General features: G+C 37.7%; 3 protein-coding genes, 2 long non-coding RNA genes and 1 other non-coding gene across 10 annotated transcripts; 4 read left to right on the plus strand and 2 right to left on the minus strand.

The window, feature by feature from the left end:
- The first annotated feature begins 18,427 nt into the window (after window positions 1-18,427).
- On the plus strand, window positions 18,428-32,833 carry COMMD8 (COMM domain containing 8). 4 transcript variants are annotated; one of them, XM_019412857.2, is made up of 7 exons: window positions 20,789-20,828; window positions 20,952-21,029; window positions 21,535-21,600; window positions 23,290-23,445; window positions 27,566-27,718; window positions 30,516-30,671; window positions 31,744-32,833. In XM_019412857.2, exons 3-7 carry the CDS (start codon window positions 21,571-21,573, stop codon window positions 31,762-31,764), a joined length of 516 nt encoding a protein of 171 aa, XP_019268402.1. In that variant the 5' UTR covers window positions 20,789-20,828; window positions 20,952-21,029; window positions 21,535-21,570; the 3' UTR covers window positions 31,765-32,833. The 4 variants fall into 4 exon arrangements, with proteins under 4 accessions (XP_019268378.1, XP_019268408.1, XP_019268401.1 ...); XM_019412863.2 differs by lacking the exons at window positions 20,789-20,828; window positions 20,952-21,029 and adding an exon at window positions 18,545-18,560; XM_019412856.2 differs by having other exon boundaries at window positions 20,727-21,029.
- Window positions 32,834-47,722: 14,889 nt separating this feature from the next.
- GABRB1 (gamma-aminobutyric acid type A receptor subunit beta1) lies at window positions 47,723-426,748 on the minus strand. Its single transcript, XM_019412864.2, has 9 exons — window positions 426,342-426,748; window positions 426,084-426,175; window positions 425,598-425,665; window positions 290,274-290,494; window positions 152,098-152,180; window positions 72,939-73,076; window positions 72,678-72,830; window positions 68,978-69,222; window positions 47,723-51,718 (listed from the first exon to the last, which is right to left on the minus strand). Exons 1-9 carry the CDS (start codon window positions 426,419-426,421, stop codon window positions 51,368-51,370), a joined length of 1,431 nt encoding a protein of 476 aa, XP_019268409.1. The 5' UTR covers window positions 426,422-426,748; the 3' UTR covers window positions 47,723-51,367.
- On the plus strand, window positions 177,259-218,725 carry LOC109245494 (uncharacterized). Its single transcript, XR_002070915.2, has 3 exons — window positions 177,259-177,360; window positions 211,173-211,370; window positions 217,992-218,725. It is a non-coding gene; the product is annotated as an uncharacterized LOC109245494 (long non-coding RNA).
- LOC128776860 (U2 spliceosomal RNA) lies at window positions 291,140-291,323 on the plus strand. Its single transcript, XR_008422000.1, has one exon. It is a non-coding gene; the product is annotated as a U2 spliceosomal RNA (small nuclear RNA).
- Window positions 426,749-458,664: 31,916 nt separating the features above from the next.
- On the plus strand, window positions 458,665-525,302 carry GABRA4 (gamma-aminobutyric acid type A receptor subunit alpha4). The gene is made up of 9 exons (XM_019412874.2): window positions 458,665-459,124; window positions 459,537-459,655; window positions 475,593-475,660; window positions 476,669-476,889; window positions 477,064-477,146; window positions 479,693-479,836; window positions 480,627-480,779; window positions 487,067-487,326; window positions 523,296-525,302. The coding sequence occupies exons 1-9, from the start codon at window positions 459,039-459,041 to the stop codon at window positions 523,827-523,829; spliced, it is 1,668 nt and encodes a 555-aa protein (XP_019268419.1). The 5' UTR covers window positions 458,665-459,038; the 3' UTR covers window positions 523,830-525,302.
- On the minus strand, window positions 491,861-506,581 carry LOC109245516 (uncharacterized). Of its 2 annotated transcripts, XR_002070927.2 has the most exons (4): window positions 506,442-506,581; window positions 504,722-504,804; window positions 502,729-502,866; window positions 491,861-492,178 (listed from the first exon to the last, which is right to left on the minus strand). It is a non-coding gene; the product is annotated as an uncharacterized LOC109245516 (long non-coding RNA). The 2 variants fall into 2 exon arrangements; XR_002070928.2 differs by lacking the exon at window positions 491,861-492,178 and having other exon boundaries at window positions 502,610-502,866; window positions 506,442-506,578.
- Window positions 525,303-576,716: the final 51,414 nt, after the last annotated feature.

Here is a 576,716-nt window from a genome sequence, read left to right on the forward strand (position 1 = left end):
GTATTCTTTACATATTTGTATATTTTTATATAAATACAGAAAATATGTGGTGAGATACACATCAAAATTGTTTACTCAGAAGGGAAGGATTGAAGAGTGAGGGGAAATTATTAGCTTTCCATTCATGTCTGTGTCATTTGACAAGGAAAGGTACATATACCCTGTTTATGATTTAAATAGATCCAGTCAAGTTTAAAAAATTAATATTTATGAATGTCATTGCAAATGGCCACTATTAAAATGGACTTCAGTTTGTTTTTGCAAATGTTCCTCTAATATATAACTTTTCTAAGGGTTCTTTCCATTTTGTAAAAGGAAAGAAAGAAAAAATCCATAGTTTCTTTAACACATTAGCTAATTGCCAAACAATATATTTACTTCTTTATAATTCATATAATGTACCTATCATCTGATGATTTTTTTAAACTAATATTCAAAGTATACAATATAAATGTAAGGAAATTTCACCTTCTCCAAATTATTTGTAATTAGTATCTCAAAACTAATGGTTTTGGGGCACCTGTATGGCTCAGTCGATTAAGCATCCAACTCTTGATTTCAGCTTAGGTCATGATCTCATGGTTCATGAGTTTGAGTCCTGCTTTGGGCTCTGTGCTGGCAGCATGGAGCCTGTTAGGGATTCTCTGTCTTTCTCTCTCTGCTCCACTCCTGCTCACACTCTCTCCCTAAAAAATAAATAAATAAACATTACAAAAAAACTAATGGCTTCATAATTAATTCCCAATAGGAAACATGGCATAGTAACCAAGTGCCTAGGTTTGACCTGGCTTTAAATCTTAGCTTTGCATATTTTTAGATAAATGATCTAAGGTACCATCTCTAAACCCCACAGGTATAATGAATCCAATAATATCTACAACAGTGTTATTAAGACTACACCACATCATGTAATAGGTGCTTAATAAGTGATAGCTATTAATCCACTGACTTCTATTGTCCTATTTTTTCTTAAACATTCAAAGATTAGCATGGCAGCAGTAGACTAAGAATTTATCAGGAAACATTTTTATAAAATAGTATGATTTTTTCTATGACCATTGATACTTCTTATCCAGTTATATAGGCGAAAGAGAAACATTCATTCTTTCAGGTCACTGCTTTAGCATAGAACATATATAAGGGTGTTTTTTGTTTGTTTGCCTCAAAACGTTCTACATATAACAATGTTTCCTGAAGTGATACACAAGCGGATTTTAGGATTCATAAACCACCATTTCTTTTTCTCTATACTTATTAACAGAGAGTGACTTAAGCACAGATCATGATGTTTCCCAGGATTGGTTTCCTGACTAACTGCTGGACAAAAAAAAGGAGACGTCAATGCCTCAAGCAATAAGGGCTTATCTCCTGTAGGTAATATCATCCTGCGTTTTAGTAATATCATCCTGCATTTTTTTGTCTCTTTTTTTTTTCTTTCCTGGACGTTTACTGAGCATCAGTAAAACATTTCTATGTTAGGCACTATTCTAAGTAGTTTACATCTATCACCTCACTTGATCCTCTTGTCAGCCAAAGTTAGAGCAAGCCAAAGTGTGAAGGATGAAGAGAAGTCAGGCAAATGAAAGGATGAATAAGGGTAAGACCATTGCAGATAGAGGAAACATGCTAGAGGTGGAACAGCTTTCACATTGGGGATTTATAGGTCATATTCATATTACTAGCATGGAGATTTTCACAGGATATTGGTGGTTTTGATCTGTGTAGGTTGCCCAGCTCTATGATGTTTTTATATTTCTGGTTCCATATTTCAAGGGTGTTCTACCTGATCATGGTCAACCCTCACTTCCATCCCTTTTTCTACTACTAGTCTACCCCGTCAATTCCCAACCATGCAGAGACTCTACCGGCTGTTTCTCCCCTCTTACGTTTCCAGGTTGTGTTAGCAGAATGTTATGAAAGTAAGCTAATTGAAAAGTTAATGGAGTCCACACTCTTGATAAACTTTCTGTTTATTCCTAAGTGATTCCTTATCATTATCAGCCAAGCTCCCCTCTTCTGACACTTAACTGAGCACCCACCAAATGACAGCCTGAACTCACCACCTCCACTCACTAGAAGGGAGTCCACAGCATGCTGACGTGGATCCAAGCACCACAATGTATAAATCTCATTATTTCCCTTCCCTCTCACTCTTTCTCCATTCCTGCATTTCTGTGTAAGTGGTTCTCCCTTCTTTAAAAAAGCTCATTTCTCTCTGAAGTTGGTATCTCTGGCCACCGGCTCTTGCCCCTTCCACAACTTTATGGTACCCATTATTGCCTCTTTATATCATTAACTTGTTTCTTTTCACTGGACCTTCAACCTACGTATATTTAATTTAGAGATGAATATATATGTTCTCCACACCAAAGAAGAGGAGGAGGAGAAAGAAGGTAGGAAGGGAGAGAAAGGGAGAAGGAAGGAGAAGGAAGAAGAGAAAATGATAGAGAAGGCTCTCTTTTGATCTTGCTATTCTTTCAGATCAAACTGTTTTTTTTTTTTCTCTCTCCACATTACCAAGATTCACTGGAACATATCTTAATCGCTTCCTGACTCCTTGAGCCCCTGCAATCTGATTTCACTCTTTTCTCCCCTGAACTTATCAATGGTCACAATTCCAATTGTCAAACTCAGTTGTATCTCTCCCATTCTCCATTGTCACAACTGGCTTTGATAGCCACTCCCTGCTACTAGGAACTCTTCTTTGGGGGAGTTCTGTGGTTCTTCCTGGTTCTCTTCTTCTTTTTTTTTAAATCATTTTTTAAATAAAACATTAAAACATTTTAATGTTCATTTATTTTTGAGAGAGGGAGAGTGACAGAGTGTGAGTAGGGGAGGGGAAGAGAGAGAGGGAGACACAGAATCTGAAGCAGGCTCCAGGCTCCGAGCTGTCAGCACAGAGCCCGACATGGGGCTCAAACTCAACAAACCCTGAGATCATGACCTGTGGTGAAGTTGGATGTTCAACCAACTGAGCCACCCAGGCGCCCCTAGATAAAAAAGATTTTTATAAAGACTCTTGTCTGGTTCATCTGCTTTCTTCTCTACCTCAGGTGTATGAATTCTCCCAAGATCTGCCCTGGTAGCTCATTCATTGTGATAATGTAGTTATGGTTTCCAGCCTGAGGACTTCCAAGCTTTCTGCCCTTTGCTGAGCTGCAGGTGTGCATTTCCAGTTGTCTGCCCACCACCTCTTCCTGATAGCAATGTCACCTTGATACCTCCAATGCAGTATGCCCTTCTCTCTACACTTGCTCCTCCCTTTTCTCCTTTCTATTTCCCCACCAGACTCTGCTGTGGCCACAGCTGGGGTTCGGTCATGCCTAGGCAGGTCTGGCAAACTAGTGGGGCAGCACAGCAGACATTTATTGCCATGGGAGGCCTAGGAAGAACTTGGGATTTAGTTATTCTAAGACGAAATTCCAGGCCAATTTGACTGGCCTAGCAAAAATCTTAATCCTTGTAGGGGTTGGATGACTCTCAAGGAGAGTGCTTTTCATTAGAATTATCTTCCCCATCTCCCTTTAAATATCACCACAGAACCTTAATACCAGTTTGTGAAATACTAATACATTTACTGTATGTAATGTATACAAATATCTTTACTATAGAGGTATGTAACAGGTGTTATAGGAGTGTAAAAGACAGGGAATTCTCATGGGACAGCAGAACTAGCAAAAGTTTCATATGGGGTTGTGATTTGAGTGGGGCTTCTTGATATGTGTAGGAATGCACTGATGGAAAAATAAGGGTCAAGCCTCTGGGTAAATACAAAACAAGAGACAAATAAGAAGAAAAATGCAAATGCACTGGAGTATATGGCATGTTTGAGAATTGTTTACCTTTTTGTCAGACCAGTGCAGAGTAGAGAAGGAGACAAAGAGTATTAGGACTCCAGTGTGAAGGTTTTTGAGCAAAAGAGTTGTGGTTGGTTCTGTGCCATAACAAATTAAACACACTGGACAGGATAGACATTGCAGTGTGAGAGAGATGAAATAAAGGCCTGAAACAAGGGTCTGGCAGTGGTGTGGAAAGGAAGGGATGCATTCGAGAGTCTTTGCAAGGTCAAATCTTCCTTGAGAAAAAAAATGAGCTCCATCCAACAATGTAGGTTGCATGGCCAGTAGGAATGTTATTGCTCTGCAGTAGTGGGGTTGGTCAGAGGATCCTGTGCTCTGCAGAAGAGCCCTGACCTGGATAGGCTGATAAGCAGAATTCTAGTTGGTTGCTTTTTTTTTGTTTTTTGTTTTTTTGGTCTGATACATGGTACATGACTTAAATGGTGATAGGAAGTACCATTAAGTTAGGTACTTCATTAAGCCCAGTGCAAGTTTTCATGCTGAATGTAGTGACATTCCTGCCATCTATTGGGTGAAGTACCAAATCTCTTCTTTTTTTTAATTTAACTTAATACTTAATTTAATTAATTGATTTATTTTTTAATTTACATCCAAGTTAGTTAGCATATAGTGCAATAATGATTTCAGGAGTAGAATCCAGTGATTCATCCCCTACGTATAACACCCGGTGCTCATCCCAACAAGTGTCTTCCTTAATGTCTCTTACCCCACCCACAACCCTTCCAGTGACCCTCAGTTTGTTTTCTGTACCAAATCTCTTCTTTGAATAATAGCCTCCCCTTATCTGCGGGGGGATATGTTCTGGGCTCCCCAGGAAATGCCTGGAAGGGCAGATAGTATTGAACCCTATATATACTATGTTTTTTCCAATATATACAGACCTACAATAAAGCTTAATTTATAACATAGGAACAGTAAGAGGTTAACAACCATAACTAATAATAAAAATAGAATTATACTGTAAAACAAGTTATGTGAACGTGGTCTCTCTCTCTCATAATATCATTGCACTGTACTCACCCTTCTTCTTCCTGTGTTGATGTAAGATGACAAAATGTCTATGTGATGAGATGAAGTGAGGTGAATGACAGAGGCACTATGACATAGCGTTAGGCTACTAGTGACCTTCTGACCATACATCAGAAGGAGGAGCTTCTGCTACCGGACCATGGTTGACTGCAGGTAACTGACACCATGGAAAGCAAATCTCAGTTAAGGGGTAATTATTGTGCCAGGAAACAAATCACAATAGAAAGTCAGCATGACCAGAGAGGAGCACACAGTGGACTTCAAAGGTGCTGGGGATGTTTATTATCAAGCTCTATGGTGGTATAATATAGTCAGGATTCTACAGAGAACAGAACCAATATGATGGTATAAATATATATTGGGAGAGAGAAATTTTAAGGAAACAGCTCACACAATTGGGGGGGGGGGGGTGGTGGTGGAGATCCAAAACCTGCAGCAGCAGGCTGGAGAACAATGGAAGAATTGATTTTGCAGTGTGAGTGCAAAGGTTATCTGCTGCCAGAATTCTCCCTCAGTCTTTTTCTGTTAAGGCTTTCAGCTGATTGAATGAGATCCACCTTCATTTCTTTGAATCAAGATCTGCTGATTTAAAGTTAACCTTATTTTAAAAATACTTTTGCAGAAACATGTAGAATAATGCTTGACCAAATATCTGGGTGCTGTGGCCTAGTCAAATTGGCACATAAAATTAGCCATCACAACTTCCTTTTATCATTGTTTTTAAACTGTTAAGATACATTAAAAATTTAAAAAAAAAGATCAATGTCTTCATCTTGGAAGCTGAGAGTACAATTTGGAATATAAGATCCCAAGGTCAGCTAAAACAGTTGTGAAAGCTCTGGTAAGCAAATAATAATAAAATAGACTTAAAAAAAAACAAAAAAAAAAACAAACAAACAAACAAAAAAAAAACCCAGCCAAACCAGGGCCCTTTGGAATCCAAGGGAATCATCTTTGTTAACAAGGACTACTAAAACAGAAGGGCAAGGTATAGGCAGGCCTTTCCTGTTCTCACTTACTTGGTCCCAGGCCACATTAAAAATCTCCCACTGATTTGGAAGCTTCCAATTGGAAATTCAGGGCATTTGCTGAATCATTAGTTGAGACCTGAAGGGAAGAATCTAGAAAATATCTTGCCCTTGTCAATCAGATAGAATTGAGAGGTGGGAAAGAGGGCTGGTTAGACCTCCAACGAGCTGAGTCCCTTGCTGTGCCCAAAACTGTTTCTGCTACCACATGCTGGCATTGACTATTCCTCTGAAAACTGTTATTGCTTAAATCTACCCAGGGTATAATGTTTAATGTTCAGATTAATTGGGACCATCTGTCATCTAGGAGACACATTTACTCAACCCACAGTGAGTATGGAGCAAGATAAATATTTATTTCTCTGTTTACCAAAGTGATGTTTCTCTTTTTTAATTATTTTTTAATAAATGTTTATTTATTTTTGAGAGAGAGAGACACACACACACAACATGAGCAGGGGAGGGGTAGAGAGAGAGGGAGACACAGAATCTGAAGCAGGCTCCAGGCTCTGGCTGTCAGCACAGAACCCAACGCAGGGCTCCAACTCATAAACTGCAAGATCATGACTGAGCTGAAGTCAGAGGCTTTACCGACTGAACCACCCAGGTGCCCTCAAAGTGATGTTTCTTAAACATTATGTCTTTGTCAAAGTTCCATAAATCAAATTTTATTTCAAATGCCCTAGAGAAATTCTTTATTAAAGGAGTCTGGTAGAGCATCCTTTTATAATTTCAAATTTTGTTATGTTTGTTTTTCTTGAAAGAGGGCACTAATGATGTTTAATGTTCTATGCAGTCCTGCTAGTTTCTGAGCGGTCCTTCACGAGGCCCCTCAATATTAATGGTTGCATAAAACTGACTTGCTATCATTGCAAGGGATTTTATAAGAATTCTTAACAATATTTTTTGTGTGTGTACATTCCGTTAAGCCAGCTTTTACAGATGCTAAGACAGAGGTCTTATGCTATTCTTTTATATGCTCTCAATTTACATAGTTTAATCCATGCTAAAATTTCTTTGGTTTTTTAAAATAATCTTTATTTGCATAAAAGTAGATTAAAATAAAACAGATTTAACAAAAGTGAATTTAGGAAAGTATCAGCTTTACCTGTAAATTTTAAAAACACTGTCTAGAGCAGACACTATAATTTGTATGTATCATTCTTCTTACATTTCAGCATGTGAAGTAGATAAATGTTTTACTACAGTAGAAAAACAAGACATGACTAGTATTATTGAATTGTGTTCTGATGACATTGGCATTATAGTCAGAGTCTGGATTGGATTTGACCAATGGTGACTTTAACTTCTGGGCCTCCATTTCCTCTTTTGTAAGAGGAAGTTAGATTAGATGCTTTCTAAGTTTGGCTTCTACCATGGTAACTATCTGACCGAGTTCTTGTTTCCTCTTGCTCTGTTACATAACTTAACAATACCAACAGAAGAGCTATCTTAGAGAAATATACTCACTTCACTATGATCTGAATATTGCTCACAATGCTATATATAGAAATTTCTTCATTCTTGGCCTCAAATTTTGATTTAAAAATGTACTTATTTTGGATATATTCTGACAATGAATTTTATTATCTGCCTTTTTGGTTTGTGTGATTCCTTCCAATTAAATTGCTATGCTCATTCATTTCTGCCTATGAATATTCAACCCAACTCCCAAATCCTTCTTATTCCCTTAATAGAATGACTCTGATCACCCTGATAGTTCTCTTTCTTCTTAACTCCTGGCTTGTACCTGTCATGGACCTTATTATTGCTTTGTTTTTGTAATTTTAAATGATCTAGACAAGTAAAAAGAACATAAAACAAACTTACAATATTCTATTTTTCAGAATTATAGTTATCATTTTGGATTATGGGCCTCTAATTTCTTATTTCTTTAATGGAATATTAAAGATATCACTAAAGTCCCCTTCAATACTACTCCAAGTCCTGCTTCTAGAAGCTATATGTTTATGTTGTATAACCTTCCAAGATCCTTTCATAAAAAATACACATTTATATGATGCTCTGCTACTTTTTGTATTTTAACTAATGTACACGACTATTATATGGTGTGCCAATATTTAGTTCCACATCTTGTTTTTTAACTGAACATTATGTGTATATTTTTATTTTAATTCCAGTATAATTAACATACAGTATTATATTAATTTCAGGGGTACCATATAGTGATTCAACAGTTCCATATATTATTCAATGCTCATCAAGATAAGTATGCTTTTTTTTTTTTAATGTTTATTTATTTATTTGGAGAAAGAGAGAGGGAGAGCCTGAGATGGGGAGGGGCAGAGAAAGAGCAAGATAAAGAATTCCAAGCAGGCTCTGCACTGTCAGCATAAAGCCCAACACAGGGCTTGATCTCTGTTCCTGAGATCATGACCTGAGCCTAAATCAAGAGTTGGACGCTTAACTGACTGGGCCACCCAGATGCCCCAAGATAAGTGTACTCTTAATCCCCTTCCCCTATTTCATCCACCTCCCCTCTGGTAAGCATCTATTCCTTCTCTATAGTTAAGAGTATGTTTCTTGGTTTGTCTCTCTCTTTTTTTCCCTTTGTTCATTTGTTTTGTTTCTTAAAGTTCACTTATAAGTGAAATAATCTGGTACTTGTCTTTCTCTGGCTTATTTCACTTACCATCATACTCTCTAGATCCATCCATGTTGTTGCAAATGGAAATATTTTGTTCTTCCAAATATTTTGGAAATATTTGTTCTTTTATTTCTTTGTGCACATATGCCATATCTTCTTTATCCATTCATCAGTTGATGGAGACTTGGGCTGCTTCCACAGTTTAGCTATTGTAAATAATGTTGGAATAAACATCAGGGTGCATAAATCCCTTTGAATTATTGTTTTTGTATTCTTCGGATAAGCACCCAGTAGTGCAGCTACGGATCACAGGATAGTTCTACTTTAACTTTTTGAGGAAGCTCCATACTGTCTGCCTCACCAGTTTGCATTCCCACCAACAGTGCACAAGGGGTCCCCTTTCTCTGGCCAACACTGTTGTTTCTTTGAACATTATATTTTTAAGACCTAGTTCTATTCTCACTGATATAGTAAGTTCATTTAAAAGCAGCGTTTTATAGTGTTCCATTACATGACCGTACCTTATTTCATTTATAATTCTTTTATTGATGGAATGCTATCATATGGATGCCCTTCATATTGTGGTAACTGGTTCACAAAATATATCTCCCCTATGACATTATAATTCCTTGAGTTTCAAAGATATTTTTAAAATGACTTTTGCCCAGGAAGAACCACAAAAATAGAATAAATACAATGAGAAAATATCTTTAAATGCCAATGAAAAGAATGGTAAATTGGCAGAAACCGGAAAATATATACCTGAAGACACAGATCTGAGGTTAAGACTTGCTGAGTCAAGCTGATTAAAGGTAAAAACTCAAGTGCTGAAGCAGAAAGAGTGGAAACCATGAGGGAGGGGAAGCTGCCAGATAGAAGGTGGAAAAGAACCATAATATGCAGAAAAGAAAAAAGTACTCCTGTGATTCCAGGGCAAAACCAAAAGAAACCTCCCCCAATTCCAGCAAGTTGTAACTCACACTCCTTGTTGGAACCAGCGCAGGGTAAATGTCTCTGTGCCTTCCTCTACTGTTGTAACAGGCTTGGGATGATAATACATTTACAGGGTAGAGAGCCAGAAGTTGCATTCAAATGGACCTCCCCCAATAGACGGATCAGGGGGTTAAAAGGACCTTTTCAGGCCAGTTGGGGATTGCAGCTGCGGGCATTTTCCTCAGTCGCTGAAGGGTAGGGTGGTATAAGGACCTGAGCGTTCCTTCAGGAAGAAGAGTGTGCTGAAGGATGCACTTCCATCTCATTTGCTGGATACCAACCAGGCTATGCAGGGAAAGCTGCAAAATATTCTACTCATCTCCAGAAATTCCTCAAGCCCTTTGCTAGCTTTCCTCTTTGGTTCTTCTGCATATCCAATCCCCTTATGCTAAACTTCGCTGCTGAATGAAAACTCTTTGCTGAGGCATTTCTTTGGCAGCTCTTCTGGACCTGACTTTATTTACCAGTCTCAGGGGTTCAAAGTTATCTATTTATTTTGACTTTGACCATGACTATTTTAATATTTTCCAGCTTGACTAAACGTTATAGAGAGGCTTCTTCCTGACTGAACTCCTGACTTCCACTTTTCTAGAACATTCTCTTTGGGAAAACTTGTAATTATAATTACTTTTCCCCTTTGAGATGGAAATCTTTTGAAAAGTCTCTTGCCAGTTTTACACTTTAGGAATATCTTTCTCAAGAATTTGTGATTTATGTTTCTGAAATGTAATCACCAAAGGATAGCCCTATCTCTGTTTCCATGAAAGGGTAGATGCAGGGCCCGGACTCACAAACTGTGAGATCCTGACCTGAACTGAAGTCGGACCCTTAGCAGATTGAGCCACCCAGGTGCCCCCTCATTCTTGAGACTCTTAAGGGCTTTGTAATATTTTAAACAGATATTTGTTAAGCCACATGTATTTCTGAGCTCTTTTCAGTCAATGTAACAGCAAATAATTTATATATTTTAGACAATGGGGCAGAGATATTTTTGGTCAAAGAGGTAATTTTGGACCATCCTCTAAGGCTTTAAGCTCATGGTTCTCAAGTTCAGCTACACATTGGAAAAAAAAATATTGCTGGGTTCTATCCCTGGAAATTCTGACTTCATTGTTCTAGGTGTGATTTGATCGGTTGTAGGGATTCTGCAAAACTCCTCAGTTGACTCTAATTTGTAGTCAAGGTTGTGAACCATTACCTATGCTCCCTACAGTGTTTTTTTTTTTTAATTACTTTCTTCTTTTCTGAACTCAATAAACAGTTATGGGGAGCCTCCTTCCTGCCAGATGCTGTCCAGAATACTAAAATGAATGTGTCATGGCCTCTGCTTTTCAAGGAGGTCTCAGAAAAATGGGACAGGCAGAATATAAACCAATAGCTGCCATGCAATGCAATAAGGACTGTGATAGTTTGTTCAGAGTTATGGAAACACAAGTGAGGCAGTAATGAAAATTCTCTGAGGGATGCGTTTGAATTCATTAGGCCAACTAAGTGTACATGGAGCGAGCTGCAGGAGAAAGGAGAGCAGATTCTACTCAAAGTTAGAAAAATCTATTCTAAACAATAGGAATAGCAGAGTGATCAAAAACCCACCATTCTCTAAATGTGCTAAAGGTCTTTCTTATCGTGCTGTTGTTGTGACAACATTGGTCTAGACTGACCAGATCTCTTGGTTACTAAGGGTTTACATCTTCGCTTTCCAAATCTTCACCTTTTCTACAAAATTTTTTTCCAAATCAGTGGATCTCAATACTGGTTTACATTAAATCACACGGGATGTTTTGTCAAACAAAATAATACTGTGCTTTACCTGCAGTAACATTCTTTTATTATTGGCAGAAGGGGTGAGGTCTGGATATTATTTTTTTTAAAGCTCCCACATGATTGTCTACAGACAGACACAATGGACATTTTGCAGGACCATGGTAGTTTCTCAAGCTAAATTGTGGGAATGGTTGTACAGCTGTATAAATTCAGTAAACCTCCCTGAACTGTTCTTCAAATGGTGGGGCTTTTTGGTATGTAAGTTACAAGCTATTTCAAAAACAAAACAAAATAAAATTGGACACATTATAAGTGAAAAATCAATCACTCAAAAATTCCCTGGAGTGACCCTAATGTGCTATCTTGATTAAGAAGCACTGGCTAAAATTCTAAGAGCTCACAGACGTGGAGAATTTTCGTACAGTGATTAAAGGAGGTGCCAACTGAGAAATGAGAGGTCTTATAGGCATAGAATCTTCATCAGAAAGACTAATTGAGCACTTGACATGCCATTCTAAAAGACTGCCACTCCTAAGGATGTAGTGTGGATTACAATGCATTCCATCTGACGTCCAAAATTGCAGTTCAACCAGGTATTTCACTTTCACAGAGCAATTTCAGAGCTTTTAATATATCGTATCTTTTAGTGCTATACTGAAATAACTTATGTATGATCTCTATTGCCCTTTTTAAATCAAAATGTCTATTTGTTTCAAAGATCATTTTAATGGAGAACTCAGATACCTTAAGCTACAAGAATATTTTTTGATAAAGAATAATGGAATAAGGAGATATTAAAAGCATTTCTTAACTATGTACAAAGCTCAAAAAACTAAAGACCTTCAGTTCATTATGTTTATTCACCAGGATGGGGCATTTATCCAGTGACCTCTAAGACACTGTTTCTCTAGGCAGCCAAATCTGAGTTGATACAGACAAGACTGAACCCAGACCCCCCCAAATCTTTACAAATTAGCTATTCATAACTTTTTCGAATGCAATAGAATCAATGCCAATATAACATTTAAATATTTCCTGTACAGTTATAATAATTAAAGTCATTTAAACTTGGAAGGCCCTTTCCTCTCAACAATTTATGGACAGGAATAATTTTAAATAGATTGCAATGCAAATCACTAAGCACATCTGCATTGCAACACATCTAATTATGATGAACAAATTAGTCAACTTCAAGTCAGAGGATAACTGGAAAAGCAGGTTTGAACTGGGAAAATAGATATGGAAAGCTACAGACAATTTTTTTTTATTATTAAAGGGTGCCATAAATTCTGAATAATGAGTTAATAGCTTTTGATTCCTAGAACATTTGTCAGAAATTGTACTTACTGAAGCTAATGTTGTCAGTTCATGGGTAGTAAAAGTAGGGAGCCCCAGAATTTAGGGACAAGGAAAAAGTAATCATTTGAAATTAACTAGGAAGACAACCCACAATGATGGGGAATAGGAATTCCCAGGGTAACCCTCTGGAACAGAAGTATTTCTTAAATCTTGGTCAAGAGTCTGTATAAAGCAACTACAAGGGTACGGTATCTAGTCAAAGAAACAAGTTTTTTCTTTAGTCAAGAGGAAAGGATGCTTTGTTTTCACCCTACCCATTCCTGGAATGAAAAAATACTAGAGTTCATTACAATTTTAAGGAAGTATTTTAGATGTATTCCATTTTCATTCATTTAGTCTTACATTCACTAAGCATCTTTCTAATCCACGATTTGGTTAAAGAACTTGTGGGTCAAGAAAGAGTGCCCTAAGGAGAAACAATTCTTATCCCGGGACATTCTGGTTTATCAGTCTCTTGAGATGGGGGGCTTAAACAAGAGATTTATTCTCACAGATCTAAAGACTAGAAATTAAGGGGTGCCTGGGTGGCTCAGTCAGTTAAGTGTCCGACTTCAGCTCAGGTCATGATCTCGCGGTCCATGAGTGCGAGCCCCGTGTCAGGCTCTGTTCTGACAGCTCAGAGCCTGGAGCCTGTTTCAGATTCTGGGTCTCTCTCTCTCTCTCTGACCCTCCCCCCATTCATGCTCTGTCTCTCTGTCTCAAAAATAAATAAACATTAAAAAATTTAAAGACTAGAAATTAAAAATTCAAGTGTTCGCAGGGTTGGTTCATTCTAACAGCTGTTAGAGAAGGATCTGTCCAGCCCTCTCTCCTCAGCTTGGAGAACCAAGCTATCTCCCTGTGTCTCTTCACATAGCCTTCCCTCGATTTGTATCTGTGTCCAAATTTCCCCTTTTCATAAGGCATTAGTCATATTGGATTGTGATGCACCATAACAACCTCAGTTTAACTTGATTATCTCTATAGAGACCTATCTCCAAATAGTCACATTCTGAGATGGGTCTTATGACTTCAACAGATGAATTTTAAGGGGGACAATTTAACTCATAAAAGAGAAGACACATACTGGGGGGAAAGCAGCAGTCTCTGCCATAATGCCTACCTTGTGTCTGAATGATCGGCACAATCTATGTCCACCCTTGCCAGAGTCAGTTACTTATGGGAATTCACAGGATGAATCAACTCCAGTTTTCTCTGGAACTTTCCTTATCTGGGCCCCTCACCAGACCCATTAGCACAGGGCATGTGTGTACATGTGTGAATGTATCTCACTTTGTTCCCAGGACTGCATACTACTTGCACTCCAAGTAACACTAGTATTGGCAAAAGATAATAGGTAATCTTTACTATGGGTGAACTACATTCTACATGCTATGCTAAACACATTGTATGCATTATTTCATTAAAAATTTTTTAAACGTGTATTTATTTTTGAAAGGGGGGGAGAGAAGAGACAGAGTGCAAGCAGAGGAGGGGCAGAGAGATGGAGACACAGAATCTGAAGCAGGCTCCAGGCTCTGAGCTGTCAGCACAGAAGCGACGCGGGGCTCGAATTCACGGACCGCGAGATCGGGGCCTGAGCCGAAGTTGGACGCTTAAGCGACTGAGCCACACAGGCACCCCTGCATTATTTCATTGTAAATTCACAGACACTTTATTATGTGGGTAGTAGTTTTATTCCTATCTTCAGTCAAGGAAACTGAGGTACAGAGAATTTAAGCACTTTACGCAAAGTCATGCAGCTGTTAAGTGACAGGGATATAAATGGACTCTGACTCTAGAGCCACTGTTCCACACCGATCCTCAAAAAGTTTCACTAACACAGTAGCTATAGCTTATGACTCTATCTCTTGGTCAGAGCCCCCAGCCTCCAGCTGGCTGAGAGGACAGATGCTTTACCCTGTCATATAGTTTGCATTTTACTTCTACATCCTCTTTCTCTTTCCAAAGCATCCAGCCCACCATAAATTCCATAGATCTTAGTTCCAAAAATATCTTTTTTTTTGAGGTTTTAAATATGTTTCTTTTTTTTCTTGTTTTAGTGAAGTGTAATTAACATTCAGTGTTATATTAGTCTGAGGTGTACATACAAGGATTCAACAATTCTATGCATTACCCAAAATATCTTTTGAGTCTTTCCATTTGTATGTGGTTCCCACCACTCATCATCGAAGCCCCTAGATTTCTATAGTCTGTGCGTGCAAATTAGGTCATATCAACTTAAATGCCTACATTAGTTAGGATTAGTCTGGAGGCACCCAGGTGGCTCAGTTGGTTGAGTGTCTGACTCTTGATTTTGGCTCAGGTCATTCATGATCTCATTGTTTGTTCGTGGGATAGAGCCCCACGTTAGGCTCTGTGCTGACGGTGTGGGATTCCCTCTCTCTGCCCCTACCCATCTCATGCTCTCTCTGTCTCAAAGTACATAAATAAACATCAAAAAAAAAAAAAAAAAGGAATATCCTCCGAACTGATTCTCCTGCTTTCACTCTTGCACCCGAGAGCTGGTTTTCCAAAGTCTAAATGCTTTCCAGAGTATAACCATTTAAAAACGCAGACTAGTTCACGTCAATTTGCTGATTAAAAATCTCTGACATCATCTCCATTACGCTTCCCTTGCTTACTGCGTATGGTCTGGCTATACAGGCTTTGGTTATTATCTTTTTATTTTAATTAATTTATTTATTTTGGGAGAGAGAGAGAGAGAAAAAAAAAAAGTGTGAGCAAGGGAGGGGCAGAGAAAGAGGGAGAGAGAATCCCAAGCAGACCCCTCACTATCAGCGCAAGGCCTGATGTGGGGCTCGAACTCCTGAACCATGAGATCGCGACCTGAGCCAAAGTCAGACACTTAACCAACTGAACCACCCAGGCACCCCTGTTTATTATCTTAAATAAGGCAGGTTTTCTCCTGCTTCAGGGCCTCTACGTTGTAATAGCAACTCTCATTTCCCAGATGTTTGCCTTCATGTCTCCTCCTCTTTTATGCCTGCATGTACATGCCACTTCTTGGCAACGTACTCCTTGACCAATGTAAAGTGTATTTCCACCATCCCTCTCTGTTACATCACTCTGTTTCATTTTCTTTCAGATGCTTCTCCAGGGCACCTGGGTGGCTCAGGTGGTTGACTGACGCTTGGTTTCGGCTCAGGTCATGATCCCAGGGTGGAGGGATCGGGCCCCACATGGGGCTCTACACCGACAGCACAGAGCCTGCTTGGGATTCTCTCTCTTTCTTGAAATAAATAAATACACATTTTAAAAAAGAGAGAGAGAGAGATGCTTCTTCATAGCTCACATGATCTTATTTGCTTACTTGTTCAATATCTGAGGTCCCGCCATACACAACTAGAAGGTAAGTTATTGTTCACACTGCCTGCAATACCAGAGCCATTAGAGTATCTAATGCATGGTACGTGTTTAACCAATAATTGTTAGAGTGAGTGAATGAATAAATATCCCAGGGCATGGTGCACAAAATTCTTTCTTGCTCCTTCCACTTCAAAATGGAAAGATCCCAATTACAAATAACCTCCAGCAACAAATTAACTCTTCGATAAACAGCTTGAATTCCAATTTCAGGTCAGTAAGCACACCCAGTGAGGTTTATCTGAGATCTTTAGATCTTTTTTTTATATGTGTCCGAGCTGTGACCACTGACCTGCACTGCCTATACTGCACTATATAACAGCCTAGGTGGGTTTTAGACGCAGATCACATTCCCAAGGCAGAGACTCTCCAACACTATATCTAGGAGGGTAAAGAAGAGGGAGATACACTCTGCTTTCTGGAACCCACTAAACTTTGGCTAGATAACAGGGGAGAAAAGAAGGCCACTTATAAGGGAATCTAATAATGTTTTTTATGTTCCAGGCTAGACCTCATTTCAAGAACTTTACATATATGAACTTATGACTCTATAAATTCTGTGCTAACATAACCAATTACAGATGAAGAACCATAAACACAGGTAAGTGAACGCTACTTGCCTAATATTCCACAGACTGTAATTTGCCAAATTGGGGTTTAAATTTAAGAAGTTTAACTCCAGAGTCCCATGTGTCTAACTATCACTACAAGTAAGATTTGTAAATTTAGAACTAGAGCACAGGTAGTAAAAATGGGACTGTAAGAAACAGACATGTTTTGAAAACCTCCTGGATTATACATATAAGAACATCCTCTTATCAAAAGGCAAATATTAAGTACTCTGACTGAATTTTGGGCCCTGTTCTCTGTGCCTCTTTCCCTTATTTATTAATCTGTTATATGGCCTTGGGAAGTCATATCACCTCAGAATGTCTTTCTTTCCTCTTTAGGGCCAGTGAAACACACAGACAGCCCAGTGACTTTGCAACTAACCATGACCTTGGACAAAGTTGATACTTCACCAAATTTGTTTTTCCTCACCTTGGAAAGTTGGGGTAACTCCCACAACACAATGTTATAGGGAAGATTAATAAGATAAAATATAGAAACTGGCATATAGTAGATGCTTAATAAATATTGTTACCCCAACTTTTACCATATACAAAATCTAGCCTTTTCTTAGAAAACAGTCTCTACCCTCAGTAGACTTACTAAACACGCACAGATTAGGTAGGAGATTTCCAGACTCCTTGTTCATTAACTATTAGTTGAGGGGCTCTTCTGCACAAAGTCGAAGTGTCTTAAGATAATTATGTTTCAGTTGGGGCAATGATTGTTGTACATAACTATGTATATTAAGAACTGGAAAGCGCTAAATATTTTAAGTGAGGGAGAGTCATGAAAATTTAGAGGAGGAGGAAATTGCTTTCACCTCCAAGAGATGGGGCACAGAGTAGAGAAAGGGCATCCCAGCTAAACATCGAAGGGTGTCACTAATATGTAGTTTTTCTTTGCATAGCCCAGAATAAAATAATTACTTTCTCCTCTGTGGTATGCTTCATCACTTTTCACTACTTTTATTATTAAATTTATATTAGACTGTCATTTCTGTTTCTGTCTCCCATTTACTGTGTACTTCTAGTTACCAGGAACTGTCTTATCCCTCGAAATTCTCCAGCATCTGATTAAAGTAACAGCTATAGTGAGAGAAATCACAGAAAATGTTTTTTGGTTAGTTCGACGTTAACCGTGTGGCTGTAGGGTCTGACGTTGCTTAACTTTAGGCTGTGCCTCCTAGCTCTGGTGACTTTTACAGTTGCTGTAAAACACGGAATGCCCAGTTGACTTTGACTTACAGATAAACGGGGAATAATTTTTGGTATAAGTACGCCCCCATGCAATATTTAGAGCAGACTTAAAAGAACACATTGTTCATTGCTTATCTGAAATTCCAGATTTAACCAGGCACTCTATTTTTATTTGCTAAATCTGACTATCCTAGTGACTGATCTTATTTGTTATTTGGAAATGGGGATGAAAATAGTACCGGATAATCTATATAAAGTATCTTGCACACAGGTAAACCCTCACTTAACCTTCCAATTAGAATACTTTAGTAAAAAGAGACACATGCCAAGCCTCCGGGACAATGGCCCTGAGCTCAAAACAGGGTTACTCTTATTAGACGGCTTTCTAAGGAGAGCAAAGAAAGTTCGACAGAACTCTGAACAAAGTTGCAACGTGCTTGCGAGATTTGCAAATTTGCTTTCAATATAATAAGTGTGTTTAGCAAACTTACTCCAGGCGGAAAAGGGATTTTCCTTAGTTACAGGGAAAGCGCCGGCTGTGTCTCTGCGCACGCGCACGAGAGCCCCTGCGTCTCCACGCTCGGCCCCCGCCCACCCGAGAGAGTCACGTGGCTGAGCCGTCGCTCGTGAGGCGCGACCGGGCCTTGTCATGTGACCTAGGTTTCTACTTGGTACTGGGATGGAGCCGGAAGAGGGGACGCCCTTGTGGCAGCTGCAGAAGCTTCCAGCCGAGCTGGGCCCGCAGGTGAGGAGAGCGCGGGCGGCGTGGCAGGCGGGGCCCCGGGACGCCCCGGCGTGCAGGTCTGGCCCGGTCTGATCGAGACGCGCTGGCTGGGCTCGCCCGGGCTGCCCAGGGCTGGGACGGGGAAGGGGCGTCAAGTCGGGTGCACGGCCCCCTGCTGCCCCTGGAGAGCTGAGAAGGCCGACGCTTTGGGCGCCACCTCCACGCCCCCGCTTGAAGCTGCCCCTCGAGGGGCTTTGCGAGCTGACTCCTCGGCTTTGCTCGCACCTGGGTGGGGGTGGCCCGTCAGCTCCCCGGCGCGGCCCAGGACCCGCTGACTCTGGGCTGGGAAGCGGAGTCCCCACCGTAGTGTTTGAAAAACTTACAACGTGGAGCCGGTGGTGTGCAGCATCTCATTTCATTCATTCGTACACCACGCACGCCGGAATGCTGCCTGTGCACCAGGCACAGTGCTAGGTGCCGGGGATAGGCTGGGGACATGGGGACGTAGAGAAGCACACCCTGCCCCCTGGAGGGCTGCACAAAACAAATTGGTAAGTACTCCCAATAACTGGGCAACTTACTTTCGGTAGGGTGGTCCAAGGTGGCCTTTCTCTCAGGAGGTGACATATACAGTGAAACCTTGGGCCTGAGAAGTAACCTGGCTGTAAGGGATCTGGCAAGAGCCTCGTTGGTTTGTTCGGCCAGCTTTTCACTTAAGTGGGCCTTGTGCTGAGTGCCCAAATGGGATAAGGTAAAACGGTGAGTGAGATACAGCCCGTACTCTGCTGGAGCTTGTATCTAATAAGGAAACCAAACTGAATTATCCAGTAACAAGCTTGTGGGACAGGTAGCAACCCAGATTTGAAGGGGCAAGGAGAGGCGTTCCGGAAAAGGAACGTCTCAATTTCTAGGTTGAGTTCCAGAGGACGAGTCGGACTAGACAGGCTAGAAGGGAGAGAATACTTTAGGCAGAGGAATAGCAGCTACAAGGCTAGAAAAAGGAAACCAGCCTCTGCGGGCTTTGAGGACCTGTTCTAATTCTTGGAGGCTGAAATTCAGAGTGAGAAGCAGGGCAGGGAGACTAAGGCTAGGCAGGCGAGTATAAAGTCAGGTGGCTCGAGTCTATATGCCATGCTTGTTATTTAGCCTTAATACCAAAGGCATTGGCAGTTTTGAGTGTGAAAAATGAAATGTGGAGGCAGTAATTGCATTTATGTAATTACTGTGAGCTGTGAAAGGAAGAGAAAACCCAGTGGTTGCTGTAAGAGGAAAATCTGACTGAGAAGTGAGACTTTCCCCCTTGAACTTTCAAGCAGAAAAACTTAGACCTGAAGGAAATTTGCCCATCCCTGAAAGAAAGCAATATATGCAGAATTGAGCTGCAGCATCTGGGAGCGGAGGTTGTTTGTCCTCAGAAGTCAACCAATTAAGGGGCGCCTGGGTGGCTCAGTCCGTTGAGCGGCCGACTTCGGCTGAGGTCATGATCTCGCAGTCCGTGAGTTCGAGCCCTGTGTTGGGCTCTGTGCTGACAGCTCGGAGCCTGGAGCCTGTTTCAGATTCTGTGTCTCCTTCTCTCTCTGACCCTCCCCCATTCATGTTCTGTCTCTCTCTGTCCCAAAAATAAACTTAAAAAAAAAATTAAAAAAAAAAAAGTCAACCAATTAATACATTGTGTTGTAATCAATATATAAGTATGTTTATTTCCATCTCCTCTGTCGCCCAACAATTCAGGCACTTACACAACTTCTTGACCAGTTGGCTTGACTCTGGTCTCTCTTATTCTGAACTCCTTCAGGGTAGATAACTTTCTTTTACATTCCCAGTTCTTCAGATTTGTATTCTGGCTCAAGGTGGGTTCTTGATCAGTGTCCGCTGAGGGAAGGAGTTAATGCATACTGAACTCTGCTTAATCATGGGGGGCAGTTGTCTGGATTCCAAGCTTTGATGGACTGGCCTTAAGTGTAAATGATTGGCAATTCGAAGTAAGTCCCTATTGTGTTTCATTTATAATGGGTGACGGGTGGGAGTGGGGGCTTACCCTACGTAGTGTGATAGAGGCGTGTGGGTAGGCAGCCTTAAAAGCCCCTCATTTAAGACTTCTTTCTTCCTCTGTTCCATTTGCAATGGGGAAAGTGGGGGAGGGGGGAGGGGGAGGTGGAAGGGAACAAACTTACCTAATTCTTATCAGGACCAGGAAAAACCATCTTAACTCTCCTGTGATTTTACAAGTGAGGAAACCAAAATGTCAGCAGAGAGAGTTGGAGTACCGTGCCCAAGGTTGTCAAACTAGTAAGTGGCAAAGGTGAAACATATGTTCAGATCTGTTGGTTGTGAGTCTTTGTATTAGCTTCCTGCTCCTATCGTCCTTCTACCTGCTTCTTAGTAAGGCCCATAACCTTTCTCATCATGTAGGTTGATGACGCCCAGATCCCTGCATCCAGCAAAGAATCTCTTCCTTGGGTGTCAGGCTCCTGCTTAGACACACCCCAGGTACCTCAAATTCAGTGTGTCCTTGGCTGAACTCCTTGTCTTTCCCCCTGGAACTATTCTTCCTGTGATTATAGCCTCATTTTTGGTTTGGAGCACCACTGTTTACCCAGTCACTCAGCCTAAAATTCTGAGTATCATCCTTGGTCCTTCCTCCTTTTCAGTCTCTTTTACCTAGTACTGCCCCCATTTTGAGTGTCCTCAACTATTTAGCCGCCTGCTCTTCCCTCCCCCCATCTAATTTCTTCCTGGTAAAGAGAAGGCAAGGGGCCTTTGGTCTCACCATCTCTCTTTTCCTTTTCTCTCCTTGCATCTCCCAACTTGTTGGGAAATTTATGGAAACATAATGCAAATATGTGAACAGGTTGCTTCCCTGTTGAGACAGTTAAAGTCTGGACCCTGTATACAAGGCCCTTTATGATTTGGCCTCCACTCACCTCTCCAGCCCTGTATCCTTTTTTCAAATTGAACATGTGATTGTTCACTTTATTCTATTATGCATATGCAGTTGCTGGTGACTAGAAACGCCCTTCTCTCCCCTTAAATGGCCAAGTACTACAACAACATAATGTGGGTAGGTGATATCCTCATTTTATTCTTTTAAAAGCAGCCCTTTCTCTTCTTCTCTGTGCTTCTTTGTACTTTCTATAAATTTATAATATAGTTCCTCTCATTCTAAATTGCATTTATGTATTTATGTTTGTCTTTCTCTAATGGACTAAAGCTCTGATATGGTAGCACCTTAATCTTGTTTATCCTCAGTTTTTTCATTTGTAAAACGGGGATAATAACAAGACTTACCCCCTGTATAGGGTTGTAGTGAGGATGAACGCAATGCTTGGTACTCAGTCAGGGCTCCATATGTGGTATCCATTACAGTTATATTTGCTTTGTATTTCCATTAACTTGTTTAACAAATGGAGTGAAGTGCTCATTACCTGTTTTGTACATGTGAATACAAAACATGAATGAATGAATGACTAAAAACATTTATATTCCAAAAGATAGTACTTTATCAGTTTGAGCTCTGTGTTTTGCTTTAGCGTGGGGGCAGTTTGGGATAACATGGGATATGTGTAGAGAATTTGGAATGAATTTCAAATTGAGACTGTTGGTGGATGTATGGTAAATAAAAGGTCTGTTCATAGAGGGCATTAGCCATCATTTGGAAGTGGAGTTACCAGTTGCTCATTTCTGTTCTGATATGTGTGGTGTTACAAGGGGAAGAGTTACTGCTTAAAATGAAGTGGACTATGGTCCAGGGGAAAAGATTTGGAAGACTTGTTTAAAATAATTTTCCAGATTATTTGGGTTCAGATACTCTTTTAACAAGACACAAATATCCCCTGGGAAAGAAAGCCATGTTAATCATTTATCTCGAATAGTGCTGACATAGTAGGCAATCAGTTAATGTATGTTAAAGACGTGGAACGTAATACCGGTAGTGGTGGGGGTGGTGGTAGTAATAGTGATAATAACAATAATAAGAAGAATGGTAACAATGGCTAGCAGTGTGTAAGTGTTTTATACATGCTAGGAATGTGCCAAGTAATTTGCATGTACTCCTTACAACAGCATAATGTAGCTAGATGATCTCCTCATTTTACACACGGAACAGGCACCAAACATCAAAATAACTTGATAAAACTAGTTAAGTAGTGGAACTAGGATTGAAACTAGACAGTTTTATTCAAAAATTCAGTCTTAGTCACTATGTTCAGTTATATATATGTCAGGATTTCTATTGCTGATACTAAGGTAGGGTACAGGGAGAGGAATGTAAAAAAAGAAGATAAAGGCACTGACGACTTTCTTGGAGTGGACCAAAACAAGTGAGTGTGAATGCTGTGAAAATGGAGGCAAGGGGAAATGAAATTTATAGATCTACAGTAAAAAACTTTGATCTAAAAGTCATACTTTATTATTATTATTATTATTATTATTATTGGTATAAATACAATGTCTAAGGAATCCCAAGGTGAAACTTTTATATTCACCATCATCCTTTCAGGATTATTGGAGAAACAACAATGTGTCTATGAAATTATTTCAGCTTCTGAAGGTGGACAGAATTCTAGAAAGTCTGGGATTTTTATTGGAGCTTTAATTTTTAATAAGAGTAATGTTAAAAATAGTTACATTTCAATCTTTAGCTGCTCTTGCGGGTAACATGAGCTGCTCCCAACAGCATTTGTTTCCTACAAGGAAGATAAGTCTGTTTTGTAAGTTTACTTATAATTCACTTTCTTTATTTTCTCTCTAGCTGCTTCATAAAATAATTGATGGCATTTGTGGCCGAGCTTATCCTCTCTACCAGGATTATCACAGTGTTTGGGATTCGACAGAATGGAAGAATGTTCTAGAAGATATTACCAAATTTTTCAAAGCTGTAGTTGGTAAAAATTTACCTGATGAAGAGGTAACTTCACTCCAAATTTCTATATCTCATAATAAATAATAAGTACTGTTAACGTTTTTCTCAAGTTGGTTTTAGGGCACTATATCATACAGGAGCCATCATCAGTAAGTATATGTTATATTAACAAAAACATCATAATTTTGAGTAGGCAAATCTGATTGTGGAAGTTCTGGTTCTCTTGTTTTGGTTGTGTATGTTTTTAGAATTGTGATACATTTAAATCATGTAGAAGAAAACCAGAAGTTAGGTAACTGACACCTACATTCGCATTATCACAATTAAACAGTTGTTAACATTTTACTTTATGTATTACAGGTTTGTGTGTTTGTTTTAGAAACAAGGTATTATAAATATACCCAAATACCACCTGGCATGCCACCCTTCCCCAAGAGATCACAGCTTGTTGGTATACATGTTTTGTATTCCATGTTGTAGGAATGTTTATGTCTTTAAACAATGTATACAATTATTTGAGCTGTTTGAATGTGTAACTTGTAAATGATAACATATGTATCCATTTGTAATTTTTTTATGGGATATTGTTTTAGACTTGTCAGTATTGGTAAATGTAGATCTGGTTCTTATATTTTAATTTCTTATAGTATTTGATGATAGGATTAGCAGGACTTCTTTTTCTGGCCTCCTGATGAACCATTAGATCCTTGCCTCTTTCATTATTATGTATAGTGCTTCTACTGATATCTTGTGTGTGTCTCCTTATACACATACTGTTTACCCAAGGGATACAGGAGTGCTGATGCATAAGGGCACTTGTACCCCAATGTTTATAGCAGCACTTTCAACAATAGCCAAATTATGGAAAGAGCCTAAATGTCCAGCAACTGACAAATGGATAAAGAAGATGTGGTTTATATATACGATGGAATACTACTTGGCAAAGAGAAAGAATGAAATCTGGCCACTTGTAGCAATGTGGATGGAACTGGAGAGAGTTATGCTCAGTGAAATAAGTCAGGCAGAGAAAGACAGATACCATGTTTTCACTCACATGTGGATTCTGAGAAACTCAATGGAAGATCAGGAGGGAGGGGAAGGGGGAAAAAAAGTTACAGAGAGGGAAAGAGTCAAACCATAAGAAACTCTTAAATACTGAGAAACTGAGGGTTGATGGGGGGTGGGGGAGAGGGGAAAGCGGGTGATGGGCATTGAGGAGGGAACCTGTTGGGATGAGCACTGGGTGTTGTATGGAAACCAATTTGACAATAAATTTCATATTTAAAAAAAAAAACGTAAAAAAAATAGCATATTGGCCACCTTTTCTAGAATAGATATCTTGAAGTGAAATTAATGGGGTGTCCTTCCATTGAATGGCTTTTGTACCTTGGTAAAAAGTTATTTTGGCATGTTTATGTAGGTTGCTTGCTTATAAAAAATGTAGTTTATGTATATTCATTTTGATTTGGATGATATTCTGGGTGGGAGTTCTTTGTTAGAGCTATGTATTTTAAACATCTTCTTCCATTATGTGGCTTGCCTTTTCACTCTTAATGGTGTCTTTTTGTCAACAGAAGTTCTGAATTTTAATCAAGTCCAGTTTTGTCAACATTTCTTTTGATTGTTAGTGCTATTAAAGTCCTGTTTAACAAATACTTGTGCCAAGTCATGAAGATTTTTTTGTTAGTTTTCTTGTAGAAGCTCTCACATTTATGTTACTGGTGCATTTTGAATTAATATTTGTGTGTGGGTTAAGGGTCGAGTTCGCATTTTTTCATATCAATAGCCAGTTGACTCAGTACCATTTATTGAAATGACCATCCTTGCCCCATAGAATTTCTGTGCAGCCTTTGTTGTAAATCAGGTAGCTGTATATGTGTTGGTCTGTATCTGGACTCTTTATTCTACTCCATTAGTCTAGTCTATATTTCCCAATACTACACTGTCTTAATTACTGTAGAATTAAAGCTATGTTACATAGTCTTGATAATAGAAGACTTTCAATTTCATGCTTCTTCAAGATTGCTTTGGCTCTTCTAGGTCCTCTGTATTTTCATGTACATTTTAAAGTCAGTTTGTCAATTTCAACAACAACAAAAAAAACCCTTGGATTTTGATGAATATTAGTCAACTTGGGCTGCCATAACAAAATACCATAGACTGAGTAACTTAAACAACAAGAATTTATTTCTCACAATTCTAGAGTCTGGTAGGTTAGTCCAAAGTAAAGGTGCTGGCTGATTTTGTTGCCTGTCAAGAACCCTTTTCCTGGCTGCAGACTGCCTTCTTGCTGTGTTTCTCATATAGCAAAAGGAGAGGGAAGCATTCTTTCTTATGTTTCTTTTTATAAGGGCACTAATCCCATCATGAAGGCCCTACCCTTATGACCTATTAAACCTAATTACCTCTCAGAAGGCCCCATCTTTGAATATCATCACAGTGAAGGTTTGAATTTCAACATAAGAATTTTGAAGTGACATCATTCGGTTTGCAGCATGGAGATTGCACTGAATCTCTAAAATCATTTGGGAAAGAATTTATGTCTTAATATTAATCTTCCCAATCCACGAACATGGAATAACATTCCATTTATTTGGAGTACTTCAATTTCTCTATTTTGCAGTTTTCAGTATAGAGATCTTGCAAATATTTTTTTAGATTTATTTTTAAGTAATTGATACTTTTGGTGTTAATTTTGTTCTCCACTTGTTTATTGCTGGTATATAGAAGCAATTTTTATATCTTTACCCCATATCCAACAATTTTAAAAAATTTAATGGCTTATAAAACATTTTTCTGGATTTATTTCTTTTGTGTGTACAATCCTTTTCTTTTTAGATTTTAATACCCATTTTTTTTCTTACCTTATTGCAGTGCCTAACACCTTTAAGACAGTGTTGAAACAAAAAGCAGTGTCTTATTCCTGATCTTAGGAATTCACAATTTTATCATTTATTGTGTTAGCTGTGTGGTTTTATAGATGTATACTATAAGATTAAAGAAGTTTCCTACAGTTCCTACTTTGCTGAGAATTGTTGTCATTAATGGGTATTGAATTTTATTTAATTTTTTTTCCTAAATTTGTTATTTTTTTCTTCTTTATTTTGCTGATGTGGTGTCTTTCATTGGATATTTAAATGCTAGATTAACCTTGCATTGCCAAAATAAACACCACTTGGTCATCATGTATTATGTTTTTATGTATTTCTTGATTTGATTTGCCAATATCTTATTTAGGACTTTTGAATCTGTTTTTGAGTGATATTGGCCCATAGTTTTTCTCTTTGTAATGTCCTTGTCAGGGTGTCAAGTTTTATTCTGGTCTAATAAAATGAATTAGGAAGTATTTTTTCTCTTTTCTTATTCTCTGAAAGAGTTTATGCAAGATTGACTTTCTATCTTCCTTAGTACTGTGTTACTATGTTGTATAATTTTCAAGTATTTGGAGATTTTTTGTAATCAGTTATGATTTAATTATACCATGGTAAAAAATATATATATAATTTGATTGCAGTCCTTTGAAATCTGTTGTGATTTGCTACATGTCTTGTCTTATGGTTCCTTTTGGTGAATGTTCCACATATATTTGAAAATAGTATGTTCTGTAGTTGTTGAGTAATGTTCTGCGTGTCAATTAGGTTAAAGAAGATAGTATTTTTTTGATTCTAATCTTTATGATTGTTTTGTGTGTTTTCCTGTCAGTTACTGGGAGATGTGTTAACATTCTAATTATAAATCTAATAAATCTAATTAGACTTACCGATTTCTCTTTTTAGTTCTGCCAAGTTTTGCTACTTTATATATTTTGAAGCTCTTTTATTGGGTGCACACAAATTTATGATTGTTCTTTCTGTTGAATGGTCCTTTTGCCATTCTTTATTTCTTGTAATACTTCTTAAAGGCTACATTGTCTGATATTAATCTAGCTATGCCAGCGTTTGTGGTCTTTGCTTTCATGCTACTTCATCAGTCAGCCCTTTACCTTTTTGTTTTGCAAAAATCTCTTGTTTGTCAGTTACACATTCTCATCTTATTCTAGGTACAGAAGTCTTTTTTTTTTTTTTCTTTTACTATCGTTTTAAAGGGGTTGTGAAAGGGGAGTGGAGTATATGTTTACATTTTAAACAGAAAGGCCCTTTCACTTACTTTCTGTTTATTTTCATAGATATTTCAGCAGTTGAATCAGTTGAATTCATTTCATCAAGAAGCTATCATGAAATGCTTGAAAAGTAGGAAAGAGGAAATCAAGAAGGCTCTGTTAGAAGAAATAGTTGATATTTCTTCTGCACAGCTACAGGATTTTGACTGGCAGTTGAAGGTGAGAATCTGTTTATAGGCATGTATTTTTTTATCTCATTTTTTGAATGGAAAGAAATATTTATTCTTTTTCATAATATATATCTAAAATTTCTGTTATTTTAAGAATACAGTGTCAAAAATTACATTCTTTTACATTATGCATAAGTACAGTACAGACATCAAAAAATATGTAATAAAATTACATTGATAATAAATTTAATTAACTAGAGCTGTGAATCATTAAATATCTTAAATAGTGGAGTAGTATGTATTCAACGTATATTTTTGGCTAGAACTTTCTAGCCTTTATTATAGTCTTCCTGAGATTGGTAAATGTGATTCTGTCTCCAGAGGAAAATCTATGTATTATTAAAAGTTAACTTTAATGAACATTTTGAAAAAGAGACTCATGATCAGTAGGATTCATAAAAATTTCAGACTAACTTTCCATGCTGTATAGGATACGTAGACCTCAATGAGGAGGTTGTGTTGAAACACGTTGTGTTGAAACATACTGCGTTTCCTCATTTCAGCATGATCCTGGATAAAGTGTCTCATACTGTCTTTGTGGATAAAGTGGAGAAAAATGTGGAACAATTACATAGTTACTTGGGTCATAGCTGGATAAACAACCAAAGCCAGATGTATTTGTGTTATCCAGGGAGGAGGTCTCTGTGATTCTGGCTTTGGCCCAGTCTTTTATGAATATTATGCTTATCAAATCTAAGATACATTATATTAATATAATACAAAGTTTAAAATTATTTTGTAGCAAATTACAGCGATGGGCCAAATGAAGCACAATAAATTAAGCAGAGATAACCTAGATAGAGGATTTTTATATAAATAAAACCAACTTAATATAAAAGATATGAGAGGTAGGCCAAAAGTAATATGTATGAGAATATTTAGTTGTTTTGATTTACCAAATGTGGCTTGAGTCAGCAGTATGATGATTCAGTCTTATGTTTTGTTGATAGAAATGCAGTGTTTCAAGCAGTGGGTAGTTCTAATTCTGTTTTTATTCATTTCACTTTTAAGTTAATTTAGTTATTAATGCTTTTAGTTCTGGTTGCCAAATTTAAGAGATACTTAAACAAATTAGTGCCAGACCAGAAAAGAATGAACAGGAACTTAAAATCATGAAGGTTTTTTCAAACATTTGGGGAAAGGAGAAAACTTAGTAGAAAAATGATAGTTCTCTTTAGAGGACTAAAAATCATCTCTATGGATGAGGGACTTAATATACGCTCTGTGGCTACAGCGGCTAGGACAAAGGTTAAGGTTTAAGGTACATAGTTTGAAATAAGATGAGTTCACATTCAACCTAAGGAAAATGTTTTAACACCTATCAGTATCTGAAGATTATTTTAACCTCTTCTTGAGGTAGCACGTTCATCATTGGTGGTAATTCAAGCATAGACTGAGAAACCACTTATTGGACACACTGAAGAAGACAATTATCTATAATGTAGACCATCTTTGATACTTCTAAATTAAAAAAATTTTTTTTTAACGTTTATTTATTACTGAGAGAGAGAGACAGAGTGTGAGCAGGGGAGGGGTAGAGAGAGGGGGAGACACAGAATCTGAAGTAGGATCCAGGCTCTGAGCTGTCAGCACAGAGCCCCACGTGGGGTTGAACTCACGAACTGTGAGATCATGACCTGAGCTGAAGTCGGTCGCCTAACCGACTGAGCCCCCCAGGCGCCTCATCTTTGATACTTCTAAATCTCAGATATGATGAGCCCTGTTTTTTGAAGAGAAAACGGAGGAGGTATGTGAGGATTCAATTCTACAGTGTGTGCATGCCGAGGGTGGACTTAGAGGTTGTTCGTTAGGGAAGTAGTTCCTTACCATTCATTGCATAAGTAAATTTTTGCAAGTAGTAGCACTTCAAAGATTCACTTATTGTGGGGTTTTCTAGTGCAGATTCCAGGAAAATTTGATTTTTCCTTTGCCATCTGCCAATGAAGCCATGGCACTTGTTTCAAAAAGTATTAGTATCATAAATATTTGGTTCTTCTGTTTCTTCTAGGATTCTCTGTAGACAGAAAATAAGAAGTAGGGAAAATGAGTGTTTTTGCTGAGTGACTCTAATTGAAAGTGGTATCTTGATAATGTGTTTAACAATAATTTGGTAGAGAATTGGCTGATTGTGAATTAAACGTCTTAATTTCACAAGCTTTACCAGCGTTTTTGGTTGTATCCTTGTACATGGGCTTTCATCCTCTTGGTTTCTTCACACGTCTTTAAGAATTCTCAGTTTCTTGGGGCGCCTGGGTGGCTTGGTCGGTTAAGCGTCTGACTTTGGCTCAGGTCATAATCTCACGGTCCGTGAGTTCGAGCCCCGTGTCGGGCTCTGTGCTGACCGCTCAGAGCCTGCAGCCTGTTTCAGATTCTGTGTCTCCCTCTCTCTCTGCCCCTCCCCTGTTCATGCTCTGTCTCTCTCTGTCTCAAACATAAATAAACGTTAAAAAAAAAATTAAAAAAAAAAAAAAGAATTCTCAGTTTCTTGATGCATTGGACCCATTCAGTCCTTCCCGGCCATAACTCTGCGCTGGATTGCTGCTTATGCTACGAAATTCGGACTGGTTGTCCTTTTTTCCCAGTCCGCATCCTCTCTATTCATCCTCCTTTCTCTTTCTGTTCTTCATGTATGTGTTGGTTTGGCGGGGGTTTCTTTGTTTCTTTCTCCTTTTCCTGTATTTGATAGCAAACAGGAGTGTTCTTGTATTGTTAATAAGCTCTGATGTATATTTAATATATTATTTTTTTTACTACTTATTAATTACTATTTTCCTCATTTTAAACAGCTTGCACTGTCTAGTGACAAGATTGCTACGTTACAAATGCCACTTTTAAACCTTACTCTAGACGTAAAAGAAAATGGTGAAGTCAAACCATATTCTGTCGAAATGAGTAAAGAAGAGCTGCAGAATCTAATAAATTCCTTGGAAGCAGCTAATAAGGTATTTGTTTTAATTGTGCTGTGTGGTTTAAAATGTTTAAGTGTTGACTGATAGATACCCTTAGAGCAATAGAAGAAAAACTCATAATTGACTTTTAATATTTCTTTGTTTCTGATCTTTTATGTCAAGCACAGAAAATACCTTGTTGATCTGTTCTGCATCTCTAGTTTTAGATATTAAAAAAATTACAACTTGTAATTTTGACTGCTTAGTTTTGAGCCTAACTTATCAAGTAGTCATTTTTGATAGAATAGTAGTGCTATTCTCACAGCTAGATTTTTTTTGCCGTGCTCAGTAATGATGAAAATAAATTTTTACCTTGGGGCTGTGATTCTAAAGAGTTTTTATGATTATAAATAGCTGTGATCCTAAAGAAAAGAGTGTCTTATTTAACTGGACCAGTAAAATTGCTTTTATAATCCTCTAAGAATGAGAGACAAAATATGGCTTGTAGTTATTACGACAAAATCAGGTAGGGATAAGGTGTGACTAATGAATGAGTAAAAATTTTGCATTTACAAAGGGTTGGCTAAATAACAGGAACAATTCCCAGGGTTTATTTAATGAGAAAAATGCTTAAACAGTACAAACTGCTGCTGTCAGAAAATGTCTTTGTATATGTATGTTCCTTTCATTATTGCTCAGCTTTTTCTGTGTGATCTGAAATCCATGATTAATGTCAGATACTCTAACCACCTTTTCTTGCCACTGACTAGCCTTCTTAGCCTTACCTCTTTTAAACTCTGCTATCCTCAGTTTTCCTCTATACTCTGCAGATGCCGATTTTAGTGCCATGATGACTGGTCCACATGCCCAGTAACCACACTGGCAGCCTGGCTTGCTTTCGTATGGGGCTGTCTGAAAGGGTGTGTGGTGCAGCCCAATGTAAATGTTAATTGATTCAGAGCCATGGATCCTGGAAGGCGTGCACCGTCTGCTCCTGTGCATTGTGCTTGCTTGTTATCAGTTCTCCAGGCCCTTCTTCAGAGATTTCAAAGCATTTCATTAAGCAGAGATTGGCATCATTTTGGAATAACCTGATTTCCCCCCCCCCCCGACTTTGTGTTTTAAGGTGGTCCTGCAGTTGAAATAACTGGAAATGATGAATACCAACACTATCAGATTTCACTGCTACACCTGATAACGGCCGAGTGAATACTGTGTGTTCAGAAAACCTGCAATATACGGACTCTTACGCTGTGCTGAGAAAGCAACAGTGTTGAGATTGCAAAGATAAAAATTTATCAGCTTCCCTAAAGAACAGGAAATGACATGGTTGACTGGAAATGCATAAAAATGATAGATGAAAAAGCTATAATAGCAGTTTATATTTTCGTAATGGCTGTTTTGCCCCATTTATTAAATATTTGAGAAATCTTTATAGATATACAGTTTTATTGAAAGTTGAAAATAGGTTCTAAAGTAATGTAAACATACAAAGCACAAATATACTTGAATGTTGCTTAAAGGAATATATGAATAGCAAGGATGTGTATTATGGATATATATGATTAATTTGTAATATTTTAAAAAATAACTTTTAAAGAATGTATAAGCTGCATATATAACTCAGGAGATTCCATATCTTTCTTATATTTCAAAGGAAAGATTATAAAATGTAAATTTCTTAAAGAAGCTCTTCTTCAGACATGAACAAGAAAAAGTAAAATTGTGTGAACAGTTTTGAGTTTATGAATTATTAAAATATTACTAGAATAGGAAAAAATGAAAATAACACTGTTACTTCTGCATTTCTGTGTCTGATTGGGAGGGTGTGCTGTGATAAAGAGAGTAGATGTCATTGTATAGTGTGTATATAACTATTCAAATATTAGCTAATATTAAATATAAGTCCATTTTTGTTATAAACCCTTAATATTGAAGTTAATAGTTTTCACTGGAAAACAAGCCATTTTTAATTTCAGTTAACTTTAAAAACAAGCATTCTGGGGCCCCTGGATAGCTCAGTCAGTTAATCATCCAGCTGTTTATTTCAGCTCAGGTCATGATCTCAGTCTGTGGGATGGAGTCCCCTGCGTTGGGCTCCATGCTGGCAGTGCGGAGCCTGCTTGGGATTCTCTCTTTCCCTTTCTCTCTGCCCCTACCTCACTCTTGCGCGCATGCGCTCTCTCTCTCAAAATAAATATTAAAAAACAATGCAAGTGTTCCGAACAAATAAAATGACATTTCATTTTTACATATGGCTTTATTTCAAAACACTGTCTACATAAAGCAGTGGCCCATAATTGATCAGAACCTGCTATCTGCAAGCTTTGTAGCTCATCAGAGCAGTTATCTCATCATACAGATGAAGATAGGCTTAGAGAGGTTAAAAGAACATCTGTGTGTGACCTAGGCAGCGCTACTCAAAATGTGTCCCTAAACTAATGCCAGTCTATGGACTATTTGTTACAGGTCAGTGATTACATGAGGAGCTTAAGCTAGAGCGTTCATCAGCATATTGCTCTTTGCATTGAGAAACGTTAATTTTGGGAAAAAATCAGCTGAACTAAACAGTGTGCTTGGGAGGTAGGTGACTTACTTCCTGTGCAAGTTCCTTGTGTCGTTAAGGACCAGAGGCAGTTTGCAGGCTAGCACTTTAAATAGTACAGATGGTCCCTGATATACGATCATTTGACTTAAGATTTTTCGACTTGACTGTGGTGCGAAAGCAATATGCATTTGGTAGAAATCATACTTTGATTTTTTTTTTTTTCATTTTGAATTTTGATTTTTTCCTGGCCTAGTAATATCCAGGACACCATTCTTTCCTGACGTTGAGCAGTGGCTGTGCTGCAGCTACCAGGGAACCTTGCAGTCATGAGAATAAACAACCGATACACTGACAGCCATCCTGTACCCATATAATCATTGTTTTTCACTTTGAGTACAGTATTCAGTAAATTGCATGAGGTGTTCAACACTTTATTAAAGAATAGGCTTTGTGTTAAGATGATTTTGCCTAGCTGTAGGCTAGCATAAGTGTTCTGAGCACAGTGAAGGTAGGCTAGGCTAAGTTATGATGTTTGCTAGGTGAGGTGTATTAAATGCATTTTTGACTTACGGTATTTCCAGTTTATGGTGGGTTTTTTGGGATGTAAGCGCATCATCAGTTGAGGAAGATGTGTACTTATCTAAGGGCCTTCTGAATTTCAGCCCTCCATGCAGTATTTCCATTGAGAAGCAGAAAATCTTGCTCTACTTATTCCTCTCACTACCTTATTTATCACTCCATTAGTATGTTTAACTACCTTATTGAGATCTGACTGATATACTATAAACTCATTTATTTAAAGTGTACAGTCAGGTAAATTTTGACATACATACACCATGAAAGAATCACCTCTATCAAGATTGTGAACATGGCAATCCTGAAAGTTTTCTCCTATTCCTTTGTAATCCCTACTCTTCCACTCCCCCACCCCCGCCGCAACCTCTGATCTGCTTCCAGCCACTTGTAGAGTACTTCACACTTTCAAGAGTTTAATATCAGTGGAATCATATAGTATGTACCTTTTCTTTTAATCTGGCTTCCTTCAGTATTGGGTTCATCCATGTTGTTGCATATATCAATAGTTCATTTCTTTGTATTGTTGAGAAGTAGTCAGTTGTAGAGTTTTACCATATGTTTTTATTCACGTGTTAAAGGATATTTTGGTTGTTTAAAACTTTATGTATATTACATAACACAGAATCCTGTGAACATTCTTATGTATACCTTGGTATGGATATATGCTTCCTTTAGAGTGAATACTTAGAGGAATGAGATATTTCCAAAGTCTGGAAGAGTTCATTCACCTCCATTCGCTTCCTAACACATACTTTGGTCAATCTTAATTCCAGCTACTGTAATACATGTGCAGTGGTATCTCATTGTGGTTTTAATAATTTTTATTTCTGTAATGACATGATGTTCATTGTTGCATGTGCTGTTGGCCATCTGTATATCTTCTTTGGTGAAGTGTCTGTTCAGATCTGTTGCCCATTTCTAAATTGGGTTGTTTCCTTAGTGTTGAGTTTTGGGAGTTCTTGGTAGCCTGGATACAAGTCTTTATCACATATATGCCCTGCAGGTATTTTCTCCCAAACTGTGACTCTTTTTTCTTCTCTAAATGGACCTTTTTTTTTTTTTTTAGTTTAGTTTTAGTTCTAGATTCACATAAAAATTGGATAGAAAGATCCCATATACCCCACATCCAGTTTCCCCTGTTATTAACATATTAGTATGTACATTTGTTATAACTAATGAACTGATTCCAATACATTGTTATCAACTAAATTCCATAGTTTATTCAGATTTCCTAAGTTTTCACCTGATGTCCTTTTTCTGTTCTAGGATTTCGTATTTAGTTGTCATGTCTCCTTAGCTTCTCTTGCTGTGATAGTTTCCCATCCTTTCTTTGTTTTTGATGACCTTTACAGTTTGAGAAGTGTGGGTGAAGTATTTTGTAGGGTGGCCCTCTGTTGGAATTTAATGTTTTTCTCATGCTTAAGCTGGGGTTATGGGTTTGGGGGAGGAAAATCACAGAGGTAAAGTGCCATTTGCAACACACCATATTGAGGGTACATACTATTAACAGGATTTGTGACTTGACATTGACTTTACTTACCTAGCTGAGGTAGTTTGTCAGGTTTCTTACTGTAAAGTTACTCTTTATTTCAATTTTTCCATATTGTACTCTTTGGAAGGAAGTCACTATGTGTGGCTCATATTTAAGAAATGGGAAGTTGTGCTCTCCCTTCTTAAGGTCAGAGCACTTACATAAACCTTTTGGAGATCTGCACAGATTTGTCTCTTCTATTAATTTAATCCTTTATTTATATAATATGGACTCATAGGTATTTATACTTATGGTTATAATCCAATACTATTTACTATTCAAATTGTTCCAGGTTTGGCCATTGGGAGCTCTTTCAGTTGGCTCTTTTATATTATTTCCTTAACTTTCTGGCAGTATGTTCCAGGCTCATTTTGCCTATTTCCTGCCCAGTCCTAGAATCAACCATTTCTCCCAGAATCCCTGGTTCATTTTTTTGAGGAATGGTAATAGAAATCAAGCTAGATGTGCTCATTGTTATTGGGGTATTGTTTACCCTCAGTTGACAACAAAGAAATATATGTATGTAAACTAAGCTGTGTATATATACCTATCTGTAAATATTTCTTTACATAATCAACTATGTATTAAGCTACACAAGTTCATCCTGATGTCTTCAACTCTAATCCATTACCACAAGGATCACATTCTCACCTGCTACCCTTCCTTATCTGTAAATTCACAGTACAGCTGTAAGAAACCTGACTCCCAAGTGCCTGGGTGGCTCAGTCAGTTAAGCGTCCGACTCTTGATTTCAGCTCAGGTCATTATCTCACAGTTTGTGAGTTCGAGCCCTGCATTGATGCTTGGAATTCTCTCCCTCTTTCTCTCCACCCCTCTTTATGCCCCCCCCCCCCCCCCCCCGGCCAAATAAATAAACACTAAAACAAAAAAAAAAAGAAACCTTACTCTTACCATTCACTATACATTTGCTTAATTGTTCAATTCTAGTGTGTGTGTGTACATATATATACATATATTTACATATATATCTATCTATATATATATATATATAATTGTTAATATATGGGAAACAACATTATCTTCCTGGAAGGAATCATATGCAGTTCTTTTTGCCTTTAGTCTTACTTCACACATTTCCAGAGTTACTTAGGTCAGTACCAGCTGCTCCCCACCCTGCCTTCAGTGAGGTGGTTTCATACATTTGTAATACAGTTCAATCTTTTTGCCATAGTCTGCATTCCTTGCTGGGATTTCTTGACTACCTAAGTGATTTTTAAATTTGCATACATTAATTTTTACTTAGTTGAATAGCTCTGTTTTGGCAAACACCTACTGTCATGAATCCACTTTACAGAATAGTTCACCCTAAAAATCCTTTGTGCTTTACTAATTCTTTCCTCCACCTTCGTCTGGACCCCACAATCAGTGATTTTTTCATAATGTGTTTATAGTTTTGCCTTTTCCAGAATGTTATATAATTAGGATCATACAATATGAGTCTCTTCAGACTGGGTTCTTGCACTTGGTAATATGCATTTAAGGTTCTTCCATGTCTTTTTGTGGCTTGATAAGTTATTTTTTTTTTTATCCCTGAATAATATTTCATTGAATAGATATATCAGTTTGTCCATTCACCTATTGAAGGAAATTGGTGATGCCTAGGAGTGTGATTGCTGGATCATTTTATATGACAAGTTTAACTTTGTAAGAAACTACCACATTTTTTCAAAGTGGCTATACCACTTGATATCTTTTTTCTTCTTCTATCAATTATGGCAAAAAACACATGACTTGAAATCTCTCCTCTTGACAATTTTTGAAGTGTGTAGCACAGTATTGTTAATTCACTGCACATTATTGGGCAGCAGATCTCTGGAACTTTTTCATCTTCTATCACTGAAACTCTACCCATTGAACAGCAATTCCTCATTTCCTTATCCTCCAGTTCCTGGCAGTTACCATTGTGCTTTCTTCTTCAAGTTTGACTACTTTAGATACTTCATAGAAGTGGAATCATGCAGTATTTGTCCTTCTGTGACTAGCTTGTTTCGCTTTGCCATAATGTCCTCAAGGTTCATTCATGTCTTAACATATGACAGTTTCCTTTTGGGGGGCTGAATAATATTCCATTGCATGTATATGCCACATTTTCTTTGTCCATTAATCCATCAATGGACATTCAGGTTGTTTCCGCCTCTTGGCCATTGTGGTTAATGCTGCAATGAACATCGGAGTGCAAATATCTCTTCAAGATCCTGCTTTCAGTTCTTTTGGTTAAATACCTGGAAGTGGGGTTGCTGGATCATATGGCAATTCTATTTTTAATGTTTTTGAGGAGCTCTATACTGTTTTCCATAGCGACTACACCATTTGAGTCCCACCAACAGTGCACGGGGTTCCAATTTCTCCATGTCCTTGGCTGATACCAGTTACATCACAGATACACAAATACCTATCTTGTGTTGGCTTCATCTATAGTTCTTATAGCAAATCCTAAACATGTTATATATATGGTTGTTATTTTTCTAAAAAAGCTGGTTGTCCATTTATTTTTTCCATTCCATAACATAGTCTTCTGGAAATAGTAACCAGGGTAGGATGTCTCTACAATTCTTGGCAGCTCTGCAGGCCAAAGGTCTGCTGATGAAGAGCTGATCCCAAGTATTTTGCTGGATGGGTGTTAATGTCGTCTCTAGGCTGGAATTTAGACTCTCACTGAAAAGCTATTCTGCTAACCAATTAATGGATATATGAACTTCACACCTTCAGTCTGTTCATTATTTTATTATCAACATATTATTTCTGAAGGGACACAATGAGTTTGGAGGTTGGAGGTCTTCAAATTAGGAAAGACTGACAAATCGGCCAACTCTAATATTCATATTTACAGTGGAGGTTTTAAAAGAAATTTGACATAATGCACCTCACAAATGGATGCTATTAAAGTCCATTTTAGGCATCGCTTTTGAATACAAGAAGATTTAATTTCTTCTTTTTTTCCTAATGTATAAACACTCCATGTGTCCAAATGTTTGTAAGGTATGTCATCTTAAAGAATTTTTTTTCCCCCCAAAATCAAAGTGGTACAGAAATAAGCTTCTGGAAAAGTGCTGGTATTTTTCCCCCAATTGTTGGATAATACTGCAAAGAATTTCTTCCAAATAAAGGGATTTTGCTTTGTATTAAATTTTACAATGAAGACTCTCAAATGGTAGATTCAGAATTCTAAACTTTTTTAAGGATTATAAAAAGATATGCCTGAAATCTTGCATGTTTTTGAACATAGTACAAACTAAGCTTTTTATATGTAGGCATTTTTAATAAAAAAAAGTTTTATTTGTGTTTTAGGAATAAACAAGCTAACATAAATTGTACATATTTACAGCATTCAACCACATTTCAGAAGCTGCACAACGGCTTTTGTGAGTAGAGCTGGTGGTTTTTGACACCAACCTTCAAATGTGTTTTCTTTCACTTGCTGAAACATTTAAAATCCTGTAGTACCAGAACAAAGAAAACAGCAACTTATTTTGTAGCAGAGCCACACTACTAACAAAAAATACTGAGTGAACTACAGTCCTGTGACTGCTAGAGTATCTGTGAGTCCTGATATCGAGAGCACAAGCGTTTCTTGTGTCCGTACCTGATTGTATGTAAGTTGATTTTCTATTTTACAAGAATACATGATTACTCAATGAATGATTAGGGATAGAAAAAAGGCCATGAAAGGTAAAAGGGTCAGGAATCAGAAGACACTGAACAGTTTCTTATTCACTGATTCACTGCTTAGAGGGAACTCTGCTGCTTTCATGTGTATAAATCACAGTCTACAGGCTTCATGGATTTTTGTCCACAGATAGTTTTCGAGATAGCAAAGTCATAACATCACATACTTTAAGCACTTAAAAAGGAATTAATGAGACGGTTAGGATATTTTAATCAAATCCCTAACAGAAAGATTACAGTCAAACACTGTATGAAAGTTTGATTTCAAATGTAAAAAGCAACCACAGAAAATCTCAAGTTTCAATAAACACAACAGTAGTTTCAATCAGAAAATGCAGCATATATTGATACAAAATAGAAACTGGAATTATAAAAGCAAGGAGTCCACCTTTCTTTTCTTGGCATTTTTAAAACCTATCCCATTTCATTAAAATGTATTTGGTTTCCAGAAATACTTATTCTTGCCATATAGCTTTTCTAGTGGTCTGGTAGGTATACAAAAGTATTACCTGCTTATGTAAGAAAGCAAATGCTTATGTCGAAAGAACAAAAGAACATTAATATGTTGTAATTTATGTCTCTTTCCAATTAAAGAAGTTCTGCCTGCTGAAAAATAGGGAGAAAGGGATTATTTTATTTACAAGAACTGTGTACTACCAGTCAGGACATAAATTAGCTAACTCATGTTTGGTAGGAGGGTAAATAGATGATTCAGCAAACTGATTAGTGGGGACTTAAAAACACAAGGAGTAAAACATTTAACATATTGTAACATATTTGGTGAGTTAAGCATAACAGATTTTGAGAGGCAACATAAGGTATGAATTTTTGTGTGTATGTAGCACCTGCTTTTGAAAGCCCCGGCTATTTAGGACAGGGTGCTATGAATTAAAATAGCAGGAGACTGGTTTGGAAAGTGTAGCTAATTTTTGGATTCAGTCAGGTTTTAGGTGAGGTGGTGCCGAAGAGGTGTTCCATTGCTGGCAGGAATGGAAATTTTCCCATTCTTTAACCTAATGAGCCCTGCTTTCCCAAACCTCATGAATCACTGTGAAAAGATCTTTGCCTCAGGTTGAGTGAGTGTCCTTGGGTAAAGTCACAGGAGATGATGGACAGCCAAGAGAATTTTTCAAGCAAGCCACCCTAACCGAGATGTGTTTCTCTCAAAAACAGTTTTATTTGTATTTACACAATGTTAAAGTTTCCCGTTTACATTTTCATTACCCTTTTAAATGACACAACAACATTATTTCACATTAGCCAGTAGGTTCCCATCACAATGGCACAAAATGCTGCCTGGTGGTCAAAAATAAAAAGCTTCTTTAAAGATGTCAAAAAATTTTTAGTCCTTGTAAACATTTAGAATTTCTGAAAACCTCATGCAATCTTCACTTTGGAATAATGCCGCATGGTAGTTTGTATCGAGAGGGTTCATGGCCTCTCTAAAATAAGGAGTTGAAACAACACAGTCAATAAATATATGCATATCTAATCACGAGCATTCCCTACCTAGTAGTGGATGTTCTGAATATGAAATATCACTGTATTTAATAATTCTGCTTTCCATGACACTGCAGTGAGTTAGAATAATCAAGGGGCTTCCCTAAAAATGTCTCAGGAGCATTGTCGCAAAATATAAAATATTTCAAGCTTTATCCAGTGAGTATTTTAAAAAGATGTAGGAAACAGATTAACATGAATTGATTTAGCTTAAAAAAAGAAAAAGCAGGTACACTGCAATTCAATGTATTTGGGGGAATATCAAGTAGAAAAATACGTTATCTCGTAAAACTGGGGTGGCTGGTTGCCACTCTGAGGTAAGGCTTGCAAACGATATATTTCTTTTATGCAAATTTGTAAATAATATATAGAACAGGAGAACAGGAAAGTTAACAATTGAAAGAAGGACTGCAGAAAAGGTATTTCTCTGCACATCTATCTTATGCAGTCTTGAGGGACCGTGAAGAACTGCCCATCTCTCTTAGTTCTAAACCTTCTGTTCATTTCTTGGCAGAAGTGAAATCTGGTGTGCAGTACCCTCTGGAAATGTCCTCTTATAATTCATGCTGCCGTGTTCCAATTAGGCAATACAGTCCCAACTTTGAGAGTAAACACCCCATACAACCTAGATGCAGAAGGCTTTGAATAAGGCAAAGGGGAGTATATGGGGGGGAAAAATGAAACTTCCAGTGAAGAATTTCCTGTTTCCATAAAGTTAAAGCAGTCGGAATCAGCATGGAAAGTTCAGTTATGCCAGCACTGGTAGAATTTAGAATGGTGTTATTAAGATTCAGCCTGTTTAAGTCCTAAGCAATGAGGAAAATCTCAATGGCCACTTTGCACAGACCCAAGCCTGGTTTCAACTGTAAGTTTGACTGTATTTTTTATCTGTTTAGAGATTGTAGACCTAGGCTCAAGTTGGGGGAGGGTGTGGGTGGCTCCTGTTTCACAAGTTATTATCTGTAATCCTGAAGTACTGTCCCTAGGAAATCTTTCTTTTCCCACGTTTACCAGTGTAGGTCATTCAATCAGTACTTACAGACTCTCTACCAGGGACAGAACAGCAAATGCTTTGGGCAATAGAAAAGAATTAGAAAATGGGGCATTTACCCTTAAGGACCTTATTTCGGGAAGCAGAGAGTGTATTTTTCAAAACTACCAGAAGATACACAAATTCAACATCTATTATTATTGATTAAGTGGCCACAAGAACCGAGGGGGTGCTAGCAGGAGAGTAAACAGAATGAGGAAAGGTTGGCTGCTCATGGATGGCTTTTTGGATGATGTTGCCTTGATTTTTAATCCAGCGTTGGGGAGGGGCAAGGGAAGAGGAGAATCTGGGCAGTGGAAAAGAAATGTAAAACTTCAAACAGCAGCGAGCACACTTTGGGATGATATGTGGCTGTTGCTGCAGTAGATATGTGAGGATTAGTTTGCTTGAAGCTGGGTAAGGGGAACAATGAGAAATAAAGTGAGTGTGAGTAATGGAGAGACTGAGGTTGGGCTTAAATGATTCACAGGGAGCCAAGGCATATATTTTCTCCAAGGTGTTAATATTAGCTTATTAATATTTCCCATACCCGCCAGGGATGAGAATTATGAGACTCGTAACTAGTGTGACTATATAATCGTTATCTAAATGGACAGATTTGAGAGTGAATTGTGGTTGTCTTGGGGAAACTGGGGCATGTGGTCCCCTAACAGTAATGTTATTAAAAAAGAACTGGGCACACCTCAGGCTATTCAATTGTTGCTGGAGCTGTTCCTTCTACACTTTCCCTCAAGAGAATAATGAAAGGCTTTTGTACGTCTTGGCTGGGGGTGGGGGGGGTGGGGGGGGGTGCGGTTGCCGGGGAGGGAGTGTGCAAGATGGAGGAGAAGGATAAAAAAAGAACAAGAGTATTTGGAAATTGTTCTCTTTCTTCCTACTCTCCTCTTATCTTTGAACCACCCAAAACCTGGATCATCAAAGTACAAAGCATTGGATCTAGGCAGTGTGGTTAGAATAGACATAGCTTTGCCTTTACAGTCAGGAAAAAGAAAAAAAAAATCTCAGATTGAATAGTAACTCTGTCACTAACTAATTATCATTATCAGATTTGGGGTAAATCATTTAACCTATTTAGCCTCCATTACCAGATATTGGTAGTGTCATCATAATTTTCATAGGGTTGTAGGGTAATGATTTCAAGATCAAATCATGAAATTATGTGTGACAAAGTCTTTTCTGATACCTTAGACCAATGTGTGACAGTCGTGTTTGGATATCTACCCCAAAGCCATTCTTCCTTCTTTTTGTTAACATATTCCATCTTTTATTCCCCCTGGGCAACTCACTGGATCAATGTTGTAAACCCATCATGATAATTTCATTCCTTTTATCAGTGACTGGTTCAGGAATGGTTGTGTAATCCAACCTTGGCCAATGGAACAAGAAAGATGGCTGGGAGAGTTTTGTGGGGAAAGATTTCCTTGCTTTTAAAAAGAGACCCAAGGCAGGACTTTCCCTTGTTTCTGCCACTTGATACGAGTATGTGAGTGTAGCCATTTTGCAACCACAATGCGTGCTGATAACATACAGAGTTAGGAAGAACTGGCCCTGGGAGGGATCTCAGGTCCTGGATGACATCATTGTGCTATTGAAATAACCCAGGAACCACCCTGCTTCTGCACTTACTGTTACATAAGCTATCATTTTGGTTAAAGTTACTTTTAGTTGCATCTTTTGTTACTTATACCTGAATGAATCCTAATGGATATATATATTAATAAGTATTAATCTCAATTTGGTGAGAATTTGAAGACTTATAAATGCTTCCTCTGTTTTTAAAAAGATGACATTAGCTATGAATGCATCTCAAAAGCGTAAAGTATGAAAACCTGAAAAAGAGAACTATTAGTTCTCTACTTTAAGAGCACACCTGCATATAGGAACGTTGGAACTGTGAGAGGTCAAGCAGCAGAATATTAGGCTAACTTTACAAAAAAGAGGCCATCTCATTCGTAGACTGACCCAAAATGGAAGGGAGGAATTTTTAGGCACTCTCCTAACAATTCTGAACGGTCAGGGGGCTCTCAGGAGAATCATGGGAGCTTAGAGTTGGAAGGTATCTTCTGAAAAGGGGGAAAAGTTAAGAATATCCGTGTGCAGGAATCACACTGGGGGTCATGTTCAGAGATTGGAGTGGGGACGGTGCATGCTTTAAAAATATGAATAGCTAGAAATGTTAATCAAAATTTAATAAGTAAACTTTCAGTTTTGTCACGGTTGTGCCTAAAACAATTGGCAGATTGAACTAGTTAAGAGGGGAATAGGAGGGTGGTTGGGAAAGTGGGGCAGGGAGAGCAGATAACAGAGATTCTGAAGACCTGGGATCTTTTCCAACTACATGGGAGGTCTCCCCTTGTCTGAGAGCTCAACCCTATCTGGCTACTCCGCCTACAGAACCCAGACAGTGACGGGGTCTCACACTGGGGAGAACACTGAAGGGGACTGTGGCAGCATTTCTGCTCAGATGCTGCCTCGAGATAGGCTCTTCCACTATGGAGGGGGCATTTCAGGGCTTTTCCTGACCGAGTTGCAGAGAATGGCCTAAGGGATCTACATCTTCCAGAGATCTAAAAACAGGGACCACACTGATTTATGTTATCTGAGACTCTCCAGTGCTCTTGAAGGGAAATATTTGTAGTGTAGACCATTATTAAAATTGTTTAAAAAAAAAAATTTTTTTTTTTTTTTGCCATCTGCCTGTAAATTTAAACTTCTAAACATTTTAGCTTCAATGTAATTTTAAAGGAATATGGGCAGGTGTAGGATTTGATTCACTTGACACCAGATGGCCTACCCTGATGACTTACTCCCAAAGATATACAACAAAGAATATTTATGGGACTGTTTTAGCAGAAACTACCGTGCTCCTATATCTTTCTGGTAACTTCCTGCACAAACCTGTCTAAAATGCCCTTTGAAATTTTTTGGGCAATTTGGTTTCCAACTAGTTGAAGTTTGGAAGGGAATGTGGAAGTCATCGGATGGCCGGTCTTCAGTCATACGACCAGGCAGTGGTAGAGGCAACATAAAGGCCAGGTCATGCAATTCTAAGTCCGGGTGTTTTCCACCCACTGTCATCTTCCTCTCTCCAGCACGCAGCTCATTTACTGTTAACTTTTTAAGTTATTCTGTACGTTGCTTGGTATATGTTTGGAGAACTCTCTGTTCTCCAAGTATAGGAATGCTGTTTGGAGGCAAAAGATGTTCTACATACTTGGGAAGGGCAATTTGGACAAGTTTACATTATGACTTGTCTTACTACATTTCATGTCTGCTAGAAGGCTCAGGGGGAGTCGGTGGGAGATGCATGGACGTGGAATCTGTAACAGGAATAAGCAACTGAAAAGGTAGTGGGTCAGGTTCCCAGAGGATGGTCTGTAACCAGTGGTGTACTCCATGAATGAGAAACCATTCTGGAAGGAATAAAGGTTTATAAAAGGTGTGCAATTAAGGCTAAAGGAGGGCATGAGAAAACAAGTTTGATGGAAAAGAGATGATACAGTGTGAACTCACCATATTGCAACTAGAATGTACAGGGCCGTTCTTATCATCAAACTTTGGTGTAGATAATGTGAATTTTCCTAGGTTTGAGCTAAAGACTTTTATTTCCACTTGATTTTAAATTAGGCCGGGAGAGACAAGGTTTATGTAAACAGGTACTCTTTCCAGAAAGGACAGAAAAGCAGAAAAGAAAAATAACCCAAGGCAGTTTCAGAGGAGGCTACCATGACGACACAAGCTACCTCCGAAGACCTGCTAAAGGCAATAGGAATAAGAATTTGGGGAAATTATTAAAGTTCGTTGTTTTCACGAATTCAATTGAAGATACGCAAGGTAAGTTCAAAGCTGGAGCTTTCAGCTACGCATGGGCAAGATAACTTAGGAGGTCTGAATGAGAAAGAGGAAAAATGAATTGGTTTCATTGGGTTAAGGCATAAGGTTGGATGGCATACAGCACTGGGAAGGAACGAACACAAGAGAGGTAATCTGTTTTACACGGCCACACGCACACAATGCACACACATAACACATTTTAATGATTTTCACCTATAAAAAAGTTATATTGGAAAATGTCCCCCCTTTTCTGTTTCTCTTCGAAAGGAAACCCAGGGAGAGATGAAAGCCAGACAGCAATACTGATTGCTTTTATTCATCCTTTGGCTTCTAACGTGAGCTGTTTTAAGCAAGTGAATCTGTGACCCTGTGTACCTAAGGCAAATGCATCATGTTATTTGGCCTCTCTTTTTATTGATTTATGTTTCTATTGTCTTCAGAACAGGAGATGCAGGTAGAATCATTCATGAGAATGGTTTTATTTCCAGCTGGTTAAAAAATATACTTATTTCCCCCACACTGAATTCCTACTGAAGTCTGTGATGAGTGCTGGTTGCTCCAGGACCTGCAAGGTCTCTAGGGGCCAGTCAGGAATGACCGTGAGACCCTTAATATACCAAAGACTTTTTGATTAGGAAAAACGAAACAAAACAAACAACCGTTAGGCCTCTACAGTTGAAATAAGGAAGTTCTTGCTATCAGAGAGGTAAAAATAAACTCAAAACTCTTTATCCTTACCCTTCTAGGAACTTAGCATTTTCTGGTTTGCAATTCTTCTATTAAAAAGGATTTCCTTGCAAACGTTGCTTGTGAAATTACAACCTTTAACAATTAGGTTTCTGTCAGTTTAGTTGATTTCAGTTATATAGAAAAAGCATGATTCACGTAAAAGCACAATGGGTTCTAGACCTAGAAATTGACTAACCTTGTTAGTTCCATCGCTGGTGGACACTGATTGGGACATTTTGGAGCCAGAATAAGTCTCCAAGCACATAGAATCTTTACACAAAAAACTCTGCCTTGCTAAATTCCTAACTCCAAGAAAGATGCTGTGTACCCTAAAATGTTACTAAGAAACCAATCTATGTCCCAGCTTGCTAGGCTATTCCAAATTTCTGCAGACACTATCACCATCTCTGGGACTGCCAGCTTGCATGGAAACACATGTTATGGCTGAATATCCCACCATTCTGAAGTCTTTTTCAAGAATACTAGGACTTGGGAGACATATATATGAAAATATTTAATCACCAGATTCTAAGTTTAACTAGCACATATCAAACACATCCCGGACTCCCAGTTGAAAAATACTTGCTTTAATTCCCAATATTTCTCTTTACCTTTTAGAAATGTGACATGGTTACTTCTGAATCTTTGCAGGATGAATCGGCCAGTTGGTGTTATCAGTGTCATTCACTGTCTCTTCCTTTTTTCCTTCCCATCATTTGGACATTTCACTGTTTGTTTACCCTGGTCAAACCCATCCATTCACTTCCTGTCTTATTCAAAGTTCTGGGAAACATCGTGGAAGGAAAAAAGGTAGAAACTAAAGCTATTGGTGCAAATGATGCTTTGGATTGCCTGTGGATTTTGAACATCCCTTCCATTCCTGACCCCTCAACAAGCATGGATGATTTGGTATTTCACTATATGAGTAGCCACGAATGACTGATAGAAACACCCCTGATTTTTCATGATACAGTTCCTGTCTCTGCTGGTGTGCCGTCCCTAAGCCCCAAGGGAGTACAGCTTTCTCCTCAGCTACCTTTCTGTGGGGGTGGGGCATGAGGCAGAGTGACGCAACTGCGCACGCACAATGGCAGAGAGAGAGCAAGAGCTAAAAAGATTCTGGTTTGGGCCCACATCACTAGTTGCTTCACTTCGTGAATAAAAGCAAGTGCCTCATAAGCTTACGTTATTTACAATGCTCGGATTGTTCAAACATCCACCCAAAGCCGAGGACCACCACACAACAAGGAACAATTCAATGAACTATGTACAGAATTTACAAGGAAGTTTACATAATATTCTACATTCCGTTAACAAGTTTACCTTTGTTTGCTTTCCTGAAACTGAGATATTTGTTCGTTTTTCTGTCTTTTTCATCCCAGTAATTGCTGATTGAACCAACACGAACAAACGCTTGCACATTCCTTTTTCCTCCCTCCTGGGATATAGGATTACATTTAGTTTAGGAAAAAAAAAAAAAAAAAGTGGCACATCACCCTTTGGTGAGATACTATTCAAAACTGTCCATATGAGAATTCGTGGAGGTCCTTTCCTTCTAGCATGATAAATATATTTTGCTTGTTTGTTTGTTTAACTTGGCGAATTTCAATTGAGCTCTTTCTTAAAGAAGTATTCGTGAAGGAGTCAACTGATTTTGGAAAGATGGCATTTACTCAACATTTCTGTAGATTGTACATAATGTTTGTTGGCTATCCTTGGATCCATAAACCAAACTTTATTCTCTGCACCACATTTTTCTCTTTGCATTTTCAAGATCTTTCATTGATTGTAATGCACAATGAAGATGGTATATATGATATGAAAACACATATCATTTAATCAGCAGAATTACCAACCAGTCTGCTGTTCCTGTTTGGCAATATAGAGGATTGAGGCAATAATCCTGGATAATTTAAGCCAAAAATGTGTCTTTATCTGGGTCTGCCTCACAAAGCTGGTAAGCGTAACACACGTGTCACCTCTATTTTAAGCCAAGGAACATGAGTAGAAAAAAATGTGTAGTCGTCATTGTCAAATGAAAGATGAGGTTCTGCTGGGTCTACACAGGTTAAATCTATGACACAGTTTATGAACTGCGAACATGGGGTCCCCTGAACATGACTGTGGCAAAGGAGAGTGAGTCTGTGCAATTTTCTGTCTCTGCTGCCACTTCAGTAATGCAGGAGATTATGGCTATTTTCATGGCAAAGATAAAACAACCCAGTAATAGCAGGAGAGTAACCCCTCGATAATGTACTGATCTGAATCTTTCAGAAGTGGGGACCGGTTTGAGGGCACTTAGGAATGTCTAACAATTTTTATGTATTATGTACATCATTTAGAGCAAGACAAGGGAGAGAGGCAGAGAAGGAAGCAGTTTTTTTTCCCTGCACTGTTAAGCCTGGAGGGAGTTTGGGTGGGGGCCACAGAGGAGGGGATTTGGCTGAGAGGTGTCCTAAAGAAGGAAGTGGGGACAAAGGTCATTAACCAGAAATACATCAGCTTCTCCATTTTTCAGGCTACCATTACCTCTAAGTCAGAGCTATTAACAGAATTTGCACAATCCTGTGGCTGTGCCCTCTCTAAGCCTACGAAGACATACAATGATACCATTTTGTGCCTGATGGTAGATTCAGGCTTACTAATTTTGCAATTTACAAAGGCTAAGATATAAGATTTAAAAATGTTCTATTTTTTCTCAGAGATGCTTTACATCTGAACTACAAGCATCAAATTCTTTAGACTTTTAAGGCAAGATAAAAAAATTAGTAAAGATATAAATTACCTCAATCTTTTCCAAGGAGAATGATCTAAACAGGTGAATAAAGAAAAATTGTTTTGTTAAGGAACATAGATCATAGATACTTCCTTTCTAATTTAGCATTTCATCCTTAAAAGCTTTTTAAAAAACTTTGACATCAGATGATTCATTCCTGTTGAGCATCAGCCCAAAGTCTACCTTCCTGTGTTTAAAATACACAGTATTTCCTGAGTGGTCATTGGGAATATTAACCTTACAGTCACCGGCATGGGCACCTTCCATTCTATTTGGGCATTTCATGATGGCAAAGCCTCTTTCCATGCCAAGAAGTAGTCAGTTTCAAAATGGATCCCTTCATCCCCAGAGGCTGGAGATTTCCTTGACCATGGAACTGTGATTATGCAATTGAAAATCTAAATGAGAATTTGGCCCCCATACCCTACTAATTGGTTATGAAACCATTGAGATAATTTTTCCAGTAAAAGCACAGTTTTTATATTCTTACTAACGTATATTGTCTTTGGCTATAACCATTCATTTATTTTAGGTTTCTCTTTTCTTTTTGCTTTCTAAAAAGAGTATCTCAAAACTCTGTCCCCTTGGGCTCATCAGCAGGAATTTGGCCTTATCTTTCCAATTAAGACTATAATTTCTAGCAGCTGATGCTACTGTCAACACGGACCCTCACCACAGCCTTAGGGAGAAAGCCAGATCATCAAATGATGCAATCGTCCTTATTATTACCTAAACCCATATTTGACAGCGAGGGGTCAGATCCCCAATTGCCTCCATCACTGGTTGGTTGTTTTAGGGTTTCGCTCAACCTTGTGAATGAACATACAGAATTCTTAAGATACTCAGGGTGAAAAAAAATTAATGAGGCTTTCATGACATAAAATGGGATAAACCTCAACTGTAGCTGGTTAGACGTGTTTAGAATTGTGTGTTGGGCTACTGAGGGATGCCCCTTCTATGACGATCATGACCACAGTAATCCGTGAGCAGAGATAAGGCAGAGCAGTAATGACTGCTGATTAATGATTAATGAGTGCAGATGTGTTCTATGCTTTAGGGGCTGGTATAAATGTTTGAAGGCCCAGTGATTTTGTCACGGTTGTTGTTGATATCTGTGGTTTTCCTATTTTGAGATTTTTCTTTAAAAAGGTAATCTGGCCTCAGATGAGAGTGACAGCAAAATGGGTGTATGTGCATTTCCGGAAGCATTCATTTCCTACTTTGGAATGCAGAGCTCAGAGAGGTGAGCGCTAAGGTTATTAGCCGGGGCCTGTGCAACAAGGCCTGTCACCATTAGGTGCTCTCTGGAAGGCTAAGAAATATATACTATTTGATTTAAGATTTGGCAGTTTAGGTAACTGCCCAGGCACCCTTTTCACAGCACATAAGTCTTGCCTTCCTCGTGGAAAGGGCAATGTGTTTTACACGCAAAAAATGCTCACCAGCCCATTATTAAAGCCCTCCTCCCCCATTCCCTTCCTCTCACTCTCTCTGGAGCAGGAACTAAGGAGATGTGAAGGCATGGCTTCAGGGCACAGAGGCAAGTGATTCCAGGGTAATAAAATGAGTTCAGGGCTGCTCATTTGAGATAGTCCGTTAAATAAATCTCCATTGCCCTGAGACTCCTTATTCTCAACAAGAAGAGAGAAATGTTCTCAATGGCCACCAGGATGGATTTGAGTGTTAAATTTAAATCTGCCTGCAAGTCTGAGAAAGAAGCGGGTTTTTTTTGTTTGTTTGTTTTGTTCTGTTGTTGTTTTTCAGAATATCCAGCTTAATGGTGAGGTGAAGATGGCAGGTTTGGTTTGCACAACCTCCATCAGCCCTTGTCCATCCCTCCCTCCTCGCCCGTGGAGCTGGGACCCCTTCTGCAAGGGCGCTGGGGGGGTTTGAGGCTGGAGGGGAGACTTCCTTCCTCTTCTAGGCTCCTCTTATCCCCCCTTCTTCCTGGAAATCTGTAACTTGTCAATGGCTTTGTTTTTTCTTCTGAGATCCTGGAAATTGTGTTGGTTTTTTTTGTTTTTTGTTTTTTGTTTTTTGTGTGTTTTTTTGGCAGCATGAGATTGTTACAGTTTACCAGGAAGCAGTGCGCGCGGAGAGCTAGGTCCTGTTTTCCTTCTCATTTTAAAAAATAGATCAAAAAAATCCAGGGCCAAAAGATAGGACTGCTAAAGATCTACCTATATAACTTCTCTCTTTGTGTGTGTTTGTTCTTTTTTTGTAAACACGGCAATTAATAGAGCTCTGACAGAGCTGATAACCTGGACCACAGTAGACTGGAAAAAAATATAGAGTTTTCTTTGTGGCGTGTGTGTGTGTGTGTGTGTGTGTGTGTGTGTGTGTGTGTTGTTTTTGGAAGTAAACATGGTGCAGTAATAAAATTGATATGCAAGACCTCAAACCAATCGGATGGCTGAATCTCTTACCTCAAAAAAGCACAGCAGTGGCGCTGCGGGGGGCCTGTGGGGTCAAAAATCAAAAGAGGAAAGTAGTCGTTTACGAACCCTTAGGACAGACCTTAGTGTACATAGTAAAGCCAATAAACGACGTTAAAAAGAGAAAAGGTGATGGGGAAGAACATTCGGGACCACTTGTCTATGGAGTTCACATCAGTCAAGTCGGGGATCTTGACTTTGAGCTGCGAGGCGCGCCTGCGGATGCGCCCCTTGCTGTGCGCGCCGTGCCGCTCGAGCGCGCGCCCGTACGCCTCCCCGCGGCTGCTCAGGGGCTTGCGGTACTGGATGCTGGCGCTGTCGTACGAGTACATGCTGCTGGCCTTGGGCTCGCTCACGCCCGTGAGCACTTCCGAGCCGCTCGTCTCGTTCTTGATCTCCAGGGTGCTGAGGAGGATGTTGCCGTGGACGTCCACCTGACGGGAAAGGACACGCTCAGGCCCAACTGCCGGGGCACGGTCTGTGCTCGTGACCCTGTAACTGATGACACCGCAGCCCACTCTTTAAAGACTGTCGCTGGACGTCCGGCTCTGCGTGCCTCCTGCAACCGGATCTAGCATCTATGTATCTATCCTTGGCTGTTTACCTAAACTACCGCTGTCTAATCCATCATCTGTCTGTGTCTGTTTGTGTATGTATCTAGTCCATCACCCGTCTATATCCGTCTCTGTCTCATCCGTCATCTAGCTGTCTAATCTGTCTGCCTATTTAATCCACCATCTTTTTGTCTGGCTAATTCTACCACCTACCTAATCCTATCTATATCTTTCTATCTAATCCTTCATCTATCCGTCTACCACTTATCTAGTCTCCTTATCCAAACTGCCACCTATTTATCTATCATCTATTTCTTTATTTATCGTCTATCTAATTACCATCTGTCTAATCTACCGTCTATATAATCTACAATCATCTATCAATCCATACATCATTTTTATGTATATGTATATGGCATTTTTTCGTGTTACAAAAGTGGCACATGGAAATATGTAAAACTAGAAACAAACAGGAAACAAACAAATAAGAAATAGAAATTTGTAATTTCACTCTTAGAGTTCATTATTTTTAGTATCCTGCTAGCCGCCTTCTGTTTTTTCTACTTACAAACGTGGACTCATCTGGTATGTTTTGGTCTACAATACACTTTGTCACTTAATAGTGTAGCATGGTCCTATTTCCATGTTCATAATTATTCCTCTGTGATATCACTTATTAACAGCTTATATGGATAGAGCATAACTGGGTTGATCTATTGTGAGATGTGAAGGCTTGTTTTACTTTTGCGGTATTATATAAACAAGGGACATCTTTTATGTAAATCTTTGTCCATCTCCCCAATTATTTCCTCAGGCTAAATTGCCAAAAGTAGGATTCAGGGCTCAAAAGGATATGACTAGCTGTACTTTGACTTTTGCGTCTCCACCATTATTTATTGTTGCTTCGTGCCGTTCCAGTAGTGCCCATCTCAGATTTCCTGGTTTTTGTCTGTGCTATGCCCACACACATTTACGGAACTCCATACGTGAGCACATTTGGCCTATAAAGTGGCTTTGTTTAACTTCAAGCTGATGCACTTTGCAAACTGATTTACCTTGAGAGGACATGCTCATTCATACAAAGGAGTTTGAAATACTTCCAAGGGCAGTACAGGCAGCTGTGTTTAACTCCAGTGTTATTAACACAAGTGCCTGAGTTACAGTAAGTGGTCTATAAATGCTTTCAAACAAAATTAATCTCAGTAAACACTTTTGAGTGTCAAAGGTATAGGTAAGGAGACAAAAAAAATGGGTAACAAAGAAAGACAGAGTAAAGTGTAGGAGGAGGCAAAGACAGACAAGGAAGGAAAATAGAAGGAAAGGTGCAGAGAGTGGTGGGGTGTGAGGCTGGTACATCACAGATGAGAGAACTAAGATTTATTGAGTGTCCACCCAAAGCCTAGCATTATGGTAGCTGCTTTGTATACCTTGTTTATCACTTGCAACAGGAAACTGCCTCAAGTTTACTCCACTGGGAGAGCTGAGATTACAACCTGTGTCTTGTCTGTTTCAAAGCTTATGTGCTTTTTACTGAGAAAGGACCGCTTCATAGTCCTTGGCCTTCACCACATCCCGCAGTGAACTTAATGATGCATTTGATAGCTTTAAGCTCAGAGGTAGTTGGAGAGAGAGAGAGAGAGAGAGAGAGAGAGAGAGAGAGAGACTCAATCTAGCCTCTCCCTCCACTCCCATCAATCATTTCTTTCTGTAAAGTATTTGGCTCTAGCCTAATTGAGCTACCTATTATGCCCTCACTGGCACCTTTACTGGCTTATTTATTCGGGGAGTTATTATTAATTTTGTTGTTAAAAACTACTCTTTATTGAATCCTACTACATAATTTATCTCACTTATTTCTTATAACAACCCTATGGAATATATAATACTATTCTAGTTCAACAGATAGGGAAATAGACCCAGAGAGCTTAATGGCCTGCAATTAAACAAGGAATAAGTGCCTAATATGGGATTAAAATACAGGATATTCTTTGTCTCAAATATAATTTTCCCTCCTGTTTGCGTGTTAATCAATGTATTTTCTTTAAGGCTCAATTTAATCCTAATCCTTGTGTGTACCTGTGTACCTTCCCTGATTATAGTAACTTCAAAAATCAACTTCCTCTCCCTCTCTCAGGAAAGCATTGTTGAGTACTTACTCTGTGCCAGGCACAGTGCAAGGTGTCAGGTGTGTGTGTGTGTGTGCGCGTGTGTGTATGTCTATAGATGAAAAGTCATGCATATGAAAGTTTACATTATGAAAGAGGATGGTGGGGTTGAAGTGACATGGAACAAAGTGTTGAATCCATTAGAAAAGGGACTAGAACCTTAGAAGATAATCATGGTGTCCATAATTCTGTTAGGTACTATGGTGTTTCAGTCAAGAGTATCATAAAACATGGATTTTGTCCTTGAGATAATAATCTCCTTTGAGGGGTGCCCGGGTGGTTCAGTCAGTTAAGCATCTGACTCTTGATTTCGGCTCAGGTCATGATCTCACAGTTTCATGAGTTTGAGCCCTGCGTCCGACCCTGTGCTGACAGGATGGAGCCTGCTTGGGATTCTCCCTCTCTTTCTGTCCCTCCCCCACTTGTACTTTCTCTCTCTCAAAATAAATAAACTTAAAAAAAAGTCTCCTGAGAGATACAAGAGTATCTTGTAATACAAGATAAAATATACAAGAGTAAGTTATACGAGAGTAAGATATAATTTTGGGAGTGATAAATGGTACAGTATAGACCATGATTAGGGGTTCATAAAAGTCTGAAGGTCAAGGAAGGCTTCATGAAGGAGATGCAACTTATACTAGGCCTTAAAGACAGAACAAAGGATTGAGAGGTGAAAACTGTATTCTCATCCTGGGTTTGTTATTAAATCCATTTCTTCATCTATAAATAAAAGGTTTTCACTAGGTAATCTCAAGGGTTTGCTTCTGATTTTTGGCAGTCTTTGATTACAAATAATATTCCAGGCAGAAGACACAGCATACTAAAAACCAAACCAAACAAAGAAAACTTATAAAATTGAATCACTTCTTCTGTACTGTATGCATCATTAAGTTCCATTATTATGAAATCTCCCTAAGTAAACAAGTTGCTAGAATTTAGAATCTGCCAGTGAAACATAGAGATGCTCCTCATTAAACAGAGGTCATGCAAAACTACATTTTATTAAGATATTTTGGTTAACTTTGGTACAGATTCTAATGCACCTATAAATTGCATGATGCTTATTTACTGGTTTGTTCAAATCCCTCAAAATATTTTGTCATTGGGCTAGAAATCAGAGCTGTAAGTGATTTGACATATAAAGTAATGAATCTGGTTCTATAACTACCCATGAAAGCTGACTGCATTACTGTATAGTTGAATCAACATTACTGTGTCCCTTATTAGGAAAATTTAAGAGGTTTCATATAACGCTTATGACCTATCTCTAGTCTTTCTCCTACACAGTCTAGAACTTATCCTAAAAGCCAGTGTTACAGACTGTGTGTGTGTGTGTGTGTGTGTGTGTGTGTGTGTGTGATGGGTGCTTGTGCATTTCTCCTGAAGTGCATTTTCATTCCCTACCTTTTAAGCTTTTTGCTTCTCGGTAAAGTGATTATGTGGTCAGAATACCACTGGTGACACCAGCAGGTTTCTGGTTGGCTCTGGCCTAACCCCTGTCCTTTGGAGAAGAGTGGCTTTCCTTTTACCTCAACAGTATAAAAACACTCAAGGTATCTTTATATCCACAGCTGGCACAGCTTTCCAAAAATAATGTCCAGCGGGAAAGTGGTCTTTTCACATCCTCAGAAACAATAAGGAGCCATGTCATAGATCACCTCAACATTTGCAATGGTTAAATGCTGCCTAGTTAATAAGAGATCAGATCAACATCTGCATTGGGCATGGTCTAAGCATCAAGGATTTTTAAACCTTGAAACAGAAGGAAGTGAGGCAAATGAAAATGTCATTACAGTGGATTTCCAGGGCATATACAGACAGATTTCCTAAAGCATTCATTGCTAATGTTGAAATAGCTGTTCGTTTGGATAATCACTCCTCATGCCTCATGATGCCATAAAGGAAGAGACTTTCCACTCCAGTCCCTGGGAAAGAAACTAAGGGGTCAATACTTCCAGCTTATTTTCCCTTTCTCCTCTCCCACTGCTCCCCACTGGGCATATTTGGGAGAAGGAGGCAGGCATACTTGGCTCCTTGTCTTCTGAATATTGTTCCCCTTCTGATCTGCTTGCAGAGAAGGTACAGTCCAGTTAGGGATGTGCGTGTTGAACTTGCTGCATTGGTGAGTAAGGCCTGTAATTGTCAGGTGGTTCCAGTGATTGGGGAGATAAACCTAATAGTGGGGTGAATTACTTACTGCATTATATTAACTATATATTCCTCAGACCAACATCACTGATTTTTTTTAAGTTTAGATCTATCATTAAGCCTAAACTTAGAGCAAATGAATAAAGTCATAATTAAGACTTCAGGAGGACCGGGGCGCCTGGGTGGCTCAGTCGGTTGAGTGTCTGACTTCAGCTCAGGTCATGATTGTAACTTAGAAATTCTGCCTGAACTTCCAGCCTGCCCTGCAGATTTCACACACAAGTGTATGAGCTAAGTCCTTAAAATAAAGTCTGTTCTGTTCCTATTGGTTCTGTTTCTCTGGAGAACTCTGGCTGATAGGGTATGACAAAAATCATGAGAGTCGTTTTTAAATGACTCAAGTCCGGAACACATTGATGTGATGGCTGTATTTCTTCCCTCAAAAGAACCCTGAGCAAATGTACAAATTCATATTCTAGCTTGGGGCTAGCCTTTCTCCCACCCTTTCCAACTCACTCCCTCTCTCCTCTCATTCCCAACATACGCAAACAGTGCCGTAGGCTGTGAAAAATGTTCCCACTCACTGAATCGAACTGTTCTGGATATTTTCAATATGTAAATAGAGCAGAACTCATTGCAGTGTAATTGGAATAAAATATAATCTTGTTTCCAGTGGCAGTTTTAAAGCCCTGTTGAGAAATACCTTCCGGGCTCAATCTACTTTGCAAACAGGAAGTTATTTCCTTCTTGCTAGCTAATTCAATCGGATTCACATTTACTGAGTGGTTCTGAAGTACAGTGCAGGAAGCCAAGTGAAGTGGTGCTCGCCACATAAGGAGCTGCCTTCCAGAAGCCTACAGTCTATTTAACTGAGTTTGTCCAGTGCGAATGGCTGCCTTCACCTGTAGGGAGCAGAGAGCCACATAGCCACATGTCACGTCTGCCCATCCTGCTCCTAGAATGTACCACATCCGGGCTGTTGCTGTCAGTCATTAGCTCTCACCAGGGCTGTGCTGAACGCCAATTCCCTAGGTCTCAAATTCCTGAAACCTTTTGGTTTAGGGGGTGGGGTGGGGTGTGGGGTGTGTGGGGGTGGAAATAGGAGGCTTTGCTGGAGGTGATTTGCATGTCTCTTTGCAAACTTCCTGACAACTTGTCTCAAGACGCTATAGAAGGTTGAGTACAAACCTACATAAATCTAAACAAATCCACACTCTGTTATTTAAGAAATAGAAATGGAAGAATGACAAATGAAACAACTGGCAATTTTCCAGCGTGTTACTCAGGTAGATAAATTTATCCTGGACCCCTTTCTTTGCCTTCTTTCTCCCATACATTGGTATGAGCAGATCCTTAATGGCTTTACTTTTGAATAAATCTTGATTCTGACCAGCTTTTCCCCACCATCATGTCTTGCTGCATAATTGGTCTTCCTCTTTCCAGGAAGGAACTCTGTGGTCTTTTCTCTACATAGCAGCTGGAGTGACGCTTAAAAAATGTAAAACAGACGAATGTCTCCTCTGTTTAAATCAAATGACTTCCTAAGACATAGAATAAAATCCAGATTTCTCATCCAAATCCACAGAGTACCATGTGATTTAGCTCCTGCAAGGACCTCTGCCCTCACTCTGCCCCTTGAGCTCTCTGCTCCAGCCACACTTGTCATTTGTTGACTGTCTCCCCTGATGCTCCTAAGTCCTCAGGACATTGTCAACTGCTGTTCCTCTCTCTTGGAATGATCTTGCTCAGATGGTTACCTGACTAACTCCTCACCATTTTCTTCAGCATAATTATCATCATCTGCCATTATAGCGTATATTTATTTACACACTTGTTTTATTTTATTATTATTATTTTTAATGTTTATTTTTGAGAGAGAGACAGAGAGAGCACGAATGGCAGAGGAGCAGAGAGAGGGACACAGAATCCAAAGCAGGCTCCAGGTTCTGAGCTGTCAGCACAGAGCCCCACGCGGGGCTGGAACCCAGGAACCATGAGATCATGACCTGAGCTGAAGTCAGACACAATTGGCTGAGCCACCCAGGTGCCCTTATTTACATATTGTTAATTATTCAACTGAAATGTAAGCTCCAGGAGCACAGCTGCTCTGATGTTACTGTGTTTTTCATCACTGTATATCCCCCTTGCTCTTCCAGAAAAGAGACTGATACTCCTAAGGAGGGGCTGAGTAAATGTCTATAGAATGAGGAACTCTGAAACTCTGACTTGGAGTCATCTCTCTAAGCTCTGTTTGAGTTTCAGTGGCTAAGGGACACATAAGTGGCTAGACTCTCTAGAGTGGTGGTTCTCAGACATTATTGTGCATCTGAATCTATTGGGAAGCTTGTTAAAAATACAGGTTTGAGCTCATTTCATACTAGATTCAGGTCTTCCCAGTCTGCATTTTACACAAGCATTCCAAGGGTCCTAGCTGATTTTGGTGTACCTAAAATGCACAAAGTGGTTAGCTTATTTCAGAGAGCTAAGAATTAATTACAAATATGCACTGTTCAAGCCTGAGATACGTGACATGAAGGTTAGGGAGTAATTTCTTAAGTTGATGTTAGTGGGAATTTATTGAGCTTTGAACAGAGAATGATAGAAACAAGAAACCAGAAACTATCTTATGCATAGGAGCATTTTATACATAGACTTAGGGAGACCCAATATGTGAGATGAGTGCTTTTTACAATTAAATATAAAATGCATTATAACCAGCAAATTCACTGAATTCTAAATGATGCAAATAAGGGTCAGTTTTCAGATTCATCTTCAGTGAATCCCCTTAAAAAGTCATCCAAAAACTCTTCAGTAATGTTTTGCTCTTCAGGAAAATAAAAAAGTGATTTTGGTCAAAGTAACCATTACTTTTTGGATGTTTGAAAAGGAGGTATTCAAAGTGTATGATGTCGGGGCACTTGGGTGGCCGAGTCGGTTAAGTGTCTGACTCTTGATTTCTGCTCAGGTCATGGTCTCAGGCTCCATGATGGACATGGAGCCTGCTTAAGGTTCTCTCTCCCTCTGCCCCTCTCCTAAGGTAATCAACAAAGCACTTCTACACTTTCTTCCTCCCCACTGGAGAATATCATGAAGTAACGGCAGAGTAGAGTTATCAATCACTTTAGATTCTAACATAGAGATTTCAGGAGAAGGAATTGCTGAGAAAAGAAAAGTATCAACACCGTTTGAAAGCAGTCTAGGGGCACCTGGGTGGCTCAGTTGGTTAAGCGTCTGACTCTTGATTGTGGCTCAGGTCATGATCTCACAGTTTGTGAGATCGAGCCTGGCATCAGACTCTGCTCTGACAGCACAGAGCCTGCTTGGGATTCTCTCTCTGCCTCTCTCTCTGCCCTTTCCCTGCTCATGCTCTCTCTCTCAAAAAAAAAAAAAAAAAAAAAAACTTAAAAGAAAGCAATCTATTAATAGCACACATCTATTATTACCATCGACTGTCCCTAATCAAAATATATGTCCTTCATTAGGAAAGATTTATTTTATATATATATATATATATATATATATATATATATATATATATATATGTTTTAAATTTGGACAGGTACCAAACAGTTTTCACTGTAGGAGAGGCTTAAAAAAAAAAAAAAAGAGAGAGGCTTAAATATTTTATTTTTGTAACAATAGAAATATAATAGAAAAAAAGTTTCCAATTATACATGAATTTAAAGAGCATTCTGCTTGGTTTTGTAATTAATTCATTAGTTCAATTATTGTTTTAAAAGTCATTTAAGTGCCTGATTTGTGCCGGGCTCTTTGGCAGGCATTGGAAAACCCAAAGTGGAAGATAAAGTGTTTGCATTCAAGTCCTACTCTGTTTTTCTTTACAGTGTATATTATTGCCTGGCATTATATGTGTGTTTGTGGGTGTCATTTTGATTGTGTGTGATGTATTTATATGTATAATGTTCATCTTTCTCTCCCATCCAAATGAAAGGTTTTTTTTTTTTTTTATTTATTGCTGACTATACCTAGTGCATACAGAGTATTTTTATAGTATACCCTCATTAAATATTTGTTAAAGTTAAATATTAAATATTAAACAAAATTTGTTTATGTTTATTCATTTTTGAAAGACAGAGAGAGACAGAGCACAAGCAGGGGTGGGGCGGAGAGAGGGCGGGGGCGGACACAGAATCTGAAGCAGGCTCCAGGCTCTGAGCTGTCAGCACAGAGCCCGACGCGGGGCTCGAACTCACAAACCGCGAGATCATGACCTCAGCCGAAGTCGGATGCTCAACCGACTGAGCCACCCAGGTGCCCCAATATTAAATATTTTTAAGTGACTTTTATTTTTTGAGAGAGAGAAAGAGAGAGTGGCAGAGGAAGAGGAAGAGAGAGAATCTTAAGCAGACTCCATGCTCAGCATGGGGCCTGACACTGGGCTCAATCTTACAACTGTGAGATCATGACCTGAGCCAAAATCAAGAATTGGACACTTAACTGACTGAGCCACGCAGGCACCCCTTAAATATTTTTTAAGTTTAAAAAAAAACGGTAAGCATAGTGTGCAATGGAGAGCTCTAGGAGAAGCACCTGATGAGTGAGGGCAGACATCAGGCAAGAGGTGAATTTTGGGGAACAAGCCAAGCTAAGTTAGCAAAGAGTGAAACCATGGCAAATTTGGGAAAACTGTGAGTTGAACTTCTAGAGCAAAGTGTGTGTCGGTGAAGGGGAGAGGGAGGAGGAATGAGGCAGAAGAGGAAAGCAGCATGAGATCACAGTGGGTGCTGGATGTAGCATTAAAGATTCTTCTAGGCAGAGTCTAGGGTGAGTTTTGGTGGATGCCTATTGGTTTGGCCTGTCTGATTCCATTCCACCTTCTTCTGATAACATTACCTGACTTTCCTTGGTGCACGTGGTAGAAGTGGACCTACTTGCATCTTTAAGGCTCCAGGGACAGGCATGTGATGCAGACCTGTGCATTTATTGTTTCCCAACTTCCTAGTCAGAGAGATTGATTTCTGCGTGAGAATATGACTCAAGCTGATCCAGAAGACTCAATCCTAAGACTTTTTTTGTTGTAACTATTGGTGATAAGAAAGTACTTTTGGGTTAAGGTTGCAGAGCTTGGAACATATAAACTTCGGCGTTTTGGAACACCATGAAGGAAGGGTTTAATGAACGTAAAGCCATTATAAAGGAAAGCAGAGTTAACAGATGAAGAGAGATGCTTTCTGATGACAATGTTTAAATATATGGATATAGCCACATAGGAAATTAGAACCACTCATGGACCATCTAGTTGTGTGTGCCAAAATATATCCCCCACCTTTTTCTTAAGCCTGTTAAGTGAATTTGATTTCTTCCTCATTTACAAAAGAATCCTAGATGTTTGGGTATAGAAGGAAATGAGAGGGAGAGAGGGAAGGAGGGAGGAGGGAGGCAGAGAGAGAGGAAGAGAGAGAGACAGAGGGAAAAAGAGCTGTTGAAGCATCTGGAGATTAGCTACATTAAGCCAAGACTAGAGAACAAAGCATGAACCGAGCCAGATTTGGGCACGGATTTAAGGGCTAAAGAAGTCCATGAATTGCTAACACAGGCTATCCACAGAAATCAAAGGTCCTGCCTGAATTTCTCCAGAATCCAAGATGCTAAGTCATAAAGGTTAAAATTTCATCAAAGGCTGAGAGAAGTGTCTTAGTTGGCCCGATGACAAGGCAGTGATGTGGGGTACGTCCTAGGCTCAAAGGCTAATGTAGGTATCCATCTGTTTCAAGCTAGTTTTAAGGAAAAGCTGTTGACTGTTAGGATGCCTGCTTTCACATGCATTATGGATCCTGGAATTAATCACAGTACAGAGCTGATTTCCATTTAGCAAGTTGTCTGAAAGTGTAGATGTCTAAAAGTGTCTGAAAATGTAGATAACACACCACAGAGAATAGGAATGAGAGGAAAGAGGCCAGATTACAGCATCAATATCTGAATCTGAATGGAAATTCTATGTCTTAATTGTTGGGGTTGCAAGGTGTCCCGCATGACTTCAATGACTTCAAATCAGTACCTGACTATAGACTGCCCATGCGACCAATCCATCCTAGGTGGATCTATTTGCAAATGGGCAGGCATGTGGCCAACAGACACAACCACGTATATTCCAGGTTAGTGTAAAAGGGGCCCAGAAGTATCATACTTACAGCCTACTAGTACTGTGAAATCTATCTTTCAAAACTCTAAATACCATCTCTAGTTTCAAATGATGCCTGAGGGGTACATGAATCTACAGTCTTTATCACCTCAGAGGTTGAAACTCTCCTAATGTCTGGATTCAGGATCTGTACTCTTACAGAAAAGATGCTTCACTGCAGCTGGTGGTAATATAAATCAAGACAAAGCAAGCACTTCTAACTTCGGTACAAATGACCCTTGACATGACTGCCCAGCCAAGGCTATCAAGAGTAATGTGTAATAAATGAATGATGCCATGCTATGCTCTAGGGTACCAAGGCAAATATTAGGGTCCCTCAAATGAAAATTGTCTGGGACCACAGCACATGTATCATTTGAATTCAACTGTTTACAAGGATCTAAAAGGAAAGGGGAGGACCACCCAAACTTTTATATGAAAGGAAAAAATCTGATATTATTTTCTATTTTTTAAATTTCACCAGGGGATAGCATTTTTAAATACCACACAGGTTGCATTATTATCTTAACTGCTGGAGATAATACACTGAAAAGACGAAGTAATACACTTGCTTTGTTATTGAAGATTATATCTATCTGTTGTTATATGACACTGTGATTCGGAGAGAATAGCAGGGGTTGATACAAATCATGCTTTAGAAAATATTAAAAATCAAAGTGATAGAAACAGTAAGAAAGTTTGGAGCAAAAACTGAAGTGGACTACAGTCTCTTTTTCTTACTTATTATGAATGTATATGAGTTTTATAAAACATGATGTAGCATTCAGGACCTTGGGTTATGGTAGCTAAGAACTCAACCTGAATGGAGAAGTCCTCTCTAAATTTATCCATTCAGCAAATACTTATTTATTTTTTCCTCTGTTCTAGCCACTGATTAAAGAACAATAAACATAATAGACAAGGACCTTGATCCCAATCCTTGGGAAACTTATAGTTTAGTAGAGAGATAGACATTAAAAAAAAATTACTTAAGTAAACATATATTCACTATTGTGGTAAATCCTATGGTGGAAAAGCACAGAAAGCCATGAGAACAAATAACAATGGGACAAAATACAATCCACCGTTGGGGGTGTCAGTTAAACCTTCTTTGAGGTAGTAACATTTATGATAAGAACCAGTGTAATGGAAAAATTGAGAGATGGCCAATATTAACTTTAATTTCACTAACCCTTTCTTATGTTTTATAAAATCTGATGCTGATTCATCTAATGCATTTTTCTTTTTTTTAAATATATAAGCAATTTTTATTCAAAAGGATATATGTAATATATAATGGATATTCTTTCATCTATCTGAAAGGGGGGGGCAGGGGATCTGATTTATGCATTGCTTTGCTAAGGATGCAGTAATCTAAATAGAAAAATTGAAGTGTATGTAATCTTTTTAAAAAATTAATTTATTTAAATTGAAGTTAGTCAACATACATCATAGTATTGGCTTCAGGGGTAGAACCCAGTGATGCATCACTTACATATAATACCCAGTCTAATGAATTTTTCAATTCTATGATTTCCATTGGTTCTTTTTCAGTTTCAAGTCTTTTTTTGAAACTCCCCATCTCTACCTATATTAATCTGTTCCTATGGACATTATTTAAAAATTTTTCTTTTGAAATTATTGTAGATTCCTAGAAAGTTGCAAAGATAGCACAGAGAGCTCTCATGTACCCTTCACCCAGTTTCTCCTATTGACATCTTACTTAACTACTGTACAATATCACCCAGGAAAGTGACATTGGTATAAAGTATGTGTAGTTCTATGTAGTTTTATTACATGTGATGATTCACATAACCACCACTGCAAGCTACAGAATTATTCCACCACTAGTGCTACCTTGTGCTACCCCTTTCTAATTAATCACACTCAATCCCTCCACCCATCACTGACAGGATCCTGGTAACCACTGGTCTGTTCTTTAATCTTTATAATTTTATTATTTCAGGTATATTATATAACTGGAATCAGACAATGTATAATCTTTTAAGATGGACTTTTTTCCCATTCATCATAATGCCTTGAGATCCATTCAAGTTGTTGTATGTATCAATAGTTCATTACTTTTTATTGGGCTGGTATTCCATGGTATGAACCTACCATGGTTTGTTTCACCATTTGCCTATTACAGGATATTTCAGCTCCTTTTAGTTTTGGGCTATTTTCTACGAACTTCTAAATATATTAATTACTGTTATTATTTTTAATTATTGTCCTTATCTTTTAAGCCAACATCTGAGACTTTTGCAGTTCTGTTTCTAGTGACTTTTCTCTTTTCTCTTTTTAAGTCTTTTCTCTTAAGTATGGGCATGTTTTCCTGCTTTTTTCTCATGTCTAGTGATTTTTTATTATATAGTAGCTGTTGATGCTGCTCTGTAGAGACTTTGGATTCTGTTATTTTCCCTAACAAATGTTGGGTTTTGTTTTAATAGGCAGTTAAGGGGCACCTGGGAGGCTTAGTTGGTTGAGTGTCCGACTCTTGATTTCGACTTAGGTCGTGATCTCAGAGTGGTTTGATCAAGTCCTGTTTTGGGCTCTGTGCTGACAGTGGAGCCTACTTAAGATTCTCTCTCTCTCTCTCTCTCTCTCTCTCTCTCTCTCTCTCTCTCTCTTCCTCTGTCCCTTTCCCTTGCTCTCTCTCTCTTTCCAAAATAAAAAAAAATTAATAGTAATAAAAGGCAGTTAAATTACTAATAGGTCACCTAGAATGGGTAGTGAGTGGGTTTTATGTGTAGTTACTGTGAATCTATTTTAATTTTTCCCTTAACTCAAGGAGAATCCCTTATTTTTGTTCTTTTTTTTTCAGTCTTTCAGCTGTTTCCCCCTTCCAGATTTCCTAGCATTTTATACTTTTGTAGTTCAGAGGTCAACCAAGGATTTGTGGGAAGTTTGTATTCAGGTTTTTTTTTTAAGCTTTCTTTTTTAAAAAAGAAATGTATATTTTTGAGAGAGGGGAGAGAGACACACAGACAGAGACAGAGTATGAGCAGGATAGGGACAGAGAGAGAGGGTGACACAAAATCTGAAGCAGGCTCCAGGCTCTGAGCTGTCAGTATAGAGCCCGATGAATGGCTCAAACTCACAGATCGGGAGATCATGACCTGAGCTGAAGTCAGATGCTTAACTGACTGAGCCACCCAGGCGCCCCAAATTCAGATTTTGCATTTCTCTTGTGACTCACTTCTTTCTAGGATTTCTTGAAACTCTGGAAGTATCAAACTCCATGTTCTGACTCATCAGACTGATAAAACAGCAGGTTTTTTGGCTGAAGTTCTGCAGACTGGGGAGTGGCCTCGGGACAAAGCTATATAAATACTGATTTAAGAGAATGTCATTCCCTTCATTTGAGGGTTGATTCTCCTTTAGTTTTTGTTTGTTTTCAGTTAGTCTCATGTCTTCAAGCAGATTTAAAATTTTTTTTTGCTCAGGAGGCACCTGAGTGGCTCAGTCGGTTGAGTGTCTGACTCTTGATTTTGGCTCAGGTCATGATCTCACAGAGATCAAGCCCCACCTTGGGCTCCATGCTGAGTGTGGAGGCTGCTTAAGATTCTTTCTCTCTCCCTCTGCCCCTTTCCCCTGCTCAAGCTGTCTCTCTCTCAAAAATATATATATATATTTTTTGCTCGGGGTTTATAATTTTTAATCCATAAGAGAGTTAGTCCAATATAAACTACTCTTTCATGTCTTAACATGATTTTTAAATTAATTTGGGCATGATTTTGTCTGTGTTTTTCTGAAAAGCATTTGTGAAGTTTCTAATCTAACTTTCCATGGATAAAAGCACATTTTTATCTTCTTTAAAAAATCCCTGGATGAGCACTGGGTGTTGTGTGGAAACCAATTTGACAATAAATTTCATAAGAAAAAAAAAAAACCCTGATAATTGAGGGATTTTTCTATCCTATCTACTGGAATTCAAATTTAAAACGTCAGTTCATCTGGCATAAAAAGTTCCTGATTTGAGATCCAGTGAAACCTTACTATGTTTGAGCCCAATGTTACTCAAACACAAAGATCAGTTAGATAGAAACATTTTACTTATTTATTAGTCACTAAGCCCTCTTGAGGGCAATATGTATTATACATCTAGATATGATGTGGCATACAAGGCTTTCATTTGGTCTTTATTTGTCCCTTAGCATCTTAGAAAAATTCTCTGATATCCTGGGGTGGAATCAAGGTAAATGACCAAAGAGTGTGGTTAAAGTTTGTTTTATGATGTTTTTAAATTATCTGAATGCATTGATTTCAGTTTGCTGAAGGTGTGACCTTTCCATTTAATTACCTTTCTAGAGAACACTGCTTTTCTAGCCAATTCAGAGGCCCTATTTTCTCCTTTACCTTTCCAAATTCTACTTATCTTTGACATCCATCCAGTCCATGGCTTCAGATTTTCCTACCAGTGAACCTATGCCACTTTATTTATGTAGGGCTTTCCCTCATGATATATCCGTTAATACACATTCCAAGCTATGCAGAGGCTTAGAAGGCAAGTGAGATGAGAGTGGGAACAGAAAAGAGGTGGCCTTAAAATCTGCTAACGTACTTTTAAAGCTAGTAGGTCAGAATCAGCCTTTTCCTTTCAGAAACACTCCTCAAGGTAGGTGCTGTCCTGTTTCATTTTATAACCTAATCACCTCATCTGAATATAATCTTCTTTCCCACAAAGATCAGAAGATTATTCAGGGCAAGTATCATGCTTCCTCCTAGAATCCAGCATAATATTTCACATAAGAGTGAAAATTTCCTGGGGCACCTGGGTCGGTCAGTTGGTTAAGCATCCGACTTCAGCTCAGGTCATGATCTCACGGTCTGTGAGTTTGAGCCCTGCGTCAGGCTCTGGGCTGATGGCTCAGAGCCTGGAGCCTGCTTCCGATTCTGTGTCTCCCTCTCTCTCTGCCCCTCCCCCGTTCATGCTCTGTCTCTCTGTCCCCAAAATAAATAAACGTTAAAAAAAAAAAAATTAAAAAAAAAAAAAAGAGTGAAAATTTCCTGGGGCACCTGGGTCGGTGAGTTGGTTAAGCTTCCACCCTTGATTTCAGCTCAAGTCATGATCTCACGGTTCGTGAGATCGAGCCCTGCCTCAGGCCAGAGATGACAGCATGGAGCCTGCTCGGGATTCTCTCCCTCTCTTTCTGCTGCTCCCTCACGCGTGCTCATCCTCTCTCTCTTTCTCTCTCTCTCTCTCAAAAAAATTAAACTTAAAAGAAGGAACTTTAAAAAAAGAGTAAAATATTATTTGAATGAGTTACTTTGAATTTTGACCATTTGGCTGAATCTGTTTGGTATTTTGCTTATAATTTTCTAATTACCTGACAGTGTTTGGTTTTGATATCCCACCAAAGAGCATGAAGATACATACATTGAAGATTTATAGTTTGGCTTCTGCCTGATTCTCCAGCCACCTCTAATACTACATATTCTCCCTCACTTGCTATGGTCTTGCCACATCGGTGTCCTCTTAGTACTTTCATACCTCAAGCAATTCCTTCCTCCGAGCCACTGCACTGTCGTGTCCTCTGCCTCGAATGGGCATGGTGTGGTTAGTGCTTCTCATCACTTAGGTCTCAGATCAAATGGTCATGTCTCAGAGAGGTCTTCCTGATCTACCTTCCTTGTTCCCTTGAAGCTGATCCAAATCATTCTCTTACCCATCGCTCTGTTTTACTTTCTTCAGAACTTACTACAACCTGAAATTATCCTCTTAATCCGTGCTTACATGTTTATGGTCTGTCTTCCCACATTAGAGTCTAAACTCTATGAGAGCCAGGAGCTTTGTCTCCTTCAGGGAAGTATCCCTAATGCTCAGAATGGTGGCTAAATGAGCGAATCTTTTGAGCTGTCACCCTGGGTGCCATCTTGAAAACAATTTATAGTGGATGCAGTATTTCAATGTTCACAATTTTAATTTGATTTCAGTGAAACATGGCATAGAAGTAGAGGCTAAAGAGATGTTCTTAAAGAATAAAGAAAGCACTAGTGAAAGCACAAGTCATAAGACCTACCAATGAAAAGCAAAAGAAAAATTGTGACAGTGTCTTACATCCAAGGGTAATAGCTAGCTAGCTATAATGCTAATGAGTACCTATCATGCTCCAGGTATTGTTACAAATATTAGACTTAAAAAAAAACCTCATTTAGTCCTTATAACAACTCTATAAGTATACTATAATAACCTCCATGATGACATTGAGAACAGAGACTAGATGAGAAGTTGTGTAGGTTGATATGTCTGGGGTCATAAAGCCAGTAAGCAGCAGAGCTGGGACTCAAACCCGAGCAGTTTAATTCCAGTCTGTGGTTGTAGCTACTGGGCCATATCTTTTCATTTCCACCGAGTACAGAACTGATTTATTTTAGTTGTCTCATTCATTTATCAAGCAAATCTGGCATTATTCTTCTGCCTATAGTTTTACAACTATTTGGTTTAGAATAAAGAATAATGGATTTAGGGTTGAGTTTTAGGTCCAGGTATATTACTAACCTATGGTAACTTCAACCTAACTTCTTCAATCCCCAATTCTCAAATATGTAAAAGGGAGGTGTGTTTGAGCCATATTAAAGATAAACTAATATACTTTTTTTTTCCCCCTGTTATGGGGGCCCTGAGCACCATGCTGCTGATACATTTTGGAAGAATATTGTAAGGAATATTTAATACGTTACCTGAACTTTATTCATCTCCAGTTTGTTCTTCTCATTGGCACTCTGGTCTTGTTTGCTAGCTCCCTTTTTCTGAGGGCCTTTTCCAAAGAAGATGTAATTTACAAAGGCATATTCCAGGAGAGCCAGGAACACAAACACAAAGCAACCCATCAGGTAAATATCAATCGCTTTGACATAAGGGATCTTCGGCAAAGTCTCCCTGAGGTGAGTGCTGATGGTTGTCATTGTCAGCACGGTGGTGATTCCTATGAAACAGAAAGACACATCTTAGCTGAACGCACTTGTTAAGCTGCCCTTGAAAGACTAAGACAGATGCTATTTCCTTATTGGTGTCCCAGAATGATGGCAGCAATGTGATAAACCACTAGGCAAAAGGAGCAGATATTTGGAAGGACAAAGCTTCAGACTCCCCATACAGGCCATGAACAAATCGTAAAACAGGATGTACCATTAATGGAGGGTTGGAAACCATTTTTTAAAAAATAATACACATAGAAGAAAGAAAAACAAATGGGCCTGCATATCAAAATCCCATTGATATGCTCACTGTTCCTACTAAATCTGTCCTTGTGACACTAACGCCCACAACAGCCACTACCAAAATGAAAGTTGGTAACCATCGTGAGGAGACCTACTTCATTCCATAAGTCTATAATATATACAAGGTCAGTATTACACGTTAAAATAGTAATGCATCATTCATAGTGAAACAACACTAAAAGAAGATATACGTAAGAAAGTTCGCGATTTGCATCAAACATTTGATTTATGTATTTTTTAAATAAAACCTTGTTGCTTTGATTTTTCAAATATTACCTCTGGTTCTTGATTCCAGAGCTTAGAATGAATTAGTTCCCTAGAGTCAAGAGAAGATTTCCTGAAAAATTCAACTTGGATTTGTTAAAGAAGGTTAAGACTGTAAACTCTTAAAAGGAAAATTATGTTTTGTCTATTTTGTTAAGCACAAGCTTTCTTAACCATATAATCTTTGCATGAGTGTAATAAATATTTGGTGTTGATGATGGCAATGATGAAATGTAATTGGGAAAAACAAAACTGAAGAGGAAATTGGAATCTTACATAGATAATTTGTGCTATAATACTAATATTACATATTTATATAGCATATTACAGTTTTATTTTATTTTTTAAGTTTGTTTATTTATTTTTGAGAGAGAGAGAGAGACTGGGTTAGGGACAGAGAGAGAGAGAGAGACAGGGAGAGAGAAAGAATCCCAGGCAGGCTCCAACATGGGGCTTGATCTCACGAATAGTGAAATCATGACCTGAGCCAAAATCAAGAGTCCGATGCTTAACTGACTGAGCCACCCAGGTGCCCCAATATTACAGTTTAAACACAGTTATGAATTATCTTATATGACTGCCATAACAGCTTGCTGAGTATGATAAGGCAGCTTTATGATTTCTGTTTTATAGATGCATAAACAGAAATTCTGAGATTAGTTATTTTCCATAGATCACCCAGCTAGGGGCAAAAAAGCAAGGAAGTGTTAAACAAAAGGCACTTAAAATGAAAACAGAAAGATGAGAAGATAAAACTTGAAACTTGATGACAGTCCTTAAAAATAAAGACAGGAAATGTTAAAATGGGTGTTAAAAACAAAGGACATCCGGCAAAGAGAATAGAAGGTAGAAACTGAAAAGGGGGAACAATAGTTTAGCATTCATTTGCCCATGAGATTATTCTGGATAAATTCCCTGATTTGACTATTCAACTTTAAGAGAACAGATAAAATAGGAAGTCGGAGTTAGCATATAAAAAGTTAAAATGGTTCAGATCAGTGATGAATTCAAAAGTGCTGCACTGATCTGAAATGCCATCATGAACTTATTTCTTTGAATAAAATTTTAAAGTTCACCCAATATAATTCTAGCTAATATCCTCAGCAGAAATAAACAGTTCATTTACAAATCCACTAATTACTTTTTGGTTTCTACTCGTTGATTTAAATTTTTAAGCAAGAAGGGTTAGTAAACAAATGCCTTTTTTACTTAGTTAAGTTTTAAAATGTCACAGATTTTACATTTCAAAGAGAAGATTAAGTCAGCATTTTATGTGCTAACATCTTTAATCAAAATACCGTTAGCTTTGGGGATAGATGGGTAAGGAGAACCACAATTTATGACCTTGATAGTTGTATTCCCTGCTGTTGACATCATCCACTGTTTTTTCCTTAACCATAGTATACACATACTCATGTTCACATTCATATAATATATGCAGATTCATACCTATGATGTGATCAACTATTTGTTGCCTTTCCTTAGTTTTGGAATGTTCAAAGGTTGATAAGGGGCTACCAGCATTTGACTGTGAGCCATTAGAAATTAGTCATTAGAAATAAGTTATAGGGATGACAATTACTTTGAGTGTGAAGGGGATGCTGAACATCTAACCCAGTTGAGCAATCTCAAAAGAAGTGATGTGTATGTCAGCTTAACTGGAAATGATGCTGTTACATATTTGGTGTGTGTGTGTGAGAGTGTGTGTGTGTGCGCGTGTGCACGCACACATGTGCACACATGTATGAGAATAAGCCCCAGAATATGATAACTGAAAGGGGTCTAGGATCAAATAATGAGGCACACCCATACATGCTCAGATTCATCAAAAGGACCTTATATATTCTAACTTTCCAAGGAATCCTTTAAAGTCTCAAATATAGCCTTTCAGCTTGCTGCAATTACTCAACCATGGCAAGATTAATTTTGAATTTTGTTCCTCCAGGAAGGAAACCATTTTTATTCTGTGCTGATCACAGGTCATTAATATAGCTGATGAATGTCTGTGCCCTATTCAAATGCGATGGGCTTCATTTAAGGAAAACTCAGATCGATACAACTTAACTTTAGTTAATGTTCGAAAAATAGTATTTTTTAACAATTGACATATCTTGTTAACAGTCACAAGGTTTAACTTTCTCCAAATCCATTTGAGAATAATGCATTGTATGAGAAAGAATGAAATAATGCCATTCACAGCAACGTAAATGGAACCAGAAGGTATTATGCTGAGTGAAATAAATCAGTCAGAGAAGGACAGGTATCATATGTTTCCACTCATATGTGGATCTTGAGAAACTTAACAGAAGACCATGGGGGAAGGGAAAGGGAAAAATAATTACAAAGGGAGGGAGGCAAACCATAAAAGACTCTTAAGTACAGAGAACAAACTGAGGGTGGATGAGGGGTGGGGGAGAAGGGAAAATGGGTGATGAGCATTGAGGAGGGCACTTGCTGGGATGAGCACTGGGGGTTGTATGTAAGCCAATTTGACAATAAATTATATTACAAAAAAAAAGAATACAACATACAAAAAAAAAGAGAATAATGCATTGTAAATGTTCTTCACTGTAAAAAGCAGAGACCAAAGAGGAAATCATCACAAAGTTAGTAAAAATTAGTGTAATGAAAATTTAAAAATAGACTCTAAGAAGCACTAATATAGCTAGTATTAATTATATTTCAAGATTATTTTGGTAAAATGCTAAGAAGATATTGCATTGTAAAACATTCATCCTGAAAATGCTTACCCTTTGATATTTTACTATAAGGACTCTTATGGTAATCTCATTCTTTGACTTGCTCTGAGAGAAAGCCATTGCTTATAATTTCTAACAATGGTTGGTTGGTTGAAGCTAAATCCTACCAGCTCTTTTCAGTGCTGGGAATGCCTTACCTAGTGCAACTCTGGCTGCAGATGCATCATAGTTGATCCAAAAAGACACCCAGGACAGAATTGTAATCAATGTGGAAGGCATGTAGGTTTGCAAAATGAAGTAGCCAATATTTCTCTTTAGACGAAAACTTAGTGACAGTCGTGGATATGCCCCTGAATTAAAAAAGAAAAATAGAAAAAAAAAATCAGATCTCCATTTGGTAGGAATCATCTTCTTTCTTTCACAGTGCCCCGAGTTCATTTGGAGGGAAATAACCTCACCAGTTGTGAACTCCACTTTCTTGGAGACCATCTTGTAGTCGACAATTGAAAACTGAGGAAGCTCAATTTTATTAACTCCAGTTACCGCTCCCTCTCCTCCATTCCAGTAAAACTCAATGTCATCAGTGGTATAGCCATCTGAAACCAAGAAATACAGCATGGTTAAATAGAGTTAGGTTGGTCTAGAAATTCATTTTGAAGAGTCTTGGAACTGGAGAGAAAATTCCCAGCAAGTGGTGGTAAGACAACAATGCTTTAAATAGGATGGCATATAGGTCTCATGATGAGCACTATTCTTGCATTGAGAAGGCGGATGCATCTGCTTTAGTGGACATAAACTCTGTGCTCATTCAGTGATGTCTGATATCACTGCTCCTTATTTATTTTCTTTGCATCTACTAATGGGAATTCTTCGGTTAGATAAGGCAATAGCGGGATTCTAGTACCTGAACATAGATTTTTACTATGCATCCTTTAACAATAATACATAATAATAATTGAACGCGTATTTGTTAAAAGGGATATGGAAAAGATAAAATGGTGGAGTATAATGAAAAACCAAATTTGTACATACTGATTATATGATCAAGACATTTAAAAAAGAAATACACATTTATTTTAGAAAATAGGTAAACTTCCATTCATATGTACATATATATTTATTATTCATTTATTTTGGGGAAAGCCCAAGTGGAGCAGGGGCAGAGAGAGAGAGACAGAAGATCCGAAGGGGGCTCCATGCTGACAGGCTGACATCAGTGAGCCCTATGTGGGGCTTGAACCCATGAACTGTGAGATCATGACCTGAGCTGAAGTCAGATGCTCAACTGACTGAGCCACCCAGGTCCCCCTCATATATTTTTATTATATCTAATATACAGGTGAAAAATTAAGGACTATATGAATTTTTAAATTAAAATTTTAAATTGAAGTATAATTACATGTAACATTATATTAGTTTCAGGTATACAGCATAGTGATCAATAATTCTATACCTTATGCTTGCTCCCTGTGATAAGTGTAAAGAACTTTATGAATTTTTGTTTAACGTTTATTTATTTTTGAGAGACAGAGAGAGAAAGAGAGACAGACCATGAGTGGGGGAGGGGCAGAGAGAGAGGGAGACATAGAATCAAAAGCAGGCTCCAGGCTCTGAGCTGTCAACACAGAGTCCAATGTGGGGCTTGAACCCACAGACAGCGAGATCATGAGCTGAGCTGAGGTCAGATGCTTAACCAACCGAGCCACCCAGGTGCCCCCTATGAATTCTTGATAATACATTTATAGCTTAATATTCATGAGGGTGAGCTTTTGTTAATTTAAGAGTAATGTATAGAGGATTGTAGATTGCATTATTAGGGTCTACCCTGAAGTCTATTGTCTTCTCTTTTCTACTTCTGATTCCCCTTATCAGTGGTCTAGCTGGGTTATAGTCGCATAAAAAATTAACTTCTATAAAAACAATGTATGGGTATATTTAAAAATCTAAAAATCAGTTCCGGCATATAGAAGGCTATAGTTGTCTCTTTCTACCTGGTAGACATAAAGAAGATATTTCTGAGTTCATTTTGTCTTTATATTCATCTCAGATAAAAAAAAAAACCCATCAAATCCTTTATTTCCATTAGAATTACTAAGGCTTGTGTTTCGAAGATAACCATATAATATAGTAGATATGATGCTGACCTACTTTTGATTAAAGCCAGTAATATTTTCCAAGAGATTAAAAAAAAGAATATATTTAAAATTTAGAAGAGTGCCAAGTCTTCAGTCAGGCTCACTGAAAACATACCAGTGCAAGGATGTAGGAAATTTTAATGTATTCTTTTTTTTTTTTTCTTGAGGGGAAATAAACCTGTCTCAATTTTATTGCTTTACACATTTCTAACTTATCTTCACAAAGAGCTCTTTTTTGAATTCTTATTCTTAAACTCATTGAACCCACAACCTTTTTATGTTTGTTACTTTTGCCCCTCTATAGAGGTTATTATTTACTGTGTGATAGGTTTCAATTTAGCTTATTTTATTTCTCTTTAAACCATTTCCTTCTAGGTCTAAGAACTTGCCTTTTCTTCAAAGGGTAATCTTCCATATTCAGTAACCCGTTTTACAATGACTCAAGTGTAGCCATAGAAACAGAAGATATTTATTTTAGCTATGATCCCTGGTGTCCAAGAAGCTGTGAGACCCTCTTTACCTATTGGATTTAGAGTGATCTACATCTTCTTGGCTTATTGATTTACTGGCCTATTGGGGATTTATGATGTGTCCATGTAGGTTCAGCAGTTGTAACAAACGTACTACTCCTGTGGGGGATGTTGATAACAGAGGAGTCCATGTATGTGGAAGCTTGTGGCATATTGGAAATCTCTGTATCTTCCTCTCAATTTTGCTGTGAACATAAAACTGCTCTAAAAAAGTAAAATTCTTTAAAAAATAACTTCTAGGGGCACCTGGGTGACTCAGTTGGTTGAGCGTCCAACCTGACTTCAGCTCAGGTCATGAACTCGTAGTCAGTGAGTTCCAGCCCTGTATTGAGCTCTGTGCTGACAGCTTGGAACCTGGAGCCTGCTTCGGATTTTGTGTCTCCCTCTCTCTCTGCCCCTCCTCCACTCACACACTGTCTCTTTCTCTCAAAAACAAATAAACATTAAAAAAAGTTAAAAATTAAAAAATAACTTCTAAAAAAACTCCACAGAAACATATTCATGCATATACATATATAGATAAATGAATGAATGAATGAATGAATGAGTGAATAAATAAATACATAAATAAATAAAATTTGATGGTAATTTCAGAGGATCATGGATCCCTGTGGAGCCTATTTATGGTTCTAGAATGAGAAAATGGCTAGTGGCACTATGATAGCTTAAATTCAACCCTGATGCTCTCCCCTCCATTTTCAATTCAGCTATGAACTATTTCAAAGCCCAGCATGAAGTACCATCTGGGGAATGTGAGGTCTCGGCTCTGTCTGGATCTAGGGGACAATTGTGTCGTGGGTTTTTTCCCCCACTCTGGGGAGTAGTGGCATGGAGTTCTTGAATGGGGATTGGGACAGTGAGATTGATGAAGAAAGCTGAATGCAGGGGCTTTTTGGACCCGCTAAATAAAGGGCACGAACACTTGGGTAACTGGAGGAATTGTTTTGAGTGGTGGGAGAGTTGAAAAGGTAGGCTGCCTCAGAGACAGAGACTACCTCCTGGTCTACCAGCAGGAGAATGACATTTTACCAGGAACTCATTGTACTTTTCACCATAAAACATTGTTTCCATTTTCAGTGGTCTGGCAGCTGGGTCCAAACCACAAGGTATATGTAAGAAAAAAACAACAATGCTTATAAGAGAATCCAATAGTCCTAGAGAAGAAAAGCAAGCAGAACATCCAGAGTATATGGCCCCTTGTGAAAATAACTAGTGGAAGAGGAAGACAATAGTTTGAACTCTTCAATTCCCATCCTTATTAAAAATATAGGAAAACCTAAAATATATATATATATACACATATATATATATGTACATATATATAGGAACACTTAAGTATATTTGATTAGAGCACAGAAATCTTCCTTCTACTAAAACCCATAGATTTTAATAAAAGATGTTTTAAATAAATTGAGGAGATGGTCACTGGTGAGGCCAGATTAACATTTTAAGAGACAGCTTGAAAGAAATATCTCAAAAGAAAACAAAATTACAGAGATTTGGAAAGTATGAAGAAAACATAATGGCTTTGAAGGACTCATCTAAAAGATCTAATATATAAATAAATAGTAGGCAGTCTTGAAAGAAGATGAACCATAATAAGTAAAAAGAAAACACAAGTTCTCTTGAGCTTAATAAATATTTTGCAAATTGAAAGGCTCATTATATTAGGTAATTGTGATAGCATTCCTGAACTCCAAGAGTAAAAGGATAATCTTAGGATTTCCTAGACAGAAAGTATAAGGTATTTTCAAAGGAAAACATATTGGACTTCTTGTATGGAAAGGAAAAGCTTATGGAATAATATCCACAGAATATCTAGAGTATAGGCAAAAAGGACAGCAAATCTGAGACCCAAGGGTCCCATTCCCTGCCAAAATATTGCTTCTTTCCAGAGATGATATACAAAGCTACAAAGATTAGAGAACATATCACCCAGGGACCTATTTGAGGAAACTATTCTACAGAGAAGTCTAATCAAATAAATGAATCAGGACGGATAATTAACACATAAAAAGGGAAATCACCTTGGAAACAGGGGGCTTGTAAAGAATCATAAGACTACTTTGTTCAAATCTATGCAAACAAATTAGAAAATCTGAATGAAATGGGTAATTTTTTCATAAGAAAAGCATTTGTCCAAATCAGGAGAGATAGGATATCAAACAGCTTGATTTCATTTCCTATAAACAAACACCCACGGGACTCAAATATTTAAGAACTTATAAGTCTATTACTAGTTAAACAGTTCCAAAGTAAAGGCTAAGATTGAACACTTCCAAATTATTTTCACTAAGTAAGTAAAACATATTAGTGAACAAAATCCAGCAGTACACTAAATAATAAGGAATAACTAGTGGAGTTTATTCAGAGTGTGAATTGTTCAATATTAGAAAAATGTAGTAATATAATCTAATATATTAATAGATTTAAAGAGAAGGAAAGCATATGATTATTTACAGAGGTGCCAAAGGGGCATTTGACAAAATGTAATAGCCATTTAGTCTTTTGACAAAACAATACCCAATAAATATGAATAGATACTTCCTTACATAGCAAGATATAGCTGAGTCTCAAAGCCAGCATCATATTTATTGTGGAAACACTAAAACATTCCTACAGAGTTAACCAGGTAAAGGTGTTCACTACCATTGCTCTTATTTAACAGTGGTCTGGAAATACTAACCAATGAATTAGGCAAGGTAAAGAAAATTGAAGTATAAAGTTGTAAAGCTGCTGGTTAAGCTAATTTACAAATCATACAATTGCATACTCAGTGAACCCCAAACGGTGAACTTAATAACAATTAGAAATAATAGGATTAGACATGATAATGGGGTACAAAATTACTGTATAGAAATGGGTAGTTTCAGATGTAAAGACAACAATTTATAATGTGTAATGGAAGAATATTTAAAAATAGATACAAAAATATATAGCAATAAACTGAAAAATATGCAAGACATATGCAGCATTGAAAACATTCTTGAAGGGCACAAAAGAAGCCTTAAATAAACAAAAAGGCATCTCATGTTTTTGAGTAGAAAGACTCAACATCATAGGTTCATTTGTAATTTAACATGAATACTACACCAATAGGTTTTTATTTTGGAAACTGAACAAAATAATCCCAAAATGAAAATAAACAAATTAGAAGTTCCAAGAAAACTCCAAAAAATAAGAGAGATAAAGGATACCTATTTTTATTAGGTAGTAAAATGTACTAAAAATCTTCAATAACGACAAGTGTTGTTCTAATGCTGGTATAGACAGAGAGCTTAATGGGCCGCACTTGAAAATTCAGAACTAGAGCCAAAAGAACAGAGGAATTTAGTATATAATAGAATTGGCACCTGGAAAAATTGGGAAGAAGACAGTTTCATAAATTATGTAGAAAAAATTGGGGAGCTACTGGAAAAAATTTGTTTGGACCTATATGTCATTCCGTGTATTATTATAAACGTCAAATTAATTGTAGTTTTATCTAGAAAATAAAACTATGTATGTACTAGAAGAAAACAAGGGAGAGTTCTTTTATAATTTTGGCATCAAGGAGACTTTTGTTGTTGTTGTTTATTTATTTATTTTGAGGGAATGAGAAAGTACAATGGGGTGGGGGGCGTGCCTGGGTGGCTCAGTCAGTTAGCCTCTGACTTTTGCTCAGGTCATGATCTCACAGTTTGTGAGTTCAAGCCCCACGTCGGGATCTGTGCTGACAGCTCAGAGCCTGGAGCCTGCTTCAGATTCTGTGTCTCCCTCTCTCTGCTCCTCCCCTGCTCATGCTCTGTCTCTCTCTTTCTCAAAAATAAATAAACATTAAAAAAATTAAAAAAAAAAAAAAAGAAGAAGAAAGTACAAATGGGGAAGGGGCAGAGAGAAGGAGATACAGAACTCCAAGCAGGCTCTGCACTGTGAGCACAGAGCCTGATGCGTGACTCAAACTCATGAACTGTGAGATCATGACCTGAGCTGAGATCAGGGGTTGTACACTTAACTAACTGAGCTACGCCGGCGCCCCCTTGAGGAGCCTTTCTAACTGTAATACAAAAAGCAGAGGTCACTTAAAAAAATGACAGATTTGTGCATATTAAAAAAAAAAAAAAAAGGTGTGGCATAACCCCATAAACAACATCAAAAACAAATAATAAACAAAAAATAATTATAGTGCATATTGCAGGTAAAAACTACATTTCTTAATATATAGACTTTTCTACAAACAACAATAAAAGAAAATAACCAAAAACCTAATAACAAAATGGAAAAACGATATTCAAAAGCGGTTCATTAAAAAGGGAAAAATACCCAATTCAATCATAATAAAAAGAGATACAAATTAAAATTAAGACTATATCAAAATACCTTTTTTTTTTTTTTAAACCTGACAATCTGGTAAGAATCCACAAATTGATAACACAGTATGTTGCTGAGCATGTGGAGAAGCAGACACTGTTATGTGGTGCTGGTGTGAGTGTAGTTTGATGTAACCCGTACAGGATGCAGTTTGGCTTTATCTAGCAAAAATACAAATGTATATATCCTTTGACTCAGAAATTCCTCTTCTAGAAATTCGTCCCATAGATTGAAGAGGGTGTGCATAGGATTATTCATTGCAGCACTTTTTCTAATAACAAAATATTTGAAACAATATAAATGTCTCTCAATAGAGGAGTGGTTGACTAAATTATGGTACATTAATGCACTATTGTAAAGCTGTAAAAAAAGAATGAGGAAATTCTTACATGTAATATGAAAAACTCTCCAAAACTACTTTTTTTTTTTTTAACGTTTATTTATTTTTGAGACAGAGAGAGACAGAGCATGAACAGGGGAGGGGCAGAGAGAGAGGGAGACACAGAATCTGAAGCAGGCTCCAGGCTCCGAGCTGTCAGCACAGAACCAGACGCGGGGCTCGAACTCGCGGACCGTGAGATCATGACCTGAGCCGAAGTCTGACGCTTAACTGACCGAGCCACCCAGGCGCCCCTCTCCAAAACTACTTTTAATGAAAAGAAACCCCCACAAAGTTCAGCTATAACATTGTAATATGTGTGAGAAAAATATGGGAAAAGCAACAACATAATTGTCTATACTTTTATATGTATAAAAGAACCTTGGGGGGGGGTCAGATAACAAATTGGTAATTATTTCCTTTGGTGGGGACTAAGTAGATGGGCGATAGGGATGGGAGGGAAAATTGCACTATATTTATCTTAATATTTTTTGATTTTTGAATCCTGTGTATCTGTTAAAACATGAAAACACTGAATTAAAAAAAAAGATGTCCTAGAATCCTGTATATTTTCTACATGTGAGCAATATGGTTTCAAATACATATGACCAGTGTGACCTGGAAAAGATACAGAATGGGGTTGAGTTTCAAAATCTATCCAGCAGAGATATAGTGGAGTGCAAATTTCCCCAAATTCCTTTGCTCTTAGGCTCATCAGAGGTAGACTGAGGGCCCTGTAGCCAAGATTCCGGTAGAGAGGAGCCCTGCCTTGTAACGCTGTACTTTTTAAAGGACTGGCTGGACATTTGTATATGACTACGTGACTGTGTGACAATGGCGGGTCCCAGTGGTGGAGGTGGATCGGTCATAAAGGCATAGCCTTAGGAACTTGGCAGCTGGGACCAGCCCTTGCTTGTCAAGTTCACTTAGATCTGCTGAGTCTGCTGTCCGTCAGGAAGGAGGAAATGAGCTTCCAGGATCATCCAGACCTGTATCTCTTCAGAGCCATAAAAGTGCCTTCCATCAACACAAAATCAGACCAGTTTAAAAATTCACAATGCCCCTGAGATGAAAACAAACCAATTGGCTTGGAAAAAAACAAAGTGCTGATGCTAGGCCTGGGGAAAATTTCTCCCATGCACCTTTTTTATGTGATGATAAATACCTCAGCCACATCCATTCAGGAAGATGGTGTGAAAGGTAAACTTTTCCAAAATGATAGATGGAATCAAAATAAATACAATTTAGTTTAAAAAATCCTTTAAAGAAGCCAAGACAATATACTTCACATTTAAAGCTGCCTTCTTGTCACACTTGAACGGAGTGTGGGGTTTAGACTAGCATGTCTCATACCCTTTGCTCACCTTTATATGGGGTTGGAGTGGTTTTCATCCAGGCAGGCTCTTGTTTGTCTCGTCACGTTTCACAAAGAGATACTGTCCTATTCTAAGCTAGATTACACATGATTTTGCTTTTAGCTGGCAACATAGAGTATTTAAACTGTAAGTATTTGTTAGGGAGGAAGTTCTAAAACCTAGTATCTAGAGACTCTCTGTGGAGAGACATAGTATTTATAGACCAAAGCCTGAGTACAAACCCTTGACCTTGTCCCAGTTTGGGGATGGTTTCACCTACAGCTTTTGACCTCATTAAGCCTCTATCATTACTTTGTGGACCTGGGTGGCCTGTTTCTAGTAGGCGGTAAAAACAGGGATGATCAAGCACAGCTTCTACGTTAGCTTCTATGTGCTGCTTATCAGGGGCACCTGCTTGCTCACTTCCCCTTCCCGAGTGCTCTAATACAAGGTCTTTGCTGACTCTTCTCCCCTGCCATGGGCAACTCTGGATTCACCCTCTCATCTTCCTGGATACCCATCAGGACCTCTGCTGAAGCACAAATACCAACTACCTCTAAATTGGCAAAGACAGATCAATGGAAATTATATTTAACATTCTAATACACATATTTTGAGTGCCTACTATGTATCGAACACTATGCCGGGAACTAAGGATATACAGTGGGTCACACATGACACTGCTTTTCAGGATCTAATGGTCTAATAACAGGTTGAGCAAATTGGCCAGAGTGGTGGAGCATCTATTATTACTTCCAGAGAGAATAATATGTACAGTGAATAAACATATACAGGGGATAACATAAGATTAGGAAGATGTCGGCGGGAGACTGTGGTTTACTTCATAGAAGTTACCCAATAAGCAACCCAATTTTATCAGGAAAACTGAAATTTAAGGGGCAAAGTTAAATACATACAAACATTATAAAATCTTCAAAGATTCCAGTATGCGAAGGTAAGAGTGGGCTGACAAGGGGACAGTGGTTGGTAGCCATGACTGAGTGTAGGAAGAAGTGTAGGCAGATACCTAAGGCACTTGTCACAGCTCTTCTGCCCCCAAGTGACTTTTATCAACTCAACTATGCGCTTGCCTTGAACAAAGCACAAAACAATGTTGAATTTTACTTGGCTTCTTTGTCTTCCACCGGGCTCTGAGCCCTTGAGGTCAGGAACCAGTTTTCCTTCCTTTTTGTACTTCAGGAGCATATGTATCAAGCTCCTAGCATACAATCAGTATCCAATAAAAGTTTGTAGAATATTGAATTTTTGCTCCTTGTCATTAGGACTCCTGCTTCTGTGTTACCAACCTTAACCTGACAACCAGGCACGAACCTGTGTACGTGTCTCTACTCATTTATTGTGTAGATATTTATTGAGTGCTGACTATATGCCAGGTGGTGGAAAAGTACTGGAGGTATAATGGTAAATAAAGTTGACATGGCTCTTGTCCTCTGGGAGCTTGTAAATGTCATCTAAAATGCTACATCTTTCACCATAGAATTCCTTCTATGTCAGGTATTATGTGTATTGGCTTTCCTTAGCATGTGTTCTAATCTCCTTCAGGAAAGACAACTACATTTCCCAGATTTCCTTGCAACCAAGGGTGTGGATATGATTTAGGCTCCCTGGATTAGATGGAGTTAAGTGATGTCAGAGATGGTATTTGAGGTACTCATTTTTTTTTTTTTTTTTTTTTTTTTTTTTTTTTTTTTTTATACAGCTCATAGAGTATAGATGGCTGTGGAACCAGAAATTCTGGTTTTAGCTCGAACCACCATGGTGGTGGAAGCTACCTGATGACCAGCTTCCTGATCGTGGTGGTGCTATCAGTTCCCTTGAAGGGCAAGGCTGCACTGTCGCTCTGGGAGTCGTGTCCAGTGGCTCAGCCTAGAGCCCACTCTTTCAATCCTTTAATTTTGTAAGCACCACTTTCCTCTATTAAATCTCTTTCTGCTTAAGCTAGCCAAATGGGCCTCTGTTGTCTGCAATAGAAACTGGATTGATACATTCTCTTTCTCTTCTAGGGCAGAATTATTTGCTCCAGGTTTGGGATTACCAGCGCTTTTCATTAGAACCTCCCTTGTGGGGGTGCCTGGGTGGCTTAGTCAGTTGGGCATCTGACTCTTGATCTCAGCTCGGGTGTTGATCTTGGGGTCCATGAGTTCAGGCCCTGTGTTGGGCTCCACTCTGGGCGTGAAGCCTACTTGGAAAAAAAATAATAAAAACAAACCTCTGTTATGGCTCGTGCCAGCCTTTCATTTGGTGTTTCTGTGCCTCATGTCCTGCTTTCTACACACTGTACTGCTGAGGCTGGGTTCCCTGTCTCTTTGGCTTCATGTTAGATGCTGCCCCTCAGAAGAACTGGCTGAAGCTTAGAAGATAGAAGGGGAGGGAAGGTTCTGGATTCTGGCTCTAGCAGTGTAGTTGTGTTGCAGTTGCTGGTGATTGCTCCTGGAGCAGTAGGGTGATGCCAGATCTTTGAAGCTGAGCAAGAGGCAGCATCTCTTTGGGCAACTCTACACTTCGAACACCATCTCTGACAGGATCTCAGCAGATTCAGACTCATGGGCTCCATCCAGCACGGGAGTATTAGCCATTTCTGTCTTTTGCTCCTTCAGCATCCCATCCTCCTTCTCCCTTTCGCTTTTCCAGCCCTTCCAGTTTCTATAACCAATTCTCTCTATTGAATTACCTTTTTGAACAAACTTGAGCAGTTTCTGCTTTCCTGATGGAATCCTGTCAGTTACATAGTACATCGTATCATGTAAATATTTCATCTGTTTATGTAGCTTTGTGTTTATCTCTGCCATTTGTGTCCTTTGTCCCTCTCTATATACCTTATGAAAGCAAGACCTTCTTTGATTCATTTTTTAAAAATTCCTGATGCTTAGAACAGATTCTGTCTACAGTCAGCATCCAATACATATTTTTGAATAAATGGATTAGTGAATATTGTTTGCAGCTTAGAGTTCTAAATTTATTGTCTCAGCCAGGTAACTTGATATAGGTAATTGTATGGTAGTATTCTTGAGCTGGATTTACTCCTTGATTCAGATGATTCTTGTCATCAGGGACTTGCAGGTGGGTCCGGGCATCAAGGACGTGGAAAACCCTGCTTGTTAATTTTAGACATACTGAGTAATGAGGTGATAAGTTACAACCTCAAGCCAGTTTTTGAATAATAGGATCTTATGGGAGAAATGGTAGCAATAATTAGAATTGTGAGACCGGAGACAGTCTGCAGCTTGGGGTTGAGAGAGGAGAAGGCAGTGAATGAGTCAAAACAACACCTCTCATTGTCTCCTACTTCTGAAGTCTCCCACTCCTGAAGTAGAACACTTCAATGCCATACACAGAAAAAGGGCTGGAATATGGCCATCAATCAATACAGATTTTAATAGTATTCAACTGCTCATACGCTCAGTGGTCTGGGTCTTTATTTCCAAGCTCACTTATGCTTTGTTTAACTAAAACCCATTAGACTTAGCGTTCAAGGCACTGAGATAATTACACATGATTTGGGGGAAAAAGAAAATGCTCACTCCATTTCAGGTAGAAGTTTGAGTTCTCCTGAGAGCAATAATGGCAGCTGGATCCAAAGGAAAGAATAGAGGCCTAGAAATACACTATTATTCAAAGGTTACACAAGAACATTTTGCCACAGAGAGCGAACAGCAATTTACTCACACCTCAACAACCTATTTACCAAAGGCTTTCCTTTATGAACCAGTGACTTCACACCGTGCCTCAAAGCCTGAACACTTGGATACCAAGGATATTGTTTCCTAGCAACAATAACTACACAGAAGCTCTCAAAATTTCCTCTCTGTCCCTGGGGACTTCTTGGTGCAGAAAGTACAGATAAAATTAAGTTGATGCCAATGGATAAAGATGCATGGGACTAGTACAAATGTAGAAGTATCTGGATGTTAGTGTTTCTCTTTATTATTTGAAACACTCTGTTTTGGATCCATTTTCTAATCTGAAAATAAAAATCACTCCCCACTGTGCTTAATAGACCCAAGAGGATGGTCTAAAATTGTATTTAAATTGTGTCTTAGATCCTGTATATATTTAAGCTTCTAACCCATGAGTGGGCAGAAGTAAATGTATTTCCCTTTGTGGAGCAGCCATAGCCTCATCTTAAGTTTCACAGTGTGGAGCTTGATTGGCTTAGGTCACTTGCTAAAATATCACCCCCTTTGCTGTAGTGACTGGCTCAGGATTAGGCAATAATCTAGGTTTAAAACAATCAGCTCATTGTAATCCCTCGGTCAGATTATTTCTTGGAAATAAGCAGGTGATCCAAGTTCACTCCTAGAGAAACCTGGGACTTTTGTTCAAAAGTTGGAGGAGAGATTTCCCTTTTTTTTAGCTGTCAGCAAACAAAAAGTGTTTAGTGGAAAGTGGCTGGTCCAGTTACAAGAGCCAATATGTTCCCTTCCTATTTTCATCAGTTCCTACTTGCCTTTGTTTGAAGGGTCCTAAATCACACTCATGATCAGCATTTCAACTGTTGTTAGAAAATGATCTATTGAAATACACTTAGTAGTCCACCACTCCCCGGTTCTTCCTTCTCCTTCCACACGAGGGCAGAAATATTGGGAGTTTATCAGTATCTCTGTTCTTATAACTGTGTAGATACTTCATGTTACAAGATTATCGGGTATTTGTAATCGTGCATCTCAGCAGCAGCTAAGGAAGCCAATGGGGCGTAATCCTTCCAGTGGCTCCAAATGTGTTATAACATTTATTCTAAGAGCTACTTTGGATTCCTTTCTCACTCACATCTGTATCTCTGTGATATCCCAAGAAGCAGTAAACAAACTATGGAAGGCATATTTTTAAAGTATTGTCACAGTATTAAAAAACCTTAAGTACAGATCCATGCGGTGATCCACTTAGTGTTTGACTCCTATCTGATAAGGTACTGTTTGAGTGGTCATCCAGTCCCTAGGGATGGCTGTCATTTTTTTTTCTCAGGCAACTCAATTGTTAATTAGGTTTATAAGTAAACATTAGAAAATACGTCCTTATAATAAGTAAAAATTCATCTTCTTAGAGAGTATTCATTATCTAATCCTTGTCTACCTGTCGTGTTAGTAGGAAGACAAACCCAGTACCTTTTCTACGTGAGAGCACCTCCCATTTTTTGAGTACACCTCTCAGGATCCCTTTCAGTCTTTCATTCTCCCAGCTCTGATCTTTCCCAGGATATCCTGTCTGTGAAACTTTTCTCTGCTCAGTAGTATCCAGTTTGCTGGTATGCCCCTTGAAGCATGGAATCCCAAACTGAGAGGTGGCTATAACACCCTTGTCTCTTCCACCTCTCTGAGTTATCTGGCTCCTTTCCCTGACTCCCAAGGTTAATTCTGTCCTGGTCATTGAGCCACTCCTGACGGATTTAGGAATTAGGCAGTGGCAGATCTGGAATTATATCATGTCCTTCAGGTTTGGAATCTTACAGCCCAGGCATGTTTTCTAGTTTCTACCCACTCCAGTCAAGCCTTGGCATCTCCTATGTTTGCCCAATATGTAAATTCCCAGAATGACTTTTCAAGAGTCTTGCTCCTCCATATCTGATTGCTTAATACTGCCTAGTCTATTAATCCTTGTATGCACTAGATTATCTCCATTTAAAGATTTTTAGACCCCAGGCACTTCTGCTTTTAGAGACAACATCTCACATTATATTAACTACATTAAAATGCATTAACATCCCATGTTAAACATAATTTACATGTCACTATAAAAGCACTGAATTTTAGCTGACTTGTTAACGCTATATTTGTTTTAAGATTATAGTTCTCTTTATGTATCTTCGAGCCAATAATTTAAGACCCTTGAGAAACTCATAGCATATAAGACATTTTGCCTATAGTGCTTGATGGCAAAATGGCTTGGCTGGATCCCAGATACCAATAGGGCTTTAGTGTATTGCCTAACATCTCCCAAGGTTTCTTTATTTGGAATACATCCAGTTCCTCTTAAATCTCTGACTGATGGGAATCCTGCTATGATCATCAGATCTCCTGACCCTAATCGTTGGCCCTTCCTGAATTCTAAATTAGCTAGCCACCCGTAATTTCCCAGGATGAAGTTGCCTGCCAGGTTGGACTGCTTGCAATCGCTCTACCCTTGGGCAGTCCAGGTGCAGTCTCGGAGACTGAAAGTCTGTCTGACTCTGTTCTGCCCTTCTCTATCATTTTTCTGGCCCCATGCTGATGAGATTCTTACATGCTTTATGCCATGCCTGTCTAACTCATGATACTCTCAGTGTGGATGGCTAACAAAGAACACGACTTTTAAATATATACACATATATATGTATATTTTATATATCTATATATTTATTATGTATTTATATATTTAATACTTCTTAACATATATATAATATATGTATATATATTATATGTATATATTATATGTATATATAATATATGTGTATATATTATATGTATATATTATATGTATATATATAAATATATATGCATTTAAGTAGTGTGTAGCTCAATGCAGGGCCTTGAACTCACAACCCTGGGACCAAGACTTGAGCTGAGATCAAGAGTCAGGTGCTTAACTGACGGAGCCACCAGGTGCCTCAGAGCAAGACTTTTAAGTTCTAGTTGCTAGTCTTACTGGTCTTCTATTACAGGAGCACAAGTTCAAATTAGCATTTTGACAGTCACATTTTTCCCCTCTTCAGACTCAAATATAGGATTTATATTGTCCCCTTAAATGTTATCTAATTCAATGTGACTTGCCTTTCTAGCCTGTTGAGGGTTTTTTTTTTTTTTTTAATCCTTATTTGCTCACCTCTTAGTTTCATGTTATCTTCAAATTTGATAAACATGCCTTTTATCATTATTCCCTTGATTGAGACAAATGTGGAATGGCATAGACAAAAATAGAGCCCTGTAACATTCTCTTGGCAATATCCCTCTAGGTTGCTATCAAAAGTCTTTGATCAGCACTTTACGGGGTGGCGCCATCATTTATCCACTTAATATTTGCCTAACTGTTTTAGCTTTGAGCCTTTATCTCTGTATTTATCGTATTTTCCTGATTTGCTGATTTTGCAATCCTATCAAATCAGAAAGTGAGGTCTGTTTTGACTTGTGTTTAGAGAAATCAAGCTGCCTCCATAGTTTACAGATTCCCCTTTTATGGGATCCAGGGCTGGAATCTCACTCGGACTTATCAGTCTTATCAGCTTCAGTGTCTTACTATTTTCCTTTCTTGCCCTCTGGAACAATGGAATGGGGTATTCCATTCTATTCCCACCAATAACCATTTGGTGTACTAATGTAAGTCTATAGGCTCATGATAATAACGTTCCCTTCACAATATCTAGTTTCTTGTAATAAGTGCTAAATAATTTATGTAGGTGCATATGTTTTAGGGGACATTATTGGTCACAGATAAGAACTATTGCCAAAATCAGTGATGGAGTAAAAGATAATCACATCTGGAAATCCTAAAATCTTATTATGAAATGTTTGTCTTACATGTTTGTTACCAATAAAATTTTCTCAAAACAAATAGCCACCAGCTATATTTCATTTGCCTTAATAGTCAAAGGGAGAATATTTTATGCCTCAGGAAAAAATTCTTATCCATCTCCTTCCAATTTACATTAACAATCACAAAATAGATTTTTCTGGGATAATTATGGTCAATGTTTTTATAGTCTTAAAACGCTCTTACACTGTGTATATATTTAATGAACATCCCAACTTTGTGCACACTCTCTTAAAAAATGATTTGGGCAAAAGATGAAAATAAATTGTGATTATTAATTCTTGTTTCTAAGTTCTGCCAAGATCTAGGTGCACCTTGTCTTAAAGATGAATTTCACAGCATTGCAACCAAATAAAACTTGTACTCTTTGTAAAGTTCTGTGAGAACTCTCTGTTCCAAAATTGAGACAGTTTGCTTAATACTGCTGTCACAGAATGGAGAGGGCCTTGCTTGTTCAACTCACCTCATATGAGGTCTTAGAGTTATTGTGATTAGATGTCACCACCTCTGCCAGCAATTTCTGCTCTGGATAAAAAAGAAGATTAAAACCTCTCTGCTTTGAAACAGTTGTTTGGTTGTGGTCCTAATGCTCATGGAATGACCACATTCACTTGAACATGTGAAAAAAGACCCTTAAGCAGAGACTCTAATAGGTTAATATCAGAATGTCATTTAAAATTGTTTTGAAATCCTATTTAAGATTGTTTAAGAATGCCCGATCTAGGGGCACCTGGGTGGCTCAGTGGGTTAAGCATCCAACTCTTGCTTTCAGCTCAGGTCCTGATCTCATAGCTGTGGGATCAAGCCCCACGTTGGGCTCTGTGCACAGTGCAGATCCTGCTTGGGATTCTCTCTGTTCCTCTCTCTTTTCCCCTCCCCCCTGCCCCCCTCTCAAAAGAAAAACAAAGAAAGAAAGAAAAGGAAAGAAAAGAAAAGAAAGAATGCCTGATCTATTTGGCATTCTTAATAGTGTACATTATTGTTTTATTTAAAAGAAAAAAATGGAAATCATGCCTAGAGAAAGAAGTCACCTCTGATTTTGATAAGCACCCAATATGATACATGTAGCTTTATTTCTGAAGTGTAAACTATCTTTGAAGATAAGAGCGGGAACAAGTAAAGTAGAAACCAGGGCAATTACCCAGCTAATCTAACTGCAGTATTACCTTAACCTTACCTCTCTGCCAATGTTACTGCTGGCACTGGCCTAAAGCCCTCGATTAATAGTTGAGATGATAACCGCAGTTACGTAGGTTAATTTTTATGACCACTTTATATCCAAAATGTGGAAAATTATTCAGAATATCTTTATGGCACTTTTATTTTGAAGATTCATATGCATCCTAGTTTTATTGCTTGCGAACCCACCCTTGAATGGTTGCTGAAAAATTCTTTCCTTTTTTTATGGAGTGTCACTTTTCACTGAGAAATTCTGACCATACGAAATGGTGATTTGTCAATAAAACACATTTTGGGAGAATCCATTAAATATTACATTTATACAACTAAAAAACTTGTGGTAAATTTATAAAACCTAAACAACTTATAGTAAAATATTTGCATCATGCTATTAAGAGAAGAAAAACATCATAAAAACGTACACACATGTGTATATATAATCAAGAATAAGTATAGAAATAGTTAATACTGGTTATTTACAGATGTTAGGATTATGGGTGATTTTTTTTAATTCCAAAAATTTTATGTGGTAAACATTTAATACTTTTAAAAATAAAACCCCAATATATTGTTTTTGTGTTCTGAAATTGCCCAAATATATTATTTTGGGACAGTGAACTTCAAATCTGTGACTATTATTTAAGTAACCTGTAGAGGGCACTCAAGACCTTCCAAATTCATAGGCAGAGCGGGGATAGTCTCTGAAAATTTTATTTTTCTAGTTGCAGGAGTTTTAGGTATTTTCCTGATGGTTTCAGCTTTGGATCACTGATTCTTACGAGGTTTTATTTTAAAATTCATTTATGTTAAATAACACTAGAAAAATTGTGATTAATATATCTTGTCACAAATTCAGATTTTCAGCTAGAAATATCTGTTTACATTTAAATACATGCAACTCTAATTGATTGCTATAGTAACTATAATAAATTACCTGTTTTGCTATATTTAATGCTTAAGTTATAATCTTTTTAGTACTGTTTTGAAAAGGATAGTCTATACTATTTTAGCTATGCATATGAGTTAACAAATATCTATGTGCAGCAAATGATATGGACTTATTTTTCATATCTCTCAATTATTATGCTTTTGTAGCTGGTAGCAATAAAGCACAGTAAATTAAAAATTACCATTCCAGCAGGTCAGAGTTTATTTTCAATTTATACTAATTATTTGCCTTGTTCTTGATTTCCTTTAGGTATGTTTTTAGTCTCCTATCTTTTTCTCATTCACACTCTGATGATATTTACTGAGACTCACTCAATTTAATTTCTAAATTAATTTCCAAATTTCTAAATTTCCCCATTTGTGGACGTGAAGTATGTAATCTGTGCCCTGGGTTTTCACAGATGTATTGCACACAGCCTATCATAGTCATATAGTGGCAAGCTCTTGTATCCAAGTCAAGTAAATTGTTTCCAACAAGATAGATTTCTCCTGCAATTCCCAGCCATCTTCAAATACCTCATATTTTTTTGGCTTCCCTCCAGGATCAGGTTGGCAACCAGGAGGCCATGTATTTTTGCGTTTCTTGTGTAATTTCTTGGCTTTGGAAATCCATGTAAACAGAACGTTGTAGAGCTGACAGTTCACAGTTGCTTGTATCTATAGTTTATCTGCACTCATTTCCAAGTGCTGGATTGGTGTCACGGAGGTTATTGTGGTAGGCATGTTGGGCACATTAATATCTGTGTTTTAAAAATTGCATTGTGTCTGGGCATGACAGAAAAAAACCCAATCTGATTATGACTGGTTTTGCTGGAATGGAATTGATTTTTTACTCCGTGTAGTTTGGCAGTTACAGTGATGAAACATGTGGCTTGCTGCCATTTTATTTATGTTGAGGGCTCTATTTCTGATGCCCACGAAATAGAAGGACAGGCAAACGTAAATTTATCTTTGAAGCTGCTTGGTGTGGAGGTTTGGGAACAGTAGTTAGGGAAGGGCGTTGCTCTGTGGTTATTGCCTGATCTCAGGCTGGGAAGAAAAGCGGTGATTACCCTTTTCACTTTTCAGAGGGGGAAAATGAAAGTACAGACTTCCATGACCTGATTGGGAAAGCTGAATGCTTCCAAGTTTCTAACTGTGGAAACGGGGCCAGTAATCTGTGCTACCTGACTCATAGGGAGGATAAAAAAGGTCATTTTGCAAAGTTACAGCTACAGAGTGCTTCTTAGAAGCATTCTATCATCAGAATACTTGGAAACATTACACAGGCATCTCCAAGATCAGTCTATAGCAGCAGTTCTCAAATGAGAGTCATTTACCCTGCCCAGGGGACATTTGGCAACATCTGGAGACATTTTTCGTTGTCACAATTTGGGATGGATGCTACCAGTTTCTAGTGAGTAGAGGCCCTGCTGAATGTCCTGTTATGATCAGGATAGTCTTCCACCAGAATTATCCATCTCAACATGTCAATAGTGCCAATGTTGAAAAACCCTGGCTATAGAAAGCTGTGGTTGGTAAAAGTGTTCATGTTAAAAGTATTTGTATTGGTGATATGATACATGGTTCCTAATGATACCTAGGTCTTATTCTAAGCAGACAGAACTTGTAGGAAAGGAAGATTCAGAATTATTATGTAATCAAATCCCAAACAGAATTTCTTCACTTAAAATCCAAGAACCTCATCCCCACTGCTGGTCTAGACAATAAAATTGTGATCATACACTACTGGAGAGGGATAGAAGGGGAAGGGGTTCTTGGGGAACCTGAGCAATAAACATGGCAAGTTCTTGGTTCTTCAGTTTGAAAGATCCTGAAAGTCAGCTGGATGTCTACACATGCAAACTCTTTGAAGAATTCTCTTCATCCTGAACTCCCCCAGTGCATGCAATAATTTAAGGCTTCAAGGGAAGGGTGAGGGGGAAGAGCAGTAGAGAGGAAAGAGTCAGATGGGAATTGGGGAAGCCCTGTGCTTGCCTCTGCCTCTTCAAGCTGGATTCTGGGGGACTCTAGAGAGCCTCTTCAATGTCCAGGATACGAGCTGAACCTGTGCCTTATGCTGAAGATGATTGTAGAGACTTTTTATTTTACCATTTGGGAGAACGGGAAGTATACACAGCCAGAGACAGCTGTGTCTGAGTTTCTTGTGGATTCACAACAGTGAGGGAGGAGTCCAGAAGGTTTCTGGTTGCAGACACACACTGGGAGAGAACTCATGGTCCTCTAAGAGCTCTCAGGCTTGCTTCATTGAAAGGATGCAGCATGCACAGGGATCAAAAACCCAGTTCCGTCTTGGGCATATTACTAGTGCTAGAGAGTGGCAGCTGAGTGAACACCCACAGAATGTCTAATCACCATGGGAGCAAGATCTGATTTCACCTGTGCTGGGCCCCAGACAGGACAAGTTCTCTCTGAGGTCACTTGAGGCCAGTCAGACTCCCAGGACCCAACAGACTGAGCAGGAAAGGTGAGTATTCCTTCCCTGCCCCAAGGGTGATGTGTCTATAAGCACCTCCAGAGTTTAGAATCAACCCTAGAGGAAGAAGTGTCACAATTGAAGTATGAATTGACTAAAGTATATCCTGTCTGCTGTCCTGATGCTATTTACCCCTGTGTCCTCTGAGCTTACTGTCAATACCAGGCATAAGAGCAGGAAGAAAAGGGCAGTTTTGGTGCTCCTGCATTTACACCTAAAGTGTCTGAGCAATGGCTGTATTTAAAAGAGTATATGGAAGTTACTAGACTGATCCATACATATAAAATTAAATTGTAGAAAATAAAGAATGTATTTTGACATATTTTAGTTTGTAGACTGAAATTCTTACCCATTTTGCTATATCTATGGGAAAAAGTTAAAGAGATTATAGTCTAGTGTCTCATACCCAATTTCCATAGAATATCCAAAGGCCGTATTATAATTTCATCAAGAAGATATACAGTTAGATTCCCATGAAACAACATGGCTGGGACTTTAAGAGTAGATTGAATTACTTTCTCTCCCTGAAGAATCTCTAATTTGATCTTTCAGTTATATAGATGGGTGCTGAATTTCCAGAAGTTCGTGTTACTAAAATATGGATTTTAATTTTTTAAATGTTTTATTTATTTTAAGGAAAAGAGAGGGAGTGGGTGTGTGGAGGGGCAGAGAGAGAGGGAGACAGAAAATCCCAAGCAGGCGCCATGCTATCATCAGAGGTCAATGCGAGGTTCGATCTCATGAATCTCAAGATCATGACTTGAGCCAAAATCAAGAGTTGGATGCTTAACTGACTGAACCACCCAGCCACCCCTAAAATGTGGAATTTCAAATAAAATTCTGCTAAAAGAGTCTTATTGCATAGTCTTTTTGTGGTATATTTTCAGACTTTTTCAGAATAATTTGGTTTAGTCCACATACTGCCGACCAAAAGACCCTGGAAGTGAAGATAATACTGGCCATTTTTCTAGAATGTTTTTGGAACAACCACTTCTCATCATTAATTTTCATTTCAAAACCAAGATTATGACTGGATTACTTTTCTAGAGCTTAGAATAGCCAATGTTTCCGAGAATTCTTTGAGAAACTCCATATAAATATTTATCTTAAAAAACCTACTGTTGGGCTACATCTTCCCTGTTGAAGATTACCTTTTATTAAAAGGTATTACTTTACTGGGATCTCATCGAAATAAAAAGCTTCTGCACAGTGAAGGAAACAATCAGCAAAATTAAAAGGCAATCAACAGAATGGGAGAAGATATTTGCAAATGACATATCAGATAAAGGGTTAGTATCCAAAACCTATGAAGAACTTATAACACTTAACGCCCAAAAAGCAAATAATCTGGTGAAAAAATGGGCCAAAGACATGAATAGACACTTCTCCAAAGAAGACATCCAGATGGCCAACTGACCCATGAAAAAATGCTCAACATCACTCATCATCAGGGAAACAAAACTACAATGAGATACCACCTTACACCTGTCAGATGGTTCACATTAACAACTCAGACAACAACAGATGTTGGCGAGGATGCGGAGAAAGAGGATCTCTTTTGCACTTCTGGAGGGAATGCAAACTGGTATAGCCACTCTGGAAAAAAGTATGGAGGTTCCTCAAAAAACTAAAAATAGAACTATCCTACAACCCAGCAATTGCACTACTAGGCATTTATCCTAGGGATACAGGTGTGCTGTTTTGAAGGGACACATGCACCCCCATGTTTATAGCAGCACTATCAACAATAGCCAAATTATGGAAAGAGCCCAAATATTCATCGATGGATGAATGGATAAAGAAGATGTGGTATATATACACAATGGAGTATTATTCGGCAATCAAAAAGAATGAAATCTTGCCATTTGCAACTATGTGGATGGAACTGGAGGGTATTATACTAAGTGAAATTAGTTAGTCAGAGAAAGACCAAAATCATTTGACTTCACTCATATGAGGATTTTAAGAGACAAAACAGATGAACATAAGGGAAGGGAAGCAAAAATAATATAAAAACATGGAGGGGGACAAAACATAAGAGACTCATAAATATGGAGAATAAACAGAGGGTTACTGGAGGGGTTGTGGGAGGGGGATCGGCTAAATGGGTAAGGGGCACTAAGGAATCTACTCCTGAAATCATTGTTGCACCATATGCTAACTAACTTGGAAGTAAACTAAAAAAAAAAATTAGGGGTGCCTGGGTGGCTCGGTTAAGCGTCTGACTTCAGCTCAGGTCATGATCTCACAGATCATGAGTTTGAGCCGTGCGTCAGGACCCGTGCTGACAGCTCAGAGCCCGGAGCCTCCTTCGGATTCTGTGTCTCCCTCTCTCTCTGCCCTCTCCCACTCGTGCTCTGTGTCTGTCTCTGTCTCTCTCTCTCAAAAATAAATAAACATTTAAAAAAATTAACAAAAATAAAGTTAAAAGGTATTACTTGGCAGACAACTATTTGTGACACCTGGTTAGACTCCATATAGTGGACTTTTCAATACTAAGGCAAGTGATACGCATTATCACAAGAAATTCCAAAGAAGTTATATACACAATATGTCCAACAAGTTAGAAATTGTGTTCCGGAATAAATTCTGGAAATAAATAAACACCCTATAGCAAAAGCATCCACATTCTCTTGTGATCATAATTTTAGCTGCCATTGATTTAACGCCCTTAATGGGTCATGTCTAGAGCTAGACATTTTACATACACGACCATGTCATTCAATCTTTATAACAGTCATGTTGGGAAGAAATGATCTTCATTTGAATGATTGAAAACCAGAGGTTTAGAAAGTTTAAGTAACATGGTTATAAACCTTGTTAGACGGTTTCTAAAATCACACTGCCTACTTTCATACTAATGAATTTATACTGCTACTTCATACTTTTAGTTTCGTACCATAGAAGGAATTACTCTATATCCTATTAGGTTGAACGATATGACAGTGCTGATATTCGACCCTTTTTGAACCTAAAACAGCAATTTCATATGGTTACTCCTACTATATAGTATGGTATGCAGTGACCCAGCTCAGTCATGATTATGGGTTTGGGCACTATGGGAATCCACAGACTGGTTTTGATCTATTGAGCTACCCCCACCTCAGATTGCATTGTTAATCTGTAATCTTGAATACAATGAACTATTTGAAAAGCAATGCAGAAGTCCTTTTGAATCCATCACCCTCAACACCCTCAGAGAAAAGATGTCAAAGCAATTCTGGTGTGATGTAGTAGCAGACATGGAATCAAAAGCTTGGATTCTGGTTTCAGCTCTGCCACTTACTGCTTGTGACTTCTGGTAATTTGTAGCTGCCCCAAGTCTCAGCTAGCTCTTCTGGGGAATGAAGCTAATGATAACCGCCGCCTTCCGTGTGAGGATTAAATAATTTAATTTAAAAAATTTATTCCATGCCCAGACATTGTGATGAGCTTTCGGTATAAACAGATCAATAAAATCTTTACCCTGTCTTTATCCTGAAGGAGCTCATTGTCTTAAGAAATACAATATACTGTTAAAAGTGCTAAAGTAAAGGAATCTACAAAATGTTACAGGAACAGCAAGGGGGAAATACAGTATACAGCCACTAGAGCAGAATATTAAGAGCAGAAAGCTCATGTGTCATGTTTATATTCTAATAAGACTTTACTAAGTATTGGTAAATAAATAAGTGATTCATGGGGTTGAAGAATAAAACTTCACTTTCTTTGTCTCTTCCACTTCCTCATTGCTCTCTCACTATTCAAATCATAACTTGTGCCTTGACTCTTCTCATAAACGTTTTTCTGTAATAGCTTCTTCTCCTTCTCCTCCTCCTCCTCCTTCTTCTTTGCAATTCAACAAAGAAGAAAACATATTTCTGGTGTGATTTTAAACTGGCAAGACTAATAATCAGACACAAAAAAGAAAAGAAAAGAAATAAAATGCTTCCAAATTGGTAAGGAAGAAGTAAACCTTTCACTATTTGCAGACAAGATAATAATACATATAGAAAACCCTAAAGACTCCAACAAAAAATTACTAGAACTGATAAATGAATTCAGTCTGGTCACAGGATACAGAATTGATGTACAGAAATCTGTTGCATTTCTATACACTAATAATGAAGTAGCAGAAAGGGAAATTAAGGAAAGTCTCATTTACAATCGCACCAAAATAATAAAATCCTGAGGAATACGGTTAACCAAGGAGGTGAGAGACCCCTACTCTGAAAACTATAAAACACTGATAAAAGAAATTGAAGATGGTACAAATAGAAAGATATTCCATGCTCATGGATTGATACAACAAATATTGTTTAAATGTCCATACTACCCAAAGTAATCAACAGATTCCATGAAATCCCTATCAAAATACCAATAGCATTTTTCACAGAACTGGAACAAATAATCCATACAATATGGAACCACAAAAGTCCCCGAATAGCCAAAGCAATTGGAAAAAGAACAAAACTGGAGGTATCATAATCCCAGATTTCAAGATATGCTACAAAGCTGTAGCAATAAAAATGGTATGGTACTGGCACAAAAATAGACATAGATCAGCGAAACAGAATAGAGAGCCCAGAAATAAACCCACAATTACATACTCAATTAATCTTTAGCAAAGGAGGAAAGAATATATAACAGGAAAAAAGACAGTCTCTTCAACAAATGGTGTTAGGAAAACTGGACATCTACATGCGAAAGAATTAAAATGGACCACTTTCTTACACTATACACAAAAATAAACTCGAAATAGATTAAAGACCTAAGTGTGAGACCTGAATCCATAAGAAACCTAGCAGAGAGCAGGCAGTAATTTCTCTGACATTGGCTCCAGCAATACCTTTCTAGATCTGTCTCCTAAGGCAAGGGAAACAAAAGCAAAAATAAACTGTTGGGATAACATCAAAATAAAAAGCTACTGCACAGCAAAGTAAACAATCAACAAAACTAAAAGACAGGGTACAGAATGGGAGAAGATATTTGCAAATGACATATCTGATAAAGGGTTAGTATCCAAAATCTGTATAATATATAATCTACATAAATAACTTACACAACCTAACACCAAAAAACCAAATAACCTAATTGCAAAATGGACAGAAGACATGAACAGACATTTCCCCAAAGAAGACATACAGATGGACAACAGACACATGAAAAGATGCTCAGCTTCACTCATTATCAGGGAAACAAAAATCAAAACCATGATGAGATATCACCCCACACCTGTCATATGGCTAAAATAAAAACACACAAGCAATGGTAAGTGTTGGTTAGGATGTGGAGAACAAGAAACCCTTGTCACTGTTGGTAGGAAAGCAAACTGGTGCAGCCACAGTGGAAAAGAGTATGGAGAGTCCTCAAAAAGTTAAAAATAGAACCACCCTATGATCCAGTAATTCCACTACTGGGTATTTACCCAAATAATATGAAGACAGTAATCTGAAAAGATATATACACCCATATGCTTTCTGAAGCATTATTTACAGTAGCCAAATTATGGAAGCAGCCCAAGTGTCTATCAATAGATAAATGGATAAAGAAGATGTGGAATATATATATATATATATATATATATATATATATACATATATATATATTATTTATCCAAAAAAAGAATGAAATCTTGCCATTTGCAACAACATGGATGGATCTGGAGAGTGTAAATCAGTCAGAGAAAGTCAAATGCCATTTGATTTCACTCATACATGGAATTAACGAAACAAAATAAGTGAACAAAGAAAAAAAAGATAAACCAAAAAACAGACACTTAACTCTAGAGAACTAACTGATGGTTACCAGAGGGGAGGTAGATAGAGGGATGGGTGAAATAGATGAAGAGATTAAGAGTACGCTTACCACAGTGACCACTGAATAATGTATAGAATTGTTGAATGACTATATTGTACCTGAAACTAATATAACACTGTATATTAACTATACTGGGATCAAAATTTAAAGAAAAGGGAAGACTAAGAAATATTTCAAGTGTACAAAAAATTGAATGGGAGAAAACATTTGCAAACCATACATCTGAAAATGGGTTAATATCCAAAATATACAAGGAACTCCTAAAACTCAAGAGCAAAAAACCAAATAACCCAATTAAAGAATGTACAAAGGGCCTAATTACACTTTTTCCCAAAGAAGATATAGAAATGACAAACAGGTAAGTGAAAAGGTGCTGAACATCACTGATTATGAATCAGGGAAACATCAAGGAAATGCACATTAAAACCACAATGAGATTATCACTTAATACCTACTAGAATGGCTATCCTCAAAAAGACAAAAGATAAGTTGCTGGTGAGGGTGTGGACAAAAAGGAATCCTTGTGCATCGCTAAATGGGAATGTAAATTGGTACAGCCACTATGGAAAACAGTGTGGAGGTTCCTCCAAAAATTAAAAAGAGAAATACTTTATGATCTAGCAATTGCACTTCTGGGTATATATCCAAAGGAAATGAAATCAAGATTTTAAAGAGATATTAGCAGTCCCACGTTTGTTGCTGCATTATTCACAATCGCCAAGATATGAAAACAGCCTACATGTCTGTTGATCATTGAATGGATAAAGACAATGAATGGATAAAATGTCTTTATCCATTCAATGTCATATATATTATATGACATAAATATGACATATATATTATATGTCATAAATATATAATATATATGACATTGAATGGATAAAGACAATGATTATACACACACACACATACACACACACACATATATATACATATATAATGCACACATACACACACACATGCTGGAATATTATTCAGCTTGAAAGATGAAGGAAATCCTTCCATATGTGACAACATGAATGAGCCTGGAGGACATTATACTAAATGAAATAAGTCAGACACAGAGAGACAAATAGTGCATGATCTCACTTACATGTAAAATCAATGGCTTCTTAACTCCCAAATCAACTGGGCCCTTTTTAGCCTCCCTATCACCTGATCTTTTAGTTCTGTTTGTTGTTGCTGATTACTTTCTCTCATAAACCCTCACCACCTTTCACTTTTTTGAAATGACACTTCTGGGTTTTCTCCTTGTCTGCCTTTGACAGCTTTTTTCTCTTTTTCTTCAGGTTTTCTCTCAAATCAAAAACTCTGATGGTCCTTAGGGAACATCTTACTCTCCTTAGATAGTACTTCCACTCTTGGTTTCAATGACTGATGATGATTCCTAAATCTTATTTCCAGTATTTAACTCTCCTTTGACAGTTAGACTTTAAATTTCTGACAGTCTATCTGTCATCCTCAAAGGAAAATTCCTTCAGCACATAAAATTCAAAATGCTCAGAGTGGGAGTTCTCACCTATTTCATTTCCCTAACATTTCATCTCTCTTGTGGTACCCTCACGCTCCCAGTTCAGGGCATTATCATTTACCTTGTTATCAGTGGGAGGCATCCTTGAATCTTTCTTCCTCACTTACTGTGAATGGTTATTACCTATACCTGGTTTTTATACCATCCCTGGGCACATGGGCCATCACATTTCCCAGGTCCATTGCAATTAGTCTGAGCCCTGTGACTAATCACTTGGCTGTAACCAAAAGTGACAGGTGTTACTTGAGGCCAGAGCCAAAGTCTGAATGTCTATGTTCTTCCCCCTTTTTAGAATGACCCAAGGAGCTCTCTTTTCCAGATGGTGCTGCTATCTGAGTGTGGAATCTTTATCAATTGGATCCCTGAATGATTCTGTGGAGCAGGACCCCCTCCCTGTATCAACTTATGATAGGCATTTAGTGTAAACAGGGTTGAAACCTTTGTTATGGAAAGTCATTGAGATTTTGGCGTGTATTTCTGACTGTAGGATGACCTAACTCTCCCACTGATACATATACTTCATTTAATAATAAAAGCTTCTTTCGAATTTCACTTTTTCTTGTCCCTACTATCTTACTTCTATTCACGATTGCTTTCCTGGATTGCTTCCACGGCCTCCTGGCTGGGATCACTAAATACTCTTTTATCCTTTCAAATTCATCTTCTACACATGTACCAGAATGCTTAATTTAAAATACAAACATGACAATGTCACTCCCAGCTTGAATCTTTTAATGATCCCTTGTTACCTATAACAGTAATTGTTAAACTTTGTTCTTTGGAACTGTTAATTGGTGTTCTGGAAAAAAAAATTCCTAAAAGACTAATGTCCTCAGGTTCAAGAAGATTGTGCAGTAATGCACACTGTCTTGGAGATTTACAAATGTATATTGGTAGAATATTCATGCGGTAGAGAAATTAGTGACTTGTTTTAAATAACCCTTCTTCCAATCATTGGACTTCTAACCATTTTTAGAAGAATTCTTTTAACATCAGCATATCAGAGAATTGTCTAAGCTCCTTGCCTGGCCTCAAGGCTCTTTATGCACCTTCTTTATAGACCTTCTGTCTATTCTTCCAGCTTCTACCATCTTCTACTTCACAGTTTATGCTTCAGTAACATTAAATGTGTACAGATCTTACATAGGTTGTGCAGGGAGAATTTAGCTTTCGGCAGTGGAATTTACTGCAGCTGGAATGTCATGACCCCAACCCATATCAGTCACTCATATAACATATGGTTAATCTTTCAGACCAAGTTCAAATGGTGTTTGCTGCAGGACGCTGTTGTAAGACCTAACACTAAAGCTCAATAGTACGTGCTACCTTGATGTCTGGTGAGATCAGGAGGGCCGTCAATGACCTGCAAGATCCCCTGTCTACTCTGCTCCTGTCCCTTAGATATACAGTCCTCCTTAGCATGAGGACCAGACACAGGTTCTACTTATCCCTGAGTTATGGGTTTCATTTCTCTGTCAGCCTGTGGAGTTATTCAAATAAGCCAATCATACCACCCCCCGACCTTGGGAACCAGGGGAATCTACCTCACATAGCCCCTGATTATTCACTCTATTCCTGAGTACAACCCTCCTCCTCTATGTGACTAATAAACTGCTCTGATGTGTTCTGTCCACTGTCAGGTGTTACATGTTCAGCCATCCCAGAACCCAGGCAGGAATCCCTTTCTTGCCAACAGGATGAAGAGAAGGCAATTAAAACCAAGATCTTCCTAGCCCCCTTGCCTCACGGTTCCCCTGGTTCATTCTGACCCCATAAGCACTCGAGATGTAGCTTTCTTTGAACCCGCCACACTTTATTGTAGTGATGTCTTTATGTGTCAATCTCTGTGTTAGATTGTGAACCCCTTGATGTCACCCTTACTTAGAGAGTTTCTTGCACATTCTTGTCACAATGTTGCTTGTCAATCTGATGGAAATATTAAATAGTGTGTCTTATTGAGCACTTTTATAAATCAGAGCCCAAGGCTCCACAGGGTTGATGTTGTTCCTATTCTAGAGATGAGGAACTTGAGCCCCAATTGAGCAATTTGCCTTAACACAACATTAAGAGGCAGAGCTGGATCTGGAGCCCAGGTATGTCTCTTAAGACTTGCCATTTGCAACTACGTGGATGGAACTGGAAGGTATTATGCTAAGTGAACTCAGTCAGTCAGGGAAAGACAAAAATCATATGACTTCACTCATATGAGGATTTTAAGAGACAAAACAGATGAACATAAGTGAAGGGAAACAAAAATAATACAAAAACAGGGAGGGGGAAGAACAGAAGAGACTCATAAATATGGGGAACAAACTGAGGGTTACTGGAGAGGTTGTGGGGGGGGGATGGGCTAAATGGGTAAGGGGCACTAAGGACTATAGTCCTGAAATCATTGTTTCACCATCTAATTTGGATGTAAATTAAAAAAAAAAAGACTGTCATTTTTATATGGGATGGAGGTACTGCTCTCAGTCATTGAGCCTTGATGTACCAGATGACTCGGTGACAGGAGAGTGAAATTCATGCAGGTGTCACTTTCCCTTTTTCCCCAGATTGGGTGGAATCCACAACAGGGGCGAATGAGGTACAAGGTACCTCACGCTCTGAAGATCACCACAAACGGGTGGGACTAGCTGTCCCTTCCTGGGCGAATTGAGAGGCAGCAGACACTGTCATTTGAATCACCATTCCCACCCTAGTCCAAATAAAAGTAATGGAAAGACGAAGAGAGAAAAGGGGATATGGAGTGAGAGAGAATGAGAAAGAGCGCATTGAGAAAATTGCCAGGGTGCGATTTATCAGCTAGTAGAGCATGTTACGGCTTTCTCTTCAACTCTTCCCAGGGAGAAAGGGACAAACCACTTGAAGATTGGGAATACCCGCAGGAAAGAGACACTTGGTACCTCATTCCTGCAGCGATTGTTTACTTAGGCACAGACTTCTGACATGTCCCTGTCCCCACAGGGACAAGGATGTGAGACACTACTATGCAGGGCAGAAAGAAAGAGAGGCAGCAGGGGGCACGTGCTATGTGGCAAGATTCAGTTTCCGGTGGCTCCAGTTACAGGATCAAGGCATGAGTGTGTGTATGGGGACAGTGGGTGGGATAGGGTGGTACCTAGTGGTGAAGGCTGTTTATTTTCATATGAGGTAAGTGTGTAGCCAGGAGGCCCCACACCTCCCCAGAACTCATTCAGATACTCAAAGAGACAGGCGGTTTTTTGAAGCCTGTTGTACAGAGGTCGTGTTTGGCCAGATGGGGTTAGCTACAGGAGCTTCAACACCTGACAACACTTAGTTATTAAGCGAACACTATTTTCTTCCTTTATGTACATTCCTTCTCCCAATATCTATTCTCAGAGGCAAGATGACAGAACAGACCTTCTCCCTTCCCTTCTTATTGTAGTTTCTGGAACTGCAGGGTAGGGAGGAGTGGTAGATAGGAGGAGATTGGGATACTTACTTTCTTTTAAGTTTTATTTATTTATTTATTAAAAATTTTAATGTTTATTTATTTTGAGAGAGAGAGAGAGAAAGAGAGTGAGAGTGCAGGGGAGGGGCAGAGAGAGAGAGAGGGAGGGAATCCCAAGCAGGCTCCTCGTTGTCAGGGCAGAGCCTGACGCGGGCTTGAACCCATGAAATGTGAGATCGTGACCTGAGCCGAAACCAAGTAACTGACTGAGCCACCCAGGCGCCCCAAGACTAGGATTTTAAACAGGACTGAGATTTTTGTTCTTTGGCTTTCAGGGTTTTTTTGGGTAGATAACTGAAAGTGGTCACAAAGATATGGAACTTGCTTGAGATGTTTGCAAAGATGACAAAGAGATTCATTGGCGCATCAGGAGCCATGACTGGAAAAAAAATCAAACCTCTGCCTGTTTGTATTGAACCAGTTCTGACTGTTCAGTTCACCAGTCATCAAAGCAGATTGTTAAAAGTAATAGCCTCGATTTCTTCACACAAGAGAATTTAATTCAGGCAGTAGAAGGTGAAGAAAGCTTTCTCCTCTTCTTAGGGGAATGCCTGAGTACTCATTCCTGTTCAGTAGTTGTGACCCACTTTCAAGCAGTTTTCTCGTATCCCTGGGATGTCAAACCTCAGGGTTTAGAGGCAACTACTTGCTTCTACCGGAAGGGAGACCCTGGAAAGACAAGCAGCTAGGTACTGTTCTCTGCCTCTAATGTTCCAGATCGTTAGCTGCATTGGAAAACAGGACCCATCTGCCCATCATCTGGGTGCACAGAGCAACTTCCCAGACACCCAGAAGTCACAAATATTGTGACTTTTTCATCATGAACTTTAACTTTAGCCACTCGAAACTTAGCTTGATCAATATCCTAATCCTGTTCCCATGATATATCCTTAAACTAAAGGTGAATTGCCAGGATGCAGAAAGATGTACTTACCAAATTCTAAATAGTCTTTTTTTGCAACGTTTGGGACAAAAATAAAATTGTATGTGTACCTTTTTTTTTAATGATATAGAAAAACAGGTTGGGCAAGTTACTTAGGAAATTGAAGAGAAGCATCTCGATGATATGTCTATATTTAAACTTGATGTTTTGCTCTGTCTTTTAGTTTGGGCTGTAAAATACAGTAAGAAAAAAGAAAACACTGTATGAAGTCATAAAATAACCACCTTTTTTGTATGTTCATGGTCAGTCATGATTCTAAACATTTTTCCTACTGCCACTTTAGGAACGTTGATGTCTTCACTTATAAGTGTTACTGTATTTTCATGATACCAATCATCACACAGGCTTAGGGGGTGTAAGGTTAGGTCAGAGAAGGTTCTGGGTAGGCATAGTGTATCAGAACTGGAAGGGAATTGAGAAATTAACTCTTACTTTGCCAAGTGGAAGCTAAGACCCAGAGAGATTAAGGCTTGGACGAGCTCACACATTCAAGTTGAGGAGTGGTAAGTTTGAAATTAGAAAAAATAATTAGATGGGAATATAGAAAGATTTGCCTGTTGGCTTAATAATAGTTACTGCAAACTACTACTGGTTTAATTCTAGGAAATATAAACTTAACTGAGGAAATCACCTCTTTTACAGAAATGTGTATGTATGTGTGTGCGCGTCGGGGGTGGATGTGTGTGTTTGTGTAAACAAATTAAAAAAAAAGAGATGTGAAGAGGTAATTATTGCAACTGGGGACCAGACACAACAAGAACGATTTAGTGACTAAATGAGTCCCACCGTTCATTTCACTGAAAGGGAAAACTACATCTCACAAGGACTATAATTTGCTCACGATCAAGGTCAAGAACCTGTTCCCCGGGCCTACGCTCTTCCCACTAAGCCAACTGCCTGTGTTCATTCTTTGTTAGAACTGAGAACAAATCTTTAATGCTCCCTAAAAGATAATAAAGTTTTATTTCACTAGAAAAGACTGACTTCAACAATGTTAGTGGTCACAGACTACTGAGACTATTAGTTTTTAAGGAACCTAGATCAAGGGTCTGAAACAATGGATAGTGAGAAAGCAGGCCAAAGCATGGGTAAAAAGCACAGTGCCAATCATAAGAATCTACTGTGCTAAGAGCTCGACCCTGGATCCTTGTTAAGATTTCTGAGAGGAAGCAGAGCTGTCCAAGAGAAAGGTTTCTCAGAATTGCTAATATTCTATTTTGTGCTGGATACTTGCTTGTCATAGAGGACTATCCTGTGTATGGTGGGAGGGTTAGCAGCACCCCTGGCCTCTGCCCACTGGATACTTATAGTACCTCAGGCCCTCTTCAGTTATGGCAACCACAAATGTCTTCAGACATTACCAAATATTCCCAGGGGGGCCAGGAGGAAGTGACCGAGTTGAAGAATCGCTGGCTTAGAGTGTTAGGCCTGAACTCATGGATGCTGGGGAGTAGACAATACTAGTCAGGTGCAGGAATGGGAGACTGGAGAAAGGAAGCATGGCGGTTCTTGATCCCCTTCGATTACAGAGTCTTTATTTATTAACTCACATGTAGGCTGCATATACATTCATACTGGGGATGAGATGCTAATCATGGGACACACTTTTGGGTGTCTACAACCAAAGGCTTCAGGTTTCTGGGTAGTGGTAGTAGTATGACATGGGGCTTGAAGCCTCCACTCCCAGAACATGACTTACCTCCCCAGTGCCAATATATAATTATGGCTGGCAACCTAGGGCTTTAGGGTCTTAGTTAAGACAAGAGCCTTACGTGGTGGGACAGAGACTGCCCAAAGGAAATTGGTTGCCCTCTGCTTCCTTTTGCCCACTTCCTGTGAGCTAGAATGTGGATATGATCAGCCAGCCTTGACCATGTGGACATGGGCAAGTGCTCAGGGGCTGGCATAGCCAAAAGATGAGAGGTCTTTGGACATGCTTTTGGAGCAGAGCTACTTACTCATCCTGGACCACCACCTACCTCTGGACAGATAACCAAGAGAGAAGCAAATGTCTTGATGTCTTGTTTGAGCCAGTAAATTGCAGGGTTTATTTGTTCTTGAAAGCTAGTTTGTGTCCTACCTAATACACAGCAACATGACTGAGGAGATAAAGGATGAAGACAGGATGGAGACTATAATGAGTCACCCAATGGGACAGCAAAGGGATTCGTTGGAAAGAAGAGTCCACGAAAAGAATTCTAGGGAACATATAATGTTTGCCTGATTTAAAAAAAAATTTTTTTTTAACATTTATTCATTTTTGAAAGGCAGAGAGAGACAGAGCGTGGACAGGGGAGGGGCAGAGAGAGAGGGAGACACAGAAACAGAAGCAGGCTCCAGGCTCCGAGCTGTCAGCACAGAGCCCAACACGGGGCTTGAACACGGACCATGAGATCACAACCTGAGCTGAATTCGGCCGCTTAACCGACTGAGCCACCCAGGTGCCCCACGTTTGCCTGATTAAACTTTTCCTGGAATCATTGACTCTGTTCAGGTAGAGGGTCAGTTATCAATACTTTCCTTTTGGGGATAGTTTAAGGTCTATATGAGAACATAAAAGAAGTAAAGTAAAATTTCCCTTTTCTGTCAGGTTGTCTCCCTCCTTAGATCTGCCTTTGGTAGATAAAATAAGCTTTGACTTCAGCTAGACATGTTTTTCTTCTCTTTTCTTTCAATTCCTGGGATGGTGTGCTAATGTGGGTACAAAGATATGGGAGCTTCCTAAAGGTACTTACAGTCTAATCGGGGAGACCTGACCTATATTAAGAGACACATGCTATAAAGAAGCATATGACAAATTCACTGGTAAACAATGAGGTCTCTTCAGAATAGTGCTTGAAATGAATTTTGAGTGGCAGGGTAATAATAATGGTAAGGCCTACTAATTAGTTAGCACAGGACATGTGCCAGCAGTATTTGGATAACCAGAGAGGAAGATAAAAGACATTTCAGGTAAGGGAATAATGAAGCTTGGAAGGAAGTCAGAATGTACATGATGGGTATGTCCAGGTTTTGCTGAAGGAAGGCTTTATGCACCATTGGGAATGGAAGGCACCACATACCCTCGATACCTCAAGTTAGAACCTACTTACAATCTTGCAACCTAATGTCACAAAATCTCAGAACACATTTTAATAGTCTAAAAAGCAACAGAAGTTGAAGCTCAAGAGCACATGAAGTCAGTTAAGTACATTGTGAAGCATAAGTCACGGTACGATTTTTGTATGGCTGGGTAAACTTTGCCACTTTTCATCATGACAGAAACTAAAGTCAAGGAAAAATTATGAGCTGCTCTCTCATGGAGGAGTCCATCCCTGCCTCATGACGTTGTTCTTCTGTTATTGAAGAATACAAGAAGAAAATATTTTTGGAAAATCGGAGTGGTGTTGAGATTATTTCCCCTTTCCACCTTATGCTAGTCCCCTAATGCTAGACTTAGCTGCCACTTGGAGCCAGACTGTGGATCTTAAATGGCTGAATTTATCCCATGGACAGTGAGAAGCAACTGAGGCTTTTAAAAGCTGTGGGTAGCATAATGAGAATGTATTTATAGAGAAATTAATCTGGTTGCAGTACTTCGAATATATGGGTGGAGAACAAAACTGGAGGAAGAGATGCTAGTAAGATTTTTTTCTTTCTGCAATAATTCATGCTGTTGTTATTTGAAGGCCATTAGGAAACATTTTCCGACCTGCATGAGAGACAATTCATTTCCTGGCAGAGATTGGTTATGGGAATTCACTTCCATGCACATTGAAGAGACCTGCATCTTGGGAAAATGGCTCACTATGCAGATAAGTTTAGATGGAAAAGGAAGCCAGACACATTCTAGATAACCATGGCTTTATGAATCCTAGAGGTATGTCAAAATGGGGATCTATAGGCAGCCCATGGGCAGGATGAGGGTACTGCATGTTAGGGTGGAGAATGCCAAAGTTAAATTTGCCTACGACATACTTTTACCTACTGTGTCAATCAAGGTCCTGGCAGGAAACAGATGGCACACTCAATATTGAGGAGTTAATGAAAGGGCTATTTACAACGCTGAAGACAAGGCTAGGAGAAACTAACAAGGGATGGCTAAATGTCCCAGAACTATCTACTTCCAGGGAGCTAGATATCAACCACTCCCAGGATTGAAGGGACAGGAGGAGAAAGCAGACTATCTGTGCTCACAGTCTAGAGGGAATAGCTACAGGAGAAGTCCATCAGACAGGAGCTATGGCCTTGATAAAGAGATGGAGTCAATCTATAGCAGTGAGGGAACCCAGATATAAATACCTTAGTCTCACTCTCCTCTTATTCTCTGATATCCTGCCCATGTTTCCAACTGGTAAAATTAACCAGAAGACTGTGAGTAAGCAGGCCCATGGACACAGTCTATAAATCAACCTCCCAAAACACAGACAGGGTGCACAAGGGTGGAAGGGTATGGTTGGGGGTGGAGCAAAGGGATGACATCTAACGTGAATCTTCCTGGTGTTGCTAATTACTAAAACCCAGGGAGGGAAGAAATGATCTCTATCCAAAATACCTCTCCAATGGACTTCCTTTTAAAAGGAAAGTTACTCTGGAAATGGTAGAATTAGATTAATTCAAACTAAGTGGTAATTAACTAATGAATGAATAAGAGATTAAATGGTAGAAGCATATTGGAAGGACAAGCAAAAGGATTTAAAAAATGAAACAAACTCTGTATCGTTTGCAATTTTACACTTGTACCTAAGGCTCATTGTACCTAAGCTGTGGAAGTCTATTCCTTACTGTAAGCAGTTGTGGAGGTTGGCCTGGGATGAGAGAAAAATAGTATTTTATTTATTTTATTTTTTCCAGATGAGGACTGGAGAGGTGGGAGAATGGACAGACACCAAGGATGCATTTTCAGAGTGTGGCTTACTAGGAGCTCATCTCTTTCTCCTCTTTGGCCTATTGTTTTTGTTTCCTTATTGCATCGAGAACATATGCTGGGGTACAAATCAGCATCTCAGCATTATGTTAGAATTTCTTGTTGCCGTGGTGTATGTTGACTACTTAAATTTTCCCTATTTCTATTTCAGTTTGTTCTGCTTAATTCTTTAGGATTCTTGTTTCTTCCTTGTCTTCACTTTCTATCTCAAATTCCCTCTTTCTATTCTATTTTAAGGAAAGAGTGAATTTTAAACAGTTTTTTAAAATAATTTCATGCTCAACTTCTAAGTATTGCTTTTAGCTTGGATTTTCTTGTTTTAGCTTTTATCTTTTATCCCTCTGACTTTCATGTTTCCAGCTTTTTATCTCACTGGTTATAGCACTTTTATATTTTTTATTTATCCTGGTTTAATCTTTCATCCCTCTTATTTTCATGTTTTAATTTTTTTTAAATTTCACTTGTTTTTCCTTCTCTTTTCTGCTATTCTTTAGGTTTTGCCTTTATAAAACATTATAGTTTTTAGGCTAAAAGTTTATTGTATTTTATTATCTTTTATTTTCATCCTTAGTCTTAGTTTTATGCTTTGATTTTCCCTTAAATTTCTTCTCTGCCTTTATCATTTGACATAAGTTTCTTGCCTCTCTCCTGTCTCTTCTTCCTCTCCTTCCTTCTCTCTCCCTCCTCCTCTGACTTCTCCGTTTCCACCTGCTCTGATTCCTTTTCTTATTTCTCTTCCACTTCCACCTCCACTTCCACTTCTGCATCTACTTCTCCTATTTCTTTATTTTGTAATTTGTTTTTGTCATTACAAGAAGGTAAGGAACTTGGCAACATGAAAAAAAAAAAAACCCATCAAGTCGATTGAACAGTTTGGAAGCCTTCTTCTGCCCACTTATCCCTGCAGCTACTTTTCTACTAGCACCTTAATGACCTCTCAGTTCATGGAAGGGCAATCTTCCCCCAAATCCTTACACCAAAATTCTTAAAATAGTCTATAGCAATACCAGCTTCTTCTAGTCCCTCCTTTCTTGGTTGAGGTCTTGTCTCAGTCTGTCCAGATAGCTGTAAGAGAACACCATAGAATGGGAAGGTTATGAACAACAGAAATTTATTGCTCATCATTTTGGAGGCTGGGAAGTCCAAGGTCAGGGTACTAGCAGATTTGGTATCTGGTAAGAGCATTCTTCCCAGTTCATAGACAGCCATCTTCTTGCTGGTTATTCACATGGAAAAAGAGGCAAGGAAATTCTCTGGGCTCTCTTTTAAAAGGACACTAATCTCATTTGTGAGGTCTCTGCCCTGATGACCTAATCACCTCCCTAAGTCTCCACCTCCAAATACCATCATATTGGGGATTAGATTTCAATATATGAATTTGGGGGGACATAAATACCAGTCTTTGCAGGTTCTAAGGATAAATCTTTCCTTATGTTGCTTTTCTGATGCAGGCAGTTTGTACTGCGTGATTGTAGACCATCTCTATTCTCAGTGGTTAGATAAGAGTATCGTTGGTGAGAATTCAATTAGCCTCTTTCTTCCCTTGATCTCACTACTGTTGCTGGGGTCCCCAGTTCATAAGACAAAATTTTCTTCTGTCCTGATACAGTGTTCTGGAAGCTAGCCATGATTAATCCTAAAGTCCATCTGCCCCTGTCAAGGTTAAACTGTTTCTCCTTTAAGATCTGTTTGTTCTTTATAGCCCAGAGTGGAATCAATCACCAATGGTTTCCTAAGTGCCACGACTGCCAGGTGGTGTGATGGAGCCTAACTTGAGCCATTTTTTTTTTTTCAAATGAACTTATTAACTTAAATAGAAACTTGTCCTCCAGGTCATCCTTACTAAATTTTACTTTAAAATGGACAGAACCTGTTATTCATTCTATTTCTATTCTATATTGGTAACTTGGGGACCAGAATCTAGACAATCTTACAATAAGCTCCTTTCTGCTTACTGATGTCCTAACCTGGGAAAGTGGCTATGCCTCCTCTTTTTACTCCTGGGATAAAACATCCTACAGCCAGACTGAGATTAGAAAACAAAGAAAAATAAGATGGACTAATTTTCAGGCCTGGGATGTGCCCTTCCTGCCCCAATTACCAACATGCACAAAGCTTGCCTAATGTCTAATTGTCTGTCATGGTATATGGTGGTTCCTGGTATATGGTATGTAACATGGCAGTCCAGAAGACTGGCTCTGGGGGGAGACTGGGTTTGGATCCCAACCCTAACACTTGATTATGCTGCCATGGACAAGCTACTTAAACTCCTTCTACCTCTATTTCTTTATTTCTATAATGGGTGTAATAAATTGGTTAAGATATAAATTGCTTACCACTTTATAATTTCTTAATAAACAATTTCTTTTTTTTTTTTTTAATTTTTTTTTTCAACGTTTTTTAATTTATTTTTGGGACAGAGAGAGACAGAGCATGAACGGGGGAGGAGCAGAGAGAGAGGGAGACACAGAATCGGAAACAGGCTCCAGGCTCCGAGCCATCAGCCCAGAGCCTGACGCGGGGCTCGAACTCACGGACCGTGAGATCGTGACCTGGCTGAAGTCGGACGCTTAACCGACTGCGCCACCCAGGCGCCCCTAAACAATTTCTTAATAAATGATTCTTAATAAGAAATAAATAATTTCTTAATAAATAATTTCTTAATTATAATTTCTTAATAAATATAAACTATCAATATTATTTAAGACTCAGTTCAGGGGTTCCTGTCTCCATGAAACATTCCATGATTGAGCCCCATGGTTGTGTGTGTGTTTGTGTGTGTGTGTGTGTGTGTGCGTGTGTAGGTTCATGTGCCTAGACACATACCCTCTTTGTTCAATCTGGCACTTCATATACCCCTTCTATGTAGCATCCTGTGAATATTTTTTTATGGCATTTTACAATGTCCTAGTGGTATCTGTTTACATGTACATTTTCTGTTGTTATTTGATAAACATCTTAAGCTCAGGTATTATGTCTTAGACACCTTTGTATTCTCAACATCTAACATAATAGCTGGTATGCAGTACGTGTTTAATAAATATTTGATAAAAATGATGATGAATAGTGGATGCCTAAGGACTTTTAATGACTACATCTTTGAAGCTTTAAGGGAAAGGGTCTTCCTTTTACATTCTGTGCAACAGATGGACAATCACGTAAACATCTACATGTCCCCTGTTCTGTTCTCTGAGTCTAGATGGATAGGGCTTCTCTGTAGTTAAAATTGTGACAAGGTTAATGGATCACTACAGAAAGAAAAAGAACTCTCTTAGGACTCAATAAAAATTTATGGTCAATTATAAACTACTCATTCTTTTGAAAATGTTCAAATATTACAATCTTCTGTGTGTTTAATAGTCTAGAAATGTGGGCAGATTCTGAGATACTATCATCAGAGATTTGAATTTTATGGCTGAGGTCATTTTCTTCATCTCATTTTGTCTCTCTTGCTGCCACTTTAATCCCTCTCCCCAATTCATAGCCAACTTTCTACTGAATTGTCCACAGTGGTTGTGTTCCTTCACTACCCATTTATGCTGCTCTAGTCTGATTTCACTCCCATCACCTCCAAACAGTTTATGCCAATATGGCCATTTTGCTATATTCAGCTTTTCAGTCCTCATTTTACTTGACCTGTCAGCAGCATTTGACTCTATTATCTTTGCCTTCCTTCTTGAAACTCTACTCCTTTGGCCTCACTGACACCATTTTCTTTTTGTCATGCTCCTACTTACCTGGAAGCTCTGTTTTATAATTTGTTTATGTTCTCCCCAGCTGGGTCTCAGGCCTTCCTCTCTTCTTACTCATTTTCTCCCTAGGTAAGTTGTGCATGCTGTTGGCTTTTACAACTATCTCTACCTTGGTAACTTCTGAATGTATATATATGTCCAGCCTAGACCTGTCTTTTGAGCTTTAGATTCACAGTCACACCGTGAACTTGACAACTTCAGTTGACAGCTAGAGCCACTTCAAGTTCAATATCTTCAACATGACCTCTTGATTTCCTCATCTAAACCTATCATCTCTAGTTGCACTAGTCAGAAATTGAAGAATCATCTTTGACACCTTCTTCCTTATCTCCAATATCTAATTTGTCATCACTTAAAAAATTTCAACACTGGAGTATCTCTTGAATCTGTTCAGTTTTCTCCATCTCCACTGATATAATTGCTTTCATGATTTTTGGGTAATGCTACTGCAATATTTTCTAAACTGGTGTAATGGTTTTCACAATGTACCTCTCAAAATTGTTTTTGGTTTTACAAAGTGGCAGCCAGGTGATAAATTTGTTCATGTATTTTTTCCCCTTCCCCCTGACCCCCTCCCCCACCAATTCTCTTAATGTTTTCCCATTTCTCTTAGGACACAGATCAAGACCTTTAACACAGCTCACGAAGCCCTGAGTGGAATGCTCCGTTTCTTCTCTAACTTCTTCTCCCTCAGTCAGACTCCACTCACTCTGATTCTAGATACTCCGGCTTTAACTTTAGTCTCTCAAACACCCATGTTTCTTTTTGCCACAGGTCCTTTGCATATGCTGTTGTTTTTGCCTGAATCTGGAATAATTTAAAAAAATTTTTTTTAAGTTTATTTATTTTTTAAAGAGAGAGAGAGCATGCACAAGTCGGGGAGGGGCAGAGATGATTAACTGACTGAACAACCCAGGTGCCCTGGAGTACTTTTTACCCCTGTTCCTTTGACTACTTTACTATCAGTCTGTAAGATATTTTCATAAGCATGTTTTCAATTAAGTCCCCAGGAAAAATTTCTTTGGATATTAAGACCAAAAAAAAAATCATTGGAGTTCTCTTGACCTCTTTATTTTATTTCATTTTGTTTTAATCTGACAGACACAATAAGCCATTTAAAATGTACCATTTTTCCTTCTTGTCACTAGCTTCTCAAGTGTCCACACTGTATAATAGTTACTGGCCTGGGCTCTAGAGCCAAATTAATTGGATTTGAATTCTAGCTCCTATATTCATTAGCCGTTTGATCTTTGTCAAGCTACTTAACATTTCTGTGACTTCATTTTCTCATTTATAAAACTGAAATAGTAATAATAATTATTCTCTAAGTGTTGTGAAAAGAAAATGAATTAACATGCACAAAAACATTTAGAACCGTGTCTGGGGCATAACAAGTACTTAATAAAAATTGGCATTATTATTATTTCCTATCTCATCAAAGTCTAAATTGCCAGGGTGCTTCATGTTAAGTTACTTCTGGATCTTAGTTGTGTGGATTCTTGACCCAATGCTCCATTTTACTTTGCATGTAATAACGTAGTATTTGAAGAATAGTTTTGATTATTCAAAATCAGATTATATAGAAATGGAGACTCTCCATTGTAATGATAGACATTTTATATTAAAATAGGAAAGATATTATTTGTAAGACTAACTGTAAGGGCATTGTGATTTGCTCCATAGAACTGTATAATCAAATCAACAGCAGAAAGTATCTTTGAAGCAAGGTTTTATCTAAACTCCCACCTCAACAGAAATATGGCTGCACACCATAATTAGAACCCAGGATTAGAGGCATGTTATATTATCAACACAGGCAATACCTTCCACACTTGTTGTATGAAATTAGCTATTTCCTTACATGGTTTAGGAGGTTGGATTCCATTTTTATTTTCTAACACCAAATAAATGGGGAAAAAATCAACTCTGAATCGCAGTGATCCTGCAATCAATCATTTAAAAAACATATGGGCAAAGAATAAGGTTATTCCTTAGGTTTTAAATCCTAAAAGTGATCTTTCTACTTGCTGTACCCTTTGTATTTCAGAAAAGCGATCTTCCTTATCCCACATCACAGATGTCTCCGTAGCTACAGACTCCACCAGCAGAATAACAAGAGGATTCTCAAGATTATGCTGCGTCTGTTCATTTTTTTTTTTTTTTAAAAGCTTGCCTGCAGAGAGTTGAAACAGCCAATGCCTTTGTTGTACAGCGTGTGATTATACTTGGACAAATTAGGTGATTCTCCCCCTCCCCCCAACAATGTTGGTCAATGTAACAGGCTCCCAGAGTGAAACAAAATAGAAATTCATTTTTAATTCATGTCTGATGCAGAAGGCACACAGGCAGAAACACAGATCACTATTTTGTTTAAAAAAGAAATCACCATCTGCTTTGTGTAGGGAGAAATATTCAGGCCCTATCTAATTACAGCAAGTATTTTCAGTTTAGGATCTTTTGACCACAAATTACCCTCAGTTTTCCTTTAAAGGGAATGTGTAGGTTTGCCTATTAACAGAATAGAAAAATGGTAATAGAGGCGTGTTTTTGTCTAAAATTTTTAATAAGGTAAAATTGGATTTAAGAGCTAGCCCTACAGAAAATGTTGTTAAAAACAAAGTAAATAGTAAAGGACTGAAAATCTTTGCATAATCCCCACAATTCCCTTAAGGGTTTAACTCAGTAGCTTTACTATTTGTGAATTTGTATAATAATGGTGCCTTGATTTTACAGAACGATTTCAGAGAAATTTCCTTACTTTGGGTCATGTTTTTTTGGCTCATAAAGTGCTCTCTAAGATTGTTAGACACATTGGGAAGGCGGATCTAACTTTTAGGCCAATCAAGGACCATTGAGATGAAATGAACTAATGGCGTGTGCAAGCACTTTGAAAAGTATAAAGCACTCCACAAATGCAAAAAGGTTTTGCTGCTATTAAATAACTGATGGAAGAGTTAAGGTAGCTTTTCCAAACACTTACCTTCACTTGCAACCACTGAATAAGAAATCTCTAGACGAAAAACATGACAAATGTTCCTATCATGATGTTCATTGCTAAGAGGTGTACTTCAGACTTCACAAAGCTGTCTGACCCCCTCACGGTTTGAAACCTTTGCAAGAACTATGAAATTACAGCTAAAAGCGATCAGTCCTTGAACAACAGGATATTTTGAGTAGCTGTTTAACTGTGCCATAATGCAGTTTATTTCATTTGATTCTCCCAATGGTTTTAAGTACTAGGAAACTAGTGCAACTCGTTTTTGTACTTCTCGGGGAAAACACAATCTAAAACTCCCATATAGCTGGGTATTATCATCCCTAAGGAACTAAATTAGAACATAGGAGACCTTGGTTACTAATAATATTAAGGTTAACATTTTGCTGATGGCTATGGGCAGGACTGGTCTTTTAAAAACTGAGGGGACCTATAAACAAACTGCAGATGTATCACTCAAACTCAGAAAATCTGTGAGGTTACATTTATATTAAATGCTATCCAAAATGTCGCATTGAAATTTACTACAGTTATAGGATGAATTGTGTCCCCTCCAAAATTCATATGTTGCGGTCCTAACCCCAGTACCTCGGCATGTGACCGTGTTTGGAGATAGGGTCTTAACCGAGATAATCAAGTTAAAATGAAGTCATTAGTGTGGATCCTAATCCAATATGACTGATGTCCTTATAAGAAGAGTGAATTTGACATATATCACTGATGAGGCGGGGGTGGAGAGGAAAATGGGTGATGGGCATTGAGGAGGGCACTTGCTGGGATGAGCACTGGGTGTTGTATGTAAGTGATGAATCGTGGTAATTTACTCCCGAAGCCAAGAGCACACTGTATACACTCTATGTTAGCTAACTTGACAAAAAATTATACTTAAACCATTAAAAAAAAAGGAAGAGGGAATTTGGATATAGACACCTACAGAGGGAATTCTGCCCTCAGACTGCTTCTGGACTTGAGCTGTAACATTAATTCTTCCCTGGGTCTCTGGCCTGCTCTCCTGTCCTGCAGAGTTGAGACTTGCCAGCCGTTGAAATTTTGTAAGCTCACTCTTTAAGATGAATCTCTCTGTATATACATAAACACACACCCTATTCTGCTTCTCTGGAGAAGCTTGACCAATACAATTACCTATAGCCACTTACACCCCCAAAACTATGAATACAAACTACCCCTAAATTATATATTCAAAGTTAGTGGCTGAGTGAATAGTTTTGGAGTCAAAATGATGGTTCAAAATTTGCCTCTGCCACTTTCTGGCAATATGTCTTTCAGCATGCCATTTAACCTCTCAGTTTCCTCATTTGTAAAATGGAAACAATTGGGTTGCAGTGAGAATTTAATGAATAAAATGCTGTTAAAGCATTTATCAGAATATTTTATCAAGTCATAGGCTCTCAAGATATGCTGGTTATAATGATCATTATTGCTATTATTTATATATCGTGACAGTCATGATTCTTAGTTATGGGCCATAGACTTGACTGAAGTTAGTTTAAATAGAAAGGAATTTATTAAAAGGTATTAGGAAGCTCACAGGTTGCTTGAGACTACCAGAGGACCAGGCTGTGAGGTGGCAAAGCCAGGAACCATTGCCAAAATAGATGCCATAGAACTGGTCCCATGACACCCTATTGCTACTGCCCTGGATGTTGCTTCTATCAACACCATTGAAGCTGGAGACCAGAGAAAGCCACTAAAACCATTCTAGAAGCTGCTGTGATGAGGTCATTCCTGTCATGGTGGCTTCTCTGTGCTCCTTTCCTCTTTATGTCAAGAACTTCTGATTTGATATTTGCAACGAGTATGAGTGAATGATAGTACCTAGGTCTGTCTCGTGCCCATATGCAGGGTGGCTGGAACAATTAATATCATGGATTTTCAGGTTTTATAGTTAGAGACAAGTTTTGCCTTACAGGATGTGGGAGGTGGATGGGGGTGGGCATACAAGATAGAAATGTTGAGTATTCAAAAAGTGGCCAGCATTTACCATATATATGAAACTCACAGAAACTCTTCTCTTTACTAGTATTTTATTTTATTTTTTACAATTCTTTTCTTCTTTCCTTCTCTGGCATTGCTTATGATAACTCCCAAACTCCTATACCTAAACTTCTTAACCTTTTTGTAAATGTTGAGTTGGTTTAGGAAATTTAGTGTGACAAGTGTCACATGATGGGTCTAACATTATTTCATTGTCTATGAAGATACCTCATTGTGATTTCTAGGAAAAACATCTCATTACAAGAGAGAAAGGTATTGAGAAACATGAATTTTGGAATCTGAAAGAACACGGTTTGTATCCTGCCTTTCTGCTTAACATTCTAGTGATCATTGACACATTTTTTTATGTGGGGTCTCCATTTCTCCATTTGTAAAATAGGAATAACAATAAATTGATGACCCTGAAGAATATTTGTGAGAACTGGATGTAACGTATGTCCTGTAGTGTGGGACTAGGCAAAAATGGGACCTATTGTAATCATTTCTCAGCCTTCATGGGCATCGAAAAGATCAAAGAAACTATTTTAAATCTCATCTTATCAGATTTTTACCCACAAAGCAACAACAAATAAATGTAAATTGTTTTGAATGGTTCCTTTTTTTCTGGGTGACATTATTAGTGTCCATTACGTAATGGAGATTTTTGGATAAAAAACCTAGAGTTTTAAAAAATGCCTCTTCCAAGGCATTTTTACTAAGGTCTATGACCTATTCTGTTCTGCTAAATCAAACCAGCACCCTCATCATACAAGGAGCACAAAAACCATCTTACCTGTGACAAATGCTTTTCAAATACTAAACACAGAATTTTCCCATTTCTCCTTTAGTCTTTAGTACAAGTGCCGCTAGAGAGGGCACTGCAGACAAGACTGAGTGAGTACCTGATTGGTCACGGTTGGTCAAGAAATCTTTGTCTAAAATTTGCACCTTGGAAGAGTGTTTGGAGCCTCAAATTTGAATAATAGAGGATATTCCTTTAATAACAAATTGACTTTCCTAAATACATGTACCCAATAATTTTCTTAAAAAAATTTTTGTTTCTGCATCCTAAAAATTAATGTAGGTAAAACATATCTATTTGCTCCTTACTTTATTGGAAGATTCATTTATCAGTTTCTGCTGTGAGCCAGGCAGTGGTTTATAGGCTAGCCGAGCAGCTAGCCTTAGATACTTCTCTGGTATATTTGGTCTTTCCAAAGTGACTGGTTCACAGCTCCCAAACCATTGGAATTTCCTGAGAGATAAGAACAATGGGAGTATCTTTTGTCATGATATTTGGTCTTTTGTCCTCAGTTCCTAAAATTCTTCAGAGCCATAAAGGTGAGATGGGTGTCCTGTTATTCATAACAAGCCCCTTTCCAACACTACTAGGTTTCTGTTGAGGTGACTTTGGGAAAGCACCTAAGGATGGGGGCTGGTTGCCAGTGGAGCCAATCATGTGATTAGAGGTTTGGAACTTTCACTCCTACCCCTTAACCTCTAGGGAGAGGAGAATGGCTACAGGTTGATTTGCTCACCAGCGGCCAGTGATTTAATCAACCATGCCTATGTAATGAAGACTCTATAAAATCACAAAATGATGAGGTCCAGAGAGCTTCTGGATTGGTGAACAGGTGGAGATTCAGGGAGGTTGGCACCCTCTGAAGCCATGAAACCTATATGCCCTTTTCCCATACTGTGCTCTATGAATCTCTTCCATCTGGCTGTTTCTGAGTTATATCCTTTTATAATAAACTGGTCATCTCGCAAGCAAAATATTTCTCTGAGTAATGTGAGCCGTTCTAGCAAATTAAAACTCAAGGGGCAGGGGATCATTGGAACCTCTTTTCTATAGCTGGCTAATTAGAAGTGCAGATGATAATCTGAACTCGTGACTGGCATCTGAAGTGGGGTGGGGTGCAGTCTTGTGGGACTGAGCCCTTCACCTGTGGAGTCTGACATTATCTCCACGTAGTGTCAGAACCGAGTTGATTGTAGGACGCCCAGCAGGTGACGGAGAATTGTTGACTGGGGAGAGGAGGAGGAGATTTGCCACCCCACCCCCACCCCCGTGCCCCAGAACACACACACTGGAACTGGTGAGCTGAACCTTTTACACACTTTAATCAGATTCAGTATTTTTGTTAAAAGGAAGTGTTCATTCCTCCATTCAGTTATCCATTCAACAATTATTTCTCAAATGCCTACTAGGTACCAAGTAGTTTGCTATGGGCTAGTCAATAATAGCCACATTCATCGCATGCTGATTATATCCCAGGCCCTGTACTAGTTGCTTTACATGTATTTAATCTTCACACAAACCTATGAGGAGTACGTTATTTTGTAGATAAGGAAAACACAGGTTTAGAGGGGTTAAGTAACTTGCTTAAGGTGACGTAACTAGAAAGTGGGGGAGCTGTGGGATCTGTCTGACTGCAGGGCCCAAACTCAACTGCTGCTCTATAACCTCTCAGGAGAGGTCCATCTTGTGACTTACACAGTTGATGAGCCAAATGACTATATCAATTTAAGTGTACAGCAGGAGAATTACTGCTCCCTCAGGGCCTTTGATATATCTGCAGTAATGGTGCTAACAATTTCTATAAATTAGGAAAACAGTAATTAGACCTACTGAGTTGAAATCCAGGGACAGAAATGGTACTGTAATAGTTACAGCCACAGATAGGGAGGCAAAAGCCATAGAAAGCAATTTACTGGCTTGCCGAATGACCCTAGGAAGTCTTTGGAACATACTGTTTCTTTGTTTTAGTCTCTAAAAAAGTAAACAATTTCCTCCCCTACCTTTGAATTCTCTCTAAGGTTATTTTCATTTGTGAAAACTGAGTCTCTTCCTTCTGAAAGGATGTGATCAAAGTCTGGAAAAGTACAGTGAGTGGAAATATACAAGATAAGAACAAACTTAGTCACATACATCTAGACAATCAAGGATATATTCCTTGAGTTTGAAGATGATTCTGATATGCTATGAAGTGTTGCACTAAAGAAACTCTGGAAGCTAGAAAGCAGATGGTCAAGTGGAAACTGTCTTAGCACATTTAAGCAAACCAGAATCTAAGCTGGCAATGGGGGAAAGCTAAGAAGCACCCAATTTTCATTATGGAGACTCAGAAAATCTCAGCAATTTCTGAGTACCAGGTACCTTTGAAAGTCAGGGTGATAAATGTTCAGCCACAGGGAAGTTCTTAATTTAACTATGGTACATCCCCACAATGGAACATGATGTAGCTATATAAAACAATGGGGAAGATCACTATGCTTGATATGGAGGGATGCCCAAGAAATGTTACGTGGAAAAGCAAAGTGTGGAATGATATATATATATAGGCTTTCACTCTTGTTAATAAGTGGGAAAAATAAAAATATATATTTGTATACATTTGTATTTGCATAAAGAGACAGTAGAAAGAGTAATAAAAAACTAATACAAATGGTGAAGAATGAGTGAATTTGGCAGGGAGTGTGGGTGAGGCTTCCCAATATTTGCCTTTTAATTTTGTTTTTTTTTTAATATTTTAGTTTTGTAAATGCATTGCTATTAAAACAATTTAAAAATAAGGTGGCAAAAAGCATCTATCTGAAAGAGGACTGGTATCCAAAATATATAAGGAACTCTTAAAAACTTAACACTATGATGACAAATAACCCAATTGAAAATTAGGCAAAAGATCTGCACAGACACCTCACCAAAGTAAAAACACAAGTGGCTTTATATCATGCCATTAAGGAATTGTAAAATAAAACAACAATGAATTACACTTATATACCTATTGAAATGGCTAACATCCAAAACACTGACAACACTCCAATTCTAGCAAGGATGTGGAGCAAAGGAACGCTCATTCATTGCTGGTGGGAATCCAAAATGGCACAGCCACTTTGGAAGACAGTTTGGCAGTTTCTTACAAAACTAAACATATTCTTATCATACTGTCCAGCAATTGTGCTCTTTGGTATTTACTGAAATGAGTATAAAACTAATGTCTACACAAAAACTTGCACATGAATGTTTATAGTGGCTTTATTTGTAATTGCCAAAACATGGAAGAAACCAAGATGTCCTTCAATATTTAAATGGCACGAATGGAGTATTGTTCAGTGCCAAAAAGAAATGAACAATCAAGCCATGAAAAGACATAGAAACCTTTAAATGAATATTGGTAAGTGAAAGAAGCCAATTTGAAAAGCCTACTTGCCATACTGCTATAGGCTGAATTTTAGTGTGCCCACCCAATCCATATGTTGAAACCCTAATGCTCAATATGATGGTACCAGAAGGTGGAGCCTTTGTTAAGTGATTAGACCATGAGAGCAGAGCTCTCATAAATGGGATTAGTGCCCTTACAGAAAACCCTAGAAAGATTCCTTACCTTCAGCCATGTGAGAACACAATGAGAGGATGACCATCTATGAACCAGGAAGCAGGTGCTCACTAGAAGCCAAATCAGCTGGTGTTATGATCTTGGACTTTTTTGCTTTGAGGACTGCGAGAAATTTCTGCTGTTTATAAGCTATCCAATCTATGGTATTTTGTTAAAGCAGTCCAAATGGACTAAGACATTTAAGATTCCAACTATATGTCATTATAGGTGTTTCCAGATTAGAAGACCAATCTGATCCTTACCATGATCACATAGCTTCCCAAAGTCCTCATCATTATGAAATTTAGAATATTCAAAAACAAAGGAAATATCCTAAAATGCTGCAGAGGAAAAATCTATCCATATACAAAGATTCCAGAATCAGAATGGCATTGACGTTCTTAATAGAATATTGGAAGGTAGACACTGGAATATTGCCTTAAAAATCTGAGGGAAGGGGCGCCTGGGTGGCGCAGTCGGTTAAGCGTCCGACTTCAGCCAGGTCACGATCTCGCGGTCCGTGAGTTCGAGCCCCGCATCAGGCTCTGGGCTGATGGCTCGGAGCCTGGAGCCTGTTTCCGATTCTGTGTCTCCCTCTCTCTCTGCCCCTCCCCCGTTCATGCTCTGTCTCTCTCTGTCCCAGAAATAAATAAAAAACGTTGAAAAAAAAAAAATTAAAAAAAAATCTGAGGGAAATTGATCTCTTACATAGGAGTCTATATACATAAAAATTCAATCAATTGTCAGGAGAGAATAAAGGCATTGCCAGACACACAAATTCTCAAAAAGTTAATCTTCCCTCAGCTACTCTCAGGAAGCTACAGGGAAAAGATCCACCAGGATGTAAATTAAGGAAGAAGATGACGTGGAAGTTGGGAAACAGACTCCCATACAAAAGACAGACAAAAAATCCCTAGGATGATGGGAAAGAAGATTGTAATATGGTAAAAGTGCAGGGAGGTCTGGAGAGCAATTAGTTCAGATGCAAGCAAGAGAACACAGAGTTCTAGGAGAGATGTCTCTAGGAAGATTAATTTGATAGATCACTTGTGTGTTTGAGAAGAGATGTACACGTAGAGCAAAGAGTTTACAGATGGTTTAATAATGGAAAAGAGGCTAAATAGTACAGGACAGTGAGTTTAGTCATAGTATAGTCATAATCATAGTATACTATGTTCACATTATTACAATTCTGTGAGTATTATTTACTCAGCTGTAAATAATACTCACAGAATTGTAATAATGTGAACATTGAATATCAGTATAACTAAAATTATAATATAGCCAGGGATAATATATTAAAACTATTAAGTATTTACCAACTTGTCTGGTATGAACCACAAACTGAGGTATAATGGACACTGGGTAATGCTGAGGGAAGCTGCTGGGCCAGGCATCACTCCCTTCACTGTTAGATTTTAGGTGGGGAAGATCTAGGAGGGGTCTATGCATAAGGCTGGGTTAATAGAGTGGAGGTGGGTCACTTGATAGTTACAGAGCAGTAGCTATTTTTCAACCTATAAGAAGCATTTCAATATTTTACTATTAGTGGATCATCAGACATTAATATTAGGGAGATAAAGGGAAATGTGTGTATCAGTGCTGGGTGAGGCTATGGGAATGTACAAAAAAGGTATGTATAAAAAAAAGTGAGAAGCCAAGAACTCACAGCACAAGTGATGTTATTTAGAAATCTGAAGGAAAATTAAAAAAAAAAAAATTAAAATGCGGACGTCCACTATTGCTGGTTAATGGAAAGGGGGAAGGTGGTGTGCAGATGGGGACAGAGGACTGCTGCTTTTATAATAGGTCTTGGAAAAGTTATTGAAATCTTAAACCACTTACATGTGTTACTGACAAAAACAAAAATAGAAAACGAATACCTACTGTGTATCAGGCCCAGTGATATTGCAAGACAGATGCGATCATACCCATTTTTATAAGGAACTGGTAGAGTTGGTGTCTTTTCTCCTATACCATTTAATCTATCAAGTTGGGAGAGGGAATTTTTTTTTTATATATTAGAAAACAAATTCAAGGAATTTATGTCAAGAAGACTTCCATACCATTAACTTAAATGAATTAAAAATTGATCTTGATTCGCCTTAAAAATAAGTTAGCAATAATTATGGACCTGTGATGGAAATATCAAAGGAATTACTTAGCATGAATTCCCCCCAAAGATGGCTTGACCTCACTGTCAGAGAAAATACTATAGTGGAAGGACCTTTGATGGAATTCATTATTACATTTTTATGTTTTTAGTATTCTTTGCTTAATTAAAAAACATTGCAAAGCTACTGGATTTAGAAGTATACCAGGAAACATCTCTGAGACTTCTATACTTTCTTCTCATGAAACCTGCATTGCTATGAGGAAATAAAATATCCAAAATAAGCAAATCCAAATGTTTAATTTTTTTTAAATTTTTTTTTAACGTTTATTTATTTTTGAGACAGAGAGAGACAGAGCATGAATGGGGGAGGGACAGAGAGAGGGAGACACAGAATCTGAAACAGGCTCCAGGCTCTGAGCTGCCAGCACAGAGCCCGACGCGGGACTCAAACTCACAGACCGCGAGATCATGACCTGAGCCCAAGTCGGCAGCTCAACCGACTGAGCCACCCAGGCGCCCCCCAAATGTTTAATTTTTAAACTAAAAAGATGTGGCTGTTAAAATATCAATCAGGCAATAGGCCAATTAGAATACACCTCTATGCTCAGGATCAGAAGGAAACAATATCCTAAAGAAGACAAAATTGTAGCATGAAGTTAACAGAAACAATGTCATCGATTTATCTTGGCTTTTGGTTTGGTTAGACTGGATATTGTTTTGTTGGGGGAAACAAGATAGACACACTTGGCCTAACGTGGAAAGATTAGATGAAAATTAGATGAGAGGGCTACTCTATTTGGCTGGCTTTGGAATAATCTTGTGATTACCTGGTCCATGATTTTCCTATCTGACACAAGGGCAGAGACCTACTGATGTGATTCTTTTTTTGACCGTCATGGAACCTAATAGAGTAGCAACATGGTAGAGCACCATATCTGTTGAGTAAATGAATGACTAAAGAACCCAGCACAGCACTCACTAATTTTTCTACAGAGCGCTAAGTCTGCAAAACTAGTGTAATCTCTAATTTCTATACATTTCATAGAATATGCATATAAACTTTTATCTCATTCCCTTTCCCTTTAGTCATTCACTCAGCAAATCATTATTGAAGAAATTCTCTTCAATAAGAGCCCATAAAAGATGGGCACCTTTTAGTGAAAACTAGTACAGGAGAAACCATCACTTTCTTCTCTCACATCATAGGGAAGTTAAGTGTCCATACTGTCCAGGACCATGAAACATTTCAATTCATAGACTATGAGATGACCTTAAACCCAGAGTTGATCTGTTACCATCATGTCATCAGGGTTCATAGCACCTTGAATATATTCACGTGATTATCTTTCTGTAAGACATGAATGCTAGAATACAGTCATAATTTTTTAGGTGTCAATTCTTGCTCTTTCTGGAGGCTGCTGTCCTGATGTAGTATCACTGTGATGTCAAGCAGATGTTTAATGAATGCTTATATGTGGTAGGCATTTCCTTGGAGCAACCCTATGGGGTAAGCATTATTGTACCTATCTCACAGGTGAAGAAAATGAGGCACAATGTGGTGTAATGGACATCTGCACAGGTAGCGAATCTGGCATCAAACCCAGAGATGCTTGAGTTCACACCGTTCCTTCCCTATTACGCTACAGAGGAGTTGGCCAGTAGGGCTTGTTATCTTCATAATGGATTAAGGCCAACTATATTAACATGATATACATAAGTTCAAATTTCTCAAGAAAAATGTATATTGAAAATCCAGTCTTTAATAGATTTAGATATATATTCACTAATGAATACCTTTAAATCTCATTATATATGTATGTATGTATATATATATATATATTTTAAATAATGAGAAAATAAGAACCGATGTAACGTTCTTTTAATCAAGTGAAATCTATTTTTTTCAAGCATTAAGTTAGCTGAGACCAAGAGAGCACATTAAAGTCATCTTGCAAAAGAGCATCTTGAGCTCTGAAAAGTATAGATTATGATATTCCATGCTTAGCATTTTCATGTGCACAAAGTCAGGAAGTATTTTTCTTTCTTACTTTTTTTTTCCCAGAAAGTATTTCTAAAATGGAGAAACAACTAACAGAAGCAAATACCACTACATGTGAGAGCGCTCTAACCTGTGTGTATGTGTAAATATATTTTGACATATTTTCATAATTTTGGTAAGAGAAATATATCACAAAGACTGAACTGCCTACGATCTGAGAATTAGTATTAGAACCAGGATTCAAAATACACGATCTTTCCTCTGTTCCATTTTGAACTTGAACTTTTTTTTTTGTTGTTAGGAATATAGATGTTCACTTTTTTTTTTTAATGTTTACTTATTTTTGAAGGAAAAAGAGACTGAGAGAAAGCAGGGGAAGGTCGGAGAGAGGGAGACACAGAATCTGAAGCAGGCTCCAGGCTCTGAGCTGTCAGCACAGAGCCTGATGCAGGGCTCAAACTCATGAGCTGTAAGATCATGACCTGAACCGAAGTTCGACACTTAACCAAATGATCCACCCAGGCACCCCAGGATGTTCACTTTTATATTAGAAAAAAATTACATGACTCCATATCTCAAAATTTAGCATCTTTCCATTAAACATCACACAGTTCTTAACATCACACAATTCTCATCTTTGTTTTGCTCTACAAACACCCTAAATGGTGTGGAGTTTCTAATGATATTCAACAGCAACAGGGTCCATAAATTTTAACTAAGAAACAGCTGCAGAAATGTGTGGTGGGCAATAATCTGTGTGTGCCACAAGAACCCGGGCTGACACATGGCTGCGATTCTGCCTCCATGGCCTGGACTCTCCCCCACACAGTCAGATGAGTAGGGTTCCTGTAGACCTTAAAATCTCCATTAACAAGCAAATCCTTTCCAGAGGGAGGCTTCCAAGAGGTGAAGAAAGCAGCAGCCACTGAGGATGGAATGCCCCGCTTTTGACTAGAAGGATGTTCAATCTTACACATGAGACAAAGCTATAACTATAAATTAATATAAATATAAATATAAATATAAATATAAATATAAATATAAATCTTCAGTTAAGAGCCCACGATTTCCTTTCCTTTCCTTCCTTGGTTACTCCAACTCCATACTCTGTAATTTTCTTCTATTTCTCTGGCTATTCCTTCCTTGTCTCCTTTCCAGTCTAATTTCTATTCTGTCCTGTCATTAAATACTGCAGTTCCTTGAGCCTCCTGAACACTCTTCATTCCTCATACTGCATCCTCTCCACAGGGAAACTCACCTATGCCTACAGCTATACTTATCAAAACATTCAGATGATTCACAAATTTATATCTTCAGGGTAGATGTCTTTCTGTGCTGCAGACTTGTACCACACCTCAAGAAACCCCAAACTATACCTGTGATCTCTTCCTTGTTCCCTATTCAGAATTTAAAACATCATTCTTCTCATTTTTGTTCATCCACTAATCACTGTTCTTCCACTAATACAAACAACCCCCCAGATATTGTAGGAGTCATTATTTATTCCTCCGTCTCTCTCTCTCTCTCTGTCTCTCTCTCTCTCTCTGTCTCTCTCAAATTAACTTCTTCACCAAGTCCCATCTGTGTTTCCCTTATTTTTAAAAAAAAAATTTAATGTCTATTTATTTTTGAGAGAGAGAGTGAGCGAGCGAGCAGGGGGAGGGGCAGAGAGAAAGGGACACACAGAATCTGAAGCAGACTACAGGCTCCAAGCTGTCAGCACAGAGCTTGACGTGGGGCTCGAACCCATGAACCATGAGATCATGACCTGAGCTGATCTAGGGGGCTTAACCGACTGAGCCACCCAGGCAACCCTGTTTTTCCCTTTTAACTCTCCTTGCATCCATCTACCCCTTCTATTGCCATCCTGGTCCAAGCTAGCATATCTCTGTGGTCCATTCTGATAGTCTCCAAAATGGTTATTTTGCCTTCTTTACCTGCATCAGTCTGTTTTCAATACTATAGCTACAGTGACTTTTCAAATACAAATTTTATCATGTTAGCCTCCTTCCCGCAGCTCAGAAATCCTCCATTGATGTACTGCTCTTAGGATAAAGACAAAATTCCTACAAGATCCTCCAGGGTAGGTTCTCTGCCTACATCTTCAGCTTTAACTCACACAATGGTCTTTTTTCTCTTGTTGTTACAACCACATTAGATTTGCTTCTGCTTCTCATGTTTGTCAAGATCCTTCCTGCCACACACAGACTCTTGAATTTGATATTTTCTCTGCCTGGGCTGTGCTTTATTCTCCTTTTTGCCTAGTTAAATTCCTTACTCAATCTTTAGATCTCCAAACAACAAAGACACATTCTCAAGGAAATTCCGTTGCCTCCATAAGTCCAATCTTCACTGATTTGCTCTTTAATAGCATGAAGTGCCACTATTTCATAGCAGTGTTTGCCTTTATTGGTGCAAGTCTTTGATAAATGCCTGTCTCCCTCCCCTGCCTGGAAGCTCCAATAGGGAAGGTAGGTACCTTCTCTACTTTTTTTTAAATTTTATTTTTTATTTTTTTAAAATTTACATCCAAATTAGTTAGCATATAGTGCAACAATGATTTCAGGAGTAGAGTCCTTAGTGCCCCTTACCCATTTAGCCCATCCCCCCTCCCACAACCCCTCCAGTAACCCTCAGTTTGTTCTCCATATTTGAGTCTCTTCTGTTTTGCCCCCCTCCCTGTTTTTATATTGTTTTCATTTCCCTTCCCTTATGTTCATCTGTTTTGTCTCTTAAAGTCCTCATATGAGTGAAGTCAAATGATTTTTGTCTTTCTCTGACTAATTTCACTTAGCATAATACCCTCCAGTTCCATCCACATAGTTGCAAATGGCAAGAGTTCATTCTTTTTGATTGCCGAGTAATACTCCATTGTATATATATACCACATCTTCTTTATCCATTCATCCATTGATGGACATTTGGGCTCTTTTTTTTTTTTTAATTAATTTTATTATTTATTTATTTGTTTTTTAAGTTTTTCTCCCACAAATCTTCTTTATTATTTTTTTCAATATATGAAATTTATTGTCAAATTGGTTTCCATACGACACCCTGTCCTCATCCCAAAAGGTGCCCTCCTCACTACCTATCACCCACCCTTCCCTCCCTTCCACCCCCTAACAACCCTCAGTTTGTTCTCAGTTTTTAAGAGTCTCTTATGCTTTGGCTCTCTCCCACTCTAACCTCTTTTTTTTTTTTTTTCCTTCCCCTCCCCCATGAGTTTCTGTTAAGTTTCTCAGGATCCACATAAGAGTGAAAACATATGGTATCTGTCTTTCTCTGTATGGCTTATTTCACTTAGCATCACACCCTCCAGTTCCATCCACGTTGCTACAAAGGGCCATATTGCATTCTTTCTCATTGCCACGTAGTACTCCATTGTGTATATAAACCACAATTTCTTTATCCATTCATCAGTTGATGGACATTTAGGCTCTTTCCATAATTTGGCTATTGTTGAGAGTGCTGCTATAAACATTGGGGTACAAGTGCTCCTATGCATCAGGACTCCTGTATCCCTTGGGTAAATTCCTAGCAGTGCTACTGCTGGGTCATAGGGTAGGTCTATTTTTAATTTTTTGAGGAACCTCCACACTGTTTTCCAGAGTGGCTGCACCAATTTGCATTCCCACCAACAGTGCAAGAGGGTTCCCATTTCTCCACATCCTCTCCAGCATCTATAGTCTCCTGATTTGTTCATTTTGGCCACTCTGACCGGAGTGAGGTGATATCTGAGTGTGGTTTTGATTTGTATTTCCCTGATGAGGAGCGACGTTGAGCATCTTTTCATGTGCCTGTTGGCCATCTGGATGTCTTCTTTAGAGAAGTGTCTATTCATGCTTTCTGCCCATTTCTTCCCTGGGTTATTTGTTTTTCGGGTGTGGAGTTTGGTGAGCTCTTTATAGATTTTGGATACTAGTCCTTTGTCCAATATGTCATTTGCAAATATCTTTTCCCATTCTGTTGGTTGCCTTTTAGTTTTGTTGGTTGTTTCCTTTGCTGTGCAGAAGCTTTTTATCTTCTTAAGGTGCCAGTAGTTCATTTTTGCTTTTAATTCCCTTGCCTTTGGGGATGTGTCAAGTAAGAAATTGCTACGACTGAGGTCAGAGAGGTCTTTTCCTGCTTTCTCCTCTAGGGTTTTGATGGTTTCCTGTCTCACATTCAGGTCCTTTATCCATTTTGAGTGTGTTTTTCTGAATGGTGTAAGAAAGTGGTCTAGTTTCAATCTTCTGCATGTTGCTGTCCAGTTCTCCCAGCACCATTTGTTAAAGAAACTGTCTTTTTTCCATTGGATGTTCTTTCCTGCTTTGTCAAAGATGAGTTGGCCATACGTTTGTGGGTCTAGTTCTGGGATTTCTTTCTATTCCATTGGTCTGTGTGTCTGTTTTTGTGCCCATTTGGGCTCTTTCCATTCTTTGGCTATTGTTGATAGTGTGGCTATAAACATGGGAGTGCATGTGTCCCTTGGAAACAGCACACCTGTATCCCATGGATAAATGCCTAGTAGTGCAATTTCTGGGTCATAGGGTAGTTCTATTTTTAGTTTTTTGAGGAACCTCCATACTGTTTTCCACCGTGGCTGCACCAGCTTGCATTCCCACCAGCAGTGCAAAAGAGATCCTCTTTCTCCGCATCCTCGCCAACATCTGTTGTCTGAGTTGTTAATGTTAGCCATTCTGACAGGTGTAAGGTGGTATCTCATTGCGGTTTTGATTTGTATTTCCCTGATGATGAGTGATGTGGAGCTTTTTCTCATGTGTCGGTTGGCCATCTAGATATCTTCTCTGGAGAAGTGTCTATTCATGTGTTTTCCCCATTTCTTTACTGCATTATTTGTTTTTTGGGTGTTGAGTTTGGTGAGTTCTTTATAGATTTTGGATACTAGCCCTCTGTCCAATATGTCATTTGCAAATATCTTTTCCCATTCTGTCGGTTGTCTTTTAGTTTTGCTGATTGTTTCCTTCGCTGTGCAGAAGCTTTTTATTTTGATGAGGTCCCAGTTGTTCGTTTTTGCTTTTGTTTCCCTTGCCTCTGGAGACGTGTTGAGTAAGAAGTTGCCGCAGCCAAGATCAGAGAGGTTTTTGCCTGCTTTCTCCTCGAGGATTTTGATGGCTTCCTGTCTTACATTGAGGTCTTTCATCCATTTTGAGTTTATTTTTGTGTATGGTGTAAGAAAGTGGTCCAGGTTCATTCTTCTGCATGTCACTGTCCAGTTTTCCCAGCACCACTTGCTGAAGAGACTGTCTTTATTCCATTGGATAGTCTTTCCTGCTTTGTCAAGGATTAGTTGGCCATAGGTTTTTGGGTCCATTTCTGGGTTCTCTATTCTGTTCCATTGATCTGAGTGTCTGTTCTTGTCCCTCTCTACTTTTGGTTACCACTGTTACCTAGGAGAGTGTCAGGCACTACCCAGGCTACAATGAATGCTTGCTGGATGGATTACGGAAATAATTAACTAGTCAACCAAACATTTTTGATTCTTTGATGCCGATTCTAGAAACAGTTTATGTTTTCAAGAGAGAATATTCAATTATTCAGCGAAGGGAGGAAATCACATATTTTGGTAAGATCAGATATAAATTTTAATAGTGTAGATAAATGTTTCACTAGGCACTGAAAAGCACCATATAGATGGAGGGTCACACTCGTGATAATGCTGAGTGACAGTAATAGGCTGGAGATACCCTACTGATCCTCAAGAAAATTTCAAGAAATTTTTAATCCAACTGTGAAAATTAGCAGTTGTGCTCATATCCACTGCTAACCTCAAGGAGATGGCAGCCTGAAACAGACCATTAACTTCGATTTTAACCAGAGGTGCGTATGACTCTGTATATTCTTTGATTTTTTTCCTCTCCAAATTATCAACAATCACCTTTTAATATTCTCTGAGTCCTCAGGATATTTTCGTTAAAAAAGAAGACATCCATCTTCTGGTACTCTGACCATGTAATACCATGGTAGCACCTGATTAATTTAGTTTGCCTTTTAAACATCCAGGCTCAGTTCTTTTCTCATTCCACAACTAATTGTTGACCTGTCCCAGAGCAGACATAAGGGCAGCAGGAGTGTCAAAACACACAGTATTGTCAACTGGATGGCCTGATTCGCCTTCAACCAGCTGCAGGGCTCTCAACAGCTCAGTTTGGCATTCCTCTTTCGTATCTCAGACCCAGAAGTAGAGGAGCGGGTTACTGATTCTGCAACCTTTAGTTCACCTTCAAACTCTATGGTTCTTGCAGGAATTCCCTTTTTAAATTGTGTCTCATAATAGAAACCAAAATGCTTTAGTTTCATAATTTAAAGCAACCGCCCCTAAGAGACAGAGAATCTGTATTACATAAAGGTGAAAAACATTAGCTTTTGGGTCCCAAAGATCTGGTTTCAAAGCCTGTGGTATTAACTAACTGTAACTTCGAGAAAGTCACTTAAATTTTCTGAGCCTTGGTCACCCCACCTACAGGCTAGTGATACTTCTTCCTTCACAGAGAAGTTGTGAGGATAATATGAAAAAATGATACATGTAGGGTAAAGCACAACACCTGACACATAGCCTACAATTAAATACTCATGTAATTACAATTTTTATTTATAATAAGAGATAATCCTTACTGTTCCCTCTGACCCTACGTATGCTTTCTAGTGAAGTACAGGCATCATTTTCTGGTATGTACAAGACGGGTCAGGTTGCAAATCTCTCAGCCTCATTGGGAACCGGAGTCCATCAGCCATTCGCAGCCATTCTCTGAATCAGAACAGCTGACGCAATCTTCAGTGAGGTCATTATTTTTAGCTTTGGAACTGTTAGAAAGTCTGCAGGGGATTTTCACAGCATTCAACAAATTAGCAAAGGTCATCAAAACAAATCTACTTACTGAATTCATTGGCTTGAAATCCTATCAAACCAGTGCTGTCATATTAAATTAGAGAACTTTCTACTGGCAATATTTCCATAAAAAGGATCAAGCTGAATTGTGTTTAGACATGCTCCATTGTTACTTCATTTTAAAGTCATAAATTTTGATGGCAAACTGACTTGTCTTCTATTTGCAACGCCCCCACCATTTGGTCATGTGATTTTCTGCTAGTCTAAAATTCCTCATTTCTCCTCCTTGCCTGTCCAAGTTCAGGTCCCATCTCCTTCCAGAAGCCCTTCCTAAATTCCTAAGTGATTTTGACCCTATTCATCCCTGTGCAAAGATGTTAAATACGACTCAGTTAGGCTCCTACATTTTCACAGATTCCCTTAATGACACACATCTCTGCTTGGTCGATTATCCAAGCTTGTAGAACAGCCATCAATCAGCATGACAGACCATCTACACCATAGGTTCTTGCCAGATATTATTATGTTGAGCTCCTTGCTTCACATATTTCCATAAAAGTTTTGGAAGAAACACTTGAGAGTCAAGTAATTATCCATTTCTCTACATACTCTGCATAATGCCTTTGAATCAAGCCATATCACAAGGTTGCTGGATCCTTCAGCAACATCATTTTGGATCTAATATGATTGCTTTAGTGAATTGTACTTTGGTGTTATGCCAAGGGAGCACACTGACGGATTGTGTTAAGAAAGAACTGGATGAAACTCAGGGCCCTCTTTCTAAATACCTACTGAAGAATACCACTGAACAGTAAGTTAGGTTTTGTTTTATGGACAATATGAATATTATAAATTGATTGTGTTTACTTTGCTTGGCCATTAGAAAACGAGTGATAAATCTGGGGTCCATTTATTTCAACTGTATGGTTCACCCCTAATAGCAGATCTGGCTTTACCATTTTTATGCCTATAATTTCCCTTCACCATGGTCACCACAACTGCTTAATTTAATTCTTTTGTATTGAAAGGATTTTTATGAGGTGCCTCACATCTTTTGTAGAATGAGGCAGAAATTAAAAAAAAATTCTTGATCTATTTTTTTCAGCGAATTACAGCAATTATAGCTTATGGACCATTATTTAGGAATTATTTCTTGGCTTGTGTGCTTCTTTCATTGTTGCACGTCTTCACAACTTGATTTTAAGCCTGAGAATATTCTTTACGTTTTATCATACCCCCCACATACTGGCAGTTCCCAAGAATCTTCAAACCAGACTTCTGTTCACAGGTCTGTTTCTAAGTGATTGGCCATGTGATTTTTGACCTCAAGGTCAAAACAATCCAAACTTCGGGGAGCCTGGGTGGCTCAGTCAGTTAAGCATCTGACTTTGACTCAGGTCATGATCTCACACTCTGTGAATTCGAGCCCCACGTCGGGCTCTGTGCTGACAGCTCAGAGCCTGGAGTCTGCTTCGGATTCCTTCTCTCTCTGCCCCTCCACCTCTCATGCTCTGTCTCTCTCTCTCTCTCTCAAAAATAAATAAACATTAAAAAAAAAGAAAAAAGAAAAAAGTACAAGCTCCACAGGATTTCACTCTTTTCTGTGTGAGAGAATTGGTCTAAGTAATCTTCAGTGTCCTCTCTGGTTTTAAAATTCTGTCATAAGTGCTTGTGTTCTCTAAAAGTATTTTTGCCAGATACGGATATTATAGGACAGAACTGACTTAGTAAATTCCTTAAAGATATGAATGTGACCAGGTGACCTATTTATTGCACAGAATGTTCATGAAAGAAAGAGCTCTGTCCAAGAGGCATTCGCTCATTTTTCCATTAAACAAAGAAGAGGACACTTCTAGATACTTCGAGACAATTCAGTTCAGAATTTAAACTGGAGGAACAATTACAAGTGGGCAATAAAAATGATGTAGAAGGGCAAGGCCTTCTTAATTCTATAACATCACATATAACAAGTGCTGATTCAAGTTTATTTAGTACAAAAGAGACAGTGGGATACTGTTGAAGGGCCCTAAGTTGAGAGTTAAGACCTAATTTCAAGTCTTACGTTGATCATTAATTAATAAACAATTTATTGCCCTTATCTATGTTCTTGGTTTTTCATTAGTTAAAAAGAAAATTATCTGCCCATATCTGTTTTGTGAGGGTCAAACAAGTCAATGCTAGAGAATACCTTTCAATAAGTACAAAGTGCTATGCAAATGTTGAGGATTACTTTGATAATTCCCTTAGAGCATGGCCATGAATCAAGAAATGACATCTGATGACTCAGTGGGTATTTTGGACTGCTTTTATGATTAAACTGGATGATTTCTCAAAGTTGGTCATTAAGATGGCTGAAGCAATCTTAGACTCTTGATGCTCTTCAAGTCTGTGAAGACCCAACAACGTAAAAATTCTCCCCCAACTTCAAATTCAATGGATTTGAAGACAAAGCCTTTTCAAGAGGTAGGCACTAGAAGGGATGGAACCATGTCTGTTTTGTACCAAATATTTGTTGAATATACAGAGGGAATTTAATCATGAGGTGTTCTCCCTGGCTATGTGGCTTGCTCCTTTACTATGCCAGTTAGGATATAGGATTCCAGGGTGTGCTTCAGAAAACTTAAAGATAATAACATGGAATTCTGAGATCACTTTGTCATGCCTGTGTTAGATTGCTTGTTGTCAACTTGGAATCACCTCCCCAAATATCATTGAAAAGAAGTTGGATACAGTTTTGCCAGAATCTGCTTCCCCAGATTATGGTTTTCCAAAGAGAGGCATTGGCACCAGATTTGGATGATAGAGGAGGAGAGGCCATTATTTTCTGGGGGCAATTGCTGCCAGATGCATGGGCAGATTTTCCAATCTTTGGATATGCTCTTATTTCTCTATATTAAAACCTTTAATATCTTGAATACACTGAGTGGCTCTTCTGTTTTCTTGACAGAACCTTGATTGGCAATAGAATCACAAATGTTAAATTTGTGAATCTAAGTTTTTTTTTAATGTTTTTTAAAATTCATTTTTGAGACAGAAACAGAGCATGAGCAGGGGAGGGGCAGAGAGAGAAGGGAGATGCAGAATCTGAAGCAGGCTCTAGGCTCTGAGCTGTCAGCACAGAGCCTGACGCGGGGCTTGAACTCAAGGACTGTGAAATCATGACCTGAGCTGAAGTCGGACGCCCAACCGACTGAGCCACCCAGGTGCCCCATGTGAATCTAAGTTTTAACTAAATGCATTTATATACACAGAGTTATAATTAGCACTTTGGGAGAAACCATAGGATTGTTTTAAGCCATTTAGATTTTATTTAGCAAACTATTGCTTTTCAGCATTCAGAAATACCTTTGAGACTTAAGAAAGTCAAATGAAGTTTTCCAAAGTGTCCCATTTTGTTCTCTTAGAAGAACTAGGTTCAACAGGGCAAAGTTTCCTGTAGCCTATTAGTTGGGGTTCTGCCATGTTTTCACACTGTGTATTTGGCAAATTCATTTAACTTCTCTCAGGCTTGGTGACTGTATCAGCATGATGGGAGTCATGACAGCTATTTTACTTTTCCTATAGGTTGTTGTGGGACTCAAATGAAAATGTATGAAAATATTTCATGATATGTATTTGTATATGCACATGTATATGTATGCTATTATTCTCTGGTCTTACACTCATACTTGGTCAAATGCAAATAATAATGGGGATTGATAAGGATTCAATAAAAGTAACTTCCAGAGCACTGCAGCATTTCTACTACCTTTGAGGGTAACCATGTGATTACGTGCACACTTACCTCCATGAAATCTAGCCCAGTGGGCCCTATGGATATAAAGGGCAGTGGCTGAGAAAGACATTATGTCGCAGGGCTGAAACTCCATGGTCAAGAGTGGAAAACTTTGTTGCTCCAGTATGGACAGTTCTCCAACTGCTTGAGGCATACATAGGTCAGACCACACTGCATGGAGTTGTAAACTGCTCTCTACTTCGAAGGTCACTGTTGCAATCACATTTTACTTTGTGGTATTTGGTCAGGGATACATTAAACAAGTTTCTCAAGCCACTGAGATACCTTCTAATTCTACATACTCGTTGGCAGTGATACTATCCTTAAGTTATTGAATAAACATGGTTAGGATTTCACACATGCCATTTATTTAAAGCAAACCCTTTTTATTCATTGCACGGAGGCAAGATAGGGCTATGAACTAGAACAAGGGAAAAAGACATAAACCAGCAGTTCAGAATTGCTGACTGTCTTGGTAGCATTGAATAGATCTTTTAACACTTCAGTGCTCTGTTTCATAACTATGAAATGTAGACGTACACTGGCTTGTCCTTCCTTCAGTAGTGTTAAAATTACTGACTCTTCATAACTTTCTGATCCAAAACAGCGTTACATACACTCTACACCTACTCTCTCTCTTTCTCTCTTTCTCTCTTTTTCACACACACACACACACACACACACACACATACACTTCTCCATCCCTCTACCCAGTTTTTCTCTTCTTCAACACATTTGTCACAGCATATCATACTCCTGCAAGAATTCTATTTTATATCAGTGACTTTGTTTTATTTTCTAATTCCCTGTAACAGATTGTAAGGTATATCTAGTTAGGGGTTTTGCTTTGTATAGAACAGTTCATGATACCTCATAAGGACTATAGACAGAATATGAGTGAATGAATAAAGTTATGTGTGTTTAAATTAATTAACCAAGATTTTAAAATATCCTGCTTGGGGGCGCCTGGATGGCTCAGTCGGTTGAGTGTCCGACTTCAGCTCAGGTCACGATCTCATGGTCTGTGAGTTCGAGCCCCGCGTCGGGCTCTGGGCTGATGGCCCAGAGCCTGGAGCCTGCTTCCGATTCTGTGTCTCCCTCTCTCTCTGCTCCTCCCCCGTTCATGCTCTGTCTCTCTCTGTCTCAAAAATAAATAAACGTTAAAAAAAAATTTTTAAATATCCTGCTTTGTTCTCGAAACTCTTAGGGAGAGACTGGACTGATAAATCCACAAAGTGATATTTTTTGAAAGTGTGCCGATGGATGGGCCACCCATTTTCCTTTCTTAAGGAAATGGAGGCTTTATCTATAATTGTGTAGGGGGCCATAGTTGTTCAAATGCAACAAATGGAGATTTCCTTCCTGAGAATTAGGGAAAGAAACTGTGGGCCAAATTCTTTGTCACATCACTTTCTTGCCTATAAAGTAGGCTGAACAATCATTTGTATGGTGCTTCACAGAACACACAAAAGAATGTTGAAAAGTAGTCCACTTGGCAGTGAGATACACAGGAATATGATGCAACCAGTAGCTGTATTTCAGCAGCCAAAGATAGGAGAAGTGCCTATAGAGTCTTTTCAAGTGATCCCAAGTTAATCTAAAAGGAATTGAGTCACTGGTCTGTGATCCTGACCAAATATACATATATATGTGTGTGTATATATATACACACATATATATTTGTGCAAATATATAAATTTATGCAAATATATAAATTTATGCAAATATATATATATATATATATATATATATATATATGCATTGGTCTTGAATGCCATGTTAAAATATCAATGGAATGTTTCTCTAGTTGTTGATCAATGATCTAATTTCTAATAATCTAAAACTTTTGGGAATGGCATTTGTGCATCCAGACACGTGCTACCTTAAGAATGTAGTCTTTGGGGGACTATGATATAGTCATCTTGTCATCCTAGAAGTACTGACAGTGTTGGGAATGAGATGTGCACAATAATCGCTTGTATATGATAAAAGAATCAGAAACCTCTGGGAACCCAGAAATAGACAAAGAGAGCCAGGAAGAGTGAAACAAGTACTTGCTCCTGGCACTCTGTCATCAGTCAGCTCAAGAGTGGAGAAGAAGAGGGCTTTGATTGGATGGTGATGTCCAGAAAGATCAGCTTTTTAGGAAAAAGCTAAGAGAGATGGGAGAAAATGGTTAGAAATGAAGAGGGGAGAGCAATGATGACATTGCAGCAATAGTGGCAACAATCAGGGTGAGGACAGGTATGACAAAACTGAGGAAAAGGAGCACTCACAACTGATGTGAAAGTTGAAACTTCAGGATTCTGGGGGAGCAAACATCTGATTGCTCTGTACATCGGTGATGGTTGTGATTACCACTTACTTTACCTTAAACACTGTACCGGGCACTTTAGCTTTGTCTTAATGAGGTCTCTTAAGGACTTATATACTCTCTACTCTGCTTCTATCTTCCAACCCTCCACAATTTCCCAAATTCCTCCTCCAGTGCCCAGTGGAACACAGTCCAGCATAAGCAAAATCTCCTCTGTCCTCAATGTCCTTGTCTTTACCACTTGCTCCCACCAAAGCCTTGCAAACACAGCTTACCCAGTAGCCCTCTCAATGTACTGGCTGTTTTTTCTGTGACATCTCTGATATTGGACTTGGGAGTTGCACTAAGTGCCTTTTTGTTCCTCATCGTCTCCTCCAGGCTGTTCTCCATTCCTCCTTTCTAAAAACCTCTAACTTAGAATTTCATGTCATCTTACCGTCATGGGCCAATCCAAGGTTAATTCTTTTCCTTTCTCTGTATGTTTAGCTTTTTTTCACCCACACGATCCTGTTTTAATTCTTTGGGAATCCAATGTACATGTAGACTTTTTTCTATACACCAGACTTTAAGTTTTTGATCTCTTTTGCTACACCAATAATTTCTTCCATTTTGCCACAGACCTTGACTGTCCTAAGAAAGAACTTACCACAGATAAGAGGCTTCCTATGTGACTTCTTTTGGACTGGTGTATAAGGCTCAGAGCTGGTGTCGTGTGTATATGCAGTCTGCATATAAATATGCATATAAATAATTAGTATTATTTTCACTGTGGGTTTAAAAGTACTAATGAATGACATACCATATCTGGGAATCTTTCACATATAAAATGGTAGACCACAAATGTCCCATACGTGGGGTACTTTACAAAATCTAAGCTGTTCCGGTTCCAGTGTTTGGAAGTTATTCAGGTCACTTGAAAATGACTTTTCTGCCTCGGTTAATTTAAAACCCGAAACTCTCTTGAATCAAGTGCTGACCCACCAGTGTGGCAAAGGCTTTTAGCTAATTATGTAAATCTCAGTAGGAAGCAAACAGGCTGGTAATGTAGATCTAGGAACACAGGTGAAACAGGGTTTTTGTTTTTTGTTTTTACTTCAGTTCTTACTACTCAGTGTGGTCCATGCACAAATAGCATAGGTATCACCGGGTAGCATGTTAAAAGTTCAGACTCTCAGACCCCAGCCTAACTCATGAAACCAGAATGCATTCTAACAAGATCCCCATATGCACATTAACGTTTGACAAGCCCCTCAGGGAGCATCAGACAGGTGAAGGGTTTCCACTCTGACAGTTTTTAAGGTAAAAGCAGAAATGCTTGGGCTCTATTCAGTGGAATTTTCTTTGTCAGAATTGCAGGTCTATGTAATCTAAGCACAGGGAATACAATCTATTTGAAGTCAATGCAGTCACCTAGTGGGAGCTCTGTGACAAATCTGCCCTTCTACACAATCAAATGAGTTCAGTTAGTGTCTATAGGACAGGTTGCAGGGAAATGAAGATAAATATAGAAATTATTATTATATTATTTTTTGTGGCTGAAACAAATAAACTATACTTGATTTCGGTTTGATAAACTATTCCCATTAAAGCCTGTTGCTGTGTGTTCAATTCAAATATAAATTTTGACTAGCTTTTTTCTTTTTTTAAAATGAAAGAAAATGTTACTAAAGCAGCCAATGTGCATACCTCTCTTTCCCAAGTAGATAACCCCATTCACCACAGAATTATTATACAAATTAATGTGTCATTGATTGCATTCATATTAATATGTGGTATATATATTGGGGCTTTAAAGATAGAGTAGCATCTTGTAACAACTTGACTTATTATTACATGGATTTGAATGTCTGGTTCAAGCACTTAATTCCAATGAAAGGCAGGGTCCATTGGTCTATCTATTTATTTCAAGGCATCCACTTTTAAAGAAAAAAAAAAAGAGCCTTCTGCCAGAGGGGATAAAGAAAAGAATAGCTTAAATTTTCTCCTTTGATCATTTCAATAATTTCTTTCTTTGAATTTCATGCTCTTTTGTGTTCTTTGCTATACTTTCTTCTCTCAGTTCTGTTTCCATTCTGTTTCCCATTTAGGGAACTGGGTCTATTAGAAAGAGAGGAGCAGAAATTCGAAGCATTATAGCCTTAATGCAGTGCCTGTCAAACTTGGCTGCATATCGAAATCATCGGGGAGCTAAATAAATGTGCAAAGGCCCACCTTCCACAAATTCTGATGTTATTGTCCAGGGTGGGGTCATGGTATCAATATTTTGCAAGCTCCCTTAAAATTTTTTTTTTAGTGTTTATTTTTGAAAGAGAGAGACAGAGTGCGAGAGGGGGAGAGGCAGAGAGAGGGAGACACAAAATCGGAAGCAGGCTCCAGGCTCTGAGCTGTCAGCACAGCACAGAGCCTGAACAGGGGCTCAAACCCACGAACCGAGATTGTGACCAGAGTCAAAGTTGGACACTTAATAGATCCAGGCGTCCCTAGCTCCTTTTTAAAATCTTTGATCTTAAAGATAAGAATAAAGCAATTTAAATGTGGAAACTGACACCTAAATAAAAACTGAATTATACATACTGTCACACAGTTTTTATATGGATGTGGTTCACAGAACAAGTCCAGACCTCTCAAGAGAATATGTGCATTTCCAAGATTACAGGTGCTTGTGCATCAGAATTATGAGTAATGAATAGATTTTGAAACTATAGAACCACCGCAATCTGTCAGACCTAACACTATATGAAAATGATTTGGGAACTAGTATCTGTAGCCATTTAGAAGAGAAAGGATTTCTGACCATTGTGGGATCTGTGCAATTATAGAAGTGACCTGGTAAAATAATGGCTATTCTTTAAATTATATCAATATTTGGTTTAGTTGGCAAGAATGTCAGAAAATAAATGCCCAAATAGGAACTCAACTGAGACAGATTCAGGAAAAAGGAAGACCAATTAAAACCTGCTTTGTTCTCAGGGGTCTACTTTGCATTCAGATATATCAGACCTAAGAACCATGCAATTCACACCCAGTGGGGAAGCTAGAGAGAAGAGTTTTCTTAAGAGGCTACAAAGAAGGGCCAAATCTCTACTTTCAAGTCAGATTTCTTGATTTCAAATCCCATTTGGACCACTATCATTTTGTGACTTGAGTCAAATTACTACCATGATGTTTTGATTCCCTCCTCTACAAAATGGGATAGAACAGTAGGGTTTTGGTGAAGATTCAATGGGAAATCTTTGTTAAGTGTGTGGCCCACAGTATAGAATGAAGAAATATTAGCTATCATTATTATTAAGTTTGGATCCCAAGTGAACCAAAGCCCTCGGTTTAGCAGGGGTATCAAGTTCTAGATCAAAGTTACATTATAAAATATGTCTCTAAGTGTTTGGTTAATACCTAAATCATTTAGGCAAAGTAATAATCTTTATTTTGACTCCCTTTTTGGAAGCTGATAGCAAAATGGTCATCCCTCACAGCAGCAAGGAAAGAGGAAATTTCTAGGAATCTAAATCTGTAAATCAGAGATATCCTCATCAATCTCCATAGCTACTCATCCAAGTATGGAAAATAAACTTAAACTGTCTCTAGGATTGAAATGAACAGTTATAAGGCTAACTTTATAGTCAGGTTGATTGCAAAACTAATTTTCATGAAAAGAACTCCATTCCTCCACTGGCTTTTATTTTATAACTTTAAAGGATCAGAGACTTTTCACAAAGAGTGCTTTTTCACAGTTTCAAAGAAGCAGCCTGGAAAAAGGAATAAATTAATTCAGAAATATTCCCTTCTTCCCTACACCCACCCCTCTGCTCATCAAAAAAGCTACAGGCACTAAAATTCATTAACATTTCTATGAACATAAATGTGAAATATTCATTTTCATTAAGTAGTCTACTGAATATGGCAAAATCAAATTTATCTAAGGAGATATCCAATGCTGCTAATTTCCTTGACAATGGGGACATAAAGCAAGGGAAGCCATGAATCATTCATGAAGTTCAATTTACTTCTGTTATTTTTGGTGTTTAGCATCCATGAATAGAAAGTGTGCGGCATGTTGTAGATGTTATTTTTAAATTATTTCAGATCAGAATTAATGATCTGGCAGGCAGCAATAAAGTAAGAGTGATTCAAAGGCTTTGCTTGTAATTATCCTATATTTCATATTTTTCTTGTGAGTATGTGTTCATGTATTCATAACATTTTTTCTATATTCTAATATCCTTTACATATCAGAATCACTTTAGAACCAATATTTTAGGAAAGCACATAAAGTAATTTACTGGTGATGTGACTAAATTAAATACACTCTCAGAGTCCTAGATTTTAGGGCTTAAAGACATCTTTAAGTTTATATAATTAACTGACCTCTCAAAGAGGAATGTCTTTTACATTAATACTGGTAAGTAGCCATTTCCAATTAATTGAAAACTCTGTGTGGGATGGGAAGTCTTTCTTTAGCAAAGACTTATTTCATGAACGGGCACATTTGCTCATTGGAAGTATTTCTCTCAAATTCTGCATCTCCCTTCTTATAACTTTTGCCTCTCTGTGTGCTTGGTTGCTGCTATATCACCAGCATTTACTTTATACATAGAGCCACATGTGGTCACCACTTAAGAAAGGCTAGTTGAATTGAATTGAATTGAATTGAATTGAATTGAATGGGTTCAAATCTTGCATTCTGGTTGTGATAGTTTTGTGTCAACTTGAGTTGGTCAAACATTATTCTGCATGCTCTTATGAAGCTGTATTTGCATGAGAATAACATTTTAATTGGCAGACTAGGTAAAGTAGATTGCAATCCCTAATGTGGGCAGGCTACACCCAATCCATGGAAGGTCCAAAGAAAACAAAAAGACTGACCTTCCCCAGAATAAGAAAGAGTTCTTTCCGCCTATCCTTGAATGGGGACAATCAGTTTTTTCTTGTTTTCAGACTCAAATTGAAACACTGGCTCTTCCTGGGTCTCAAGCCTACTGGCCCTCAGGCTAGAACTATACCATCAGCTCTCCAGTTTGCTGACTCACCCTACAGATCTTGAGCTTATTAGCTTTCATAATTGCATGAACCAATTCTTTATAATAAATCTCTATCTATCTATTTATCTATCTATCTATTTGTTATGTTTCTCTAGAGAATCCTGACTAATACACTGGACAATACCAAGGATAACGTTGCTGTTCTATATGGTAGCATTTAAAACGTTTGGAAATAGCTGTTATGCCTCCCTAAAATTTTCTTACCTGATATCTTGGTCTCTTCCTCCGAAGGAAATTATCTTAATATGGCATTAAGAACTGGATACATGTGGTTTTACCAGGACAGACTTTTGTAGAACTGCTTCTGCCTCATGTCTGGATACCACACTTACTTTGATTTTATTTATAGGTGTTAAATAAATCTTAGCATTTCACTTCGCAAACATCACATTTTCTCAGGGAATTTTCCATCGCTGATTTGGGCCGCCTTATTGGGTAGACACATTTTTCTTATCACTTGCTATTTTTTGGACAAGGAAACAATTTTATTTTGGAAATAATCCAATATGACTATGGCTTGACATTCTGTGTATATGGTGTTACTACCAAGACTTTTAAATCAACACAATGACAATATTCCTAGACTAAAAGATAGATTGATAGTTCACTAAATTGAATACATTAAAGCAATGCCTAAATTAAAAGTTTCCAAATCATTTTTTAAAAAGAAACAGGTATAAAAATAACCCAGTGTCATTACATGGTACCTTTGCTTGATAAATTGATTGTGGTTTAAGTAGGAGGGACATAGTTAATGACTCAAGTCAAGCCCCACCCCCTCCACCCCACAATTGATAGTAATTGATCACATTTAGCAGCCTATCAAAGTTCCTCAAGTAAAATGTTGTCTTTCCCTAACTGGCTCTTGACTGACACATTTACAATTTAAAATTTTTAAGTTAGTCTTAAAGCATGAACATAAAAATTTTACAAATGAAAGAATATTTTATTGCACATAAAAAATCCCTGCCTTAAATTTTATCTAAGAAAATTAGAGCTAGACTTATCTTTTAAGACTCAAAAGACTTGAAAAGTTTGGACCCAAAATATTTAGCATACATACACTCCACAGATACTGTCAGGTAGGAGACTAGGTTTTAATTATTGTGTTGTGAACAAAACAATGCTCCTTTCCCTTCTGGAGTTTATAGTCCACAGAGGGGAAAAAACAATAAAGATGGAAACAAATACTACAATACTAAGTGCCATTTGGGAAACTAACAGAGTTTTGAAAGAGAGTAAGTAGGGTTTCCTAATTTAGATTGGATTCTCAGGAAAGCCTCTGATTGGAGGTGGCATCTTAGGTGGGAACTATAGGATGAGAAGAGGAAATCACCAAAATGGGGAAAAGCATTTTCAGACCGAAGGAATAAGGTGGTGAAGATAATGAGATAGAAGAAAGCTTAGTCTGCAAAACACAAAGAATCTAGGGTGTTGGAGTTAATGTAGTAAAAGAAGGGAAAGATAACTATAGATAAGAGTGGAGATATCAAGGGAGGGCGTGTCACACAGAGCTTGAAGATTAAATTAAGAAGCAAGGAGAGTCTGGTGCAATGGGAAAGCTTTGAATATTGTTATTCATTTTATTTTTTATTTTTTTAATGTTTATTTTTGAGAAAGAGAGAGAGAGATTGAGAGAGAGAGAGAGAAAGTGCATGCAGGAGAGGGGTAGGGGCAGAGAGAGAGGGAGACGTGGGTTCCAAATCAGGCTCCAGGCTCTGAGCTGTCAGCACAGAACCCAATGCAGGGCTCATACCCACGTACCGTGAGATCGTGACCTGAGCCGAAGTCAAACACTTAACCAACTGAGCCCCTCAGGTGCCCCAGAATATTTTTAAAGCATTGAAGTAATATGACTTGATTTATACCATGCAAAGATCACTTTGGCTGCTGGGTATAGAATGGGCTGGAGTCAAGAGTGAAAGCAAGAAGACCAATGGAAACATGGCTACAATGATTCAGGTAAGAAGTAATGGTGGTGGCAGTAGGGCTGAAAAGAGTGAAAGAACTTGATAAATACCTTGCAAGTAGAATGGACGGTACTTGAAAATAGATTGAATAGGAGGAGTGTGAGGGAGATGTCAACAATTAATCCTAGGATGGTGGTTGGATAGTGAGATGAGGGAGACTAAAAAGGAAACTCATTTGGGAGGGAAAAATTGATAAGTTTTGAGCAAATTAAATTTAAGATGTCTTTGCAACACCAAAATAGATATGTCAAGAACAGTGCTATGTATCGATCTGGGACCTTGAAGAGATCTGAGCTGGAGTTACAAATTTGGGGATCATTGGAATAAAGATGGAATGTAAAGAGATTGTAACCTTTCTGAAAACATTGTCAGTGAAGGTGGGAGTTGGGTGGCCAGATTACAGTAGGTTAAGAAGTTGAGACAATAGACAAGAAATATAAACCAATCTTTCAAGCAGTTTGTAGAAATAGAAAGCAGAGAGATTAGGAAATGTTTAAGGAGAGATGTGGGCATAGAGTAGAGATGTTTATGATAAGAAGAGTTTTCAGCTAGTTTTTAGGCTGTGAAGAGAGATAGCAGACTGGGTGAGATTGAGGATCTAGGGAATCAGGGGTAGAGGTGTGTGTTAACTTGGGAAAATCAATTAGAGGAGAAAGCGATGGAATCCTGAACACTGGGATCAGGTCAGTGTATTCAAGGAATAGAAGCATCTCTTCCTTTGAAATACAGGGGGCTAAGTCAGAATGATGAAGACCTAGTGATCAGACCACTGAGAGATTCCAGGCCTGAAATGGCTTCTACTTTTTGGGGTATAGTGAGAGGTGACACTATCTGCTGATAGTCAGAGGGTAAGATTAGGATGGAGATTTTCCTCAATTGTTGCTTCTGGGAATGGGAAAAGACACCTGAAACCTCCATGACTGTTACCCCGAACCCTTTTCGTATCTTTATGAAGCTTGTGGCTATCAAGCCTTCACATGATAGCTTTATTGATTTCAAATTCCAAGTGCTCTTAATACTAAACTCCTTGATTGAATTTTCTATGTGCCATTAACTCATTTTATAGCATCCCAGGGGCAAGAAGCTATTAATGTGCTCCAAGTTCAAGTAAATTTTCAATTTAATAAGGCTTTATGGCCTTTCCAATTTTACTTGACTAGATGACATTAAAGTGAAGCAAAACACCTTTAATTTGTCTCAAAGGACCTAACCAAGGAAAACATTTCCCCATCCTTGGGACTGTGATGGGAGAGAACATAAGCCAGTAAATTTTGTAAGGTAGGTAAAGTTTCTACTCCACTAGTCACAAAAGTGTGATTGGTGCAATCTTACCTTGGCAGAATCTCTACTTTATCATTCTTATCTCCCAACTAATACTGGAGCTTCTCATTTATAATCACTTTAAAGCTCAGTTACAGTCTTCATAAATTGTCAGTTCAGGGAGAGCTGTTTCAGCAAATAATGCAACACATGTCTCTCCATGTAGAGTTAAAAAATAGATGACTGACAGATTCAGTATTTATTGATACTTAGCAACGCATCAATTATGTACTTAGGCAAGAACAAGCAAAGCTCATTCAAACTCCTTATTATTGCCATATGTTACTTAGTTACTTCAAGTTTTTATTCTTAAGATTTAAAATCTCGAGGGGCGCCTGGGTGGCTCAGTTGGCTGAGCGTCCGACTTCGGCTCAGGTCATGATCTCATGGTTCTGAGTTTGAGCCCCCCATCGGGCTCTGTGCTGACACAGAGCCTGCAGCCTGCTTTGGATTCTGTGTCTCCCTCTCTCTCTGCCCCTCTCCTGCTCATGCTTTGTCTCTCTCTGTCCTCAACAATAAATAAATGTAAAAAAATAAAGATTTAAAATCTCAGGGCGCCTGGTGGCTTAGTCGGTTGAGCATCTGACTTCAGCTCAGGTCATGATCTCGCAGTTCGAGAGTCCGAGCCCTGCGTCGGGCTCTGTGCTAACAGCTCGGAGCCTGGAGCCTGCTCCAGATTCTTTCTGTCTCCCTCTCTCTTCCCCTTTCCAGCTCATGCTCTCTCTCTGTCTCTCAAAAATGAATAAACAAAAAAAAAAATTAACAAAAAAAGATTTAAAATCTCTTTACACTGATTAATCTCTTGTTTAAAAGGGACACATTTTTAAGTAAAATAATGTTGATTTAGTAAGCAATGTTGAGGCTTTTAATTTTTTTTTAGGTTAACGTCAATGGAATCAAGGACTACTCAGTTTCCTGCCTCCACAGACTATCCTCTTTTTCCACAGTTGCAATCATTTGACCTTTGACCTAAATGCAAAATTTTGCTTCAGCTTCTGAGATCTATTCTAACCTTTATCAGGGATAATTTTAGGAACTACAGACGAGTCTTTGGTTGACTTAGCAATCTTAACCCAGCTGAGAGTGATTCCAATTGGTGTTATACTTTTTTTTTTAACTTTTTTTTTTTTTTAATTCTAGAGAGAGAAAGAGAGAGAGTGTGCACATGAGAGGGGGAGGGGGCAGGAGGAGAGAGAGAATCATAAGCGGGCTCCATGTTCATTGTGGAGCCGAAGCAGGGCTCGATCCTGTAACCCTGGGGTCATGACCTGAGCTGAAATCAAGAGTTGGGCCCTCTACCGACTGTGTCACCCAGGCACCCCTTTTTTTTCTTTATTTTTTTTATTAGGTGTTACACCCCTAATGATGGGTGCTCTTTGCTTCTTTGCTCACCTATTGATTGGAGGATTCTGTGAAGGAAAGTACATTACCTGGGTTTGAATCCTCTTTACCACTATCCTTGCCTGTGGTTCTGGGTTAATTATTTTACTTTTCTAAGCCTCAGGTACATACTCTCAAATGTTATTAGAAATACTTATGTTATAGAGGTGTTGTTTGGTGAGTAGAAGACAGTTCCATTCCCGCTCCTGTCCCCTTTCTCCCATGTTCCTACCTTCATAGACTCCTCATTGCACAAATTCTCCCGGCTTGAGTTTTGCTTTGCTTTAGGTAAATACCTTTAGGGACAAGATTTCTGTGAACTGCTATTGGATCACTTTGATGATGGTTACCATCTTCCTGCATTCATACATATTAGCTGATTTTAGGGTCCTAGCTACTAGGCCTTCCACCTGTCCAGATATCTGGTTGTATTTTACTGAATGCCTCAATGATTATGACATACTTGGGTCACCACCTATTGCTTGATATCATATTTTATGATAACTTTGGACTATCAGGATGCTTGGGCTTCCCCCCATACCTGTCCCACAAAAATTGTGTTTAATTTAATACCTCATTTACAGTTTTTGTTTGGGTCATTATATGGTATGATAAATGGACCTAAAAGTCATATATTTTCTAAATATGAACAAAGAGAATCTCTGCTTAAAGAGGAGTATAAACCTATGATCACAGAAAAACTTGATGTGAATTATAAAATATATATTTTGTGAGAAAAATGCTGCTAATTTCAGGACTTGCAATTTATAACACAGAAACAATTCAAATACTTGTCAAAATTCATTGCTTCTTTAAATGAACGGTGTAAACCAGAAGATCTTGTCATTTCAAGAGGTTGTCATACCTTAATGCCAGCATAGAAGCAAAGATAACAAATCAGTAGAATCAATGGAAGAGAGGTCAAGGGTAAAAGCCAACCCATACGAATAAGCTATTCATCCTGCTCTTTCCATATCAGTTCTAAAAGCTAAGGTTTACTTGCTTAGCTAAAGTTCAGCCTTATTTATAAAACCTCATTAGCCATTAATAAACAGTTGGGTTCATATTTCATTTCTATGGTTTAATTTTGGTTGTCATTGGCATTTAAACCAAAGTCACCATCAATACTTTTGTATATTAACATTCTTCAACCAACTTATTTATACATTGTATTTTAAAGTTAGAATATTAATTAAGGAATAACTCATGAATGTTCTTGTTCATTCCAGGTTCTAGTGGTAGTAGATCAATGTGCATGTCTAAATATATAGCTATATCTGCATAAGCATTTTTATTTATTTCCAAGCCTATATACAACAAACTAGAAAACTAATGTAATTGCTTAATAATCAGACACTGGTGAATACATTTGCTCTTTAATAATAATATAGGGTCATCTGGAATGTTCCTTTGGTATTTTGATATCTAGATCTGGGAGTATTTTAGGTTATCTAAATAAATAGCTCTCTATTTCTCACATTACATTAAGCAGTTTTAGAATGCTCTGAATTACCTCCTGCACCCATCTGTGCCTCTAAAAACCAGGAAATCACCTAGGCCTGGTATTCACAATTGATGGGCTCAACTGCCTGCATGTTGATGGCTGAGAAACTACGAAACAGAGTCAATCAGATTAAATATTAGTGACTAAGATATTCTAATTGTCAAGAAAGCAATCAATGAAACACAATCCCAGAAGACAAACAAAAGCAGTTACTAGACTTGAAAAATATCAACTCTTTGGCCCAGAGCACAAGCCTCATGAATACTATCATCCTGTTCTTCCCATGAAGAAAGCCAAATGTGCACAAGACTCTAACATAGTGTTGTTCTAAAAGACAACAATTTACAGTCATTCACATGTCCAGACTACAGAACCAAAAACAATCTCACAAGGTCTTTTCATGTTAAAATGTTTTGCCTCTCTTATTAATGCAGCTTGGGGATTAGAAGGCTTTGGGAGAAACTCTACCCTAAGGAGAAAGCATGAGTTCATACATTGTCCAGCCAAAATAAGTGGACTTTCTCTAATGGTTCAAAAGTATAACTGCATTGAAATGACCCTTGAGCCACCGATATGAGGGAAATGTCACTGGACTGTGAATCTCTTGAAAAATTGGCAGGAAAGTGTAGCTAAAAGTATCCCAGTTCCAATTACTCAGGGCAAGGTTGAATTTAATTGGGTCAAGCAAACGTCCCTCTCTCTCATTCCCCTGTCCAAGTAACTCACAACTTTCAATCTCCAGAGTGCAGTTTTGCTCATCCAGAGGATATCTTCGTAGATCCATCATACATGCAGCTGTGGTTGTGATCCTGTCGGGAGGAGAGAGAGAAAAGACAGCATCATAAAGATGATGACTTTCATTTCTAGGCTTCCCAGCCCCCAATCATGTTTACCAGTTGGCATCAAAATTTTGTGATTACAATTTTTAAAAAAAAAATTTTTTTTTAACGTTTATTTATTTTTGAGATAGAGAGAGAGACAGAGCATGAACGGGGGAGGAGCAGAGAGAGAGGGAGACACAGAATCGGAAGCAGGTTCCAGGCTCCGAGCCGTCAGCCCAGAGCCCGATGCGGGGCTCGAACTCAGGGACCGGGAGATCGCGAGATCGTGACCTGAGCTGAAGTCGGACGCTCAACCGACTGAGCCACCCAGGCGCCCCTGTGATTACAATTTTTGAAGGTGGGCAGATTAAGTTCAAGTCTTTCTTTGCTGCCCACTAGCTGTGTGAGTTTGATCTAGTTTTATTTATCTCCGTAAGACTAGGCCCCCCTCATCAATCAAAATACCTCCTTCAAAGGACGGCCGTGAGGATGAAGAGAGATAATGTGTGGAAAGCTCCTAGCCTGGTGCCTCCTAGTTGGTAAGTGCTCCACAAATGATGGTCATTTTACAGCTGTTACTATCCCATGGTCCTTCCTATACTTTCTAGCATCTAGCAATGTCTGTGACAGTATCTACAGTGGGTCTGGCCTTATGAGTAAGAGGAGATCAACATTATGCATCAAAACCTATCTCCCTCTCCTGCTATAGACTAATAATAAAACAACAACAAAAATGACAAGAACAATAAAACCCGCTTTCTATGACAGTTGGGTCCTCACATTCCTCACTATTAGAAAGAGTTGTTGGATTCATCTGAGATCCTCTTCTACCTATACTCAGCAGGTAGCATATAACCAGTAAAGAAACACTATCCTAGGATTGGTGTTCAGAGAGTATTTACCAGTTTCCGCTCTCCATTGACTTTATTTGTTTATGCAAATCCCAGGACCTTGACTCTAGATATCCTACTGGGATTTCCATTATCTCTCCTTTTTCTCTTGCCTCTAAAGTTTCCTGGAATGTGGAGTGCGAGAGTACCTTAAATTCCTTTGGCTAGTCCATGCCTTCAAACATTTGGTATCACTTTGTAATTGACAAAGTACTTTTCTTTAAAAAAATTACATAATCCTTCTATACAAAGTAATGTATAATCATATTTTAATGAATTTGAAAGATTCAAATTTAGTAATATTTTCTTTCTAGCTTAATCCATAGGAGGTACAACACTGGACATTTTCCATAAATACTCTGAATGCCAAAGAAGTCAGGTATGTCTTCTTAGGGGGAAAATTCTTAGATAGCATCCTACCACATCTCCTGTCTGAATCTTGCTTGTTTTCATTAACAGTACATCTTGGATTTGGTCCCATGTGGTAAATAAGCTGTCTTAAAAAATTTACTACAATAGGTTCAGTTATATGGAAATATCATAATTTATTTTTCCAATCACACTTCAGTGGACATTTACATTGTTTTCTTTTTTTTTACTTTTATAAATGAAGATGCTCTGAATATACTGGTATACTCTACTATGGCTAACTGTATGTTGGTCATTTCTAGAAAGAGAATTATTAGAAAGAATGGTATGTATATTTGAAATTTTGCCACATTGCTCTTCATAGAGGTTGTGCCAACTTATACTCCCATCAACAGTGTGTTTAAATTTGACAAGGTATTTCACAAACCTATGTGTTTTGTGGCTTCTAAGATGAGTTATTGTTTTGGTCATTTGTGTTAACCTAACAGAACCTTCTTCTTAAAAACATTATTAGGAAAAATACTGGCCATTTCCAATTTCTCTTTGGTTTTCCTTATGAAAAATTACAGTTTACTGAGGTGAACATTTGCATATTCCCTTTGAAACCTTCCTTAGGGTGTTGGTCAATTTAATCAGATTTATTTGAGCATTAAGCAGGGGCAAAAAGAATTTTAAAATTCAATTAAAAAAAACTTCTTCAAAGTATTTTACAAAAAAATATGAAGACTAGTTGTATTCCAGAATTTAGCATATAAAAGGATTTTACTACATTCCTTATTACTTCCCACTCCCATTAGCATATGAATTAATTTTTTCACTTAATAATATATCATGAAGATCTTTTGTTGCCTGAAAAGATAATTCCACAACATTATTTTTATGGCCTGTGTAGTGTCTCAAACGCCCCCAATAAGGCAGCACAATGAATATTTTAAAATGCTTTAAAAATCATCTATCTACATTACTGTATTCTTGTTTAACAGCTGTTTATGAATTAAAAATTCAGGAGGATGTGAACATTCCTTAGAAATTACTAGTGTGGCCAGCCCTCTGATCCTATGACTTTATCTGGTAATTCTCAACCTGAGATAACTCTTCCATACAGGAGACATTTGGCAATATCTGGAGATGTTTTTGATCATCAGTCTGGGGGGTAGAAGCTTGATAGCAGCATCTAGTGGGTGGAGGCCAGCGATGCTGTTAAACATCCTACAATGCCCAGGATGCTGGTCACCAAGAGAGAATTATCTGTCCCCAAATGTCAGTAGTGCCAAGGTTGAGTGACCCTGCCACAATGGTGGTTTTCAAACATTTTTCCTCTGAGGATATCTTTAATAAAGTGAAATCTACAGAACTTCAGCATATAAAATGCAAATGAAATGAAAGCTATATATATTTTGTTAATATGAAATTCTCTTATAAATTAACATGTTGACATCTATTTTAATAAGCATAGAAATTTGAAAGCAGGGGTTATGATTAGAATTATGGTCTTAAATCTCTCAGCACCAATTATTTTTGTCTTGTGTTTTATTTGTATAATATCAAAAAGTCCTAGTAAGTAAGGAAACACTTGCTTCTAAAATCATACATGACTGGCCATGGGCTACCTTGAACTGGCAGGGGGATCCCCCAGGTGATCAAGTAACCTCCTCTATAGTCAATCACACCTTTGCAAATGGTTCAGATACACCCCTAGGTGGATGGACTCTAGTTGGTGTTTAATGATGGATTAAAGGGAAGCTTTATTTGGTGCTTCATGCTCTGCATAAGTTAATCTGGCAACAAAAGTTAATACTATGATGGTCTTGAATGCATTAAAATGTGGCATAAGACACATTGCAATGCACATGCTTATTATAGTATAAAATAGTTATAATTTTTAAACTCAAATTAAAATAAAATATTTGTGGAGCTATTGAAAAACTTTAGGGATATTTGAGAGCATCATTTGAGTGTTGGTCAGCATATCTCATTTAATTGACCTCATTTTCAGAAATGTGTCATCTAGTAAGCAAACCACATCATCTCAGAGTAAGGACATGCACTGAAAGCTTATGCTGAACCACTGATTCACATATTGTGAGGCTCTGGAATTTTTACAAAGCAATTTGAAAAACCAGCAAAGCACCGTCTATAAATGATTAACAAATGCTTCGAATGTATGGGTCCTAGAATTGTGAGTGTTAAAAAAAAATCTTTGTAAAGCATAACTACATTTACTGCTACTATTTGTTATGATCAATTCATTCAGCAATCAACAGATATAATTTTTTTTAACGTGTATTTATTTTTGAGACAGAGAGAGACAGAGCATGAACGGGGGAGGGTCAGAGAGAGAGAGGGAGACACAGAATCTGAAACAGGCTCCAGGTTCTGAGCTGTCAGCACAGAGCCCGACGCGGGGCTTGAACTCACGAACCGCGAGATCATGACCTGAGCCGAAGTCAGACGCTTAACCGACTGAGCCACCCAGGCACCCCCCAACAGATATAATTTAATTGATAATCACCTTGGGAAACTATACATCACATCAGAGGCTTACCCATGACCTGATGATTTTTCAACTAGTATCACCTGGACCAGTTTACTTTTGCCTCAAGTACCATTATGAACCCAAGCAGAGTTAAGTAATCACAACTCAGAAAGGGAAAGAATCAGGGCAGCTCCAGGAATCTGAGCTGTGAAAAGTGCCTGACTTTCTCTGAGGAAGACGGACATTAGTGAAATAACTTCCTTCTTGGGATCTCTCTGTTCCAAATTTCAACTTCTCAAGAGGATCTCATTGGCTCCACTTGGGTTAGGTGCCAAATCTTCCAAAATTATTTTGTAAGAGCAAGAAGGAAAGTTGCACTCATACAAATATTGTCACTGCCCCCCCCCCCAAGGGTCTCTTATCTAAGAAGGGAGGAATCATTGAGGCTCAGACAGGGACCTCTATGCAAGCAGTTACTCATAAATTTAGGTTGTGATCTGTAGAAATGTATGCAACCGAGTGTTGGTCTCCGCTAACTTAAGGGTTTGGCATTTCCAGATTTTGTAATACTTATGGCTAAGTGAGCTGAGGCTGAGTGCCCTTAGCCCTTTGTAAGAAAAAAATTGCTGAGCAAGAATTCCCAGGATCATCAATAAAAAGAGAGATGTCCCTGGGCAGATTTCTGCTCAGCCGTTCTGTCTTCTGGGTGCAAAGCAGCAATGAGAGTCTCTAAGAATGACTGCTCCCTATGTTTCCATTTGTTCACTTTGCTGAATGTAATTGCTCAGTAGTGGTTAGTCACCTCCACAAGTGATTAACACGTCCACACGGAAGTGGACTCACACTGTGGCTCAAGCAGCCTGATAGTCTAAATCTTCCATGGAATCAAAGGTGTCAAAGATCACGAAACTGGATGGGTTGAGGGCTTCAACATTGAAGTGGTTTTTTGAATTTTGTTTTTCACTTTTAACACCCAGGTTATTCATTCTGAATATGTGAAAACATTATTATTCCTTGATAGTAAATGAAAGTACAATAGAGTAGAACCAGCTAAACGTAAAAGCATCAACTTTTTCTGAACACAGACTTCCCAGAGGTACAGTCATGACAGCTTAACATTTACCTGTCTTTTTTCAAAGACATTTGGAGTGGCTTACATTATAATCCAATTTATTGACATTTTGAAGGTTAGGTCAGAACACTATAACAGGCTGTTAGTTAGAAACTATGGTCCCATGAGACTTTAGAGTGAATGGAAATCACGTTGCTGTAGTATTCATTTATTAAGGTGTATACTGCATGGTCACTGACCTTAAGAGTCACTGTAATTGCAAATCATGTATATTTGATATCTAAGAGCTGTATGGCTCTCATTGCTGACAAAACACAACCCAGTAAGTCCTGGCCTATAAATACGTTAAAATCCAGTCATACACACACACACACACACACACACACACACACAAGTGCCCACGTATACATATGAAGAGGGCACTTCTGCAAATAACAAATCAATGAACAAATTGTACATATGTACATATGATTGAGATTTTCCTGTAATCTTCAGTTCTATAGGGATGAGCTCCCAAGTTTTGAGTGTGATCTCTGTAGAGCAAAATTCTACTATTTAATAGATTCTACATGAAAAAAAAATATGAGGAAAGAGAGGGAAAAGGCAGCCTGAAAATGCTAAGTCTAAATGGTGGCCCTTAGGGTGTCTGGATGGCTCAGTGGGTTTAGTGTCCAACTCTTGATTTCAGCTCAGGTCATGATTCCAGGGATTGAGTCCTGTATCAGGCTCTGGGCTCTTTCTCTCTCTCTTTCTGCCCCTCCCTTGCTCACACTCTCTTTCTTTCTCCCACAAAGGAAAAAAAAATTCAGCCTTAAGATTGGTGAGATTGGTGGTGAGTAGCAGATATAAGGTTGATATCACTATCACTTAGTGAAGCTGGTTTGAGGAATGGTCTTTGTGATCTCTGGGCTACACCTTAATCCATGTTAGGTATATCACCCGAAGAAACTGATGAGGGAAGATGGGTGGGTTAGTCTGAGTCATGACCAGGTAGTATATAGATTTGTTTCCTTGGCTAACACTGAGTGGTGAAAAGAATATGTATTATCTTCACAGCTGGCACCAAGTTTTATTTTAGATAGACTACCATGTTTAAGAAAATGCTTTGGTATTTGAAAATGAAATTCTGAGGGTGTGAGATATGAATGGTGAGAAAATAAAAAGAGATAAACTGCTATGTGAGATTTAAGAGTAATTTAAGCATGGGGAAGAAAAATGATGGAGTAGCAAAATTTTAAAAAACAGTTATGTTTAATATTCAATTAAAACAGTTTTGCATTACCGTGATAATTTTTCTCTATTTACCTAAACCAATACTAACACACACACACACACACACACACACACACACACACACAAACACAGTAAAGCTTTATGTAAATGTTTTATTTTTATTCTTGGAAAGGGGCTGAATTCATATCTTGACAGCATTCATGGAACAGTACTCTATAAATTGAACCAATTCAGTGAGAGCCAAGATTCCAAGCCCTAGATGTTCAAATCGTGTAAAACCCTTTGAGAAGATTCAGCAATCCTGGGAAGGCACTGGACTCCCACAAATAATAGATTGTAGACTTAAGCTACTCTTACCTAGATCAAGGGGCGGGCTGATCTTAGCTAATATTATGCTGGAATCTTACATAATGGACACTGTGCTAAGCATCACGCATACTGTATTCGTTTCTGATGCATACTCTATTATTTCCTCGTTACCAAACATTTAGTGGCTTAAAACAACAACAGATTTATTATTTTACAATTCTGGAGGTCAGAAGTCTTAAAATCAAGGTTTCAGCAGGGCTTTGTTCCTTCTAGAGGCTTTAGAGGAGGACCATTTTCTTGTCTTTTTCAGCTTCTAGAGGCTGCTTACACTCCTTGCCTGATGACACCTTCCTCCATCTTCAAAGACCATCATTCCAACATCTGCTTCTAGCTTCACATCCCCTCACCCTCTAACTCTCCTGCCTTCCTTTTATAAGAACCCTTCTGTGGATTACACTGTGCCCATCCGGATAATCCAGAATAATGTCATCTCAAACCCTTAAATTAATCACACCAGCAAAGTCTCCTTGACTCGTAAGGTAACATATTCACAGGTTCTGAGAATTAGGACATGGCCATCTTTGGAGAGCCATTATTTTGACTACAACACATGCATTATTTGATTTATTATTTACAATTGTCTTATTATGTTGATGTAATTCTTATGCTATTTTCAGAGATAAAGAAATGGATACCTGATGGAGTTAAGAAGTAATTCCAAGTTTGCATGATCTAAATTGTAACAGTGGGATTCACATTCAGATATGCCAGACTTAAGACCTGAGGTTTATTTTCTCTTTAGTTACTATATTCAGGGCAGATAAGTCTAAGCAGAAAACTATTGGTTCAGTGTAGGAATTATTTATTTCTTTTATAGGCAGTAAGATAAGTGTAAAAAAATATTAAGATCTGATCTTACCGTATATATGTAGTATTCATTAATTATCAGTAATTCAAGACATACTTTACCAATCAATGAGTATAAAAATGAAAGAGGATGCACAGGAATCAGGCAATCCTGTGAGCATTGAGGCTATAGCAGTTAAAAATATCCAGCTACACTTTCATCCTGTCATAATTTTTTTTTATTTTTGCAGGGTTGTTTTTAGTATACTGTCAGGTCTCAGAAGATAGAAGATAGAGCCAGTCAATTGGTTTCACAAAATAGCCATGTATGGTATGCTCACTTCTCATTTGGGTAAGCCATCTTCACCATTTTTCTAGAAATCCGAATAACTTACATCAGAGAAATGTTTATATTATCAAGAAAGCATGAAAATCATTCACAAGGAATAGAGCTCAATCCTATGCTTATTTTGTTGGTGGCCATTTGGACAAAAGATGCTTTAACCTGGATTTTTGACGTTCCAAGAATGGAGGTGTTATGGAAGCGGATGTGGTGTGAAACAAGGAAAGAGAAGGGGGTTATTATACGCGCATACAAGTTCAGTGATTGATACATAGTAGTCACTCAATTAACTCTAGCTATTACTTTTAAACTATATGCTTCTAAATAAATAAATAAATAAATACATGTAAGTTTACTGATACAAAAATATTGTATGAGTAATGTGTGGTCATAATAAAACATCTGGGAAATATAGAAAAATACAGATAAAAGAATGCAAATGACCTATAATCTTATTACCACAATCTTATTAATTTCCTTTCTTCTAAGTATATTGTTTAGCAAAGTGAAATTACACTGTATTTAAAAATTTCATTTGCGGGGCGCCTGGGTGGCTCAGTCGGTTAAGTGTCCGACTTCGGCTCAGGTCACGATCTCGCGGTCCGTGAGTTCGAGCCCCGCGTCGGGCTCTGTGCTGACAGCTCAGAGCCAGGAGCCTGTTTCCGATTCTGTGTCTCCCTCTCTCTCTGACCCTCCCCCGTTCATGCTCTGTCTCCCTCTGTCTCAAAAATAAATAAATGTTAAAAAAAAAAATTTCATTTGCTGTTTTTGGTTAACCTAAAGGTAAGAATTTTCATAATACATTTATAGTCTTCATGAACACATTTTTAATGCATATTCAAGATTTTGAAATGTAGATATCTTGTTATAGTACTTAACCATTCCTCTTGGATGACATCATTAAGTACTCTTTGGTTACATTTTTAAAAATCCACACTAATTAAATAGCATTCTCATTGTTACTTCTACATTTTTACTTTTTATTTTTTGATTCCAGGTTTTTGCTTTCTTTTCTCCCTTTGTTTTTTACTTTTACTGCTGAATGTTAACGACACTTTTCTCAGTGCAATCCCAAGCAGTTGTTTTTTGGTAATTAGCTATATACCAAATGTTGTGTAAATGGGTTCATTTTTATTCATTTCTGTTGGGCCAGGGTGATTCATGAACCATTTTGTGAATATGAAAAGCTGTTCATAAATCAGAGAGTCTTAGGGCAGGGGAGAAAAAAAAAAGGTAAAAATAGGGCAATAGTGATTAATAGACCCTTGCCAAGGATGCTATGCCGACCTCAGTCTTCTTTTACTTTAGGTATCTGGCTGAGTTTAAGTCAGACTGTTTTTCCCAATTATATCACTATATGCATATAACTGTGAAGTGTAAGAGCATCTTTTAAATTTCTATTATATTTAGTATTCCTCAGCAACAATTATCTGACATCTGTGTTAAGGTGTTGAAAAAATATGGCTACCTCCCCCAAATCAGAGCATTTTTATTATCATTTTGATCATCAGGAAGTTCTGTGGTGGACAAACTGTGAAGAATTAAGATGATAACGAGCCCTTAAACAATGAGAAGGAACTTAAAAATTGAAGTCAAAGTCAGATGTTTACCTTGACTGGAATGCCATGACTTGGTAATCAGAAAGTGCACGTTAGTTAAACAAGGAGTCAGACAGAATTAGGAGGTAAAGCAAAGTTATAGATCTTCTTTTACAATTATTAATTTTTTGACTTATTTGCAAATCTGCTCTGTCACTTTGCCTCATGATGATTTCTACCAAAACAAAGGACTCAGACATTTACTGAAAGGTAATCCGAGTAATCTTGAAATGGTATTCCTGAAGGAGTGAAAGAAAGTTCAGGAGTGATAAAGCATTAAAATACTGCAGTGTCCTAGGACAATGGCTTTCTGTTGAAAAAAATACAAAAAAAAGCAAAACCAAAAATGAATATAAATAAGACAGGAGTGTAAATTATGAAAAGTTTACAGCTCCCTATCTCAAAAGAAAAGCAGGGCTTGGGACACCATTCTTTTCCTTTTTAAATACATAATACATTTTCTAAAATATTCCGAAGTTAGTGGGTAACTATTACTTCTACCATGACAACTATAAACATTATGGTTATTTAGTTTTATCCCCCCACCACCCCCGCAATGTCCTTGGGCTTTTTGCATTCTTGTAAAACCATGTTTAGAATTCCCTTTTCTTCCCTTCAATCTTAATATTACAAACATTTTCCTCCTTGGCATCAGGACTGCAAATTTTTCATTAGGAAACAATACACTTTATGTTGGACATTTAGGTGGTTTTTAATCTAGTGAGTTTAAAATAAAGCTAAAATAAACACATGAATATATGGCTTTTCCAGATTTTGAATTATTTCTTTGGGATAGAGATACAGTAAGTAGGATTACTCTATCCAAAGATATGAAAATTTTTATGGCTTCTCATAATATATACGGTCAAAATACTTTCTTAAAGAATTGTCCTAAGTTGTAGTGCAAGAAAGTATCAATTTCCCTATACTACTGCTCAAATGGATATCGTATTCTTTTTGTTAACAGATGAAAAGTGGTACTTTAAATTTTATCTTAATTTTTTGATTACTAGCACAGTAAAATCTTTTTATATTTATTTAAAGATGTATTTGGACACATTCTTTCTTTGAAACTAAAGTCATTAGTGTTATAGAAATTTGTGATTTAAAGAAGACCAATAATGGAATTTTACCAAATATCAAGCAGGAGTGAACAATCTGCTTATAGAGTGACTTCACTGCTGTCTTGTTCAATTAACTAGATGAAAAAATATATGTGGAACTTAATATCTTTGTTGACATGTATTTTTATGGTTTTACTATGCACAGTTTTTGAGGGGCAAATGTAAATTATAGAAATAAAAATCTCAAATAAAGCCATGCTGCTTTTGTTGGTTCATAATGAACACCATGAAAATTAAGCTAATCGATTCTTAAGTTCCACATATGAGGGAAATCATATGGTATTGTCTTTTGCTGACTGGCCTATTTCGCTTAGCATAGTACTTTCTAGCTCTATCCATGTCTGACGAACATGGTAAGAGAAAAAAAAAAGGGAGGAAAACCAAGAAACAGACTCTAAATTATAGAGAACAAACTGATGGTTACCAGAGGGAAGGTGGGTGAGGGGGGTATGGGTTAAATAGGTGATGGAGGTGAAGGAAGTCACTTACTGTGATGAGCACTGGGTATTGCATGGAAGTGTTGAATCACTCAATTCTACACCTGAAACTAATATTACACTGTTTATTAACTAACTGAAATTTAAATAAAAACGTGAAAAACAAAATAAGCTAATTGAGAGGTGATTGTATATTCTAAAAGACAAAAATAGAAAGACGATTTAATGTTTCCAAGTTAATGATGAAGCATTCCAGATAGTGCAATCATAAAATATAATAAATAAAATAATATTATTTGTGTCCCTGTGCTTCTTTATTTTTTTAAATTTCTTTTAATGCTTATTTATTTTTGGGACTGAGAGAGACAGAGCATGAATGGGGGAGGGGCAGAGAGAGAGGGAAACACAGAATCAGAAGCAGGCTCCAGGCTCTGAGCCATCAGCCCAGAGCCCGACGCGGGGCTCGAACTCACGGACCGTGAGATCGTGACCTGAGCTGAAGTCGGACGCTTAACCGACTGAGCCACCCAGGCGCTCCTATGTCCCTGTGCTTCTATAAGCATAAATTCCCAAAATGGAACTATAGAATAAAATAAGGTTTCTTTCTTTTTAATTTTATTGTGAGTACAATGTTAAAGAGTTAAATTCTGGAGAGTTTAGTAAGACCCAGTCATTCTGCTTTTAGATGTCTACTCATTTGCACACAAGAGAACAAAAGTAGGGATGTTTATCAAGGACTCCGTGTAATAGCAAAAACAGGTAAACACCAAAACTGTCCGGCAAAGCAAAATGGATACACAACTCAGGTGTCTATGCTGAGAGCAGTTGATGAATGAACTAGATCTACATGTATAAACATGGGTATATGTCACATAATGTGAAACCAGAACAGGTGCCTACAAAAAGGTACGTATGCAATGGAATATTATTCAGCCAAAGAAAGGAGTGAAATCTTGCCATTTGTAATGACATGGATGGAGAGTGTTATGTTAAGCCAAATAAGTCAGTCAGAAAAAGACAAATACCATATGATTTCACTCATATGTGGAATTTAAGAAACAAAATAAATGAACATAGGGGGAAAAAAAGAGAGGGGGGTGGAAACCAAGAAACGGACTCTGGTGGTTATCCGAAAGGAGGTGGGTGGGGGATGGGCTAAATAGGTGATGGGGACTAAGGGGTGCATGTGTTGTAATTGGCACCAAGTATTGTATGGGAGGGTCGAATCACTATATTGTATACCTGAAACTAATATTATACTGTAGGTCAACCAACTAGAATTTCAATAAAAACTTAAAATATGATTTTTCAAGAACAAATTATATGCCTTAGGAAATCACATGTGTGTACATATGTAGTAAAATTAAAAAATGTATACCTTGGATTAATAAATAGCAATTTTGGCATAGTAGGGTCTCAGCAGGGAGAGGTAGGGGAAGGAGGAGATAGGATGGGATGGAGATGGTCTTGTAGCAATCTCTGAAAGTTTGCCTACCCTTCCTCCATCTTTTCTCCTCTCCCTTCTTCCTTCCTCCCCCCCTCCCCTCCCTTTCCCTCCTTTGTCTATATACCTGAACAGATAAATCTTCAAATAACCCACTTATGCTCTTATTTTAAATGTTATTTTGAACTAGCTATGGCCACCTTCTTCTCCCTATCCTAGAATTACCATTAAAAAAGTAAAGGAACACAAAGTTTACCTTTCCCTCAACATTCTCTATACCTAACTGGCATTTAGTAGTGAATGATGATTATAATCTGAAATGAGTCCTTTCATTTAAGAGATCTATCAACTTGTACAGATTTCCTCGTGTATATATACATGAAATATATATATATATACATGAAATATATATATATATGTATATATACATGTATATACATGAAACATATATATACATGAAATATATATATATACATGAAATATATATATATATATATATTTCTTCAAATTTTCATCACAATTTGCAATTATATGTCTGTTGGTTTGATTACTTGTTTTTTGTGTGTAGCTGCTTGAATAGATAGATGGTAAGTGCCACAAGAGAACTCACCTCTTAATGATTCGTTTACCAGTGTCCAGCCCAGTGTCTGGCACAGAATTGAGGGGTAAATTAATGGAATTAATATGTAACTTCAGGAAACACGCAAATCATTGCTTCTCTAGAGAAGAGGGAAAAAGACCACCATGCTGTCTTTATTAAAAGGCTGCACCAATACAGATTTGGTATACCTTGGAATACAGATTTAAAATGAAGATCCATTTCCCCTCTACCGGTTCAATTTCTTATTGAAAAATCATTTGGGTGCCTTTGCTAAGTAAACATCCAGAGGCTGTTGTCAGTTGGATAATTTCTAGGGCCACGAAGCTGCTTTGATGTATCCTTAAATTGAACCCCGTATCATAGGATGTCTCATTTGTTAGGGTTTTTAGAGGTCATGTGAGCAAAGAGTGGCCATAACATTAGTATTTGCATTAAATAGTCCAAACATAAACATAGGTTCCCATAAGCCCCCTTCCCTTGCTACTAAGAGAACTTATGCACACTAGGGCCTCAACAAAAAGTTGGATTTCTTTCTAGGCACAGCATAGGGACTGTCGTTATTAAATGGCTGAATGGAAGGGGACTTCCGTGGTTAATCTGTGTTAGATTTCTCTCTTGTGATTGGTGAGTGGATTAGGGGCTGGACTTTTCTATGTGAAAAGGAAGAATTTACTTGGCATGAGAAGGTTTTTGCTTTTAATCATTAAAATATTAATTTTTCATCTGTTTCATTAGAATGCCAACTTCCTAGGCAATTAATAATTAGTAAGTTTTGTTGTCTGGCTTATTTTTCAATTTAAAAACTGAAGAAAAATGAAGGAATATTTGGACAATCTAGAAGTGAAGTGTACATGGACATAAAGAAAGAAACTTAAAAATATTTTGTAACAAGAACTAACATGATGTTATTCTTATGTATGTAAATTATGTATAAATAGCATATCTGTAATTCTACTACCATCATTATTCTCCATTGAATACTGGCAATGCACATTTTACTATGTTTCTATCTATTTACACTGGAATCCTTAATTATTAGTTATACCTAGAGAAGGCTGTGATTAATTTCTTAAAGCACAAGTGCAGTCAAATTACATAATTCACAGAAGTACTTTTTCAGAGTTATCCTTTCTTTTATTTTTTTAACACTTATTTATTTTTGAGGTGGGAGACGGGCAGAGAGAGGGAGACATAGGATCCCAAGTAGGCTCCGTGCTGTGAGCACAGAGTCCCATGTGGGGCTTGAACTTATGAACTGTGAGATCATGACCTGAGCCAAAATCTACAGTCAGCTGCTTAATCAACTGAGACATCCAGGTGCCCTGCAGAGTAGTCCTTCCTTTAAAAAAAAAATTTTTTTAATGTTTATTTTTGAGAGAGTGAGAGAGACAGAGCTACAGAGCGTGAGAAGGGGAGGGGCAGAGAGAGAGAGAGAGAGAGACACAGGATCTGAAGCAGGTTCCAGGCTCTGAGCCATCAGCACAGAGCCTGACGCAGGGCTCGAACCCATGAACCATGACATCATGACCTGAGTCAAAGCTGGGCGCTCAACCGACTGAGCCACCCAGGCGCCCCAGTAGTCCTTCTTTTTTAAACAAAGGAAGTATTAGTTGCTGGAAATTCAGAGTAAATAAATGTACATTTCTTCTAGTATACCGTCTCTCACCACCACCCCTCAAACTAAAAAATTAAAAAACCCCAAAACCTCTAAATATACTGGACTCAAAAAGGATACCTGCTTACATATACGGATTTTGAAGTCAAAATATTTTCTCCTAAACAAGGGAAATTATACATATAGCTTTGCTTATGTTACATTAAACATAAAGAGATTTCTCTCACCATTAACCCCAAGAGTAATAAGATTCATTAATATCATTTTTAGGTTTATGGAAACCTGAATGTTCCAGTGAAGCCTGATAACTAATTACTGTGACAAAAGACTGTTTTAGTACCTTTATTGTTTAAATGGTTCAGTCCTATAGTCGAACAACTGCCTAAATTAGAACTACATTTTAGTAGAGATCATTAGCCTGCTAGGTAAATTCAAAACGCTGTACCCAATAAATCTTATTCTTAAACTGTACGCTCAACATAGAACTAGAACTCATGACCCTGAGACCAAGAGTCGCATGCCTTTTGGACTGAGCCAGCCAGGTGCGTCACCAATAAATCGTTCTTAAATTATAATTACTTATTAAGAAAATATTTCACAATAAACATATAGAACCTAATTTTGAATATTCCACATATGTAATAATTTGAGTTTAAATAGCCTGATGCCTCATAGTAAAGGAGTCTTGAGTTTTACATATTTTAAAATATTTGAATGTAGTTTATTAGTTTAGTATTTATGAACCTTGGGCTAATAATTGCCAATAATATTATAATAAATGGTACATTGGAAATATTCATATATAAAACATTTAGGACTTATATAATATTATATATAATAATATAATATTATTAATCCTATAATTAATAATATAGTGATATAATAGCAGAAAGTGTAATTAACATCTCCCCCTTAAGAATCATTTCTCAATATTTCAAATTCAAATCTTATACAAAGAAATTGCTTTATTTAATAGAGAAATTTACATGTTGTATTTAATACTGTGCATAGAAATATGAGAAGGAAAAGCAGTATGCACTTTGCTCATATTATCTCCCCAAATCTTCATAGTATCCCTCTATGTTGGGAATTGTTTTTGGGTCAGAAGAGAAAACTCTCTTGTTAGAGGAGGAAGTCATATGATGACCATAGTTTTGCATTTCTTTGTTGACTCTGGACCTGTGGCAAAAGCATATATCTGAATTTACAAACGTGTAAATTATGTGCATTTGTATATGTAATTCAAAAAGCCCTTTACCTCTTACTGTGTAGGGAAACTTATGAAAGATTTTTAAATGAATCAGAAAGATTATTAGATGTTTTGTCTAATGGTGAGGATTATCTCACTTTTCATTACCTAACAGCTATTTTGCAACTCTGTATGCTGTAGAGAAATAACAATGTGAAGAATTCTTATCCATTGAAGTGCAATGGTAATTAATAATTGCCTGGATAATTGGCTAATTTTGCCAGTTTGCATCTATCTGTAAATTCTTTTCAGTATGATATGTCTTTTCAGTATATTTTCTCCTTGGATTCCCCTTTGAACTACATGTAATATCTTACTAGTTCTCTCATTAATTGAGTTGTCGAAATGTTTGACACTTTTGTTTCATATTCTTATATGATTTTTTATTTTTGAAATTATTTTCCTTTAACAGTTTTGGAGGTAATCTATCAAGATGACCAGTGGATTTACCTAACAGAGCCAGGTAAAATGTGTTACCAGAAAAGTGTTATCTTATAGGTGACTTAAGCTCAGGTATGTATATTTCTTGACTCACAGGGGTGAAATATATATTTATTGATTCATTTTAAGGTGAAAACCAAATATTTAACTTTGCTGACTCTGATTCTCTTTTTATCCTCCATACTGGTTTTTTGTTTGTTTTTGTTTCTGGTTTGCTTACTGCCAGTTATGTTATTCCCTTGGTGATAGCAGCGATTGAGAATTTGGTTTCACAGTCTGACCTTTTAATGATTTCTGTAAATAGGTTAATGGATTATAGAGTTAGAGTTCTATACTCTGTTGGATGAGAGACACCAGAGAGTCTGGTTTATTAGCCTTTTTGTTTGTTTTATCTATTTGCCCATTTTGAGCTCAAGTTAATTAAGAATCTTGTGCCCAGTGCAATGGAAAGGAGTCTGGACCATGAATTTCTGTGTTTCTGTATTCCTTATTGACCTGTGGCAAATGTATAGATCTAAATTTATAATCATCTTTGTGTTTTTGTATGTATAATTCAGAAGGGCCTTTACCTTTTATTATAGGAAAGTATTAATAAATTAGATTATAAAGCTTTTAATATGTCCTGATTGGTTGATTTAAATAAGTGCTAATAAAAATCAAATATTCCTAAATTGCTAAAAAATAAGGAAAATGGTAATTTTAATATTTTAAATTTTAATATTTTAAATTTAATATTTTAAATTTTAATATTTTAAATTTAATATTTTAAATTTTAATATTTTAATATTTTAAATATATTCATTAAATATCTTTAAACGAAATATTTTCTTTAGTAAAAAGGCAAAAGATATATACTATCTGAAGATAAACCTGAGTATAAACAAAATATATTTTTATAGACACAAACACAGGGGTGCCTGAGTGACTCAGTAAGCTGAATGTCTGACTCATGATTTGGGCTCAGGTCAGGATCTCACGGTTGGAGAATTTGAGTCCTGCATCAGGCTCTGCACTGACAGTGTGGAGCCTACTTGAAATTCTCCCTCTCTTACTCTCTCTGCTTCTCCCACATGCTCTCTTTCTCTTTCTCAAAATAAATAAATCAACACTTTAAAAAAAAAAAAAAGAAGCAAGCACAGAAACATTTTAAGGATCTAAGTTCATCTAATTAAGATAAATCTTTGGTAAATGGATTTAGCTTAATAATTTCAGTTTAATATAAAACAGCTATGCCTTTTCTGCTTTATCAATATTAAGTAAAATGAAAGCATACATTTTTTTGTACTTTGGTTTGCTTTCCCTAAACTCATACAGGTTAACTGATCAAATATGCTAACATTCATGTTATATAATATTTAAGATTATGAAAAAAATGTAAATTTGTGTTCAAATAAATTGGATCATAATTCTGGCAAACTTTAACAGCAATTATGTTTTGTAACACGTAAGTATAAAGATAATTTTCATGATATCTGCTGTAAAGTCTTAGATATTAAATTAACTAATGGATAGTCATTACCAATAATTTCTAAGTAAGTAGAATACTTAAACATTGATTACTGAGCATAATTTTAAATTTATATACCTTTGCTTCTTACTTTTTTATGCTATGAACTGGCCATAGCTTTGAGGATGTTAATGATAGTGTTTATTTTCGCGACTTTAGAAAAATATTAAAAGGATGTGTATGTCTGCAAAAATTTGTGTTATGTGTGTTCATGAGCTCTGCTAGTCTGCTGAAATACTTATGTCAGATAGATAGTTTTCAATTTTCCATAGCCTAGTTTTTTTTTTTCAATAAAGTACATTAGTATTTATTTATTTATTTATTTATTCAATTAATAGAGATTTTATTTGGACCAATCTTTAATATAGCTGGATTATATACACTGAGAGCAGTTTTTTTTTTAATTTCTGTCTCTCTTTGTTCTCATTTTTATTTTTTTATTTTTTTTCAATATATGAAGTTTATTGTCAAATTGGTTTCCATGCAACACCCAGTGCTCATCCCAAAAGGTGTCCTCCTCAATACCCATCACCCACCCTCCCCTCCCTCCCACCCCCCATCAACCCTCAGTTTTTTCTCAGTTTTTAAGAGTCTCTTATGCTTTGAGTACATTAGTATTTTTTATTTTTTTATTTTTACTTTTTTAATTTTTTTAATTTTTTATTTTTTTCAATATATGAAATTTATTGTCAAATTGGTTTCCAGTATTTTTTTAAATAAAGTACTAGCTGAGACTATTCTGGGAGTAATAGTGGCAAAGAAATACACCTGTATTTGTGTCTTCACTATCCAAGAAAAAAAAAAAAAAGATAGTTTTAGCCTAAAGCCTTAAGTGATTCTCAAATATTTTGGTCTTCTGATACATTTATACTGTTAAATATCAATGTTTACCACATCTGAAATTAAAACTGAAAAACAATTTACTATATATTTATTGATTTATTTTAATAGAGCAATGATGAATGAATTTTAACATCTTTTTTTTAACGTTTATTTATTTTTGAGACAGAGAGAGACAGAGCATGAACGGGGGAGGGTCAGAGAGAGGGAGACACAGAATCTGAAACAGGCTCCAGGCTCTGAGCTGTCAGCACAGAGCCCGACACGGAGCTCAAACTCACAAACGGAGAGATCAGGACCTGAGCCGAAGTCTGTGGCTTAACCGACTGAGCCACTCAGGCACCCCAGCATCTTAATGTTATTATAAAAATAGTTCTGACTGCATAGACCCCCTGATAAAAAAGCATTGTATGAAAGTGAAGAGAATGTATGTTCCAAAATATGACAGAGAACACACTTGGGAAATGAATTTTATTGCCTTGAGTTATAATACCTGGGTCTGACACTAAGCTATGAAATGCATTAAAATTTTAGCAAAGTTTAACTAACGTACATGGGTTTGCTTATTGATTTACTGTAATGCCTTTTCCTCCAATGTGAAGATTATTCTTTATCTTCTATGTATATGGCTTCTTAGATAGCAAACATAATGTCTCCTCTTTTTCTGTGCTTTATATTTACTTTAATACATCCTTGATTATTTAAGAAAGAAAATAAAAACAAAGCTGGCACCCATGACCCAATCTTAATCAAACGTTCAAATCTCTGACAACTCTTTTGACTTGGTATTATTTTCTTTAAATTTTTAAAAAAACGTTTATTTATATTTGAGAAAGAGAGAGACACAGTGAGAGTGGGGGAGGGGCAGAGAGAGAGAGAGAGAGAGAAGGAGACACAGAGTCCAAAGTAGGCTCCAGGGTCTGAGCTGTCAGCACAGAACCCAACATGGGGCTTGAACCCACAAACTGTGAGACCAGACCTGTGCTGAAGTCAGATGCTTAACTGAGCCACCCAGGCTCCCTTGACCTACTATTCTGAAATCAGATCACATATATTTGCATCCATATCGACACCTACACCAACACCAACACCTTTACATCTATATCTATTGTACCTTTTACATGTAAAACTATCTCTTGGTTTTCCGAGACAGCCCTTGAAAACAATCACAAAGTACTTTGTAAGAATTGCATGTGAGGAGTTATCAAGAAGATATGCTCATTCTGCCCCAAGTAAATTTGTATAGGTAAAATGTTATTAATTTAAATATTTCAAGTAGTGTAGGCTTTATGAAAAGTCTCTGGAAACTTGTAAGTGCTCTTGTTTTCCATCACATATATGAACTTTAGGAAAAACACTGACTCTTACCAAGTAACTTTCTGTAGTTTTCCTATTTTATCAGAGTCCTGATTGTGCTTTACCTGGAGATATTAAGCACTAACAATAATACTATTTTCAGTCATAATTTCATTTATTATTTGAAGTGTTTACTTCCCCACAACCTCACTTCATGAATATTAATCCAGCAGCTTCTAGACAGTAAGGTCCTATTCTGGCCCCATGTGTGCTACTGAGACCTACTTCTCAGATAATACTGCAAAGTAGAGATAACAACGTTTCAGCATTTCCGACTGCTTTTGAAGACCATATACATCATTTGCTAGATTTTGCTAATCTCAGCACAGCTGAGTCCTAGTCTCTGGGCCCCATTCCCTTAAGAAGTAACATTACTTGATCTCATTCCCTAAGCTCCATTCCATGAAAACCATGCCTTGAGCGCCTTTCCCCTAGTCCCATTCTTGATCCCCATTTCCTGTGCCCTGTTCCCTGAGTCTCATTCCCTGATCACCATTCTCTGAGCCCCATTTCCTGAGTCCTGTTCCCTGAGTCCCATTCTCGTGTCCCGTTGCCTGAGTCTCATTCCTTGAGCCCCATTCCCTGAACCCTATTCCCTGAGCCCCATTCCCTGAGCCCAATTCTCTTTACCTCATTCCCTGAGCTCCATTCCCTGAGTGCCAGACCCTGAAGTTCCTTTCCCCGAGTCCCACCTCCTGGAGGCCATCAATATTCATTGTTATCTCATTTCTTCTTCTGGGTAGTACAAAACTATAAAATAACTTAAATGTAGGGCCCTACAAAAGTGCCAAGGCTAGAAATAATTGAGGCAGTGGTAGGGTCAGGTGTTTGGACAGTTTGTGTCTTGTTATGATTAAACTTACCAACCTTTTCTATATAGAGAGGTAATGAGGCTAGCAAACTGTAAGGTAGCACACTTGGACTTCCACTGCTTAGCTAGTATTCATCCAGAATTTTGACAGCTGAATCTATCCATTGATAGACTAAACTCCTAAAAATAAGGCATATACTGTTTTAGGCAGAGGCTAATCTACCTTAGTGAGCATGGATAAAAGAACAATAGATAAAGGAGTTCTGGGCGGTGAAATAATTTTCCCAGAATGCAGGCTGAAGGTTGAAAGCAGAATGTGTAGGTTGTTCACCTCTATTTGGTCTGTTATAATGCATGAGAAATCTCCCCCCACCTATCACAACAATATAGCAGCAGAGTCTTTGATTTGGGATTACCATTTTGGATTTGAATTATAACTATGATGTAATAAGACTGTTGTATGTCAGTTGGATCTTATTTCAGAGAGAGGACTTTTTTTGTCCTGAATGAGCTCATTTAAAATAATAGTTTCAAAACGAAAACAAACACTGGCAGAAATAAAGGCCCTCGACAATGTGGCATTTCTCCAGTTTTCACTCAGACAGAATGGGGAATTGAAAGGGTCTCTGCGGACTGATGGTGTCGGTTTCACATCATCACAGATGATAATGGATCCTCAGGGAAGAGTCAAAGAATTCCTCCATTGCAGATGTGCATGTCCCCTTAGCTCAGAAGATAAAAACTCAGCCAGAAAAAAAAAAAAAAAAATTTCTGGTGTTGATTCCTTCACTCACTCATTTACTCATTCATATTTATCGATCCTTTCTATGCAAGGTACTGTGTTTGTGCATGTGAAACAAAAACATGTAATATGTATATAAGTTGAATATAATATTAGAAATATGAGATATGGATGTAATCTTTGTGTAAGAATGTAAGCTCTAGGTAGTTTGCTCCTGTTCATAGCCAGCCTCCTTTAGTTATTGATGTTGGGCAAGTTACCTGACTTCTCTGTGACTCAGTTTTCTCCTTCCTAGGATTGAATAAAATAATACCTGTAAGCATTTAGAAAATTGCCTGGAGGGTCAAGGGTTCAATAATGCTTGGAATTATTATAATGATTTAATTGATTACTACAAGGAGCTTCCAAATCACTAAACATCTTAGTCATGGAACTACTACATTCCAAGAGCTTCCAGACTCTTGGAAAACATCACTGAGATAGAAGTTCTTTTGTTTTTAATTTTTAAAAGATGTTTATTTATTTGTGAGAGAGACAGAGAAAGACACACACAGAATGCTACCAGGGGAGGGGCAGAGACAAAGGGAGACACAGAATCTGAAACAGGCTCCAGGCTCTGAGCTGTCAGCACAGAGCCTGATGAGGGGGCTCGAACCCACGAACTGTGACATCGTGACCTGAGCCAAAGTTGGGTGCTCAACCTACTGAGCCACCCAGGTGCCCCACTAAGATAGAAGTTCTGTCTCTAAGGTGCAAACAATCTCATGGATCGTATAGACCTATTACATCAGTGCTCTGTGATTAGTACTAATATAGATGTGTGTGCAAGAAATGTACTAGCTATCTATTGCTGCACCCCACATTTAGCAGCTTAAAACAACAAACCTTTGTTATCTCATAGATTTTGTGGACCCCGATGTATTTGGTGCCTGTGCCTCAGGGCCTTTTACAAGGTTGCCGTCAAGGTGTTGGGACTATGGTCTTACCTGAAAGCTCTCGAGCTCACTCACGTGGTTGCTAATAGGATTTGGTTCCATACATGCTGCTGGACTGGTGCCACATTGCTGGCTGTTATTTGGAGCTCTCCCTCTATTCTTTGCCAAATAGGCATTTCCATAGGGCAACTTTCAAATGGCTCCCATTAGAGCAAATGAGAAATAGCCAAAAAAGCCAAAAAGCAAAAGCAAAAAAGAAATAGCCAGATAGATGGAAGCAAGAGTCTTTTTGAAACCTAATCTCAGAAGTGACATCGTATCATGTTTGCTTCCATTCTATACCTTTAAAGTGAGTGTCCGGGTACAGACGCACTCAAGGGAAGAGAATTACACATGATGGGAATACCAGAAGGTAGGAATCATTGGCATCCATTTAAAAGCTACTTAACAAAGGGCACAGATAGAAAGACTTTAAGAGTAGGACAAGGGGCACCTGGGTGGCTCAGTCAGTTAAGTGTTCGACTCCGGCTCAGGTCATGATCTCATGGTTCGTGATTTGAGCTCCCCATCGGGCTCTGTGCTGACAGCTCAGAGCCTGGAGCCTGCTTCTGATTCTGTGTGTGTGTGTGTCTCTCTCCCTGCCTCTCCTAACTGGCACTCTGTCTATCTCTCTCGCAAAAATAAATAAACATCAAACAAAATTAAGAAAAATAAAAGTAGGACTAGTGTGATCTGGGTTTTAAGGCATAAGCAGTTATTCAAAGGAAAGATGTAGAGAAGTGGCATTTTAGGTATGGAGAATAAAATACATGCAAAAAGCTATGATAACTAACTTGAATGTAGATTAAAAAAATAAATTAAAAGAACAGAAATGCAAAAAAATACGTGCAAAAAACATGTGAAAGAACCTGATGTGTTTAAGTGTCATGTGAGAAATCTTGCTTCTTTGGTACATTCTAAACACACAAATAAACAAACTTCCCAGAGGTCATGGAACACAAGGTTTCACAGACCAAATCAAAATACTTAAATACTTGACATATTAAGTCAAGGTACGGTAAGGCAGTAAGGCAAAACAAATGGGGCAACCTACACTTAGAATAGGGTACAATTAAGTATAAGAATCTCATCACCTAAATTCTGGGACACACAGCGTTCATATGCCCTCTTATTTCTTTGCCGACTCAGACTTTCCAGTAACGGTGTGATTATCAGGGCTAGAGTTGAGGTTTAAGCAAGGTAGCCCACAGAAGGTACTCTGAGCCACTGAAATGTAGGGAGAGATATAAAAACAATTAGATCTAACCATAGCTGAGTCTTGATAATTAGCTCCTTGAACAGCCATGTATTTTATTTGTATTTCTTGAATAGAACATGTGTGGGGCCAGAACTGGGGCTCTTGGGCGTCACTAATGTGTGGCCAGAATTGGGGTTGTCATATACGGTTGTCAGTTGATGACCAAGACTTTGATCTTTCCCTATTTCTCTCTGTAAGTAAACATTCTTGTTTGTTCCATCATATTTTTCTATTTATTTTTTCTTTGGTTCATCCATACGTGTTATTAATTTATTGTCCATATTAAGCACATCTTATGAATTCTGCCTTTGTTTCACAAGCTCCTTCCTTTCTCAACACTTCCTCTGGGTTTCATATATATTGTTTGTTTTCTTGTTTTCATAGTACAATTGAATACAGTATATGCAGATTGTATCAGGGAACTTGAAAAGTTCTGCTTCAGCCAGAAGCCAAACAAGGGTAAGAGATAAATGTAAAGAGAACTTTGTGTGGAAACATGGAATTTATTTTGCAGGCAATGGGAAATTGCTGAAGGATATAAGCAGAAATAAAATTTTATTGGAAATGTCACATATGTATGTGAATAAATAAAATGAGTGCAATATATGACAATTTCCCAATGAGTGTATCAAATAAGATGATGCATATACTACAAGGGAGGCAAAATGATGTCCCTCTGCTGTCAACTTTAAGGAAGATGCAGTGTGTTTGTTTAGTCTGTGTAGGAAGGGAATGACTAGTTGAGGATAGAACTGTCTAGGCTGAGAGAAGGATATCAATAAATGGATCTGTTCCCTGAGCCTTCTACTGATATAACCAATAGGTCAAAAAAAATAAGATTACCCTCTGTGCTTCATGATCAAGGTTTTCACGGATTTCATAACTTAATTTGGCTCATTTCCAGTAATGACAAGGGTTCATTTCAGCTGTTCATTTGTAATTGAGCTGAAGCACAAATTTAAATCACCTATGTTGGAAATTAAGTAGTGACGAAGACTAGTTGATTTATTTCTTCCCTTTCTCCTAGCAAATGAATCTCAGTGCAAAGTACTATTTTTTTTAATGTTTATTTATGTTTTTGAGACAGAGAGAGAGAGAGAGAGAGAGAGCGAGAGCATGAGCAAGAGAGGGGCAGAGAGAGAGGGAGACACAGAATCTGAAGCAGGCTCCAGGCTCTGGGCTGTCAGCACAGAGCCTGATGCGGGGCTCGAACTCATGAGCTGTGAGATCATGACCTGAGCCAAAGTCGGATGCCCAACCGACTGAGCCATCCAGGCGCCCCACAAAATACTATTTTAACAGAAGTAAAGGAAAACTGTTTTGGGGGTGGGTGGGTGAAATATGGACCTCCAAAGAAATCACACAATTATTAACTATGTATTAGGCATGTTATAATGTTGTACCTCTCATTTAGTCCTCACAACCAGCCTAAAATGTAGATTTTTTCAGACATCAGGAATTCAGGATGAATGAAAAGAGTGAACCTGCTCAGGTCACACAGTTGGGAAATGCTGGTATAGGAATTTGGACTTAGAGTTAGACTTGGAGTCCAGCCCCTAACCCCTATGCAAGCCAACCTTCCTCTGTTGGTGCTGATGAAGGAAACAAAGAGAAAGTGAGGAGGTCTAAGAAGGTAATATTTTGTACCTAGAGAGTATATACTTTGGGGTTCTTTTTGTTTGTGTTTTGTTTGTATGTTTGTTTGTTTTTTGATAGTATATACTTTGGATAAACTAAAAGAGAAAAGTAGAATTAATCAGATGCTTGTAATAAGTTGTGAAATAATCTATCATATACTACATATGGAAATGTACCCATTGGTTTTAAAACCATTTTAGTGAGTTCCTAGTCAATTAAAAAAAAATTGCTGCCTGAATAAAAAATAAAGCTGTTACACTCATGTTATGCATAGTAAACATGAGACTCTCATGGGAATGTGTTCTGGGGAAAAACAAGCTTCTATCTTTCCAAGAACCGGGGACCATATGTCCCTCATGAAAGTCAAGGGTCTGTGATAGTAGTGAGCATAGCATACAGGTCAGCTACAACCCTTACTCTGTACATGTTCCCAAGTTTTATGGTACATCATTTATTTCCATAACCTCAATTTTTAAAAATTAGGCCTGTTATTTCAGAAACTAGAATGAAACCTTCTCTGTAGCTACTCTCACATTGTGTTGGAAACTATATGAGACATTCCCAGAAAAAGGCAGACCTACATGCTGACGGTAGAGACCTTTTTTTCACAGAATGTGGACTTCCAACCTCTGCCGTCCATTCTAAAATGTTACTATGTGACACATCTTACAAAGTACTGTTGTGTTACATTTTTTTGTTAATGTATTTTTGAAACCAATTATCTCTTTTCTTCACAACAGGATTAAAGTTTTATTTTGCCTCTGCTTGCTCTGAGAATACCTTTATTTAATTATGAAACTGTTTTGTACTTTTACAGTCCAATCTTTAGGACATTGAGATTCAAAGAACTGACAAGAACCAAGAGGAAATACCAAGCATGGGTTGCCCTTTAGCTTTGGTTATAGCATCTTGATGAGAGAACACAGCTAGGAAACCACTTTAGCTCTGGTCTTTAGGATTTCTTAGAAAAAACAATCTTAATGCTGCATGAAAAATTAATATACATAACTCAGGATTATATAACACAAACTCTATTAAGAGAAAAATGAAAATAATTTCCTGATTAGAAGAAGGGAAATAAAAATTACAGATATTATTGCCCACATAGTAAGGTGTTGAGGACTAGTATGAATTTTGTGGACTGAATAGTTAGAAATGACTAGTGTGTAGGACACAACACCACTAAACTGAAGTTCATAAAGATATGCATTGGGTGCAGAGTTCAGCTAATAAGAAAAAAATAAATAAGTAAGAAAAAATATTTGGCCACAATAAAAGATAAAGAGTTTGTATAATACGGTGCCATTCAGAAGCTGTGTCTCCTTTTCTAAACTTTTACTCTTTTTTTTCCCCAAACATTTTTTTAATGTTTATTAATTCTTTAGAGACAGAGAGAGACAGAGCACAAGGTGGGGAGGGGCAGAGAGAGAGGGACACACAGAATCTGAAACAGGATCCAGGCTCTGAGCTGTTAGCACAGAGCCAGACAGGGGGCTCAAACTCATGAGCCATGTGATCATGACCTGAGACAAAGTCAGACACTTAACCGAATGAGCCACCCAGGTGCCCCTCTAATCTTTTACTCTGAATTGATTCCTAGGCTTGACCCCTTATTCATAATCACTAAGATCTGCTGCATAACCATCTTCTTCTCTTAGGATCTGCCATCAAGTTCAATGTTCTCCATGAACAGATATGTATTCTATTGCTGCTGTAACAAATTGCCATAAACTTAGTGGCTTAAAACAATACATATTTGTTATCTTGTAGTTCTGGAGGCCAGAAATCTAAAATCCAATCATTGACAGAGCTGCATTCCTTCTGTGGGCTTCAAGGAACAATCTGTTCTCTTGATTTTTCTAGCTTCTAGAGATATCCTATATGTCTTGGCTCATGACCCATCCTGTGTTACTCTGACCTCTGCTTCCTTAGTCATATCTCCTACTCTTAGTCTCCTGCCTCCCTTACTAGAACACTTATGATTACATTGGGCCCATATGAATAACAGGTTATTAGTCCCATTTTAAGACTTTTAATTTAACCACATATGTAAAGTCACTATTGTCATGTAAGGTAACTTATTCATAGGTTGGAGGGATTAGGGCATGGGTAGCTTTGGGAAGGTTATAATTCAGGCTGCCACAGATGTATGACTGTCTAACTCTTCAGCTTCACAGCTGGGACCTCATAAATAATAATTGCCAACAGTCATGGAGCACTTGCTATAATATAACCCTGACACTATTTTAAGTACTCTATAGAGCTTACTTCATTTAGTTTGCAAACAACCTTTAAGTTAGGTGCTATTGTCACCTTATTTCACAAATGAAGAAATTGATGAACTTGCTCAAGACCACATAGTGAGTTGTCAAGCCGAAATTTGAACCCAAGAGTTATGGCCCTAGAGTCCAGGTTTTTAAACACTATGCTAAAATACACTTCATATAAATGTCCTAGATATCATCCCTCCTCCACTCTCGTCTTACTGGATCAACTGCGAATGTGATCAAAAAACAGAAAGAGTTACAGAGAGATTGGTCATATTACCTTCATTGAGTTGTTCAGTCAGTGTCCATAGCCATCTACCTTTAGACTTCATTGTGTGAGAAATTTATACCTCATTCAGTTTTTCTATTTCTTGCAAGCAGAATGCATCCTAACCGATCAACTGACTCCATCACAGTGAAGAACACTAATCTTGGAGTGACCAACTTGAAAATCCATCTTTATACTAAGATCAAATACTGAGGGACACTGAAGCACAATTGTCCAGGATAGTTTCACTGCAAATTCATGGTCACCAACCTCAGTCAGGCTCTGAATTCAACTTTACATTTCTTTCAATTATCTTTGGTGAATTATCTCTCCCATTAAACTCAAGCACTATTCCAAATCTTTTTTTTTATTCTTTTTTTTTAAAGTTTATTTATTTATTTTGAGAGAGACAGAGACAGCGTGGGGGGTGGGGGGAGACAGAGAGAGAGAATCCCAAGCAGGCTGTGCACTGCCATCAGCACAGAGCCTGATGTGGGCCTCAAACCCATGAAACCGTGAAATCATGACCTGAGCCAAAACCAAGAGTCAGACGCTTAACCAACTGAGCCACCCGGGTGCCCCTCGTTTTTATTCTTCTTAAGTTCCCTAGATAATAGCAACCACGTCTGGGACATCGCTTAGCAGATAACCTCAATAAGACGGGTCACTCCTCTTCCCTTCACCTACAGTGCTTACATGTCCATCCTTAGCCTTCTGGTTGAGGAAAAACCTCAACTATTCCTGCATCTCTATCCCTTTCCACCAAAGCCAGAATCTTAATCAGTCAATTACTTATCCTATGTTTTTTTTTTTTTTTTATGTTTTATTAGTCCTTTTCTGAAGTAGTATAGCTCAGGACATTATAGCTCATAAACATATTCCAAGCTTTGCAAAACAGATACACAAACAAAAAGAACTCCACAAATAACAATAATAGCACTCTTCTCTTGGCCATGCCTCCTGCTCTGGCTGCTACCTTCTCTCTTTCCTTCCCTTCTTGGGAATGTTTACATGCTCCTCCTAGCATACAGCTCAATAACTGCACTTAGACCTTTGCACTCAGAGGTCACCACTGACTGTCATACTGCCAGATCCAATGGCCACCCTTCAGTGCTTACCTTATGAGTATCTCTGAAGCACAGGACAGAGTTCACTTTCTGCTTTATAAAGTTCTCAGGTCTCCATTCTACCACTTTCTGGATTTCTTCCCATTTCCTCCCTTTAATGGACACCCTTTGTTTTGTTTATCCCTTTGATGACATCATTTCATTCAGTATCCTCTTTGGGCCACTTCTTTTTCCTCTATACATCTGTTCTCTAGGTAATGGTGGATTCAGTTCTGTACTTGCTCTCGCTTGCTCTGCGTTTGGTTATTCTTCCTGACTGCTAGCTATATGCCACAATGGCCACAATCCCACCTCTAGATGCTTGGTCGAGGACCTGCAGAACTGATAGCTTGGCAGAGGTAATATATGTTAATAGACTTTTTCACCAGCTCCTGTTCATTGTCTCACACTGGCTGTTGAAAGCATCTACATTTTCAGATCCCCTTGTAATCTCCAATTTATCTCCTCACCATAGTGCTTCATGAGACCTCATTAGAGATTTTCATGCTCCAGCATCCCCTTCTGGACCCTAACTTCCACAGGTTCTCCCCCAAATGAGAAAGTTTGTAGTCTTTAATAAATTCCTTTAATAAATCCTTCATGTTTGTACTCTGACACCACCACTTATCTGGATATTTATGTGTGAGAGAAATAAACTTGGCTTTTATTTAAGGCAGTGTATTTTTGAGTTTATTTGATACATTAATTTAATCTGTATCTTTACTAAGTCAGAGAGGATCATTAAGTGTTCTTGTTTGGACATACTGATTTTGGGATGCCTACTGGCACTGAAGCAGAAGTTTTAAATAAGCAGGTGAGTTGTCAAATCTGGGGCTCAGGAAGAGGTCACAGTTAGAGATAGAAATTTGGGAATGACCAGAAATTGGGGGAAGAGATGATATTTCAAGCCATGGAACTGGTTGTAGGATTGAGAACAATGTTTAGGACTGAAGGGAAATCCAATATTCACATATGTGATAGAGGATGAAGAATTGGTAAAGAAAATTGAGAAAAAGCAATCAGTCAGTTAAGAAGGCATGATTAAAGGTTAGAGGCTGTGACATCCTTCGAGCAAGAGACTGTGTTTCAAGAAAAAGTTTGAGTCAACGTTTTGACTCAAGAGGTCTAGTAAGATGAATATTGATAGCTTTCCACTGAAATTAACAAGATGGAGGTTCATTGATGACCTGTAAGTTGGAATGGCAGGGAGGATATTCTACAGAAGTGGAGACAACATCGCCTTTCAGTGACTTTGACTATAACATATGGGTGCTAGCTGGAGTTTGCAGGGGGTCAAAAAGGATAATACAGCATGTTTGTGTGCTGTAGGCCATAGTCCAATAAAAGAAAAGGATTGTAGGAACAAAGTCCTTGAGTAGTCAGACGGAATGGTAGTGCATTAGGTAGAGTCCTTGGTCTTAGATAACTGAAACTGATACAGTTCATCCATTGTAACTAATGGGTGTCAGTCTGAGTGGGGATATTTTCAGAGACCTGGTAGATTTGCTGGTGGATAGATGTAGCTCTCTTCTGATTGTTCTCATTTCTTTAATTTTTAAAATATTTTTAAGCTTATTATTTTTGAGGGTGAGGGAGAGAGCAGGCACACAAGTGGGGGAGGGGCAGAGAGAGCAAGGGAGACACAGAATTGGAAGCAAGCTCCAGGCTCCAAGCTGTCAGCACAGAGCCCAACACAGGCTCCAACCCACAAACCGTGAGATCTGACCTGAGCCGAAGTTGGATGCTTAACCAACTAAGCCACCCAGGTGCCCTTGATTGTTGTAATTTCTTAACGAAATAGAGGCAAGAATGATTGCTGTAAATGGGATGGGCATTGAAGACTTGAGGAGATAAGAAAAGGTGTAAATAGTAGTCTCGGGGATCGGAAAATCAATTGTTTAAGGAAATGTAATAGGATTGGTGGACAGTGCTGAGAACTCCTTAAAGTTTGGATATAAATTCATAATTTAATTAGTTATCATTGTTAGGTTTTTCCTCTTTATCATGTTCTTCCATTCATACAGGCATAGGGCAATTGTATTTAATTAGGGTTGGAGATTTTCTAGGCAAATATTATATGACAAGAATAAGGGAGTTGAGTACATATGTAAATGAATGATCACAGTGATGGAAAATGGATTCTAAGCTCAATAAGGAAAGAATTGAGCTCATCGTTGGGAGGAAGGTCAATGGATTTGAAGGTCAGTGGGACTGATATATTACCGAAGGGTCTTGAAAAACTGAGAGGAATTACAGAGATATAAGGTAACAGATTCTGAGCTAGCAGAAAGAAACTATTGATGCCTTTCAGAAACCCTCTCAGGTAGTGGCAACTAAAAGAGAAAATCTTATTAGCTGTTTGTTGGTATAGATGCCAGTGTCTTCCAAACTATAGTTGTCTGAATACTGTCTTCACAATTTTCATCATATAATAAAAAGAATAATAATGATAATTAATATGTATTGGGTATTTGCTATATGCAGATACTATTCGAAGCATTAAATAATTGTCACAATAACACTATGAGGTAGATATTATTATTATGTCCATTTTACAGATAAAGTAACTGAGGCATAGAGAGATTAAGAGATTAAGTAATTTATCTTAAGTCACTCGATCCCAGAGAAGCTGGCTCTAAGTGTCTGTTCTAACCAGTATACAAATGGTTTCCTAATATTTGTAACTGTGTTGTGATTTTCTCATTATTTTCCTTTAACAGACTCATCATATTAATATATTTCAAAAAATTCATACGACTACCATGAATAAAATTGACTTATTGGAAATAATGAAACGTAAGTGTGAGGTGATCACAATGAAAGTAAAATGATATTTTAAAATTCCAGCTAGTCATTGCTACATACCAGAGGCTCAGAGAGGGGGGCATGCTCTCTGTTACAAAGATTAGCAATTATTGGAAGGGGATGAAAGATTTGTGCCAGTTGGAAAAAATTAAGAAAGATTTTTAAATGAACCAGAAAAGAACTCTTCTATGTTATCTTAGCTCTTCATTGTTCCTTGAGTTATTTTACAACTTGATAAGTTGTAGAAAATGATGATAATGCAAAGGATTCTTATCCTTAGAAACAGAAATTCATTGCGTCAGGTGAATTGAAACTGATCATTGCCTTGTGGATAGACCCATTTTGCATCTATGTGTAATTTCATTTCAGTATTCTTTATTTGTCTATGTGCATAGGGCCCTTTGAACCTTCCTTTGATCTCATTGCAAAATCTTACTGGTTCTCTTATTGATCAATGAGTTAAATCTTTAGTGTGTCATGTTATATTGGTATGGAAATCATAATTTTATCTGAAAAAAATTTATCCTTTAACACACCCTAAAAATCTTTCTTCCTTTTGGAATCAGTGGGATGGGTACGATTTGTAAGGGAATAATTTCCTCACTGTGTGATTCAATACTATTTAATGTTATTATCATTTAATGTTCCTTAGAACTTAGTCTCCAGGTGAAAGTCGGCCAGTGTACCACTACCATCAAGAAGCATCTCACACTTTGACACTATTGAACTAGATTATTGTTTTTCAGGCTTGGCTGCTCTTCACAGTCACCTGTGGAAATTAAAAGGTGTGGCTACAACAACCAATTATACACAGTCGTGATCTTCAAGAGCATATAGTTGAAAACATGAAAGACAAGTACACATCGGTTAAAAGGTATGTATGTGCTAGGATGCATGAGGGGCTTGTAATCTTCTAGAAGGAGACTCAACCCATACATGCAGTACACCCCCAGGTTGATGGGGTGGGTGGGAGAGTGTTCCTGGAGAAGGCTAGAAGGGGACAAAGAGCCGTGAGGCAGGCACTGGTGGAAGAGTGTGTTGTGTAAAAGGTCTAGAGCCACAGAGCTATGTGCTTTTAGAGACCAGTGCAGCATGACCAGAAAACGAATTTTGATGTGGCATTTAGAGACAGGACTGGGAGATGGGTGAAAGGTCCTTCACTGCCAGTGGCTTTCAAACTTTTTCTTCACTCCACTTTTGAACAGGAAATACATTTTACCTTTCAACTCAATACAACACACATAAAAATATTTAAGTAGTTTCACGAAGCATCATTTACCCTTAGTATTTAGAAATTACTTTGCTCTACTCTGTTCTATTCTATTCATTTATAAAAATTTGTCACTAACCACTAAATTGATTTCACCTGTTAATGAGTGGCTGTGGTTTGAACCTCACTGGATTTTATTTATTTACTAACCTAAGAAACTTGGACTTTATCCTGAAATTGACCTGATAATCAAACACTCGATATTTGTTTGTTGACTAACTGACTAAATGATTGAATCCACCCATCTATCCATCCCATCTAAACATCTCAGAGACAGAGGATGGAATAAAGACTTTTCTGTGCTCAGATCACACTTCAGTGTGGTTCCCCAAGTGATTCAGAAGGGAAGATGGAAATGAGAACAATGAAAATGAGCAGTACAGTACCCAGAGCTCTGGCTCCAGGAATACAAGTACAGCTTGTGCTTGCTGACCCCCAGAGGCCATCTTTAATGAGCAGTGAGACAGTTCATCTAAGTCACGAATTGTCACTATAGCTTCTGTTTCCTTAGAAACAGGGCAACTGGTGAAGCTCTTGGCTCTAAAAACCACAGTAAAATATCCAGTAGGCAGATGGTCTGGCAATTGAAATCGTCATGCCTATGTGAGCATTTATCATGAATTGGCATCATATGAGAAAAGAAATTCTTTCAAGTCGGAATTGAGCAAGGATGGGAAGTGTGATCAGCAGGGGTCTGTTGGTAATTGGCATTGAGGGGCAGGCAAAAGGCAGAAACCTGGGGCTTGAGGCTCCACCCAGTCCACCAATTCCCCGTTCACTTCTGTTGTCATTGTTCCTCCTGCCTCTCAACCACTGAGCACAGCACTGTGAAATAAATATTGTTTCTATCCTCACAGGGTCTAGGAACAAATGGAATTTTGAGCACTTTCAAATCCTTCTTCAAGGAAATGAATTTCTTGTATATCCCCTATAAATGGAAAATGCTAACCAGGACTAGCCAGGAGAGAGACTAATGTAAGCATTTTATATTCCCTGGCATATGTTTCAGAGATTTCTATGCATTGTCAGTGCCACTGCTATTGGCAAAATACTTACTAGACAATTACATCTGAACAGAGGCCATATTATAAAACACTAAAGCAATAAAAATAGTAACTTCCAGTTATGAAGTGCTTAGTACGTGTCAGGTACTGTATTAAATACTTAACCTTATGAGATCCTGTATGAGCCTTGTGCTAATATTATTCTCATTTTAGAGATGAAGAAACTGAGGTTTAGAAAATTATTTAATCCGGTTAAGTAATTTGAGTGCAGGTGGAAAGGAGCCACTATACAACTTTACCACTTGTCTCCCAAAGGATAATGAGGTAAGATGAAGAAGCTTTAGAATAGAGTTTTGTAGACTTCTTGCATCATGGACCCCTTCCACAGTCAAGTTAAACTTACAGACATCTTCTCAGAAACTGTACAGATGCAAAAAAAAAAAAAAAAAAAAAAAGGATTACACAGGAAAGCAATTATTTTTGGAATAGAGTTAATGAAATTTAAGAAATATACTATAGTACTTTTGTATACTTTGGGTAAATATCTAGTAGCACAATTTCTGGATTATATGGTAGTTCTATTTTTAACTTTTTGAGGAACCTCCACACTGTTTTCCAGAGTGACTGTACCAGTTTGCATTTCCACCAATAGTGTAAGAGGGTTCCCATTTCTCCATATCCATTTCCAACATCTGTTGTTTCCTGTGTTGCTCATTTTAGCCATTCTGACAGTGAGGTGGTATCTCATTATAGTTTTGATTTGTATTTCTCTAATGTAGGTGATATTGAGCTTTTTTTCTTCTGTCTGTTAGTATGACTTATTTGGAAAAATGTCTATTCATATCTTCTGTCCATTTATTAACTGGATTATTTGTTTTCTGGGTGTTGGTTTTATAAGTTCTTTATATATATTGGATATTAACCTTTTATCCGATATGTCACTTGCAAATATCTTCTCCCCTTCCAAAGGTTGCCTTCTAGCTATAGAAATACTGATCTGAAGGGATACATGCACCTCGATGCTTATAACAGCATTATCAACAATAGCCAAATTATGGAAAGAGCACAAATGTTCATCAACTGATGAATGGATAAAGAAGATGTGGTATATATACAATGAAATATTACTCAGCCACCAGAAAGAATTAAATCTTGCCATTTTCAATGACTTGGATGGAACTAGAGGGTATGATGCTAAGCAAAATAAGTCATTCAGAGAAAGACAAATATCATATGATTTCACTCATATGTGGAATATAAGAAATAAAACAGATAAACATGCTGAGGGGGAGGGGAAAGAGAGGCAAACCAGAAAACAGACTCTTAACTATAGAGAACAAACTGAGGGTTGCTGGAAGGAAGTTTCACGGGGGGGATGGGTTAAATGGGTGATGGGTATTAAGGAGGGCACATGTTGCTATTAGCATTGGGTATTGTATATAAATGATGAATCACTAAATTCTGTGCCAGAAACTAATATTACACTGTGTGTTAACTAACTGGAATTTAAATAAACACTTGAACCTACAAAAAAACCCCCATAATCATATGTATAGAAGCCTAAAAAATATAATATAGTAATATATACATACCTCTTTGGTAATGTCTTAAAGAAGATTGGACAGTGTGTTAAGTAGCTACCATAATTTTGAAGTAGTAATTAGAGTCATTTGTTCTATTTTTCAATGCTATTTTGAAGTACCTGCAATAACTGAAACTAGAAAATTTGGTACATTGATACTTTCTATTGGTTATCGGTCACAAGTACCGATAATTCTACTAAGGTCTATGGCCTACATTTATCATAGAAAGAAAGGTTCATTTTCTAACAGAGGTTAGTAAAAATAAAGATGTAAATCTTTCCCATCCAAGTTCAAGGATCAGTAGAATTCTATCCAAGGGCCCTTTTGGGGATCCACCAATACCAGATTAAGAGCCCTGATTTTAGAACTCTGGTTCTCCACCCATGGCCATTCTGTCCCCCATCCCACTCCATTGGACCTTTGGTACTGTCTAGAAACAATTTTTATTGTCATTACAGGGGTGGCATCCTACTTGCTTCTAGTAAGTGGAGGCTGAAGATGGTGTTAAACATCCTATGATCTGCAGGATAGCTCCACAGAACAAATGATTATTCATCTGAAAATATCAGTAGTGCCAAATTAAGAAACGCTGCTTTACTTCTGTTGATGAAAAAGAGTGAAATCTTGCCATTTGCAACAATGTGGATAGAACTAAAGGACATTATGCTGAGCAAAATAATTTGGTCAGAGAAAGATAAATATCATGATTTCACTCATATGTGGAATTTAAGAAACATAACAGATGAGCATAGGGGAAGGGAAGGAAAAATAAGACGAAACCAGAGGGAGGCAAATCATAAGAGACTCTTAAATACAGAGAATAAACTGAGGGCTCTTGGAGGGGAGTTGGGTGAGGGGATGGGCTAAATGGGTGATGGGTATTAAGGAGGGCACTTGTTGTGATGAGTACTGGGTGTCATATGTAAGAAATGAATCACTGGGTTCTTCTCCTGAAACCAAGACTACACTGTATGTTGACTAACTTGAGTTTAAAAAAAGAAAAAAAAGACTGTTTTAGAGCAAGAAGATTTGGGTTTCGCTTCAAATACGAGCACTCATAAACTGAGTGATATTGGAAATGTTTTTCCTTCTGAATCTTGGTTTCTTGACCTGTAAAATGAAGGTGTTAAGATCTACATTACAGGACATTTGTGAGAATAAAATAAAATAGTGTGAAAGTGTATAAAAAAGAGTAATGCATCAAAGGAATGGTTTTTAAGCTATGTTCTTTTGAGTTTTTGGATTACACAGGGTCATTAGTGGTTATTTCTGGGGACTGATGAGGAGGACACAAGGTCAGAATTTTAGACATCTAACCCACACTTTAACCAGAGAATCTCTGTTTTTTATTTGTCTTATATATTGAGCTTCTGTGAAAGATATTATTGAAACAGATAAGCTCTTTGCTGTTCAATATAACGCTAGACATAATTATTATTTTAAGTATATCATGATAATCAAATATTAAAAAAGGATTCTGATCCTTTAATTTCTTAGCATTTAATCACCTGGATGCCCATATTGCAGGAGTTATGTTAACCGGCATTACTTTTGGTCAAAATTTGAACACAGCAGCTTGAAAAGAAAAATACACACTCAATTTGCTTCTACGTGTCATGTTTTGGCAATTATTTTCTCTATACGAGCATTGAAAACACATCAAATAAAAGTAGCAAGACATTCATATTTCAAAACCACCTTTCCTCCTCCTGCTGACACAGAACAGAACTTTCTCTTTCTCGGTTTCATGCATATGGTAATCAGTTTGCTTTCCTTTGAACTAGATAATTGTAAGAATCACAGAATACCCCAAGCCTGTCTATGTATATTTATGTTCACTAACACAGTTACACAAGGGATCAGCAGAAATATTACTGGTTCTGTTGGTTTAAATTAAATTCCTTAATCAATCCCCTGAGAAGTGTTATCCAGGAGGTAACCGCTGAATGTGCATGAATCTTTTATGTGCCTCATTCTACAACAGTTTCTGGGAGGCCTGCAAATGTGAATTTTGCACAACAAAAATGAGTTGCTAACATCAGACAAGGCACCTAGTGGTTTCCTGATCTTGGAAACCTAATAACACAGGCTTGGCACAGCAGAAGACAGATATGATAAAGTTTTCTTGACTTATACTGCTCTCCATCCATCTCCCTTAAGAGTAGCAGAAACTAACATCTACTGAGTGCTTTCTTATGCCAAGACTTTATCATTATTTATTTTCCCAAAAGAACCTTGTAAAGTCAAAACTGTCATCATCATCTACTTTACCAACTAAGGAAGTCATGGCTCAGAGAGGTTGAGTAGTTTGCCTAAAGTTACTAAGCTTGTAAGTGGCTGAGGGAGGATAGGAACCTAGGTCTTTTTGATTCCACAGTCTATGGTCTTAGCCATTGCTAGAGTCTGTCTTTCCTAATCTAATCCTTTATTTCTTCCCTGCCCCAACAATAAGGTGATTATTTAAGCATTGCGTTTACAGTTGGACTGGGGGTGGGATAGGTTACAAAGAGCTAGACCACTCTGAAGTGCTCTTTTACCAAGGCAAAGATGCAGCAATGTTGGCTATAGATGTAGAGAGGAAATAAATGTAAGTTGGGGCCTATAAAGTTTTCTTTCTTCTGTGTTTCATTGAATTGTACCCTGAAGTCCTCCCTCACTCCTTTGCCAAGGTATCTGGATGTGTACCACTCAGAGGCTTAAAAGGAAGTTGTCAAAATAGATTCAGTAGAACGGCTGTCAACATTTCAGCTCTTGGACTTTTCAAAGGCTTTGTTTCAAGTATGACATGAAAATGATTTGAAAACAGACTTAACCCAACTGCTGACCAATTTCCCTAAACTGAAAAAGGGATCTCCTTCCGCTGAATGGGCACAGTCATTTGGACAGAAGCTAAGTCTGAAAGGAAGGATCTCCAAGTACTGTTGGCCAACAGCACTGGGGAGGAGATACCATAGATCTTGTCAATAGGCATAAACAAAGCCCATGCTTTCAGTTTTCCTTCTCATGGCCTATTGGTGAAAATTTCACTTGCCTATGTGCCTAAGACATTGCTCAGCTCTCCATTTGGCTTGCTTGTATGGGCAGCAAAATTCTCTTCATGCTGGAATTGAGCATTGGGGTCATGTGACACTTATAGGGGTGGGGAATGTGTGTGGAAAAAGGAATGCTTAACCAGACAACACATGGTAATTGGAATCAGCCTGCTATATCTAACAGTTCATATATAGCCATTGAAAATAATCCCTTCCATGTGTAGATAATTTTATATTCTCTATAAGTGTTCAATAAATGTTCTCTAATAATTATAAGGTACCAGAGGGAAGGGAATAATAATGAGCTCCAAGTCTGTGGATGATTCTTATATTGACTGAGTGCTAATTGTAAAAGCAACCAACATTAATTGAATTCTTAACTATGTACCTGGCACTATGTTGAACATTTTGTATACATTATTGTTTACAATCTGCATAAAATCCCTATGAGATTACATGGTTTTTAATTTTCATTAAGATAACCTGAGGTTTAGTGAGACTAAGTAATTTTGAAGAAGGTAAAAAAAAAGAAAGGAGGGGAATTTGGATTTGAGTCATGTAGCTTTAGTTAAGCAAGGGAAAAAAGTTATGAAGAAGAGGGCTGTAGAGTAGAGGAGAGTGGAGAAAGCATCCCTTCATTTTTCCTAAAGGAAAAATATGTGTAGGTATGTATGTAAATGTGTATATGTATGTGTAGGGAGAGTCTATCTTCAGTGTATGTGTGCACATATATATACATATATGTGTATATGTATATCTATATATGTATCTATATCTGTATTTATCTATGAGAGAGAGAAAATCTACCTTCAGTGTGTGTGTGTGTGTGTGTGTGTGTGTGTGTGTGTGTGTGGTCTACCTTCAAAGATATTTAATCTTTTATGGGAGGTAACATGATCAATCTCATAATAATATAATAATAACTGACAGATATTCTGAGGCTGGGTGGGATGTCCTGATCTGTGTTCTTTTACATAATGATTGTTTTAATTATCTGACTCTCTCTAAACTGTAAATTTCCATGAGTACAGGGACTATAATTTGTTTATTCTTTTATCACAGAACCCAGTTCAGCCACTGACTAGCCCAGGGTCACCCAACCAGCCACTGGAATTCAAACTCAGGCAGTCTGGCACTAGAGCCAAACTCATACCACGGCTTTGCCTTGTCTCTCGCAGAACAATCCTCTCCCAAATATCCTGCATTGTGATTTTAGGGCAGAGCTGCTTCCTCCTGTGTGGGTGTAAATCAAATTCTCCTTATATTCTGCACGCAGTTTGGTAGGAAGTAAACTACCCAGAGAAATGTTGTCTGACTCTAAGCTTAAGAACAAAGCTGAATATCCATAGCCCCTTGCATCATCTTGCCAATTTCTTATTTAGCATGTGCATTGGAACATGAATAAATATAGCAGATTAGGGTGCCCCAGATGACGAGGAGCTGCCTGGGAGGATTTTATTCTGCAAAGCTTCTGCGTAACATGTTAGATGGAAATGTTCAAGAATACTGCACATAAATAATAGATGCATATAAAAAAAGGGGAGATTCTTAAGGCTTTTTAAAGACAATGTGCCATAAGATTTTTTTTTAAATTTTTATTTTTATGAGGATGTTGCAGGTAGGTCATATAAATTATGGATACTCTGGATAATTAACTATTGAATAAGCTACAGTTCACTGCAGTGATGATTCACACCATCTAGTTTGTGGATAATCAATTGCGATGCTCTCGTCCAGTTTTTTTGGCACTGTTTTTTGCCTAAAAGCAGTCCCATAAAATTAGACTGAGACAAAGTCAGAAAGTAGGAATAAAATGTGTACAGAGGTATCATCTAGCCCTGTTTATAATAACAAAACCTGGAAACAAGCTAATCGTCCAATAACAGATTAAGAGTTAAATAGATTTTGGTGTCTCTGGATAAAGGAATATTATTATAGTAGAATAGTTTACAATGAGAAGTTAATATTATTAGATGCTTAAAATATGGTAGACAATGGAATATCTAGAGTAGTTGACATCTGGAATGAATCATTTTAAATACCCTTTCCTCCTGTATAGGACAAAATTATTTTCAGTAATAATCATGAAATGTAACAAACAGTAAGGTACACCTGGGTGGCTCAGTGGATTAAGTGACCAACTTTGGCTCAGGTCATGATCTCACGGTTCGTGGGTTCAAGCCCCGTGATGGGCTCTGCTGACAGCTTGGATCTTGGAGCCTGCTTCAGATTCTGTATTTCCCTCTCTCTCTGCCCCTCCCCTGATCACGCTCTGTCTGTCTCTCTCTCTCTCTCAAAAATAAACATTAAAAAAATAAAAAAAAAAGAAATGTAACAAACAGTAACAATAGTCAGAAAAAAAACCATGGATAGTAAAATTCTAGTCTTGAACTTTTTTATATGATTTTATGCCAAAAAAGAAAATAGACTAAAGTATATTTTAAAAATAAATATTTATGGTATAAAAAAGGAAAAATGAGTAAATTAATATTTTAAAGTACTTTTTTTTTTGTAAAGAAGGAAGAGCACAGGGAGAAATACTTTCAAAAGACTGAATTCCCCATTTCCAAAAATGATTTGTGCATAGAATGATTGAATTGAAGTAACTGAAGTTCTGTTCATTTATCTTTACAACCACTATGCTACCATTGTTTATGTCAAATTTACTGGCTAAGTCCAGAAATGTACAGGACATAGGAGCTGAATAAATGAACTGGGCCCAAAGTGAGCTTGAATAATTCTGAACCCTATGGAACTTGCTTTTGAGAAGAGAGGAACATTAATCCTCTTTGTCATGGGCCACACAGGGAGTCCTTTGAATTAACTCCCACATAGATTACAAGGTTGATTATAGTGTAAGTAATTAAGATGTGCTAATTTGAAGCTTAAATATATATTATTTTAGTAAAACCCATCAGTGTCTTCACTGATTGTTTAGAAATTAGAACAACAAAAAATATTTTGGGGAAGGAGTATTTTATTCCCAATGTTTAGACTTGCTGAAACATTGTGATAATACAAAGCACCCTGAATTTCCATTGTTTTTATTTATTAGTTATTGTTTTTACTTTCTCTAAAATGCTGTCTCTCCTCCCACCACCATCGCTTGCACCTCGGTTCAACCATTTCTACTCTCCCACTTTTGAAATAGATGATGACTCTCAGGGGGAAAGTAAATATAGAATTGTGTATAAGATATACCAATAAGGAGACTTTGAGACTGCCTTCTACTCAAGGAACGCTAAAATGGCCCAGTTAAGTTTCTGGGGTTCTGCCATTCGTGATACATGAAACTAAACTTGCAACCTGGGCGAGGATTAATAGAAAAATAGATGTTCCATGCTGGATGAAGGCCAACAGACCAATCAGAACCTCTCTCTGGGAAAATATGAACGCCAAAGCACAAATGAGGTAGGTTAATTATCTTGAATACTTGTTAAGCTATTGTTTTGGATCCTCATGAAGTTGGTCTTAGAGGCACTGCCACCCCAGTGATTATCTACTATGTATCTTCTTGTTTCTGTCTTTTTTTGCAATAAACCCTCCATTATCCAAGCTTATCTCTGTGGGTGGGTCAAGCTTAAGGAATGATTCAGTTTAAAAAATGAACTAATGAAACAGAGATATGATATAAACACTAGAAGAGGATATATAAAAATTTCAACAATGGTCAGGCTTTCTGGTTTGTGAGATAATGGATCCTTTTTTTTTTTTTTCTTATTTTCTGTGAGTCCTATATTATCTACCATGAGCACGTGTTGCTGGCATTTCAGGGGCAAAATTTCATAAGAGATAACTATATTTTCTATTTTCGACTTGATTGGCTTTAAAAGGAGAGAAGAAACAACCTTTAAATCTGTAATTCCTTGCATAGAAGTAAGTTCTCTTTTCTCCAGAAAAACTAATGAGTGCACAAAGTGAACGGGCTAAAACATGCTGAGATTAAACACAGTTTATACTGGGCTAGTCATCTGAATTTTTATTCCTACACTGTAGAATAAACAGACCATTTGAAGTTTTTCCAGGGTAGTAAGAGACCAACATAATGGTCAGGTAGTTACCTTGGACTGGAGAGGTGAAGTGGGTTAGTGCTTTTAACAATCTCTTGCCTATACGGAAAGGTTATTTTTGAAGACAAGAGTACTGAATGTTCCAAGTTCCCACAGTTGTCATGGAAACCTTTTAGCTAGCTGAATAGGTTAGCAGGATTTTATGTTCTCCATTTTGACAAATACAAGAAGACATGATCCCAGCTTTGCATTACTAATCAGAAAACTTCTGTTTTCAAGTCTTCCAGCACTTGATTAGTCAAATTTTCTTATTTATTTTTTTTCTTCTCCACAACATAAAGCAACAGGCAAGGTCTCTTTCAAAAATTATTCCCACTTCAGAAGCAGAGCCAAAATCGTGACTGGGCTGACCTTGCTGTGCTTGGGAGTAATACTGCTTGCAGCTTCGAAAGGCCCCTGCAGGTTAATTTAGGCCCCTGCGGAAACTCTTCTGATTTGTACCTACTTTCAATGGTTTCCTGGAGGCAAACTCACTTGCTAATGGGCAGGAATTATTCCTCATTTTAGGAGCAACAGTCTGCCCACACCATCTTATAAAGCACAGGTAAGCTTTAGGAAAAAGGCTCCCTAAGGCTAAAACCAAAACAGTTCATGTCACATGGGTAAATTCAGATTCAGAAAATCTGACATTTTCCTTTTATTTGTCTGTAACAACACTCCACATTGCTTTGGAAGATAGATGTGGTCTAAGAATCCAAACGCAAATTGGAAAACGAACAACTGCATTGCAGGCAACAGACTGACTGATTTGGGTGAACTAGTTGAAGCTGGAATTTTGGGGGCTTCTTTAAGAATCACTAGATGCAGAAAGCCTTGTGTATACTTGGGGGAAGGCGTTGACAAGGGCTCCTTAGAGCATCTGGCTTCTTAAGCAGTGTATCAGTAATAATTAAGAATGTAAGATTTTGTAGGTATGTGAATTTGGGGAGTTCATCTTGTGTCTCGGTTTCTTCATCAGTATGATGGCAATATTAATAACACCCATCCCATAGGGTTGTAGGGAGGATTAGAGAGTTATCACGTATACACTGCGTATCAGCTCTGACACATAATACATGATAAAAGGGAATATTTGGAGGATAAAGGCATGGGGGGAAACAGGAGTGTTGGGAAATAAGGAAGAATAAAATGATACAAGGCAAAGAAAGAGGGAGAAAGGACCCTGAAAGAATGACGTGCATCTGGCTGTATTGGGTTAATGGCATTACCAGTTTCTCAACTGTCAAATGTTGCCGCAATTCCCACCCCAGCCCTAGACCTCACGGGGCCCCATCTCACTGGATGCAACTACCTGAGATGATTTTACAGAATTCACTGCGTTAATATATTGGTTTCATCATCTGATTATGTCCCGATGAAATTCTGCTTTCTGTTGTTAAATGTCTCAGTGTGTCTACACTGATGTAGTGATGTTTGCCTGAGAAACCTCAAGTTAATAAAGAAGTGCATAATGAAAACCACTGTTTCAATGGGGAAGGAGGGGGTTTGGGATTAGGAGGTTCCAGCGCCGCCAAGGCAGAGTTATGTCTCTTCTGGGAATTTAAACAGAGAAGAAAATGCATTTGAAATTCGTTTTGCAAGCTAAAAATAATAAATTGACATTCAAATGTATAACAAAGAAACCGGCCTAAATTTCATTGAGTAAATCTTGAACAGTATGTAAGATCAAGCCAAAATCAATGATTTTGGAGACCATCAAAACGAACTGTGGCACAGATCACAACTCCAATATTAAACTAAAAAGTGATGCCAAACGAGAAGCTAGGCACGAAGATAAAGCGTCTTGAGTTCATATTCTGTATAAAACATGAATTTCCCCATGATACATACTCACAGACTGATTTTCCACACATACTATGTAATTTTTTAGTAGTTTGATAATTTTTATGACTTTGGTATAATAATTACTGATAATATGTACAATGAAAATTGCATCCTATATTTAGTTAATCATGTTATGCCAATGTATATTATGAAAATATGCCCAGTCAAAAATGCCTATTTCTACCAGTTGATAATAATATTGATAATGAGTTTTTAAAAAATATTGTAGTACTTATTCTCTGCATTTATCCTCATGTTTTTCATGTAGCTCTTCCCAATCAAAATATGCATTCCAAAAGTATTTTTATTCCCTGCTGGGCACAGAATGTCAGATATTTAATAAAGAGGGGACAAATCAAGGTGCTAATTAATGATCACATAATGGGCATCATAATTTGGAGAGCTTAGTGAATAATAAAATAAAATGATACTTTCACTTCCTAGAAATGAATTCATTCTTACTTAATAAAATTAATTTATGTCAATGTAATACATGAAAATGAGAAAAAAAATCTAAAAGATTTTAAGGAGATAAAGCAGCACCTGCCCACTCATTTCTGCCCTTCAATTCAGCTCTCTAGAGAAAATAACTTTGAACCATTTTACCTTTCTTCTGGTACTAATTTTCATATTTCTGAACATTTTGTTTGACCACTGCGCTTGCAACATCCAATTCTCTGACAGCAACTTAGTGTCTCACAAATCCATTAAAGTTTGAGTTAGTACAGACCCCACAGGTTGAGGGGCTCAGTCACCCATGATTTCCTCCATTTCAGATGCCAGTTGCAAATCCTAGATGTCCCCACTCCACCTACACTTCTTCCTGGTTCACTACAAATTTGGAAGTCCTCACAAGCCCCTTTTAGGTTCAAAAGTTTGGTGGGCTACACAACTCACAGAACTTACTCAGAGCACTATACTTAAGTTACAGTTTTATTATGAAGGATACAGCTCAGGAACAGCCAAGTGGGAGAGATGTATAGGGCAAGTTCTTGAGGGATGGAAGTGTGGGAAGGACCCGGAGCTTCGATGCCCTCTTCCAGTGGAATCTGGGCATGCCATCTCTCAGCACATTGATGTCACCAACCTGGAAACCCCGAGCCTAGTTGTCCAGAGTTTTTATTCAAGGTTTCCATAGACATGATTGATTACTACCATTGGCTATATGATTGAACTCAATCTCTGGAGGTTGGCAGATGGGGCTGAAAGTTCCACTGCTCTAGTCACCTGTTTTTTTCTGCTGACCAACTCCCATCCTGAAGTTATTTAGGGTCCCATCTCATTAGTATAAAATAACACGTGTTGGAAACAAACATGTCTTTATGCATAACAAGACATACTCCTATCACTGAGAAAATTTGAAGGGGTTGAAGGTTCATGCCAGGAACCAAGAGCAAACACCAATTATGTTTATTTTTTACTAAACCAAAACCACTATTTTCTACTGCCTTCCTCTTACCATAGTTGAATATTCAGCTTTCTTATACCCACCTCCTTTATTTTACCACAAAACTTATATGTATAGATAAAATTTATATCTATCAATGCAATAATTGTTACATTAATCATATAATTATGCTATTATCATATATGTTATTTATGTAATTATATTATATATATATACCTGTTTCAATTTGGGGTTAGTGTTTGTATTATTACATTTATATAAATACTGCTCACCGTGAGCCAAGTAGTGCACCATATTTGTTATTTCTTTTCTTGTACAAGTTGTGTTCTTTGATTTTATTAATTTCCTCATTTAAAAAATTTATCCTGTTTTGGGACATCTGGGTGGGTCAGTTGGTTAAGTGTCGAACTTCAGCTCAGGTCTTGATCTCATGTTTTGTGAGTTTGAGCCCCTCATTGGGGTCTCTTCTGTCAGCACAGAGCCTGCTTTGGATCCTCTGTCCCCCTCTCTGTCTGCCCCTCTCCTGCTCATTCTGTCACTCTCTCTTTCTCTCAAAATAAATTAATAAAAACTTTAAAACTGCTTTCACATGTTTTTCAAATGCTATTGCTCTTTGTCACATGGATATTTGGACTGTCTTTAAATTTTTCAAACAGTGCCCCCACTCCATACCCACAGCCACGTTGTCCCCTCTCACAGCTCTTTTTGTCTCTCTCTGGGCTGGCTGCCTTCCATGTTTGGTGCACAGTAGTCATCTGCAGATTTCTCACATGTCACATTTTCTTTCCCATTGGGTTCTCCTATTGTCTTACTTAGATTGCATGTGTCTCTTTATTATTATGATCATTATTGCTATTATTACTTTAGTTTATTATTTCAGTTTCTTATTTCATTTTGCTGTAGCATATTCTACAGCAATTTTCTAAGAAAGCATATAAATGGTGGGGCGCCTGGGTGGCTCAGTCAGTTAAGCATCGACTTTGGCTCAGGTCACTATCTAGTGGTTTGTGGGTTTGAGCCCTGCATCCGGCTCTGTGCTGACAGCCCAGAACTGGAGCCTGCTTCAGACTCTGCGTCTCCCTCTCTCTCTGTCCCTACCCAACTTTCATTCTGTCTCTCTTTCAAAAATAGATGAGCATTATGAAATATATATATAAAAGAAAGCGTACAAATGGAGGTAAATTTTATTTGGTCTTGAATATCAAAAAATATCATTATTCTCCATGATTTATCATATATAGAATTCTAGGGTGAAATAATTTGTCCTCAGAATTTTGAAGGTACTTTCCCACTAGTACCTCTAGATTCTAGTTCTGCTGCTGAGAAATCAGCTGTCATTCTAATTCCTATTCTTCGGATATGACTTACATTTCCTTCCTGGGAGCTTTCATGAATTTCATTTATCTCCTGGAGGTTGTAAATTCTTTGTGATGGTCCTTGGAATGTGTCTCTTTCATTTACTCATCTGGGGAATTTGGGGAACTCTTTCAGCCTGGAAACTTAATTTTTTCAGTCTGTGAAAATTTCCTGAGTTAATTTGAGGATTTCTTCCTTTTAACTTTTTTCATTCTTTTTTTTAAAATTAGTTTTCTTTCTTTCTTTATTCATTTATTTATTTATTACTTTGAGAGAAAAAGACAGCATGAGTGGGGGAGAGAAGAGAGAGAGAGAGAGAGAGAGAGAGAGAGAGAGAATCCCAAGCAGTCTCCATGTTGTTGGCACAGAGCCCAACATGGGGCTCAAACTCACAAACCGGGAGATCATGACCTGAGCCCAAATCAAGAGTCTGATGCTTAACCCACTGAGCCACCCAGGCACCACTAATTTTTTTCCTTCTTTACGAAACTGTTGCTGTGATGCTTGACCTCTTAACACTTGAATTTCCTAGGTTTTTTTTTTTCTCTTTCATTGTCCATCTGTTTGCTTTTCATTCCACTTTCTCTGAAGTTTTCTTGCTTATTTGTTCTACTCTTTCATGGACAGTTTTTCCCCAGAGCTATAAATTTTTACATTTGTGTATCCCATTTGCATCCCATTTGTGTGTTTATGGATATAATCTTTTCTTTCTGTTTATGGATATATTTTTAAATTCTTCCTTGTTTGAAATTATTTTTTGTCCTTTGTGCTGGCTCTGTTTCTTTTAAATTCCATTCCCCCTCCTCTATGTCCCACATAGAAGGATTTCTTCAAATTGCTTTATCTTCAAATTGCTGTTGCCCTTACTATTTGCTGTTTGTTCATTTGGAGAGCTAGGCATTTAAAAGCTGTGCCTGGCTTCTCAGCTGATGGACTGAATTTAAGACTAGCTTTTTGCATTCAGGGACCATCATCTATGTTACTAATTGCAAGTTTCCTCTGAAATTTTTTTAGAGACAAATCTTCAAGCAGTAGATATACCCTGGGTTACCAATGGTCTGTGAGCAGATGTGTGGGAATGGGGCTGGGAGTTCCAGTAAGAAACTACTGAGACTTTCATTTAATTGCCTGCTATCTCTTTAGTAACTCACCATGGCCCCATCACAGGGGGAACGTGAGTCCAAATTCTCTGGTTCATTTTCATAAGAGAATAAAACTCTTCTAGTCTTTGAAAGTTGGGGATGGATAGTTGCCTGGTAGCAAATGTTGCAGGAAGAAATCTGGGTCTAACTTCTTTTTCTTCTTTAAAAAAATTTTTTTTTATGTTTATTTATTTTTGAAAGAGAGAGAGAGAGAGAGAGAGAGAGAGAGAGAGAGACAGAATGTGAGTGGGTTAGTGGCAGAGAGAGAGGGAGACACAGAATCAGAAGCAGGCTCTAGGCCCCACGCTGTCAGCACAGAGCCCAACGCAGGGCTCGAACTCATGAGCTGTGAGATGGTGACCTGAGCCAAAGTCAGTCACTCAACCAACTGAGCCACCCAGGCACCCCTGGGCCTAACTTCTTTTTATGAAGCCTTTCCACTTACTCTGCTATCTTCAGCCCTAAGCTCCGCCCTGACATTTCATGGAACACTGTGCCCCAAACCCGAGTCTTGAGATATCTGAGGGGTGTATTTTTTGCCTCGTCATTATTTACTATGGCACTTATATAAGAGTTTAGCTTTCTCTTCTCCACTAAGTCAGTGATCTCTCCTTCACCAACTTCCTACCTATAAAATTTTTATCTATATTCTTTCCTTCTTTTCTACCATTGTCCCCTTTCCATTTTTTTTTTTTTGTATGTTTGTTTCTTTCTCTGTTTTACCATTGAGGGTTTATACTACTTTTATTTTTCCTCTTTCATTTTGGTAATGTGAAAAGTCTGGGAAGAAATAGACTTCCCAGTCTGCTATCTTCAGCCCTAAGCTCTGCCCTGACATTTCATGGAACACTGTTATTCCCAGTGTTATCCCAGTGTTTATTCCTCCATATTTAACCAGATCCCCACCTCCCAAGTTCACATTTTTGAAATGAGTTAGTGGTTGAATATTTAAGAAGACTTCAAAGTGAAGTGCTGAGTCAAACATGCAAGTGATTGGTCTCTGCCCTTTCTGAGATAGTATTAATCACCTGACCTTCATGGTGACTTCTTTTTTTTTTTAACTTGTCTCTGTACTCATATCAGCTGCCTATGTTCCTGAGAAGGTGACTACCAATGGGTCATTTTAAGAGTTCAAAGAAATCCCCCTTGCCTCCCTTAATTAAGTCTTTCTATATGTGCTTCAAATCAGACTTAATTTTGCCTTAAAAACTCAATTCTTGGGGCGCCTGGGTGGCTCAGTTGGTTAAGCGTCCGTCTTCGGCCCAGGTCATTATCTCACAGCTTGTGGGCTCAAGCCCCACATCAGGCTCTGCACTGATAGCATGGAGCCTGGAGCCTGCTTCAGATTCTGTCTCCTGCTCTCTCTGGCCCTTCCCTGCTCACACTCTTGTCTCTCTCTCTCAAAAATAAATAAATATTTTAAAAAATTTAAAAACTTCAATTCTTGTTAATTTTTTAAGCTTCTTCCCATTTTTAATAATTTGGAATAAATTTCAACCTTTCTGTAAGGTTTAGTAGGAGCTGGGGTTGAGAAAACTAGAAAAATGAGACACAAAGATTGATGTATTTATCACTAGAATGGGAAGTCATTATGACCTTAGCTGTGACTGGAAAAGTTTGTAATACTAAAACCCAATTACCCAATGTTACCTTTCAGATGTGAGTTTGAATCCTAACTTAGCCACTTGTCATGTGACTTTATTTAACTTTCCATAGCCTCATTATAAACTGCTGTTAATAATACTTTGTAGGATGTCAAAAGAACTGAATGAAACAATAGGAATAAAAAACAGAACGTGGGATGTTGAGAGGATTGAATGAAACAGTAGATGGGGAAAAAAAAAAAAAAACTAACCCACAACACTGCCTTGCTCATACAGGGTACAATACACGTTAACTATTTCTAAAACACAAATAAGCCTTACAAATATTACAGAAGAAAAAGTTAATGGTTTTAGTGACCAGGTTTGGTTTACTCATTACTTTCACAGTTTTGGTCCCCCCCCCCCCCATCCTCTCATTTGACACAGTTATAATTATAAACTGGTGGATCATTCACATCATTAACCCTGAAATTTTGGACCAACTGCATCATTCTTTCTAGTCTGGGAAAGCTTGCCCAAGGTGAGGGCCAGACTTGTCTGTGGCTAAAAGTAAATCGACAGCGGCATGCTGGGATTGTTAAATGTAGCTGTCTCAAAGATGGATGTCTGTTGCTGCAATGATCAGTTTGGCTGTGGGGACTGAATTGATTACATCAATGGCAGCAATGAAAGTCTCATTTAAAGGTGCAGTCCACTTAAGTCAGCTGCATATGGGTATGACCTTAAGGCCAAGGAACAAGTAGAAAGTTAATTAAAGCCAAGGGAACAAGTTGGGTAGACATATGGGAACTAAGACATTTTATTAATGGTTTCTGTGTAATTTGTTAGAATAGAACTTTACTAGATTGATAATAATCCTGGGCTTAGAGTCAAGAGATCTAGATTTTACAGTGCATTGGTATATCACTCATTTCTAATTTAATAAGATTATTTCTGGGAAAAGAAATTGAACTGTTTTGACCATATATGTATTGAATGTGATTATCACAGTGGTTTTATAGAAAATTGCATGTTATTTTGTGTACATAAATGAAATACATTTAATATTGTAATTCATTAAGAAATCAAGTCTTGATAAGTGTATTTTTCTTTTAAGTTTAAAAATTTTAAACTTCCTTTGTATTATATATATATATATATATATATATATATATATATATTTGTGCTTTATAACTCCTGGAAAAACTAGGTTTGCTACATCTAATGACTTTTATTTGTTCTAATTTTCTCAAGTCTTTTATTATTTTCTCAGTGGTGGTCACATTACCATGTGACTTTTCACGATCTAACATTTAATTTTATAGCAACATCTCCATAACTTTTGATTTCTGGGCTAAGGAACTTATTTATTTATTTATTTATTTATTTATTTATTTATTTATTTTTAATGCTTATTTTTGCGAGAGCGAGAGAGCGAGCGAGAGAGAGAGTGAGAGAGAGAGAGAGAGAGAGAGAGCATGAGTGAGGGAGGGGCAGAAAGAGAGAGGGAGACACAGAATCTGAAGCAGGCTCCAGGCTCTGGGCTGTCACCACAGAGCCCGATGCGGGGCCTGAACTCACGGACCTGGAGATCTTGGCCTGAGCCAGTCAGACGCTTAACCAACTGACCCACCCAGGTGCCTCAGGAACTAATATATTTAAATGTAAAATGGTAGCTGCATGGTTAAGCTTATCTATGGTTAGGATAGCGATATGGGGCTTGTTAGGATGTTAAGGAAATCATCACAAGCTGATGGAGCTGGTATCTTGGCTATGACTATCTCTTCTCTGAACTCTGATTAACAATTCTAATCAGTTTTGGAAAGTTGAACATCCATCTGTTTTCTGAAGATTTCATGTATATTAACTTTAGTTACATATAACTGTATGTATCACTATATATGACACTCTATAATCAGGAATATGATACCACACACTGCAAGAAAATGAGTTCTTTTAACTAAACAGGATATGAATATGAGAGAATAAAAAGCTAATCTCCAGAATGGTGCTTCTCCTCCGTCACCCATTTAAAAAAAATAGTCACCTACATCATGTACAAGGTTGTTAGTTTAAACAGCCCCTTTAGAAACTTCGCAGAAGCTTTGACTCCATCCTGTCTCATTTTGCTCACCAAACTATTTTAATTCCTTGTCTTGCTGATGGAAGGGGCAGGCACTGGAGTGTGATGTGAGATTGAGAAAACCAACGGTTCCCACTTAGTATCTTCATAATGATGCTACTTAAAACCTTATCTATTTTTAAACATCCTGTTGCTGTCATATAAAGATGTTGAGGGCCATGTAGAAACTCTTCTTTTCTTTCCCAATTAGGGTGAACTGGTCAAAAGGACAAGGAATAGATTTTTCACTAATCTTTTTTCGGACTCTTAGCTTTTCTTGATTTGTAGAAATCTATTTAACCAGATGGTTCTTTGCCTTTGTCTAGACTCAGTTCCAAAATACAGGAGAAGAGACACTACTGACCAATCTTTTCTCCTTCCCTCTCCCCAACTTCAGCAGACTCTAGGAACCTGGTGTCTAAAGTCAGACTGTGGGATTTTGAATCCCTGCCTCCTATACCCTTTCCCTATATTCCTTGACTGTTCAATGTGGGATAATTTAGTGATACTGTCATAAAGGGACTCATTTAAAAGTGTAAGCATTTTGCAAGAAAACTACAACAGCTAGTGTGGTACCTTGGCCATAGGAACAGAAGAGGTGTTACTACTCCTAAACCCGAAAGGAAGAGGAGAAAAATTAGTTTCTGGAACCAGGAAGGAGAAAGCTGTGTAGACAGGGCCACATTCAGAGATCTATGGCATTTTGTTGAGGAACATAGCCAGTGTGAGACAACATGTGAGGAGGGAATAAAACCTGACCTCACTCTGTTCCCTACCTCTGGTCTCCTGCCAGGTTCTCCTATTGGCTAAACCCACATGGAAGCTTGTACACACAGGTCAGCTTCCTATGGCAGAAAGCAGATAGAAAAGAATGGAGAGTGGCTTTGGAGGGGCACATGAAAGCTGTCTGAAACAGGAAATGATCTAACTTATGAGCCATGTTTCCACATCTGTAAGGTGGGGCTAATCATAGTGCCCACTCTAGAGTGTGGTGAGAATTAAGTAAAATACTGAGTGTGCAGGAGAGTTCCTAGTGCAAAGCAAGCACTAAATACACATTAACTATCATTGTGTACACACACACACACACACACACACACACACACACACACAATTTATTATCAAATTGGTTTCCATGCAACACCCAGTGCTCATCCCAACAGGTGCTCTCCTCAATGCCCATCACCCACTTTCCCCTCTCCCCCATGCCCCATCAACCCTCAGTTTGTTCTCAGTATTTAAGAGTCTCTTGTGGTTTGCCTCCTTCCCTCTCTGTAACTCTTTTTATCCTCCTTCCCCTTCCCCCTGGCCTTCTGCTAATTTTCTCAGGATCCACATAGGAGTGAAAACATAAGGTATCTGTCTTTCTCTGCCTGACTTATTTCACTTAGCATAATACTCTCCAGTTCCATCACGTTGCTACAAATGGCCAGATTTCATTCTTTCTCATTGCCAAGTAGTATTCCATTGTGTATATAAACCACAATTTCTTTATGCATTCATCAGTTGATGGACATTTAGGCTCTTTCCATAATTTGGCTATTGTTGAAAGTGCTGCTATAAACATAGGAGTACAAGTGCCCCTATGCATCAGCACTCCTGTATCCCTTGGGTAAATTCCTAGCAGTGCTATTGCTGGGTCATAGGGTAGATCTATTTTTAATTTTTTGAGGAAACTCCACACTACTATCATTGTTATACTTTGGTAATCATTTACTAAATGGATAGAGATTGCTAAAATGGTTGGAACATATTACATTTTTTCAAACCTGTTCTATTTTATTATGGATTTAAATATCTGGAGGAATTAAAAAACAATTTCTGACATATAATTAGAACTGTTATAGTTTACATAGTTTATTATGGATTGAGTCCTTGAAGAGCATCTTCAAACCAGGCTCCTTCCATCCTTTTACCACATACATGATCAAGCTCTGTCTGTTTCATCTTTGTTCCCACGTTGACTTAACTCAAGCCCCAGCATCTCTCCCTTGGATGATTACACCAACTTCTCAACTGACCAACTAGGCCTCAGGCTTCCCACTCCCCAATCTATTCCTATAGCAGTGATCCTTCCAAATTGGGCCTTGGACTAAACTTATATCCCTCAGTAGATGTCCAAGTTGCCTCATGATCTGGGTTCTATCTGTCTCTTCTGGTCCATCTCTGGCTATGTGCTCATTGCACCACTTCATCAGCAACAAAGCACAGTCTCTGCAGTCCCCCAGTACATCATCCTATTCCAATGCTTCTCAGAATGTGGCCCCGGGCCGGTGGAATCAGAGTCAACTAGAAATCATTAGAACAGTGAATTCTTGGGCTTTATCTGAAACTTATTTAACCAGGAACTCTGGGGCTGAGGTCCAAAAATTTATGCTTTAACAAAGTCTCCTGGTCATTCTGGGACACATTCAATTTTGAGATCCATTGCTATGCCTCTTCATCTTGGGTTATGCTGGGAGTCTCTTCCTGGAATGGCAATTCTACTTATTTCATCTTCAAGACTCATTTTAAGCGGCAAAGACTCCAGGATTGACTTGCTGATTAGTTGTAACAAATTAAGTTTAGTTCCCCTGAATCTAAATAACTATTTGTTTATATGACCACCATGTTTGAAAAGAATGAAACTAATTCTCATGGTGACTTTTTGGGAAAAGTTTTTCTACAAATATTTATTCAGAAAGGTTGATGAATTTTTTAGGAGAAAGGAAGGAACTTTTATGTAATCAGATTTTTCCTGAAAATGTGCCAGACAATGATGAATAACTACTTCTCCTACTAATAACAGTTAATGATTTGACTCTGTTTAATGGGCTTCATTTTGTAGATGAAGAAACCAAAACTCAAAAGCGTTATGTAACTTGTTCAGGATTACAAATCTAGCAAATAGCAGAGCCAGGATTGGAACTCAGGTCTGCCTGACCTCCAAGATCAGATACTTAAACATCATATTGTCTTTGAAACACAGAGAAAGAAATTGCCTCTATTTTTCTCTCAAGGATTCCCTTTTTAATTCAAACAAAGAACAGCGAGAAAGGAGAGCATTTTTGTCTTGTAGGCAATGATGTATAATTTCAATTAGTCACTAGGCAAATGGCAGACTTACTATGACAAGGTCCAGTGTCAGTTCTTTCCCACAGTGTCATGACAGACTATTTCTTTCACACTGATTAGGTATGGGTTTGCTACAAATACGGTTTAAAATACCTATAATAGGTTTTATTTATGAATTATCCTTGCATACATTGAGAAGGAATCAAGGTTATCTATATAATAATGTTTCTTTCAGATTTTGGCATTTCATTGTGCTTTGGTAAAGGGAGGAGGGGAAGGTGGGCAATATAGGTTTGGGGCAAGGAATTGTGCAAAAATTACAATCTATTTTGTGCGAATGAGAGCATCTTCCATCACATACATTCCAGCAAGAGAAAAATGTCATGCACACTTTGTGGGACTGGTGAATGTATGATGGGGTGGGCATAAGGGATATCAGGACTCCTGAGAAAGCCTCTCCTAATTTGATCTCTCACTAAAGGTAGGGAGGTTCTGTGATAGTAGATTGTCTGGCGCAGAAATGGCAAGATTCAATCTTCTTGATCATGGACCTTAGTCACAACTCAGAGAGAAAATGATCTACCACATTTACAAAATCACCACTTTAAAGTTTCAATACTTTCCTTCTTTTTAAAATAAGATGCCCCCCCATTGTCAGTGCTATAGCCTAGATTTTAATTTGCAAGCATTGTTAGCTCATTTGCTACTCTAATCTCAATAAAGTAAGAGATACTATTCATTTTATGGATCACATTAATGATAAGTACTGGCATATTCAATAAAGTACACAATTACCAGTCCATTAGCTATTTCACTAAAGAAATTTCATTATGACATTTCTTTGGAAAACATGACTATTATGGCCTTTTCCTTATGTACTGGAAAATTGTGTCCTAAAAAAGTGAAACTCAAAAATCTCCATTAGTTTTCCTGTATGAACTTCACATAGACTACCCTAATGATTCGTTTTATATGTTTTATTTAATCATCTTAATTTCATCCTTATAGGAGTGATGGGGCCAATCAAATGAAATTGTTACTGTAATAAAGGAGGGTGGATAGTGTTCAAGTTAGTATCCCTTAAGGCATTTGAATATACTTGATCGGTGGAGGGGAACAATTTGTAAATAAGAGTAAGGAAATGGAATTAGAGATGGAGAGATATTAGATTACAAAGAAGACAGTGGTAATGGTGAAGATGGAAAGTTTAATTACTGTAATTACCCTACAGAGATATTTTTAATAATAAAGAAACCCATGTTTTCAAAGTCATCTTCCTGTTTTGCCATTCCAGAGTTTCTTCAACTGAAGTCAAGTTCTTTCAAATACTAAATTTCATTTCTTTCTGCTTTAATTAGAGCTTATGTTTTACGAATGGGGTTCTCTGTGGACCTAAACAACTAACAAACTTCCCTACCTTTTTAAATTTCTCATATGCATACAGATAAAAATCACACTATCTTTCAGCCTTCTTCCTTTAACTTAATTACTTTACGGTGTATTTGTTCAATAGCCCAGAACCTGGAGCTGCACTGCCTTGTTTTAAATCATGGTTTCCATTTGACTTGGGTCAAGTTACTTAGCCTCTTTGTACATCACTTTGCTCATCTGTAAAATGGTATGATAAGGTTATTATGAGAATTAAATGGCCAATCTCTCTCTATGTATTTAAAATTCAAAAAAAAAATTTATTATTTATTTTTGAGAGGGAGAGAGACAGAGCATGAGTGGGGGAGGGGCAGAGAGAGAGGGAGACACAGAATTCCAAGCAGGATCCAGGCTCTGAGTGGTCAGTACAGAGCCTAACACAGGGCTCGAACCGTGAGATCATGACCTGAACCGAAGTCAGACGCTTAACCAACTGAGCCACCCAGGCACCCCAAACAGCCAATCTATGTTAAGTTCTTAGAGCAGTGTCTGGTATATATCAAGCACTACAAAGGTGTTTGGTATTATTATTATTATTTTTGTTATCACCTTTTTGAATTTCTCCAAGTGATTTTAAAAAATCTCTCAATTTTGGGGCACCTGGGTGGCTCAGTCAGTTGAGCGTCCGACTTCAGCTCAGGTCATGATCTCACAGTTTGCGAGTTCAAGCCCTGTGTTGGGCTCTGTGCTGACAGCTCAGAGCCTGGAGCCTACTTTGGATTCTGTGTCTCCATCTTTCTCTGCCCCTCACCCACTCATGCTCTCTCTCTGTCAAAAATAAATAAAACATTAAAAAAAATAAAAAAAATCTCTCAATTTTATTTTTAATAAAGATAGTTTTATAGACATGGTAAGGAATCTGAACAGTAAATAAATGTATACAATTAAAAGCAAAGGCAACCACTGGTAATAGTCTCTTAGATATTCCTTCAGAGCATTACTGTGCTGACTCGGTCTCTCTGTCTCTCTCTGTCTCTCTCTTTCAATGGAAAGACCAGAGCATGCACAATGCTCTTCATGGTGCCAAATATAAAAATATGGTGGTGAAAACTCAACATGGTACCCTTGTGGGCCAGCTCAAGTATTTGGGAATTTTGTGCCATCATGTTTTATATCTTATCAACTACTTTCCTTGTTGCACATGTAGCTCTCTGGTCTCACGGAGCCGTGTCATATTGTTGGCTATGTGTGTAGACTGCTGTCTATTGCAGCCAGCCCTCACTGCCCCGATTTTCTGGAGGTATATAAATCTTGCTCCCTCTTCTTTTCCAATCCCTTAGTAACATCCAGATTCCCTAAAAAGTTTTCCAGGGAGCAAGGAAAATTGGCAATTCCTTACGTGACTGTTTTAAATGCGGAATAATTGAACATCAGCATCTCCACATCTCTCCCTGAGTAACTGAGAACTTGGAATTAGAAAGCAAAAATGATAGGCTACCTGTAAAATGTTAATACTGGGCACTTGATCCATTTTTTATTACTTGGTTATATTAGAAAATAGTGCACTTTTACACTTTAGCATACTGGATGCGGAAAAAAAAATTAAGTGAAGATAGCCTATGAAATTTCTTACAGAGAATAGTATATTTAAAACTCTCAAAGAGGCAGGCCCATACTTTCTGTATAATCAGAGGAAATAAGATATGTGTTATACAAACATTAAAAAGTGTCTTCGTAATTCATGTTTCCTAGTCTGCAAGGGGAAGTTGGAGGTAAAAGTTTAGGAACCCTTGGGCATTCCTAGGTGGATGAGGAGGTGACCTTTCTGGGAGTTTGATTCCAGCATCTAAGAGATAAGAAGTTAAGCCAACGATTACCAACATTCCAGTAAGGGTGTTGATGGCGAGCAAAGATTGCTGGTGAAAATTTTCTACAGGGTGATGCAAGCTTGGAGCATACAGAGGGTCAAGGTGAGAGCACACCTACAGTGTGCCAGTCTGCTAACTTCACGGTCAGGTAGGCACGTGTGCGATTTTCTCCCACAGAACTGTGGGCAAGACCACATGACCTCGACATTCCTCTCATCAGTCAGTGCTAATGTATAATAATCCCTTAAGCTGGCTAACATTCTCTAACGTGGCAAAAGGAGGGAGGAATGAACATACCAACCTTATCCTACGATATTTTAGCACCTTTCCTCTGAGCCCAAATCACTTTGGAGGAAAAAGAAGAAAAAGTAATTTTCGGTATGAAAGCTGTATTGTTGCCACCCACCATAAGAAGTCACTGTACACAGATTTTCAGTTTCTTTCACTGGGAGGATGACCTGTAAAGCTACAAATGAGGCTGCACAGCTAAAACACAAGAAGCAATAGCTTTTTGAATTGCAAAAGTCTGAAACTGATCTGCAAGGGAAATGGCGAACGCTGATGTATTACCTACAACAATAACAAAAGAAGGCTAGCATGTAGACATCTGGGTTTTCTGTGGCTCTTTCTCATCACAGAGCCTAGCTTAATGTACAGTTTGTGGTTCTTTTACCTAGGACTTGGAGGCTGGAGGAGGAAGAACAGGAGTAGGATGAGGGAGAAGGAGAAGAAAGCAAGTACAAGAACAGGCACAATAATGATGAAAGTGGATATTAGCAAATGCCACCAAGTGCTGTGCTCCTGCAAGGCCTGATTCCACTTAATCCCCACCAGAGTCCTTTGAGATTGGTATTGCTGTCATGCTCATTTTACAGGTGAGAAGAATAAGGCATTGAATATGTAAATTACTTAGGTCCCCGGGGTGGCTCAGTCAGTTAAGCATCCGACTCTTGGTTTCAGCTCAGGTCACGATCCTTCAGCTTCATGGGTTTGAGCCCCACATATGGCTCTGCACTGGCAGCGTGGAAGCCTGCTTGGGATTCTCTCTCCCTCTCCCTCTCGGCCCCTCCCCGACTTGTGCGATCTCTTTCTTGAAATAAATAAATAAACTTAAAAAAAAAAAAAGCCACTGAACTTGTAAATTACTTGCCTAGCCTCTTCATATATGCAGAAGCCAGAAAGAAAAGGTGTCTTTACATTCAAGCTCTTGGTGATTTCAGATGCAGCTCTTTTCAACTGTGGAGCTGCAAAAATATCTCTGGACATGAAAGGAGCAAGGATGGTTGCACACGATTAGATCTTCCCTCCTGTTTAGCTTCCATTTGGTCTAGATGTCCGGAAAGACTGCCTCTTCTCTCGCTGTAGCTGTAGGCCAGTACAATGCTAATTTCTACCACTCCTGAAAAACTGAATCCTCTGCTTACTAACTATGCATGCACAATGTATAGATACAGTCTACTTGAAAGCACAGCTCTTATCGCATGGAGAAATATCCTGCTAATCACTTTGTCAAAAATAAAGGCTTCGGGAGGAGTTCTGTGCTCAGTCGAAATTTTGACATTTAAGCCCACTATTAAAAACTTCTACCTTTTATTCTCTTGCTCCCTCTTGCTCTTTTAAAACCAGCTCAGAAAAATTTCGAATCAGGAAATGATCTCCTAGTAGCTGCCTGCAAAAGTGGGAAGAATCACCCCAAATAATAAATAATCACAAACATGCTATTCAGACAGAGCTGCAGGGTCGGATGATGGGAACTCCTAACAAGGCCAGGAACTGAATAAATTGCCTCTTGATCTCTCCACTGAGAATAAATTCATGTAAATCCGAGGAAGCTGAGCGGCTGCTAATCCACCATGTGTAGTGACTAATTTTATTAAGTGAAATACAAGAAAAGGAAAGATCCTTGTAGTAAAAATGTGCTCAAAGATGATTGCCTTGGCCCGAGTGCTGGGCCCTGTGGCCGTACGAAGTGAGCACGGCCAATTAGGCAGCTCATAAGGCAGAGCCCGGGCACAGAGCGCGAGGCTGAAGGCTGAGCGAGGAAGGCTGGAGAGCGTGGGACACTGTATACCCTGCGCGCATCGCCGGGAACGTGAAAAACGACTGCTCTTGACTTTGAAGTAACCTTTCTCCTGAGAGGATGGGTTGACTGTACTTTAACGATTCTGCCTTTCTTTGACTGAAACACTTAAAAGCCATTACCACTGGAAATTTGACGTTTATAATTTCAAATGAATCAGTGTGCTAAGTTCTTTTTCTGGCAGAGGTTGCAAATGAAAAGCCCTTCTGGACCAAGCAACACAGATAAATAAGGCTGCAGAGGTGATAGAGCCCGTTGCTAACTGCACAGGCCCATTGCTAATTCATTTTTCTCCCAAATGTGCCAGAATCTACCGAAGCAAAACACACGTCTAGCCCTCATCTCAGCCATTCTGTTCCTATCTATCTATCCAAGAGGTACGACTGTGTATGTTCACCGAAAGTCATTTAGAAGCAAATTTATTTATAACTACCAAAATCTGGGAAGTAGCGCAAAGAAATCCAGTAATAGGAAAATGGATAATTAAAACATGGTATATTCATACAACAGAATATTACACAGCCATAAAAATGAAGTACTGATACATTCAATAACATGAATGACCCTCACAGATGTTATGCTGATTTGAAAGAAAACACATGCCAAGGATTAAAGACTGTGTGATTTGGGGCGCCTGGGTGGTTCAGTCGGTTGGGTGCCCAACTTCGGCTCAGGTCATGATCTCACAGTTTGTGAGTTTGACCCCCACATGGAGCTCTGTACTGACATCCTGGAGCCTGCTTCTGAGTCTGTGTGTCTCTCTCTCTACCCCTCCCCTGCTCATGCTCTGTCTCTCGCTCTCTCAAAAATAAATAAACATTAAACAAAAATTTTAAAAAGACCATGTGATTTGACTTATGTAAAGTTTGAGAACAAGCAAAACCAATAGATGGTGACAGAAGTCAGAATAATGGTTATTTTTTGGGCTGGGGTATTGTTTGGAAAGGGTTACAAAGAATCATCTAGGATGTTGAAAATTATTCAACATCTTGATCTGGGGTAGATACATGGATGTACAGATTTGTAAAACTGCATCGAACTGAACATTTAATATTGCTTTTACTCTATGTCTGCATTTTACTGTTTTAGTCTATGTCATAATTCAATTCAAAGGTTAAAAATTACGTCATGACAGGACAAAACAAAACACTAACAAATAAAACAAAAGCTGTGCCAGAAAAATAAAATACTCTGAGCCACAATTTGGTCAATGACCGTGAACTTATGTCCCCAACTGATGTTTCTCAATCTCTTCCCACCACAGCTGAGGACTCCATGTCTGCTTAGTTTTTAGCTCATGTTTCCCCTTTTGAGAAAAGAATTAGGACAATCAAAACGTTGGTATCTGTTTGATATTTACATTGAGGCTTCTACCTCTTTAATTTTGGATATTGTTTAATTTCCACATTTTTGTGAATTTTCTAGCTTTCTTTCTGTAACTGATTTCTAGTTTCATACCATTATGGTTTAAAAGGAATGCTTGATATACTTTCAATCTTCTTAAATTTGTTAAGACTTGTGTTGTGGTTTCACGTATAATCTATCCTGGAGAATGTTCCATCTGCAGTTGAGAAAAATCTGTATTGTGTTGCTCTTGGATGGAATGTTCTGTATATGTCTGTTCATTCCGTCTGGTCTAATGAGCCTTTTACTCTTTTTTTTTTTTTTTTTTAACATTTATTTATTTTTGAGACAGAGAGACAGAGCATGAACGGGGGAGGGTCAGAGAGAGGGAGACACAGAATCTGAAACAGGCTTCGGGCTCTGAGCTGTGAGCACAGAGCCGGACGCGGGGCTCCGAACTCATGGACTGCGAGATCATGACCTGAGCCGAAGTCGGCCGCTTAACCGACTGAGCCACCCAGGCGCCCCGAGCCTTCTACTCTTAATATAATTTTATGTTAACATTTCCTAGCACTGTCATAGCTCACATATTGATTACTTTATATGATAGCATTTTATTAATAGACTCTTTACTTAACCATTCCATTATTTTTCAGAACTTATGATGTTTTCAATTTTGCATTCAGAATAAACGAATTATTTTAGTTTTCCATTCTCAGTTTATTTCGCTGAAATGGGGCTATTCAGAGAAAGGCCATAAGTGAATTCTCAGAGCCTATTCTAATGCCATATTACTTTTAAAGGGCTGACATTATTCATTTTCAAATGACATTTATAGGACTACCTTTTCTGTTACGTCTTCACCAACACTAGAGCTTGTTAAAAAATCACTTTTTTAAAATCAAAGTACAATGCTTCTAAAATCATTTAATGGAGTTAATTTTTTTTTTGTTAGAATGGAGGTATATTTCTCAAATACTAGCTAACTTCCTGTATTTCTCCATTTGTGTATTATTTTTTGATCATTTCTTAAACAGAATCTGTATACTGACCATATCTATTAATCTCAGTTTTCTATATATTTCAAATAGCAAGTGTTTATCTATTATGTTCATCTGTTATATTTTCCTAATTCTGCTATTTTAAGTTTACTGCATTTTGGCTTACAAAAACTTATCTTTGTATGGTCAGGCATATTTTGTCTCTAATAATCTTCATTCTTTGAATGGCCTGAATTTCTCTTTCTTCATATTTAAATGTGCTATTATGCTTCTTTTTATATTTTACAAAATGTTATATGCTCTTTGATTCAGTAGTTATTGCAGTGTAAAATGTGAAATATAAGTCCAAATTCATGACTCTTCATAAGAATATCTAATTAGGCAAAAAACTATGAAAAATTACCCACCGTTATGTTGTTCTTTGCTCAAATGGTCATAAAGAATAAATATATTTTAAAACCCCAATTTTTATTCCATTGAGTGTTTACTCCTGATTTTTAAAAGTCTAACAACATTTGGAGTTGTTGTGTTAAAACCTTTGTAAAATTAATAGGCAAGTCTATCATCAATCACCTGTGTGTAGCTATGTCTGTCTGTCTGTCTATTTAGCTCTATCTTCTTCATGCTTCTTGCCTGCTGCTTATGCATTAATATATAAATGGTTTTGAAGATGTTTACCTTTAAAGTGTCTTAGAATATCCCATGAAAACTGGAATTGGTATTTTATTCCATTTATCAAATAAAGTAGTGCAGTTTAATTATATTGACTTTTAAGATAAGATGTTTATCTTCCATTATGTTCAGTCAGAATGAATTGTTCCTTTTTCCATGTTTCCAAAGACCTTACCCATAGTTCTCATTTGCACTTTCTCAATGACTGTTTGCTGCTCAAGAACAAATTGAAAATAGGGAATGTAGCAACACCAATATTTATGCCCAAATCTGGCTATGTTGATAGAATGAAAGGAGAATTTCAATTGTGTGTGTGGCAATATCAAAACCTGTTCAGATCAAAGATGTTACTAAAGGGAGAATTTTTTCTTCCTTTTAAAATGCTCTGAATTAGGTCACAAGTTTAAGCCAGCAATCTGAACATCAACAAAGTCTTACAAAACAAGGAAAGCAATAAAAATTTTTATAAAAGTAGTAGACAATAGAATTTTTTCAAATAATGAAGCCAAGGTAATACAATAGAGCATTTGTTTTTGAACTTGGGGAAGCATAACAAACCCCAAAGTGATGGAGTCCCTGCCATATTTCAGAGTGATGAAACACTGCATTATGCTTTAGAACTTTTAAGTTTTATTAAGGTCTTATGAACAACTGCATAGCTTGCATTCAAAGTAATTCATCACTCTCAAGGAAATCTTCTGTTAAAACCAGTGAAAAGAATGTTCTAGGATCATATTTTTCTTATTACTCTGTCACACCATAGGTTTCAAAAAGTGAATATTCTAAGGAAGAACACAAGACAGTGGAGTTTATTCTTCAATAGTACGTTAGTGATGTTATATGCAGTTTCGTGACTGGCAGTTAAATACTTTTCCCCAAAGTTTATAAGCTATCAATGTCTGGCATGCTTAGCATTTGCACGATTTGAAACTACAGCTTTTTAAAAAGAAAACAAAAAAAAAACACCACAATATGTATTTAGCACATAATTGCTAAAATGTACGGCATATTACATTCCATTTTTTGGATTTGTCAAGAATCTTGCACATAAAAATTGATAATATAGTCTAGTGGTGTGAAATGACATAAATTGAAAAAGTATAGTACAGTACATGGTGCTTATATACATAAGATCCAAAGACTCTGAGAACAGGAGCAATTAATCAATCCTCAAAAAATAAGAAATACTTTATTTTTAAAAATATTTATTTATTTTGAGGGAATGAGAGAGACAGCATGGAGGAGAGGCACAGAGAGAGAGAAGGAGAGAGAATCCCAAACAGGCTCCATGCTGTCAGTGCAGAGCTGATGTGGGGCTTGATCTCACGAACTGTGAGATCATGACCTGAGCTGAAATCAAGTGTCAGACGCTTCACAGACTGAGCCACCCAGGTGCCCCAAATAAGAAACTATTTTATTGAGAAGTTACATACATCATGAAAAAAGAATATGTTAAAAGAAGTAGAATCTTGAAAAGATTTGGATATGAGAAGGGAGTAAGGAAGCTCAATGCCAGTAGCACTAAGTGTTTGCAAAGAGAAGCAAAAGATGTTGCCAGAAAGGAGTTGGAACAAGATTGTCAACCCATTCATATCAGGGCAGAAGTGAGAATTTTATTTAAAATTGTCGAAGGTTCTGGAGGCTCAGCGAAGTTTTCAAGTAAGAGAGAAATACGGTTAGTGTCATTTTGGAGGGAAGGGACTCTGGCAGCAGTATAGAGAATGGTCAAAAGGAGGGAGAGAAACAGTAGGAAGAAGAGTAGAGTTATAAAAGCACACAAAAAAGGTGGTGATAATCTGAGTTATGGCAGAGGAAGCAGGCATGGAGACAAGAAAAGGAATTAGAGAAGCATTTTTCAAAGGGGAATCTGAAGAATTTGATAACTTCTACCTCTAGAAGTAGAGTTAGTCTGATGAAGATGTTGGAATGATGTGGGGGGGGGGGGGGGGATAGTGGAAGTGCATCATGTTGAAGATGAAGCAGACTTACAAGGGAAGACTACAAGTTCCATCTTGTAGATGGAACTTAAGATCCATCTTGTAGAACTTAAGATGTGAGGTAAGTGCAGGGAGTCCAGATGGGAATATGTGTAATTGAGTTTGGGGTCAGATGATGGGTCAAAGTTTTCAGCAAAAAAAAAAGAAATGTTTTTTTTTCAAAGTCACAAGAGTAGGGGATCGCTGATGGGCCAAATGAGAAAAGTTGGTATAGGAACCTGGAGAAGATTAAAATTTGAAGGATCGCTAGAGGGTGAAAGACAGTCAATAAAATAAAGAGAAGACGTACGAAAGTTCTATCTCAAAAGCCAAAGAACAGGGAAAATACATAAATATATAAATATCTAAGATGTGCCTAAATAGAATGAGAATTAAAAATAGTTATCTGAATTTGGCCTTTAGGAGTTCCTGTTGATCTCCATGAAAGAAATATCAGAAGTCAATATTATCATCCTTGAGGACCCAGCTCATGACTGCTGTGTGTGAAGCTGTGAAGAAAAGTTTAGAGTTGGACACTTGTTTAAAGCACCAGGAAGGACCTTGACCCTGACACTGTTGGAACAGGTGATACAGAAGTTAACTCTAATACCCTGGACAAAACCCCAATGTACAGTCATGTTTATAATTTGCTTCCTCTATCTGTAGGCTAGAAGGATAATAACCTACTATTTTGTAGGCAACTGTTGGAAAGAATAAGAAGCTCTACAGGAAGGGTTTAAAGATACTTGGAACTTGGATACAGTATTTTAAAAATACAATGTACTGACTGTAATTATGAGCATCATCAGTTGCCTTGGAAAACCTTTATTGAAACTCCAAGAGAGTTGAACATGGATACAATGCCAAAAATTTATAGGTAATTGTGATTTTCCTCATCATGTCTGTGTCTGGAAATAAAGGCATAACAATAGGCTTTCACAGAGGGCATGAGTACCTACCATTATGTTCCAGGCATGGTGTAAACACAGTTCACGTACTCAAAGAGCTCACAATACCTCTCTGGTCAATACAAAAAGCTAACCTCGTCCCTCAAATTCATTAGATTTGTCTGTCTCCAAGGGTCCCCACTTCCTAGGTAATGGCTGCATTGTTACTTTGTGTTTTCCAATAATAAAAAGCACCATATAATAGACTAATTTCCACTGCTATCCAGTAAATTTTGATTTCCTTCTAAGTACATTTACAGCACTAAGGAAGTGATTTATCATCATAGAAGCAGAACATTTCCAGCTTTTAGTGATTGAGTCATAGGTTGCTAGACCATTGGTGATTATGACATGGCTATAATTATTTTTTTCAATCTCCTCCTTTTACAAATGAAAGAACGGAGACCCAAAGAAGTCAGATGACTAACACAGAGCATTACTGTGATTTGAGTTAAGCATATGACATTTCTATTTGCTGACAGCCATGATTCTCTTGAAATAGCTAATTTATTTTAAACTTCTCTTATGGAAAAATCAATTTTACCAAACATCATGCACTGTTGTTTTAATACAAATGCCTTAATTGTTAGTTAATTGCTATGAATTTTCCAGTAGCTTCTAAAGCCTCACCAGTGCCTGTGTGGCTTTAGGAAGGAACAAAGGATTGGGACTCAAGAATTTCTGCTTCTGGTGCAACATTTTGAACCTTATCCCTAGCCCCACAGTTTCTAACTTCAGACTGAATTGGTAGGTATGGAAGACCTTAAAGCCTCTTTACTTTATAATTCCAGCCCTGACAAGAGTCCCAGTCTGACCGAAGCCTCAAATGAGGGTCTATTATACGAAATTGGGCATCTCTTTGGCTGCCTTCCATGGGATATTCAGTATGTGTTCCTAAGACACTGAAGGCCAAATTCCATATAATGGACCCTTCTCCAATGGCATAAATGCCCAAGGTGGGTTTCACTGGAAGTTTATTCTTTCAACAAACAATTGGTGAATACTCACCAAGTTCCAGGCATTGTTTTAGATGCTAGGATTTCTTTTCTTTTCTTTCTTTTCTTTTCTTTTCTTTTCTTTTCTTTTCTTTTCTTTTCTTTTCTTTTCTCTTCTCTCTCTTCTCTTCTCTTTTCTTTTTTTTGCTTCTCTTCTCTTCTCTTCTTCTCTTTCTTTTCTTTTTTTAGGTAGGATCTACACCCAGTGTAGGGCTTGAACTCATGACTCTGAGATCAAGACTGAGCTGAGATCAAGAGTCAGATGCTCAACTGACTCAGCCACCCAGGTGCCCCTAGACACTGGGATTTTTTTTTTTTTTAATTTTTTTTGTAACTTTTTTTTTTAATTTATTTTTGAGACAGAGAGAGACAGAGCATGAACAGGAGAGGGTCAGCAAGAGCAACACAGAATCTGAAACAGGCTCCAGGCTCTGAGCTGTCAGCACAGAGCGCAACGCGGGGCTTGAACTCACGGACCGCGAGATCATGACCTGAGCCGAAGTCGGCCGCTTAACCGACTGAGCCACCCAGGCGCCCCTACACTGGGATTTTTAATCAATGGAATGGACCCCAGTCTTCACATTATTGTGGGAGAACATAGATGCATGAGAGAAAATACACAACAAGTTCGATGTTAGGCATTGGTGTTCATGCCTTCTTTGATTTGACCCATTGAACTGTGATCCTGGTCACTTCCCTCAAAGGATATCTCTCTGGCCTGGAACCAAACCTGTCATAATCACTGAACTCTTTGCTCTTCCAAGGGGTGGGGAGTGCATTAAATATACTCTGTCTCCCCACTACCATATCTGTCAAAAAAAAAAACCTGTCACTGAAATGATTAGAGTTCCTTCTTACTTCTGTGCATGGATTTAAGTGGTCTTTTTTTTTTTTTTTTTTTTCCTTTAAATCATTTTCTGAGGTAATCATGGCATTGTGCTCCAAGTTGTGGTTTATGGGAAGATCCAGTGGGCATCCCCTCCAGCAGCATTTAGCTCCCAGTGACAGTGCCCACTTCCAGACTCAGCTTTCTTCCTTCCTGTCACCTAACCCTCCCCCACACCACACGCTCACACAATTCATTGGCAACACCCTCTCTCTCTTAGCTAGCTTTGAGGCTTTGGGGAAATGAAAAGTAGGTCTTCAACAAAATGTTGGGGTTCCCGTATTTTTATAACAATAATTTTTTTCTGTAGAATTCAGGCTTTATTATAGTGGCAATAATTTATTTTGCCAATTGTTTCCTTTGAAAGCTAGTATAATCCAATAAAGTATCACTTGTAAGCACATTGTATTCATTTTCTATTGCTGTTGCAGCAAATCACCACACATTTGGAGGCTTAAAACAACAGAAATTTATTCCCTACAGTTCTGGAGGCCAAATTCCTAAAACCAAGGTGTTGTGGCAGGGCCACACTCCCTCCAGAAGCCAGTGGAGAATCCCCTCCTTGTCTCTTCCAGTTTCTGGTGACTTCTGAAGATAAGCATTTTTAAACCTATGGCTGCACTGGGGCACCAGGGTGGCTCAGTCACTTGAGCCACCAACTTCAGCTCAGGTCCTGATCTCATGGTTTGCGAGTTCAAGCCCCACATTAGGCTCACTACTCTCAGCACGGTCCCACTTCAGATCCACTGTCTGCCTCTCCCCAACTCTTTCTCTCTCAAAAATAAATAGATATTTAAACTTATGGCTGCATCACTCCAATTACCTGCCCTTGTTTTCACATCACCTTTTTCTCTATGTGTGTCTATCTCAAAGTGTCCTCTGCTTCTCTCTCTTAAGGATACATGTGATTGCATTTGGGCCCACCTCTGTGCCAAGATGAGCAACTCTTATAATTTTAACTTAGTCACATTGTTTGCATTATAAAGTAATATTTACACTTTTGCCACATAAGGTAATGTACACAGGTTCCAAGGATGAGGAAGTGACTTCATCTTTGAGGGGACATTATATTCAGCATACCACAGATATGGTTATTGAAACTCCATTTTTGCTTGGACATTCTCATTTTCTTTCTAGAAATCAATATAGAATTATCTGATACTTGGATGTCACACAAACCATTCAATAACCTTTGCATATCTAATGCATGTGGTTCAGTCAGTGACAAATATTACTTCTCTCTCTGTCTCCTATCCTTAACATACACTGGGCCTTTCTTATAATATAAACTATAAAAATACCTAGTGGGCATTCAGCATGAATTTCATTCATTTATTCAACTTCTTTCAGCAAACATGCATTCAGCCTCATATATCTGTCACGTTTGAGTCAGACACTCCAAATAATTTAGTTTACTTAATTTCCCAAAAGTCATTTGAACTAGAGTTTAGCATAGTGATTAAGATATAGAGTTTTGAAGTTGGACAGACTAGATTCCAATCCTAGCTCCACCACTTATTAGCTGTGGGAATTATTTCACCTCTCTAAGTGTCAGTTTCTTCATCTGTAAAATGGGTATACGAATAGCCACTGCACCCGCACAATGCCTGGCACTCTACAGACAACTGATGTTGTTATACCCATTTGGAGAAGAAATTGGGCTCATTTGAGGGGTAAAATAATTTGTTCCATCTCACATACATGAATCTGACTTCTAGCCTTTGCCTTGTCAATTCCATTATTCTACAAAAATCTCATTGTGACTCGGCCTCACTGATAAAGAGTGTTTCAGTGGGTTGAATCCAAGGACAGAAAGAACCAATGTTCTATAACATTATGTAATAAATATCTCTGGTCAAGGATAATTCCCTTAAAGAAACACAAGTATCAGATACTTGTTCCTGAATTAAATGCATAGTAACTTCAATTGTCTCCTTATGGGTAACATACAGGAGTTTTAAGAGACTCCTTCTACTTTTCCTTAATATGTCCTCCTTCCTCTTTCTCCACCACACTATGAATATATACATCTATACTGACAACAAGAGAGTTCTAGTTGTGTTATCTACTTGGGTCAGGCTTGTGAGATCCATTAAACCAAAACTGATGATACCTAAGGCACAGTACAATAGAGTTAGAAAGTGTGTTTGATATTCCCATTTGCCCTTCCAGACCTACTCTCCACCCTTTATCCATTTTCCTCCATGCCCCAGGATGCTATCCTATGTGGACTATACAGAGGGCTTTGTGGCCTTTTGGCTTCCTTTTGGGTCTGGCTAATGGAAGGCAGAAGCAGAAGATTAGACGTAGGAGGATAGTGAAGTCAGGGTACCTGTTACTCCAGCTCCCTCCTGTGGGCTCCCCTTGGTTGTTGATGTCAGATGATCCTCCTATAAAGCTACTCTCTCCTTTACCTCTTCTTTTAAGGGACTTCACTATTGGTAGTTCTAGGTAACACACCATGTGTCTGTTGGTTTCCCTAGACTCTATCTCACCTTTTCTGAGTCCCTTGATTAGATTTTATCCAAATAGGCTAGTTGGAATGTGCCATCTGTTTCCTATCCTGGGGGACACAGCAAGTTTGAATAGTATTGTCAGCTCCAAGGGTGGAGCAGAATGCCTGGATTTGCAAATCACTTTTACACCTGGAGAAAGATCCTAAGATCCCTGGTGTTACATGGCTTAAAAGGCAGCTTAATAAAGCCATGTCCACCATGAGCAAACATGTTAGCTGAGCCTTAACCCTGAAGCAAGGTTCTTGAGTTTGAGGTGGGAGGAGATTCTTGTGGAAAGATTCATCATGGTAAGAACACCATTTTATTGAGAATATGTGGAAATTATCCTGTTCATTTGTTTCATTAAATATCTGATACTAATCTGATATTGATTCGTTCCTTGAGAATGTGGATTAATTTCTTTTCTTTTCTTTTCTTTTCTTCTTTTCTTTTCTTTTCTTTCTCTCCTTTATAGGTATGATAACATCGTGGTGAGGTCATATGATAGTATGTAATATCAGATCATATGATAGCATGTGCTAATCTCCCTGATTTGATTTCAGCATTGCAACTTATTATTCTTATTGTCTGAGACAAGTTATTCAGCCTTATTTAAAAAAAAGTAGTTATCTCATATTTCGTTAGGAATGAAAGCACCAATCCATATGGTAGTGGATTTTATGGTGGATGGCAAAGAACTTCCTTTAGGACCAAAAGACTCATCTACAGGTCTCTTTCCAGGAATTGCTCCTCACTGAAGTCAACGGTGTGGCCCAAAGCTATGCCCCCTTACCAGAGGCATCAGATAATTGCTCACAGCTGTGGGAGGGTACAAAGTCAACCCTGAAAGCCTATACAACTCTGATCATCCTGCGGAATTCGCCGAGGCCTCTGTTGTCATTACTACGCAATTCAAATTCTCCATCTGTCCAGTCCTATTTATACCATGTTAATCAGCAATTTGGAGACTTTGGTAAGACAGTCTCCAAAGGGTGAATGATAGACTGACAAATATCCAGGTAGCTGCTACATGAAGTTTGAAGGATCTCTTAGCCTAGAATGCAAGGGTGTGCCACTCAAAGTTAAAGGGATTGCTGTATCTCACATTTCTCACCACTGAGAAAGAAGGAAAATACTTGGTAGGCTGTTTTTGCCTTCTGGAGGTAGCATATTCCACACATGTGGGACCCATGACCCTTTCTTCTTTCCAGATTCTCCTTTTTAGAATGGAAGTCTATCCTGTGCCTGTCCCACCACTGTAATTTAGAAGCAGATAACTTGTCTGGCTTCAAAGGTTCACAGCTGGAGAATTTTGCCTTGTGATGAATCATGAGTTTCATCCAAACTTGATTTAGATGATATTTAGAAGGGATTTTAGCTTTAGAGTTGACACTGGGACAGGTTAAATGTTTTAGGTATTAATGTATTTTGCATGAGAGAAGGACATGAATTTCGGGGGTCCACGGGATGGAGTATTATGGACTGAGCTGTGTGACTTCCAAGCTCAAAGTGAATGGAATTAGTTCAATAACAATTCATTTGATAACTACTTATCAAGTATTTATATAATTGGGCAAGGCATCATCACATGTAGGTTGCTGGGGCTGGGGACCAAAATTTGAATACTTGGTTTTATCCTAAATAAGCTCAGAATCTGGTAGAGAAAATAAGGCAGTGGGGAGTGTGATTTGGATCACACAGAGGGGAGATGTTCACAAAGTATTAAGGGAGCCCAGAGATGAGAAATGCATTTGGCTGGCAAAATCAGTGCAGCATTCATAGAAGAGACGTTGAAATATGGATGCTATTGTAACAGATAAAGAGGAGGGAAAATGAAATTTCTTTTGTAAGAAAGGAGCATCATGCATAATAGATATGCTGGAGGGGGGAGTGGGAGAAAGTTTTGGACACTGGGAAGTGTATAATGAACGTCTAGTGAAGTGGTTTCATCAAAGCTGGTAAGAGCTACCATACTCTAATCATTTCACATGCATGACTTCATCTCACCCTCACTACCATTTTATGAAGTAGAGTACTGATATCATTGTTTCGGAGGTGAAGCCTGAGGCTCAGAGAAACTTGCCTAGAGAGTCACAGTACTCTTCCATCTCGGAGTCCCTTCCTATTTCTCTAACAAGGCCAAGCACATTCTCGCCATTCTCGCCAATGACATTCGCACTTGCTGATCTCTCTGCTAGAATGCTCTCTGCTAGGTCTCAACCCAAGTGTCAGCTCTTGAGACAGGTTAGCCTGAACACCCTATCAAACTTTGATACTAATTATAATAATACATATTTGTATGTGTTTGCGTCATCCATTTATTTATTCATTTACTTGTATGTTTTATTCACAGCTGTATCTCCTGGAACCAGATGGTAGTAGACACTCTTGGCACACTTAACAAATACTAATTTTAAAAATGCATTAAGTTCTGAGAGAGCAGGAACCTCGGACTCTTGTTCACTTGTGTATTTCCAGCCCCCCAAATAATTTCTGGAATGTGTTAAGGTACTTAGTAAGTATTTATGGCAACAATGAAATAGTAGAGCCAAGACAGAAACCACGTTTACAGAATTCCAGAGCTGAGCATGTAACTACTATTCTGTAGTAGTTACAGTTGCATAGAGTCAAGAAAAAAAATTGAATCCTGATCATGATGAGTCTTTAATTCCATATTAAATAACTTAAATTGTAATGTCTAGACAACTGATGCTTTCTGAGTGAAAGAAGCAGTCAAATCAGAGCTATGCTTTAGGTCAAAAGTTCTCTTCAGCAGCAGGATTAGATTAACTGGAGAGAGGGAATCACACGAGGGGCAGGGAGAAGAGTTAACATATTATCACAATAGCCAGATAATAGATAAAAGGGACATCAAAATCCAAAAGGAGGGCAATGATTCCACAGATATTGGAGAGATCTAATGCACAGAACTGTGGAACAAGACTAGAATTCAGAAATGAAAGATAAGCATGAGACTCTAAGCTATCTGATTATCAGACTGGTGATGTCATTAACTGAAATTGGAAAGACAGTTTTTGAGAGGAACTCAGGATCTGCTGTGGGCATGTTTATTTTTGTTTCCGGTAGAACCTCTTTGGAGAGGTAACCATTAGGAAGCAGGAAAAACAGAAGAGGCTAAACTGGCAGTATATACATGGGAACCATCTGTAGAGAGGTAGTTAATAAACCTGTGATGATAGATAACATTTCCACATTGAGGTAATTGCAGAAGAAGATGGAGAATATACGTATGAAGAATGCCTTCACTGAACAGAAGGAATCAGGAGAATGCAAAGTGGAGGGATCAGGAGAGACAAGAAGAAGGAGGAAAGTGCCCAGTTGTAATCAACTATCAAGGAAAGGTTGTTTGGATGAGTAGAAGATCCTTGTAAATCATTTTTTAAAAGAAGATTTAAGATACAGAGAACAAACTGAAGGTTGATGGAGGGAGGTGGGTAAGGGGATGGGCTAAATGGGTGATGGGCATTAAGGAGGGCACTTGTTGGGATGATGACTGGGTGTTATATGTAAGTGATGAATCACTAAATTGTATGCCTGAAATCATTATTACACTGTATGTTAACTAGCTTGGATTTAAATACATCTTAAAGATTAAAAAAATAAAAGATTCAAGAAATCTTGCAATGGGAGGTCAGATTGAAAGAAGTTGAGGAATATTTAGTGTCTAAAGAAAAAAATGGGATGGTAGCTCAGTTGAAGAAGTTTATTTAGGAGAGGGACCCTTTGGAGCATGCTTTGAAGATGGATTTTGTGATTTGGGACAGAGGAGTTTTGAATAACATAATGGGTCCAATCACAGTTGGGAAGTGGAGGGCTGGCATGGCAAAAAATTAGAATATAAGAATTCTCTGTTCCTGACAAAAGCAATTCTGAAATGATTGACCATGAGATCTAGGCTTCTGTAAGGAAACAAATAATTCTTGAGTGGATGTGGTCCTCTGAAAGAACTGAAAGAGGTCAAGATCAAAGCACGCTGTAGATAAGAAGTAGTAGATTGAGTAAGATCAAGAAGTGAAGAAATAAAAACTATAGCTTGTGGATTGAGTTAGAGAGGAGGCTTTCATAGGTTTTGGTTTTGGAAGGTAGAGTAATTTTAGGCATATTGATATACCTAAATATAAAATAAGATGGAAATGACAGACACTGGAATGAGGAGTGTGAGGAACAGGGTTGATGGTCTCAATGGACCGTTATCAAAGAACAATGACTAAGAGGGAACTGAGAGGAGGGCCACAAAGCAAATATGAACAACATTGAGTCCAAAAGAATTTATAATGGCCCAGTTATAATGAATGAGTTCAGGCATAGTTGCTTACAAGGTTTCTAAGGCAATTAACAGAAGAATGTTAGAATATAAATAATAACAAAAAATTCTTATAGTGCTCTGTAATACATCTGTGGAGTACCTAGCTAGGCACCAGGTACTAGGCTAGGTTCAGTACTTAGCTTCTGTGGGGAGTGTCAGATCTCACATTTAATGCAATGGAAGTCTGGAAGGCAATAGGACTCTTTCATGTTGGTTTAGTAGCTCTTTACAGAATTATGTTCAGTGAATTGAACTTTAATATTATATCATCAGATTTTGACATGGTCACCACAATTATACAACATGTCATAAGACATTTTAAAGTATATTTTTTATCAACATTTACATATTTGGTTTCATTTAATTCTCATGAGAAACCCACAAATATTAATCTTCTTTTTAAAATGAGGAAATAAGAATCAGAGTAAGAGGTTGTTAAAAGTTTTCCAGAGATCAAATGGCTCATTAATCATACATAGAACCAAGTTTTGAAACCAGTCTATTGACCATAGATTCCACTTTCTTTTAATGTTAATTTTTACAAAAGAAGAGTGCATAGTGATAGAGGTATCTCTATAAGCACACATTTTAGGTCTATTTTTCTGCCTTTGTCCCAGATGTACAAGCTGGAACATCACTTCAGGAACACTTTGCTCTAGCCTAGCAGGATTTGGCATCTGCCTTACATAGCGGGGCATCATTTTATTGTGTATTGTACATAAACTTTAGAATGAAACACACATAAAATACCATTAGCCTTGGAATAAGGAGAAAAGAGAGATTAAAAAATGAATAATACATAACCACTACTTCCTATCAAAGCAAGAGAAGCAGACATGAGAACAAGTAAGCTAGAGAAAGCAACAAGGAAATGAAAAAAGCATGGGAAAAGTTCCTATGACTTGCTTATGGAAACAGTGCTTGAGCTTGAGGGCTCAAACACGGAATTTGTTCACGAGTTGCTTCAAAATCATGTTTCTGGGTAAATTCTAGAGGGTGGCATGAGTTGGTAGAAGATGTCTATGGCTAGTAGACAGCTCTTCCTTTTCCTGTTGGGAGTTTTTATCTCCCAGGTAAGTGTCAGATTATACCCTGAAGAAACTCAGGCCTCAACAGGGTATAAGGGTCTGATATTAATGCTGTTTCTTTCCATGCTAGGGTACCACAAATAATTTTTATTGTTATTATTATATATAAGAAATGAAAAAAATATAGAGAATAATATAACAAGCATATAGATATCTTCACTGTAGATCTGTAACACTAAAAATATAGTTGAAAATCCTTGTGTAGCTGTCCTCTATTACTTTGGTATTCTTTATACATTCCTAGACTCAATGGTTTTCATTTCCAAAAATGTCTTCATTCTATAAGTATACATTCATAAACTATAGTATTGCTGTCCATGTTTTAAAATTTATATGAATTGTTCCATCTTGTACGTATTCTTTATAATGAGTTTAAAAAAATATTTATCTGTATTGATGTATGCAAATCTAACTTGTTTATTTCATCTGCAGTGTGGTGTTTTGTTGTGTGACTGTATCATGTTTCATTTTTTCATTTTCCTGTTAATGAAGAGTTAGGTTTCTTTCAATTTTCTTTTACTATTAAAACAATGCTACAATAAACAGTTCTTTGCAATTCTTTTTAAACACATGTGCAAGAATATAAACTTAAGGCTGGAATTCCTGGGTTGAACCATGCACAAATTCAGTTTATTAGATATGATTTAGTTGCTCATCAAAGTGGTTGTCCCAAATGTACATTCCTTTCAGCAATGCATGAGAATTCTTAATGCCAACATATCATTGTCAAACTTTTTTTAAGCTTTGCCAGTCAAATGGATGTGAAGTGTTCTCTCCTCAATTACTAGCAGAGTTGATAATCTTATTATATGTTCATTTGTCATTGAACTTCTCTAATTCTCATTAAAAATCCATGTGTGACTTTTAGCTATTGGCCTAGATACTACTTTGACAATAGTTTTTATTAAAATGAATTATTTATATGACTGAAAATGGCAGCAAAGAGTGTCACATTACAAAGAGCCCTAATGTTGAATGATGCTCAAGGTGGTTCTCCTGCAGCTCAACAATAATCCCTGAGGTTAATTCTGGGGAGAACTGCTTAAGAATGTCAGTGATTACTTTCCCATCACATGTTTTCTATAATCACCATGATTTTTTCTTAATGGAGTATCAAACAATAGTATGGTACTTTATGGCCAAAGATACCCTTTCCTCTTCTAAAATATCAAATATAGTACAATAATATTATCAATAGCTTGAGGAAGTAGAATGAACTTTGAATGAATCAAGAGTGAAAAATGATCAAATCACTCTGAAAAGGCTGGTTTTGAACTGTAAAAAAGAGAAAAGTTTCTCATAAAATCTGGCATATTTTCTCAGCTCTCTTCTGAAAAGGTGATATTTATTCATGGTTCGTTTTTCTTACTTACTTCCATTTTTTAACTTGGAAAGCCTATTCTTTATGACTAATATATTCCACTCCCATTCGTCAATAATAGACAAGCACACTAGCCATTCATTTAAGGTAAAGGGTTTCATAGACTGTGATATCAGGCACTTGAAATAATTTATGCAACTGCAAAGCTCCTGCGTGAATAATTTGAGCAGAGCTGTGTCATCCAATATGAATAAAGAACTTGACTGAGCTGGCTTTTGAAGAGGGTGTATCCAGTCTTACTCCAAGACCATTCTAGAGTGTTTGAATATCCAGTATGAACAAAACTTCTAAAGTGGGCTTATTCCTTGTAGATAAGTTATTTTATTGACCTAAATGGATTCCAATAATTACATTGATCAGTTTATTGAAATATCCAGAGAATAAAAATCAAAATTAGTGATTCTTCTAAGGATATGATAGAATCTTATTATTCTTATTCTTCTTATCATTTATGAGAATAGAGAAACTCAATATCTTATGGTATATCAAAGTATATTAGCATTTGACTGATCCAGGGTATATCTTATTTATTTATTCGTATATTTCTTAAAGGTTTTATTTAAATTCCAGTTAGTTAGCATACAGTGTAATATTAGTTTCAGGTGTAGAATTTAGTGATTCATCACTTACATACATCAGCCAAGGCTCATCATGACAAGTGCCCTCCTTAACTGCCATTGCTCCTTTAACCAATCCCCCCACCTACCTCCCCTCCAGCAACCCCTCAGTGTGTTCTGTATAGTTAAGAATTTGTTTTCTGGTTTGCCTTTCTCTCTTTCTCTTTTTTCCCCCTTCTCTTGTTTGTTTTATTTCTTAAATTCAAAGTGAATTTGTACGGCATTTGTCTTCCTCTGACTGACTTATTTCACTTAGCGTAACACTCTCTAGCTTCATCCACGTCATTGCAAATGGCAAGATTTCATTCTTTTTTATGGCTGAGTAATATTCCATCGTATATATATCCATCTTCTTATGTTCTCCCTTCTCTACTTAGCAGTCTTTAGGACTGGTCATTGCTCAGTAAATAAATAAATTTACATAAATAAATGATGTTTATTGAATACTTCAAATGCAGAATTAGGTTGTCTGCAGGAAAACTTTTAGAATAAATATGAGAGTTCAATAAGGTATAGAGCAAGCCTATGCAAATCAACAGCAATAATAAATATAACTTATAAAATATACTAGATGAATTCATAGGAATTCATTTTCATTTGTATCATTAACTCTAAGATTATCTAAGATCAATCTTACAAAAGATGCATGAGTTTTTTTTAAAGAAATAAAGCTAGAAGAATTTATGGTAGTCATAAGTTAAAGATAATATATCAAGAGTCTTATGATACAAAATCAATTACATCAACAAGAAGATGAAGGAAATTTATATATAATGCAGACATTTCAATGCAAAGATGAAGCAACATTATTGCTGATGATTCAGAATTGAACTATATTTATAGGAGCCAAAGGTGATTTTAGCCCCATATTTAGCAGCTACAGTTGATGCAGAAGCAGTTATTTATGTCTGTAGTTATCCCCAATTCCCTGCTTGCTTTTAAAATTAGGTCTGGCTGAGAATGACAGAAAATGTAAAATAACAGAAAATGTAAAATAACAGCAGCTTAAAAACCACAGATACTTAGCTTTCTGTTTTTAAAATACAATATGGATGGGAATGTAAGCTGGTGCAGGCACTCTGGAAAACAGTATGGAGGTTCCTCAAAAAACTAAAAGTAAAACTACCCTATGACCCAGCAATTGCACTGTTAAGCATTTATCCAAGGGATACAGGTGTGCTGTTTAGAAGGGACACATGCACCCCCATGTTTATAGCAGCACTATCAACAAGAGCCAAAGTATGGAAAGAGCCCAAATGTCCATCAACTGGTGAATGGATAAAGAAGATGTGGTATATATATAAACAATGGAATATTACTCGGCAATCAAAAAGAATGAAATCTTGCCATTTGCAACTACGTAGATGCAACTGGAGGGTATTATGCTAAGTGAAATTAGTTAGAGAAAGACAAAAATCACATGACTTCACTCATATGAGGACTTTAAGAGACAAAATAGATGAACATAAGGGAAGGGAAACAAAAATAATATAAAAACAGGGAGGGGGACAAAACAGAAAAGACTCATAAATATGGAGAACAAACTGAGGGTTACTGGAGGGGTTGTGGGAGGGGGGATGGGCTAAATGGGTAAGGGACACTAAAGAATCTACTCCTGAAATCACTGTTGCACTATATGCTAACTAATTTGGATGTAAATTTAAAAAATTAAATATAAATAAGTAATGCGCACACACACACACACACACAAAATAAAATACAATATGGAATTCAGCATTCCTGAAATGATATGGTAGCTCCATAGTTATCAGGAACTATTTCTATTTTGTTGCTCTTCCATCTTGAACATGTGGAACTTCCTCCTCCTAGTTTAAGATGACTGAGCTCCAACCATTATGTTGGTATTCCAATCAGCAGAAATGGGAGAAGATAAATAAGGGTATACCCATTTTTTTTTTTTAGAGATCCCTACAGAAGTCACAAAATGATACTTTCGGTTATATATAACTGAACAGTACGTGTTCCATGACCATACTTTTCCGTAAGGGAAGCTAAGAAATGTAATCTTTACTTAGAACAGTTATATGCTTAACTAAAACTTAGGGTTCTGTTCCCAAAGAAGTGAAGAATAGATATTTGGTGACTTCTACTAGTCTTTACACCCAACATTAATCAGCCTTCCTCTATTATAGAGAAATTCTGTTGACTGATGACTTTGGAAATAAAATGAAGGTTAGGGAGAATACTGTTTTCAATGTGGCTGGCAGATCCATTTTGGGAGGAGTTTTATAATTTAATAATAAAAATATGAGTCAATACAATATATGATACTTGAAGACTTCTATAGCCATATTTTGCCTAAGAGAGGCTATCATTTTTTTTCAAAACACCACTGAAATTCTCATTTCCTTCTAAATACATCTTTTTCTATGCATTCTCTAAAAAAAACCAACACAGATTCACAAGGGGAGCAGAGAAAATCGCAGATAACCTATGCCTATAGCATAACTACAAGACGGTGAACACCACAACTACAATTTGTGTGCAGGTAGAGAAATATTTCCAAACTAATGGAGCCGAGCTGCAGAGCTCATGTCGGAGCTGCAAGTCAAGTGGAAACTATGAGGAAGAGGGAAGGGGGCAGTGGGGGCAGGGGTGATAGAACACAGATAATATTCACTCCAGATAAAAAGAGTCCCACCATAAAAGGGGAAACCTTGAGGACAGGACAAGGAATTGATAGCTCAGAGGGCTGAAGGGAAGGAGATTATCTCATGAAGACACTGTTGCTGCAGATGGAGAACAACCTTGAAGTCTTGGCGATAAAGAAGGAAAAAGAAAAAAAAGCAGTGAACATTAAGAGTGTCACCAAAACAGAAAATAATCACAGAATAAGGAGATACACCTTCTGCACAGAACAAGGGAAAATGCTTCCTGAGATGAACAGAAGAAGCTCTCTTCAACTAAGAATTGTGTAAGCCACACAAATCACCCCATGCACCTGTTATTGTTGGCCCAGAAGGACAGAAGACATTTCATACTTAACAGAAGATGGCAATCAACGTTAATATAAGATGAAAATAGAAATGATAATCATAGAATGTCGGATGATAAACAGTCTTCCCAAAACATACCACAAAGGAGAGGAAAACAGTAAGAAAATTCCCCAGTCTTAGTTAAGTATTGTTAAATATTTTCAGATATCAGGGGTACCCGGGTGGCTCAGGTTTTGACTCAGGTCATAATCTCATGGTTCATGAGTTTGAGCCTCAGGTCGGGCTCTGTGCTGACAGTGCAGAGCCTGCTTTGGATTCTCTCTCTCTCTCTCTCTCTCTCTCTCCCTCTCTCAAAATAAATAAACAAATTTAAAGGAAAATTTTCAGATATCAAAATGCAGTTGAATTAGAAATTAAAAAATTAGAACATAAATCAACATGAAGAGAGAAAAAGAGAAAAGGAGAAAAAATGGGAGAGGAGAAAAAAAGGAGAGCTACTAAGCTAGAGAAAGAGAGAGAGTGCACAAATGTGCAAATATGTTAAATATTCATGTAATTCCTTGCCATGAACTTTGAACTTTTTCTGTAGATTTGGAATTTGTTTTTTAATTTTATTTTTTATTTTTTAAAATTTATATCCAAATTATTTAGCATATAGTGCAACAATGATTTCACAAGTAGATTCCTTAGTGCCCCTTACCCATTTAGCCCATCCCCCCTCGCACAACCCTTCCAGTAATCCTCAGTTTGTTCTCCATATTTATGAGTCTCAGGGTACACACATAGACACATAATTCCTTATAGCCAACCACTGTAGTAGGGGCTGAGGATATAGAGGCTATCTGGCCTCCTAGGGCTTAGGTCCAAATCATAAGAATGGGGTATGATATACTCTCAGGATAAACCTGAAAAGGCAGGTTGACTCTGGTGATTTGGGAAAGAAATAATGCCAAAGCCCAGTCAGTGTCAGCTGTTGGTTAACTAATGTCCTAAAGCTCTTAAATGTCCAAGAAACTCATCATTCTGCCCTGCAGGATGGTTTGCTCATGTCTCTGGGCTTTTCACATGCTGTCTTTATCCAGAAAGTCCTCTTTTTTTTTGTGCTTTGTTTCTAATTCCTACTTGTCACCTCCTCCTAGAAGCCATCCATGACCCACAGGCCGAGGTAGGTGTCCACTCTCAATGTTCCCATAACTCCTGTGGTTGTATCCATCTTTGCTAGTCAAATATTGGAAGTCTGTTTGCTTGTTCATCTCCCACCATGAAACTGAGTTCATTTAGGGAAAAACTATGTCTATTATCTTTCTATGTCTTTACCACCTGGCATAATTTATGGTTCATAGAAAAGTCTTAATAAATAATGAATCTATCATGAGTGAACCAGTGAACAATATACTGTATCTAGAGTTAAATCTACATTGTTATTGTATGAAGACAGCGCTGTTCTTAGTATTAAGTGTTATCCATTCCGGAGTTGAAATTAAAAGTTTTTAATATACCCAGCAGCCCTATTCAAGACTTTAGAACAAAAATAATGCAAGGGTAATGCCACAATGTGAAAATAGTTACCTTAAATGGAACAGCCAGATATCAGAATGAAAAAATAATGCTCATATGAAATAAAAAATCCTTAGATTCCTGAGACTTCCCTTCCGCTATCTAAATTTAATGTGGATGGGGCGCCTGGGTGGCTCAGTCGATTGAGTGTCTGACTTTGACTCAGGTCATGATCTCGCAGCTCAGGTCATGATCTTGCAGTTCATGGGTTTGAGCCCTGTGTCGGGCTCTGTGCTGACAGCTCAGAGCCTGGGGCCTGCTTCGGATTCTGTGTTTACCTCTCGCTCCCCCTCCCCCGACTCACCCTCAGTCTCTCTTTCTCTCTCTCAAAAATAAATAAACATTAAAAAAATTTTAAATTTAATGTGGGTAATTTATCACAAGTACATGCCAGCTTTTGTTCATTCATGTGCTTTACAGCCTCTGTCTGCACTTCAGCTGTTGGCTTTAGTGAGTGTACAAGCTATCAGGTTAAATAACTTACATTGATTTTCTTCTGGAATTGAGTCAAAAACCTGGAGTGCATATTTAATACATATGATTTCTTAGAAAAGAATGACAGTATTGCCATTAACAGCCATTCTACTAGACGTTCTGCATTCTGCCCTTCCTGGTGTATATTTAATGGCACATCAGTTAAGGACAAGTTTAAGTGAGTAAACTGCACTTTGGAACTTGAAAAATGTAGTTAGTCAGATTTTGATACATTTAGGTATCAAATTATACTTATTTTGAAATTATGCTTACTCTAACAGAGCTACAACTCTTGGACTGTGTGTATATATATATATATGTATATAGCTAGTTAGGAAAGGGTATTTGTGACTACTGAGGCCATAGCAGGTGGGAAAGCATATCCACATAGGTGACTGATGACTGGCCCACTGAATATTTGACTACTCACAAAATTGGGCACTTTTTTCACTGAGATGTCTTTTTTTTTTTTAAATCAGTAAAGTATTTATTTTATTTACTGGGCTCTTTCAATGCCATTCACTTACTGATTTTTTTCTGTTCATTGATTCATTTAGCAAACATTTTTTCATGCATCTACTACAGGCCAGGCACTCTGGTGAAAGTGAGAAGAAAAATAGCACACGGTGCCTGCCTTTTTGAAGTTCATAGTTTATTGGGGGAGACTGACAAGTATACTAAAAATTGTGCACTGCGCTGAATACTATGAGAATATTATTGTAATTACATGGTATAGAAATATTATGATCAAAGGGAGTAACAGGAGATGTGGTTTGCTTGGCAACAGCCACGGATTACTGAAACACTTGAGGTATAGAATCAAATCTGAGTCTAAACTTGTGAAATGTGAGATTAGATTTAACAGCTCAGGAATTTTTCCTTCTTTAGTGAAAAGACAATTACTGGCTTCTTAGAATATAAAATACCTGGGAGACATGTCAGTTAGGGGGAAATGGAAAGGTCTAAGAATAGTGTAATAATTACTATCGTCAACGTTCTGAGGTGGTGGTCAACCTCATCTGTGATCTAAAGTGCTGTCTGAGTAACAAAGGGGAAAGACAGGCAAATTTTAGCAATATTATCTTTGGCTAAGCACAGTCACATCCTCAGGGACAGGAGAGGCCAACATCAAGTCTGTTCCTCAACTCTCAATAACATGTTAGCTACACAGGTGATGCCAAAAGCCGAACAGAGTAGTTGGTTTAAGGAACTTTGGTTCTGTCTGTTTTCTCAGAGTGGACCCATCTCTAGGGAAGAATGAAGATGCTCGAAGCTAGAAAGCATGACCAGAAGGGAAAAGAGACAAGCCCGAGCAATTTACAGGAGCACAGCTCTCACTTGTTTACCACACTGACCTCCCCCTGTGGCCCCGAGTCCTTCCACCCCCTCACCCTTTTAGCTACTGATATCCATCTGTACCTCAGAACAATTTGTTTTTTGTTTGTTTTTAACAGCTTTAATGAGATACAGTTCATATACCATACCATTTCCACATTTACAGTGAACAATGAGTTTTGGTATATAGTATTAAATATTAATTTCTAAACATTGTGATAAAATGTATTAACACAATTTGCCATTTGGGGCATTTTTCAGCATACAAATCAGTGGCATTAATTGTATTCACAATGTTGTACAACCATCACCACTATATGCTTTCAAAATCCTAAAATTATCCCAAACAGAATCTTTGTACATATGGAGCATTAACTCCCCGTTCTCCTTGCCCAACAGCCCTGGTAACCTCTAATCTACTTTCTATCCCTATGAATTTGCTTAAACTAGATATTTCATATAATTGGAATTATATAATATTTGTCTTTTTGTTACTGGGTTATTTTACTTAATATTATGCTTTGCAGGCTCATCCATGCTGTAGCAAATATCAAAATTTTATTCCTTTTTATGGCTGAGTAATATTTCATTATTTGTGTATACCATATGTTGTTTATCCACTCATTTGTTGATAGACATTGGGTTGTTTCCACATTTTGGCTATTGTGAATAATGCTGCTATGAACACTGGCATACAAATCAGAACAATCCATCTTTACGGTCATTATTCGATTACTCTAAGTAAATCCATAGAGTTAACATTTTAAAAGTTAAGCAATTCTTCCAAAGTCATTGAAGAAGTCATAGCCAGGAGAAGTTTCTAAAGACTGCGTTTCCATCACACTCTATTTTCCAAGATGGATTGACACCTCTAGATTAAATATATAATTACAACTAACCTGGGTACCTTTGGGGCTAAAATGAGTTTGGAGTTCCATGTGCTACAGAGGTGGGACATAGAATGGAACCTGAATAAATGTAATTAAATAGCTGGCCATATAGGTGAAGAGAAAGAACTCTTACATTAGCGTGTATAATAGGCTTCTGTGAGTGCTTTAACAATATTATGTAAAAATAGTGCGCGTTTGAAATCACTGGATGAAAACCTCAGCAATTCTTTAAATACCTACAGTATCCAGATTTTATCACAAAGGTTGACTGCTGTCTAACTTCTAGTCTCTTGTATACAAAGCCTAGAAAGGTATTTAAGAGTATGAGAATTGTGGAAGCCACATCCAATTGTATGATACTTTCCTGAAAACTCATTTCAAAAGAGAAATCAGCTCTGATTCACCTGCTTTTCTCACTGGCATCAGATGCAGAACCTTGTGGCAAGAGTAAATAACAGGGGCCAGCTTTGGGGAATCCTTAGCATAGTTTTCAATTCCTAGAACCTAGCTAGAGTTCATAGACTAATAAGCAAACAAAATCATAAGTGGGAATTCTAAAGACAAGAGAACCAGAGAGAAGCTCAAGTTGAGTGTAACGCCACGTTAACATAAAGCTGATGGCTCAACGAGGTAGATAAATAAGCTAACCTTATATGGGATTCACACAAGTTGTGGCATGATGCTGCCAGTTTCCACATGCCCTGTCAGAGTCATTGGTATACACTTGTGAATTCTAACCATCTATTTATAAAAAATCTTGTTCCTTCCTTGCCTGTCAGGGAGCTAGGTTTGAGTTCATTTCAGAGTAACACTGATTGCCAGGAAGATGGAAAACCCACTCACAGAAGGCATTGCCACAGTGGCTTAATGCCTTTCAGACTCCTGAATAAGTTTATAAATTCAAATAACTTTTTCTGGTGTAATCTGGGAAGTAATAAACATAATTCAGTAAAATGAAATTATTCTCTAAATGTTGAATATTTGTCCCTGTGTTTATGCTCGGTGTGTGTTTGGTTGTGAGTTAGACAGTGTGGGTCATATGTTTGGCTGTTCTTTGTTAGCCCTCTGACTTTGGAGAAATTACCTCCATCCTGCAGTTTCCTCAGTCAAATGAGAAAAATCATAAATCCTAGATTTTTAATGGTGGGAGTGTTAAGTGAAGTGATAAAACTCAATGCTTGATACATAGTATGTAGTAAACCAATGTTAGCGATTACATTTATTTTTCGATTATGATATTCAATATGTTTGAAAATAAGGATTCAATAAATGTATTTTAGATATTTTATCAGTTATTATTTTGAGACCCAGTTGCAAAAGTTGAACAAGACTAGGGATACCTTTGAAAGAGGTGTGAAGTCATTGTGTATTTAAGGAGATCAAATGCCATCCAGCTCCCATGGAGAGAAATCCATTTCTACCCTTGGCATTCTTTACTAGAATTATTTATAGACTGTGACAGGGTTTAGAGCCACGGTTAATTTTAAAACAAACAATGAACAAAAACCCAGCACGAAACATTTTCACCTTCACTCTTTCACCCCCAGCAGGTTAACTAATCCTTTTTTAAGTATGTTTTTACACCAGAGATTCTGGATAAAAAAAGATGAACAAGGCCCATCCTGGCAGAGGGAAAGCCAACAGCCCTAAGGTCAACTCATGATTTGAAGGCATTCATTTTTTTTTAATCTTGTGACCCTAATGCTCAAATGTGAAGTGTTTTATTAAGAAAATCCCCATGGTTCTTGTGCAGTTAAGCCTGTAAGGTTTTACTAACTCTGGGAATATACTCTGTGCTAGTCTTTTTAAGCATTCACAGATAGTTGAGTAAAAAAAACTGGAGAATGATAAAGATATCTCTGAACAAATGAGTATAATCATTTATCTCCCCCAAATATCTTAACGTATGTTTAGCAGATTTCCTTAAAGATCTCCTTTAGAGGGGTTTGATTTAGCACTACATAGAAGATATTTTCTTCTCTTCCATTACTATTCCTTGATTTAATAATTGCAGGAACTCAAAGAGAAAAGAGGAGATGGGGAATTAAGAACAAAGGAAAATGTTCACCTCTGTTTTAGATGGTAACTGGAATTAGAAAAACTTCGAGAGGCTGTAATACCAACATTTAAGAGCATGGCCTCCAGAACCATCCCTATAAGGCATTAAAATGCCTTATTCTATAAATAGAATTTGAGAAGATATTTCAGAATATACATTCACATAAATCTTAAACTGAATTGTTTTTAAATTTTGAGGTGAAATCAAGATACGTTCAAGGATTTGCTTTGGACAAAATTAATTTAAAGAAAATAAAGTCAAGGAAAAAATGAATACAGCATCAAAGTTGTCCCATAATTCTTACAAGTCAACATATTTTATGAAGATGACATAAACCAAGTCTAGACATGTGACTTGATCATAGTTCCCTTGAACTGAATATTTCCTATAACACCGGAAAATAGACAAATTTATCTGCTCTGCCACATTTTCTCTCCATCCAGTTGTAACACCAATGCCTTTTTAAGTAAAAACAATTCTTATATAAGAATCTGGTATCTGTCAGTGTAAATTTGCATTGACTTTTTCAGGAGTATTTGGAGATTAAGCCTTGGAATTAAAAGTAAAGTCTATGACTTCAGAGATTTCATACACCTGCAGCCTCAGACCGAATTTGTAGGCCTGTGTGTATGAACACATGTGTAACTGTGTGTGATGAAATGGTAAGTGGAGGAAAGGCAGGAAAGCTATCTCCGAAACCCCCGACATACTAATTTACTTCGCTTATGTGTAAGGCTGTTGATTTATCAACAGATTAAAGCCCAAGACGAGCCATGAGAGTTGTGTTTGATTAGACAAACAATTTTTTTGATGGGTATGCTTGGGGACTTCTCATGGGAGATGAGTGAGAAGAATTAGCTCTCAAGATCCCCATTAATCAGAAGAAAACTACCGAAACGATAATTTCTGACTATTTGACCTGTGGTCTAAAGTCCAAAAATCACTTGGACCAGGCTCCAAGCTTCAGAACCCCTGAAAACATTATGTCCAAATCAGTGCTGTTTGTCGCCATAGTTTCTGCTTGTTCTTCTGATTTTGATCTTCAAATACAGAGAAATCACGATGTGTAGCCAGTTGTGAGCAGAGACACCAGACCACATGTATGCCAAGGATGTAACCACAAATCCCAGGCCCAATGTGTTAGAACATTAATTATGCAAGCATCCAGTCAGATAATGTAATCATCTCATAAAGAAGACCACAGTGATTTACCACTTACATTCAGATGCATCTGCCTCCTTTAAACCTCAAGGCCAGATTCAATTTTCTCTTTCTCAGCATCTTCCAGAGCCACAGTTTTGGAGGAGGAGAGTGCAAAGTGCAGAAAAATTATTGAGCTGGTTTTAACCCAGCTGTTTTATTTTTTATTCTTCAGACTTGTCTAAGGTCCTCTGAGGTCCTTGCTTTCATTTTCTCAACCCCAGAAGGAGCAAATGGAAAAGGCTCAGAGAAGCATGGGAGTTGTTCCAAGAGCAGTGCTGTGAGCATACATTTGTCCTGCTCAGGAGCGAGGTTTCGCCTCCACCTACACTCTGAGGGGGCAGCTGTGATGTCTCGATGGGATGAGAGAAAAATCAATATGCATGGCAATCTGGTTCTGTGCCCATGGGACCATGGAGAGAAGATATGCTGTGTGCCATCAGTGTGTCACAAATGAAGGCTGCCACCAACAGCCAGGGCACCTCTGTGTTAAAACAATTACTAAAAGGAAGGAGTGATAGTTGTAACAGCAGAAGCAGATTTTCCCACTCCTTTATGTCTCTTTTTTTTCCACTTCAAAAATCCCTACTTACCCTTCTGCTCCTATGAGGGAGCATCGGTTCTATGATATGTCTGGGTATTCAGCCAAGAAGTGGATTTTGGGGTGAGAAGCTCAGTTACTGATCAAAATAATAAGAATGATAGGCACCCCTGACTCAGATTTAGGTAGAGGCAGTTGGTGGCACTTGACCACTGAAAGTGAAGCATCACAAAATGCTATTATACATTGAACAACTCCTTACAAAGTGGAAACACACACACCAATTCCTGAGGAGGGAGGGCAGGTGGTAGATTTTAGAGTCATTGAATGCCCTGGGTGGGGAGGCGGAAGAAATAAGTTCTCATTAGCTGAAAGTGAGCGGGATTGCTTATTTTCTTAACTAACATTGTCAACCAAGGAGTGAATATGGATGACATACCTAGAAAGTCTACAGGACCAGCATTTTTCTTCAGGAAGCCCTGCACAGAGGGTGTCCACATGGGAGGTAGAGGCAGCAGAGGCCTAATTTCTTCCATCTTCCAAGTCTTGAATGCTCACTTCGCAGAGCAATGACACTGTGTCCCTTTTGAGAGTGACTGAGTGCAACAAATCTCTTCTCGGGCCTTGATATTGGATGCTGATGAACACTGTGGGCTTTTCCTGTTCACATGGGCAGACAACGGACCAGGCAGTCAGTGCCTGCTTCTCTTTTTATTTTATAACAGATGGACAATTCAAAGCATTTAAAACTTTAAAAAAAATTATTTTGCGGGGAGGGGCAGAAGGGGAGAGAAAGAATCTTAAGTAGATTCCATGCTAGGCATGGAGCCTGACACTAGGTTTGATCCCACAATCCTGGGATCATGACCTGAGCCAAAAATCAAGACTGTTAGATGCACAACTGACTGAGTCACCCAGATGGCCCAAGAGATGGGCCACTAGTTCAAAAGAAGTAGTGTTTATATAGTGCTGAGAGTTCCTGGGAGATTTCTGAGATAGGATATTTCCATTCCTGGGAAAGAGTTATTCACACTGATTACGGAGGCTGTATCAACCACTCCTTGGGAATTAAGTGTTAGCCCCATACAAAGGAAATGCGTCCTTGAGACAGTCATGTCAATTCTGTGCTTGTTTTCCTTTCACTAGCTCTGGTGCCACAGTACATCCCAATTGTCCCCTTTTTCCATAGGAACCAGTGGACTACCCAAAGAGTTTATATATTGGTAAAATTCAAAGTGCATTATTCACATGGGATAGAAGGGACCTCAAAATTCATGATTCCTTACCCATACACAATATTCAAAGTACTTATTAAGTGAATGAAGGCTGTGCCAAGATCTCTACCATGGAAACCAGGATGGTGAGGGTGGAAAGACGAAAGACAGGATATTTCTTGTGGAGTGAAGGTAGTACATGTTGCATTAGGATGGGAGGACCCATGTTGATTCCTTTAAGGCTATGGGGGTACTCTTCTATGCAAGTTCATCTAAAATAGGATGAAGCAACAGATGATAATATTCTTCCAAAAGACTGGAACACACAGGACAGAAGCGACACTAGAGGCATAACCTGTTGTTATCATGCTTTGCTTCGTTGTACTTCACAGATGCAATTTTGTTTTTGTTTGTTTATTTTGGTGTGGTTTTTTTTTTTTTTTTTACAAGTTAAAGGTTTGTGGCAACCTTGTATTCAGCAAGTCTATTTGGGCCATTTTTCTTTTTAATTTAAAAAAAAAAATTTTTTTTTTCTTAACGTTTATTTATTTTTGAGACAGAGAGACAGAGCATGAATGGGGGAGGGTCAGAGAGAGAGAGGAAGACACAGAATCTGAAACAGGCTCCAGGCTCTGAGCTGTCAGCACAGAGCCTGATGCGGGGCTTGAACTCACGAACCGCGAGGTCATGACCTGAGCCGAAGTCGGACGCTTAACCGACTGAGCCACCCAGGCGCCCTGGGCCATTTTTCTAACAGCATTTTCTCATTTACTGTTTCTGTGTCACATTTTGGCAATTCTCATACTATTTCAAGCTTTTAATAATTATTCTACGTGTTATGGTGTTCTGTGATCAGTGATCTTTGACGTCACTATTGCAATTGTTCTGGGAGGCCACAAAATGTGGCACATATGGTATGGAATTTAATTGATAAATGTTGTGTGTGTTCTTGCTGCCCCACCAATGACTGTTCACCTGTCTCTCCCTCTCCTTGGGCCTCCTTATTCCCTGAGTCACAACAATATTGAAACGATGCCACTTAATAAGCTGACAGCGGCCTGTAAGTGTTCAAGTGAAAGAAAAATTTGCATGTTTCTCACTTTAAATCGAAAGTAGAAATTATTGAGCTTAGTGAGGCAAAAGCCAAGATAGGCCGAAAGCTAGACCTCTTGCAACAGTTAGCCAAGTTATGAATGCAAAGGGAAAGTTCTTGGAAGAAATTAAGAGTGCCACTCTAGTTGGACACATGAATGATAGGAAGCAAAACAGCTTTATTGCTGACATGTAGAAAGTTTGAGTGGTCTGGACAGGAGCTCAAAGCAGACACAGCAAGTCCCCCAAGCCAAGGACTAATCTGGGGCTAGACCTAAACTCTCTTCAATTCTGTGAAGGCCAAGAGAGGCAAGGAGGCTGCAGGAGAAAACTTTGAAGCTAACAGAGGTCGAGTCATGAGGTTTAAGAAAAGTAGCCATCTCTAGAACAGAAAAGGGCAAAATAAAGCAGCAAGTGCTGATTTAGAAGCTGCAACAAGTTATCCAGAAGATCTAGCTAAATTAATTACTGGAGATGGCTACACAAAACAACACATTCTTTTTTTTTTTTTTAAGTTTTTAAATTTATTTTTGGGAGACAGAGAGACAGAGCATGAATGGGGGAGGAGAAGAGAGAGAGGGAGACAGAATCCAAAGCAGGCCCCAGGGTCTGAGCTGTCAGCACAGAGCCTGAAGTGGGGTTTGAACCTATCAACCATGAGATCATGACCTGAGCCGAAGTCGGATGCTTAACTGACTGAGCCACCCAGGCATCTCAACAGGTTTTCAGTGTAGACAAAACAGCCGTGTACTGGAAGATGATAACGTCTAAGATTTTCAGAGCTAGAGAAGAGAAGTCAATACCTGGCTTCAAATCTTCAAAGAACATGCTGATTCTCTTGTTACAGGCAAATGCAGCTGGTGACTTTAAGTTGAGGGCAATATACATTTGCCACTTCAAAAATCCTAGGGTCCTTAAGAATTATGCTGAATTCTGCCTGTGCTCTATAAATGTGACAACTAAGTCTAGATAATAGTACATCTGTTTACAAGATGAATATCTTAAGCCCACTATTAAGACCTACTGCTCAGAAAAAATTTCCTTTCAAAATATTGGCAATACACCTGGTCACCCAAGAGCTCTGATGCAAGATGAAATTAATGCTGTTTTCATGCTTATTAACACAACATCTATTCCCCAGCCCATGGATCAAAGAGTAATTTCAACTTTCAAGTCTTATTATTTAAGAAATACATTTCATAAGGCTATAGTTGCCATAGATAGTGATTCTTCTGATGGCAAAGTAAATTGAAAATTTTCTGAAAAAGATTCAACATTGTAGAGGCCAGTTAAGGACATTCATGGGAAAAGGTCAAAATGTCAATATTAACAGGAGTTAGGAAAAAGTTGGTCCCAACCTTCATGGATGACTTTGAGGGGTTCAAGACTTCAATGGAGGGAGTTACTGCAGATATGACAGAAATAACAAGAGAACTAAACTTACAAGTGGAGCCTGAAGATGTGAGTGAATTGCTGAAATCGCATAATAAAACTTTAATGGATGAGGAGTTGCTTCTTATGATGAGCAAAGAATGTGGTTTCTTGAGATGAACACCACTTCTGGTGAAGATGTTGTGAAGCTTGTTGAAATGAAAACAAAGAATTGAGAATATTACATAAACTTAGTTGACAAACCAGTGCCAGGGTTTGAGAGGATTGACTCCAATTTGGAAAGTTCTAGTGTGGGTAAAACGTTATCAAACAGTGTTGCATGCTACAGACAAATCATTATGAAAGGAAAAGCCAATCCGTGTGGCAAACCTCATTACTGTCTTATTTTAAGAAATTGCCACAGCCACCCCAACCTTCAGGAACGACAACCATGATCAGTCAGCTGCCATCAATAACAAGGCAAGACTCCAAGACCAGCAAAAAGATTATGACTTAATGAAAGCCAGGTGCTGGTTAGCATATTTTTAGCAATATAATATTTTTAAATTAAGGTGTATACTTTTTTTGACATTATGTTATGGCACACTTAATAGACGGCATTGTAGTGTAAATGTAACTTTTAAAGGCACTAGGAAACCAAAAAATTCATTCCACTTTCTTTATTGTGATGTTGACTTTATTGTGGTAATCTGGAACCAAACCCACACTATCTCCAAGGTATGCCTGTATTCCAGTGGGGGGATCATAGCTTTTACATTCTGACATTTTATAATATGACTCAGAAAGTACTATCTATGGTAGAGTTACGAGCTCAGAGGCTATATTATAGCAATAGCACTATTGATTCTGCCTGGGGAAATGGACAATGTAGCACTATTTGCCTTCAGCAGATTCAGTTGTAAATATTAAAGAAAAGCAACAGTAGTAATGAACCACCCCATTAGGTCAACAAAAACGGGCCAGAAGATGGGGCTTATTTATTGTGCCACATTGCCATTAATGAATTGGGGGCAGAGTGGAGCGATCAGCGCCTGGAAAATGCAGTTTTTATTAATCCAGGAAATATAAAGCCCAATGAACAAATCCTCTCAAATCACACAACGAACTGTAAATTAAGCATACACACAGGAAGTTATGGGCTTTGTAGCGAAAGAAAGCTATGTAGACGACAGCACACAATTTTTCCACATGTGGTAATACCAGATGCCCCAAGGAACTCCAGCAGTTCTCAGTGATGTCTGGCCACCTCCAGAGGACACCTAGTTGTTAGGGCGGCTTATTAGAAGAACCCTGCCCTTCAGAAGAACCCAGAGGTCATGGACTTAGCTCTAATTTTGTTTGTGCCAAGTATTTGTTATCCAACGCAAGTTACTTAAACCTCACTTTGTCTCAGTTTCTTGTCAGTAACTCAACAAGCACACACTGAGAGAGTCTATGTATGAAGGACATAAGGGCCACATGACAGAAGGAATCATAAACACTGCCCTCAAGGAGCTCACTTTAGTGGCGGTGAAGACAAGTTAACAAGAAATGTTCCATAGTATGCTTAATGTAAAGTGTACGTACACAATACAGAAAAGAATTCAGAGCATATTTATTCTAGTTACAGCATAATCTGATGGATGAAAAGTACCTACAATTTTACTCTAAAAAAACTGCCTTGCTTATGGCAGTGTCGTTTGTTTGTTTGGTTTTTAATACTAATTCCCAGATTTTAACTCATTTGGGCATATATTTTCTGAGAATCTAACAATATGTCTGAACCTTTTTCTAGTCTCTCTATACACACCTTCCACCCCAAAACACCTCTGTCCTCTGAACCATAACTCCAGGTGTCTTTAGGGGAGTGTCTGGGTCTGTTCTAGGAGAGAGTGAAGATCCTTTTGGCTATTCTTTTTGTGCCCATCTTGTCTCCTTGTTTGCACACACACACAGAGCCCTCAATGTTCCCCTCAGTCTGCCTCTGTGGTACCGTCCAAGATTCTGGACTGGATCTACCTGGTGCTGAATCCCCCTGTTGTTTCCACTATGGGCATGATGACTAGAGAACGAATCCCATGAAGACCCAGCCCAAGTACTTCTGACCATATTTCCCAACTGTGACAATTCAATTATATTCCATGTATGAGTTGTTCGGGCTGACAAACTACTCTCTGCTCAAGAATTTTCTTTCAGGGGAATACGTGAGAGCTGACTGTCTCACTTCTTTAGATCCATATCCCTTGCTTTCCAAGGTTATGATTTAACATGCGTGTGGGGACCTCAGGGGGAGGCATTATTTGGTAAATAAATAGCCATTAGTGTCATCAATTCTGTTCTGAAATCTTAAAATATTTACTCCTATTATGTATGTTCTGAGCTTTCCACACTACTAGGAATGTCTATCAACGTTTGCTTTTACTTTCCTTATTCACTCAATACCACAGAAGCAGTGTTGCATGAGGGGCCAGAGAAAAGATAGCTATAGATTTGACTTCAGATAGACAACGTTTCTTATTGAATCACTGGTAACACTAGGCAATTATAGGTGATTTTAGTCTTAATTTCTCAAAAATAGAAATTTAAAAATCATGTTTCTTTCTGTATTATTGACAGAATTAAGTGAAATTATTCAGTAGACTCTTCAAGACAGTTTCTAGAACCTAGTAAGTGCTTAATGTTAGCATTTTTGGAAAGAACAACAACAACAACAAAATACAGTTACACTGCATTTGGAGGCCTGTGTCCTTATGGGAATAAAATTCAATGAAAATATTAAGGTCCAGAATTGTAATCCTTATCAAGGACAGTTTAGATAGTTTTAATTTTGAGCATGAAGTGATGGGAGCATTTAAAAGCTAAGAATCATAATTTGGGATACTAATTTATGTAGGTAGGGCACAATCACCACCTGCCTCACCTGCCTCTGCCCACCTGATGTCAAGAGGCAGATTCACTGTACAACTAATGAGTCTTCAACTTCAAGGTTTCTTATTTTCATTGGATCCTTTCCAAGACTCTAGAAGGAGTCTTGCAGTTATATATCAAATTGTACAACTTTTGGGCCCCTAAATCCTAGATATGCCTCTGTTCTGGTCCCTAGCCACTTCCTCTTAGTTCGTGGCCATAGTTATTTAAGGAACTTTATATCCTTTGGATACGAAGTGCACCACATCTTGAAGAATCATGATTCAACCTCTCAATGACACCAACCTTCTCTTTAGAATGCATTCATTGAGTCCTAGAGTGACTCTTGGAAATGTCCTCATTGAGAAGGTCTTCAATAAAATATCTTATTAAATGTTTAAGAATATACTTCTATCTGGTAACTTTTGTGCATTGATGCCCTGCTTTGAATAACACCCACCCGATGATTCATCATGGGAAAAATAGTATTTGCTGTAAGAACATAGAACTCTCTGTATTATTAAAGAAAGTAAAAAGAAAATTAGAAGTTTAATACAACATTTTTGGAATGAGAAGAAGAGATAAAATAACCCCCAAATGGTAATTTTATGTATTTTCACTCATTTTAAATAACAGAAATGACAGATGGGGAAGGCAAAACAAGAAGACTGGCAGAAACAACTACTCATTCTAAATAGAGTTCAGCCAATGAAAAAATGTAAGCTTGTTAAAAAGAGTATGTATATTATTGTGTGGTCCTTAGGCTGGCTAAAGAAACACATTCCAGATTTGGAATACACAGTTCAGGCTGTTTTCTGATTCCAGGCAAGGAGACCATCTGACAAAATGACGTCAATTTTATTCCACGCTGTTGAACTTATGTCCTGGTTTAATCAGTTTGACATGAATTTTGCAAGAAATAAAAGCAGTATATTAATGAGCTTGAGATGTGAGTACCAGAGTCAAAGCACAAGCCATTTTATCGTTAGCGAAACTGGTGAAAATTGAAAGAGAAGCAGAGTATAGTTAATGCTGTCATTTTCAAAATAATCATCTGTTGCATCTCATCCTTGAGTATTGTATCTGAAATAATGCATTTTGTATGGAATTTAGATGATAAAAAGGAGCTGCTGACCTTTTCTTGGCCATAAAAATGGCACCCAGATATCAATCACATTTTTCATAATCTTGCCTTATTGTCGAGTGATGAAGATTCTAACTCTTCAATGAAGAATTGTGGAATGGTGCAATAATTAAATTTAAATCACACACACACACACACACACACACACACACACACACTTATATAGTTGGCTCTTGAACAACATGGTGGGGTAGGGGCATCAACCCCTGGACAGTTGAAAATCTGAGTATAACTTTTGACACCCCAAAAACTTAACTACTTTTGATCCAGAGCTTTCCTGTTGACACTAGCAGTTGATTAACACATATTTTGTATACGTACTATATACTGTATTCTAATAGTAAAGTAAGCTAGAGAAAAGAAAATGTTATTAGAAAAACATGAGGAAGAGAAAGTACATTTATAATATTGGGCTGTAGTTACATAAAAACATGTACGTGTGAGTAGACTCATGCAGTTCAAACTTGTCAAGGGTCAACTGCATATATGTATACACTTTATCCTATTTCTGCAGCATCCCTTCTGCACAAAATCATTATATTGATAAAATGAGGTTAGATTCAATGCTTTCAAGGTAGACTGTTATTCCATTATGGAAAAAATTTTGATTGATTGACTTTTAAACAGGCAAGAAAGACCTTATTCCAAAACTTTACAGTAAGGGGAGAGAATGAATGTAACTCCACTGAAACCATAGATGGGAGAGTTTTTAAGCTCTTGGATGAGTTAGTAGAAAAATACTAGTGAATCTTACTGGTGAGGTTGCTCAATGTGATAATGCCACCTGTGTTTTGCTGGTTGGTACTTACACTTACCCTACTGTAGAGACTGGGAGAGAGGGCCCTGATCTTCCCTACTGATTACATTTCAAAGGAATGCCTTCCAGGTCCTTGGGAAAGACATTCCTGGGGAGACAGATTTAGGTAACACCTTCAACAAAAAGCCATTTGTGTAGAATCTATTACTTGCCACTTTACAGACATGTTTTAATTGTCCCCCCAAACTCTAAAACACACTTGATGTTAGCTTATACAAATGAGGGAATTGAGTCTTTGAGAGATTAAGTAAATTGTCAATGCTCACAGATATAAGAATCCTGACTCTAAGTCCCAATTTCTTCATTTGTAACATGGATAACACCACATATTTCACAGAGCTGTGGGAAGAATTAAAAGTTCGTGTTTTTTATACAGTGCTGGCTCCATGTGGATTGAAAACTCCCTCCATATGTGGTTAGGCATGTGGACTCTGAATACTGAGCACCTTGGTTTGAATTTCTAGCTTTTCTGCTTCATGGTTATGTAAACTTGAAGTTATTCAACTGCTTTATATCTCAGTTTTCTCTATTAAAATGGGGATGAAAGTAGTGCTCACAGCATATGATTGTTATGATTAAATGAGTTAATACATGTTCCTTAGAACTTTAGTGTCTTAGAACAGAACTTTAATATAGGACCTGAGACCTTCATTCCATAAACATTAGCTATAATTAATATAACTAATATTATTAATGGTTTCTTTTGACTACTGACTCCATTATTAGTCTTATATTCCTCAATGTTGATTTAAAAAAAAATTTACAATAAAGAAAATATATTGCAGAAGCTACCATGGGTTATATTAGAACCACTGTGGATTAGTGGGAGAGCATAATCTTTTATTCCAAGGTTTCAACCATTTAGTGGAGGGAGAAACATAACACATTCAATTATAAATGTGTAATTCAACTGCCCTATATTTTAAAAAATGATTTGTTATATTAAGATAGAATCTTTTCTGCTTTAGTTTTATAAAATGTTCAAATTTTAGTTTAATCCAGAAACTCCTTTGAATCTTTTTGGAAATAGGTAGTATGAACATCTTAATCAATGATATAATAATGAAAATATATATAATGACTAATAATTAAATTATAGACTGAAATGTATTTTTGAAATATTCTTTTCATCATTTTTACTTTATTCAAATTTGACTGGAACTAAGTCAGGTGATTGAAATGCCTTGAAGAATGGTTGCATTGGCTTTCAAAAGCTCATATAGAGGGATGATCATCAAATCATTTATGCATTTCACAAATATTTGTAAATCTTACCATGCATTTCACTCATCATGGACAGTGATGGAAATTGGTGAATAAGGAGGAAGTGGGTCCCTGCATTTGTGGAGGTAATGGGAAATATTGGGGGAGAAATAAAGGCGGGGGATCTATTTTAGATAAGGTGGTCATTTCTGAGGGGGCGACATTGAGCTGAAAACTGACAGATGAAAACCACCATGTGATTTGGGGAAAGAATATTCCAGAAAAGGGACAGTAAACGAGGCCCTGAGGTACCAAAAAGCAGGCGTTTTAGAGGAACTGCAAGGAAAAAAAAACTTTGGGGGGAATTTGCCTTCCTTATCCTGTTACATCTTAACATGGGTTTAGTGATGGAGCTTTCTGTGGGTCCTCTGACTCTTTGATCATCCCTTCTTTATCTCTAACTTGTCTTTTATGCGGGCATTTTCTTTCCAGGTGAGGGGACAAACATAAAGTGGATCGTAAATACTTTGCTGGGAGTTTAATGTCTCAAAACAACCTGAATTTGTTCTTAAAAATCTGAAAATTCAAGTAATTAGATATACAATGCCAGGTCAAGGAAGAATGCCATGTGCCGGTTAGACCCGAGTCCAGCCCTCGCAGAGCTAAATCAGATATCTATCACAGTCATTGGCATGGACTGAGTTTTCTGTGCTCACAGTCCAGTGCAGTGGTTTACAACCATAGTGGCTGAGTATTTATACTCAAGGTATGGTCCCTGGAATCTCAGTCCCCACCTTTGACACATAACACTACTGAATCAAAATATGGGTTTTCACAAGATCCCAAGGTGATTCAAATGCACAAAAACCAAACTCTTAGAAAGAGAGAACAGATTGGTCGTTGTCAGAGGTGGAGGTGGTGGTGGGTAAGGGAAATAGGTGAAGGTGGTCAAAAAGTAGAAGCTTCCAGTTATAAAATAAAAATGTCCTGGAGATGTAATGTACAGCATGATGACTATAATTAACAATACTGCTTTGTGCAGTCGAAAGTTGCTAAAAGAGTCTATCTTAAATGTTCTCATCACTAGAAAAAAATTATAACTATATGAGGTGATGGATGCTAACCAAAGTAAATATGGTAATCATCTCACAATACATACATGTATCAAATCATTATGTTGGGTGCCTTAAACTAATACAATGTTATATGCCAATTATATCTCAATAAAACTGGGAGGGGGGAGTAAAATTTGAGAACCAAGGGGACTGGAAGTCAGAATTTAAATCCTGGTCTCACTACTTATTACCTATGTTTCCCAGCTTAACCTTTCAGAATTTTAGCTCCATATACTTTCTCTTTTGCTCTCAAAATAATAGCTTCATTATGTTTTGGATTCAAGAGATTTAGAAGCTTTTCAACATGTTTGTGATGGCTTTCAAAGGCACATATGGTGTTAACCATGATCTGTTTTTTGGGGAAGATTAAAAAAATTGTATACAGCTATTAGCACATACTGTATGCTGATTTTCAGTGTGTGTACACAACATGGTAGTTAAACTTCTCTTGTTTGCCAAATCAGTTAAAAAAGAACCATCAATTAAACTAATTTAGATAGAGTTTGAATAGGGTTGGAAGGGAATGGGTGGGCTGTACTTATTATTACCTCAGCTATTGAGCAAGCTGCCAGAAGATGGGCCATATGACACATACAATTATTTTCTTAACTAAATTTTCCCAGTGATGGCTCCAGCCCCCTTTTCGGAGAAATCTTGTTACATTCCTTTACACTACTCACTGAACCTAGTAGAGGTAGAGGATTAAGGGAATCGGATCAAATAGGAAATCCAAGTTGCTTCTAATTGAACTGTCTGTTCTGGCTTTATCCTGCCAAGGAGGGAGAGCAAACTGAGGTGGTATCAAGTGCTTTCTTGAATTTTTCAGTGCGGTTGTCTCGGAGAGTAAATGCAAGCATAGCTGCTTCTTAGCAAAGATGGACCAGCGGACACCTGTAAAGGCTTAATAAGGATGTTTCTATCTTTGTGTTATAGTGTGTTGTACAACAGAGCCTGGAAACTCACGGCATTTAGAAAACAATGTAACAGTCTGAGTCAATTATTTATTGAGTCCCTATGGTCCCAGGAACTCTGCTAGACCCCAGGGAAAGAAAGATGATTAAGACCATGTATTCTACCTTTAGGAACTCATAATCCAGTGTGGCATAGAGTCAGATCTTTGAATATGAGCATAAAATTACCTACCTTCCTGTTACCTTCAAAATTAAGACTAGGATTATCATATGATCCAGTAATTTCACTACCGAGTATTACCCAAAGAAAATAAAAACACTAATTCGAAAAGATATATGTACCTCTATGTTTATTGCAGTGTTATTGACAATAGCTAGGATATAGAAGCAGTCCAAATTGCTACTGATAGATGAATATATAAAGATGAATGGATATATACAATAGAATATTACTCAACCATAAAAAATAATGAAATTTTGCTGTTTGCAACAACATGGATGGACCTGAAGGGTATAATGTTGAGTGAAATCATTCAAAGACAGACAAAGACCATATGATTGCACTGATATGTGGAAATTAAGAAACAAAACAAATGAATAAACAGAGAAAAAAGAGACATGCAAACAAACAAACAAACAAAAGGAACACCACTCTTAAATACAAAGAATAAACTGATAGTTGCCAGAGGGGCAGTGGGTGAGGGGATGGATGAAATAAAGAGGATTAAAGGTACAGCTGTCTTGATGAGCACTGAGAAATGTACAGAATTGGTGAATCATTATCATTATATTATACACCTGAAACTAATATAACAGTGCATGTTAATTATAGTTGAGTAAAAAAATAAAAAATAAAACAAACAAACAAAATACCTAGCTCCTTTTAGAAATTCACGTTGGCTACCAGGAGGCCTGGGTGGCTCAGTCGGTTAAGCATCCAACTCTTGGTTTCAGCTCAGGTCATGATCTCACGGTTCCTGGGTTCAATCACTAACAGTGCAGAGCCTGCTTGGGGTTCTCTCTCTCCCTCTCTCTCTGCCTCTCCCCTGCTCTTGTTCTTTCTTACTTTCTCTCTCAAAATAAATAAATAAACTAAAAAAAAAAAAAGAAATTCAAGTTGGCTACTAAAAATCCAACACAGCCTCACCTTCCCTGTATTTCAACCTACACATTGCTCCTAGAAAGCGACTTGCTAAAAAATAATTCTGAAATAGTCACTATCCTATTTTCTAAATTCAGGATTGATGATCTCTGCTGTAATACTCTGTATAAGGACCCCACATACCCTTCCATGCTTGACTCCTATGCTTACCCACTCAGTGTATTCTCCATCCACTCAAAGCCTTTCCAACAATTTCCACTGCCCTGATAGCTGTTTCCTCCCCTGACCTCTTCTCTTTAACTTTTTTAGCATCCCTCACAACTGAGCTCAATTATCACCTTCTTCATAAGTATCTACTCTTTTCATTTTTCTTTGAAGACTTAGGCTTCTGTTCCTTTGTGATCCTATTCCATTTTGGACATTTCACTCAGGATACTTTGTACATTGTGCAGCTGCTTTTCCTTTCCCAGATTCTCTCTCTCTCTAAACTATATGTACGACTCAACTTTGTATCTCCAGAAACTTTCTCTCCTCCTGGAACATAGTTGGTGCTCCAGAAAAGTTTGTTGAATGGATAACTAGAGATCAATGACATAGGGTATTTGCCTGATACAGATTGACATTTATTGTAACCCCCCAAATCCAAAACACATTGAATTTGTATAAGCAAGGAAGTTACATACCAACTTTAGCACAAAGGAAGATTGAATATTTTATTTGGGTTCTATCAGCGATCTCCAAACATGTTAATTGATGAAATGTTATTATTTAATTAAGTCTACCTTAGTGTGAGAACATACTTTCTTTACACCTTTTAAAGACTGTTTTGGCCCAGTATTCAACGTCACACATCAAAAAGGAGGGAACAGAGGGAATGGTTTCTTGATTTTCCTTCTAAAGCATATTGGATTTCTGACAAACCAGTGAACTCCTAGAGTAACAATATATTTTTTTGATATATAAGAAATTTCAGAGCGGACTATTGATTGCAGTTCAACAAGCACAGCATCATTTAACTTGGCACCCAAAATACAATTTTCCCTTTTAAAGGTCAATTAGATTTGGGGTGAAAAATCAACCATCAACACATCTGGTAAATGAAATGGGTTATTCATCTAAAAATATACCATCTTGCACTTAAAAAAAGTTCTAAAGTAACTCTAGAATAATGAAATTAACCTCATTCTGAAATAACTTTGAAGACAAATAAGGCAAGAATAATGAATATTATTCTAGAATAATGAAATTAACCTCATTCTGAAATAACTTTGAAGACAAATAAGTTAGGGTGTTTGTTGTTTGTTTGTTTGTTTGTTTTAAGTGGTTAATTTGACTGGGAAGACACTCATTTAGATTTGTATTTTGTGTCATATTTACTCATTAAGTCCTTTATCTAGTTCATGCTTTTATCCAACAAATACTGTATGAGTGTGCCAACCATGATCTTGTCACTGGGATTACAGCAGTTAACAAAACAAAGCTTGTGTACTCAGGGAACAGAGAATCTGATGTTTAGAGACAGGAATCAAAGTACAAGGAAGTACATAATTTGAAAATAGTTATAATTGCTAAGGCAGTAAACAAATCAAGGCAAGAGGAGAGAATGTGATAGAGGACCTCTCTGGTCAGGTGGCACTGTGGGATCTGGGTGAAGGAGCGAACTGTGTGGCCTTCTGGAGGGGGAGCTTTCTCGGCAGAGGGAATATAAGAACAAGGGCCAGAGGGAGGAGTCAGTTTGTTGTTTACGAGCAAGAAGGCTTTTGTGACCAGAATAAATGATTGAAGGGATGAGGTAGGAAACAAGGTGCAAGAGGGTACCCTGGGTCAGATTGTGTGGTACCTCAGTTTGGATACTTTTCTGACTGAAATGAGAAGTCTTTGGAGGGTTTTTGGTAAAGAAGTGAACTGATTTCTGTTTTAAGCATCACCAGGGCCGCTGTGCGTCTAATCGACTTGGAGGAGAGGCTAAAAACTCAGAGACGGAATCTCGACTAAGGAGAGTCCATGAAATTTCATGCTCAGTTATGCATATGTCTGTATGTGTGAATATGCATGAACATTTATTTTCATGGAGGGTGATGTTCATTTCTTATACCAACTCCTCAGAAATATTCGTGATCCCATGAGCTGCAGCTGTAAAGGAACGAGAGCAGGCACGTTCAGGTAAGAAATAATGGTGGTTCCAACTAGAGAGACACAATGTTCATGACAAAATGTAGTTGGATCCAAGATTTACTGAGGATATAATTAGTTTATAGTCACCCTTCATGTATATACGCAGTGGGTCCCACTAAAAGAAACATTTATTTGCCAATGTGGATTTAGTTTAATTTCTTAATAATTTTGAGTGACTTGAAGTGAAAGCCAGGCTTGGGCTCCAAGTTGTGTCACAGCAAGCTTTGTGACCTTAACACTTCTTGCCATAAACTTGCTTATCTACAAAGTAGTTTATTATGAAGATCATATGTTACCTGTAGGTTTGCATGCTTTGTAGATTAGAGAATTTGTTTAGACAGAAGCTAAATGTAGTTCTAAAAGCATGGAACCATAGATCCTACTTCTTCATAATAGTGCTTCTAATATTTACTACATGTGCAATCTTTTGAAAGTTATTTGACCATCCTTGGGCCTTTATTTCCTCATCTAAAATAAGGATATTAGTTTACCTCAGAGAGATTTTGTGAGATTGCCATAAAATAATCCATGCAAACTGGTTTTCATAGTGCCTGGCATATAGCAAGGACTCAGTAAAATCTAGCATTTTATTCAACTGTTATCTACCATGACTTCCAAGCATCTCTAAAAGCTAACCAACAACAAAGCCAAAATTGTCTCTCAGACAAGGGGACCTACTATAAATAATATGATGGAATTAATATTGTCCTGTTTAGTGGAAGGTATCATTGCTTAGTAGGATGTTATTTTTTTAATCTTCTTTATTTATTTTGAGTGCACGCATGTGCACGTGCATACGCATGCGTGTGTGTGTGCGTGCACACGCATGTGAGTGGAGGAGGGGCCGAGCGAGAGGAAGAGAGAAAATCTCAAGCAGGCTCTATGTTGTCAGCACAGAGCCTAACATGAGGCTCGATCTCAGGACCCTGAGATCATAACCTGCATGGAAATCAAGAGATCAAGAGTCAGTCGCTTAACCGACTGAGCCACCCAGGGCCCCAATAGGATGTTATTTTTAACTTATTTTTCATGAGAGATAATTTCTGAGTTCCATGGTTATTGTCTGTGCGTGACAGCCAATTTGTGATAGGTGGAGTCCTTTGAAGATTCAGAAAAGTAAATTGGTTAAAAATATGTATAATTTCATGAGACCTCCAAATGCATGGACCATTTTCACCAATGTGTCTTGCATTGAGACACTAGATGCTCTAAACTGTTAGGCATTTTTTAATGTACATTTGAGAACAGCTAAAAGTGTTTGGACAAGTTTCCTCTACAAATTCATGTTTACACCTGCTTTTCTAACTCTAGCCAAATTAAAAATATTACAAATAGGGACCTTTTTTTTTTATTTGGGGCCCATGATCTGATGCTTAGTATGTGAGCCGGTGTGCTTAGCACACAGTTCCTGATTTTCTGACGAACAACTTAAAGACTTTAAACACAATGATTTTAAGAGCGAGCTCAGGACTGACTCCCCGGGTTTGCTTTAGTGGTACTTGGAAATGTTCCTCCCACCAATTAGTTCCTTGGTTTTGTAAAATCAAAGGCGCATCCAGGAAATGTTGATCAAAAATCCTACCATTAGAATGGAATTTAATGTGTTTAAGACATTTTAGACACATGCTTGATGTCAGAGCAATTATTAGGGATTCATGCAGTATGTGAAAAGACATTTGATTAAGCACTTTGGGGACCTTCTGGAAAAAGCTATATATAGGCCAGTCATGACCAGTTTTGAACATTGCTTGATGTTTTCACTTGATTAAGTAGAGCACAGCCATGCATGGTGCTCCGCCATGAGGCATCTGAACAAGAGGAGAGCAGCAATCTGTTGCGGTTAGCTTCAAGGGATTCTGCTCCAGCGCTTGGAGCAGAGATCTGCAGGCCAATTTTTGATCAATGTTTTCATCACAGTGGGTCCATAATTACCATTTATTGAACCCTTATTGTGCCCATTACTTTGCACACAGTGATACCTAATATGAAAATCTTGTGAGATGTTATCAGCATCTTCAGATGAGGAAACTGAAGTGCTGGGAGATTGAATACTCCAAAGTTTCACAGCTAATAGAAAGGACTAGAAACTGAACACAGTTTTGTATGATTCCATCACTCTGCCTGACAATACAGAACACTATCTTTTACAACTAGAAGAGTGAGCAGTGGACGGTTCCATATATTTTCTGTCAGGAAGTTTTAATGTTGACCTTTAGATTTGAGGCTGAAATTTAATTCATTTTTTCATATGACTGATTTCATGTAAGCCATGACCTTTTCCTCCATGGTGGGGAGGTGGTTCGAACAACTCCCCAAAAGCAGTAGTACTGATTTCTTCTAGGAATTTATTATGGAGGAAGGAAGGAAAAGAACTAAGAGCAGGAAGATCACCTGTTTCTGGAATAACTGGAGGAGATTTGCAATGATCCAATTGCCTGTGAATAATCTTGAGGGACAGTGTGTCCAGTGAAAAAATTGAAGGGCTTTGTTAACCTTTATGTTTCAAAGACTGGTCATCTTTAGAAAAGCACAGAGATAAGCACAGAGAAAATGACTCATTGGCAAAGGAAAATGAAAAGAATCTAGAAAACATAAGCAGAACTTTTTTTAAGACATGATGGAAATAAGTTAAAAAGAAATCTAATGCCTATTTTAGAGGAGGAAAGGCAGGTATGTCAAGATTGCTGACCTGTAACCCGAATCATGGCTCAGGAAGAAATAACAACTGAGACACATCATCTTGGTATAGCAATGTAATCATTTTGTGGTAAGAAGGTGGATCTCTAACTCCTGACCTGTTCTTCAACTACTCTGCCTAAGATATTCAATACTCAAAAATCCTGCATTTCTGGCACTCTCTGATCTTAGGATTCCCTCCTGTGGCAAGGACCATTGAAATCACCAAAGTTTAGTAGGTGTATCTTTGTGAATGATGAGGGAGGTGAGACCTGGGAGCCATGGCCACTTAGGCCATCTTGTTGTCCTTAAGTTTTGCTGATTGAAGAACAAACCAAGTTAAATTAACCTCAGCTGAGTGCAATTTACCATTTTACCTGAATTTTGACCTTGGATTGGCTTCTGTTGTCTGACCCAGCTCATGGGAGTACAACCAAAGTTGTTAAAAGGAAATAATTAAATTGGGGGAAAGATTGACATGAGTAGGACTTTCCATTGCTTTAGTGTAGTGCTAAAGCCACTCTACCACTGTTGTGCATAAGTTACAGTGATGTGAAGTAAGGTAAGGTGGAGCAACATAGGCTTTATTGTTTTTTGGGGGAATTCCAATCATTCCCCTATCCATGAGGCCACTCATTCATCCATCTAGTCATTCATTCATTCAAAAATTACATGTTTTCAATAAACCAATGTTTAAGGAAATAGAGAAATGTATAAAAGAGAATCTGTTCCCGGGGCGCCTGGGTGGCTCAGTCGGTTAAGCGTCTGACTTCAGCTCAGGTCACGATCTCACGGTCCGTGAGTTCGAGCCCCACGTCGGGCCGATGGCTCAGAGCCTGGAGCCTGTTTCAGATTCTGTGTCTCCCTCTCTCTCTGCCCCTCCCCCGTTCATGCTCTGTCTCTCTCTGTCTCAAAAATAAAATAAATGTTAAAAAAAAAATTAAAAAAAAAAAGAGAATCTGTTCCCTTAATTTGATAATCTGGTTGGAGACACAATACATACTCACAAGGCAGATGGAAGGTCATGGAGTGTGGTGGTTATAAGATGACTAATGACTTAAAGGGTGGCTGTTTTGGTATAGCGGTGGGGTTATACAAAGAATGGATGAAAAACAGTGGCTTTCTCCCATGTTGTTCTGGTGCCCACAAATGGGAACAAAGAAAGTGGATTATAAGAGTAACCAAGGGTGGCCACTAGCTTCCTAGAGAGGGTGGATGGCTTTAAAGTATAGTGAGGAGCCACATTATACTAGCCAACCATGGTATCCTGACTGAACAGGACTCTAATGTGAGTAAATTGGGAAGGGACCATGAATTGGAGTAACTATCAGGGCAGAACCTTCAGTTGAGGGCTTTTGGAAGACTGGGTGAAGAGATTAAAGTAAAAAAGCATATAGATCAAGTGCAGACTTTCTGCCAATTTTTTTGATAAGAATGAAGCTGGAGGTAAATCAACTGAGAAGTGAAGTGGTCCATAATTTGATCTATTTGGGTATAGCATGCATTGGGTTAAAGATGGAATAGGATGGAAAAGCAAAAAACAAAACTGTGAGTTATATAAGAAAATAGCTATAACCTCATGTGGATGCAAAGCAACACTAGTGGGGGTTGGAAGAGGGGAGTATAGACAAATATGGAAAAAGGGGAGTGATTTAATTGTTTAGAAGCAGCATCTGGGAAGAATGAAGATATCTATGTGGCATTTCATTTCCAGAGTTCGGTAGAATGAGGAAAGGTGGGAGGTTCCATGGAAGAAATGAGTGGACTGGTCATGCTTTAAGAGTAGCAGATCACAGATCCAGCAGAGAGAGAAAGGTGCTGGTTATCCTATGTTATTCATGGAATTACCAGATATGAATTAAGAAAGGAGAACTGAGCCTAAAAAGAAAGGTGCTAAATCAGTTATACACAACAAGGCAGAAGAGCCGATAGTGTGCCAGTTCATGTGTTGGGACCGCTCTTGTAAATGTCAGCAGTTCTCTCACCATCACAGATACTCCTGAAGTGCTTGAGGGTCATAGAGATGTCACAGAAGCATATGATTGACACTGCTTCACCTCTTTAATACCAACGCCATGTGTTTTGGTACCTTCAATGAACCACTCTGCTGAACTACAATCAGAGATGTAACCTGAGCTTTGACAAATAAGCTAATACATCCACTAGCAACAGTGGCGTTGGTCCACGTGAAAGGAAAATCAGTACATAGGAGGCCTGTAATTTTCACAGCAAAAGGAAGCACCTGAATAAATGAATAAATAAATAATTGGCATAAGAGTATCTTCAGACATGATAAAAATCGTAGATTCTTTGGAATTTATTTTTTGGTTTGCTATATAAGTTGAGGTTTTACTCCTAAAAGCAATATGTAAAAATCTCTGAACTGTAATATGAGTTTGCACCTGCTATAGCACTGGCAGAGGAGTCCTTTCATAAATATAAACTTACATGTTATTTTACAGATATTAAGGCAACATATTTACTTTGATTTAATCATCATTATTTAATCACTCCCTATTCCTGACTTAAATCTGGTCAGGGAATGTAGACGAAAAGAATCAACTTAATTCTTTGTGTCAATTTTTATATCGTGTACAAGGTAGAACATTAAAAGTTTAACAAACAAGGACCAGAGAATTATAACAAAATTCCATATTACATCTATTCACTGTGCCATGAAATAAGATTTTATCCTCTTAAAAAATTTTTTTAATGTTTATTTATTTTTGAGAGGAAGAGGGACAGAATGCAAGCAGGGGAGGGGCAGAGACAGAGAGAGACACAGAATCTGAAGCAGGCTCCAGGCTGTGAGCTGTCGGCACAGAGCCCGACACAGGGCTCGAACCCACGAACTGTGAGATCATGACCTGAGCCGAAGGAGGATGCTTAACCGACTGAGCCACCCAGGCGCCCCTAAGATTTTGTCTTCTGAGTCAAATAATGTTCCCATGCACTTAAGAAGCAAAATGTCTTCCTTTCTAAACATCAAGGGAACGATATAAAACATGGTTATTACCCCTCAGTAAACAAGATTCTACAGAATATTTGCACATCAATTAAAAACATTAGGAAATATTTCTGGGGCGTACCTTGGTGGCTCAGTCAGTTGTGTCTGACTCTTGATTTCGGCTCAGGTTATGATCTCAAAGTTTGTGGGATTGAGCCCAGCTCCAGGCTCTGCACTGACAGCATGAAGCCTGCTTGGGATTCTCTCCTTCTCTCTCTCTCTCTGACCCTTCCCTGCTTGCACTCTCTTTCTTTCTATCTCTCTCAAAGTAAATAAATAAATTTAGAAAAACTATTAAAGAAAATATTTCTAATTCTTTATGTGAAAAATCTGAATGTCATGCTTTATTTTCTGTCACGTGAAACCACAACATGCTTTGCTGCATCATATCATCCTGGAGTTGAAAAAGTATTGCATTAATAGTAATCAATAGCATATCTGATTATGATTTCCCCTCCAACACACACACACACACACACACACACACACACACACACACACACAGAAAATAAACAAAAACGTATTCTAGAAATCTCCCTTGCAATTTCTGTGATATCCTATGAAATTTCTCACATGTTGCCATGAACAAGTCCTTTTAGCTACTAACACAAGATCACTCACTTTTGGGGTCAAAATGACCAGTGCCTCTACTCATATGGTCTGAGCAAGTATGGGGGCTCAAACTACTACTGAGAAACAGGGTGGGACACTGGCCATACTATCAGAGTCAGACCTCTGAACTAAGTAGTCTGAGGCAACATATGGGTATAGTCACTTTCCTCTATAAATTTGGGGCTGAAGCTTTCACAAGGCAGCCTTACTGTGAGGTCACTAAAACCCAGGATGCTTGCAGGAGTAATCTCCCTTGGAAGATGAGATAATAAGTAAAATTTACCCGATACGCAGAGGAGATAAATACTCTGAAATCTTACACTTGGGCAAATAGTAATTATAATCATAATAACAGCAACCACAATAGCAGCTATTCATGAACACTAATTAGGTACCAAGCACTATACTAAATGCTTTACATATATATCCCATTATTGGTCTAAAAACACTATGAGATAGATACTGGTATTTTCCACCTCTTGTGGGTGAGGAAAGTGAAAGATGGGGATATTAAGTAACTGCTCAAGAGCGGGAAGGTAAGAAGTTATGGAGCCAGAATTACAACTCCTGCATCCAACTGCAGTGTTCCTATTCCCAGCCACTGGGTTCTACTGCAATGTGAAAGAACTTCAGTTTACGTGTAATTAATATTCCTAAGTAGATAAAAGAGTAAAAAGCATAAATAAAATTATAAAATTATAAAATTATTTAGGTGGTTATAAAAAATCCATTAGAAAACATGGAAATTAAACATATGCCTGTTGAAATAAAAGTCCCAAATGATAAGCCAAGTGGTACCCTGGACACAACTGAAGCCTGGGGTATTGAATTAAAAAGTTAATGATGTAATGCCCTAGAATTCAGTATATAATATTAAAATTATAAAAAATATGGTGTCAGTCAGTTGGGCGTCCGACTTCTGCTCAGGTCACGATCTCGTGGTCCATGAGTTCGAGCCCCGCGTCGGGCTCTGTGCTGACTGCTCAGAGCCTGGAGCCTGTTTCCGATTCTGTGTCTCCCTCTCTCTCTGACCCTCCCCCATTCATGCTCTGTCTCTCTCTGTCTCAAAAATAAATAAACGTTAAAAAAAATAAAAAATAAATAAAATTATAAAAAATATTAAGAAAGATGAATAGAATAGAACCAGAAGCTCCAACATAAGCTTAATAGGAGCTATAAAAGGAAAGAATATGGAGGGGTGGCCGGGTGGCTCCATAGATTAAGCTCCTGTTTTTGGCTCAGGTCATGATCTTACAGTTTGAGATTGAGCCCTGCATTAGGCTCTGTGCGGACAGCGTGGAACCTACTTGGTCTTCTCTCTGTCCCTCTCTCTGCTCCTCTCCTGCTCATGCTCACTCTCTCTCTCAAAATTAATAAGCTAAAATTTTTTTTTAAAAGGAGAGAATATGGAGAATGGTGGTAAATTAATATTTGAAGATATGATAGATGGGAACTTACCAGAATTAATAAAATATATGAGTTTTCAATTTGAATAAAATATCCCAGAATGCTGAATAAACTTTAAAAAGAAAAAAAATCATCAAAAAGCCCCATACCAAAGGACACTATAGTCAAATCAGGTATAGGATCAATGACAGAAATTCTAAAATGAAATAGAAAGACTGAGGGTTTTTAAATTTGTAATGTAATTCAAAAGACAGTGGAGATGAACCTTCAAAGTGCTGAGTAAAAATATCTTTAAAGTAGAATTCTATACCCAAAATCTAACACATGAACCCAGATGAAACAAATACATTTTCTGATGTATGAACCAGACTCTTGCTGCTTAACATTTGGGCAAGAAGAAAAATAAAATAAAAAGGAAGTTGGGGAGTGTAAGAAACAAGAATGAGTAACAACAAAAATTGTTAATTCCTGCTGATAAATGCCAATGGCATTGATTCTTAAAATACCAAAGCAATAACAATAGATTTGTGTGTTCAAAAATAAGCTGTAATTAAAATTCTTGACAATAAAAATTGGAAGAAATGCAGAGGATAGTTAAAGCAGAGGATCTTGTCATATTTGTGAAGGGATTAGAGATATGGGTTTACTTTAGACTTTTCTAGAAGAAGACAAATTTAAGTATTATGTTCAAGCAGCATTTGTATAACTGTAAAATATAAATTTGTGTATATCCAGAAACTAAAAGAATATCATTTCTCAATATTTTTTAATTCTTCATAAAATTAAAAATAAAGCTAAAGTAAAAATAAATAAATAAATAAATACATACATACATACATACATAAATACATAAAATAACACACCAGTAATCTGGATACAATCTTTAGGTGTGAAACCAGGCCAAATTTAGCATTTCAAATACGGATTATATAAAATTTGGAGGTATTCATGTCATATCTGACTTGCTCAGACTCCTATTCAGGCTAAGGACAGTATTAACTTCCTAAAAAAAAAAAAAAAGCAAAATGCTAGTTTAGAGACAATGTCTGTTAATTAATTTATCTTCAGATAAAAGGTAAATTATATTTGACTTTTTTTTCAGTTTCAGGTATAGGATTTAGTGATTCATTACTAACATACAACATCCAGTGCTCACTACAAGTACCCATCACCCATGTAGTTCATTCCCCTGACCACCACCCCTCCAGCAATCCTCAGTTTGTTCTCAGTAGTTAAGAGTCTGCTTTATGGTTTGTTCTTTCTCTCCCCCCATCATGTTAATCTGTTTTGTTTCTTAAATTCCACATATGAGTGAACTCATATGGTGTTTGTCTTTCTCTGACTTCTTTCTCTTAGCATAATCTTTGACTTAAATATCCAGGAAGTATCTATTATCTATTGATGTAGAAATATCCAGGATCCAGGAAAAACTGACTACTTCCCTTAACTGATTGACTAAATGTTTGTTTTGTTTTGTTTTCTTGAATGATTTATTTTTTGTAAGTTTCGTTTTTTATCGTCGTCATTCCTGCTGGGTTTGGAAAAAAATAAGATTCTAAGCATATAGTGAACCTGTGCTATGAACATTGTTGGCAGGTCATTCTGGATGAGCTGATCAAATAAATGAAGTTGGCTTCATTCTAGGAGGCTATTTTGGGGGTCTTAGATGGAGAGATCACACATTTAATTGGAACTTTTCTAACCTAGTAGATCCTTAACATAAACACCTATTTTCTCCCTGGATTACTGAAAACCATCATGTCTATTTTTATCTAAGGTTTGTATACAAATTAAATAGAGTACAATGATACAAAATTACAGTGATATTTTAGATCGTGGTAACTGCCATGCTAATGTCTCATTCACAGACATTTATAAAGTGGACTTTAGAAAATACTATTTTCATGTAGTTTCCTAAAATCAGAAAGACTTTTGATTGTCAGAGGTATTGACAGTTTGACCTATAACATATAAACTGCCTGTTGGGACACTGTTTCTTAGTTTTGGATTACATAAATCAGGATTATGAATTAAAGGGATAAGCTGAAGAAATTGCCCCATACATATATGACCAGACTCATTTTGAGTTATTGACTGCAGACAAATTCTACAAGCTGGCTAATGTCCCTCAATGAAAAGAGCTTTGCCAAAAGGGTGATAAATAATATGTAAAGTCCTAATGACCTCTAATGAAAATTCTAGTCAATAGTTAAATAATCTAATAAACTAGAAACAGAAGAGCTGATATAGACACAATAAAATTATTTGTTTCTGGTCTTTCAGGCAGATACCAGCTGATTGCCAGGGAATGATGCTTCCACAGACAATGGGGAGAACTTCCAATACAAAGCCTAATACTATTCTGGTAAAGTTCATGGACTTAGTAGTAAAGTTCCCATGGGGAACTTATCTAACATCTCTGAACTCTAGTTTCCTCACTTGTTGTAAGAGAAAGTATAATACTCTCTCCTGGAACTGATGGAAGAATTAACTAAAATTACATTTGTGCTTGGCAGTTAATATCACCTGATAAATAGTAGCTGTTATTATTGCAATAATTATTAGCTCCCATCCAAAACTATGCAGGACTTAGTAAGATACTTAGAAAGACATCAGAAAATTCAAGTGAAGAGAAATCCCAAAAGGATAAATACATGTAACTGTCAATTTACAAATGCTAAGTTGATTCAAAGAGAATTTTCAAAAGCAGGCAAATAACTGTCTAGAGGTTTGCCTTCTCTAAATAGGAGTGGTAGGAAAAGCATTTTAAGGCAAATGATTATGTTTTATAGAGTGCTTCATATCATTTTTGCCTTGTGATGTGAGTACCTTATATTTTTATCATTGTTTTAATGTTAATATTATTTTATCAAAAATATTATTCTCCATTCAAACACATAGCATCTTTATGTGTTGCTTCAATTTTAATGTAACTCTTAACTACATCCAAAGAATAAACAATTCTAGCTAAGTAACTCAATGGGAAAATATTATGCACAGTACACATTCACTTTGGAGCAGATTTTGCTGGAATACATTTCCTCCACTAGGTGAGTGGCATCTGTGATCACATGAGTCATGCAGCCTCCTTCTCTGTATAAGGAGCTTTAGACAGAAAAAGAGACTGTGGCTTATGCCTGTGCTACTGGGCTATCACCGTGTGCATCTGTGCAAAGAGCACGCTCTTAAAATGTATATTGACCATGCTGGATCAGCAGCTGAACCCTCAGGAGAATATAAAACACTGCATGGGGAGGAGTGGATTGCTCAGAGCATCAGAGTGGTTAGTGCCAGTATGAGGGTTGCTATTCATTTGCTGCATTGACAAGAGGTGATTTAGTCGCCAGGAACATGTCCCCTATGCTGCCCGGTGATGGATAGAGCTGACACTCGAAACAAGAGGCTTCACTCTTTCCCAGGTAGCAGCAGCTTTCTTTTCTTTTGTTTGGTGATCTTGAAAGGGTTTGAAATCAGGGCGCTTAGAACAGCACCTTGGGTGTAGTGGCTTCTCAACAGGATCTGTAGTGACGTAGCGAATGAATGCATGAGCTAATTGATAAGCTAATGGTTAAACTATAGTTTTAATTTCTACCGAAGAATCTTCGGATGGAGATAATCGGCCAGCTAATAAGAATGGCAATACGTATTTGTTGAATCTCTGCTAATGTGCAAGGCTCTATACTGTTTAACCTTTAATTCTCACCCTAAAATTTAATTTTCACCTTTAATTCTCAGGGAAAAAAAAAACCCATGAAGTAGCTACTATTTTCATTTCAAAGGAAAAACTGAGATTTATAATTTGAGAATGTTGCCCAAGGACATCTAGCTGATCATCTGAACCTTGTGTCTTACTTCTGAGTGAGTGTTATCACCAGGGCCTAATGCCCCTCCCAGGTCTCGAGAGCCGGCGCATGCCAGTAGCAGGGACTTGGTGACCTCAGAGGCCCAGATAATTTCATTAGAATTGCCACAGACATTTGCCTGGCATACTGGTTGACTTGGACTGGTATTCTAGTTCCAGAAGGAGTCATAATGCCACTTTTGTTACCCTCTGATTCCTGTGATTTTGTTCCTAAAGCCCTGCTAAAACAAAGAGGACTTTCCACTCTGTTCCTACAATATTTGGAACGGAGGGAAAATACAAGATCCACAGCAGGGAGGGAATGCCTTTGCTGTGTTCCAGATGCTCATCAGTGACTCTGGCTTAGACCAGACGACTAATATCCCCTTAAATTCCAAACTTTATCTTAAATGCATGATCTTATCTTAATGTACTAATCCCAGAGTCCTAGTGGATGCATTATGATTCAGAGTGTAGGCTTGTTTGATTCCCAATGCCAATTCTTGATTCTCCCAGTAGAAGGAGGAAAAGGGAGGATGTCCAGGGAATAGAGTCAGTGCATAGAGTAGTGAACATTTAGGTGGCCCTTCTCAAATTTGTTCTTCCAGCTGCTGAAGGTCATGGGCAAAAGATTTCTCCAGCACTATTTCATACTCTAGAGTATCCCAGAGATGACCCTGGTAGCACCACACCTGTCTGACTGGACATTAGTTTTGTATTTTCTTTAGAATACACCATATAGGCTAAATATTTTGCTATTATTTCCTTTCCACTCTTTCCCAACATTGGAAACAAGTAAAACATCCATTTTGGAAAACGTAAATGACTTAAGAGTATGGCCCATGATTCTCACAGGCCTGAAATAGTAACATTTTAAATTCCTTGACAATAAAGATGGGGATAAAAACAGAACATGAAAGTCAAACCTGTAACAAAGAAACTCATTATACCATATTTTTTCTCTATGTTAAACCATAAACGCTACACACAACTGTAGCCTTTAATTTTATTAAGCCTCTTAGCAGAAATGAAATCTCTTGGCATCTCATTTGGCATGTGCATTTCCAGCTGAAAGACACAAAGGAGGCTTATCTTCAAAGACTTTTCATCTTTATCTAAAAATGGCATTCCTCATTGCCCCTTTTATATGGGGTGAATAAAAATGACTCCATATTTTCAGCACATATGGTTTCCTTGGTACAGAATTATCCTGCGACCCAAAAGATGAAAGTACATAACACTTGAAAATAATGAGCAATAACAGAATTCCCTGCACAAAGATAATGACTTCATTCTTTTCTGGCCTCACTAATCCAATGACTCAAAAATCTAATGACTGAAAATCTAAGAATGATAGTCCTCTTCTTTGTCCAGTTTGAACAAACCTACTGAGATTCTAAAAGGTTAAGAACAGATACCATCAAAGGTAATCCAAATGATTCTATAAGGGCCATGAAAGAGACTTCCATTCAATCTTGAAAACAGCAGGACGTCCCAAGGAAGCGGAGTCACACTTTAGAGAGACAGGCTCTTAACTCACAGAGCAGCCCCTACGAATAGGAATAGCTACCATTTACTGAGTGCTTACTACCTGACAGGCACTTTGCTATACATTTTAGATGTATTTCTCATTTAATTGTCTCAACAATGAATCCCACTGGCATATCATGATCCCATTAAAGAAACTGTGGCACAGACAGGTTAATTAACATGTGCAAGGTCATAGAGCTGACATACTGGAGAATTATCTGATTATATCCAAGGACTGTCTGCCTCTAACATCCATGCTTTTCATCTCTGTGAATAAGGTTTCTGTTAGGTCTGTAACAATATGGAGTTACCGTGCACCTGTTAACCCACTTAATCAACCTCACACTCGGGGCTGGGAACCCTATTTGTCGCATCTTTGACATAAATTTGTACTTATCGAAGCTCTGTCTAAGCATTGCTGGCAATGGAAAGGTCAGTGTGAGAGAAGGGTAAGAGAAAAACAAGCAAAAAAATGTTTTTCTTTTCACTTCACACACATTAGTTCTTATAAAAACCTGAAAGAAAGATGGATATCACTACAGACATTTTATGAGCAAGGAAACTGAGGTTCAGCAAATTTGAGTCAGTGATTCCTAAGACGTGCAACCAGTACATGGTGTGGCTGGTTTTTCTGATTCTAAAGCTTAACTTCTTTTTTCTACCAGCCTACCCACCTCTGGACAGACACTCGTAACAAGGCATTAATTCCACTTTTGAATGTAGGATCGATGTTTATAGTGTACTTTTTTCACCTTAGGCCCACAAAAGCAGACAAATGGAATGACATATTTTTTGAAAATCTCACATGTTGATCCTCTGTTAAAGAGCAACACAGAGTAAGTCTAAGCTTTCTTTGAAATGGCAGACTTTCAAAAATTTTAGGCGAGTTATCATATGTCTCCAGCAACTAGGCTTATTTTCAGCCTAGGTAAAATGAGTTCCTTCCCTAATTCCCTCTACATTTTCCTCCTGTTTCCTTCAAATATTGTTTAAAACCATAGTTTCTGTTTTTCTTACATTTTTAAAAAAAATAATCAACTATAGTGGCATCTCCTCTTCTTTGAAGATAAAAAGATCTGGGAGTGTTAATCTTCAGAGCTTCTTAAGAAATTTACTTTCCGCATAGGGACAGACTTCCTTGTTCTTTGCCATCCCACCCGTGTTTCTCTGGATTGTCAATGTTGTTCTCAAGTTGTGTCATCCAGGACTGAGAAAAATAGTCTAGCCAGGACCAGACATTGCGCTAAACTCTGTATTTCTAGTAGAATAGTGGTTAAGCATTTAGGCCATGAAGTCAGATTGCTTGATTTCAAATACTGGCTCAGTCACTTTCCAGCGATATGATTTTAAATTAGCTTTTTAACTTGTTGATGCCTCAGTTTTCCTCAGAGAAAATGGGATGATTAAATACCACCACTGCATTGAGCTCTCCATCTGAGTTCATCCCCTAACTCTGCTTTCTCTCCTGTAACAATAAAAGAACTGCTCATGCTTCTATTAAAGGCTAAGCCTCCACTTTGGCAATAGCTCCCATACCTTTTTGACTATTCAAGGACATTGCCCCAGTATCTCTTTACTCTCTTCCGAATCATGAAATTTCCCTTCTTAAATGTATTTTTCTCAACAGCACTCTTATATGCCCGTTGTTTACAATTCCAATCCTCCCTCCCTCTCTTGAATCTACTCGTTAGACTGTTTCCTCTACCACTGCAGTCAATTGGATCATGTCAAAGTCACCAATTACCCTCACGTTATTCTGCTGATCAGCAACACTTGATTATTCTCACCTTCTTGAAGGACTCTGTTTACTTGGCCTCCAGGAATCCACACGCTCTTGGCTTCCCTCTATTTTCACTAGCTGGTTCTTTTTGGTTTCCCTCCTGCTCTTTCTAACTCTGAATATTGGAGTACTTCTGTTTTTTCCTGATGTGGGTCTCATCTCCATTCGGTCTATGTTCATTCCCTTGGTGACATCATTCAGTTACATAGTTCTAAAGGCCATCTATATACTTATGATTCTGAATTCAGATCTCCCTCCTGGATCTCAAGCTTTTGCATCGAACTGCCAACCAATCTCTCCACTGGCGAGTCTGCAGGCACGTCAAATACGATATCCCCCAAAACAGAGCTTAGGTTCTCCCCAAAAGTATTTTGTCTACAGTTTCCTCAACTCTGTTCTTCCAGTTCCTCAGTTCAAAAATCTTAGAGTCATCCTTAACTACTCTATTTCTTTTACGACATGGATCCAAACTATGAGCAAATCTATCAGTGCACTGATTTAACTAAATGTCCTTTGAATAGTTAACCTTCCTCCTGTAATTTGCTAATAATCTTATTTTCAATAATTTCTAAACCGTGTTTGTTTTTAACAATGCCAGCTGGAAAATAGTTCTCCTTACCCGATAGGATGGAGGTCAGATAGTAGTTGGTTGGGTAGTTCTTCTACTGACTCTGGTCTATGAACAATAGGTTATAATAAATATAGATGTGTTCACGTTCTTTAAAGTGATCCCATTGAAGATATATGAAATTATTTGATTTGTATGCTTCCTCAGCTAAAAGCATCTTTCTACTTTAATTTGGACTATGTGTTTATAGTTATTTAGCAAACTATACAGGAAAACTTGTGTGTGTGGGAGTGTCGCAATCAGTTTTTGACCAAAAATATTGTTCAAAAGTTTATTTCCTACTCTTATTTTTTTCTCCCCCCACCAAGTTTTAATTTAAATTCCGTTAACATACAGTGTAATATTAGTTTCAGGTGTAGAATTTAGTGGTTCATCACTTACATACAACAGCCAGCATTCATCACAGCAAGTGCCCTCCTTAATCCCTATCACTTATTTAACCCATTCCCTACCCACCTTCCCTCTGGTAACTATCAGTTGGTTCTCTATAATTAAGGTCTGTCTCTTGGTTTTCCTCTTTTTCTGCCCCATGTTCATTTGACTATGTTTCTTAAATTCCACGTGTGAGTGAAAACATGTTATTTGTCTTTCTCTGACTTATTTCGCTTAGTGTAATAGTCTCTAGCTCCATCCATGTTGTTGCAAATGGCAAGATTTCATTATTCTTGATGGCTGAGTAATATTCATACACACACACACACACACACATACTTACATACATACAACATCTTTATCCATTCATCAGTTGTTAGACACTGGGCTGTTTCCATAGTTTGGCTGTTGTTGGTAATGTTACTATAAACATCAGGGTGCACGTAACCCTGGGAATTAGTATTTTTGTTTCCTCTGGGTAAATACCTCGTAGTAGTAGTAGCTTGGTGAAGATTTGGAGAAAGGGGCACCCTTTACACTGTTGGTGGGAATGCAAACTGGTGCAGCCACTCTTAAAAAACTGTATGGCGTTTCCTCAAAAAGTTAAACATAGAACTACCCTATGATCCAGCAACTTCACTCTTATTTATTTCTAATCATCACCTTCAAGGTAACAATTTCCAACACCTTGAATATTTAAACATGTGACCCAGGGTTTAAATGAAATTTCTAAAGAGAAGTTGTAAAGATACTTTGAAGAATAAGGACATAGTTTTCTGAAGGAGCTACTTTGAAGAGAAAGCACTTATGCACATATTTATGCATTGATAAAAATAGAAGAACTTGATCCATAACACTGTATATATTCCTCATATCTTAAAATGATTTATACTCTTAGGAAAAAAGCTCCCCTGCCCATAAGCTACAGCAGAATGTTATGCATTAGAATTAACAATTTTCATTTAAGGGTTCCATTTTCATATCAGATTTATTTTCATAAAGTGCATTAGCTTTCTCCTTAAAATTTAGTAAATCTGCACAAAAATCATAGTCATGGAGATATAGTTAAAACCAAGATTGAGGGGCGCCTGGGTGGCGCAGTCGGTTAAGCGTCCGACTTCAGCCAGGTCACGATCTCGCGGTCCGTGAGTTCGAGCCCCGCGTCGGGCTCTGGGCTGATGGCTCGGAGCCTGGAGCCTGTTTCCGATTCTGTGTCTCCCTCTCTCTCTGCCCCTCCCCGTTCATGCTCTGTCTCTCTCTGTCCCAAAAATAAATAAAAAAAAACGTTGAAAAAAAAAAAAAAAAAAAAAAAACCAAGATTGAGTTTTAAAAGTAATAAGTAAAGGGGCGCCTGGGTGGCTCAGTTGGTTAAGCGGCCGACTTTGGCTCAGGTCACGATCTCGCGGTCTGTGAGTTCGAGCCCCGCGTCGGGCTCTGTGCTGACAGCTCAGAGCCTGAAGCCTGTTTCAGATTCTGTGTCTCCCTCTCTCTGACCCTCCCCCGTTCATGCTCTGTCTCTCTCTGTCTCAAAAATAAATAAACGTTAAAAAAAATTATAAAAAAAAAGTAATAAGTAAAATGGCAAGCGTACCATTTGCTTAGTATATGCTGAGTGTGGTATGCACTGTGGGAAAAGAAGTATGAAAAATAGACTCTATTCTCAAAAGAGGCTACAGTGTTTGGGGAGATGAGAATAACATAGTAAACAGTAGTTAATCGGAGAAGACATTTCATAATTAAATGCTATACTTGTAAGTGGTTCCAGGTTCTGTACAACGAAGGAGGGGGAGACTTATAAGGTTTAAGGTAGTTAGTTATAGGGGATCTTTAAATTGGGTCTTGGAACCTGAGAAAGGAAAAATAATTTTCATCGATGAGTTAAAAAAAAGGGAACCACTGACAGAAGCTAGGAAATAAGAATCAGTCTAGTAATTAGGAAAAGTAAAAAGAAACCTGCACATGCAGTGTAAGGCTTCATGGTTGGGACAAATCTTAAATGAGGCTGTGTAACAAGGGTAGATCTAATTGTGAAGTGTTATGAATGTCTGGAGAAAAGCTTTGACTTGATGTGGTAGGTAATTGGGAATCAATAGGTTCCTTAGCAAGAGAACGGTGTGATGAAATGGTGCTTTATTAAAACAAATCTGCTGGCAGGCTGCAGGATAGAACAAAAAGAGAAGTAAGAGAACTGGTAGAAAACCCCAAAGTAAAGAGAGCAGGAATTGGGTCTTTTTGAGCATTCTTTTAGCCTAAGGCATTCTTGAGCAAATGCAGCAAAAATAATATGAAAAATAACTTTTATGATCTTGAGTTTTATGATTTTTTTAAATCTGCGAGTGACTTGTAGATACAATGTCATATTTTGAGGCACTTAATCAATAATTCTAATTTTTATCTCACAGTTTTCTAGTTTGAAGCCGTTAAGCCTCGCTTTTCATGTCTCATTCAAAAAACATTGAAATGCTGGCAGGTCTTGGGACCTGAGACTATCAGGCTTGAGAATAAAATATTCTTGAAGAGATGAAGTTCCTTTTTCCTGGTATTGGCCATTCTTTAACTGAAAAGGTAGAAATATTCGAATTGCATAGGTATGGTCATGACACCTTAAGCAGTGCTCACAAATCTTCAGGATTTCACTTTAGTTGTCAAAGCATAATGACCTGGGTTTTCAAAGCAAACAGTTGTTTGGATTCTAGAGCAATATATTCCTCTATCTTCAGTAATCCTTTGATGTGTAGGAAGAGCAAAGAATTCTGCTTTAAGCAACTTTTTTCCAAGTTTCAAAAAACAGGGGTAAGAATGTGAGGATTTAATAAAAAATAAAACCTGTGTTTACATTATTTGTTATTGTTCTTGTTGTCGAAGTGTCTACCCCTGCTTTGCAATTAGAAGGAAATAGATCAGCAGCTCTTTAAGCTTCAGCTCTTTGTGGTTTCATTACAGGCTGGCTTAACCCCACTATCTCTGTATATATTAAAGAGAAGAAAACAAGGTTTAGGAACAATAAGACAAAATTTTTCCTAAAAGACATTGAAAAGTGAATATCAATTCATTGGACAACGAGCTGCTTCTTTGATATAACGTTTATGTCCTGGGAAGAACAAAGCATGCTCGACTTGGACTAACAGTACTTGTGAGCACTGCTTAAGGTGTCATGACCATATCTATGCAATCTGAATATTTCTATCTTTTCAATTAAAGAATGGCCAATACCAGGAAAAAGGAACTTCATCTCTTCAAGAATATTTTATTCCTGTTTCCAAACAGGAGGGAAATTGGGTCATGCAGGAAAACATTTTTCCCCAAAATATGTTTTGTGGTTTGTGACACTCTGAAGGATGAGGCGTTAATTCTAGGAAATACGGTATTCATTGTTCCATTACTTCTTTTAGATGTAATTAAGCAATATTCGGTTTACCACAAATATGTGTCATTAACACCAGTGAGATTGCTTACATTGGTATAAAAAATAAATTAATATTTTTCTAAAAGATCTCTCCTTAAAGAAAATGTTTTCTCTTGTATTTTAATGGAATATAGTCTTCCAGAAATTCTCTAGACATTTCCGTTCTGGTCTAGGGTAGGCTACTTCTTTCATAATGGTACGGAATGCTGCATAATCTATAAGCATCGTGTTGCATTGGTCACTCCACATCTGGAAAGTTATCATAATACTTAAAAATAAGAAATGATTTGGGATGCCTGGGTGGCTCAGTTGTTTGGGTTTCCAACACTCTTGATTTCAACTCAGAGCATGATCCCAGGGTCATGGGATTGAGCCCCACGTCGGGCTCTGTGCCGAACATGCTTAAGATTCTCTGTCTCCCTCCCTCTGCTCCTTTTCCTTGCTCATGCTCTTTCTTTCTCTCTCAAATTAAGAAAAAGAAAAAAAAAAAGAAGTGACATATCAGGTATAGACAAACCAAGGTGGGATTTTAGGTCTGAGAACATCCTCTGGTTTCCCTTTGGTATTCAAAATGAGAAGCTGAATTGCAATATAGCCAGCTGGTGACTTCTGGGTTGGACATTTCATAATCTGAGACACAAACACTGAAAGGGAAGCTAGCTTTAACTTGGTACCTCAAAAGGTTAGTAGAAAAACTTAGGCCTTTATTTTGATAATGATCATTATTATGTCAACAGTATATGTTTATTATCCATGTGTACATGTGCCAAAACTTTTTTTTTTTTTAATTTTTTTTTTTAACGTTTATTTATTTTTGAGACAGAGAGAGACAGAGCATGAACGGGGGAGGGGCAGAGAGAGAGGGAGACACAGAATCGGAAGTAGGCTCCAGGCTCTGAGCCAGCAGCCCAGAGCCCGACGCGGGGCTTGAACACACGGACCGCGAGATCGTGACCTGAGCCGAAGTCGGACACTCAACCGACTGAGCCACCCAGGCGCCCCGTGCCAAAACTTTTAAACAAGACAAATCAGTGCTCATTAGGCCTTTACTGTGTGTCAGAGAATGTTGTAAGGTCTTTACTGTATTAACTTATTTGACCATAATAATATCCCATTAGATAAGTAATATTGTTATCTCAATTCTATAAATGAGGGAAGATCATTGTAGGTGGAATATGGATAAGAATTTTTATATTTTAATAAAATTTCTAGCTTAGATGTACTTTAATGTCTATTTTAAAATAATAGCTTTCTACATACAGATGCCATAAAAGTTTCCTTTAAAATATATATGGGGGTGCCTGGGTGACTCAGTCGGTTGAGTGTCTGACTTTGGCTCAAGTCATGATCTCCCGGCTTGTGAGTTCGAGCCCCGCGTCGGGCTCTGTGCTGACAGCTCAGAACCTGGAGCCTGCTTCAGATTCTGTGTCTCCTTCTCTCTCTCTCTCTCTGCCCCTCTCCCATTCGCTCTGTCTTTCTCTCAAAAGTAAATAAAAACACTAAAAAAATTAAATGTATATGTATTTATGTATATATGATATACATATATACATATGCAAAAAATGAGTCAATAATTTCAGATGATATGGCAGAATTCATGCAAGTGGTACTGAGATACTGAAGATGGAAATGATGGCTTAATGGAATCAACTGAAGGTGCCGGAGAAGATTACTTTTAAAATTTCGCAAATTTTATTAGGTTGTCAAAACCTAATACATCTTCTTGGAAACTGTGTGTGGTGTTTTTAATACCATAACTAGGATCTAAAATTCAGAACACATCTTTAACATACTTGGTTTTCCTTTCCTTTTTTGTTCTCCCCTTCCTTCCTTCTTTCCCTTCTTTTCTTCCTTCCTTCCTGCCTTCCTGCCTTCCATCCCTCTTCTTTCCTTCTTTCTTCTTCTTACATTTTTCTCTCTCATTCTTTTCTTCTTTGCTAAGAGTTCAGATTTTGGATTATACCATAAGAGACTCAATCAAGGTGAAGAATTTCAGAAGATGCTGTTCTTTTTTAAGATATTTATGGTCACCGTTTTTACTTAATCATCTACATTAATTTCATTAAGGAGGTTTAATCATAATGACACATCCACAGATCACATGGCCAAACAATCGTTATAGTAATTGCATAATGATTTAAATTGGTCTTTTAGTACTCGAATTAGTCACATCTCCATATTTATCAAAAAAGAGACTCTGACAAATATTTAATCATAAAGAGTTTCACATGTAGATACATGACTAAAGAACATTAAAAATAAAAATAAAAACTTTGAAAAGAAAAAAATAGCAGCCCTTTCACTGGAGAACATTTCAGATTGCTTTCTCTGTATGCCGCTGATGAAACTCTAAAATATGTCAACTACAGTGTGAGGGGAATAGCAATACTGTGCTCTTTGGTTGGAATTGCAAAGAAAGTCTCCAGGCATTCTTCCTAATAGAGTGAACTACCTATTCTTTATGCATGGCCTCTTTTTTCTCTCTTCCATTTGAAGTAAGAAGTTTCTTTCTCTTAACAGGATGCATTTGTCAATATCAGCCAGCCTTCCTCTGCAAACACTGCGTCAGCCCACATATTTATTCTCTGCAATCAACTCAACAATATCTTTGCCCAGCATATCTCACAGTAAGCCCTGTGTGATCTGCCCAGGACTCCTGAATGTAATCATAACTGCTTCTATACACAGAAAGTCCTTAGGAGAGAGAAATAATTTTTTCAGGGTGTACAATCAATGTGGAGAGCTAATATGAAACAGTTAGGACCCCAAACTGCTTTAAAAATCAATAGTGGTGGGGTTTTTTTTGGATCAGTATTTTCAAAATAATTGCCTCTACGTTTTACTTTACTTTATCATGAAGATGAAATGATCCTCCAAGAAATAGTGGGAAACTGTTTTTCTTTTACATTCAATAAATGTAGCCATTCATTTTATTCTCATGCACAACTCACGGCCAAGCACTATCAAGAACATCAAAAAATCGATTCAGAGTAGAGCTAGGTAAGCAAATACGGCAAGGGAGTTCTCAAAATCCCTGTCAGGCCACAGGTTTCTGGTTAACATTAAATTCATTTCTGAAACCTAAAACTTAGAAGCGTCTCTTGCAATTTTGAGTCATTACTGTGCGTTAGAAAACCTGACAAAGTTGTGTACATTTTATAAAGCTCACACACTTGGCAGAACTATTCCCATATATGCTGGGTACCCTCTCCAAGTATTTTCATTCCGATAATGGTGAGCAATGAAAGCATCAGACAGAGAAGACTGTCTTCTCGGAAATAACCCGCAGGGAAAGACAAGCTTAAACGGGACGGCGAAAAGTTGCTCTGTGTAGGAGCTAAGAATATAGGCTGAAATGAGGAAACTTGGGTTAAAATCTGCTTTCAAAATTATGACGGCTTTGCAAAATCACTTCCCAAGGTAAAGAGTAGCAGGTACACTGTGCTGTATTCAGGCAAAGGTGGTGACAATACGTGTGTGTCTAATAGAAGGAAAATATTAAAGAAAATTAAAGTGTTACCGGGGAAGAAAATGGGAAAGCGTTGAGACCACAATGGAAGTAATACTTCTTTTGTTTCATTGTTTGACTTTAGAACTATGTCAATGTTTTATATAATTATGAAATAGAATTAAATCAAATTTATTTATTTATTTATTTATTTATTTTATTTTTATTTTTTTAACATTTATTTATTTTTGAGACAGAGAGAGACAGAGCATGAACGGGCGAGGGGCAGAGAGAGAGGGAGACACAGAATCGGAAGCAGGCTCCAGGCTCTGAGCCATCAGCCCAGAGCCTGACGCGGGGCTCAAACTCACAGACCGCGAGATCGTGACCTGAGCCGAAGTCGGAGGCTTAACCGACTGAGCCACCCAGGCGCCCCAAGAATTAAATCAAATTTAAAAAATCTAAACCAAAAGCAAAATGCATTTTAAGTGGTGGCTTAACCATATAGTGCAGAACTATTCCTAAACTGAAGCTTAAAATGTAACTCTCAAAATAGTAATTCTACTCTATGTCCCTAATAGGATATGCCCTAAAGGCAAAATCACTGCAAAGAACTCTTAACCTGTTTCTAGTAATCCCATCATTAGTAACAATGATGTTGGTAGTTTTATTAAAAAATATTATTATTGTTGGTTTTAAAATGTTATATATATAAATATAATTTTTATATATAAAACAGGATAAACTAAATAAATAATCATGTTTATACATTAGGAATCAATATTTATAATAAAGATGAAAGAAACAAACATAAAATCAAAGAAGTTGAATAAAAGCCCTATAATTTTAATTTTTTTAACGTTTATTTATTTTTGAGACAGAGAGAGACAGAGCATGGACGGGGGAGGGTCAGAGAGAGGGAGACACAGAATCCAAAACGGGCTCCAGGCTCCGAGCCATCAGCCCAGAGCTCCACACGGGGCTCGAACTCACAGACCGCGAGATCAAGACCTGAGCTGAAGTCGGACGCTTAACCGACTGAGCCACCCAGGCGCCCCTTAAAGTCTTTTTTTTTTAAATTTTTTTAAAAGCCCTATAATTTTAAATTTGAATTAGAAATGTCCAAATGAACTTGTGATGTGTCTCCTTTACTTGTAGGACAGACGACGGACAAGCTGAGGTATCAGAAGACAAGGAAGCTGTCAATGACTACTGAGATCATATGTTGAAAGAACTCAGGAGCCAACTTAAAGGGATTGCCAGGCCAGTGGCCAAAGACGAGATGAAGTGAGAGTCAAAAGTAACAACAGGTGGAATGGACTGCAACAGACATACCTGTCACAACCCATGATCTCATGATAAACACACACAAAAAAAACAACAAAACGTCAAACCTCAGTGGTCACATTTGGGAGATTCTAGGGAAAAAAGCAGTTATTTTTAAAACTGCTAAATAAAGGGAAACAATCAAGCATTTATCCTGTCTTCCCTGCAACAAGTTTATTTCAGGATTACCAAACAGTTGATCAGGGGAAGTTCTTGTTTAGAGAAAAATCTAGATAAGAAATTAAGAAGGAATGATGGAATATCACCAGTTTGCAAAGTCTAAATAGGCGTAGGCAAAGATTAGCAGTAGCTGCTAAACTTGTCATGGGCTGAACTGTGTTTCCTTACATTAATATGTTGAAGTTCTAACATCCAGTACCTCAGAGTGTGACCTTATTTGGAGGTAGGTTCTTAATGGAGGTAATCAATTTAAAGTGAGGTCGTTGGGGTAGGTCCTAATCCAATATGACCAGTGTCCTTTAAAAAAGAGGACACAGAGATACACATGGAAAGAAGGCAATGTGAAGAGACACAGGGAGAAACCGGTCATGCCAACATGCCAAGGAGAGAGGTCTAGAACAGATCCTTTCCTCACAGCCCTCAGTAGGAACCAACCTTGCTGACTCCAGAACTGTCAGACTACAGACTTCTGTTGTCACCCATGTTGTGGTATTTTCTTACAGCAGCCTTAGCAAACTAATATGATTACATACAAAATTAACAGGATTATTATACCATTATTACACCATTATAAGATCAAGTTGTCAATGGCTAAATCTGCTCATCAGTCTTCACCTCACAAACACAGAGACAAGCAGGCATTCTGTGTCTCCTGATAGAGGTGTACGATATGACTTACAAAGCAGTGTTGCCAAAGCACAACAAAATAATCTAAATCTGATCAAGCTTCAAATACAGGGCATAGAGAAACACATTTACAATAAGTGGATGTAATCGTAAAAGATTCATGTTTTTTTTTTTAGAGCAATTTACAGGGAGGGAAATATAGGAACAGGAAGTAAAGGAGATTTTGGTATTTAGATAGTTTATTAGTTAAATGTAATGTGTGTACCTGTTTGACCTGTTTCACCTTGACAAATAATAAATTATGAGGGAAGAAAAGTTACTTTGGATTCTCTTAGTGTTGTCCTACAGTATAATAATAGTAAACAATTCATAGTGTTGTGGTAAAGATTAAATATGGAAATAGAGGTAGAGCACTTAGCATAGTATAGTTTTAACTATTTACATAGTTGGGTATTGGTTAGCACGCTTACATACTTGGGTAGTAGAATAGCACTTGTGCATAGTATAGTTGCAATTATTTATATGCTTGGTTATTAGCTAAATCCCTTGACTTCATCGCTATAGATATTCATTTAAGTGATGTGGTATGTGTGACTTACTCTGTATGTGCTTATATGTGCACACAAGCCCACATAAACACTCAACATACTTACAAGGTCCAATGTGAGCAGTATTGGGCCAGAAAGATTTTCACTATTCAGTCCACTCCCCATTCTCACATAGCTCCTCAAAACCACCTGTCCCCATGCTCACCTTTGCTAGAAAATGCAGGAAAGAAGCATTATGAACTTTTGAAAGAAAAACCAAGGCAAGGGTTAGGAGGGAAAGGCAAAAGGAAGGGCAGTTTTAAGAAGGTTAAACATCCCACTAAATACGTCCCCAGAATTAAGTCATCCATTTCTGCCATTTTCGGGGAAAGATAAACACAGTTTTTCAGCATCCACAGGGTCAGGCCTTGGAGAGAATCAGTGTTTGCAGCCAGCTGGATCATGTTTGGACAAGAGGCAGAACACATCTGGTCATTAATAGTGATAATCGCTCTTTGGTTAAGAGCCATAATTTAGTTATAGGAAATGTTGCAGCTGACATCTATTGTGAGTCAGGTGACCACATCCTACAAATTTTCATTTCAATTTTTCAAACATTTATTTGGTTTGAGAGAGGAGATCAAAGGTTAAAGAAATACAGTTCACATTTTCAGTGGATATACAATCTTGTTTGTATCACAGGAAAATAACTCTAAGACAGAGAAAGATATAACATCAAAAGAGTATTACAAATCCCATGGGCTTACATGAGATTAAAGCAAAGTAAGGTATCAAATCAGAGAGAGTTTTTATCTGGTTAAAAAGATTGTGAAAGTCCTCCTAGAGAAAGTGGAATTTGAGAGAGGCTTGTAAGAAAAAGGGATAAAATGGGAGACAGTGATAGAGTGAGGGAAAGGGGGTTTGGGGATAGAGAAGGGAAGGGCATCTCAGCAGGGCTGTAAGGTTGTCAGATAAAATACAGGATACCTAGTGAAATTTGAATTTCAGGTAAATAGCAAATCATTCTTTAGTATCAATATAATCTATTTGGGTCATATATTTGGGTCATACTTGAGTTTGAAACACCCTGCATGTGTTTAGAGAAAACAAGTAAGTTGTTTTATAAACGTTTAGGTTTCAGAGAGGAAGAAAATGGCTCATTACATGGGAAAGTTGTTTGGTGACATATACACGGTCTTAGATTATAGACAGAAGAATGGAAATGTAATTTTATGGGGACGGTGGAGAGATTTTTTTTTCATGTAGGAGTGATTTGATCTGACATGGGCTGTAGGAATAAGATGGCAGTGATGAGAACAAGAAAAACTGTGACAGGAAATTGGCCAGAAAGTGACAGACAGTGAGGATGTTAAGTGAGATGACGGAAATGGTTTGCAAATGGACATAGCTGAGATACAGCAGAGTGGAAGCAACGGATTGGACCTCGGGACAAAAGGGATGTACAGGCAAAACTGCCTACAAGTATATCCCTATTGACTTGGAGAATGATGGCTTTTGTTAACAGCTGTGTAAGGAGGAGAACCTGGTTTTAGGAAAAACAGATAATAGGGAAATAAGGGCCATGTCAGGAGTATCTGGCCGGGTGGGCATCCAGATACAAATGCTCAGTAAGTAATTACAAATATTTTTCTGAGCTCAATAAATTGGGATTTTAGATATCTAAGCTGTCACATCAGTGAGTTGGTCAAAACTCAAGGAATCTTTCTAGCTCACTAGAAGCAAGAGAGCAACTGGTGAGGGAATAGCAAAAAGACCAAAAGAAGAGCAATAATGAAAAACTTGGGGGCAGGTCTTGGAAGTCCTGAAGTCGAGGTCCGTCACCACTCTTAAATCATGCAGAGAAGTCAGGAGTATAGATTGAGAACCAGCAACAGTGCCGTTAATTTTGGACAGAGCTGTTTTAGGAAAGCACCATGGGCGGCAGCCAGGGTTTTGGAGACCAAGGTGTAAATGGTGAGGGAGTAGAGGAAACCAAAGAGGTGAAGTGTGAGAGGACCGGTTTGAGGACAAAGAGGAACCCATGGAGAGGGAAGACTGAAGATTCGCTAAAAGCAGGGATCAAAGTCTGAAAAGAGTGTGCAGCAATAAAATTAAATGCATACGTGGAGAGACTGGCCTTCAAAAGAGGAGAAAATCTCCCTCAGAGTTAAATGGAAGGTAGGAAGACAGAAGCTTAAGGATTCGATGCATGACACTGAGGAATTTGGTTGTTCGGTCTCCACTTTTGAGTAAGAAAGGAAATGACATCATAATTTGGCTATTGTTGAAAGTGTTGCTATAAACACTGGGGTACAGGTGCCCCTATCCACCAGCACTCCTGTATCCCTTGGGTAAATTTCTAGCAGTGCTATTGCTGGGTCATAGGGTAGATCTATTTTTAACTTTTTGGGTAACCTCCACACTGTTTTCCAAAGCGGCCAAATTATGGAAAGAGCCTAAATGTCCATCAACTGATGAATGGATAAAGAAATTGTGGTTTATATACACAATGGAGTACTACGTAGCAATGAGAAAGAATGAAATATGGCCCTTTGTAGCAACATGGATGGAACTGGAGAGTGTTATGCTAAGTGAAATAAGTCATACAGAGAAAGACAGATACCATATGTTTTCACTCTTATGTGGATCCTGAGAAACTTAACAGAAGACTATGGGGGCGGGGAAGGAAAAAAAAAAGTTTGAGAGGGAGGGAGACAAACCATAAAAGACTCTTAAAAACTGAGAACACAAAATTGCACCAGCATTCTTCTCAAAGCTAGAACAAGCAGTCCTAAAATTTGTATGGAACCACAAAAGGCCCCGAATAGCCAAAGTAATTTTGAAGAAGAAGACCAAAGCAGGAGGCATCACAATCCCAGACTTTAGCCTCAACTACAAAGCTGTAATCATCAAGACAGCATGGTATTGGCACAAAAACAGACACATAGACCAATGGAACAGAATAGAAACTCCAGAATTAGACCCACATAAGTATGGCCAACTAATCTTTGACAAAGCAGGAAAGAACATTCTATGGAAAAAAGACAGTCTCTTTAACAAATGGTGCTGGGAGAACTGGGCAGCAACTTGCAGAAGGTTGAAACTAGACCACTTTCTTACACCATTCAGAAAAACACACTCAAAATGGATAAAGGACCTGAATGTGAGACAGGAAACCATCAAAACTCTAGAGGATAAAGCAGGAAAAAACCTCTCTGACCTCAGCTGCAGCAATTTCTTACTTGACACATCTCCAAAGACAAGGGAATTAAAAGCAAAAATGAACTATTGGGACCTCATGAAGATAAAAAGCTTCTGCACAGCAAAGGAAACAATCAACAAAACTAAAAGGCAACCAACAGAATGGGAAAAGATATTTGCAAATGACATATCGGACAAAGGGCTAGTATCCAAAAATCTATAAAGAGCTCACCAAACTCCACACCCAAAAAACAAATAATCCAGTGAAGAAATGGGCAGAAAACATGAATAGACACTTCTCTAATGAAGACATCCGGATGGCCAACAGGCACATGAAAAGATGCTCAACGTCGCTCCTCATCAGGGAAATACAAATCAAAACCACACTCAGATATCACCTCACGCTGGTCAGAGTGGCCAAAATGAACAAATCAGGAGACTATAGATGCTGGAGAGAATGTGGAGAAACGGGAACCCTCTTGCACTGTTGGTGGGAATGCAAATTGGTGCAGCCGCTCTTGGAAAACAGTGTAGAGGTTCCTCAAAAAATTAAAAATAGACCTACCCTATGACCCAGCAGTAGCACTGCTAGGAATTTACCCAAAGGATACAGGAGTACTGATGCATAGGGGCACTTGTACCCCAATATTTATAGCAGCACTCTCAACAACAGCCAAATTATGGAAAGAGCCTAAATGTCCATCAACTGACAAATGGATAAAAAATTGTGGTTCATATACACAATGGAATACTACATGGCAATGAGAAAGAATGAAATATGGCCTTTTGTAGCAACGTGGATGGAACTGGAGAGTGTGATGCTAAGTGAAATAAGCCATACAGAGAAAGACAGATACCATATGGTTTCACTCTTATGTGGATCCTGAGAAACTTAACAGAAGTCCATGGGTGAGGGGAAGAAAAAAAAAAAGAGGTTAGAGAGGGAGAGAGCCAAAGCATAAGAGACTCTTAAAAAACTGAGAACAAACTGAGGGTTGATGAGGGGTTAGGAGGGAGGGGAGGGTGGGTGATGGGTATTGAGGAGGGCACCTTTTGGGATGAGCACTGAGTGTTGTATGGAAACCAACTTGACAATAAACATATTATAAAAAAGAAAGGAAATGACATAATGTGCTTTGAAAGGAGCAGAGTGGAGTGATCATGGGACATAGTCATAAATTCCGGTCTCCTGCCACATCTCACAGCACATCACAGACCTCTTTTATTTAGATCCCTAGCAAAATGGAAGAGGAAGCAATAGTGACGATGGGGCTGTTGCTTGGTGTAATGCATTTTGTCACTGCAGAGGTAACCTGAGAGCAAAAAATATGAGGAATGGAGTCTCTTCTATTTGCTGAATGCCTGTTGCACTGCAGTCTGGTTCCTCCAAAAGCACTAGACTTACATCAGACACCACCCTGTTATTTTAGAGTGTTAACGCAACTGTGTGTCATTCCCTGTGTATAAAATCTGATTTGACATAGTTCACAAAAATAGAAAACAACCAACTCTATTCTTGCGGCTTCAAATACATTAAGTTTTAACATCTCATACTGAGTTTGAATATAGAAAAAATTTTATTTAGCTTAATGATATAGTCTTATGATTATGGAATACCTGGTTAAAGGGGCTTTCAGGGACATTCAGAAAATCCCATTGATCCCATCATTGCTAAAAACAACCCATTAGTATATGGTCTCATTTCATAATGACTATTAGCTGGACTTATGAAAAGGGATAAGGCAAGAAATTTCATTCTCCTGAATACCCGTATCTAAAATAAGTACAGCTATAAATATGCCAATACATATGTTGTATGATAAGGATTTTCTAGTACATGTGCTAGGGAGTGATATATGGCAGTTATTCTTGAAAAGTCAATTACAAAGAAAAAAAATACAGGTTGTCATTTCTAAGACTAGAAAATGTTATATCAGAGGGATTAAAATAAACATTCCTTAATATATAGGATAAGAGAAGCAATGGAAGTTAGATTTGGAAGGGAATTTAGGTATAATTTTATGCAATCTCTTCCCTTTAAAACTGAGGGATCCAAAGCCCAGAGGAGGAAATAGCTTACTTAAGGGCACAATCTAGTTCAGCCACAAGTCTCTTGACTCATAGTCGCTGGTGATTTCCCCTTTGCCATAATGACAAATTTCTATCAGGCTTCTGGGGAATTATTTCCAGGGCCAGAACAGTGAGTATATGAACATATACAGGTACTCAATGATTTTTTTTAATTGGATAACTGTATCTCTGTTCTGGTCACTGATATTCTTGAGAGTTAGAAAACCACCCTCCAGCACCTAATATAGCTATATAAGGCACAATGACTTTAGAAAAATACAATTTAGAATTCACCATATATTAACATATTCATTATTTAATAAGAATTTCCCAACAATGAATAAGGGGTTATTAGCTCATTATTGTAGATTCAGTAAATTTGTATAACTTGTGCAAGGTTAAACAATCAGAAATGCTGGAATTTGAGCCCGCTTTTGGTCCTCTGACTCCAGAAGTCATGCTTTCTTTGCTAGAGCTTATGGTTTCTCCAGGATGTTTATAACCTCCAGAAAAAGAAAAATAAACCTGTGAGGGAAGAAGTAGGGAAGAAGACAGGGTGGAGAAGGAGATCAGAAGTGGTGTGAGGTTCTTATGGAGAATGCTGGTGCCTAAAAGAAATCAGGGTCTGCATAATAGACAAAGGGTTTGTGTTTTCCTTTGGTAGATCTGTTTGCGGGCTCCAAGTCTGGGTTGGCTCCCAAGAGGAAAGAGCAAGGTTGGACAACTAGGAAGGAGGTGTTTTCTTCTAAGTGTGTTTGAAAGGCAGTGGGGTGGGAAGAGCACAACTATGGGAGTCAGGACACCTACATTTTAGTCCCAATCCCTTAGATAGACAAGGTGCTTAGAAACGGTCCTTGCCATTTTGTGCCTCAGTTTTATTTGTTTAAAATGAGGTATGTTCAATTTCAAGATTCTCAAATGTTTTTCTTCCTTTACATCAATTCCCATTGGTAGAGGCTGCCAATAATTTGAGAAATGCCTGAAGTGAGATTCTGTAAACTGAGATTGCAACCCACTTTCATGCCTGTAAACACCTGATTGCCTTTTTTAAAAATCAAAAACAACTTTTTATGCATTCTTGACTAATCACATAAAGTGATCATACGTGTGATTGATTAGCTTACTAAGTTGGGTTGTGAAATTATTCTCCCAGAATACTTTAGAAGAGTGATTTGTCCTTTTTACACCTTGGCTATATCTGATAGAAGTTTCGTAGGTGGCAAAAAATTACAACTGATTTCTAGGGTATATACCTTTATTAACATCACCACTGATCTTGGATTAGTAGATTTCATCAGGAGTCACTATCAATACACTCAAGGGAATTGTTGGTTTATTTTGCCATTTTTCTCAGAGACTTTTAGGCCAGAGATTAAAAAAATTTTTTTAATGTTTATTTGTTTTTGATACAGAGAGAGAGAGAGAGAAAACATGAGTATGGGAGGGACAGAGAGAGAGGGAGACACAGAATCTGAAGCAGACACCAGGCTCTGAGCTGTCAGCACAGAGCCTGACGTGGGGTTTGAACTCACTAACCGTAAGATCATGACCTGAGCTGAAGTCAGACACTCAACCAACTGAGCCACCCAGGCGCCCCTAGGTCAGAGATTTTAAACTAGAGTCAAAAGATTTTGGGGGTACTGAAAGAGTGAAGAAATTCCAAACATTATTTTTATCTGAATCTATTTTACTATGTAAATAAAGTCCAAATCTATCAACTACATAGTCAACCACTGGGTTAAGTTCAGAAGTTTTATCACACATCTAGTTTTTTTTTTTTTTCACTTGCATAGTGTTCTGGGGTATTTGTGAATGTACAGAAATTAGTTGTATGATTTTATCCTTTACCTAGAGTTTTAGCTTAGTGTTGGCGGTGTGTGAAGAATTTTAGGGGGCTTATAAAGACTCTAAAATAATAGGAAAATTTGGGGCATACATGAGTTTGTGGATATAGCTATCAACAGTTTCCCAAAAGGATAAGGTGACAACAAAGGTTTGTTTTCTTTTTTTTAAAGGTGACAACAAAGGTTAAAGAACCACCACTCTACATATCTTACAATAATGTCATAATTCAGGTATTTCTTTGGTAAAATGGGAAGTTGATTTGAATTTTAGTCTTAAAATTTTTAATAAACCCATAACCAAATGAGGGTTAATAATAAGTATATGATACCTCTTTTATACTTGATTCTTAAAAACAAACAAAACAAAATCCACTATGGTGCAAGTTATTGTTGATATAAATTAAAGGTAACCTAAAGAAGTGAAGATATATCATGTTCATGGATTAGAGTGTTAGATCATTTTAAGATACTGATTCTCCCCAAATTGATCTATAGAGTCAATGCAATCTCAATTATAATTCCAGCAGATGCTTTCAGGTAGAAATCAACAAGTTGATTCTACAAGTTATAGGTAGAAGCAAATGGTCTAGAATATCTATAGCAATCTTAAAGAATAAATACAAAGTTAGAGGACTTACACTACTTCATGATTTATCATATAGCTATTGTAATTAAAATAGTGTGATACTGCTGGTGAATAGACAAATAGAACAATGGAATAGAATAAAGCCTAGAATTAGACCCCCCCCCCCCCCCCCACTTATCCAGTCAAAGGCACCAACACAATCTGGTGTGAGAAGAAAAATCTTTTCAATAAATTATAAAATTGGATATTCATATGGAAAAAAATTAAATCTCAACCTCTACCTTACATGAAACACAAAAATTAATTCCATATGGATCATATGCCTAAATACAAACACTGAAAGAGAGACTTAAGGGAATGAAAACACTATGAATCTTCTCAAAGTCACTACAAAATATTTTCCTCCTTCTTCAAAGTATTGTTTCCCAATTCTCTTTCATAATTAAGTAGCTATACCCAATACTTAGAACACATTTCAGTTCAGTCTGGGTGGCTCTGAGGTAATCAAGCAATTTGCTAAAAAAGGATATAACTTCTACAGTAAGTTAGATATAAAATCTGGCAAACATACATTTTCTTATTCCTATGTTTATTATTTGAAGTTTAGGGCACATAATTCACTTACCTTGATGAACAAAGTTGCCTAGACTTAGTTCAAATGATTCCAAAAGAGTTTTTTCTGGTCTTTAATATAACTTTGTTACATAGATGAAAGTGTCTATATATTCTCCTACTTGCTTCTCTTCCCTCTGCCCATTTCCAAAAGTAAAAAATAAAACATAACCACAATAACAACAGCAGCAGCAACAGTGAATCATACAACACAAAGTCATTTACCGGAGTCCGTAGAGAACTGTTCCATCAGGATGCAGTCGGATCATTCGATTCTTCACTGTAACCCCATGCACAAATGATTTCTTGTCATTCAGAAAGTAGGTGTCTGGCACCCAGAGTTGGTCAGCTACCCTGTTGTCTAGCGTGAGATTTAGTGGGATTCCAGAATAAGAAAGCCTTTTGTCTTTCCAAGATTGCTGGAAATACATGGTGAGTGTATAATCCTGTGAAATAAAGGAAACAAAAAATTGGACTCTCATCGCCGTCATCAAAGGCCTTCTGTATGAAAGTGATAATACGTAGTATTGTGTAATCCCAGAGATCCACTGTCCTGCTGTCCCTGAGGAAGTTACACTTGAATACACTGAAATTTTCACCTCCAACTATGGGACAACCAGTAGGTTACAAGTGTTGGAGTAATAATTGAATGCATGGACAAGAATTCCCTCCAATGTAGGGTAAATCCATTTAAATGAATTTTAAGGTTTGAAGTTAAGGTCATGATCACGAGGAGGGTCACAAAGGAAAGTTGTACTGAAAGATCCATGTTCACAAAAATTAACATCTGGATATTATAGTTATGGTACCGTTTTGGAGGGGAATGTGTGCTCAATAATAACTTAAAAATTTATGCACTTAAAAGGAGAGGGTGTTTTCTAAATTGCCTCTTGAATGAATACTGCTGTTTGTCTTATAAGGGTCATCAATTACCATTATCTGGATCTTTCTAGCAAATTACAACTTGTCTATTGATACTAAAAATCACCTTTGGATGGACATAATCATTTTGGCCTGAGAACTGAAATCAGCTGTGGAACTGCTCAGCCATTTCTCTCTTACCTCACTCTTGCTTTGCTTTAGAAATTGGGATCGCTTCTCAGCCTTTTGGCTAAGATCAAGTGTAGAAATTGGTTTGACGTCAGAGTTGGGTTTGTATTTGAGTTTGTTTCCAAACCTCTTGTACAAGATAACACTAAGGACTTCCCTTTGTGCATTTTTTTTCTGCCCAAGTTTCCCCTGGCAGTGAGAGTCAGGAAGATTTGGGTTCAATAAATAGATCAAGCTACTGGAAAGGGACTGTGATGATTATCTTAGAGTTTTAGTTGTTGTCTGTTTTTAAAGAACTTCATTACTATAAAGTGTAATTGTCCATTAAAAAATGGTAGCAGTAAAATCATGAAGTCTTTAAGATGTGAGTCTCAATATAATAAAAAGAGAGAGTTCCCTTTTTCTTTTAAAGGATATTTATCTGTCAGTAGTGATTGTGAATATTTTAGCGACAGTTAAGAAAACACTACATAACTCCTGAACAATGTCTGTGTCCTGCCATTGTTGCATATACCACTAATTGAGAAACATTGATTCACATCGGGCCTTACATCTGGGCAAACCGCACTTTATATAGATCCCTTTATGGATCTGTATGCCATTTCTGAAATATCCCAAAATATAAGACAATATTCATTCTGGATAATGAGCTCCAATGTCCTTTAACCATTATACTCAAGAACACTCACACTGTTTACTCAAGTGGCATCTTGCAATAATTCAAAGCCATTCTTTCTTGTTCAATGACAAGGACATTAGCTCTTCACTATTAATCACACAATATCCCTTAAAGCTCTAAAATCTCCTTCCACTTTACCTTCATTTAACAGAAAAGAAAATCCACAGGGTTACATACACTTCCTTTCTCAACCGCTACTATTCGCATTTGCATTCTCTTCAATTTTTTACCATAGCACCTTTTTGGAGGAAAAATGAATTGAACAGATTCTGGGCCTTAGATTTCAAAATACCTTGATTCCAAAGCCTATGACATGTGGACCTATGTAACATGAGTAACTAACTTAACCCCTTGTATCTCTGATGCCTCGTTTTTTAAAATTAATTAATTAATTAATCTTAATTTTGTTTAACATCTATTTATTTTTGAGAGACAGAGAGAGACAGAGCACAAGTGGGGGTGGGGCAGATAGAGAATGAGACAGATCCAAAGCAGGCTCCAGGCTCCGAGCTGTCAGCACAGAGCCCGACACCGGGCTCAGAACCACAAACCATGAGATCATGACCTGAGCCGAAGTCTGATGCTTAAATGACTGAGCCACCCAGATGCCCAATCAGATGCCTCATTTTGAAGATGAAAATAGGGGCGCCTGGGTGGCTCAGTCGGTTAAACGTCCGACTTCGGCTCAGGTCACAGTCTTGCGGTTCGTGAGTTCGAGCCCCACGTCGGGCTCTGGGCTGACAGCTCAGAGCCTGGAGCCTGCTTCCGATTCTGTGTCTCCCTCTCTCTCTGCCCCTCCCCTGTTCATGCTCTGTCTCTCTCTGTCTCAAAAATAAATAAAACGTTAAAAAAAAATAAAAAAAAATAAAAATAAAAAAAAAATAAAGATGAAAATAATATCATTTACTAGCACTCACAATGTATTGTGAACATTACTTGGGAAATTATGGTGAAAGCTCTTTAGAAACTGTAATGTGCTAAACAAATATATGATCTTCAAAATTATTGCTATTTAAAGATTGATATCATACTTCCAAATTACTTTGAGTGTGCATATTCATTTTCATAAGCATTTCTATTTTTAAAGAGATGTTTATGAAAAAAAACTTACAGGCAGAAGGACCCCAATGACCACAAAAATAAGCAATTTTATGTGATCAATTGTAAGTCTGGGTGTTCGGTTCTTATTTGTAATTCAGCCAATGTAAGAAAAGTAATAACTATCCAAAGACATGTTATTGTAAACTTTGCCATGATGATCAGCACAGTCAGCAGTGGAAAACATGTTTTAGTACTCATGCTGAATAGCCATTAGCTTCCAGACCTTCACAGGTGATACAAAGGATTTCCTCACAATGAGAACATGGGGCAAAATCCTTACACCAACTTTCCCTCAATAAAATTTTAATATGTGATGGGGGAAAACTTATAAAGGATTATAATGGCAAACAATACTCTGATAATAAATGCTATAATTAAAATATGAGTTTGTGGTAAGTAAACAACGGAGAGTGGAAAGGAGAAAATAATGTAAACATGAGTAATCTCTGCGTAGATTTGAGTGTGCATGTGTGTGTATGTGTGTGTGTGAGTGTGTGTGTGTGTGTGTGTGTGTGTGTGCATTTGCATAGACTTTCCCCTTTCCCTTTCTGGAAACTGTTTTGTTTCCCGTAAAGAGAGAATTCTACACATGCAGTGAGATCTTTGCTCTCCACAACTCGCTCTTTTTTTTTTTACTAAATAAGGACTAAACTTCACATCATGCTTCTAAATTAGAGCAGTAATTTACCCTATTTTCCAGAAGAAGTAATTCAGTGAAAATGTACTTATGCTTGTATGTTACATTTGGAAGTGGGTGATGTGGCACAAGTAGTTTTCTGCACTTGTCTTATGTATGTCTAGCATTATTATCTTAATCCATGACATTCCCATGATAAGTGAAAATATGGACATACGAGATTGATATCCTTAATGAAAACTTTTGGAAGAGAATGGTAGTTTGGTTGTGGTGATAATGATGATTATGGAAAGACCCAAAATACAGCCGTGTCTCTTTTGTACTATCTGTATGATGGTACGAGCATCACAATAATCTCTTTCTCCTGGAGGAGGCTCTGTGGTTTTTGTAGTCTTTCCAACCCCATCACATTTTGTTCTTACAACCTCGCGAGACAGGCCAATTCTCTCTGAGAGAATTTATTATTTACAGGTCAGAGAAACGATGTACTGTATTTTAAAGAAATTATTCTTTCTATCTGCATCTTAATAGTAATATTAACAATGACATCTGAATATAGTAAAAGTCTATGACTTGTTTTTGTATACTACGTTTTTAGACAGAAAAGGAAGGCTTAAAATTGCTGCATTTTGTTGTCTTGTACACCAGATTTTCTATTATTTCTTTATGAATCAAGGTGTAAGCACTCAAGGGAGAATGGAAAATCTTGCAGAAAGAAATTAAAGGTAGCAATATGTTGAACAAGAACACTAAAGCCTTTTTTCTTCTGGGTGTATTTACAAGTGTTCAACCAGATTTCTCAAGTATGCAAGCTACTCTGAGAGAGGAAGAAGAGCAACGGATTTAAAAACTATGGGCCATCAGGGATTCTCTGACACTGAAGCAAATTAATGGGATTAACAGGTTTGAGTTGGCTAATGAAATTGGTCAGGCTAATTCAGGCATGAGAGAATGTGATTCATTGAGGAAAAGCAAGACAGATGATACCAAATCAGTAGTGCTCCATTAGACTCCAAAAGGACATATTTTTCATAAATCTAAAAACGTTAAGGGAATAAGAAATTATTTATCATAAAAAAAAACCATGGGGGAGGGGAAGGAAAAAAAAAGAGATGGAGGGAGCCAAACCATAAGAGACTCTTAAAAACTGAGAACAAACTGAGGGTTGATGGGGGGTGGGAGGGAGGGGTGGGTGGGTGATGGGTATTGAGGAGGGCACCTGTTGGGATGAGCACTGGGTGTTGTATGGAAACCAATTTGACAATAAAGTTCATATTAAATGAATAAATAAATAAATAAATAAATAAATAATTCTTGTGGAGAACAAAGGTTAAATCAGTGGTTTCAAACTCAAGGCAATGTTGCTCCCAGAGGACATATAGCAATGTCTGGAGATGGTTTTGGTTGTCACAACTGGGAGTGATGATATGTGCTACTGGCCTCTGTGGGCGGAGGCCAGGGGTGCTCCCTCTCAACACACACGTAATGCACTACCCAGCACAGACCCCACAACAAAGAATTATCTGGCTCAAAATGTTAATAGTGCCAAAGCTAAGAAACCCTGCCTTAGATGAAAATATCCTTCCTTTTAATATCAATAAAATATTTCAAAATCCTCTGCCATTATTTACCATGAAAATTGTGTATATTCACTGGTCTACTTGGGCTTTTAACATATTCCTCAAAACTTTGTGCTAGGTAATTCTGACATTGGATGGTTTATAATTTGCCACTTTACCATAAGAAATCATTTGGTTAAAATGCATTATCTTGCATTGGATTAGGGAAAAAGAGTTGTGTGTTTTATTGGGGTATGCCTGTGACTAGAATGAGCTCTTAGATATTATGCTGGGCTAAAAAAAGTGGTCTTTTATGAGCTGCCTCCACAACCAGCACATCTCAGGCTGGTTGACTTGTTAGTGAAGAGACAAAATAATTGCTTTAACGTCTAGTAATATTGCATCCACACAGAAGGATCATACGAACAATCCCTTCTTTTCAAACTGTTCTCAGGAAAGGGGATGTGTGTGTGTGTGTGTGTGTGTGTGTGTGTGTGTGTGTGTGTTCGTGTGTATAAAAGAACCAGTGCTCTCGCACACATTTATATTTTATCTTTCACAAGTTCGAACATACATTATAAAGCATCCCAACCACAAATCCGTGTTCCCTGTAAAATATTCATGCCAGTTTAGTTGAACTCTAATATGTGCTCTTTCCAAAGCTAAGGCTGCTTTTCCTAAGAGCTGATTGTGGTAGAGCTGTGCATCATTGCCTGCCAGTTCTGTGGTCCCTTCTAGGATGGAAACTGCCCTGCCTGCTGACCGAACAAGGCCACAGTGAAATCTCATGATCCTGTCCCCCCCACCTTGGGAACAGAGAGTAGATACCTAATTTAAAAGCAGCTGATCCACAGGCAGGAAATAAACCTGTGCCTGGATCAAAAAGATGAGATGAACCAATCGGAGCCCTCTCCCAGAAATTAGCTCTTGCATAAAGAATCTGACGGGAGCTGTAGGACTAAGTGCAAAAGTCATGACATAGAACTAGGGCTGCACTGCTATTATGAGGTTATGAGAGAAGAGAGACTACGAAAAAAAGAGGAAGCCAGCCTACACATAAAGCGACCGGAGAAAGGGAAATACAGCCGTAAGAGGAAGAGTCTGACATTGTGAGAGAATGAACAACTGAGTTCATGAAGGCTTTTTACTTCTTATTTCTAGTTCTCATGAGGTCTGGACATGTGGACATGTTTAATACTTTAACCTCTTAGGAGCCCTCTTTATATCATTGCAATAAACTCTGCTTTCTTTGTGCTGGTTAACTTCATTTTTATTTTCTCCAACCAGAAAAAAGCCATAATAATGATGCTGATCAACATCCATATCAGAATATAATTAAGAAAAAATTACACATATTAAGGAAACCCAACAAAAACCTCAGTCATCTGGCCTATCTTCCTGTTTTCAAAAAAGGGAGGTATTATGAGAAATTTGAGACCCAGAGATGGAAAATGACCGAAAAACAAAAAGAGAGACATATTTGGCTTTGTTTATTAACCGGAAGAGCAAAGAGAGAGGAGGAAAAGATATTTAACTTTAATCAAGACGATTCCCTATCAAACGCAATGACAATTCTGAAGAAAAGTTAACCTGGAAATTTATTCAAAGGATACAGGAGTGCTTATTCATAGAGACACATGTACCCCAATGTCTATAGCAGTGATTTCAACAATAGCCAAATTATGGAAAGAGTCTAAATGTCTATCAACTGATGAATGTATAAAGAGATGTGGCTTATATATACGATGGAATACTACTTGGCAATGAGAAAGAATGAAATCATGCCATTTGCAGCAATGTGGATGGAACTGGAAGGTATTATGCTAAGTGAAATAAGTCACTCAGAGAAAGACAGATATCATATGTTTTCACTCATATGTGGATCTTGAGAAATTTAACAGAAGACCATGGGGGAAGGGAAGGGGAAAAATAGTTACAAACAGAGAGGGAGGGAGGCAAACCATAAAAGAGTCTTAAATACAGAGAACAAACTAAGGGTGGATGGGGGGTGGGGGAAGAGGAGAAAATGGGTGATGAGTATTAAGGAGGGCACTTGTTGGGATGAGCACTGGGTGTTGTATGTAAGCGATGAACCACGGAATCTACCCCCGAAACCAAGAGCATACTGTACATATTGTATATTAGCCAATTTGACAATAAATTAGATTTTAAAAAAGTAACCTGGAGACTAGGTGTGTATGCTGGCAACAAGTAGTATAGCTTATAAAGATAGGGGGAAACAACCCACACAACTTGCATCTCATGCAAACAAAATTTAGTGAAAAATGGTCTGATAAATAAACCAATTTAAGTTGTAATTGAAATGAACCGCACAACATCTGTTTCTAATGCAACCTCCTGCTTAAATGAATGTTTCTGTATCAGTGTCACCGTTAAATACATTCTGCCATGGAAATTCGTTATTGTATCTCCAGGTTTGCCGTTAATTTATAATCTTTTATCTTAACATCGTCTACTATTAAGTTAACTATTTATATATGTTTGTTGTGCTTACTCCTTAGCCATGTTTTGCTACAGTACCTTTAAAATACATGCACTGTCATTGTTTCCAAAGCCCATATTCTCATTTATTATTGATTTTTTGCCCACGCACTGGAGCCTTGCACTATGCCTCAGAGAACATAGTCTTCTTTACCTTTGCCTTATCCTAAATAGCCCCATTTGGTTTATCCATCTGGGCAGTCAGGCTTTTTGTCAGTCTTGAGTTTTGTTCTGAACAATTCTAGAGTCAATCAACCTCGTGGGAAAACGGAAACAGCTAGTTACGGCCTTGTACCAAATCAGAGGCACCTAAGAAAATCACACAGGCCGTTGTGATCATTGTGATACATGAACACACAGATGACATGGGATGTGACAGCTAGAGAATGCACTTGGGTTCTGATGCAATGAACTACGAGACTATTGGAAGTACTATTGGAGACTGAGACTGTACAATATAAGAATTCCAGCATTTGTAATCTAAATTTTTTTAATGTTTATTTATTTTTGAGAGACAGACAGAGACAGAACATGAATGGGGGAGGGGCAGAGAAAGAGGGAAACACAGAATCCGAAGCAGGCTCCAGGCTCTGAGTTGCCAGCACAGAGCCCAACACGGGGCTCGAACCCACAAACCGTGAGATCATGACCTGAGCCAAAGTCAGATGTGTAACCGACTAAGCCACCCAGGCACCCCTCAGCATTTGTAACTTAATATCTACTGTAGAAGGTACAAAGACATATTGCCTTTAAAAATATAAAAACATTTTTCTACACAACAAATCCAATTTCTTCAAATGGATGTGATAAGATTAATGTTTCATCCAGTGTCAGTTTAAATGTCTTTATGTTCTAAAGTTTAAATAATCAGAAGCTCAAATGGTTAGAGTTGTTTCCATGGTAAGATATATTGAAATGTTGGGCCCGCAGCAGGGATGATTTTCTAGAAACTTCTGAGGCAAAAAGATCTTAGGGTATTAGAATGACTGAGTCACTGTGTCAACATTTAATGGTTTTTTTACTATGCTTAATGAGTTGTATTATGCCAAATGCTGAGGAGAAAAAGTTGAGTAACACATTTTTCCTGCCTGCCTCCAGGAACTCATAGGTCAGTGGGCGAGACTCAGCACTATTAGTCCCAAGCTGTCCTGCTGTTCTCTGTAGTCTTCTCAGCTCTTCCTTTACCTGTGTAACCAGATTCCTGCATGAAATTCCCTCCACTTCAAATACTCTGAAGCAAAGTAGTTCCTCCCATCTTCATTGGTAGCTGCCTACTCAAGGAGACAAGACTATTGAGTAGGAGGGTGTCGGTTTAACAAGCTCTGGCATTCACCTAGGGAATAGATAGATAAGTCAGAGTTGACTTAACACAGCACTGAAGGAGAAGAGGGGAAGAGGAAAAACGTGTGCAGCAGTGAAGTTAGAAGAGAGCATCGGCTATGACCACTGGGTTTCTGACGTAAGTGAGTAAAGAGGTAACAATAAGAATTGAAGATTTGGGGCTGAGGATGACTAATGGTTTTCAGGCTGGTGTGTGTTGTGGGTGTCAGTGGCATTTGCACATTGAGATGCCAAGTAAGCAGTTATGGGCCAGAATATAGGAAGATAGGGCTCAGGGGGAAACAGAGCCATGTGAGTCATGAGTGATAGATGAAGTCATGAGAATGAATTGGCTCACCATGGAGACAGTAGAAGGTGAGAAGATAGAACCCCTGGGAAATTTGATTCTGTGATTAGTCACTCACTCCTTTGAGCTCCCACAACACTGTTCTCCCACTTTGATTGTAGCACTTGCAATTCTTTCTCAGTCCCACTGGATTCTGAGCTCCCCAAGGGCAAAAGATTTTTATTTTGTTTTTAATTTTTAGGCCCTGGCATAGTGTGCAGTGGAGAGCACAAACATGCTGGCTGAACGTGAATTAAGTAGTGTTGTGTGTCTGTAGCACTGGATATAAGCACTAAGTGTGTTAGTACAAATTCATCTTGCCACGTTCCAATTTTCTGAAAAAAAACTTGTCATCCTTAGATAACATACATGGGGACTTACAGTTAACTAAAATAATTTCTAATCCGGAGTATTTTTGCTCTAACTGTTCAAGATTAATGGGTCTATAACTCCCACTAACCTACGTAACTGATAAATCTCTGGGAAATGAGAAAAGCACATGGAGTTTAAAACAAACTTACTTTTTAGGGCTGAAGTCACGGTGACTTTCTACAAAATACTAAGAGACATATTTTGAAATATATCAAATGAAATTTCATTGATAGTTTCAGTAGTAACTTCTCATTTTGGAAGCATAAGGCTATTTACACCAAAGCTTTAAAAATGGACCGTATTCAGTGAAACTTTTGAGCTCATTCACAAATTAGTCAATATTGAAAATTATCAGTAAAATACTAGATTGGTGATTCATTCATCAAGAGAATCATAAATGTTACTGATGTGTAAAACCACATAAGTAATTACATATATATGACACGCTAAGTTTTTTCAAACTTCCTTAGTTGCAGAGATCCCTAGGAAACCAGTGTTTCCATTTTCTCTAATATCTCAGTAAGAGCAGAAGTAAAAACATATGCATGGAGTGGAACATTCAGAATGTGGTAGTTTTGGCTGACTATCCTGAGTTGAACTATGATTATATGACCAGGATGGTAACCATTATGTGGTATGCCTGGCAATTCAAGAAAACTAAACTATAAAGTGATGTAAGCTTGGGAAAAAACCATGAGAATCAGAATCAAACTAAAGTTCTGTTAAAACACACACTACTTAGAAGAGATGGAAAAAACTTTGCCATCATTTTCTAGCCCAGGAAGGTAGTCTTCTTTCGTGAATTGTGATCTTTTAATGTGAATAGAGCTTAAAAGGGAACAGTCAGTATAAAGTAAGGAGGGGAATTGAGGAGGGCATTTGTTGGGATGAGCACTGGGTGTTGTATGGAAAACAATTTGACAGTAAATTATATTAAAAAGATACATGTATATATGTATATAAAGTAAGGATTCTATTATGTTTTGTGGGAGGAGAATTAGATATTAGGAACTTTTCCCCCCAAGTCAGATGGTGCATACATATTTATTTATTTATATTTAAATTCAAGTTAGTTAATTTTTTTAATGTTTATTTATTTTTTTTCTGGAGGGGGGGACAGAGAGAAAGGGAGACACAGAATCTGAAGCAGTCTCTAGACTCTGAGCTGTCATTAGAGCGTGACACAGGGCTCAAACTCATGAACCCCAAGATCATGACCTGAGCTGAAGTCGGAGGCTTAACAGATTGAGTCACCCAGGTGCTCCTCAATTCAAGTTAGTTAACATAGAGTGTAGCATTGATTTCAGGAGCAGAATTTAGTGATTCATCACTTACATATCACACCCAGTGCTCATCTCGACAAGTGCCCTCCTTAATGCCCATCACCCATTTAGCCCACCCCCACCCCCCCACACACCAGCAACCTTCAATTTGTTCTCTGTATTTAAGAGTCCCTTATTGTTTGCCTCCCTCTCTGTTTTTATCTCATTTTATTTTTCCTTCCTTTCCCCTATGTTCCTCTGTTTTGTTTCTTAAATTCTGTATATATTGAAATCATATGATATTTGTCTTTCCCTGACTGACTTATTTCACTTAGGATAATACACTCTAATTCCATCCATGTTGTTGCAATTGGCAAGATTTCATTCTTTTTGATAACCGAGTAAGGAACTCTTAACTTTTTTTTTAATGTTTATTTATTTTTGAGAGAGAGACAGTGTGTGAGCAAGGGAGGAGCAGAGACACACACACACACACACACACACACACACACACACACACACAGAATCTGAAGCAGGTTCCAGACTCCCAGCTGTCAGCACAGAACTCAACGCAGGGCTCAAACTCATGAATTGTGAGATCAAGACTTAGGATGCAGTCAGATGCTCAACCGACTGAGCCACCCAGGAGCCCCAGGAACTCTTAACTTAAAACTAATAGGGTGAAAAAGAGAGACTGTTATGGGATATAATGATAGCTCTCTCAAGAGCCAAGTATTTCTGATATCTCTGAGAGCTGTCACTTACCCTTCCAGGAAGGAATCCTATAGAAACTCTCAGGAACTTTATTTTCAGACTTTCTAACAGGAAGATGGATTTCCATCAAATTATCCATCAGATTGTCATCCTAAAGAGACCATGGATAATGGTCTCTTGGGTGTCCCTGCGGGACTCTCAAAATAGAATGGGTAGCCAAATTAAATGCTCAAATGTCAACTTTATCAAAATGTTTGCCTTCTAGCTCCATTCTCTCTTGTCTGTACTGTCTTCCTTTGCTCAGTTTTCTTTTAATTTTCCTTTTAGAGATAATCACTATCAACATTTTGGTGGCTAGTTTTTCTATCTACTTAAAAAAATAAGATCATTTTATATACACTACCTTTTTATCAAGAAAATTATTACTTCTACACAGCTATTTATGTATTCATTTGCTTGTTTGTTTATTGTTTATCAAGAGCTCTTTCTTCCTCTATCCTACTTTCTTTCACTAATTGGTAACTTGGTGAGCAACATTTTATATGTTTGCTCATACTCATACAATTATATAGGAACATATATATGTATAGATGGGAATTTATCATTGTTTTTTCAAAAATAGCATTATATATATTCACTTCTATGAATCTTTCTCTTATTAATGAACAGCACAGAAATTCCTCCAAATCTATGGGTAGAGATATAACATTCCATTTGGTGGTTATACAGTGTACTATAATATAGAAATTAATCATATTCTATTAATGGCCACGAAGAACATTTCAGGGTTTTTTAAACAACTAAAAACAGCATTGAAATAAATATTTTTTGATAGATAGATGATGGATAGATAGGTAGATCACAAGTACTGGTGTTTCAGTGCATCTTTTGCCTTGTGTGATGCTATGCTCTGGAGCTTAATATGGCAACTTGCTAAGACAAATAAAAATAAAACCACAGACTGCTCCTTTAGTACTATAAATTTCTAAATATTAAACTAAATTCAAATTTATAAAAAGCATTAACTAAGTAAGGTATCTTAAAGTCAAGTTTATAGAACTAAAGAGCTACATCAATATCCATACTGGCCATCTTCGGTGGCTCAAACTCGTTGAACATCTGTTCAAACTTCTCTTGGTCTTTGACTGGATCTGACTAAAAAGTGACTTGGCAGACCTTGCTGCAGAGAAGGACCTTGGCAATGTTATATCATTTAATGAGAAAAACAAAACAATAACGAAACTTTAAAGTCTAGGAATTTCCTTGGTAGTATAGAAAAAGTGGTTTGTGGATTGTAAAGTTAATAATTCTGATAAACTTAATAGTCCTCTAATACAATTTCATAGTCATTGATCATATCAAACACGCATATCTAAAGAGATTTGCATTAAGGATATACACTGGACCCAACTAGGAACAAAACCTCCATGCTAACACCATGCTAAAACAAATTGACCCATCAACTAAGTCTTTGGCAAAAATAGAACTAAGATAGTTGGAATCTAGTTAAAGATTTATTGCTCACTAGTCCTGTGATCTTAGAGCAAATTTGTCAATTATTCTGAAATTCAATCTCCTTGTCTGTGTGAATGGCAGAAAAACTATGAAGAGGTCTGTTGTAACAGTAAATCAAAATTATGTATGTAATAGTCCTAAAATATTTAAAAACTATATGTGAATAAATGAAGAAAACAAAGTAGCTTTAAACATGTCACAGGACAATGAAATGCCTAATATATATTTGTACTCTCTTTAGCTGAGTTATCAATGCCCCTCTCTAAATACTTAATAAGAGCTGCCTATTACTGAACGTTTACCTGTAGTAGGTGCTTTCTATATGTTATATTGTTTAAACTTCACAGCACCTTTATGAAGTTGGAATTAGTATTCTCTTTTTATAAATGAGACTCTGAGTTTATGAAATGCCCAAAATGACTCCGCTCAAAAAACATCAGATTTGTGATTTGAACCCACATCTGTCTGACTTTAAATTCCTAGTTCTTTCCAGTATATAACAAGCAATGGCTTAAGTATGTATCACAAGCATGAAAGGTTTTTCTCCTAGGACATGGTTTTTGTCTCCTGCCTAAGGCTGACTTCTGACTTGCTTTATTATGGATTAATCATTAACAATCAGTTCTAATGTAGACTTTTCAGTCCTCTCTGATGTTTTATCCATGAATTCTCCTTCATCGGCTGTTGCTGGTAAGGAACACCACTGCCATGCTCTTATCTGTGTGCAGCTGACATCCCCACAGAATGCTAAATACAATCAATTGTTCATCACTGCCCTGGATGATTCTTCAGATGTTAGCTAAGGGAAAGACAACATTTTCGTTCTACGATATCCTCAAGGAGTATAGGAAGTAGGATAATTTTCTTTTGGTAGGATGGCTTCCCGTTCAAAAGCCTGCCAAAGTATTTTACTACTTCTAAGTGAAGGCCTTCTTAATCATTGCCTATGATAGCAACTGTATTTTCCTTGCTGGCAGTTATTTCTAAGTAACAGTAAGATGAAAGGCAAATATGGCAAGTGCCTAGAGGTTAAGGATCTTTTAATTTAGATTATGTGTGTATGATAACACTCTAGGAGAAGAGAGCACATACATTTGTTGAGGGTGGGAGCTATTAGGCTTTACTTCTATGCCTCCGGCACCGGATGATGGAATACTGAATGAAACAACTATTCATGGCCCCAAACAGAATCACGCCCACCCACACTTAAGTCTGCTTCTCTACCTCCACCCCCATCTCCATTCCCCATGTTGATCAAATCAGAAGCTAAAAATCTTTCTGGACTCTTTTCTCTGTCTCAATTTCCATATTAAATGAGTCAATAAAACCTGACCTTTCTATTTCATGAAAATATCTCTTTATTCTATCCACAGATGCTACGATTTAGTTTGGCATTTATCATTTCTCACCTGATTAACTGTAAGCAGCTTCTAACTAGTCCTCTACTTTTGGTCTTGTTCTTCTTCCCTAATGCATTTTGATATATGGCAGGTAAAGTGGCATTTCCATTTTTAAAAATTGCATGATGAATATGTTGCTCCCAAGGTTAAACTTTGGTGGTCCCTCCAAGTTGTGAAGATAAAAATACAAATTGCCCAAGGGCAAACAATGTGCTTCCTTTGTTCCTATTTCTCTAATTGCACTTCCTTACTCGATTCCTTTTCCACTCTACCATCCAGCCACGCTTGTCTTCTCTCAGTTCCTCAGACACACGGTATTTCCTCTTGCTGTGAAGTCCTCTTGCCCTAGAACCATCATTCTTCTTCTCTTGCCCCTGGCCACGCCCTACTGATCCAGGCCTCAGATCGGAAGCCAAATTGTACCTTTCTATCCCTAATCAGAAAAGAGAAAGTTTGGGTTTGGTCTCTCCTATTGCTCCCCCAGGACCCTCTCTTCATAACCTGTATTTCTCTGCAAGGAAAACTGGCTGTGTGCTCTTCCATTTCCTCCACCAGCCTGTGAGCTCCATGAAGACATATCTATTTTGTTACTCCCTGTGCTGAGGACGAGGCCTGCAGCCCAGAGGGTATCTAACAACTTGTTGAATGAAGCAATAAATTGTTGAGAGGAGGGGTAAATCCAGAGGGAGACAGCCCAGTTAAGATTGTAGCAGAGGTGAAACATACTAGGAATCTGAATGGCGGCAGAGTAGGAGTAGCCTAAGGAGAGGAGTAAGAAACAAAACATTGGAAGGAAAGAGAATGGATTTAAACTGGTTGCTGGGAATATGAGAAATAAAGAAAACAAGGCCATCACTAGAGGAGTACCAGAATTCAGGGAAAAGTTGATGTATTTATGCTGGACATTAACTCAAAGAGCTTGAAGTGGAGATATAAGTATTGTGACTGATCATGAGATAAGTAGATAGATATCAGGGGCACATATTTAATAAGCCCTCATCAACTCTATGGGGACAGACTTAAATGAGATTATCAAAGTGAATGTATCAAAGATAGAGGCAAGACAAGGGTGTAGGACAGAAGCTTGGTGCATATCAGTCTTCACCCACCCACCACCTTGCACTGGCTAAATGCCAAAATGTTCTTTCAGTGTGTGAATGCAGGGCAATTGATCAATTATCACACAAGAGGAGAGATGGGGTATTAGTAACTATGAACAGTCTGAATATCAAAATCTACAGATAGACTCCAAACCCATTTTTACAAAATTCTAATATTTAGCTGAGAAAACTGTTTTCTCATGTAAAGTGAAAGATGTCAAGGACAAATAAGACTCACTTCTTAAACTATATCATTTTGTTTATTTTTAGTGTGTCTTATCCACTCCTAAGGGAGGTGTATGTTTCAAAGTTAGGCATCAGCAACAAAAATGACCCAGAAAAAGAAATTGCCTTGAATAATTTACCACCCAGCCAATCAAGTTTCTAATTAAATTGTGGAGTCACACACCAACATGTTCCTTTTAAGCATATTTCAAATGTATTAATTTAGTCATATGCTAGCCTTTTCCTTGTCATAAAATTTTTCTAGATATATTACTTAAAAAATTCACATGGGGATTTGGTTTGCTAATGAGAATAAACCTAAGGATCTGGAGAAGTGGGTTTTAGATCTATGGATAATCTTTGTCAAATCAAATTCCCAGACAGTGAGCAATTTCATCTAGTAAAATGAGGGGGTTGCCCAGATCAATGATTCTCACACTCAATGTATGTAATTAACGTCAGGACCACTTGGACTACTGAATGTGATTCTAAGGAGCACCATCTTGAAATTTACATTTTTTGGACGAAGGCTTCCAAGAACATTAGTATGCTTATTAAATTCTCGGATCATAATTCAAGAAATGGTGGCCTGGGTATTTTTCTTCAAAATCCTAAATGATCTATGTCAATGCTTTCATTAGTCCTATAAAATCTGTATCTGTTCCTGTCTCTATCTACTTATTTATTTAGTTAGTGATGAGAGAGAGAGAGAGAGAGAGAGAGAGAGAGAGCACATGAGTGGGGGAGAGGGGCAGAGGCAGAAGAAGAGAGAGAATCTTAAGCAGGCTCCATGCTCAGTGTGGAGCCCGACAAGGGGCTGGATCTCACTACCAAGAGATCATGACCAGAGCTGAAATCAAGAGTTGGAAGCTTAACCAATGAGCCACCCAGGTGCCCCCCTGTCTCCACTTATAATGTCATTCCCTATTTTATCAATTTCCTTTTGTGTTGTCTTTTCACTAAAGCAAAACAAATATAAGCCTTGGAAACTTCTCTTAGTGTTGCTCTACAAGAAACACATTTTCTTGAATAACGAAAGAGGAAAAGGGAAGGATAGAGAGAAAAAGTAAAGGAGAGAAGGTCCTTTATCTTTACTTTCATGTACTGTGTATTTTCCTGCCCTTCCAACTCACTACTTTTAGCTTAGCACATTTGTTTTATTTTATTTTATTTTATTTTTTATTTTTTAAAATTTACATCCAAATTAGTTAGCATATAGTGCAACAATGATTTCAGGAGTAGATTCCTTAGCGCCCCTCACCCATTTAGCCCACATTTGTTTTTAAAACATGTAACTCAGAAGCATACTGAAATTTGAATCCCTAGCTCAGATGTGAGTGGAAATAAAGGATGAACAAGTAATATGGCCACTGAAACAATATCTGCAAGAATAATGCAGATTTTATTTTTGAAGAGCAGCTTGAGTTCTTTCCAATTCTCCATACCTCATCTGTGGCCGTTTCTCCATCCTGAATATGGAAGAGACTGAAGGACAAGGACAAGGGAGGTCTCGTATAAAAACATCACAGAGAGCCTTAGGAAGAAAAAAACACACACTATGCTGATGTATTTTTTCATCTGCATGGAGCAATGTGTATTTTGGTTCAGTGTTAAAAATCCTCAAGCTATTTCTCTCATGTCACAAGTTTAAGGAGTTATCTATGAATGAGTCAGCCTGACAGTTGCCATGGTAACAATGCTCATCCCTTTGGAGTCCATCCCCTTGTAACGTTGCCGCAGAAATACCTTAGTTTCAGGAGGATCTGAAGTTCCTCCTAGATTTAAATATTCATTATGTTATATATGCATTCCCTGATTTTTCAAGATTACCTGACTAGAAATCATTTTTAGAGCTCTATAAATAGACCTGCTACGTCATCCTCCTTTCTTCCACAGATGAAAGACAAGTCCATAAAAATCCTTCCTGTGCTCATAGCACAACCAGTCTCTCTCGCTCCCCTCACCCCTTTCCTGGGCATAAATGTGGGCACATATGTGGGCAACCAGTGTCCTTCATATTTGAAATGTTTGAAGAGACCACTCTAGACAGCAATCATAAGCCCCTATTTTCAGGAGAGTGGTTGAAAACACTTGCAGACTGCCACGCTGCAACTGTGCATGAATGTAAATGATGCTGTCATTTAGAGTGTAGTCACTATGGGCAACGTTGGTGTGGTTTCTGATTTATATTCTAGGAACAATCTATTTGACAGAATAAAATTGCTTGTAGTTGCTATACCTTCAAACAGAGAAGTCCAGACTTTTCTTTGACAAGCAAGGTTCTAAATAATCTCTCTCCATGTACTTTTCCAACACCTTTTCCTTCTTGACTACCTGCCTACTCAGGCATGTCCTACTGCAGACACAAAGGGCTACTCATTATTTCTTTAACATTTTGTATTTTCCCATACTTCAGTGTTTGGTTATACTTTTTTCTCTTCTTAAAATCAAAATCCTACTTACCTACAAGGTCAAAGATTTTGCCAATCCTCCCTCCGGGCCAAATTAACCTTCCCCCCACTCTGCTCTTTGTTACTTTGTCAATGTCTCTATGGAGCATTGACACATTCCACCTAGTGTGGTCATGATGTAGCTATTCAGAGGCCTGTCTCCTCACTCTATGCTTTAGAGGTTGTGCCCCATGTCTCATTCATCTTTGTGTGCCCATAATATTTAGCACATAGACACCAGCTGATGTTCACTAGACTTAAATATGTTGATGTGAATGGAATAAAATATTCACGGAAAACAGCCAAGTGAAGAGCTTTGAGATCCTGGTTGGTCACGGTATAATACAACACTCCTAGTACACATAGGCTGGCGTCTTTGCAATATGGTGTTTATGAGTACCCCATTTCTGAAGTAAGCATGATGGGCTGTTGACTATGATGGTTTCTCTGAAATCCACTGCCAAGCTGCACTTTTAGAAACTGTAGTCATGTGGTATCATGATTAGAGCATAGGCCTTAAAGTAAAAAAGATCTGAATTCAACCTCAGCTTTGTTATTTACTAGCTCTGTTACAAAGTCATTTTGCCTTTCTAAGGTCCAGTTTCCTCACCATTAGATTGGAATTAATTGAGATAATATAAGAAAAGTCTTCGTGCAGCGCTTCATATACAAACATGCATTCCATAAATAGTAGTGATTACTACTGCAAGTATAACTCAGAGATACTTCAGGAGGTTAATATATCTCAATTGTTCTCATGGTACCACTGGGAATCCTCTTTGTGATTGTTATACTGCACATGAAATAGTCTGCTGAGGGTGTACCAGGTCCACAGCTATTATTTCTGATACGAATCTGACCGTACTTTGGTCAAATAACTTTCCCAGACTAGTCGCAACTCTCTGATGCAAATAAAGTACTTCTATAGATTAGGCAGTGGGCTACAGATTGGCCTTAAATATTCATGCTGCACGTTATGTATGCTCTATACTCAGTGAGACTCTCTTCCTTCTGAAGGTAAGACACACAGACAAGGACACAGTTAATAGCATGGGGCAGAAACAAAGACACAGCAAGAGGAAGCAATGTTTAGAAAAAAAGGGGAGTTTAGCATGAGTTGCTGGGGAAAACAGGGGACTTGGAAGTGCTTACAGAGAAGCAAAGACAACAGGCAGCAGAGTCTCCTTAATGTTATTGCTGAGACTCTCTAGAGCTAATCCGGGATCTTGAGTCAGGTTCTATTTCCCAGTGAAGCCCCGCTGTGTGGGTGCTAAGACTATTGTCAGTAATTCTAGACCCCTCCTTGTATCATCACTCAAATAACAGGAACCCCTCTATTCTTTACATCCTGAAAATGCCTACCTGATGATGTCAACATTTTTGATTTAGAAATGTCTACCATTTGAAATTTATCCCAAGGCCATCACTTAGTCACTTACCAGCTATTTTTTGAGTAGTTACCATGTGTCAAGGACTCTGCTGGGCATTGGAACCCCAGGGAGAGTTACTTTCTCCCTCCTCTCTGCCAGTCCTACACCTTAGCATTAAACTCAGTGTCCAACATTGCATTTGTCTAGAGCTACATGTATTAATCTTTTCCTAGCCTCTTTCTTCCAGGAAGGCAGTATTTATGTGTTCTTTTTTCCCCGTATCTCGCACAAGGTCCAGAACGTAATAGGCATTCGTTAACAATCTTGGATGTTTACAATCATGAATACATTGATCAAACAGAACTAAGGTTGATTTCATGGTGACACTGATACAAGTTTTTTGAAGAGCAGTATATAATACTGAGACCAATCTTATTTTTAACCATGAGGTTGTGAATGCTCCTCTCAAGCTTATGTTAATTGAGTTGGCATATATATAGGCACTTTTTCTAAGTCCTTCATTTGGAAATTTCTACATCATGCCTCTTTATTGAAGTCTTTTATCTCACTTATACACGTACTTAATTTTGCTCTAAGCAAAGTCTATTTTGTGAGATTCTTTGCGTTGTCAAAGAGCAACTTAAAAAAAAAGGTAACAACTTGAGACAAGCGTTTCTGTTATTTCAGAGAGACTATTTTCTTAACACAATGTCATAGAAGGCACAATGATGTACTTATGATCTGTTTAGTTTTTTCCACTCAGTGGTACAAAGAAACAAGGGCCAAACCCCCTCATTTGTAATTCCCTCCAAATAACCAAGGACAGAAGCCTAGTTTAATTTCTAAAGGTAGTTATATTTAGCTGTAAGACCATATTATTTGATGAATTTAATTATAAAGATTGAAGATTTGTTTGAAAAGTTTGCTGAGAAGATTTCAACAAGAGAAATAGCTACTGAAATACTGTATGAGTTACAACTGGCATTCAGAAGGAAGCCTTGAACTAGGTAAGTACCTTCTCTCAAGGTGCTGACAAAGACAGGAGGAATGGAACTAACATTTCTTGAGCATTGACAGTGGACCAGATACTTTGCTCTTCATTTTGTATACGTGTTCTCGCATGGTGCACTTAGCAATTCATAAGAGCTGGTGTGATATAAAGACTGAGATTGAGAGGGATCGAAAAGGCTGCTTGTAAATGTTATGATCTGGGGTTTGAATCCAGGTATGCCCAAGTCCAAATTTGCACACTTTCTACTATACCTTTCATGCTTGCCATAGTGGGCTGAATGGTAGCCTCCCAAAAGATATGTCCATATTCTAATTCCCAGGACCTGTGAAAGTAACCCTACTTGGAATAAGGGACATTGGAACTGCAATTAAGTTAAGGATCTTGAGATAAGATCATTTGGGGTTATTCAGGTGGGCCCTAAAGCCAATGACATGTGTCTTTATAGACATATACAGAGGAGAGATACAGGGAGAAAAGAAGGTGATGGGAAGATGAAAACCAAGATTGGAGTTACATGGCACAAGTCAAGGAATGCCTGGAGCCACCAGAAGCTGAAAGAAACAAGGACAAAATCTCCCGTACAGCCTTCAGAGAAGCACAGCTCTGCTGACACCTTGATGTCAAACTTCTGGTTTCCAGAACTGAGAGAAAAAAAAAATCTGTTGTTTGAAGCCACCTGGTTGGTGGTAATTTATTACTGCAGGTGTAGGAAACAAACATACCTCCTGAAGTTGTTCTTTCAAATTTGGTATATATTTTTGGATATTCACTAACATAGTCACTCAGCCTTATAAGTAATATTTTAGTACTTTGAATTTTATGTTCTAGAATTTTAAGCCTTACGTGGAATATAAAATGTATCATGTCCCTGCCTTCAGTGTGCTCAGAGAGAAGAGAAAGATGCACATAAAACAATTAATGAGCAATATACTCAGAAATATTTATTCCACTCATTATGCATCAAAGATAGTTTTAGGTGCTGAGGATTCAACAATGAATAAGACAGAAAACTTCTCCATTCTCAATGAGATTCCAGGGAGAAACAGCAGCTACTCTTGGTCCTACGAAGGGGAACGGGCTTGGATGGTTATGGAAAACAAGCTTGTGGAAGTTAAGAAAAATATGTAGTGGGAAATAAAAAAAAAAACAAAAACAAAAAGGAAAGCTAGCATGTATTAAGCATTTCAATAGAGATGGTCTGCTATTATTATTATTGTTATTATTACTGTTATTATTATTCACCCACTAACATCTAAATAGTAATTTAGAATTTGTTGAGCAAAAGATAATAATAGTGTTTTTTAAAAATATATATATACAAAAACCAACACCCAGCTACAGGGTCAATGGGACCCAGTGGTGATGTAGGTGAAGACTTATGGGTTCTGATAGACAAGCACCTCCAAAACGTTTGCTTCATCTATGTACCATGGAGTATCCACACTCTATCTAGAATTCTAGGGGGAACCACACTAAAAAAAAATGAACATGTCAGTATTCTTGTCCCCAGTGGTTTACTCTAAAATATTTGCCTGAAAGTGTTTACATGTATGCGTATGCTCCTCCCACTGAGACAGAGCCATCAGTAGAAACCCTTTATATATTAAAACAAGATACCCTAAAAGGTAAGGAAAATAATAAAGGCAAAGAAAATGAGAACTATCATGGAAGATATGTTTCATACAATTCTTATTTTGCCTTCACTCAACTACCAAGTTAAAAGAAGAGAGAGAAAGTGTGGAATCCTTATTTTGGTGACACCTTCCTAGCTTCCTGTTTTGACCCACCAGCCACTAGGTGGGGGCAGTGTTTTAGCTTGCTGCTCTTTTTTCCATAATAACATAGAAAAATCATAGCAGGGTACTGCTGATGAGAGTATTGGGGCAAACTATCTGAATGCAGTTCACAGCATATTTTTAGTTCATAATGAAAGATATATCTGCAGTTCTGATCCCAGCAGAAAGGTCAAAGAAATCATGCTTTCCAAGAAGGCTAGGTAAATATGAAAGAGAGATGATTTTAATAGAAGAAAATTGAAAAGGAAGATTTGTATCTATCCTATAATGTATGAACAGATGCTAATAAAGGGAGACTGAAAATCACTGAGTCAAGTGGTAGTTATTTACTTTTCCCATCCCAGACACCATCTTGGTTTTCAGTTTATTTAGGTATCATACTTGACTTTGTCTTCTCCTCCTTACCCATGTCCTTCCCCATTCAATCAATTATCCATTTCTTCATTTATAACTTCTAAAGATTTCAAATTTATCCCCCTTTCCTACGTACTGCCATGATCTTAGTTCAGGCCACAGTCGCCTCTCTTCTGAACAACTGTACAATTCTAACTGGTTTCATTGCCTTCAATTCACCTACCCTTCCAAATCCATTTTCATATTATTGTCAGAGTAATTATATTCTAAAATGAGAATCTGATTATATCCTTATTTTTTTCAAATGGCTCCCATTGCTCTCAGAATTAAATTCAAACTTCCTGACATGATTTCTCAGACGATTGGTGATCTCTTTCTATGCTCAGTGTCATCTCTCATTTTTCTCTCCATCTTGAGTTCTACTCTCTAGTCAGAAAATCATATTTGTCATTTATTGAATGGACCATGTTTTTTTTTTGTGTTCTGTCTCATTCTCTCATATCCTTACATTCAGAATATGCCTTTTAGCATTTCTATTTGTCTTTCCTTTATCCCAGCCCTGATTACACTTGCCTATGCTTCCTCTCCATCTCCCAATTTCTAGTACTAATTTTATATATTATCTTAGATATACCTTCATCTGGGATCATTTCTTCACCTCATAAGCCTAGAGACACTCATAACCCCCTGTGCTTATCATCTTATTGAAGTGACCTGTTTCCTTAATGTCTTCCCTCTATAGCATAGGCTCCCCAGGGGTGAAATTATATTTTATTCATCTGTTTTTTTTCTAGCATCTAACTGTGCTTAGTTCATACTTATTGTTCTCATGATTTTCTTTGAATTAATTGGTAAATGAGTCACAAAATGGTCATTTCAAGGGGGGTATGGTTATAGAGTCTGCCTCTGTGTTACTTGAGTAATTGGCCCAGGAATATCTTTAATACATTAGTCATTTATTAACACATGGTCTTGGGATGACGCTTGGTGGGATCAGTATTTATATTACTTGAATTCACCTTGAAGTTAATGAGGGATGTACATCTATAGAAGAAAAAACGCCAAGCATACAACACAATACGCCTTTTAGTCATAGATTAAAAGCCATTAATAAGGATTTCAAGTGTTTCTGAGAAATGATTCACAACTTCAGGAAAGTTATATATATATATATATATATATATATATATATATATATACACACACACATATATATATAATATATATATATTATATACATATAATATACATATAATATATATACATTTATATATATAATATATATAATATATTATATATATATAATAAGATTGTATAGGGATGGAATTTAGCTGAATATACTAGTATAGTAATATCAGTTTGTTTACAACTATAATTCATTCAAATTGATTGGCACCTATAATATATTCATTTTTAAGTGTTTTCTATCTTTCAGTCCTGGTCATCCTAAAGCCATTAGTAGTAAAATCTGATTTTTCAAATATCTGTCTTACAAACACTCTGAGGATACACAATCACTGAAGGCCTATTTAAGCTCTTGGCAAAGAAGGTTGTGATTTGGGAGTTGTTAAATGGTTTGACTATCACATGTGTCTCCATATCCATTAGAGAAAATATTCTCGCTCTCTCACTCTCTCTCTCTCTCTTTGGATAAGCTAGCTTAAGTTGGTTCTATTTTTTAAGAACCAAAGATCTCTTAAAGAGGAACCCTGTTACACTATTGGTGGGCAGGCAAACTGGTGCAGCCAGTCTGAAAAACAGTGTGGAAGTGTCTCAAAAAGTTAAAAATAGAACTACCCAGTGATCCAGTAATTGCACTAGTAGGTATATACCCAAAGGATACACAAATACCAATTCTAAGGGATACGTGCACCCAGAAGTTTATAGCAGCATTATCCACAATAGCCAAATTATGGAAAAAGCCCAAATATCCATTGACTGATGAGTGGCTGAAGAAGATGTGGTATATATAAAATGGAATATTACTCAGCAATTAATAAGCCATGACTTATTAAAGCCATGAAATCTTGCCATTTGTAATGATGTGGATGGAACTAGAGAGTATTATGCTAAGAGAAATAAGTCAGTCAGAGAAAGATAAATGCCAAATGATTTCACTCATATGTGGAATTTAAGTACAAAACAAATGAACATGGGGGGAAAAAAGAGAATCAAGCCAAGAAACAGACTCTTAACTATAGAAAATAAACTGATAGTTACTGGAGAGGAGGTAGGCAGACTGATGGATTAAATATGTGATGGGGATTAAGGAGGGCACTTGTGATGAGCACTGGGTGCTGTATGTAAGTGATGAGTCACTAAACCCTACATCTGAAATTAATATTACACTGTATGTTAACTAATTGGAATTTAAATAAGATTTTGGAAAGAATAAAAAAGAACCAAAGAACTCTTAATTATGAAGGACAGATCAAAGAAATAATGAACAAAAGTATACATGACTCATGGTAGAGAAGGAGAGGGGGGCTCTTTTCTCTTGGGAGAGTTAAGAAAAAAAAGAACTAGGAGGAAGAGAGGAATGTTTCTGTGATCTGATTACCCATTTTGTTTTGCATGTCATGGCCCACGTACTATTTTTACCTCATACCTGACAAATGTGATCATTGCTAAGACAATTCTGTACTTTTCCTCAAGGTAGGAAAAACATTTTAAGAGCCTTTTGAATTTTCTAAATTTCCCTGGCACTTAACTTGCTTGAAAGTCATTCACATTCATTTGTCTAGCAATTGTAAAATTTACATTTGTACCAAGCAAAGCCACCAGAGAATTACATATTTTGATCAGAAATTCTTTGGCTCCAAGAAAACTAGTCTTTCTCAATTACATTTCCTTCCTTATTATGACCTCAGGTCTGATATAAGAGATAAAGTAAGAAATTTAGGGAGGAGCCAAGATGGCAGAACAGCATGGAAGTTTTTTGTGTGTCTCCCATCCATGAAATACAGCCAGACCAACACTAAACCATCCTGCACACTTAGAAAAGTGATTGGAGGATTAACACAACAATCTGCACAACCTGAACCACAGAATTCAGCAGGTACGTGGCATGGAGAGGTGAACGTGGGCAGTGAGAAGCCGTGGGAAGGGAGGTGCTTTTGTGGGTGGAGAGAGGATGGAGACGGGGGCAGGGGAGAATACAGGAAAAGCACCCCTCCCCAAAAACAGTTGGAGAGAAAGTGGAAAATTGGAAACAGCCACAGGGACTAAACTAAAAAGGGAGAAAGGAGAAAGGAGAGGGTTTAAAGTCCATTAAGACTGTAAACAAGGGGAGCGCAAAGGCTGCAACTCTGCAGCTCGATACCTGGCAGTGCTCCAGTGGGAAGGGTGAATCCCCAGGAACAGAGTGGGGTCTGGGAGTTTCTTGGGCCACATGGGGAAAAGTAGTTCCACTGATGGAAGGACATTTGGTAGAGACTGTTGAAGCCACCTGGTCCCAGCAGACCCCAGAAAATGGCCACATTCGCTGGTGCTGGAACAAGGTCATTAAGGGTGAAGCCTGGTGCCAGATGTGTGTTGTGATTTTCCATAATCCCTGAAAAGCTGCTGCTACACTATCTTGTGAACTTTTTCTGGGGCAGACTGGGACCTGGCCGCAGTGTTGGGGCACCGGCAGCAGCAGGCGTTCCTGGGTGCAGCCGGCATTCGGCCATTGCTTGGTGAGACCCTCCTGCACAGGGGATGAACCGGTCAAAGCTGCAGTCCTTCAGAAGTAAGGCGCCGGGAAAACAGCTGCATCTGAGACAAAACTCGGGAGAGAGGTATTGCCTGGGGCTTCGTCATGGACAGTGAAGAAGCGGAGAGTGGAGGAAAGCTGAAGACAAAGGACTGGTGCGCAATTGCTGATCCGGGAGAACAGAGTTCTGATACTAGAGACTGGCTAGCTGCGTGACGCCGTTTTCACTGCTCCAGCGCATAAGCATACACACCTATGAACGCCACAACACTCCACCCCAGAAGGCGAGCAGCGCCATCTAGTGGAGAACGGAGCCGTTACCCTGAGCCCCACCCAACTGGGCCAACCTTGCTAATCAAAAGCACAAGTTTCACTGCCTACTTAGCTTATGGACTATAAAGTGTTTCATAGTCTGACTTCTACAGGAAAACAAAGTAATTTCAGCCCTATTTCAATCTGGTAGCAGGTCCATCTATTCAATTTTTTTTCTTTTTCACTAACTTTCTTTTTCTTGAATACAGAAAGAGAAAAAATTCATTTTTATTTTCAATTTTTGTTAAAAATATTTTCTTTCATTTTTTACTATATTTTTTACTTTTGTGTAATTTTTTTCAAATTCTATTTTATTTCCATCATTTTATTTTAGTCTACTTAAGTGTATTCACTTCTTCAAATTTTCAAATGATTTCCTTTTTATTTTTCTTTTTTCTTTTTGTTTCTTTTCTTTTTCTTGAATGCAGAAACAGAATAACTTCCTTTTTACTTTCAATTTTTATTAAAAATATTTTTCTGTAATTCTTTTTACTATATTTTTTGCTTTTATGTAATTTTTTTCAAATTCTACTTTACTTCCATCATTTTATTTTAGTCTACTACAGTGTATTCACTTCTTCAAATTTTCAAATGATTTCCTTTTTTTCTCTTTTTTTCTCTTTTTCATTTCTTTTATTTTTCTTGAATGAAGAAAGAAAAAACTCATTTTTATTTTTAATTTTTATTAAAAATAGTTTTCTTTATTTTTCTACTATATTCTTTACTTTTGTGTCAATTTTTTCAAATTCTATTGTACTCCCATCGTCTCATTTTAGTCTACTTCAGTGTATTCAGGTTTTCAAATTCTCAAACTATTTCCTTTCCCCGCCCCCCTTTTTTTTCTCTATTCTGTCAAACTACTTTCAACACCCAGGCCAAAACACACCTAGGACCTGCATCATTTATTTGATTTGTGTGTGTGTGTGTGTTTAATTTTTTAATTTTAATATTTTTTAATTTTAATTTTTCTACCTCATTAATTCCTTTTCTCACTTCAAAATGACAAAACGAAGGAATTCACCCCAAAAGAAAGAGCACGAAGAAACGACAGCCAGGGATTTAACCAACACAGATACAAGCAAGATGTCTGAAACAGAATTTAGAATCACAATAATAAGAATACTAGCTGGAGTCGAAAATAGATTAGAATCCCTTTCTGCAGAGATAAAAGAAGTAAAAAAGAGTTAGAATGAAATAAAAAAATGCTATAACTGAGCTGCAATCACAGATGGATGCTGCAGCAGCAAGGATGGATGAGGCAGAACAGACAATCAGAGATATAGAGGACAAACTTATGGAGAATAATGAAGCAGAAAAAAAGAGGGAGATTAGGGCAAAAGAGCACAGTTTACGAATTAGAGAAATCAGTGACTCATTAAAAAGGAACAACATCAGAATCATAGGGGTCTCAGAAGAAGAAGAGAGAGAAATAGGGGTAGAAGGGTTATGTGAGCAAATCATAGTGGAAAACTTTCCTAACCTGGGGAAAGACACAGACATCAAAATCCAGGAAGCACAGAGGACCCCTATTAGATTCAACAAAAACTGACCATCAACAAGGCATATCATAGTCAAATTCACAAAATACTCAGGCAAGGAGAAAATCATGAAAGCAGCAAGGGAAAAAAAAGTCCCTAACCTACAGGGGAAGACAGATCAGGTTTGCAGCAGACCTATCCACAGAAACTTGGCAGGCCAGAAAGGAGTGGCAGGATATATTCAGTGTGCTGAATCAAAAAAATGTGCAGCTAAGAATTCTTTATCCAGCAAGGCTGTCATTCAAAATAGAAGGAGAGAAAAAAAGTTTCCCAGACAAATGAAAATTAAAGGAGTTTGTGACCACTAAACCAGCCCTGCAAGAAATTTTAAGGGGGACTCTCTGAGGGGAGAAAAGATGAAAAAAAAATATATATATATATATTTATATATATATATTTATAAAATATATATATTTATATATAAAGACCCAAAGCAACAAAGATTAGAAAGGACCAGAGAACACCACCAGAAACTCCAACTCTACAAGGATCATTATGGCAACAAATTCATATCTTTCAGTACCCACTCTAAACATCAATGGACTCAATGCTCCAATCAAAAGACACAGGGTAACAGAATGGATAAGAAAACAAGATCCATCTATATGCTGTTTACAAGAGACCCACTTCAGACCTAAAGACACCTTCAGACTGAAGGTAAGGGGCTGGAGAACTATCTATCATGCTAATGGTCAACAAAAGAAAGCCGGGGTAGCCATACTTATATCAGACAATCTAGACTTTGAAATAAAGACTGTATCAAGAGATGCAGAAGGGCATTGTATCATCATCGAGGGGTCTATCCACCAAGAAGACCTGACAATTGTAAACATTTATGTGCCAAATGTGGGACACCCAAATATATAAGTCAATTAATCACAAACATAAAGAAATTCATCGATAGTAACACCATAATAGTAGGAGACTTCAACAACCCACTCACAGCAATGGACAGATCATCTAATCAAAAAATCAACAAGGAAACAATGGCTTTGAATGACACACTGGACCAAATGGACTTAACAGATACATTCAGAACATTTCATCCTAAAGCAGCAGAATATACATTCTTCTCCAGTGCACATGGAATGTTCTCCAGAATAGACCATATACTGGGACACAAATCAGCCCTAAGTAAGTACAAAAAGATCAAGATCATACTGTGCATATTTTCAGACAATATGCTATGAAACTCAAAATCAACCACAAGAAAAAATTTGGAAAGGTAACAAATACTTGGAGACTGAATAACATCCTACTAAGGAATGAATGGGCTAACCAAGAAGTTAAAGAGGAAATTAAAACGTATACGGAAGTCAATGAAAATGATAACACCACAACCCAAAACCTCTGGGATGCAGCAAAGGCGGTCATAAGAGGAAAGTATATAGCAATCTAGGCCTTCTTAAAGAAGAAAGAAAGATCTCAGATACACAACCTATCCTTAGGCCTTAAGGAGCTGGAAAAAGAACAGCAAATAAAACCCAAAACCAGCAGAAGGAAGGAAATAATAAAGATTAGAGCAGAAATTAATGCTATCAAAACCAAAAAACCAGTAGAACAGATCAATGAAACCAGAAGCTGGTTCTTAGAAAGAATTCACAAAATTGATAAACCCCTAGCCAGTTTGATCAAAAAGAAAAAGGAAAGGACCCAAATAAATAAAATCAAGAATGAAAAAAGGAGAGATTACAACCAACACAGCAGAAATAAAAACAATAATAAGAGAATATTATGAGAAATTATATGCCAATAAAATGAGCAATCTGGAAGAAATGGACAAATTCCTAGAAACATATACCCTACCAAAACTGAAACAGGAAGAAATAGAAAATTTGAACAGATCCATAACCAGTAAGGAAATTGAATTAGTAATCAAAAGTCTCCCATAAAACAAGAGTCCAAGGCCAGATGGCTTTCCAGGGGAATTCTACCAAACATTTAAGGAAGAGTTAACACCCATTCTCTTGAAACTCTTCCAAAAAATAGAAATGGAAGGAAAACTTCCAAACTTTTTCTATGAAGCTAGCATTACCCTGATTCCAAAACCAGACAGAGACCCCGCTAAGAAGGAGAATTATAGACCAATTTCCCTGATGAACATGGATGCAAAAATCCTCAACAAGATATTAGCCAACCAGATCCAACAATACATTAAAAAAATTATTCACCACGACCACGTGGGATTAATACCTGGGATGCAGGGCTGGTTCAATATCCACAGAAAAATTAACATCATTCATCACATCACTAAAAGAAAGGACAAGAACCATAGGATCTTCTCAATAGATGCAGAAAAAGCGTTTGACAAAATAGAGCATCCTTTCTTGATAAAAACCCTCAAGAAAGTAGGTATAGAAGGAGCATACCTCAAGATCATAAAAGCCATATATGAATGACCTAATGCCAATATTGTCCTCAATGAGGAAAAACTGAGAGCTTTCCCCCTAAGGTCAGGAACAAGACAGGGATATCCGCTCTTGCCACTGTTATTCAACACAGTATTGGAAGTCTTAGCCTCTGCAATCAGACAACACAAAGAAATAAAAGGCATTCAAATTGGCGAGGAGGAGGCCAAACTTTCACTCTTCGCAGATGACATGATACTCTATATGGAAAACCCAAAGATTCCACCAAAAAACTGCTAGAATTGATTCATGAATTAAGCAAAGTTGCAGGATATAAAATCAATGCACAGAAATCGGTTGCATTCTTATACACCAAAAATGAAACTACAGAAAGAGAAATCAAGGAATCGATCCCATTTACAGTTGCACAAAAAACCATAAAATACCTAGGAATAAATCTAACCAAAGAGGTGAAAAATCTATACACTTAAAGCTATAGAAAGCTTATGAAAGAAATTGAAGAAGACACAAAAAAATGGAAAAAGATTCCATGTTTCTGGATAGAAAGAACAAATATTGTTAAAATGTTGATACTACCCAAAGCAATCTACATATTCAATACAATCCCTATCAAAATAACACTAACATTCTTCACAGAGCTAGAACAAATAATCCTAAAGTTTGTATGGAACCAGAAAAGACCCCTAATAGCCAAAGCAATCTGGAAAGTAAAACCAAAGGAGGCATCACAATCCCAGACCTCAAGCTATACTATAAAGCTGTAATCATCAAGACAGTATGGTACTGGCACAAGAACAGACAGTCAGATCAATGGAACAGAATAGAGAACCCAGATATGGACCCAGAAACGTATGGCCAACTAATCTTTGACCAAGCAGGAAGGAATACCCAATGGAATAAAGACAGTCTGTTCAGCAAGTGGTGCTGGGAAAACTGGACAGCAACAGGTAGAAGAATGAACCTGGACCACTTTCTTACAGCATACAGAAAAATAAACTCAAAATGGATGAAAGACCTAAATGTAAGACAGGAAGCCATCAAAATCCTTGAAGAGAAAGCAGGCAAAAACCTCTTTGACCTTGGCCGCAGCAACTTCTTACTCAACACTTCTCCAGAGGCAAGGGAAACAAAAGCAAAAAAGAACTATTGGGACCTCCTCAAAATAAAATGCTTCTGCACAGCAAAGGAAACAATAAGCAAAACTAAAAGGCAACCGACAGAATAGGAGAAGATATTTGCAAATGACATATTAGATGAAGGGTTAGTATCCAAAATCTATAAAGAACTTATCAAACTCAACACCCAAAAAACAAATAATCCAGTGAAGAAATGGGGAAAACACATGAATAGACACTTCTCCAGAGAAGACATCCAGATGGCCAATCAACACATGAAAAAATGCTCCACATCACTCATCATCAGGGAAATACAAATCAAAACCACAATGAGATACCACCTCACACCTGTCAGAATGGCTCATTAACAACTCAGGCAACAACAGATGTTGGCGAGGATGCGGAGAAAGAGGATCTCTTTTGCATTGTTGGTGGGAATGCAAGCTGGTGCAGCCACTCTGGAAAACAGTATGGAGGGTCCTCAAAAAACTAAAAATAGAACTACCCTACAACCCAGCAATCGCACTACTAGGTATTTACCTAAGGAATACAGGTGTTTCGAAGGGACACATGCACCCCCATGTTTATAGCAGCACTATCAACAATAGCCAAAGTATGGAAAGAGCCCAAATGTCCATCAATAGATGAATGGATAAAGAAGATGTGGTATGTGTGTGTGTGTGTGTGTGTGTGTGTGTGTATGCGCAATGGAGTATTACTCAGCAATCAAAAAGAATGAAATCTTGCCATTTGCAACTATGTGGATGGAACTGGAGGGTATTATGCTAAGTGAAATTAGTCAGAGAAAGACAAATATCATATGACTTCACTCATATGAGTAATTTAAGAGAAAAAACAGATGAACATAAGGGAAGGGAAACAAAAATAATATAAAAACAGGGAGGGGGACAAAATAGAAGAGACTCATAAATATGGAGAACAAACTGAGGGTTACTGGAGGGGTTGTGGGAGGGGGGATGAGCTAAATGGGTAAGGGGCACTAAGGAATCTACTCCTGAAATCATTGTTGCACCATATGCTAATTTGGATGTAAATTTAAAAAAAATAAAAAATAAAATTAACAAAAAATTTAGACACATTTATTGTATGATAAAATTACAACAGCTGTTACATCTCATAGTGTTCACAGAATTTGTGCTTCTTCCTAAGACTTAATTTGCTCTTTTCACGTATCTTGGGAACCCTGTAAGAGGGTGCTTTCCCTTACGTGATTTAGTGCCTGGAAAATAGACATGTAGTCTTCCACAACTCTATAGGGTCATGAAACCTGTGCTTCTCTGTTATATTCTTATCTTTGTTGTTCTACCTTTATTTTTTCATAGCCCAGATTTACTACTTACTTACAACTTAGTTTTGTTGAGTTTTTCATATCTTTTGCGAAATGCACTAGAGGTGCCTTAATCAAAGTACGGTCTGTGAACTTATTACCTGGATGCTGATTGGAAATCCAGAATCTCAGGCCATACCTCAGATCTACTGAATGTGCATTTTAACAAGAGTCAGGTGTTTCATATTCACTATGAAGTGAGATAAAACCGGGGCACCTGGGTGGTTCAGTTGGTTAAGTGACTGACTTCAGCTCAGGTCATGACCCCCCCCCCCCCCCCCGCATGAGTTCCAGCCCCACGTTTGGCTCTGTGCTGACAGCTCGAAGCCTGGAGCCTGCTTCAGATTCTGTGTGTGTGTGTGTGTGTCTCTCTCTGCCCTCCCCTGCTCACGTTCTGTCTCTCTCAAAAAATAAAGAAACATCAAAATAAGTTAGATAAAACTGCCATTAGAGTATTAGGAATAAGCTAACACAGGGGCGCTGTGGTGGCTCAGTTGATTGGGCGTCAGACTTCAGCAGGGGTTGTTATGATCTCCGGGTTTGTGGGTTCTAGCCCTGCACTGGGCTCTGCGCTGACAGCTTGGAGTCTGGATCCTGCTTCAGATTCTGTGTCTCTCTCTGTCCGCCCCTCCCCTGCTCATGCTCGCTCGCTCTCTCTCTCTCTGTGACCCTCCCTCTCAAAACTTAAATATTAAAAAATAAAAATAAAAAAAGAGCAAGCTAAAACAAATTTATTTAAGTTACTGATTAAAATTGTGTACTGGTTTCAATTCTGGCCATTTCAAATTATGGACTTAAGCCAATTGGAGTGTTGACTAAAAATGAAAGACCTCTCACCTTCAAACTTTAATCCTGCAGGGCCAGAGTGAACCCCTGGAGTCTGTCGTTTGTCAGGTTCCTCAGGTGATTAGGAACATCAAATGATAGGCTTATGCCCTGGAAATCTTCACTTTCTCAAGGATATGATTTCAAAATATCGGTACCTAATTCAAGCACAATAAACCTTCTTCAGTTGTTCTAAGATGGATAAATAATGTAAATTTATAAGTTGGTGGTGAGTTAAAAGCAAAATGACTGAGATGATATAGACCCTGCACGTAATAGAGAATATTGTCTGGAGGCTGTCATTACATGTCTGCTTTGCTGAGGTCTAAAGAATATTGTAAATGATGTTTTTATTTACTGTTGGAAACTGTTTTGAAGCATTGCTCTCTCGAAGCCTGTCTTTTCCCGGTGTTATACTTCTAGGCCTGCAAGGATTCAGAGTCTGTGGGGAGAATGATAGATTCACAATCGTGATCAAGTTAAAAAGTTAAACTATCTTTGTAGAGAAATCATGTGCACAAGGGAATGCAGGAATAGAAATATTCTGTCGGAATGTGTAAGAAGTGAAGTGGAAGAAGGTTGACCTTTGCATTCTTATAGTTGTACTTTTACCCCAAATGCTTGGGAGCCATTAATTTAAGTCATTCATGGTGAATTACTCAGGCCTCTAATTTCTAAATTTTTTAAAAAATTTATTCATTTTTGAGAGACAGAGAGAGACAGAGCACAAGCAGGGGAGGGACAGAGAGAGAGGGAGACACAGAATCCGAAGCAGGCTCCAGGCTCCGAGCTGTCAGCACAGAGCCCGACGTGGGGCTCGAACCCACGAGCTGTGAGATCATGACCTGAGTTGAAGTCGGACGCTCAACTGACTGAGCCACCCAGGCGCCCCTATCAGGCCTCTAATTTCAATGTCAGAAATCCAATTCACACTCATTTAAACTAAAATCAGGGAATTCACCCATTCTCATAGCTCAGAGGGCCAAAAAGGTGCATCTTTTCTATTTCGGGCTCAACTACATCCAGGTATTAAATGTCAGACCTCTGCCTTATTCCATCTCTCACCTTTGTTCTACTCTGCTTGTCTTCCTTCTCAAACGACACAGCTTTAGAGGCCTGAAAGATGGCTTCTGGAGTGCAAAGAATATCCAGCTCTTATCACTTGTGATTCCCAAAGAAGGGAATAGTATTTTTCTTGATAACTTTGGTAATAGTCCCCTAGAAGTTTCTCACAGGTCCAGCTTTGGTTGTATGCTTATGTCTTAATCACTCTGATTAGGCTGATGAAGAACTCTGGTTGGGCTTGGAACATGCTCGACCTTATCAGTCCTATCAGAACTACGGGCACTAAAAAGGATTACTGAGGGAAAGGGGCAGGTGATTCGCCTTGAGCAAGGAATTCTGGGCAAAAATATGTATGTTAACTGTAGTAGTCAGGATGAACTGTAGTAGTCAGGCTCAATATCTTATGATACTAATAAATAATGGCCATCCACAAGACACTGATTCCAAATTGATCTCAGGTTAACATACTTCTCTTTTACTTTTGAAACATCCATATTATTCCGGTGGCCCGAATCAGTAAATTTACTACTTCCTTTAAATGCCCAGAAGAGACTGTCTCAAAAACTGAAGACTGTAGAACCTCACCAGTTTTAGTTTGTTTCATGAAGAATCAGTGGTAAGTTGTGATATGCTGTCCGTGCAGCTTTCAATACATTCTGATCAGACACACTTTCAATATTTTTTTTTCTGGACAGCTTACCTCAATACAATGGAAACAATCAATTTAATCATGACTGTTTTGATATATACGGGTATTTCTATCCCTCTAGTTCCCTGGGTCAAATTAGTTTTTGCATTCATTTGTTTATATATACATATATTGAATTGAAACAGATTGAATTAATTTTACTTGAAAAGTTCCCTAAAGGTTAACTTGCTTTACTGTTACATATTACTGCATTTTAGGAGAATTTGCAAGAAACACATGGTCGAATAACCAAATGCCTTAAATTCCTGTCATTAAGTAAGAATTGTTGACAAGCATTTGGCAGATGTCAGTCTATATTAGCCTATGTTTTGGAGTTGGGATATAAATGTTGTGGTTGCTCATTACTAGCAGTGAAAATTTTTTATTTTGCAAACAGAAATAAATATTTCACACTAGAGAGGCAACCGTCTTTATGGCTACTTCCTGCTAATGGTACTCACTTTGTGTTTAATGGTACCCACTAATGGTAATCATCTCAACAGGACACAGGCATCTATATTAGATGAACAGATTGGTGAACAATGATAAACACCGCATTTTATTTCATCTGACAAAAACTGCTACTTCTAAAATTTTTCTTAAAATATCTTACCTCCTATCTGTTTTATTCTCAGTCTTCAAGTGGTCCAGTCAGCCCACATACCATCATACTAGAAACCCAGCAGAGGCCTGACATGAGCAATCATGAGAATCTCTGGTGCTCATCAGTCTACCTCCAAACCCCTCTTTCTTGCTGTTCCTTCTTCTCCCCTGGATCTCTTATCCACCTGAAACCTCTGCTTCCTTCATCATTTTAAAGACCATTTGAGAATGGCTTCTCAAGCTTTGACTTTCCAATTTAACTCCAGGGGAGAAGTTGGTTATAAATCAACCTTCAGGGAAAGTTAATCTCCTACATCCCCTTTCCTCCATTCTTATGTCGGTGAAGTTAGTCCTACTCTACCTGTCCTCTTTGTATAATGATTTTGGGTAACTTTTTTGTAAGTGCTTGATACGTGCAAAATTTTGTTGGAAATTTGTCCTCTACACTGTAGGCTTTGCTGTCATGGTGTCGTTCTTCGTTATATTTTGTTAGTTTCCAATTCTATAATAAAATTAAAGACCAGATATATACAATAACTCTGATATTTCAGTTTGGAGAGATAGAGCAGGTATATCTGGGTCTATAGATATCCATTTGGCTACCATGTGGATACTTAGAAGCTGTCATATTATTAACAGAATAGAAGAATCTATGCATTAAGCAACAAGATTTTGTGATATGGCCCTATCAGAGCGATGGGGCATACTCTTATTTCCCTAGAATATGCAAACCTTTCCATTTCAGTGAAACTATTATGGTCTCCCCTGAGCCTCTAGGTGAATTCAGCAGTCATTTTGACTTGTTCTTTGCTTTTATAAGTTTTCTGTATTTTTTAGGTCTCTGTAGCATAGTTGCTTTTTGTTCATAAGCCTCCCAAGGATTGTCTTCATCCATTCTTTTTTTGTTGTTGTTTTTCTTGCTTCTTTCATTCAACAAAGTCTGCTGAGTACTATTACTTTTCAGGCTGTACAAATCACTCAAAGTGATTGTAATGTGACAGAAGTTATGACAGAAGAAAGCACATAGGAAAGACACCTGTTTCCAGGGAAAGAAAGTCTTCCTAGACATGACATTTGATCTAAGTTTTTAAGAATGGGTAGGAATTATCAGGCGAGGAAGAGAGGAGTCTGTTTCAAGCAAAGTATATAACCTTTTTTAGAAGGACCATCATGTGTAATAACATAGAGGACTTGGGAATTTTGAGTAGTAAATATGTCAGTATCATAATTTAGATTTAAATATAAAGACATGAGGAATCCAGTAAAAAAAAAATGATCAAGAGAATGCTTTGGTTAGTTGAATATTTTATAAAGATCACTCTGATCACACAGCAGTTCAGAAAATAAATTGGGAAAGGGAGGCCAAGGAGCCTAGAAGCAGAGACCACTAGCTGGCTGATTAAAGCTTGCACCCAGAAATAGGCAGTGGAGATGGAGAAAAGAGATTGAAGAGATACTAAAAAGGGAGAATCATTAGGACTTCGGTGACATATTTGTGAATGGTGCTTTTACTTATTTTTCTTCCACCCACTGAAAATCTCCAGTGCGTTTTCTTCTTTTTCTACACTTTGACTAAGCTGTGCCAAAACTGAAATCCCTGGTGCTGTGTCCCATCTCTGATTCTCCTGGGAGGCATCTACCATAGGTTCATCTGTTGAATGATGATAGCGTTAATAGCTCTGATCTCTCTGTCCCTTTAACCAATTGCTGGTAGGCTATCTTCCATGCGTATGCTGCCAATTTTTGAAGCTTACCATATTATTATGGAGCTCAACATCTTCCTCCTAAAACTAACATCTCACCATTATCATTAAAAAGTCTCCAATAGTCATTCTGTAGATTTCCCAGAATGGCAATATTTTATTGTTTTTATTATTCTCTACTTTACTTATTGTATCTATTAAGTAGTCTAGTCTTTTGCTTGTTTGTTTTATTATATAAGTTTCGGGTATGCAATATTATAATTTGACATCTGAATACACTACAAAGTGATCACCCCCAAAGTATAGTTACCATCCATCACCCTACAATTGATTATTTTTAGCTGTTTTGCCCACTCGAAACTCCTTCCCTTCTGGTAACCACCAATCTATTCCCTGCATCTATGAGTTTATTTGTTCATTTGTTCATTTGTTTTTCGATTCCATGTATGAGTGAAATCATATGGAATTTGTCTTTATGCTTCTGACTTATTTCATTTAGCATAATACCCTCCAGATCCATCTATGTTGTTGTAAATGGCAAGATTTCATTCCTTTTTATGGCTGAGTAATGTTCCACTGTGTGTGTGTGTGTGTGTGTGTGTGTGTGTGTGTATGTGTGTGTGTATACCACATCTTCTTTATTCATTCATCCATTGTAGACATTTATGTTATTTCCATATCTTGATATTATAAATAATGCTGAATGAACAGAGGGGTGCATGGATCATTCCAAATTTGTGTTTTCATATTTGGCAGATAAATAACCAGTAGTGGAATAGATGGATCATATGGTATTTCTACTCTTTAGTTTTTCCACTATTTTCCATAGTGGCTGCACCAGTTTGCATTCCCACCAGCAATGTATGAGGGTTCCCTTTTCTTTACGTCCTTTCCAACCCTTGTTATTTCTTGCCTATTTTGACAATAAGCATTCTAGTCTTACTTGTCCTTCATTGCATTTCCAGCCAAAGCTTTTTGCTAATGTCCCTTCCTGCCCTTTTTAACGTAGTGTGACATACATTTAGAAAACAGAAATCTTTCCTTTTTATCACTAACTACTTCAAGACTAAACTCAAATTTTCTGGTAATGTAAAGTCATACTTATTGATAAATTTGGCAGAAAATTTTTTTGTTATTGGTAATACTTTTAAGTTGGTAGTTTATTTACCTATTAAAAGAATCTAATACAATCAAGTATGCAAAATAAATCAATTTTTATATCTAGATAGATAGATAGACAGATAATAGATTTTTTTTGGTTCTTTTCCCAAGGTCATTTATCATTGCATTGTCACTAGTATTTGAAAATTTTATTTGTTTTGTTTTTTTCAACTTTACACATTGGTGACATTAGTTATCTTGTTTTTATTTTCCTCCTTTTTCAACTCAAGCTAATTATGGGTGGTTTTATTGTGTATATTTCCTATGATATAACCCCACATCTAATTGTTAGCAAATAGAGGGTAAAATTATCTAGTACTTGTAGTGATAGGATAAAAAGTACTAATCCTTTCCAATGCACAGACGAAGACTGTAGCATCACCTTTATTTTCAGCTTCATAGTGAATCAGTGGAGTATGATTAGAAACAACTGATTATTAATCTATTGTTAGAAATGACCTAAATTACTAAATGTAAAAGAGGTAGCTTTTTAAAAATCACAAATAGTAAAACACGTATGAATGAAATCAGCACTGCTGGTTCTAAATCTCCCTATAATTATTTTAAAGTGGTGAAATATTGACTGAAAGTTCTTTGAATACTGACATAAAAATGAAAGATTATTATTCTCTAAAACTTTCTCTCACCTTCTTACCATGTAAAATACTATATTTCCACACTAAAGTCAGTGGATAAAAATTTGATGAGAAAGAAGATATTTGTATAGTGTCAAAGAACTCTCTAGTAATTACAGAGGAAAATTCTAATTTATAATGAAAATATCTGAAGGCCTCTACCTCAACCAAATGATCAAAGGTAATGTCAGGAATATTGGAACAAACCAACATGATGTGCTTCTGATGGAATGCAGTGAGAACACAGTCTTATTTCTGTGAGATCCCTGCCAAAAATGCATAACCTGAATTTAATCATGAGGAAACATCAAACAAACTCAAATTGAGAGATGGTCTATAAAACAGCTTGTCTGCCTCTTAAAAAATGTCAAGATCATGAAAGACAAAGAAAGACTGATGAACTGTTTCATGTTAAAGAGACATCATCACTAACTACAATCTGTGCTCCTGGATTGGATAGTGGAACTGGAAAAAAAAAATATAGCTAGCTCTAAAAGACCACTGAACTGAGGAAAAATCTAGATAACTGAAGAAATTTGAATGTGAACTTTGGAACAGATAGCAAAGTGTCAATGATATAGGTCCTGATTTTGATAATTATACTATGATTGTATAAGGGAATGTCCTTGTTCTTAAAAAATATACACTCAAGTATTTAGGGGTAAAATAACATAATGTCTGCGATTTATTCTCAAATAATTCTGTAAAAAAAAAAAGTGTGTGTGTGTGTGTGTGTGTGTGTGTGTGTGTGTGTGTGTGTGTTTGGAAGACAGGAGAAGAAACCATATTCCCCATGTCTTCTGACTCATGATTGGAATTCATTCTTTTTCTTTTTTTTTGAAAAACACTGACTTTTAACTTTATTTTTCTTCTTAAGGTTTTAGTTTTCTTTATTTTTACTTATATTCTACTCTTTTGACCTAATCTTAAATTCTTTCTAACTTTCAACCTTGTTTTCTTTTTTGTGACACACTCCACACCATCTCCCCAGAACACTTCTTTCCTGGAGTCCTCCATCAGCTTGATCCTATGTGGGTTGGCTCCCTTTCAGATTGCTTACAGAAATGTCTTTATAGGATTTTTTTTTTAGAGAGAAAGAGAGAACACACTAAGTGGGGAGAGGGGTACTGGGGGAGGGAGAGAATCCTAAGCAGGCTCCATGCTCAATCTGAAGCCAAAAATCATGGGCCTCATGGGTCATGGAATCATGACCTGAGCCAAAATCAAGAGTCAGTCACTCAAGTGACTGAACCACCCAGGCACCCCCCCAAATACTTATTTCTTTTTAAAATTTACTCCCTAAAGTTTCTGATAAATATCCTCAAGTGATTTTCTAAGTAAGAGTTTACCATACTCTTACTTAATGACTCATACATAAATTTAAGTCATTGCAAATCTTAAAATGCCTGTACTTTGCCCTTTTAATTTACTGATAGTATTTCTGGCCATTGGATTTTAGATTTCAAATTATTTCTCTCAAGACTTGAACTCAAATATCTATGTATATTTGGTATTGCTGAAATTTATGGAAGTATGATTCTCATTCTTTAGTGGTGACCAGTTTTTTTTTAAGTTTTTATTTACATTCCAGTTGGTTAACATGTACTGTTATTGTTCCTTTGTTTTTCCACTTCACTGGGGATTTTAAGGTCTTTTCTTTATCCTCAGTGGCATATGGTTTAACGATGATATTCCTATGTGTGCTACTTTTGTCCTTTATTCTTCTTTATATTTACTAGGCCTTCTGAATTTAAAGATCCATGCTTTTCTTCATTTCTAGGAAATGTTACTTTTTTTATTGAGAATCTCCACTTCTATATTTTTTTTTTCTTTCTGGACTTCCTAATAGTTGAAACTTGAACTTCCTAGACTGAGCCTCTTTATATCTTATTCTCTACATTGCGGGGAATTCCTTCACTTTTATTTTTTCCTTCTTTTGGCTTTCTTTTTAATTTTTACCTGGTATATTTTTAATTACTAAGGGCTCTTCATAGCATCTTGTTCTAGTGTTGAGGATGCAATATCTTCTCAAAACTCTCTAAGAATATGAATTAGATTTTGTTTAAAGTTTTCTGTTTTTAAATCATTTTCTTTGTTTTTCTAGAGTAAGATGTTTCTGTTTGTCCTGCTTGATCTTTGTCATCCCACATGCTTTCTTCAAATGTGTGGCAAATCTTGACCGATCATTATGTTTAAGAATGAAGCAAATATGTTGACTGGAAGTTTGTGGACTTCGATGAATTAATGGGACCCCAGCCAATATACTGCCCAAAGTACCAACATCTATTCTAGCTGCTGTAGTTTGCTTTTGACCCTTCATTCATTTTAGAAAAATCTACTCCTTTTCCTTACCCTTCCAAATTGGGAGAAATGTCTGGCTACTAGATATTGTAAATATTGTATTGAGGAAGTGTGAAGATGGGGTGAAGGTAACATACCCAGGTTCATATTTACATTTCAACCATTCATTCACTTATTAAGTTCACAAAATGTTGGGGCACCTGGTTGGCTCAGTGGGTTAAGCGTCTGACTTCGGCTCAGGTCATGATCTCACAGTTTGTGGGTTCGAGCCCTGCATTGGGCTTTGTGCTGATAGCTCAGAGCGTGGAGCCTGCTTGAGATTCTGTGTCTCCCTCTCTCTCTGCCCCTCCTCTGCTCACACACACACACAAACACACACTCTCTCTCTCTCTCTCAAAAATAAACATCAAAAAAAAATCCACAAATTTTTATTGATAGTCCACAAATTAGTTAACTAAACAGATAAATTTTATGCTCTTTTGAAGGTTACTTTCTTTTGCAAGAGACACATTGAACAAATTAAAGCATAAAGATATAATATGCTAGGTATAATGAAAAAAATGAAAGCAGGGTAGAATAGATATAGAGTGATGGGTTTGAGGGAAAAAGGAGAGACAGTTCTTGCCTAATAAAATGGTTCAGGAGTATCTCTTTGATAGAGTGGTATTTGAATAGGGACTTGAAAGAAATAAGGAAGAAAAACAGAGGTATTAAAAGGAAGAATGCTGGGGGCACCTGGATGGCTCAGTTGGTTAAGTGTCTGCCTTCAGCTCGGGTCATGATCTCGCAATTCGTGAATTTGAGCCCCATATGGGCTCTGCACTGACAGTGCGGAGCCTGCTTAGGATTTTCTCTCACTCTCTTCCCCTACCCGACTTGTTTTCTCTCTCGCTCTCTCTCAAAATAAATGTAAAAAAACTTAAGGAAAAAAAAAAAAAGGAAGCATGCTGTAAGCAGAGGGATCAGGAATGCAAGGCAAGATGCGATTTTTCCTGAAGTAATTATAAATACTTCTCTTTCTTGCCTTCGAGACTGTCTGGGGTTCTGCAGAAATGCTGACTTCCTACCTTGCAGCAAGGTCCTCAGAACATAATCTATATAGTGTCTATTTCCATCCAGCTCCATCACACCACGCTTATTCATGTACTTCCCTTCATCAAGGAAATTCATTGAGATTTCTAGTTCATTAATGACTTCATCCTTTGTTGATTGCCAGGAAAGTTTAGCTTATAACTATGAACTTCAATGAGTAGGTTCAGGTTGTTATCTTGAACAAAAAGATTTTTTAAAACCATCTTTCGAAAATGAACTCGTATGCCTTTTTAAAAGTAATTTCAATACAAACCAAAAACAGACAACTTTTTCACAGAGGTTCTAAACCAGCCTAAGAACATTGGAGTATTTTAACAGTAATGCTAACATGAGGATCTGTGTCATTATGCTATCTCGCACGTCAACAGGAAAATATCAAGACAGAAAGCTGGCACATAACAGATAAACAGTGATTCATATTGCCAAAAAGGAAACAAAATAAAACTGTAAAAAAAGGGAAAAATTAAAACTGATTGGCAGCTTCCCAATACAATCAGCCCAATGCAATGTTTTATAAATTTTTACTCACCTTCAATATCACCATAGTTAAATATTCAAAAAATATTCAATAAACCAAAGCAAATAAAATAAACTTAAGTCCTAAATATATGAAAACTCATGAAACTTCTTCTCTTTTTGAGGCAGTAGGCAAGAGGCTGTTTGTCAAATTAAATTATAAATTTAAAAAAAAAAGGAAAGGAGAAAACATAACTAAATATGGAACTAATTCTATGAGCTATAAAAAATTGTTTTCCTTGCCAGAGAAATCAGTAATGGTTCTCAGGTATTGTACTTGTCATGCAGAAGACATCCAGAGTCCTTAAATCCCTTCTCAGAGTCAACCTTACCTAAGAGTTCAGTCGTTTGCACAAATTAATGGTGAGTTGGCAGCATAATAGAAATATAAACTGGGCCACCAAACTCCAGGTATTAGTCCTTTCATTGTATCATAACACGGCATGGCTCATTTGAAAATAAATAAATATTCCCTCTACTCTGGCAAATTTGACTTCTGCAATGCTAGGGAAGCAGGCAATGATAAAATCTGAAACAATGGCTACATTATATAAAACTGACTTGCACTCAGAAATAACAGGCCTCTCACAAAGGAACACTGGACTTCAGCAATCAGAAAATAGTTACTTCAGTTTTCTTCCGGAGTGAAAGACAATACAGAATGTATGTGTGAATGTGGGCATACAGAAGCTTTGAATCCTGGCGGTGTGTTATAAGTGGAAATAGTTTTGCAAATGCATAGACAGACCTTCAGTTTTGGTTTATGCCACCTGTCAGTCTGATCAGCAGTCAGTCTTCAGGAGGCCTGTTTCCTGCACTTGCATTTCAAGGACATGAAAAACTTGACTTGCAATCAGCTTTCCTGAACATAACACTGACTCTTTCAGTCCAGAAAGACCTGTTAAGCCCTACTATGTCCCAAACACAGTGCTGAGAGCTGGGGATACAGTAATGGAAAAAACACAAAAGAGTCCCTGTCCTCTTGGCCCTAAGAACATATAGGGTACCTGCGCCCATTATGTACATGACCTACGGCAGGAGACAGGCTCTATTTAACAATTATACAATTAAATATAAAAATAAAACAGTAACTACCCGTGTCATAAAAGAGGGTGGAGGTCTCTAGAAAAGCATGGAACAGGAGGATTTGAGCATTCCTGGTTTGGGGTGGGGTATGTGTGTGAAAGAAAAGCCATGGTAGCTGGAGCCAGATGTCATGGGGTAGTGTGCAGTGACAAGGCTGCAGAGATGAGCAGGGCCAGCAACCCCCAGGGCTGGTTAAGGTTTGTGCTCTTTATCCTGAGGGCAGTGGGAAAACATTGAAGAGGTTAAACAGGGAAGAGACATGATCCAATTTGCATTTTGGAAAGATAATCTTTGGTTTGGTGAGGGGGAGACATTGTGGGGGGAGGAAGAGGAGTGGAGATCAGTTGGGAGATTATGCAGGAAACAATCAACCAGGCAAGATAATTGAGGACACGCGATTTCCTGGGACATTTTTAGCAGAATTTTCAATATACGTTTCAAAAAACAGATGTTTAAAAATGAGACAATGATTTATACACTGAAAAAGGAAAGCCAGACTATATCTACCTATCCATCTATCTATTTATACATTTATCTTCCTGCTTTAATTTTTCTTCTTCTATGCTGACCTATTTTCCATTCCTGGATGGTTGGTTATCTCTTCTTGCCTGGTGTCTTTGAACACTTGACATATCCTCTTTCAGGGAATGCTCTTGCCTTCTTATCATGCTTTGGACTTAGTTAAGTATGTCTTTCTCCAGGAAGCCTTAAATTGACTCTTTAAGTCAGGGGTTGCTACATTCATGGTGGCTCCCATTGGACAAGATAGGCCATGGGCCTTAACTGACTATTCATAACTGCTAATCTAATTCTGTTTCTCTCACTCAACTATAAGTGCCTTGAAGGTAGAAACTATGTTTATCATGACATCATTTTATGTCACATACCTACAGCACCTGGAACATCATACGAACTGAGTAAGTATTTGTCAGTTAACTGAATGCAATACAATATAATTTATTTGACAAGATCAAATCCAGGTATTTTGAAATATCTGTATGTGTGTGTGTGTTTTAGGGTGACAGTCCATGTTGGTATTTGGTTTATGTTATTTTCTGAGGAGGGGCATCTAATTTATATCAGTTTTGGATCTGCTTTGCTAGTGGTTATCCATCGTGCCTCTCTTATGATGAATACTCTTGAGAGCAGACTCTGGTATGGACCAACAGTTAATTGAAGAAGATATCTAATTTCTGTAACTTTGGGTGGGAGAGGAGAGAGCAAGGTAGGTGGATAGGTGGGAAGGAATGATATATTTGGAAATAAATGATGTTGGAATTTCACTCCTTACTGGAATCATTTTGACATTGTGTACCTGTGAGCTGCCTTTTGGCAAAGATAGTCTCATGGCAAATTCAATCACTACTAAGAATTCTGCTTAAGACTCAAAGTTTATGCAACATATCAGCTCATCTAGAGAGATTCCACCTTTAATCATCACACTCTAGGGCTGTTGCTATGCCCTGGTCACTTTGCAGCACTTGATTGTGCTAAGAGTTGAAATTTAGTTTCAGAGCCCCCAGGGTCACCCTCTTTTGAAGTGAGACGGATTTCATTCATATGAATATGACTTTCCTCTCAAAAATACAAGAAACCCGTTTCTCTCTCTCTCTCTCTTTTTTTTTTTTTTTTTGGCTATAAAAGCCATCACAACACTGAATAAATATTTATGAGAAATGAGAGAAATAGCCTATGATATTTTAGCTACCCATTGAAGCATATCCTATGCCTGGGGGAATCCATGACCAACGTCAAGAAATCATTAATTCTATGGATAGTCTACATAGGGTTGCTCCAATCTCTTTTCCCCAAAGGAAAACATTCACAGCAGCAAATCTGTGGTGCATTAGTACAATTAGTACGTATATTTTATATTGATGATACTATTTTATTTTTCTTTAACTTCTTTATCTTTTGCCACAAGACATAGGTTGCCAGTAGGTTACTATTATTTACCAATATACAGCTTTGTACTTAAGCAATTTCCCTAAACTTAAACAAGTTTCGGTAATTTATGAAAGCAATGCTGGTATAATACAGACTGAAAGCAATAGAAGAAAAGACCAGTGCCTGGCGAGATCCATGGCTCTCTCCTTTTTCCTGGGTAATAAAGTCCTTTGCCCCATTAGCAGTTATGTCTAAACATTCCAGAAGGGGGAATACTCTCAAATATGGTAGCTCTCTGAAAGACGATAAAATAAGAAACTTATATATGAAATCATCTGCATGATATGCTTTTTTATCTAGGTTGGATTTACTTATTCTAGAATTTCATGTAAGTGGAATTATACAACACAGTTTTTGTATCTACCTTCTTATGTTCAACATGTTTTTGAGATGAAATAACAGTTTTCTTTTATTAAATGATATTATTAAATTGTATCTTATCTTTTTATTTTCTTAGTTTAGGTCTAGGTAGAAGTCTTTCTGTTTTGCTGATTTTCTCTTTTTTTCTTTATTATTTCCTTTCCTATACTTAATTTGATTTAATTTTCCCTCCTCTTCCTAGCTTCTTAAGATGAAGCCTAGATGGTTGATGGGAGATCTTTCTTCTTTTTTTAAATTTATTTTTATTTTTAAAAAATTTTTTTAATGCTTTTATTTATTTTTGAGACAGAGAGACAGAGCATGAGCAGGGGAGGGGCAGAGAGAGGGGGAGACACAGAATCTGAAGCAGGGTCCAGACTCTGAACTGGAAGCACAGAGCCCGACGTGGGGCCTGAACTCACCGACCGCAAGATCATGACCTGAGCTGAAGTCAGACGCTTAACCGACTGAGCCACCTAGGCACCCCGTCTTTATTTTTAATATAAGCATTACAAGCTTTATATTTTCTTGTCAGCACTACTTTAGCTACATTCCATAATTTTGATCTATAGAATCATCATTTTAATTTAGTCCAAAATATAACTACTTTGGTTTTCTTTTTTTTTTTTTAATTTTTTAATGTTTATTTTATTTTTGAGAGAGAGAGAGAGAGGGAGAGAGAGAGAGCAAGTGGGGAGAGGAGAAGAAAGAGAGGGAGACACAGAATCCAAAGCAGGCTCCAGGCTCTGAGCTGTCATCACAGAGCCCGACTCGGGGCTCCAACTCAAGAACCACGAGATCATGACCTGAGTCGAAGTCGGACACTTAACCTACTAAGCCACCTGGGTGCCCCACTACTTTGGTTTTCTTATGACTAATGCTCAAATGTTGCATCTTTTCATATTACTCTACTTTAGCCTATCTGCATCTTTGCATCTGAAATGGATTTCTTATAGACATTATTCTGACTGTGCCTTTTCATTGGAGTGTTTACATATGATTTACATTTAAGATAATGAATGATACAGTTATGTTTATTATCTTATCTATCTTATTGCTATTTGTTTTCTATTTATCTTTTTATTTGTTTTCTTTTTTCTTTTTCTGCCTTCTTTTAGATGAATTAAATTTTTAGTATCCTATTTTCTGCCCACTATTGGGTTACTATCTACTCATCTACATTTAACTTTCTTTAGTGGTTGCTCTATGTTTACAATATGCATCTATAATTGATCACAGTGGGAGGCAATATTTTAAATCTCATTTTACAGATGAAATAACTAGAAGCACAGAAAGCTTTATATACTTGCCCGAGATCATACAGCTTGTAAGAGGCAAAGAAAATTGTTGAAAGGGAAACACAGAGTTTAGCCCAGATGGAGGAGCTCATGTGCAGAATAGCATGTGAGCAATGATATAGTGAGAAAACATTAATGACAGACAGTAAAAGAAAGATACGAAAAAAAAAAAAAAAAAAAAAAGAGAGAGAGAAAGAGACCAGATACTGAAGTACTTTGATAGCTAATGAATTAATTTATGAAGAAAACAATAAGGTCCTAGAAACTGGTAGCAATGGAGAAAAGAAGGAATAATTTCCATAAAAATAATTTCCTAAAAATAATTTTCTTAAAACTTTCTATTTATTTCCCTGGACATTGTTGGCTATGGAAACTAGTTGAGGCTAATTTAATTTGTACTTCCAAATGTTCTAATGATAAATGAGTACATATATATGTGTGTGTGTGTGTGTGTGTGTGTGTGTGTGTGTGTGTGTATGCATATATATCTATATGTGTGTATGTATCTGATTATGTTTGGGTTAGTCTTTCTTTTTATAATCCTAGTGCTTTATAAATTATGAACATATTGATATCATTCCTATATGTCTGATCTAAATAAAGTTCTTCAGCTGATTATTCTCATAATTAATATTGTAAGTATTTGATCCATAAAAGATACTATAATAAAAATATGAGGCTTAAGGCCTGGGTAGCTCAGTTGGTTAAGTGTCCGACTTCAGCCCAGGTCATGATCTCACAGTTTGTGAATTCAACCCCTACGTCGGGCTCTGTCCTGATAGCTCAGAGCCTGGAGCTTGCTTCAGATTCTGTGTCTCCCTCTCTCTGTCCCCCTGCTCACGCTCTGTCTCTCTGTCTCTTTAAAAAATAAATAAACATTTTTTAAAAATATGAGGCTTAATATAAGGAGGCATTCTAATTTTTTTTTTTACTCAAACTGTATCTGATTTTGCCCTATTTTTATAATTCTTAAAAATAACATGGACAGGGACAGCTGTATTACGAACGTGGAAGCAGAGGCTAACCACCTACATAAAAAACATTTTTAGCACCTCATCTAGCTTATGCAGAATGGAGGCTCACTGTAGAAAAAAAAATAGATGGAAATATATATTTTGTTGAAGTCCTTTATTCCTTCTTTTCTACTGGTTCAGCTTCATTACTGATTTCCCTGTATTATTTGTCAGTGTGTTCTTTCTCCTATGACTCAACCTGTACACAGCCATTAGCCTGACTCTGTGAAGCTTTTTACCTATTTGTGTAAAAATTTCCAGTAGCTTATCCACTAAATAAATAACAAATTTCCTAGCATAGCATTAAAAGTCTTCATAGTCTGATTTTTAATTTCATCCTCAGACTTCTCTCTCATTATCCTTACATCAACATCATAGTTAGTGTAAATCCAATGCTTTTTTGCCATTAAAAATTTTTTTTTCTTTTCCTGTAAGCCCAGATTTAACATGCCAGTCTCTTTGTCTGTAAAGACTTTCCTAATGCCAATATCCAATTTTAAAATCCTACCCATTTTCAAAAGCTTGCAGTCTCTCCAAGAAAGTCTTTTATTTTATTTTTTTAACATTTATTTATTTATTTATTTGGCTGAGGGGAGTGCATGCCTAAGGGAGGGGTAGAGAGAATCCCAAGCCAGGCTCAAACTCAGGAACTGCGAGATCATGACCTGGGCTGAAATCAAGAGTTGGACGCTTAACCGACTGAGACACCCAGATACTCCTCCTATAAAGTCTTTTATAAATGATCCCTCAGTCTTTTGATCCCTTTATCAGTTAAAGAATTAATACACATATCTGGAGCTCTATGACCTTAGGATGTATAGTTAGGTTGTACAGCTTTTATTCTCCTATTAATTTAAATATAGAATATATATTGATGTATATATGAATAAATATATCTATATTTACATATAGATATATGTATATATACATAGATAAATGTGTTTTCATTATTGAAGTATAACTGGCATACAATGTTATATTAGCTCCGGGAGATTTGACAATTCTATACATTACTCAGCGCTTACCATGGTAATTGTAGTCAGCATCCATCATCATACACCATTCTTGTAGTATTATTGACTATATTTCCTATGCTGTACTTTGCATCTCTGTGACTGACTTATTTTATAACTGGAAGTCTGTATCTCTTAATCCTCTTTGTCTATTTCGTCCATTCCTCCACCCATCTCTCCCCTCTAGCAACCACCATTTTGTTCTCTGTATTTAAAAGTCTGGTGTTGGTTCATTTGTTTTGTTTTTTTAGATATATGTATTATATATATATATATATATATATATATATATATATATATGTATGTATATGTATATATTCTTACATATATTTATATTTTTATATATTCAGATTATATATTATCTCAGTTTTAGGTTTCACATAATACATATTTTATATATATACAGATTATATATATGTGTATATATATGTGTGTGTGTGTGTGTGTGTGTATATATATATATATATATATATATATAAAATCTCATTTTTAGGTTTTCAATTCTTTGAAGAGAGGAACTGAGTTTATGTCATCTTAGCCCAGAATAGCACTTCTTGTAAAGTGGATATGAATACATTTTATTTAAAATAGTGAATAAAGAAATACTGGATTTATTGAATGAACATTCCCAAGAGACATTTATGATGTCAAAGGTTAGAGCATTTGAAGAGATCAGGAGAGTTCTGGCTTGCCCATCTATCTGCTTTCAGATCATGTAGAATGACAGCCTCCTACTTTGTATGTTGAAACAGACAGCATGACAGCTCTAAGTTACTGTGTCTCAGTTCCAACCCCAACTTACTTTACTGGGACCGTGATTCCACTAAATTCAAGTGTGGCCAGCTCCTGAGTCTTAGTCTCCGCCAGTGGAGACAGCTAGAGGGAGTCTGCAAGTCTAGAGAAAGGACTGTGCTCTTCCCCGTGGGTTTCTTGTGAGCTTCCTGTCCTCATGGTTTCTGTGAGCCTCCCCTCAGGAAGGCTTCTTCACCCTCGTGGTGACAGTTTGCCCTGCAACAGAAGCTGTTGCACTTTTCCCAACACTGGCAGAACATCTCCATCTTGCTGCCCCTCAGAGGCACCAGCTCCTGCTGAGCTTGGCCATTTCTCAGGGACCTGACTTTTCTACTCCATGGGGCCCCTTCCCCAAGTGTCTGTTTTAATAATTCCAACCTCTTTCCTTGTTTCACCAGCCATGGGGGTGGTAGCTGCTTTCAGAATGATTATTTCCATGATGTCTTTGAATTCTCTTTTTACTCTTTCAGTTGCCTACTACATCAAATGCAAAAAGAATAGTTTTCCTGTAAAAAATGAAGAACCAAATGGTCTGAAAGTTATTTCACCCAGAATGAATTCAGCAAATTGAGATTCAACATTATCAACTAAAATTCTAAACCTCTCTGCGGAAAAAGTGTTTCCTTGACCACTGATGATTCCAAGTTTTCAAGCATAAATCCAGTTATATGATTTTGGAAGTACAGCTCTGGGCAATATTACAGTGACAGGATGATCACATTAAATGATGACAGGGTTTCCCCAGAAGCTCTGCTCTAGGCTGTTTGTGGAGTCGGAGAGCCTGAACAGTAAGCGGGAGAGGAATTAAAGATATAGACATCATGGAAGTGGATTACAAAACCAGACAATAGAAATATCTATTTTTTTAATTCACAAGATCAAACCTAACAAATTTATATTAATTATTAAAAATTAAATCATTAAGAAATTAAATATTTTGAGATGTATTCAAATCAAAGGACATGGATTATACATATGTGGTGTTTATTTACCACAATTATTTATAAGTCTCTACTATAAGGAAACCACCTCAAAATTCCCAAACAAGTATTTTCTTTTCTTTTTTTTTTCTTTTTTTAATGTTTATTTATTTTTGAGATAAAGACAGAGCACTACTGGGGAGGGGCAGAGAGCAAGGGAGACACAGAATCTGAAGCAAGCTCCAGGCTCTGAGCTGTCACCACAGAGCCAGATGTGGGGATTGAACCCATGAACCGTGAGATCATGACCTGAGCTGAAGTCGGACGCCCAACTGACTGAGCTACCCAGGTTCTCCTCTTTTTTTTTTTTTTTATTAATTTTTTAATGTTTATTCATTTTTGAGAGAGAGAGGAAGAGCTCCAGCAGGGCAGTGGAAGAGAGAGAGGGAGACAGAGGATCTCAAGCGGGCTCTGTGCTGACAGCAGAGAGCCAGATGTGGGGCTCGAACTCATGAAATGCAAGACCATGACCTGAAGTCCAACACTTAACTGACTGAGCCACCCAGGCGTCCCCTGCCCCAAATAAGTATTTTCTTTCCCTTATATAAAATAATTTAAATATGACGGCACTATATGAAATTGGTTTGTCTATATCCTTTGATATAGAATCCATTTCTATATGCAAAATATATCTTTACAGATATACTTTGTATCTGTGAATATCTAAGTACAGCTCATCTCAGTGTAATGGTATTTATGTGTTTTTATATGTTATATACATTTAGTATATAAATTTTGAAAATAAAACTTTTTATTATTATTGTTTTTATTTATTTATTTTGAGAGAGAGAGAGAGTGCACACAAGCTGGGAAGGCGCAGAGAGAGAGGAAGAGAATTCCAAGCAGGCTCTATGCTGTCAGTGCAGAGCCCAATGCAGGGCTCGATCCCACCAACTGAGAGATCACAGACTGAGCGATATCAAGAGTCAGACGTTTAATCGACTGAGTCACCCAAGCACCCCAAAAAACAAAACTCTTTTTTAAACCATCTAGGAGACATTAATATTTAAGGGGCACACAATAGGCTCTTTTGTAAAGAAGACACATTTTTAATTATGAACTATTTTTAAGGCTACAGAAAATAGGAGTGGATAACGCACTGAGAACTTACTTAATTTTATTAAATCTTAACAGTTTGCTAGATTTGATTTTGAATATTTATAGTAAATAATTACCCATTTAATTGAAGAATTTTGCATGCCCCAAAAATCCTTTCCCAAATTTCATTGCTAAAGTAACTCTAAGCTGATTTTGATGTTTTTCTTTTTTTTTTTTTTTAATTTTTTTTAACGTTTATTTATTTTTGAGACAGAGAGAGACAGAGCATGAACGGGGGAGGGTCAGAGAGAGGGAGACACAGAATCCAAAACAGGCTCCAAGCTCCAAGCTGTCAGCACAGAGCCCAACGCAGGGCTCGAACTCACAGACCGCGAGATCATGACCTGAGCCGAAGTCGGACGCTTAACCGACTGAGCCACCCAGGCGCCCCTTGATGTCTTTCTTTTACATCTGTGTTTTATACTATTAGTTCATGTATATGTATTCTCAAAGTATATATAATTCTCTTGTAACTTCTCAAATGTTATATAAGTTATATATGACATATCGTTCCGCCATATATGTTCTGCTCAAAATTAAATTCCCGAGCTTTATATATGTTGACGTGTGGTAGCACTAGTTCATCCATTCTGGCTTTAAGTATTTCATTATAAGTGTGCTACAATTCACTTATATATGCTTCCATAATGAATAGTAAATTTGTTTCCAGTATTTTCTTAAATAAACAATGCTGCCATGAACATTATAGTGCATATCTCCTCACGTTTATGAGTTCTGGTTCTCTTGGGTACACAGCCAGAAGTGGGGTCCTTTGGTTTGAATGTTAAACACATCTTCAACCATACTATATAGGGTGAATACAAGGCTTGCACCAATGAACACTCCTTCCTACAGAACCAGAATGTACCTGTTTCTCCAGCCCCTCACTACCATCGGTTCACACCTTCATTTGTATCCCCATGATGAATATTTCATGATGTCTGATTGCTTTATTTTGCATGTCCTTGATTACTAGTTACAGTGAACTAGTGTAGGTGCTTATTGGCCTCATGGGGTTTCTTTTCTGCTACCCTTTAAAATCTGTTACCTAATTTTCTACTGGGTAGTTTTATATATTACAGATAGTAATGCTATGTGTTTGTACACACTTTGTAAATCTTCCCTCAGCTTGGAGCATTGTGTTTGAACTTTATTCCTGGTGTCTTAGGTTGAGGTTAATGGCTTAATTTTGATGTGGTCAATTTTACCAAATTTTTATTTTGTGTCTCGTCTTTTTGGTAATTTGTTTAAAAACGATTTTCTCTCCTGAAGTCATATATATCTGCCTCTATTTTCTTGTAAATTTGAATGCTTTCCTTTTGGTTGTATGTATATCTGAAATTTACTTAAGGTTAAGTGTGAATAAAAATAGAATTTGGGGATGTCTGGGTGGCTCCGTTCGTTAGGTGTCCGACTTCAGCTCAGGTCATGATCTCGCAGTGTGTGAGTTCCAGTCCTGAGTTGGGCTCTGTGCTGACAGCTCAGAGCCTGGAGCCTACTTTGGATTCTGTGTCTCCCTCTCTCTCTGCCCCTCCTCCGCTTGTGCTCTGTCTCTTTCTATCTCTAAAAAATAAACATCATAAAAATAATTAAAAATAGAATTCTGTATTATTTCATATTTATAATCAATTTTCCAGCATGTTTTTATTGAATAGTCAATCTTTTCTCCCCTGATTTGTAAAGCTATTCCTATTTTATACCAAATTTTCTTGTATGTATAGATAGATACATTTACATATACATGTATTTTTGTTCCTTTATTCATTTCTTCCCATATCAATATCACACTGTCTTAACTACAGTAACTTTATAAGTTTTAAAATCTGGTAGAGCATATTTTCATATGCATGTACAGATTGCAAGTATTACTACAAAAACAGTCTTATGTACTATAAATAATTTCCTCCCAGTGTAGTTCATAATCAAACCTTATTATGGGATATTATATGGAATTTCATAACCAAAATAGAAGAATTTTTCGATTGATTCTTTAACAGAGATGTTTTCTGGAACCAAACACCAAAAAGTAGCCCTATGGCTACTAAATGTTAGTGCTATTAAGTGGTCAAACCAGAGATATTGCAAAACCATTGCCATTACCTAAGTTCCAAGATGATGTTAACTAGACTATTGGGGAGGAGTTTGAGAGTTGGAATGTGTCGATGATAAACAGCTATTGTTCTCAGAGAGGATTTTACAGGGGAGAATGTATCTGAACTGAATCTTGACAAATGGCCCTTCCCAGTGGAAAGCAGCATCCTCCCCAACAATCAGAAAGGCTGAAGAAGGTATCTAGAGCACAAAGTCTTCCTCATGCAAAGATCTGGAGGTCTGATGGCACATGTCACATGGCTCTATCATGCATGTTAGAGGTGGTTGAACTTCATCTGTATGTGCGTACTTTGAGGTCCGTGGACTTCAAAAACAACTGAAATATTTCTCTAAAAAACTCAGAGGACCTGTTTCTCTCATAATATAAAAATATGGCATAAAATACTATTAAAAAATATAGTGACCCCTCCATTATACACAAACGTGGTAGTTTCTGAGCTTTCTAACAGCTTGTGTTTTGTTCTTCTTGCCCAAAGAAAAGTTCCAGAGCGTGATCATTATGACAGTAAGAAATATGGAACCAATAAACCATAAAATCTTTTTTTTTTTTTTAATTTTTTTTTAACGTTTATTTATTTTTGAGACAGAGAGAGACAGAGCATGAACGGGGGAGGGTCAGAGAGAGGGAGACACAGAATCTGAAACAGGCTCCAGGCTCTGAGCTGTCAGCACAGAGCCCCACGCGGGGCTCGAACTCACGGACCACGAGATCATGACCTGAGCCGAAGTTGGACGCTTAACCCACTGAGCCACCCAGCCACCCCTAAACCATAAAATCTAACCAGAAGCCCCAAAGAAAAATTAGTAAATGTATACCTTTTACTCTCCCACCTAGTTTAACAGCCAAACTAATTTACCATTACATGTTCCAAAATATTTAGCTGTGACAATTCTGCTGACTTAGGAGACCAGATAAGTAGAGATAGTGAATGAAGACAAACCATAGCACTGAACATGATGGTATAGTGATAGTCACCGCGTGTCCGAAGACATAATTTGAAACGGTTTTACACATCTTTGCCGCCAGGTTGAGCACTGGCAGATGTCTGTGGCAACTATTTTGTAAGTGAATAATATTCCATATTAAGGGTTATCTGCAGGGAGCCAATTCAAATAATTGAGATGAATGTCTTTGGCTAGAAATGAACTTGCAAATACTTCACTAGCAGGACAGAAAAATAATTCTTAAGAAAACAAAACAAACCTTTCTCTTTCTGAAGCCCATAAACACTGCATTAAGTAACTAGCTGTAGAGTATACCAACCTTAGCAATTTATTTTGTTACAAAATGTTCAAATAAAAGCAACAGCTAAAAATCAGAGGCTACCTGCAAAAATATTTTTAAACGTTGAAGCTTGCTTTCCCTCAAATTAGCAAGATAGAACACCAATGCTATAAGTGGCTTATATTGGTTAAATGTATAAAATGTTCCAAAGTTATCCTTGGCAAAATGACATGGCCCAACTAACACGGTCATTAACAGTAAGAATAAAATGAAGTTAACAAATGGGAAGCTACAAAGTACAATACAAAGAAAAGCATGGTACCATGTGGTTTGTTTTACATTAATGCAACATGGACTCAAAATTATGAGTTGGGAAATGATATCCTTACGTTTAAAAATCAGAGGGGTGCCTGGGTGGCTCAGTCGGTTGGGCATCCGACTTCGGCTCAGGTCAGGATCTCATGGTTCATGGGTTCGAGCCCCGCGTGGGGCTCTGTGCTGACAGCTCAGAGCCTGGAGCCTGCTTCAGATTCTGTGCCTCCCTCTCTCTCTGCCCCTCCCCCACTTGCACCCTGTCTCTCTCTCTGTCTCAAAAATAAATAAACATTAAAAAAAATTTAAAAATCAGAGAAAATTCTGATTTAAAACTTTGTTTTATGATATTTTGTTCACACAGTATCTTTGATTCAATGATCTTGATATTTCAAAAAAAGTCTTTTCCACTTCAATATTTATACACTATAAAAGTTATGCGTTTTTTCCTTTTACACACATCAAAATATATGAAAACAATTTTTAGTTGATTCTTTAGCAGGGATGCTTCCTACAATTTAACACCAAAGGTGAAAATCAAGGGGGTGCCTGGGTGACTCAGTGGTTGAGAAACCCACCCTTGGTTTTGGCTTGGGTCATGGTCCCAGGGTCATGGGGTTGAGACCCACATTGTGCTCTACCCTGAACATGGAGCCTGCTTAGGATTCTCTCTCTCTGCCCCTCTCCCCGCTCATGCATTCTCTCTCTCAAATTAAAATAATAATAATAATAGTAATAATAATAATTGAAAACCAAGTATATCACCCAAGATTTAAAGATGATATAAGTTGAACATATCTTAAAAAAAAAAGTATTTTTTATGTTTTCATCTATGTGCCCAAACTCATTTTTGTCAAGATCTTATTTATTTTACTAAATCTTAATCTCTGCCCCCACCCAAAAAATAGATTTATTTATTTTATTTATTTATTTTTAACACTTTATTAAAAAATTTTTTTTAATCTTTACTTATTTTTGAGAGAGAGGGAGAGTATGAACAGGAGAGGGGCAGAGTGGGAGAGAAAGAGAGAGAGAGAGAGAATCTGAAGGGGGCTCTGCGCTGACAGCAAGAGCCCAATGTGGGGCTGGAACTCAAAAACCATGAGATCATGACCTGAGCCGAAGTGGGACATTTAATGACTGAGGCACCCAGGCGCCCCCCAAAATAGATTTAAAGTACTGGGGTGTCGGGTGGCTCAGTCAGTTAATGTCTGACTCTTGGTTTGGGCTCAGGTCATGATCTCACAGTTCGTGAGTTCCAACCCTGCATCGGGCTCTGTGCTGACAGTGTGGAGCCTGCTTGTGATTCTCTCTCTCTCTCCCTCTATTTCTGCCCTTCCCCTGCTCACTCTGTATCCTCTCTCAAAATAAATAAACTTTAAAAAATATATTTAAAGTACTTAAAACACTCAGAGAACGTGACAAAATAGAACAAACTGAAACAAAACAAAACAAAAAAAACAGAAAAATACTGAGTTAGTACCCCCAATTAAAAAAAAAGATCAAAGGTTGATTGTTACTTAGATTTGTGAATCCAGGGAGAGACAATATTCAAAGAGTTAGCGTAAAGAAAATTCATGTGAAAGAATGAGGTTAATAAAGGATAAGACGAAGGATTCCACTATAGGTGTTTCAGCTGTCAGTGCACATGTCTCTTTGCAATTAGAAATTTGTACTTCATACTTAGGGGAACCAGTAAAGCTGGAGGTAGTGAGTTTAGAGCCATCCTCAGAGAGGAGTGATTGAGATCATTAAACTAGTTGGCATTTCTGAGAATTACATGGTAGAAAAAGAATGTGAGGAAACTGAAGGTGTAATCTCGGGTCCACTTGTACTTAGGGGTTTTAAGAAGAAGAATGAAGTCAGTTAAGGCATGGAGAAGCTCTAGGAGAAAGAAAGAGAACACCGGGAGACAGCAAAGGCATCAGAGCCGAAGATGGAGACAGTTTTAAGCTGGGCCAGCTTTGCGGGCAGATGCCCAGGATCCAGCACTGAGGTTGCAATGTTTGTTGAGCACTCTGTTTTTGTGGGCCCTTAGGAAGAGTTTTTAAACAAAAGACCCCACATTTTCACTTTGCACCAGGCCACACAAATTATGTAGCTGGTCCTGATTTCAAAAATGGAAGAGAAACTTTCCAGTCAGCATGGGGGTGAACTGATAAATGACTCTCAGGATTCTTATTAAAATACCTGTGACTGTATGAAAACAGACAAAAAACTGGCAATAACGCCACAAACGAATAAATTAGAAAAGCCACATGCCAAAAATCTGGGAAGAAATTCAATGATCTGCCTCCTTGATGAAGATGAATGGAAAAACACATTCTTGGACAACATACCTAATACTGGATGCCCAGAATTACAGGCAGATGGCCACAAAAAATCTAGGCAGGGATGGGGACGAACCCTGTGATTCACTGCCACTTTTCGTACCTAATCTTGGTATGGAGGGACTGCCAAGACCAGAGAGAGAAAGGCCTACTTCCCCCAAATATTTAGGAACTAACTTTGAAAGGAACCAAGGTGAGAGTCCCATACCTGAGCCAACTAGTTCTCAACTGCTGCACGCATTGTGAAAGCACTTGGAGAATGGCCCATGAAGGAAGTAAAGGGTGGCAAGAGAGGTTTCCACCCCTCTCTTCGTACACCCTGGAATGCTTAGCTGCCCAAGAAAACCACTGTACGCAGGGGTGAAGACAGTAAGGGCATGAACAGTGAATGCTGCTGATGAGCTGTGGCAGAGTATTTCAGAGCCAGAGGACTGCAAACTGCGCATGCATCTCTAACTCGGGTGGATAACCCTAACCATCAATGTAGAATGAACTGAGCCTTGTCAGTCATAACAAATTGCCAACAGGCTGTGGACACATACCTTGCCTTCCGGCCTCCGTAGTAGGGGGTGGACCCTACTTGACCATAGACAGTCTAAGGACACTGTATGTATTCTGTTATTTAAAAGCAAAACTGTAAGGATCTTTCTCATTTATAGCTGGATAAATTGAATGATCAAAAACGATACCTGGGAAATTTGGATTTATTGAGGAAGCCAACGAAAATCTTTAGTTTGTTTCCAGGTTGTGCTTTGCTAAATTGACAAGGTGTTTTATCAATCTGAAATCTAGCACAACTAGAGTAATGATACTAATTAAGAACCTGGGCATTAGGAGCTGAGAGGAAAAAAAAAACTTACCCTTTCATGATTGTTCTTCCTTTCTCCATGTCTCTAAAATTTACTAATTCTTTAACGGCTTAAACTCCACTTCTTTTGTGAAGTTTATTTGGCAAATTCCATTGACTTATATTTATCTCTTCTCTGAATGTGCATTGGCTATATTGATATTTATCATTTAATGTGTGATTATGTTTTATAATGTGATTTGAGCTATTATTCCTAATTATATGTTTTCTTTCTTTGCTGTGACATTCAGCTTCTTGAAGTTAGGGATTTACACTTTTGTATACCCTCATCACCCAACCCTCTAACTCATTTCAAGTTTAAGTGTAAAGTTTGAAGGGAAAACAGAAAGGGCTAAAAGAAAGGAAGTAAGAGAAAAAAGAAAGATGGATTTAGAAATAGGAATATTTTAGCTTAAATAATTTTATAATTATATGTTTATAACTTCAGAAGCAAGCATGTGATTAACTTTCTTAATAAGAATGCAGTAAGGGCACCTGGGTGGCTCAGTCGGTTAAGCATGTAACTTTGGCTCAAGTCATGATCTCTGGTCTGTGAGTTTGAGCCCTGCGTCAGGCCCTCGGCTGACAGCTCAGACCCTGGAGCCTGCTTCAGATTCTGTGTCTCCCTCTCGCTCTCTACCACTCCCCCTCTGGTGCTCTGTCTCTCTCAAAAATAAACATTAAAAAAATATTTTAAAAAAAGGATCGTAGTAACATCTCACAAATAAGGATATAAGCTCCTTAAGGGCAAGGCATTTTTATTTCACTGCCGCTTCCCCAGTGCTTAATGCAATGTCTGGCATAGGGTAGATGCTCAATGTTCACGGATTTAATTGAATTAACTGGTTAAATGAATAATTGAAAGGATGAATTATGGACACCGAGTATCCAGCACAAGAAGGGAAAGAAACTGACAGGCACTGTGTACATTCTATGCATTATTTCCATTTTCATCCCCAGACTTAATAAATAAAGGAGGCTCCCAAAGTTTAAATAACTGGACTAAGACGATATAAAGCAGTACAGGGAGGATCAGATAATCAAACCAAGACCTGCTTGGGTCCCTCCAAAAGTCATTTACTTTCTGCTCTACAGTAACAAAATAGTAGTATACTACTTTTTATTCACTGGGGGAAGCAAGAGAAAATAGGACATCTGATATACCAAATAATTTTTCAAATTGGACATAGGTAAAAAACTCCCTAAGGCTTATTGGATTTCTTGTAAGGATCTCTTTGACAGGCAATGGCATCAGCCTAGGCACCAATTTCAAGTTTATAATTCTACTACCCTCCACCTTCTAACACGACATTAAGAAAGATCAATCTTAATTTGAAATTAATTCTGATATATATCCTTAGAAGCATGAGTTTATGTCTCTAAGAAATTTATAGTTCAGTTTTGAACTATAACAGCTTTTTTATTTTTATAGTTTATTTATTTTGAGAGAGAGAGAGAGAGAGTGCACATGAGCACCAACTGGGGAGGTGCAGAGAAAGAGAGGCAGAGAAGATCCCAAGCAGGCTCCACTCGGAGCCTGATGTGGGGCTCAAACCCACGTATCATGAGATCATGACCTGAGCCAAAATCCAAAGCAGATGCTTAAGCGACTGAGCCACCCAGGTGACCCATCACAGTTTATTTCTTAGTTGGATGCAGATCTCACTTAAGACTGTCCTTATCCCCTCATAAGCTTAATAATACCAGATACTTGTGAGAAGTTGTGAAAAATATTCTCTAACTATAGTTGTACCCCCTACATTTTAAGTCATAGAGCAATACAATGACATACCAAACTGAAACTAATTTTTACCTAGAAATTCTTCTGATTTAGTGCTCAGAGATACGGTCTTCTGAAGAGCAACTGAAAACGAATACATCATTTTTCCCCCCAAACCACAGTGAGAGGTATCACTGACTAGATCCAATTCAATTCAGTTCTTATAGGAATAAAAGATTCCAGCTTCATGTTGTAATATCTTTTTATTATTTGCCCTTGTAATCTGAATTCACTTGCCTCATAGTTGAAATTCACCCAGCTTCTTCAGAGAAATATAGGTTAAAAGTCCCTGGCATATGGTAAGAGCTCACTAAATATTTGTTGAATGAATTGAAACTCACATACTTCCACATTTTGGCAACTGGTTTTCTGAATAAGGAATCAATGTTGCTCCATCTTTTAGTTTCCACTGGCAGAACTGATGGTGTTTAATGAACCATCATTCTACCAGTATCAAAGCAGGTATGATTTCCCAAACTTGTCTTTCATTAATATTTTAAAATGTTTTGATTGAGTGAAAATCAGACCCAATCTTCTATACCATCAATAAAAATGTTTCTCACTTATAAAATTGATTCCCTTCAATGCCTTTGGAACAAAATATCTCTATGGTTTATTGGAACTGACTATAATAAACTTATTTAATTAACACCATGATTTTTAAAATTTTTATTAGAAAAAAATTTGACAAAGGTATATTAAACAGCTTTATCCAAGAGATAAATACACTTATGGCTTTCGCATCTCTTTTTGTTATGTTATAATGCAGTTAACAAAAGAAAAGATAGCATTGCATGTATTGAGGAAATGAAGTTACTGCTGCTTATGGAAGAAAGCTTTATTTAATGATAAGAGTAGGTAAGGTTAGCAGTGAATCTTGAGATTTGTACGTAGTTAGAAAGGGAGACATTGATGGAAAACATAGTGAAGATGGAGAATGGGCTGATTATCTTGGTAAGTCTGTCCTACAATCAGACTTGGCCCAATATCTTTAAAAAGAGACTCCCCACAACCTGCTGTGTTCTCAGAAATAGCCCCAAACCATTAACCTCAATCTACTGATTCCTTAGGTTCCCATCTATTCCTGAACTAATTAATTTCATTTTTATGCCTTCACTAATCATGGCTTCTTTTGTGATGTTTAGTATCACTCTTTTGGTCCTTAACCTCTGATTTCTGGCTTCCTTCTTCTACTGCAGTGCTCTCCTCTTATTGCTTCTGGCTGATCCGTTTCAGCTCACAGGGACTTACACAATGACACTAGCTTTGCAGATGAGTGCTTCAGTAATGATAAGGACCTAGAAATGCACACCCAAAGCCCTGGTTTAATCCTTGGTATTGAAAAAAAATAGAATTTTCGAAAGGTCAGAAATGAACTACTCCAAAGTTTTCAGTATTCCCAACATTCATCTTCCGTATGCAGACAACCCCAAAAGTAAGAGTTAACTCTCTAAATTGACCATGCTCACAAGCATCAAGACCCCAAGTGATATGCCTAATACATATTTCCCTTTGTATATCCTTTTAGCCTCTAAAATTAAAAACACCCCGAGCATCTTGTCTGTCATATCTTTCCTATCTTAACCCCCAAGCTTTTTGCATGCCATCACCTGCAAGTTCCTCTTGCTGTTCTTATTTTTATTGAATGCCAACATTCTTCCAAATCAACCTGCAACCAAACATCTGGGTTATGTAGCATTTCCCCCTCTCTCACACTCTATAAGAAGTTTAAGTATTTGTAGGTTTTAGAGAGAATCATATAAAATTGTGTGTAATGTACGGCAAGGCATAGTTGTGTGTGTGTGTGTGTGTGTGTTTATCAGATTCTAATGAAGAATGTCAATATTAAAGGAACTTTAATGATCACTGAAGTTACCCACTTCCATAGTGTTTGTCCTGCCCGTTCTTGTCCCAGTGATTCATTCACAAGCCAATAATCTAACCTGTAATCTCTCCCCACTGTAGGCCATCCTTCAAACTATATTCACATAATTTAATCATCCTGAAATAAATTTGATTATATCTGTACTCTGCTATAAATATTAATGATATACCATAGTGTACCAAAACATATCACACTTGCAGAATGCTTTAATGTTTCAAAGAATTTTCACATGATTTCACTTGAATTCTCATAACAATATTTTTTAATTTTTTTATGTTTTATTTATTTCTGAGACAGAGAGAGACATAGCATGAGCAGGGGAGGGGCAGAGAGAGAGGGAGACACAGAATCCAAAGCAGGCTCCAGGCACTGAGCTGTCAGCAACAGAGCCTGATGTGGGGCTCAAACAAACTGTGAGATCATGACCCAAGCCAAAGTCAGATGCTTAACTGACTGAGTCACCCAGGTGCCCCTAATTCTCATAACAATCTTAATATTCAAAGTAGTTCAGAGTGAAAAGCATTTTCCTCATCCCTGACACTTCGGTAAGCAAACCATTTTTTTTAAGTTATTTATTTATTTTGAGAGAGAGAGAAAGAGAGTGTGCACATGCACATGGTCGGGGGGGGGGGGTTTGCAGAGAGAGAGAGAGAGGAAGAAAGAGAGAATCTCAAGCAGGCTCCGTGTTGTCAGCACAAAGCTTTATACAGGGCTCTCAGGAACTGGGAGATCATGAGCTGTGCTGAAATCAAGAGTCAAGAGACTTAACCAACTGAGCCACCAGGGTGCCCCAGGAAGCAAACGACTTTAAATAAGTTCACCAAGCTTTACTTCAGCAGCTGAGTTAATGTCTCAATAATAAATAAGGTAGATAATTTGAAGTCCATGGAAAATGATGTTTATTTTCTCCATGATCCACCTCGTGTTCTGGCTATTAAGGATTCATTCATTTTGTCAGAAATTTGTCAAAAAAAGAAGACTGTTTAGGTAACACCTGTAGTGAAATTATGCCATTGTTTGACAATTTCCTAGAATAACAACGAATACTCATTGAAGAGGCCCTCATACAAGCCAAAAGCAATAGGCACAATGATTAGAACACATAATTCTAAACTCATTAATATGACAGTATGGCTCAAGTGCAATAGATGATTTATTAAAACATGACTAGTTGGAAAATTCTTTTTGTTTTTGCTTTGTAATTAATAGTTATTACTGTGTATGAACCTCTGAAATTTAGAGCCAGAAATTTATGCATTTTTATTAAAGAAGTAATGAAATATTGAAAATCCATAACATACTATTGATATCAATGTGTTTCTTACTAGATTTGTATGTACCTGATGGCTTTAGGATTATTTCAGAATAAAATCATGAAGCATCTACTCCAGAAGGTTTTTCAAAATTTCCTCTCCATTGATCCTTTCCCATTTCCTTTATGGATATACTTATTATTCAAAAAGTGGAAGATAAGCCTGGATATATTAATTCAGATGACTACTGAGATCTGAGCCGAAAGTGTTCTCTAAAAAATTCAATGGCCTCCTCAACCTTTCGCAGGATTAATTTGCAAGGGTCTGCGAAATTCATCTGAGGGGATTCTGATTGTCAGTGGTGGCAAGGCAAGTTCAGAGAAGATGAATAGCACGTCGCGAATATAAAATTATAAAACCATGCCTCTGAAGTGGATTCAAAGTGGGTTCATTTAAATTGGAAAGGAGAGGAGATTTGGGTTATTGTAAACACAATTGCTGGCTTCCAGAAAATGGAAAATAAGAACAAAAACAAAATATGACTGATAAAAAAAACCCTCAATCTTTAGCAGTTTTTATTAATTTCTTTTGGGTTACTCTGTCATTCTTAAAGATAAAATAATACTATCTAAAAGTTACTCCCTTATGAGATTTTGTCTCTCTTAAGTTTATCTGAAAATTCTGTTTTAAGAAAACCCCCTAGACATTTGGGATAATTAATAAGCAGCTACTTTTGTTTCTTCTCCAGATTGATTTTCCTCCCAACGCACAAATTAGTAGCTGAATCTTATTATGTGCCAAACACGATTCTAATGGTGTTATTCATATTAACTCATTTACTTTTTATAATCCCTAAAAGGTTATTTATAGAAGTTAATATCATTGGCTCCATTTTACAGATGAGCACACAGAGGTGAAGGGAGATTAACTTCCAATATGATGCAACTAGAAAGTAGTATAGTCAAGATATCATTATTATTTTGCTAAAAGCAGTGATACCCAATGAAAATATTATTCCTTATTAATTGTCCCAATTCTAGTAGGTGAAGTCAATATTGTAAAAATCTCAATAGAACACAAAAACTAGAATTTGTCCAGAGGAAAGTAATTAGGTTGCTGAGTAGTTGAGAGAGGCATTAGGTAGAAGCCGGATATCAACCCATGAGAAATAGTGTAGGAAGGGTCCCAGAGGCTCTATCCAATCCTAAGAATTTAGAATTCTAAATACATCACTACACATTGATGATGGAAGTCATAATAAGCCAAAGGACTAGGGAATATGCTATATTTCTGTCGAACCAAATTTTGTAGAGTCCATTCAATGGTTGCCTTGAGAGGTTTACAACCCTTCAGATGCTCTTTAGCTGGTAAATGACAATATTTCAGAGAGGGAGTTAGATCAACTTTATTTCCATGCCCCAAAGAAAATAACATTCCATTGGGAAAGTCTTCTAAAGAGTTTACTAAGAAGGCACCCAATCGCCATGATGTGATAGAGAATACAGAACAGAATAAGAAACAGCTACCCAGAAAACAAAGGTTGCTCAGAATAGAGCCAGGCAGTGAAGAGAAGATCACTCAAAGAAAGTGAACCCACATCTGAGAGATAAACAAAAACAGTTATTCATTTTTGTAGGTTTATTTTAGGACAGTCAGGCCTGCTTAACACCAGTAAGTGAAGACTACACATTAAGAAACTGGAAAGATGCGGCACCAGGGTGGCTTAGTTGGTTAGGCATTGGACTCTTGATTTTGGCTCAATTCATGATCTCATGGTTATGGGATTAAGCCCCACATTAGGCTCCATGCTGGACGTGGAGCCTGCTTAAGATTCTCTCTCAAAAAAAGGAGGGTGTCTGGGTGACTTAGTTGGTTAAACTTTTGACTCTTGATTTTATCTCAGGTCATGATCTAATGGTTTGAGAGATTGAGCCCCACATTGGGCTCTGCGCTGACAGCGTGGAACCTGCTTGGGATTCTCTCCCTCTCTCTGTGCCCCTCCCTGCCTCCCTCAAAATAAATAAACTTAAAAAAAAATTATCTTTCTCTCTCTTGCTCTGCCTTTCCCCTGCTTGCACTCTCATGCATGCTCGATCTCTCTCTCTCTGTCTCTCAAAAAAAAGAAACTAAAAAGAGATGGAAGTCTTCTTATTATACAAAACCTTATTTAAAAAGAAAGAAATAAAGAAAAAGAAAAAAGCAAGAAAGAATATAGTGAAGTAAATATATAGACTGAGGTCATTATAAAGCACAGAAGAGTTAGTAGGGTTTTCAGAACCTGAAAGAAAATCTGACTGAATTCAACATGAAATGGTATCCTGCAGGATCTGCTTAGTCTTTATGGGAACTAGTTACAATTCATTACCAAAAAAAGAAAAAAAAAGAAGAAATCATACATTTCTTTCATTACATTCAGAAGAACAAAGATAAGAATTATAGTTCATTTCCCATTCAAAACCACACAAATTAGAAGAAGATGGAGTGATACCTTTAAAGTGCTGGGGGTGGGGGTACTGTCATCATCTCAGAATTCTATATCCAGTGAAAATACCGTTCAAAAATAGAGGGGAAATAGATCCTTTCATATAAATATAAACTGAGAATTTATTACCAGAATTCTTGCACTAAAGGAAAATTTAAAAGACATTTTTCATACAGAAAGAATATAATATAACCAAACTTAAAATTACATCAGGGAATAGCCAAAGCAATGTTGAAAAAGAAAACCAAAGCTGGAGGCATCACAATCCTAGACTTCAAGCTGTGTTACAAAGCTGTAATCATCAACACAGTATGGTACTGGAACAGTACACATAGATCAATGGAACAGACACATAGATCAATGGAACAGAACAGAGAATCCAGATATGGACCCACAAATGTATGGCCAACAAATTTGCAACACAGAAGGAAAAAATATCCAATGGAAAAAGATAGTCTTTTTAGCAAATGGTGTTGGGAAAACTGGACAGTGACATGCAGAAGAATGAACCTGGACCACTTTCTTACACATACATAAAAATAAACTAAAAATGGATGAAAGAACTAAATGTAAGACAGGAAACCATCAAAATCCTAGAGGAGAAAACAGGCAACAATTCTTTGCCTTGGCCACAGCAACTTCTTACTGGACATGTCTGTGGAGGCAAGGGGAACAAAAGCAAAAATGAACTTTTGGAACCTCATCAAGATAAAAAGCTTCTTCACAGCAAAGGAAACAATCAGCAAAACTAACAAGCAACCGACAGAATGGGAGAATACATTTGCAAATTACCTATCAGATAAAAGGTTAGTATCTAAAATCTATAAAGAACTTATCAAACCCAACCCTCCAAAACCAATAATCCAGTAAAGAAATGGGCAAAAAACATGAACAGACACTTTTCTAAAGAAGACATCCAGATGACTAGAATTAAAGATGCTCAACATAAAAAGATGCTCAACATCACTCATCATCAGGAAAATACAAATCAAAGCCACAATGAGATACCACTTCATACCTGCCAGAATGGCAAATTAACAACTCAGAAAACAACAGATGTTGGGAAGGACGCAGAGAAAGGGGAACACTTTTGCGCCTCTGGTGGGAATGCAAACTGGTGCAACCACTCTGGAGAATAGTATGGAGGGTCTTCAAAAAGTTAAAAATAGAGCTAGCCTGTGACCCAGCAATTGCACTACTAGGTATTTATCCAAAGGATACAAAAATGCTGATTCAAAGGGGCACATGCATCCCAATGTTTATAGCAGCACTATCAACAATAGCCAAATTATGGAAAGAAAAATATCAATTGACTGACATGTGTATATATATACACAATGAGATATTACTTAGTGATCAAAAAGAATGAAATCCTGCCATTTGCAACAACATGGATGGAATTAGAGTGCATTACGCTAAGCAAAGTAAGTCAGAGAAAAATAAACATCATAAAATTTCACTAATATGTGGAATTTAAGAAACAAAACAGATGGACGTAGGGTAAGGAAAGGAAAAATAAGATAAAAAGAGAGAGGGAGATAAATCATAAGAGACTCTAAAAGACAGAGAACAAACTGAAGGTTGCTGGAGGGTAGGTGGGTGGGGGGATGGGCTAAATGTGTGATGGGCATTATGATAGCACTTGTTGGGACGAGCACTGGGTGTTATATGTAAGTGGTGAATCATTAAACTCTACTCCTGAAACCATTATGACACTATATGTTAACTAAGTGAATTTGAAATAAAACAATTTTATTTTATAAATTTTATTTAAATAAAAATATTGCATCGGGAAATAGAGTTCTAGATAAGGCATAAGTGAAAGCAAATGCAAAATTTATTTTTTCTTATTTTTGATTGCTCTTGTTTTTGATTTTCTTATTTTTAACTGACCAAATACATGGACAATTCCAAGAGTGTTGTCAAGAAAGCAAGCCAGTGGAACTCTCATAGATTGGTGATGGTAATACAAAATTGCATAGCCACTTTAGAAACTTATTTTCACACTATTCCATATGTGAATGTTTATTTGTAATCACCAAAAAATAATCCAAATATCTCCTTACGGAATGGTAAATCACAATGCATCTATACAATGGAACAACACTCAACAATAAAAAAGAACAAAGTAACAACATACACAACAATGTGGATGGATCTCAAATACATTATGCTGGTGAAAGAAGCCAGACTTAAAACACTGCATACTATATGCTTCCATTTATATAGAAAAATTATAAAGCCAGAAAACAGACCAGAGGTGGTTAAGGGTTGGGAGAAAACTTGACTGTAAAATGGCACAGGATTGGGCTTTTGAATGATGAGCTTTGTTTTCTGTCTTGATTGTGTAAGTTAAGTAACTGTACATACATTTAAAAACTTACAACTAAACAGTGTAAAGGGGAATTTTATTGTATATAAATTACACCTTTATCAAAAATTCAACTAAATATTTTTGTATCACATAAACTATAGCAAAAAAATTAATAAAGAAGGGCAGGATAAACTTTTCCCATGATCCTCAGCACGTAGTTCATATTTGACAGATGTTACCTCATAGTTTTTTCAAAATGTTGGCTTTCAGAGTAGGATGATCACTAGCCAGAAGTTTGCCTGATTTATTTTCCTATAGGTGTATTACATGTTATGGTTGCAAAGGTAATTTTGTATAATTCTTTCAAACTTTCTGTTATACCCCAAACAAATTATATTTTAAAATATTTTATTGTTTTTCCAACTTAATCAATATGATTAATTCAATCTTGGCTATCTATTGACTAGTTTCTATGTAGAAATATAAAATGCAATTTGAATTTCACCAGAAACAACTTGAACAATCTAAACTTTCTTGTGTTGAACAAAAACAATATTGTGGAAAGGTAATTCTTTTAATGATAAACACAATGATATAGTTAAATAGAATAGTACAATAAGTAATCTAATAATAAAATTATTTCTAAGTATCAAACTTACTACACAGTAATTTTGACACCAAAAACTATGAGTTCAATAAAATAACTTGGGTTGCAATAGGGTTTACTTTATGGCCTTTCAAGATGCATATAGAAAAGTACTATTTTGGAAAAGATTTCCAGCCAGAGACTATAAAATATCTCTTCAATATTTCTGGAGGCCACAGGTATGTTTTTCACATTTGACACTGAAAGATACGTAATAATGGTAACTCAAGGATATAAAGAACAGAAGCTTTTCCCTTATTTTGCTTTTATATATTCAGAGTCTTATATAAATTACTTACTTTAAGTTCAGTGTTTTGAATTTTTTTCATTGGATATCCTGCAAATTCTGCAGCCATTGTTTATCCCTTCCCTCCTCATCTTTCTTCACCCCAGGAGACCAGCCTCCATGCTTATCCTCTGTGTTCTAGATCTCAAAGAATGTGCAACCACTTCCCTAGTTGTCCACATGGGGAAATGGAAATCATCCTTTCCTTCTCCCCATTATCCCTCTGTAATTATTAAGAACTGTTAATTCCACCTCCCTTACATTTTTTTTTTGGATCTCTCTGCCATGGATGTGACAGAGATTTGTCATTCTTTGCTAAACTACTTTTAATTTTTTAAATGTGGCTAACAGAACATTATTTATTTATTTAATTAATTATTTATTTATTGTCAACATCTATATTTATTTCTTTTTTTTAACTTGTTTTATTTTTTATTTTTTTAAATTGACATCCAAATTAGCATACATTGCAATAATGATTTCAGAAATAGATTCCTTAGTGCCCCTTACCCATTTAGCCCATCCCCCCTCCCACAACCCCTCCAGTAACCCTCAGTTTGTTCTCTATATTTATGAGTCTCTTCTGTTTTGTCCCCCTCCCTGTTTTTATATGATTTTTGTTTCCCTTCCCTTATGTTCATCTGTTTTGTCTCTTAAAGTCCTCATATGAGTGAAGTCATATGTTAAACTATTGAAATAACATCATGACTCTCCCTCATTCCAGTCTTAGTCTTTTTCAGCCTATGTAGCTAAAGTACAAATCTGTTTATCCTACCCTGATGGTTTAAGTTCCCTGTTCTTCATACACTCTACCCTGCTTTTTCCTCTATCCTTATCTCTCTGCCCCTTGTGGCCTTTATATTCTGGTCACATTATATAGTTTAAAGCTCTCAAAGCTTCTATTTTCTTGCTCATCTCTGACATTTTGTTTCTCCCTTCCTTCAAATGGATAGCTCCTACCAGTCTTCAGGACTCAGCTTAGACTTCACTTCTCTGGTATCTTACCTTGACTCCTTACTCCCAGATCGGTGAGGGGACTCAACTCTTCATACCTACTCCTACTGTTCTCCATAATCTTCCTTTTTAATATACATTCATGCTATCCAATTTGCCTATGTACTTGTTTGCCTCAACAATCCCTTAAATTTCTTGAGACTAGGTGAAAGATTATATTCATTCTTAGATCCACATCTGTTAGAAGAGTGTCCTTGAGGGTAGGTAGGCACCACGTGGTTATTTGTTGTTAATGGTTTCTGGCTGAATCACACACAACCAAAGCAAAACATCTTACCTTGATTTTAAATTCCAACTTAAATCCAAACTTCCCTCCCTATTTGGTTACTTAAACAGTCAACCCTGTTTGTAAAGGCAGATTACTAAGACCTGTGAAACTGTGGGGTTCCTTCACCCTGTACCTTCATAGTCAAGTCCTTATAACAACTGGCCAAATGTTGGTTGAGTCCTGATCATTTCATTTTTCAATTTCTGCAGTAGAAGTCAGGTTCTCTGCTAATTACGATGGCAGAGTGTTTATTTGCTGTTCCTACAAAGAATAGCCCTCTCCCTCTTCCTATCTAGAGATACACTTCAGAGGTGAAGGAAGTGCTTTTATAAAAATGCCTAAGTTCAGGGGCGCCTGGGTGGCTCAACTGGTTAAGCGTCCGGCTTCGGCTCAGGTCATGATCTCACAGTCCGTGAGTTCGAGCCCCGCGTCGGGCTCTGTGCTGACCGCTAGGAGCCTGGAGCCTGTTTCAGATTCTGTGTCTCCCTCTCTCTCTGACTCTCCCCCGTTTGTGCTCTGTCTCTCTCTGTCTCAAAAATAAATAAACGTTTAAAAAAATAAAAATAAAAAAAATAAAAATGCCTAAGTTCAAAGAAAAAAACAAAAACGAGCACCCATCTGTCACTTCATTGTCTTTCTGAAATAAGCATTTCACATCTCAGGACCAAGTTTTCAAAATCAGATTAGAAAATACTCTATACCTGAACATTTCTCCATCATTTGATCGGTTCTGGCACTCAAAATAGAAATGTGTTTTCAGCTTGCTGCCATGTAATCTGCATGTTTTTTCACATACAAGCACTTAGAACCAAACATAAACAATAGTTGCAAACCATCACGGGAGGCGGGTCGGCAGAGATGATCTCAGGGAGAAGTGATATTTTTTCTTCTCTTCAGTTCTACTGTCAAAAGGAGCTGTAGGTTAGAGTGGCAGTAAGGAATCTGGCTCAAATAAAGGAGGTTAAAATAAAGATACTGTGCATCTTAATTAAATTCAGCTTCAAGAAATTGCATATTGTATATATTCTGGAAAAATGGAACAAAGTAATGAAAATTTCTAAAGTCCCCTTTTTTTTCACACTTAAAAATCATTTACAAGGCAAAGTTGCTTTTAACTCTACATTTCTGTTCCTCTTGTTTTGAGGCTATTAAGTGACATGTTCCTCTCCCACACCAGAGCTTTTAATTTTATGGAAATAATCTGGTTTCACGCATGATTCATGCACTTATGCATTCATTCAACAAATATTTACAATTCTAGTATGTTATGCATTGAGGTATATGCTGGGGCATAGAGTCTAGCTTACTCACATGTTTTATGTGAGTGCAGACAGACCCTGTTCTAAGGCAGTCTACTCTAGTGAGGGTGACTGTCATCTAAAACCCCCAATATATGCAAAGACTAAGTCCAACCTTCTTAGCATGGCATTTGAAATTGTTCACAATTTCACTACGACCTAACTTTCCAGCCTCACTTAAGTCCATACGCCATATATACCCTGTGTAACAGACACAGTACCTGATTTTCAGATAACCCTCATATGTATACCCATTCCACACATTCTTGACTTCACACAAGCTGACCTGTCCTTAGAAATACCTTCAAGTTCCTGCTGTTATTGTCTTAGTTTTTTCTTCTTTAAGCCTAATACTTGGGTAGAGTTGGCCTCTGATGGTTATTTCTATAGCTTTCTACTTTTTACTTTTGCTATAAGTACTTTGTTATACATATATTTGTTATTCTCTTCCTTATCCTTCCCATCCCTATTCTCCACAACGCATGGTGACAAGCTACATGCAGAGCTAACTAAAATGTTATTTAAGCCAAGAAAATTTGGTGGGAGAAGAGGAAGGAATGATTAATTCTAGATGAAGAATCAGGAAAGACTTCCAGAAAGAAGGGGCCCGTTTCACTTAAAATTACACCAAAATTTACCATGGAATACTACTCAGTGATGAAAAAGAATGAAATCTTGCCATTTGCAACAACATGGATGGAACTAGACGGTATTATGCTAAGTGAAATAAGTCAGTCAGAGAAAGATAGATATCACATGATTTCACTCATATGTGGAATTTGAGAAGCTCAACAGATGAACACAGGGAAAGGGAAGGAAAAATAAGGTAAAAACAGAGAGGGAGACAAACCATAAGAGACTCTTAAATACAGAGAATAAACTGAAGGCTGCTGGAGAGTGTGTGGGTTGGGGGGATGGGTTAAGTGGGGAATGGGCATTAAGGAGGGCATTTTAAAAAAAAGATCATGTTTCATTTACTTACTGCTTCATAATAAATTATTCCAAAAAAATTAAAAAATAAACCCAAAATTAGTTGCACATAAAAATAGTCGAAATATTTCAGACTCACTTATAATACTACTCAAAAAGCCGGGAAAATATTATACTGCTCCTTTTCCTCAAGAAAGTCTAATCAGCTTTTCTTTGTTGAATTTTTCTTGCCCAGACCCTGTATCCTAAAAAGTCAAAAAGTCTCCTGAAGGAAAAGCAATTTTGAAATTTGTATCAGCAATTTTAGGCTCTTAGATATAATTTTATAAATGAGTAATATACAATAAACATGATCCTGCATGAGTTATTATCCTTAAAATGTTATTAAATAAACATTTACCTTAACAAAATTTCTCCAGAAATAATTTTCTTGTGATTCGCTTTTTATTGCCCTTTAATTAAAAATAGGTCCCATTCTCTGAAAACATAAAATGAAATAGCTTTCTCTTAAACTGTCTCTTAAGTATTTGAAACTCGGAGCATTTAACTTTAATGTAAAAGACTTAAGTAAGTATATGCAATCTGTTTGCTTTATTATATTCCTCTTTGGATAATGTCTCGATGTAGTTTCCAGAGTAAAATAGAATATAAATATTCTTAAATCAAATCATGTAGGCGAGTTTACAACTAAATGCCTTTTCTGCAATCACTAAATAAGGCATTTAACTGAGAAGCTTGTTTACAGAAAATTGGTGGGCTGTTTCAAAGTTAAGTTCATGCTCATTAAGGCAGAACGCTAACAACACTAGGCACTTCCAATCTTCACGCATTTGCGGAAACATCCACATGAATTCCTTCATGGGGGAGTGACTCCTCCTAACTTTCTTGCTCAACAACCACCCAGCATCCCCAGAGAGACTTCTCTGCAGGTGTGGTGAGTAAAAAAAAAAAAAAAAAAAAAAAAAAAAAAAAAAAAAAAAAAAAAAAAAATTTAAAGTTAAATTCTAGCTCTGAAATATTTTTTGCTTCTATAGCTTTAAAGGACAAGCATAGGGTTCTGCACGCAGCAGACAACAAGCCGCCATGAACTTTATTTGTATTTAGGAGGAGAGTTAGAGTTTTACTGCTCACTGTGAACTTTCATCAGCAGGTGGACATATCTGTCTAGCTTAAAGAAAAAGCAAGGAACCTGGAAGAGCTACTTTGCCACTGAGGGCGCTCATAAGAACTACCTATCGAAGCTCAACAGTGGCGTCATAATACGGTCATTGGAGAGATGGAAATCATTCCCTGTAGCAGCAAATTTCAATCTTTTTTCTGTTTAATATACATGAGGAATATGACCAAACTCCTATATCCCATGAAGTACAGTGGTTCCTGGAAGTCATGATGTTAGTATGTTCCTCCTATTTATTTGAGAAACACTGTTCTGTAACTTATTTGCATGTTTTCTTCCATAATGGAATTGTCACACCCAAGACAGAGTTTCTTTATCAAGGCTATACCTATACCATGTTGTTACCTATACTGTCAAATGTAGACAAGAATAGAAAGTACTTTGTGTTTTCCCAGAAACCAGCACTTTATGTTCCAACCAATGGATAAAAATCACTTAGCTATTTTTCCCCTTGAGTATAAGAGCTGCCTTACATATGATAGACTGAAAATAGAATGGTTTACTTTTAAAGAGTTGCACTTTCTTTCAATGAAAATTTACAAGGACTAGGTGGTGTCTACCTGGGGTTATCATAGAAAATGAACATGGCTCATTGGGAACACTCCAGATCAGCATCTCAATACTGGGCATCACAATATAATACAACACCACAGTGCCTCAGCTCCCTCACCATCACCTCAAATTCCTTAATAATTGCTTAACTTTAGGCTTTATTTAAACCTAAGTAATAGTCAAGTTTTATCCTACATAGGCTTTATACTGTGGTGAGATTCTTGTGAGATAACAGATATCAGTGGTATGAAATATAAAGCACCGTTAGCCTTCTGTGATAAATTAGCCTCAATACCCTGCCCAATCAGGACTCTCATTTGTAAAAAAAAATTGTTTTTAAATAACATTTGGTAGAAACCCGAATTGGGGAAATAAACAGTTCCAAATGGCAGACAGCAGAAGAGTTTAGAGCTATTCCTCTGTGAAAATGACAGCATTCACTGACAAAGTTTCATGATAAAATGCCAACCCAGTAATGAGCTCTTTAACCTATGTACAGTGAATCAATAAACCCTCAAAGTAAATGATACTTGTATTGATTTGGAGTGAGAAAGGGAGACCTAACTCTAAGGAAGGCTTAGCGAATTTTACTGAAGTTGAAATGGAAATAAAGGGAGAAGGAAGAAAGAAATTCGATCAGGAAATAACTTTTGTGTGTGTGGCCAAACTACATTCCAGGTTACCATGCTAACTGTTAGTGATAGAGAAATGAGTTACAGCTGTTGTGCCCAATGAACTCTATTTAAGAAGAGGTGTGGAAAGATAGCACATATGTGGTTAAGTATATGCCAACCTGACAAGACCAAATGAGTGAAACAAACAGGACCCCAAGGCAAAATTCATAATCACAGATACTCATACATTGTACCGATGCTAAGTTTTTGAGAAATAAGTTCAAGAGAAATCTTGAACTAGAGAAAGACTAATTGTGAGTCTAAGTAAACCAACCTAATTCCTGATTTGTTGATTTCTGTAGAGAGGCATATGTTTTTAGAATGCTTATACCTGGGTTGCGTTGAATATAAATGTCATTATAGCATCAAGGACAGAATAAGCAAAAAGAGGTAATTTCCTCTTTTTAATTCCAATATCACCTTCATTCAATGTATTAAAAAATATGTATTCAGCATCCACTATGTCCCAGGAAACATTCTAGATACTGGAGAATCAGCAATGAGTAAAATAGAAAAAAAAATCCATGCCCTAATAGGCCTTACATTCTCATGGAGGAAGAAAGATAATGAACAATATAAGTAAGTGAAATATATGTAAAATGGTGTTGCATATTATATGTAAAAGTGTTGTGACAAAAAACAAAGGAGTATATTATTCTGGGGGTGAAAATAGGAGGTTTAAATTCCAATTTATTTGTGGTCATGAAAGATTTGTTTGATGGGTATCATTGGGACAAAGACCTAAAAAAGATACAGAAGCATGTCAGGCAGGTAACAAGAGAAAGAGGTTTTCAGTCACAGAGACACTAAACACCAAGTCCTAAGGCAGAAGCATGCCAGATGTGGTCTAGAAAGAACAAGGCGATCAGTGGGGCTGGATCAGAGGGAGTCAGGATGAGAGGAGTAGGGGAAAAGTCAGAAGCAGTGAAGAGACAGATGGTGTAGGGCCTTAGAGGCCACCATGAGGATTTTTGTTATTATTCTAACATGGGAAGCCACTAGAGAATTTTGAGGAGCAAAGAGACATAGTCTGTCTTTTGTTTTAATAGGATCACTTCAGATGTTATTTTAAGGGTAAAATGTAGGGAGTCAAGGGCAGAAGAAGGAAGATCTAACCACATTCGTTTTCTACTGCTGCTATAAAATAGGACCAGAAACTTAGAGGCTTAAAACAGTATGACTTTGTTATCTTACAGCTGTGTTGGTTAGAAGTCTGCACATGTCTCACTGGGCTAACCTCAAGGTGTCTGTAAGGCTAGTTCCTTTCCAGAAACTCTAGGGAAGAACTGATTTCCTTGCTTTTTTCCAGTTTTAAGTGACTGCCCACATTCCTAGGCCCGTGGGCCTTTCCTCCACCTTCAAAGCCTGCAGCATTGCTTCTCTGTTGATGTTCTTCCATAAGCATATCTCACTCTGACTCAACATTCTTCCTTCCTATCACATCTGGAAAAGATTCTCCATGTTTAAGGAGTCATGTGATTAGATTGTACCTACCTGGATAATCCAGGATAATCTCCTCATCTCAAGGACCTTAACGTAATTATATCTGCAAAGTCCCTGTTGCTATATAAACTAATACATTCATAGGTCCTAAGGATTGGGGCGCTATAATTGATTGTGGGGAGGGGGGAAGTATTATTCTGTTTACCACACAAACTTAACCACAATCTTTCTTTTACCTATGTTATTCTTATTTGTGCCTGTGTCCTGTTCCCTTTACAAACCACTAATTCTCTGCAGGGATAGACTCACCTCAGTAGCCATGTTTTATTTCCACCATCTCGTCCCTCCTAGTCTGACCTGTTTCCTACCTATTTAGCTTGAAGTATCCATTCTAATCAGTAAGAAGGCAAAACACAAAAATAATGGAATGCCAAAAAGACTTCTAGGATCTAAAAGCAATATAAGAGGCTGTATTTTCTCTCCATGAATAGGGGTTTTAATATTCACACTGGCATGAGCTCAGAAAAAGGGATCCCTGAAGATATATTAAAGTGTGCTAGACCACCATCTGTGTGGCAGGAGAATAGACTATATATGACATGTGGAGGTATGTTTCCAGCTTTATGACTCCATGACAAAAGTCCTTTACATAGAATAAAAACGGGCTCAATAAAAGAAAAGTGAAATATTTGTCATTATCCTACTCTAAGCATTTTATAATTGAAAAGATTTTGCATTGTTCTTCAAACATATGGTTAGTCTGTCAGATGTTTCTTCCTGCCCACCTCGCCTCAAGATAAAGTTTAAGTTAATTAAGTAATCATTCTCATTTAAATTCTAGGTAAAGGTTGACCCATGGCTTATGGAATCTGATGCATGTGACTGATTTTTGGAATAAAAGTCCTCATTAAATGATTGAAGATAATACTTCCATTGAAGAATAAGCACAATTTGCAAAGAATACATTGATATCCACATCTGTGATATTATGAAAGAGACCAACTCAGTACTGACAGCTCATGAAAGCGACAGAAGAATGTGAAGATTAAAAGATCAGTACGAATCAAGAACTGAGTTATGAGTTTCATGAGTCATAAGTGTCCCCAGTCTTTCCCCCAGGCCTCACCAGTCTTTTGGTACAAATGGTAGGCATTCAGAATAGTTACCATGTTCCAGTGGCTCTTGGTCCCCCTTTGCATACGCAAGATGCACAACACCACCTCTTGATAAACTTCTTACCTGTGCACATGAACCAGGCCCTCAAGTATAGCCATTATTTAATTGCCAAACACAGTCCTTTTCTTCATTTCTTGTTCTGGTCCTCTTTTCTGAGAACTTGAGAATCATTCGCATGTTGCCATAGACTGCTATTGCCCTTGCCAGCTACCACTACCTCTGCCAGGTGCCGGTGATGCTTCTGCCATGTTTGTTTGCCCCTCCTAGTACCCCATAGGCATCTAAGTTCCCAGAGTTGTTTGGAGTTCCATCAAAAAATTCATAATTGCATTTCTCTCTCATTCTTATGTAAATTCTGTTTGATACTCTGTTAAAAGGGTGTCAAAGCGTTGTGCCCCATGTCTTACTACATTTTCGTGGAATGACTTTTAAGTTTGCATTTAGCAGCCACATTCTTCGCTAAATCCTCAGACAAACGCTGTGCTGTATTGGAGATTTTTTGCCCTAAGCCAAGCTTTTCTACTGGAATTTTTTCTCTTGAAGCATCTTCTCAAATTCTAGTTCAGGTTGACATACAGTAGAATATTGCTTGGTGATCAGAAAGAATGAAATCTTGCCATTTGCAACAACGTGGATGGAACTAGAGGGTATCATGCTAAGTGAAATAGGTCAGGGAAAGACAAATATCATATGATTTCACTCACATGTGGAATTTAAAAAACAAAACAGATCAACACAGGGGAAGGGAAGGAAAAATAAGATAAAAACAGAGAGGTAAGCAAATGATAAGAGACTCTTAAAGACAGAACAAACTGAGATTGCTGGAGGGGAGGTGGGTGGGGGATGGGCTAAGTGGATAATGGGCATTAAGGAGGGCACTTGTTTCAAAGAGCACTGGGTGTTATGTGGAAGTGATGAATCACTAAATTCTACTTCTGCAACCATTATTACACCATATGTTAACTAACTTGAATTTAAATTAAAAAATAAATGAATAAAACATACGTCCTTACTCCAAAACAAAACACTGTGAATGATGTCAGGAACTGGTTTTGCCAACTGATATCTGTAACATGGCCTCAGATTCACAAATTCCTTCCTTCCTTTATTTATTCATTCATTCAACAAGTGTTTAATGAATTCTAAAGATGAGCTGGGCCCTTTAGAATTGCTAGAGATTAATGGTGAGCAAAAGCAAATGTGATCACACAAATTAAGGCATAATTTCAATGATAAATGCTGTGAAGAAAGGGGCTAGGAGGGTATGGGGAGAGCACAGACCCAGTGTGTGAGCAGAGAAAGTATCTCTGAGGAAGAAAAAATTGAAGAGAGATGAATCAGATTTAACCAGGAAAACAAAGGAAAGGAAACAGAACTCAGAGGTAATAGTGTGTAGGAAGGCCCAGCAATGGGAAATAGCCCAAGAACCTGAAAGGAAGCTTATATCATTGGAAAGCAGAAAACAAGAGGTCAGGGAAGGGCATAATGTGTGATGATGCTAGGGGAGTAGCAGAGGAACAAAGTGAAAAGCCTTGGAAGAATTTAGTCTTTATCCTAACAGTAGCTAAAGGTCAGTGGAAAATTTTAATCTACATCTAGCAGGTGGGATGGAGTAGGTAACATCTGAAGGACTTGGTAATCAACTGGAAATAGGAGATAAGAGACCACAGAGACTCCTGGTCTTGAGGAGCAGAGTGATTGAATGAACAGTTGTGCTATCCATTCAGCCAAGAGCCTGGTCATCTGGGAGAGTCACAAGAATGGTTTCTCCTTGAACAACATCATCACTTTAATATGGGGAGAGAGAGATAGCCATATAAACAAATAAGTTGACCCTGTTAACTTACTATTTTTCTCTTTCTTCTGAACCTAGCACAGGCTCTGATACTTACTGAGAGTTTTAAAATGAGCAGTTACAGGGTTTCCCAACCCCATCACAACTGGTTTTTGAGCAAGACAACTGTTTGTAGTGGGGGGCTGTCCTGTGCATTGCAGGATGTTTAGCAGTATCCCTGGCCTCTATCTAATAGATGTTGGTAGCAAGCCACCTTCTCCATACATGTCATGACCAAGGATATTTCCAGACACAGCCCAGTGTCCCCCAGGGGACAAAATTGCCCAATGGTATAAATGGACTGATCATATTAAAATGTGATTAGTGCCAATACTGAGTTATACACATGGGACCAGAGTATAAGAAACCTTTACTTGTTGAGGAGACATCCTTTGGAAAAGTTTCATAGAAGACATGATACTTGGGGTGGCTCATGAAGAAACAGTAGAAAAGTGGTAGGCCAGGTAAGTATATCTCAAATTGTACAGCTTGTTCAAGATTGACAACTCTTCTTATGCTACAGTGGTCCATACTTTCTGGTCCACCCACACTCGCCTTTCTGAGGTCACTGGGTAAGGTGCTTATATCCACACTTTAATTTTAGTAAGTTCTCTAATCTTCAGCAACTGGTGAGGTAGAATTTCTTTTTATTTCCCTAATGCCATGAGATCAGTAGAAACAGTCAGCATAAGGTCCTGTCCTTAATTCTTGAGAGATAGAAAATATAATCAGGGTAAGACCATGCAAATTTCAAATTATTCCAATATTCTCTTGTTAACACCTCAAGATTTATCCAAGACTGTGTCTGTCTAGGTCAGTTGCCAGAGAAATATCCACCAGTTTGACTGATTTTTCGTGCCATGACAAATTTTGTGCAATTTTATAATCTAAAATAGATGGGATTGTGTAAGTCTATCGTAGGAAAGCCTGGTTACCATTGATTGTACTAGACATTTTCTATTTCATGAAATTAATAGCATGCCATTCAAAACTCTTTGCTAACAGGATATAAAAGTAAACAACTTATTTCCAATTTCCTATCCCTCAGATGGGTCACGTATGGCATTAATATCCTCCCCAATCACAGCAGTAATTGTTTGTATATTTAACTAAAAGTCTGATAACATTAGCAGTTTCTTGATGAGAAAATCTACTGAAGGAAGAAGAGTCACAAATGTGATAAAACTAAGATGACATTAGACAGAAATTATTCTCTAGAATTATCAAAAGAAGAAGTATGGCTTCTGCCCTAAATATGCTACTTGCAAATAATGTGGTAACAACTGGGATATTTTCAACTGTTCTTTTTTATTAAGTTTATTTATTTTGAGAGAAAGAGAGCACAGGAGGGGCAGAGAGAAAGAGGGAGAGAGAGAGAATCCCAAGCTCAGCACTGCCAGCAGAGCCCAATGTGGGACTCTAACCCATGAACCGTGAGATCGTGACCTGAACCAAAAAGAAGAGTCAGACACTTAACCAAGTGAGCCACCCAGCTGCCCCTCAACTATTCTTATTATGGTTAAAAAGATCCTATAATTTATTTTAAAAACATAATTACTAACACAGCCTTATTTCTATAATACCTACTTCCATATATAGTTTCTGTTATCCTCCCAGATTTGAATAGAATAGAATAATGATCATATATTTGATTATTGATTATCTGATTATGTGATTATAAGCATATTGAAATTCTTAAATAATTGATTTTCTTCTCCTTTATTTGTAAAATACAGTATGCTTCATACCTTCTATTTAAAGCCTCTTGATTCTGCGTGTTTTTTTTTTTTTTAACATACAGATATTTTTTCATATGTTCTCCACCCAAATTCTGTGAAGGGGTAGAGATTACTCTTCTCACTTCCTAATGAGAAAACAGTCTCAAATGTTTAGCCACAGCACACTTCAGACTGGCACCTTGAGGTGAAGCTACGTTAGAGCACAGTGCCTTTGGTTCCCAAAGTCAAGGCTTTTCCCATAGGCCCATGTGCTATTGAGAAAAGGCAGATTGTGAAAGAAGGAAAGGGAAAATGATGAGCTCTCCTCTCAGGAATAAAATCTAAGGACACAATCCACTGAATCATCTCTGAACCTCCAAAGTACAAAAGCAGCTAGAGACCAGACATCTCCAAAGAGGACAACATCGCAGTTTTAAAGATCTTTCCTCTACCCCTTCCTTCTCTCCAGTGTTAGTCAATCATTGTGACTGGCAGTGAGTCACATGAAAACTTCTTTGTTTCAAAAAGAGAAGATGGAATGATCAAATCATACCCATCATCTAGGCTTGAGGTGAAAGATTACCCCCCATTTTTTTTTTTAAAGTTTAATTGGCAACTTGAAGATAAGAAAACTAGATGGAGTCCTTGCTTTTCACACAAAGCGAAGAGGTCAACTTCGGTCATGGATAGAATTCTGAACGGTTTGTGTGTTTTGCAGGGACAGCCATATTGCCCTCTCTTTCACAAAATACAATATTTCTTATTTTTGCAAACAAAAGCAGGTCCTGTAACACTGACTATAGCTAGGGGAGATTATAGTTAACTGGTCTTTTGCAAAATCAAGCAGGCAGACAGAATGATGGTCAGTAGCTCATTCTTTGCATAAGGAATAGCAGTTGGTAGTTCAGTGGTTAATAATATATCATTTGTTAAATACTGAATACAATAAGAATTTCAAACATTTGGATCCTTGTGATATTAGCTGGCCTTCTCAATGACACAGCTATAAAAGAAAGAAAGAACCCTTTCTTCAGGGCTTAAGGCTCAGAACCCCATGGTTCTACCTTACCTTGCTTCCTGCTTCTCGAGCCTCATTCCTACCACATTTCTCCCTTTCTGTAAGCCTGGCCATGAAAACATACCAGGCTCTTTCTCCTGGGATTTTGCTTTGGCTCTTCCCCAGACTAGTACCCCCAGTCTCTATATTGCTAGATGCTTCTCCTTCTTCAGGTCTCCATTTGGATGTCTTTTCCTTAGAGAGATGCCCCCACCTCACCACTGAAAATTATTTTCTTTGACTCAAATATTCCTTTCTCATCCTCCTATGTATAATATAGCATTTGTTTATTGTCTGCCTCTCTTTCATGAGGGCAGGGATTACACATGTCTCCTTCTGCACTCTATCCTCAGCATCCTGGACTGTATTCCTCCCTATCTAGTATTCAATAAATGTCTGCTGCATGAATTCTAATGCCTCATATCTTTCTAAAAGTAGAAAAAGTAGTACTTTCTACTTTTTTTCTTGAGAGAGAGATAAAGAGCAGGTGGGGGAGGGGCAGAGAGAGAGGGAGAAAGTATCCCAACAGGCTCTGCACTGGTTAGCGCAGAGCACAATGCAGGGCTAGAACTCACGAACCGTGAGATCATGGCGTGAGCCAAAGTCAAGTCGCATGCCTAACCGACTGAGTCATCCGGGTGCCCCAATATTTCTACTTTTTAAAAAAAAATGTTTATTTTTTCTTTTTTTTTTCTTTTTTTTAAATGTTTATTTATTTTTGAGACAGAGAGAGACAGAGCATGAACGGGGGAGGGGCAGAGAGAGAGGGAGACACAGAATCGGAGGCAGGCTCCAGGCTCTGAGCCGTCAGCCCAGAGCCCCGCGGGGCTTGAACTCACGGACCGCGAGATCGTGACCTGAGCTGAAGTCGGAGGCTTAACCGACTGAGCCACCCAGGTGCCCCAAAAATGTTTATTTTTTAGAGAGACAGAGAGTGGCAGAGGGGCAGAGAGAGAGGGGGGGACAGAGGAGGATCCCAAGCAGGTTCTGTGCTGACAGCAGAGAGTCTGATGTGGGGCTCCAACTAACAAACCCCGAGATCATGACCTGAGCTGAAGCCAGCCTCTTACCCAACTGAACCACCCAGGCACCCCTCTACTTTTAAAGTGCTGTCATAGTAGGGATGTCTTATACTATTTCATATCTCTTCTCTATCATCACTCTTCTCTAATAACAATACTAAGAATTAATATACAAATTATCATTTCCATATAATATTATGATATATAGAAATTACTGTTTTAATATATACATAATCAAGAAGGTAATAATTTCTCTCAGGTTTGAAGTAAGTTGCTGGATTGCAAAAACAATGCTAGCTTCTTTGTATCAAAAGGCTGTTACCTCTTATTAAATAGCGTGCTAGAAGCTTTACACACATGTTCTTCTTTAATCCCTGAAATAATCCTACATTAAGTTTTATTATCCTTATTTTCCATATGAGGAAAACATGCCTTAAAAACATGATGCTAATTTGAGAGAGAGCTAGTTTACAAAGATCTGTCTGACTCCAAACTCTTTTCACCATACTATGCTGTTTTCTCAATGTGTTTTCAAAAAGTTTATTCAAAGGAAAGTCCCATAATACTATGGAAAATTTTAGGGTTACCTGTCACATGATTTGACACTATATATTCTAGAATTTGACTTTCCTGCCTGAGAAACCCTGAAAATTAAGTATTAATGTCATGACTTAACATATTTGTTAAGTTAGATGCCCGAAATCTTAGCTGAGTCTAGACTGAACTTCAGGTATGTCTTCAGATGTCTCATGAACTGATGAAATCGACAGATGGTCATCTTTCCCCAGTGTCTATTTGCTTGTGGAGAACTGTACCTGCCTATTTTCAGTGGGGAAAGTTGCCTAGGGGATGAGGGGGTGAATCTTCCTGTGCTTGTTTAAACGGAGAGAAAAGTGGTCAATGGGAAAAATAGCCTGGGTCATTGCTGTGATGGTTAATTTTTGTGTTAACTTGACAGAAATAATGGATGCCCAAAGGGCTGGTTAAACATTATTTCTGGGTGTGTCTGTAAGGGTATATGTGGGAGAGATTAACATTTGCTTCAGTAGACTGAGTAAAGACACCTATAGTCACAAATGTGGGTTGGCATCATCTACGCCATTGACGGTCCCAAGGAAACTAAAAAGCTAAGGAAGGACGAATTCTCTCTCTTCTTGAGTTGGGGCATCCACCTCCTGCCCTGAGACATTTGAGCTCCTGGTTCTTGGGGCTTTGGACTTGGAGTTACACCATTTCCCACCCCTGGTTTTCATGCCTTTAGACTGGGACTAAATTATACTACTCCTGGCTTTCCTGTTTCTCCAGTTTGCAGAGGGAAGATTGTGGGATTTCTTTGCCTCTACAACCAAGTGAGCTGATTCCTACAATAAATCTTCTCTAATATATATTTGCATATATCCTCTTGGTTCTGTTTTTCTAACCCTGACTACTACAATTACCCTATGCCATCCTCATTGACTAAGTATAAACACTCTGGAGAAAATGCAGGCAGAGGTTGACTGGACTTCTCAAATTCCTGAAGTACTTTGTGAGACATAGGAGTATAAGCAGTAGAGCCTAGGGCCACAGGTAAAAAAAAAATGTGGTACACAATGGGGAAGCCAACATTGCCCTCAGTTCTACACAGGATAGAGTATGATCACAGCACTACGAGAACAAAAAGAAATCTAGTAACATTTTAGCACCGTGAATATGTCAGGATTAGGAGAACCAGAGTGATCACTCCCTTGGAGGTGTCAGAGGCAGTACGGAAGCATCACACAATAGTAGCCCCCCAGACACTGAACACCAGCAAGAGGACTGTCTTGCAAGAACTATGAGCCCTATTGGAGTGATCACATGAGGCACCTCTGTGGACTCCAAGCCATCCTGTGACACAGGTAGGGGTTAATGAGCCAATGAATTGAGAGTGGTATAATCTGACAGGTACAGGAGCATTTGTATTCACTCCACAGACCATGCTAGGGGTTTCTGTTCTAGTTTTCGGCTTGGCTTACCATGCCCATTACTGATACTTCGGTGACTTCTGACTTCTTCATTAATGACGTTCTGAGTTCAGATGAGCCGAATGCTCATAATTTCCTTTTTTATATCAATAATTTGCAATAATACTGTCCTTTCTCCAGCTTTTGCCTTTTTCATATTTATTTAAAAAGCCTCTATACAAAAGAATGTATCAAAGACTTCGTTTGGGTGGGTTGCTTTAGATAAAATATCTTAAGAATTATGTAGCCAATGGCTTTCTTAAAGAAAAATAAAAGGATTTTTTGGCAAGGAAGTTCCATTTCAAATTCAGAAGAACCATTAACCATTTCCCATAGACTAAAAATTTATTATTAAACAGTTGAATGTTTGACTAGGAATCCTCAACATCTGGAAAGCTGTCATCTTTAGAAATTCTCTATGTTATTCTCTGAATACTTTGAGCTAATTGTAAGAATTACAAATCTTTGGGTAACATAGTATTTAAAATCAAGAATAGTAAGACCATGAGGATAAAAGAGCTCTTTCTAAATTGTCTTTATGGAAACAGTATATCGGCATGACAGATTGTTATAATAAATCACTCCTCCCTGTATCCACTCCCTTTTGCGATGTGAGTTGGCTACTCCTATCAAAAGCTGGAGTCTACTTCATCTATCTAGGATGGCCTCGTGACTTGCCATGTGGCAAGAAATGGCACTGTAAACTCTCTCTAGGTCTTAAGAGGCCTTGCAGCTCTGTTCTTGCCTTCCTGGAACCTTGAACTACCATGCTGTGGAAGTGAGATGCCAGCGAAGTGACAGGTAGAGCCAGCCCGGAATGCCAGGTGGTAATAAAGCTGTTTGCAACTGACTTGTCAGATAATTGCAGACACATGAGTGACTCCAGATTAGACTAGCAGAGCACTGCTCAGATAACAACCCAGATAATCATGAGATTTTTTTTTGAAAGAGAGAGCGAGCAAGAGTACAAGCAGGGGAGGGGCAGAGGGAGAGAGAATCTTACAGGCTCTACATTATCAGCGTGAAGCCCCACGAGGGGTTCCATCTCACCGCCATGAGACCATGACCTGAGCTGAAATCAAGAGTCCCATGTTTAACCAACAGACCACCCAGGCACCCCATGAGGATGTAAACACTGTGAAAGAGAGAGAGAGCCTATAAGTCCTGCATCAAAGATGCTCTGGTACTTTACATTTATTTTCATTAGGCTGATATTGAAGTACAGGGATGAGTAATCCTGGTTTGAAGGCATATGTGAAGGTCGAAAATAATTAGGCTTAACCAATTCAGTAGTGATAGGTTATACTGATTACCATTGAAGATCTGAAAGACAAAATACAGCTTCTCCTGTGTTTGCCTTGCAAAGCCAAAACCACATATTGGCAGAAGCATTCCCAGAGAAGGCTGAAATAGAAATGGAGTGACATTTCAGTCCAACACATTCTATTTATTTAAGCTGTTATTGATGTTTGTCCTTGAGACTTTTAATTTAATTTATCCTCCATGAAAGAAACCACAGCTACTTTACATTTATATTGATGACTTACTCTAAGAATTCCTTTGATTAAAAAATAATCAGTTTTAATTTAAAGGAATCAAACTGTATTTTTTTTCTTGTCTTCCCTCTCCCTGCCTGCCCCCCCCCCGCCCCTTTACAGTTGAGAGTTTTCCATGTGAGGCAACACAATGCTATAACCCATACACATGGGCTGGGGGACTGGGGTTAGGTGACAGAGTGAGATCTCTGGGGGCCTAATTGTGGCTGAGTCTAGTGAGGTAGGTCTTTGATCAGAAGATGAAAATAGATGAGTAGAGTTTAGGAGAAATCCAGAACAATTAATGAGTGGTGTGTAATAAAGGTAAGTTTGGGGCATCATCAACAGATCTAAGGTTTTCAGGGTAAGGACTGCAATTCCAAAGGAGAGGTAAGTCAGGTAAGGGTAGACATTGGTGTGGGGCATGAAGAGTCTTGGAGTGGGGATAAGTAGCTAATGATTGATTAGCTACGTTGACAAACAATTGTATACCTGACAGAAGACTTAGGGAAGATCTGAGGGAGGACTGCCCCACTTTAATCACTGATCAGTTCCCTTAAGCAAGCCTCTCATCCCAGTCCTTAAATACGAAGCTCTTGGTATACATTTGTCACTTTACTATGATAATCATATGATATGATAATTGACTTTATGAGAGCATATATTTAATAAAATAAGACATTAAGAAAAGCTGGTTACCAAAAATTTTAAAAAGGCAAATAAGCTTTGCCCTACCTTGTGCTAATACATAATATATGACAGGTGTGTGTGTGTACATGTGTAATGACAGTCTCAAGAAAGCTAAAGTATAAAACATCCAATAGGAAGCATAGGTCAGTGTCACTAACCAATTTAAATGAATTTATTTGCAGAATTGAGGACATTATCAAAGGCCCGAGTTTCAAATCATCATTAAATCATTCAGAACCCATCGACACAAAACTAATGGTCCCCCAAATTCATCTAGTGCTGTATTGATTCAGGTGTGCTTGCAAAGCAGAGTAATCTATCCTTTTTACTTTTCTGTTGTAAAAGCATACTATCAATCAAGACTTTTCTGTAGCACTCTAGCAGGAGAGGTCAAGGGAGCCTATTTCTCATGAATACCTGATAATTTCACATACTTGAAGGTATATAATCCTCCACTGCAGGCTGTATTAAAGTGAATTCCATGATTTCCCCCATAAACTTGGCCATCTCTTGAATGGGTGATGTCAAAAAAAGTTCAGAATTACCTTATTTACAAAGATAGAACATTATGATGAACAAGATCATTCTTCTAAAAGTGAAAATCTAGACGTTCTCGGATAGTTACTAAATGAAGTATTTTTCATGCATAAATAAAATACCCTGCAGAGTATTACAGGGAAGAGAGACCTTAGAGATACTATATCTTAACACCCTTATTTGAAGTTGAGGAACTAAGGCTCATGGATATTAGTGACATGTCAAGGTCTGAGGCAGAACATATACTTCCAGCCTAATACACTTCCTGTGGCACCAATTCCCCTACAAATGGGGATATGACCTACAGAAGGTAGGCAAGATAATTTGAAGTCATTTAAGAAAGAGCCAGAAAAATGATACAGTGAGAATGATACCCCTTTTAAATATTTTTCAGTACTTCTGACTTACATCTAGTGGAAAGCCTTGGTGTAAAACTAGCGTAATGGTTAATGCCTCTCGTAACATCTACTAATTTCTGATTTTAACAAATGGAGCAGGTCAGGGTCACAGAAGACAGCAGCATCTACCTAGAATTCAATGCCATTTATTAATTGCATTCATTTTTAAAGTTATCTACTATTTTTCAAAGTGACACTTGTTTTCCATTTAAAACAGTGATAGGTTTCTTTTTAAAAGCAAATTAATTTTGGTAACAAGATAGTGTTGATACAAAATATTATGTAAGTAAAAGCTCTGGTGATCCCTGGCTGCTACAGAAATTGTAAAAGTGGTATCAGGGGACTAAAGTTGAGTGAAACCCAATATGGCAGAATTATTTATACCACTAATTGTAATATCATCAAGTGTTATATTTTTATAACTTCATATCTCTTCATATCTTATCTAGAGTCATCTGCAGCTATTTAACAATTTTGTGAAATTAGCCAAGCCAGCTTTACTGTCCTTATTTCATAATGGAGGATAATGAAGTTCAGAGAAATGAAACAATTTCTATATGATCACAAAATAAACAAATGGCAGAGTCCCAAGAAAAGTTAAAATCATTTTCTACAGAGGTTAATCTGCCTGTTACATAGCCCACTCTTCTAGCAAGAAACATTCTTGCCCCACCAGTTAATGGGAATGGAAAGTCTGCTGCACAAAATAGCCGGTAAGATATCGGTTAGATATTTTATGGGTTTTAACACCTAATACTATGGAAAAGCTATTGCAGTCTCTCCTATCTAAAACTTTCAATGCATGATAATTGGATAAATTGATATGCATTAGTCATCGTGTATAAGGAAGATGGAAGTGATAGATGTTTTTAAAGTATAATACTATGATTCCTAAACACAAAAATCCAATACCTTATTTGAATATGGTGTATAAAATTCAGAGAATAAAAAGACAGATATAATACTAAATGTGTGGACTGGACTAATCACCTGAATTGGGTCAAGTTTATATGTGCTACTTCAACACGCATCATTTCATTGAACCTTCAAAACAACCAAGTGGTTTAGGTTATCTTAATTCTATATACGAAGAAACTGAGGCTCCAAGAACCTAAATGCCAGGGCTAAGGCTTGTTGAATAGTGCCCTGATATTTGGACAAATATGCCTCCATTGCCATATCCCCATAATGATTTGGGAAAAGAAAAATCTGACTTTGTGGCTGTGGCTGATCCATTAAATACCGTGGGTCTTAGTTTTGGACAGTTTTTCAGAGGTATCAAAGGCTGTATTATATCATCTTAAACTGGGATTATTTTTAATTCACAATCTTCCGTTCCTCAGGATGACTATTCATTGTAAAACATAATCTTACAGGATTTGACTTAAATCCCCTTCCTTTTCATCCCAGCTTCTGCATACTATTCAAACTATAAACATAGATCCACCTGATGCGCTGAGCTTGCATATTGAGAAGGCTTCACAATACTGTTAAGTATAGTTAGAACAATTTGACCCATAAAGACATAAATCTAAACAAATCCCCTTTGTGTTTACCTACAAAACTGTCAATTGGAGTATGACTAGAGAGTTGCCATATGCATCTCCCCCCACCAGATCGGCAGACCGTTCACAAGACCTTCAGGGTCATTGTTTTTGATTAAGAAATTTGTCTCTTGAAGGTCTTATTAGAAAGAACAGGAGTTACCTAGGAGAGACTACACAGCAGTCCATGCTAATGTGTCCATTTATCATAATACACTGCATTTCTGACAAGACTTCACACTCACTTCTCTCTCATTCTTCTAACTCTTAACATCTCAAAACTTACAGAATGCTATTATTAGTTCCGTTTCACCCATGAGGAGCAGGAAGTGCCTGTCATTCGTCATGTGTGTAGAGCTAATTAGTGGTAAAACAGGGCCCTAGTTCTTTGTTGAATGGCCAAGGGTCTTTCTATGCAGAGAGTAAAATTCTGAAGGAACAGGACACAGGATGGAAAGATGAATTGGAGGATAAAAGACAAGGTCTAGGGGCTCCTGGGTAGCTCATTCGGTTAAGTCCAACTCAATTTTGGCTCAGGTCATGATCTCACTGTCCTGAGATAGAGCCCCTGCTAAAGAGTCTCTCTCTCCCTCTGTCCCTGACCCCCTCCCTCTGTTTGTATGGGTTCTCTCTCTCTCTCTCTCAAAAAAAAAACCAAACAAACAAAAAAAAAAAACAAAAGTCTAAGGAGTAGCTCTGTGTCCAGGAGCAGTGGCCAATAATAAGTCATTGCTGTAAGAAAAGCTGGAAATAGGATGACAAGGAAAAGACACCTAGAAATAGATTACAGTCTTCTAGGGTGTTACTGTTGAAAGATATCTTCAGGTTCAGTGTTCTCACACTTTTATTTTACAGATGATCAACATGAGAGCTGTAAGAAAGACTAGGAAACGAACAGGACAACACACACAGAAAGGGGAAAAAAAGCAGAGCTGAAATAAGTCAGGCTTCCTGACTTCATATAAGGTGCTTCTATTCGCCTTGCAATTGGCTGAAGGATGGTTTAGACAGAATTTTAACTAGATTAAGATTATTTCAGTAAATAGTGAAAAGTTGTGGCGTGGAAGTGGCAGTTTTTATGGAAAGGGTAAGAATGTGGGATAAAAAACAATTGTGAAAGAGGGGGGAAAAAGAAAGAATAGCCTATACCTGCAATTAGCCATGCATCCACTAAATTTTTCTAGTGACTGATAATACAGCAATATTTCTAATCATTAATAAAAACATGAGCTAATGAAGCCTTTGGAAAACTTCTCTGCAGGTTGTGGATAAGCTAATTTTTAGCAAAGGGTGAAAGTGGAACCAAGTATCTCATGTGGTTTCCCTAAAACTTTATTTAGAAGGGTGTGATATTCTGTAGGCAAACTCTTCCTTGAGTTATTGTGTATTTCTTAGCATGATTGAGAGAATGTGAAGTATTTTTAGGGAATGTTTTGACAGGATATACTTAGCAATTTGTAAATAATAGAAAACTTGCTGATTGTATATTCTACTCAAAATACACTTGCCTCAAAGGCATTTTTAAGGAACATAATACAGATGACAAGGAATAAGAAAAATAGCTAGTCTATGGATATTTCATGTTTCACTTCAGTTCATTATTTTTGTTCCATGCTCCAGGTGGATGGTAAGGAGGTCATCCTTTCCACGTGGGTTGCTTAATGCATATTGCGTGCAAAACTTAAAATAGTTTGTGGCCTAAAGTCTGTAAAGGACCGCTCTATTCAAAAAGGAAGTCCAGATCCCAACAAACTAAGAAATAAGGGAGTACATAATAACCTTCTATAGAAACTAACATCTTTAAGTCAAGATCCAGTGATACCCTTAGTAAGATACATTGATTTGGGGGACTCAGATACATTTCAGTTTCCGATAGAGTTCCATTGTATTTCCAGGCTTATGCGACAAGCTTTGTGCCCTGCCAAAGTTCCTTTGGGTAGGGGTAAAGAGGAGGTGATATTTAGGGTCTGTGGGGGTTAAGGAGAAAAATAAGGTTGAGTATAGCCTTGGCTGGTTTGGCAGATGGTATGCCACGCTGAGATGATTTTATAGCCTAACTTATGGCATGAGAGACGGTTAATTCATGATTGGGTCTCAAGCCTGGGATCCTAGCAGTGGGCCAAGGAGGAAAGAAAGTTGTCTTCAGTCAGCTTCTTTAAAAGCAGAGCCTAGAAGGGGGCTTCTTGGAAAAGCCAATTATATACGGGGATTCATTCAAAAAGGTAGCAAGAGATATGGGGATCAGATGAGGAAAACAGTTAAGCAAGTGTGGGGAAAAGCTTGGTCTGTCCCTCACCCTGGAACACAAACTGTACCACAGAGTCGGTCCTACCTTGAGACCAGGATGCTTCCCTTTTTATATCATTGACTGCTGGCTGCTGAGAAGAGTGTAGGTAAGTTATCAAGCAAGAATATCATTGAAACAAAGGCATTCTCCAAAAAAGGGAGTCACTGGGATCCTTCACAGGTCTGCTCACAGCTGTTGAGAACAAATTCATCAGACCCTTCTCGGGAGTCTAGGCTGGCCCCCAGCGTTCTAGACTGGGGTTAGTAGACCAATTCGGCTGTAGGGATGACTCACAAAAGAAATGGCCAGAAGCCCATGTTTAAAATAACATATGGAACTCTTATTGGGCCTAAACAGGTGTGTATTCAAGGGGCATGTGGCTGGTCTGGTTATGAGACAAAGCAGAGGTACCTTAGGCTAGTGGACCATTGAATCAAGAGCTTCATGGGAGCAAGACTTCCCCCAGTGACTGAAGGAACAGTAACAGAGACCAGCTTTTGCTGAGGAAAAGATGGACCAGGCCTAGACAGGAGGTCAGGGCCCTAGCCAAGATTGCTGAAGACAGAAAAGAGAGACAGTCCAACCTGGGGAACTGGAACGGAAGCCAAGAAACAAGGCACCTGCTTGGGAAGCTGCATCTGACTGGGAAAATAGAGTGAAGATTAGGGCGTGTTTATGGCTTGGTGAACACTCCAAGACAAGGAGTCCCCCATCCATGCAAAGGTTACACAAGTCAAACTCATTCCAGACTCCACTGGCTGGTAGATTTTCATCTCTGGCTATAACTTAATAATCATTTCTGGATTGATTCAGGCAGGTTCCAAGGGGGCCTAGGTTTCCAGGCCTCAGTGACTCTCACATTTTTGGAAAAGGAAGAGGAGAGTTAAAGTCCTGGAAGCGCTAATCTTAATGATCTTAAATATCCACTACCAGGAGCTGCCCCCATCGATGTGCTGCATCTCTTGTTTTCCCTTTACGTTGTTTCCACCTGCGTTCTATTTCATATGACCCCATATTGGTGTGAAAACCAGCAATTTCCATAAAGAACAAATATCTTTGAAAGGACCAAATCTCTTGTTAAGGAAAGAGACAGAAACACACAATATCAAGAAGAATTCTCCAGATACCACAAACACGCTGGTTGGAAGCTGGGGTACAAATTTCAGTCCTTTTTTCATTATTTTTGGAGAGAAAGTTTAACATTTGATTCACTTGCTTGATTCGCCTGCTGGGAGAGACAGGAAGACCAAGCATAGATGGCCTATTCAACCCCAGCATTCATGAAAACAACTCAACTTGGTCTGCAGGCTTTATTTCTAATTGTGTCAGTACATTAATAACTGATAGCATCATGTATGTGTCTCCAATTTGTGTGTATTTCAGAGTAAGTTTAAATTCTCATAACATTTGCAAAAGCTAATTTCGCTGGTACCAGTGGGATTGTTCGAGCGTCACTCTTGTGGGGCCAGAAGCTGCATGGAAGAAAAAAAAAAAATCACAGGATGCTTCTGATTTGCTGCTGCAGCAGGAACATTCCCAGCAGTAGCCCTGCTCTCCGATTTCGGCTGATTTAATTCTAAGTGTTAGTGGCTCCTGCATGAAACAGAAACGACTTACACAGCCTCATATTGGCAGTGAAAATCCTCATGGAAGCCATTTTTAATTTTGGAAGAAACTTGCTCTAAAAACAGCTCTTCCTCACCAGACCTTGGCAAGAAAGGAAGGAAATTCCTCCATTTCAGTAACATAGATATTTTAAGTGATTTGCCCTTAAATGCTGAGATAATCCTAAGATTTTCCTAGTACCACATCTGCCATTTAGTTACTTTTGGTACTGTGCAGAGAAAAGATAAGTGGTCTGAAATTCAATTAACAGTTGCAACCTCACTGATAATTATAATTCTTTTAGTGGGAGCCCCGTTCGATCTTTACATGACAGCTGTATACTCATATTCTAGATAAGGCTCAGGTGGCACATCTTCTGAACCCTTCCTTCTGTGACTCCTGCCCCTGAACTTTTAGCATGTTGTGTATGCCCTAAAAATATAGTAATAATTCTGTAACAATAGCAAACATTGAATGAGCAATTCTTATGCATCAAGTACCATGATAAGCACTTTATAGCCATGATATCATTAAAACTTGCAAGAATTCTACGAGAGATGTAAAATTAGTATCCCCATTTCACGGGTAAAAATGCCCTGCCTCTCGCATCTCTGCCAGGCAGTCCCCCTGCTTCCTTACTTAGTGCATTTTAGAAAGTATTTTATCAAATTTAACCAAACAGTAGCTTTACATGCTACAAGGAGGATCTATTTCTGAAGAGCTGCAAAATACTTTAAACTCTTGAATTGTGTGCTACTTGTAGACAGAGGCTTCAACGGTGCGATTGAGCCCATTGTACATGTTCTTTAATTTCGTTCCTTTTTATACAGGCATTTTTAAAATATGCAGTCTTTCAGCATATTTGTTTGTAAGGATGTTCTTTATATATATATAATGAGCGTTCACCATCCCATTTTTCCCTAGAAAAACTACTGTTAAAATATCATTACAAACTCTTTGACAAGAGCAATGTTGTTTATGAAATTCTATCAGAAGAAATTTGTATTTATCTTATACATATTCTATGTACTTTAAAAATGATCCAATGACACCTTGAAATTAGTGATATTCCCCAATAAAAAAATGGGAGTGAGAGATACCTAGTAATCTATATTTTAGCCATCAACTCACAATAAACTCTCATCCCATGGTGTTCAATGACATCTCTGTATTCTGGCTGCTTACTGACCTCATATCAGATAAAGAGTTCCCTTAAGTCACTTATTTTTAAGTAACGGAAAGATAACTTTCCTATCTCTGTAGCAAGCGGCCTCCAGTTCACTAACATGACACTCTAGATGGTGCCTAAGTAAGAGAAAATGTTGAATCCTTCCTCTGAGCACCAAACTTTTATATTTATAATTGTTGGTTGTTTAAAAGCAGGAGAGGGACGCCTGGGTGGCTCAGTCGGTTAAGTGTCCAACTTCAGCTCAGGTCATTATCTCACAGTCCGAGAGTTCGAGCCCCGCATCGGGCTCTGTGCTGACAGTGCGGAGCCTGGAGTCTGCTTCGGATTCTGTGTCTCCCTCTCTCTCTCTGCCCCTCCCCTGCTCATGCTCTGTCTCTCTCTGTCTCAAAAATAAATTTAAAAAAATTTTAAAAATTTTAAAAATAAAAAAATAATAATAATAAAATAAAAGCAGGAGAATGTGGCTCAACAGAAAGGCCAAAGTAATTTCAGGAAACAAAGAGTTTCTTCAAAGTATAAATAAAAGGCCAGTGTTTCTAGCTTTTCCAGTTTTGAGTCATCCTAAAATCTGCTTTTTACTCTTTTGGCCTTCTCTTATTGGGTTCACATCCACTTTAGTCACTTTCCCATATAGATCTGAGCTTTGTACCCACTTAGAATACTGTATTACCTGGTGTATGTTTGCAGTTTCAACGTAACATCAAAGATGCTTAACTGAAAGTATTTTCTCAAACACTTTGAGAGTATGGAAGAAACAGGAAAGAATTATATCAAATTAAGGAAAATAACTTGCCTTTATATGCTTGTGATAGAATATATCCATTTTTTATAAAGACTGTTGTAAATACTTTCACACCTCTGAATGGTGGCAGAGGGATGATGTTATTTTCCTTCCAAGCATGTCGTTGATGAGTTTACTCTCCTCATCCTTTCATAATTTCCAAAGCAGATAAGGAGAGAAGCAGCCAGGGCCGTTAAGAGTCTGTATTTAATTCAATTCTGGACACATTTTCAGATTAACTCTATGTAGTGCTTTAATATCCTTTCTGATAAGTGACAGTGTATAGGTCTTTAATAAGAACTATCTACATGAAAAAGACAAAACATTGTAAGGATGCTAAATGGCAGAAATATTCAGCAAATACTCGATAATGGTGACGCTATCAGTGTTTCAAATCACATTAACAATTCCAGATAAATTGTTACATTAATTTAAAGCACTGCCAAATGGGCTGTATAATTTCTGAATGTTAATTAAATTAATGGCAACAAATAAATAACAGTTTTCAAGAAATTTATCACAGGAGAAAATAGAAACCAGCTTATTAAATCCATTTGTAGCCATGATATCATTGTAACAGTATGTACAGTATATAACTAAGTGCCACGGAAATGTCACTCTTAGGAACAAAACATATATGAGTAGATTAAAATTTACATCACGGCCTGATCATTATGCAAACTCATGTTTTCCGTCAGACAGAGAAATATTATCAAACATGGTTCCACGTAGTGAAAATTGTATTTAGCTAAATATAGAAATAAACCAGTAGATTCCTTTATAATGCTGCTTATATAGTATGGACTCCACTGGGAGTCATAGTAGCAAACTAACATTTCCTTTTTCTCTAGGAGCAATGCCCTTTTGTAGCTTGAAGAATTGCTACTAAAATATGTTTAGCTTGAATATGTAACCTGCTGTGAGTTATAAAATATTAAACTCTAACCTTCTTCCTTTGACTGTGATACCAAAAGAAAACCTCAACAATGTATTCTACCAAACTGTAATCCATGTGTAATCTCTATGGTAAATGTCATCACTTGCTTAAAATCGTAAAGCCACAGGAAGCCACTACTCCTAAGCACTGCAATGTAATAATAATCTTCTTGATTGAATAAATATACTTGAGAGTCAAAGTTTACTTGAGAGGGCACAACTTAAAAAAGAAATCTGAAGCTTTTCCAAAGCATGAAAATATCCAGTCAAAATGACTTTTTGCCTTGCATCGTCTCTACTTGTTTTTTTTACTGATGACTAAGAGATTACAATGACTTCATTTCCTCTGTAAAAGAGCTGTTTCAGGTAATTTACAATCACATAATAGTTCTCAAGATATTCTAACCTCAGCTTCATCATCCCCATCACCTTCACCACCCAATTGAAATAGAACAGGAATTCTATGCTTTACTGAAAAATAGGTTATATGTACTATGTTTCCACTAGTTGACTTGAGAATAAGGAATCTAAAAATAGAATAAAGTTTATTCAATATGTATCTATTGAATGTCTTCCATATGCTTGACACTTCTAGTTCTGGGAATACACTGAAGAACTAGATAGAAGCCCCCATCCTCTTGCAGTTAGCATTGTCTGTTGAAAAGAGATGGGAAAAGAAAACACATACATAAGAAAATATGTGCTATTTTGGTTGTTGGTAAGTCCTATTGATAAAGTAAAAATAAGGTAATGAGAATAAAGATTGCAAGGTGGGGGCTGATTAGAGGGTGTGTAGGTAGGGTATTCAGGGAAATCCTCACTGAGGAAATGATATTGGAGCAGAAACCTGAAAGAAAGGAGAGAGAAAAATCATTCAGGGATCTAGATAAACACATTCCTGGCAGAGGAACCTATTGCAAGGACCTCGCGAAGGCAATGCGGGGAATGTTTGAGGAAAGGAATGGAGGCAGGCATGGCTGGGGCTGTAGGAGTACAGGGGAAAGTGGGAAAAAGTCCAATCAGAAAGGTAGCTAGGGCCAGAATGACTTTATAGGCCAACTTAAGGCATGGTATTTTATTTTGAGTGAAAAAGAGAAACCACTGAAATGTGGAAGCAAAGGAGGAACATGGTCTGACTTGGGGTTTAGGAGCATCAGTATTGCTCTGGCTGCTCTGTTTCCTATAGATTGTAGGGGCTTAGCACAGAAGCAGAAAAATTAGATCAAAAGCTTTTGCCACCATCCAGTACTCCCAATGGCAGCAGATATGAGAAGTGATCAGACTCTGAACATAGTAGGAAGTCAGAGCATTTGGGCCTAGCTGAGGGATCTAGTAGAGGATGTGAGAGTCATTAAGGATGACGCTCTTAAATGGATGATCTCAGCAGTTAGAAGGACAGTATTCTGTCTTGTTGAGTTAGAAAAATTATGGGCGAAGCCTAGGTCAGAACGGGGATAAGGGAATCAGGCTTTGTTTTGGGGCATGTTAACTTTGATATGCACATTAGACATCTAAATGGAGATGTCAAATAGGTAGTTGGATAAGGAGTCTGGAATTCATGCTTGAGATAGCTGACTTTGAAAGTCCCTAGAGTAAAGCTGATATTTAAAGCCATTACACTGGATAAAATCACCACTCAGGGACCAGGCTGAAAAGAGCAAATCTAGGAAAAAATGAAGCCTGGGGTTACTACAAAGTTTAGAAGTTGGGAGATAATAAATAGCTAGCAAGGGGAACTGAGAAGGAGTGGTTGACAAGGTAGGGAGAAATGTACACTGAGTTGTATCCTGGAAGCCAAATGGACAAAATATTTCAAGAAAGAGGGCAAATGCAATATCCTCCCTGAGTAAGGTGTCTGAGAATTGGCCATTAGCTATAGTAACAGAGAGGGGTTTGTTGATTCAGATGTGAGTTGTCTTGGTGGAGTAATAAAAATGAAAATCTAATTTCAATAGGTTCAAAAGGAAATATGAAGAGAAAAATTGGAGATACTCGTATAGTCAACACTTCTTCTAATGTTTTTGTTATAGAGAGAAAAATTGGACTATATTAAAAATAAAATATACCATGGAAAATAGGAAAAGGGAAGGTTTTTTTGTTTTGTTTTGTTTTTTTTCCTGGAGGGGGAAATGGAAGGCCCTAAAGGGGTGGCAATCTAAAGGATTTTGATGAACAGGGGTGGGAAGAAGACCGTTCTAGTCAGAAGAGCATATATAAAGCACAGAATTATTTTAGGAATAGCAGTGAGAGATGTGGCTTGAGAATATGGCTCCTGGGAGCATAAACTGGAGTGAAGAAAATGCAACCAGGAAAGTAGGTGAGGGTCAAATTGTGGAAACTACTGCACATTGACTGAGAAGTTTAGAATTTACGTAATGTAACACAGAACAGCAGAGATGTTTCAACAGATGTGTATATTTAATGGTACCTCTGGCAGAATGTTTGAGTTGGAAAGTAAATTGGAGGATTGCGCGGAATGGATGGAGATAATTAGAAAATATCTTTATTTTTTAGAGGAGGGGTGGAGGCCTCAACCGGGAGGTAGAAATAGGACAAATTTGAGAAATGTTTCCAAAGTAGATAATCAGTGACTGAGCAGAAAAGGAGTCTGGTGACAGCACCAAGGTTTCTGGAGGGTTTGGGAAGATTGGTGATGCTTTTCATGTGGGTAAGAGAAGAGGAAAATATTGGTTTGGGGAAGTAGATTTCCTTTCCAGATTTCCTGATCCAATGCTGATCTAAATTAATCCTATGTAGGGCGATTCTGAGTCCTTCAAAACTGGGGATGGGAAGGTAAAATTCAGAGAAGAGATTCGATTGTAATAAAAGCTCAAAGTGATAACAAACAAACATGGAGAAATCATCACTTTCTGGAGGAAGTCCGGTCTTGGCTCTCTTTCTGTTGTTGTTCATTGTCTCCCCTTCCTGAAGCCAGGGCTTTTCTGTTCCAGGCATCTAAGCAACTGCTCTCAGGGCCTTGAAAGCTGATCCACACATCTTACGGCTAATTTATTAAGTTGGTTGACTCAAAATGGAAGACACTTTGATGAGTTACAGGTCTCCCGCTTAACATTTATCCCCTAACTGAGTAAGGACATATAACAAACACTAACACATAATTTGGAACCTATTGTGTCTCCCTCCTCCACCAAAAAAATTTTTCAATAATAATTAAATAAGTGCTGTTTTCCCATCATCAATTTTTATTAAGGTTAACCTAGTTTTTTCCAGGCTTAAGAAATTCTGTGACCCCAAGTTTATCAATGGTTTCATTCTTTTCTGTACTTCAGATGGAGGCCATCTTTTCATCCCACATTTCGTAGCCTATGGGTACGAAAGCAGAACAACCATCATTGTTCAATTTGTGGGACTTGTTCACAGTGCTTGGCTAATCTGAAGACTGGCAAGCTGTGATTTCACCCAATGATTTGGAGTTCTCATATCAAGAGGAATTTAAAACAGAGAAATTTCAAGGCATTGCCATTCACTGCTCATTGGGATTGTATTCTGAAGTATCCAAAGGGTTTATTTTTTCTCTTGTCTTAAAGTTCTTTACATGATACTTTCTTTATCTTCCTTCGTGTTTTTAGGATGTCAGTTTGTGAATGGAGCTATCATTGTGAGTGACGAGCTGCCTAGCTAACCTGGGAGAGCTGAGAAATTGCATGGCTTCAACAACAAGGCAGCTTTCCAACTTACGCTAAAGGGGAGAAAAATATCACATGTCTGCACAAAATAGACAATGCACATTTGGGTTGAAGGGAAGAAACCTTTATTATGCAAGGGATGAGACACTGTTTTTATTAAGAAGGGTTGTAATTGGTTTGAGGCAGCATTACATACTGGTGTGTGGGTTTTAATATGCCATTTGTCTTTCCAACATCTATTGCCATTTAAAATGTCACCAGTTTTTCCCAGTGGTGAGGTAAAACCATGGGAACGGCATTCAAACCACTTCACAGAGTACAAGCCAATTTTAACAAATTCATAATTAAAACCCAGCCAAATCTCTCCTTGCACTGCCAACGTCCTTCCTGTGTATTTCCCAATTAAATATCCTTTCTATGAGGAAGCAGGCTTCTGGAGATGCCAAAACTGAATCACTAATGTCTTTATAACAATGAAACCTTTCTGTTCTCATATCATTTTCAAATGCCTTAATCCCATTGGCTTTCACAAACATTTTGAGGGATAATACACCCATTACCTCATTCAGTAGATATTTATTGAACACGTACTACATATGAAAAACTGTTCTAGACCCTGGGGAGCAAAACAATGTCCTTGCAGTCAGGGTGCTGCCATTCTAGCAGAGGAAGTAAATAATAAGTAAATAAATAAGTAGACAGATTCAATAATGTTAGGCTGATAAATGCTGTGAAGAAAAATAAGGAAGAGGAAGGGAGAAGAAGTGTTTCCATTAGAATAGTTTTAGTTAGAATAGTCAAGAGGACTATTTGAAGAGTTGTCCTGTTTTTGTTAGAATAGTCAAGAAAGGTCTCATTGAAAGGGGGACATTTAAGTAGAGAACCATATGGGACATAGCATTCAGGAAGGTAACTCCAGGCTACAGGTAGACTCATCTTGAAGCTAAAGAGGCTGAAGCTTTCAAAGTCCCTCACTTAAACAGACTTCTGCCAAGGCCCTGGAAAGGGTCCTAGCTATGTGTTCACAGGGTCATATATTTTTTGTAAAGTTTGCACAATAAGGAATTTTAACCACAATTGGTTATATGTTTGCTGACTCTTTCCATTCCAGCTCCTACCTCCAGCCCATTTCTCTCCTTCCTATCAGGTGGTATTGGTGTGGCCAGGGCATTGTTGGGATCACAAGGAGACTCATTTATTTTGGTTTTCATGGGTTTATGTGGTTTGTAGTCACTGTTTACTTAAGCTATTACCACCTTCCCAGTTGTAGGTGTATCCAAGTATATGCCTACATCCACCGTGCCAAGGCAAAAAATATATAATTAATTAATAAAAATATCATTATGCTGTTTGCCAGCTTATTCAAATTTGTAAAGTACTGCCATTTATTCGGTTAAATATTCACTTTTATATCTAATGTTTGTATTTTTATTGCCTGAAAACAATTCTCAAAATTGAATAAGCATTAGGCTCGTAGAACCTTTTAGGCAGCACCTAGGGAGTGTGCTTGGCATGTTCTTTTTTTAAAATATAACTTATTGTCAAATTGGCTTACACACAACACCCAATGCTCATCCCAACAAGTGCCCTCCTCAATGCCCATCACCCATTTTCCCCTCTCCCTCACCTCCCTGTCCACCCTCAGTTTGTTCTCTGTATTTAAGAGTCTCTTATGGTTTGCTTCTCTCCCTCTCTGTTTGTAACTATTTTTTCCCCTTTCCTTCCCCATGGTCTTCTGTTAAGTTTCTCAAGATCCACATATGAATGAAAATATATGATATCTGTCCTTCTCTGACTGACTTATTTCACTCAGCATAATACTTCCCAGTTCCATCCATGTTGCTGCAAATGGCATGTTCAATACCTGCATGGGGGGAGGCCAGTAGAACTTGAGCAAAGTGAGTACCAGGGAGAAAGATGGGAGACGAGCTTGGAAAGTTCCAGGGAGATTGCCTAGGGCCTTAGAAGCTAGAACAAGGTTCACAGGTTTTATTCTAATGAAGAGGAGAAGCCACTAGAGGGTTTTAAAAAGAGAAGTGATATAACCTGAACAGTGTTTTAGAAATATTTCTCTTGCTTCTATATGGAGAATGGATTCATTAGTGGCAAGATTGGAAACTGGGAAATGAGTTAGGAACTACTGAAGTGATTCAGGGAGGAGATGATATGGCTTGGATTTGGGTGGTGCTCATGAACCTGGTAAGAGTGGTCAAATTTGGAATAGATTCCAAGTGTATATTTGAATATATAGGATTTCAAATTTGTTTTGGATTTGTTGATGGGTTGGATGTGAAGTGTGAGAGAATTATAGGTGATTTCAAAATTTTTGGCCTAGGTAACTGAGTCAATGGTGGTGCCATTTTGAAATGGAAAACACTAAGGGAAGAACAGGTTTGGAGTAAATTCTAGACTTTGTATGTATAAAATCTGAGATGTTTTCCACACATCCAATCAGAGATATTGGTCACATAAATTTCAGTTATCAAAGCACTACTGTTGGTGTTTAAGGACAAGGACTGGATAAGACCACCAGTAGGTGAAGAAACCACGACAGAAAGAAGTTTAAAAAACTCATTGCTTGCCGTGAGAACACTAGGTCTCCTGACATTGATAACAGTTCTCTTTCCATTGCAATATTTTTATGAGAATCAGAAGACCAGTAAGACAATCTTCTGAATGTTATGGAAAGTTAGAAAATTCTGTTTGTGAGGAAGAAAAATAAAATATTGTGTCTTTCTAGAATAAACTTAAATGTTCAAATCAAGTTATGTCAATATAACCAATTTAAAACAAACTGCCTTATCTGTCTCGCTGGCATTTAAAACATACACATCCTCAAAGAACATTCTAGCTAGGCCAAATTATCCAGGGAAAGGCATAATATTTTTCTGGTGGAAACAAGTTTCTATTGAGTCAGCAAAAGAAACAAGCAATAAATTAATCTCTGCCTTGTCAAAAAAAAAGACATTGCTTCAAGCTTGACCTGAAGGAGTCACTAGAAATCTAACGAGAATAGCTCAGGACTGGAAAAATCCTTTTGAGAAAATGACCCTGCCTGGTTTTTGCTCTGTTCTTAGTGGAATTTGATAGAAATGGCTTACAAGTGCCCCTTAATGTGATGCAGTTCAAATGCTATCACCGGTGTCACATCAGATGGGAAGCAGGCTCACCAGGACCTCGGGACCCAACAAGGTGCACAGCGGCATAAATGAAAAGACCTCATAATAGTAAATAATGCAAGAAGGTCTCCAAGGAGAAGATAAATATGACTCTGATCTACCTTGGCAGCATCATATCTGTCGCTATTACAGAATGCAGAATTCAATGTGAGGATGAAAAGTAAGAATGGCTATTACCATTTGGAAGTTGAGAGGGGATAAATTGAAATAAGGCTCATGTGACAAATTCACCTGAGGAAAAGCAGGGCGCACCACAAGATGAATCAAAAGAAAGTATTAACAAGGTAGTCACATAGTGATGAGCATTTGGGGAAGAAACCGTGGGTTGATAAATGTGATTCTAAAAAGACCACTCCCCCAGAGGAATTGCTTTGAAGATGAGACATTTTCCTGCATTGACCTAAATGCTTTCCGTGTACCTTCTGCGTGAAGCAAAGGCATCGTGGAATTTGCCTTGCTCACGAACATGACTTATTTCTTTTAGTTCAGTTTATTCTTCAAAACACTAGGTAACTGCAGGTATTCCTGCAGAAAAGCAGGTTATTTTCTTGGGAGGGTTCCCAAGGAAGCCCAACTTCCTTACTTCTAACAACCTGCTTTTTTTTTCTCTCTCACTGAGTCCAGTAAAGGAAAAATAACAATTTTATTCAATTTTATGACTCCTCAAACCTCTAATTGAATTATCTTCATAGAGGAGACCAATAATGCAATAGAAAAAAGTATCATACGTGTAGTTCACCTCTGTTAGCATCTTTAGAATGTATGCAGTGGGGAAAAACAAGCAAAAAGTCATTTTATTTTTCAGAATCAAGTTTTGCCTTGGGAGAGTTGACAGTCCAATTACTGATATACAGATTTCTGACCCAAAGAGAAATTCAAATCACACATCAAAGCCATTTGAAAAGTGGGAGCACAGGAAGCATCATTATATTCTTAGGAAAACATTTTTTAATAGATGGATTTGATAACTATTTTGTAGTAATTGTGTGGCTCACAATGATGGGATAGAAGATTAAATATGTTTATTGTAGATTCACCACGGGACATTAATTCTTCAATTGAAACCATTAAATCTTGGAATTAGACACTTACTTTTAACAGCAGAATGCTTTAAGATGAATAATAGTACGATTTGTCCAACCAACTCTGAATAACATAATGGAGAACGAATAGGGAAATGGGGTGGATCAACACTGCACATTGACCTTCAAGTGCCATCTTTTTTTGGGCAGCTTACATGACTCATCCTAAGGCCATTTCTATACTGGAAATTAACTGAAGCTTCTGAATCCACTAAGATCTGCCTGCCAATCTGCACCTTGTAGAGAGAAGTGTTAAAGTGGGAAACTCTCAGAGGTACCAAACATGCCACTAGCCTGAGGAGACACCATAACAAGTTTTTTAACCACATGTAAAGTCGAAGGAGAAATTTCTTGTATGCTTTCTACTCAACTGCAAACTCTGTAATTCTTTACTTACACTTCTATGACTAAAAATGACATACGAAGGTTAATTCCACAAATAATCCTCACCAATGCAAATGCAGAATTGGTGAAAGGGCTGCCTTCATTCTTCAGTTATAAGGTAAACCTCTGGAAAGCTGAGATATTTCTGTTGGGGTCCCCCCCCCACTCACACACACACTGATAAATGACAAAGCCACTGTTTACTTTCTCTGGGATTCAACAGGTGATGATGACTTTACAGTGGCCTTACAGTTACAGTCTGGCAGGCCTGTATTTATATTCTAGTTCCCTTACTTATATTCTACTTCCCTTATATTCTAGTTCTACTTTCCTTATACAGCATGATGCTGTATATGGGTTACAGCTTATCACCCACGTGGAATATATGTTAGAAAGTTCACCACTGGAGGTCATATTTATTCCTTGAAGCCTGTTCTGACAAATGAAATCCATGAATTATAAAGCATGGGAAGACCTTGTGAACTCTTTCCTAAGGGGCTGCTCTCAGAGAGTGGTCATTCAAGTATACTTATCTGGGTAGAGTATAAGGTAGTAGAAAGAACACAGGTGAGGAGCAAAGATGACTCCCTAGTTTGATGCTTGTGTAGTCCCATTAACAGAAATTGAGAATACTGGAAATGCTAATTTGGGAGAAAAAGGTTACAGTATGTCCATTTTGGGAATATTGTATTTGAGAATTGCTCATTTTTATAACTGGAAATTATATGACTAGCAAGCAATTGAATAAGGGACTAAATATATGGAGGACAGATTGGGACTGGAGCTATGTATTTGGAAGTCAACAGCATACAGATTATATTGAAAGTAATAAAATTGGATGTGATCTCTAAAATGCATATTTTAGAGAGATGACTTGGCCCTCTACAACTCATCTTTGACTATCAGGGACAGAACCCTGGTGTCCATGTATTCTAGATTTTATTCAGCATGGAATTGCTTATATATTTTTTTCCTTTGGTCTTTATGTTGTACTAAGAAAATATCTTGAGAACTACACAGAAATCTATGCTATTAAATAGCCTTTAGGTCTAATACATTCATTATTCCTCAAACACTAGGAAACGACATTAATTAAAGTAACATCCATGAACTGGCCATATGAAACAGAGAAGCCATGGGGCCTAGTCTTACCATAGGATGTCACATACTACAAAGAAAACTTAGGGTTGAACAGTATGCTTCTCAACCCAGTCAGCTACCGGTGAGTAAAACTGGACTGTGAAAGGACTAGGAAGTGACTCCTATTTAGAGTATCCTAAATCTTCCATAGCGTAGAGAACTTTCTCTAAGATTGAATTAGCTCATAGCATTCCTTCTCGATTTTGCCTAGCATGAACATTAAGGTGATATTTGTGCCAACTGAACTGACATTTTTCTCCAAGATAAATTAGACTCAACTGCAAAATTGGGTATTGCAATCTCGCTAAATACACATTAATTAATTAATTAATCAATTAATTAGATGAACCTCAGCATTGATCCTTAGTAGGCACTGCCATTTTATTTTTTTCACTAGAAGATATTCCATTTGTCACTATGCTTCATATCCTGCTTTAAATCCAGTTTTCTGTTTCAAAAAATTATCCAAGTCCCTTAGTAAATAAGGGGTAGAGAAAAATGACTGTTTATATCTATTAAAGTAGGCAAGAATGACAATTACAGGTTCGTCATACAAGTAGAAGGGATTTCAGAGGTACTCTAATACAACTGTTTTCAAGCCCTTTGTATGAAACCCTACAAGGAGTGCAATATGTAAAACAAATCTGGAACTTCCCCAATGATGCAAAGTCCACCATTAGCTTCTCTGGGCATGCATGGCTTTCAGGGCACGTATGTGTAAGTCCAAGAGGCACAGTTGGAACATTCCTGAGCAATCCAGCTCCCCACTGGATGTGAATCATCTTTCCAAACGTGGATGCATGAATATCCAGGGTTTGGAAAGTTCCTCTAGTTACATATCTTATGAGGTATACCTTGCCAAAGGTTCTCTGCATGTCTAATTAAATTACTTCTACTAGTAATTCCTTGTCTACAAGGCATTCGTTTATTTTTTTTAAAAGATCTATTTATGCCTGAGAGAATTCAGGTTGTTCAGTCAGGCATGATTTCCACTTATAGAAACCATATAGACTTTTTCCCAATAGATTCTATTTGCGTATTTGTTCAATGACCTGCTTCTGTATACAGGTCAGTGACTAATGAGAGCTTCTTGAATGATGATGGACCCTTCTGCACAGAAATGAAAGCTTTGTTCTCTAAATAGAAATTCTAGATACTATCAGTGTATCTAAAGAAGTCTTGGCCTTCTTTAACCTTACAGATTATATAAAACTATCTTCCAAATGAATCATTTGCCCGTTACAACTACAGCTCTGGGCATCTTTTGCAGGTGGTCGTTTTTACTATTGCATATTGTCATGGAACATCCATGCTGTACATTGTGTGTTCTCCAGGTTCCATCTCTTGGTCAGAGCTTTTCCCTTCACCATAGCTATAATCACTTCCTTTTAGGAACCTACTTAATCCCACTTCTGTCAATATTCTGTATAAGATCTCTATACTAGGGTAAGAAAGACTTGCCTAGCTTCAATAGTAGTGACTATTCCATGTTGATGATTGTGTCTTTCTGGGACAGGCCAATGCCAAACTGCTGTCTGTATTTGCACAAAGTATACACACTCCTCTCAGGAGTTGTATCAGATCCACAGCTCATCTTATGAGTTGAGGGGGAAAAGTGAATCAATTTTGGAAAGTTTATTATGATGTACGTAGTTAGCCAAGGTGGATGTGCAAGACGGTGACATATTACATAACTAAGCTTATTCGTTGGACGTTAGTTGTAGTGGGTGTGCACTGAATAAACTAGTTTCTCAGAAAACAATTCCAATTGTGTTACTACATAAAGGAAGTCATCTTTATTCTAGGCATTAAATGTGCTAGAATTGTCCTATCTAGGTTCTCTTCTGATGGTTTCTAATTTTATTTAAGATTTTCATAGTTAATCTTTTGTTTTGCATCTAATGTCAACACTATGGAGAAATTACATCTATTTTTTTGATAAAGAGAGAGCTAGCAGGGGAGAATGGAGAGAGAGAGAAAGAGAGAGAGAGAGAGAGAGAGAGAATCTCAAGCAGGCTTCATGCTAGCATGGAGCCCAATGCAGGGCTCGATCCCATGACCCCGGGATCATGACCTGATCCTGGAGAAATTAGTTTTAAATAATGAGAATCATCATCTTAGTAACAATTCGTTGGATCACATGACATTAAAAAAATCACAAATGGCTGCTATTTACTAGAAAATTTTCACCAGGATCATTAAAGAAATCATGTCTTTTCTTACCAGATTGAAGGCTCAATCAGAGACACAACGATAGAGACCTAGCTTCCTTAGTTCATTTGTCTCCTCCTTATTGTTATTGGTGGTGTAAAAGTAGAATGAAGAACTATATGTTGGACCATGAGTTATGGTCTTATAAATCACTTCTCAGTCTCTTTCCCTTTCTCTCTCTTTTCCTCCCACTCATTTCAAACAGTGTGGTAAAGACTGTGTCAGGACACCAGTTCCTAGACACCCCGCCCTACCTCATTCATCCCCTGACGAGTTAGGGCCTTAGGAGTCCTTGCACAAACCCAGGCGTAAAAGGTGGGAAATCAGTATTTATTAGTCCAGGCAAACTCAAGTGAAGCAGAAACACTGATTTTGAAAAAAAAAAAAAAAAAAAAACTTTTTTTTTTTTTTAATGTTTACTTATTTTGGAGAGAGAGAGAGAGACAGAGTGCAAGCGGGGGGGGGGGGGGGGGGCAGAGAGAGAGGAAGACACAGAATCCAGAGCAGGCTCCAGGCTCCCAGCTGTCAGCACAGAGCCAGATGTGGGGCTTGAACCCACGAACCATGAGATCATGACCTGAGCTGAAGTCAGACATTTAACCAACTGAACCACTCGGGCACCCCTGAGAAAATGCTTTCGAAGCTGAATTAGAGAAGTTGGCTTCTCAAAAGGACACAGTGAAAATAATTGATTTTAATTTTTCTTCACCAAAGAAAATGGAGACAAATTTAAAGACCTCTGAGAGAATAGTTCTTCCTATGTTTCTATGGTTTTGTTTTTAATCAATTTAAGCTCTATTTTTCAATAAGGGTAGGAATTAAGTGCTCTAGAAAGGATGCAGACTGGATCATAGATAGAATAAGAGTTGGAATCTAGATGTATCAATAGAACATAACTGATACCATCGCATGGAAGATACTTAATAGGTGTTCATTGATGATTTGAATATCTTGGCCTAGGATTTACCAATCCCAGAACTTTCACTAATAAAAACCCATTCATGAACTTAAGCCTTTGTATTCTGTAAGAGCAAAATGCCCCCAAGCACATTTGTGGCATAAGCCTTTTCAGTGGATTGAATATGATTATAAATAGGTGTCGTACCCAATCGTGAAGATAGGCTTTTTTTCTTTAATAGAGGACTAGGTATAAAACATCTGAAAGCAACAGGTACCCATGGAAACCTGGGAAAGGCGAAACCTAGATATGAAAAAGTAGGAGCGAAAAGACAGCTTTGCTCAAGGTGTCCTGTTCCATGGCTGGTGACTCCCCGAACACTTGTTTGCTTGGCAAACAAGCAGTGTCTGTTTGGGTGCTAACAATAATGCTTAACTCTGTCACCATTTCACCTTTCACCCAGCATCTCTGCCTCTGCTATGGGAGGACCTGTTTAACTTAAGATCAGCAAAAAAAAAGAAAAAAAAAAAAGTCATTCCATTTGAGGAATGTAATTAGAATTCTGAACAATATTTAGACAAAGTGCTTGCCCATGTAAATGGTGTCTGCTTGGTTACCACTTGAGCACCTTCTACACCAAAACAGGTAATTAAAAAGCCCACTACTGAGCTCCTTCAATCTCAACTCAATGGATAACTGCATTAATGGAGAACATTTAATTCCAACCCATAATTAGGTTTGGCAGTCTGAAATTATTTGAGGTTAACTTTTCTTCCCTGGGCATTTTGAAATTCTTCTAAACTCTCTCCCAGATTCTATGCTACATACACATCCACAGTACCATTCTTCCCTCGAACAAGTAACTTTATTAACCACACAAGAAGCATCAATGTCTCATTTCCCCTGGTTGATGGGAATGTTGGTGTGGAAGATGCATGTTTATGAAGTTTAGAAACCATATCTATCTATCTATCTATCTATCTATCTATCTATCTATCTATCTATCAGACCATCTAACTTACCTCACTGTTCACTTCAAAAATGAGGAATCTAGAAGCCCATGTAACAATTCATGTCCTACCATCATGAATGAAGTATATTTCTTCTATTACATTTACCGATTTAAAAAAAAGCCTAAATGATGTTTTTGTTACTCTATACAATATAACAAGTGGGAAAAAAATTTAGAAACTTGGGGTGCCTGAGTGGCTCAGTCAGTTAAGCGTCCAACTTTGGCTCAGGTCCTGATTTCATAGCTCGTGGGTTGGAGCCTTGCTTCAGGCTCTGTGCTGATGGCTCGAGAGTCTGGAGCCTGCTTCAGATTTCATCTCCCCTTCTCTCTACCCCTCCCCCACTCGCACTCTGTCTCTGTCTCTCAAAAACGAATAAAAGTTAAAAAAAATTTAAAAATTTTAGAAACTCCATTCATAAACTAATAATAATAATAAAACTTCTCCTGAACTGCATTTTAGACGTCACACATATTAGACAATCATCTATTGATCCTTATCACAATCCTTCAGCCCAACCCCCACTGCTACTCAAGAAGATAAAGCAGACAAACATGATGCCTGATCACTACAGGAGAAAAGAAGGCAGTCTCAGAGAGTTCAGCTGATTTTCTCAAGATCCTGTGGTAAGAAACAGAACAGCAAGAAACACAAGCTGGTCTTCAGATTCTGGTCAAGTGTTCTTTCCACTGAAGAACACAGACTCTCGCTTTCACACCTACATTCTCCTGGTCTCCCTTACCTTTCCCTTTGAGTTTTCAAGATACAGAGCTGCCTGTAACTGCTACAGAGTTTCATAACCTGTTCAGTCAGGAACCATTTACGTGCATGCATGGTAGGAAAGACAAAACTTGGTAAGTGAGAGATCATTTAAACCTTCTCAAAATATGGAGAAAGAATTTTTAAATATTTCAGCATCATATTACCACAGGCAATGGGCTTGCTTTCCTGTTGATTTTAGATTGGGCCAATTACTCTGTTAAAGGAATTATTGAGACAGAAAATTATATGACATGAGATACTGGTACTCAATGGGTTTAGAGCTTAGGTAAAAAGCAAGACCAATGCACATGAAACAATCGGTGTGGATGATGCTAGACTAAGTTCCGTAGAGCTTCTCAGGGAAATTCACTCTAAGTCGGCTGTGTTCTGTCTCTAGGGGTGTGAGGGAGATGCTGTGAGGCCCAGCCCATACCTCGCAGCCCTTTCAAGATTGAAACACTCATTTCTCCAGCTCTTGGGAGTGGTGGCTGATATCTTTGCTGAGTCCCTCTCCAGGAATGCCCTGGCTGGAGAATGTCCCCATCACAGTCACTCACATCTCCTTTCCAGGAGCTGGTGATGGTGGAGTGGGGGTGCAAAGGTGAGAATGTAAAGACCCAGGCCATATGCCTCAACTCCAGGTAATTTGATGTCATTCTGGCTCCAAATTTCCCCTTGGGGTTAGTTATGCATTTGTGGCAATGGCATCTTAACTCAATTTCACTGCATCATGTACTATTAAAGTCCAAAGTTTCACCTCTCCTTTTGCCTTGTGTTGTGCTCTCACTGTCCCACAGCAGTTGTTCCTGAGAGCATCCTCCAATACGTCCTGATAAACAGAAAAGCCCAACCTGCAACACGTCCCTTCCTACTCCTCTCTTTTTCCTCATATTTGAATTTCCTCTCTGATTTCCATCAGTTAACTGTACCTGCTGAGTTCACCCTAGCCCTAGCTGGTGCTCTCTCTCTCTCTCTCTCTCTCTCTCTCTCTCTCTCCTCTGGACATCTCAGCTTTGTTCACAAATGGAAGTGTTCTGCCTGGATCTCTAATTTACCTCCTTGTATCTGCCTTAACGTTAGGCGTCTTCCTGTCAACATGCCTATCTCCTTTATGGACTCTGCAGTTGTTTTATCCCCAAGTTTGCCCAATAGCGTATGCCCAGCTAGGGGCCTCATCTGTTTCCATAGGGACAGCAGGTTCAAATCACCTGGTATGTAAGTCCACTGAATATTTTGGAAGCTAATCCACAAAAGAATAGGTACATTGACAGGAAGAATCATAATGCTAAGATAAAGCCAGGGAGGAAAATGGAAGAACTGAACAGGAAGTTAGAAAGCATGGGATACAAACAGAAAGATCAGCAGAACCAGCAATAGCCAGGAACAGGGTACATGTCTCTGATGAGTTTAAGGCACTGGTTCAGAATTCTTGGGCTTCACTACCTCTGGTACTTAAAAGGGGGCAGCACAAACTAGGTCTTAAGGCACATTGTGACTATGGCAGCTTCATGCTTTTGAGTCTGTGTGCAAAACAACTTTAAATTGGTGGCCATGTTCTTTTAAGTAATTATGCATGTGTTACAGGGACTGAATTGCCAGAAAGCCCTCTCCCCACACTTTCGGTCTATGTCTGAAAATGCACATCAATATTCACGCATGAGTTTTCAGCCTCCATGGGAGGTCCCACAGGAAATCAGGAAAGAAAACACTGATCATGCCTTACTGCCATGCTCTTGACTTCCTATGTACTCAAGTCTTCCCATAATCCTTTCCTGTAGTGGCACAGTGGCCTCCATATTATTTCTGTGAAATGAGGGGCCCCAAGTTTATTCAGCACCTACTAGGCACCAGGCTCTCTGCTTCCTACATGGTGGCTTTGATCATACTTTATACATAACCAGATGTCAGCTGACATCCTCTGAGACTGAAATCAATTAACCCAAGCCCTTCATCATGTACTACTAAAACTCCAGTGTTTTCCCTGGGATTTTTGTGCATGTCCAGACATGTCACAGTCACCTCTGGCTCTGATTTCCTATTTCTTCTGCATTCTTATTATCATTCTGGTCTTAAGTACATGGCTGTTGTCTTCCCTATATTCCAAGCTGACCCAGATGTGGAACTCACTCCTCAAAACCATTCCAACAAAGCATTTCTAAAATCACAGACTTTTTTGAAAATGTAGAGAAGCAATGGTGGTTTATATGACAGCAATGAAAAATAACATAACATCAAACAGTTAAAACCCCAGTTTTAAAGTCCTTCAGCCACTCTGGCACTGGGAATTATTTCGTGAGAATTTCAACTTCTTGACTAGTTTCCCCAGCTCTTTTTGTCTCCAGTCTTCCTTTTCACCCTGGTCCTCCATTTTCTATTCTGCCCTCAACTCCTCTTGGATTATAGCTCAGAGAATTTTCGCTCTTCTCCCCTTCCTAACTCTAGACATAATTTATATTTCCAAAAGCTCACTAACATTTCCCCTACCCAAACGGCCAGTTATTCTGGGTCTTGCCCTTTAGCTCCACGGAATAACTGGTAGAGCCTTTGAAATCTCAATATTCTTTTCCTTCCTTCCTGCTTTCCTCAGTAAGCAGAAGGGGCAACCTAAATATGTATCTTCTTACTGACATAATCTGTGCCTGCCTGCCTGCCTGAGAAAGAAGAAGCAGACTCAGTGAGTCTGAATGGCATTTTTTCCCTTGCTCCAACATTCAGAGACAAGGAAATTAACAGAGAGAGCATTCACAAAAACAGCGCCAGAACCCAGGGTGGGCTAAATAACAACCCATACGTTTTCTACCATGTTGTTTTTTCAGAACAGATGGTGGTCAGATGAGTCTCCATTAATTACTAAATTAAGGAAACATGGGGGGAAAGAGCAGGAGAGTGAAGGAAAGGTGGAAGAAGACAGAGGAATTGTCAATGACACTGAAATTGAGTTTGTGATTGAAGTTTTTCTTTGCATTCATGTAGAGTAAGGGGCGGGGGGGGGATGTGAGGAGTCAGGAGACAGAACTGAACATTTGCTGTTAATTTGTTTCTCAATGCAAAGGAGGCAATTTGAGGGAAAATAGTCTTTCTCCCAATGCTGAATGTATGCTTATAGCAAGCCATGTGCAAAGCAGCTGTTCAACAAAAATGATAGGCAGGTATCTATAAACTCTAATTTATCAAAGTAATTCTCTGCTTCCCTGAACTGTTTGCCCTGGCCTTTATTTTCCCCTTTGTATCTGAAATCTCTCAAAAAAGCAAAAACAAACGCCTTCTTTGGAATTCCTAGCTGCAAACTCTTAAAAATACATATATTTATTGGCTGACATGGGCTTTTCCCCCCTATTAACTCTCTAATACAATCAGAAGTTAAAGGAATTTAGAAGTTATAAAATAATGTGCTAGTCTGATGATGTGAATTATGAACATTATTCCAAAATTACATATTTTCATACCTCAGTAAAACCCACAATGCATCACGCCGAAAATTATAACTTTTCTTGAAGCCACTTTGTGCTGCACCCACCCTTTAGCCCGGGAACTTGGCAAAATCCTGGAACCAAAGATAATAAAGTTCTGACGTGACCTGATCCAGGTGTGCCTGGACCTGTGTGGGACTTCAGTCTGTGGCAAAAGCACATGCATAGTTAAGCATGTCCTTGCTAAACTCCCCACTGAGACGTAAGAGCACATATTATTCCTCAGCTGCGAGGAATCAACAAATGCAGCAAGATCTATGTTAGCGAGTATCAGTACTATGCCTTATTTAGTACCCCAAGAAAGAAAGCGTGAAAGCCTGTAATGGCTTCAGCAGAATTTAGTGGTCTCTTGAATAGGCTAACTCTGCATTTTTGAAATACAGGAACAACAGTTTATTTCAAGCAAGTTGTTTTTCCCCCAAACTGTGTTCCATGACTGTATTCTACTTTAGAAATAGATATCGAATATATATAGAAGTCAGAAATATATACAGAAATCCTTTCGGTTTATTATTGCGGTGGAGGTAAGCGAAGTAATTGTTATATCTCCATTGCCATCATTCCGATGAAGCCAAAGAAACACAGGTTTTCACATGTTTTAGTATCTGTATTTAATTTTTAAAATAAATATATTTTAAGGGGCTCCTGGGAGGCTCAGTCGGTTAAGCGTCCGACTTCAGCTCAGGTCATGATCTCACGGTTCGTGGGTTCGAGCTCCGCATCGGGCTCTGTGCTGACAGCTCAGAGCCTGAAGCCTGTTTCAGATTCTGTGTCTCCCTCTCTCCCTCTGCCCCTCCCCCACTCGCGCTCTGTCTCCCTCAGTCTCAAAAATAAATAAACATTAAAAAAAAGTAAAACAAATGTATTTTGAATGTATCTTCCTCCATGAGGCGGAAAAGTGAAAAATATCCCCTGTAAGCTTTGTGGTATAATAACTTGCTATTTTAACCTCAAGATGCCATCCGCGTTTCATAATGTAATTTCCCATTTCTAAAAGGACAGTGATGAGATGATCTGACCTTTACATATTCCTGTCTGATTTCTCTCTCAGTGTCAGTGGGAAAAATAAGAAGAGCTAAATATACCTGAGCCTTTTCTGTCTTCTCTACCCAGAAATGGGTTGTCTAATTAGCTTCCCTACTCTCCCCACCAAGAAACAGTTGGCATGCTGCCCCCCTCCTGTTTGTTGCCGCCTGCCCCCATTAGAGAATCCTGGAGTGGAGAGCAATTCTATCTTTCCGCTTGCAGGAAATCTTGTGAATTGAAAAATAACAGATTTTAGATTTTCTGGGTCTTCGTCTTGAACTCAAACAAAGAAATCACCCTTGCAGGCAAACCTGACAGGAAAAATGTTGTGTTGCCTGCTTTATGGACCATGACAAGGATGTCAATGGAGGGAGAAGCAAGAAACTGGGCTCCCACCAAACGACACTCTCCTCTGGTGTGAGTCATTTTTTTTTTTTTTAAGTCTTTGAACATGCAAAGATTAAGAGGTAAGGCTCTGTCCAGGGAAATACAGACAGTCTCTGACTTATGATGGTTCTACTTATGATTTTTTTTTTTTTTGACTTTTGGAGGGTGCAAAAACGATAGGCATTCAGCAGAAACCACGCTTGGAATCTTGAATTTGGATGTTTTCCCAGGCTAGTGATACGCAGTGTGATACTCTCGTAACGCTGGGCTGCAACAGCGACAGCAGTCCCAGCTCCCAGTCAGCCGGAAGATCAGGAACAATCGTCAGCAGCCCATACACTGACTCCCATCCTGTACCCAGACAACCATTCTGCTTCTCACTGTCAATACCATCTTCAATAAATTACATGAGATATTCAGCACTCTCTTATAAAATTGGCTTTGGAGATGATTTTACCCAACAGTAGGCAAATAGGAGAATTCTGAGATGAGTAAGATACACTATGCCAAGCTACGATGTCCGGGAAGCTGCGAATATTAAATACATTTCTATGTAAGGATACTTTCAACTTACAATGGGTCAACGAGATGTAACTCCATCCTCAGGTCGAGAAAGATCTGTAATCCTGCTGAACCGGATCAGGAATGACAACTACTCCTATGCATATGCTTATTTTGAGCCCTGAAAGTCAAAACTTGATCCTTTCTTTAAATTTTTTAAAGTTTATTTATTTATTTTGAGAGAGACAGGCACAGTACAAGTGAGGAAGGGGCAGATAGAGAGGAAGAGAAAATCCTAAGCAGGCTCTCCACTGGCAGTGCAGAGCCCCACACAGGGCTCGAACTCACGAAACCAGAAAATCATGACGTGAGCTGAAAACAAGAGTCAGAGGCTCAACCGACTGAACCACCCAGGAACCCCAAAACTTGATCCTTTTGAGTAGGATTCTGCCTGACCCTTCATGTAGAGGGAAAAAAAAGATCTGTTTTTATAACACAATTCAGACCTGAGTGAACTCTACAATTTTTTTTTTTTTTTTTTTTTTTTTGGGACAGAGAGAGACAGAGCATGAACGGGGGAGGGGCAGAGAGAGAGGGAGACACAGAATCGGAAACAGGCTCCAGGCTCCGAGCCATCGGCCCAGACCGCGAGATCGTGACCTGGCTGAAGTCGGAGGCTTAACCGACTGCGCCACCCAGGCGCCCCCTGAGTGAACTCTAAAACAGAAAGAATTGATGGCTGGATAATATGAGAAGGGGCATATGATATTGTGATTTAGAATAAGAAATACATATTTGGTCTCCCCTCACCCACCCTTGCCCCCGTATTTTCTGCCACAGAGCTCCTCAGATGGAGTTCGGAGAGATTCCCACTTGGCGAGCACATTGGAGGTGCTGGGACAACACTATTCCTGGAGAGGACATAGAAGCCTTTCCTTATATCTTGTCTCATGCATCTGTTTCATCTGGTTATTTCTGAGAAAATATTTCTTTTATAATAAACTGTCATCTATAAGTAAAATGTTTCTCTGAGTTCTATCAGCCACTACAGCAAAAAAGAATCAAACCCAAGGAGGAGATCATGGGAACCTCTGATTTAATGCCAGTCAGTCAGAAGTACAGGGAAAAACGAGGGTTTGAGACTAGAATCTGAAGTGGGAGACAGTCTTGTAGGGTTGAACTTTAACCTGGAGAACCTGATGATATCTCAAGATAGATAGTGTCAGAATTAAGTTGAACTATAGGACACCCAGCTAGTTTCCAGAGAATTGCTTGTTGTATGTGTGCAGAATCACTCCCTGCCCCAATACACACACATTGGATTTGGGTCCCAGAACCAAAGAGAGGGGGTTAGATGTATGACTCTGAAGTCAAACAGGCCTGAACTTTAAACACAACTCCATCTCAAATGTCCCAGAGCCTTACTATTCTCAGTTCTTTCTCTGTGGAAGAGAGATATTAAATATTCCTATCTCAGGTGGCTCTTGTAAAAACTGATTTCAAATACTTATTCTGATACCCAATACATGGTATGTATTCATTATATTTTAATAACTTTCTATTCTTAACATTAAGAGTTGCCCTTTTTCCCAGGACTAAATACTGATGTAATAATGTGTACACAGACTTGAATTGAATGCATTATATTTCAATTTAATTCAACATAATTTTATTCAGCCTGCCCTGTGCAGAAGGCATTTATTAGGCACAATCTTTAAGAAGCTCTCATTACAGGAAACTCTTGGCATTTGAGGATTTAATATCTCCTGCATCTCTCTTCTTCATTAACTACCCCGAAAGTTAGTGACGTGGCAACTTTTTCTGAGATAGAAGTTTGAGTAACATGCACTATAAGGTCAATAAGTTAGCTGTTCCAGAAAGAGCCACTGAATTAATGACAGCCCAGCCAAGTGCCCTGTTCACATGCTCTGAGTGTGTGGTTGTAATCCTCTTAACTAAGTATATACTGCAAAAGTAATCAAAATGTGGGGGTTTTTGAAGATCTTACAATGAATTGTTTGTAACTATCAAGTAAAAATCTTCGAAGTTCAAATTTCTCAATTGGGAAGGGTCTTAGAGAAATGGTCTTTCTTATGTCGCCCTCTTGCCTTTAGACAGAAGAGCCATATAAGCCAACTGGGACAGATATAATTAACTTTTCTTGTTCTGAGGCTTTCTAAGGATGGACACTTCCCAGATACTCTTCATAGCTCCTTCCAGCATCTTCTTACTCATTACAGTCAAGATGTTCTTCCTTATGTCCAATCTAAACTTTGCTTCTTTTTTCAAGTTGAGTTCTCTCAGCGGCAGCATCAAATCCATTTTCTCTTTCTATTTCCAGTAAGTACCTTACACAGCACTTTAAGTGACACCTTGCATTAAATCGTCCAATGTGACTTAAATCCGTGAATGGATCAAACATTTTCATAACCTAAAGACGTTAATCAAGGTACTCTTTAATCTTTTTAAAGTTTAACTTTGGGCTAAGTAATATCAATTGCTAATGCATTTCATTGTAGGACACATTTTGCTAACTATTAATCGTGTTTCCTAATCTTTGAAACCTATGTTTAAATGTTATTAGAGGGGTGCCTGGGTGGTTCAGTTGGTTAAGTGTTTGACTCTTGATTGGCTCAGGTCATGATCTTAGGGATTCATGAGTTCAAGCCCACATTGGGCTCTGCACTAGAGCCTGCTTAGGAGTCTCTCTCTTTCTCTCTCTCTCTCTCTCTGACCTTCCCCCTCAAGATAAATAAATCAACTTAAAAATGTTATTGGAAATAATGATGCTTTATGACCTGATTTCATGACAAAACTACCACACACAGACTATGAAGGCATCTTCAGATCTGGCATGCAGATCACAGACTTGAGTGCAAATCACAGCTCTATCACTTACTAGTTGTGTAACTTTGGGGAAGTTACTTAACTTTATTATGTCTCAGTTCCCTTACCCATAAGATAGAAATAATAATGAGGGGCACGTGGGTGACTTGGTCAGTTAAGCATCTGACTCTTGGTTTTGGCTCAGATCATGATCTCCTGCTTTGTGGGTTCAAGCCCCATGTAGGGCTCCATGCTGCCAGTGTGGAGCCTGCTTAGGATTATCTCTCTTCCTCTCTCTTTGCCCCTCCTCTCCTCTCTCCTTCAAAATAAATAAACATTTAAAATGAATGTTTTATAACATAACAAATAAAATAAACATTTAAAAAAATGAAAAAATAAAATACTTCTCCCTTAAAAAAAAAAGAAACAATAGTGACATACTTCATATGGCTGCATGACGGATTAAATGGGTTAATAATTATAAAGTACTTAAATGGTACCTGTTTTGTAGAAGTGCTCAATAAGTATCAATTTTCATTATTAAGATGCAGGAATGGTTTTCCAAGCCTTAAAATTCAAATATTGTTAGTGAATTTCTCTCTTCTTGAGTATTCTTAGTATTCTTATCTCTCTACAGTCTTTTTAGTTCTATTTTCTCTGCCCGAAATACTCATCACCTTCCTACCTACATGATCTCATCTTGAACATCTCAGCGTGTTTGCATTTTCTCTGTGATGTCCTGAGTTGTGATCTCATCTTCAGGGCACTTTTTTTTTTAGTGCTACTTATGGTCAATTATGACCTCATGAAGACAGTTACTTTTTCTTAACTTACCTTCTCCATGAGATTTTTGGATGTTCCTTGAAGGAATAAAGTAAATGCTACAATTTTTAATAACCTTTCACAATTCTTAGCTCTTATGAAGTTCTTGGTAAGCAAAAGTAAGTTGATAGATGATATTTTAATTTGATTATCTCAAACTTTAGGATTAAAACTCTTATCTTATCTAATCCACATAATTCTATGTTGATATTGACATATAAAGCACTCATAACATGCCTCATACACAGTAAGTGCCCAATAAAGAAGAAGCATCAGTTTAAAAAATAACCAATATTTTCCCCAAGCCTGGGAACACATTATCTTATTTTGCTTTTAATGACCTAAGAAGAAAGTAGCACTTATCCTCATCTTAAAGACGAAAAAATTCAGGCTTTCAGTGTCACAAAATGGTCGTAGTCTTGACTTTCCCAGCATTGTGTTGGTTACACTTCCTGTCCCAGGTAATATTAACAGTGTTCCCTTTTATTCTCAAAAGTGCATGCTTAGAAAACAAATTATACAAGGTAACAGATCCTGCAGGTGGAGGGTCTGTAATTGAAGAAATCAACTCCAGAGCCCTAATTCCTAGGCTAAGCCTATGGAAAACCACATTACCAGGGAGTAATACAAAATATGAAATTTAGAGAGGTATGGGAGGACCCTACACAGACTGAAACTTTAAGTTTGAGAAGTGAGAACCAAGAGAAAGTCAACGAAATTTTCCATTTCTTTCTCTCAGATCTCACAGAATAGTTTCACAATTAGAAGTACTATAAATTTCAACTGCATGATGAAAACCCCAATATTAAACAAAAATACTATATTTGATTATTCATGTTGTGAATCAATGTTACTCTTGATGTCCTGGCATTAAAGACAGAGAAATTCGTTATAAGCTTTGGAGACAATGGCAAAATAATGAAAAAACCACCATTTAATATTTATATAGTAATTTGCAATTTATATATCACATATACAGACCATATATTTGTATATGATTTATTTCTTTTGATTCTCACAGCTCCCTGAAATAGGTGAAGCAGAAATTATTATTTCCATTTTACATGAAACTGAGAATCAAGGGGCTTAAGTCACAAGATTTATGCTTGAGAGTATAAATGAGGATACAACATCATCCTGACATTTTAAAGTGATTTAAAATTATTCAAATATAACTTGACAGAAGCACATTCAAGGGGAATGTACTTCAGGAGAAAAACCAAAATTATATACGCCAGATGGGGAGTGTCTGGACTTAAAAAGTTGCCAGTATGCTGCCCACTAGACACTGATTTTAACTATAAGATTCATTGTCTACAAAGTTATTAAAACTACAAGATATTATCCTATAATTAAAACTGCCAGATATTATCATCACCTTGCCCATCAGTATGGATGGTACATCTCCAGAGAATGGAGGTGAGTTTGTTGATTTCATATCTCAGGTTACAAAATATCAGGCATTGCTGTCAGATCAAGCAAAATACATTTTGAGGGCAGAGGATCAGTGTGGACCACACAAATGCTGTCTCAGCACACCTCAGTCACTTTTTCTAGCTGTTTCATATCAGCTCGCAAAGTCAGGAAACCGCTGATTCTAAGAAAAGTATGAAATAACTCCTGTTTCCTTCCTCTCTTCATATCCTTTTCTAATCTTTGTCTCTTAAGCAAACCTATTCCCTCACTAAACCACTCCTTCATACTCTGATGTAAATACAGGAACTAAACTCTGGCATTATTGTTGCCTCTCTCTGGGGTTATCTGCAATTCAGCAGTAATCAAAACTGAGGGTATCGGGAACAAATGATGGCATTTGAAGCTGTTAGCTTCCCACTGGTACTCCCAACCTAAATACCGACAGAATCCCATATTTTGCCTCAATAACAAACCTCCAGTCAGTGAGACCTAACAGTATTGGAAAAGAATAATAGCAACTGCTTTGTTTGAGTTTGGGTTCACGTATCTCTGTCTGTTTTGCAGAACCAAAGGTACAAATCCTTCAAAATGTGGAAAAACTTCATTATGACTATTCAAACACATGATTCATCAAGACACGCTTATGTTCTATGGTAGTGATGTTGAACACAGTAGGGCAGGTGTCACCTGTGATATCCTTCCATAATTTCAGAGCCCCTGGTTATAAAGTCCCCTTCAAACTTCATGGCAACAGAGCACATAGGAGCATATCCAAAACTGGTGGTAGCATGACATAGGAGATATGGACCAATAACCCACAAGGACTGAATATAATTTTCCAGTTTTGTGAGTACTTTCTACTCTACAAATTTTTCAGCCAGTCTTCCTCTTCCAATTTCCAACTTCAAAACTTCTAAAAAGCAGTTCCTATCACATTAAGCCAAGAGTTTCAATTATATTGAATTCACAAATTGAATATATTCAATTATATTTCAACTAAGCTTTATAGAGAATTTTCTCTGTCTGCTCTCACCAGCCTCAACTCAGCAGTCAGTTTGAACTGGGAATCTGTTCTCTCAGTTGTTTCTTTGGGATGTGCTGAAGTGTGTGTGTGTGTGAGGGGTGGGCACAGAGGTGGTGATGTCAGTTGAAAGAATCTTTCATCATGGGGCACCTGGGTGGCTCAGTCGGTTGAGCATCCGACTTCGGCTCAGGTCATGATCTCGCGGTCCGTGAGTTTGAGCCCCACATCAGGCTCTGTGCTGACAGCTCAGAGCCTGGAGTCTGCTTCGGATTCTGTGTCTCCCTCTCTCTCTCACCCTCCCCCATTCATGCTCTGTCTCTCTCTGTCTCAAAAATAAATAAACATCTAAAAAATTTTTAAAAAAGAATCTTTTATCACCATTTAGTGTGGCAGTTGAATAAACACATTTACTAGTTATGACCAATTACTCTGTGGATCTGAAAGTTTCAGACAAAAGTTGACATTTGAAAGCAAACTTAGCATGTAGCAGCAAGGATACAATTAGAGCAAAAATAACTACATGGATAGATAGATTATAAACACATACATTAAATATGTATATTTCTCAATTAGACATGTTTTTTAGTTTATATTTTGAAACTTAATAAAGTTATTGGGTTATCTCTTAAAATCTACTTATTCATAACCTCTCCAGATTGGCTGAGGAATCCCTTTTCATATGCTACCTGTTAAGTTTGATTTTCCTTCTTTTTAAATGTCACTCGCCTTATAGTCATCAATCAAGTGGTTCTTTAACAATTTCTTAAATATTTCCAGAAACAGTGATAGTTCAGGTGCCGGTATGGAAATGACATTTTGAAGAATGAAAAGCAGTCATTATTTTTTAATGCTGAAGAAAAGTTAGGTGGTTGCGTGTGTGTGTGTGTGTGTGTGTGTGTGTGTACATTGCACTGATATTTGTCATGAAGTAGTTTTGTGTGTGTGAAACTGACTGTGCCATGTGATAAAATTGTTTCTATAGAAACGGCTCCTGATTCATGGTCAACCTAAAAGAAAATTACAGATTCAGGCATAAGGTAGACCTGACAGAGAACCTATTAATTTCTGAATTAATAAATTCAAATGACATTATTACTAACACTTCTTTATGACCAGAAAAATTATGTTATAATCCTAATAAATGTTATTATTAAGTTCCCATAATATGCTAGGAGCTACACAGAGAGCATAAAGAATATAATCCTAAACTTCCTGGAGCTTACATAGTGCAGGCTAAAAAGACAAGGTCAATAAAAACCTTATTGGGACTAAAAGAGGATCGTTATATTATATTGGGTCTTTTGCCTCTTTGGAGTCTTGATTTGTTTATATGCCCTGTATACTCTTTCTCCAGCATAATTCTCTCTGGTGTGGCTACAGAAAAGGCTCCACAGAAGAAAGACGACTTCCTGTGGGCTTTAAAGTAGATCTAGATGGATTTGGGTGGGAGAGGGATTGCAGGTGGTAGGAGGGAGAAATGAAGGCCTCTGACATGAGAAATATTCTAGGTAGGATTTCAACTAAATGTCATTGAAATGTCTCTATGGAAACCACAAAGCTGTTCCTCTTGACTAGAGAATTGTGTATCATTCTCTTGAAAATAATAGATCAGAAGAAAAGAGAGAAAGAAAAAAAATCTCACCATGAGTCACAGAGGGTTAGAGTAGGCAGGGAACCTGAGCTTTCAACAAATCTATTCCCCCGCTTTCAGGAAGGATCCCAAATAACCCTCTCATTCAAGCAGGATTCACTTCTAGCAACTTCCCTGATTAATCCATTCAGCAACAAGAGCGAGGCATCTAGCTTCTAACTTTCCTGTTGTATCTGAAGTGCCTTAACCCATACTCTAGTATGGGTTAGCTGATTGCTAATAGCTACCTAAGATTCCTTTTCTATTTGGATCTATTTCTCCAGCTACATCTCTGCCTTTTTTCTCTAAACCAAATATTACAATGTATGAATACACCCCTGCTTAAATAGCTATCCCTTTTCCATGAGAACATTTGTGAGGGGCAGAGCTCTGTTGAATTCTCGTTTAAAATCATTCCCATCAGGCCATTCAGATGTTTCAGTTCTTCAGCAAAGCTGGGAATTACTTTTTAATTTCCTGGCAGCTAAGATTCACTTCTCGAGGCATGCTATTGGCCTCACTTGTGTTCTGTTGGTCTCATGTCATCACCAAATACACTTTCTGCAAGAACTCACAGTGCTTGCACATGACTTCACATGGAAACACAGTGTTCCAGAAGGGCTCTGAATCATTTTGGGGACGTGGTAGAGAAGAGAGCAGATGCTGCGTAAGTGAGTTCTCCACACATCTTTTTTCCCCACCTATTTGGTTTTATAAAGGCAACTAAAACAGAGTACAAAGATTACATCCCTGGACGAATTTGCGAAGTATGTTTTACATACTATCAGGGTCTAGGTCCTCACAGAGAAAGACCAATATTGCTAGAGATTAAAGTTGACTACACTCTATTCTGTCTCTGGCCAACACCCTTTCTCCTTATCTCTAATCAGCTCATTTGAGCCACCACATTGATGCACCCCAGGATTTCTCCCTGTAGAGCTTGCCTTATTTGTGAACAGAATTAGAAAACTCATCCAAGAACTAGTCTTCTTCAGGACAGTTTCAGTCTCCAATATTCTACCCCAGTGTCCCCACAAGTAAGCTTATTTTAACATGCTCTGGCAATTTTGTTTTTTAAATTCTGATAACATACCCACTTCAGTGGTGAATAAGATGGTTGGAGCTTCTTTTCCTGTGTTCCATCCTTGGGCAGATCGTACCACATGTGCCGATCATTTGACATGGAACCTCATAGGGCATTCTAGGATCATCTTCTCTCTAATCTCCATTAAATAACCAGTCACATGGGGCGCCTGGGTGGCTCAGTCAGTTAAGTGCCCAACTCAGTGTCCAACTCTTGGTTTCGGCTCAGGTCATGATCTCATGGATTCTCCAGTTTGAGCCAGGTCTGGTTCTGTGCTGGCAGTATGGAGTCTCCCTGGGATTCTCTCACTCCTTCTCTCTCTGTCCCTCCCCCACTTAGGCTGTCTCTCTCAAAATAAATAAATAAACTTAAAAAATTTAAAAAAAATAGCCAGTCATAAAGTCCCTCCAATTTGCCTCTGTTTGATTATCTCTTCTTCTTTTTTACTTCCAATTCCTAAGGTCATTCTTCTTCTACTTTAGGCATTTATCCCCTCTCACCTGGATTTTGAACCACCCTCTTAGCTTCTTAACTAGGAATGCTGCCCCCAATTTTATCCTCCTCTACCTCATCCTCCACATCACTTCCAGAATGATCTCTCTGACATGTAAAACATAGCACCTGTTAAAACCTTTAGCACGTTTTCTGTATTTCAGGATTAGTATTCATTTTCTTAGCATACATATTCCAGCATCATTTCTTTCCGTGTGCGTTTGTGTGTGTCTTTTTAGAGTGAAAGCTTAAAACATGTGTAAGATTTTTGTTTAATCAAACAACTCAAGCAGGTATGTAAAATACAATGAGTATCCCTTCAGGCCATACTCCTAGTTCCACTTCCAAGAGGCAACCATTCATTTTTTGTATATTCTTCCAGAAATGGTCAGTGCATATACTGTGTGTGTGTTCTGTAAATATGTATGTGTATATATGTATATATATATATATATATATATATATATACATATATACATATATACACACACACACATATATATATATATATGGAGAGAGAGAGAGCGAGAGAGAGAGAGACAGACAGACAGACACAGAGACAGACAGCCTTCTTTTTATACACAGGAGAACATTCAATAACACTGTCCTACACCTTGCTTTTAATATCATCTTATCTCTTGACAATCTTCCCCATGCTCTTTAAGTTCTCACAAGAGTGACTAACCTGTGGTTTCTGGAACACTCAGGCTATTTTCATACACACCTGCCAATGCTTATGCCCTTATTTTTTGCTTGAAAGATTCTTCTTTTCATTTGTAGCCTATACATGGTGCTAACTACTATTCCTCTTTAAGATTCTCCTCAGGGTTAACCCTTTACTACACCTTGGAAACCACTCTTCCATGTTCCCATAGAATCCTGGACATACATGTCTCCATCATAGCACCTAACACATCATTTTAAAATATCTTCAACCAATTTGACAACAAATTTCATATTAAAAAATAATGTTAATAGCTAACACTTATTTAGTGCTTACTATGTGATAGACACAATTTGAAACAATTTACATGCATTTAATGAAGAAATTATATTTGTGGGGTGGCTGGGTGGCTCAGTCAGTTGAGCATCTGACTTCGGCTCAGGTCATGACTTCATGGTTCATGGGTTCAAGCAGCCCCTCCCAAATAAATAAATAAAATAACTTGAGGTATACATTGTCTTGTATACTGTAAAATATTTGAAGGTTTGGAGCATATGTTAGTCATATTTCCATCCCTAGGACCCATTTCAAAACATTTTTTTAAAAAAGAATTGTTCTATAAGTATGTGTTGAACCAAAACACCCCAAGAACAAAATAACTATAAATGTTTCCAAATCTCTCAAAGGGGAAGAATCTTCATTCTGCCAAATAAAGTTTTAAATAATTTTTTTGAGAAGAATGTAAATTCTACGAGGACAGAGACTAGTAGAGTAGTTGAATGAATGCTCTTGGAAAAAAAGCCTTTTAATCTTAAATATGCAATACAATGACAAGTTTTACTGGGCTGAAAGAGGGGGCATACATTAAGTGCTTAACAGAGGGGTAGCAGAAAAAAACTTCTAGTAGAAAAACAATGAGGACTAAAGATTCTAAAACAGGATAACAGGGCTCACAAAAAAGAAAACCCACACATCTTTTACTCTTTGGCCAACCTTTTCTCTAATGTATAACCACTTATAGGGATTAATTGTAAATCCTTTCTTGAACATTTCTGTCAAGGGCTGAGTAATATGTTGTTGTATGTAATATAAGTTGTTATATGTCACAGACTATTAACTTCCTTCGGTGGATAGTCAAAAGATTTCATGAAATGTACAATCTGCTGAAAACAAGTATTCTAAAATACAGAATGGTATTCTGGTATTATAAAAAAAAAATAGGATTTAGTGCTCTGAAAAAGTTCATGAGGAAGCTCTGTACTAACATTTAATCAATTAAAAGCATATATCCATTTATCCTCCTATTATCTTCAAGTGTGGTAATGTCATTTGAGTTATTAAAACTCAAGTCAGTTGGAAACACTTACAACCATTATTTTTCTTTTGAAATTTTTTACCTTCCTTGATAATAGCAAGATTTCATTCCTCTGTGTTTTAAGGGTGCTATTGAGACTTTGGGGGTCTGCCAAGACAAAAAGTATCAAACACTTAGAGAATTGATATCAAGTAATATTCAGCTGAGATGAACACTTTAGCTTTACTGTTGCCACCAGACCACCTGATGGAAAGGTTTTAAGTGGTTTGGGTAAATCTTTGGGATACCCAGATCCTGGAGAGTAATGGTTTCTTACTGTTTCACGTTAAGTGTTGAAAAATTTATTAATTTAGAGTGGAGTGATGTTCCCAGTTTGAACACAGTGGACAGAATTGGATAGAAATATTTCCGTCTAGGTGCTGGCTCCAACATTCGGTACAATGTAAACCAGGAATCAGTCAAGTCTCATTTTGAAGACCATTGATCCACTGTTTCTTATTGCTGTCTTTGGAAATGTGTTTAGGAAAAAAAAAAAAAGGACAATAATGCCATGACCAATGAAAATGGTGATTTAAGAGGCCCCAGATGACACACAATCATTGCTGTGCTGTTCCCAGGAGACCACCATAGTTTGTACTCCATAAGAATTCAATAAATATTTGTTGATTGACATATCTAACAAGAGAACTAAATGGAAGAAGATAGACTATAACAGAAGAATAAGATGGAATGGAAGAATCTTATTTTGGGCAGAGTCTAAAATCTTTAAAGGTCTAAGTTTATGTCATAGAGTATTTGAACTGAAAACAGGTTTAGCAATAGTGCCATTTACTCTCATTTTACAGAGGGGAAACCTGAGGCCCAGAGAAGTCAAATGACTCACTCAAGGTTCCAAAGCTACATACTGGGAATATATTTCTGTTTGCGTGGCAGATAGGAGCCAGGCCCTGGAGTCAGGTTGCCTGGTTTCAGACTTGGGCCATGCCATTTACTAGCTCTGTAACATCTGAGCAAACTATTTAATCACTATAGCCTAAGTTTCTCCATCTATAATGCAGGATAATAACCCCATAACCTTAAATCTAGGATTAAATGAGCTAGTGATATAAAGCACCCCATAAACATAACTCATGCACAGGATGTATTCAATAAGTGTTACTATTTATTTTCATCGTATTGCACACTTTAATACCCAGGGCCTTATGATTCCAAGAACATAGGCTTTCAAATGTGAACCCAAACATTCAAAAAATTTGGATAGCCTTGCTTTGATGTGGCTTAGGGTACAAAAAGATCTTTCTGTTATCTCAAAACAGAATGGCAAAGGGACATTTTTCCTCTCTCAGCTTCTCAAGATGGTGTAATATTGTAACCCAGCACCTAAAAGTGAGACCTGGTTGATTACTCATATAAGAGAAAAATGCATTTCTATCTTTATTTAACTGCTGATAGCTGTTCCTACTTTTAAATGATACTGACCTATTTGCTCTATTTGCAAAGTGATTTTGTTATAACCTCAGAGAATTTCCTGACAGCAACAAGGGTATGTTTAGGCTATTTTACAAAGCTATTGCAAGCTCTTTAGTGGCGGGGGGTGGGGAGGGGACAGTTTGCAATGTTCTCTATTCTAAGAAAAGTCACTGGTGTTCTGTAAAGCAGCAGGATAGTATTGTCGGAGTTACTGTGCTTGGAAACACTTTCATAGCCCTCATGTAAGGTTGGCTGACTCATGAGTATTGACACATTTAGGAGAAGTGCTTATTAGTTAAAGTCGAGCCCCATCATCCAGGCTCTTGTCTTTGTCCTATTGCTTAATCATCAATTACTAAACTAATGTTCCCCTTTGAGCACAGCTACCTGGTTATCTAGAAATTAACTTAAAACTCAATTTGGAACCTTGAAATAATAGCATTCCTCAGGAAATTTAAGAGAAAAAAGTGCTCATTTCTCAATAATGCAAGATCTCAGAATAACGCACTACAACCTTGCAGCACAGAGTGCCGTCCACACGCCAGTAAGGGGTGTCACCTAGGAAATGCAGAATGCCGACCCCATCCCACACCTCTGATTCAGAACTTGCATTTTATCATTTTAAGATCTCAGAGCAATTCAGGTATGCAGTATAGATTGAAGAACACTGACTTAAAGAAATGGGCAGGGGGATACTGAAAGTAGTGACTGTTTTGTGTCACCAAGATGATGATAATTGGACATAACTAAAGTATGCACCAGAAACCTCTGCAATCAAATATTAAAATCACAACAGCAACAACAGGGCTATTTAACAACAGTGGATACTTGGTAAATTATATTTGTTTATCTTTTAGGTATTATTTATGTAACTGGCTCATTTGAGGCTTTTGTAAGGTTTTTTTTTTTTTTTTTTTTTACTCTTTTCATTGTTATTTCCAATGCCTGTAAGAGCATTCACTATTGCATCCACCCATGCATGAAGGAAGAAAAGAAACCATGAATGCATGGTGCTATCTATTACTAGGAATGGCTACTTGGGTCAGAACTCAATAGATGTAAAGTCTTCTGGGAGTGCCCTCTTGGAACATTGTTCTCTAGGTCAGGGAAAGAGAGTTTTATGCTTGGAACTCCTACCTGATCATCAGAAGCCACCTCCTTAATAAGAAGGAACAACTAGTTATTGGAATCTGAAATGCAAGAATTCAGCTCTTGTTTGCAGGTAGTTAATATCATGCTTCCCCAGTCTTCTGCTCAAAGAGAAGATCTGCTTATTATCATTTGTGTTTCACTGAATTTATATTGAGAGATATTAGTGTTACTTAAAGGCAATTTATGGGGTCTATTGTCTCCTTTTTGCCCCAACTGCCTTCTGTTTATCTTTAGTCTACAGAGAGAGAGAAAGAGACAGAGACAGAGAGAGACAGAGAGAGTAGGTTTATGGCTTGGCAGAAACTAAGGGGAGGTTTGAAGTGTTTAATAAAACAACAAATGGAAATCACAGTAGTTTTTAAAATATAACTGTTCAAAAAATAACAGTGTATAATCACTATCACATGCATAGTATATCCCATGTTGCCATAAGAAAAATTCTTCCTAATTTAATCAATAATATTAATTCCTGAAAAGTCTTGCTCCTCAGTATAGTTTTCTTTTTTTCTGCATTGGAATTACTCCTCAGAGGAATGCTGCTCAGAATTCACTGCTCAGAGTCAATAATTTTGGATTGTATAGGTTCTTGACCATAAAAGCTAGCTTTTATTTTCTTAATCTGGGAATAGCATTCTATGTCCTGAAGAACATGAATCAGAAAATACTCAATGTTATGTTAGTCTTGAAAACAGATAATGCTATAAACCGACATAGAATTATATTTCACATAGGGTAGCATAAGAAAAGAACAAAACCTAACAAAGCCTCATTTTCCAACCCATTAATGTAATGTACAATTATCATGTCATTTTCCCAGCTATGGAATGGGTGGGTAATAATGCTAATGAATAAAAATATAAAAATGAACAGTGTTTTAGGAATGGACTTTAGTCTGAAGTTTCTTTAGAGCTATTTTTTATTATATTCTTTGTCCATTCTTAATTTTTGTCAATTTTGGTAAAAAAAAATTCCTTTTAAATAACCTCAAAAGTTACTGCCTATTAGGGTACTAAAACATGTTTAATATAAAAATCATTGAGCCTTATTTCCCACTGACATTTCAGCCCTACTTATATTATCTAAAATTCAAAGCATATTGTAGACAATGCTCTTAACCAGAACTAACTATTGAGGTTGTGGTGATAACCCTTGATCTTAAAAGTCCTCTTTGTTTCAATTTTTCTTGGTGTTTTTTCCAACCTATTTATCTCAATGCTTTGTCATATATTAGAGAAGGTAAAATAGACCTTGGATCTTGTTGGTAGCTCTCATTTAAAAGGAGAAACAAGGAACAGTAAGTAAATCAAGGTTTACTATTTTTCAATGTTTAGTGTTTTCTATTTTCCCCAGTGTTTCTAACACCCCAGTGGAAAGGTAATTGGTATTTTAGTACAATATATTTTTCAAAGGCTTATCTGTTGGGGGAGTATTTTTAAAACCTCAAGTACATATATACATAGTACAGTAAGTAAGTAGGCTGTATTATTCCATCATTAGGAGCTTTTTCCAGGGGTACTGCAATTAAACTCAATCCTCTTTGTCTGGGCTACGTATGAATTCAGTTGAACAACTAGTTACACAGAGCTTTTTTTTGTGGAAATGGTTGTTTTGGTTAATAGCAACTTCCCTATTCAATTTAGTTTCTTTTTGTAGCTCCAAAGTTGTTTGTAAATATAGTCAACAGAATTATACATTTTTAAAAATTCTGTAAAGCATAGTACCCTATACAGAAAATAGACCACCAGCAAAGGCACTGTTTACCTTTTAAGCTGTCTGAATCTTCTCCCATTTTATAAATTATCTATGTTGGTACTTACAAGATGCCAAAATAAATGACTTGGAAAGGAAAATATTATCATCATTTATCTACAAGATATAGACTACTTTGTAATTCATTATCTAATTTATCCAGTTGCAATGGCATAGATTAGGTATGATTTGTGTATGTGCACGTTACTACGTTCTCCAGTGTTTGTAAATAGTGTGTTTTGGGTTGCTTTGTGGTACTGAGATGTATACGAACAGAATATGATTAATAAGCCAGTCTGTTAAAAAACCTTCCTTGAGTCAGGAAATATTCACCATGCATTCATTTTTAAAAATTGTTTTTCTTTTTCCAATACAACCACCAGAGACACCTTATTTTAAATAAGCTATTTAAAGCAGGAGAAGTTACAACTATAAAATACAGAAATTTAATAGACTTCTTCTAATCCTTTTCAATAGATTATAAACACATTTATTTTTCCTCGACACAAGCTAAAAAAAGAAAGAATTCTTAAATCTTAGCATGTTAAGATAACACGGCACACTCGTAATGAAATGACAATTCAATAGCCTTTACAGCTATAGAGTGACAAAATCCCAGAGGGTTTTAGTCTTTAAATTATTCAGGCTGTCTAAAATTTCTGCTGCCACAATATTTTTTCGCAAATGAAATAAAAATGGCATTTTGCTCACGTAGATCTAGCTATTCCCTGGATGGTTGGTTCTAGAAAAGCAACAGGCTTTTTTTCCCCCTACCTTACGAGAAGCAACAGTTAGAAACTCTAACAACTAGAAAACTGCTACCCCGCAGTGGTTGGAAACAGCCAATAGAGAAGATGACGGCTATGATTTCAGTCTACTGTGCAACAGCTTCAGAAAGGGAGAAGAAAATGTGGAAATAAAAGAATGCTAACCTTTTGAAAGGAGGGCGCTATGTTACTACCGCCCTCTTCCCCCCCCCCCCCCCCCGCAATTTCCACGGTCCCTTTAATCATCAGGCTTTTCCGGCCTGCTTAAGTTTCTAGGATAAAGCAAAGCAGTAACTCGACCCATTCGGTTTCCACTTAAATTTGCGAGATGCTGGAAGACAAATTCATCAACCCTCACAAGGGAACAATACAAGCCTCCCCAGAAACTGTCTTGAGCACTTTCCCATTAACAAGCATGGACTGTTGTCTCAGCCTGTTGCTCCTGCCACAAGGTGTGCCAGAGCCTGGAACGAGGGAGGGGACAGTCTGAAACCCTGAAGGAGTGCTTGGGCGTTCGGTGGCGGGACCTGGGCGGGCTGGGGGGCTTGGGCCACCGCTCCCGGAGCGGAGGCGGCGGCGAACCGCGGTCCGGGGACCCTGCTGCAGGCCGCCGGGCCGCCGGCAGGTGGTGCCCTCCTCATCGGAACACCAAAGGAAACCCTGCTAAAGTAACGCTCAGACTCCGCCCCACCCGATCCTCCAGCACCACAGTCACCCGTCCTTCCCCAAATAGTGCCGAGCACGTTTCCTCCGGAACACTGCAGTAGCGTGTGTGTGTGTGTGTGTGTGTGTGTGTGTGTGTGTGTGTGTGTGTGTGTTGGAAATACAAACCAGGGGCAACGGGGAGTGGGGAGTGGGGAGTGTGTGCCAGTGTGGGGAGCGCGCGGAGTGGGACTCCCGGGGCCGGGGCGAGGTGACCGCCAATGAAACGCAGAGGGCGCGGGGACCGGTCCATTTCACATCTGCGTAAGCCCGGCCGCGGGCGCGTCGGGAGGCCACTCACCATGTTCACTTCGGAGACCATGTCTATGCTGGCGACATCGATCCTCATCCCTACGTCCACAGGGGGCCCTGCGGGGAGGTGGGACACATTATGGACACATTCTCAGAGTGGCGACAGGATGGGGAGAGGCGGGGGGCTTCCCTGTGCCTTCTACGTCTGAATGGGCTTCCTCCATCCCCCACTCCCCCTTGCAGGGGACAGCCTGGGAAAACAGGTGTGGGCACACGCGTGATGCAGTGACTATGCAGAGGGTGTGTCGGGCCGGGGAAGGTCGGCTCTGCCTGGGGCTTCATCCACCTGAGACTGAGGGTCCGGGGTGTGTGTGTGTGTGTGTGTGTGTGTGTGTGTGTGTCCAGGGCGTTGGGCGTAGCGCACACTTGCGGAAATGACATGCTTTTTTTTTTTTTTTTTTTTTTTTGACATTTATCTTTGACAGGAAAGGAGAACTAGATATGGGTTACAGGTTGAAAAAAGATGAAGCATTACCTCCAAAGTCCGGCCGCAAGCGAATGTCATATCCTTTGAGCAATCTGTCCACTGTCTCTTTCACGTATGACATGTTGCTGGGCTCATTGGCGCTGAAGGGAAGAAGTAGGGACCGTATTCAGAATGAACACAAACTGCGAGCAGACATAAATATAGACAAGCACACCTACCCCCAAATAACAAGCTACATGATCCAGCAAGCATGTAAAAAAGAAAAACACCAAGGAAAAAAAGAGACGTTCAAGATCAGCAGCTCACCTGTGTGCACAACAGACCATGGCAATCATCACAGGGAAAGAGAGAAGCCCCAAACTCTCTCGATTTTGTACTGTCCACATTACTAACTCTGATTAAAGAATTGTCTTTTCTGCGAAGATTCAAGGAATGCAACTTAGTCGGCGGCAGGGCAGTAATTCCCGAATGGACCTGCGCATGCGCAGAGGGTGCTCACTACCAAAAGACACCTTGTGCCTTGCAAACAATATTCCTAGTGGAACAGGCAACAGATTTCAATCCCTTTAAAGTTCCTGTTTGTGGTGCTGCACGTCCTCTGGGTAGTCGGAGATATCCTGCTCTTTCCTTGCTCGGGATCCTGTAGGCATTTGCATACTGAGATTTCTTCGTGCTTTGGAGGTTGCTATGTGCATTTCCTTTCTGTCCTCAACCTGATTTTTTTTCTTTTTTTCTTTTTTTCTTTTTTTTTTTTTTACTCAACTCCCAGGGATCTGGCTACTGGCTTCCTTCATTGGCAGCCACGGTGGTCCTAGAACTGAGAGTCTGGAGGCGGGAGGTTTTCTGGTCTCCAGTGTGTGCCTCTGTTCGTGTGATAGGGGGATGAGGGGGTCGGGGCGGGGAGGGGGTTGATAAGTGGAGAAGAAGACCCACAGAAGAAGGGAAGGGGCAGAGGGAACTCAGAACGTATTTGAGGACTCCAACCAAGAACCGGGACCCCTTGGGAGGCGTCTTAGGACATCTGCCTGAGTGTAGTCCTTCTCTATGGGAGGGGGAGGAGAAGAGGCGGGCCAACTTTTTCACTCGCTCTCCCACTTTTCTTCCCTCCCCCTCTCGTGTCTCTCCAGGCACGGGATTTAAGGGAAACAAGCGATGAGGCAGCATCTCTGGGCAGGCAACCCTTTTTCTGGTGCCATCTGCCGCAAGTCCCACTTTCTTTGTAAGGTTCTGGTAAGGAAAACCTCTTTCTTAAAATTGCCGGCATGTTAAGTCGCATTAGTAGCCCAGAACAGAACTGTGAAACACCCGGAGGGTCTAATCTCTGTTCGAAAATAGATTGGGGTTCTGAAGGAGCAAGAGTTGTTTGAATTATATTAAATTCAGTCAATGCAATTCAGTAAATGCCATTGAGCACATGTTATGCGGGAGGCCCTGGGCTAGGAGTTCGTTCGTTTGTTTAATGGTATATATTAAATCTTTACTATGTTTTAGGCATTCTGGAACTTAGAATAGACTTAAAGAGGGTTCCCCACCTAAAGAAGTTCACAGGCTCTCTGTCAGGACGACGGACACAAATAGAAACAAATTCAGTGTATCTCTAGGTAGTTTACAAAGTGACGGGGGACTCGTTAGTAAGACCAGAGAGAGGTAGATATTGGTGTCCAGAGAAGGAGAAAGCTTTTTGTCAGAGCACAAAGGGAAGGGTATTCCAGAAGGTGAAAACAGCCAACTCTTGTTCTGCCAAATCTTGGAGACTTGAAAGGCTATTGTCTGCTGGGAGAGCTGAACCCAGAAATAATTGGTTAGAATATAAAAGGAGAGGGGTAGGGATGGTGGTGAAGAGGGTGCAAAGGGAAGCTGAAGCCAGACTGTACCGGAAGTTACATCCTGTACTTTGCCAATTTAGGCCTCTAGAAATCACTGAAAGATTTAAGTAGGGATGGTCAGGGTCAGATGTCGGTTTCAGGCAGAATGTTTTGGTAGAATAATCATGATGAGAATAATTAGAATTTATCGCTTGCTGACTATTTGCTGTTTATTGTGCACATTACGTAGGTAATCATATTTGAGCCTTCATAACAATTCAAATATGATAGATATTAATATTATTCTCATTTTATAGATGATACTGAGAATGAATCAGAGTGATGTAACTAGTTCAATATCAAACAGCTTATAAATGGTCGAATCAGCATTTCAACCCAGAATCCACAGACCTGACTACTCTATGCCATGAAGTATTGACCCCAAGAGGAGGAACCAGAGACACGGAAAACAGGGAGAAGGGAGAAGGGTTATTACAATGCCCCAGGCAAAAGGAACTAAAGTCAGATAGTGTTTAGCATGGAGAAGAGGTGACCCACTAGTGCAAATTTTCAGAAGTGTAATGGAGACATCAGATAGCTGGAAAGGTCAGCCCATGGAGACATGTGGACGGTAACTAAAGAATTGTACAAACATGTACACATGTGTACATCTTGACATTCTTCATATATTAACTTCATTTTCTCATTTGAGCCTCATAACATCCTTAAACACTGAGGCCATTTCTTCCGGGGACAATGATACCTAACTCCTAATCAGGTTTCTTAATTTTCTGAGAAGTATGTCAAGGCTACCTCTTTTAATTCATATGTATCTGCTTCTAATGAGCAAAAGAAAAGAGTTATTTGTGCTTCCGGTCCTTGCTGAAGCATAGAACCTCTCATGTGGCAGAACTCTGCAAAAGCTGCATTGTAGAAAATGAAATTTGTGGAGGTTTATTTCATTCATTTGTCCATCCATTTATTTCTCCAAATATTCATTGACCACTTACTAAGTGTCAGACTTACTGCTCAAACCGGGTGATACAACAGTAAAAAAAAAAAAAAAAATAGCAAACAGGGTCCCTTTCCACATGAAATTTGTCAATTTACCCATATTTTGGAGGTTGCAGATTTTAGCCTTGCTAACAGAATTCAATTCATAAAAGAAGTATTTAGTTAAGTGTTCTTAAGTTTTGCCAGTTAATATAGCTTTTATTGGGATACATGTTTCCCATTTGCGCATAAACCCCCAAAATTCCTTTTTGAATAACAGCCAGGATTGTATTTACCAGCGTCTGTAAAAGAGCCAAGATTTTATCCTGGAATTGAGGAGGATTATGGGGTCATTTCATATAATTGAATCCTAATGTTTAGTTTACCTTAATTTGGGTCAGTTTCAATGAATATGGCTTTTAAATTATGTCTCCATTTATATGGAAGGACACTACAAAAAGTCATTAGATACTTATAATAGCATCTAATATTGGGGTGAGTCAGTTTCAATGAATATGGCTTTTAAATTATGTCTCCATTTATATGGAAGGACACTACAAAAAGTCATTAGATACTTATAATAGCATCTAATATTGGGGTGCTATTGGGTCAGTTTCAATGAATATGGCTTTTAAATTATGTCTCCATTTATATGGAAGGACACTACAAAAAGTCATTAGATACTTATAATAGCATCTAATATTGGAGTGCTATTGGGGATGGAACCCACTGCATCACTCAGTATCTTATGTATGAGGAGTTGTGGAAGAAAATTTTTACCAGACCCTACTTTGTGAAAAGCAATAGGAATCCTAAAATTCATTAATTTCCTTATTTGCTTCGGTCACTGGGAATCTCTGAGTTATAAGTACAGTTCAGCTTTCGTCATTATGTAAGGTCTTAATGACCTGCATTTTGTTATGTTACATTTCTCCCTGATGCCTTCCAATCCTAAATTAATTTTTCTGTGTCACATTTTCCTAATTTAAAAACAGATATGCTGCACTGATTATATATAGTGTGTAAACTGTCTTGAATAAATTTTGGAACTAATGGGAATAAATTCAAAATAATAAAAAAGAATAAGTAAATAATTGAAACATGTTAAAAATCATCAGACCCAGACCCACTGTAGGATTTTTTTTTTTTATGGCTTCAAATGTCGACAGTTACTTCCTCTGTGAAGTTGCTTATTTCTTTTCTAAACTAATCCTCTTAATTAGGACCTTCCCCCTTCAAGATTCAACTCAATTTCCATTTTTGTTTTTTAATTAAAGCTGTCCCTGAAAGCCATTGGCCATCTCCACTCTTATTATCTTCTACTGATAGACTCCTAGGGGGATCCTAAAAATTATCATCCACGCAGCAAATTTAACTGTGAACTTGTGAACGGATTAGTATGACTCTTTACCAAAAAAGAAAAATTTCCTATAAGTAAATAAGAGAGAAAGAAAAAAAGACAAAGAACCACTGTAAATGAGGAACTGCAAATTAAAACAATGCACACCATTTCAAACTTATTACGTATGCAAAATGTAAGAATGCCAAATATTGGTTAGAAACTTTGATATACTTTCAGTAGGCATACAAATTGATCTGAGCACTTTGTAAAGCAATTTGGGCACAGCTGGTAAAGTTGAAGATGCACATGTCCTTTGGCACGGAATTTCCACCACTAGGAATATGCCCTTGAGATACACTCATGTGGTCTAAGAATGCCCATTGCAATGTGGCTTTTAATGGTGTAAAATTGACAACAGCCTAAATGTTTTATCTATTGGGAATAAATAAATATTGACATAGTTACACAATGGAATCCAACAATAAAATATACAAATATCACATGCTTTACATAGATAGATCACAACATAAAATATTAAGTACAAACAATCCAAACAAAGAGGTTGGTGCAGAATGACTATGATAGCATTAAGTAAAGTTAAAAACATTTAAGTGCAAAAACCAAAACATATATTATTATATATAGAGAGAGATAGGTTTTAGATGGATATGTATCTATTGTAAAAATAAACAAAGACAGGAAAGATACTAGATTTTAGGATATAAGACAGGCTTCAACTGAATCTATAATACTTTATCCAAGAAAAAAACCCTCAAGCAAATTAATTAAAACATGATATGTGAATGTTCATTATTCTACTCTTTATTTCCAGGTATTTGAAATATTTTATAAAAATCGATTAAAACTAGTAAGTGACAAATTGGGAAGATATATTTGAAACTTATATTTTTTAAATGTTGATACATATCAATAAGAGAAAAAAATAAACCTAATATATAAGTAGGAAAATGATTAGAACAAGCATTTCACCAAAGAAAGTGACCAATAGATATATTACAAATTTTCAACCTCAGCAGCAATACAATGAATAGAATTTTTTAAAAATATGAAGTACCATTTTTATTTATTAGTTTTCTATTTTAAAAAGGTTTATAACATCAAATATCATGAGGGCTGCAAAGAAATATAATTTTATACACTTTTGGGGTAGTATAAATTACCACAATCTATTAAGGACAATTTGTAATACTAATAGCCATACAATGCTACTTTGTGAATCTATTTGTAGACTTCCATTCCTTTTAGTTGATCAGGTTTTCTGATTTAAACTATATTCTATATATATAAATATAATGACAATTTGATAGACATATGCATTGTGGTATGCCTACCACAACCTAGTTGATTAACACATCCACTATCTCACATAGTTACCAATTTTTGTATGTGATGAAAACTCTTAAGATCTACTTGCAGCAACTTTTGAGTATACAATACATGATTAAATATAATCACCGTGCTGTACATTAGATCCCCAGAACTAATTCATCTTATAACTGGTCAAAGAGTACAAACTTTCACTTATTATATGATATGTTTGTATCAAACCACTGTTAGGAAGATTTGAATTTTGGTAAGATAGCCACACTATCACTACTTTAAAAAATATTTATATGTTTTTTGTTATGCTTTCATCTTTTTCTTTTTTTAGTAGATTAAGTTCTGCATTAATTTATTAAAATTATAAATTTTGTATAACTTTGATATTACATTAAGTCTACTAATTAATTTAAATACTATTTTTATCTGTCTTAATGGAAATAGCCTTACTTTATTTTTTGCATATGAATTTATTCTCTAAGGGCTTATTATTTTCAGGCTATATTAATATTCAGGTAGTTAACAAATTTTTAGCTGCTAATATAAAAAAAATGCCTTTTTTTACTTTGTATTTTTCAGTTCTTCCTATTCAAATTTTATAATGTGGACTTTTGAAGATAAAAATTATGTCATGTAATAGAGCCAAGTATATTTTTACCTCCTTTTACTCTTATTTTTTCATCTTAATGCTATAGCAATTTTATAATTATCTTTAATAAATAAATTCATGTTTTATTCTTTCCCTATATTTATTTTTGTTTTGAATTTCTTTTGAAATTACTATTTATAGTATTTCTACTCTTTCCAGTGTTTGGAGTGATTATAAGAATATTCTTTTCTTGTTTTAAGGAGAAGTCTACCCAAATAAATATATGATTTCATGTTTTTTGTTTCATTTTTAAGTTTTTATTTAAATTCCAGCTAGTTGACATACAGTGTAATATTAGTTTCAGATATACAATTTAGTGATTCAACACTTACATGCAACACTGTATTTTCTATCTTATTAATAAAGACATTCCAAGTTGTTAAATATATTAAAAATACTAATTTATGTTAGTAAGAATAGTTAACACTTTTATAGGCTTATTATTTACCAATACAATTTTAAACACTTGATATATTTAGTGCTTATAATACCTTATTAGGTGGTCATACTATGTTTTACAGATAAAGTAATTGGGACACAGAAAGTTCATTAATTTATCCAAGGTTATCCGATTAAATGATAGAGACAGAATTTAAATTCAGGCAGTCTAATGGGAGTCTATACTTTTTACCCGTACACTACTAAATATGAAAAAATGTTGCCACCATAAAACACTCCTTTAACCTTTATTGAGTTAATTATATGATTTTTGCAAATTCTCCTGTGTAATTACAAGCATTTAGAGTTTACCCTATGCTATGAGTGACTTACATTTTTAGAACAAGCCAAAATTCGAGATTTTTTTCCGGAAACACAGCAGACCTATGTTCCCCAAGTGGAACCTGTAAAGGGTCACTCTGAAAACTGGAAGTACACATAGTGTCTTGACCTTCAGCTGACCTTCATTTGACCAGTGGGATGCTGTGGGTATGCGTTCAAAGAGAATGACTATTAAGGTTGTTACCAGTGAGCTACTGCTTGAAACTGTCTTTTAGAAGTGTTGCCATTTGTACTTCTGTTAATGTGCAGATATTTTCCTGTTATTTTCTTAGTAGAAACTGCTTATACTTTTCATTTCACTTGTTTCATAGACTAAATTTTTGGTACCTGAGATTATCTAAGTAACAAAAGTATTACAACTAGCCAGGTGATTAGCCAGGTGAACACTTTTCTGTCTAAACCTATGGCCCTAGGGCTTATTCATTTATTTACTCAAAAATATTTTTAGAGCTATGCAACAATAAAAGATAAAAACTATCAGGGTAAACACTTCCAAATAACCAGTATATAATGCAAACAATACTAAAAATGAGAAAAGAACATTCCATCATATTGATAAAAAAAAAGAAAATTTAACTGAAGAAATTTGAAAATCTAATTGGTTTTATTAAGCCCATCATAAATCAGGGAACATTCCACCCAGCAAGTAGAAAGGAGTTCCAGAAGTTGTACAAAATTAAAGTTTTTTATAGGAAAGAGGGTGGGAGGGCTTTTATTAGCAAAAGAAAAGAAAAGATGGCTTCAGGCAAAGTCTTCTCCCCTGAGGGGAAGGAGAGAGGGGGTCTTATTAGGTGGATTACTTCATCTTCCTTTGGGGGATGGAAAGGGCTCCTGTGACAGTTTACCTATCCTGAAGGTGCTGACATACCAGCTAAGACTACATTTGGAACTGCAGTTAAGGTAGGTATCAAACTCTGGTTTGGTGACTCCATTTTGGACTTCGGTTTTCTTTCTAACACAACCTTGAAATATCAGGAAAAACACCTCAAAAAGTTGAAACCTTCTGCTAGACCTTCAGTTCATGGAATTAAGAAGTTGGGAGAAGTTGGGACAGGTGACAAACACAAGCAAAAGCTTTGGGTTGCACAGTCCATCTGATGAAAGAAATGGTAGTATTACAGGGAGAATGGAGCATAGATGGTGTTTGCAGTGGTGAGAGAACTGGAGGGACTCCAGAGAAGAGGGAGGGAGGAAGCCAAGGAGAGGGAGATATTCCAACTTTTAGCTAACCAGGAACAAGACTAGAAAAAGAAAATAGGAGATTTGGTTGGAAAATAAAACTGTTTTTTTTCCCCTGCCCATTGCTAAATGGAGATCAAAACACGACTGACCTATCATTTTTATTTTGTTGTCATTATAATTCTTTCAATTATTTTAAGAGGTATTTGAAGGCAAAATTGGAAGATCTAGATATTTGGACTGATCACAGATAAGACATTGTAACAGAGTAATTAGTTATTTTCAAAATTGCTGTTATCATTTTTGAGTAAAGAAATGAAACTTATAAAACCATCCTCCTTCTTAAAGTTAAAACCTAAATCTTCTCACATTTTAAACAACAAAATATATTCTTTGGTCATAAGTCACTTCTATTATATAGTAACGCTGAATAAATATGGGGTAAAATATTTGAAAGTTGCAGGCCTCCTTCACTTCCTGGAATCAGAAATGTACGGACCACAGGCATGGAATGGTTCTAATTTGGGTGCAAGAAATCAAATACTGTAATATGGACCTTCATATACAAATAGAGACAGGTAGTCAAAAGTCAGCACATTTAAGGAAAAACAACATCATGAAGAAGAGGAATAAATTCCATAAGAAGGAAACCAAATCCTGTTGGGAAAGAGAACTCTTTTAAAGCAAGCATAAATAGCTTGAGAAAGAGTTAAGTAGATACATAATAGCCAGTAAAAACAACAAACTGTTAGGCGAAAACAGAAGTCAACAAGGACACAAATTAAAAGCTGGGATTCTAAGAAATTAAAATGTAATTGCAAATTTTAAAAGAAAATTCAGTAGATGAATTGAAAGACACAACTGATGATTTTGTTAGTGAGCCAAATAATAGAATCAAATAGTTATCAAGATTACATTGCAGAAGACAAAATAAAATGTCACTGAAAAGAGATCCAGAAGTTACATAAGGAGAGAATAGAAGACAAAAAGAGGAGCAAATAATAGAAGAAATAGTAATGTCCCAGAAACGACAAAAGTTATTCATTTTGTGATTGAACAAGTTCATTGGAAGTTAAACAGCATTAATTAGTCATATTCTGATGAATTTTCAAAACATCTTGGATAAAGAAAAAAATTGTAGAATTCTCCTGGGGGTGCGGGGGGAATCATATTAACAACATAGAAAAGAGAATAATTTGTCATTATTATCAGCAAATTTAGTACCAGAAATTCCTGTTTATAAATGAGAGAAAAACAGGGCCGCCTGGGTGGCGCAGTCGGTTAAGCGTCCGACTTCAGCCAGGTCATGATCTGGCGGTCCGTGAGTTCGAGCCCTGCTTCAAGCTCTGGGCTGATGGCTTGGAGCCTGGAGCCTGTTTCCGATTCTGTGTCTCCCTCTTTCTGCCCCTCCCCTGTTCATGCTCTGTCTCTTTCTGTCCCAAAAATAAATAAAAAAAGGTTGAAAAAAAAAATTTAAAAAAAAAAATGAGAGAAAAACAGAAATTTATTAACCCCATGCATCAGAAATTCTTATCAACAAATTTAGTACCAGAAATCATAGAAGCAATGTTTTTAAAATTCTGAGTGAACATGACTTTGAAGTGCGAATTCTTTACTCTTACAAATTAGCACTGAGTTGTGTTGGCAACTTAAAGTCAGTTTGGGACATAAAAGGACTGAAAGTTTGGCCCCCACAAACCCTTTCAGCAGGAATTACTTAAGTATAACTACAGCAAAACAAAACATCAGTAAAAGAAAGAGGAAATTAAGACACAAAATGAACTGATAAGCAAATAAATGGGTAAAGAATTATTCTTCAATTTTTAGGTTAAATGCAGTGAGATCAAAAGCAAATGTTAAGAAATTATTCTGCAGCTATAGGCAAAAGTATAGAAGTTAAACATTTATGAGTTAGAGAAGGTGCCATGAAGTTGACGGGCTGCAGTGAAATAGGAAGGAACAGATATTTTGAATAAGCCATGCTTTTTAAGTAGAAATAATGAAATAAAAACAAAAACTATCATTTATTTAATGCTTACTGTGTGCCACACACTATTTTAAGTCTTTTAAAATATTATCCCATGCATATCTAACATTTCTAGATTCTAGTAACATTGCCTTGATTTTTCAGTTTTTTTAAAAGAAGAAGAGATGGGTAAAGCAAATTGCTGTTGGTGGCACAGCTCAGATGAGACAGAGCCAGGGTTCAAGCTCACAAAGTTAAAATCCAAAGCCAGTATTATGAACTGCTATGTACCCTCCTTCTTGGAGAAAATGTGGAGTACAGAGAGTGAGATATCCAAATGCTGGTGAAGGGATAATGGAAAATTCCCCTTAGAAAATGAGAAGTCCCTGAGACAGTAGTTGAGCAGCAGTAAGAGTAAAACGCTTGAGAAAAGACCACACATGACTGAAAATCTACACACCTTCTGAGAAGCCGAGAGTACAGCCACACTTGTGGGCTGCTGTGACTGCCTTCTATCTTCATGTCCAAAGCCATCATGGCAACTGCTATTCCTAATGGCTCAGGATTTCCTACGTCCTTATGTGACCAAGTATTGTGGCTAAGATTTCTCTGTTCTTTACTATCACATACATTCTTACAATAAAACTACTAAATTGAAGCTCTATGAGGGAAAGAAGCATTTTCTTTAACTCACCCAAGTATATCCCTGGTCTAGAACTGTGTCTGACACAAAATAGATATGCAATAAACATTTGTTGCATGAGTGGACAAATAAATAAAGTTAGCCACATTTATTGAATGTCTAATGTGAACCAGGCGCTATTCTAAATAGTACACAGCTGTGAACAAAACAGAAGAAAATCCACCCTTGCCATCATGGAGTTTATATTGTAGCGAGGGAAATGGACCATAAGCAAAGTATACTGTATATTTAGACAGTGATGAGAGAAAGAAAGAAAAATAAAAAGCAAACCAGGGAATAGAAATAGGAATCTGGGGAGAGCTGAGTTTGTTGAAACTTTAGAAACAATGGTCAGGGAAGACCTCATTGACTTTTGAGTAAAAGGCCATAGATAGTGAGGGAGTGAGCCTTGTAGATGGGGTGAGGAAGAACATTGCCAACAGAGAACAGCAAGTATAGAGATATGGAGGTGGGGATGTGTTGGTGTGTTTAAGAGGGGCCAGTGCTGCGAGAGCAGAGGGAGAGGCAGAAAAGGTAACAGGAGAGGTGTTAGAGCTAAGGGATTTGTTCTGAGTAAGAGGGAAAATCAGCAGAAGGATTTGATGTGGACAATCCAGGATTTGATCTGACTTGCTTTTTCATAGAATCACTCTAGCTGCTAGGTTATAGACTGCTAGAGGGCAAGTGTAGAAGGAGTTATGTCACAAGTCCAGGTGGAAAACTCAGAATAGTAATGGTGGTGATGACAAGGGGTAGTATTCTGGATGTATTTTGAAGCTAGAGTTATCAGGGCATCCTGACAGACTGGAAGTGGTGTGTGAGGGGAGGAGAGGAATTAGGGGTGGCTTCAAAGTCGACAAGCTGAGTAGATGCCAGAGTTGGGGAAGACGCGGAGAAATCATTTGGGAAAGGGACTTTGTGTCCTGAGTCTGTTCAGGACTTTCTAAACTGGATGTACAGACGACCCTTGGACAATGGGAAGATTAGGGGCTCTGAACCCTACACAGTAAAAAATCCCTATGTAACTTTTGACTCGCTCAAAACTTAACTACTAATAGCCTACTGATGACCAAAAAAAAACCTTACTGATAACACAAAGTGCCATTTAATACATATTTTGTATGTTATATGTATTATATACTGTATTCTTACAATAGAGTAAGCTAGAGGAAAGAAAATGTTATTAGGAAAGTTAAAAGGAAGAGAAAATACATTTATAGTACTGGACTCTTTATCAACATAAATCTGCTTATAAGTGGACCTCTGCAGTTCAAAATCATGTTGGTCAAGGGTCAACTATATTTTGATAATTCCATTTAAAGGAAGAGATCTTGACTGGAGATATAAATTTGAAAAACATTGGCCTTACCTAAAATTTACCTACTCCTAAAATTCATATGTTAAAGCCCTACCCTCAATGTAACTTTATTTGGAGATGGGCCCTTTAAAGAGATAATTAAAGTTCAATGAGGTTATAAGGGTATGGCACTAATTCCAATATGACTAATGTCTTAGGAGAAGAAAAAAGAGACACCAGGGCTACTTGAAAACAGTGAGCCTTGTGAGGACGCAGCAAGAACAGAGCCATTTCCGAGGAGACAGGCCTCAGCAGAAACCAAACCTGCCCCCACCTTGATCTTGGACTTCCAGCCTCTAGAATCATGAGAAAATAAATTTCTATTTAAGCCACCTAATCTGTGGTAGTTTGTTAAAGCAGCCCTAGCACACAAATATCAGTATTTAATGCCATGGACTATGTAACCTCACCAATATTGTGGGCATAGATAGAAAAGAAGAAATTCTGGGTGCCCTGGGGCTTTACAATCTTTTGAGGTTGGGGTAGATGGAAAGGACCTAGAAAAAGAGACTGAGAAGGGACATAAGCAGGAAGAAAACCAGGAGAGTAGGGCGTCCTGAAAGCAGAGGGAAGGAAGTATGCAAAGGAAAAGGAAATGATCAGTTATGGTATCAATTACTTCTGATAGATCAATCAATAGGAGGACACAGTGAATCTTCCATTAGGCAGATGATAAATGTATTATTTTTTCCAAAATTAGTGAATTTGAGGTGTTTCAGTTTCAAGTGACTTTAACTCCATCTCATGAAGATTTTTAAGCTATACCAAATATCAGAATGGAAGATCTTGAAAGCTTATTTTCAGAGAAAATCAATTTTCCTTTTTAGTGCTGAGTGATGCATATAAATTTCATAAATTATCAGGAATGAGCCAAAAGATGAAGAAGAATATACTATAAATTTTAGCTCTCCAGTGTTACCACATTGTTTTCTTGGGCATTCATTTTATTGCTAAGAGCTACAAACATTAAAATTCAACAATTGAGTAGCTGAAAAGGGATTCTGTGTTAAAAAGAAAAGGGCTACTAATATTTATAAAAGGAAAAATTAAATAAAGACATGGGTAACCATTAGGAAAAGTGGTAAGAGATTGAAGTTTGAAAAAGTCAATAATTGAAACTAGGACTTAACAACAAATTAATTACTTGAGTTCTGGGAGAAAATAACCTGTTATTTCAACGAATGTTGGACTCCCTTAGGAATCTGGATAGATACTCACAGGGCTCCAAAGCAGTGTTCGTGTAGCAGTGTGCAAAATTTTGATTGGGAGATTAGCCAGCCGCTAGTCAAAAAATAATCACGATGAGAATGTTAAGCCTACAAAAGTTAAGTATCTTGACAATATTCCATAGTTAGTGGTTAAAAAGAAGTGTGTGTGTGTGTGTGTGTGTGTGTGTGTGTGTGTGTGTGTGTGTAAGGAATAAATCATTAGATTTTGAAGATGATGATGATTCGTTGTTTGAAGCTACTTTCTTATTTTACATATTCCTATTCGTTTTCACTTGTTTCTTATTGTTTCTTTAGGTTTAGCCCTTAGGTGGCTTCCTACAGTGTTTGTCACAGCACAATTCTCCTGGAAGTCTGTTTCATCTTTTCTCAGTATTTCTCTAAAATCATATTGCATGCAGTACTCAGTTAAGAAAATATTCACTTTTAATTTTCTTAGGAGTTTGCGTAAATACATGAGAAATACGACATCAAAAAAGCATCATACTTATGAAAGTATCCCTGAAGCTGTGCTTAATGTCACATAGTTGCCAGAGTCATAATACTTTTCTCTGACAGTTATATTGCATCAAAAGCATGATGCCAACTGCTCCCGGAATCTTAACACCAGCAGGGAATTTAACAATCTGGCCAAACACTCTCATTTTAAGGTGAGAAATAGTGAGATACATAGAAACTTTATGACATGCAGAAGTCCACACGTTTGGTAAGTTACACTCCTGGAATTATGTCCTAGGTCAGTTAACTCAAAATATCATTCTCTTCAAACAACAACTCATTAATCTTTCTCCAGTCAAAAAACATAGTATTAATCCTCACATTTTCAAATTCTTCTTTCAAAACAGTCCATGCTATTTATTAAAAACTAAATTTTCTAATTATAGCAGGTTGGACATTTTAGCATCCTGTTGAAAAACTGATTCTACTCTCATTTCAACCAAGGAACATAACTTTGTTCATTAAATTATCTGCATAACAGAAATTTTGTCATCTAGGGGAAGATAAAGAAAATTTCTGGTTTTGATTTTCCTTTTCTTCAGAAGATTATTGAGCAATTTTATAATTCACTAGTGTTACTATGTCACTTTAGTGATCAATCAAATGATTATGGTTTTCGAAAATTTTCTATTGAATCATTATTAAAAGAGCTTGAATATTTTTAATGATGGAAAAGAAAAAATAATTGAAATAACAAGCTTGGCTTTTCACCAAGCTTATTGGTTATTCTTTTAACCAAGAATATGAATTTTCCTTATATGAATATATAAGGAAAAGTGTGAAGCATTTTTAAGGAGTTTTTGTCTTTTGTAGTCTGGTTCATATTTTGTTGAAGGCAGCATGCTATACTTGGGGACATAGGGAACGATGACCCTATCTCTTACATTATTTCTATTGTTTTTCCTTCTTTGAACCCCTCCCCTATTACCATGTCCTTGATATTTAAAACACTGAAATGCTTCCATTTTCTATGTAATCATAAATGAACCTTTTATACGCTGGATTTTATTTCAGCAGTGCTCCTGTGCCCTTTCCAACCTTAAGAATGTTACAGTGTAGTTCTCCCCAATACTCCAGCTGCTACAACATTTAGCCAGAACCTCTATTCAAACATCTTCCCCATAATTCTGTAGTTAGCTAGAGATACATTTTCTCTGCTAGATTGTGTCCTCTAAGAATAATATCTGTGGTATAGCAAAAGTCCTGGTACATTGTAGGAGATGAAACGTACATCTTAAATAAATGAAAAATGGAATGAGTTAAGATATACAACGGCTGTATGAATGGATACAAAAACCTCAGTTCATTTTCTTGTTAATGGAGAGTATAAACATATTGCAGAATTAGCCCATGCAGAATTAGTCCATGCCCATAAATGGAAGAAAAATCTCAACAAATTAAAGCAGGCAATTAATGGTAACACTTTCTAATTAATGCCCTGAAACCATTTAGTATCAATTTTGCATCTCAGTAACTCCCTTGCTGTTAGAGTGACTGTATGACATGTTCCAAACAATCAAATGTCAAGAGAAATGTTATGGGTTACTTTTTGGCCAAGATGGTTACATATCTAGTGTGTTTCCTTTCTTTTCCTCTTTCTCCCACTTTAATGCATTATTATGTTGTTTGTTATAGACGCTAGGGTCAATTACCATGAAAATGTATAAAAATGAATAATCTCAAAAAGCAAAATGTTAATATAAAAAGCAAATTGCATGATGATAATATATATAAAATATTAAAAGCATAATAAATAACATCATTTACTTTGTATAGTAATGTAATAAGAACACAAATATGCACAGAAAAAACTACAAAATTCAATGTGATGGCTATTTTTAAAGTCGGAAGGACAGTTGTGTTGGAGCATTCTGGAAGTTTCTTTGCATTTGCAACTTTTTTAAAAGTTTATTTATTTATTTATGTGTTTATTTGTTTAAAGAGAGAGAGCATGAGTGGGGGAGGGACAGAGAAAGGGAGGGAGAGAATCCTAAGCAGGCTCCATGCTATCAGCACAGAGACTAACACTGGGCTCAATCTCATGAGCCATGAGATCACGACCTGAGCGGAGATCAAAAGTCAGATGCTTAACCGACTGAGTCATCCAGGCGCCCTGTAATGTTTTACTAAACAAATTCTGAATCAATTTTGGCAAAATGTGAGAATTAAGTTGATCTGACTGTGGGGCACCAGAATGGTGAACTTTTGGTGGTTGTTTTTTATTCCCCCTGTATTTTGAAAGATTTATTTATTTTTAATTTTTATTTGAGAGAGAGAGAGAGAGTGCATGTACAAGCAGAGGAAGGGCAAATGGAGAGAAAGAGAGAGAGAGAGAATCTCAAGCAGGCTCCACACTCAGCATGGAGCCGGACTTGGGGCTGGATCCCAGGACCCTAGGATCATGACCTCAGCAGAAATCACGAGTCAGATGCTCAACCGACTGAGCCGCCCAGGCACCCACCGCCCCCCCACCCCCGAATTGTGAAATATTTATAAAATCAACTTATAAGGACTGAGAGGAGTTTGGATAGAAGTTTATAAATTGTGAATAGTTGGAGAGGAAATTTGTGCATATTCATCAAACATGTAAAATTAGATTTAAGCACAAATCCTAAAACTTGAAAAACGGAAGTCTTTTCTCTTTGCCCAGAAATGTATTCTACTTAGTGAGTATAAACATATGAGCTGCGCCAGAATTGGAAGAGGTTGGAAAATACAAAGTGAAGCAGGGATTAGTCAGATTCATTAAGCCCCCCACAAGGTGCTGGAACGCCGTCCCCATGGAGCACAGGTATACGTGCCCACGAGCAGATCTCCCTGGGAATAGTCTGCTCCTTGCATCTGCTATGTCTCTGCTTTCCAGTCAAGCATGACCATTTGCCCCCACCTTGGACCTTACTCTCATGATTCCTGCACCTCGTTTGCAGCCCCAGGCAAGCAGTGCACAGTGCAAACTTCCTTGACTTGGCCCCACATTCATCTTGCCGCCAGTTTTCTTAGTACTTGCTGCCTAGGCAGTTCACAGCTGGGCTCAGTGCCTGTTGCAGCCGTTCAGTCTGACTGCCCGCTCGTGTGTGTCTGCACGGTCAAACAGGAAAGAGGGACCCTGGTCACATCTCTGGATTCATTCCTGCTGCGGCAATAAGGTGACGTCGGGAAAAACTGCGCCGGTTCACAAACTGGCTCCCTTCCTGGGTGGCAGCAGACGAACAGAGCTCCCCACCCACTGGCCAGAATCTTAAAACTTTATACAGAGGCCTTACCTGCATTCAGTCAGTGCTGAGTACAGACGGGTCCCAACAACACCTTGCTCTCCTAAGGTGAATCCTTGAAACGGTTCCTAGCGTGGGGCACCTCGGTGGCTCAGTTGACTAAGAATCTGGCTCTTGATTTTGGCTCAGGTCATGACCTCCCGGTTCATGGAATCCAGCCGCATTGGGCTGTGTGCTGACAGCCGGGAGCCTGCTTAGGGTTCCCTCTCTCCCTCTCTCTGCCCCTCCCCTGCTTACAATCTCTCTCCCTCTTTTCTCTCTCTCTCAAAAATAAATAAATAAACATTAAAAAAAAAAGAGAGAGAAGAAATGGTTCCTAGTGTGAAGACGGTGGATACAAGATAATTCCAAAGACAGGGATATAATGAGGAGCCTCTGATAGTTTGGGTCCAGTCCATGGGTCAACTGGTGGTCACGTCCTCTCGATGACCTCCTCCAACAAATTGGAAAGTCTTTGAAGTTTGTCTCAGGGCTGCCAGCATCCTCATTTGCTAACTTCCCCCACTCAGTTGCATTTCAATTTGTAGGTACCTTGACCTTTGACCTTCGTCCACCATTGAAACTGCAAATTGTCGGATGCTCTCATTTTCACTTTGACTAAAATTTATTTCCATCAATGTGTTAACTCCCTAATGCTTTAACACTTTGAAGCTTTTTACCTCTTGCTGTAGAAAGATTTTCTCTCCATCAGTGACAATGAGTTAAAAAAAGTGTGAGCTTCAAAAATTTAATGTGTTAGTTATTAATATAGCTAACACTTTAATAGTGCTATGTTCCAGACATCCTTTGAATTGTTTTAACATGTATTAGCACATTTAATCCTTGTTAACAATTCTATAAAATAGGCACTATGATTGTCCTTATTTTGCAAATGATGAAAATGAAGCACAAAGTAGTAAAAAGACGTTTCCAAGGGCAAACAGCTAAGAAATGGGGTAGCCAGAATTAGAATAGGTCAGAGTCACTAATATCCAGCTTTGGGGAAAAAGAGAAGCTTTGTTACATGTTAAGGATTATATGATGATGGCACGATAGTTTCACCACAATATATGGTCTCAGGGAAATGAGCCATTATTTCAATTGATTGTAGTTACCTGCACTATTAAAATAAGGTAATCTCAGCATTGCTTACCATAGTTCTTTCATTAGTATACAACACAATAATTGCTAGGTAATCATTAAACAAACACTGGAATAGGAGGCAGGGAATTGACCTAGATAATTTTAAAAGTTTTTTCTGCTCTAATACTCTGTAAAATGGTGCTGGTGAATTTGGGTTTGTAATTTATTACGGCTTTTTGCTCCAGTAACATGATTATTTAATCACATCTTAAACATTAAAAAAAAAGAAAAGAAAAAAAAAAAAGAAAGACTTAATTCCTAATGTTCACTATTTGGTGTCTTAGTTTTGATCTCTATTCAGCTGACTGTGGGCAGACTTGCAAGTCCTGACATTTGTTGGACAGTCATTCCATTTCAGATGTGACACCATTGCTGATTCCGTCCTGGAAACAATAATATACTATTCAGATGTTAGCTCAGGTCAAGTGGAAAGGGCTAAGGATACCGTAGTAGGCAACAATGAGGAGTGGAAGCAGTCTGTGGGACAGACACGGACAGAAAAAGAAAACAGATACTGGAAGGAGGAGATAGACATCAGGAAGGGTAACTGACAAATTGGTATCTGTGAAGATTGATAGCAAGCATCTAGTGAAATCTAACGTCAAGAATAACATGCTCGGGCCAATGATCAGGGCACATCTCCATAAGGCTGAAGAGTAAGCAGCAATTAAATGTCCGAATTGACATATGGAGAGTTTTACCATGGAAATCTATAAACAGAGGAACTACAACCCAGGAATCTGGAAGTTTTGCATAGGAGGATTCCACTCCCTAGGTAAGGAGAAAAACTATAGGACTCAAATCTAAGTTACAGGGAGAGACTGAGTTACAGGGAGCAAGTCCTCACTGGAGTGCAAGTTTGGAACCATATAAACTGCAAGAGTAAGTTCAAGTTTAGTCCCAGAGTGTTCTGATGGTGCTGCTTAAATGAATCTTTGCCTCAGATTCTTCCAAAGGAGACATTTGTGTCCTCCTCAATACTTCCAGACCCATGCACTTGTTTTTCTTCTAGTTCATCATATGAAACACCACCAAGAATTGATTTTTGTTGCAGCCATCATGTCAGAGGCAGGGATACGAACCTGGGGTTTGTGGAAGGGAAATGCCAATACAGTTCCTGCTACATTGCCGTGTTACTTAGGAAAGGGAGGTCAAGACCGTGCACTCCACTCACTGAGAAATCTTCCCTGAATATATACTAAAGCTAAGCCTGGCTGAGAATGTGGAACAGAACAGTCACATTTATCCAGAGATGAGCAGAGTCTTGTTTAAAATGTCAGCTGTGGCAGGCAAGAATTCTTAGTTTACACATATCCATTGGACCAGCCCTGAAACTGTCCAACTTAAATCCCCTCAACCAATGGACTGCCACTACTACAGTTTAATTCCAGAGCACCGTTGAAGACAATTCTCAATTACATGAATTTATGCTTACAGGAATATGACCTCTGACACCATCAGGACCCTCATGGCCACCCATTTTATACATCTCTTATCAACTATCTTAACCATGATTTGTATAATTGGACTCACTAATTCTCAGGTTCTATTTTTTTCTTCTCCTTAAAAAAGTTAAAATTGATACATTTTGAACACATCTGAAGCTTAGTAGATGGTGTTTATTAATAGTGTTGAATACATTAATTTTAGATGTCACTCCTTAAATTAAATGAATAAACCTATAGGGTAAGTATTTTATAATGGTGATATTTTAAAACTCCAGGCATAAGAAAAATATTTTATTTTTTCCCCAAATGATAGTCAGTATCAGAAGTTTAAAAGTTGCCATTCTTTAGATTCTACAATAAGCTTTCTACTCTTTTTTTTTTTTTTTTTTTTTTGGGGGGGTGCAATCTCATCTACTCACGTGGCTTTCCCACTTACAATCTCAAATGTACATTACAGGTCCAGAACACTATTCAGAACCAGTGTGACTATACAACCCCCTTGTGGTCACTATCACCAGTTCCCCCCTGCCCTCATGGAAGAATCCTGTATTTAGGTGACTGATACCACAACCTACCACTGAACCAACACAAAAATCTGGGTGTCATCTTTTTGTCACCAAATGCAAACAATGCTTATCTTGTCACCTAAATATGTCTCTACTTCTTTCCATTTATTTCCATCCTTGTTTCCCTGCTGCTATTCCAGTTCAGGCAACCACCCTCACCTGTAACATTGTAAGCACTCCTTAACTGACCTCCTTCCCTCTAGACTTTTCCTCACTTCAAACCATTCTTTACCCAGTCTCACTCCCCTCAAACCCATCAGCACAGTTGCAGCCAGAATGATGTTTTTAAAATGTAAAATTGATTATATCAGTCCTAAAATATACATCTTTGAATGTTCTCCCAATGTTCTGTCGGGATAAAAGTGCCTTAGTAAAGGTACAGCTTAAGCCTCGCCATGACCTGGGCCCCACCTACCTCCCTGAACACTTGTTCTATCTCCCTCTACTTTTCTCCAATCTCTAGAAGGATATTCTGCTTATCTATGTGTTACTAATGTTTGTTAATTTTACTGTGATCAAAGAACACACTTGGTATAATTTCAATCCCTTCACGTTTGCTTTGATTTGTTTTAAGATGCCAGCATGCGGTCACTTAGGGGTAATGTTTCACGTCATTTGAAAAGAATATACGCTCTGCAGTTTTGTCAATGTTTCCTATAGTGTTTTTTTAAAGCTATGAATGAAGGTGCAAACAATTTAAGAATTATTATATTATTCTGATAAGCTTACATCTTTTTCAATGTTTTTAAAGTTTTTATTTATTTATTTTGAAAGAGACAGAGAGAGCGAGCCAGGGAAGGGCAGAGAGAGGGAGCCAGATGAGGGGAGCCACCTGGCATGGAGCCAGATGAGGGGCTCAAACTCACGAACCACGATATCATGACATGAGCCGAAACCAAGAGTCAGATGCTAACCAACCGAGCTACCAAAGTGCCCCTACATTCACCACAATTTACCATATCTTTTTCAATGTAAAACATTCACCTTGATCTCTAATAACGCTTCTTGCACATAAAATTACTGTATTTGACAACATGGGGTACACTTTATTTTAAAATTGTCTTACACACTTCTCTAAAGAAGACATCCAGATGGCCAACAGGCACATGAAAAGATGCTCAACATCGCTCCTCATCAGGGAAATACAAATCAAAACCACACTCAGATATCACCTCATGCCAGTCAGAGTGGCCAAAATGAACAAATCAGGAGACTATAGATGCTGGAGAGGATGTGGAGAAACGGGAACCCTCTTGCACTGTTGGTGGGAATGCAAATTGGTGCAGCCACTCTGGAAAGCAGTGTGGAGGTTCCTCAGAAAATTAAAAATAGACCTACCCTATGACCCAGCAATAGCACTGCTAGGAATTTACCCAAGGGATACAGGAGTACTGATGCATAGGGGCACTTGTACTCCAATGTTTATAGCAGCACTCTCAACAATAGCCAAATTATGGAAAGAGCCTAAATGTCCATCAACTGATGAATGGATAAAGAAATTGTGGTTTATATACACAACGGAATACTACGTGGCAATGAGAAAGAATGAAATATGGCCTTTTGTAGCAACGTGGATGGAACTGGAGAGTGTGATGCTAAGTGAAATAAGCCATACAGAGAAAGACAGATACCATATGTTTTCACTCTTATGTGGATCCTGAGAAACTTAACAGAAACCCATGGAGGAGGGGAAGGAAAAAAAAAAAAAAGAGGTTAGAGTGGGAGAGAGCCAAAGCATAAGAGACTCTTAAAAACTGAGAACAAACTGAGGGTTGATGGGGGGTGGGAGGGAGGGGAGGCTGGGTGAGGGGTATTGAGGAGGGCACCTTTTGGGATGAGCACTGGGTGTTGTATGGAAACCAATTTGACAATAAATTTCATATATTGAAAAAAAATAATAAAAATAAAAATAGTGTCGTAAAAAAAAAATTAAGCTTACTAGTGGTCTCCAAAAAAACCACAAAAAACAAAAACAAAAACAAAAACAAAAAAAATAAAATTGTCTTACATTTAAAGTTAGTCTGTTTTAAGTGGTATATAATGGAGCTTTATTTTGTTATTCAGTTTGGCAATCTTTGTCTTTCAATTGCAATATTTTCTCTCGTATTTAATGTAACTATTGGAATATTTGGGTTTAAATCTATCATCTTTCTATATTTTCCATTTGTCCCACTTATTCTGTGTTCTGCTTGGGTTCACATATGGCAGAATTTTGTGTTACAAGCAAAGCAAAATATGTTGAAAACATGTTAGTTATTGAATCTTATGCCAAACCCACATAAAATGTGTTTCAATGCCTGGCTTCTATAATTCCTTATTTTAGGAACAGTTTGCTTATAGGATAGATACTTTATCATAACTCAAGTCATTGTAATCAAAAGCAAGTGAAGCAATTTGATTTTGCAGTAATTTTGTATTCATGATGTAAGACAAATTATAGATGTAATAGATGTACCAGACTCAAAAAGGAAAGAGTTCTATCTTTATGAGTATTACAGGATATTTTTTTTACATTTTTTTCCTTGTTTTATTTTTTGTTACTGTGAACTTTGTGAGAATATGTACTTTGGAATAATGAAATAATATTATAATATGTTAAATATCTTTCCCAAGAGCCAGACTTTTTCAGTATAACTTAATGAGGGGTCTGTCTGTGAATGTCAGGCAGCTTTATAAAATTTCTAAAAGCCAATTCCAACCTAAAGTCAAAGTCTATGGTCATAATTTGATCGGGAAGGAGAAAGGAAAAACACATTTATCATTATAATTTTGTTGTAAACAATTCAATTGAAGAGATTCCCTTCTCAAAGAACATCGAAATGAATCAGAAAAATAGTTGGGTTATATCAAGCACGGAGAAAGCAAAAAGACATCATCGCATCTTTATGGGATGGCTTGAAAAAAGACATAATATCAAAAGTATCTCAAAATCAGATACTTGCAAATTTCAGGTAAGATTTTTTAAAAAGAGCAGGAAGAAAGAAAAGAAGAGGGAAAGAAGAGAACACTTATTTGTGCAGAAAGGGGTTAAAATGCTGAGAGTTGGCTGTGAGTAAGGCGGACTAAGCATCCTGTATTGCAGCTAGCCTAGTTAGCTAAAGAGATTTGCTAGTCATTGACGAGCCACTGGTTTCTAGTTTTAAAGAACTTACAGAGGGAGAAGTAATGTTCTCAGTGACTGAAAAAAAAACAACAACCACCTAATAAAAAGGATATTTTCAGTGCCTGTGTCTTCAGAAAGCTATTAAAAAGTTGACTCTAAGGTAGACCACTGATAGTCTCAACTTTATGAATACTGAAATGGATTCACTGCCTCACTACTTTCTCTTGAATTCCTATTCCTTTTAGTGCCAAAGGATTCCTTTTCAGATACTGTGCTCAAACCATAAGTTTGCTACATTTTTCAGCACGCACCAAAATTTAAAATCTTACTAGATGGTTATTACTTCACCAAGAACCACTTTTTTTTCTATATTTGTCTCTATATTTTTTAAATTCACCCCAGGAGAGTTTCTGCATGTGGGACAGTAGCCCTGGGAACCACAAAGCCACGTTGTGTTTGGCCTCAGCCCAGGTGCGTCCTTGGCTTGAATTCTTTCTGGTTCAGTGCCTGGCTGTGTCTGCCCCCTGGCCTCCCAGCACCCACTATTTATATTTACGCCTTAGCAGAAATTACAAATCACCATGTGCCAGAGACCTGTGGAAATGCCAAAACTATGAAACTATAAATGTTAAGACTGCAAATGCCAAAAGCATTTTTTTCTCTAGAAGTATAATTTCTAAAGCTGAAAAACCCGCATGATATGGCACCATATACACATTCCCAGAAGAAAAGTGGTTCTGGATTTTAGCCAACATATCTTATTAGAAACCTATTCCAAGAGACTGTGTCATCTGTTCGTATAGTGAGGTCACATGGATTTGGCGTCTACTTAGAGTAGGCAATTAAAAAACAAGGTGTGTTTGGAGCATCTCAAAAACCTCCTACTCAGCCCTAAAGTATATCTTATAAGAGCAAAACATTCCAGAAATTTTACCAGGGAGTCTATCCTTTTTGTCAGAAGTAAGTATTAATAATGCTGTTTGTTGCTCATCGTGCTCGTAATATTGGCATGCATGCCTTGTTATTTTTTTAGAGTAAATTCATAGACCTAGTGGCACAAAATCCAAGCCCTTAAAACATTTAAATATATTATATTGCCCAATAACATAATTAATGATTTCCTAACTTGCCCATAAATATTTGTAGGCTGGGTCATGGATCAAGAATAGAATTCAGATCCATAAAAAGGCTTTTAATTTTTAGATTTCAAGTTCCGTGCCCTAGAACTAAGTTTTCTCCGAAGAGAAGTTAGGGATTAGCCAGTAGAATAAAAATCTCAATGATGGAGAGTCAGAAGACAGGGATTGAAATCCTGATTCTGGTAGCTATTAATCGTAGACGTTTGAGAAAGTCATATTCTCTCTGAGCCTTATCTCACACTGAAAATTATGTGGCAAAACTAGATGATTTCCCTGGTTGTATTTTGGCTTTGCAGTTCTATGATGGAAGTGGGAAATGTAAAAGGTCAATATGGACATTTCCTTTCTCTAAAATCTAACTTTTTCCTTGCTTTACTGTCTGTTAAGCTTGAAATGTCAGAGGTTTCTTTTGGTTTAAATTTCCTAAATAACAATGAACTTGCATGGATTAATTCCTTGCGTAAATACACATTAAATGCTTAGAACTTGGGTCTTACAAGAATAAATAAGGCACGGTCTCTACCCTTGAGAAACTCAGACAGGCATGAAAAGAAACCATTACACAAATGATCAGCACTCTGTAGGGGTGGATAAGCAGAACCCTTAGCCGGGACGGCACAGATAGACTTCTGAAACGAGGCACCATTTAAGCTAAAATTTTAGAGAGATAGAAGTGTTTGCCAGGTAGATAAAATGGAAGAGGATGCTTCTTTGGAAGATGGCATATGAATATACAGGGATGACTGAAAGATTTAGTAAGTCCAGAAAAAAAAATGCTTACATCTAATACCTCACCAGAAGAAAAATTGCATGTCTTTTTCTGTCATAAAGCAAATAGGTGTGATTTGGGAGTCTTATGCTGTTCCTAAGTCATTGTTACCAGACATCCAACTTTTCTCCATTGTAAGTTGTTTCCAAATTAACTGTTTACGATATGCTTTTTTTTTTTTTTTATTGTAAGTCAAGTCCCAAGTCATTCTTTGGTCTTTATCCTCACGCGTTTGTCATATTCATCAGTAATACTCAGGTTCTTCTCTCTATTCTTAAGTATGATATTCAGCTCCTTTAACTCTCTCTGAGAGTTATGTTTAATGCCACTCCATGCAGCAACCACCAGATGGTAATGAAGAGCAGTCTGGCTACATAGTCTTCAGAGGACCAAATATATTACCACTGTGTCCTGTTAAGACTTCACAGGTTTGTATGGAAAATTTAATTCCGAACGCTGTCTCGCTTCGATAGCAGGCCAGTGTAAATCTCTGATATTTTGGCAATTTATTTTGCCTGAACCCGATTTGCATGTTAAGCTCTGTATTGAGGACTTAAAAATACTAAAAAAGACACCTGAACACCTGAAGTTATGCTTTTCTTTAAGGTTTTTGTTATTTAAACAATTTCAAAGACCAGAATATGTGTGTCTAGAACAATTAGTGACAATAAATATGTTTTCAGGTTCATTTTTTGCTTCTGTTTATTAATATATTTGAAGTGAGAATCTCTTCATATCACCAGTGAAAAAATAGATAAAATTAACATATCCGATGCAAATATATGCAATAAAATTACATAAAATATACAATACATTTCACGTCTTTGTTTCTTGGGCTGATGTAATTGCTAAATATGTCCACTTACTATTGTGTTTCCCAAAGCTTATTAAGGAAATGGTGATATCTCTTCAAAGGCTTAGGCTTCTTTTCTTTTTTTTTTTAGAGTTTAAAAGCATTTTATTTGAATAATTGCATTGTACAGGGTTTTTTTGCTGTATTGTTTTGTATTCTTCAAAAAAATTTTTTTTGAGAGAGAGAGAAAGGAGAGAGAGAGAGAGAGAGAAATCCCAAGCAGGATCCACAGCTCACAACCTGGGATCAAGACTGAGCCGTAATCAAGAGTCAGATGATCAACCAAGTAAGCCACGCAGGCGCCCCTGTATTCTTCAAAATTTCTACAATGTGCATGCATTATTTGGTGGATTAAAAAAAATCAAAACAATAAGACTTAAATACAGTGATGAGTTTTTAATGTTTATTTATTTATTTGAGAGAGAGAGAGAGAGAGAGAGAGAGAATCTCAAGCAGGCTCCGGGTTGTCAACACAGAACCAGATGCAGGCCTCAGTCCCACAAATGGTGAGATCATGACCTGAACCAAAATCGAGAGTTGCACATCCAACACACTGAACCAACCCAGGAGCTCCTGCAAGTGATTAATTTAGAACCAAAATTATGGCTCATGGATGTTCAACATTTATAAATGCTCACATGTCATGAACCTTTACTGGTGTTACAAAAATCTAAAAAGCATCCTAAAAGCAACAATGACAGTATGTTGTAATAACCGATTCAAGATTCTATTATAATTTTATACAATTTCTCTTTCAGAAGAACTCAGTGACATTTGAAAGGCAAGAAAATTTTTAATTTGTTAAATGGGCTGAGCCATTAAACTTTACTCATATCCAAGAGATTCAGTAAACATTTAGTCTTGTCTTCCTCTACCACTTGTGTTAGATTAGGGTTTTCCAGAGAAAAAGAATCAATGGTGGTGAGTAGGGGATGGGATTTAGTCATTTATTTTGGCTCACACAATAATGGAGGCTGGAAGTGCAAGATCTGTAGGATAGGACAGAAGGCTGGAAAACCAGAAATGGGTTACAGTTTTAGTATGAAGGCAGTCTGCTGGCAGAATTCACTTTTCCTATGGGGAGGTCAGTCTTTTTTCTATTCAGGCCTTCCACTGATTGGGTGAGGCCCACCCACATTATGGAACGTAATCTACTTTACTCAAAGTCTGATTTCAATGTTGACCTTATTTAAAGATACTTTCACAAAAGCATCTAGAATAATGTTTGACTTAATATTTGGGTAATGTGGCCAAGTCAAGTTGACACATAAAATTAACTATCATACAACTCCTATAAAATGTTATTCATTTTTCTATGAACTATTTCAAGCATACAGAAAAGTACATATGGTGGCTAGTCTTCAAAGATGGCCACCCAAAAACCATACCTCCCAGCGATTTCCTTGTGCATCTCCTCTGCACAGATGTGGTTTGTTCCCGTCTTGATTTGACCAGTAGAATGCAGTAGTTGTGGTACTCTGTAACTTCCGGGGCTTATTCTTAAGAAGTCTTACAGTTTCAGCCCAACTCTGGAAATGTTTATTTTGGAGAAGCCAGCTTCATGTTGTCAGGAATCCAAGCTAATTAAGTGGGAGGCCAGAGAAAGAAAGAGAGAGAGAGAGAGAGAGAGAGAGAGAGAGAGAGAGATCCAGCCCTCCAACTGTTCCAGATGTCCCAGTGAAGGTGCCAGTCATGTGAAGTAATAAGCTGTCTTCAGTGGCCAGCTCAGTCAAACCTTCCGGTGACTACAGCGCCAGCTACCATGTAACTGCAACAGGCATCTCCCTGAGGCATCTCCAGGGAGAACCACCGGATGAGAGCGGTCAAACCAGGAATACTGAGAGATCATTATAAATTGCTGTTTTAAGCCAGCAAGGTTTGCAATGGTTTGTTATACAGCAATAGATGATCAGGACAATGAAAAAAGTAATATAATGAACACTCAAGTCCCTACCACCACATCTGTCAATATTTAAGATTTTTTCATATTTGCTCCAATACTTAAATAATTGAAGTAGTCAATTTCCTCTCTCTATTCTAGTCCCCTTTCTTCCTCTCCGTAGATATCCATTGCCTTTAATTTGATGTTTCTTTTTTCATGTGGGTTCTCTATCACTACATACATACCCATAAACAATGTACAATGTTATTTTTCATGTTTTAAATTTTGTATGAATGATATTTTACTGAAGGTATTATTCTGTCACTTGCTTATTTTACTTATCTTATTTTTCTCCTATACCTGGTTTTCTTAATTTTAATTACCTTATAGTACTCTGTTTATACCATAATGCAGTGTGTCCATTTTCCCATCAAAGGACTTTTATTTTGTTGCTATTTCCCCACAATTACAAACAATGTACTATTTTTCAGTTGCCTCCTTGCAATGTTTGAGAACTTCTATGGACTATAAAACAGGCAGGAGATGGCTTGATCATAGGGCATATTCATGTTCAACTTCAACTATTGCCAAATCGCTTTCCAATTTGGTTGTATTAGTCCGGTATCGCTCTGGAAATAAAACAACACAGATTGAGAAAGACAAATGCTGCATGAACTCAGAGAAAACAGGTGGTTGGGACTGCAGATAGGGGAAATGGGGTGATATTGACCAAAGGGTATGAACTTTCAACTGTTTATAAGATGAATAAGTCCTAGGGATCTAGTAAAGCGTAGTGACGTACTTAGTTAACATTGTTGTACATAGTTAACAATTCTGTATTGTGTACTTGAAATTTGCTAAGAGACTAGATCTTAAATGTTCTCACCACACATATAAAAAATAACTGTGAGATGATGGATGGCCTAACTAACATTATTGTAGTAATCATTTCAAAATATATGTCTATGTCAAATTAAACAACAAGAACAACAAAATTACATTTTATCCAGCTAGTCTTCCAGGGACAAAGAATAAAATCTTGATCTTTCCATTGATTTGGCTCACCATAAACAAATTACTCAGCATGTTTAAGCTTCAGTTTATTCATAACATGAGAATAATAATACCTAACCATAAATATTTGTTCTGAAGATTTGAATGAAATTAGGTACTTAATAAAGGATAATTGCTATTATTATAATAAAGATTATTATCATCATAATTATTACTATTCGTATAAGAATGTCCAAATTGCCTTTATGGCTTAATGAATTTTAAAACTCACTATATGTATATTATTTTCATTTTGTTTTAAATATAGTTGAAGGAAGATCACCACGGTTATGCACTAAATTGTGTCCCCCCACTCACCCAAATCATAAGTTAAAGTCATAACCTCTGGAGCCTCAGAATGTGACCTTATCTGGAAATAGGGATTTTTTTAAAGGCCTTTAAGTTAAAATGAGGTTTTAGGGTGAACCCTGATCCAACAGGACTGGTGTCTTTATAAAGAAATTTGAACACAGAGTGCCTGAATACAAAGAAAAGACCACGAGAAGACACAGTGAGAAGGAGGCCATCTGCAAGTCAAGAAGAGAGGCTTCAGAAGAAGTCAAATTTGATGACACCTTGGTCCTGGACTTCTAGCCTTCAGTGTGAGAAAATTAACTTCTGTTGTTGAAGAAGAAGGAGAAGGAGAAGGAGAAGGAGAAGGAGAAGGAGAAGGAGAAGGAGAAGGAGAAGGAGAAGGAGGAGAAGGAGAAGAAGAAGGCGACAACCTAATGTATATATCATAAGACAGACACTTGGCAGAAAATTTAACAATAGTTTAACTTGGGGCATTATTGGTAACACATGAATTTCCCTTCCTAATCATTACTATTAGATATAGAAAAAAATCTGTTACTTGATAATAGTATTTTTTTTTCGGAAACTTTGAAAACATACACACATATACACAAATAAAATTAAGGGAGGCAATTAATGGAAACAAAAACGGGTTGAATTCTTTCAAATTCATTTTATTACCACTCCAAAGTTTTGTGTGCCAAGCTAATTGGATGTTTGATAAATTGACAGTAAATGGAGCTGAGTACCTTCAATGGAGACCCAAGATCTACATAACAGTCTATGGAAACTGGCCATGAATAAGGGTATCAAATGGGATAGAGATGTTTGCTACACACTAGTTACAAATGTTTTCCACCTATTTGGTTGATTGTTCTATTATATATTTAATCTTTTATTTTAAAACATTAGTCTGTACTATCGTTGTCCATAGCTTTTGAAACTCTGATGAAAGTCATAAAGAGCCTCAAAGAAAAATGCACATACTTATGTGAATACAAAATTTTGTATTAATTTTTAGGGCATTTCGTAGGTATGTGAACTCTGAAGTAAGACTTCAGCATTAGGGCAATCTATTTCACTTGTATTCTACCATATCAGAGATAAAGCTTTATGGTAAATTTATAATATGTGGCTGGCTTAACATAATGATGTTTGGGGGTTATGTAATTGAACCTAATTCAAATTCTATCAAGCATAGCAATGAAAGACTTTTATTAACTTTAAATAAGGAATTTATATGTATAATTTTAACACCTTTATATTTCTGTACAGTTATATACAGGCAATCAGGGTTCACTCACAATCTGAATCAGAATGGATAGAAATGTATATAAAAATAATAGCATATTTAATGATATTTGTAACTTCTGGTAAGTTGTAATTTTTTAATGTTAGAGTTAATTTAAAATTCCTAGTGACAAAAAAATATTTTTTAAAGATTCAGACAGTAACACCCAACATATAACTTCTTTAAGTAATATAAAGGACAGCATAAATGAAAGGCTATGAAATAAAATAAAATGATATATCTATGCTATTATCTTCAGTTGATCTTAAATACATCTGTTAACAAAAATATAATTGGAAGTAGCTACACTGAAGGGGGAAATCTTCTTTTCATACCTTTGAAGGTATTAGTTTCACATATTTAAGAAATATTAGTTTCACATATTTAAGAAATATTTCACATATTTAAGAAATTTTGAAGATAATTTTTCTTTAACAATATGAAACCTCTTCTCCATTAGGCCATTATATTTGTTTTTTGATATATATGTATATATCAATATCTATCTATCTCTATATTTCAAATGGATATTGTAAGAAAAAAATAAAATTCTGTTCTGAAAGTATAAGAAAGCATTCAGATTGAAAAAATAATATAACGTGATATAATAATATGATGTATTATAAGTTTTTATGTGTAGAGTCTGTGGAAACAAATGCTTTCATGGAATATATGGGGAGTACACTAATATTTTCATTTTTCGATGAGAGTAAGTTTGAATTTCATCCAAATTAATTAGGATGGATCTGGGAGTAGGTAATTCATTAATTTGTTTAATTGTTCATTCAATAAATATTTGTTGTCCTTGTACTATGTGGTATGCACTGTAATAAGAGAAAAAATATCCACAGATAAATCATAATTACCAGCCCAGACCCTCAAGGAGTCTTTAGAGAAGAATGACACAGACAGAATTAGGATGAAGTATAATAAATTCCATGAAGGAAACAATATAGAATATCACGGAATACATACCTCTGCGATTAAGCACTTTGGACAGTCAGATAGGTTTCCCCTTTGCAAAGAAAAAATTTAATGACGATACTGAAACAAAACCTATTGTTTTCATATCAAATCAGCCCAGTAGTCATCCAAATTTGAACAAACCATCAAAGTTCTAAACAGAATATAAATATTGGTAGTGACAGTTTCCAGGGAACTAACTTTTTGGAAATCACTTAGGTCATTGGTCCATCACATGCAAATTTCCACTTGCATCACTATTAATGTGAAAGACACCTTTCCCCCTTGGAACCGATAATTAACGTTTTAAACAGGTCTACTGAGCCCCTCCCACCCCCCCACTCCCCCCCACCCCCCACCACATTTGCCTTTCTTCTGTCTCTCTCCTCACCGTCTCCACAGCCATCCTTTCCTGCCCCCTAAAGCGGTCAACCGCAGGAAGTCAGGGAGCTCTATCATGAAAGAAAAGAGCAGGAAGTGTCACCAAAAGTGAAAGTGATTTTGACCCGACGTCCTTCGTCTTCACCTCTCCTCTCCTCTCCAGCAAAGGATGGGGCAGCAGAGCTGAGCGTGTGTGTGCCAGGTGGGAGCGAGTGTAGTAAAAGAATGTGTTATGTTCACAGCAACAGCTTGGCAAACGCGTTGCGAACCGAATGAGGCTCAAGTCCACTTGCTAAGTTTGGCGCGAGCGTGCCCGGTGAATTGCAACCCCTCTCTCTCACCAGGAAGAATCTTCTTTCCTTTGCCGCCCCACTCCGCCCCAGCACCTGAAGGGGAGAGTCCCAAAGTTTGTTTCCGTCCGTCCTCGATCCCCTGTGCTCACCGCAGTCTCCCGTCCCCACGCCCAGCCATCCTAATGCCCCCGCTCCTTCCCCTCAGCCTTGAAAATGGGTACAAAACAGGTCCTCAGACAACCTGAGAGAGGAGCTTCGTTGGTGAAATCCAAATCCCAGCAGGAAGCGGGGGGTGGGGGGGGGGGGAGGGAAAAGTGGAGGCTAGGCACTGCTGTGGGCGGGGACCCACTTAGGGTTGGGGGCGGCGGACGCCAGGAAGGGCGGAAATCCAGAGTTCAAGGTTGGGAAGAACTCGCTCAGCCTTTCCGTGCCAGCGCGCTGAGGTTAACCTCGGAGGCTCCACGGTGCGGGCACGAAAGGGTGTTGAGCGGTATACATAGCTCTCCATACACATTGAGAGCTCAGCGAGAAAAGGAGGGGGCGAGGAAAGGCAGGTTCCGCCTCCCCCTGGCCCGCGTGCACACACGCGCCCACCGCGGCTCGGGCTGGCTGAGCGCGGGCGAGTGTGAGCGCGGGCGAGTGTGAGCGCGAGTGTGCGCACGCCGCGGAGAGCCTCTGCCCTCGCCTCGCACCCTGCTCAGGGCATCTTGAGAGCCTGGAAACGTGAACAGGCTTAAAGTATGGCATGTTGCAAAGATGGTTTCTGCCAAGAAGGTACCCGCGATCGCCACGTCCTCCCGGGTCAGTTTCGCCCTCCTGCACTTCCTTTGCCTGGCGGCTTGGTGAGTTCTTTGGGGTCCTGAGGGGCAAGGGTGGAGAAGTGGCCAGCTCCGAGCCCCCTCCGGCCGCCGCCCCTCCCAGGGCACACCAGACCCTCCTGTTTCCGCTGTAAGGTCAGGGACCGAAGCTAGGCTTTTCTGTGACCGCGTAGACGCGGAGAGCAGAAGGGGCACCGGGTGCAAGAAGAGTGTGGGTTTGGGGGTGCGTGTGCTCAGGGTGCGCCTTTCCCGACCACTTCTCTGTCCCCCCATCCTTCAGACCTGCCTCTTGTAGCTTGGGGCAAAAGTCTCTTTCCCTAGAAGATAAACCTGTTTCCACCTGTTCTGTAATCGATTCTTAACCCCTTACGCCGTTTTCTTTTTCTTTTTTTTTTTTTTTTTTTTTTTTTTTTTTTTTTTTTTTTTGCGTTTGCAGTTTAAACGAATCCCCAGGACAAAACCAAAAGGAGGAGAAATTATGCCCGGAAAATTTTACCCGCATCCTGGACAGCTTACTCGATGGTTATGACAACAGGCTGCGTCCTGGATTTGGGGGTATGAAAGATTTCAAACGCTCAAGTGTGTCCTGTCTGTCCCTCTCTCGGTCTGCCTGTCTGTCTGTCTGTGGGAATATCATTAGGTATGCCTCGAGTGCAAAAATGGAAAATCTCTTCCCCTCTCTCTCTCTCTCCCTCTCTCCCTCCCTTCCTCTCTCTCCCCGCCCCCCCACCTTGATGAGACCTCTGACAAGAAGACCGCCTCCACCCTTACTTTCCCATCTCCCTGCAGACTCAGAAGCTTTGCCTCTCCCCCACACTAATTACCTTCCGGGACCTGACTGCTGGGTGGGGGAGGTTGGAGAGAAAGAGTCAAAAACGGGAACGTGGGGCTCGGCTGCCCAGCTGCGCTGCGCCCTGAGAACGGACTTCCCCTGCACCTGGCCGCTTCGCTCAGAGCTGGTTGCACTTGAGGCAACTGATCCGAAGTCCCTTGTCCTCCCACGTGGTATTTGTTCCTCTGCCAAAACCTCGCCACCGTGCTCTACCTAGGACAAGAATCTGGGGCACGAAGCTGCCTGCTCTGCTAGAGAACCCAGTCCTTTACTGTTCTCTTACACAGTAGGATCAATTTTTACTTCATTTGGGGAGAGGTCATTTACTTCCCTTCCAAGACTTTGGAGTTAGAGGTGTTTCAGCTTTATTTCTTCCTTAAGTATTTTACAGTAGCTCTAATTAACCCTACTGCGCATCCATTAACCCTACGGTTGCTTCTTTTCATATTCATATTCCATTTGCTTATATAATGAGAATTTATGTGGCAAGCATTTTGCTAGGCACTGTGTTCACAGAATCTGAAGATACAATTCTTAACCTCAGACACCCACTGGGTCCAGTTCAGGGAGAACACATGACTTCACCCCAAGTGTCAGTTCAGGACCCGACCACCAAGTCCCTCTTCTTTCCAACTACTCTGAGCCTACTGGGAAATGAGTGGATCAAGACCTAGGCTGTGTCTTAAAAGAGCCTCTAGTAGGAGTAGGAGTAGGAGTAGGAGTAACAATAATAAGCACTAATATTGTATTTATTTATTTATTTATTTATTTGAATTGGCATATACACCAGGCATTTTATAGGCATTACTGAGAGTAAGTTATTACCATCCCCATTTTATAGATGAAGAAATTTAGGCTTGGGAGGCTAAGTAACCAGTTCAAGTTCACAGTTGATAAGTGGCATGGGCAGGATGTGAACCCAGGTCAGGTTGTATATTTATAAGAGATAAACCCATCAAGACGGAGATGATATCAGATGCTATGTGGTGAGCATCACATGATGTTAGCAGCACAGGGGACTTCAAGCTTCCTCCTGAGAGTGTATAAGAGATAGGATGATGAAAGAATAGAGAAAGTGAACGGGAGTAGGACATTCCTGGGAATGAAGACAGAATTAGACACTGTCTGTGGTTTGAAAGAATTATCAGAAGTAAAACAGAATCGGATAGAGTGGAGCTGGATGATTCTTTGGAGTCTGACTAGTCTGGTTCTCCTCATTTGACAAATGGGGACACTGAAGATTAGAAATGGAAAGTGATTTTACAGGGACACATAGCATATTAATGGTTGTCTGGAATCAGGCTTTCTGATCCCCAACTTTTTTTCTGGATTTTATTGAGAAGGTGCTAGGGGGCCATTGAGGGTATTAATTGATTTTTTGGCGTGTTGACAGTGACAAATACGGATGAGAAGGATGAAAGGTTCTCCTCACATTGCCTCAGCAGTAGGATGCTCCGCACTGCATTTGCCTCCGTGCAAATCTGGAAAGAGGCTTCCTTACAGAAGTGAATCATTTGCCAGCGCATGATCTTTCACAAGTGATGGGGAAGTTATCACTATATATCCCACCCCCCAAGAAAAAAATTTGCCAAGAATATTTCAGACAATGTGATACCATTAAAGACTATATTGTCTCAATAAAAGAGGGTTTATCTGCCCGTAAAAGTTTTAAACATGACATTTGAAGTGAGGGGGAAAAATAACAGAAATACAAAATCACAGGAGTTTAAATATTTATTGGAGACTTGATGTACCTGCACATAAATTAAAGTGAAAAGTTACAACTGAAATGGTATGGTTTTATTATTAAATGGCAAAAGTTACAATAGTATCTCCCCCGTTGGTTATAATGCAAGTATAACTCAAAAAGAAGAAGGTGTCCGTTGCGGATGAATCCTTTTGAACCAGCTATCCTCTCCCATGATATTATATAGACAATAAAATGAATGAAATCAGTCAACATGAGCCATTACTGGATTTTGGCCAGCTGCAATATGGCTGAAACGTCTCAAGGGCATTATTAGTCATCTTACTTGTCACTGCTAGGTGATGTACATTACCCACCTGGAGATACTTTTATAGCTTTATGGGAAGAGGTGGAATTCATGTTACTTCAAGTGTTAGCAGTTGATTAATCATTAAAAATGTACTATGTCACACAATTTTTGGGCTATGCTCATAAATATTTGTGGTAAATGTGATTCATCTTTTTAGAAATGGGTCATTCTCTGTAAATTCACAGCATTCCAAACATGACAGAGGGATAGTAATTCTCACCTGCAGAAAACTGTGTAATCTGTTTACAGGATGTTATAAACAAGCATCGCTGAAAATAATAAGAAAACTCACACTTAGCACAGACTCTTGGATGTGCTGCAAGTTTGGTCCCTTCTTTGACATTTCAGTACTTTGTGGCAAGTTTGGCATTTTAAAAATAAAATGAAAACAATTCGGATTTTGACCGGTATGCTATAAATACAGATTTACTTCCTGGTTCCTTTAATCCCACTTCTGCTCTTTGTAGAGCGTTTACTTTATATCTGTTTATACAACTTAGCTGTGTTCCATTTAAAATAAAGCTAAAAGCAAAGATTTGAATTGAAATTGGATGGTTTGTGATTGCTCAGTAGGCCGGCAGGGGTTGGAATAGATTTGGAAACTAAATTACATATTTTTAACTCAGCAGCACAGCTTGCAACCGGGAAGTAAAAGGAACTGAAATGGTTCTCTTCTTTTCATCCCTCCAGGGTCTCCTCTCCCTTGTCTCCCACGTTCTCCCATTGGAGAAGAAAAGGGGAAAAGGTGAGAAGAGAAGGAAGGAGGCATGGTGAGAGAAGCCAGATTGGGACTTCTGAAGGGGTATAGTTCTTTTGGCCTCTGACAAATCAGTCTGCCGTCATCCTGAAGTAGCTTGCACCTGCTTAGAAGTGGCTCACAAGTGAAGCTCTCCACAAAGAAGCTAGAAAATCAGTCCCCTGTGCTCTTAGCCACTTTCCACACTGTTACATGTGGTCTTAAAAATGCATAGCTAACCACCAGGAGATCGTTTAGGAAGTCAGCCCTTACCCACTTCCATTTTACTGCCGGATTATGCTACCTTTGTGCATTTCAATCTTTTGAGGCACATGGTCTGGAATAATAAATGCTTCAACTAGAGACAGTTGCCTTAGATCCTCTTGCACAAACTCCCTGAAATGGGAACTGACCATTAGGTCAGTTTTGCAAGGTTGCTCACCAACATAGTAGAACTCCACATTAGTGGAGTCCTCTATAGTTTGGAATCATTTTGTTTAAGTTTGTTTATTTATTTATTTTGAGAAAGAGAGAGAGAGAGGGAGAGACAGAGAGAGAGAGAGAGAGAGGGAGAGATAATCCCAAGCAGGCTCCTCACTGTCAGCGCTATCCGGATGTGGGGCTCAGACTCACGTGAGATCATGACCCCAGTGAAAATCAAGGGTCCCACGCTTAACCAGCTGAGCCTCCTGGGTGCCCCAAAACCTTTTTGCATATAATGCTTAATAAGATTAGCAGAGATAAGCAGGGTGGGCATCCTCCCTATGTTAGAGGGGAGGCTGAGAAAAGTTCTAATGAATTGCTCAAGAACCCTAAAACTACTCATAGACAAGGCCACTAATACACCAGGCAGCTGGTCTATTGCGACATCCATTTCTAAGGCTTTTTAAAAACATCCTCTGTTTACCAAGAGTGGAATTTTCATTAACATACCTTCTTGTTTCTAATTAGGTTATTAAAATAAGCAAAACTACATTTCCCTCAAAGGAGTGAAATGAGAACTTTTATTCTAAAGCTTTAATAACATTTTAAAATGGGAAAGCAAATATGGAGAAGTATATATACTTTGGTATATTTGGAACATCTTTACTATAGAAATAAAAATATTCTTGCAATGTTTTCACATGATGCATATCCTAACCTGAAAATTAAATTAATACACTAACCTTGTGCTAGCTTTATTGAGTCTACAGAGAATATATTTTTGAAAGTATATAGACGAAAGAACACTTAAAATCCACAGGGTGACAGAAAAATAAAGCTTTATTCTCTTTTGATTTGTCACACCCACTTACGCATTCATTTGTTGAACCAATACCTATTGAGACCACTATGTATCAGGAACAATGTGAGCTTGTAAAGATGTAATTCTGAATCAGACACAGGCCCTCATGAGCTATATGGCTAAGCAGTGTAGTAGAGAGATAAAACTACAGAGAAACAACTAAATAATTAAAGATCTCCCCATGGGACAATCCAATAGCATGCTAAGATAGAGAATAAATTGGATAAGGGGTCTATTTCAGCACAGTGGTCAAGAAAGTCTCTTAAGCTGAGACCTAAGGGTGACAGATATGGAAAAGGTAAGCAATAGTTGTTCTCAGATAGAACAAAAAGGCAAGGTTAAGGATCCTAAGGTGGATAAGAATTTAGTGTGATATAGGCAATGAAGGGAGTCCGGGAAAGGGAGTTCCATGAAGGTAGTAAGAAAGCAAGAGGAAGATTCTCACAGTTCTAGCTTGTGATGGTAAACAAAGACCAGATCATGCAAGACCTTTAGTAAAAGAGTTTAGATCTTTCTTTTAGTGAACCCGGAAGCCATTGGAGTTTTTTAGGTGGAGAGAATGAACGACTTGGTGTGACTTTGTATCATGATTCCTCTGACTGCTGCTTAATAAAAGGAAGGATATAGAGGTTGGGCAATACTGGAAGCAAAGAGACCAATGAAGAAGGTTTGTGTGTGTGTGTGTGTGTGTGTGTGTGTGTGTGTGTGTGTGTGTGTGTGGTGGTGGATGGGAGGTTCTCTGAAGTTAGTGGTGGGTTGTAGTAAATGTAGATGTAGTAAAATGGAGTTAAGTGGAAAAAATTAAGATACATTTTGGAAATATAATTGAACTATTAATTGGTGCTGGATTTCATAGGGGTGGTAAAGGAAAGGGAGGAATCAAAAAATGACCCCTGGATTTTTATTTTGAGAAAATGGGCAGAGGATGGTGTTATTTAAATTAGGGAGGTGGGGAGGAAGAAGAGAGATGGGCGTGAAATCAAGAAATCATGTGTGGATACGTTGAGTTTAGGATACATATATGGAGTCCTAGCGGTTGTACTTGTTTGGATATCAGACAAGAGTTTTGTTTAGAGATATGCAAGAGTCACCAGCATATAACACTGTGAGAATAGATGCTAAAGAAGAGTATGAAGGCACAAAGAGCCCTGAACCAAGCCTCCAAGAGCATTAACAGTTGAGGAAAGGCAGAAAACAGAATTGCCAGAGAAGGATGTAAAAGAGGAGACTGTGATATGTAGGTGGGCACTAGGAGAGTGTGAATTTCTAGAAGTCAAGAGAATGGAATGTCTTAGGAAGGAGGGATGAGAAAAACCTTTTTCAAAACCTTCCAAGACGTAAGTAAGATAAGTCTGGCCACGTGGAGATGTTTCATTTGGTTCACTTTTCATTAACTACTTACTAATCATATAATATGTGCCAGGCATGATTCTAGGATGGCACTGGAATGCATTAGTGAACAAAAGAGATGCAGTTCCCTACCTTCATGAGCTGACACTTTAGTGAAAGGGACAGAAAATGAACAACAGAAATAAATAAAATATAGAGTGTCAGAAGTCGATAACTGCTATGGAGTAATATAAAGCAGGGAGGAGTTGCAGTTTTAACAAAGTTGGTAAGAAAGACTTCGTTGAGAAGGTGATTTTTAAAGTTTATTTATTTTGTGAGAGAGGGAGGGAGAGAGAGAGAGAGAGAGAGAGAGAGAATGAGTAGGAGAGGGCCAGAGAGAGAGCGAGAGAATCCCAAGCAGGCCCTATGCTGTCAGTGTAGAATCCCACATGGGGCTTGAACCTAGGAGCCATGAGATCATGACCTGAGCCAAAACCAAGAGTCAGGCACTTAACCGACTAAGCCACCCAGGTGCCTGAGAAGGTGGTATTTGAACAGTGATCCTAAGTATAGGTAAAAGCATAAGCCACATTTGGGTTGAAGGAACTCTATGTGCCAAAGTGCTAAGCATGGAAATCAGTGTCGCTGCAGTAAAGTTCAGCAGGACTGAAGAGTAAGAAGGGGTTAGTGTGATACAAAGATGAGGTTGTGTAAAGCTTTGCAAGCTGGTAAGGACTTTGCTTTTACTGTGATTTATATCAAAAGTGATTAGAGAGATTTCAACAGGGGCAAAACCTGAACTGCCTAATTTTCAAAAGCCCACCTTGGTTTTTGTATTGACAACAGGCACTCAGGGTCAAGGGCAAAGGCAGAGAGGTTTTCACAATTAACTAGGCGAGAGATGATGGATATTTTGACCAAGTTGGTGGCAGTGAAGCTTGTAAAGTTGGAAGAAATGATGGGTTTCTGGCTATGTTTCAAAGGTCTAGTCCACTGACGACAGCTAGGATGTGGGATGTGAGGAAAAGGGAGGGGTCAAATCTGACTCCAAAGTTTTTGACTTGAACGCCTGGAGAAACAGACTTGCCGACACTGCGGCAGAAGCAGATTCGGGGTGTGGATGAACAATTTGTATGTGGATATGTTAAATTTGAGATGCCGATTGGACATTAAGTGGAGGTAAGTCTGAAAAGCAGGGACGATTGGTATGTCACTATATATGGTATTTAAAGCCATAAGACTAAAGGGATCATCAAGAGATTAAGGATGATAGAGAAGAGGTACAAATATAGGACTCTGAAGTCTCCAGTGTTACGAGGTGGGAGAGAAGAGGAATCTCTGTCTCAGGAAGACCAAGTGGGGAGTGGCCTTTGGGTAGGAGGAAAATCTCAGAGTATGCATACTGGATGTTAAATTAAAAATATATAAATATAAATAGATAGATATAGATATTTGTTTAGAATAGGAGGTGGGGGTGCATGGGTGGCTCAGTGGGTTAAGCCTCGGACTCTTGGTGTCATTCAGGCCATTATCTCAGAGTTCATAAGTTCCAGCCATCTTTGCTGATGGTGTGGAGTCTGCTTGGGATTCTGTATCTCACCCTTTCACTGCCCCTCCCCACTCTCTCTTCTCTCAAAATAAATAAACTTAAAAGAAAAAGAGGACTCCCTCTCCCCCCACCCCTCAAAAATGAACATTTAAAAATTTAAAAAAAAAAGGGGGGGCCCCTGGGTGGCTCAGTCAGTTAGACGACTGACTTCAGCTCAGGTCATGATCTCAGCATTCGTGGGTTCGAGCCCTGCCTCAGGTTCTTTGCTGACAGCTCAGAGCCAGGAAACTGCTTAGGATTCTGTGTCTCCCTCTCTCTCTCTGCCCCTCCCCCACTCACGCTCTGTCTCTCTCTCTCCCCAAAATAAATAAACATTAAAAATTAAAAAAAAAAAAGGAGGTGGGATTGATCATTTACTTCTTAATGCTCCTGACAGATTAAGAAAGATAAGAACATAAAATTGATCACTACATTCAGCAATATCTGCATGGTCAGTGATTTTGACAGGGGCAGTTTTGGTGCTGTGATGGGTGTGGAGGTCTGATTGGGAGACATTGAAAGAATGGGAGGAATCTTTGGACATTTGTATTAAATTATTGTACGGGGCAGCAGAGAAATGGGTGGTAAATGGAAGGAGAAGTACGATCAAGAGAGCCTTTCTATTTTCACTTATTTTTAATATTTCTAATGTTTATTTTTTTGAGAAAGAGAGAGAGAGAGAGACAGAGTGCAAGCAGGGGAGGGTAGAGAGAGAGGGAGACACCGAATCCGAAGCAGGCTCCAGGCTCTGAGCTTCAGCACAGAGCCTGATGCCGGGCTTGAACTCACAAGCTGTGAGATCATGACCTGAGCCTGTTTAAAAGTGGGAGAGATTAAATTATTTTTTTAAATCTGTGGGAATTGTGTCAGAGATACGAATGATATTGACAAAAGGGATTTTCGTGGATCCTGGGCATGAAAACCAGGTTACGAGAGATGGTAGAGTGAATAGAAAAGGAAGAATGAGAGGCAATAATGGATTTTTTTTTCCCCAGAAGCTCACGATGTGAAAAGCAAGAGAAAGAGGGACGGTTGCCTTCTTTTCAGATGAGAAATATCAGAATACATCTGTAGGGGATCACCTAGTAGGGGGTACGTTAATATTACAATGGAGGGAAAGAATAACTGAGAGAAAGACAAGGGACTATAGAACCCAGAACACGAATGTACTTTGTTCTTCTCTCAGTTTAGCAAAAAAGATGTACTGCTGCTCTCTATCGTATATTTGCATTTTCTTTCGGGCAGGGCAAGGATATGCAACATGCCTTTGGTGTTTCCCAAAGTAGGCCCTGTAAACTCTAGATAGAGCCTATTTGCAACTTTATGGATATTTATTTAGATAATATTTCCCTGGGTTGTTAGTTTCCTTTTAGGGGAAAAATACATCAACCTGCATGATATTACTGCCTAGGCCTTTTGATTGTATTTATTTTTAAAAGCCTCTTGTGCACGGAATTGGATTCTGGATTAAAAATACTTGGTTCACCAATAATACCCATTATCGGTCCACACATAACCTTCTTTTTAACTACCCATCCATCTATGGACTCATTCACTGCGATAGAGTAGACACCAGTTCAATCATTAAACTGTACAACTTTGATAACTTCCATCCTGCTATGTAGTCTCCTTCATCTTTTCTCCCTGTCTGCCCCATCGGAAGCAACCACCGCTCCAAGTCCTTTTTAAATTATTTCATAGGTTTTCTTTGAATCTCATTTTGGCTCAATTTTTAAAATTTTAAATTAGGAAATGTATTGGCTTGGAACATGTTGTATATGAGCTTTTGGTGTTTTTCCCCCCCACTTAATTGTGTATGCTAAGGTTCATTCTTGCTGATGCATATTGCTATAGATCATTCATTTGACTGCTGTGTGATATTCCCACTTCATAGGAACTAGTTTATTCATCTTCTCTGTTGGCAGTAGGCATTTTGCTTGTTTCCAAGATTGTGTTGCTGTGAATATTCTGGCCCAAATTTCCTGCTGTAAATGTGCAAAAGTTTCTTTTGCATATACATCCAGGAATGGATTTTTCTGGATCTTAGTGTAAGTGGGAGTTCAACTTGATGAGATAATGCCAAACTGTTTTCTGTGGTAGTTTTACAAATTAAAACTCTCATTTACAATGAATATGAGATTCAGGATCCACAAACCCTTCAACCATACTTGAAATGGTTTTTGATTGTGAAATAATTAGAATTTTCTGATTTCTAATGTGGTTGGATGTCTTCTCAAACCTTTAATGCCTACAAGAATTTTCCTTCTGTGAATTGCATTTTCATCTTTGGCCCTGATTTCATTGTTTTTTTAAATGCTTTTCTTATTTATTTAATTACTTTAATTATTTAAAAAGGTGACCTGGATTGACAGAAGGATCATAGGACATAGGAAGCACTAATCTTTAATGTCATTTAAGTAAAACTCTATACCATTCTGTTTTCTCTGTGACATCAATGGATACCTTTTCTTTGTTTACCGGGCAGGAAGGCTAGCATTTCTGTATTTTTTGATGACAAACTAAATTATAGATTTCTTTAAATATATCACTCAAGATTCCTTGTTGTTATTGTACCTCCTAAATACGTTAAATCTCTTGAGTTTTGGAAATACATCAGCAGCGTTTTGTAAGATGTAGCTTGATGCATGAATTTAAGTGGCTGGAAAACCATAAATATGTCCTCAAATGCATAGCTGGGGACAAAATGTGAACAGGATTAACCATTTCCATAATCAGCCAGACACATTAGGTCTTTTTCCTGGTGTGACAGCAAATTGGGCACTGTTATTGGGCAAGAAATTAAATCGTTATATCCTTTGACCAGGTCTGTACAGCCGAAGTAAAGTTAATAGTGGAAAATTATCTCATATATTATTAATTGTCTTCCTACTTTGCACCCAAGTTAGAGTCATTAATAAGATGGGAATATTCCTTTGGATTTGATCTTAGAAGTCTTGGTTCTTTCTTTCAAAGACTATTGCAGATCACTTTGTTTGCCTTACAAAATGCCAATACATTTTGTAGATTAAAAATCACTTCCCTATTACCAAAGAAGCCAGATTTTTTAAATAAAATATGTCTTTGATGTTACACAAATGCATGTAACATTATGAGAAGTCCTTCCAAGCTCAAAATTATCTGGTTTCTATGTAATTATGCTCTTAGTAAGGTTGATTTGAACATCCTAAACAGTAGTGTTAGAGGAAGCGTCTCTAAGAATTGCTCTTAATTACATAGCGACCATTATTCATAGAAAACTGATTTATTGGAAACCTATTACGTTTAAGGCCGGAGATTAGTTCTGGGAAAGGATACAAATATAAATAAGACACAGTTTCAGCTTTAATCAGGAAATATTTTTAGCTTAACTGGTGTAACACATGAATCCAAGTAATTTTTCTTTTTGGGAAGTTTTTGAATCACTAGTGCGGTGATACTAAGAACACGGACACATAGTTATTGACCACCTAGTATGTGCAATGTGCTATGCTAGTTGGGAACTTCAAGGAGCCTTAAGATTTCATTTTACTGTTAAGGGGAGAAAGAAAGAATCAAACAAGCTATAATAAGAGCAAAGACATAGAAAGAGCTGCAAGAACACAGTTCAGAACTTAAGCATAAACAAAATTTAGGTGTAACATAAACAAAATTTAGGAAATTTAGGTATGGCATGTTATGTTGTAGATAGAAAATTATATAAGCAATTAATTATTATTTCTTATTTAATGATATCATTAGCATACTAAAGCCAGAACATATTTTGGAGATCACTACAAGGGGGTTATAATTCTGGCTCTGGCTTATTATATTTAAATTCTGTGAGCTCAGTTTCCAGATCCATAAAATCCTCACGATAATATCACCCTGGGAGGGTATTGTGAAAATTAAATGAAATAGTATATGGAAAGAGGCTAGTATCCTGCCTGGCATGTAGTAGGCCTTCAATAAATAGAATATTATATCTCTGTTTATTGCTCTTTGGAAAAAAACCCATTCCCGGTGAGTTAGTTTCACACCAGCATGCCCACTGATCTGTCCACACTCCATCCCCACTGCCATATTCCCAGTATAGGCCACCATTATTTCTTGGCTAGGCTAATACAGCAGCCTCTTATAAGAGCCCTTCTTCTACACTTGCCTCCCTATAATTTATTGTCCGTACAACTGCCAGAGTGATTTTATAAAAAACATAATTCAGGTCACATAATTTCCTTACTTCAAACTCTTGATGGCCTCCCAATGATTAAGGGATAAAAATCAAACTTCCTCACAGCCTAAGGCAGAGCTGTACTGAATATCAGAGGGAGAAAACGTTGGGAAAGAACAGGGAAAAATTGTTTCTTTTGCATTTCTGTATTCTTTTGTTTGGGCTGCCATAACAAAATACTACAGACAGCGTGGCTTAAACGGCAGCAAGTTCAAGATGTCAGCAGAGGGTTGGTTTCTTCTAAGTCCACTCTCCTTTGCTTGTGGATGGCTATCTTCTCTGTCTTCATTCACATGGTCTTTCTTCTGTGTGGTTCTGTGTCCTAATCTCCTCTTCTTAGAAGGACACCAGTCACATTGGATTAGAACCCATCTTAATGACCTCATTTTAACCTAATTCCCTTTTTTAAAGACCCTAACTCCAAATACAGGTACATTCTGAGGTACTGGGGGTTAGGACTTCAACATATGAATTTGGAAAGAGCATAATTCAGCCCATAACAACCTCTCTATGTGTTGCCCATCTGTCACTGGGATCTCTAATAGTTCTTTTCCATGTAGTTTTAACAACTGTCACCATAATGTGTAGTATAAATATGTTGCTTAAAAGATGCCACTTTAGAATATCAGCTCAGGAGCGGATCTCTGTCCCCTGACTCTGGTTTTCCTTCTGTTTATGTGGCTTTCATTTCTTATCATTTTCTTCCTTACCTGCTTGGCCCCAGCCCCACAGGCCTCTTTCCTGGTCCCCGAGCACACTAAGGCCTCTCCCGCCTCTAGGCTTTCTTCCCTGAAGTTCTTTATGCCTGTGATGCAATTCTCTCGGTTCCTCCAATGCCTCATGCTTACCCTCCAGGTCTCAGTTTAAAAGTTACTGCTTTGAAGAAGGGCTACAACATCTAGGCTTTCCCAGTCTCTAACTCAATTACCAGCCTGTTTTATATCTCTTATGAATGACAAGATCCTCCCATGTAATTTATTTCTTGATTACTTATACTCAGACTTCTCTAATAGCACGTTAACTCCCTGAGGCAGGAAGCTCTTAAGTCTTGCTTCCCACTGAAGCACCAGGGCCTAGTATGGAACCTGGCACACAGCAGGTGCTCACTCAATAGATGTTTATTGAATGAGTGTCCAAATGAAATCTCTTTACCAATCATATCTTCAGAATCTAGCTTTGTCTGAAAGACCTATGTGATCATATAAAGCAAATACTGAATAATGCCACAAACTAACTCAACAATACTAGGATTGTAATTCTGAAGGCAAACATTTTTCAAGAATCAGTAAGAAAGAATTATGTAAGAATTTGAAAATAGCCATTATTTGGGTGCCTGGGTGGCTCAGTCAGTTAGGCACATCCAACTTCAGCTCTTGTCATGATCTTGCGGTTCATGGGTTTGAGCTCCACTTCAGGCTCTGTGCTGCCAGCTCAGAGCCTGGATCCTGCTTCAGATTCTGTGTCTCCCTCTCTCTCTGCCCCTTTCCCATTCACACACTCCTTCTCTTTCTCTCAAAAATAAAATAAACATTAAAAAATATTAAAAAAAAGAAAATACCCATTATTATCATGGAATCATTATAACTATAAGAATTAGTATAACCCCATGCACCTTAAAATAAATTTGTAAGTAAAAATTACGTTGGCCTAATTCCTCTCCTACGCTTCCCTCACTCCCATAGAACACTTACGGTCTTAATATTTTATAGGACATATTTTGGTAAATACTATTCTAGAAATCAGATGAGCATTGTCTGTAAACTAGAACAACGTGAACAGCATCACCTAGGAACCTGTTAGAGATGCAAATTACCAGGCTCCACTTTAGGTCAATCAGCAAGTGTAGGGTGGAGCCCAGCATTCTGTGCTCTAACAAACCTTCGAGGTGATTCTGATTCAGTTCCAATTTGAAAACCACTGCCCTAAATTGATCTTTGAAGTAACTTTTAATTTCTCAAGAATCTTGTCAAACAACAGTTCAGTTGTCAGGACATATGCAACCTTAATTGTTCTAAGTAACTTACCTCCTTTGCTCTGACATGCAGCTACTTAATGCTTTTGATACTTTAGCAGTTCTTAAGAAGCTAGCAGAATAACTTGTCCCACTCTTGGACCACTTTGAGTTAAAAGCTCTATTTTCTAAAGTTCAACACACATTATCAGCTTCTTGGATTGCCTATCTATTCCTGGAACATTTTGGCTTAATGAGCTTATTGCTACCATGTTTTTGTTGTTGTTTATAATTGCTCATTCAAATGAAAATTCAGTTAACTTCTCACACTTATTTTCTCTGCTTTCCAAAGGTGTTATTATTTTTTTTAATGCAAACTCATTGGGGCGCCTGGGTGGCTCAGTCGGTTGAGCGTCTGACTCTTGATTTTGGCTCAGGTCATGATCCCAGGGCCATGGGATTGAGCCCTGTGTCAGGCTCAGCGTGAGCATGGAGCCTGCTTAGGATTCTCTCTTTCCTTCTCTCCCTAGCTCATGCTCTCTGTCTCTAAAATAAAATTTAAAATAACCTATTTATAAATGAAAAAACCTCTGATAGATCAATCGGATCTGTACCTTTTCTTTCACTATACTTACAAAGGATATATTTTTCTCCTTTAAAAAATATATTTATTTATTCTTTGGCGCAGGTCACGATCTCACAGTTTGTGGGTTCAAACCCTGCGTCAGGCTCTGCGATGACAGCTTTGAGCCTGGAGCCTGCTTTGGATTCTGTGTCTCCCTCTCTCTTTGCCCCTTCTAACTTGTGCTCTGTCTCTCTGTCTCTCTCTCTCTCTCAAAAATAAATAAACATTAAAAATTTTTTAATTAATTAATTTATTTTGAGGGAGGCAAAGAGAGTGTGAGTGGGGGAGGAGGGGCAGAGAGAGAGGGAGAATCTCAAGGAGGCTCTGCACTGTTATCATAGAGCTGGATGTGGGGCCCAAACTCACGAAACTGTGAGATCATGACCTGAGCCAAAATCAAGAGTCAGAAGCTCAACCAACTGAGCCATTCAGATACCCCTATTTGTCTTAAGATAGTTATTCAAGAAAGAATTTCTAATTCTTCTTCAAACCATTTTTTTTCCTGTGGCTCAGTCTTCATCCTATACAGGGAGAAATATTCTGATTCATTTTTATGAGGATAACTTTAGACCTAGGGCATTAAGCTATACTAACTGTTATTTGCCTTTCTCTTTTTCTTTTCTTTTCTTTTTTTTTTTTTTTTTTTGGCATAAATCCAATTGTCCACCCAGTATCCAAAGGAAATAGTGCCTCTTGATAGCAATGTTATTCTTTCCAGTATGGAGTATCTAGCTTCTGGCCATACAATGGTATAAACCATCATTTAAGGAAATGATGTTCAAGAGGGCAACAATTTTTTATTTTTATTAGGAATAAAAAGGTATATATATCATAATGACTATCATTATTGAGAGCATTATGTTCTAGAGACTGGGGCAAGTCATTTACATTTATTATTTTACTTAATACTCATTAAAACCTTAACCTATTAGGATTCATGACTTGACTAAGATCGTATATTTAAAAAGAGCCAAATTTAAATTCCACAATTCCTGATTTTAAGCACCATGCTAAACCCAGATTGTAGCAATTTTCCTTTGTCTGAAATCTGTGTCAGCCCCATTATCATGATGCTCCCGCCTTTCCCTTCTGCCAAACACACCCATGTATTTGTTTCTGAACCAATCCTATTTACACCTAGGAAAGAATCTCAGTAGTGGCGTTTATCAGAAGCCAAGAGAAACTACTACTTAATAAGTACTCTTATGAGAGAGTCACTGTGTTCAGGGTCTTATGTGAGCAATTTCACTTGATCCCTATCGGTAGTCTTGCTTGATATGTGTGATTGCTGCTTTTGAGAGGTTCAGTAGCCTGCCCTTGATCAAACAGCTAGTAGGTGGCAAGAGGTGAATAGGTCTGGCTTGTAGGAGAGTTTGTCTTTAATCTCAGTTACCGGTGGATGGTGTGCCTACTGTTAAAGGTACCATGAATCATTTTTGTGCTCTTATTTAAGTAGAATCCTCAGCTTTCCAAAGACGACCATTATGGTTTTTCTCCTCCTCACTCTTGTGGCTAAGTTCCCTCTTTTTAACAGCTCGCTTCTTTACTAAGGGCCAGTCAGATGATGGACTATAAAAAATTACAAAGGCTAAAAGTTTTTGTTCCCTGCACTGCCTTTCACAGTAGTGCCCGGTAGGTGATGTATTTCTTTAAGAAACAACGTTATCCTAAGTAATTTTTTTTTTTTTTTTGCCTGTAAATAAACACTGCTTTCTGGTTCTGTTATTCTTTTGTCTACATTTTTTTTTGTAGAGATGCATTATCTCACTAAATATTTAAGATGCCAGTAAAAACATGATGTATCTGTATTTGCTCTATTCTCCTTGCCTGTAATATTGGTTTTTTTTTTTTTTTTCACTCCTATTTACTTCATACCTACTAGGTCCTGTTACAGAAGTAAAAACTGACATATATGTCACCAGCTTTGGACCTGTTTCTGATGTGGAAATGGTAGGTATTTAGGCAACTTCATGTACTTTTTGCCTTTTGAAGAAAACATGCAGAAGAGAGGGCAAATAATATTTATCTTGTTGTTAATCGCACACAGCTAGAAAGTCAAAGAGCCTCCTAATTAGACTTAAAGGTTTATAAGGATAAGACATTGAATTTACATTTCAGCTCTAATATTTGAGTATTTTTTGGTTTGGAGTTTTTCTCAACAAAGAAAAAAAAAACTTACTATTACTTGTGTCAGTGGCACAACCTTTTATGTAGTGATTTTTTTTTTCCTTAGAAAATTATTGAAGTGGAGAAAATTGAAGAGTGTAATTACTTTTTGTATAAAACTACATTGTAGTCCTAACTGCATTTAGTACTCCATGTTGGCCCAACTGCTCACGACTTGCCCCCCCCCCCCATGCCTTCTCTTCCTGCCTCTCTCTCATACTTACAGAGGTTAGAACACCAAACACTGGTCATGATGAATTCATCTATTCAGTTGTGCCCTCTAATACTAAATATATGTAGTTTAAAGGTTAAAGGACCTACTTTACCTTTTTTCCTTGGCCTTAGGCTCCTCGGCTAATTTTAATAAATTTTGTGAGTATAAAATTGCTTTTTACATATTTTACTTGTCTTAGAGATGCCTACGATTTTATGATTAATAATACAATGATATTTGTTACACTTTCACTAATTTTGCTACCTGGTCTAAAGCACAACTGTAATTACTTTGTGCTGGTAGTTTTATTAAATTATAGTAATTAGTCTTGAATGATTCATGTGTATGGTAATTTATTTACCTGATGAAGTAGAAGATTAAGGTATCAAGATGGACACAACATGCTTTAATTGCTGAGAATCATTTAGCTCCATTGATGTAAGAACATTTCTGCTCCTATTAATTTAGTTTTTATTTGGGTAGTTTTTTTTTTTTTATGAGTGGGATAGAGGCTAGAATTTAATGCATATTTATGTGTAGTCATCTGTGATTTGAATGTCACAAACTAATTTCCCTAGGAATACACAATGGATGTGTTCTTCAGACAGACATGGATTGACAAAAGACTAAAATATGATGGCCCCATTGAAATTTTGAGATTGAACAATATGATGGTAACAAAAGTGTGGACACCTGATACTTTCTTCAGGAATGGAAAGAAATCTGTTTCACATAATATGACAGCTCCAAACAAGCTTTTTAGAATTATGAGAAATGGCACTATTTTATACACAATGAGGTAGTCATTTTTTTCTTTTTCCTTCTTTCCTTTTTATGCTTTCTTCCATTCTTTCTTCCTTCTCTCTCTCCCTTCTTCTGTCCTTCCTTCCTTCTTTTCATCCTTCTCGTTTTAGGTGTCTAAAAAATCATTTTTAAAATGAGAGTTAATTTTAATCGCATTTTTCCATCATAGACTCACCATAAGTGCGGAGTGTCCCATGAGATTGGTGGATTTCCCCATGGATGGTCATGCATGCCCTTTGAAATTTGGAAGTTGTAAGTTACAATAAAAGTATTGTTAGAATTTATTAATATCTAACACAAGCTGATATCTATATATGTGCACAATTTCCCATAATCCATAAATCATTGTTCATGACAATAACTGTCCAAGATTTGACTTTTAGGAGACTCTATTTTACCTAATATATTTAAATAAAGAAGTAAAAACAGCCCCTTTTCCAAAAACCAAAAATCAATTTGGACAGACAGCCCGGGTAAACTGACTCATAAATAATAGGTTGGTGGTCAGTGGTGAAATTAAGGACTTCTGAACTCCATGTGTTGGTGGTGTAACAAAGAAAGTACAAAGGATTTTTTTTGGGGGGGGGGAGAGGGAGTAATTTAACATCATCTGTTACAAGCAGAATTCTTTATGGCAGATTTGAAAAAAGGTCAGAGAGGTTTCAGGTCTTCTTGAAATGACCAGGTTAAAATAATATCAGCAACACTGTTAGAACCCAAGTGGCTGAAGCATGATGAAAGCATCATAAGAGATATGGTCTGATATGTAGACAGATCCAGATCATGTAGCATCTTATAGACCACATTAAGGATTAGATTCTATTGTAAATGCTACAGAAAGACTTTGGAAGGTTTTACTAGGGGATTTGGCGTTCTTTAACATTTTACAATTTCATTTCAGCTTTTCTATGGAGAATGGATTGTAGGGAGACTAGAGTAGAAGCAGAGAAGAGTGGGAGGCTATTGCTTTAGTACCATCAAAGATGGCAATGGCTTAGACAAGGACGGTACTAGAGGAGAAGCTATGAAGTAGATGATTTGCAAATGTTTTGTGGAGGTGAAGGCAAGAAGGTGAAATGAATGGGTAGTAAAGAATATGGAATCCCTTCCCCCAAGCTCCCTTTACCTGAGATGGTGGAAAAATGAGATTGCTTCTTCTAATGTGTGCCTCAAATATTTGATTCACTCAGAAGCTACCAAAAACAGGTGCTGGCTTTTATTATTGCTTTGGATTCTTAGTGCACTGATTGTGAAACTGTTGCCTGCTCTTACCATTGTGCGTAACTTAATGAGAACTGGCATTCACCATTCTTTGACAACCCCTAGTAATCACAGTGTTTGGTGAGCTAGGTGAAAGCTAGAGAGTCATTTACTCGCTGACCAGTGACTTAATGAGAGAAAATTAAAAAGATACATAGACAGAAAGGGCGATCTCACTGGGGCATAATTAAAATCCATTTGTACTGTAATAATTTAAATTCCCCTACAGATTGTTCTTATCTATGGGAAGTTCTTTCCCGCCCACCCACCTCTGCTGCCCATCGAGAAGCACTCTTCGGAGTGACTTGAACATAGTTGGCACCAGTCAGGGTTTGTACTAGATAAAGAAATCACTCCTTGGAAGTTTGTTGGGTTGGGAATTAGAAAGAGACATATTTTTATCGCTTTCACCCATTTTGCCCACGCCCCCACTTCCTACCTCAAGTATTGAATCATTAAGAGAAAGGTTATTCTACCAAGTTAGGATAGCCAAGAGAAGAATACCTGATTTAAAATATCATGGGCAGGAACATAGCATTCAGGGTCTTTTAAATGTATGATGAAGCATGAATACACTTTAGGAGAGAAATGTTGACACATGACTCTATACTGCTAAATGACAACACAAGCCTCCTAGTTTGTTTTGAGAAGCTGTTTGTAAAAATAATCTCCCTAGGTATCAACTCTTGTAGAATTAAACTTTCACTGAGGACCTACTGTGCTGTAGTCACTTTAGGAAGGTTTGTGGAGGGAACCGATTCATCTTGGTTCTTTTGAACTTATTTGTGTGTGAGCCAAGCTATCTGTTGTGGGTAGACTGGTCAGCAGGCAGCTGGTTTCCATTTGAGTTGAACACCAAATAATAGGAAATGGGCTTAAATTGCCTCTGGGAGGGATTTGTTGAAGATGGAAAGGAAAATGTCCTGATTGTAAAGAGTTTAAAGGTAGTGGAACTGGTTGTGTAATTATATTCCCTGGAGAGCTCCACAAACAGCAGAGCCAGTTGTCACTGCCGAATTGTTCCCAGAAGGCACGGGGACTGCCCAGAGGCAGTGTGGAATAGGTGACCCCTGGAGAGCTCTCCCAACAGTAGGGTTTGTTTTTGTTTTTGTTGTTGTATTATTATAGACGGCATCTGGTACATTTCTAATTGGCAGAGTTGCCGTAGGATGGAAGGAGTCAGTGTTGGTCAAGCCCTGGAAGTGAGTGAGAATGGAAAGAAGTACTTTTTGGGGGGAGGGGTATTATTTCCGCTTTTCAACTGCTTCTCCTATTAGTATGGAAACACATCCAAGTGCCTCTCCTCCAATGTTAATCTCTCCTCCAATTCTCGACATAAGAGCAAGAAACATGCTGAGTTGCAAGACTGTTTATTTAATCTCTACAGTTTTCTAAGTCTTAAACGTGTTTTAAAAATCATGATTATTGTTTACTTTTATTCCATCTTTCTTGAACATGTGTAATATTCTTAAATGTTGACCATCAGTGCTGATGGGAAAGGACCACTGACTTTAATCACATTCTGGGCTCTCATTCAGATGCATATCCGAAGAGTGAGATGATTTATACATGGACAAAAGGTCCTGAGAAATCAGTGGAAGTTCCAAAGGAGTCTTCCAGCTTAGTCCAATATGACTTGATTGGGCAAACTGTGTCAAGTGAAACTATCAAGTCCATTACGGGTGAGATGTTTAATAATTAAAATCAATATGCTACTTGGCATTCATTCTCGAGCCTGCAAGTGGGACTGAAAACAGATTCTGGGATTTGAGTCTTCTGAATCCTGGGCTTCAGAGTCTGAGAATAAGTCTACCGCTTCCTAAGTAACTTTCTTAATTGTTGCTTTCAGATGTAATATTAAAAGTACTTATCAACAGCCATTAGAAATCTTACAGTTTGTTTACCTTATTAGCTTGTCTAAATGCCCGTAAAATATACCTGAACTCAGGGATGTCAACTATGGTTCTATGTTATATGTTTCTCTTTGTATTTATATATATATATATATGTATATATATATATACATATATATATATATATATATATATATAACATTTAGAAATATAGCTGTTTCTGAAAACTAAGGCAGTATTTTCAAACGTGTGTGTGTTTCCATTTTTTTTTCCTACTGACTTTCCATAAAAGTTCGGTCTAAATTCTGCTCTTAGAAAATGCTGAAATTGAATGGTAATTGCTTTTGCAGTACTGGACCTTCAAAATAGACAGCGCTGCAAGAATTTTTTAAAAGTTATAGCTTAATGTATTAAATGGCTTCATCACCGTATAGAACAATAATTGTGTTCAGGGTCATTTTCCCCATAGTTAGGAACTATATATTTCTCAGTTTGCTTGCTATGCACAACAGATAATTCTTTGTCTAAAATGCTCTTTTTCGGCTGAAATATGATTATGAAGTTATTGACTAATTGCCTGCATAACCAATAATCCATTTTCCTCATGTTTTATTTCTAGGTGAATATATTGTTATGACAGTTTACTTCCACCTCAGACGGAAGATGGGTTACTTTATGATTCAGACATATATTCCGTGTATTATGACAGTCATTCTTTCTCAAGTTTCATTCTGGATAAACAAGGAATCCGTTCCAGCTAGGACTGTGTTTGGTAATTGAGATTCATTTTCTTGGGTATTTTTTGTCCACATTATATTTTGATCACGATTCATGGGAATAGCTCGTAGACATAATTTTTTTTTCTAAGAAAATATTAAACGGTAATATATCAAGCTGTATTCAGAAAAGAATCACATAAGCTTTCCATTTTTTCCCAGCCAAGACGAATAAGGCTTGAGGGGATATGGACAGTCTATCCCTTCCTTTGGGGCCCCATCAGACTTCTCTTATTAAGACCCGGCAGATGAAGACCAAGTGTGAAACTGGATATGATTTCACTTTTGGTGACATTCTTGGGCTCCTACCTTAATGTTGTGTAATTGAATTAAAATCATATCTAGGTGTTAAAATGAAATGCACTGGGAGCTTACAATAAAACAAATAAAAGTCATGGCTGAATACATATGAAAGCCTTAGAAAAATTTGCCTTCTAATGAAGAGGAACAAAGTGCAAGTGGTTTAAATGCATTGAGTTGGATGGTATTATACGCCTAGTTTATTAGCTTATTGTTATATTCTAGTTAAATCTTTTTTTCTGAACACACCATATTTTCTTCTTTTCATTTTTATAGTGGCTTTCTATAGATCATATTCTAAGCTATATGAGGTCCAGAACACATCAGTTTTAAATTTTATAGCTCTTCATAAGTCTTCTACATATCAGTCATGCTTTTAAATAATATAATTAGTTATAATGGTATTTATGTAACTTAACAAATTTCTCTATTCTTTTTCTATTGATTGTGAGTAGCACAAGCATTCAGTAGCAGGATAAGAAAGAAAATGTTCCCAGTTGCTCTGGACTGGAGGTATAGTCCTCACAAGAGATGTCAATCTCCCTTTGCTTTTTCTAGTTACTAGGATTAAGGCCACGGGAGAATATTCCTTATCATACAAGAGCTGAGGGGATGGATGCTGGTGAGAAGAAACTGGGGGAAGAAGGAGCTTCTCATCTCACTTCCCCATCCTTATAGAGAACTCATAAGGTGTCTTAGTGTCCTCAGTGCACGTGAATGTAAGGACATTTTCCATAGACCCTGCACCCACCCTCCTTTAGTCTTAGGTTTACTCAAGAACCCTACTGGGGAAACCACTGCATAAGGTCAATCCTGGGGGCAGGGTATGACCCCAGGAGGGTAGTGAGCAGGTATCATGGCACTGCCTCCTTCATAGAGTTGCAAAGGTTCAGTTAAAGAATAAACCCATGTTGCAAGTGTTGAATAAATTTTACCTATTAAAAACGTATGTAAAAATGAAACAGAAAATAACAAATCTAAGCTTTGCACCATAACAGATTGGGGTTTGAAACTGGAATCTGGCACTTATTTTCTCCATCCATATACATATCCATGCTAATACAACTCTCTTTCATAGACTAGTGAGGATGTGGATTTATGTGCGGTCCTCATCACAGGGCATATGGTGCACTTAGTACATATTAGTTACTCTCTCTCATACTTCTCTGACAGGAGATTTATTTTGTTCTGACTTGATTTCCTTGATTTTTAGTTGCTTTTTCAAGAAAACATATATTGTTCTGTTGTGTAATTCCAGGCACTCTGCTAAGTCCTTTATGCTCATTATCTCATTTAGTGCCCATACTGATCTTGGGTGTTTCCATGTCATGTTGAGTCAGCCTGACTGGGCAGGAAGTACCTGCTGAGGCTGAGCAACAGACCAAAGTTCTTTAACTTTCCCTGGCACCAATAATATCAATATTTCAGGAACTATTTCATTGATAATAAAAGTAAAATCACTTATTTTTGTCATCTTTTTTCTGTGGTCTTAAAGAACACCCAGAACAGAAAATACTGACCCATCACTTGTGCATCTGATGAAGGTATAATAGTATCTTAATACAGATTCTGCAGCCAAGGTTCTAACCACTAGGTCTGCCACTGATTTGCTGACAAACCATCAGTGAGTTGCTTCTGCTCTTTTCCTCATGTGTTACAACAGGATACATGGTTGCACCTACTTCACAGAGCTGCTATGAGGATTAAATAAATTAATTTGGATAAAGCACTTGAAGGAATGCCTATCACACAATGCATTTTATTTAAATGTTGGTTATTATAAGTCTACCCGGCCACCTACCTCATTTGAGACCACCACTTTATGTTTATTGTGATTGTTTGATAAGCTTTGGGTGCTTTTTGGGTTCAACACAAACTGGTAGCCACTGTCTCACTTGTCCCCAAATAATGGAAATCGCCAGTGGTGCGGAGAAGGATAACATTGATCACAGCTGTAGCCACCCAACATTTCCTACAGATTTCTTGATAACGCAGACACTGTAAGGAAATTAAGTAGCATGTAGTAAGGATAAGATGTGCCATCTTGTGTAATCTTCACAATAGCTCAGCAAGGTAGGTGTTATTAATTTTTCATGGAGAAGCAAAATAACTCAAAGAAATCAAGAAACTTGTGTACAGTCACCTTCTTATAAGTGATGGACCCAGGACAGTTTCTGTCTAACTTTGAGAACTCTGCCATTTCTACTCTGTCATTCTGTCTTCACAGGAAGTATGATGTGGGCACTTGTGGAGTATTCCAGAGCTACTGAGTGAGATTGTATGGATGTGTGCTGAAGATAATTTGTGGGTAGCTTTTTCCATTTGAACTGTGACATTTGCCTGTCTTGAGCTTGTGTGCCAAGATGTTGGTTTTGATTGACCAGGGAAATTATGCACAATAATGAAGTCTTGAAATGTCTAAGATGTGTCAGAATGGTAGTTATTAAATTGTTCATTGAGGCACTGAGATGGTATTTTCTTAAGGAAGTTAAGTTTAAAGTGTTTGGGGGATCATTGGCAATCTATTTCATATGAGATTCAAGTAAAAAATTCATTCTGGATTAATATTTTTTCCCCTAATTTTCATTTCCCTCTTCATTCAGGGAGAGAATTTGCTGGGTCAGAGATATCACTAGAAATCATGCAAAAACAGACTCCCCCTTCAAAAAAATTTATTAGTGTAACTATGAGAAGCAGAGTGTGCTACATTCTCTCCAAAGGCCTTCTATCTGCAAAGTTGCATGCCTTTAAGTCTTCTAATTATTCCAGTATAGTAAAATGTTAAACCAGAGTAAATGCCAGCTGGCATGTCTAAATCATTACTAGTTCATTTTCTTGGAGTGGCCAGCCAAAAATTTACTCTTGTGCACAGTCTTAGCCCACTCTTCCACGTCCTCTCCCAGCTCCCGGGCCAGCCAATATGGTACATATTCAGCATTATAAAAGCAGGTACTGGCATCAATACTTGAATGTGTCAAAAAAAATCCTGTGGTTGTTGAAGTGTTTTGAGGGTAGATGCCAGCAAAGCCATTTAGAGCAGATGCAATGTCTTCCTAGATGCAGAGGCAGCATGGCTTCTTCTCCAAAGGGTTGGCTTCTGTTTGCAATTCTTTTAGTATTTATTGAACCAAATGCTCTGTCTAAAAACAGCTGTAATAAGCACATTCCTGTCATGCTAGTGCTTTCTTTAAATTTGATCACCAGGCAGACAGAACTTTTTAATGTCTAAAGAAAAGGATGGCAACTTCAAACACTTAGCCAATTGTTTATGCAGGCTACCTTTCCTAACTTTGCCAATAGTCAGGAAAGATGAACCATAGTATCATATACCCTTCAAGGGCTATTCTACAAACTTTAAAACTAAATTGACTCAAATCAGTGAAAAGGGAATGGAAAGTGGCCACATATCCAGGATTTTTTGCATTTATGTCCCTAGCATAATTTAACATCTTCATGAAACTGGGGATTTACCCTCCTTAATGATCAGAAAGTAATTTTGGGGTTCATGGCTCAATAATTGCATTAATATCCTACTTACTTACATTAACAAAGGAATTTCTTTCTATGATAGCAGGAGAAGATGAAGACCATTACTTGAGGTCTGAGGGAGAAATTGTTCTAGTACAAGAAACAAATGTTCAAAGCAACATGGGAAATCCCAAATTGCTTATAGTTGGGTTCGACTTTTCCTTTTTTTGTTATCACATGCTGTGTGGAATTTTCTGAGTTCTGAGTAGTATTCTTATTTAGGCTGCACTGTTCATGTTTTATTCCCGAGTGTTTTCAGCATAGTTTTTAGTAGGGGAAGTAAGGAAGTTGTAGAACATTTTTGAATTCTTAATAGACCATTAAACTTAAATTTTTATGAATAAGAAGAAAAACTTTGATTTATTTTCAAACTATGTAGCTAAAATTTTAAAAATTAATTTACATTTCATGGGCAGCATAGGAAAGCTGCCATTTTTTCTGAGATTCAAAATGGAGGCCTAAAAGTTCTAAGGTCTCTTTCTGAAATGAAGTCCAATAAATTCCCAATACTCCATTTTCTAGCTATTTTCATATCTCCTTATTTCACCAAGCACACATTTTAAAATCTGTTTTAGACAAATAAAACTCTAAAAAAAAATCACCATTATTTTTTTTAAAAGGGAATACAACCAAATCCTCAAATTTCTTTCTCTGTTTATGGAATATTTTTAAAAGATCTATAGTTTATATACTGTAAGTAGCTTTAATTTTTTTATGTTCCAAAATTGACAATTAAGAGAGGGAGGACTAGAGAAAAAAATGGGTTGGTGAGGAGGTGAAAAAATGAGTTTTTATTTCTTATGCATTGGTCATGTATCCAGCACTATATGAGGTATGGTCTGTCCTGAAGAAATGTTAGACATTTATGCCCTCAAGGAGGCTACACTAAATCAAGTTGTGGAAACAGGCTTACATACATGGAATAATTAGGGAACAAGGAAGAATATAATTAAATGCTGAGTTGAGGAGACAATATAATTTCTCCCTAAGCTCAAATATTATCATTCCTTTACTGCATGGGGCTCACTTTTTCTTCAGTTTGACATGTATTATTTGGCTTTCAACTAAGGATTGACATGGATTGGAATATATAGTTTAGGTGTCTCCATCATCATCATCATTATCATCATCATCATCATCATCATCATCATCATCATCACTATCTTCCTCCTCCTCATCCCCCGACATCTGGGTGTGTCAATTCATGAGCTATCCTGAGCATTATATAGAATGAGTTTAAATGGATATAGTAAATTCTCAGAGAAATTTTCAAGCTTAACTAGATAACATAGATTAAATATACAGATAGACAAAGATGCAGAAAGAGTCAACTATTAGCATCTTTAAATAATGCATTTCTCTATAGTTCTCGTGGCAAGTGGAATTTTTATACTGAGAATGGGGACTAACCTTTTTTTTAGGTTGAGGAGAAGGCTTCCCTGGAAATGATATGCTTTGGAAGCCTGTTGATGAAAGAGAAGTACTTCTATTCCTGTTGCAAAGATTTTCCTGCCTACCACGAACTGATGCATGGTAGATGTCCAATATTTAAAACAAAATTATTCTAGAAATCAATTTTTTCAGAAATCTACATGTACTGCCTTTTATAAATTAAGCTCTTTCACAACTAGATTATTATTATTTTATTATTATCTTAATTCAATAGGTAATATTCACTTAAGGATTATAAATATCTATAATTCATGCTTTTTCTGGTAATGATTCTCAATAGCAATGGGCCATACCTATCCCAGAAATTTTGATGGTCCAAATTACAATGCTATCAACTTCTCACTTCTGGTTGAGAATAAGCACTTCAATAAGTCACACATCCTGTTAGATGGATGTGTTGACTTTCTCAGGTATGTAGGCTCAGATACTAATACCAATCCAATATATGACAGGTGCCTTATATATTTGTAATCTTTATAGCAAACCCAATAGGTAAGTATCAAATGAAGCCCAGTGAGTTTTCCTTACTTAATCCAGGTGGCACTGAGCCAATGATTAATATAGAGGCAGGATTTTAATTATATCTGTGTCTTACTCAAAAACCTGTGCTGGAGCGCCTGGGTGGCTTAGTCGTTTAACCATCCGACTTTGGCTCAGGTCATGATCTCACCGTTCGTGAGTTCAAGCCCCACATAGGGCTCTGTGCTGACAGCTCAGAGCCTGGAGCCTGCTTCAGATTCTGTGTCTCCCTCTCTCTGCCCCTTCCCTGCCCACGCTCTGTCTCTCAAAAAATAAACAAACATTTAAAAAATTAACAAAAAAACCTGTGCTAATTTCACTGACCCACTAGGATTCAAATCTTCCACTAAAGATGGTTTGGTTTGAGATATTGAAAAATTTGTAACCCCTACCCCACCAAATCCCTAGGTTTGTTGGTTTGTTGGTTTGTTTTCATAGAAGTAATGGTAAAGTATTTTGTCTCTTTGCTCTTTTGCTTTTGAAGGAATAACCACAGTCCTCACCATGACCACACTGAGCATCAGTGCCCGGCATTCCTTGCCCAAAGTGTCCTATGCTACTGCCATGGATTGGTTTATAGCTGTCTGCTTTGCTTTCGTATTTTCCGCACTTATTGAGTTTGCTGCTGTCAATTATTTTACCAATATTCAAATGGAAAAAGCCAAAAGGAAGTCATCAAAAGCCCCCCAGGAGATCCCGGCTGCTCCAGTGCTGAGAGAAAAGCATCCTGAAACACCTCTACAGGTATTTGACTTAATCTCCTTCAGTTTAAGATTTCAACTTTCTGGGCAGATTTGCATTGCCAGGAGAAAAACTGAGAATTTGAAAACCCCAATAACAATTTGTGAGTTATTTAAAGTCTGGAAAAATATAAAAGGATAATTGTAAATTTCAACTTTAACACGGTGATTAATGGCCTAAAAATTAAACAGATTTGGACCAGCTAGATTTACGTGGAGCTAGTTGTTTGTAACTTGCTGCCAGAATTAAAAGATTTTTGACAGGCAAAATCTTAGGTATACTCTTAAGAGGAACCTATGGATATCTTTGAGTGGGTTGACAAAGCGTTTTGGTAGAGTTCATTGAACAAAATAAAGCAGCGGTTCTTAACATGATCCCACATTAGCACTATCCCGTGGGGCTGGATGGGGCCTGTGCCCTTGTATTAAACGAGAAAATGAGACCGATAAACAAAACACCCATAGTTGTAGTCGATGAACGCCAAAGACTGAGAATTCTTATCCTAAGGGAACAGACCTAAAAGGATGTAAAAACCTAAGAGCTACTGTAATTTACATGGAGCACATTAGTGATTCTGCAATAAAAAATTAAACCACAAGTAATGGTTTAAAACTCTTTTGCCCAAATCACAGTATATATAATGATCGACTTTATTGTGTGTAGATAATAACTTATTCCCTGTATTTGTTAAATCATTCATTAATTCCTTCATTTTCTAACTCCAACAAATACACATTCATTGCCAACCACGTGACAGACTCTGTTTTGGTCTGAGAATCAACAGTGTACGTAACCCCCCTCCTAAACAAATATCCCGCTCTATGGAGCTTACATTTAAGTATGTAGAATGAGGAGAGGGAGACAGATGGTTTAAAATCATCTGCATTAATAGGGGCACCTGGGTGGCTCAGTTGGTTAAGCATCAGACTTCCGCCTAGGTCACGATCTCTCTCAGTTCTCTTGCGGTCCATGAGTTCGATCCCCGTCTCCAGCCTCTGTGCTGACAGCTCAGAGCCTAGAGCCTGTTTCGGATTCTGCCTCCCTCTCCCCCTGCCCTTCCCCCGCTCACTCTTTGTCCTTCTCTGTCTCTCAAAAATGAATAAATGTTAAAACTTTAAAAAACATGCGCATGTTAGTTGCCGACAGTGCTGTGATAGTGCAGAAGCACCTAAGAGGAAGGAAGCGAGGCCGCATTGTGAGAGGGCTGGGGTGCCATTCAGAATACAAGTGGTCGGGGGAAGTCTTCTGCGGGAAGGTGCGGGGGGGGGGGGGGGGGGGGGGGGGAGGGGTGTGGCATGCAGGTGGTCGGGGAAGTCCTCCGCGGACACGGCGGTGGAACAAATGAGGTTCCATGCTCGCTCCAGCAGGGATTAACTGGTGAAGTGTCAACAACCTATAGCTCCTATGAGCTCCAGGCACTGGTTCTCTAAGAATAACATGTGAGCACGTAGGAAAATTATTGCCCTTTCCATTAAGTCCATTTGAATTGACTTAATTTACATTTTCCTCTAGAATAAACCATTTCGCAAGATTTTCAAAACCATTAGAATGGATTTTGTACACTGTTTTCAGTTAAAAAAACTGACTATCTGCCGTTTTAGCCCTTTCCCATTACCCATGGGTAGATTTATGCCCTCTCTGACTTTTATTGTGATTTTAGTTGTTTTGCTCTCTTGTAGGCCTTGGTAGAAAAATTCTATTTACTATTTCTTTCAAAAAAAAAGTTAAGTCTTGGATGTTTGTTTATGTATGTATGTATTCATTTATTTAACTGTTTCTGTGTTCTAATTGTTGATTCATGATTTATTTTATTTCCATCTTTTTGTAGGTTAATTGTGTTACTCTTTTCTAGTTTTTTGGTTAATTCTTAGTAATTTGTTTTCACTGTTTCTTCTTTAATAATAGTTTCCTTTATTGCAATGAGCTATATTGCATACACCCTTATCCATAGTTAATAACTTTTGATATATATTACCATAACTATTCGCAAAATATTCTACAATTACATGATTGTTTTTCTCTATGATATTTGGAAGATAAAATTTCCAAAGTGGAATTGGTTTATTTATTTAGCTCCACTGCCCATTTCTAGTTGTATCACATTGTGTTCAGAAATGTTACCTGTATAAATGTAAATGTTATCATACTTCCATTGTGTTCTGTATTATGTTAAAAACTTATAAATGTTTGATGGCAATTTGAAAGAAGTTGATTTTTAGTTATTAAATCAATTTTACTTAAAACATTATTATTTCCTTTGTCTAACAAATAACCTCTTGTCTTCTTGATTTTTCAAATACCAGGAAAGACACAAAAAATTATCCCACTAATATGAGCCTGTGTCAAATTTTTTTTTTGCATTTTAACTTTTTTTGTTTTATACACTTTGATACCCTGATATTCAACATGTAAAGATTCATATCTGCTCTATTTTCGTATCCGTATATATATTTAATTGTAAAGTAACCTTTTTTTGGTCCCATGTAATACCTTTTCCCTTGAATTCTATTTGGTCTGATTTTTATATTTTTTGAATTCTTTCTTAATATTAGCTTTTGTTATATATCTTTCTCACTAAATTTCTTAGTGTTTATTTTTTCATGTACTTTGGAAGCTATATATATCTTTATATCACTAGTGGTTAATTTTAAGTATTGAAACAGGATATTTCTACTAATGATTTTCTAATAATGTTGAAAGCGTAAATCATTCTGACTCTCCCATGTAGCTGCTAACTTCCCCCAACCCCAGGATTGCTCAAGTCCAGAGATTCTGGATTTGGAGATATATTTTATATACATATTTTTTCTCTTTGTGATGAGTTGGCATAGTTCTTTTCATTTTTGCAAAGTGAACTTGCCCTAGTGCTATAATGGAACGTTATCAACACTTAAAAGTACCACTTAATCAGAATCAAGTTATTTTGCAGAATTTCCAAAGGTGGGAAGAGAACCAATAATCTTCTATTTGTTCCCTTAAATATATCACTTGGTTGGAGTAGTTGCCATTGTCAGTAAATGCTTGGTTGAGCACATGTAATTGGCTAAGTCCACTCTGATTCAGTAACTCCTCTTGGCAGGCTGGGCCACAACCTGTGTGCAAATGACATACCCAGAGTCAAGAATTCATAGTATTTAAAGGTTGGGAAGGAAATCTGGTCAAAATACGCATCGTAGGCTTCCGGTCCTCTACAATATGTGGTTGTTTGTGTATGATAACCCATATCTCCACAGCAGTTTACTTGACGAATATCTGTGTTCCAAAGACAGTGATTAATGGGTTAGCCCATCCTCCTAACTCCAGATTGCTGCCAGAGCATAGCTGACGTTACAGTGTCAGTTGTCATTGAATGGCTTTAGTATCAAGTTCAACTTTGAAGGTTGAAAACACATTAAAATTGAGAGAAGGAGAGTGTGAGGAACAGAGAGAGAGAGAGAGAGGGAGAAGAAAATTTAGGAGGAGAAAGAATATCTTAAGAGTAACATTTTAAAATATGTTATTGGAAGGAAATATTCTAAAAATATGTAAGGTTTGGAGTTTCAGTAGAAATTCTAATCAGACAGCTGAAATTTGCTTATTCAAATATGTATTCCAGCTTGTGTGACTGTTTACTTATTTGAATGAAGCTGCCTTTGTTTAAAATATGCTTAAACCCCTTATTTGGAATTGCCCTCAGAGACTACATGACATTTGGTAATTCTGTCTTTGGGTAGGGTCACTAGTGGTTTGATTCATTGTCACTATATGTGTCCTATGGCCAGTTAATGGCCTAGCAGAGGTGTATGGTGACCACTTCTATTCTTTGGGAATTGGAAAGCGTATGGTTTATGGAATATTCATGAAGCAAGGAGAAAAGGCCGACTGGCAGAATCCAAGGGCAGCTATGGGCAGCTTGAATATGTCTTTGGGCATCTCAAGAGGCAAAGCAGCTGTTATGCTTCTCTTGCCTTAATTCTGCCTTTGATTCTGATTCTGTCCTTCCAGTATTTGAGTTGATCTTCACTGTTGTGGTTGTACCCTTTCATATCCTCATACTTCTTAGAGTATCTACTCTCTTACTGATGCAGGTGATTTGGATTAATAGGATGGTTTAGAGAATAACTATACAAGGAGAAGATTTCTCAAAAACATATTTTAAAAACTCATTTGAAAATATATCCTGTAGTCCTTGTTCAGTTAGAAAGTATGCATTTATGAGTATATGTGGTATCTTGTGAAAAAAATCCAATGATATAATGACTAAAATTACTTTGGCTTTTAAATTGTGTCGGGTACTATGTGATAGGCTTTACATGTGTTACTTCATTTCAAGATCATGATAACTATTTTACAAATGAAGAAATTGAGGTTTGCAATTGTTAGGTGATGTAGTCAAGAAATGGTAAACCAATATTTAGGTTAATTCAGCTGTATCTGAATGTAAAACTTGTTCTCTTTTATTAAAACTCTGTTTTGTACTATTTAATTTATGATATACTTATGAATAATAGTCATTAGAATGTATATATTATACACACGCATAAAATGATCAGCCCAATAATCTTTTGTTCATATTTCTATGAATAAATAACAATAGCAAAATATTCTGAATGCTTTTTACATGTCAGTGACAAGAACTTTTACAGACATTGTATACATAACTTAATTTAAAAAACTTATAAGATGTGTCCTGTTGTAATCCATGTTTTACCAATAAGGAAATTGATAGAGATCAAGCAATCTTCCCCAAATCATTTATCTGGTAGGTTGCAGGGTTGGGCCAACAAAACCCATACTTTTAAGCCTAAAGCTTTAACGATGGATTAGAAATGTTGAGTGACAGAAATGGAGGATGAGATGGTGGTGGCATCATTCACTAGAACAGAGAAGAGCAGTGAACCACATTTAATGAAGAAGCTAAATTAGTTCAAGTTTAGATAGTGGCAATTCTGTAGCAGGGCATTGTCTCCCTTCACACGATAATGATTTCTGTTTTCAGACTGCAGCATACCTTTCCATTCCCATCTACTCAATTTCTTTGTCTGTTTCCTTTTCACCATAACTATTCTTCATGGACTTTTCATAGATTCTTACAAGGATATTTTTAAAATATGTTTTTTAATTTATTTATTTTGAGAGAGCAAGAGCGAGGGAGGGAGGGGCAGAGAGAGAGAGAGAGGGAGAATCCCATGCAGGCTCTGTGCTGTCAGTGCAGCTCTGCTGGACTGATGGGGCTCGATCCCACGAGCCAGGAGATCTTGGCCCGAGATGAGGCCAATACCCAGATGTTTAACTGACTGAGCCACCCAAGCGCCCCTTTTACAGAGATATTTACAAAATTAAAGAGCTATTTGCTCTACTTAGAGTCTTTAATGAAAAGATGATATAAAAAATAAATAAAAAATTGAAGGTTCCTCTTGAATTCAGTAACTCAAGTGCACTCATGAGAATCTCCTTTTTTACTACCCATTGTTCAAAGTCAAACTCAAGCCATATTTCCCATGTATGTGTCTCATTCTGACTGAGCTCAGGAATCTCAAGGACATGGTCTCAAGGATCCACATTTACAAACTGGGGGTGATAAGAGAACCTACTGAAAAGGCTTATCATGAGGGTTTAATAACATCATACATGTAAAGTACATAGTGCAAGATTAATGCCCAGTAAATAATTGTGCGATTATTATTATCCTTTATTTCTTGAACCATCTTCAACATTTAAAATATATACCACAACATTTATCATTTATAATATCCTAAAGTATTTTGCATTACTAAATTGTTTCATATGTGATTGCTGTATTTACCTAGTTTAGATGGCTAGCTCCTTAATAACATTGATTGTGGCTTTATTCTATTTTCTCACACAGCACAGTGCATGGTGTTTAGAAATTACAGTTTATTGACGGATTATAAGGAGTCAGCTATAGGAATCAGACAATGGGAAATGTGGTGCCTCTGAAATTATATATTTATCAACCATGTCCAAAAACATTTGTATTTTATGTAACGTTCTTTCTCGTCAGAGTAAATGTGAACATCAAACAGATGTTAGTAGTGAGCTAGAGCCTGGTCACTGTGAGCAGCTATAACAACTGATATTCAGTCTTAGCATTCTGAGATGCACTTGTCAACAGTGGAACTTACCTAGTGGGCAGCAATAGAGACCTGAGGAGGACACTTTGAAAAAAAAAATAAAACAAAACAAAAAGCTCAGTAAATCTACAAGTGCCACTGTGCATTAAGAGGAAAGCATTGGGGCGCCTGGGTGGCTCAGTCAGTTACACACCTGACTTCGGCTGAGGTCATGATCTCACGGTTTGTGGGTTTGAGCCCCGCGTCGGACTCTGCGCTGACAGCTCAGAGTCTGGAGCCTGCTTCGGATTATTATGTCTCCCTCTCTCTCTGCCCCTCCCCCACTTGCGCTCTCTCTCTCTCTTTCTCTCTCTCTCTCTCTCAAAACTAAATAGAACATTTAAAAATTAAAAAAAGAGGAAAGCATTATTTGTTGTCCTTTGGTCAATTTAGTCATACCACTTACACACATGTCAATGACTGTTAGCAACATCAGTGTTAAATACAATGATTTCCTAGTGATTGGTAATACACAAGCATCATTTCATTGCAACAGGGTGTACAAACTAGGTCAGTTTCAGATTTTCGTTTTAATCATTCTCGAAACTCCACTTAAAAATGCTGTTCTTTAAATAGTTTAAGCTAACATGCAAGAAACTTTCATTTTTCCATTTGTCCGTATTTCTTTCATTTCTTAACTTAGTTTAAAATTCCCTTGGCAGTTTGCAAAAGGACATGAAGCACTGCTGTCAGTTCACTTGACATTTACGTATGTTCGTGACACTAGTTTAATGACATTCTTTAAATCATATATAAATTGTACCTCCCCAAGCCCATACCTTGTTCAGTACAGGATGTTCTGTAGTTAGTAATTCTTTTTAGGCAATGAGTCATTGCTTAATCACACAATTACTAAACTGTATGATTTATGTCAAGAATAACAGAATTTTGTCTCATTCCCAGCCGTATTTTTTATCTTTTTGTATTATTACGTGTCTTGTGCAGCTTCATGAGAAATTGTCTTGTTGCTAATCCTTGAAAACAAATCTAGTCATTTAACAAGCATTTACCAAACAACTGCTATGCACAGTCACCATGCAGAGCACACAGGATTCAAAGGCAAAACCTAGGAGTGTTGTCTAGTGAAGGGGAGAGGCTGTTAGTCTTGTGAGTTAGTAGCATAGTTAGTATATAGAAGTGTCATCTGAGTCCTGGTTTTAGATTAATACAAGCAAACTGTTAGTAGTGGGAACTTACTCTCAAATCTTCGCTGCTACCTTAGATCTATCTGCTGAAATACCAATCTCTATATTCAGTTACATATTGGGAACCTATTATATTTATGAACATATTTATGAAATACCTATTAAGTGTCAGTATGCTAGGAATACTGTACTCACTCCCTTCAGAGATATGAGAATAGTAGTGAAGGTCAACATTCAATGATTAATTTCAAATAATTAAATAACGATTAATGTACAAAATGCTGTGAAAGAGAAGCAGAGAGGGTAATAAGTTATCTCAGAGAGAATTAAGCTGAGACTTCACATTATTTTTTTGAAATGCAAAACGTGGCAAGTTAAGGGACATCATTCAAAATGACAAATGGAGGAGAAGCAATCAGTTTTAGTAGCTCATTGAAACCATAATGTGCATATTTTGGTGACTATTGATAATAATCACATGGGTAGAAAAATGCCAACATTAGCAGCATGATTAAAAATTTAGTCTGTTTATTTCTACAGAGTGGGAAATGCCATAATTTTAATGCTGTATTAGGAAGGCTAGATATATTAGCTGTATTAGTGTTCAAGGAAAGAGTAAGGTGTCTTATAAACGTAGTATAATACAGTGTAGGGTGTGTGTGTGTGTGTGTGTGTGTGTGTGTGTGTGTCTATGTGTGTGGTATAGATATAGATTAATAGTAAATCCATTTTTTTATTTTCATGTATTCTATGTTTACAAATATGGCAAAGGAAGAAGCTGTGAAGTGTATTTATATATTACATGGAATTTGGGGAGGTAGCATGTCATTACTATGATGATCATCATTTTTTTATTGTCTACAATGTACTATATAGATATGTACATATATGTATATATTTATATATATCCCATATATGTGTGTGTATATGTGTATAATACATAGGGCTAGTTACTTTACATATGCTATCTCTAATTTCTACAATGAGCCCCAGGATGAATTGTCGTGTTGTTATACACATAATTTTATGGTTGAGGAAAATGAGCCTTGGTGAAGTGTTTTTGGACACTTTCAGATGCATGGCGCTGCCTCTCAGTAGAGAAAACAAGGAGGCATAAAGGGATTTTGTCTCTACTCTCAGGTCTCCAATGGAGCTTTAATAACACAACACAGTATTTGGGTTTGCACTTCTCTGTTAGATGAACAAGTTAGGCAAGGTAATGTCTAAATTTCCTTCTAATTGAAAAATCTGTGCTACTACAGACTCATTCACTCTCTATAATCAATGCCAGCTTGCTTTATACTCTTCAACATGTGCTTACTTCGGTAAAAAATGATTAGAAGGAGGATGAGTCTTTTTGGGTTCACTGAGTCAGATGCAATTAAATATTCAAGTTATTTTATGCTCACCTATATAGCAAAAACCATACTATTCCAGTGGCAATAGAAGCATCAACGGATGTGACCAAGTGCCAGAGAGTATTTTAAGCATTTTACATGTATTAACTCATATAATTGTCACAGCAGTCCTGTCTGATCTTCATCCTACCTGACAGATGAGGAAATTGAAGCGCTGAGAGGCCTGAGTGATTTGTTCAAAATCATACCGCTTGTAAGTAACCAGGCCAGGGTTTAAGCCCAGGTAGCCTGGCTCCAAAGGGTAGGTTTACAAGTGGGAATGAAGGCTGCACTTACAACTCACCACCAGCACTACTGACCCTCTGCTCTGCCTGCCGCCCCATACTCATCCCCCGCCCCATTTCCTGCTTTCCTGAGGGCTGTATTCATGTTCACATTGTTCAAAGGGTAAGCCGTACTTTGAAACTCTGTCCCGATTATAGCAAGCCCTATCCCTTAGCTAGTAGTTTAGTTTACATAGAAGCCAAAGTCACAGAAAAGTAGGCACACTCTCCAAATACCCAAGTTTGCATAAAATACATAAAAATTTTGTCAAGGCTAAAAATGACAGATTGATTTAGTGCAGTCATGTCGACAAACTATAGAGCAGTCCCTAGTTTTACCACTTTTTGACATTTTAAACAGTTAAAAACATTCAAAAGTATGACTGTTATTTTTTATTTGAAATAACCTGTCTTACACGTTTATATCTTCAATTAACAATGTTTACTTAGAATATATGTTCAGAAGAATCATTCTAAAGGTTGTAGGGAAAATTTTAAAGGAGTTCAAAAGAGACCTTTTTGCCCTAAATGAATTAATACTATTTCAGGTGGCAGAGTATAGTGATATAAATAATCAAGAGGAGCAAATATTCTGTAGGGATCAGGGCATGTTTTAAGAAGCATCCTGAACTTTGGGAGGGCATGGTGGGAGAACTCAGCCTACCAGTGAGGTGTATTTTACTGGTGGCCAGCAGATGCAGGAGAATAGCAAGGAAATGAGCTAGCTCATTACTATAAATATCATTAGTTTTGTTTGTGATATTTATGGACTAGCCTAAGGATCATTCTGGAATTGCTGTATGATTAATAAACTATTCCTATATTCCTGGAATTTTTATGACTTCTCCATTTACTCCATTATTCCTCTAGCACATCTGGAACAAACTTGCTAAGTACCTAGCAAATACTTGAGTAATACTTATTGGTTGATTTCATTCCTCATACAACTGAGACATGGGCTCACGTGCCAGGGATAGCAGTATATGAAGGAACCACATATTTCCATCAGTGACATTTTATTAAAAGGTTTTTAAATTTACTTTTTATTATTTTTAATGTTTATTTATTTTTGAGAGAGAGAGAGAGACAGAGCATGAGCAGGGTAGGGACAGAGAGAGGGAGACACAGAATCCGAAGCAGGCTCCAGGCTCTGAGCTGTCAGCACAGAGCCCAAAGCGGGCTTGAACTCATGAACCATGAGATCATGAGCTGAGCCGATGTCGGACGCTCAACCGACTGAGCCACCCAGGTGCCCCTAGAAGTTTTTTTTTAAAGGCATTTCAAATTTTTATTAATTTGGTGATCTTTTTCCATCTCTGTTAGTAATGTGAGTGAACCAGCCCTTCTTCAAGAGTGAAAAAAAAAATCAGCTTCAAAAATTACAGCTGCTTGAAACAAATTCCCTCAATGTTTAGCTACATTTTCCAGCAAATTCTTTTCCCTAAGCTACTATGTAAGATTATTCATTCCTTCTGGTTTATTTAGCTAAGCTGCCAATTTCCCTTTTGCTATTTTGAGGGACTAATTTCTCACAACATAATATACATAGCTAAATCTCTAGCTTTTCACTCAGCCTCAGATGTTTCAGAAGTTTCAAGAATTATCAGTTTGCGTATTACTTATTTCATTTCACTTAAATGAATTAGAGGATATTATGCGTAAAAATATCTTTGGTCAAAGATTATTATCTATCTTGGTCAATTTAAGGAGAGGGCACTTTCCACTCAGATATTATGGCATGACATGGTTTTCTGTGTTCTAGGATTTCAGATTTCACAAGATTCTTCACCTGCCGAGCTTCATTGCCTGAATAACACATCTTATGCTTTCACAAAGCCTCTCTTATTAGTGACCCTCAATTTTCATATTCCTTAGATATTCTGCAAGATTCTCTTCTTTCTCCCTCTGTTTCTCTCTCTTGTATTTTGACTTCAATTTTTGTAACTCCAACATCTTCATATAGATGACTAGCATGGAGACTTATTTATTCTCTCCAGTCTCATGACTCCCAACCACGTAGTCCAGTGAATTTGGTTTCTCTCTCAAGCTCTTTCTCTGTCTCTCTTTTTTTTTGGGGGGGGGGTGGTTGGAATTTGGCTAAAACAAAATTTTAAGGGTACTTTCGTGGCTCAGTGCATTGAGCATCTGATTCTTAACTTTGGCTCTGGTGATGATCCCAAGGGTTCATGGGATAGAAACCCTCATTGGGGTCTGTGCTGAGCATGGAGCCTGCTTAAGATTCTCTTTCCTGACCCTCTCCCCTGCTCACGTGCTCTCTTTCTCTCTAATATATAAAAAAAAAAAAAAACCAAAACCTAAAAACTTAAAAAAAATTACTTTCACTTGTTTTTTTGTTTGACTTATTGAAAACAGTTGTGGGGCACCTGGGTGGCTCAGTTGGTTAAGTGCCTGACTTTGGCTCAGGTCATGATCTCGCGATTCACGAGTTTAAGCCCCACATCAGGCTCAGTGCTGACAGCTTGGAGCCTGGAGCCTGGAGCCTGCTTCAGAGAGTCTCAGTCTCTCTCTCTCTCTCTCTCTCTCTCTCTCCCCTTTCCCTCTCTCTCTCTCTCTCTCTCCCCTTTCCCTCTCTCTCCCCTTTCCCTGATCATGGTCTCTTTTTCTCTCTTTTTCTCTCTCCCTCTCTGAAAAAATAAACATAAAAAAAAAAAAGAAAGATAACAGTTGTGGGCTCCAGAGTCAGAGAAAAGGCTGTCTTTAAGGGATTTAAATGAAGAAATGGACAGGGCACCTGGGTGGCTCAGTTGGTTAAGCGTCCAACTTCGGCTCAGGTCATGATCTCACAGTTTGTGAATTTGAGTCCTGCATCAGGCTCTGTGCTGACAGCTTTCTCAGAGCCTGGAGCCCGCTCTGGGTTGTGTCTCTCTTTCTCTCTGCCCCTCTCCTGCTCACACTCTGTCTCTGTCTCTCTCAAAAATAAATAAACATTAAAAAAAAAAAAAAAAGAAGAAAGGAATGGGGGTGTGAGGATGTGTGTGTGGTTTAGTTTCTCTGTTAGTGCTCTCTATTTTTGCCTCCCTGAAAAGATTGTCTAAGCCTAATCAGTTTAATGGGGACATCAAGGGGTCCCTTGAAAGTGAAAAGTTGCACCATTAAAATAAAGGGAGGAGATATGAAGGAAGAAGGGTCCCCATCACTTAGCACATGTGTACTTTCTCTTCAGCCCTATCATTGGCACTTGAGGATTAACATTTTCAAAGAGAACTTGGCAAAATGTGGTGTGGACTCTGTATCCAAATAGTGGAATGTCAACTCTTCACATACAAAATGGGTATAGTATTGTTTTTAGTTTAATCAGCTATGCGCATATGTGAACATCTGGACAGATTTTTTAAAAAGTCTTTAAGAATATGAACTTTTGGACCACTGTTTAGCACAGAGCCTGGCACCCAGTAAATGCTCATCTAATATTGGCTGAGTCAATGGATAAAAGAATGAATGAATGCAATGTGGTCTCTGCAATGCATTAATAATAATAGTAATAATGACAGGAAAGAGAAGTCCTAGATGATCACAATAATAGAGAAAAACCCCAAATACCCATTCCAGTATTGCTTTTTCACTTTTTGAGGCCCACACCAAGTTTGGAGATTACTGAAGGAAATCCGCATGTCTCATTTCTTGACCCCAAACACGGGGTTTCTGTGGAAGTCTCCCGTATGAAGCAACTATTATCCCTGCCTTTTTCATGAGCCATGCCTTTGACTCTTAGTCTTGTTTGGGTTACTCTGGCTACTGATATAGACAGGCCACTAGATGGGAAGTGAGAGTCCTGCTCAACTATGCTGTTCAGACTATATGTGGAACGCAAGGAAACGTTCTCTGATTCTATGTGGGAGAAGGGTACAATGAATACCCTTCTGAGAGCTGGGTTTGAATGGAGAAGCTCTTAGAAAGGCATCCTGTTTGGAAGGTGAGAAAAGAAGGCATCATGGAGCTTCAAAGATGCTTCCACAGAAAGTAAGCAAGAGCTGGACAACCATATGGGAACTTGATAGTTATATTCTTAGGGCAGATCCACCACCAACACATGAGGACTGGGGTGCTTGAGTGGCTCAGTTGGTTAAGCGTCTGACTTTTGGTTTCAGCTCAGGTCATGATCTCATGGTTTGTGCATTGCTGACAGAGCAAAGCCTGCTTGGGATTCTCTCTCTCTCCCTCTCTCCCTCTCTCTGCCCCCCACCTCTCTCTCTCTCTCTCTTTCTCAAAATAAATAAACTTAAAAAACAAAACAAAACATGGACAGCAGTGATGAATGGAGGGAGCATGGGCTGAGCACTTGACCTTCATGGCTTTCCCTTCCATGACCAAATGGGCCTGCAATTTGTTTTGACAAAAGTCAGTTTGTATTAAGTTGAACCATATGAAAACACCATTTGCACTGGTTAAAAATGGTTTAAAAAGTCAAAAGCAGTCTTTTGAGGTGAAGATGAGGCCTAGATCTGACTTAACAATTTCCTTTATCAACTTTTTCTTTTTGACAGCAAAATAGGTAATTAGAAATTATCCTGGTGATTACAGTGATTAGCATTTTTTAAGTTTATTTGTTTTCAAGACAAGAATTTAGGTTGGAGCCAAGAATGTCAAAACCTTGGGCCGGTACTCAGTGTGCCTGGGGCCGATGGGAACATATCCTCTATGGGCATCATAATACTCTCAGTAGGATTGTGTTGTTAGTTTATTTATTTTATTTTGACTTGAAGAAGCTGAGGCTTATACAGACGCAGAGCATCAGCTCCCCTGTGGTTAGCTTACTATGCTGCTTCTGCAAGCAAGAAACCCACTTTGCCAAAGGCTTAGCTGATCCTAAAAAATGTTAACATGCTTTCTGCTTAATGTTTGCCGATGGGCTGATCTAAAAATGGCACCAAGGAGGTTACCTATTATCCACAAAGCAAGAATACATTTCGGGACTGAAATAGATTACGGTCAATGGGGACTTGATCTGCTGACAGAAAGTTATATTAGTATCCCTGAGCGATTCATAAAAATAGAATTAGATTTTATGTGGTGAATCCTGTTTGTTTTCGGTTAATTAAAAAAATGAATCTCTCCTTTAGTACTTCCAGTATTTAAGTTCTTTTTCTCTTCGACCTTTTTTCCCACAGTGTTTCTTTATGGATTGTACTCATTTTTCAAAATTATGTAAATCATTCACTTTTGCATGTTTGCAATGGGTAATATCCTTTGTGCTGTAGCCAAATTTATTTTATCAATTTCATTACTAAAAATACCTTAAAGAAAGGTTTTGAAGCACATTGAGATAGAATATGGAAAAACCTAAAATCATATTTTGAATGAAACGTACATTTTTTCCCCCTGTGGTCTTCAAATTCCTAGCAAATTGAAAATTTTTATTGTTTTTTTTTCAACTAATGTATAATGGGTAGGTTGACTTTGTCCTTGTGGTTTACCCAATTTAGCCTTTGTTTAGGACAAAAATATCCTGGCTTGACCAATAGACGAGATAACCACCCTAACAACAGAACAAATGTAAAAAGCAGTTTTCTAACAATGAAAATTTGCAAAAGGATTTAAGTTAATTATTTAAAATTATAATCTAGATATTTATGACTTTAATAGGCATTGTATAATGGGGTTAAAGTTTAAAATTATAATCAAAAGGGGATTTCAGAACCTCATGAGACCATTTTAGATAATTATTGGCTACAATTAACTTCCTGGTTACTATCCAGACATTTTGCAGTCATTAAGTGCAGCTAGACTACTCACAGTACTGGAAATCATAGCATTATGAAGCTTCTAAGTTCCAAGGCACATAAAATTGAAGAAAACAGGGAAGTAAAAAGATCTCAAGTCTTTATTGTGCTGCAGTGTCGGTGGAAGGTACAGGCCAATTGTTCTATAATGTAAGATGGATCAATACTGCTGCTTTACTTTCAAGGATTTTGTTATTAGATGCTCTTTCTCATGGTGGAAAAACAAAACAAAACCAGATACAGGAAGATGTAAAATTGGGAGCTGAAACATGTGGGGTGAAATCAGAAGTATGAAAGTGAGAAGAGAAACACTGAATAAGAAGTCTTTTTGTCCATGTCACTTGCTGGCATTGCCTTGTGTGTTACCCGAGCACTTCAATTTTCTTTTTTTTTTTTTTTTTTTTTGTCAAGCCCTAATTGAGGATATCCTAAGATTTCATCATATATGTTGGGCTGATTGAGAGTAATGCCGGACTTATACGGCAAAGAAAGAACTCTGCTGTTTTTTGGGGATTATGGTACTCTGCTTGTTAGACCTAATTTAGCATTGCGTGGTACAGCCTGATTCATGATAGAGCTGGTCAGTTCAGAAATAGCTACATCAAATATGTACATTATATATGTTTATTCCAGATCAATCTGCTAGCACAGTAGAATAAGCACAATCATATACTCTCAGCAATGCAAGCAATGAGACAAAATTTGTTGCTTTTTCACTAGCTCACCATAATGTTCTTCCTCAGTTGGAAAGCTCTCCACAATCTGATTATTGTGCTCACTCCATGGTGTTCTTTCTTCATGTCATTAATATCTTATTTTCTGGCTGAGGTTCTCTTTATTTATGATAATAGTTTCATAGATTTCTAGAGGATAAACAAATTTGATTATTTTAATGGTTGAAATACAAATTCGATGTTCAATGGAGGGCTTATGGCTGTTTCGGATCAACTGGATGGTCTCATGATGTAAGGCCTAGCTAGGTTCACTCTTAGAACAATTTGAAAGAGTGCACAGAAGAGAAAGGCATTAGCCAGAAGGCTCCTGATACATTCATGGTTGGTTATAGATTCAAATGACAAGAACATAGCTCCACATAGACTGTTAGCCTTTGTAACAGCCATTCATTTGGTGCTACTATTTCCACATATGCATGCCCCACGTGAGCAGGTATAACCTATAATTCATGTAGGAAACTCCCATTTATCTAGGGACAAAAAGAACCAAGAAGCTGAATTAGATGAAAGTGCTCTTTGGTAATATTATATAGTGCTAACATATGTTTGAATGTGCCACAATATAATTTTAGTGTAGAGTTAGTTTTTATGTTAACCAAATGCTTTGAAAATTGACAATGCATGAGTAAAAAGGGATTCTGCTAAGCACACAAAAAAATAATCAGGAAGTCATTCCAAAGTTTAATTTCAATGTTCAGGTTTTTTTTTTTTTTTTCACAATTCATCAAGCTGACATTAAAAGTTGCTCCATTCCTCTTTCAAAACTGGTAATTTTAACTGTTCCCTCCCCCACTTAACTCTACCAACCACATAAAGAGATCCGTGAAGCCTGGATCTCAGGCTGTTTGAAGCATTTTGAGTATTGCAAGAAATACATTGTGACAGAAAACATTTTTCAAGGTGGTTGTACTAAGGCTCCTTCCTCCACTGGTCATCTGACATGCATTTCTTACAATGTTGGTTAGAGTCTGTGTTACCTCAACCTTGAATCTAGTTGGCAAGGGGGTGGGTGGGCTCTGTGCCTAGGAGAAGTGATGCTATATGACATCGAGGCTGGCTCGTTTGAGACTCCTTACTGGGACACAGCCATCATGCTGTAAGGAAGCCCAGGCTACATGGAGAGACCACAGGTAGGGTATTTTGGCTGACAGGCCCATTATCAACTGCCAGAAATGTGAGTGAGGACACCTTCAAGGTGACTCCAGTCCCAGCCACTCTGACTGAAACCACCTGAGAGACACTGAGTGACAGCTGCCTAGCTGAGTCCAGTCAACCTCCAAAGCCATGAAAGGGACTGTTTGGGGTGATTTGTTATGTACTAGATAAGTGGGAAACACATGCTTTTTAAAAAGCAGACATACTCGAGTTCAAATACTGACTCTACCTCTTGTTAGTGGGATGGTGTCAGCCGAGATGTTTAATTTCTCTAATTCTGTTGGTTCATCATATGGATGTTTAATCTGGAATACTGTAAGTGCTCAGTAAACATGTTTTCCTGCTTTCCTCCCACTCTTCTGCCTTCCCTCCGTCCTTTCCTTTCTTCCTTCCTTCCATCCATCTTTCCCTTCTTTCCTTGCTAGAACTCTTTTCCTTCTTTTCCTTCCTATGTAAATTCAACTGAGTACAGCTGCTTTTGTGGTAGGCCATTTCAAACTGGAATATGTTAGTGCCAGGTGTGGATTTAATTGAACCTTTACTTAGAATGCAAGCAGACAGAATTCAGGATGCATTTTTTTTTCCAGTGAAAACTGCTGAATCACGGGTTCCAAAATCAGCATAAAATATGCTCAGACCTTCCACAGACAGCATGTGTGATGCTATCAAGTGTCTTGGGGGAATGGGGTAAACACATTTTTAAAAAAGGAATGTTTCCATCAGTTCACAGGGAACGTTATCTGAATTCAGTTCAGGCGAAGAATATCTTAAAAAGCTAGATAAAGGAAATGAAGGCGTGAGCAACATGTTATTTGTAGGAATGACATACATTATCTCCTTGGCAACTGCAGGGTGGCATGCAATTTGGCAATCTATGTTGTGTCATCTCAGATGCCTGGAAGTCACTGTTTCCTATGGAAACAAAGGAAAGAACAACATGAGAAAAAAGTTCTGATTTTAGTATGCTGGAAAATTACTTTAAAACCAAGGGACCCGCAGGTTTCCATAGCATAACAAAATCTCAAAATGGCATTAGCTTTTTACTTATTAATTCCACAAGGCTTTAGAATATGGATCCGATCCCAATTTTCTTTGGTCCTGCTGAGCTTTATATTCGTGCTTTATGGTCAAATGATGATTCAAGACATTTGGGTGGAACTTTCAATACACCGGTGTTTGGTAAGTCTTTCTTAAACATCAGGACCTCAGCTTCTGCACATTCATTTATGTGTTCATTCAACAAATAGCTGTTGAGTGTTAATTTGTGCCAGGAATTGTGCTAGGTATTGAGGCTGTGTACATCCCTTGCCTTATGTCTTATAATCATCCTGGCATATCCACGGGATAGTGTGTCATTTCATTATTTGAAGTGAATCAGTAATTTAGCAAGCATTCATTTGGCCCTGGCCTGGAGAGTCCGTTATATTGGGGGTTAAGAGATGGCAGATGTGAACCACAGGGCTACGCAATACTTGATGGGGCACGGAACAATTCTTATCGTGGGTTTCCTTTGGTCAGTGATTGCAGTGAACTTTTTAAGATGTAGTGTCAGCTTGTTTTCATCAACAGCCTCCAAACAAATGGCTCCAAAATATTATAGTGACCAGTGCTCAATATAAGTTCACTTGGTAGGCAATTTGATGAAATTGAATGCTTTAAGTGAAGGAAACTCAGACTGCCGCATGCTGGCTAGAGTCTAAAAGTTTCCACTATGGTGAAATTCAAAGAAGTATCAACACTATAAAATACTATAATGGCAGCCTGAATGGCTTCAGTGGAATGATATGGCTGGTAATGGGAAATTAAAGTGTGACATCAGTGTTGCCAGGATCACCAGAGGGGTACTGGGGATTCTTTGAGAATGGTGTGGCAGATAAGGACTTGAGATTTACTGCGGAGCAGGAAGTTGAGTTCAAGAGTCATTTCTTTCCAAGGCTGATCTTGCCTCCTATTGATCAGTTTTGTGTCTCCAAAGCATTGCCTTTACTGCATATTCTACATCTACTTTTAACCTCACCATAGCACTAGGTGGGACATTTATCCACATTTCTGAAGTGTATTAAAGAATGGATGTGAGGCAGACGGGTAATGTCCATCAAAGAGTCTCACAAAAGAACTTTAAAGGCTGACCTTCCAAATAGGGATTTCAAGGGCTCTTCTGGCTTGCAGGAGTAGAAGCCCTATGCCTGATTTTATAATTCCAATATTAAAATTAATGACCATATTTCACTTCTGGATTTTTCCCCCGTAGGGTTTTATTTTAGTGTGTCCTCTCTAAGAGCAATATTTCAGCTTAGAATTTTCTTGGGTTTGTGGATATATTCATGGAAGATTTAAATAGCATTGCAGCTGTACAGAAAAGCTGTTCTAGTGTGTGCTTTGAAAATCAGCTTTTCAATAACTGATAGCTTTAGAACTATGATTGAGAGGAAAAATCCAGTCCTTGTTAAACAAGCTATTTCAGCCTCTGGCTACATGTTTCATGTGGTTTCAAGGAGAGACTCCCATTTCCCATTGCTTTGCTCTTGTACAGGCAGGTTGGTGCTCACCAGCCTCACGCTTTTCCTGCGTAGCAGCAGAGGGCAAGAGGAAGGTAGATGTTGATCTAGGAGGTGATGCTCTTCTATTCAAGAGTAATCGTTCAGTCATATTTTTAAACAAGCAGATGTCTGAAACGGGAGAGGAAAGGCGTTTAATTCCAGTTATCGTTAATATTCCAGGATTGACTCATTAAACAGTTCATTAACTACTATAGTAGCCCAGGAAGTATAATCTGGATAGAATAAATGACTGTCATCTGGTTTTCAAGTGTATTTAAATGCTCTGCTTTTGGCTATATAGCTTTGCCAACTACTTATCTCCTGAGACACATTGTGTGAGACTCATTTTTGCTGTTCTGAGTGTACAGGAGGGAATGATTTTGTTGTTGATTTATTTCAATACAGTTTGCTCATCTTTTATTTATTACTCGTTTGACTTATTTTTATTGAAGATCTCTTAGTGCTTGGTACTGTGCTAGTTAGTGGGGAAAGGAATACATAAGAGCCCTGCAGGCCTAAGGAGCCCGTATTTGGGAGGGGCACTCACACAGTATGCTACATGGTAGGCTAGGAAAAAGCATAAAATGCTGTGTAAAGGTATAGCAGTTCAGATTAGCATGTCTGTGGTGGCGTATTCTGATAATGGTGGTGGGTGTGTCACATTAAATTTCACAGAGAAATCAATAGCTGAGTACTGCCTTTGAAAGCATAAAAGGGAGGCAACGAAGATGGGGGAAAGAAGGCATGTGCAAGGATCCGGAGGCAAGACAATACAGCTGATGCTTGTAGAACTAAATGATGGCATCCTGCTAGAGTCCAGGTGTTTTAATTGGGTTTTTCCCAAAGCAGAGTTCTGCTGCAAGGATTTATGTCCAAGCACTTTATTTTTTTAGGCGATCCCAAGAAGCACTGTGAGGAAAGTAAGAGGGAAAGGACAGAAATGCAATAAAGTATGATTAATGAGCAGATTTACCACTGTGTACTCATCATCCTAGAGGTTCTCTCAGGGTATGTGAGGAACACACATCAGAACTGTCCCACCACTGACAAAGAAGTCAGGATACTTATTTACCAACTCTTGCCTCTTGTTAATTAGGATTACTCAAGGGATGTTAGCTTTCTTGAACTTCTAGTCCAACCCTCCCCCCACATCAAGCTTCTGTAGACAGAGTGCCCCTTAGTCAGAGAAAAGCAGCAAGCCATCATCTTGTCTGGAGTAATATACTGGATAAACCAAATAAATACAGACCAGTCACCAATAGCATATGCTACACGAGGGTACCCGGAGTGGTTAAGCGGAGGGTTTGAAAATAATGGGGAGATGAGACTGACGGGGGGAGGGCAGGGCCCAGATCACGTAGAGTGTTATGCTGCCATGTAAGTATTTTAAGGTTTTGGGTTTTTTTCCCCCTGAAAACAGTAGAGTTCCAACTGAAAGAATATAAGCATGGAAGTAATGTGATCAGATTTACAATGCATAAACACTATTTTAGTGGGGAGTAGAGAGAGGGAAGATTCATAAGCATGTGGGTCTGAGAATGTTAATAGCCTGTGCAGTAGCCAAGTGAGAAATGTTGATTGGCTTTATAAAGGCTGTGAAGAAGACTAGACAGATTGGACAAATATTGAAGATATTGGACACAAAAGAATAAAGCAGAAGTAGACAAGAATAGTAGAAGTTTTGTGGCTTGTATAGCTAGCTGGATAGTGTGCCAGTCTTTAAAATGTAGGATACAGCAGGAGGGATGTATTTGTTAGGATAAATACATTGGGTTCATTGCATACGAACAAATTGGTATATAGATTAGACTTTGGTCAAAAATGTAGGTTCCATAAGGGTAAGAATTTGGGGCCTTTCCTCCACTTTTGTATCACCAGAGCCCAGAACAGTGTCTGACATATAAATGAGCATTCAATAAATATGTGCTAAATAATTAGATGAATAAGTGAGTGGATATATGAGTGAATAAATTAAAATTTTGGTATGCTTCTAGTATATCTGATTGATATCATCCTAGATATATGGGACTTCAGGTTGGAGAAAAATTTGGGATGTAGACATTGATTTTATAATATTGATATAAAGATGGTAATCCAAGCCACCGGACAGGTTTATTTACCCAAAGATTGAGAAAGTTGAGATGTCTGAGATTTGAACTGTATGGAAAGATAGCATTTTAGAATTAAGCAGAAGAAGAGACTGGAGACTGAGAAAGGAAAGGGGAACATGACTTGATTGTGGAGTTTAGGGGGAAAATTTAAAGAATATAGAAGTGAGCAACAGTTTTAGATACTGCTGAACTGTAGGTAAGATACATATTTTAAAAAGTTCCTTTTGGAATAATCCACAAAGAGTTTCAAGGGAAAGATAGGAGGGGATATAAAATAACAATGGGTTGAAGAGTAAATAACAGGTGAAGAAGCAGGAATAGTAAATGTAGACAATTTTCCCCTAAACTGGCAGTGATCGAAGAACAATAGCTGAAAGGGGTCAGAAGCTTGAGGAATTTTGGATGTTGACATTGTTTACTTCTTCACTTGATGTTAGCCAAAAGGCCGAGAAGCGATCACATTGTTTACTTCTTTATAATGCAAGAGGAATTTTCGTATGTTGTATGTTGGGAAAGTGCAAATATTTTTTAAATTACTAATATAATTCGGTAGAACAAAACCACAGGATTCCTGATTTTATGTCTCTCTGCAAGCATCCATCAGCCCAAAAGGAACCCTTTTAAACAGGAGCCTTTAATTATCTCTTCCTACAATTGCCAGATCTGGGCAAGTTGGGTTTTTGCTAGTTCTTAGCACTGCTCCAAGGAATGGAGCTGATTGTCTGCATCTCGAAATAGGAAATACGATGAATTTGGAACAGAGCACAAAATGTAGTGTTCCCGTATATTTCCAACCCTTTCTGAGGTGTTTAGTTACAGTCTTCATTAAATATTTAGTTCTATTGAAAAAAGTATAGCAAATATCTGAGGATAGAAATAATGGAAACTTGCATTGTAATATTTTACCTCATAGGGACTATCCGCACTTCTGTCTTAGAATATGAAATGATAACAATATAATAGTAATGTTTAACAATTATTGATTGTTTACTATGTTCTAGGTAGTGTGTCAAGGGCTTCACAGCACTACCCATCAGTAACTCTAAGTACTTTTCGTTATTATCCTCATTTTACCCAGGAGAGAAATCGGAAGGAAGCCCAGAGGAACTAAATAACTCCCCCAAGGTCACATAAGTAGTATTTGGCAGAATCTGAAACTTCAATCAACTTGCTTTTAGAACCTATGGTTCTGCCTTTGGTTTTTAACTACTAACGTTCTACCAACAAGAATGATAACGAAGATAAATATTTGGTAGCTTTTGGTTTTAAGATTCATTTTACAGATGTGTGTGAAGGGCACATTTTTCTTGCTGCCTACCAGGTATTTGGGTCATGTAGTTTCCGGCCTGCTTGGTTGAAGTGGTTATCTTGGTGGTATACATTAATGTGCTGATGAGCCATTTACCATAAATTGCAACTCAGCTACTGGTTCAATTCATGCTAAATTTGCAATCCGCCTTTACTGAAGTGCAAAATTGTCTTTCTTGTCATAAAGTGGTAGAACATGCAAAATAGTCTAATACCTTATTTTCTAGCTCAAGTAAGATTATCTAGGCTCCAAGAAAGTTTTAAAATGTTCACTTTGGATGAACAGCTGTTTCAACATGAGAGCCTTGTTCGATGTTGAATGGTTTTGCTAATGCCCCATTGGAAACCATACATGGCACTTACTGTTTTAGGACAAGTCAAATTATTTCTGGAGAATATCTGAACGGCTTCAGCTGTTTGGGGGGGGGGGGTTCATCTGTTTGACAATGTAAGACCTACCAACTAGGGTCATGGTGGAATATCAATTTGTTCTGACCTAATGCATTGTTTTACTGTAGATGGAGTAGATTTGTAATGAATCGTGTTAAAAGGATAATTCAACATATGCTTTATGACCAATTGGCTGTGCTTCCAATCGTAAAGACTAGAGAAATGGATTGATTTTCAAAATATAAGAGCATACACAATAGGTGGCTTAATGAGTCCTTTTCTACTACCTACACATATGTATACACATTAACTTTATACCTAATTTGGCACATGAATTGCTGAACTTCATTAACTTTAATTACTTGTAGATAACTACATGTTTGGAAAATCATTCTCAAATCAGGAACTAGAGCCACTGTTTATGTCGATACCTTATCTGGGTTACAATTAAAGTTGCAATTGCAGTGTCTTATGTGCTGGGGGGGAGAATGTTTCAATTTTACCATATCGTATATTTGAGTAGTATATTTTTAAACGTCTTTTGAAAGTGCTGTATTCCAACTTAAGAGAAAGTTTGTCAAAGAAGGTTGGGGCACAGCTTCCGTCTTGCAGAAGATCATCATATAGAAGATAGTCTAATACCTTTGAGTGGTGTCAAATAGTCTAATAAATTTTGAGTGGTGATGTTGATTCATTTTTAAAGCAGTTCATTTTAAAACAGTTCAAAATCTACAGGGGCAGTTGGTTAAGCACCTGACTTCAGCTCAGGTCATGATCTCACAGCTCATGAGTTTGAGCCCTGCGTCAGGCTCTGTGCTGACAGCTGGGAGCCTGGAGCCTGCCTTGGGTTCTGTGTCTCCCTCTCTCTCTGCCCCTCCCTCACTCATGCTCTCTCTCTCTCTCTGTCTCAAAAATAAATAAACATTTAAAAAATCAAAATGTAGAGATACAAAGTACTATCTATAATCATGTTATGACAACCAAGCATCAAAGGAATAGGAAGAATATAAGGAAGAATGGGAGAGAGAGTAATCTGTAAAAACTCTAGAACAATTTTCACATAAACTGGAAAGGCAGGACTAATCAGAGAGATTTTTTTGTGAGTCAAAGCATAGTACAGTGTTTAATTTATGATAGAAACCAAATAAATGTAAATAAAATTAAAAACCAAGCCATTTATAATGATTTGGGTTGTGGACATATTTCAGGTAAATTCTTTTCTGTTTTCCTTCAACCCCATTAACATATGCATTTGCTATTATAGGCAGTGTCCAGAAGTGGTTAAAAGTGTGGGTGGGTCTGGGATTCACATCATGACTCTAACCCATGTTAGACCTTAAGTGAAGTACCTAACTTCACTTGTCTGACCTTAAGTGAAGTACCTAACTTTTCTAGGCTTCAGTGTCCTCATTGGAAACAATAAGACTATTAATACTATCTCACAGGTGATTGCAGGAAATATGTGAGGTTATTTGTGAAAACCATTTAGTGTAGTACTGGGTCCTTAGTAAGCACTCAATACATTGTAGAGATATTGATGGATATTCATGATCTCTGTCTATCAAGTACTAGATTAGACATTACTTATGTTAGAGTAGCCCTGAATGTAAAGCATTGCCTTAATTGCCCATTTCAAGACAATATAAAAGTAAGAAAAGAAAAGGAAGATTTTAGAACATCCTCAAAAGATCTCAAATTTTAATGACAAGGGAGTTTCTCAGCCTTCCTTATCTTTATGCTACTGAGAGAAATCTTCAGAATTTGTCCCCACTGCCATAAGGTACTTCCTTCCTTTCCCCTTCCTTCCTTACCTGGTTAAACCTCACTGATTCCTAAAGTTTCAGTTTATGTCTCTTTCTAAAAGTTACTTTCTCAGCAATCAGGAAAGGTAATGCACTTCCTAATTTCTTTAGTTTCCCTTTATAGCACTTACTGATTATTATAATTTTTTTTTTTTTTTAATTCCTGAGAGAAGATGCCAGGGCTGTATTTTTTTCACCTCTGTACTCTCAGTGCTCGGAAAAATACCTTGAAAAATTGGACACTCAGTACACTCAATACATATACGTTAGGCAAATTCATAATGGGGTAAATCAATGCTTTTAATAAGTCCTTTATTGCTTATGAGCTTAATCGTGAATCTTCTACTACTCACTTCCAGCAAGAGTTGAAGCATGGCACTTGAGCTCTTTCTCCTAAAAATAAATCTATTGGAGCTATTATATATGTTCAGATTCAATAGGCCAACATTGTCTAATATTGCAAAGAAACTCAGACTGTTTTAGGTAAGGTTCTTGGCTCATCAAAGGCTTTCTTACACTGCATAGCTATGATTTTACAAAGGGATGTGACTGACAATGCTTGAGCTTTGAAATGTTTCCTTCCAGTGGAAGTATACTGAGAATCTGGTCTTGATAAATTATTGCTTTTTGGATAGTGCCCCTGTTGCCTTTGCTAACGCAGATAAAACTGTGACTCAGACTACTTGGTATATCAGCCTCCCGGAGGGTTGGCATGAACCTGAATCCTTCTGGGTGGCTATTTCTCAAAGCACGATTTTGTTATGATCAAATCATAACAAGTCTACATTAAGAGAAAAAGCATTGTCTGAATGATTTTGAAGTTCAAATGTAATTTTCTGAATATTTTGAAGCTGAAGCAGATCATTTCCACAGAATGATGAGCATGCTTTAAAAAATAAATTGATTTGGCCACCCAAGTTAGGGATTTAAAAACGTAGTGAGATTTCTTTTGCAATGATTTGTCGGATATCTATGTAAATTAACTCTACTTTTAAGGTTTAAAGAAATCTGGAAATGTGGAAAATAAAGGTTCTAAATTATATTATTAATGACACTTTTTCAATATTTAAACAAATAAATGCTCTGAAATCCACAACACAGAGAGAGAAGGTGGTCTTCAGGGTCATACATTCAAGTTATAATATGAAAAGAGGCAAAAATATTTAGGGAGAAGTATTGGGTAGTTAAGAAGGATCTGCAGCTGGGGCGCCTGGGTGACTCAGTCGGTTAAGCATCTGACTTTGGCTCAGGTCATGATCTCGCAGTTCGTGGATTCAAGCCCTGCGTTGGGCTCTGTGCTGACAGCTGGGAGCCTGGAGCCTGGATTCTGTGTCTCCCTCTCTCTCTGCCCTTCTCCTGCTTGTGTTCTATCACTCAAAAATTTAAATAAATAAATAAATAAATAAATAAATAATTAATTTAAGAAGGATCTGGATCTAAGTCCAAACTAGAAGATTTAAAGCCTCAGTTAACCACCAAATTCCTCAGATGTGAGTGAAAAGAAGCTGAAAAGAAGAGAAGATGGAGGTATCTTATGTCTAGGCAATTAGGACAGTTTAGGAAGAGATTGTAGATGATCCGTGGTAGATATATAAGCATTTTTATTCATCAAGAAAAATTAAGAATATGACAAAGAAATCAATGCTTCCTTCCTGTCAAAGCCATCTCAGTTTCTTTGAATGTCCTGTATCTTGACTCTATCTAGGATTTGGGATTTTCAGAAAGTTATATTCAGTGTAAAAGAGAGAAGAGAACAGACTAGAAACAAAGAAAATATCTAAAAAGAGAGTTGCAAGTTTGTTTAGGTTTTACTTTTTTCTTATGAGGTCAGTTACTACTCACTGTTTTAAAAAATCTTAAAATATATGTGCCTCAAATTGAATTTTATTGAAGTTAGATAATTGTTTAGGCCATCATAACAAAACAACATAGGTTTAAACAACATCGGCTTAAACAGCAGAAATGTGTTTTCTTATAGTTCTAAAGGCTAGAAAACCCAAGATCAAGGTTTCCATAGGTTTGGTTTTTGGTGAGAGCTCTCTTTCTGGCTTGCAGACGGCTGCCTTCTTGTTGTAGCCTCTTTTGTTAGAGAAAAAGAGTTCTCTGGTGCCTCTTCTTCTTTTGTAAGGATACCAGTGTTAACTGATCAGGGCTTGACCCTTGGGACCTGAATCAGCCTTGGTCACTTCGTTAAAGATTCAGTCTCCAATACAGCCACACAGTGGGTGGTTAGGACTTCAACATACGAATTTTGAGGGGTCACCGTTCAGTCTACAGTAATGATGAAAACCTCTTAATATTTTGATTATTTTACCTTCTTTGGCATTTGTTGCCCTCTAGTATCCCAAGTCTGGTGCCTTCGCTGCCCCATTTCCTGCATCCAATTTCAACGTGGAAGAAAGTCCTTTTGACTGCTGTAATTAAAATAAGATGTGAAAGAGAGTGATACTATGGTGCCAGACCAATAGATCCACAGATACAATGCTTTTTAATATTCCATTATATTTAGAAAGTGGGCCAGCCAAACGAGGTTGCCAATGTTCTGTGTATGTGGGTGTGGTAGGAATATCCTCCTCTAGGTTGGAATATAGTGGTTCAGCAGTCTTTGCTGTTTCCCTGATCACTAGTTTCCAGACTTCACTAATACTTGGAAAGTTCCAGAAAGAGACCAGTGATCTGATATAATACAAGAAATACTTTTATGGACCCCACATCATTTTTGGACATTGAAATACTCGTGGCTATAGTTTTTCCTGCATGGAGCATGATGTATGATTGTGGTAGCTAATTAGTTAAAAGCATGTCAGCTGAACTCCAGTTGCAGAAGAACCACTCAGCAAAAGTTAACCATTGTTGCTATTCTTGCTATTGCCATTTACTTCCCAGAAGAGCTTTTTATATTTGTCTTACATCATACATTATGGGATTTACTATAGTGTTAATACTCCACATTTACTGTGTCCAATATGTATTTTAACTTTGTAGTGCATTTTGTATTTCCTCATATTTATTTCTCATTTCAGCCGGCAGCATGCTTTTCATGACTTTCTCCTACACCACAGACTGCCCTTTGCTTCAGTGTTCTCCCACCTTTCTAGTTACTAGAAATGGTGGCCATGTTTTTACAGAAATACAGATAATATCTTCTAAAAGTTCATTTACTGTGGTGATTTATTTGTGTGTGATATACCTTCTTGTGGGGACCACAATCTCACTATCTGCCTTCTCCTGGACTATTTCTATGTAATGTTCATTTGATGCCTACTAGGTGCTGGACATTGTAAGTGCCTTACATGTATTATTTTATTTATTCATTATAAGGAAGGTACCATTATAACTCCCGTGTTGGCAAAGATCTTGAGGTTTTGAGAGGTTAAGTAACTTGCCAGATATCTCAACGCTAGCAAATGGCAAATTCAGTGCTTGTGTCCAGGTCTGTCTGATTTCAGAGGCACACAGTCCTAATTATTTAGCAAGTGTTTCCCAATTTCTGATCTCTGATGATCGGCAATAACATAACGAACAAATAAGACTTTCTGCAAATATGATCTGAGTTTTTAACTAGCTCCCAGATTATTCTTATAAACATTTAGAATGACTATAATGCTGCTTCTCGTTAACGAGCAAGAAAAAATTCATGCAGGTTAGTGTTTGCATTTGGATAAAATGAGTGGAGTGTCCTTTGCCCTCTACCCTCTCTAGGGTTGTGTTGGGAGCATTGGTGGATGCACCTTCTGAAGCAATTCCAGTTAGCAGTTCTGGTCAAGTCCACTTGATCAAGCTGAGAACTTCTGCTCTGAGTAGTGAAATCTCCGGCAAAGAGATTTCCTCTGCTAGAGCAATATATTTAATAGACAAATCTTGACAAATAGGAAGAAGCACTGGGAATCACTAGGAAATAAAAGTAACCACCACCTTGCATGTCTTCGAGAAATCCTAATATTTTAAACTTTCAACGTCTAAATATGTAAAGAGAAAATGAATGAATCCTTTAAGCTCTTGTTCTCTGGTAATTTCAAATTGAAGACATAATTTTTTTTTTCTTTATCCCAGTGCCTGATATTGAAAGCAGTATTTCCATAGCTTATGGAAATACAAACATTGAATTAAATGCTAACATGGGGAGAAAATGAAATACAATAAATAGAGTGCTCAGCATTTTCATTTCTGCATTTTGCTGTTCAATGTATGATAGAGTCCCCTGGGAACTATTTATGAAATATTTAGCATGTTTGTTTGGAGGGGATGTTTTTCATTTCTACGCAGCAGCATTTTCTAAAAACGCTAATGATAGTCCTCAGTAAATCATTACCTTGGAGTTCAGTTTCAGCTTCTCTACCATACTTGTTTATTTCCTTATTAAATAAGATATGTGGCTCACCCCTGCAGCCCTGTCAGATGGCCTGGAATAAATGTCTTTCCATTATTGGATTTTTTAAAAAATATTTGACTCATTGATATTCTGGAAGATAAACATGTTCATTACTAGCCTTGTTTGTTTTTAATTTAGAAGGGTTAAATTACATTTTATTAAACTTCATTAGCTTCTCAAGCGAGCCATATGAATGTAGCGTGTCTTCTGCAAAGCTCGCCTTGGTCACTTTATCTCATTGCTGCTAGAGTAATACATTGAGATGAATTTTCTTTCTGCAGTTGATAATACTTCTCTAGAAATCGTGTCAGATCACAGTCATGATTGATGAATGGCTTGGATTTGCTCCTGTTTGCCTGTTGCTGCTTGAATTTGTTGGAAACGTTTGAGTCTGCTACCTCGCATCTCTGTCCCACCAGTTTCCTTGCTTTGGGCTGTTGTGACTAATGACAAAATGATTTCAAGCTAAACCATTTTTAAAAATTCAGATGAAGCCTAGGTGCTTTCTTGTTTGCAACCACTGTGTGTCTGCTGAATACTGACTGAACAGTGATGAGGCCACTCAAGTCTCAACCTTACATCACTCTGACACGTTAGTTGTTCCAAAGTTCGAAGACTGTGTGAATAGTATTCCTGGTGAATCCGGTGCCAGGTAGGTCAGTTGACTTCTCACTCTTTTTGTGGTTTGTCATCATGGAAAATGACAACTACTTTTTACATAGTAGACCATGAGAATCGGTACAAAATAACTTGAGTATCATTTGGGTACTTGGCAGAAAGCGAAGATTTAAGCCCCAAATGAGTCTAATTCTGCTTTCCTTTATGTGTGTTCTGATATATGAATATTGAGACACCTTAGGCATTCTTAGTCAGACCTGGGGTTGCATCAGGGTGACATGCACCTTACGCAGTATCTGCTATAGTCTAGAAATCTGCTCCGTAAGCAATGGAATGATAATCTGGAGGTCAGAACATTTTTGATACTTTTCCTTCAATTACTTTAATTCGAAAAGAATCCTGATTCTGTAATATCTCCAGTTCAATAAAAATTATTAAAAAATGAAGTAGGTGCCTGCTGTGTGCATTTGCCTACAGTGATTAATAAGGTAGTCTTTATACTCTAAAAGCTCACTAATACTTTTAAACCGAGAAAAAAAAGAAAGATTTGATCTTTGTTTTGGAGTGGTAATCCTAGTGGCACACTTCCTGCTGCTCCCTCCATTTTCATAAAGTCTCTTGCTTCTTTGATTCTTTTTTCTATTTGTTTTTTAATTTAAATTCAAGTTAGTTAACACTAACTAACTGTGTAGTTTTGGCTTCAGGAGTAGAACCCAGCGATTCATCTCTTCATTATGACACCCAGTGCGCATCCCAAAAAGTGCTCTCCTTAAAGCCCATCACCCATTTAGCCCACCCCCCCCCCCCACCTCCCCTCCAGTCTCTTATGGTCTGCCTCCCCCTCTGGTTTTATCTTATTTTTCCTTCCTTTCCCCTATGTTCATCTGTTGTGTTTCTCAAATTCCACATATGAGTGAAATCCTATGATATCTGTCTTTCTCTGACTTATTTTGCTTAGCCTAATACCCTCTAGTTCCATCCACATTGTTGCAAATGGCAAGATTTCATTCTTTTTAATCACCAAGTAGTATTCCATTGTGTATATATATACCACATTTTCTTTATCCATTCACCAGTCCCTGGAAATTTGGGCTATTTCCATAATTTGGCTATTGTTGACATAAACATTGGGGTGCATGTGCCCCTTCCAATCAGCATTTTTGTATCCTTCAGATAAATACCTACACTTGGGTGAGGAATAAAACAGTACTCTTAGCTTCTCCTGGAACAGGGTGGTTTGAATGTAGGTGAAGAACCAGATTGGTGAGTGGTGGTATCAGTTAAATGTCTACTTGTGTTTATGATTCTTTTTTTCCAGTCACTTTAGACTGATCCTATCTCTTTTGCTTTGGGTCAGTTCTTTTTTTCTAGGCATATTCTTCAAGTCTATGCTTAATTTCTGTGATATTTATAGTAGATGTCATGAGAATATAATAGTATATGTGGTCTGAATATAATTTTTAAACCATTGAAAATAGAACTCATACAAATATGAAATGGACATCTGTCAAAGTTTTGTCCAACTCATTAATTAATAAGGGAACCACATAAATAGTAAAACTGGTTTGAAATCTTTTTAAGGACTAAAAGTAGTCACTTTAAAGAAAAAGAGTGCTAGGATAAATACCAGGTTAGATATAGAAGTAATTAATATCCTACCGGGCAACAGTGATCTTTTCTACTGGACTGGAGTCTACAAGTTAAAGTCCACAGTGTTTGCACTTGAATCCAATATTACACAGCAAAATCAAAGTCAAGTAAATTCCCCTACATGCTTAATAATCCTTGGGTGGGCTTATTAAACAATGCTCCATATGACATTGAAAGAATATGTTGTAGTCCTTTCTGATTTCCAAGTCTTGAATAAGTATTTTTTTAAGTTCATTTATTTATTTTGAGAGACAGAGAGAGAGAGAGAGAGAGAGCCAGGGAGGGGTAGAGAGAGGGAGAGAGAGAGAATCCCAAGCAGGCTTCGCACTGTCAGCGTGGAGCCCGACAAAGACTTGAACCCAGGAACTGTGAGATCATGACTTGAACTGAAACCAAGAGTCAGATGCTTAACCCACTGAGCCACCCAGGCACCCCTAAGTCTTGAATAAATTTTTAACAATGTTATTGGCTATTACAAGTACTTAACTGACTCAAATACATAGGTGTAGTTTATTAAGTTTTTAATGCCTCCACATTTGTTTATTGAGGGGCTGTACAACATGGTAAAAACACTTCAGTAAGTCACTTACTGTATGACTTCCAGCAAGTTATAATCTCTCTGCTCTACTGTCTTCTACTGTAAAATGAGGAACTGCAATTTTAGAATTTCTCCCAGTTTTAAAATACAGTTGTTTTTTAAGAATGGGATTATAAAGGGCAAAATATCTTGGTCCTTTAGCTGGTGTCTGTAGTTAGGCAACAGGGCCCCCTAATGGTCTTTGATGAATTCTGGGTAGGTTGGCCTTCCACTTATCCCAGAATGTCTGAGAAGTTCTCCTCACTGGGAGTTTGGCAATATCTTATATTAGGACCCTTGATTTAATTGGTCTAAGCATGTTATCTAGTGCCACAATAATACTGCATAAAAAATAAGTACAAAATTTCAGTGGCATACGTAAACATTATCTTTTAATCTCAGGCCTGTGAGTTAATTGAAAAGTTCTGTTGATCTTTATTAAGCTTGGTTGGCAGTTCATCCTTTCTCAGCTGGGAAAATTCATGTGTCTAGTGGTCATCTAGCTGTTGGATGACCTGGGCTAGCCTCACTGGGGTGACTGGCTCTGCTCCAAAGGATCTTTTCAGCAGTCTAGTCCTAGCTTGTTGTTGACAAGTGGTGTTGATGACAGTGTTTTGAAAGAGAGTGGAAGCAAGAAGTCTTAAGGCTAAGACAGAAATGGCACACCATCATTTCTGAGACATACTGTTGGCCAGAAAAAGTTATAAGGAAGACTCTGGGGGAAATAAACTCCATCTCTTGATGGGGGAGGAATGGGAAATTCATATCACATGGGGCATGACTATGGAGAAGGAGGAAAAATTGGTGCAGTTTTTGTATTTAATCAAAGATACAGAACATGATTCACATTTGGGATTTCAGGAAGTTCCAGAAAGGTACTGATCTGGAGGGAAAGAAGACAGAATCCTATAAATGTTCTTGCACTTTCTTCTGGGGCCCAGCTAAGTCACTTACAAGTGACTTCATTCTTTCAGGTATTACTTTTAAAATTCATTCAGCAGAACTAGAGTTTTGTGGGTTTGGGGCTAATTATTCCATATTACTGAGGCAAGGTCATTCTTAGTACTCTACCAAGCGCTCCATGAATGGTGAGATTTTGCGGTCTGACTGGTGGGAACAGGCATTATTTCTGGCTTTGTGTTTCAGGTTCTTTCTTCTCATCCTTTTAGGGCATTCTTTTTATGGCCAGGTAGTACTTCACTCTCAAACTGATCTGTGCTTAGCAAAATAGTCAATGGGTACTCTCTGATTTTTGGAGTTCTATCTCTCTCTTATTACTTACTTACTTATGTATGTATGTATTTATGTACACTTCTCTGTTACTTTTTCCTGTGAATTCTAGCCATCTTGATTTCCCCAGATTTTCAGCTCCAACTCCTCAGTTCAGGGAATCTGTCTGATTTCTCCTGGATTCTCCTCTCCTCTACCACAGCATGGAAACACTTTCAAGTTTGTTTCTTCTCTCTTGATGATTATGATTCTATGTCGTCTAAGGCTCAGAGTCTTCAAAAAATAATTGTTTCACATATTTTGCCCAGATTTTCTTTTCTTTTTTCTTTTTCTTTTCTTTTCTTTTCTTTTTTTTTTTGTCATTTATACAGGAGAGTGAATTCAGTCCCTCTTACTCCATTTTGACCAGAAGTAGAAATCTCTAATTCTTAGAATTTAGTTTTTGGATTAATACGAATTTTTAAAGATTTGGGGCAACCTAACTTCTGGTGGAAGAAGACATTATGCAAATATCAGATTATACTTGAAAAATATGTTTCTTTCCTGCTTGTTTAATTGATCCTTTCTTACTCTCTTCCCTTCCCTTCTTAATATATTCAGCATTTTACTACAGTTTGATCTTCACTATATTTTACTTTTTGTTATATTTTTTATTGTATTGTGTGTGGGTATGCATCTTGTCAATGATAGGGTTAGCTCTTTTAATGTTGTGGATATAACTTATCCTTCCGTATATTCTTCACTGTGTGTATGACATTTCAAAGTTAATGTTAATCAATTAACATTATTCCTTTAGGTAAAAAGGGACTTCGCGTCAGGCTCTGGGCTGATGGCTCGGAGCCTGGAGCCTGTTTCCGATTCTGTGTCTCCCTCTCTCTCTGCCCCTCCCCCGTTCATGCTCTGTCTCTCTCTGTCCCAAAAATAAATAAAAAACGTTGAAAAAAAAATTTAGAAAAAAAAAAAAGAAAAAAAAAAGGGACTCAAAATCTGAGGATTAATTGACATTTACAATGTGCTTTGTAGAGGAAAAGTGTAAAAGTGCAGGGTAAACAATGATACCTTCAGCTTTTTTTTTTTTTTAAGTTTATTTATTTTTGAGAGAGGCAGAGACAGCATGAGCAGGGGAGGGGCAGAGAAAGAGGAGAAAGAGAGAATCCCAAGCAGACTCCGCACTGTCAGTACAGAGCCCCATGAGGGGCTCAAACTCATGAAACCATGGGATTGTGACTGAGCCGAAACTAAGAGGTGGACACTTAACCGACTGAGCCACTCAGGCTCCCCTGGTATCTTTAGCTTTTATGTTGATGTCGATTTTGGTTTCAATTTTCTCCACCAAAATTAGGTGTCATGTGTTAGACTACAATTTCTTATGAGTTTGACTGCAACCTGCTTAGAAGAATACTCCAGCCTGACATGAAGAATACTTTGTAAACCTCTCAGATCTTTGACTCTACATTTTGTGAGGCTTTTACTCTTTCTCTACTTAGCAAATTCGCAGTCATAATTCACAAATATATTACATATGGATTAAACACATTCAACCTACTTGATGGGTGTGGTATTGAAAAAGGATTCTATTTGTAGAATAAACATTTCTCCGTAAAATGAGCTCTCAGTCAATTGTATGTGATATTATCTGTGACATTTCTTGTATGCTGTCTCCTTCTAATCACCCACCTGTGAGCTGCTCTTCTTCGTCTCTCTCTCACCTCTCCTTCCTCCTCTTTTCACTCACCACCTATTTCATAAAATGGTAAGAGGAGAAGGTATAGAAAGTAATTACAGTATACCCTTAATGTAGCTTAGAATAAACATAATTAAAGAGGAAACATTTTTGCAAAAAACTCATGGTATATTCTAAAGACAGACATGACTATTTTGGGAATCATTTGAGCAATCATTTTCCTTCATTAGCATGGACAGTCTATAGTTGGCTATCCAGTTACTTATCGTGCCTGTCAGAATATAAGGAGAATTAATTTTAAACTTTATCATGCATCTTTATTCAAATATAGTCTTGTTCTACACATAAAATAAAGGGATGAGAAAATAAATGGATGAGTTCCATTTTGATTTAAATACTCTTTATTGGTAAATAGTTTGAATTCAGATATTTATGCAATGATATGGTGATGCTGTTTATATGTCTAATATAAAATTTTGTTTAAAACTAGTGTTCCTTTGTATATTCATTATTGTGGTGAAAAAATAAAATGCATTAGGCCTTCCAGATTTTATAATGATGTGTGTGCATCCATGTAAGATTATGAAAATAAATTTCAGGGATTTGGAAATTTAAGCTTTTGGAGTTTCCTTTTTTCAAGGAATGTCATGCACATATATATGGTTGTTATTGTTTTTCTGTGCACAAGAGTAAGTACAGTTCTTGCTGTTTATAAAACAGTCATATATAAAACTCATTGAAGTGCATACAACCTATCACAAAATATCATTTACAGTAAAACTGAAGAAAGTAGTATCGCTATCTTCATGAACTTCTCAAATAAAATCAAGCATAACTCTAGTTTAGAGCTCTAATAGCCAAATCTTTCTATAGATTTAACTTCTGACCATTTATAAGAATGGAAATATTTTGAAATAGAAGATTTTTGATTCACTTTCAAATGTATTCATGTTTTTTTTTCTTAGGTATTTTTAAGCTTTTACAGTAAGCTGAATGGATATCGTATATGAGTAAACATTTATATCATAGAAACAACTAATTTTAATTATTTGTTCCCTTTAATTTTGTATTAATTTACATAGAATGACATAATCATTGTAATTTTTAATATACCTTTTCAGAACACAAATGCCAATCTGAATATGAGAAAAAGAACAAATGCCTTGGTTCACTCTGAATCTGATGTCGGCAACAGAACTGAGGTGGGAAACCATTCGAGCAGATCCTCCACAGTTATTCCAGGATCTTCTGAAGGCACATCGCAGTCTTACTTAGCTTCCAGTCCAAACCCATTCAGCCATGCGAATGCAGCTGAAACAATATCTGCTGCAAGAGCACCTCTCTCTGCTCCTCCCTCTACTCCTGGGAGAACTGGGGACGTGCCCCAACAGGCTTCTGCTGGACCTGCTTCTACCCAGCGTGTGTTTGGATCAAGACTGGAGCGAATTAAGACCACTGTTAATACCACAGGGGCTTCTGGGAAGTTGTCAGCAACTACTCCTCCTTCTGCCCCGCCGCCGTCTGGGTCTGGCACAAGCAAAATAGACAAATATGCCCGTATTCTCTTTCCAGTAACATTCGGGGCATTTAACATGGTCTACTGGGTTGTTTATTTATCTAAGGACACTATGGAGAAATCAGAAAGTCTAATGTAATTTTGTTGCTAGAATAGTTTCCTAAAAGATGATGACCTTAATACAGAATGCCTTTTTACATGTTTTTAAAGATAAACCATTATTCTTTATTAAAATAAAAAGCCTATGTAATTTTTACATTCAAAAACAATCCAAGCCAGTTATTGGGAAAGTTAATCCATCCCTCAGTGAAGAGAGAGTGAGCCATCTTTCATTTCAGAAAAATGATTTGAATAGAATCAATTCAGCATTCAAATTAGATGAAATACAGACCATCCTGGAAAGTTGGGACAAGAGAAATAGGGCTATTAGAGATACATGGTTCATATTTATGCATTGGAATTTGAAAATAGACTATGACATTTTTAAATATACACTATGAATATCAACCAACAACCCTAAATTTCCCAGTGGCGCTGCCCTTAATCAGAATTGTTTATTGGATATCCTATGCGGTGACCTTTGGAGATTCTTCTAGTATCAGCAAGAAAAGGACTTTCTCTGTTACATGAAACATTTTTTAAAAGGAAAATGGAACAAAACAAATACTGACTAATAGAGTGAAACCTCTGCTGCGTCAAAAAACAAAAACAAAGGCCAGCGAAGACATGTTCCCTGTCTTATGTTGGTCAAACAGGACTTAAAACACTTGACTTGAAAAATCTGTGCTTTGAGCCAAAGTTTAACTCCTTGTATGAATTCTTTTTGACAGTAGTTCATTCAGTTATGTATTATTTCAACATATAGTTATTCAGAGCCTACTGTGTTCCATGCACTATGCTAGACACTGTCTCTCTAGGAAAGCTCTTTCACCTTAACCTATGATATTACTTGAATAGTAGAACAGTCAATGCATGCTAACGAACCATAAACTAGCAGAGAACATTGCATTCTTTAATGGAAGAAATTTATTTAGAGTCTGACAACATATTGAAAACATCTGTTTCTCCTATACCGATAGAGGGTAACACGTTAGCACAACCTTAGCAATTGACTTCAAAATATATGAAAATGTGTACAGATGGTTCTCTAAGTAAGAAGCACTGCCTACCAGAGAATAAAAATCTGGGCACTGTAAGATCCTATAAATTATCTGTCTCAAATTTGATCAGAATAGTAGGATAGAATTTGATCAGAATCATCACAATTAGGAACTCAATACAAGGCCTTTTAGATGCTTTTCCAAACATAGATCTATTTTGGCTGGTGAAATGCTAATCTTCTGGGAAGTTTTTGTGTCTGTAGTTTTGTATTTCTGGGAAGTTTAGTGTTTTGGGGGGGCAGGTTTTGTACAGTATCACAACTAGGGTGAGTATTTTAAAATTAAAAGAGTAGCCGAGGAATGGAGTAAAGAAGAAAACTCATAGCCAAGGGGTAGGATTCTGCTGACTCTGTTAATGCAATTTATCAGGATTTTCATGTACTGACTTTTCTTTTTCATTAGGTAGGCTTAACAACTTAATTAAATTCTTGCAGCTGTCTTATGACACTAAATCTAGGTCTAGTTTTTTGTTTTGTTGCTTCCAGATTTTTCTTCTATTCTTCTTTTTTTCCTGATCTAGGTTGTGTGAATGAATGTATTCTGGATGTTTGGGGGAACATTTTGATAAAAATGGCCACTTTCCAAGCAAAATCTCTTATTTTTAGAAAAGAAATATTAATTAATTGACATTAGTCTTTCAGTTATTACATTGCCTTGGAATGATTGTATATGAGAACTGTAAAATGTGCAAATGCCAAATATTGTGAGTCATATCTGAGGATACCTTTTTTTGCTATCACTCTAGGTATATCCTAGAATCACTAACAATTTTAAGGCTGAAAGATGCTTTAGAATTCATCCAATCCAAGCCCTCATTTATAAATTGATACCAGTAATATGAGGCCAAATAAAATTTGTACATATGTAAATATTTAATGAAGAGTACTTGTATAAAAAAGCTTATCACAAATTATTTTATGAATGTAAGTAAATTTCTAGCCTTGAGGACAATTCTTGAAATTGTGGTTGGAAACTCTGATTGTTTATTATTCCAATGAAAAGACCTTATTTCTTTAGTGAAGAATATACTCCTTACTTATTCATTGGCCTATTCTTAAGAAATATCTTATTGGCTTCCTTTTTAAAAAAGAAATTCTTCTATAAATTTTACAGATTTTAAAGGGATAAAAATCAATGATATTAGATTTGTAGACAAGGGATCCAGGTGAGCCTATGGTTTTTTTTCTTTGTTTGTGAAGAAGATTTTAGGGCAAGTCAGGTGGCCCAACAAAGAGAAAGGGCAAAATTAACCAAGGATTACTTTTTTTTTTTAATTTTTTAATGTTTACTTATTTTTGAGAGACAGAGAAGGAGCAGGGGAGGGGAAGAGAAAGAAGAAGACACAGAATCCAAAGCAGGGTCCAGGTTCCAAGCTGTCAGCACAGAGCCCAAGCTGTCAGATCATGACCCGAGCTGAAGTTGGACGCTTCACCGACTGAGCCACCCAGGCACCCCTAACCAAGGATTCTTAATTGTTAACTTGAAGAATAAATTGATCAGAAAGGAAGTCTAATGATTAGTACAAAAAGGGATTATTTCATTTGTACACAATGTTCATAACAATAACAATAATAATAATGCATATTTTATTTTCCCTAACTGCATTTCATCAAATTAAGTCATAGCTAAATATTTTATTTTGGTCATCATTCCTATCTCTCTAATAACTCATAGCTACATTAAACAAAACACTTTTATGAAGGACCAGTCACTTTTCACCCTGAGCAAATCTTGCAAGAGTCATTAGGAGAGCTCAGAGTCTTGGTAATTTGTGAAAAATTCTGGCTCAGAATGGTGACTTTGTATGGCTCTATCTTTTAAAGATGAAATTCAGAATTTTCTTATTCAGAACCAGTATCTATTTTCTAGCTTTCAACTCCAAGTTGGTTACTAACTCCTACATAATTACTTCCAATTTACTCCAGGCATGACTAGGTATAATAATATATTTATATGATTAATCTGCAGCTAAAAATGACTTGCCCTTGTTAATATACAGAGTATTTGAACAGTGTATATTTTAAATTGGACCCCACAAACCTTGAATTAGAGTAGGCAGAAAGTAGAGTCACTCTCTTACCGATGGAAATGAATCATAGAGAAGCCAGTGACAAAGACTACAGCAAGGAGCTGGAATTAACTTTGAAAGGTCATTTTTCAACCACATCACCTTAGCAGTGACCATGGTTCAAGCAGTAAGTATGATATTTGCTTGTGACTTATTTTACCCATGAACTGGTCAATTCTGCCTGACCCAGAAAAAAATCCCCACTCCCCACTCTCCCATTTTCCAATGGTCCCCTCTTCTAGATTTGTGAAAAAAACCTCCAGTGAAAAAACACCGGGTGGAGAAATGGATGACCTAATTTCAAATTCTGACTCTATTGTGGTTTTAAACGAGTCACTTAACCTTGCTAGGCTTGATTCCTTATGTATAAGAGAATGGGAGGATTAAATAATATCTAAGCTTTCTTCTAATTTTAATATTTTCTGCTTCTCATAGTACACTAAATACAGGCATATTCTTAGAATGGATTACACTCAATATATTAGAATAGGTACACTCAATACTTTGTGCCACAAATAGATGTTTATGGGGGAAGAGAAACTGATTTGGTTTCACTGCTTAATTACTCCAAGTTCATGACTTGAATTAAACTACAGTTCCCTGACCTTAAAAAAAGAACAAAAACAAAACAAACAAACCCCTCTCCATTTAGATTAGATATTTTTTTCTCTGTGGAAGATTTTACTCTTAAAAACTAAAAACAAATCGGTCATTTCTCTTTTCTGGGTTGTTATTCATCTTTGCTAAATGGGTTCCTGCTCCATTTTAGGGGCTGTGCTAATTTTTAGATATACATAGAGAAATGAAACTGGTTCCTTTCCTTTTATGTGGTCCCAGTCTGGTAGTGATAATAGATGTGTAGATGAGTAGCTATGGATTGTAGTAAGTGCTTCAGTAGTATAGAGGAGGGCTAAAACTAGGGTGATATGCGTGAGCCCTCACCTGAAACAAAAAATATATAGAAATCAGTAATCAGGATAAATGATGTTTTGAAAGAGTATTTAAAAAAATCAAACTTGATGCAAAAACCTATGATTAACAAAATACCCAAATTTTAAGTAAATATAGGATCAGTATTAATATTTTTTTCTTTTGCATCAGGCTTTACTATTGTGCAGCATGGTGCTGATACAGAGGGTGGAAAAGGATGCACATAATTTTTTAACTTGGTTTATAGTGTGGAAAAAAGAGTGATGGCAGGGAAGGCTTCACAGAGATGATATTGAACTGAATTGTGTGGAGAAATTTGGAGTTCCAGCCCTTTTGCCTACTTCTACAAACAAACAAACAAACAAACAAACAAACAGCACATTTTTTCCCACCACCTGAAACATGAGGAACTCTTACCACAAGTGGTTCCAGGTAGTAGGAAGAAGGTGAGTTAAGGGAAGTGAAAGATGTTCATGTAGGAAAGACCTGTTGGGACTGGATTAGAGAGTTTTGTGTAAATTAAACAGATCGGGTTTGATCCTGGATTAGTGGCAATTTATTGAAAATCTTGCAGTATAATAAGATGAAAATGAATATGCCAGGCTTCTATTTTAGAGAAATCACTTGATTGCTGTACGAGCTGTGGAAAGAAGGGCCATGAATCTGGCAATAGTACAAGAATTGAGAAGTCTCATTTTTCTTTTCTCTCTCAGTTCATCTTTGCATTTCATTTCTTTTTTTAAATCCCAATGACTTCATTGTCATTTGTGGAAATGATACATAATTGTTAAAAGTGCAGGCAGGCATTGCAGAAATGTACAGTCTCAACATTTCCACCACCAAGAAAGTGTTAATATTTCATGAATATCATGCCAGCTACTTCTGTAGAGATACGTGTTTGTATAAAAGAATAGAGTGATCAAAAGACAGAATTTCATAAATTTAGGAGTCAAATATTTCACATGTGAAAGTTGTTAAATAATTTAAAAACCATTCAATTTATGTTATCTAAATATAAGATGGAAAAAACTAGGGTAAAACTGGAGAGTTTGTTGAAACTTAGTGTTGAATCAAGCAACGCATGTCTTTTTATTCCACATTTCAGTCTTTATTTCAGGAAAGTTTTTTTCCTATAGTGTGTCTAAGTAATTTTTCTTTCCAAATGCTAATTGTGTTAAATCTCTTTTGCCTGTATAACTATTTATAATATTCTTTATAATCAATTTTGAATTTTTAAATTTGTTGTCAACTTTTGTCAACCCTAACCCAAGTGAGTATTCAGTTGTGTTTGTTCTATTTTGTGACCTCTTATGTAATTTTTAACTTCATAATGGTTTTATTTTTTCCATTGCTTTCTTGGTCTGTGCCATTTCATTTTTTCATTTCTTTCTACTACTTTTACAATCTATTAAAGTGTATCTTTTCTTTGAGCTTTTCACTCTAATATTAATGGGATCATGCCTATAATTTATTTGAGACTATAAATAAGTGCTTATATAAACTTTTCCTCTGTTTCCTGAAAAAAAAAAATGTCCTCTGGTATGAACTTCCTTTGCTTTTTCATTGCGCTTTTGCTTCCTTTGCCTATGTTTCAGGCTGATTTCTTTCTATTAATCACTGAATGAAGCCAGCTATTTACTGAACTCTATGTGGGCAGTGGTGGGAGAATGAATCAGAGCAGCCCACAGTAGCTATTTAAGTTTCAGGTTTCAAGCCCACCTCCCCAAATCTGTTTTAGTTTCTGCCCAGCGACCATATTTTTCTCTATTTTTGACATTCGGTGCTCCACGTGGCTCACAATGTAAAACTCCCTCAGTTTTACTTTCTCTGTGTTGTTAGCCCTCTAGTGATTGTCTCCTCTCCCTCCCATCTCACACTTAAATGCTAGTCGTCTGGATTATCCAGCAGGCTGTTTCACAACTATCAAATGTAGTCTGTCAGCATTTTTTTCCTTATCCCCATATTCCACCATTTGGAGATATATAATTGGAATTCTCTGAAGACAGATTTTGTTTTTCTCTTGCCTGTCCACTTTCCATCTCACGGAGGCTTCAAACAGTCTTTGAAGAATGTCTCAGAACTATGACACTTTGTGTAATCTACATTCTATCCAAGATATGTGCCAGTGAATGTCTTTTCTCCTGTTAGTGCAAAATATGTCCCTGCTTGAAAGCTATTTATCATAATTTGTTGCCAATTACTTATAATTACGCATGTGGTTTCATTTTCTTTTTTTTTCATTTTTTTTTATTATTTATGTTATTTTTGGAAGTATTTCACTGGAGAGCAGTAAATTATAAATGCTTTTATTTCACCATCTTAAACTGAATCATCATCTATCATTTATATTTCCATTAGGCCAGGGTTGACCAGAGTGTCTTTTACTGATATTTTTTGGCTGACAACCAGAGCTATGTGGTTTTCCCCTTTTGTATATATCAGGTGTCACTGGAATCAGATAAGAAACCTGGATTAAATCTGTGATAACACAGTCAATAGAAAACACTTCCCTTTAAGGGAAGGAAAGGAAATTATAATAGTAAGAAATAAATATTATTGCAGTTAACCTTTGACTGACATATTCTCTTTTACTCTGTTGTATTTGTGAGCAGTATGCGGTATTCCATCCATGCGGATGTGTGCTCATAAAGTGGAACATGTATGTTTTCATTTTACTGATTATGTATACCGTTTTCTAGTTCAAATATACAATCAATCAGAACTTTCATATTTCTAGATATGTAAAGTTATTGTTGGTTGATGAGATAGAGTTTTATAACTTTCAGGGAGTTTTATTGGAAAATGAATCCAAAATCTAGTCTTCAGGTAAAGTCATACTTGATGCTATAAGACATTGAATGGACATAGTAAACAGGAGGTTAAATTGTCCTCTTGTTTATTCTTTAATGATGAAAGATCCTTAACAATGTTATGTTAAAAATGTTGAGAACTGAAGAAGAAAAAAATACTCTGTTTGGTTTTTCAATTGTAGTGTTGCACAAACAGGAAAAAAAATCTTATCTGCTTGCTCTTTGAATAATTTTAAATTGTGTAGTTGCACAATTAAAAGTATTCCTCATTCTGGGAGTATAGAAAAATAATAATGCATATTTTATCATCATGAAAACTAAATTTGTTACCCTTTGAGCTTCATTATTCTTGCTCAATCAGAATAGCAAATAATAAAGTGCGATAGTTTAAACAGTTTAAAATTTGTCAAGAGGTACAGGTGTTTTGATTACATGGGAAGACAGTTTTCTTACAAAGTACACACTTTTTGAGCTTATAGAAATCACATTTGACCCGTGAAATTTATGATTTTATTTTATGTAAGAGTATTACATAGTCATTATGATTTTATTTTTGCAAATTTGTTTTTTTATCATTTTATTTATTTTTTTCATCATGATATGTATACTCTTTAATCCCCAGGTTTTTACACATTTGTTTTAAAAAGAGGGAAATATTGGCTTTGTATTTTAAAATAATTCATTAGGAAATTATTTTTTTTTAATGTTTATTTTTGAGAAAGAGAGAGCCAGAGCATGAGCAGGGAAGGGGCAGAGAGAGAGGGAGACACAGAATCCAAACCAGGCTCCAGGCTCTGAGCTGTCAGCGCAGAGCCCAACACAGGGCTTGAACTCGCAAACTGTGAGATCATGACCTGAGCTGAAGTTGGAGGCCCAACTGGCTGAGCCACCCAGATGCCCCGGAAATGATTTTTAATGACCTTAAAGCAAACTTCTCTTGCTTCTCAAAGCTAAACTTAACTATTCATGGTAATAAACCTCCTTTGCTTGTTAAAACAAAATTGATATGTGAGCGTAATATTCTGGAATAATTCAGGTTTTGATTTTCCACTAGAGGATGAGTATTTAAAAGAATAAGCATTTAAATTTCTATAAAATTTGATCATAGATACTTATATTTTAAGATAAATATGTTGGAGCTAAACTCTGGGATCATTAAAATGCAAACATTGTATCTAATGCATTTTTTTCTATTTAAATTTAAAACAATAAACATGAATATCTTTGAAATTGTTTTTCGCTTTAAGAACTTTTTTCTGTACATAAATATACTTTTTTTAAATTGGCCACAGTATTGTTTTGGACATGATATTTCACTTTTGAAGTCTTCCCTCATTCGTGAATATTCCTAGTTTTCACTCACCTCTAATTCCCTGCGTGACCGATACTGTTGTCTCGATTGTAGTTTTGCCAAGTTTTCATGGTCAGGAAAATTACTCGTGGGTGATATGGACCTGAAGAAAAGTTACAGGGCCCATGATATCTGATGTGGTGTAATAAAAACCTCACGTATGTGGTTTTGATTGATTTTAATCAATCCCTTTAGGGAGATCAAATGTATCTACATGTCATTTTTATTCTGATGCATCCAAATGAATACGGTATAGCAATCTATGACTTAATTCTAACTCGTGAGACCAAAGTAAATTTCTAAGAAACTGAATGAGGTTAACTTACAAAAATAAGTGAGCTTATGCTTTTCAATATCTAGCTCAGACTAATAGGTGTAATTATTTTGATGAGATGAAATGCTTTGAACACTCTGATGCTCTTAATGAAAGTTTTAGTTTTGTTTTTATATTTTATAATGTATCATGAAATATTTTGAATGTAACCCTCCTTGTTCTGAAACAATTGTTTTCTGAAGAAAAATTTAGGCTTTTCGATTTGTATTGTTTAAAAAAGAGAACGCACCTGAGAGAAAAAAAGGACCACAGATTTTCCACAGCACAAAGACACACACATTCCTGTATGGATACATAACTAATAAAATACATAGTACATGTAGTATTCTTTTGTTGTTGTTCGCTTTTATGACATAGTAATTAAATCCCTTCCATATTTAACTGTATTTGTTCATTTATGGACTGAATGTTCGTGTCTCTCCAGCATTGCATATGTTGAACCCTATCCCCATATGATGGTATTAGGAAACAGGGCCTCTGGGAGGTAATCAGGATGAGATGAGGTCATGAGGGTGGAGTCCTCATGAATAGGACTCATGTCTTTATAAGAGTCACTCAAGCCTGCTTCCTCTCTCTGCTCTCTGCCATGTGAAGATACACTGAGAAGTTGTCTGCAGCCTGGAAGAACTTGACTGTGCTGGCTCCCGGATCTTGGGACTTCCAGCTTCGGAACTGTGAGAAATACATTTCTGTTGTTTAAACCACGTAGTCTATGGTGTTCTATCAGCCAAATCTAAAGGGAATTCTCTACTCCTAGGAGACCATTTCTATTAAAATTTTAATATTTAAAGTGTGTAGCACCTTTGTTGTGTAGTGATTTGTGCAATGCTCTTTCCCCCCATAGATCACACTGAGCACCAGATCCTGTTTCCAATGGAACTGAATACTAGATAGAAAGTGCCTGCCTTTTATTTTCAACGTAATATTATTTTATAATATTCAATACTGATAATAGAGAATATAAAATAATGTAGAAGGAAGAGGAAGTCAAAATCAAACAGAACTATTCTCAAACACAAATATAAATAGAGATATAGGACAAATAAATTAATGGAACACATAGAGAGGTATTATTACTTTTCAAGATGGATTACTTCAATTGTTTAAATTATCCTAATTTAATTCATTCTTATCCTTTGTGAATAATTTCTACACAGTTCATTTTTGAAACAGAATAGTTCAGAGTTAATTTTCTTTCTGACTAATTGGAAGCTGGAGATCACTCCTGGCCGCTTGATTATGAAAAACACTGGGGTGGTTTAGTAATCATGAACTTGGTTGCCATGTTTCCTAACCTGTATTATCACCCCCTGTGCATTCTGAAAATTAATTTCTCTCACAAGAAAAATGACATGAAAGTCTTACCTATATTCTAGCATGATTTCTTAAAGTCAAGTCTACACCCCTCATGTGAGTACTTAGATGCTATCCCTCTCTTTTTATTCTGGAAAATGTAAAATATTGTCATCTATTTCACATTGGTTTGGCTAATGTTCTCATTGGAAAACTCTTCAGGGTAACATTCATCAGCTTGGTATTCTAGGCAAATGGATTCATGAATTTGTATCATTAGTGTAAAGATAAATGCTAATCAGTGGCATTATTTATTAAGTAAGGACCATATGTCTGCTTGTGGAATAATATTATTGTCAAGATGCCCCACGTGCATTTATCACTTGAAAACTAAACAGATTGATACATGTGTACTCTTAACAGGGGAAGATATCTCCATTGGCACATTACTCCAGCATTCTGATACATTTCTATTTCTTCCTCAACTTCAGTTTCCTGCATTTTCCCTACTAGTCCATAGTGTAAACATAATATAGTATGATATCAAAACTCCTTCCCTTGTAGTTTATGGTATCCCTAGCAGGGCCATGGAGAGAACAAAAATCCCTTTTCTTCTGCATGCAAAATGGAAAAGGTAAAGGCATAATTCCATTTTTGTATATTTTCAAGTATATACTTTTCTAACCAACACATCATACAATATAAAACACTCTAACATAAATGAGAACAATATTTTTTTCACTCATAAGTAAGACTAAGTCTAATGTTTCTTTTAGTAGAAAAACAAATATGAGGTAAAAAGCTATTACTCTTTATTTTGGAAAAGGTTGCATTGTGAATAGAATAATACCTCTGGCCACTCTAAGAATAAACCATACATAGAATTGAAAATGCCCTGTAGAGATTGTGCTAACTGAATTATTCAAATACTCCCTCAAAGAGCAGACTTAAAATGCTGGCATTCCTCATAAAGGTTGAATGATACCTAATTCATTTTTCATTATACAACTACTCCTTGCATTTCTGCTCAAGTGGTGGCCTTATTTCTAGCTCCTTGGGCTCATCCCTTCAGCCCTGCCCATTTTATGTGCAGATGTCAGGCTATTTTTGTTCATTTCACACTTGCCTTAGTGTCTCTATTGGCTCCCATCACCTTTGGGACAAAAAAGGAATTCCTTACCATGACATTCAGGGCCTAAAACAACCCAACTCTAATGTCACCTTCATCCTCTCCTTCTACCTGTTTTATGATCTAGCCACCCAGGACTATACGAAATTCTCTAAACAAACATTCTCTGAAATTCCCTTTGTGCCTTTTCAAGCTAAATCCTTTTCCTCGATTGCCTTTTTCCTGCCCTTGTTGACAACCTCCTATAAACCACAGCACTAATATTTCCACTAACGGAGGCCATCTCTGATTCTTCTTAGTGGAATTAATCCATTTCTCCTACTTACTCTTTTATAGTATGTTTCATATTAAATTACAATTTTTGATAACAGATCCGTTTTTTATTTGTAAAATAAATAAAAATATGTATTGATTATAGTTGGGCAAAAAATGAATAGGCCATGCTCCCGGATCAAAAGTTTACAGTTTTATCTTGTATGACAAGATTAAAACCAATAAGCCCATTGTCTTCTGACAAACTGAGGTTCCTAACATAGTGTTTGTCAATTTGTAGGTTTAGTTTACTGGGTAATTTGAATTTAGTTGATTGCCAAAGAGGATGCCAACAGTATGCCAGCAGTAGCTTTCAGTTTATTCATGCATCTTGATAAAAATAATACTTAATTATTTAAAAGAAGCAAGCAAAACAAATTACTTCATAGAATTTCAATTTAAGATTGTGTACTGCGGCCAAAACAACAGTTTTTACTGCTCTCAACTAAAGGTATTGTGATAGCTCTATAATCATAATTCTGATATTCACTTCATGGAAATGGGAGAGGGATTCAAATGTATATATTTCAAAGTTGTAAGATTGTATATCTTCTTTTTCTTAAATAACAAATATAACTTTAACAAATATAATTCTAACTTTCTTAAATAACAAATGGAACTTGCCTGTCTTTTCCTCACATACCACTTGGAAAGAGAATATATATGGAAAATAAAAAGGATCAATTTCACACTGTGCATCATGGTTAAAAACTCCTCTTTATACTCCTGAGAATTTTTGTTTGTCATTTAAGTGCTCAAATACATTTGTCATTCTTTGACAATGATCATGCTTTGAATTATAAAACATGCCTTCCTCAGACAATACAAATGGTTTTGAAATAAGAGCTCAGAAAAGTAATTGTAGGATGGAATTGGTTCCACTGGTTTCATAATTGACATTACATTGTTCTATGAAAACCTTATTTTAGTAATAGTATAGTAGTGCATTGCCAATGGCATGCTACCAGGTACCAAACTCCTCTCTGTAGTGCGAGCAGGAGCAAAAGTATGGGATCAAGCAGGTAAAAGGGTGAGAAACAGTGAGAAACAGTGAAACACAGGTAAAAAGTAGTTTGAACCAAGTTCCACAATGGATTTTAAAGTTGGCCAGGAGTACAAGGAAATGACACACTTTAAAAGGCTGGGATGCTATTCCACTGTTTCTAGATCAATTTTCAAGTCTTGTACAACTGATAGTTAACCTTGGGGCACAGAAAATAAGTTTAGATAATGGAGAGGACAGAATAATGAGTCTTTTTTAATTAATATAATGTGAAATATATTTAAACTTGTAGTCCTCGTTTCTGAATTGTTTTCACAGAAACACAGACACTAACTGCCACTGCTGCTCTAACTAGCCTTATTGAGTGTTGTTGGTTGTGGATATAAATACAATACTAACACCATTTCTCTTATCTGATGCCTGATTGGTAAGAAATGACTTCCTTTGAATACAAATTGATCTTTATATTATTATGTAAGAATAATTTCAAGATAGAAAGGAATCTGTGGAAGGAAAGAGTAAGAGCAGAAATGGTCTGAAGATATAAAGTGTGTCAAAGCAACTTTAACCCTTTGAATTTTGTATCCCTCATATTAACATGCCTTCCTCTTTGGGAATTCCTAACTATTCCTGGCTATAAACGGATTACATGTAATCTAGTATTTTATTTTACCTTTGATGTTTCATTATTACTCTCAAACTTTTTTTTAATGTTTATTTATTTTAGAGAGACAGAGACAGAGTGAGAGTGGGGGGGAGCGGCAGAGAATGAGATGGAGACACAGAATCTGAACAGGCTCCAGACTCTGAGCTGTCAGCCCAGAGCCCGACACGGGGCTCAGGCTCATGAACCATGAGATCATGACCTGGGCCAAAGTTGGACGCTTAACGGACTGAGCCACTCCCATGTTCCCATTGTTACTCTTAAAACTACATTATACATGCTGGCAATATTGTATGGCTAGGAGATTATATACAAGTTGAATCTTATTTAAGAGTTAGTATTTCTTAATTGTTCTCTTTTGATGGAAGAAGGCTGTCTGATATTATATAAGTGATCAAATCATATGTATATGATATAGATATATTTTTGTATTAATGGTATTGATTTTACTTGCAAATTTAATCTTTCTTTATAGTGTCTTCATAGTTTTAATACACCTCACCATCTGATATGATGAAGCTGAAAATATTTTTGATGAGTTTAATGGATGTGGGCATAAATTATTAGGCAGGCAAACACATGATACTGTAAATGGGAGACTACAAACTGAGACATGTAAGATGACTATCTAGTGCCTCACTTACTACTGAAAGGTTAGGTTAGGAGAGATTGGTGGTCCAGGGGCTCTAGGTTCATATGGCATTTTAATAATGTCTGACTTCGGGCACTATTATTTAATCTCGCTGCTCAGTTTTCTCACTAGTCAAATAAGGATAATTATCTCGAGTGGTTTTAATATTTAAGTTAATTGATTCATGTGAATATGTTTTGAAAAGTACCTGGCACATAGTTAACGTTGGGTGTTATCCCAGTTGTCTATTGCTGCTTAACAAACTTCCTCAAATTTTGGTGGCTTAAAACAACTATTTATTTATTTATGTATTTATGTATGTATTTATTTATTAATTGTTCTGTTGACTCATCTGAGTGGCTTGCCCTTGGACTCTCTTATGCAGTTGCAGTCAATTAGCAGGTGACAATGGAGGCATAGGAACGTGATTTCACCCACAGGCCTGATGTCAGGACTGAGAGGGCCATGACCATGGTGGCTACTTGAGGATTTCTCTCTTTATGTGGCTATCTTGGGCTTTCTCATGACATGAAGTTTCATAGGTCAGATTTCTTATAGGGCAGCTGGATTTTCCCAGAGTAAGCATTTCAAGAGATAGGAAGTGGAAATAGTACGTCTTTTAATGACCATCCTACAAATTGGCAGAAATACAGCACTGGCACCATATTCTATAGGTCAGAGTAGTTGCAGAATCCTCTCAGATTCAAGCAGAGGTAACATAGACCTTACCTCTCAATAGGAGGAATATCGAAGAATTGTAGCCATCTTTAATCTGCACTTGTATTAACATTACTAGTGGTCTATTTAATGAATGTCGACATTTCATGCTTTTTGGTGGTAGAAACCACTGTGGAATTTGGATATATTGGCCCTAGATTGTCCACATTGTGATATTTACAAAAAGGTCTTTGAGTAAGTAGCTTTATAATCAGTACAGAGTTTCAGTTTATGAAAAATGGTTGAAGCTATTATTTCCCTTTCGTCTGTGTCATTTGGTGTGCTGTTGTGTCCACTGTTACAACCTAACAGTCAAACACCCATCCTGAGAAGAGGATATAGGAGAAGAATCATTTATCTTTCAATAAAAGCTATGGAGATTACATATCTCTACATTTATAACACATGAAAAAAGACTCTGAGAAAACTGGGTCACATATGTTTCTGTCAGCAGGGTGTAAAAATTAGAGGTCATTAAGGTTCCAGGGAAAAGAATTACCCGGGCAAAGCAGCTTCTTCCTAATCCTTAGCTAAAGATAGCAACGCAATTAAGTAAAGGGACTATGAGTTTGGGGATTGTGACAATGAAGATATTGTATCCTGCTAATTTGACACCATCCCCTTAACTGTCCCCTTGGTTAACCAATTAAGTAGAAATTTGAAACAAGGAAAATTTTAGTTTTTGGGGTGCAATTTCACAACTTTAGAGAATCTATATAAATGAGAAAAGTTCTTAAGATATAAATAAATGGAGATGTCAGTTCTGTCAAATAACTTGCAAACCATTAGTTTAAATAAAAAAAGAAAACCAAAAACTTGCCAGGAAACATGAAGTAGAGCCTCTCAAAGAATCATGAAGATGGTCAAGTTATAGGGATGTGTAGCCCAGTATCACAGATTAAACACATCTTATAGGCGCTAATGTAGCTAGAAAATTATTTTAGACTTGAACCATTTTTTGATCAGGACATATGATTTTATGAAATTTTATCTTAAATTCCATTGGTTCTATTTTTATCCTGTTTAAATCAGAGGGTTACAGTATGGTGGTCATAGAATCATAACACAACAATAAAAAGTCAACTTCCAGGTAGATGATTAATGTAAACACTATGAAGTGTATTAATATAATACAAATAAACACTTCTTAAACGCTTTTATGTCCTATCCATTTCCCATATTCCACTGTCCACCTCCATATCTCTGCCTCCAAAAGTCTCCATAAACGACTCCCTGAAACCTATACCATGTGCCTCTCAGGTTTTCCCCTTCACTGCTGTTCTTCTCCAGTTTAATTTTTCATCATATTCTATTATGGAGAAAAGAACCAATCTGGCAACTGACAAAATCTTCTTTTGAGTGATCTAATCCCCCCTTCTTTTCAACTTGGATTTCTGGGTGGGATCAAAACTAAGAAGTGGGGTGTAGCAGTGACTATTCAGAGATATAGGAGACAGAGTTATGAGAAAAGAAGAGTGTTAAGCACAATGTGTCCCTTCTAACTTCTGAGATTAAGCTCTGTGAATGAACAAAACAAAATATATGCGATTAGATGTAACTACAAAGGGAGGGAGAAAGATTCCCAAGCAGGGTCCTCCCTGGCCTGGGGCGGGGGGGGGGGGGGGGGGGGGGCAGATCCAGAGTTCCTTTCTTACCTGACTGAACCACTCAGACGCGCCCAAAACTTATAATTTTAATTAATCTTTTCTCCTTTTTAAGTGTCCTAGTTTGGACAATATATTATGTGGTTACCATAATTAATAACCTGGCATCTTTAGGAGAGGTGAGATACACAGCCGACTTGTAGCTCGCTTTGCGGTTACAGACAATCTCAAAGTTCCCTAGTGACCCAGTGGGATGAAGATGTCACCGAGAGAGCCATTGAGCTTGCCAAAAGGTTGCCGTGACATGCAAGTTAAATCCTGTGCAAGAGAGACTGCATTACACTGAGGAGCGGGAACACTTAACTCACAAAACCGTTTGCTGTACTACGGAAGGACATATAGAACAACAAGCTTCACCATGCGCTTTTTTACTTCTTCTCGTGGTCTGATTGGCCAATTTGGAAAGAGAGCGTTGGTCTTGTGACCCGCCTCTTTCTTTCCTCTTAGGGAGGAGCTGCCCACAGGAAGTGCCCAGTTAGCTCCGCCCTCCAGGCTGTAAGGTTGCCAGGCGCCGGTTTTACCGCTGCGCCATCATCGCCATCGTCGCCGTCGTCGCCGAGTCGGTTGGGTGGTGTCCGTGGCATCGTTGGTAAGTCGAATGCTGGGGTTCCGAGTCAGTACGCCTGCAGTTTATAAGCCACGGTCTTCAATATCTTCTCCGGCGGTTACAACGGAATATTTTGGTTTTCCTGCCGCTTTACTTTTATTTCTAAGAGAGAGACGTTTACATGTCGGACTCTCCTCACACCCCGACATCCAAGATACAGAGTGGGAGTAAAGAGAAAATGAAAAAGAAGAATGCTGTGTTGGGAAGCGTGGAGTAGAGCTTCGGGCACGCTTCTGGCATGGCTACAGTGGGAGGTGTTAAAAACTTTGATGATCCCGGACTAGGCGCTCACCACGTATTTTCCGTGGTAGTGGGTTGTTACAGCTCTTGGCGGTTTTTTCCACTTAGGAGTGGCTGATTGTATGAAAGTAAACACCCATTTGTTTGGAGGCAAGTCTACGTGCTTTCGGCTGTAAGTAAAGGCAGGCAAGCTTTGGGGGTGCTCAGCAAGCAAAATCGGACTAGAAGTGCAGACACCCTTACTCGATGCATCCTAGTCAAATTGGTAACTAACTGCTGCTTGACCTTAAACGCGGATATATAATTTTTTTCTAAGTAGCCTTGTGTGAGACAAAGTTTTGGTAATAAAGCAAGCCCTTTTCATGTGCCAGCCTTTTTTAGGTGTCAGTGTTAGCTGTACGTGCTGGAAATGTTTAGGGCCAGGCCTAGGCTGGTGGCACAGAAAGTCTCCTCAGATTCTCATCCGCTTTTATGTTTTGACTCCTCTTCAGAGTCAAGGGAAGGAGTGTTGGAAGAACAAATCTAGGAATCATATGACTTGTCTATAGGTTTATAAGTTGCTCTTACCTTTTGATTTCAGGTGGCTCTGAATTTGATCGTTCCGTACAGTTTGACTATGACTTTTGATTGCTGAGATTCAGACTGGGACTCCATTCATAGGAGATTGATGGATATCAAATTAAGGAAGAATAGGCGTCTTTACTGTAAAGAGCATATACCTTCTCCTTAAATTGAGGATCAAAAATAAAATGTTGCAAAAAAGGTGGCTTAGAAAGCCAGTAAAAAAAAAAAAAAGGGCTGTGCTTGGAATGCTCTGGCTCTAATAATTGATCTTGCTTAGGAATTTAAGGGGTTAGAGTCACTTAAAACTTGTGCTTCAGTGTTAATGTAGAGTAAGGGAAAGAATTGGAAACAAAAAATCAGCTGGAGGAAAATAAAACTTTTTTAGGCAGAATCTAGAGAAATTAGGGGACGAACTTGACAGAGGTGACATAGAAAATAATTGGACGTTCAAGTAGACATCTGTAAGAGAGAAATGGTGAGTTGGAGGGATGTAAATTCTCTTCAAAAGAGTATTGGAAAAGGGAAAGGTGTTCGGTTGTTACCAGATTGAAATACGGGGGTAGGTCTCCAGTTAATCAAAAAGGAAGAGGAAAGATCTCAAGTGGAAGGACTCCTTCAAAAAGAGTCAGAAAAGTACTGAGAGATCACAGATAAGGGATGATGTAAAAGATTATCAGAACAACATCTTAAAGATTGGGAAAGACTAAGAAGACCTGTAGAATGCACAGAGTACCATTGGTTGATTTTTAAGGTAATATAGTAATTGTAGGTTTGTACAGAAGTACGGTTTGTGCTTAGAAGGAACGACCAAGAATTAGGACTCGAGACAAGACTCAGCAAGATAGGGCATATTGAAAGGAGTCAGGCAAGGGATGAGTTAGATCCAAGCTTGGATGGGGATGATTCACGTTGGTGGGAGAAAAGATGCTGTGTGGAATTATGCATCCCAGGGAAGTGGAGGAGAAAAAAAAATTTTTTTAAGAGTAGGTGCTTTTAGTAAACTCAGAATTGAATGGTTTCATCATTGCTTTTAGAGAAGATTCTGGAGTTTAATAAATAGAGGCATATATTAGGAAAAAAACCCTAACATCTAAAAAACATAAAAAGGAAGCCAAATACTCATTTCCAGCAATCAGCAGTAATCCTGTATGTTTTGAAGAGACCAAATTAATAGATTAAGCAGTTAGAAACTCGAAGGGCAGAGACAGACCCAGGCAGGGTTTCAACCCTTCTATCCCCTACCACCACTCTTATTTCAGGTCTTTAGGTGGAAATAGAGTTGGTATCTCTCCAGATTTCATCTCATTTTTATCCACATAAAAATTATCAATCCAACACCATCTCAGCCAAGCACTCATCCTCTCGAGTATTAGGAAAAGCTGTATTTTTTGGTGTTATCTTTATCTGATCCCCACTCAACAGATAAACATCACCTGGGCATCTGCTAAGAAACAGACTAGTCACTGCCTGCATTAACAGAAGACACAATTTAGGAGCCAGACCATTATTGCCCCCTGTATTCTGTTTCTTCAAGCACCCCTCAGGATAACCCCTATGGCTGCCATCTCTGTACTGCTCACCCATCACCACATGCACTCTTAACCTCTCTTCTCTCTCACTGCTCAAATTTAATGGCTTATTCACAATTTATCTGACACATCATTCTGCAATAATGGGTGACAGTGGTTTAATGTGCAAACTGACATGAATATAAGAGTCCAGGTCTCCCCCCATTTCATACCCCACTTCATCCTGGATAATATTTTAAACCAAGAAATTAATGAGGATTTCTCAGACCTCATTTTCTTGTAACTCACTTCAAAATTTGATGTAGCTAACCACAAGTTGTATAAGCTCAGACAGTTGGGTTTTCTGTTTTTGGTAATGCAAGTGCCTGACTTCAGTTTTCTTGTTTTTTTGTTTTTTATTTTTTGTTTTTAATGTTCATTTATTTTTGAGAGAGACAGAGCATGAGTGGGGAAGGAGCAGAGAGAGAGAGAGGGAGACACAGAATCCAAAGCAGGGTCCAGGCTCCGAGCTGTCAGCACAGAGCCTGACGTAGGGCTTGAACCCACAAACCATGAGATCATGACCCGAGCGTAAGTCGGACGCCCAACTGACTGAGCCACCAAGGCACCCCTTAAGTTTTGACTAGTCAGACACTGGCTTCAAACAGGCATCCCCTTCAAAGATGGCTCTCCTGAATAAACACATTGTCAGGGGCGCCTGGGTGGCTCAGTCTGTTAAGTGTCCGCCTCTTGATTTTGGCTCAAGTCATGATCTCACAATTCACGACTTAGGCTCCTGAGTTCAAGCCCCACGTTGGGCTCTATGCTAACACTGCGGTGCCTGCTTGGGATTCTCTCTCTCTCTCTCTCTCTCTCTCTCTCTCTCTCTCTCTCTCTTTTTGAGGGAGAGAGACAGAAAGAGAGAGAAAGAGAGAGAGAAAGCAAGAGCAGGGTAGGAGCAGAGAGAGGGAGACACAGAATCCGAAGCAGTCTCCAGGCTCTGAGCTCTGTCGGCACAGAGCCCAATGCGGGGCTTGAACTCTCGAAACCTGATCATAACCTGAGCCGAAGCCGGATGCTTAACCGACTGAGCCACCCAGGCACCCCGTACACTTTTTAAAAACTGAATAAACACACTGTTAGCTATGAAACTAGATAAAGAGTCAGGTGACGCCCCAGGCTTCTTTGTTTCAGAGATCTTGGTTGATTTCATTAACTGTCCACTTGGGCTGCTTGTCTTTTCTCTTCCTGCACTTTAAATTCTCACTTTTATGTTGTAAATTCACCAGTAAACAGCTCTAGACCCTCTACCCTGGATCCCAATACAAGCAGAACCCCAAGTTCTTTTCCCTCCCTCCCTCTCTTCTTCCCTCTCATCTCCCTCTGGACCGTGTTGTGTGGCCCCAAGTATGCCATGTAACTTCTAAGAATTCTAAGTAGTAAACTTTTTTTCAAAGTTTCTTGATGGTTATTCCAGAGAGCATCTTCCGACCATAATAGCCACAAAGGCCAGTCCAGCCACAACGCTCGTTATCCATAGGCTGAGACTGGCACACAACACCACATTAATTTGGTATCGCTATGTCTTCAGCTTCCCTAAGTATACTGGCTACGTTCTCTGAACCTCATCTCTTTGTTTTTCCTCCTAGCTTTCTTTGAGCTATTTCTCTAACATCTATTTTTTGGGGGGCACCTGGGTGGCTCAGTCGGTTGAGCATCTGACTTGGGCTCAGGTCATGATCTCGTGGTCTGTGAGTTCGAGCCCCATGTCGGGCTCTGTGCTGACAGCTCAGAGCCTGGAGCCTGCTTCGGATTCTGAGTCTCCCTCTCTCTCTGCCCCTCCCCCACTCATGCTCTGTCTCTCTCTGTCTCAGAAATAAACGTTAAAAAATTTTTTTTAATCTATTTTTTGGGCCTTATAACTCAGAAGGTGTACTCACTCTCATAAAAGCTACCACCTTTAGATTGATGAATTCTCCTAACTAGAATTCCGGTAACATATGTTCAATGTCTATACAGAGATTTTTCTCCTGGATCTAGTCACTGGCCAATACCCAAATATGCATAAAAACTAATTTACTGCTTTCCTTTCCAAAATTATATTCTTTTTTCAGAATCCTGAGGTTACCTCTAAATGACCTCTTTCTACCATTCATAAATTAAGTCTGGAAAAGCTGTTGATTCTTCTTTTGAATTCTCTGTTCCAAAGGCCAAAATTAAATTAGATGTTCTCATCATTTATTGCTTAGGTTATTCCAGTATTTCCCTAATTGGTCTTCCTGACACAAATCTCTTTCCATTCAATCTACCAATGACAAGACAAATTTTCCTAAAATACTGTTTCTCATTCTTTTGCCTTCCTGTTTAAAAACTGTGATGACCCTACACTGCCCATAGCATATTATATTAAACTCTTTGGTCTAACCTGATAGGTTCATTGCTAATAGCATATCTCTTTCTGTCCCCTAATCACAGAAGTAACCAATAATGAATCACAGTGTACTTTAAAATTATCCTATAAAATCAGGAAGTAAGGGGTTGTTTCATCATTTCTTGTTTACCACTGTATGTCACTAGAAAAAAAAAAATTAACATGCATTCAGAAAATGGTCTTAGTTCACGTTAGTATCCCTACCTGATATGCTGTCTTCTATCTTCTTGTGAAAAGCAAAGCCCAACTCATATACCATATCCTCCACTAAACATAATCAATACTTCAACCTGTACTGATCCTTCTTTATCGATTCCTACAGATTCACAACATCCTGTATTGTACTTCATGTGAAGTAACTTTGTCTTTCCAGCTAGGTATTACAGTACCCTGTTTGAAAAGCCATCAGAGTATTAAACAGAAATTTTTTAAAATCTGAACCTTTGGGGCGCCTGGGTGGCTCAGTCGGTTGGGCGGCCGACTTCGGCTCAGGTCACGATCTCGCGGTCCGTGAGTTCGAGCCCTGCGTCGGGCTCTGGGCTGATGGCTCAGAGCCTGGAGCCTGCTTCCGATTCTGTGTCTCCCTCTCTCTCTGCCCCTCCCCCGTTCATGCTCTGTCTCTCTCTGTCTCAAAAATAAAATAAACGTTAAAAAAAAAAAAATCTGAACCTTTATAATTAGAATCTAAAAGATGAGTTAAGAAATGTGGCAAATAAGAGATTATCTTCTAACTACTAGAATTAGCTACCAGTAGAGAATGAAGTCTCTGTGTGTTAGTAGACATAAAACCCATTTTTAAGGGGCGCCTGGGTGGCTTGGTCGGTTAAGCGTCCGACTTCGGCTCAGGTCACGATCTCACGGTCCGTGAGTTCGAGCCCCGCGTCGGGCTCTGTGCTGACAGCTCGGAGCCTGGAGCCTGTTTCAGATTCTGTGTCTCCCTCTCTCTCTGCCCCTCCCCTGTTCATGCTCTGTCTCTCTCTGTCTCAAAAATAAATAAACGTTAAAAAAAAATTAAAAAAAAAAAAAAACAAAAAAACCCATTTTTATAAAGCTGCTAAGAGAATGGAAACCTAAGAGCACTTCAAGGAGGCCCATGTGTGTAAGTGATATATGTACATATACATAATGCGGGGAACTCTTTCACCAAGGAAGGTTACTGACTTGTGAGGTAAGTAGTCTTCCATGAGGAAAATATAGACTCCTCTCTGTAGATGTCAAGGCTCTTGACAAACACCACCCAACCTAAATTTCAGCCAGGAATTCATTTCGTACATGTAATAAATAAAAAGTAATTTCCATTTTATTGATTCTGTCTGCAACATAAATATAGGCATTTTTAACATATTAAAATAATAAGCATTAGTTATTATTATAATGTCAATCATTTGTAGAGTACTTGCTATGCCCAGGTACAGTATTAACATCTTTTATTCAGCAGAAATGATAACAATGATATAACATATATATAAGAAAATAAAACATTCCTGGATTTCTCAATGTTCCAATGTATTTACTATAAAGTTAGAGAATCTTTTCATTTATCCTTGAAAATATGTTCATATATTACAGGATTAAATCTGTAATCATTTCTTCCCCACATTATGGTGCTAACTGCTCTGATGTGAAAGAATAATAAAACTTATCTTCCATAAAGACAAAAGGTTACATCCTGGGACAGGTACCTAGGTACTGGCTAAAAGTGCTGGGAGACTATTTCTAGGTATTTACATTTCATGCAAGAATGAGACCCAAGACTTAGAGACCTCTCTAGGTCTGAGACACCCAGAGCTATCTGAGTTTTGGGGAGAGTTTACTTACAGACCAACGTGTTATAGTTAGCAATCAGGCTCATAATGTTTCCAAGGAGACTCTTGCAGGAGGGGAGAAAGATAGCTGCCTCCTTACCACTCAATAAGCAGAGAAAAATTGTTTTTTTCATGTTCTTCACCTATGGACAGCTGTGCTACTTTCGTTGCAAAGTAGCATTATGTCACCACAAATGTAAGGTCAGAGGCTTTTATTATTTAGGAAAGTCTGTCACTGATATAAAACACCATATGTGTGCATTCAAAATAAAATAAATATAAATATTAAAAACCTGAAACCCAACACAGTGTGAACTTTACAGTCTTGGCAGTTCTGAAAATTCACACGTACAACACATAACTTACTTTATTTCCACATCTCATTATAATTTCTGCCTCTGATAACTTAGCCTAATACAAAACTTCAATCTTGGTTTTTAAATTTAAATTTTTCCTGTGATTTCTCACTCTGGTTTCAGAAAACCATATGTAACACTGAGGCATCAAGAGTGGTATGCAACTCTTGATCCTTGTTCATTTCTCTGCACATATCTTATGGCAACATAACTTGTCATATGTTCCCTCCACACAGACATTAAACACAGGTTACTGGAGTGTGTAGTGAAATCGTGATGTCCTTGCTGATTTGATTCCCACCTCAGTTGGGAGGCATAATCAAGTCTCTGAAATTTCAAATGAATCACCCTATTGTCCATACCATTGACTTCTCATCTTGATAAAGGCAGGAGAGGGAAAGGTCAATAACTGGTACTCCCGCTCAAATTCTAACAGTTAAGAGATACAGGGGAGTTGGCTTATGGAGAGATCAAAATTTTACTTCTGTATCTGATGAGAGCAGATAGGGAAGACTATCTATTTAGGGAAGGTTTATCTATTAATGTGTTTTCTAGTACTGAATCCAAAATTAGACTTTCTCATTCAGTATCAGCAGGATAGTATGGGGACAGTCATTCTCCTACCCTTGTAACATGGTAAAATGGGAGAGCAGAAGCAGCTTCCTGAGGACAGCTCACTCCCAACAAGGGGAGAAGAGACTCCCAGTCTCTTCTCAATTCACCAAATAACTCCCTGAACTACTCAAGTAGAAGTTAGAGGCCTAATATGTTAGGACAATGGATCATACACATAAAAGGAAGCATCAGAAGTAGGAAGAAAACATTCAATAATCCCTCCTACATATCAATATTCTACAGCTTTCTATTCTCCTAAACCACTGTGCTTAATCATGAAGCTTCAGCTGAACCAAGGTATTGTCCCCCCAGAGAAAAGGATCAGCAATCTATCAAGACATCACTGCTCCTATCTTTTTGAGTAACCTACCCCACCTGTGATTTTGGGTATCCTGCTGTGACCACTATTAGCAGTGCAGATTTTTGAGCCCAGAATCCTTCAAAATAGTCCAAAAACACATTAATAAAATGTGTAGCCATTCTATATCCAAAGCTGAAAATGTTTTCTCAATTCTATTTCCCATCCCAAATTATGAACAGCTTATTATCTAGGATTTCTATCAAAGGTGCTACAATTAGATCGAATGGCTTAAATTCTAAGAACAAAAGTCTAACATTATAGATATTCCAAATTTGAAATAACCTCCTTAAACTACTAAATTCCCAAAGAGAAATTAAAGTCCAAAGATTAAATTACCCTGACAGTTATGTACAAATACAAAACAAATTAAAGTTCAAAGAAATTGATGTCTACAGTCAAATTTTCATGCCCCTGTAAGGTACAACTCCATGAAGTTAAAATCGTACTACTTAGTTCAAAGTCCAAGACAAATACCTTCCTTACAAATTTCTTCTACTTCCTCTCAGTAAGTCATTCTCAATGTCTAGGATAAGTACAGTTCTTTCAGGGATTCAGAAATTGCATCATGTCAAAGACAAGTTTTTACTAACTACATTTTAAAGAATCTAAGAAACAGTCATCTGGAAAAAAATACAACGTTGAATTGTATATCATATTCCATGACCATTGAAAAATTCAAAAGGAATCAAAGATTTAAATGAAAAAAGGAAAAAAAAATATAACCATCAAAATTCTAGAAGAGAAAAATTCCTTTATAAATTGGAGAAAGACACTTCTAAACATGATTCAAAACCATAAAAGAAATACTTGTATATTACATAACATTAAAAAAAATAACCAGGATCAAAAAACAAATGACCCACTTGGGGGAAAAAAAATTAAAACTTACATCACAGGCAAAAGTTCCATTCCCCTCAATATATAAAGAGCAGGTAAATATCTAACAGAAGTAAAACACTAAAAACTCCCTATAGAAAATGAGCAAAGAAATGACGGCCAATTCACACAAAAAAATTCAAATGGCCTTTCAACAAATGAAAAGACACTCAACTCATTCATATCTTATTATTAATAAATAAAAAATTAAAACAACCCTGAAAAAATATTTTTCACCTATCAGACTGACAAAAATGTGAACATTTCTGTTGATAAGGCTACGATGAAGCAGAATGAGACTCATGGAATTTGGTAATATATAAACAATAGTACATATTCATTTATCTGATTCAGCAGTTCAACTTCTAAGAATTTATACTACAGATATGATACATCTGCCAAGAATGACAAGTATATACATTTATTACCACACTATTTGTAACTGCAGAAAAGTAGACATCACCCAAATGTCCACCAAGAGACTGTTTAAATAAACTATGACACGATATATATATAGTAAAAATTAAAAAATAAACTGTGACAAATTCACATAATACAATATTAACACTGTGCAGCAGTAAAAACAAGTGAAAAGCTCCTCTATATACTGATATGGAAGTATTTCCAGAATATGCAGTTAAGTGAAGAAAAAAAAAAAAAAAAAAACAAGGTGCAGACAGTATATAAAGTTTGCTTTTGTAAAGAAAAGGAAAAATTAAGAAAATATATTTGTAATTGCATTTTAAAAAATGACACGAGAGGCATATATAGTATAGAACATACTAAATCATCTACCTAACTAGTCTAACTTGAGCAAGACTGCCTGAGGCAGGGTCTGCCTGAGTGACCTGTATTTCCAGACACTTGCCCCTGTCTTGACCCTGTTTGTTTCTGGTTCTGTGGCCTGTGCTCCTAGGGTGAAGCTAAGGACAAAGGACAATTGGGAAGCCAGCGATGGCCTACAAAAATAAGCCTTCATTTGTCATTTTAATGGGTGTACCATTTCACCTTAATTTAATTTTCCTACCTCTAAGAATATATCTTATCTTGTAAGTTCACAAGCTGACACATCATCCAGAGAGACTATTTATTTTTCCTATATTCTTCACACAAAGGCTGAGATTATTCTTGCAATAGTAATCAAGATCTTCTGTCTTTGGGTTGCAAAGAAAATGCATTCAACTGTACTTGAAAGAGAAAATTGAAATTTGGCTGCAAATGATAAAGCACTTTCAATTCTTTCAATTCTGTCTGTTCATATCAGCTGAGCTGCATTAATAAAAGCAAAAAGGTGCCTGTTGCTTGCTATTGGCAAAAAATAACAATGTTCAATTGCCCTGTGTATTAGGTGTGTTGAAGTTTATTCCTAGTATAGAACCTTGTGCTTTTAGTCCATTTTTTTTCTTTGTTAGTGCTAGCATGGTACCAAATGAATTAGGAAAGTAGTCCCCAGAGAAAGGCTTTTCCACCAGCTTTAATAGCAAAGCAACGATGAATCTTCCCCCAGCCCCCCCCCCCCCGCCCAAAAAAAAATCAAATCTCAAAGTGTAATTGGCTTGTCTGTCTGCCTGTTGTAACCTTTGTTTTATTGGTGTAATTGTTTTAGGAAATAATCCTGTAGACTTATTAGCATGCTTAATGCTAGTTTCAATTATTTATTTTATTAATTGGGTGTGTAAGTCATAAAATTGCTGTTGAGTACATTTACCAATAGCACAGCCACCATAATAATACAAGGCATCTGAAAATAAAAGTGGGTTGGTACCTCTGAGATAAAGATTTCTGTAAACAAAGGGTGTACTGCAGATTTTTCTTTTTCCATCAGACAATCTTCATGGGCACGCCAATTGTGAAACCATAGTCAAATTTTTAGAAATGCAAGGGTACGGACAAAATAAAAGTGTGTACTCATGTACACTTAATTCTTTTTAGCTAGCACTATAACATGAGACTAGTAGCACAAGTCTAGGCAAAATTATGAAGTAGGAATAGGTTATCTTTAGGTACCTCTAGCCTCTTCTTTGTGTGCCTAATAATATCCTTTTCTCTAAAATCCTCATTGATTTTTCTCTCCTCTTCACAATTATTTAGTCTCAAGAGAAGATGAAATTCATTAACACTGAGGTTTGAATGATGAAGGTGGTAATGGTGCTATAGAAAGAACTCTTTGAGACCAAACAGCCCAAAGCTTCAAAGTCCACTTCTAATCATTTCCAGCTATGTGATTTTAATGAATACATTTTCCCTCCGGGAGCTGAGGGTTTGGTGCAGACTGGAGCTTACGTAATTTGGGGGAAAATACAAAACCATATATATAAATTTAAGTAAGAAAGTAAATAATTATATGTTAAAATGACAAATGCAACAAAATTTAGAAAAATAAATTTAGTCATTTCCCCAACCGTATTTATTAATAAAAAAATTATTTCCACAGCAACAATAAAATCTCAAAGCAGCTAGTGGTCTGGGGATACAGTGATCTATTTTGGTTCTTATTTTCTGAAGATGTGGGGGCTACTTTGATTTTATTTCCTTGCAATGAGTCATTTTTTCTAAGGAAATGGGATGTGGGGAAGAAGGCCAAAGTTTGGGGTGAAGGAGGCAGGCACCATTGAGTAAATCACCTTTTAAAGTTCACTGAGCTCCACCTTCTGTACAAACTGATGGCAAGTCCCCAAAGTAACTCACAAGCAAGGAATGCATGCCCTTGTGTGCTTCAGTTTCTCTACCATGGCCAAGCCAGTAAATACCAACTGTAAGATACATCGTAAATGCTATCATGGATAATAGAAATAAAGATACGTGATATTGACTTAAAAGATGTACACTTCTGCTGTCTACCTGTATTAACTCATGTGACATTCCTGATAGAGTTGTCCCACTAATATCAACAATATCAGTGATGTCTGATAAAGATCACTTGTGATACTGTTCTTCTTTTTAGCCTATACTATAACCTATAACAGTAATACCAATAATCCCTGCAATTAATATCAAAGTCAGGAAGACTCACAAGCTGCTGGAGTTAACAAGAGGGAATCTGATTCTCCTAGGAGGAAAGGTGCTTTTTCTTTGACATTGATGTGTTAAGTAGACTGTTATTTGGAACCTTTAGGTTGTACTCAATTATAGTCCTTAGTATTTGCCTTTCCTGAAGGATGCCCAAGAATAGCTAAAAATAAATTTAACAGAATAGGGTGAAAGAATAAGAAAACAAACAGATACAGAAGAGGTCCATTGCACAGAGCTGGCACAAAAGAAACTTATATCTAAGACTCATTTTCTTTTCACTGCTTTAGAATAATATGCCTGTAATTTAATTTTGCTTTACAATGCTCACAGATGTAGCTTTCAGGATGTGTGATTTTTGAAGAATCTGTGGTCTCTTTAGCTTGTGCTTAATCCAGTGTCATTACAGTAATACAGGCTGGAGAAGAAGGGGAAGAACCAAGAGGGCTAAACAAACTTAGCCATAATGGGATGGCCTGGTATTCACTACTCTACTACATACATTTCAAAGGCATGGGGAATACTTAAATTTGACATAAGCTAATGTTTTTCCTGCAGGGCACTGAGATCAGAGAGAAGACAAGGGAACTACATAGTTGTGTTACTCACTGTGTATTCTCTTAGACACTTTGTTCATTTGGCTTTGGGGGCATCTTTTTTCCTGATCTTTTTGTCTCTACTCCCTTTCAGTCCTCTGTTGGTTCCCTGTCTCATTCTGACCTTAATTGTTGAAGTGCCCCAGGACTCTGACCCTGGACACTTCCTTTTTTTCAGATGCATTCACTTCCTAGGTGGTCTTTAAATTACCATCCTTATATTAAAGATCACCCAGGTTCTATCTGTGACTTGAATCTTTCCCCTGAACTTCAGACCCATGTCCAACTTTGTACCTAAACCTGGTATATCCAGATTGAATTCTTTATTCTTGTGTACCAAATCTGTTTTTCCTATAGTATTCCCCTTCAAGTAAATGCTAACAGGTCGAAAATTTTAATTTCATCCTGTCAATCCTCATTTCACATCCCACTTCAACAAAACTGAATCTGACTGCCTCCCTCCACTTCTGTTGTCATCATCTTTCATTCAAGCCATCATCATTTCTAGCCTGGACCCAATTATGCATAAAAATTAATTTGCTGCTTTCCCTTTCAAATTTATATTCTTTTTTCCAATCCTGAAGTTACCTTGATATTACCTCTTTCTTCTATTAATAAACTAAGTCTAGAAAAACTTTTGATTCTTTTCTTTTTAATTCTCTGTTCCAAAGGCCAAAATTAAATGATGAGATGTTCTCATCATTTATTGCTTAGATTGTTCCAGTATCTTATTCTCCTACCTCTTGTATCTATTCTTGTGGGAGATGCAGGAGAGAAGCATCAAAGGAGAAGACTTCAAAAGGGAAAGGCTGGAGAAGGTGCAAGGCCTTAGGCCACGTTTACACAGCTGAATGGGGCTGCAGCTCCTAAGGAATGCCTAGAGCCATTAACATTGTTCAGCCATGGGCGATTGGGTGGCTCAGTTGGTTAAGCATCCCACTTTGGCTCAGGTCATGATCTCGCAGTCTGTGAGTTTGAGCCCCGCGCTCTGAGCCTGTTTCAGATTCTGTGTCTCTCTCTCTCTGACCCTCCCCCGTTCATGCTCTTTCTCTCTCTGTCTCAAAAATAAATAAACATTAAAAAAAAAAATAAAAAAAATCATTGTCCAGGGCTGGATCCTCCCTCAGAGACCTGACCCTAGTGTTACAGAAACCAGTTAACTCAAAATTCAACCTTGAAAAGCCAAACCATTAGATTGATTAAAACACTTGCTTACCTGACTTTATGCACATAGTCTTTAGCAATTATCCTAATAAAAAGAAGCTTCATTCTGGAGTGGGGCCTCATTCCGACTGAGGACCGTATGAGGACCTTCACTTAACTGCACTTTGTTTGTGGAATCATCTTTTGTGACTCTGGCCATACTCCCTGCAACATATTCTTGCTTCCATTTAGCTATACTTTACACATGGTCAGAAGCATCCATTTAAAGTGTAAATATGCAGTTACACTCTGAATAAAACCCTCTAATGATTTCCTATCACGCTCAATAAAATTAAAAATCTTAACTATGGCCTAAAGGCGATATATTATCTGATTCCAGACTAACTAGTTTCTGTCCCTGGTCACTATTCTCCAGCTGCTTTGCTCTTCAATACAGGAAGGACTCTACCTCAGTCCTTGAACTTCTGTTGCCTCTGTCCAGAGTGATCGTCACTCAAATGTTCACATGATTTTCTGTTGTATTTCTTTCAGTCTCTGTTTAAGTGTCAGCTTGAGAGAAAACCTCATTGCTTGTCCTGTTCAAAGTAGCATCCTTCTCCTTTATTATTATTATTTTTTATATTTTTGTTTATTGCCTATATCTCCCAGTAGAATGTAAGATGGGTGTGTGACCTGACATGGTCTGATTTGTCCTCTCTTAAATTCCCTGAGTCTAAAATGCCTGTTAGGCACTAAGTAAATATTTACTGAATGAATGAATAAGGCATCATTAATGTCCTAGGGGCTCTGTTTGCTTTAGAGCAGCATCCTTCTGTTGGGATAGGTGTAGGGAGTATATCCATAGTCAAATTCATTATAGTTCCCAGCCAGTTGCCAGACCCAGCATTTAGCAGCTAATCTATACTAGAACAGAAGCCAAATCCTTGTGATTATGAAAATATGCCATGTACTAAGGAAGGCCTAGACTTAGGCGGTTTTTCTACTCAAGCACACTAGAGTAACATAAAGCTTCAGGATTCATTCCGGATTCTATGTAGTAGGGGCTTAAGTCTGTTGTCCTACTGCCTTCAGCTAGATTCATTATTTCTAGAGCTGAGCTCCGCTGGCTGTGCAGGTCAGAGGTTTAAATGCTTAGGTGAATTTTCTAGTATTCATGCCGCTGGCATTTATTCATTTGTATAAAGCATTTTTTCTAGTAACATATACTAGATTAATGAGGAAATGTTGGAAAAACAACAGTTGCAGAAAAAAAGCAGAAAAGTCATTTTTTTCAAAATTCCAGTTCTCAGAAAAATCCATTATTAAAATCTTGATATATTATCACTTTTATTTTAGTGTGGGTCTATATGTGTATGTGCTTACATAGTTGGGGTCAGCCAACAGTATTTATTGAGCAGTATTTGGATTCACAGCCCTTTGTTCTTGTCTTAAGTATCTTAATAAAAATTGATGGGGGTGGAGGTGCCTAGGTGCCTAGCTCTTGATTTTGGCTCAGGTCATGATCTCATTGTTCGTGGGATGGAGCCCTGCATCGGGCTCTGTGCTGTCAGTGGAGCGTGCTTGGGATTCTCTCTCTCTCTCTCTCTCTCTCTCTCTCTCTGCACCTGCCTCCCCCCAACAAATAAATAAAACTTGAAAAAACAACAACAAAAAGATGAGGGGATTTGACTTTTTGTCCTCATTAACTACTCCCCAGAAGGCATTCTTTTCACTTGAAATTAGACTTCACTCTTTCCATGTTCACCATTACCCTGTACTTTAATGTATATTCATCCTTTTGTCATACCTTTCTAATCTCCCTCTGTTCTCCCTCCATCTCTTCCTCTCTCTTTCTCTCTCTGTCTCTCTCTCTCACACACACACACACACATACACACACACACCACACACATACACATGTAATACCCAGCCTGCTTGGATGCACAAAAACAGCACTGGAAAACAGAATTGAGTAGTCAGTAAAATGAGAGTTAAAGTGTGTGAGAGTATCTCTGACTTGAAGAAGAGTGATGTGGTGGTAGGCCTGGTGAATATGGGGAAGAATTCAATGCTGAGACTGTTTGTGATAGAACCTAAATCTAGGGAGCAGGTGGCAGGTCTCTAATAGGACTATACTTTAGGTCCACGGCCAGACCTAACAAGGAAGATGGTAAGTCCTTGCCAGTGAGAATGCAGATTATAAGCATAGTTGGTGATGGAAATATGATAAATTTTTATAAGGGTAGTTTACTTTCTTCCTGGGTTTGTTGAGTTAATTAATAAATGATCATTATAGGAATACTAGAAAGTACAGGTAAGTAGCTGCCTTAAAAAAGCTTTTAGTGGGGTGTACCCAGGTGGCACAGTCAATTAAGTGTCCGACTCTTGATTTCAGCTCAGATCATGATCTTATGGTTTGTGAGATCAAGCCCTGCATTGGGCTCTGAACTGACAGTGAGGAGCCTGATTGGGATTCTTTCTCTCTGTCTCTGCCCCTTCCCCATTCCCCCCCCCCCCCAATAAAAACAAAACAAACAAACAAAAAACACTTAAAAAAACCTTTTGGTACTTGCTTTGGAGTATTGGTGGTATCTAGAATGAGGGATTAGGGGAAGAGATAGAACTGGGAATTGAAGAAAGTATAAACGAGATGAATGGGGGAGAGCTATCTTTGCAATATAATTATTCAGGAAGAAATGTAGTAATCTGTCCTCTTTAGAAATACAGTAACCTATTACTGTATTACTTTTGTGATTTGAAACACATTTATTATTTAAAAATCATACTTAAATTCTTAAAGTGGCTTTAACAAGGTAGAAATATACCAGGATTTAAGTGTGGCGTGTTTCCTATAATTCTAAAAGAATTCATTGAAGTTTTGGTGGAATGCAGTGTCTGTTACCTGAAGGCACCCCTCTGAGAACCAAAGTCTTTGCCTCAAAGGAAAACACTAAGTTCTTGTGGCACCTTCTAAGGGACATCACTTTGCCACTCCTGTTGTGCTTCTAATGCACAGTATGCAGCGTGTGAGTTATTGCTTCTCTGGGAAGTTCTGATAGTCACTGAAATGTTGTTTTCCAGATGTTTGAGTCATTAAGAGTAGTGTCAGCACAGCAAGCAGGCTTTTCATTTTGGGCATCAGTGCCTTCAGCAGGGATTGGCAGCCTACTGGTTCTGGCCTGATTAATAGCACCAAGTGGGAATGAGGCATGTCCAGGAGGTGGCAAAGCAGTCCCTGGACTAGGCTAAATCCTGCCTTTGTTTTCATTCTCCAAGCTGTCTGCAGGCTTCAATCTCCTAATTCTGTGGGGGTGAGTCAAGTAGTAAGACGGATTGCCTGCTTAGTATGAATTGTCAAATAAGGCTTCATTGTCTTCTGTGTTATGGGATATTTACTTTGTAAAGTCTTGCATACATGATCTTATATGAAACCTTTGAGCCCTATATAGTAGGTAGTGTGCAGATGAAGGGCATAAGGCAGCCTTCCCTGGTTTTCACAGATGTCAGATGGGCTAGGAGTAGAATGAAGTTTTGCATCTTAAATGAGTATGTTTGTTTGTTTGTTTGTTTGTTTGTTTCCTAATACCCTTTGGCTAGGAGGACATAGTATCTTTCTTTGGAAAATACACTTGAAAATCTATCCCCTAAAATTCTTGTCAGAAAAAAGTGAACAAAATGAAACAGGAAGATTAAGAAGAGATGGGGTTCATTCCGCCCCCCCCCCCCCGCCCCCCGCCTTTTACCCTTGCTTCTTTCCTTTCAATTGGTTTTGTATTAAGTCCTAGATGTGGCACACACTTAATGGTAATAATGCTAATTGTTAAAAAAAAAAAATATGTTTTCATGTTGCTGAGATTTCTGCCTGGAGTATAAAACACCTGTTTGTGATTTTTTTTCCATATCAATTAACAATTCTGTCCAGTAGGTGGACTCCTTCATATTCACATAGGAGTTTTCTTTATTCTTTAATCAAGTGTTCCTTAAATCTATGAAAAGGCTTTTCCTCGTACTGAACTTTGGTTTCACCAACTTATTATCTGAGGCTGAAAATAGATTCTGGGATACTGCCTATTCCTGTTTGAGAAATAACTTCATCTTTAGTTACTTTTTTTTTCTTTTATTTCATTTTTGTTTTAATTTATATCTTGGCATTTTTATTTATAAATCAGAGTTCCTTTGCAGTAACTAAACTTACCATCTGATTGGATTTTTACAAAACAAACTGCATTTCTGAACTTAAATTCATCATAATATACAAATATGTGAATAATTATAATTAATATAATATATTGACACCAAAGACTGATAATTATATTTGTACTGAGAATAAATCTTTTCATAGTCTCTGTAATTGTTTTCTTCATATCATTCTATAGCAAATGATTTTTATAATGCGTTATATAACAAGAAATCTGGCATATGGGTTATTTTTAAATTAGTCCCTTGTCACAATACTCTAGGCTCACCTGAAGTCGAATAGTGTCTTTGGCAATTTCCCTATGTTCACTGGGACAACTGCAGATTCTTATTCTGTGTTATCAGTCTGCCTTTGTCCGTAAATTGTTACCTCTCACCCCTGTTCTTTGAAAATCTTATTTTACCATGGGCTTATAGAAACTGGGATGCCTGCATGGCAAAAATTCCAATAGTTGATTCAATAAATTCTAGTATGAAAAATAAATCTCAACCTGGAACCCAATTCAGGAAAACCTCATTTAGGTAACCTTTGTGTGCTATTTTTCTGTGACAAGGCCAATGATGATAGCATGTGACTTGAAACCAAATTTCTCTAGTTCCACCTCTAGTGGAAGATTTAAATGTGGAGACAAATGGAGGGGGAAAAAAGGCAATCTTTTTTCTGTATAATCAAATCAGGTTTTTGGTGATTTTATTCTAGATTGTAAATTTGGTGAAGGAAAGGGTTCACATCTTACTCATCTTTATATTATCCTAGTATCTGATATCAAACATGGAGGTATAGTTGAACAGAATATATGTATTACTTCAAAAATTGAGATAACTTGGATTAGAACCTTGTATTTTTTTAATTTTATTTTTTATTTTTTTAAATTTACATCCAAATTAGTTAGCATATATAGTGCAACAATGATTTCAGGAGTAGAGTTCTTAGTGCCCCTTACCCATTTAGCCCATCCCCCCTCCCACACAACCCCTTCAGTAACCCTCAGTTTGTTCTCCATATTTATGAGTCTCTTCTGTTTCCCCCCTCCCTGTTTTTATATTATTTTTTTCCCTTACCTTATGTTCATCTGTTTTTTAACTTAAAGTCCTCGTATGAGTGAAGCCATATGATTTTTGTCTTTCTCTGACTAATTTTGCTTAGTATAATACCCTCTAGTTCCATCCATATAGTTGCAAATGGCAAGATTTCATTCTTTTTGATTGCCGAGTAATACTCCTTTGTATATATATACCACATCTTCTTTATCCATTCATCCATTGATGGACATTTGGGCTCTTTCCATACTTTGGCTATTGTTGATAGTGCTGCTATAAATATTTGGGTACATGTGCCCCTTCGAAACAGCACACCTGTATCCCTAGGATAAATGCCTAGTAGTGTAATTGCTGGGTCGTAGGGTAGTTCTATTTTTAGTTTTTTGAGGAACCTCCATACTGTTTTCCAGAGTGGCTGCACCAGCTTTCATTCCCACCAGCAATGCAAAAGAAATCCTCTTTCTCCACATCGTCGCCAACGTCTGTTTTTGCCTGAGTTGTTAATGTGAGCCATTCTGACAGGTGTGAGGTGGTATCTCATTGTGGTTGTGATTTGTATTTCCCTGATGATGAGTGATGTGGAGCATTTTTTCATGCATTGGTTGGCCATCTGGATGTCTTCTCTGGAGAAGTGTCTATTCATGTGTTTTCCCCATTTCTTCACTGGATTATTTGTTTTTTGGGTGTTGAGTTTGATAAGTTCTCTATCGATTTTGGATGCTAACCCTTTATCTGATATGTCATTTGCAAATATCTTCTCCCATTCTGTCAGTTGCTTTTTAGTTTTTCTTATTGTTTCCTTCCCTGTGCAGAAGCTTTTTATTTTGATGAGGTCCCAGTAGTTCATTTTTGCTTTTGTTTCCCTTGCCTCTGGAGAAGTGTTGAGTAAGAAGTTGCTGCGGCCAAGATCAAAGAGGTTTTTGCCTGCTTTCTCCTCGAGGATTTTGATGGCTTCCTGTCTTACCTTTAGGTCTTTCATCCATTTTGAGTTTATTTTTGTGTATGGTGTAATAAAGTGGTCCAGGTTCATTCTTCTGCATGTCACTGTCTGGTTTTCCCAGCACCACTTGCTGAAGAGACTGCCTTTATTCCATTGGATATTCTTTCCTGCTTTGTCAAAGATTAGTTGGCCATACTTTTGTGGGTCCATTTCTGGGTTCTCTGTTCTGTTCATCTGAGTGTCTGTTGTTGTGCCAGTACCATACTGTCTTGATTACAGCTTTGCAGTATAGCTTGAAGTCTGGGATTGTGATGCCTCCTGCTTTGGTTTTCTTTTTCAAGATTGCTTTGGCTATTCAGGGTCTTTTCTGGTTCCATACAAATTTTAGGATTATTTGTTCTAGCTTTGTGAAGAATGCTGGTGTTATTTTGATAGGGTTACATTGAATACGTAAATTGCATTGGGTAGTATTGACATTTTAACAATATTTGTTCTTCCTATCCAGGAGCATGGAATATTTTTCCATTTCTTTGTGTCTTCTTCAGTTTCTTTCATAAGCTTTCTATAGTTTTCAGTGTATAGATTTTTCACCTCTTTGTTTATATTTATTCCTAGGTATTTTATGGTTTTATATTTATTCCTAGGTATTTTATGTAAATGGGATCGATTCCTTGATTTCTCTTCTGTCACTTCATTGTTGGTGTATAGGAATGCAACCGATTTCTGTGCATTCATTTTACATCCTGCAACTTTGCTGAATTCATGAATCAATCCTAGCAGTTTTTTGGTGGAATCTTTTGTGTTTTCCATATAGAGTATTATGTCATCTGCGAAGATTGTAAGTTTGAACTCCTCCTGGCCAATTTGGATGCCTTTTTTTTCTTTGTGTTGTCTGATTGCAGAGGCTAAGACTTCCAATACTATGTAGACTAGCAGTGGCCAGAGTGGACATCCCTGTCTTGTTCCTGACCTTAGGGGAAAGCTCTCAGTTTTTTCCCTATTGAGGATGATATTAGCATTGGGTCGTTCATATATGGCTTTTATGATCTCGAGGTATGCTCCTTCTGTCCTTATTTTCTTGAGGGTTTATCAGGAAAGGATGCTGTATTTTGTCAAATGCTTTCTCTGCATCTATTGAGAGGATCATATAGTTCTTGTCCTTTCTTTTATTGATGTGATGAATCACGTTAATTGGTTTGTGGATATTGAACCAGCCCTGCATCTCAGGTATAAACCCCACTTGGTCGTAGTGAATAATTTTTTTAATGTATTGTTGGATCCAGTTGGCTAATATCTTGTTGAGGATTTTTGCATCCATGTTCATCAGGGAAATTGGTCTATAGTTCTCCTTTTTAGTGTGGTCTCTGTCTGGTTTTGGAATCAAGGTAATGCTGGCTTCATAGAAAGAGTTTGGAAGTTTTCCTTCCATTTCTATTTTTTTGGAACACCTTCAAGAGAATAGGTGTCAAATCTTCCTTGAATGTTTAGTAGAATTCCCCTGGAAAGCCATCTGGCCCTGGACTCTTGTTTTTTGGGAGATTTTTGATTACTACTTCAGTTTCCTTTCTTGTTATAGGTCTGTTCAAATTTTCTATTTCTTCCAGTTTCAGTTTTGGTAGTGTATATGTTTCTAGGAATTTATCCATTTCTTCCAGATTGCCCATTTTATTGGCATATAATTGCTCATAATATTCTCTTATTATTTTGTTTCTGCTGTGTTGGTTGTGATCTCTCCTCTTTTATTCTTGATTTTATTGATTTGGGTCCTTTCCTTTTTCTTTTTGATCAAACTGGCTAGTGGTTTATCAATTTTTCTAATTCCTTCAGGGAACCAGCATCTGGTTTCATTGATCTGTTCTGTTTTTTGTTTTTTTGTTTTTGTTTTTGGTTTTGATAGCATTAATTTCTGCTCTAATCTTTATTACTTCCTGTCTTCTGCTGGTTTTGGGTTTTATTTGCTGTTCTTTTTCCAGCTCCTTAAAGCGTAAGGTTAGGTTGTGTATCTGAGATCTTTCTTTCTTCTTTAGGAAGGCCTGGATTGCTATATACTTTCCTCTTATGACTGCCTTTGCTGTGTCCCAGAGGTTTTGGGTTGTGGTGTTATCATTTTCATTGACTTCCATATACTTTTTAATTTAATCTTAAACTGCTTGGTTAACCCATTCATTCTTTAGTAGGATGTTCTTCAGTCTCCAAGTATTTGTTACCTTTCCAAATTTTTTCTTGTGGTTGATTTTGAGTTTCATAGCATTGTGGTCTGAAAATATGCACAGTATGATCTTGATGTTTTTGTACTTAGGGCTGATTTGTGTCCCAGTATATGGTCTATTCTGGAGAACATTCCATGTGCACTGGAGAAGAATGTATATTCTGCTGCTTTAAGATGAAATGTTCTGAGTATATCTGTTAAGTCCATCTGGTCCAGTGTGTCATTCAAAGCCATTGTTTCCTTGTTGATTTTTTGATTAGATGATCTGTCCATTGTTGTAAGTGGGGTATTGAAGTCTCCTACTATTATGGTATTATAATAGATGAGTTTTTTTATGTTTGTGATTAATTGATGTATATACATATGGGTGCTTCCACATTTGGCACATAGTGTTTACAATTGTCAGGTCTTCTTGGTGGATAGACCCCTCAGTTATGATACAGTGCCCTTCTGCATCTCTTGATACAGTCTTTATTTTAAAGTCTAGACTGTCTGATATAAGTATGGCTACTCCGGCTTTCTTTTGTTGACCATTAGCATGATAGATAGTTCTCCATCCCCTTTCAATCTGAAGGTGTCTTTAGGTCTGAAGTGGGTGTCTTGGAAACAGCATATAGATGGATCTTGTTTTCTTATGCATTCTGTCACCCTGTGTCTTTTGATTGGAGCATTGAGTTCATTGATGTTTAGAGTGAGTACTGAAAGGTATGAATTTATTGCCATCATGATGCTTATAGAGTTGGAGTTTCTGGTGGTGTTCTCTGGTCCTTTCTAATCTTTATTGCTTTTGGTAGTTATTTATTTATTTATTATTTTTATTTATTTATTTATATTTTCATCTTTTCTTCCCTCAGAGATTCCCCCTTGAAATTTCTTGCAGTGCTGGTTTAGTGGTCACAAACTTCTTTAATTTTCATTTGTCTGGGAAACTTTTTATCTCTCCTTCTATTTTGAATGACAGCCTTAATGGATAAAGAATTCTTGGCTGCATATTTTTCTGATTCAGCACATTGAATATATCCTGCCACTCCTTTCTGGCTGCCAAGTTTCTGTGGGTAGGTCTACTGCAAACCTGATCTGTCTTCCCTTGTAGGTTAGGGACTTTTTTTCCCTTGCTGCTTTCATGATTTTCTCCTTGGCTGAGTATTTTGTGAATTTGACTATGATATGCCTTGTTGATGGTCGGTTTTTGTTGAATCTAATGGGGGTCCTCTTTGTTTCCTGGATTTTGATGATGTGTCTTTCCCCAGGTTAGGAATGTTTTCTGTTATGATTTGCTCACATAGCTCTTCTACCCCCATTTTTCTCTCTTACTCTTCTGGGACCCTTATGATTCTGATGTTGTTCCTTTTTAATGAGTCACTGATTTCTCTAGTTCTTAAATCGTGCTCTTTTGCCTTAATCTCCCTCTTTATTTCTGCTTTGTTATTCTCTATAAGTTTGTCCTCTGTATCACTGATTCTCTGTTCTGCCTCATCCATCCTTGCCGCTGTTGCATCCATCCATGACTGCAGCAGAGTTAAAGGATTTTTTATTTCATTCTGTTTTTTTCTTCTTTTATCTCTGCAGAAAGGGATTCTAATCTGTTTTCGACTCCAGCTAGTATTCTTATTATCGTGATTCTAAATTCTGGTGCAGACATCCTGCTTGTATCTGCGTTGGTTAATTCCCTGGCTGTTGTTTCTTCATGCTCTTTCTTTTGGGGTGAATTCCTTCGTTTTGTCATTTTGAAGGGAGAAAGGAATTAATGAGGTAGAAAAATTAAAATAAAAAGATTGAGATTAAAAAAATACTAAAATTTTAAACACACACACACACAAATGGAATAAATGATACTAGATTCTAGGTGTCTTTTGGTTTTGGTGTTGAAAGTGGTTTGACAGATTAGAGAAAAAAGGGGTGGGGAAAAAAGGAAATTGTTTGAAAATTTGAAAAAATGAATACGCTGAAGTAGACCAAAATGAGATGATCGGAGTAAAATAGAATTTGAAAAAAATTACACAAAAGTAAAGAATGTAGTAGAAAAAATTAAAGAAAATATTTTTAATAAAAATTAAAAATAAAAATGAATTTTTTCTCTTTCTGTATTCAAGAAAAAGAAAAGAAACAAAAGAGAAAAAAATCGTCTGAAAATTGGAAAAGGTGAATACACTGTAGTAGACTAAAATAAAATGATGGAAGTAAAATAGAAGTTAAAAAAATTACATGAAAGCAAAAAATATAGTAAAAAAATTAAAGAAAATACTCTAATAGAAATTGAAAATAAAAATGAGTATTTTCTTTCTGTATTCAAGGAAAAGAAAAGAAGTGAGAAAGAGCAAAAAAAGAAAAAAAAAAGAAAATTGAATAGATGGACCTGGTAACAGGTTGAAATAGGACTGAAATTACTTCGTTTTCCCATGGAAGTCAGACTGTGAAGCTCTTTATTGTTCATAAAGTAATCAGGTGGTGAGACTTGTGTTCCTGAAGAGTGAGCAAGCTTGGCCTAGTTGGGCGGGGCTCAGTGTAATGGCTCCGTTCTCCACTAGATGTCACTGCTAGCCTACTTGAGTGGAGTGTTGTGGCGCTTGTAGGTGCATATGCGCATGTGCGGGAGCGGTGAAAATGGCATCACCTAGCTCCCCAGTCTCTAGTATGGGAACTCTGTTCTCCCGGATCAGCAATCACGTATCCGTCTTGTTCAGCTTTTGTCCACTCCCCACTTTTTCACTGTCCGTGACCAAGCCCCAGGGAATACCTCTCTCCTGAGTTTTGTGTCAGATGTGGCTGTTTTCCCTGTCCCCTTGCATCTGAAGGACTGCGGCTTTGACCTGTTCTACCCCTCTGTGGGAGGGTCTCACTGAGCAATGGCTGAATGTCGACTGCACCCAGGAACGTTTGCTGGACCCTGATGCTGCTGGTGCCCTGAGACTGTGGCCAGGTGCCAGCCCGCCCCAGAAAAAGTTCGCGAGATAGTGTAGCAGCAGCTTTTCAGGGATTATGGAAAATCGCCACACACATCTGGCACCAGGCTTCACCCTTAATGACCTTGTTACAGCATCAGCGAATGTGGGCGGTTTTCTGGGGTCTGCTGGGACCAAGTGATTTCAACAGTTTCTACCAAATATCCTTCCAGCAGTGGAACTGCTTTTCCCTGTGTGGCCCAAGAACCTCCTGGACCCACTGTGCTCCTGGGGATTCGCCCTTCCCACCAGAGCACTGCCAGGTATTGAGCTTCAGAGTTGCAGACTCTGCGCTCCCCTTGTTTACAGTCTTAATGGAATTTAAACCCTCTCCTTTCTCCTTTATCCCTTTTTAGTTTAGTCCCTGTGGCTGTTTCCAATTTTCCACTTTCTTTCCAGCTGTTTTTGGAGAGGGGTGCTTTTCCCATATTCTCTCCCCCCCCCCCCATCTCTGTCCTCTCTCCACCCACAAAAATACCTCCCTTACTGTGGCTTCTCGCTCCCCAAGTTCACCTCTCCATGTCGCGTACCTGCTGAATTCTGTGGTTCAGGTTGTGCAGAGTGTTGTGTTAATCCTCCAGTTGGTTTTCTGGGTGTGCAGGATGGTTTATTGTTGGTCTGGCTGTATTTCACAGATGTGAGACACAGAAAAAACTTCCATGCTGTTTTGCCATCTTGGCTCCCTCCCCCCCCCCCCCCCCCCATTAGAACCTTCTATGAAAAAGAAGAATTAAGGATGTCATTATAGAGAGGATTTTCTAAAAACCCACACACAAATATTGAAGACAGGTAGATATAGTTTTATATCATGACTCTTTTTATTAGCTGTCTGACCTTGGGCAAGTTATTGAACCTCTTAGAGCTTTTAAGTTTCTCAGTTTCTAAACTATAAGCAATACCTAGAAATAACTGAGGACAATATCATATAATTTATCCATTAATGTGTTACAAAAACTGAAGACTTTAACCCAGCTCTTCTCATTTCTACTGTATAACACTGAAATTGCTGTTCTGTACGTTAAGTACTTACAAAGCAAGGACACGAATTAGAACTCTCCATACTAGTTATGATCCATCCTGTTCCAGAATGATATAGGGAGAAGAAAAAAGTGTGCTAGAAACTTCATTCTGAAAACAGATTTAATTTTGAAACTTTGCTGTCTTCTCAATCATCCCTTCCAAATTCATATGTTAAAATCCTAGTGCCTAATGTGAAGGTATTAGGAAGTGGGGACTTTGGAGGATGCTTAGGTCATGAGGGTGGAGCCTTCATGAAAGAGATTAATTGCTTTTATAAAAGAGACACCATGCAGTTCCCTAGCCCCTTCTGTCACATAAGGATACAGCAGAAGTCAGCATTCCATAAGAGAGCTTCCACCTGACTACACTGGCACTCTGATCTTAGATTTCCAGCTTCCAAAACTGTGAGAAATAAATGGTTATTGTTTATAAACCACCCAGTTTTTATGGTGTTCTTTTTTAGCAGCCTGAATGGATTAAGACACACCCTGACAAGAATTTTAAATTGATGTTCAGGCAATGTAATTGAATGTTTAATACCATATAAGTTGGTAGGTAAGAATTAATTTTAGAGAAAATTTTAGTGCCAAAAATAATGTGGAAAGATAGGGGATCCTGAAAGGACCAAACTGGAGAGATTATTTCCTAAATTAAGTCAAATAAATGATCAAGCCATACACCATAATATTAAATTTACAAAGTAATTTAAGGAAGCATGAGGAAAATAAACAATTGGATTTTTTTTAAATAATTGAATTTCTTAAAGCAATTAAAAGGGATTGATAACGTTCTTCACATGGTTAAACATTTTCTTCTAGAATTGAAAAATTTAATCCAGATTTTATTTTTATTTAATTGTACCCAAGATTGGTACTAGCCTTACCTAGGATTCAACCTTAAGGATGAAAATATAATGCACCTTGATTTTTTCTTTTTTTTTAAATCAAAAGTTTAAGGTATAACAAGGTATGTGAAAAGATGTTCAACATCAGGCACCTGGGTGGCTCAGTCGGTTAACCATTTGACTCTTGATTTTGGCTCAGGTCATGATCTCACGGTTTGTAAGCAGAGCCTGCTTAGGATTCTCTCTTTTTGCCCCTCTCTTGCTCTGTCTCTCTCAAAATAAAGAAATAAACACTAAAAGGTGTTCAGCATCATTAATGATTAGGGAAATACAAATCAAAATCATAGTGAGATCACCTCCCTGATTAGAATGGCTGTTATCAAAAAGACAAATGATAAGTGTTGGAGAGGATGTGGAGAAAAGGGAACCCTCATATACTGTTGGTGGGAATGTAAATTCTTGCAGCCATGATGGCAAACAGTATGGAGATTCCTCAGAAAATTAAGAGTAGAGCTACCCTATGATCCAACTATTCCATTTCTGGATATTTATTTGAAGAATATAGAACTGCTGATTTGAAAAGATATATGCGCTCCTGTGCTCATTGCAGCATCATTTACAATACCTAAGAAATGGAAACTACCTAAATATCCATTGATGATATATGTACACCACATCTTCTCTATCCGATAGAGAAGTGGAACCCTGCTCAGGCATAAAAAAATCTCGACATTTTATGACAACATGGATGGACCTTGAAAGTATTAAGCTAAGTAAAACTAGCTAGAATGACCAAGGTACCATATGATTTCACTCATGTATAGAATCTTAAGTAACAAATTAATGAACAAAACAGAACACAAACTCATGGATACAGAAAACAGAGTGGAGAGGGAGGGGGTTACAAGAGGGCAGGGCAAAACGGATGAGAGTCAACTGTATGGTGATAGAAGGTAACTAGACTTAAAGTGGTGATCACTTTATGTGAATATTGAATTATAACGTAGTTTACCTGAAACTTATGTAATATTATATCTAGTTTACCCCAATAAACAAAACCAAAAACCCAAAGCCAAAAAAATTTAGAGATTTTATTCCCATGTCTATCAAAAGTAAGATGAACCTGACTTTATATGTACAAAATTGAACCTTCAAATTAAGTTACCCAAGACCCCAAGTGAAGGATATTGATTAAATGCCTCTTCCCAGTTCCAAAATTCATCACAGGTAATGAGGAATAGTACAGGTATATAGTAATAATGATGGTTGCAGACAGAAAAAGAGTTGAGAATTGTGGCTACATTAGTATTCAAGAAAATAACCAGTTTGTTGATTCTATTTGATTTTTACCCTACCCTGCAGGCAACTATATCTAATGGCATTCAAAGGATTGCTTTCTTTTGGGATCTACCTAATATCCTTTGGGCCTTTGCAAATCTGCATGCTACATTGGAAAAGCCTCAGCTTATAAAATGTCCTGTTCTTACAAAAGCAGAGGAAGTAGTCAGGACTCCTCTTGAGATATTAGTGTAAAAGTTTACTAAACTAAAATTTTAATTATAGCCCAGCTTCAGCTGGACCCATTAAAATTGTTTATGGTTCAGGGTAATATATTAGATTTACATATCTATTGGCATAATTTATAGTGTCCTATAGACCACGTACAGGTGTAATTGAGGAAAAAAATCTTTGTCATTCCTTAGTCTCTTTTGTCTTTGAGATGTGACAGGAGCAGTAGAGGATAAAAGCAAAGCAAGCTGGAATCTATTCTTTATCTTATATTTGGGATAAGAACTATGTTCTCACATAGGTGATACATATAGTATACAGAGTTTAGAAGGAAGAGAGCTTTGGTTGTCAGAGATATTTTTGCTATTTTGGGATAAAGGCATAAAAAATTCTAGAACTTTCAGTGAAATATTTTTGCATAGGTTTCAGTCATTTGTACCAGCCACTTCTTTAGAGTGTCTTTTGATCAATGATACCCATGATACTGAAGAAGAGGAGAGGAACTTTCTAAATAGTAGAGTGAAATCTGTTAAGAGATGTCTGATTGCTGGCCCAAATTTTTTTTTTTTTAATTTTTTTTTTTAACGTTTGTTTATTTTTGAGACAGAGACAAAGCATGAACGGGGGAGGGTCAGAGAGAGGGAGACACAGAATCTGAAACAGGCTCCAGGCTCCGAGCTGTCAGCACAGAGCCCGACGCGGGGCTCGAACTCACGGACCACAAGATCATGACCTGAGCCAAAGTCGGCCGCCTAACCGACTGAGCCACCCAGGTGCCCCTGGCCCAAATTTTTAACTGTTCCATCTTTTCTAACGTTTCTTGTTAGATCAAGAATGCATATTTTTATGGTAGTATTTTTATGTATTTAAACATTTTTTTAATGACTTCTGGTTAGCAAGGACTCAGTCCACTATATTTGGACTTAAGCCAGTCATTACTGGACTAGTCCAACTGCCTATTTGAGATGATTTTTAAGAATTTTATTTGGAACGACCAAAGGTTTAGTCTTGTCATCAGTTGTATTCAGCACTGATGAGGTCTAGCAACTCTTCACAGTACAAACAATGGCGGATACGTTTTCAGCATATGTGACGCTGTACTCTCCTTTTTGGTACTTGCATCAACCTTTCCTGTTCTAGTTTATTTTATATACGTGTGGGTTTACATTACCATTTTAACACATTGTAATAATTTTCAAAGTATTTGTTAATGATTTTCTTATGGAACTGCAAGCTTACAAATTGGAAGCACAATACAGAGAATGTTTTTTACTCCTGAATCATTTGTTGAGTAAGTTACTGGTTTGATTCCTTATAATTCCCAAATATTTGTGTTTAAACCCTATAAACAAGGCAATTCTCCCACATAATCATGATATTACCATCAAAACCAGGAAATCAGTTTTGATACATCCAGAGAAATCTCATTCCAGTCAAATTTTGCCAGTCACCCTACATGCATCCTTCATAGAAAAAGCGTCCAGCTCAAAGTCACATAATGCATTTAGTTGTTTTGTCTCTTTTCACTTCTTCAGTATGGAATGTTTTCACCATTTTTTCTTTGGATTTGTATGACCTTGACACTCTTGAAGATTGCAGGCTATTTTGTAGAATGTTTCCTCAGTATGAATTTGTCTGATATTTCCTCATGATTACCTTCAGATTAGGTATCTTTGTCAGGAAACTACAGAAGAAATGCTTTCTTCTCATGGCATCCTATGAAGGGGTGCATGATTTCAATTTGCCCCATTACTGATGATACTCACTTTGATTACTTGATTAAGGTGGAGTATTCTAGTTTCCTTACTGTAAAGTAACTCTTTTCTATGTTGTAATTAATGAATGTTTTGTGGGAAAGTACTTTGGAACTCTGTAAGTATCTGTTCCTCATAAATTTGTTTAATATGTGGGGTGCCTGGGTGGCTCAGTTGGTTAAGTGTCTGACTTCAACTCAGGTCATGATCTCACAGCTTGTGGGATCAAGCCACACGTCAGGCTCTGAGGCTCTGTGCTGACAGCTGGAGCTTGAAGCCTGCTTCGGATTCTGTGTCTCCCTCTCTCTCTGTCCCTCCCACACTCGTGCTTTCTGTGTCTCTCTCAAAAATAAGTAAAAACATTTAAAAAATTAAAAAATATGTTTAATTTGTTAACTTTGCCTATATAAACTAAAGGTTTCTATTTTTGTGCTCAAATTGTTCCCAGTTTGGCAAGCATTTGCCCACTTAAACTGACTTATTTGTTCTTAGGGTATGTTCCATTATTTGAGCGCTTCCTTTCTTTGAGGCTTTTCTTTAATTTTTTTGCCAGCTTTATTGAAGTATGATTGGCAAATAAAAATTGCATATACTTAAGGTTGTATAATGTGATGATTTGATATGTGTGTACATTGCAAAGGAATTATTACTGTCAAGCTAATTAACATATTCATCACTTCACAGTTAACTTTTTTCCTTGTGGTAAGAAGACTTAGATCTAATCTACTATTTTAGCAAGTTTCAAGTATACAGTACATTATTATTAACTATAGTCATCCTGTACATTAGGTCACCAGAACTTACTCTTCTTGAAACTGAAAGCCTATACCCTTTGACCACCGTCTCCCATTTTCCCTACCATCAGGCCCTGGTAACCACTTTCCATTGTGTTTCTATGGAATCAACTTTTTAAAGTTCCACATATAAGTGAGATCATGCAGTATTTCTTTTTCTGTGTCTGGCTTATTTCACTTAGCATAGTGTCCTCAAGTTCATTTCTGTTGTCACAAATGAAATGATTTCCTTCTTTTTATGGCTAAATAATATTCCATTGTGTGTGTGTATTTTTATATATTATATATAAGTTTTTGAATTATATATATATGTATAAAGATACATAGATATAGGTATATATGGATGGATAAAGAAAATTTGATATATATGTAATTCTCCTTATCTGTTGATGGACACTTAAGTTGTTTTCATGCCTTAGTTATTGTAAATAATGTTGCAGTGAGCATTGGAGGGCAGGTATCTCTTTGAGATACTGATTTCAACTCCTCTTGGTGTGTGTGTGTGTATATATATATATATATATATATATATATATGTATATATATATACACATACATACATACACACACACACACACACACACACACACACACACACCCACCCAGAAGTAGAATTGCTGATGGTAAGGTAGTTCTGTTTTTAATTTTTTGATGAATCTCCATACTATTTTCTATTTGGCTCTTCTAAATTACATTCCCACTAGAGTGTTCTTTTTTCTCCACATAATTACCAACCCTTATCTTTTGACTTTTTGATAATAGCCATTCTAACATGTTAGAGGTGATACCTCATTGTATTTTTGATTTGCATTTCCCTGATGATTAGTGATGCTGAGCACCTTTTCATATGTTCATTGGCCATTTGTATGTCTTTAGAAAAATGTCTGTTCAGGTCCTTTGACCATTTTTTAAATTGGGTGTTGCTCTTGATGTTGTTATTGTTACTATTTTGCTATTAAGTTGTATGAGTGCCTTACATATTTTGGATATTAATATCTCCATGTCAGATATTTGTAGCTTATCTTATACTTTCTCTGTCTCAGGCCTAGAATCAGCCTTTTCTTCAAGTGGCCTGATTTCTTTTAATAGAGAATGGTAGAAGCTAAAACCCAGGAGTCAGGTATACCATTTGCTTTTGGAGTGTCACTGCTTCCAGACCTTACAGTGGATAGATCTAAGAAATATAAATAAGTATAATACACACACACACACACACACACACACACACACACACATCCTGTCAATAATTATTTCTGTATAGTGAAATCCTTAAATTCTCATTAGTACAACCAGTAGCAGTCTAGAACCACAGGACTTGTTCTAGTTTTCTCCCTTTTTTGCATGTGTAGTTTTCATCTGTGATTCTGAGAAACCAGTCTTCCAAGTTTCTCTCAGGAAATACATTATCCTAATATACCAATATCTTGTCTTCCCTTCCATCTCCTCCCCCACACAGATGCCCTTCGTATCCTCTTCCAACTCTGACTCCTCATATGTGGATGTTCACTCAAGATCCTATACACTATCCTCGTACCTCCTCCCCCTGCTTGGACTGTGGCATCCATTGTTAGCCTTTTCCTCACTTATAAATATCCTTTTCACTCCATTTGAGCTCTTGATCTCCCTGATGGACCAGATTACATTCCTGAAGATCCTTCTCACCTGCTTTAACTCTGACACTTCAAAGCAGACTACATCCATGCGTGGATGTTCTCATCGTGCAGAGGGGCTGACATCTGACATCCAGCCACCTTTCCATAGGGATCACTTCTCCCTCTGCTTGTTCAGAGTACGTGTATTAGGCTTTCCCTCCTCTCTCTTGTTTAGATGCTTTCCCAACTCATGTCTCACTTCAGTTTGCTCTTCCATGAGGATGCCTTCTTCACCCAGTTCAGACTCTGACACTCTGTCACAGGGGGACTTGGAGACTTTCTCTGTGAATACCCTCCTCCTTTAATTTGCGCCCTCATGTACTGTTCTAGGCTACTCTGCGTTCCCTCTCACAGTAGACAGATATGTCTGCTCTCCCCTGCCTGTTTATTTTTGTAATTCCTATTTTAGAAAATTGAAAAGCTTTTTTCTGAAAAGAGTAATACAGAAACCTGTGTTTGAAACTCTGAAAATCAGGTGGTCCTCTTATCTTTATAAAGAGACTCACCAAAAGATTGTTTAAATCTCACTATCTAGTACATTTAACCTTTCATTTTAGTTATAGAAATTTGATCTTAATATTTTGCACCACACACAGATTTGCCCCATTCACATTTCTTAGACAATCATTAATGTATCCTTAGGTAATAGTGCAAGCACTAGAATTGCATTTTGTAAACTTTTTTAAAAAAGATTATCATAATGAGTCCACTTTATGTTCTCGTGTATCTAATATGTTTCCGGCAATGAAAAAAGCACAGTGGATAATAGGAAGGAAAGATAGAATAGAGAATTCCATGGCCTCAAGCAGTTTATGATCTGTTTGGACCAGCAGTAGTTCAAAACCCAAGCGATGCAGTACAGCATATAAACTTCCCGTTACGTGGTTAGAGGGTGAGTATAGTGTAAGTTCGGAGAATAATATGACTTGAGGGTTGGAGCAGTTGAAATTTTTTATAGGATTTGTGACACTTTAGTTTGTCCTAGAGGACAGATAGGATTTGGATAGCTGTAGAGATGGAGGGAAAAAGAAGAGGTGAATATTTGGAAAATCACTGAGGCAGACTAAGCATCGACACATGGGGAATGAAAAGGAATTTATCCTGGTGGGAGCAACAGTAAATTGGGAAGTCATAGGAGGTTAAATTGATAACTAAAATGAGATACTATATCCTAGCACTGGGAACCTAACAGTGTAAGAAGTGTGGGCTTTTTCCCATAGTTACTAGAACCACGGAAGGATCTTGAACAACACTGTGCCGTGATGAAAGTGGTGTTTTAGAAAATTTAATCTAGAGGATATTTGTAGTGTGGGTTGGAGGTGGGAAAAACTGTCATTTACGCAGTTAAAGATGAGCTGGAAGTGTTCATAGCCTAGGATTGAGGTACTATACTGAAGAGTGAAAATATGGAACAACTCTGAGCTCTTTTCCAAGGACAACTGAGGACACAAGGAATAAAAAAAAAAAAAAAGGTTAAAAGTGACTCTAGAAGATGGCAGGCAAAATTAGTGGGCAATGCATTCTCTGAAAGAAATATTAAATAAAATGTAATATTTTGCTCTTGCCATTGGATTTAAAATGCCTTTCATTGATCCCTGTTCAGTAATTGTTTTGTGACACCTCCTGAAAATCTAAAAGATGCCTACTGAAAAAGCAAGAGAAAAATGAAAAAGAATTAGTAATAAATGATTAGAAACACATGTGGAGAAGATATCATTATATGCAGTATGGTAGTTAACCCATTTGCAGGTACCTGTTCTAGACATGCTGTGCAGTCTTAGTTCCTAGCCACAGTCCTGGAAACAAAGGGAAGATATGAAACATTTTTAATATGCAGTTTGGGGAGACCAAAATGAGCATGTAATTTTCAGAGAATAGTTAGTAGAACAGCAGGTAACCAGAGATATCTCAGATAGGGAGCATTTTAGTTAAACAGTACTGCGGTTATGTCTGTGTACAAACAAACACATAACAGAAGAGAAGCAACCAGCATAGAATTTCATATGCCAGTCTTACCAAATACACAAAAATGTCAGTGTTGAGAGAAATTTCCATAAAACATCTGCTAGATTTGCAGTTATTTGGCCAAGTTTACATTTTAAGGATATTTTTAAAGCCTCATATATTTAGGTATACACAGACCAAAAAAACTACTGTGTACTTTTAGAACACATCAGGGACTATAAAACCTACATATCAAAGCATAAACTTGATTTTGAAATATGATTAATATACCTGAGAATATATTCTGCTCTTTGAACAAAAAAAAATGCAGAAAAGAATCAATATGATGGGCCATATGTTCTTTGGTAGTTACAGAAATGAAATATAAAATGAAGACCAGATAGCTTTCAGCTTGTCAGTTTGTTTTTTAGTTTTGCACGTTAGATGTTGCAATTGAAACAGTATATCCCCAGTGAAGATTTCAGGGGTGAAATTCTACTCACCACTTCCTTCCTTTGGGATCTTCTTGCATCTTCACTGTAACTAAGAACGCCTCAGCTTTAACTTTAATATATTGTGAATCTTCAAAGTATCATGAATTTAAGCAAATTCTGACCTTTCTCCCCCCCCCCCCAGCTGTGTTGCTCTTATTTTAATATAAAATAAAATTAAATACTGGATTTTGATTATATGTTGTAAATTATGCATTAGATTTAGTTTTCACAGAAGTCTAAGCTTTAAAAAAACATAGATTGGTAAGCTGAAGTTCACCGACTAAGAGAAAACTTGGTTTAATTTGATTCGAGACACAGAGTGAATTGTAATCCAAGAGCAAATATATTTTTCTCTTTATAGTTTATAGTATTTTAATCCATTTATCCACTGGATATCAATTTCAGTCTTCTGATAATTTAGCCAGCAAAATTGACTGTGGTTTAAATGAAGGGCATGATAATACCTTTACTAACAAATGGCAAAATGTTTTGAGCTCCTGCCATATTCCGAGTGCTTTCTACTTTATTTAATTTATATTTAATTAACACCAAAGCTCTATTGGGTAGGTAGCATTGCTGTCCCCATGTTAGATACAGAGTATTGTCCAACGTTACACACCTAGGAAGAGGTGAGGACTTGAACTGAGACTCCAACATTCTGACTTTGCTTCATTTTCTTAACGCAGTGCTGTAGAACTGCTCTATACCTGAACTTGTAAATGTCAGATTCAGAATTTGAACTCAGATCTCTGACTTCTAAAATCCATGCACATTATTATTATTATTATTATTATTATTAATTTATTTTTAAGTTTTCACTTTAATCCCAGTTAACATTCAATGTTATATTAGTTTCAGGTATACAATATAGTGATGTAACATTTCCATACATCAGTCACCCTGTGCTCATCACAACAAGTGTACATGCATGTTGCTGTCCAGTTTTCCCAGCACCATTTGTTGAAGAGACTGTCTTTTTTCCATTGGATATTCTTTCCTGCTTTGTCAAAGATTAACTGTCCACATAATTGTGGTTTTATATCTGGGTTTTCTATTCTGTTTCATTGATCTGTGTGTCTGTTTTTGTGCCACTGTCATACTGTTTTGATCACTACAGCTTTGTAATGTAAGTTGAGGTCCAGAATTGTGATGCCTCCAGCTTTGCTTTTCCTTTTCCAGGTTGCTTTGGCTATTCAATGTCTTTTGTGGATCCATACAAATTTTAGAACTATTTATTCTGGCTCTTTGAAAAATGCTGTTGGGGCTCCTGGGTGGCTGAGTTAGTTAAGCGTCACGATCTTGAGGTTCGTGAGTTTGAGCCCCTGTGCTGACAGCTCAGAGCCTGCAGCCTGCTGCAGATTCTGTGTCTCTCTCTCTTTCTGTCCCCGCCCTGCTTGCACTCTGTCAGCTTCTCAAAAATAAATAAACATTCAAAAAACCTTTTTTTTTTTTTTTTTGAAAAATGCTGTTGGTATTTTGATAGGGATTGCATTAAATGTGCAGATTGCT

Source organism: Panthera pardus, unplaced genomic scaffold (genome assembly GCF_024362965.1).
Source record: "Panthera pardus isolate Hobbes unplaced genomic scaffold, ASM2436296v1 HiC_scaffold_13, whole genome shotgun sequence".
Lineage (NCBI taxonomy): Eukaryota > Metazoa > Chordata > Mammalia > Carnivora > Felidae > Panthera > Panthera pardus.

Excerpts from the sequence above, each read along its gene's own strand:
- COMMD8 (XM_019412833.2), top strand. The coding sequence starts at position 18,495 with ATGGAGCCGGAAGAGGGGACGCCCTTGTGGCAGCTGCAGAAGCTTCCA. Across the intron at positions 23,446-27,565 it reads AAAATTTACCTGATGAAGAG|ATATTTCAGCAGTTGAATCA; the intron begins GTAACTTCACTC and ends TTATTTTCATAG. Across the intron at positions 27,719-30,515 it reads ATTTTGACTGGCAGTTGAAG|CTTGCACTGTCTAGTGACAA; the intron begins GTGAGAATCTGT and ends CATTTTAAACAG.
- GABRB1 (XM_019412864.2), bottom strand. The coding sequence starts at position 426,421 with ATGTGGACAGTACAAAATCGAGAGAGTTTGGGGCTTCTCTCTTTCCCT. Across the intron at positions 152,181-290,273 it reads ACAGTTCTCTACGGACTCCG|GATCACAACCACAGCTGCAT; the intron begins GTAAATGACTTT and ends TCCTCCCGACAG. Across the intron at positions 73,077-152,097 it reads CACTCTGGAGATTGAAAGTT|ATGGCTATACCACTGATGAC; the intron begins GTGAGTTACTTG and ends TCTTGGTTTCAG.
- GABRA4 (XM_019412874.2), top strand. The coding sequence starts at position 459,039 with ATGGTTTCTGCCAAGAAGGTACCCGCGATCGCCACGTCCTCCCGGGTC. Across the intron at positions 459,656-475,592 it reads GCTGCGTCCTGGATTTGGGG|GTCCTGTTACAGAAGTAAAA; the intron begins GTATGAAAGATT and ends CATACCTACTAG. Across the intron at positions 480,780-487,066 it reads TCCAGCTAGGACTGTGTTTG|GAATAACCACAGTCCTCACC; the intron begins GTAATTGAGATT and ends TTGCTTTTGAAG.